A 576,716-nucleotide genomic window follows, 5' to 3' on the forward strand; every position below is an offset into this window, starting at 1 on the left:
CTATGAACAAAGTCCATGGTTCATCATCTCTATCTTATGTCTGGAACACTGTAGGTGGTCAATAGTTATTTTTTAATAGAATGGATCTGTAAACCTCCATTAACCTTACATGTGTTTTGCTTTGCATGTGGAGAACTTTATTAATGTTGAACAAATGAATAGTACATCTATATGCTATATATTCATGTACATGCACCTTTTATGCATTCATGATTTAGGCTTTCTTCTAAAGCCTTCCTAGGAGGGAAACACAAAAACTTTGAAAATAGCAGGAGTTTACAGCTCCATATGGTACCTTAAGAAACTGTTGTGTCTAAAATCCAAAGCAAAAACAATAGCACCAATACACCCTTACAGTGCAAGGTGGGTGAGGTTTAATGTGGTCCTGGAAGTAGCTGCTTTAAAAATGCCATCTTGTTCCAAGGAGGTTCCTAGATTTTTTAATATTTATATGCAAATTTATAATAACTGTAATTCTGAAAACTGCTTTTGCAGGGATATTTCCACTGTGTAGAATTATCCTATTAAGTTTATTCCATTTTCTCTTTCTTATAATGTTTTAATATACATTTAGTTATGACCTAGTAAAGACCTTGCACACAAAATATCCTGATGGTCAGGTAGCTGCTTCTATTGTGGTGCCACAAACAGCATAAAGGGCTTGTTTTGATTTTGCTTCAGGTTCCATGCTGCCTAGTAACCAGAGATGCTTTACTCAGACAGCTACATTTATTATGTATCCTTTTCAAATGATGAGATAAATGCTTAGATTTGGGAACTGGAATGTAGCTCAGTGGTAAAGTGCTTCCCTAACATGCATGAGGCTCTGGGTTTGGTCCCAGTCTCCCCTAAATATGTTAGATTCTCAGTGTCCAATTACCTTGCATTATATTCTAGATAATAAATAAGTGCACAGTCCCAACTTCCAAACCAGCATTGTGCTAATGAATCCCTAGCAATCCATCATCCCAGGAAGTGTGCTCATGATTTCTCTATGGTACTTCCTTTCCTGGTATCCTGTATTTCCCACTTGGCCATTAACTGTCTATTCACCTTGAGCAATTTTTTAAGGCTCAATGACATCATCTGTAAGGTGATTTGTACTAAATCATATGTGCTGAAGTAAATCAAGTATTGAGGTCCTTTCCAGTACCAAGATCTAGTATCTAGTATTCCAGAACTTACTCGGTATTCTCAGGCTTAGTAAGATAGGGTTAATCTTAGCAAGATAAAAATGGAAGAGTCAAGGAAGGTCCTGGTGGCCATCTGGATGCACTGAATATCTTCAGAAAGTTTTAACATCTGTCGCTTTCTCTTCAATCCCATTCCCATTGTGGTAGTTATTCTAATGTTGTTGGGGAAAAAAACCCACTAAGCTAGTGATTTATGTCCTAAAATAATATTAGCTGTGTTCTCAGCTTGGCTGTGGTGAGCACTGTGATTTATTTCACTCATCTGCCATTTCTTAAATAAACTCTAAATCACTCCTGAATTCTCCCGTTCAGTAGATAATCTCCCTTCTTAGAGACCATCATGGGGGAATCCCTTCACTCCCAACCTGCCCTTATAATCAACACACACTTTATACATATTCAAACATTTTTCCAGCCTGGTAGAAGACTTCTTGTCTCTTTTCAAATCTTGTGACTACCCTTGAGGCTAGGCAAGAGCTCTTTCACTTAAGCAAAGCCTGTATGCCTCCCATCTCCTTCAAAATCATACTTCTCTGAATATTCCTTTTCAATGCTCTATTTCTATCTTACATTCCACAAATATGGTCAAATCTCTTATACTTTAAAATAAAACAAAACAAACTTTTAATCTTTCATCCCTTTGTGGTTAGGTTCTGGGTCTCTTAGATTAGGAAAAATAGTTCGAGCTCCCTCTCTCCACTTCCTGGCTTTGTGGTCATACTTGGAACCCATTTCTCTAATTCTGCTCTATGCAATTCAGGCAAAGGTCACCAGTAGCCTCATTTTTCAAAATTGAATGGGACCTCTGTTTAATTGACTACATACTTGTTTTTGAGTTCTGAATAATGGAGCCAGTTTTGCATTTCTTCCTTGGCTTCTGAGTGATTCACCTTTCTCCTCCTGCTCCAGCTACACTTCAATGCTTCTTTCTTAGCTCTGTGGCTGGCTCCTCTTTCTCTCTCCACTACTTCAATATTAATGTCTTTTCCACCCCCAACTGGGACTTTTCCTTGGCCTTTCTCTCATTTTAAATACTATTCATTTTGATAGTATTAATTTCCATGGATGGACAAACTACTCCAAATTAATTTTCTATAGATATTTGCAATTCAACATATTTTAAATTAGAAGACTAAATATTTTCCTCCAAACATGGACCCAGTAAGAAGGAGAATATTTTCAAGAAGTTTCTTTTAACGTATCTTTTGTATTCAGCATTTTAAGAGGCAACATAAACAAATGATTCTAAAAGAATTGGAGAGCATTCAAAACAGCTACTCCCAGAAATTTGGGTAGACATAATTGTTAAAACTGATATTGAGATAAATAACTGGCCTAGAGTCTGACTCAAGACAGAAATTTCTGAATTTACAAGATATGGTAGATATTTTATATAGTGTGGAGTGGTAAATTTTTAACCCAGAATCCTGTGAAAGACTACATTTCTAGGTACTATATTAATTGTCTTAGGTGGGATTAGAATAGGGAGGAATATGAGGGGCTCTCAACCTAATTTGAAAAGTGCTTCAAATATTATAAATATATCTAGTCTATGAAAATCAAATATATATATTTTATTTTTCAAATAATGTTAAAGAAGACTTTGTATTTTTATCTTTAACAAGAGGGGGCATGAATTTCAAGAAATATCTACGTGCTCTAACATATAAAAGCATTTTTAAAAAGAATCTCATTTTCTTAAACCAATTACTAAACAGATGGAAGATCTTGAAAAAATTACTATAATGCAGACCACTCATTCCAAAAGCTTTCAGGAAATACAGTGCACATCCTAATGAGAGTCTGAGATTAGAAAGTAGTCTTGTGTTCAACTGGATTTTATAATATCACTTCTTTAAATGGTTCCCCATGTAAAGACCCCTATACCTCTTCTCCAGCACTTCCCAGAAACTAAAATTGTCCAGAAAGATTTTCCACTGCCCTGTCTAAACATGGTCCCTGAAGAATCATTTATAATTGTTGGGGAAATTCATGAAGCTGACCTAGAAAATCCATGGAACTCTCGTGATGTCTCTCCTCAACCAGCTCTAAAATTGTGCCTAACCTCCTGTCCTCACACCTTCTGCTCACAGGGGATCGCACACTTAATGGTGATTATAGGATTGCTATGGCTAACTGTTTTATATTTTCAAGCACCCTTAATGTAATCTTAATTTAGGTAATTTTGAAAACCAACTACAAAGTATACCTCCTAAAATCCTGTTGGGGAGAAAAGGTAGTTTAAAGTAGAGGGTACAAGAGGTCAGAGGAAGCAAGCATAAGTTGAAACTATTTGTATGTGTTTCTTAATTGGCATTAACACTTGTAGATGCTAAGAATGCAATTCAGATTCCACATGTTAAATAAAATATTATTATTCCAAGAGGATTCCAAACCACTTTATGTTGTTAAAGTCATTACACTTGAATTTATTATTTTGGAATTGATGCCTGCATTCATCAAAGCTTCTTCAATGAGCAGAATTTCAGAATGGAATTCTCAATTATTTACACTAATGGGAAGAATAAGAATGGAAAACAAAATAATACTCATAAAAGTAAGTAATGTTATATAAAAAAGAAGTAGTAGTTCAAAATGGATCAAATTCCTAAATATAAGGAGTTAAAAGTATAATAACTTTTAGGAGGAAACAAAACTGTAAATCTTCCTGATCTTGAATTAGGCAGCAATTTCTTACTTATCACAACAAACTCACAAACAACAAAAGTAATACAGATAATTGGACTGCACAAAATTTAAAACTTTTGTACATCAACAGACATCAGTAAAAAAGTGAAAGTTAACCCCTGAAATGTGATAAAATCTTTGTAAATCATTTGTCTGATAAGGCTCTAGTATCTAGAATATATAAAGAACTCTTACAACTCAACAATAAAAGACAAACCATCCAATTAAACAATGGGCAAAGTGTTTGAGTAGATATTTTTAAAGATATGCAAATGACCAATAAATACATGAAAAGATGTCAAAATTTATTAAAAATTAAAATGCAAATCAGAATCACAAGCAGATGCAACATACACAAGAAGACATATATATGTGTACATATATTATTTTTCAAATATAGGTATAATTTATCATGAGTGTTGGTAAGAATGTGGAAAAATTGATTATGGGAATATCAGATGATACTGATGAGGTATACAATTTGGCAATTCTTCAAAGAGTTGAACATGGGCTACCACAACACCCAGTGATTCTCCACCTAGATATATATCCAAGAAAAATGTAAATATGTTCATGAAAAAATTTATACAACAATATTCATAGCAGCAAATTCAAAATAGCCAAAATGTAGAAAAAACCCCAATGTCCATCAAATGATGAATGGATTAACAAAATGTAATTCACCAAATGAAATCAGTGCTGAGAAGACACAATATACAAAAGCCACAGTACTTGTCATCCAATCAGAGTTCCATCAGGAAAGAGGAACAGTTCTGGACATTGGAAAGAAAAAGAGGATTAACATCAGAATCTAAGAACTTTGTTGGGTTAAAAATATTTGAAGAGTGGAGTTAGATTAGGGAAGCAACACAACTCAGTGGTTTCCAGGGAATCAAGAAGTCATTCTGGGGCCAGACATAGTGGCTCACACCAGTAATCCCAGCTACCTGGAAGGCAGAGATTGCCAGGATCATGATTTGAGGTCAGACTGGGGAAAATAATTAGTGAAACACCTTCTTAAACAACAAATGAGAGACCCTATCTGAAAAATTACTGAAAGCAATAAGGGCTAGGGGTATAGATCAAGAAGTAAAGCATCTGCCTACTGAGCATACAGTCCTAAATTCAAACCCTAGTACCATTAAACAACAACAAAAAAGTCATTCTGAATACTCAGGAACTATGGCAGGAGCTACAGTAGGAGCTATGGTAGGAGCTAGGGCAATCTACAACCAAATGCCTCCAACACTCACACATTCACAGGACAATGACTACAGACTAGCACAAAATTCCTTTTGCCGAAGCCTGTATGTATCTCTTCCTCCATTTGAGCAACTCTTTTTTTAGAATATGAAATGTAACTAATATTCTATAAGCAAGAGAATCTGGGAAATGTAATTTACAAGCTTCATGTCCTGCCAGGTGTGATGGTACACGCCTATAATCCCAGCACTCAGGAGGCCAAGACAGAAGGATTGTAAATTTGAGGCCAGCCTGAGCTACACAGTGAGATTCTGTCTCAATAAATAAATAATCAACTAATTAATAAACAAACTTCATGTCTTATAGAGAAAATAAATCACAGAAAGAAAGAAGGATACATTGTACTTGCAAAAAATCTAGGACATTTTCAAAACTAGTAAAAAGGCATCCAAAGTGTCATTACTGGCTTCCATTTTTCTCACAGAGCTATGGAATCAGTATCAATTATATCTTGCACAGGTTTTTCTTTTTTTATTGGTTCTTATTCTTTTACAGAAAGTTCCACTTTCTTCATAGCAACACCCCTTCGCCAAATCCTCATGTCAGAGAGATATTTACAGAAAGCAAAATTTCAAATGAAAGCCGTATCTCTTCCGTTCATTTCAAACTTACCATTAAGGGGTTTTATTTGGTTTTTTCTTAATAATGATTTTTTTCTCTAAATTTCTGATACAGCCTAACATAGGTAATGATAAAACATGTTATGTGCAGAAGATAGAGTTTGAACCACTATTCAAATGCAGTTCTGGTTAGGTTTGGAAAGAGTGAACTCCAGGCTAGCCAGAGCTATTATTTTCACGATCCTCTTAAAAATCATGTTTTAAGTAAAGTGAACTTGCAATATATTAATGAATTAGAAGCTAACAAAATCATCTCTTCCCAACGTGTATTAGAAGGTAGAGTAATATCATTAATTGGTTTTAGATAAAAATGGGTCATCATTCTTATAAATTATAAGACTAATAACACTTCTGCATGGTACTTTTGACATTATAACTACTTATAGTTATATTTTTCCCTTATGTTTGAAACTGAATGTCTTTAGATTACTTTTGGATAAACTTTTAAAGGAAGAGTGAATTCCATTTTACTTAGGGCTTAAATAATAGAGTTCAGAGTACTTACTTGCTTTGAATTCTGCTTCCCTAAATAAGTATGAATGCTAGCTGTGATGGTTAATTTTAGGTGTCAACTTGATTGTATTAAGGAATGCCCAGAAATATGGTAAAGTGTTACTTTGGGTCGTTCTGTGAGAAAGTTTTCAGAGAAGGCTACCATGCAATCCTGAGCAGACTAAGTAGGTGTGCACCATCTCAGCAGCTGGGTGCCCAGCTGGGAGTTGGAATACCCTCCCTCTCCTGTTCTTGGGCATCAGAACTCCAGGCTCCCCAGCCTTCAGACTCCAGAAGGTCCACTAGAGTCCCCCATGTTCCATGTTCTCAGCCTTCACCTGGAACTGAAGATTGTACTATTGGCTTGCCTGGGTTCTGAGGCCTTTGAACGTGAACAAAACCACCCTACAAGTATCCTGGAGCCTAGGGCATGGAGATAGCTTGTAGGACTTCTTAGCATCTATAGTCATATGAGCCAATTTCCTTAATAAATGTCTTATCTATCTATCTATCTATCTATCTATCTATCTATCTATCTATCTATCTATCTATCTATATCTATCTATCTATCATCTACCTACCTACCTACCTACCTATCTATCATCTATCTCATTTGTTCTTTCTGTTGAAGCCTGACTAATATACTGACTAATTCTTAAATCTTTATTTTGTTGAAGAGTCTTGGATAATAGTCTGGTCTTTTTCTACAGAATGGCCTCATCATTGACTCAAGAAGTAGGTGAAATAGTGCTAATAATTCATGGAGGTTATTTTAATATAAACTTATTTTAATTGGAAAACATTTAGGATAAGTACATTTTCTGTCTCTACACATGTAAGGAAACTCTTCTGACATACCAGTAATGTTATTAATATGGTATTTGTTTTTACTTTATGTTTTCTAGATTTTTCTGCCACAAAGTACAATTTGCAAAAGCAAAATAAAATAAAGGAAAATAAATTAAAATGTAAACTGATAACATGTTACCTCAAAATGGACCACTAATTAAGTAGAGCATTATGGAAATAATTATTCATCTCTAAAATAAAAGAAAAAATTAAAAAGTCTATTTTAAGTTTCAAAGCCTAGAGAGCTAATCTTTTTATCTAATCAGAAAACCTTCAACAACTGCCATGTGTGCTTCTGCAGGCCTTGGATCTGACATTTGTTGAACATGCACTAGGGTGATGTGTTCAAAAAAATGTATTGAATGATTTGTAAGTTATAAATATTGTTAATACCTCACAGTATTAAGTCAGCAGCTCACTTTATGATCAGTTATGTTTCTTGTTAAATGCAATAAATTGCATTTAGCTTCCAATCAGCCTTTTCTATTTTTACTTTACATTAAGAATAACACTGTTTGAGAAACATGTAATTGATCTTAAAGATCACAGACTGTCACCTCTTTGGATAATGTGTATCATTTTCATTCTGTAGCATTTAATATTATTGAATGTACTTCTGTATGTGATTATAAGTTAATACATCAGCAAATAAACATTTAGTAAGCATGAAATAAAAGAAGTATATTTGAAACCATTTCTGGCATGGGTGAACCACTAAGACCCGTTATTAATGTCAATTCTTTTCCAAGTTCTTGATCAATAACAGCAATTTGTGGCTTAAAGATGTGTGGGCTTCTGCCCTGCAGGTGAGGAGTATGTTCCAGGAGAATTCCTACTTTCTGTCATCCCCTATAGCTAGAAGACAACAATTTTAAATTCAAAGATAATAAATTCAAACCCTTTCATGACAATTTGGAAACTGTCATTAAATTTGACTGCCTAACTAGCACACAAACAAAAATAATTTGACAGACAGGAATAGACAATGGAATTATTAAATATCAGCCTGTCTTTCAGAAGACAGTGAAAATAATGTTCAGGAAATTTTAATGAAAATAATGTTCAGGAGTTAGATTAAATAAAACTGAGCTTTTTTACTTGAATTTGCCATAACTGTCCCCGCAAGGACCTAAAAGTAGGTTAGCCTCATTCATGAACTGTACTCAAAATTAAAAAGGGTGTAATCCTTTACAAATGATTAGAGGAAAAATCCAGAGTCTTGGAGTTACAAAAATCAATTGCTGAGATACTAAACAGAAGAAATGAAAAGTGTCTTTTGATTGCTTTTGTTTATTAGCATGAAGATTGTTGAAACCAAGGTGAAGAGTAACTTTCAGTGTAGCTGAGAATTAATGGAAACAAGTTTACTAAACTGACAAAATTAGCAAGAGATGAGGAAGTAGAGAAAGCAAACAGTAAAAACTGTTCATGAGAAGGACACAAGTTAGGCAAGTAATTATGATTCCTTATTCCTATAATTCTTCTCCTCTTGAAATATGGAGTGCATTTCTCGCCTCTAGAATTTTCCACTTCATGAATGCTTAACCAATAAAATATGTTGTGCTACTTTCCAGAACTGTGTCTTAAGAAAATGGCATCTACTTCTTGTTTCTTAGAATACAAGCATCATTCTGTGAGGAAGCCTGAGCCATACTGCAAAGAGGCCACCAATTTGAATTGAAGGCCAATGGAGAAACAATCTTGGAAATGGATCTTCTATCTCCTGGAGATCTTCCCCAGCAGACATGGTATAGATGAGAAATGAATGTCCTCAGTGAGTCCAGCCAAAAATGCAAGTTTGTGAGCAAAATAAATCATGCTGTTATGCCACTAAGTTTCACCGTGGTTGTTACTCAGGTATAGGTAACTGATGCAGGTGTTGGTGCTGGAAGTGGATGCTGCTGTAACAAAATCCTCCAAACAGTGGCATTGATTTTAGAACCTGACGGCTTCAGAATCTGAAAGTACAGTGAGAAATTTGTTTGCAGAAACCTAGAAGAGTGTCAGCAAAAGGTCTAGGAGAGGGTTAGGAGATTCTAAAGACTTCACAATGCTTCTGGTGAACCTTTGAAATAAAGTAAGGAAAACATTGTTGAAGCCTGGTTTAAAAAAGGACTCAGTATACACAGGCAGAAATTTTGGTGACATTGTTGCCTGCTGCAATGTGGAAATAGGACTTGTCTATTGAACTTGATACCTTAGCTAAGGAAATTACCAGCAAAATGTTTAAGAGCCTGCTTATCTTCTTGTAGCACTATACCATAAAATTAAAGAAGAAAGAGCCACTAATGGGAGGCTATTGAGTTTTTGAGCAAAGTTTAGAGGAAATGCTAATGAACCAGGATCCATTATGTTCTTATGTCTCTACATAACATATATCTACTTTTCTCTGACTTATATTTTACATAAGTTCAATCACATATTATTTTTGTAACATATTTTGCTCAAAGTAATTGAAGACTTTTTCTTTCTTTTTCTGCAGTGCCGTCAAATGGAGGGTTTCACTCATGCTAGGCAAGCACTTAATTATTGAGCTACATTCCAGCCTAAGATCTTTGGATCTTAATTTGTGCAGCTATATTTTATTTGTATTACAATTGGTAGCACAAATTTGTCATACCCTAATAATATTTCTTAATAAAACTTAGTTCATATTATGTTCTATCATATAATGTTTCAAATTTATTTATTCTACCATTTATGGACTTTTGAGTTGTTCCCTACTTTTACAATTGCAAACAGAATATACCCTGTGGATGTATGCCTTTGGAAGACCAAATACTGGGAGAACAACATAAGGTAATAGGATATGAACACGTTCAATTTATGAAGTTTTTTAAAGAGTTTCACCCAATTACATGTTCATTAATAGTATATTAGAGTCTTATTCTCACCAATGTATGTAATGCCAGACTTTCTAACTTTTGACAATCCACAGTGGGTGTAATGGCCTCTCCATTGCTTGTAGTTTTAATGAGACATCCTTGGTTCCTAGGGAGACCCAGTCTCTTCTCCTCCACTGTTCTTAAAGAAAGCGCTTTTTTCATGTCTTTTGTCCATTTCTTTTTCTATGAGGTTCTTGCCCCCGTCTTACTGGTTTATAGGAATTTTTATGGTTATTTTTTCTTTTTTGCTAGTTTTATGCTGGTCATATATGTTTATCTGTTGTATCCTAGCTTCGTACTGTAATTTTGTTTATGTTAAAGTATCTTAGGGTGATGAAAAAACTTAAGTTAATGTATTTGAATATGTTCTTTTTTCCCATATTTTCAGCACCTTTTGTGTCTTGCTTTAAAACTCTTTGCTTATCTCAAAGTTATAAAATTTTCTGTATCTTCTTTTAAATGTTTTATAGATTAGCTTTTTGTATTGTGTCGAAATTTGCCTGGAGGTGATTTTTGTACAGTGTGATATAAGAATCCAGATTCATTTTTTCCAATAGACATAAACAACATTCCACCACCATTTATTTAATATGTCAAATTTTCCACATGAACATTCAATCAAAGCTTCACTCAACTATATATTTGCCAGCTTTATTATAAACTAAATTTACACAGATGCATGGATTTGCCTTGGAATGCTCTGTTTTGTCCCATTGTTCAATTAAATAACTGAGCACTAACATCAAATTATCTTAATTAATACAATTGAATAATATATTGATATTTCATAGTGAACTTCTTCCCTAACCCCATCCTTTTCCCATTTAAAAACCTATTGCTTATTCTTGAGCCATTGTTCTTCTGCACAAATTTTGGAAACATAGAATACATAAAGAATGTTATTGAGATTTGAATAGTCACTTAATATATAGAAAAATTTGCCAAAACTTATATTTACATCTATCTGAGTACCACGTCTCTTGATATATGTAAATATTTTTATCCTAGTTTCATGTTTAATAAAATTTTCTGCAGAAGCTTGCCTATCTTTTGTATATTAGTTTTAAAGTATTTTATGCATTTATTGATCAAAGAAAGTTAGTTTTATAATAGAATTTAAGCTGAAGAATAATATAAGTATATACAAATTGATAATCTATGAGAGTAAATCCATATTCTTAGCGACAGATATAAATATAAAACATTTTCAGAGCACCAGGATGCTTCTAGTCTTAACAGTTTCCCTTCCCAGAGTACCACTATCCTGTCTTAACTCATAAATTAGTTTAGTTTTTAAATTTGTTTTCTTTTTTTCATTATTTGAGTAGAATCATACAATATGTGACTACTTTCTTTAATTCAATTTTATAAGATTCACCAAGGCAACATTAGTTTATTCACTGTCAGTATTCTACAATGGGTAATATTGCATGATTGCAGAACTTTTCTATTCTAATCTTGATGTGTAGTTTTGAGTTTTGGAATACTACAAATAGTGTGGTTGCACATTTTTTTGTTTACACAAGTGCACATATGTTTATATTTATTTTGATATATACCCATTACATCGAGAACTTTATTTTATCCTGTTTAAAAAACTTTCATGAATGCTGATGGAAGACACAAAACTCTTGGGTCAATGACAAAGAAATTTATGGGTATCGTTATAGTTTGGATAATTGTTCCCCAAAGACTCAGGTGTTAAAGATTTGTTTCCCAGACCACAACACTATTGGAAGGTAGTGGAACTATTAAAGGGGGGGGGGGCGGTAACAGGGGCTGGTGGAGTGGCTCAAGTGGTAAAATGCCTGCCTAGCAAGTGCAAGGCCTTGAGTTCAAACCCCAGTACCTCCAGAGAGTGGGGGGGGGGGGTGTGTGTGTAGGATGGGCCTATTTGGAAACCCTTCAGCAATAGAGTGATGTGCCCTTGAAGGAGGTAATGGGAACCTGGGCCCTCCTGTCTTCTCTTCTCCTCTCCTCTCCTCTCCTCATTTCTCCTCTTCTCTCCTCTCCTTTTCTCTTTTTTTCCTTTTCCTTTACTCCCTCTCCTCTCTTCCCCTCTGCTCCCCTCTCCTCCTTCCCTTCCCTTCTCTCTTCTTTCTCCTCTGCCATTTGAGGATTTCATTTTTGGTTTTGCAGTTGGGTTATTTTTGGTTTTGCAGTTGGGGGAATCTTCTGAATATAGCTGTCATTTTGAACATTGATGCCAACAAATCTTTTGTGGCTATAGGTTTTATTTCTTTAGAATAAGTACCTGGAATGCAATTGCTGAACCACAGAGAAAGTAGACACGTAGAAGATATTGCCAAAGTGTTTTCCAGGGTAGTATATCATTTTCACTCCCACCAGTAATTCAGAGGCACGCCAGGTCTTCTATATCTTGCCAACAATTACTATTACAGCCTTTTTAATAGTTCCTGGGGCAAGACTGCCAGAATCTGTGTATCACCAAAGCTACGTAGTGCTATGACCTTGATCAAGTTACACTTTGCCTCAGTCTTCTCATTTGTTAATTGAAAATAATGTTAGTAATTGATCAATAGGATTGTTTGATGACTAAGTTTATGTATACAAAGTAGTTAGAACTGTGTTTGACATTTGATGTTGAATAAATAGCAGCTGTTTTTACTTAAGAGCTTTGTACATGTATTCATGAAAAAAATTAGTCTATAATTTTCTTTCTTGTACTTAGCTTTTAGAATTCTGCTGACTTCATAAATCACATTGTCATGTGGTCTCAAATTTTCTATTTTATGATAAATATTATAAAATATTATGGTTATGTAAATCATATGTATTTGGGAAAGCTTGCCCACAAAACTCTGTGAGACTGGAATTTTATGATAGGCAGATTTAAACTCATAATTTATTTCTTTAGTTGTCATATGCTGACTCTAATTTCTCTATCTCTTTTATTGTGTAGGTTTAGTAAATTGTATTTTGTCAATAATATTCTAACTATTCACATTTGCTGGATAACTTTTTCAATGATTCTATAAATTTTTGTTGCATCTCAAGTATGACCTAAATTTATTTTCCAATTTATTTGTGGCTTCTTTTTTAAAAGTTAATATTGAGCTGGTGGAGTGGCTCAAGTGGTAGAACACCTACCTAAGAAGCATGAGGCCCCGAATTGAAAACCCAGTGCTGCCAAAAAAAAAAGCTAATCTTGCCATCATTGTATCTGTTCTCAGTGTTTTCAAAGATTCAACTACTAACTTTATGTATTGCATTATATATTTATCTTTCTTATTATTTATTTGAACTCTTACTTGCTTTTTTCTGTTTTGGGCAGGGTAATTCTCCTTTTTATTTTAAATTTCTCAATGTAGATGGTTTATTCTTCAATTCCCAGTCTCTCTTTCAAAAATGTCAGCTCTTAAATCTAAGTGTACATTTCCTGCTATTTACACTGTTAGCTATATGCCAAAGGTTTTGATATGAAGTGTTTTCATTAAAACTAGCTATGAATATTTACACTATCATTTATTCTTTCATATGAATTACACACATGTGTTATAAACTTTCAATATAGGCATCTTTGTGGTCATCTTTTTGTCAATGAATTTTATAAAATAATTTTCTTCATTTGGGGGAAAGGCATTTCTTATCTCTGTTTTTAATAATTTGGTAAATTACATTGCAGTGTATATAACTGGGACATTTATTGAGATGAATTATGACCTAAGGAATTGTCAGTTTTCCTAAATATATAGTATATGTTTGAAGAAAAAGATTCATTCTGTATTCATTGGGTAAAAAATTTTATATGTTTACTAGTTGACTTGGCTGATAAGACTCCTCAAAATTATATATCCTTTCTGAATTTATTGTCTGTTTGATCAATTATTGAATGATAATTCTCTTTTATAAATTACCATAAGTTATTTTTTGAATCTGGTACTACCACAATACTTATTAAAATTTATAGTCTTCTTAAGTTCAGCTTTGAATTTGAAATCTTTTTGCTTTATATATTTTGTGTCTGAATTATTAGTTGCATACAATTGTATCTCTATGGTATTAAATCTATTGTTAATAGATAGTGGTTCTTTGTCACTAGTAAACTTTTACTTTTGTTTCTCTTTTTTTCTGATATATATATATGATTATATGATTTTCCTTTAGTAAATATTTAATTCTTACAACTTCTCTACATTTTACCTTCAACCATTTGATTTTTATATATTTCAGGAGTATTTTTAGTAAAGAATAACTTATTTCAATTTAAAAAATCTAATTGGCAATCCTCTTTTAAGTGAAGAATTTAATTCATTTATGTTACTATTATTATTTAATTTCGAAGTCTATTTCTACCCTTTTATTCTGTACTTTCTATTTTCTCTTTCCACAGTTAAGGAAGATTTTCTGAACAGTATCAATTTCCTATTACCTCTATTATCTCTTTATAGATAGCTAATACATCTTTCTGTGCTACTTGTTGGACAACTTCTAGCTTCTTGTCTAATTTCTTAATTCTCTCTTCAACTTAGTTGATGTATAATTAACTTAGCCATTAAGTTTTCAATGCAATTATTGATTTTATGCGCAGGAATTCTTTCTGATTACTGTTTTCCAGGTCTCCTTTATGTTCTTGTTATTCATTCATATTTTTAACTTTCTCTTTACTTCATTAAAATCTATTAGTAGTACTTGATAATTTTCCATCTTACAATTAAATTTTATTGCAAGTTTTTTACTATTTCCTGTTGTTTTTGCTGACCCTTCCACATGAAGCTTGCTTCCTTGTTTTGGTTTATGATTTTTAATTCTAGACTCTTGCCCCTTGGAGCTTATTAAGTGACAATTCTTTGATGCCTAGTATGAAGTTGCATCCTCCAAAGATGACCTGAATTTGTTTTTCCTTGTCCCGATAGCATCACCAATCTGGGGGCTCTGGACCTGACTGACATAAATCTGTGCTTCAGAGTCACATAAGGAATTATTGCAACATCTCAAGGGAGAATTTTTCACATCTTATAGCAAGAAGGTCACAATAGGCAAGGGTCCTTGCAGGTCCCTTCTGCGGGGCACCCTGACCCTGGGGATACAGCCCATTGGGCCCAGCTGCCTGTAGCAAAGTTCTATCAGGTTTCATATTTTTGTCTGGCTCTACACTCTATATTATGTATCTCAAGCATCTGTAGCCACTAAAACTAAAACTCAAGGACACTAGAGTTTGGCAGAGATCATCAGTATGACTGAACACTGGCTTACTTCCCAGAGTTCTTGCTTTTACTTCACTTCATTTTTCTCCTCTGTTGGTTTTAACCTGTTTTTTTTCCACCCCTGCTATATATTAAAATTTGATTTTTTAATTTAAAAATTTTGCCCAGATGATTAATTATCTTTTCAGGAGGGTTGTTCAGGATATGCAATCTGCCATACTACTGGAAATAGAAAACCATTGCACTTTTTCTTTCAATACTAGGGATTCAACTCAGGGTCTGGAGTGTACTAAACAAGTGCTCTACCACTTGAACACCCCCCCTTTCTTTTATGCTTTTAGTTTATTCTTCAGATGGGGCCTTGTTTTCACCCTGGCTGACCCTGGACCACAGTCCTCCTACCTCTATGTCCTGTATAGCTCGGATTACAGTTGTGTGCCAACACACCCCACTATTCTTTCTTAATATTTGTGAAATTTATTCCCTTCCTCTGTCTCTCATAACTTGCTAAGTTTAAGCTATCGTCCATTCTCAAACGGATTCTGCTTTCACTCTTCTTCATGTTGTGTTCATGTCAAACTTTCATGGACTTCTCCTTGAGTTTGGCATGAAATCCAAACTCCTTGGAAGAAACAGAAGAAACAGTCAATAAAATAAAATTAAAACTGAAGACTATTGTGTAAGGGATTAGAGCCAATTGAAGAATGGATTAATCCGTAGCATGTCATACTGGATAAAGACACGAAGCTATCTTATTTTACTTTTTTAGTCAAGAAGCAGTTTCTTACTTTACATTTGAGGAAAAAAATGAAATTTCCCAAGTTTTAACACTTGTATTTCAAAGCACATAAAATTATTGGCTTAATCTAAAAAGATCTTTGATGGCAAGTTTCAAGTACTTAAGAATGCACAAGACTTCTTGTCCACGAATAGAATAAACAGAAAGATGGATATATGCCCTGTTTTAGAAGTCTTCTTGAATGATAATTTTTTTGCAGATGGATAATGATATGTTGCTTCTCTTTGCCATTATTGAGCATCTGATTGTTAATACTTCATTTCATTTTCTATCACCTACAAAGCAAGGATGAGGAGAGAATTAGTTCCTTCCTTTCATAATGCTTAAAGCTTATTTTAATGGTGTCCAACATTCTGTGATTTTAAAAGAATGACACCAGTTTCTCAGCTCAATTAATAGTAGTTTAAAAACCTATGATCCTCATTGGTAGGTGGGAGTACAATGAAATAATGAATTGATAATAAGTGATTACTTTTCATTTTTTTATATCTGTTTGCAGGCACACACACATACAAACACACATTCACCTTTATCAGTGATCGAATTCCAGAAGTTCCTGACACATTTAGTTCTTAGACAGAAGGTTGAAAATTTGTTGATAATATATCACTACAGCTAATACACTGGCAAAACTTCACTCCGTGAAAACCTTTAAACAGGGAAAAGCAAATTTTGTGAAGAGTGACACCATGGTTATAAACAGATGAAGAAACACAGATGTTGAAGTAGCAGTGTTGTAGACGTTTCAGGAAAACAAAATGCAGCTGATAATTACTCGCCAAGGGCCTGCTGAGCACAGCACATACTCAGGTAGTCTGCACTAAACTCAAGTCAGATGAAAACTACTTTCGAGGCTAGGGCTGGACTAACGTTGGCTGACTTAGATGGTTGGCTTTTAAGTCCACTGCTTTGCTTGGTAAGTGTTTTGATGCCCTTGACTTGTACGTTCCCTACCACTTGAGTTCTCTTTGCTTTTAGTTTCTTTTTGAGATGGGGTCTTATGTTTTCACCCTGGCTGGTCTTGGACAACAGTCTTCCTACTTCTGACTCCTGAGTAGCTGAGATTACACATGTGCACCACCACACTCGACTATAAAACTCTACGAAACATATTTGGTTTATGGCTAAAACTGGACCACTCCAGTTCAAAACATCAAGGACTTGCTGATTTTGTGGCCTTTCTAGTAATTGTTCCCTGTGTCATAGTCATCAAATGAAACAGAAAGGTAGTATTATGGACTCTAGGTCAACACCATCCAGCAGGTATTCATGACAATTCAAAAGTGCAAGCTACACATGTGTAATATGTGTAAAATTTTTACTGCTTGTAATTTAAAATGTTCCACTACCTCATTTGCTAAAAAAAAGAGAAAAGAAAGGAAAGGAACAGACAAAATTCATTTAAATAAGTTTTTATTCAACCCTGTGTCCAAAATATAGACTCACATGTGATCAACTTAAAAATTATTAATCAGATATTTTGCATTCAATTTTTATACAGAGCCTCCAAAATCTTTCATGTATTTTAAGCTCACAGCACATTTTAGCTCAGACTAGCCGCACTTCAAGGGCTCAACAGCCACATATGCTTAGTGGCTACCGTCAAATAAAATAAAAAGCCAAACAAAAATCTCAAGCAGCACAAAAAACTATGAAATTGAGTTTGGCTGTCTTCACTGAATCTCTGTGATAATAGATGGTGTGAGTGTGCTTAGCTGTCATTATAAATGCTGGGACTTGAACTATTTAACATGAATTTAAATATCTGTTAAACAAATATTTATGGTTGGTTGTACTGCACTGTATACTGCTTTTGGTGCTAGGGTTAGCATCATCAACAGTTCCCATTCTTATGAAGCTTATATTATCGTAAGAAAGAGACAAATAAACATTTGTGGAATGTTTTGTGCTAGAAGTTCTCCTACGTTTTTTCTATATATTATCTCAGGCATGTGCCTAGGAGGTAACTATAATTCTCCCCAATTTTCAAATGAGAAAATGATAGACAATTTGCTCCTTGTTGATACATTTTATCTGCTCCCACAGCTCTTTCCTTTCCAAAACTGAAGTCATTCTCACCAAGAAACTCCAAGTGCTATGCATTTTAACTTTGGTGACACATTTAGTACCTCCTGGGACAATCCTTAAATATATGAAAGCCTGGTAACCTTCAGAAATTCTGGGTAATTGGTTTGACATCTAATTACTCACGCAGCATGCTTGTGAGGCCAGGGTTGTCTTAGAAGAAATTGAAAGACATGGACCTGGGCAGTGGTCTCAGGTCACCATTGGTAAGTAGCCCCTGCCTAACCTTTGTTCCTCATAGAATAATTAAGCTGTGGTTTTGTCCCAATCCTGAAGTTCCTCAGATCACTTTCTTCTTACCTAGGAGATTGTACAGCACATAGCTCTTGCTAAAATTTCTGTTGAGTCTAGAATCTGTAGGGAAGGAAAAAAGTTCTCTCCTTGTACTCACTTAGGATCCATTGGTTTAACCCTATAAGATTGACAGAAGATTAACAAAAGAAAACAAGATTTTTTTTTTAGAGCACTGGAGTTGGAACTCAAAGTCACACTTGTTAGACAGGCACTCTGCCACTTGAGCCATGCCCCCAGCCCTTTCAGCTTTAGGTATTTTTCCAACTGTTTATGCCTAGAGTCTCTGCTCCCATTTCCTGTGTGGGGAACAGGAAATGTTTCTCTTTTTCTCCTCCTTCCTTTGTCTGTACTTTATCCTGTTATACTGAAATAAATCTTTGCTAAAACTTTCAAAAAAAAAAAAAAAGCTGTTTATGCCCAGGCTGGCTAGTACTGCAGTCTTCCATTTTGTGCTTCCCTGCACAGCTGGAATGACAGGTGTATACCACCATATCCACCCATTGGTTGAGATGGGGGCTGGCCTTGAACTGAGATCTCCCCAATCTCTACCTCGTGGGTAGCTAGGATTACAGGCATAAGTCACCATGCTGGGCTTGTTGTCTTAGTTTCTAACAATGTCCCAGGAGTGGCTGATGTAGCTTATGCAGGGAACACACTTTTAGACCTACTGATTTATGGAATGCTGGTCTGGATTTCTCAAATTGCCTGCAACTAAATCTGTCTGGGACAGCAGGATGCTTGCTCCACTTGACTGAATATGCCCACTTAATCCCCAGCATCTGCTGGTCTATCCTGTTTTATTGTGTTTTGCATTTCTGTATCCAGCTCTGTGATGAGATATACTTACACTCTTGAAATGTACCATAGTTCTGATCTTTTCAGTTACTGGGTCATTGATGCTACTGTAGGTTTCCAGACAATCCTCACTTACCGACTGCATGTGAAGCACGCTTAAATCAGATTTTTTACTGCCCTAGAAATTTTGTAGCATTTTATGTAGAGCTCAAGGCACAGTGCCATGTAATTTGAATGGCATGAGAACGACAGTGGATGAAAAAGCAGAAATAATTCAGGGAGGAAGAAGTATTTCCAAGTTACAAAAAAGAAACGTTAAATCAGATTTTCTTAAGTTGTCTTAGTACAGTGCTAGTAATTATTACTCACTCAAGGTATGCTATGTACATTTTATGATTAGTTCCTACTTTCTTCTTACTAGGTAATTTTATGAGTTATGGGTAGTTCTTGATGTTCTGTGTTTGATATGATTAGAGTTTGTCTCCTCTATCTGTGTACTCTGTGTTTAGCTCCTTCAACACCCATTGCTATCCTTTCTTTCTCTATTATATACATGGTAGGTATTAGCTGAACATTTGCATTTTCAGATGAGCTTTGCACTCATCTGATTTTTATGTCCAGATGATATAATCCATGATCAGTGAGAAGTAAGCACAAGTCCCTAAGGTGGGGGGTTGATTTCTTTCCATATTAAAAAACCCTACAGGGAGGAGAATTGTACCCTCCATCAATTGCCATTTATTCATCCTCCTCCTTCCTTCTGGAGCACAAACATGATGGCTCATAAGTTCAATAGCCATATTGCAACCAAAAAGATGAAAGAAGTGGGAAGGCGTACAGGTCTTTGACAAAATCTTTAACTAATCCAACCAGTCCTCAACTGCCTACAACTGAACTTTTGGTTACACAAGAACAACCTCCTCTCATTTCATTCATTCATTTTCTTGTCAAGTTTTTCATGAGGATGAAACTCAATCCTAATGAATACATAAATTGAACTCTTAAACTGCTCTTCAGACTAGTACACTGCTACTGCTTCCAATAGGAGCTGGATAATGAAGGAGCATATTCACACTCTCACCTACTGATATTGTCAGCCATATTTTGCACTGGGGGAAAGGAATTGCCTTACCAGGATATAGGAATATTTGCATAAAGGAGCTATGATAGCTCCAACTTTAAATGATCACCCAAACACCCACGTGTTAAAGGGTTGGCCCCCGCCTTGGCACTGTTGGGAAATGGTGGAAAGTTTAAGAGGTGGAGCCTAGCAGAGGTCTTTTGGTCCCTGGAAGCATACCCTTGAAGGGGATTGTGGGATCCTGATATCTCTTTCTTTTCCCCTCTTTTGTTCCTGGCCATAAGATAAAGAGGCTTGCTCTGCCACAGGCTCTGGCCATAACGCATTGCCCAAAGAAACAGAGCTGAGAAACCATGCACAAAACCCACCAAACTGTGAGCCCAAATAAAAATGGGCTCCTCCTTTTAAATTGGTTGTCTCAGGTATTTTGTTACAGTAATGGAAAGCTGACTGACACAGGAACTGAGGGAAGGTGTTCCTTCCCTACCTCTCTATAATGGTCAACATTTGTAGCATGAAGAGGCCCTGGATGCTCAGAAATATTGGGAAACTACAGTTTGTTTGCTTATGATGGACAATTAGGCCTTCTCTGTCCCCTTACCTATATGCTGTTCCCATTTTTGGCCTGTGCAGCAGGACTGTGCTATATTTTCAGCAGATAGCTTGAAGAGAGTATTTGATCCAATTGGTGACCTCTGAACAAAGTATTCCTTGACTAGCATGTTTGGGGTAAAATAGATTCTGGGCTACTGAACATACAGACTTCATCTTTTTAAACTCAGCAGCAAAATGAAACTAAATACTTGTATAGGACACAGAAACTTGTGCTTAAATTATTAACCAAAAGGAACTTAGGATACCAGGGAAGGAAAGTGCTGTGTTTAATATTTTAAAACCTTTTTAAATCCCCACAATAATGAGCTACAGTACTTTGGTTGAGATTAGTGCCACGCAAACTTGCTGAGATAAAGCACCCTTGTCAAATGACTATTTGTTCCCCAGCTGTTTTATGATTAGCTGCACAACAATCATAGAGCCCCATCTTGTTATCTGCTACCTGCTAAACAGTTTCAGTACAGCAGAATTTTACATGAAATGAAAATGACTATTAAAAACCATTTCAGCTTATGTTGGTTGGCCTCTGCTGTCTTACACACTGAGGAATTCTGAAATTTTTATAATTTTGTATGGCATTTTAGCATTCTGAATTTAAAAAACACAAATTCATTTTAGCTTTTATCTCACTCATTTCTTAGCAAAAAGTGGCACATTTCTTCTGGGGGAAAAAAAGTATCACCAATTTACCTAGACACAAACACACTTTCAGTGGTTATCCAGGCCATACAAAAAAAATTCCAACAGAAGCAAATGGCATTTGGTGACTTTCTTTACATTTTTTTAATTCCTTACATTTTTCTTGTAACTTCAATGATTTCATTATTAAGTCAAAATGGAGGCCTTGGCAGCAAAGTCCCTTGGAGGGTGAACAAAGCAGGTTTATTAGAAGCATTCTGACTTTTCTTAGGTTACAAATTCTCATGAGTTTAAGAAATGGAGTATAAATCTCATAATGCAAGAAGAAAAATGGCATTGTTTTTGTACTCCCAGATGAATAAGCCAGACTCTACAAAAGCTATCATTTAGGGAAAATCTATAACAATAGCAGGAATTTTTTTCCCTAAGAAAATTGGCCCCATGCCTTCTTTCTCACTGAGAATTCTGCTCCCTGTTTCTTCCACAGGATCAGATTTTTATGTAACATTTTCTTCTCCCCTCCTCTTTCCTTATAGTTGTGAACCCCTCAACTTCTACCATTCTTTTCCAGTGTTTGGACAGAAAGGTGTGTGTGTGTGTGTGTGTGTGTGTGTGTGTGTGTGTGTATCATGATAATCTATGGCTTTCTTTCATTGATCACCACGAGCCTTTTCTATTTCCCAGATTACCTCTGGCACTTTCTGCGCCAGCTTCTCCCACTGTGCAGCATGCTCCCAGGATAAATTCCCTGCCATCAGTTGCTGCGTGGGCAGCAAATGCAAACGAATTTCAACCTTAGCTTTACCAAAGCACGATCAGAATCTTAAAGCCGTGGAAAATAAATCAAAAGGTAGTGGCCAAAGGCAAATCAGAGGGAAGTATGGGCTGTTGGGTTTGGGGTGTTTTTCTAATCCCCATCTCCCTTAGGGAGAACTAGGAAAGGAGTCTACACTTTTAAATAGAATATTTATTATTCTTATGCCAGACAGACAATATTTATCTGGGTCAGTGAGCTCAGTTTGTATGGTGCTTATAAGGCCAAAAGCCTGGGCTCTTTCCCCGTGGAAAGTAGGAAAATTGATTCAGAGAGAAAGAGAAACCTATTCTACATTCACAAGTTGTACCCCCAGACCTGGCCAGACATCTTGCAAATGCATGCTGTGATTAACAAGTGGGTGGATGTGGTACCTCGGAATAAGTCCAATGCAAATGTTCTAGAGTTGACTCAAAGCTAAAGTCCTTCAGGAAGCAAATCAGGATTGTGACAATTAGGAGTGTTGGAATTTGTGTGCAGGGTAAAGCAGGCATACGGCTGCATGTCATTGCCACTACCTTTATAAAAAAAATTGCAAGATACCGTTACCTTTGCTGATGGAACATTATTTGATTCAAAGAATTTATGTTTTGATGGTTTCCACTATTTAAAGGATGCATCACTTACATGCGGCTCTCTCCCTTGGACACTTAGGAAGACACCATATAGAAATATCATTGTTGAGGAGGCCCAAGAGAAAATCCTTCCTCCATCATTCTTGCATGGAGTTGAACAAGGTACTTAAACTAGGTTTTCCTCATTTGCAAAATAAGGGTATAACAGAGCTGTAGGGAAGATTTAGTGAGACTACTTGTCAAGATATTGTCTTCATGTCTAGGAGATAGTAAAAAGTCCAATAATGGCTGCTTTTGTTACCACTGTGTCTGCAAGTAGCATGGGGAAAGTGCTGGTACAATGTTAGGTCCAAACAGGCAATCAGTAAACATTAGCTCCATCCTCCTTTCCTTGGTCGGGTTCTGTTACTTTTTGATAAGTTTCACCCTTTCTTCATGGTATTGTATTTCTTTCATCTTGGCAGGGCACTCTGCACTCCCTGCTTAGGGCCTTCCTTCACTATTTCACAGAGTGGTTGCTTAAGACTCTTGGTGCAATGCTGCTCTGAGGTATGCTGCATCCCCAGTCTCTATGTTTCTACATTGACAGTGCTTCAAGGAACTTTTCTGGAAGCGGCCATGTTGCTATTTAATCTCCTTGATGACTTGGCTCACTCATTAGGAGATTTATTTACCTATTCCCCCAAAAAGGATATTAATAGTGGTGGCCAAGAAGCCAGATATGAGGTATTATTTGGAAGCAATGGGCTACCTTATTTCCAGAAAATGTAAAACATTACTTCTCTGTAGACCTTTTAGTTTCCCAAGAGCTGCAACTCTGTTTTGAGGACCATAATAAAAGAAAAAGAAAGTCTGTTAATCTATCCCAGGCCGGTGGATCGGGTTGTAGGAATTGCAGTCACAACTTCCTGGATGGCAGAATCTCATGACCTGATTAATTTAACCATCAAGTACTATGACTTAGTTTCCTATAGATCACCTGACATCATTAGAGTAACAAAATCTTGGAGAAAGTCCGTTCCTGCTTATCACAATTCTTACTTGAAAAATATAGCAAATTGAGCAATGACCAATCAATGACCTGTGCATTCTTTGTCAACCAATGCAATTGTAACAACTGGTTCATTGTAACCTCCTTCTTTTCTTCTTTCATTTTTTTTTCAATCTATAAAACCAGACACCTCAGACACTTATTGGGTGCACATATTCTGGGCAACTAAAACTTGAGTCTTTTCCCAGGTGGGCAACTTCTTTGTCTTCTCACATTCTGTGTCCCTTGATTTGCCTTGCTGGTAGATAGTATGGTTATCACATTCAATGCGCTAAATTTTATTTTATTTCCCTCTAAATAAAATTGAGAGTGAGCTTAATGAAAATAAATTAGTGAATGTGGGAGAAACTCATAAAGAGCCTTAACACCCTGCTAACCTGTTATGCTTTTCAAAACTGGATATTTGAATAGGATCTGATGCTGCTTCTGTATCTCACTGATATAAGCAGAAGTGACTGACTTGGTTTTCCATGTGCATCTGTGGCAGTGTTTTCACTCATCTTCCAAGCCAGGTGAGTAGAAAAATCTCATTGTTCTCATGAGAAATGGGTTCCCTTTTAATACTCAAGAAAAGGTACAGTGATAGGCCTTCAGTAGGAACCCACCAAAGAAGCCACAATTCAGAACTTGTGGTTCTTGGTTCATGACCAACAGGTTCTGAGTGTGGGGTAATCTTTAACCTTATGCTATATAACATTTCTTTTCCTTTTCCATGAGTCTTAATAAGTTTTGATAGCATCCATTTTTGTGTTTTTGTTGGTTTTGGTAGTACTAGGGTTTGAACTCAAGGCCTCACACTTGCTAGGCAGGTGCTCTAGCCATGCCTCCATTCCTTGTTGCTTCAGTTATTTTTCAAATGGTGCCTTGCACTTTTCACAGGAGGCCAGCCTTGGACTGTGATTCCTACAGATGCCTTCCATTTGTTGGGATTATACAGACACACCACAACTTCTGGCTTATTGATTGAGATGAAGGCTTGCTAGCTTTTTTCCCTGGACTGGCCTTAAACCATGATGCTTCCAATCTCCACTTCCCAAGTAGCAGGAATTACAGGTGTGTACCACCATACTCAGTCAATAGCTTCTGTTATTAATTTAATTACCAAACCCAGTTTCCCCCCAACTGGATTTTTCTATATGTTCTAGATCTACTCAACACCATTTTTAAACATATCTGATGGACACTTGTATTTTATATTATTTATAAAAACTATTGGTAGAGGTCATAAAGAGATAAAATGCCAGATGCAAGGAATTTAGTATGAAAGGTCCAACCAAAAAAACAAAAGCCAAAACATTGCAAGCTGAGTGTCATGGCACATCCTGTAAGGCTAGCACTTGGGCAGCACAGGCAAGAGAAACACCTGGCTAGTCTGGACATATAGTAAGATTGTGTCTCAAAAAAATTTAATCAAAAATTACACTCTTATAATCCCTACAGAAGTTTTAAATGGGTGACTTCTTTTGAAAATATATTCCTCGGAATCCCCCACTATTAAATATATTATCCAGCCTGATCCAAAGTATTCTTCCACAACCTTCCCTTCGCAATGTTGTCCACCAATAAAAGCAGAACTGTCATGTGTTATTCTCAGATTCCTCCAAAGAATTCACATGAAAGCTAATTGCTGAAACACTGGAAGGAGGCTGGTGTGGGTTGAGCAGTTAGTGGTTGGTCTAGAACTTGTGAGGGCGTGCTCTGATATTTTCTCACCACCTAAGGGTAGTTGAAGGATGTAGTTACAAATATATTCATTCATTAAACCAATGCAGAATGAGTATTCGTAGGTAAACACACATGACACAAAAATGAAGAAGACATTGTCCCTGCACATTATCTAATAGGGAGAGATGGACACATAGACACATCATGAAGATGAGGTTAATGTATGGAGGAATTTAGTTTCCTTGTTGACAATACTGGTGCATCTTTTCTGCAGAGGTGACATCCAATGTCTCGCTATGGTCTTACTTCACTTTCTATCCATACTGATTTTCACCAACCCTCTACTTGTTTTGTAATTTTCCTTCATCCGGGTGCCAGGTCCTCAACAATCTTCTATAACTGGTCTTACCTTTGAAGAAGTACAGAGAAAATACTGTCAGGTTTCCTTTTTCTGTTAGCCCTAGATTAGTGACAAAATGAAGTAAAGCCTTAGAATCATTTGGCAATGCTGCTGGTTGAATCCCCAATAAAATTACATATGGGGACACATTTGAATCAAAGGCAAACACAGAATCCTTTTATATTGATACAGTCTTTCCCTTAAGAGGACTCAAATTTTGAAAGCAAATAGGCTAATAGCATGTCCTTTACAATGGATTCATTCACTCATTCATTCATTCATTCATTCAAATTGTCTTTACAATATTTTTCAAAAATCCACAGAGCCCCAAATACCCACTGCATCCTTAAAAGAGTACATTTTTACTCATTCTCAAAAGGTGAATGATCTCAATTAGTCAAACTGAAAGCATGAAGATTCATAGAACCTTACCTGCTTCTTCTCACACAGAATATCAGGATCTAGCAAGTCATTCTCTCTTCCCATTCTTTTTATCAAATGAGGTTACTAGCCATGACTACAAGGACCAGTAGTAAAATGTTTAACAGGTCTGACATTTAGGTGCTTATAATTGAGTTTCAAAATTGCCATATTATTGAGATGGAGAGAAGTAACTTTGTCATATTTTTCTTGTTCTAGTGGGCTGAGTTCCAGGGGCAAGTGTATCATCAGAGGAAGATCAAGAAAGCCATATAGTTTAAAACAGAATCCAGTAGAGATCTTGCAGAGAGCCATCAATCTTCAGAAATCACGTAGACTTTCAGCACTCTTCGACAACTGAATGAGTTGGAAATTACTCATTGCCCATAAACCAATTGCATGTGCTTGTATGTTTATGTGTTTTTACCTTTGTTACATCTATTCTATGTTTTCAGGTTTTACTTTTTCTTTAACCTCCAGAAGAAATTGATTCTGCTAAGACACTACTACGTAAGGAGTGTTTTAAATATAGTATGTTAATTCTGTATACCAAAATCCTGAGATTTTTCTATTGTACTCCTGCTTAAGCATCTATCTATAAAAACCATGCAATGAATATTTACTAAATCGTAATGAAAACATGGAGATATGCCTGTAGGATGAGATGTTCATACATTTTACTTAGGTATAATTATAATGAAGATTTTTTTTAAATGGGACTGGGACTTGAACTCAGGGCTTCCCATTTGAAAACATGCACTCTACTGCTTGAACCACACCTCCAGTCCATTTTGCTTTGGTTATTACGAAGATGGGACTCAGGAACTATTTGCCCAGGTTGTCATTGAACCATGATCCTCTCAATCTCAGCTTTCCATGTAGCTAAGATTATAGGCATGATCCATCAATGCCCAGCTGAAGCCTGGTTGTAATGTTAATAACCAATCCTATCTTTCCTTAAATGGATGACTTTCTTAGGTAAATTTGACTGAAGTGATTGACTTTGAATTTAAGTTTGAATCTCCTTTTTTTCTGGCAGTGATTAACTCCCTTGCTAGCCTGTAAATTCTGTAAGGCAATACTTTTGTACATTTTGTTTCCTCCTGAGTCAAGCCTGAATGGTGTTACATTGTGTTACTGTGTAAATGTCCCTCTATCTTCTTGGATGGTAGTGATTTGCTTTTCTGTGTAATTGTCATATGTTGGTTTCTATGTAGCTGACAAATTAATTTACAAACACATACAGATATGTATATCGTTCTTTCCTCTGGTAGGGATTGCACCCAGGGCTTTACACACACTGAACTCATTTTCTACCACTGGAGTACTACTCCCCCAATCCACATTGTAGATATTTATATACAAAATTATATATATATATCTATGTATGTACAGAGATAATTTTTATAATAACATATAAATTTCTACATGTTTTCTACAAACAAATGCATATATTATGCATTTCATATTTATTATGTAAATTTATATATACTTATATATAATACTTTTACTTATATATACTTATATATAAATGCATATTTATATTAGATACATACATGCCCTGGCGTGTGTCTTTTCTTTTTTTAATTTTTAATTTTATTTATTTATTTTTATTGTTTTTATTGCTTTTGCCTTTACTTACATGTGTATACATTATTTGGGCTCCTCCCTTCCCTACTCCACGCCCCTCTTGCCTCCTAACGGAACCTATTTTGCCCTCTTGTAATCCAATTTTGTAAAAGAAAAAATGTAAAAGATCATAAGGAAAACACGGCGTTTTTGTTAGTTTGAGATGAACATAGCTATACGGGAGATTCCTTGTGTTGTTTCCATGCATATATGTATTGTAACCAAAATTGGTTCATCTCTACAGACTCTTCACTACTTCCTAATCTCCTTCCCATAGTAGGAATATTTACTATATTCATTCCTATACAGTGAGCACATCAACCACATTCAAGTTTTTGGTTTCCTTCCCTTTCCCTATGCCTCCCATGCACAGTCTCCCCTTAGTGTGTGACCCATGTCCAATAATATTACTGCATTTGTTTTAAGTCTATATATAATCTGCATATGAGTGAAGACATGTGATTTTTGGCCTTCTGATCCAGGCTAACTTCTCTTAAGATGATGTTCTCCAGATTCATCCATCTACGAATGACAAAATTTCATTATTCTTTGTGGCTGAATAAAATTCCATTGTGAATAAAGAACACATTTTCTTAATCCATTCATCAGTAGTGGGGCATCTTGGCTGTTTCCATAGCTTGGCTATTGTGAATAGTGCCTCAATAAACATGGGTGTGCAGGTGCCTTTGTAATAAACTGAGTCACATTCCTTTGGGTATATCCCTAGAAGTGGTATTGTGAATCGTATGGCAGATATTTTTAGTTTTTTAAGAACCCTCCATACTGTTTTCCATAGTGGTTGTACTAGTTTACATTCCCACCAGCAGTATATGAGGGTTCCTTTTCCCCATATCCTTACCAACGTTTATTGGTGGTGGTGTTCTTGATGGTAGCCATTCCAACAGGAGTGAAGTGGAATCTTAATGTGGTTTTGATTTGCATTTCCTTTATGGCCAGGGATGGTGAGCATTTTTTCATGTGTTTGTTGGCCATTTGGACTTCTTCCTTTGAAAAATTTCTGTTTAGCTCAACTGCCCACTTTGTTATTGGTTCATTGATTTTTGAGGAATTTAGTATTTTGAGCTCCCTGTATATTCTGGTTATCAGTCCTTTCTCTGAGGTATAGCTAGCAAATATTTCCTACAAGACTGTGGGTGGGCTTTTTAACTTAGAGACCATTTCTTTTGTTGTGCAGAAGTTTTTAATTTCATGTCAATTTGTCAGTCCTTTCTCATAGTTGCTGACCCATTTGAGTTCTACTGAGGAAATCCTTGCCTATACTTATTGTTTCCAGTGTATTTCCTGCTCTTTCCTGTATTAGCTTCAGGGTTTCAGGTCTGATATTGAGGTCCTTAATCCACTTTGATTTGATACTAGTACAGGGTGACAGTTCTAGTTTCAGTTTTCTGCAAGCAGATGACCACTTTTCCCAGCAACATTTGTTGAAGAGGCTGTCTTTTCTCCATCACATGTTTTTTAGCATCTTTGTCAAAGATTAGGTGAGCGTAGCTGTGTGGATTCAAATTTGCATCCTCTATTCTGTTCTACAGGTCGTCATGTCTGTTTTTGTGCCAGTATCATGCTGTTTTTATTGCTATGGCTCTGTAGTATACTTTGAAGTCTTGTATTGTGATACTGCCAGCATTGCTCTTTTTGCTCAGTATTGCCTTGGCTATTCATCATCTTTTGTGTTTCCAAATAAACTTTAGGGTAGATTTTTCAAGTTCCGTGATGAATGTCATTGGGATTTTTATGGGAATTGCATTAAACATGGAGATTGTTTTTGGTAGCATAGCCATTTTTACTATGTTAATTCTGCTAATCCATGAGCATTGGAGAGCTCTCCATCTTCTGTATTCTTCTTTGATTTCTTTCTTTAATGGTTTGTAGTTTTCCTTATAGAGGTCATTTATATCCTTTGTTAAGTTTATTCCCAGGTATTTGATTTTTTTTTTTTAGGCTATTGTAAATGGAATTATTTTCCTATATTCTTTCTCAATCTGCTTATTTTTGGTGTATAGAAAGGCTGCTGATTTTTGTAAGTTGATTTTGCATCCTGCTACTTTGCTGAATCTGTTTATGGTGTCTAGGAGGTTTTGGGTAAAGTTTTTTGGGTCTTTAAGGTATAAGTTCATGTCATCTGTGAATTTGGGATAGTTTGACTACTTCTTTATCTATTTGTATACCTTTTATATCTTCTTGCCTTATTGCTCTGGCTACGAATTCCAGGAGTATGTTGAATAGGAGTGGGGATAGTGGGCACCCTTGTCTCTTTCCTGACTTTAGGGGAAATTTCCCCATGAAGTATGATATTAGCTGTAGGCTTGTCATACATAGCTTTTATAATGTTGAGGTACATTACTTCTATTCCTAGTTTTCTCAAGAGCTTTTATCATGAAATGGTGTTGGATCTTATCAAAGGCTTTTTCTGCATCTATTGAGATGATCAAGTGGTTTTTGTTGTTGCTTCTGTTAATGTGCTGTGTTACCTTTATAGATTTGCGTATGTTGAACCACCTCTGCATCCTTGGGATGAAGCCAACTTGGTCGCAGTGAATGATCTTTCTGATATGTTGTGGGATTCCATTTGCCATTATTTTATTGAGAACTTTTGCATCAGTGTTCATTAAGAGATTGGCTTGTAGTTCTCCTTTTTAGAGGTATCCTTGCCCTGTTTCTGGATGAGTGTCATACTAGCTTCATACAATGAGTTAGACATTTTTCCTTCCCTTTCTATTTTGTGGAAAAGTTTAAGGAGAGTTGGTATTAGTTCTTCTTTAAAGGTGTGATAGAATTCGGTGGAGAATCCATCAGGTCCTGGAGTTTTCTTTTTTGGAAGACTCTTGATTGTTGTTTCAATTTCATTATGTGATATAGATCTGTTTAGGTGATTAATATCTTCTTGGTTCAGTTTTGGGTGGGCATAAGTATCTAGAAATTTGTTCATTTCTTCTAGATTTTCCAATTTATTGGAATATAGGTTCTCAAAGTAGTCCTTGATGATTCCCTCGATTTCCTTGGCATTTGTTGTTATTTCACCTTTTTCATTTCTGATTTTACTAATGTGGGTCTTTTCCCTCTTCATTTTAGTCTGATTTGCCAGGGGCTTGTCAATCTTGTGCATTTTTTTCAAAAAAACAGCTTTTTGTTTCAGGATTATATGTATTTATTTTGTTGCTGTTGTTTTCTATTTCATTAGTTTTGGAGCTTTTTATTATTATTTCTTTCCTTCTGCTTATTTTGGGTTTTGCTTGTTCTTGTTTTTCTAGGAGTTTGAAATGTAGCGTTTCTGTGTTTTTAATATATGCACTCATGGTTATAAGCTTTCCTCTTAGGGCTGCCTTCGCTGTGTCCCATAGGTGAAATATTCTGTAGACATCAGTTAGGTTCATTTGATCTATGGTGTCATTTATTTCTAGGGTTTCTTTATGGACTTTTTTTTTTGGCCTGGTTGACCTATCTATTGGTGATAGAGGGGTGTTAAAATCTCCCACTACCACTGTGTAGGAGTCCATATATTGTCCTAAGTCCTTTAGTGTATGAGTGCACTGACATTGGGAGCATATAGGTTGATAACTGTTATTTCCTTTTGATGTATTGCCCTTTTTATTAGTATGAAGTGACCTTCTTTCTGTCACTTGACAGATGTAAGTTTGAAGTCTACTTTGTCTGATATAAATATTGCTTCTCTTGCCTGTTTTAGGAGATCATTAGCTTTGTAAATCTTCCAGTCTTTTACCCTAAGCCAGTGTTTATTTCTGTCAATAAGGTGGATCTCTTGTGAACAACAGATTTTCAGGTCTTCATTTTTTATTCCAATTTGCCAAATGGTCTTTTGATGGGGCAGTTGAGTCCATTAACATTCAGTGTTAATATTGATAGGTATATGGTGAATCCTGCCATTTCGTTGTTTGAGGATTTGAGTGTCTACAGCCAAATCAGTGCTGCTCTCTGATTCCTTGTCTTTTCTTCTCCTATGGTTTGATACTTCCCATCCTCTCATGGTTTTGTTTCCTTTCATCTTCTGTATGCAGAATTCCTTGTAAAATCTTCTGTAGTGGTGGCTTGCTGGTCATATATTATTTTAGTTTCTATTTATTGTTGAAGACTTTTATTCCTCCATCAACTTTGAATGATAGTTTTGCTGAGTAGAGTGTCCTAGGGCACTGTTGAGAAAGGTTTCTGTTGAGAAATCTGCTGTTATTTTCATGGTTTCTCTTTATAAGTTATCTGTTTTTTCTCTCTTACAGCCTTTAATATTCTTTCTCTGTTCTCTGTGCTGGTTGTTTTAATGATAACAGCCATGGAAATGTTCTATTTTGGTCAAGTTTGTTTGGTGTCCTGGAAGCTTCCCGACCTGAATGGTCAACTCTTTCTTGAGATTTGGGAAATTTTCTGTTATTATTTTGTTGAATATATTATGTTTCCCTTTGGCTTGCACTGCTTCTCCTTCTTCAATACCCATGATTCTCAGGTTTGGTCTTTTGATGGAGCTTCTGAGTTCTTGCATAATCCTTTCACAGCTCTTGGGTTGTTTAATTCAGAGTTCTTCTGTTTCTTTCTTTAATATCTATTTTATCTTTGAGCTCTGACATTTTGTCTTCTAGTCTGCTGGAGTGCCCTTCCACTATGTTTTTTAGTTGACAAAAGGGACTTTTTATTTCCAGGATTTCTGTTTGATTCTTTTTTCTGAGGTTTTCCATATCTTTTTTCAATACCTCTTTCATATCCTGTGTTGTCTTCTTTATTTCATATGTCTCTTTTTTTTTATAGTCTCCTTTGTTTCACTTTGGTGTTTGTTGAAGTTTTCTCTGAGTTCATTTAGCTGTTTCTGTGTCTTCTCAAGTAAATGAATATTTATTAAATCTTAATCAAACCATGAAGAAATGTCTGTGTGATGAGATGTCCATACACTTTAATTAGGTATAATTGTAATGAAAACTTTTTTGTGTGGTGGGACTGGGGTTTGAACTCAGGGCTTCCCATTTGCAAAGCATGCACTCTACTGCTTGAACAACACCTCCAGTCCATTTTGGTTTGGTTATTACGAAGATGGGGCTCAGGAACTATTTGCTCAGGCTGTCATTGAACCATGATCCTCTCAATCTCAGCTTTCCATGTAGTTAGGATTACAGGCATCATCCACCAATGCCTGGCTGAAGCCTGGTTGTAATGTTAATAAACAATCCTATCTTTCCTTAAATGGATGACTTTCTTAGGTAAATTTGACTGAAGTGATTGACTTTGGCCCATTTAAGTTTGAATCTCGTTTTTTTTTCTGGCAGTGATTAACTCCCTTGCTAGCCTGTAATTTCTGTAAGGCAATACTTTTGTACATTTTGTTTCCTCCTGAGTCAAGCCTGAATGGTGTTACATTGTGTTACTGTGTAAATGTCCCTCTATCTTCTTGGATGGTAGTGATTTGCTTTTCTGTGTAATTGTCATATGTTGGTTTCTATGTAGCTGACAAATTAATTTACAAACACATACAGATATGTATATCGTTCTTTCCTCTGGTAGGGATTGCACCCAGGGCTTTACACACACTGAACTCATTTTCTACCACTGGAGTACTACTCCCCCAATCCACATTGTAGATATTTATATACAAAATTATATATATATATCTATGTATGTACAGAGATAATTTTTATAATAACATATAAATTTCTACATGTTTTCTACAAACAAATGCATATATTATGCATTTCATATTTATTATGTACATTTATATGTACTTCTATATAAATGCATATTTATATTATACACATATACTCTGACATATTGTCTTGTCTTTGTTACTAACATTCCCCCATTGTGTTTATGCTACTTCTAAGAAAAAAATCAGCTTGGTATAATAAGGAAGCTTTTAATGTTCATTTCATAAAACTGTGTGCTCTGGCATTAGGTACATCAGAAATTTTCCATTTAAAATAATTTCTACTTTTCAGCTGGTAATATGGGGCAAAGAAGTTAACCTCTTTCAGCTTAAGTTTTCTTTGTGGAAATTATAATGCTTATCTCACAGTTTGTGGTGAGATTTTTAAATACCATGATATACATGAAGTGCTTAGTTCAAGTTTTGTCACCTAGTACACGTTCAATAAACGCACCATGAGAGTGAAGGGATTATTTTCACTATGTGACTCAGAGGTGTAGAATGTGACAATAACAAGGTTATGAAATTACTTGATGGCACAGGGAGACTGTGATGTGAGAGTTTCTGACTCTGAGCTCTTGTGTGGATGAGAAGGTCTCATCAACCATAGCCTAAATGAATTGCTTATTTGGGCTATAACAATCTGTTCTGCACAATTAGTTACTATCAAACTGTTCAAAATGAATATTGTTTCCTGCAAGAGAAAGAATATTATACTATGCCTGTATTATCTGAAATGTCACAGGGTGACTTAATGCAAGTTCTAAATCAAGATTCCTTCCCCAATACACAAAGTTGAAATAGTGGTTTAAAATATCATTTGTATCAATACGGGAAACATGTCCATACATTAATGTCAATATGTTGGTTCCACTGAGCTCTAGATATTAAATATTCAGATACCAATTGTCCCTACATTATCTTCTCAGGCACATAGGGTACATAGCTGTATGGCAGACAGCACTAGAATTATCTTTGCATGTTTACTTGAAATACCTCATGCAACTGTTTCAAAGTTTCAATGGACTTTCGTTTCAAGTCTTCAATCCTCTGAAATGTCAGTGGAAAAACTGCTTTAAAATCACAGCTATTCACTTATACATTACAAGCTGCTCTCGGTTCACAGTGGATTCTTAATCCTAATCTGAGATTATTCCACCTCTTTATCCTCTTCTTCAATTCTTCTAGCCTTTAGGCTATTTTCAAGCTCATTCATGTATGCTTCAGAAGGTGAGTAATAGATGACAAAATTCTAATAAACCTGTCTTGTGACAAGTTAGCATTCCTGAAGGAGATGTAAATACAGAGACTGGAAAATTATGAATAAAATTAAACTTATCCCATTATCTAGCATGTTTTATAAAGTAAGAACTTCTTAGGCCTTTACATTTCCTACTTAATAGTAAGGTAAGGATAAATATATTATTGACAGCTACACAAATTCATGTGACATTGCATAATGAATCCACCCCTAACAGAAAAAAATTAAAGTAGAAGTGGGTATTATGTCACCCCCCTGCATTATTGGGTGTACATTCACTAGGAAACAATAAGACTTCCAACAATATGTGAATTTTGATGCATAAAATATGAAAGGGAAAAATATACCAAGGTGTAAGTTTCAAAAAGTTACTCTAAAGTTTTCAAAATGCTTCCTGCCCATCAGACAATATGTGGGTGGACAGTCTTACAGTCAGTAAATAGGAAACAGGGAGTATAATTAAAGTTTTTTTTACTTTACTTCATAATGTGAAATTGTTGGTTCTGAACAAATGTTGAAAAAACATGAGATTTTAACCATAACTGCCATGTCACAGCTGGTCTGTGACCAGGAATTATCCAATGTGACATGTTGTGACCTGGAATTATCCAATGTGGCATGTTGTAAATGAATGCAACTTCCTTTTCTTCAGAGCTCTGGCTTCCACGAAAGAGCCCTTACCAACCCTGGAGCTGTGCACAGGTGCTAAAGGGTCTACATTATACACAGAGCAAGAGAGAAAAGAGGAAAGAGAAGAATGCCAATGAAAGTAAATAGATCAAGGCTTGAGTTCTCCAGCACTTAGAAAAACTAACAGTGTTGCCTTCCAAAGGCCAAAGGAAGATGCATATGGACGTAGATAAGCAACGCCATGCATAAGCGTGGTGAGGTAGACTAAGTGAGGTATGAGACGATCCTTAGATTTGGCAACATGAAGGCTGATAAAAACACTCAATACATGGCCTTGAAACCTCTTCCTCTATGGAGAGGATATCTCAAATGAAGAGAGGGTGAGGAATAGAGACTGGGACTTCCGGGCAGGAAGGGCCTTCTTGTTCTCGAATGGTCTGTCATCCTGCATCTGATGTCATCCTTTGCTCCTGGTAGTGAAGGGGACCAAGTGTTTAACAAGAGTCATTTCAGTGGAGTCGCTGGGATTGAATTGGGGTAGCAGATGTGGGGAAGAAGAGATAGTGAATACAGACACTCCTTTGGAAGATGTTTGCTAGAAAGATGGATAAATGTATAGAAAGCTAAAGGGGCACATAGGATAGGGTGAAGTTTGTTTTATAGTTTAGATTGGAGGTGATGCGCTTTGTGTGCTGATTCAATTAAAAATAAAAGAGATGAGAGAGAGAGGACTGAAAGACAGAGAGAGAGACAGACAGACAGAGAGAGAGAGAGAAAAGCACAAAGAGAGAGAGAGAGTATGTGTGTGTGTGTGTGTGTGCAGGTTGGAGCAGAAGCCTTAAGAAGATGAAAAAGAATGGAGTTCAATGCAGTTTGGATCTGGTGGCCTTCAGTTTGAGCAGGGACATGGAACAGTTTGTTTACCACTCACCAGAGATGAGAAGTTTAAGGGGATAGGTCTAACCATTTACGCATGTCTAATTGTTATTAGGTTCTGGTTTTCCAGATACAGAGCAGTAAGTCTTGCTATGAATTACTTTATTACTTTGCTTGTGGCCATCTCAAATAAGTATCTTCCTTATCCATCCTTGCCTCCTGACCCTCTAGTCCTGGGATCACCTCTGCCACGAAGAGGAGGGGCTGATATCAGATGCAAGATGGAAGTGAGTGGGAAAATAAGACCCTTCCTGCATAGGATCCCAGCTGTTCCTCCTGTGTCCCTCTGGTTCTCTGACTTTCTTCTCTTCACAGAAGTGGATCTCAGGCTATTTCCAGTGTTTTCCTGCTAATCTAAGCCAACAACTTGGGAAAATTAATTTTGCTTCAGTTTCTCTTAGAGAATTGGGATTTTGGAGTCAGGTACTTTTAATCTCTGTTCACATTTTGCTGCAGAAGAAGGAACTGAAAGCATCCCATTAGGACCTTGCCTCTCTAACACTAAAACTTACTACTATAGACATAATATTTCAGGTAATTCAGGCCCATTACAAATGACAGAATCATCAAGTCTTTATCAATAGTGAAACCAGCATTCTAATTCTCTGCTGTATGGTGAACCTTGGCACACATGTGCCCAAACGCTACTGGACCCAGATGTGCACAGAAGCACCATAGCCCTTCATAAGGGTGAACAAGATGCCAGAATGCCAGGATACGGGTCTGCTTCTCATTGATTGGCTGGAGAAAACTGGTCAAAACTTTCTCTGGATATAGTTGTCACGTGCCTTGCATCATTTGGAGTCAAAGATTCCTGTGCACTAAGTATAAAGCAGAATAAATAATTCCATTGTACACCTGTGAAAATATGCATCTAGAGAAGGAGGTCCCCTTTCCCCAATAACCAAGCTCAGCCTATCATAGAAACTAGTCTCCTAAGTCCCAATGATGGAGTTTGTGTGTGTGACTGATGCTGTCATCTCTTTTTGGAAACTTAAAATGTCCCTTTGAATGGAAAGATTAATAAGCAGTTTGCCAAACACCTTTTTATTTCCATTTATTTTTAAAAGAGAAATCATTTCTGGTTCCCAGGCAACACTGAATTGAGTTAAATATCGAAATAGATAGCAAAAAAGTGAAAGAGTTTGAGATCTTATCCTGAATAAATTCTAATGCGTCTGCTAAGAATTAAGAATGCTGTTCTGTACTGAGAAGTCCATGAGTCACTCTAAAAATCATGGAAGTCAACATTAGCCTCATAGAATAACAACCCCATGGATAAAGCCTGGGCTATAATAGGCTTTGAGGAGTCACAATTTAAAGCATCAAAATAGATAGATGATTGATAGATAGATAGATAGATAGATAGATAGACACATACATACCTACATGCATACAAACACACAAATGACTCATAGTTGGACAAGTAGAAGCATAAATGAGAGTATAAAAATCATTGGGCTAGAAAGGAATCACTTGATTTAGTGCCAACTGTACAATTTTGAGGTATGTAACAGAAAATAACACTGTCTTTGAGCCTCAGTGCCTTTATTTCTAAACAGGGTGTAGCGGTATTGTGGGTACTCACAATCTTACTTCATTTCTTCATTCATGCTAAGAGCCAAAGCTCCAGTACTCCACAGTGTTCTATAGTATGACATTCAGCAAGCTGCTCAGTCTTTCTGTCTTACAAATGTCCTCTATAAAATGAGGAAAGCAGTAGCGCCTGCTTTTTAGGACTGTTTAGAGAGTTAAACGAGTTGGTTCTCACAGATGCTTAGGGTAGTCAGTACCTGGCAAAGGTGAGGGCTGGATGCCAGCTGCATTCTCATTCCTGCACTTTACCTGATGTGGGGAGGAATGAGGAGTAAGACACATTTGTCCCTTGCTCTTGTAGAGTTGGTTACATAATTCATATTCTTATACTTGCTTTAAGGATCAAGCCACATAATAAATAGGAGTAAAGCTTTATAAGTTAAGTTCTTTACAAATATACGACATTATTCTTGTTTGAATTCTCCATACCCCCAAGGAAAGGAAGCAAACTGCCTTTAATGATGGGCATTAAGGTAAATAACACAGAATGTAATTAGTTTAAACTGTGGGATTCTGTATGAGAGACTTTATAGGTGGGCAGTAGCATTGCTGTTAGGAAATAAGAGGATCATTTTAGGTGTTGAGTGAGTTTCTAATGCCTTAAAGAATGAATGTGACCCCTAAAGAGCCCTCCTTGGGACTGATTTGGCACGAGGGCAAAGAGAGCTTGTTGAGACGGAGACAGGTCACAGCCAGTTCAATAACCATCTCAGGCTCTGTGGGAATGGCCTGGCATTAGGCAAACTCTTGGTTATTAGTTTCCATGGTACTTTTTAATAGGTTTAACTCTTTCAGCATTTCATTTCTTTAAAGAGTTCAAGTGCTTTCTAGTGTTCTCTTTTACAGACGGTTACACTATCCAGACTTAAACACAGTTTTTAAGTAACTTGATTCAAACATTGGTACGGTCTATGTCAATTATTAGCATGATAGACAAACTCTTGACTCTTGACAAATGAAACATTAAGGTAACTTTCAGCAGCATCTGATTTGTCACATGCAATACAATCAAAAGGAACATTAGTCACATGGCTTCTTCATTTCTAGAAAAGGTGAGTCTAATTTCATGGAAGTTCGTATTCACTTGGCTGTCTGTAGTTGTTCGTGGGTTTTGGATTCACGGCAGAGCTGGAATAAACCAGTCATTTTTCTTTGAAAATCTCTAGCATTTCAAAATTGATCTACTTTCAGAAAATGGGCTATAAGTTTCCACCTGCTATTTTGAAAGGTAATCACCGGAAAGCAGTTGTGAAATCAGTAATGTAACTTGGACAGATTTCAAATACCCAGGTGATTTTTAAAAGTAAAATATATTAAAAATTCAAGCCAAGTTAATTGTCCATGCTTAATAAACACAAACTTCAGGTAACATTCATTAAATTTTGTATACTATAGCCTTTAGTGAAGGATAGCAAGGAATAGATAAGTCTCAAAAATTTGCAAAGAAAATTAAACTGACAAGCTGTAAAATAAAGACAGCTATTAGGAATAAATTCAGGACAGAAGACTCTGTAATTACCTAGTAATATCAAGTGCATCATGGCTTCTCTTTCTACCAAATAGTCAATCAAGAAATTTTTTCTAAGAGAAAATTTTAAAAAAACATTTGGCAATGTCTTACAGTCTGTCAGAACTGGGATTAAATCCTGTTTCTGCTATGTAATTACTAGTGTGAGATGATAGACAAATGACTTAAAATTTCTCTGCTTTGTCTAGATACAGTATATAAAAATTGCCTGCCCTCTAGAACTGAGGATGTGATTATGTAATTTATGAATAATACCTGGCTCATAGTAAATTCCTAACATATATTACCTGTGGATATATACGTGTGTACATACTTTTCTCTCCTTCCATAAATTGAGACCCTGATTCATACAATTACTTCTCCAACAACACATAACTCTTCAACAGCAAAATAGGCTTTAAATATAAACAAATATTTTGAAGTTTTTCACAGTCAATGTGGCATTTACAAAGACCAGTAAGTCAGTAGATTTCTCCAATTCTCATTTCTCATTGTTTAAATTGACTATTTGTATACCCAATTGAGTTCTATGATAAACACAACAACAAAAAAATGTGAATTAAATGCTCAAATGAAATAAACCACAAACCAGAACAGCAGAAGATGGAGGAAATCTTCAAGATGCTGAAACTGGAAGAAACCCAATTAACTTGGAAAGCAGGTTCAATGTGAATACAGCAGGCAACCTGCTGGGTCTTTATTTAGTATTGGTGAGTGGGAGAGAAGCATCTCTTTCATTCACAATGTAAACTAAGCCTTGTAGTAGACATCAACATGTTAGCATATCCAAAACTTTGATTCATCACTGTAGGTTTTATTTTCCTCTCACCCTTATTTTTCTGTAATTTACATGTTTTGCAAGGCAGTAATAATAATAATTAATCGTGATAATTCCTGAAATTCTTCCAAGCTTTATTTGAAATTAACAGTCTCTACTAAACACCAGTTCCCTGAGGAATTGATAGTAGTGCAAATGTAGTACCGCTAATAATAAGCTATATACACTCTCTCCCTTCTAGACCATGTAGTCTATATCAATAATATTAAGATGCAACCTTTGACTTCAAGATGTTAATACAGTTTGAGAAAATGTTATTTGGGTTACCTTATGAATGACAGAAAACTCAAGTAAACAATGGCTTATGAAAGTGTATTTGTTTCTTAGTGTATTGGTAAGAAATTATCACAACCTTGGCAACCATGGAGATTTATCCTCTCGGTTTGGTAGACACAAGACCAAAATCAGACTGAACATGATGATTCAAGCTTATAATTCTGGTACTTGGGAGGCTGAGGAGGCAGGTCAGGAGTTTAATGCTATGTTGAGGTCTATAGCCAAACACAATAATAAATAAATAAATAAATAAGCTTAAATCATGGTGCTGTCAGCACTATTTTCCCTTTAGAGACTCTGGGGGAGATTTCTTCCTGACCTCTTCCAAGTTCTGGAGGCTTTTAGCATTCCTTGTAGCCATATCACTCCAATCTCTCCCTCCTATTCCCCTTTTGTGTTCTGAGTCTTCTCTTTGTCTATGTGTCCTTCCTGTGTGTGTCTCCTACAATCACACCTGTCATTGGCTTTGGGGTTCACCTGGAAAATTCAAGATGAGCTCATCTTGACATACTTAACATCATTATAGCTGCAAAAATTTTCCAGATAAGGTGATATTCTCTAGTCACAGGTTCCAGGAATTTGAATGTGGACAGATCTTTTGTGGGTCACAGGTCAACCCACTATGACAAAGTAGAAGATTATTTTTCTGTTATTTAAAATTGGCCAATGGCCAATAGGTTTTTGACATGTGTCTATAACCCAGGCTTTTGCTATCTGGTTTCTCTGTTAGGTACAGCTTCTTTTCTGAGGGCCACTTTATAATCCAAGATGGTTTGTCCAGTCATCACATCTGGTTTTTGAGCCATGGAAGGAAAAATACAAAAGGATCAAATTAAAGTCAGACAACGACGCAGCTTTGCCTAAAACTGTATATATACATTTGAACTTAGACCACTTTATAAGAATAATCAAATGACCACACTAAACTGCAAGGGAAGTTAAGAATTGCTCTTATCTTGGGAATTCATGTGCTCAACCTAAATTCAAGGTTTTTACAAAATGTAGGACCTCAACTGACGATATCTTGTAGAGGAAATCTGGCAGACAGTTGGCTTGCCAACCTGGCATTTTCCTAGACTTTTGGTCCTTGTCTACTTTGTAATAAAGGCTCTAAAAGCCCACCCTGCTATCCTAGCCACCCCTGGTGCTTGGGATGGCCACATGATCCAGTTGGGGCTGACAAAACTTGACAGAAATTACTCCGTGCTTTTAGGAAAAATCAACATTCCTGCTGAAAGAGAGAGACTGTCTGATGCATGGTGCTGGTGTGCTGTTTCATTGTGAAGAGACAGTTTTTAGTTTTCCCAATGAACTGCAGAGCTGCTGCTATAAAATCCCAGAATCCTTCTTATGCAAGAAATATAAACTCCAGATTTTAATCCATGGTAAAATAAACCAGATTTTCTTTTCCTTGCAGGAAGTACATTCTTGAGTGATTCCAGAGCATGAGATATGCACGCATATTAAATGATATTAAGCCATGAAAAGCAGCCCATGGTAGGGGGTGGTGATTGAGTTCAGAGGAAGGAAGACATCTGTGGCTCAGCTGGTCCAAAGAAAGCAAGTTCCTGATCATTGTAAGGAATGGTGAGATTTGGTAATGTGGAAAAAATAGATATCCAAATGGCTTCAAGATTTAATTGACATTTCTTGCCTCTTAAAATTCAACAACTTGGATTGTTGTGGTTATTACCTGCAACCACTTAGATTACCACATTAGAGACAATAAAGAAAAAATGTTATCCTAAGAAGAATCCTATGCACCTCTTAGGTTTGTGGTGCTAATGATGTTTAGCTAGGAAAGAAGGACCAGCAGAAGCCTAGGATTGCCCTAAGAAGGCAAGAAACAAAACAATAGATCTGGAAGGTAGGAAAAGAGATGAGAGGGTCAAAGATTCCAGGGAAAGAGTTTGGGAAATCTACTGTCACTTAAAATAGCACTTCCCACATTTACAACAACTTCAAGAGAATTTAGATGATTTGTAATGTTATTGAAGACTTTTGGATTAACATCCAGATTTCTCTTTAATGTGCATAACAAGCCTTGGGCAGGAAAAAGAAGGTTTTGGCTTATTTAGATAAGGCAGATAGAGAAATATCTGTACCTCTAGGATTAAAACAATAGCAAAGCTCAACAAACTCCACAGAATACAAATCCAAACTGTGGTCACGGGCAATTACCTTGAAGGCAAACAACTCCACTAACACCTGGTAGAGATAACTGAAGACTGGGCACAGAGTTACCACAGAAACACTCATTAAAAAAATAGGAACATGGATAACAGAAAACACTAATTATGGCATTAGATATTTGCCGATTGCATATTAGATTCAACAATATTTTGACTGTAATGTTTTTAAAAAATAGTTTGCAAAGTATGCAAATAACCATCCTGAGTATTTTTTCTTAAGTTATAAGCACAGGGGATTCCTCACCTGAGCGGAAGGCACCTGATGTTTACTTGCTACACACTGCCATCTGGTGGCAGGTGCTGAAAATTTCAGACACAGGGTCCCTGGGTTCCAGAGACACTCAAGGCCATAGACTTAGAAGAGTCAACCCAATGGAAAAATAAGAAAACACATTGACTGTCTTTAAGAGAATCTGTTAAAACTGAAAATTATGTTATTTTTGATAACTTGCAATGGTATGCCTAATATTTAGTTAATATAACCCCAATAAAAACACACTGCTATATGAGCCTATTGATTTTTTTGGGGGGTGGTGGTGGTGGTTTTAGGATTTGAAATCAGAGCCTCACACTTGCTAGACATATGCTCTAACACTTGAGCCACTCCCCAACCCTTTTTATACTTGTTATTTTTGAGACAGGGTCTAGCATTTTTGCCCTAGGTGATCTGGACCTCAATCCTCTTACCTATGCCTCCTGCATAACTGGGATGACAGGCATGCACCATCATGCCCAACTATTGGTTGAGATGGGATCTCTCAAGGTTTCACCTACACACCCCTGGGCTGGCCTGGAAGAGCAATACTCTGGATCTCTGCACCCTGAGTAGCTGGGATTATAAGTGTGAGCCACCATACTGGCTGAAACAGTTATTCTTAATGCAACAATTCTCAATTTCTATAACATAGTAGCTTTTTAAAATTTCTTATTAGCATAAATTGATTGCACAAAGAGTTTCATTGTGATATTTACAACATGCACAAAATGTGCTTTGATCAAATTCACCCTATTACTCTTTCTTAACCACTCTCCCTCCTCGATGGGTTTCCCTGTGTTATTGTCACATGTATATAATATGTATGTATAAATCTACATAAATATATATTTACTTCCCTAATATTCTATAATTTCTACCCCCTCCCACCCTCTCCTTCATTTTCCTTCACCTGCTGGTCCCCCCCCAAATAATAGTTCTCCTGTATAATCATATCATATTGTTATTATTTTTCTTTTTAGGTCTAGATTCTGCATATAAGCCAAAACATGCAATATTTGTCTTTCTGAGCTTGACTTATCTCACTTAACATAGCAATCTCCAGTTCCACCCATTTTCCTGCAAATGACATAATTTCATGTTATAGCTGAATGATACTCTATTGTATATTTGTAGCACATTTTCTTTATCCAGTCATCAGTATTGGGTACTTAAGTTGGTTCTATATTTTGGCTGTTTTGTAAATAATGCCATTGTAAACATGGGTGCACAGGTATCTCTCTTGTATGTTGCTTTTCACTTCTTTGGATATACGCCCAAGAATGGTATCACAGGATCATATGGTAGGCCAATTTTTAGTTTCTTGAGGAGACTCTATACTGATTTCCATAGTGGGTGCATGAATTTACATTCTCACCAACAGTGTATAAGGGTTCTTTTTTGCACAGATGGGTATGAATCTTATGACTTTCTCACAAATGGAAGCTAAGGTTCAGGGAAGAAAAGAAATCCCTCAAACTCCCGAAGCTTTAAAAAATGCTATTGAAGGGCAAATAAAGTCTCTTTCCAATCCCGGTCCCTCCCTGAGAATCCTGCTTTCCTCGCTAAGAGTGGGGTGAAGCCGTTTCAGTTGAGTCTAGATGGAAGCTTTGAAGTCTTCTGAATTAGGTACAGCAGTTGTCCTGAGCCTCCCAGCAGAGTATGGAGGAAGCTCCAGCAAACCTTGCTGGGACTGGCTGTGCATCCCTAAAGCTCAGTACACAATTTTTTTTCACATTTTCTCCCCAGACCCAGTATTTGCACTATCTCTGCATTTTGCTCTGCTCCTTTTTCTTAGAATTTATTCTTTATAAGCTGCTTTTCATCAAAGCAACACCTACTTTTCAGTAGATCTTCAGGTAGCCTCCCACCCCCCACCACAGTACATGTATTTCTCTCAGAGTTAATCAAGGGATGATATTTAAGGTGGCACCTCTGACTGGGCATATAGATGACTTATACCATCCGTATCAATGAGACCTTTTCAACTATACTCTCTGTTCCAGTGATCTATGGAGTACAGCCTTGAAGCTTAATTATGGTGATGTTTCAGAGGCTGACAGACAGCTTAAGCATCAGCTTTAACATCATTAGACAGTCCCAAGTTTCAGTGCTATAAATGATTGAAGACCAGTCTTCCACATGTCTTGCCTTCATTATGATCTGTAGGTATAAGCCTACATTTCTCAGGCTTTGTTGGAAGGTTTTTTTTTTTTTTTTTTTTTTTTTTTGGTGGCTATGATATTTCACCTTGTGTGAAGCTATTGAAATTTAAAACCATTTTTTAAAAAGCTATTTGTTTTAAGCCCATGGATATTGGAAGATATCTTGATATTCTCAGTGAATACTTTGGTCATTGCTATACTGCTGCTTACATTCTTAGACTTGGGCACGGCGTCCTGAAAGCATCCTGGAACCCAAACTGGGGTTTATTAATGTTCTGTTCATCTAAATTAATCTTCTGAGAAAACATGGCAAATACACATTTTGAAATGCTTAATCTTTATTGGTCCATCAAAACTGTTTCAATATATAGAAATTATTGTGAAAATGCAAAGCATTTTCTTTCTTACTACTATCAGAACACTGAAATCCCCAAATTTCCTTCTTTGATTTTTACATTCATCATCAGCAATAATAAACATTTTGGAATTAGACCTTAGGTAACAATTGGAGGATGATGTATTAGCTCTTCTTCAGCTATGTTTGTTCTAGAGAGTTGATGAATATAAATGCCAGTTTATTTGTAAACTAGGAACATGAAATACAGGAAGGAACTGATGCTGCCATTTCCAGAGCCTCCTTTCAAACCCTAAGCAAACTGTAGTTAGGTTATTGTTACAGTTGATAAAAACTAGAAGTAATATTGCCTAAAGTGACAGAAAATAGAGTAGCATCAATCTCCTTTCAAGGTTAAGAAGTTGCTTATTCTGTTTCAAGAGTTCTGCATATAAATACTGTTTACAAGATATTTGACACTGATCACAAAAACCTGTGTATATTTGACTGTTAAGTCAAAAGGAATACCGTGGTGTTCATCAAACCCCATAATCACACTTTAATATCTCTGGGAGGGAGCTGCCGGAGGAAAAAGGCACAGAAGGTATAAATCAACTGAAGAAGTTCTGAGCCAAAGACCTTCATTTTTTAAAGGCAGAGATTAAAATCACCAAGCTAATAAGATCTGTTCAGGGACCTAGAAATGTCAGCCAAAAATGTGGAAAATGTATCCCCAAGAGTAAGTTTTATTCAGGTTGGTTTATAAATAATGGTTATCTGCTGAAAACAGACTGTGAAGCTTGCGTTTTAGCTTAAAGGTGGTGCTTAGTTAAAATTCCCTGTGTAGGATGCCTTACTCATGAATTAATGTTCATGTCTAATAGATAGGAAAAGAAATAAATATGATAAACAGATTTTGCATTATTATAATAGCCCTTTTCTTACATCTGGCACTTGCCTCTCTGTTTCCAATGATACTGCTTTACAAACATTTCCATCTGATCCAAAATCCTAAAAAGGTCCTCTTTGTCCGTGGGGAAGGACCCTCTTACTGCTTCAACTACTCAGGATGTTTGTTATCATCTACTGACTTGACAGTCATTCCCAATAGATGGGAAGCTTCTTGATGAATGGTGGAATGTCTTGGTAGTTCTTTATCTCTAAGACCTAGCAAGAAGTTCCTAATAATTCACAGCGCTCAGTACAAAGTTTATTTGATCTCTCATTGTGTTGCCATATAAACATATTTCCAATGCAACTGACCAACTTACTGGTCCCCAGACACTCAATTTTCCTACCTCATCGACTTGGCTCCCACCATCTCTTCTTCCAGCAGGTTCTGATTCTTCTTTATTTCTGAAATCTTTCTTTTCTTATTAGAGAGTGTACAAAATATTATTTCCCAGAGAACATGAATTTTTCCCTTCCTGCTGCATTTACTGTTTTGCTCAATTCTCCTATTTGTACATGTCACCCTGACTCTTCACTTATCTTTTAAATTCGCAACCAGCATACTTAAGTAAGGTTGAGTACCCTCAAGGATGGGAGTAGTACCTTGGGGTTCCTTACCTGGCCATCACCTATAGCTCTGTGAGTGCTTAGTAGCCTCAAGTTGAAAGAATGATGGTTCAGTGATAGCCTAATGATAAGCTAGCACAATAAAAACAGAGCCCCATGCCTGACAACACAACTATAAACTATGATTAACATCTTCATAACTTGTGTGGCTAAAAGCATGTAATGCACAATGATTTGATGAAATTCATTATTAAAGGTAACTTGAATCATTACAATGAGTAAGTTGTGTAGAAAATCCTATTCATCTTTCAAAGTGTAGGGGAAAATGCTACTTTTTTTAGGAAGATTTCCTTTACCCTTTCCCTTGCCAATAATACCCAGCCAAACCACAGGCAACGGCCTCCTACAGCAAATAACAAAAACATCGCATTGGTTTCTTAAGTAATTTTTTCTCAATCATGCTTAGTGTACTTACCATCTGCGTCTGAGAATGTACTTAACTGAATGTAATGTGATTTGTTCTCTCCTAAAACATAAGGTATTTGAGGGAAGGGCTTAAGTTAATCTTCTAAATTCTTCCAAAACTTAGCTCATGCCCTACTGCTGGGACTCAATGTATGCATGCACCCACAAATGAATAAGGTTATTATCATTAACATAGTGGCATACAAGTTAAAATTTTTGTGCCTGAAGACTAACTGACTTTGATCCTAAGAAGCAAATTTTTAATTGTAATGTTTCTAGAATAAGGAATAGCTCTTACACTTGATGCTACATTGAGTATTGTTAGTGTTGACTTTGTATGCATTGTGGAAAGCAGTTATTACACAAAGGCACACCCTTGAATAAATACTATTTTCAATTTGACAAGGTAGCCCATATTCATTGATTGGCAGAATAATAATTTTTTAAGTGGCAAAAAAAGAATATAGATCTAAACTTCTGACTTAAGGATCAGATACTGAATACATGTGTCCACAAGAAACAGTGAGTTGTTGAGAGTGAGGTGAAGAGCTCTCCATCTTCTCAGAGAGGTGCAGAGTCCTGTTGTATGCATTTTAGCTCTGAGTAAGCTAGTAAGTCTTAGCAGTGACTAGAAATCATATTTCCCTTGAAGAAATCCAAGGATTGTTTATAAAGGAGCTATCTACCTGCTCTATGATCTTCCTGCATTCCTTTGTTATCATGTGAGACTTTCCTAACCTCCCAGGCCACTACGATCTCTGTGACTCATAGGAATCTTTATAGCTGCCATTTCCTTCCATCTTCATTCATGTTTTGCCCGAACTTTCCCATTCATAATACAGACTATTAACTTTGGATATGCAAAATCGTAGGTTCATAGCCAAATACCAGTTGGCCAGTTTTGCAAATTAAATCCTGGGTTACAAAGAGGTCCAGGAAAGAAGACAATGTGCATGTAGTTTGCCTAGACTTCTGTCTCTAGAAACACATTTTCCAGTCCTAGCTGTGCTGACAGCGTAATTTGAGTGTGACCTTAATCACACCGGACAGCAGGCTAAGCTGCTCACATTGCAGGGCAGGAAATAATCAAGAATAAAGAGCCATCTCTGATCCTTTGCCACCTACTTTGGGATTATCCATAAAATCTCTAAAAGTGAACTAAGGAGAGAAATTACACACTGCATAAATTTTGGATAATGGCCAGGACAGCTGCTTAAGTATATATATTCAGGAAATCTCTGATAAGACAAAACAGCATTTTTATTTTTCAGGAACATATATGGGAAATGTTATTTACAATCAGCAGTTCACATAGCAGTTAAACCACTACATGTGTGCATATATAACTGAGTAAGGATGAGTAGGCAAATGATAAAAACATGTATTAAATGGAAATTGTATTTTGAAGGGTGATCATTGCTGTGAGAGACTGTAATTTTCCTTGAGAGTCTAAACAGTTAACTTTTTTCCTAGCATGATTTCATTTTACATCCATCCCAAAGAATCAGATTACTCCCAGAAAAATGCCACTTAAACTGGAAAAATAAAAGGAAGCAAGAAAGGGATCCGCAAAAAAGCAGGCTTGAATGTATAATGAATGCTTTTCCACTCAGTGATAGACAACCCTTAAAACAAAGCATTGTTGTGTGAAATGTTCTGGAGAAAAGACTCAAGAGTTTATCAAATGAGTTATTGGAAAAGAATTTTTTCAAATCTGCCAGAAATATACCAGACCATTATTGCATCTTATAAATTATTTATTATTCTTAGATATGTCATAAAGTCCAACACAAATAAAGGAAAAGTGCTGACAAGACAGAAACTTCATTGTGAATAGAGATACCTTCCTGAGGCTGCGCAGAAAAGTTCCAAGAATCTTTGCACCCTGCCCACCACATTTCCACCACTTACATATTTGGCTTCTGTATATTTGAAAGTGTCAGCACGTTCCTTTCCCAACCAGACCACCCTTCCCCATTTTTCTTCACGTGACTAAGCCAAGAGAACACAAACCCGCAAACCCTTTGTGTGAGAGTTAATCGTGAAAAAATAAATAAAATATAATAGAGAAGTCTAATTTTAAAAACATCTTTTAATATCATCACTTAGTTTATACATATTTCTGCCAGACTTTACTATTGCTCGTGACTGTTTCAGCTATCCTGGAGTCTTAATAAAACAGTGAAGTCTCCCTGCCCTCCATTCTTACGAAGTGAGGGGCTCATGAAATACCATACAAATAGTTTCGTTTTAGCACCAGGAAGACATTAAATATATGACTGTAAAGTATTTTTCTTCTTATTCATTTTTAAGGGTCTTGTGAAAATCAGTATGGTTTTAAGTACAAGTAAATCTCAAAGTTATCTGGACACATGAAGATACACACTGTCTTTTATTGCTTGATTTAGTCTTTATCCATTACTTAGTTCATATTCTGAAAGCCTATTTTTTTCTCCCTCTTGGCCTTACCAGTAAATGGATAGAACTAGATTCCAGATTCCTTTAGGACAGACACTCTGCCTTGAATATATTTGAATCCTTCACAACACTTCACCAAGTACCTTGCAGGTCACAAGGTCCATAAATACGGCTTCATTGTAAGGAAGAATATTTCACCTCCTGCTACTGGGTACTTAGAAACTCTTGAGCATGGAATACCACACTGCTTTCTTTATCTTTTTCTCTCCATGGCTGATTTATGGTAGGACTCAACTTTATTCCTCTGCACATGAAAAATGATATAATCAACTTGCCATTTAACTTGAACATAACCAAAACATAAGAACCCAACCTGCCTATCAACCCTCAAAACTTTCCAACTTTCTTAATATTATATCTGAATAAATGCTCTGGCAGTGTGAGGATGGGATAAACTAATTTCTAGATGGTCTACTGCTCAGGAGAAATCTTGAGCACTGTAGTAGAACTGTCGGAGGAATGGAAATATAATGAAGAAAGCTGTATGAGGTTGAGTTGGCCTGTGAAAAACAGGGAAAGTGGGGAATTATGTCATTTTTATATCATCATTCGACCACATTCCAAACTTTAACATAAATATGGAGTGTGAGGCAGTGGTAAGAACTAGATTGGTGACAAGGTGGCCTTGCTGCTTTCAGGCTGGAGACTGGGTAAGAATTCCCCTCTCAACTGCAGCATCTGCTATTTTAAAGTAAGGACATGAAACTGGATCATTTCATTTTTCTATCAGCTCTTGTGTTCTATGGTATGAATCTCTGATTCTACCTTTTTTCTATCATTCTACAGGGTGCTTGATTATCTTATCACAACATCTCCCCATCTTCTCTGGTCACTGTACTGCTTCATATCCTTTTGTCTCTAATAGCTAATTCATCCTGTATATTTAATCTCCTTAAACCATGACTTTACGTACACCATTTCCAGCTCTAGCTTCTTCAAAGTGCACAATCAATCTACCTTAGTCCTGGTTTTTCCTAAGGTGAATTTCATATGTTTTACATTTGTTCTTTTTTTGAGGAGTTAGTTACTATCTGGCTTCTTATCCTTTCTATCTAAATGACAGACACTTATTTTAAAATTCCAGTCACGATCTTTGTTAGTGCAATGTCAAGTCCACTTCCTCACCTGGCCCACTCTCTTTCAGGAGTGATGTCTTTCTCTTTTAAATTTCCAGTGGTACTGTCTTTGCACCCATTCATTGCCACCTATCACCTCATAATTACCTGGCAATTATTATGTGTGTGGCTTTAGGTAAACAGACATATTCTCCTTTCTTATTCTAACAAGACAGAGGCAAGGAAAAATAAATGTAACATAGAGGTCTGGGCAAACTTCCTTGTGTATATAAATATATGACTACTCTTCCAATATTGATAACGTGAACAAATGTTTGTAAACATGGGGAATGTGAGGAGTCTGTGGTAGCAAAACAGTTGGGAAAGGTGTCCTCCTCTTCCTGGAGGAATTTTCAATAGTTTCTTGATAGTAGTGAACCATAGTAACAGGAGACACTCAAAACTCATTGAGACTCATTTCTGTATGAGGCCAGGGTGTCCTCGTGGGATCTAAGTCAAGACACCTGAGACAGCATCTAATTTGGAGAGCAGAGGATTGGAAGTGAAGAATGTGAGCTGTAAGGCACAAGGCATTTCTTTCAAAGGTTGTGGACTGAGGACACTGAGGGACACAAAGAGGATGTGATGGGGTCACGTTCTCAGAAAAACATTGATGCTGGGCTTTTCCTCTATGCAGCAGGTCTGTTCTTGACAGTGCAGTCAGTGAGAAATGAGAGTCCTGCCCCAGACCATGTGGGTGTTGTCCACTCATAAAAGATAGTGCTGAGACGGTATCATTTTTGGAGATCACCTACGGCTTATACAAGGAAACACACAAACTAAACTGAGCTGGTGGATTGGCTCAAGTGGTAGAGTGAAACCCTGAGTTCAGACCCAAGTACTGCCAAAAAAGTAAATAAATAAAAAAGTCACTACATCAAGATTTAAACTCAGCTTTGTTTGACTCCAAAATTCTGAAATAATAGATTTGCAGAAAGGAAACTCACAATGTAATTAACTGAAGGTAAGCATTTTATCCATTGTTGAGAAGTTGATCAAATGTTATATATGTGGTTGCAAAAATGGCTGTTAATTTTTAAAAAGCAAAATGTGATATCCTGAGAGGTTTTTTAAATTGGAACTATAATCTTGTAAGACATGAAAATACAAGCAGGATTTGAGTGAAAAGGTAAAGTATGGTATTATTTTCATCTGTAGTCATTGGGAGCCAATGAATATCATTTTGTTCTTTATATCAATGAAGCTTTAAAAAATTAAGTACTTTTCTAAACAAACTGTGATTTATTAAATTTATCAGTACTGAATTTACAAAATACATAGCAAATGGTAATACCAATACTGCATTTTAAAACCTATGGAACCTAGCGAAGGCTGAAATTAAAAGCAAACTAATTGCACAAAATACTATGAAAACAGGAAGAATAAATATATGCCTCAAAGAAAATAACAGGTAACAGTTCAAAAGAAAGGAGAAATAGGATTTAAGATATATACAGAAATAAACAAGTAAAAAATAAGAAAAAAGGTAGAAATCTATAAAGAAAAGAAAGCACTTTTATTAAATCAAAGTTTTAAAAAGTTTTATAGATATTAATAAATTTTGGAACTATATTTGAGATTATCTTATATAAACTACTGGGTATGTGAACCCCTCAAAATTAATTTTAGAGGCTCTACAGGGCAACTCAGATAGATTTTCATATTTCTTAATTAAATATTTCATAATTAAAACCAAGGTTGAATTTCCACCTAATCTTAAGGACAATTGAAATTGTCTACTGTCGACTAAGGGTATGAAGGAGATGTGAGCTTCACTGTGGGAGCCAATGGAAGGGATATTCATGGTGGTACAAAGCACCTGGAGCAGAGGCAGAATGAGTGATGCGCAGGCTACAAGACTGGCAATGAGATTTAATGGACAGAGAAGGAAAAAGGCATTGCACTAAAGGCCCTTTACTTCATAAAGTAAGACAATCATAAGGACAGCAGCAAGAATGGCAAGGACTGGAACTTCGTTCTTTCACACTAACAAGTTAGCTGCCAGTTAGAAGGATGTGGACAGAAGATACAAGACCCCTGGGTCAGAGATAAAGGACTTCATGAGTTCCCCATCTCACGGGTTCCCTTTGCATCCTAACTCTCATTGTGGTGATGTGGATTGGGCCTGAAGGATGCTGGGCACCCTGTGGATTGTTATCATAGCTAAAGAACCCTGAGCTGGAATCCAAAATATTTTACCATGGGCTGCATGAAACCTGTCTGGCCTTTGTTCCAGTGGGAGATTTATCTTTATTATTCTAGCCAGGAAACAAGTCTGCCCCCTACTGTTTGCCATCTGATCATTCTTGAAAAGATGGTCCAGAGAAAAGTCTGCCCTTGCCTTTTGTGCCCCTGCTCACAAAATGTACAGAAAGGAGAAACACCCACGAGAGATCATCGCTGAACACAGACAGATGTTCTAAACTGCAGATACCAGTTTGCAAACACTCTGCTTCTTACATAGGCAACTCCATGTAGCATGTTTCAGGAAAATATAACCAGGATTTATTTACCAGTTTATGATTCTTCAAGCCACTTAGGATAGTTCAATCACTGATCTACAAATTCAAAGATTATCTGAATTCTTAAAGGAAAAGAACCAAAACACTAGTTGGATTACCCAGATAAAAACTAAAAACACAGAAAATTAGAAATTAGGAGCCAGTGGCTTACAACTATAATTCTAGCAACTTGGGAGGCTGAAATCAGGAGGATCATACTTTGAGGCCAGCAGGGGCAAAACATTCATGAGATCCTATCTCATCCAATAGTTGGGAATCATGTGGGGGGGCTGAGATTGATCAAGAGGATCAAGGTTCCAAGCCAGCCCAGGTAAAAAAGTTTGTGAGACTCATCTCAATGGAAAAAAAGGCTAGGTATGGTAGCAAATCCCAGCAATGGTAAGAAGCATAAACTAAAAGGATCGTGGTCCAGGATTGCCTGGGTAAAACACAGGACCCTATCTTCAAAATAACCAAGAGCAAAAATGGCTGGAGACATGGTTCAAGTGGTAGAGCACCTGCTTAGCAAGCACAAAGCTCTTAGTTCAAACCCCAGCTCTGCAAAAATAAATATTTTTTAAAAAGAAAATGAAAATTAGAAATTAGTTACAGTGTTTAACCACAGATAAAGAAGTCACAAAAAGAATATTTTTAAATGTATTATATGTAGCTAAATGATAATATTGAAACAATGTCTAATTTTCTAGAAAAACCTGAAGTATCTAATTTTTTAACTTAACTCTTTAATCTGTTTGGAAGAACCTTTAGTAAATAATGTGATAGAGGCATTGAATGTTTTAAACATTGGTATGTCATATTATATAATTCATCTTTAGCATACTAACAGAGAAAACTGTAAAATAAAATTAAATAGCATAACAAGAGAGATCTTTAAAACAAATGGTCAATAGATTTGATTTGTAATATGATTACATAGGAAGTAGTATAGGGTAGCACTTAAGAGTTTACACCTAGAAGCCAGTTTAGACTCAGGTAAGAAATTTGGTGCACATACAAGTAGCTAGATGATTTGGGGCCTGGGCTTGTGCATCTCAACCTCAAGTTCATTCAATGTAACATGAAAATAACAGTTGACATAATTTTTACTATAAATAAATGGGTTAATAATTACTAAGGATTAAAGTAGTGTTGGCACAAAAATACAAAGTGTGAATCATTACTATTTTTATATAATATGGCAAAAGGAAAAATGTTTGCAATATATCTGATAACAGAGTATACAAGTTTAATTTGTGGGGAACATACAAATCTATAAGAAAAAATAAGTGCCTGAGAGAAAAATTGCTGAGACATAAGCTAATACATACACATAAAATACAATGGGAAATAATGTATTGAGATATTTAATACTGCTAACACTAAAAAACGAAAACTAAAACATCCAATGTTTAAGTTTTCCCTATCAGATTGCAAAGATTAAAGCATGTATGAAAATTCTCATATACAAGAAGTATAGCGGAATATCAGCTTCCTAGAGGAACGATGTCAATATATGGATCAAATCCTGGGGGGAGGGGAGATAAAGAAGAATGATGGAGGAGATGAATTCAATTATGATATATTATAAGAACTTTTGTAAATCTCACAGTATACACCTAATACAATAATAATATAATAATAAAGTACAAATAAAATGAAAATTATACAATGAAATCCCACTACTCTTAATTTATTGCAATCATAAATAAAAATGTTTCTGACGTTGTCAGCACAGGTCCATCACAATTTCATATAACTGCAAACATTAGAAACGTCAATGTCCAACAGCAGAGCAAAGGTTCTGTACGTTGCACTGCATGTGTAAAACTGGCCCAGGATAAGGCACGAGAGTTGCTCAGGACAGAAAGTGTCAGGACTCACTCACGGTCATGGTCACCCAAGTGCCCACAAGGAAGGGCGAGCAACTCCTTAAACATTGCTCACAAGGTATTTCTTTTGACTTACTGTAGCCCAGATACTAATTTTGATAATCACTTAAAATTGTATTATAAAAGATTATCTAATGATTTAAGCTCTTATTTTAATAGTTTGAATGCAAATATCCAGGAAACACATACGTAGAGAAATGATACTGGGATTGCCATAGTTTAGCTCTTCAACTAATTGTTTGACATTTATCTTCATGTTTTTATGACTTTTAATAGTATTTTGATGACTGTTTTGTATGTAGTTCTTTCCATACATTATAGCTAATTTATTGTTTTAGGCATTTCTATTAGTTTATATTAGTTGTACAGGGGGTTTCCATGTGAATTTCCATATTCTGCTTACAATGTACCTTGGTTAAGATAGACCACCTCCATCATTCTCACTCATACTCCCCTCAGTCTTAAAACAATTTGAGCAGGTTTCATTGTTCTATTTTCATACACGTATATAAAGTGCATCAACCATTTGAGATAATTGGTCAGAATATAAATGACCTTTTTGACCTTTGACAAAGGTAAATGATTGCTTTCAGAAAGATTTAATTTTTCCACTTTCAAGTGGGTGCTTTAATTCTCTAGGGCCCCCAGGCCATGTGATTATCTCTTCTCCCATGGCTCAGATGCATAACAAATTTGTGGTATTTCCCCAACTCACCTACTATATAGAACCTTCCACACAGACAAGGACTTGGCTTTGTACATTTTTGCTTTCTCTTACATATGTTGAGATCTCGATCATGTTAGAAGCTCAGGAGGAACTAGTAGATGAATTATATCTTGGATACAATTTTCTACCACCATTTTGTAGGCTTTTTAAACCTCTGAGTTATTTTTTCCCACTTTGTTTTTTCAGTCTTTTGGTAGCAGTAGTATGAACAGAAGTCAAGGAAAGACGAAGGATGCAGCTGGCTCCAACCGCTCCTGTAAAGCAGGACAAGTCAGTGTGGAGGATGCTGAAAAATGTGGAAGGGATGTTGAAAGCCTTTCAGAACTTCCTCCAACATGGCTGTCCCTGGTTTTCACTATGCTGTGGCTAAATGCAAATGTTACTGGACAGGTCATGCTGAGAATTTACTCAATTAAAATTTGAGCAACAGGAGATTTTTAAAAGGCATGTGAAAGAAGAACAGAACAGTATGGTCAGGAGATATTAGGAACACGGGCAGTTCTCTGAAATGTTTTTGTGAGAATGGTCTCACTGTCCAAGTAACTATATGTGTACTCTTGGGCCAGGTGGAAAGTGATCCATGATTCTCAATCTTTTTTGCTTTGCTGCCTATATTAATAGGAATTTCCACCCACTTGATCAGGTCAGTAATTCAAGTCTGCTATTACAGCAGGTGAGCATACAGAATCAATAGCGACACAGTCAAGGTTTCTTTAGTCACAAGACAATGGGCCAAAAAGCCACATTAAATATCTTTGGGTTTCTTGCTAGTGAGGACTTAGCTGCACATGACAATGAAGTTGTAGCTGGAATTTGCAGTATAAAAGGAAAACTGACACCCAGAAAACATCATTGTCTTGCCTGTCAGTTCAGATCCTAGAAAGGAAATTGATTATTGAGGCTTTGACATTTGTTTTATTTTTCTGTTCCTTTCTCTACCTGTTTCGGTCTCCTCACAGTTATGAATTTATAAGGGAACTTTTAAGTAATCAGGGAGTCTACCTGTGCTTTTAAAACAGCAAGAGGGCAGCAGTCTTATTCCTTAATGAACAAGAGTTAGTATGCTTATTTGCAATGAGCCTCAGATTTTATCGGTAGACACTAAAAATCAAAAGAAAAGATTTGTGGTCTATTTTAGACCTTGATCCAGAGATAGTTATGTATGATATCTTTGTCAGGAAATGTGGGATCTTAGTTATAGTTACCAGTTTTGAACTTTGGACGATCAGCCAACAAATAGTTCATTATAGAGTGTTCATCCCTCTTTTAGTAGTCATGATGTTGAAAACAAATGATATAGATTGAAAAAAATCTTTAAAAACCTATTTCTGATAACTGAAGCAATCTTACATGTTTTCTTTCTTTGGTCTCCCAACATCTAGATGGTCAGTCCTTCTTGGCACCTGCTGTCCCCAGCTGTGGTGGCTGCAATCTGGATATGTAATATAATAATGGTGCTGCCCAGAATTGGGTACCCCCAGCTGTTCTATGTTTCTATGTCTTGTCCTCAGGGTCCCATTCTGATTCTGGTTGACCCACTTGGTTATAGTGCAAGTTGTCTGAGAATGAATTATGAATGGCTTGCTTTACCCATCCGTCATCTGGACTCTGTAGGCCACCAACACCTGCCAGACATAGGCAGGATGTTCCTTGCAAAAGGCTATAGCCACTAATTTAGCACATCCAAGAAAAGGATGATATGTTTTTGCATATATTTTGTTTAGCCCAATTCTCAGCCTTCCATTTTTCCCTCATCTTGCCAATATGGCTTTGTTTTCTTTCTAGTCAGTAAGGAAGTTTTGTAGTTGAAAATCTCTGGACAAACATAACATGAGAGAAATGCATCAGAAGTGTCAAGTCTGAATTCCACTTGAGGATATAAGCACGTTTATGCAATCTGGACCTGCATATTCATCTAATGAATTCTGTTAGGAAATTTGGCTCCCATAGCTACTTCCTAAAAGAAGTGGAGTGCCAAGAGAGGAGCAGCTGAGGGGGAGGGACAAAAGGCTGCAAAGTGGGCGAGACTCACTGATCTTGTCACATCACACAGATTAGATTATGTCTGCCTAGAATGAGGAGGGGGAAGGGAGATTTAATCATTATTTGTACCAGCAAAATATAAAGCAGAGCATCCTCACAGAACTGGATGCAGGGATAGAGGCACAAGCTTCTGGACAAGAAAACTAAGTGTAAGATGATTTGCAAATGGAAGTCACATTTTGCTCTTTGACTAGAAAAAGGGATTGCAAAGCAGGACAGCAGAACATAATCTGAAAGGAACTAGGGTCATTTTTAATAATTCACTGAGGCCAAAATAGAACTTTTTCTTGCTAAACTAATCAATAGATTTAAAGGGGGACAGGATATTGCTGAGGTTGATCTCACAATAAAAGATCAACTACTCAAGAAATTAGGAGTAAAAATTTAACATAAATAATTAATATGATTAACTGTTAACTATTCTTGTCTGGAAATACACTAAGACATCTTAGGATCTCTAGTATGAAGTTACTATTACAATTTAAGTCAGTGTATGCTCTACAATGTAAACTGTATTTTAAGAGACAATACTGTACAAATCAATCAGTCATACATTCTTAATATTTAAGTGGCTCCTGTATGTTGGCTAATTAATGAAGTTCCTGAAAAAGGAGGTCCAATGTATTTATACTCTGCCCATTTTTGTTCTGCCCTATTCCTTCTTTTGGATCTTTTGGTTTTTCCTCCTTTCCTGAGATGCTTAGCCTTTTTTAAGCAAGTTCCAGTTATTTTAATAAGAAAACACCATGGAAGAAATAGAAAGTGTTGATTTGTGACTAAAAGGCTCCTTTAGATTACATCTAGACTCTATAACATAACCTTTTCCCTAGACTCTGGGACTGGAATGAAATAGATACTTCCCACTGGTCATTATCTCTGTTGTCTCTGGCCAAGGACCATAGTTAAATAAACCTCCCTGGGTTTGTCTTACACACCACTTGGCGTATCTTAAACACCCTTCATTATTAAACCCAGCTGTGAGCTAACTATTGGTACCAAAATAGATTTTTCTCTCACTTTTACTGTTGGGAAAACACACACACGAATCGTAACTTCTTGAAAATAGCTGAGCTAGTTCTGCAGATTTAGGAAATAACCCATGGCCTTGTGATGGGAAATTTTTATTTAATTGGAGGACCTGGTTTGTCATATTGCATTATGTCAGAGGATTTTTTTTTTCTTCTTAAGAGGGTTCCTCAGGGTTTCTTTTACTCAATAAATCTTTCCAACCTTTTCTTTCTTTTTCTACTTTCAGTGGCTGGATATTCATTTTCTGTGAAATTGTAATCAGTGATATTCCTAAAAAGAATAATATTGGATTTTTATATTGCCTCTTTCACACTTAAATTCTCCTCAGATATTTTAGCAAGGTGAATGCTAAGGTAACTTAATTCCTGTGGAGGTTAAAAAGAATTAAATATTGGGTCCAGAAGTGGCTCATTTCTTTTTGAAAGGATATTGACCAGCCAGCCTTTGCAAGGAAGGTTATTGCTTTTTTGCCTTTGGAAATACCAGAGCATAGTCCTGTCCACTAAGTGTACATACACATGGTCAGAGACACTGATAAGATGGGAGCTGGAGGACAGGTGCCAAAGAAGGAGAGGGCAGAGAAAGGAAGGGATGGTGAGGGTGAGGTGGCGAACACTGTGGACAAACATCTGCAGTCGTGATGAGGTAAGGCAAGTTCAGGAATCACTTAATTTTGAAGTGTTAATTTCATTTTGGCCTTTCAGCTTATTATAGGAAAATCTAGGACATTTCATAATAAAATTCATCCTCTTACATTTTTGTAAGTGATTGAAGTTAGACTTTGTACACATTGCTGCCAACCCTTTTGGTTTTCAAGGCATTAAATATCAGATTTAATAAGGCATTTCTCAAAGCTCAAAGTTCAGGAGAAGTGGACTTCTCCTTCCCCGTGGCCTGTTGTTACTGGGTTGTGGAGCAGCGTTTTGATCAATGGCTCTGATAATCGCAGTTGAGCACACCATGAACAGAGTGGTCAGTCTGTAATCTGCATGGTCCCTTGATCCACTAAGCTCACCTGTAGGCATCCAGCCTATTAATCCTGTGGAATGGCTGGTTTGATTTTCCCTTCTACTTTGTTACCCCAATTACATCTTTACATCGCATTAAAACAAACAAAAAATGGTCTGTGTCTTTTGGCCCTTAAAAAGTTAATAGCTGCTAATTTTATTGACCATTTATAATTACAATTATATATATATATGTATATATAATTCTTTAATTTTATGAGAGTAATATATTTTACAGTAAGAAAACTTAACATGCAAGAGTTGAAAAATTCCCAAAGTCATGGGACAAGAGGCAGAACCTAAGTTCTGAGCCCTTATAACTCTTTGACTATTTTGTTACTGTAATTGATTTAGCATTGCATTTTAATTGTGTCTTTACTAGGCAACAGAGGCCATAGTTAAATGTTGGCATGAAATAGGTTGCTTATTTTTTCTTTTTTTAACTACAATTCACTTGCCATTTCCCCATTTCTGGTTACTTGTTGATGAATAGATTCTTACCCTGGTAATTAAATCAGATAAGGTACCAATAGGGTCAAGGATTTTGCTTTGGTACTTTCTGTTTGTTTCACCATTTATGTTATTCTCAGAGAACATTTTATAAGTGCTCTGAGATCATCCTTCATGGCTGTATTTTGTACTATTCAGTTCCTATTTTTATTTATCTGTGAAGAGAGAGTTTTAGGTTAGGTAAAAATCGTAAGAGTAGACAAGAACATTTCTCAAAAACTAAATGGTTGAATTTAAGGCCTCCAAGTTACAATGACCTTGTAATGATACTAATTTTTTGTTTTTTGAATATTGAATTTGCCTAAATCCTATTCTTTACAAAATGACTTACAGTAACTTATAGAAAAGACACAACAGTAATATTATAAGGGAAAAGAGACCAAGAAATAAGATATAAAGAAAATAAAGAAAGCAGGAAGCCCACATGGCAGAAACCAATTCTGCAATGAACTCCAAGATTGCCTTTAAGCTTCCGGAATGCCAGAACCAAAAGGAAACAGGATAAATTATCCTGGATTTTATCTCTGGACAGGATATGTTTAGATAACACAACAGTGTGCCATCCCTATTAGGAACACTTCCTTATTGTCACCTTTGTATTATGCCCATTCTCTCATGTTAATTTTTCTAATGCTTTGGGAGAATAAGAAGATATATGTGGCCTATATGCTTATAATTCCATATATTCCTAGAATTTATATGACCTGAAGGGTGGTTATAAAACAAATATTCATTGCAGAAATAAATAAACGTTGAGCATTTTCTCATAAATATGCTGGCAATTAATATATCTTCTTTTGAGAAATATCTGTTTTGACTTATTGCCCATTTTTAATTGGGTTATTCAGAATTTGTTTTGCTCTTGTGTTTTTGAGATTCTTGCATATCTCAGATATCAAACTTGTGTTACATGTAAAGTTGAGTATATTTTCTCCCACTCTATAGGTTGCCTCTTCACTGTGCAGAAGTTTCTTTTGCTGTGCAGAAGCATGTTAGTTTGATGCAATCCCATCTGTCTAGTTTTGCTTTTGTTTCTTGTGTTTTGGATTCATATTTAACAAATCCTTGCTCATTCTATTGTCCTGATGCGTCCCCCCTTGTTTTCTTCTGGTAGTTTCATTGTTTCAGATCTTACATTTAAGTACTTAGTCAATTTTGATTTTATTCTTATAGCTGGTGAAAGATAGTTTCATTCTCATGTGTATGGATATCCAGTTTTCCCAGTGTCATTTATTGAAAAGACAATCCTTTCTCAAATGCAGGTTATTCTTAGCACTTTGTTGAAACTCAGTTGATTATAGTTGACTGCATGGATTCACTTCTAGGCTCTCTATGTGTATGGTTTTATGCCAATACCTATTGTTTTGATTACTATAGTTTTATTGTATTTTTCCCATAAAATCTACAATATTTATTTTTATTGGCACATATTAAATTGTACATGGTAAGAAGTTTCATCATGACATTTTGAAACATTCATATAATGTACTCTAACCATATTCACCCACATTTAATCTCCCCGTCTTTCCCTTTCCCTGTAATACATTTTAATATCAGATAGTAAAGCTTCCCATTTTGATCTTTTCTTCAGGAAAGCTTTGGCTATTCTGGGTTTTTTTGTGGCCCCATAAAAGATTTCAGGACTGTTTTTCTAGTTCTGTGAAGCATATTACTGGTATTTTGATAAAAATTGCACTGCATCCATAGATCACTTTGGGTAGTATGGGCATTTTAATAATATTGAGTCTTCTTATCTATGAACATAGGAGATCTTTCCATTTTTTGTGATCTCTTCAATTTCTTTCATTGCTGTTTCACAATTTTCATTGCAGAACTATTTCAACATCACTAAACATCAGGGAAAAGTAAATCAAACCTGTAATAAGATGTTACTTACCCTAATAAGAATGTATATTCTTAGCAAGACAAAAGAAAACAAGTACTGGTGAGGATGTGGAGAAAAAGGAACCCCTGGCACTGTTGGTGGGGATGTTAATTAGTACAGCCATTATGGAAAACAGTAGGGAGATTGCTCAAAATTTAAAAGTACCATATGGTCTACTAATACCGCTTCTAGATATATATCCAAAGGAACAAAATCAGTAATCAAAGAGACATTTGCAGTCACATGTTTATTGCAGCACTATTCATAAAAGTTAAGAAATGAGAACAGCTTAAGTGCCCAGCAACAGATGAGAGGATACACGATGAAATGCTCTCCAGTCACAAAAAGAATGAAATTCTGTCATTTGCAGTAACATGGTAACTGACCATCACTATGCTAAGTGAAATAAGCCAAGCACAGAAAGACAAGTTCCACATGATCTCATTTATATGAAAAACATTTATCTCATAAAAGTTGAGAGTAGAATGGTGGTTGCCAAAGACCAGGGAGAGAAAAGAAGAGCTTGATCAATGGGTATAAAATTAGTTAGGAGTAAGAAGTTCTGGTATGCTCTTGTACAGCAGGGTGACATAGGCAACAATAATGAACTGTACATTTCAAAGAGCTAGAAAAACATATCCTGAACACTTTCACCATAGAGAAATGATAAATATTTGAGGAAATAGAGCTATTTAACTTCAAAATAATATCATGTATACACTATATCAAAATATCATGTTATTCATTAATGTGCATAATTTTTATGATTTTATATATCAATTAAAAACTATTTTTAGGGTTGGGAATATAGATCAGTGGTAGGACACTTACCAACATGTTCAGGACCATGTGTTTGAATTAAGTAAATTTAGTTTAAATAAATTTAAAGTGTGAAACTACATATTTTTGATTTATTCTCTTGGATGGCTAATAGTGAAAACCACTAAATAAAGGATTAAAGATCATGAAAGGGGATAAATATGGGCATCTGAAGATGTGAAAATTCCCTGTTGAGTAATATTTGACAAGCTGAAAAGTGGGAGTAGTCATTACAATATTTATGTTTCAAAATCTGGCTATGTTTAGCTAAGTCTCTGAATACCTGGAGGCCAAAAAAATGAAATAAAACACATAATCATGCTGAGAAACTTAGGTAATTTGCAGAAGGAAAATATTGAAAAAACTTAACATCAATTATTTTTTCTTTAAATTAATGACCAAATTTTTGTTTCCTCTTTGAGGAACATACCACAAAATCAAACTTCACAGTTTCAAAAAAATTATTCATAGCATGGAAAAATTTCTCTATCTAGAGCCATATACCTCAGGTGGTCAGCACAACAACATGAAATGTATTGAGAGAGTGAAGAGTATCTTTCAGCAGTGCTTTTGAGCTTTATCTTAGTTGTAATTTTATTTGACATTGAGTTTGTTCCCAATCCAGATTGTAGTTGGTAGTTTTGTAACCCTTGAACCATTGAATAAATTATAGTCTTACTAAATCTGCAATCTAACACATCAATAAAATGTTTTTCAGACTTTTCTGGTATATGAAAATAATTTTAAGTTTAGAAATTGAAAATTGTTCACATTTATCAATAACTCCCCACAAAATTCACACTAACTTCTATTCATATCACTTTATAAAAGTTTTGAAATCAGAATGTGTACTGATTTGTTCCTGATTCATATTATATATTTTTTTCTACAGAGAAAATGCTATAAATTAATGGTTGACAAGAAACAAACAGGCAAGAAGAATTCATGAAAAATCCAGAAATACATATATGTATATATTTACTGCAATTCATGGGATTAGATGAATTCAATTTAGTAATTTGGTTGTTCAGCAGTTTTGGTAAACTTGCTTCCTAACTTCGAAATAAACATAATTAATTTTTTTGTGTAATTTTGCTGTCTTTAAGAACTTCCATTAAATTTATTTTCTGTAACATAAGAGGAAATACAACACTTAGAGCAGTAAATGTCCTTCCAGTCCTGGAACTGTAGCAGTTTTTCACCCATTATCAATGATGATGTACTTTGTATGTTCTGGGAAAATGTACTAGGAAGTTCAATGTACTTTCTTGACAACATTTGCAGATGATGCAAGCATGCACATTTCTTGACTTACAATTTTAGCATCATATTTATTTATTTATTTTATAACAAATGAAGACGGGAACACTTACCTGGAAAGAGAAGATTCTATGAAAGAATGAAAAATGTTTTCTGATCAGACATGCTCCCATGGAGAAGAAACTTTATGGTTGATCAATGCTGTCCACAAGCATAGATTTAGGATCAATAAGGGACATTTAGGGGAAATTACTTTCAACTATCTACAAAAACAACTTTACATTTAAAAGTTCAAGAGGGCAAGACACTTCAAGAGGGCAAGAAGGACATTTGTTTTTATTTTCAACATTCGTTTATTTCTTTTTCTTTTGAGACAGGGTCTCACTATGTAGCTCAGGCTGACCATGAACTAGCAATCCTCCTGTCTCAGCCTCCTCAGTGCTGAGGTTACAGGCATGTGCAACCAGCCTGACATAGGTATGTTTTTATCACTGTTTCTGAGCATCTAGCAGAGTATCCAGAAAAATAATAGTTATCCTGTTGATAATAGTTGAATGGATGGGATTAGGATTTTAGAAGGAGAAGAGGGAAAACGTCCCATTACACTTGAAAACTGCTGTCTAGAAAATATGTTCTCAGTCACAGATAGAAGGTCAGGCTAGAAGTTTAGTAGAAGGAAGTCTTATAGAGAAACCCAAGCTGGCAATAACAATCTATTCCTGACATTTCAGGTCAATGGTTCAATGGTTGGCAGACTTTTTCTGTAAGGGGCAGAGAGTAAATATTTTAGGTACTAAAGACCAGGCAGTATGTCTCATACCTATTAAACTCTGCTCTTAAAGAACAAAAGCAGCCACAGACAATAGTAACTAGACTTGACTTATAGGCAGGTCATAATTTGTCAACCCATTATTTAGTTATATATTTTTCTCTGCCTACATTCATTCTTTTACCTTAACTTTTAGTGCATTTAAAATTTTATTTAAACATTCCAATTAGATATCAAGTGTACTATAAGAAATTGAGGACAGAATGAACTTCTGGTTAAGGTTAAGATACCTCCCTCTGAGCTAGTGCAATGATGTCAACAATGGTGCGTGAAAGATCACATTTGGAGACAGAAGTCACAAGAGTAACTTGTGGCATCAGGTCCAACCAGCACATTTCCCTAATAACCAGCTTTGAAGGTCTTCTTGAACATTTTCAGTACTTGTCTTATGTGATTTCAAAAAAAACAAAAAATTCACTAGGATTCTGGTTCCAGGTAAGATGGAGTGAGAACATTTTACCTTGTCTCTTCCAGTAAATGCAGCTATAAAACTGTTCAGAATGCATAAGCAGGTGTTTGAAAATGCTGATAAGGAAACAGCAGAAAGATTGGAGAAGAAAACCAGAATTCTAAGTGGCATTAAACCACCAGAGTTCTTGCCATACTTTTTCTGTATTATCTGCAGATGTGAATCAATGCAGCCTGAAGCTTAGTAGCAGACATTATTTATAGGTCAGAGGGAGCTCCAAGAGAAGAAATCAGGTTTTGGCTTACAAGATGGAAGAGAGTCTTTTAGTGCTCAGAGAGTAAAAGAAATTCCTTTTTTATTGTTTTGACCTTGTTCTTTCTCTCTCACCTACCCTCATCCCCAGCCCTAAAGTAACCCAGAACTGAGCATCATGGCACTAACAGCAACAGCAGCAATGATGGCAAAGGGCCCCATGAAAGACTAAGGGAGTGAGGAAGGGGACTCTTTCTTCAAATCAGAGGACATTAAATTACAAATGTGGGTAAGCACTTGTTTTGTTTTATGTTTTCTTTCTCTTCCTTGCTGCAGTTAGGTTCACAAAATGAACATAGTTGCAAAAAAGTTCATTACAAAGCAGGGGAAATGAAGACCCATCTTCCTGTGTCAACTGAAAGGAGGGTATATAGGGAGCTGAAAAGTTCTGGGGATATCACAGAGAGGAAGGAGTTATGAGAGTGCCCAGAAAAAGTAGTTAGAATTTGTGGGAACAACAACTGTTAAAGTTATGGCACATGTATGACTTTAACAGTTAGCACAACACCATCAACTTTGAGAAATGTAGTATAAGATTAGTCACCACCCAGAACTCAGAATGGCTACAGGATACAGCCACACAGGACTGATCCAATTAATACTAAAAAGTACTGACAAAGGAAGTGATTTGAGTCTACAACTCTCATAAACCATGCCAAAGCTTGGCACCTGCTGAATTAAAAATATCAACATTCTCCAGAAAACATAAACAATACCCAGGAGAATCAAATCGTACTCCCCAAAATGTCCGGGATGCTATCCGAGATTACATGGCATATGAAGAACCAGGAAGATGTCCAGTTGTGTGGAAGACAAGAAGCAGATGCCAACACTTAAATAACATAAATGTTGAGATTATCTAACAAAGACTTTAAAGAAACTATCATAAAAAGTCTCTGAGAATAAGGCCAGACACTATTAAAATAAATAGAGAAACCTCACATAAAGAACAACCAGAGAATTTTTGAACTAAAAATGTATATAACTTTTTCAAATAAATTTGAAACTCACTGAATGGACTCAATAGAAGGATGGAAATGACAGAGCAAAGAGTTACTGAACTTGAAGATAGATTTTTTAAAAATTATCCAACATTAATGATAAGGAAGAAAAAGAATGGCCATAAACAAGCTAAATAACTCGTGGACATGTAATGCCAAAATGTATAAAATTTATGTCATTGGGGACACAATAGAAGAGGAAATAGCATTATCATGGAAAATTATTTGGAAAAATAACAGCTGAAAACTCCCTAAATTTGAAGAAAGACAAAACCCTACACATTTAAATAAACTGAATGGTCCTATAAGAAGAAATTGAATTAATATTTTTAAACCTTCCAGAAAGGAAATCTTCAGACCTTGATTATTTCCTTAGCATATTCTACCAGACATTTAAGGAAATTTTACATACTCTCTACCAGAAATTAGAAGTGAGAATGCTTCTCAATTCATTTTTATGAGATCAACATTTCCTTGATAAAATTAGATGAAGACAATACTAGAAAAGAAGTTGTAGACCAATATTTCTCACCAACAAAAGATACAAAAGTTATCACCAGGACATAAGCAAAAAAAAATCCATCAATATTAATAGGGATAACATGCCAAAACCTAATATCATTTATTCCAGGAAAGCAAAACTATTTCAACCTTCAAAATGCATTTAGTATAATTCACTATTTTATAATTTAGAAGAAAAACAACATGGACATTAATTGATAAAGAAAATGCATTTGGTAACATTCTAAAGTCATTTATGATTAAATTCTCAGCAAACTAGGAATGAAGGGAACTTTTACAAATTGTTAAAGACAAAAAATCCTAGACTAGCATCACACTTAGTGGTGAAAAACTGAATGCTTTCACACTAAAGATTGGGAATGAGGATAGGAATTTTACTCTCAACAGTCATATCAATATTAAACTAGAAGTCCAAGTTAGTGCAATAAGGTAAGAAAAAAAATTAAAAGCCATACAAATTTTCTTAAAAAAAAAAGAGAAAGTTGGAGAAAAATCACACTACTTGATTTTAAGGCTTACAATAAAGGCACAGTGATTATTATTGGTAAAAGGATAAGCCTCGGATCTATGGGACAGACTGGAGACTACAGAAATAGACTTCCACAGGTACGATCAATTAATTTCAAAGGAAATTCATTCAGGAGAGAGTAATCGTTTCAATAAGTGATGCTGACAGAATTGTATATTGAATGAAAAACGAACGGATTTCAAACTAACGTTTATACCTTATATAGTAATTAACACATAACAGAGCACAAATGTAAATGTCAAACATACAAATTCTTTTTACAATAAAATAGCAGAAAATCATATGCTTAAGATTAAAGAAGAAAACCATGTGCTTAGACATGACACCAAAAACATGATCTATCCAAGAAAAAAATTGATAAACAAGAATTTATCAAGATTAAAAACTTTGCAGTGAGAGATCTAGTATTGGAAAAATGAAAAGATACAGGCATAAGACCAGGAAAATATTTGTAAACCATATACCTGGAATTGGATTTGCACTTAGAATATGTACAGAACTCAGAGCTCAATAAGAAAAATACAAACAACCCAATTTAAAAATGGGCAAAAAACTTGAAATAATACCTTACCAAAGACAGTCTACAGACAGAACATTGAAGTGTTTAACATCCAGATGTTCTCGATGAAAGCAATGCTGAGATAATACTTCATATTTGTTACAATTAAAAAAACCCCATAGTACAATGCCTGGTGAGAACACAGAGCAATTGGAACTTTATTCAAAATGTTTCAGTCCCTCTGGAAAACAATTGAGCAGTTTCTTATCTGTTTTCCATGACCCAGAAATATCCACTTCCAGACATTTATTCTAAAGAACTAAAAATTTATATTCTTATGAGAATTTATACACAGATATAACAGATATTTTGTGCATAATAAGCCCAAACTGGAAACAACCAAGATATCCTTCAACCACTAAATGAGGAAACAAATAATGGAACATGCACATAATGGAATTCTATTCCCAATATACAAGAATGACCTCTCCATACACACAACTCAGACTTCAACAGCACCATGCTGAGTAAAAGCATCCAGTTTCAAAAGATTACATATTATATATGATTCCATTTTTATGACATTCTCAAAAAAGACAAAATATAGTGCTAGGAGGGGTTTGACTTTTGCTATGGTTTGTCTCCCAAAGATGCATATGCTACGTGCTGAACGTGTGGTCCCTAGTGAGACCATACCAAGAAGTCATGTGGCCCTTAAGAGATCTGGGGCCTCTTGGGAGGTGATGAGGTTATGGGGACACCACTTCCAGAGAAGGGTTAATGCTGCCTGGTGGAGAGTTGTAGCTCTTGAGGGATGAGATTAGTGTTTGCAAGAGTAGGCTGATAAGCAAGTCTGAATCGGTCTTCTCCTGTACCCTCCTGACTCTCTCACTGCTCTCCCCATGTGACACTATTCCACTTGTTAAGAATAGTGTGAGGTCCTTACCAGATATGGCTGCATGGGGCTGGGATTTTCAGCTTCCAAAATCATGAGCCAAAATAAACCTCTTTTGCTTTACAAAGTACCTCATCTCAGGGATTTGGCTATAGCAACACAAAAGAGACTAAGACAACTACAGAGGAGTAACATGGGAACGTTTTTTGCAGTGATAGATATCCTGATTGTGCTAATGATTATTTGAATCAATACATGGCTGAAATTTAGAGAGCTACATTTTAACAGTGTATTTTTCATAATGAAGTTAATTATTTTGTATAATTAAGATATGCTAATATATGCTAATAAAAAGTATATTTTATTGTATTTTAATTTGAGTAATAATTTTTAAATATAAAATTCTTTGGGGAAAAGTAAAATTAAAATGTTAAAGGAACCTCAAGTTGAAAATTCCTCATTCTAAATCAGCATATAAGAAGTCACCTTCATCAAGCAAATTCATTTTAAATTACTTTAATTTTCCATCTATAAAATGCATATAATAATACTTGGCTCAACTTTCTCTACACCAGAGGCTCTCAATGGTTTTTAACTAGGTTTGCACTTATAGCCTTAAATTATTAAGAATTCCAAAGAAGTTTTGTTGATGGATTATCATTTTTAGAGGTAGAAATTAAAATTGAGAGTGAATATAAATATTTAACACATTTTAAATGGACATAAATATACCCATTAAGTATTAACACAATAACATTTTTAATAAAAATGATTTTTCAAATTAAAGACAATAGTGAGAAATGTAGGATTGTTTTAAATCTTTTAAAGTCTCTTCAATGTCCAGCCTAATAGAAGACAGCTGTATTCTTATATTTGTTCTTGGTCTCTGGTCCTGAAATCTACACACTATCCCTTGAGAATTGCTGCTTTATATAATAAGCAAAGGAATTACGCAAAATTGCCTCTGTCAACAAATATTTATATACAAATCACTAACATGTTTTAAAATGGTGTGTGTTACAGATTCATAAGCAGAACTGAAAGATACTCCTTTCTCCATATAGGAAAGCACATGGAAATTATTGCCTTGGCCCAAACCACATCCTCCTTCCTTATTGCCCAAGTCACTACTCTTTCATGATGCCATGGTCCCTCAAATGCTTTGCTGGAGACATTACAAATCCTGTTTATTTCCTCCCATTGGACTATATTGCAAGGTATAGTAAACACTTACAGAAACATTCAATATTTTTACAGTTTACATTCTGATTTAATTTGGGTTTTTCCCCACTTTTTTCTCTTAATTTTTCCCTAAGTAATGTCTTCCCAAATATTGCCTGAGATTTTCTGAATAACAACAGCTGTTCATTCCCAGGTTGGCTATGACCCCAAAGCAGCAATGGCACCAAACCAATGTTCTCTCCTTGACAGCTTCAAGAAAATTAACATTTTCTGGATTCTGTTCACAACCAGATCCTTTTCATTTGAACCCACAGGAGATGAGAGGAAGAATGAAGCTAAATGAAAATAACACACCTTCTGGATTTTTTATTTTGGCATATTTAAGAATCCTAGCTTGTTCAAAAATCCCATTAATAAAGACTATATCTGAATATTAATATATTTTGAAGTTAAGGATTTTGAAATGTACTTAAGGAATGTATCAAATTGCTACAAATATTTCTCACAGAAATAAAGGGAAGACCTCACAAACTTCCCAAGTAGCCCATTGTACTAGTTGGCTTTTGATACAATAAACCACCATTTCTTTTTTTTATTTTCCCTCCTTTTTATTTATTTTTTTTCCTTTTTCTTTTATTATTCATATGTGCATACAAGGCTTGGTTCATTTCTCCCCCCTGCTCCCACCTCCTCCCTTACCACCCAGTCTGCCCCCTCCCTCTCCCCCACCCCAATACCCAGCAGAAACTATTTTGCCCTTATTTCTAATTTTGTTGTAGAGAGAGTATAAGCAATAATAGGAAGGAACAAGGGTTTTTGCTGGTTGAGATAAGGATAGCTATACAGGGCATTGACTCACATTGATTTCCTGTGCATGGGAGTTACCTTCTAGGTTAATTCTTCTTGAACTAACCTTTTCTCTAGTACCTGTTCCCCTTTTCCTATTGGCCTCAGTTGCTTTTAAGGTATCTGCTTTAGTTTCTCTGCGTTGAGGGCAACAAATGCTAGCTAATTTTTTAGGTGTCTTACCTATCCTCACCCCTCCCTTGTGTGCTCTCACTTTTATCATGTGCTCATAGTCCAATCCCCTTGTTGTGTTTGCCCTTGATCTAATGTCCACATATGAGGGAGAACATACGATTTTTGGTCTTTTGGGCCAGGCTAACCTCACTCAGAATGATGTTCTCCAATTCCATCCATTTACCAGCGAATGATAACATTTCGTTCTTCTTCATGGCTGCGTAGAATTCCATTGTGTATAGATACCACATTTTCTTAATCCATTCGTCAGTAGTGGGGCATCTTGACTGTTTCCATAACTTGGCTATTGTGAATACTGCCGCAATAAACATGGGTGTGCAGGTGCCTCTGGAGTAACAGTCTTTTGGGTATATCCCCAAGAGTGGTATTACTGGATCAAATGGTAGATCAATGTCTAGCTTTTTAAGTAGCCTCCAAATTTTTTTCCAGAGTGGTTGTACTAGTTTACATTCCCAGCAACAGTGTAAGAGGGTTCCTTTTTCCCCGCATCCTCACCAACACCTGTTGTTGGTGGTGTTGCTGATGATGGCTATTCTAACAGGGGTGAGGTGGAATCTTAGTGTGGTTTTAATTTGCATTTCCTTTATTGCTAGAGATGGTGAGCATTTTTTCATGTGTTTTTTGGCCATTTGAATTTCTTCTTTTGAGAAAGTTCTGTTTAGTTCACTTGTCCATTTCTTTATTGGTTCATTAGTTTTGGGAGAGTTTAGTTTTTTAAGTTCCCTATCTATTCTGGTTATCAGTCCTTTGTCTGATGTGTAGTTGGCAAATATTTTCTCCCACTCTGTGGGTGTTCTCTTCAGTTTAGAGACCATTTCTTTTGATGAACAGAAGCTTTTTAGCTTTATGAAGTCCCATTTATCTATGCTATCTCTTAGTTGCTGTGCTGCTGGGGTTTCATTGAGAAAGTTCTTACCTATACCTACTAACTCCAGAGCAGTTCCTACTCTCTCCTGTATCAACTTAAGAGTTTGTGGTCTGATATTAAGATCCTTGATCCATTTTGAGTTAATCTTGGTATAGGGTGATCTACATGGATCAAGTTTCAGTTTTTTGCAGACTGCTAACCAGTTTTCCCAGCAGTTTTTGTTGAAGAGGCTGCTATTTCTCCATCGTATATTTTTAGCTCCTTTGTCAAAGACAAGTTGGTTATAGTTATGTGGCTTCATATCTGGGTCCTCTATTCTGTTCCACTGGTCTTCATGTCTGTTTTTGTGCCAGTACCATGCTGTTTTTATTGTTATTGCTTTGTAATATAGTTTGAAGTCAGGTATTGTGATACCTCCAGCATTGTTCTTTTGACTGAGTATTGCCTTGGCTATTTGTGGCCTCTTGTGTTTCCATATAAATTTAACAGTAGATTTTTCAATCTCTTTAATGAATGTCATTGGAATTTTGATGGGAATTGCATTAAACATGTAGATTACTTTTGGGTGTATTGACATTTTTACTATGCTGATTCTACCAATCCATGAGCATGGGAGATCTCTCCACTTTCTATAGTCTTCCTCAATCTCTTTCTTCAGAAGTGTGTAGTTTTCCTTGTAGAGGTCTTTCACATCTTTTGTTAGGTTTACACCTAGGTATTTGATTTTTTTTGAGGTTATTGTAAATGGAATTGTTCTCATGCATTCTTTTTCAGTTTGCTCATTGTTAGTGTATAGAAATGCTAATGATTTTTCTATGTTGATTTTATATCTTGCTACCTTGCTATAGCTATTGATGAAGTCTAGAAGCTTCTGAATAGAGTTTTTTAGGTCTTTAAGGTATAGGATCATGTCTTCTGCAAATAGGGATATTTTGACAGTTTCTTTACCTATTTGTATTCCTTTTATTCCTTCTTCTTGCCTAATTGCTCTGGCTAGGAATTCCAGTACTATGTTGAATAGGAGTGGAGATAGTGGGCATCCTTGTCTGTAAACCACCATTTCAATGTGACTTCTATTTAGCTTGTGATTCTATGGACCAGAAATTTGGGCTCAGCTCAACCCATTGGTTCTTCTGAGGCTAGCAACCTTAGAAAGCTAGGATGGCTCATTTCTGCAACATGACCATGTTCTGGTTAGTCAGAATTCTGAAGCAGAGCAAATGATGAAGATGCTTTTGAGGCTCGAACATGGAATTTTCAAACTCATTTCTCCCATATTTTATGAGTCACAGCATGTTTCAAGGCCTTCTCAGATTTGATGGAAAGGGTGTAAAATCCATCTCCTGATGAGAGAACTTCTATAATATCATAAGGATGTTTTCATAGGAAGGAGAATAATATAGCCAGTTTTTCGACTCACCACACCCATTTCAAAATGAGGTCCAGAAAGTTATACTGAGTCAATTTTCAGCACTAGAAAGGGATCATTAAAATGTAGAAGTAGAAATAAGAGAGTATTTATGTGTTTCAAAGCATCAAAACATATAAGCAGGGATCTTTTGTTGGTGGTGACAGGGAGAAATGGAAAAAGCTGAGTGCTAAGGAAAATAAAGCATACTTTGAACTCCATTGTGTGGTTAGCTAGGCTAGGGTATAACGAGGGGTAATGAGGAGTGAAATTGAGAAAAAGAAAATTCAGGCAGAATTCCATGAAACTTCTAAGAGTAAAAATTATTATTCTATAGAGTAGTCTTGCAGACAAAGTGCATTGCCTAAGAATTTGAAGAGAGCCTGTAAAAACAAACTTTTTAATTCTATAAGGAAGAAACTTGCCTTACTCCTTTGCAAGGCTAGATTTGTTTAACTTTCTGCCTTGCTGTATGATGATGACTCTAATTTTAAAAGTATGCTATCCATTCCCCACCGTTTTTGCAGTCTTTGGATTGGCCCTAATTGGATCACGCCTGGTGTGTTATAACAGCATCCCTTTGGTTACCTGGTTTCTGTCACTTCTCTCTCCTACACAATTCTAAGAATTGAATTAGAAAAGTATCATCTTGGAATTGCAAATTCCTTTATAACTTAGTGTTTTATTGAGGCTATTATTAGTATTAGTATAAATCAGTAAACATTTACTCAGCTCCTATCATACACTAGGTCCTGGATACAAACTAGTTCTGTTATTTAAAACAGCATCATTCTAACTGCATAATTCCTTTTTAAAAGAATTTCATTTCAAAGAACGTTTTCATCTATTGTTTCATTGAGTCTCTGTGGATTGACAAAGCAGATGTTGTCGTCTTCTTTGTCTTGAAATATATGGGAATTACCAAGACAATATAGCAAGTTAGTCAACTATCTCGTTCCCTAAGCAAAAAACAGTTAAGACTACAAGGCCTAAGAAAGATGTTAAATATCAGAAGTCTTAACAGGAAGTGCACTGGACCTAGCAAAGAGGCTTCTTGTAGGACAAGTTGAATCAGACAGGGAATAAGAGGTTCATTTCAATCAGGGGACTCTGGTTTGCAGAAGCATGATAAGAGCAAAATACCAAGAGCAAGGCAGAATGAGGAAGTAAGGACTAAGAGTGTAAAATATTCAGTTAGATTCGAACCATGTTCTGAGGAAGAAGCAACCTATCAACAGAGCCTACCTAGGTTGAGTAACGCCACACAAGCCTTCCCCAGCCCTCATACCAGTGCATACCAGTGCATACCTTGTTGTTCTGCCGCCTTGGCACTGTCTTAAAGAACTTCTACCTTTTTACTCACTTACCTTGGTAAGTTCTTTTAGCAGCCCATGGCTCCACAGTTCCATAACATGGTTCTTCTTCATCCTGGAACATGTACTTTTCTAGAAACATAGAAGAATTAAAAAAAGATAATTTAAGACTATTATGACCAAACCAAGTTTTAACTTAAAAAAATAATTCTCAAGTGTGGTGTGCACAAGAAACAAACAAACAAACAAACAGGAAACAGGACAGGGAGATGTCTTGAGTGCTTTAGGAAAAATAAGATGTATTTGTTGATGACCTGTAGAAGTTTCCAAAGTACCAAATGAAAAGGATAAGATCTGCTTGCATCTATATGTCTCATATATGTTCAAATAAATTTTGCACATTAAAAGAAAGAGAGAAAGGAAGGCTCCTTGGGTTCTCCAGATTCTATGCAAATCACAGGAACTTGAGATCCACAATGAAAAACATTTCAAGGGGTCTCACAAAAAGAAGAGCCTCACAAGATCTGAAGTTTAGCAAGCATTTATTTTAGTATAACAGGATAAAGTAAGGAGAAATAGAAAAAAGGAGAGTGAAATAGATCCTGTTTCCCATATAGGAAATGGGAGCGAAGACTCAAAATGGTGGTCTTTATACTTTCTGAGATAAGGGAATGCACATGGTCATGTAGTCTAGCAACCCCTAACAACAAATGGATTTTGGGATAGCCTAATATAGCCAACACAGGTGCTGTTTATTATTCAGAAATATGGAGATGTGTCTAGGCTTATCCAAAATAGAGTGCTAATAGCTTTAGGACTTCCATTTGCCAGAAACACCCTTCATGTTTCAAATTTTCTATCTCTCTACCCATACAAACAGCCTTGAAGCTTCTTAACATCTCAAGGGAGAAGGCAGATGCAGATAGCTTTTTTAACTCCTTATCATTGTAACTTAACATCTAAAAAGAGAAGGCGAAGGGACACTAGCTTGAGGCTCTATCTTTTCAGTTTTTACTTCCTAACTTACTTTAATTTCTGAGTGTGGCAATTTTTTTTAATTTCTCTGTCACCTTATCTATCTTGCCTCAAATGTACCTTGTACTATTTATTCTATTTGAGCCATCCATTTCAAGTAATTAAATAACTAAACTTTCCTTCACTCAAAAAATACTTGTTCTGTGAACACAGAGCATCCTACCATGATCAACGTGCTGTTCCCTGTCAGCTTTCTCCCCACCTCCTAACTCTTTCTCAACTTCCACCTCCTCCAGGGAGCTCCCCCAGAGAATCTCTAGCTATACATATTTTAGACTGCATTAAAAAAAAAAAAACTTGTGTAGATTTTATAGGATCCTCATAGGGTTCAGTGGGCACAGTTACCTTTTTTTAATGAAAGATGTAATTTGACATTGAGATCCAAAGGGATTCCCCAGGTTCAAAACCAGAAGAGTCATTATTATGACTGAAGAATCAGAGGATATCCTTCTACAATTCACTAACATGATCCATTACAATTTCTTCTTCAGTGTCTATGGATGCTGCTATATTTCACTCTACATTCTTCTGTTAAGAAGTTTTTTTGTATTTTTCTTTTCTTTTTAGTGGTACTGGGGTTTGAACTCATATTGGAACATGTGCTGTCATTCCCTTCTTGACTGAAATGTGTCTTTGTTCCCCCAAATTGTATGCTAAAGTTGTAACTCCCAGTACTTCAGAGAGTAGCTGTGTTTGGGGATAAGGTCTTTTAAAATGAGGCTGTTAGAATAAAACCCAAAGCAATAGGACCAATGTCCTGATAATAAGAGACACCAGGAATATTCACATATAGCGAATTGGCACAGCAACAAGACAGCCATCTTCAAGACAAAGAGAGGCCTAGGGAGAAAAACCTGCCAACACCTTGATCTTGGACTTCCAACATCCAGAACTGTGAGAAAAGGAAATTTGATCAGGCTACTGTTATTTCATATTGCGCCCCTGCAGTTTAAGACTCTCAGGTCACCAAAGATAAAACCTGAGGAGTCCTTGCAATATTTAAATTCTTATTGTGTGCTAACAAAGTGTGTACGAGGAGTGCTGTATATGCTGTGTGACCACAATAACAAAGTGTGTTGCAAAGATAGAATTTCTTCCTTCCTGCTTGTCTTTTCACTTTCATCCTGGAAGCACAGGATTCCACCAGCAGGCTAGCTTCCAAAAGTAGAAACAGGAAGAATATATATGACAAAATGCTGGTAAGTCTCTTGGTGCCTATGTTTTCTATATTGTCTCCTGATCTCCTTTGAAGTACATCATTGACTTCTTTTTCCAGCCTTGAGAGGACTTGGTCATTGTCCTAAAAGAATGAGTTTTTGAAATACAGGGAACAGATGAGATATGGTGCAATGGCTCTTACCCTATCAAAACTCTGGCAAAGGATTTAGAGGGGAAATAACTCACATCAGTGCCACTCACACCTGCCAGATTTTCAGTGAGCTGATATGCCAAATATTTGACAGAATGATGATAAATGAACAATGAGAATGTTTAGAAAACATTAAAAAACTGCTTTATTCTGAGATCTGCTCAGCACACAGACGAAACACCATGATGGATTAGAGCCCCAGCGTTGAAAACAGAACATTACATAGCTGATTACACACCAGTGTAGCACAGTGGATAGAAGGACAGGCAAATTATTTTTTACGAATCTTGGAGATTCTGGGTCTAGTCTGAGTTGTCCTTCTGGTCTGACTTGATGCTCACCTGTGCATCCAGGCAGGTAAGAGAAACAAAAAGGAATTAAGAATTGTTTCACGGGGCTGGATCCATGTGAGAGCTCTTTGGAACTAATTCTGTAGATAGGAACTGGCCAAAATAAACTCTGACTTCCCTCCTTTCAATAACAAACTTCTTGGGTTGCACTAGAATGGAAATGGACCTCTGAACTGTATAGAAACCAAGAGCAGAGACATTCTTATGGATTTAAAATTAAAACTCAGATTTCCCCAGGTTCCAAAGACCAAATAATCCTGAGATGAGGAGGCAGAAATGGAGTGAAGGTGAAGACTAGCTTTCAACCTAGGACAAAGCAGAGAAAAAAATCTTTAATTAAAAATCCTATAAATGCCTATAAAACTTTCCTTTCCTCTCCTAGGTCACTGTTGAGTCCTAGAATGACTAGACGTTTGTCAGCTGAATTTACTTCTTTTCCTTTCTGGTTAGCATGCAGATGATAACAGGTAAGAGGGTACAGCAACCAGCCCCTGAAATCTAACATTCTTTCTGCTCTATAGACCTCATTAATATGGAAAAGACCATGGTGTCAGAGAGAGCCTTATGTTCTGAAGGGGAGGAAAATATGGAGCTGCCCTCTCTGCCTTAAAGCTTCAAAGTGCATATAAATAATTCAAAATGTAGATTAACTTGTTCATAAAGAACTTTTGGGAGAAATTCGGCATGCCAGGATGAATGGAAAAAGAAACTTTTTCTCAAAAAGAATCAGAAAACTTGGAAAGCACAGAGATTTATTTTTCAAATACATTTTCAAGAAAGAATTTTAAATCTTTGTAGGTGTTCTTATTATAAAAATAATGCATAATATTTGGTTGGATTTCATTACTTTTTAAAGATACATTTAATATAATTTATACATTACATGATGTATATATGTGTTGAAACATCACATAATGCCCAATTAATGTGTGTAATTTTTACTACACAGAATATGTATCAGTTTAAAATAAATTTAATAACAGAAAAGTAAAAAATTGAAATATTACAGAAGAATATAAACTCAAAATGTAATATGCTCTTCCCCCTGCTCTACCCTCTTCTCTGAATGCAACTCCCTTAGATAAGAACTGCTAACAATCTGATTGAAAGCATTGATAAATGTCTTTATGAGTTTGCAAATATATATCCCATACTTGACCAAATAATGGTAATTCAATCATACCATAGAGAATTCCTTGTTATATGTTCATTTAGCAGTTTATCAGGGACATTTTATAAAACAGAATATGTAAGTAGATCTCTCTCGTTATTTTTTAACATCCACATCACCTTTTAGTATATAAATTGTAGCCCCTTTATTTCATAATCCCTAAATATGAAAAATTAAGATTTCCAAAAATTTTGCCTTAAAAGACTATAAATAATGTACCTTAATAAACAAACATGCATTATACACTGTTTTCTCTTGTGGAACATATTCCTGAAAACCATAAATTTATAATGGAAGACTATTAGCAATTAAAATAGTCACATATGATTATAAATTATCCTCCAAAAGTTTATATTGAATTCATTTACTGTCCATGTTAGAATACAAGAATACCCAATTCTCCACCCAAATTGGGCAGTACCAGTTTGTTTTTTGCCAGTAGGACAGGTAAAAGACAACACCTCTGGATTTTTTTCTTTAGCAAAATTGAATATGTTTTGACATTATTTATATTTTCTATTTTGTGACTTTTCTTGTCTGTTCAAAAAATGTTTCCTTCTAATCATATTAATATGGGAGATCTCCTTTATTTTTTATTATTTCATATGCTATTGGAATACTATTCAGTCTTAAAAGGGCAGAAGCTCTGTCATTTGCAATGACATGGAGGACATTAGGTCAAACAAAATAAGCAAGGCACATATAGACACTGTGTGATCTCACTTGTTTGAAATTTAAAAAAGGTTGAACTCTTAGGAGAAAAAGATACAGTGGTGGTCACCATGGATGGATGGGAAGAATGGGGAGATGTTGGTTAAAGGATACAAAATTCCAGTTAAACAAGAATAAGTTCAAGAGGTTTGTTGTACGACATGGTGACTACAGTTAATGATAATGTATTATGCTTAAAAATATCTGAGAGTAAATTTTACTCACCATATATAAATGGGATAGTCCCTTACAATTAAAAAATTGGTAAGTAGTAAAAGTAGATTAGCTTCTTTCTTTATGAGTTCTAGATCTTTGTATCAGAAGTGGGAAAGTCTTCCCTACATCATCATTTTAATAATATCAGTTGTATCTTATTCTGCAGTTGATTATTGTGGTCACTTGTGTGCATGTGTGAGTGTGTGTGTGTGTGTGTATCATGTAGTAGTGAGGTTTGAACTCAGGGGATTTGCACTTTTAGGCAGGAGCACTATCACTTGAGCTATGCTTCCAGTCCATCTTGCTATGGTTATCTTAGAAATAGAGTCTTGCTTTTGGCCCAGACCAGCCTAGACCACTATCATATTTTAAGCTTCTTGTCATGGAATGACAGGCACACATCACCACACTAAGGTTTTTTCCACCTGGGTTGGCCTCAAACCATGATCCTCAATCTCAACCTCCCAAATAACTAAGATTAAAATTGTAACATTGGTGCCCAGCTTCTGTGGTTGCATTTTCTTAAAAATATTTCAACTTCTAATTTTCCTGGAATTTATTCTGGTTTTAGGTAGATATCCAACTCTTATTTTTAAAGACTATGTCACTCCTCAAATTGTTAGTGAGTGAGTAATCATCATTTCTCCCATGGTTTGAAACACTGTCTTTATTATACAATGAGTTCCAATAAATACTTTAATCTGTTTATTGGTTACTCTGCATCAATAGTTTATCTAGTCTTTTACTGGTACATTTTAATTACTGTAGCTTTATAAAATGATTTAAAATCTGATATGAAGATTTTCTCCCAATAATTCTTTCTTTCCATCATTTTCAACTCAGTCTCAGATCTAAAAAATACTTATGAAGTTTTTAAAAGGCATGTGTGATTCACATTGAGATTTCATTTACTGTAGAAATTAAGAATTTATATCATGACAGTATCAAGTCCTCCTATACAACAGTTTTTCTTCCCTATGTAAGGATTTTTTTTTTTCACAATCATGCCTTATCATTGTCTTGACTTTTTTTGTGGTACTGTGGTTTGAACTCAGGGCTTCATGCTTACTAGACAGGCACTTTTTTTAGCCACTCTACCAGCCTCCGTATCATTTTCTCAAAAGAGGTATTATGCATTTATTATTTTTTAATTTTCCTAAGTGGATTTCTATTGTTACTTCTTTAACTGGAAGGTTTTATTCAATCATTTTTGCTAATTAATTATTAACATTTGTATAATTGCTAACTAGTAGCCAGCTAAGTTTTAAAAATTTAACCAATGCTCTGTTGTGTTTTTTTCTCTCCATTTGTGCAGTCATAATATAATCTGCAAATAATCTGCCCTACTTGAGTGTGAACTCCATGAATGCAGCCCACCCAGTCACATGGTGGTGTGTCTTAAGAGCCTGAAGATAAGCCTGGCATTTACCAGGTCCTTAATCAATGTCATGGGACAAATGGATGAATTAATGATATTTCTTCTTCGTACCAGTACATCTCACATTTCTTCATTTGTCTTAAATATAATCAAGAGTAGCAGACACCATGGTTGTATTTCTGACTTCAGTTTCCAGTGCCTCCCTCTTCAACATGATACTTTTAGTTGCTACAAATATCTTTTCATGTGAATAAAACTTCTATCTATTCCTATTTCGCTAAGACTTCTTGAATCATCAATGAGCAATGAAAAATCCCAGTATCTTATTAGCATAGAAGACATTTTTTTTCCTTTGAGTAATTAATATCTTCGATATTATTAAAGCATTTAAAATATTGAATTGGCTTTGGATTCCTGGATGCAATCTCACTTGGCCATAGTGAATTATTCTTTTAGTGTACTGTTAGATTCTATATGCTAATATTTTATTTGGGATTTTTGTCAACATTTCTAAGTGAGATTGGTCTTTAGTTTTCTTTTTTGGTACTTTTTTGTACCAGTGTTACAGGTAGCAAGAAGTTTACTTTTTTTGTTTTGCAGAGCATTTTAAGTAGTGGCCAATCCTTTCTTACTTGGAGCTCTCCTCCCCCAATTCTGTAGGAGGAAGAACATTTGAGTAGAAATAATCCCTTTCCTGGGTTTAATGTATAATTCTGGTATCAAGATTTACCAGTCTTGGCAACTTTTTTGTAGCTTCTGCTGCTCTGGATAAGAAAACTTTTAAGGTGTATGTGTGTGTCCTTGTAGATATATCTATATAAATATTTGAGAACCTTTCTTTCCTCATTCGTACCAAATTTGAATTTCATCATATTTTCACTTTGTGTTCCACGTTTATTTTTATGACTCCTGTTGGTATAAACATGTCACATATTATTAAATATCTTGACCAAACACTGCTTTTGCTCTAAGTGATCAAACACTTAAACATTTAAACAAATATCCCCTGTTGAAGATTGTTCATTATTCCTGTAATAATTTTGAAACATTTTCAATTATTTGAGAAAGAGGTACTAGGTGAAATCAGAAGGGAGTAAAAGGTGCTGGAACAAAGCTGCCAAAAATAGGAAATCTGGCAAAGTCCTGTGAATTATGCTACTGCATACACAACAGGAACTCAATTTAATTGGGAATAATGAGCTTAATTGAATATCAGATTCTGTTACATAATTTGAAATGGATTTCTTACTAATTCACCTTTTAGGCAAAGTCAAAAATTTCTTTGGTGGACATGAAATTAGAACAAGTGAAGAAAGGTGTATAAACTGCAATAAAGACATTGCTAAGGAGACCAGACCATTTAAAAATCTATGGTTTGGCACAAACACCCCCCCGACAGTGTAAAGCTAACTCCTGGCATTCCATTAGCAAGAAAGCTGAGGTAGAGATAATGCATACAAAAATACATATATGATCTTATATCCATATGTATACATACACATAGATATAGAAAGAGAGAGAGTGAGACAGAGAGTATGATTATAACTGGGTCCATCAGAGGGGACCAGGAGGAAGATAAGAGAGTGAATCTTATCAAAATACATTGCATCCACGTATGAAGATAGCACAACAAATTTGCACTGAATGCTGTTGAATAATAGGGGAACAGGATGATAGAGAACAAGTAAGTAACAGAGAGGGTTAATCAGATTAAAGTACAATATATACATGTATAAATACCAAGGTGAAACCCCACTAACAATCAATGTACAATTTTTTTAAATGAAGGCTAAGAAGGTAAACAGGTCCTGTCTGGGGTTGGTTCCAGTGGGACAGGGGAGGAGGGTAAACTGAAGGTGAAGGAGGGCACACATGGTGGATGTACTTTGTATACATGTATGACAATAAAACAATGAGAACAGTTGAAATTGTTATAAGAAGAAAGGGGTGATAGGATATAAGGGAGAACAATGAAGGGGTGAAACTAATTAAGACATATCATAAGCACATATGTAAATGTTACAATGATACCCCTGTACTACTAATAAAAATGTAAAAATGAGAAAAGAAAGCTGAGGTGTTGGTAAATACAACAGTATTTTTTGTTGCTATAATATCATTATTCAGTATTTTTAAAAATCTGAACTCTGGATAATTTCTGTTTAAAATATTTCCAAAGACTTATATAGTACATTAAAGGTTCGACTAACATTGAGTGTATTCCTCTAAAAGTATCCTTCATTGTTAAAGACCCTTCCAGTGTATCTTACAATTTTTATTTCAAGTACTTGTGCTATCAATTAGGTTGAGCAAATCATATTATTTGTTTTATTTTTTTCCCAGAGCTGATTTGATTTTTTCTTCACTTGGAGAATGCCAGAGGAGTTTAAGAAAAGTAGAAGGACATGGAAGGAGGGCTGGGGAGGACAGTTATATCCTGAGTGACAAGGACAATAGAAGCATCTTTTTTCCCCCCTCATGAAGCACTCTTGGTAGACCTGTTCTAGTCACCAGGAATACCAAGCTCTTGGAAGCTTGCAATTTCCAGCCCCACCCCCTTAACTTCTTGAGAGGATGGAGGGGCTAGAGATTGAGGTCATCACCAGTGACCAATGATTTCATTAATCATGCCTCCGTAATGGAACCTCCACAAAGACCCCACCTGGTAGGGTTGTCAGAACTCATCAGTTAGTGAGCACATCCACTGCTGGGAGTGTGGTACACCTCAACTTCACAGAGAAAGAAACTCCTGCATGTAGGCACTTCTGAACCTCACCTATGTACCTCCTCACCTGGATGTTCACTGTGCCCTTTGTAATAAACTGTAAAGTTTCTCCATGAGTTCTGTGTGCTATTTGATGTTAGGGGAATCTCTATCTGTAGTCAGTCAATCAGAATTATGGGTAGCTGAAAACAACCAGTGTGTGATGTTCAGAGGCAGTTTTCTGGGACTGAGCCCTTGAACTGTGGGGTCCACAGTAATTTGAGTAATTAACGTTAGAAGTGAGCTGAATTATTGGACAACAAATAGGTGTTGGAGAGTTGTTGAAGCAGTATTGAAAAACCATCATACAGTTGCTGTCAGGGAGGAAAGTACTTGTCGGGGACTCATTTATTATTCACCCAAACAACATAAAATGAGGTAAAATGGAGCAGAAAAATCAATTATGTTAAGATAAGCTCTATAGTACCCCTACATTGAAATTCAATATACCCTGAGGATGTAGTACAATGATAGTGTACAAGCTTAGTCAGCCCAAGACCTTGGATTCAATACCTAGCATTAAAAAAATGAAAAAGAAAAAAGAGAAGAAAATTAAAAAGAAAGAAATGTAATGATAGAGTCAAAGAACAACCATTCTGAGCACATTGCAGTCAGATTTTTGTGTAGCTAGTATTTCCTAAGAAAGAGCAGCCTTCCTTCCTGGTCATCATCCATATAGATTTGGTCTTGTGCCCAAGATTACAATATAATTATTTTATTTAGCTTGTAAATTTCAAGATTGCTCTGAAGTCAAGCTTGTTAGGATGCTTATATCAAAATGGATCACATTTCTAAACTGTGTTGTAATACTCCAAAATGTTATATGAAGAAGAATGTTCAGAATACACCATACCTTGTAAGCCTCAAGGAAAATAAACGTGTCATTGATTTCTATTGCAATTGTGGGTAGTTTTCAACTTATCAGCAAGGGTAAAGCTTTAAGACCTTGAGTATCTCCTTGAGATGAAATTTAAAGACATGCATATCCCCCTCAAAGTAAAAAACCTATGCCAGTATGGAAATTGGCATCCTTTCTCTTAAAGATTATATTATAGGTTTCCATTGATGTATGCATACACTATAGAAGTAAAAAAGTGTCTCATCTTTGTTCTATCTCAATTCAAATAAATACTCAGAGACAAATATTACTCTCAGATATTTTATATTATATAATCCATTAAATATACATTGGTTCTTCTATTTCTCTGGAAAGCAAAGAATATGTCAGTTTTAGTATACAATGTTGATATGAGATAACATTTTTCCCAAAAACTTTCCCATGTAGTAATTCTGGAATAAAGAGGAAAATTTTAAGCTCAGTATCTACCAATTGACAATGAATTGTTAAATATAACGCATGAGTGCCAGTATGGATTTCTTAAGTTTAAAAGATAATTTTAGAGGACATGACAAAAAATCAAATCTATTGCAGTCCTATCCATTTGGCATGTTGCCAAAAAAGTTTCCATATGGCAAGTTAATTATATATTTGGAAATAGAAATTTTTAGCAATGTGGGGCTTTAAATTACCAAAAATATTTCTACTCATGCTATTAGCCAATAACATATGCTGAATTGTCTAGGCATTGCTCAGGATCAGTGAATGTATCTTAGAAGGAAAAGAATATGCTCGTTAATGGTGGTTTTACATTGAAGAAAGAGAGCTGACCTACTGATACAGCTTTCATAATAAATTACAAGAAACATATTATTATAAGTCACCTTATAATAATATGGAAATTAAATCATAGGAAATTTCACCTATGATTTAATTGTTCACATCTACACAAATTACAAAGCTTGATGTTTATAAGTGGGCACATACTGACTTGACCATGAAAAAGAAAAGGTACAGTTGTTTTGAAAGGCATATACCAAAAAGGAAAAAAAAGAACCAAAAGGCAAACACTGAAGAAATATTAAAAAGAGTAATGACCTCACATTAGCAATATACCAAGAAGTGAATTAAACTCCCTGAAATATATTAACTTTCCAAATTCAAGGTAACCCACAGACCACTGGACATGTGCCCAAGTTTTTTTGGACAGCAGTAAAACTCTGAATATATGAAAGAATGATCTAATCATTGATATATAAAACTTCTAAAGGTTATAAGAATTTAAAATCAAATACAAATTTAAAAATCAAATTTGGACATTCTTTAAAATAGCACAACATTAAGCACAACTGCCAGAATATTGGCAGTCTTCTTCATATAAAATCTTCATTATCTCTGTGTACTATACAGGCTACTCTAAGCACCTTTAAATAAGATGAACTATGTAGGAACTGGAGAAATTCTATACACCTTCAGTAGTTTTCATTAAAAAAATTAACACAGTAATTTCAGCATACCAAAGAATGCCATGTTGTTTTTCTCAGAGCATCTGAACAACTGAACAAAATATCAAACCATTGGGGAGGGTCCATTCTCAATGGAAGGTAATTCTTGATTTTTAATATGCAGTACTTCCATTGATACCAGATTTGTCAGATTTTCAGAAATGCATAGAAAACTCAACAAATGTGAATCAGGTTTTTATGCAGTTCTCCATCCTTGAGCCATCTCAAGAATTCAATGGAGTGTTGAGGAAAGAACTATACCTATCAGTGGGCACAGTTGCTTGGTCAAGCTTCTTGAACTTGTGCCCTACATAAAAATGACAAATGCACATCTTTCCAATATATGTCCAGTTTATTAAGTAAGCTGTCTAGAAGCACTGACTCCCCTCTCTGGTTCCAATCACCCAATTTCCAAGGAGTTTGTCATGCATGTTGAAATGTTTTTCCTTGTTGTTGTTGTTGTTCAGCATTATTCTAGAACTTTCCCAGTCATTTGTTTTCTTCTGAGGAGGAAAAGAATAGGATGAGTACAGCAGAGGGGAGAGCAGAAAACAAGGCTGGATAGCCATATTCTTTTCTTCTCATCAAATTTTATGAATATCTTCATGACAAGTTGCTGAATAATAGCTATTTTAAAAAGTCATTTCCCACTAGATAACCCCAATTTAAAACAGGATATCCTGGTCTCTCAATTGCCTGACAGGAACTGTCTTTGGATGAAACAGGCCATATGTTTTCCAGCATGGAAACAAAGAGATGAAAGATTGGGTAGGAAGTGATCAGACATCCCTCACAGTGATGAAGGAAAGCAGCAGAGGCAGAGGCATCACTCTTAAGGAACATGTCATGACAGATTTAGGAAAAGATGATCCAAGCCATGGAGAAACATTTAGCTGGTGGAAGGGAGAACACATCTTCTAACTATGAAGCTATTTAACATTTAGTTCTGTGGAGCAAAAAGTTTATAGGGAAATTCTTTGGCTTTCTTGCTAAGATAATTCCCTAAGGATGCCTTCTCAACCCTTATCTTAAAATACACCACTGAGTCTTGGAATGGTAATGATTTCCATTGCTTTTATGGGGATTTGTTGGAGTTTTTTTGAAGTTTGAGTATGTGAATTATTTATACCCCTGAAATAACTAGGGAAATATTCATAGATAATATTCAACAAGTACTCCTTCATCCTGAATTCAGTTACAAACAATATTTTGCCTGGCATATTACTGTAATGTATATGTAATTATGAAGAAGGATAATGTTAATAAACTGAAAATGAATTATGTATCCTAAGCACAGAGATGACCATAGCAGTGATCCTCATTGGGTGTTTTCATCTAGAGCAGCAGTGCACAGTACGTTTGTTATCATTATTTTACTAATCAATATTATACAATCACCACTTCTTAAGTCACCTAACACTTACCAAGGTGTCTTCTACATACTAAACATTGTACTAGGCACTGGAGAAACAGGCGGGAATTATCCTGCAAAATAAATATGTTATAACTACTGTCTTTTTAAGTGAGCTAGCAGAAATAACTTATTCATAAGCAGAATTTATTAAGTGTCTAATACATCCCAGAAAACTGTAGCTAGTTGCTAAACAATTCAAAGCAGATAATAAAGACATAATTGTGGGCTCCCATCAAACCATATAGCATGAGGAGGTTAATTAATAATAATGAAAATAAAATGTGATCTATTCTGGAAAGGAAATAAAGATTACTAATTGGAATACACAGCTGGCCAACCAAGCCATTAAAGGTCATTAAGGATTAAAGACATCTAGGAGGATATGTCTAGGCTGGGACCTGAGGGATTTTTAGCAACTGTAAAGACAAGGCAGAGTGGGTAGAGAAAACAAAACAAGTGAAGGTCTGGGAGAAGTGGAAGGATGTGAAACTAGTTTAGTTTATTGAAGTCTAGTGTTAAGAATAGAAGTGGCAAGAGCTGAGCATCAAAGGAAAAATGCAGGGACCAGAGCATAAAGGATCTTGAACATTACCTAAGACATTGATTTTTATTTTAAGATCAATCAGGAATTGTTTCAATTTTTATATATCAGAACAATTTATCAAATTCTCCTTGGACATATGACAATGTGGAGCATGAATTGAGTGGAAAGTAGAGAGCTCAGTTAGGGTTTTGCAACAGTTATTCATATAAAAATAATGATGGTCTGCTCTAGACCAGTGTAGGGAGAGGGGAGGAAATGGATTCAGAAGATATTTAGGAGATTCAGTGGTAAGCCTGCATGACTGGTGAATGCATCAAGAGAGAGTGAAGGAGACAGGCTAGAATAACTCTGGGTTTCTGATTTAGGTGTGTGGAAGTTCTGGTCAGACATTCAGCGAATCTGGAAGAAGAACCACTTTAGGCAGTAAGAAAATATGATCAATTCGGTTTTACATATGCTGTATTCAGGTTCTTGTGAGTTCTCTCAGTAGTAATATCTAACAATCAAAGGCTCTAGGGAGCCTAAGAGGAGGCTGTATTAGAAAAATAAATCCAGAAGTCAGCAGTCTCTCAATAAGTGTTCTATCAGAAGTTAAATGGGGAAATGCAGTTCATGAACCTGTTCAGTAGTTATGTTTCCAGTCTCTGAAAGCATCAACGGGATGGATATAATCAATAGCTTTCAGAACCCTAAGATTAATTTTCTAGTCTGTAGATTAAAAGCCATAGTGATAGGTAGAAAAAAACAGCTCCATTCCCAGACAAAATCATACAACAGAAGCAAAAACGTATCTTTAGTGGAATGTCAGAAATCATTGCCTCATTCAAAGATTTTAAATAACGCAGAGGTAGTGTTCCCAATCATATTTCCAGCAAAGTCACCTATCCAGTACCTTGAAAAACCAGATGCATGATGGTAAATGACAGTTAATGGCTATAAACTTAAGAACAGAGTAACACCAAAGCCAAAGGTAGTTACTGAGCAGTGTATGATATACTTACTAGAACATCAATTCAGCTTCTGGAAATATGTAGCCATCGACCAGGTAAGCTCTACCATGAAGGAGGGTCTGAAGCCATCTGCACTTGCCTGGCATGTACAGCAAAACACTCTCTTGGTTTTGTGTCAGCCTTTCTCCTAGATTTCTGGACAAGGTGGTGTTTTTTTAGGTTCAAAAAGTGACCTTAACATGCCATCATGTCCCAACAGAACGACTATGTAATTGGAACTTGCCATCATGAGCTAGTGATCACCACACCCTCGGGTCGTAAGGTGGATGGACACAGCAGCAATCCCTCAGACAACAGAAATGGCATACTTGAAGCAGGTCAGACAGTAAGTCACACGAACAGGTGGCCTATACCACCAAGTGACTTATTTCTTTTGCATCTGACTCTATTAGCTCACAAATGAAGCTTTATTGAGGATTCCCTATAACCAGCTAATAGAGAGGAAGGAATAAAACCTGGCTTGTTTTATGAATGAGTTGGTTGTTATATATACATAAGAACCAAAAATTGGACTGCAAATAGCCTAGAGCAGGAGAGCCCCTCTCAAGGATTGTTTTGAATAACAGTACTGAGAGACAACATTCCAGCCTTGAGAGGGATGAATGAACTCAGACAGTAGTGGATGGCTTGGCTACTTGCTTGGTCAAAGGACCTATAAGGAGAATCATTGGAAAATCAGAGACCAAAATGTCCAAGGAAGTTTATGACTAGACCTATGCAAATGCAAGCAAAATTTTAGCTCTCTGTGTTTCACAACTATGCCAGCCACACAGAATCCACTGAAAAGAAGGTATTGAGTAGCCATTTGATCAGGATAATACTTCTGTGGATAGCCATTGCAGTCTTCTATCAGTCATTTCCACACTTCCACAGTAGGCCCAGAGTAGTTGCTCAGAGTAGCTCTGACATCAGATTGGATGTTATGAAAAGTTCCGACAGCATGGATTCCCCTTCACCAAGCTTACATAGCTACTGAGCAGCTGGATAGCAACTGAGTCAGCACCCATGACCAACAATGAGCCCTTAAAATGGTATATCCCTTATGGAGACTGCTATAGATTAGATCAGGAATGTCCCCCAATGGCCCATGTATTAAATTTTGTCCCCAGTCCATGGCATTATTGGAAGGTGGTGAAAACTTTAAGAGGTATGGCCTAGTGGGAAGGTTTAGGTCATTGGGGCCTGCCCTTGAAGGGAACTGTGAGAGCACGGTCACTTCTTTCTCTCCTTCACTTCCTAGCTGATATGAAATGAGCATTTTTGTCCACGAGGTGCTCCCTGTCACAATTTGCTGCCTCGCCACAGGAGCAAAGTAATGAGACCAATGGATTATGGACTGAAAGTTCAAACCATGGGCCAAATTGGCCTTTTCTCTTTGAAAATTGATTGTCTCAGGCATTTTTTACAGGAACAGAAAACTGACAAACAAAGAAACCCAGGAATAACTTGGTGCAAAGTTAACTATATTGAACCACTTTCTCCCTGGAAGAGATAGAGACTCAGAATTATTGGGATTAATGTGATATCCCAGTATGAATTAGACTTTCTTATTTTCATTGTACAAGAACTCTGTGTGTCTTATTTATCATCAGGGGTCCTTAGGCAACTTTACCTTGGACTAATTTTGTGGCAAAGAAGATATTATAATGAGAACATGAATGTGGGACTCTCTATTCCTATCCATATCACATTATCTTAAAATTGTCAGAATAAATAAAAATGAAAGTCTCTTAAAGGTACAGCTACAGTGCCAGCTTAAAGATGACATCCTGGAAGGTCTAGACATGCCCTTCAATGTGTGGACTGTATTTGGAAACAACCTGTGTCTTTGAAAGGCAGAACACATGGTTTGGGAAACAAAAGGTAGAAGTAGAGTAAGCCCATCACCTTCGCTCTCAATGACTCACCTAAGATAATTGGGTGTTTCCCAGGGTGATACATCCACGGGAGACACATTAAAGTTTTTAGTTGTTATTACTATTTTTGTTTTGTGAGACTGGGGTTTGAACTTAGGGCTTTGTACTTATAAAAAAGGTACTCTACTGCTTAAGCCACACCTCCAGTTCATTTTTGTTCTGGTTATTTTGGAGATGGGAGGTCTCACAAACCATGACCCTCATGATCTCAACCTCCTAAGTAGCTAAGATTATAGGGGTGAGTCACCAGTGCCTGGCACATTAAAGGTTTTATTCAATCACTTTGAGTCTCTCATTCCAACAGAATAGTAAAGAGGAAAAAAGAGTTACTAGGTTATCAGTGGTGTTGACGCTTACTATCATGAAGAATAGGGCTGCTACTGTACAACATGGCCAAAACAGAGTATATCTAGAAGACATATGTAGAACCCAAGGAATCCATTCATTGTTGCTCCTCTTGGTATTTCATGTTTCCCATTCTTGTGAACAAGGAATTGTAGCATTCATAGCTTGACACTTGGAACTTTAATTAGTAGCTCTGACCCCTCAAAGCTACAGATCTGTGCTACCCTTTTGAGTAAACCACCTACATTAACATAAAAGCTGGCAAATGGTAAGAGATAATAAAGTGGATTATAAAGGAAAATAATGACAAATACTAACTAGTCTCAGGACCAAGAACAACATGATAGAAAGTCGCCTTCCTCTCCTGCTAGACATCCTTCTATTGGAAATTATGACTAGCCATCACCTAGAAGAGTCAATGGCAAAACTGAGTGGTCTTAATTTAGGACACAAGTAGATGTGAGTGGTGTAAGGAGCTGCCCGTATCAGATGCAGTCAGTGCCTGTCTCTTATTACATTGACACACACCAACACATACTGAAGCTATATTTACTGCAAAGATTGACCTCTGCCTGAGGACTTTGCCTGTGTCCAACTACGGAAGCATCTTCTGTGCACTGTAAATTGGAATTACTGAGTGATAATCATCCTAGAATAGCAGTCATCAATTACAAATGGGTGCCTAGGGTGAGTCCCCTTACTAAGAATAGTTCTGGGATGTGCTTTATACTGGCACCTAGATTTCCCTAGAGGTTTTGAGGACCATTTCTCCACATGAGCAACTTCCTTGAGCACAAACACTTTATTTACTTCTTCCCTTTCTTGCTTTACTCCTTTATTCTACTAGCATTTGACATCACTTCCAAAATTAATGACTTGCATTTATATCCTCATCTTAAGGTTTGCTTACACTTCATGATGCCTTAGCTGATATCAAAGAATTACTGTATGTCTTGTTCTTATTCAAAAAGTTGTTTATGGGTAAATAGGAGCTAAAAACCAGAAAACTGCAGAAGAATATAGGTAGGCATCAAGTTTACAGACATGACCTAGGGGAAGTTAATAGGAGTGTGTAGTTGGTATTCTGCATGATGATTTTTAAGACTAAGTTGCTGGAGATTGACTAATATGCAAGATCAAATAGAAATACTTTTAAAGACAGAGTCACAGCACAGAAAACACACCTAGAAATTATGAGTTTTACTTTGTCTAAAGGGAATGGACACCCTCAGCGTCAATCAACCAAAGAAGCAAGCAATCTTAGGTTTAGCAATGAAGACTCAAAAGGAAAGCTTTAGATGAGAGGGAAGGGAGACCCGCCCATCTCCTCTCTCATTTTTTTCTCTGTATTAAGGATTCCAAGGAATGGCATGTTTAGAAGTCCTTTTGTGGTTTCTGCCACATTTAAATTGGAAGTTGGCCGAGAGGCTTTCAGTTGTCTGAGAGGGTGATCTGGGATTTTGGGCGCTGACCACAGCTATATCCAATAAAAGCATGCAATGCACTTTTAAATCATGCTGATTCTCTATTACTCTAAACCTAAGTAAATGTTTTTACGTATTATGGTCTGATTTACAAATTACAGTCCTGAGCAACAGAAGGATAAAATTGAGGTTAGTGCCACCCTAATCCTTCCCTTAAGCCAGAATGTTGTTGAGAAGCCACACAACCACCCTTGCAGGGCAAGTGGTATCTGTGGGAGGCAGCAGGGTCATAGAGGAGATTTATGCCAGAGGAGTTTGCTACTAATATGTAAGTATAAGAAATGTGCCACTTTCCACATTGATGGAAAATCATATTAGGTTTTCAGCAAAGACAAAATAAGAGCTTGTCATTGATATATCACCAGCCTTTAAAAGTTTTGCGTGGACTAGCTAGAAGATTAACTTGGTATATAAATACATACTCGTTTTCATAGGTAGATGGAAGAAGACAGGTATTTTTATATTTTAGCTCAGTACTACATTTTACCTAGCCTACATGAAAATCTGAACTATCAGAAAGGTTTTCCTAAGCAGTATTATAGCCTATTGCAATGTTGCACATATGTATATTCACATACATACACATAAGAGCATATATACATACATTTATGCATACACTGTTCAATAATTGATTTTTCTATAAGGGGAATGCAAAACTTTTTTGAGGTGATTTGGACCTCTAAGAACATAACTAGAATGTACTGCTGGATATCTGATTAGTCTACTCATTGTGTGCTCAGTTAAAGGAATTCTAAATATCCAGCCTATAAACTTAATTTCACATATTAAAAATGTCTAATATATACATTAGAAAAGTTATCAATATTAATAAGAAACTTCTATGTATGTACAAATTGAGAATTTATGGCTTTCTTACAGCCAAATCTGAAGAAATCAGGAAAACATAAAAATTAGGAATTTTCTATTTTTTGTAAAATAAAAACAGTTGACAAAATATGTGGAAAACATAATTTTGATGTACTTTTTTTGGTAAGACTGGGATTTGAACTTAGGGCTCGGCATTTGCAAAGTAGGTACTCCACCAGTTGACTCACACCTCTTAATTCTGAAATTGAAAAGTGGGAAGACATTCTGGATATCTCCTGAAGTTGTCAGAATCTGAGCTTCTCATGTTCAGATGTAAAAGAATTCCAGAGCATTTACTTATGAAACAAAAACAAACTTCTGTTAACAAATTTAGATGCTTTATGTTAATAGAAACGGAGCTGAAAAGTTGGACCCTCTCATGCAAGGAACAAATAAACATGTTCTGTTATTGCTATCCACTGAGGCATTTTATCAGTGATACTTATTCTATTTAGCAAAAGAGGTTTGGAAAAATATAATACTACATGTTGACATAGTTTCATAGTGATGCTAAATACTTTACTATAGCTCATGCATTGAACATAGAGGAAATAAAATGTACATTTTTTAAAGATAAGTTTAAAAACTATTTTAAATTATATAATCCCTATGCAATTGCAACAGAGCAGTGGGCAGTGCATATCAATTTACTTTTTCATGAAATAATCAAGTTATTAATATATTCTAAGATCAATATACTTCAATTTTAATGAAATTTTTACAGTTTTAGTATATTTAAACTCAAATCTGGTATCGGTGAATGCTCAATTCCTAGGAACCAGGCCAAAATGAATTGCATCAATATTACTTCATATAATTTGTTGGAAAAATGCCAAAGTTCTACAGCACTCTAAAATGTTTTTTTTATATGACCATATAATAGACAGAAGAGCTGGTAAAAACCTCTTAGATGGGTCTTCCTTCTGCATAAAAATGTCCCTAGTAAGTATCCTTGTTCTTGAAATTTCCATTACTTCTATAGATTTTTTAATAAAAACCATAAGCTTCATGTGTTACTCATAGACTACAATCAATAAATATTTGTTATATGAATTTAGATCATGCATTGTAGACCATTTAATATGGCAACATCTTAGAGATCTATTTATGTTAACCCAGTATTTTATATGGAGAGAAAATGAGGCCCAGAGAGGCAATTTTATTGATCCCAGTTACCATTCAGTCAGTTAAAGACAGAGCTGAGACCAGACCCCAAAGAACACAAATGAACAAATATTCTTTTAGCTCCTACTCCGCCACACACCGATCCCACAAAAAACAGTGCTATTTCATGTCTTAGTGCATTTTTAATTATTTCATGTGAATATATCGTTTTCACAAAGTTATAACCTCACAGGAGTGACATGGTGCTTATTAATGAATCCACTCAGACTCCGACGATAAACCACTCCACGCAACCACATAACCTTTCACGCGGTTACTGCAGTAGCCTATTAACTTGTCACACTGCCTCTTTGTGTCTTTATCGGCAGGCTCTCCACAGCACTCACAGCGACCCTCTTAAAATGTCACCCAGATCAGTTCACTGCTCTGCCAATGTCCTGCAATGGCTCCATTTCCCATTCTCGTGATAGTCTCTCTACTATTTTCTCCATCCCCATTTACAAGGTTCATGTGGTAGTTGGGCATGTCTGTAATCCCAGCATTTAGTTGGCTGAGGCAGGAGGTCACAAGTTTAAGTCCAGGATGGGCTGATAGTGAGACCCTGTCTTAAAAAAATTTTTAAAAAGGTAAGGATTCTAAAAAACTAGCTAGCATTTGTTGCCCTTAACGCAGAGAAACTAAAGCAGATACCTTAAAAGCAACTGAGGCCAATAGGAAAAGGGGACCAGGTACTAGAGAAAAGGTTAGATCAAAAAGAATTAACCTAGAAGGTAACACACACTCACAAGGTAACACACACTCACAGGAAATCAATGTGAGTCAATGCCCTGTATAGCTATCCTTATCTCAACCAGCAAAACCCCTTGTTCCTTCCTATTATTGCTTATACTCTCTCTACAACAAAATTAGAGATAAGGGCAAAATACTTTCTGCTGGGAATTGAGGGGGGGGAGCGGGAGGGGGAGGAGTGGGTGGTAAGGGAGGGGGTGGGGGCAGGGGGGAGAAATGAACCAAGCCTTGTATGCACATATGAATAATAAAAGAAAAATGAAAAAAAAAAAGGTAAGGATTCATTTTGTCACTTAGGTTCAAGTAGAAACTGATCTAACCAAATAGATACATATATGGCAACAACAATATATTAGCTCAGTTGTGTTTTCTTTAGTCTAATTATAAATGTGTTTTCTTTTTAATCCATTATGATGTCTTCTGAAAAGTTCTTCCCATATAAAAAGTAGTACATTAGAAAATACTGAGTAAAAATACTTAGGAAAAAATGCTTATGAAAGTGTGCAAATACCTTTGTGCTTCTTACTAAGAGTTAATTCTAAGAAGAAAATTTTGTAACAATTTCTCTTTTATAAATATAAAATTTGCTAATTGAAGCAGAGAATCTTCGAGCTCTGTTATCCCCAGGAGAGACTGCGAAGATGCATGGGTTAATATTCGGTAGCTCTGGAGCTTGGGTACGATTAACAGAGAGAATGAACACGATTCGAGGCCACCATCCATTTTTAGTAAGTAGATTTCTAGCTATTATTTTCCCTATTGAAAAGGTACGTTAGGATCTCGTCGTGGTGTGCAGAATGCTAATACTTTCTAATTATAGACTGTTTCCTGAAAACCAGGTAACTTCTGCAAATACATGGTCAACCCATCTGCACCTGCAGAGTGCTGCGAAGTCATCACTGATGAGAAGACCCTGGCCACTGGAAGCTATTGCTTGACGTGGCAATTTTATCTTAGCTTTGATTTCCTTTTTAGCATATTCCTCTGACTAGACCCTTTAAATCTTTCTTTCTCTCAATTTTCTTTCAGATTTAGTTTAAAGACTATTTGAAAACTGAAAGTATTAGAATTTTAGGCTATCCTGGAATATAAAAATCTCGATGGATATTCATTCACAGGGACTAAAAGGAAGTAAAACCAGGTCGATGTAGCTGTGGACAGCAAGCAGTTATGCTAGGAAGGCAGTGTGCACGGTGGGGAAAGCAAAGGGTTTGCGATCAGCCCACCCTCAATTCACATCCTGCCTTGGGCTCTTTGCATTAAGCTACAATCGCTCCGCTGCTTGTAATGTGATAATAATAACCTAACCCATGAGATTTTTGTGAGCAGTAATGAGATATCATAAAGCTTCCAGCATAAGCTTTGTACTTGGTAAGTCTTCAATGAGTAATAGCAATTAAGTGAATTAATTCTTTTAATTTGCCTATATTTTTCTTTGAGCTGATGGGAGCATCCTAAAATTTATTATGCAATAGGATGACACTAAAATTACACAAAGTAAATTTATTATGGTATTGATAAAGATTTTTTTTCTTGGATACATAAAACAAAATGAAGAACTGTAGTTTCTGTTGGGATTTTTGCTAAATAGGAAATTCAAGTGAGTTTTTGCAAGATGCTACAAACACCATGTGGCTGCCATAGAAAAATAATTCTGAAAATCTTAGCCTCTAGGTAAAGCTGGACTGGCACTGCCAAAGGGAAAGGAAGGCATTCTGTCTGCCTTCTCGGGAGGCACGCATCATACCAGTGTTTCCTCAGAGTGCAAGTGAGGACCGCTTAACTTCACGCTCAGGCATCACTTTGTTATGGCTAAAGTCTTTGAGCCACAATTACTGAGCTATAGTCATGGCAGGTGGTAGGTTATTCTTTCCTTGAAAAGTTGTTTTCACAGTGGCACACAGCAAGTTGAACTGATTCCAGTGCTAGTTTATGTGATTTTCTGTACTTTTGAAGGTTTCAATACAATTCTGCAAAAACTCTGCAAAATTAAATAGATGTTTCTGTTTAAAGCTCCTCCAGTGTTGCCATGTGAATGACCAAACACGATTTTATCCATCTCTGTGTATGAGATTGGAATAGCAATGAATAGTATTTGCAGTGAAATCAAAATATTCACCCATTGATGATGAGTTTTGCCTTAATCAATTATTATTCTCATGGTTGCGAAATGTTAACTTGCTAGAGCTAAATACCTTTATTAGTTGACACTCCATTTACTTTAAGGTAAAGTTGTCCCTATTCCCCATCTATCTAATCATTTTTGTAAGGTATAAAGTCATGAAGTCAAATTTTACTCAATAGGGTCGTTCGGTGGGTTTATTTCAATCTATTACTTTGATAATTTGTTTTGATTCTCAAATTGCCCCATCTTTCATGTCCCTTTTGATTTTCCCTTTTTCTTCATTTTTGTTAATTTCTCCACCTGAGAATACTGGAGCCACCTAGACTATTCCACAGACCTAGACTATTCCACAGTTCTAGTTCCTTTTCTATAAACTTTTCTATAAACTGGGTAATCTCACAAAACCCAATAGTTTAACTATTAACTTTACATAAAAGACCCCAAATTGTTATCTCTAGCCCAATCTTTTCCCCAAAAGTTTTACAAATGCAACTCTTATTGCCCATTTGTTCTTTAATGTCTAATAGGCACCTCAAAATAGAATTCCCCAAGTCATGATTTACTTCACACACCCTTTTGGTATATATAGCTAATATTTATAAACCTCTAGCACTAATACTCAAGCAAAAATTCTCAGTGGCATTATTAAATTATTCTCTTTTTGTGCTTCTATTACCTCCAGATCTCTACCCTAATTCCTGAAAGTGTGGCCCAGTCTTTCCTTTACGTTGGCCAATATATTTAATCAGGTCATGTTTTTTTTTCTTGTTGGTTTCGAAGTTGTTTGGTCCCTAAAATGATTTTGCTCATTGACACTCTGATCCATCAGGATCTTACACTTTCATTCTCAAAAGCTTATCTGGATGCCTCTTGCCTCTTTCCAAGTTCGTTATGACACCCCATTATTCCCCCTTATTCTCAGTGTCCACGTGTCTCTTGTGAATTCTGTTCACAGTACTGTTTGTCACTTAGAAGGACTGTCTGATTTTCCTTGTATACACACCAGTTCTGATGGAGAATTTTGCTAGGTTTTGCTGCATACCATCTGATGAGGGTACCAGTCTTCATCTTTGGAGTTATAACATGCAGAAGCAGGTTTACATATGCTTTTGGCTATATTTCAGCATATTTTAATGTAGAGAGAACAATTACTTGTATGTTACTTTGCCAGTTGTTATATTCTATATCAAATACATTCATGACTATGTAAAAACTTCTATTTTTTTGGAAAAAGAGTAAAATTTGTCGTTTTTATATATGAAGAAATTAAAGCTTTGCAGGTATAAACAATTTTTGCCCAGATCATTCAAATACGACTATAAATAAAAGACTTCTGTATGTTTGAACTCAAGTTCATCAGACTCAAAAGCCTATTTTTTTCTTCTTATCTTTTTTTCCTAATACTGGAGATTAAATCCATGTCTTCACACATGCTAGGCAAGTGCTCTACCATCAAGCCCCAGCCCCAACCTCAAAGCCCCCACTTTTTCCACTGTATCAGTGCTACCTTTTTGTGACTATAAGCTCCCCAACCAGCCCAGCAAATATTCTTGAGGCAAAGTAGCTTGCTCATGCATGGCTATAGCAAGTCATGTGTATTCCTATTGAGTCTGACTGACACTAACTTTAGATTCTAAACCAAACAAAGTATAGAATATACCTGTCTCAAACCTGCCCACAATTCCAGGGAGGTGTAACTTCAAACTGCATCTGCTCTTTGTTGAAATGGACTGATCTGTTCAGTTGTTCTCAACTAGGAGTGATTTTAGTCCCTAGAGGATATTTGGCAATGTTTAGAGACATTTTTGTTGTCACGACTGTGGAAGTAGTTCTCAATAGTACCGTGTCTTCATAGAAGAGAACATCCCACAATGCACGTGTGAACAATCACCACAAAGAATTGCATGACCAGACGTGTCACTAATCCTGAAGTTGAGAAAGCCTGGTCTAGGGCAACCACGGAAATTCCAAAAGCCTGGATGTACATGAATCATTGATATATTCACAAAATGGGAATAACAATATGTATTTCACACAAAGTATTGTGAGGATTAAATAAATAAGATAATTTTATACAAAGTGCTTAGATCACTTCTTGATACTGCTACTTGCTATTGCTATTGTTAGTATTGCTGTGTCCTTTTAAACTTTTTTCAAAACCAGTCTCAGTTTTTCCTTGAGGAATATATCCTAGCCTTTCCTCTGAAAAATACTCAACATCCTACAATAATTGCTTCCTCAATCTAGGGAAAGAATGAATTTTCATGGTAAGATAGAGTACTCTTTCTTCTTTCCTACCACACCATGTCTGCTCTGAAAACTGAGCATCTGTGATCACTTTACACATTTTCTGATCCTTTCTGTGAACTAGCAGATTGATTTTTCAGCTTATCCTGTTGACATTTTCAGTTCCTAGGAAGTAAGACATTTGTTTTGCTCTAAGCTTTGTCCCTATGGATAATTGTACCCCAATGGTACCCATCTTTTTGGGATTTCAGCAATCCCCCAAATAAATCCAAGTCCATCTGCTAAAGGACCTAAAAAACATCAAAAGTGTGATTAAAGGAAATTGAGACTTTTGGTCTCACCACTCCCTCTGGATTTTGCTTTTGTTTGGTTTTCACAAAACTGAATTTGCCAGGGAACAAAAACTGTTTCCTGAAGGCGGGTGTGTATGTTCTCAGTAATGTGTGAAACTGGGAGAAAAGTCTTAGACAAAGGAGGTAAAGAATGGAGAAGGTAGGAAGATGAGTGGCGTGAAAGAGAAAAGAATGCCTCAGTCTTAAGGATCTTGTAAAACTTTTTACCACTATTAGGGAAAAATGACATTTTCCATGTAGAAAGGTAGTTTGGGAGAGAGTTTTGACTCTGATTTAGGCATTCCTCAGTTTCTCCTGTGGTTCTGTCCTAACTGTCTGTGTTGGCTGAGCCTCAATTAGTTTCTTCATTCACATCATGAGAACAGAGCAATAATTAATATATTCATAGGGTAATTTGAGAGTGAAAACTACTTAGCTACATGGGCTTGATACATATTGGTATTATTTTACCTTCCTAAAACTCTTCTTTACATTTCGCATGTCTCTCTCTGGGAAGAGGAATGTCTAATGTGCGCCAAGGTAGCTATATTTTAAATTAAACTTTTAATTTTGAGATAATTATAGATTCACATACAGTTTTTAAAGATAATATAATTAGAGGTCATGTACTGTGTATCAGTTTCCTCCAAAGGTAACATCATGCCAACTGCAGGACAATAGTACAATGTCACAACCAGGATATTGTCATTGATAAATTCAAGACACAGAGCATTTCCATCACCACAAGCCTCCCTTGTATTGTCCTCAATGGCTACTCTTACAGCCTTCTTCCTCCTTCATTCTCTCCTTAACCTCCTGGGACCACTTAGATGTTCTCTGTGTCTACCATTTCCTCATGTTGAGAGTCTATAAATAGAATACACCGTGTAGAAGTTATCCAGTGTGTATATCAAGAGTTTGTTCCTTTTTACTGCTGAATAACATCTCGTGGTTTGGATTGCAAAGTTTGCTTAACTATTCAGTCATTAGCTGCTTTATCTCTTCTTTTTGTGGATAAGTGCTCACAGCGATGCAATTTATGAGTCATGGTAGTTGGATGCTCAGTTTTTAAGAAATGCCAAATTATTTCCCAGAGTGGCTGTACTGTTATACATTCCCACCAGCAATAATTGAGTCATCAAGTTCATCTAAATCCTTACCGGCACATGGTATTGTCAGTAGTTTTTGCTTTATTGAGGCATAATTCACACATAACATTTGCATATATTCAAGACATGCAATGTGATGTCTTAATATACACATACACTGATATGATTGCCATGATCAAAATAACATATCTGCGACTTCACATGGTCACTGTGTGTGTGAGAGAGAGAGAGAGAGTACTTAAGACCTACCCTTTTAGCAAATTTCAAGTACACAACACATTATTATTCCCTATAGTCATCGTGCAGCCCCCAGAATTATTTGTTCTATAACTTCAAATTGGTATCTTTGCCCATGATTTCCACATCTGCTATTCCAACATCTGAAAATCGTCCTTCTAATCTCTGTTTCTATGAGTCCAACTTTTTTATATTCTACATATAAGTGAGATTAAGCAGCATTTGTCTGTGTCTGGCTTCTCTCACTTAGTGTAATATTCTGCTGGTTCATATGAGTGTCCACAAATGACAGCATTTCTTTCTTTCTATGGCTGACTCATATTCCATTATAATGTATAATGGATATATGAATGTGCATATGTGCATCATGATTTGTTTATTCATTCATCAATGAATGCTCACAGAGGTGACTCTATATCCTGGCTATTGTGAAAAGTGCTGTAATGAACATGGGAGGTCAGATGTCTCTTTGGGATAGTGATTTCATTTTGCTTCAGTGTATACAGTAGTGGGATCACTAGATCACATGATAGTTCTAGTTTTAATCTTTTGAGGAAACTCCATTCTGTTTACCTTAATGGCTACACCAATTTCCATTCATGCTAATGGCACACAGGTGTTCTCTTTTCCCCACGTCCTTGCCAACACTTATCATCTCTTGACTTTTTGATAACAGCCACCCTAACAGGTGTGAAGTAATGTCTCATTGCCAACACAGATTTTATTGAAAAATTCTAAGTATTTAAAATTGGATTTCTTGAGTTCTTTTTTATTCTTATTTGCTGGTTTTTCTTCTTTCTTTAAAATTCTCTGATATGCAGTAAGAAAAAGAATTTATGTTGTTACTTTTCAAACTAGCTCTTTTTCCATGCAAATATGTAGAAAAGGAAATGTGTCTACTTTAGATTACTCCTATATGCTCTATTCTATTAAAAAAGAACCCTATGTTTTCATTCAGCATAGATTGTGAGTTGGAATTCACATAGCTCTTCACGTTTATATTATAAACTACTGACTAAAGTTGAAGCACATAGAGATGACAGAATATTTGTGCACATGTGAATATATAATTCACGTAAATATGTAATATATACTCAATATATAAATTATATACAATTTATATTATGTAAATATATAAATATATAATTAATATATGTAAATATATAATTAATAATAACTAGCTACTCTTAAAAACAAAGATGAAAGTCTCCAGGCACCAGAACCTGAACAGGAACTCAGAAATCAAGGACTGGCTGGGCTCCAGTAGAGGTCAGACATCACTACTGAGGGCAGCTGGAGTGGGTTAGTAAGCTGTAAGGGGAGACTGGAAAACTTCAGGTGCTACATGAGCCTGGAGTCTGGGGAAAGCTGAGCACTGTGTGTGGCACACACCCAATACCTCACGCTAAGGCTAAGCCTCCCTTTGGGTAAAGTGACAGACCCATGATTGCACTGAGATCTTTTATATTTTGCTATCATCGTTAGTCCACATTCCAGGATAGATGAAACAGGTTGGAGAAGGCACCAACAAAGCCATCAAATAAGCAAAGGTGATTAAAGAAAAAGGAATAAAAAAGAGAAAGGAACAGTAAACAATTAGAAATAATTCTCAGTAAAAAATGGTCAGCAACGCAAAACATAAGAAAGAATGCATAGAAAATGAGTACTATGGAAGATAATAAACATCTCAGTAATCAGGAGACAGATTTACTAATAGAAAATTAAAAATGGCTGTGAATGAGATAAAAGGAGGAAAAAATTTTTAAACACATGAAGAATCAATATTAGTCATATATGAATCAAGAATAAATGGATGCATGAAAGAATCAGTTGGAAAATTTTTTGATTAACGTGTTCATTAAAAATTTTTTTAAAATACTTCTTGGACAAAAAATACTCTAGAATGGAAATAGTCAAAGGAGAAATTAGTGAATTAGAAGAGAGCCCTGAGGAATTCTCTCAAAACACAGATTTAAGAGATAAAGAGTCATCCAATAGAGAAATTAGGAGACATGGAGGAGAAAATGCATAACTATAAGACTAATAACTGTTCTCCAAACTGAGGACTCAAGGAAGAACATAGAAGCAACCTTTGTTAAATGTGGCTGAGAATTTTTCCAGATTTGAAGATTAAAAATACACAATATAAAGCCAGATAAATTAAATAAATTACTCTACATGTACATTTTAGTAAGACTGTGGTATATAAAGTACAAAGGGAAAAAAACCTTATAATTCTCTGAGAAAAATAAAAACTATTACAAAAGAATGCTAAATATAGCACTGACCCCATTGACAATAATGAATGGCAGTGAAATAAAATCTGTAAAGTACCAAGGAAAAATAACTTTCAATTCAAATTCTAGATTCAGCTAAAGTATCACCCAAAATAGAGAAGTGAAGTGACTCAGGAGGTGAAAATTTGGGGGGCTGTTATTTGAGGCTAGCTTGGAAAAATGTTAGCAAGACTGACATCTCAACAAAGACACTGGGCATGGTGGTGCATGTCTGTATCCCCAGCTAAACAGAAGGCCATAGGTAGAAGAGTCTCATTCTGAGGCTGGCCCCAGGCAACAGCACAAGACCTTACCTAAAAAATAATTAAAGCTAAAAATGGCTGTGGGGGCTCCAGTGGTAGTGCAGCTGACTAGCAAGCCACCAGGCCCTGAGTTCAAATCCCAGTGCCCCCAAAAGTACAGTTTAAAAATTAAAAACTTTGGAGTTTTTTGTCTACACCACACCAGTGACAAATTCTTGACTTTTTCAGCTCCAAAGCTAAATATTTTTTTAAACTTTTCTATGATACTCACAATTTGAAAGTTAACATAATAATAGCAAAAATATGTAATCCCAAAAGCAATAGAATGCTTCTTTAAGACTAATAAGTGAAAGTCATCTATCACAGGGCTATTATGGATGCTTTATATTTCATTTGTTAACCGAGAAAGGAAAAGGAGACATGGCCACAAATGCAACAGAGATTTTACAAATCAACACAAGCTCTGAACACAGCACATTGCCAGTAAATTAAAAATTTGTCAATGCTAATAACCAAAAGTAACTTAAGGGGGAAAAAAAGTCTAAACCAAAGACCTATTTTAAAAATGTATCATCTCTTCCTCAAAAAAGCCACCTGTAATCATAGGCAATTTTACAGGATAGTTTTGTTATCATCAAATCCTACCTAATACAAAACATTTCATAGGATTAGGGGTTGTGCTAACAGTTAAATCTTGTGAAAATAATATTACTTTGAAAATAATACCTGACAGGCAGTTCAAGAAAATCCAAAATTATAGACAATCTCTTGAGGTAACATTCACGTAAAAGTCTTAAATGTAATATTCTTATTTTTTACAGTGCTGGGAATCAAATACTAAGGAGGCATTCTACTACTGAGATCCACCCCAGTCCTTCAAGCATAATTTTGTAAATCAAATCCATCAGTGTTAATAAACATCTCATAACCAAGAATTCATCACTGAAACTCAAAACTGGCTCAACCTTAGAAAATACTCCATTGCACTTTACATACTGGCAAATGAAAAGTTATTAAAGGAAAAAATGTATATATATAAAGTTTAGAATCGTTTTCATTAGTCCTGAATAAAGGTGTTGTCCACTGTCACTGAATACCCACCATTATTCATCACTATATTGAAGTTTCCAGCAAGCCAAGGCTGTCAGAAAAAAAATAACTAAATGCATAAGGACTGAAAAATAATATGCAAAATATAATTTATATAAAATGCATTAATCACAAAAGAATATATAATACTCTCCAAACAATTAGAAGTCAAAATGCAGTTCAAGACTAGGTATAAGGTTAACATATAAAGCAATTTGTACACCTTAATATAGTAAAAATATAAAATCAAAACCAGTCAAAGCAGAGAATGGTACTGATTATAAAAGCTACAAAAAATTTTAATGTGATAGAGATGTAGTTCAAAGATGGAGTCCCTGCCTAGCATTCCAAGGCCATGGATTCAATCTGCAACACCACACAAAAAAATAAAATTATAATATCCGTAGGGAAAAAAAGTCTATGAAAATATGACAGCCCTGTATTTATTTCATATGGGAGCTGTAACAAAGTAGCATCAACTAGGTGGGTTCAAACAGCAGAAATTGATGATCCCATAGAACTTCAGACTAGCAGTCTGAAATCAAAGAACATACAGGGCCATGCTTCCTCCAAACTCCCTCAGAGAGGCCTTTCCTCCCCTCTTCATTCCTGCTACCCAGGTGTACCTGGACTTATAGTTTCATCCTTCCAATCTGCTTCCATGCAAATAATGGGTCACATGTATGTAAATGCAAAAATTATCCTGTTGAAACTATTCCAAAATTCGAGGGAGGAGGGGATAAAGGAGAGCAGTGGAGGGGGTGAATTCAGATATGACATATTTGACCTATCATAAGAACCTTTATAAATGCCACAATGTACCTCCACCCAGCACAACAGTAAAGGAAGAAAGGAGAAAAAAATCTGCCTCTATTTTCATGTGGTGGTCTTCTGTGTATCTGTTTTCAGGTCTTTTGTCATATTACACTAGGAACCACCTACCCCAGTATGACCTCATCTTGTAAATTACATCTGTAATGACCCTATTTCCAAATAAGACCATCTTCTGCAGTCTGGGGGGGGCTGGGACTTTGACACGTCTTTTGGGGAATAAAAGTTAATACATAATGACCACAAAAATCATTATTTAAAGACTTAGAAGGCCTGTGTCACAACCACAAAGTCATAAACCATTAGGAACAGAGACATGCTTTAGTCAGCAAGGAAAACAGCATGCTGGGAGGCATGTCGGTAAGAAGAGAATTTGTACAAGGGCTTTTGAGCAAGATTGCCACCTATGTGGGGTCATTTCAGGAGGGCTTAAGGAAGTGAGGGTTTGCTCTGGACTGGATGTCAGAAAGCAGAGGTAATAGCTTAGGGAATGAGTGTCACTACAGATCTTAATTTTTATCTAGAAAGTACAAGGAGCAGAATGGAGCTAATTCTGTAACTGGCAAGGAAGCCATAGTCAAATATGTTATCTGGTCCTGTTTTTGTTTACATCATGTTGTTTTGGTCTACATCAATAGGTAAAGGCTTTGTTTTCATCTCCCTCTGTTACAATCTCAATGACTTCATGGGATGGATCTGTGATGTCATATTCACCACTGTCTAGCTATCACCAGTCACTCACCAGCCCACAGAGGTTAAGGGCACTTTTGCCCAACTCACCTAAATGAGTAATGGGGTTTACCCACTATGTGAACAGGAATAGGATAGATTTTCATCCATGAAATCATTTTCTAGAGGAAGAAGGCCTAGTAAGAACTATGACAGATTTGAAAATGCATGTTCCTTCCTAAAGACATTCACATTGAGGGATTCCAAGATGGCAGCTAGAGGGAGGAAGCAGAAAGCGAGCCTCCTATAGTGATATTTTGGAGAGATGCTGGAGACACACTTTGCAGGCATAATCACTGAGAAGAGGCATAACTTTGACCCCTCCACACCTCCAGCCGGCGCAGAGAATCTCCACTTCACATTAAATGGAGAAACCAGGAGGGCCCCTGGGCCACCAGTCACCCACGCCCAGATGGCTTGGGAAGACACGGACCAGGTGAGCTTCGTGGTACCACGGTACTCTCACAGACAAGCCTGGGCCAGAGCAGCATAGCCCCTGGACAGACTGACCTCCACCCAGGGAAAAAAGAGAAACTGAGTAATAAGCAATAAGAACAGTAAAGACACGCTGGAAAGAGGGTGGGGTGCCCTGAGCACCGAAGATTGGGGGAAGGGAATCCTTCCCAGGACTGTAAATAAACAAGACGGGCAGGCCGGAGAGGATCTGGCTGGAGCGGGGGCACGCGCCCAGCACCCAGGAGCGGGAATGCTTGTGAGAGTGGCGGAGGGAGGAAAACTCCACAGGAGAGGAGGGAAGACCCACTTCCCACGTGAGCTGTAAACAAACATGGTGGCTGGCAGGAGCAGCAGCACCACCCAGTAACCAGGAGCAGGAAAGCCTGTAAAAGTGGCGATGGGAGGAAAACTGCACAGGAGAGGGGGGGAAGACCCACCTCCCACATGAACTGTAAATAAACACGCAGGCCTGACAACGCGGGTGCAGTGTCACCTTTCCCAGTGCTTGGAAAGGGGAAAGCTTGTAGCAGAGGATCCCGCACAGGAGAACTCTGAGCAAACAAAGCCTGTGGGGCCAGGTGAGTGCTAAGCCCACCCCAGAGATCTGCATAAATAACGCCGCCAGCAACAGCAGGCTGACAGCAGCAGGCGGGCAAGCCACAGCTGCAGATACCATTCTCAGAACTGCCTCCAGACTCTTTTTTTCTTTTTCTCCCTACCCTTGATGAGAGAACAACCGAATTACACCTGCAAGCTGAAAAACTTACTGAAACTGTATTGCATTTGAACTTTGGACACTTGATGGGTTTTTTTTTCCTTTTTCGGAGTGTGTGTGTAGTTTTGTTCTACTTTATGCGTCCCCTTTGATGAGACAACTACAGAACAACATCTGAGGCACCAACTCCAGGATTGGAGACTGAGACAGACACCCAAATTATTAAGACTGAAACTTCATTGCATTTGAACTTGGAGGGTTTTTTGGTGTTTTGGTTTTTTTTTTTTAATTTTCTATTTTTCATATTATTTTAATTCATTTTTATATATAGATATTTCTTTCATTTACTTATTTTTTATTTTTATTCTTATCTTTATTTTTTTATTTTTGATTTTCAATCCTCTCTCTGTCTCTCTAATGTCTGTTCAGCTTACTGTTAGTACACTAATGCTCCCTGTTTATACCTTTGAAACTTTCTTGTCTGAAACCTTGTTCTGTTTTTTCCTTCTTGTCTGTGTATTTGTTTTCCCCCTTTCTTTAACTTCTTGCTTTCCATCTCAGCTCACCCTTCCATTCTAAATATTACCATTGTTATTATTACAAGCTAGAAAATACTTAATTGCACACAGTACAGGAACAGTAACAACACCAAGGGCAATGACGGGAAGACAGAAAAAACAGGGAAACCAGTTTCTGCACAACAAAATATTAGTACAGGAACCAGAGCGGAATGAAGAAAACAGAAACTCAGATCCAGACTCCAACAAAATGAAGATAAACTATGCCAAAGGACCCAATGAAGCCCACAAGAATAATTTAAAACAAGGCATACTACAGGTACTCAATGAGAATTTTATAGAGATGATACTGGATAGGGTCAACCAAAATGTACAGGAGATACTCAAGAAATTCCAAGACAACAAAAATAGAGAATTTGAAAAAGCAAAAGAAGAAATAAAGGAAACCATAGAAGCACTGTATAAACACCAAAGTGAAAGAGAGAACACGATGAATAAACAGATAAATGAACTCAGGTCAAAAATTGACAACATTAAAGAGGAAACTGGCCATGATATGGAAAACCTCAGAAAAAAGAACGAAACAGAGCTGCAAGACAAAACGGAAGGCCAATCCAGCAGAATAGAACAAACAGAAGACAGAATCTCAGAACTTGAAGATGAAATGGTAATTAAAGGAAAAACCGAAGAACTATTAATTAAACAACTCAAGACCTGTGAAAAGAAAATGCAAGAACTCACCAACTCCATCAAAAGACCAAACTTGAGAATCATGGGCATTGAAGAAGAAGAGGTGTAAGCAAAGGGAATGCGTAATATATTCAACAAAATAATAACGGAAAATTTCCAAAATCTAGAGAAAGATATTCCCATACAGATGCAAGAGGCCTCCAGGGCACCAAACAGACCAGATCAAAATAGAACTACCCCATGACATATCAGCAATAAAACAACAAGCTCAGAAACTAGGGAAAGAATATTAAAGGCTGTAAGACAGAAAAAACAAGTAACATACAAGGGAAACCCATCAAAATCACAGCTGACTTCTCAACAGAAACATTAAAAGCAAGAAGAGCATGGGGTGAGCTCTTCCGGGCACTGAATGAAAATAACTTCAACCCCAGGATACTCTACCCAGCAAAACTATCACTCAAAATAGATGGAGCAATAAAAGTCTTCCATGATAAGCAGAAACTAAAACAATATGTGACCACAAAGCCACCACTACAAAAGATTCTGCAAGGGATTCTGCACATAGAAAGTGAACCCCAACTTAACCATGAAAAGACAGGCAGCACCAAACCACAGGAAAAGAAAAAGCAAGAAAGTAGACAGCAACCTCAACTTAGGTACACACAATCAAACCTTCAAACAACTAAGACAACTAAATGACAGGAATCACCACATACCTATCAGTACTAACACTTAATGTTAACAGACTTAATTCACCCATCAAAAGGCACCATTTGATGAAATGGATTAAAAAGGAAGATCCAACAATTTGTTGCTTACAGGAGACCCATCTCACCGACAGAAATAAGCATAGGCTAAGGATGAAAGGCTGGAAGGAGATTTACCAAGCCAATGGCCCCTGAAAACAGGCAGGAGTAGCAATACTTATCTCTGACAAAGTAGACTTCAAACCTACATTGATCAAACGATATAAAGAAAGACATTCATACTAAAAAAAGGGAAATACACCAAAAGGAAATAATAATTATCAACCTGTATGCACCCAATGTCAATGCACCCAATTTCATCAAACATACCCTGAAAGACCTAAAAGCATATATAAACGCCAACACAGTGGTTGTGGGAGACTTTAACACCCCATTATCATCAATGGATAGGTCATCCATACAAAAAATCAATAAAGAAATCCAAGATCTAAAATATGCAATAGATCAAATGGACCTAATTGATGTCTACAGAACATTTCATCCAACTTCTACACAATATACATTCTTCTCAGCAGTCCGTGGAACCTTCTCCAAAATAGATCAGATCCTAGGGCACAAAGCAACTCTCAGCAAATATAAGAAAATAGAAATTATACCATGCATACTATCTGATCACAATGCAGTACAAGTAGAACTAAACAACAAAAGTAAAGACAAAAAACATGCAAACAGCTGGAAACTAAATAACTCACTATTTAATGAAGAATGGATCATTGCTGAAATAAAAGAGGAAATTAAAAAGTTCCTGGAAGTCAATGAAAATGAAAACACAACCTACCGGAACCTATGGGACACAGCTAAGGCAGTCCTGAGAGGAAAGTTTATAGCCAGGAGTGCATATATTAAAAAGACTGAAAGATCCCAAATCAATGACCTAACGATACATCTCAAACTCCTAGAAAAACAAGAACAAGCAAATCCCAAAACAAATAGAAGGAAAGAAATAATAAAAATAAGAGCTGAAATCAACGAAATAGAAACCAAAAAACCATACAAAGAATTAATGAAACAAAAAGTTGGTTCTTTGAAAAAATAAACAAGATCGATAGACCCCTGGCAAACCTGACTAAAATGAGGAGAGAAAAAACTGAAATTAGTAGAATCAAGAATGCAAAAGGGGAGATAACAACAAACACCATGGAAGTCCAGGAAATCATCAGAGACTACTTTGAGAACCTATATTCAAATAAATTTGAAAATCTTAAAGAAATGGACAGATTTCTAGATACATATGATCATCCAAAACTGAACCAAGAGGAAATTAATCACCTAAATAGATCTATAACACAAAATGAAATTGAAGCAGCAGAGTCTCCCCAAAAAGAAAAGTCCAGGACCTGATGGATTCTCTGCTGAATTCTATCAGACCTTCAAAGAAGAACTGATACCAACCCTTCTTAAACTGTTCCATGAAATAGAAAGGGAAGGAAAACAGCCTAACACATTTTATGAAGCCAGTATTACACTTATCCCAAAACCAGGCAAAGATACCACCAAAAAGGAGAAATATAGGCCAATCTCCTTAATGAACATTGAAGCAAAAATCCTCAACAAAATAATGGCAAATCGAATTCAGCAACACATCAAAAAGATTATTCACCATGACCAGGTAGGCTTCATCCCAGGGATGCAGGGGTGGTTCAACATGCAAACATCAATAAACGTAATAAACCACATTAACAGAATCAAAGACAAAAACCACTTGATCATCTCAAGAGATGCAGAAAAAGCCTTTGATAAGATCCAACATCATTTCATGATAAAAGCTCTAAGAAAACTAGGAATAGAAGGAAAGTTCCTCAACATTATAAAAGCTATATATGACAAACCTACAGCCAGAATTATACTTAATAGAGAAAAACTAAACCATTCCCTCTAAAATCAGGAACCAGACAAGGATGCCCACTATCTCCACTCCTATTCAACATAGTACTGGAATTCCTAGCCAGAGCAATTAAGCAAGAAGAACAAATAAAAGGAATACAAATTGGTAAAGAAACTGTCAAAATATCCGTATTTGCAGACAACATGATCCTATACCTTAAAGACCCAAAAATCTCTACTGAGAAGCTTCTAGACATCATCAATAGCTATAGCAAGGTAGCAGGATATAAAATCAACATAGAAAAATCATTAGCATTTCTATACACTAACAATGAGCAAACGGAAAAAGAATGCGTGAGAACAATTCCATTTACAATAGCCTCAAAAAAAATCAAATACCTAGGTGTAAACCTAACAAAAGATGTGAATGACCTCTACAAGGGAAACTATACACTTCTGAAGAAAGAGATTGAGGAAGACTATAGAAAGTGGAGAGATCTCCCATGCTCATGGATTGGTAGAATCAGCATAGTAAAAATGTCAATACTCCCAAAAGTAATCTACATGTTTAATGCAATTCCCATCAAAATTCCCATGACATTCATCAAAGAGATTGAAAAATCTACCGTGAAATTTATATGGAAACACAAGAGGCCACGAATAGCCAAGGCAATACTCAGTCAAAAGAATAATGTATGTCAAGTATCACGATACTTGACTTCAAACTATATTACAAAGCAATAACGATAAAAATAGCATGGTACTGGCACAAAAACAGACATGAAGACCAGTGGAACAGAATAGAGGACCCAGATATGAAGCCACATAACTATAACCAACTTGTCTTTGACAAAGGAGCTAAAAATATACGATGGAGAAATAGCAGCCTCTTCAACAAAAACTGCTGGGAAAACTGGTTAGCAGTCTGCAAAAAACTGAAACTAGATCCATGTTTATCACCCTATACCAAGATTAACTCAAAATGGATCAAGGATCTTAATATCAGACCACAAACTCTTAAGTTAATACAAGAAAGAGTAGGAAATGCTCTGGAGTTAGTAGGTATAGGTAAGAACTTTCTCAACGAAACCCCAGCAGCACAGCAACTAAGAGATAGCATAGATAAATGGGACCTCATAAAACTAAAAAGCTTCTGTTCATCAAAAGAAATGGTCTCTAAACTGAAGAGAACACCCACAGAGTGAGAGAAAATATTTGCCAGCTACACATCAGACAAAGGACTGATAACCAGAATAGATAGGGAACTTAAAAAACTAAATTCTCCCAAAACTAATGAACCAATAAAGAAATGGACAAGTGAACTAAACAGATCTTTCTCAAAAGAAGAAATTCAAATGGCCAAAAAACACATGAAAAAATGCTCACCATCTCTAGCAATAAAGGAAATGCAAATTAAAACCACACTAAGATTCCACCTCACCCCTGTTAGAATAGCCATCATTAGCAACACCACCAACAACAGGTGTTGGCGAGGATGTGGGGAAAAAGGAACCCTCTTACACTGTTGGTGGGAATGTAGACTAGTACAACCACTCTGGAAAAAAAATTGGAGGCTACTTAAAAAGCTAGACATTGATCTACCATTTGATCCAGCAATACCACTCTTGGGGATATACCCAAAAGACTGTGACACAGGTTACTCTAGAGGCACCTGCACACCCATGTTTATTGCGGCACTATTCACAATAGCCAAGTTATGGAAACAGCCAAGATGCTCCAGCACTGACGAATGGATTAAGAAAATGTGGTATCTATACACAATGGAATTTTATGCAGCCATGAAGAAGAACGAAATGTTATCATTCGCTGGTAAATGGATGGAATTGGAGAACATCATTCTGAGTGAGGTTAGCCTGGCCCAAAAGACCAAAAATCGTATGTTCTCCTTCATATGTGGACATTAGATCAAGGGCAAACACAACAATGGGATTGGACTTTGAGCACATGATAAAAGCTTTAGCACACAAGGGAGGGGTAAGGATAGGTAAGAAACCTAAAAAATTAGCTATCATTTGTTGCCCTCAATGCAGAGAAACTAAAGCAGATACCTTAAAAGCAACTGAGGCCAATAGGAAAAGGAGACCAGGAACTAGAGAAAAAGTGAGATCAAAAAGAATTAACCTAGAAGGTAACGCACACGCACAGGAAATCAATGTGAGTCAATGCCCTGTACAGCTATTCTTATCTCAACCACCAAAAACCCTTGTTCCTTCCTATTATTGCTTATACTCTCTCTACAACAAAATTAGAAATAAGGGCAAAATAGTTTCTGCTGGGTATTGAGGGGGTGGGGAGGAGAGGGAGGGGCCGGAGTGGGTGGTAAGGGAGGGGGTGAGTGCAGGGGGGAGAAATGACCCAAGCAGATGATAATATATTCTGGGTCACCTTGAACGTGCTGGTTTACACTTACTCTCCCAGCTTTTAATATGGTTGGTATTTTCCTCCAGAGTTCTCTTGTTTACCAAACTATGAAATTTAATGCTTGTGTTTAAAATAAGCCAGAACTGGTTTGGTAAGCATCCATTGTGTCCTTCCAGCTTTTACCATTGTTTCCTCTAGTAGTAAGGGATATGACTATGCAGTAGAGTTTTCACTCAACATGAGGTTAAACACAAATTTGTCCTCAATGGTCCATCTTTGTTTCCCCAACCCTTTTCACATGTAAGGCAGCTCGCTCCTTCCATCTGAGGGTGACATGCATCATTAACTGATAGAGGAGAATGCACTTGCTGCTGCCATCTCCACCAGTCCCACAATTGTACCACACAATTATGCAGCAGCCTGTCATTGTGGGAGGTGCAGATTGCCCAGCCCTGGAGTTGGTGGGGTTAGTAAAAACATGGGAAGTCACAGGTCGGATGCATTTGAAATATGTGTAGGAAATGAGACTCAATGGTCAGCCATAAAGCATCATGGGAATGTTCCTGCACAAGTTCAATTAATTGTTACAATTACAAATAGTTGTTATAATTAACTATTTTGGTAACATTTTTTGTCCCCTATTCCCCATAAATGTTTATTTATTCAATCATTTGTTTGTATTATTGTGGATTCATGAAATTACATTCCCTTTGGGTTAAAAAATTAATACTATTATTAGACTTCTTTCTAGCATTCTCACTTTATTTATAACTTCTCAGAAAGTGAGAAAGTTAGCTTTCATTATCTGCAACATATCTACTTCTCTGTTTAAGCCTCATATCCACAGGAAGTAGCTGCAGAATTAAGTCATAGCTTGTTTTGTAACTGTGTTAGTCAGCCTTTTGTTGCTGTGGCCATGCATCTGACATAAACAATTTTAAAGAAGGAAAGATTTATTTTGGCTTGACTGCAGAGGTTCAGTCCATGGTCTACTGGCTCCATTGCTTTCGGACTGAGGTAAGACAGAACATCATAGTGGAGAAGGTGTGGTTTGGCAGAGCTGCTCAGCCGCCATGAAGCAGAAAAAGGGACAGAGACCCCCCCCTTCAAAGGCACACCTCAAGCGATCAATACCTCCAATCAGGCCTCACCTACTTTCCATCATCTTCCCAATAATGCCACTAAATTATCAATCCACTAATAGATTAATCCATTGATTAATGGACCCAATCTCCTTTCAAAGATTGTATCTATCAGCTAGGGACTAAGCCTGCAACACATAAGCCTTTTGGTGAATGCTTTATACATAAATTATAGCAGTAACAAATTCAGCACAGATACTAGTAGACATAAAGTCTAGAAACAACATCTACATTCAATTAAAATTAAGGACTAAACTGGTTTCTCAAAAAAATTAATAATAAAATTCCCAGCAGAAGACTATGACAAAGATGATGACTTAAAATATACAGATTCAGGAATAAATATAACTCTGTGAAGTTTAACTCTCATTTAGATCAATTACTAAATGGGATTTTTTTTTTATTATTTTCAATACCCAGTTTGCTTTTACAAATTCTCCAAGTTAAGCAATAGCTGTTAGAGTGTTAAATCTATTAGCAGAAAAATATATTACACAAACCACAGAATCATTAGATCTTACAAAAACAAAAATCAGTTAAGAAAACCCAATAATGTTATAATTTTCCCCCTTGTATCTCATGGAGTTAAAGTGAAGCTTTCAGGAATTTCATTCTCTTGAAGATGAAGTATTTGACATTTTTATGAATACTTTTATAAATTTACTTTAAAAGTTTAACATTAAAAATAATTTTAGCAATGGTAGCAATATAATTTTTTTAAAGAATGGGATTACAGTAGAAGCAATATTCTTTCGAAATTAAGAAATCCTTAGGGCAGAAGTATTCTTGGAATTGGTTGATGTGCATATATAATTCATAATTACATAAAACCTTGCTAAAGTGTCCTATCAATTGAAATAGAAGTTACAGTTGTTAAATTTTAAATACATATATAATATTAGCTACCAGTTACAATAACTGTACTACAAAGTTGGGGCAACAAAAATGAAATTGAAAATAAGATGTACTTTTCCAGAGTCTCTCTTTGCAGTCCATCACCAATCTGGTTGGAGAAATGTTACACCATTAAAGAGCTGTTCAGTAGTTGAGTTCAACAATGTATTGAAGCTTTTGTGAGCTCTAGAGTTTGAGTTCATTTCCTTCCAAATCAATATGAAATCTTTAATTAAATCATTCAATAAATGAAATTGCATAAAGAAGTCCATATTTTAAACATTGTATTGAATTGAAATTATCGAAAAACAAAACTTGGAAATAGTCTTGAAGACAATGAAATCCATATTAAAACAAGAGAGGGAATAAGCAATAAAACAACATATAAGATCTAATTCTGAAATTCTGTCATTTCACTTCAGAGTATTTTGACTGGTAGGAACACTATGCCATTGAAGTTCTAATATTCAATTAGATAGATTATACTGCAGAATCCAATGAAATTCACAGTGCCTTATGATTTTACAAGAGGTTATGATTTTACAAGTGGTTCACCGTCTGCCTAGCAAGCACAAGGCCCTAAGTTCAATTCCCAATACTGGCAAAAAAAAATCATAGATAGTGTACTATTCAGCTTTCCATAACTACAGTGAAACACCTGATGTATGTATTTTGGTTCATTTCTGGAAGTTCCTGCACAAGATTGAGTAGCCCCATTGCTTTGGGTCTCTGCACATCATGGCGGGAGCAAACCAACCTGAGCAAAGAAGCAAGAGAAAGACAGGACGGATCAGGGTCCCACAGTTCCCTCTGGGGTCAAGATATCAATGACCCAAGGACCTCCAACAAGGCCCCACCTTCTAGAGGTCCATAGCCCCTTCAGGTACTGCCACCCTGGGCCTCAAGCCTTTAATACAAAGATCTTCGGAAAGATTCATCCAAACCACTACAGACATATTTAATACAATTTCTCCATTTAAATAAATACATTTGTTAGGAATCATTGCTCCCATTTCCTGCAGGGGGAGCATGAAATGTTTCTCTTTCTCTCTTCCCTCCCCACCTTTCTTCTCCCTACTTTAATCCTGTCATACTAAAATAAACCCTTGCTAAGACTTCAAAAAATATATTTGTTAAAGAATGAGCTGTAACTGGAGGCTAAAGGTGAGTATCTTAAAATATTGGGGATGAAGTGCTAATATATGTCAAACCACACACACAAAAGTTGACAACTGAAATATCCTTCACTGTGCTGAGTTTGCTCTGACTTTACCTGCTACCTCAGCATGTATAAAAAGAGTATTCTACAACTAAAAATAATATAATATATATAGAAGATTCAATTATAGGTGTCACAAGTTTAAGTTTATTAACTATAAAATGCAACTTAGAAAAACATTACAGTCAATTTTATGAAAAAATTAAAAGAATGAATCCATACTTGAGAAAAATTCTGAAGATGTTGAATTAAAAAGCTATAGCTAAGTAATTCATTAAAGCATATGACCTAAATCAGACTTAGCATAAAAATACATAGTTCTCTCTGGGTCTTTTGGTACTCATTTCTGAAGGCATCCATGTCATTTAAAATATTAATTAAATGACATGCTTTTCTCTTGTCAACCTGTCTTTTGTTGTAAGTTTATCAGCCGTGATAGTAGCAGTAATTAGGGAAGGACATTATGTTTTTCCCTAGGGCTCCCCAAAAATAGTTATTCTGCTCAAATTATATTTAATGTTGAAATAATCAATAAAGAAATGTTTTTGTATATTATACTAAGGGCTGTAGATGACCACTACTTTTATTCTTTTTTTTATTCATTTACTAATATGTATATACATTGTTTGGGCCATTACTCCCCCCTGCCTCCGCCCTCTACCCCCTAGCCCCTGGCTTCCAGGCAGAACCTGTTCTGCTCTCTTCTCCAATTTTGTTGAAGAGAAGACATAAGCAATAATAAGAAATACATAGAATTTTTGCTAGTTGAGATAAGGATAGCTATACAGAGAGATTCCTACCATTGTTTGATTTATCTCTATCAGACTTCTTCACTACTTCCCAGTCACCTTCCCATATTGACCACTATCAGTTTAAGGTTACTGTATTAGCTCTTTTGTAGTGGGGACATCAAACACTTTCAAGTTTTGGGTTTCCTGCCTTTCCTTATTTCTCCTGTATGTGTTCTCCCCTTAGCATGTGACCCACATCTAATAATAGTACTGCATTTGTCTTAGATCTAAACTCTGCATATGAGGGAGAACCACTACTTGTATTCTTAAAAATAATTTTATTTTTGCAAGTTTTTAACTAGAACTATCTTATAGATAGACAAGTATGTTGGAAAGTAAATACATAATTTTAGTACTCTGATACTCCCTTCCACTCTCACAATGTCTTCAGCTTAGATGATATGTCTTTGACCCCTTGTTTATAACTTGCTACTCTCTAGTTAGTATTTTCCAGTATTCACTATAAGATCAAAACCATAAACCTTTTACTTCTTGATAAAACCCTTGCTAGCGTACTCTGCTTAATAAATCTGGTTTAAATCCTCTTAATTCAAGGAACATCTCTCAAAAACATGTGCTAGTGTAAGCATGTGGAATAGCCTTTGCTTTCAGAAATCTTTTTTCTTTTCCTAGTGAGTTAAAAGTTACACACATGAAACAACTGAGTGAAACTACTATAAATCATCTCAAAATACATCATCAACAAAATGTCACAAATTTTTACAGGGTGAAGGGAAATAAAAGAACCAAGGATGCCCGAGCTTTGGGGAAAGGTTTAGAAGGTAGCTCTAGGATTTGTTGCCTAGAAGACTGAACTTCAAGTGAACTAGATGACCATAGAAGAGAAATGTTAATGCCATGCATGAACAAGTCAGGAATAGGGCTCTCAGAAGTCCTGTCAACAAAGTGGGGTATATTACAAAGGGGAGTATTTGAACTTCAGCTGAATGTCATGAATGAGAGGTTACAGAAAAGAGTTGAGCAGGAGAGCCATATATTGATAGATGGATTGGCAAAGAGGGATAGTGATATCTGAGAAAATTCTGAGACACATTAAGAAATCTAGACTAGAGGGAGGGGGTGGGGGCAGGGGGGAGAAATGACCCAAGCCTTGTATGCACATATGAATAATAAAATGAAAAAAAAAAGAAATCTAGACTAGAAGCAATAAGGCTTGGACTAAAAGAATAAAGGTGAACATACAGAAGATTCCCCCATCTCACTACAAAAACAACTCAAAATGAATTGAAGACCTAAATGTAAGACTTGAAACTTTGAAACTACTGGAAGAAAACACAGAGGATGCATTTCAAGAAATTGGTGCATGTGATGATTTTCTAGATAAGATCCCCAAAGTATAGGAAACAAAAGCAAAAACTGACAAGCGGGATTACGTCAACACTAAAAAGCTTCTGTACAGCAAAGAAAACAAAAGTGAAGAGATAACCAACAAAATCAGGGAAGTATTTGCCAAACATTAATCTGTCAAGGAGTTAATATCCAGAACGTACAAGGGACTCAAAAAAAAAAAAAACCCAAAATCTAGTAATCCAATAAAAATGGACAAGTGATCTGAATAGACACATCTCAAAATGAAAAATACGAATGGCTAGCAAATATATGAAACAATGCTCCATATCATTACCCATCAGGGAAATGTAAATCAAATCCCAAGGAGAATCCATCTTACCCAAGTCAGAATGGTTTTTATCAAAAACAAAGGAAACAAACAAATACCCAAATGAGGGTGAGAATTTAGAGAAAAAAGCAACTGTTATATACTGCTGGTGGCAATGTAAATTAATACAGACATTATGGAAATCCGTGTGGAGATTCCTCAAGATAACTAAAAATAGATCTACCATATGATCCAGCAGTTCCACTCTTGGGCATAAATCCAAAGATAATAAAATCGGCATTACCAAAGAGATACCTGCATGCCTGTATTTATTGCAATATTACTCACAAAGGCCAAACTATGAAATGAGCCGAGGTGTCCATCAACTGATGAATGGATAAGGAATCTTGGTATTTATACATAATGGAGCATTATTCAGTCATAAAGAAGAGTGAAATCTTGTCATTTGCAGCAAAATGGATGGAAATGCAAGATCCTAAATGAAATAAGACAGATACAGAAAGACACATACTACATGTTATCCCATTTTTAGAAGCCAAAAAAAAGTCAACCTGAATGGAGAATAGTGATCAGTAGAGGTTGGGAGGGTCTGGAAGCATGAATAAAGACAGATTGGATTTGATCAGTATACATTGCATGCATGTTTGGAAATGCCACACTGAAACCCATTAATATGTACAATTAATACATATTAATCAAAATACATAAACAAAGGTAGAAATGAAAAAAAGAGACAAATCCAAAAGAATTTTTAAGAGTTGAGAGGAATTGTCAAACCATCTTAGATAAGAAATGTGGATCTTAAAAGATGCATAATTCTTTGTCATTGTTTAATTTGGAGATTTTTATATCAACTACCCTGACTTCCAAGATTAAACAAGTACTTTTCCATATGAAACCTCACAACAACATAGTATACTGATGTACTCAACTAGTATCAAGAAGTATACTAGGAGGCTCATTTAGTGAAGGTCAAAACAAACATGGAAGATAAAATTTCTGTTTTTGTGTTTCTGTGAAATCAGTACTCAATCCATTTGACATGAATGTTATCAAAAATCTCCTCCACTGTGTCCCCATGATCTGAGGCTCCCACCATTAGTGGGACACGACAAAGACACGACAGCCCTTGTTAAAATGCAAGCAAGCAAATACATGAAGCTATTGGGATCCATTAATACCTTGGACCCACTTAATGACACGACAAAGACACGACAGCCCTTGTTAAAATGCAAGCAAGCAAATACATGAAGCTATTGGGATCCATTAATACCTTGGACCCACTTAATGAATCAAGGAAAAGGAGGATGCAGAGAGGATAGCAGAAAGGTCTTTCCATGTGGGAAGGAAGATTATAATAGAAGTCAGAGGAGGCATCCCTTATCCAGGCTGTGTGGCCTTCGTTGTGGATCCTCCTTCTCTCCAGGCTGCTGACACCTGCTCACTTTGTCTTCTGTAAAGATATAAAACTGGAGAAAGCCTGGACTGGGAATCAGAGCCCTCATGCTAATCCCAGTTCAGGTCCTAAACTGCTATAGGCTCTCCTTATGCTCTCTGCCTCAGATTTTGCTTCTGGAAAACAAGGTCTTTAGACTAGATAAGTAATGCCTGCTATAGCTATTCAACTTTATTCAGTGCTCACATCACATAGGCTTTTGTGGTTTTACTTTTAGTACATGGGAGAGGGTTTTATAAATAAACATACTTTTATCAAGAAAATCACCCATTTGAGGTTCTGAAGCACCCAAAGACATGTGTTTGCAGAACCTTTTATAGATTAGCCAGGTATCTTGATTTATGATGAAAATCTGTAGAACCTACGTATCCTAAGGTGATGATACTTTCCCTTATAATTGTATTTCACTCCTTACAAAGTCCCAATGTATGTTCTGTTTGTCATCTAACTATATGAGAGATTTTACTTCCAGACTAACCAATACATTATCATTGAAACTGTATGAAATTTACAAGCATTTGTCTTTAATATACATGTTGTCAAAATGCAGAGATAAAGTTGATAAATCTCTTTCTATTGCATGTTTTCATTTTCGTGGATTAAAAGCAACTGTCAAATCTCCAGAGTTTCAAAAAATTATCGTACTTCTATCAAAAATAAAGTTGCTTTTCTGACACCTTTGCCTTTTCTTCTACAGGGAGTTGTTTATAGGAATACTACTTAAGATTTCAAATATGGTTTCACCTAAGATGAAACTGCAAGTTATATACAAAAAGAAGGTGGAACTAGGACTGTCTAGGACAATGTGACATGTCATGAGGTTTGATAATCTCACACTAATGCACATGGTATACATCAGTAGCATTCATAAAGAAAAACATTAACTTTTAAGTATCTTTATATTGGTATAGCCTTAATTGACTAGCATTATTTAGTGAAGAGACAAAAGTGAAGTGAGGGATGAAAAGAAAGGAGGGAAAGAAGAGGAAAGGAAAGGAAAAGAATGAAGGAGGGAATGAAAGGAAAGGAAGGGAGTGTGGAAATACAGGTCAGGATTCTCAGTTGAAGATGATAAGACTAGCTATGATTAACCAGAAAGAGATTACTTACTTGACATGATTTTTATTTGAGTATCAAATAATCAAAACAAATGAAAAGTTTAATGTTCTTCGATGTCTAGAAAGAAAAATGCATGACTAAGAAGTGAAAAAAGAAAATGGGTTTCTTTAAATTGATACTAAGAGTTTTCAGGATCTTTGATAAATTGTGCAAGGGGATTAGCATCCCATATCTTGGGAAAACTAGAATTACTGGAATTTTTAGGTAACTTTATAGTAAGATTTTAAAATGGAATGATGATATCCAAGGGAAGTCATTTGAAATAATTTTTGTTCCTTTAAATAATGGGAAGGTAACCACTTCCAATGGCAAAAAATGGCACATTTCTCTTCCCAGATGCAAAGCTAGGTGACATTTCCTAGTGCCTTGGAATATACATGCAACCAGGTGATAAGGACGTGATGGATTCCAAGTTCAGACTGAAGTGGTTAAGGAGTAGGTATTCTTTCTCCACATTCTCTCTTTTTTGCTTATTGCTTGGATGCAAAGTCTATGGTAATGGCTTTAAAGAATGGCTATTCGTACAGGCAAAGCCTGAATTTTGGCAGACTGCATTGAGCAGAGTCCCTGCTGCCTCACACTGGGTTGTGAAGTAAGCAGAAAAGAACTTACAGATACAGAATTTTCAGAAATTATTTTTAAAAAGCTGTTAACTTACTCTGACTGATGCATGCACTTCTGTGAACATGGTGTGTTTCAGGAGACAACATTGAACATAAAAACTTTATCTGTTAAAGCTTTCATAGTTCATATTTTGCATGAAAGACTACTGTGAACCCTAAAGTATTTTACAAATATGTTGTTATCAATATTAATAGAAATATTGGTAGTTAGAATTCAGTGTTTCAATTGTGTGCGTGTTTTTGGAAGAGATGTTGGAAAGAAATTGATTAAATGAGGAAAATTCCCCTTAAATTGGAACTTTTTGAGTAGTTGTCCATGTGGCAGGATCCTAGAAGTTTGCCTTTCAGCTATTTTAATAGCCACATTAAGAAAAATACAGATTTATAAAAAATGTTAAAAAGCAAGTCTTAAATGATTTAAAAGTAGCAAATCTAAATCTTGACCTTGCATTATTTCTTTTCCTTTTTCCTTAATGCACTTTTATTTAATTTGGCTAAGCTATTTTAAAGATCTTATTACTTTAGTTAGAAGCAATGCTTTAGAATTCAGCTGGGTCATGGGGACTTTCTCACCACTCCGTTCTAATTTGCAGTTTTGCTATAATAAAAGCCCTAAATATATTGCTACTGTCTAGACATTTTATCTGAAACAAGTGTCCTTTGTAGTCTCAGAGGACTTTCCTATTTTATTTCCAGTAAATCAAAGTCTGTGAAGAGCTTCAGTTCTTATTAAGACATACCCTTCACAGTCCAGTGATTGCCAACTGTGGCAAGCCATTGACAGTTCATTTGCATATAAGTGATGACTTCCATCAGGTAGTTGGCTCAAAAACACAACGGACATTTAGAGCATATCCAATATTTCTTGTTCTCTGATGAGCACTAAGTGCCAATTTTTATAGAGAAACAGACTATTGAAAAGTGAAGGCTTCTTTTCCTGACCTTACACTGTCTTCAGGTCTGGAGTGACATATTGTCACTGAACTTAATGTAGCATCACACTTCTAAAAGACATCCAGGAACCCTACTTCAGTTTGCTGAAAATCAACATTAGTGAAAGGTAGGAAGCATGAGACCTGCCCAATCACATTTTATTAAAGGGAAAATGTACTTTGTATCCTGCCTCAAATTCTCATACTCACAACTTTATTTTTATATTTTATTTCTTATAAAGTAATTTTGACTTTTTTTTCGTATTAATTCCCTCTTATAAAGACATTTTCCACTTGGAATAGTGATTATACAACATTCATTAAGGAATCCTGTATTCAAGTCTGTAAGTGCCTTTCATTATAACTGCAAACATTTCCTCCCAATTTTTTGGAACAGTGAAGGCAGAAATGTAGCCAAATTTTCATCTTAATGATGTTATAAAAGGAACAGGATGATGATCTGTTACCACACTGATTTTCAAGTTGTGTGGTTTTTCAAATGTGCTTTTACATCTCTTTTCAGTATGCAAATAAAAAATAAACTTTTCCTTTTTAAAGTGATGTATAATGTAACTATATTGTAGCTACTAATCACTGTTTATTTTTCCTTATCAAATATTTTAGTGCTAAAGTTTTCTCGTTAGATGTTTTCATGGTTTTTAGTCTACCTTGGTTCTGTTTTTGGTGAAACCTGGACTTAACATGACTCTTGTAATTAGATTTTCAAAACCTTCATTTCAATAACATTCTCATAGTAAACCCAAATGTATGAAAATAGCCTGAGCAAGTTGTTTACTTGTTTTAAACCCAAAGAGTCTATCATAGAAGTAATAGATCAAGGGTAAGGACTATGAAAAAAATATGAGAGCCCCATCTTCATTCACATCTCCTCTCCATGCTATGTACTGATTCTGTTCCTTCAGCTATCGCTCCTCACTCCTCGTTCCTCTAATCTCTTTCATAAATGGAGGAAGGAGGGAAGGAAGGAAGGAGGGAAGGAAAGATGGATGTATGGATAAAATGAAATTCAAGATTCTTAAGGAACTGATGCTGACCACTGGACTTCTAGTCTTTTCAGTACTGATTTTCCCTTTAGAATGAGCAATGAGTAAAAGAAACTAATACTGTGACTATGCTAAAATTCATCTATTTTCAAGCACATTTTCAGAAACCATTTCAAACAATAAATAATGAAAGGTATTCTGAAAAACAAAGAATCTGTTTGCCATATATGATTTCAGCAAAGACTTAGGGGCATGCCTTAAGTGGTAGAGCACCCACCTGCAAGCTCAAGGCCCTGAGTTCAAACCCCAGTACCACAAAACAACAAAAAAACCCACCATGATTCAAGCAAAATGTTAACACTATCATCATTTTTAAAGAATTAAAAGATGAATCCAACAGTGTTTCATACAAGAACCATGAGTTGTAGAAATAAAAATTCTAACATTTATAGCCTTTATTGATAATAAGTCAAAAATTTCAGTCCAATGAAAGCAATACTTGACACTGTGTTGGTTCACTTCATTATGACTAACAGATGTTTTATGAAGAAGATAAAAACGAATGATGTTCATCCAAAGATTTAGGCTTTACAGTGTAACTTGTCCAAATCTTCCTTCACATATACAAAGACGCTCATCTTTTTTCTTATTGGTATCAAGTTAATCCATGGCCACTATGAATCTGTATGTTTGGATAGACAGGTTCAACTATTAGAGGTAACAATGTTGTGCTGAAAACCTTCTCCACTTCTCATGATTTCTAATATTGTCTCATTTTCCTTTCTCTTATGGATTTGGCCACCAATTTCCCAACGATCCAGATATTAGCTCTTTTGAGTATTGGATGTTCACTCACTGGAATACAAAATACATAACTGCATTAATAAATGCTCCATTATTACAATAGAAATACATAATGCTTTGAAACTCTAGACTATTATAGCAAATTAAGTATAGTTGTGATAAAACATGGCAAAAATTTGAGTTGGGCAAATTTTACTCAAATTCATTATATCACTGTATGTATCAATTCAAGAGGCTCAGTGAAAGTTAATTTTGAAGCAATGGCAGTTATAGGGTTCACTGACATACAGAATTCTTGGAATAAATCAGATGCAACATACATTTGATTACAAGAATAGCAGTAGTGAAACTGTTTATCATGATACTATCAGATCTGAGACTAATATTTGAATCAACATAAACTATGATTTGTATAGATGGTTTGTGTTTGATCCATTATTCTCTATAAAATGACTTTCTAAATGAGAAATTTCCATTTCTAGATGAAAATGAATGACTTGATGTAAGACACAGAGTATTGTCACCATGCTCACCAGTACTTTTATTGCCATTTGACAAAGAGTAAGTCCTTGTAACAACAAAATTAAGTTAGGCAACATTAACAAAGAAATCTGAATAGATGTCACTCCCAAAAAAGAACTGCAAATGAAAAGGTGCCCAACATCATTCGTCACTGGGAAAATGCAAATCAAAATCACCATGAGATCATCACCTCCACCTGTGAGAATACTGTTATCAAAAATGTTGGTGAGGATATGGAAAGAAGTGAAACCTTGGACACTGGTGCCAGGAATGTAGACTGATGCAGCTGTTGTGGTAAACAATGTGAAGATTCCTAAGGAAATTAAAATGGAACCACCTTATGACTCAGCAATCCCTCTTCTGGATACTGCCAAATGAGCTGAATTCACCATCTCATAAGGACATTTGTATTCCATGTTCTGTGCAGCACATTCACAATAATCAGGGTCTGAAAGCAACCTAAGGGTTCCTCGCTGGATGAATGGGCAAAGAAACTGTGGAATGCATTTATATCCAACATGTATATGAGAGTATCACTGTCTTTAAAAAGGAGATCCTGGGTGGGAAGCATGGCTTGAGTGGTAGAGCGTCTGCCTAGCCAGCACAAGGCCCTGAGTCCAAGCCAGTGCCACAAAAAGAAAAAAAAGAGATACTGTTACTTGCCACAGTATTATACTATGTGAAATTAGCCAGACACAGAAAGAAAATATTGTATAATCTCACTTTTATGTGGAATCTGAAAGTTCAAATACACACAGATTGGAAAAAAAACAGTGGTTACTAGTGGTGAGGAGGCAGAAAATGGGGAGCTATTTTCAGTGGTTACAAATAACGAAATGTAGACTGAACAAGTGTGGAAATACAATGTTCTTGAGGGCTATAGCGAATAAACCTGTATTGAGATTCATGTGAAATGAGTAGGTTTTTGCTATTCTTCATATGCATACATCCACCCCCCACACACACAAATGGGAACTACAGGAGATGATAGCTATGTTGATTCGCTTTGCTATAATAAACATTTTGCTATCTATATATACCATAACATCATTTTGTGTATCTCAAAAAGCCACAATAAAATTTAAAAATAAATTTGGTCACGTTAAGAGAACTTATAACATTCCTACTATGATTATGGAAAAAGGCAGTTGGTTTGTTAATCTTGTTTAGTTACAGGAGATGAGCATGTCAGCTCTTGAGATGAGATGTCAATATAAAATGCTTTCCCATTGTGAATTTTTTGGTAATATGCAATATGAAATATACATTTCACTGGGCAGAAGAGTTGAAATGTAGAGTTATTCAAGTACTTAAAACAGAAAAGTGTCTATTCAGTCCAAGTTCTTGTTCTTACACATTTGTGACTGAATCCAGCTTTAGCTTCAATTTCAGTTTTTTTTTACTTTTGAAGTGAGCATAATATCTAGTCCAATTGTTCAAAGGATTCAAAAATCCATATCATAGATATATGTGCAATAATACTTTATTATTGCCTCCTCAGTTGCATCAAATGTACTTCATTAATGCAAGGTGTTAATAAAAGGGAAACCTTGGGAGTACATGGGAACACCACGTACCATCTACTCACTATTCCTCTAGAACAAAATAATATCAACAAAATCTGTTAATTAAAAAGTAGACGTGTGTCTGACCCTTTGTGAGTATTCAAAATATAGCTTCTACATTATTATCTACACTTCAATAGTGTAATGTAGGCTCTTTTGCTTTGGTGGTATTGAACTCAGAGCCTGGTGTGTATTAAGCAGCTGCTCTACTACTTGAGCCAAGCCCCAGCCCTTTTTTTGATTTGTAGTTATTTTTCAGGTAGGGTCTCATTTTTAGCCTGGGCCTGGTTCTCAGACCACAATCTACCTAAGGCCTCTCACAGAGGTGGGACCTTAGCTGTGTGCCACCTTATTGGGTGAGATGGGGTCTTGCTAATCTGTTGCCCAGGCTGGCCAAACTGATATTCCTGATCTCTGCCTCTTGAGTGGCTGGGATTACAGGAGTGAGCCACTGTGCCCAGTTATAATATAGTTTATTATAATATAGGCTTTACAAGAAGTTTCACTAACAATTGATCTATTATTTCATAAACATTTTAAGTGAATAAAGGTTCACTTCATTTTTGGAAAGACATAAATATAAGTACACAATATATTTTTAATCTTCAAAGTAAATATCCTTGACCTTCATTTCTGTCATATGGCAGAGCAGATTCAGAAAATAATCTTCTTGATTAAAAAGGAGTCAAATCCTGAATAAAATAGTAAATGCGTTTTAACATCATTGCAAAAGTGGCAGAGAATAAAGAAAATACAGAGTTTGAAAACAAAATGAAATCAGTAACCTTAGTAGACTGAGTGTCAAAACCAGTTTTTCAGTCCACCATTTTCTGTTAAGCACTGGACATCTGAATTGATGTCCTGTGAGGGAAATGGGGACAGGAGATAAAAATAAGCCCTTCCCTCCCCAAATGGAGAGACCACTACCACCAAAGCACAGGGCCTCATAGGGCTACATTATCAGAACTGGTATGAACCAGGGAGGGAGAAAAGGAAGAAGGTGGGAAAAGAAGGGAGGAAAGAAAGAAAACAAATTCCCAATGGGGCAGCAAGGAACCTCCTGTTTCGGTGTGGCTGGAAAGGGAGATCACAACTTCAAACCTACAACCTTGATTCAGTGCTCCAGTTCATATCACCTGTGTGAAAATAACCTCAAATGTAACGTTTATTAGACCCTAAGAATCAGTGAAAAATCTCTCTAGATGGAAGCAGTTTCAACCAAAGTCTTGAAAATATGTCACAGAACCGTATTTAATTAAACCCCAGTGTGTTACAGTATATTTTTAACTGGAAAAACATGTCACAAAACCATATCTACAATATGATCTCAGTTTTTAAAAAGTTATATATGTATAGCAAAACATGTAAAACATTAATACCAAAATATTAACACTGAATAAGATTACAATTTAGCTTTGAATATTTTTCCCTATCCATATTTTTAACAGAAGGTACAATTTATGTGAAAATAGCAATATTAGAGATTGTCACATTTCTAGATTAGAATATATGATAGCAAGTCATTTTCATTGTGGATAGTTAAGAAATAATCAGACATTAGATATTTTTATGTACACTTAAATAAATGTTTCCAATTTGGGAAAATATTTAAGTAAAATAAATACTATACTAATATGCATTTTATAAATTGTGTTTCCAGAAATGGATATTTTTTTCAAAGTTTTAAAAAATGCTTTGCATTGTTTTTTTAAAACCAGCTATAAATTTTCATATCCACAAGTCTATCTCATTATTTATCCTGCAAATTCCCTGACCTACTCAAGGTTATATATTATTCTAAGCTATTGGATACCTCCTGTGATTACTTCAAAATGAATCTGTATAAAACAACTTGGGAAGCAAACAGAGATTGTGTTCCAAAATAAAATACACATGTAAATCATGGAGGATCCATTGAGTACTATTTGTCAAGATTTGTGCTAAGAACTTTCTGGGTCTCCACTTCTTAATCTAGAAACAAACAAAAAGCAAAAAATTTCAATCCTTATGTTATTCATAGTGATTTAGTTAAAATAAATTGAAACCACCGCCTAACACAGCATCCTGGCTCTGCCCACTCGAAGATGATCACAGTCAGTGTAAGGAAAAAAATCCACTTTTAAATGGCAAAAAAGAATATATTTAAGTTGCTACATTTGATTCAATATATAGTAAAGGCCCAAACTTGAGCCTAATTTTGCGTACCTTAGAATTTCAGAAAGGGATTTTTCTAAACGCTGATAGAACAAATCCCCAGTGGACCTCTTTGCAAAAGATCAAGAAACCTTTTGGGGACAAACTTAGTGAAAGAAGAGAAAGCTGAGTATTTTAGTCCTGATCCAAAAAGATGGCAGCAGTTGGCAGAGTTGAGTGATTTTATGTACTCTGAGCTGCTCCTAGATATTTTGCTTTTACTCTTCACTCTCTTTTTCCTTTTCTTTTCACCCACAAAGTAGGGGGACTCGGGGGGTATTACTTTGTGAGAGTAAGGCCTCTTGAGAAAATGGAGACAACTGAAAACCATTACACGTTATGTTGTCCCGGGATGTGGGGATCAAGTGGACTGTGGCAGAAAGGACCAGAGAGGGGCTCCTCCCTCCAGCAGCTTCACTTAGGTCCATGTGGAATCACCAGGACATGGCCTGGACGGGTGCTGGGGCAAAACCAGCAGCAAAACACCTTCGTCAGGCTTCCTGAGCTTCAGAGTGACAGCAGCAACAAAAGGGGCAGGAGTGGGGTGGGGATGCAAGAATACAGGACCCTATCCTGCAGCTTAGCATGATGTAGTCATGGGCCCATGAGAGCTACCCACAGAGAATTCCTAGAAACTATTGACGCTATTGGGATTGCTTTAAGGGACCAGAGACTGTGACCATTGTTGTGCTTATACATGTATCTACATGTGTGAATGTGTGTGGGCATGCAGTTGGGTATTGTTTTGAAATAGTAAAGCTTGCTTCCCAGTTCTCACCACTTCTAGCTTCTGATTCTGCTATTTAGGCAACAGCAATGGTTTTCTAAAAGGGCATTGATAATAAGTCACCTCATTTCCGATGCTCACCAATTATAACAAAGAAAAAAATTTAAAATAGCTAAAATACAATATTCTATTCTTGAGATTTTAAATCATCAGGTCCTCTTTGATAATCTGCAAAAAATGGAAAACATATAGCTACTTAATAAACATGGCTATTTAAAATGAGGCAAATAATTTTGTAACATTCCATATATGTACTTCCCTCAAGCAGAAAATCCAAGAACAAAGAAGACAAGTCACAAAGCTGGTTTTAAACACAAAGCACAAATACTTTCAGAAGGAAGCCCTCCACTTGCACGAGTACGGTTTGTTCAGAATGAGTGGCATTTGGGGAATCCAAGAAACCAGAACCCAAAGAACTGAACACACAGAGCCTTACGGTGAGGAAGACTGTGAGGACATGAGAACCCCTTTCCAACTTAATCTACTCAAGTAGCAGATTAGTGGGAGATCACACTGATGGACTCTTGAGAATGGGGAAACAGGAAAAGGGCAACTCCAGTGATGAAAGCACATATAGTTAGTGGGGAATCCAAGAGTGGGGAGTGTGTAGGAAAGGGCTGGAAATCTCTTAGAAAAAGCCATGTGGCCAATATGGTGCCAGAGCAGTAGCTGTGGGCAGTGTCTAGGTGAGGGTTCTGCATGCTCACAAAACAGACTGGATCCCAGTGTGGTAAGAGAAGGCCCTCAGAGACTGCCTGGGAGTTCTGAGAAGACTACTACCAGAAGAGGCCTAAGGTCAGGACAGGGAGAGAACTATGCATTCAACGGCTGGGACCATGCAGATTTAAGAGTGGATGACAGTGAATGGATCTCAAAGTCCAGATGGTAGGATTTACAGCATGGAGGCGGCCAGCACAGAGAAGAGATTGCATTCTGGACATCTCTCAGTAAATGAGAAAGACTGGGGTGTGAGCCTGTTATAAATGGATGCCAGGCACAGAGGAAGAATAGAGGATGAAATTAGATGGTGTATATAAATAATAGGAAGAGAATAAAACACAAAATTAGAAATGCAGCTTGGATAATACTAGGATGGAAGAAGTTAGTCTGATTACTAACAGGCAAACATTTTCTATAGGAAAAACATGAGTCTAAAACTCTACATGAGAAAAAAAAGTTTTATCTAAAGTGACTGCTACTCAATCCAGGGAGAAAAGAAGCTGACCCCAGTAATTTCAGAAAGTATGTTTTGTCTGCAGACTGGAGCTGAACACAAAATGCAGACAGATATATAGAACAATAATTATAGATACTTTTTCAAATGTGAGTTAGAGTATGTATGCATACATGTACACATAACACATATTCATACATGATACATACACATATATGTATGAGAGAATCACCTGGAAACAGTGACACTTCAGTAGCAATAAATACATTCAGGGCTCAGGTCTTAGTTTCTAAATATCATTTCCAACAAAAAGAACAAAGGCTTTTTGGAGAAACAGCTGCTTCTAGGGTTAGGACAGGACTAATACAAAATAAGCTTACCGAATTATGTGTAGTTCCAGGAAGTAAGGAAGTGTTCAAAAGACAAAAAAGATATAGGAATGTTAAAGGGACACAAGAGTTAACCTAAAAAAAACTTTCAATGTCTAAAGCTGGAAAAAATCTTAACAGGAATAGCAAAACAATATAGTATTAAATTATTATTCAAAGCTTAAGAGAAGTTTATATGAGTATATAATGTAAATGACGTATATGATATAAATGATTATATGATGTAAATGATGGTTGAATAAATAAAATGAGGAGAAATAATCATTATTACACAGGAATTCTTAAAAATTTAGATAGACCTGGGCACCGGTGGCTCACGCCTGTAATCCTAGCAACTTAGGGAGGCAGAGATCAGAAGGATCGTGGTTCGAAGCCAGCCTGGGCAAATAGTTCCAAGAGAATCCTATCTTGAAAAAAAAACCCATCACAAAAAATGCGCTGGTGAAGTGACTTAAGATGAAAGCCCTGAGTTCAAGCCCCAGTACCACACACAAAAAAATTAGATAGATACTTCCACCTACAGAGGGAAAAGTTTAATTCTTGCTCCCTTTTTTGTGGTATGGAATTGATTTGTGTTTTCAAAATATATGATACATTTTTTACTATAGCACCTTACCGTGCAGTAGAACAACCGAACTTATTTTTTCCTATCTAACTGTGGCATCATAAATTCACCAACCTCTTTACACCCTCCATCTCCCTATACCATCCCGAAACTCACAAGTACTCATCTGTCAACTTCTGTGATCAACTGTCTTAGCTTCCATGTATGAATCAGATTCTGCAATATTTTTCTGTCTATGCCTGACTTATTTTACTTTACATAATGTCCTCCAGGTATATCCATGTCATTGCAAATGACAGGATTTCATCCTTTTAAATAACTGAATAGTATTCCATCAATTATTTCATGTTTTCTTAATCCATTCATGCATTGATGAACACTCAGATTAATTCTAGCTCTTGACTATTGTGAAAAATGATGCAAAAAACATACAGATTTCATTCCCTTTGCATATATACCCACTAGAGGAATCGTTGGTCCATACAGAAGTTTTATTTTTAATTATGTGAGAAAGCTTCATACTGTTCTCCCAGACCTTGAAAGTAGCCAGGGACAATCTAAGTAAGCACATTTTGGGAAGGTGAGTATATAATTCCTTTCTGTGCAGTACATCGGGAAACACTCATGGTTATAAATTGCCAATAGGTATCCTTCTTTGTCACATGTAAGAAAAGGTGGGACTACTTCCTACTACCAAAATATTCTGCAGTTTTGACACTTGCTCCACATCTGAGAAACACATAACAGTGACTTTGACTCTGCCTGTGAGCCACTGTCATGCTGTAAACAAATAATACAGATTAATCTTCCCTGGGAGACCAAGGCTGGCTCTGAGTGTTGCTGATCAGGTAGGAGAACCCACTTATGTTCATCAGTGAGTGCTTCATTTCATAGGTGCCTTCCTCCCAAGAGCTGAAGCAAAGCTGAAGTGTTTCTCTGTCTCTAAGGGCATCCAACTTGCTGAGGTCAGCCAGACAGCAAGTGGAGGATGGGGATTTGAATGTAAGTTGGTTTTATGATCACAAAACAATTTCTACTAAACTGAGAAGTCTTCAAAAGTGGGTATTGTACCTTAAATTTGCCAGTTATGACTTTAAATTTTTTCCTATAAACAATGTCAATTTAATGAAATCTGAAATCATATTCTCAATTGCACCTCTCTTTTCTAATTTGTTCTAGCCTCACATTTCTCTGGTTTAACAAAATTAGCAGTGTTACATGTTAGAATTTTATTGTTCAGCATCTACTGTGTTAGATTTTACACATAATTCCTATCATATTATATCTGGATAGCATATGGATATTATATACCAGTCTAGACAGTTTCATGCCTGAGATAATTCACAGTGTAATCTGTTTGAGATAAAATAAACATAATAACAAGAGCTGCTTCTCAGAAGGACTGCAAACACAATGGCCTGTGTTAAATCCTCCAAAAGAAAATATTCACTAGTCTGATATTGGTAAAGCAAATTCAATAATCAAATTTAAATTATTTTAAGAATATCCTGGGTCTTATTTTGTGTCAGACACTACGAAAAGCACTATATACATGTATGTATATGTATGTATGTAAAGATAAAGAAAATTATATATATATAATTTGATATTTAATACAAGTTAATGTTTATATTACATACAATATAATTATATACATAATTTTCCTTTTTATTTTTTAAGGTAATGGTTTATTAGGAAAGGATATACTTCCAACAGACCCACTCTCAGTCAGCCTCCTGTGAATGAGAATGAGAATGACCAATTTTCATTATTTTTAAATTGTAACCCTTTGGGCTGGTGGAGTGGCTCCAGTGGTAAGAGTGCCTGCCTAGCAAGACTGAAGCCCTGAGTTCGAATCCCAGTGCCACCAAATAAAATAAAATAAATTATAACCCTTTATGACAGTTAATATAATCTCAATTTTATGCACAGGGAAAGCATAGGAATTTTAAGTAAACTTCCCACAGTCACATTTTGTCAATTTCATAATCAGATTCAAACCCAAGCAGCACAGGTGAGGTGCCTGACACCAAAAAGCAACAGTAACATCAGCAATAATAACAGAAATGAATCAGACAATATATAAGCTCTTTATGTGTATTTTTATCTATTCTTGACACCAACCCTATGAGCTGTTACTCATAATTCCAATTTTAAGGATGAGAAAAATCAAGATTCATGGAAATTAACTGGTAAAAGAGCACAATGAATGGAAAGATTGGAATGTGCATCTAGTCCGTCAATAGGCTATACCTTTGTATAAATATTTAACTTAGATATATTGGTGTGGTTTGAAGATGAAGAGTCCCTTCAAAAGGCTCATGTGTTAAAGGTTTGGTTCCCAGCTGGGACTTTTTGGAAGTGATCGGATCATAATGTCTTCATCAGTGGATCTATGCTGTTGGATCAATCCTGATGGCACACTGGTAGTGTGCCTTTGAAGGACTTGTCTTCTCCCAGGCTCCTCTCAGTCTCTTTCTGCTTTCTGACCACTGTGAGGTATGCTCTGTCATACCCTTCCACTATGATGTTCTGCCTCTCTATGGCCCAGAAAGAACAGAGCAAGCTGACCATGGTCTGAAACCTCTGAAACTGTGAGCTAAAATAACTCTTTCCTTCTTTTAAATTGTTCTTCTCAGGTATTTTTCACAGCAATGAAAAGCAAGCACACGTATTTACATTTTACTCAAATTAGGATCTTGGGTCTAGGAGTTGAGCTATAAAAGATATACAAGTATTTATAAACAATTATTTATAAATATTTTCTATCTATAGATATTGAATAGGTAGTACCTATTGTGGATTGACACTCCTGTCTTACTACTTTCCTTACACATCTAAAGAAGAAATTACAAAAATAAAAAATAAAGCACAATATTTTTGAGATGTCCCTGCAACTGAGATTGTGGATATTAACAACCTTCTACCATAACTTACACTTACATAACATTTGGAAGGCAGAAGTGAAGTGGAGACCTTCTTCCTGCCTCCCTCCACCCACTTTCTAGTTCTGCTAGCAGGCAAGTTCAAGGATAGGTGAGTCTGTCCTGTGTTGCAGCAGCCGTTGTCTAGAGTCCTGGGTGACCAGCAGCTGTTGCAGCAGCAACAGCAGTTTTCTGATTTCACATCCTGATTAGTGTCATGTGCTCTTGAATTCACAGTTCCAGTGCTAGCCAGCAAGGTGGTAGTGCTTTTGGTAGATCAACCTTTATAGCTCAGAGTCATTCCTGGAGGCTCAAAAACTCAGCTCATCGGCCTCCAGCAACATTTTAATTTGTTGGATCAAATACTGTTCTCCCTAACATGTTTGGTTTGAATTTTGTTTCCTGCACTGAATACTGATAACGTATTCATTATTTACATTGTAGAAGTTGTAGACACCAATGCACCTTACTTTACGTTCTTCATGCATTCCTGTCTTCTGTGGTTTCAAAATCCCCTCCAAACCTCATGCTGACATTTGTGCTGGTATTGGGAGGTGGAACCTTTAAAGGGGTGATTAGGTTGTAAGGGTCCATCCTCATGCACGTATCAATGCCATCATGGAGGACATGGCTCAGTTATCAGTCATCATGGGAGTGACTTTGTGGCAGCGCTCTCTCTCCTTTGCATGCTCTCTCTCAGTACGTGATGCCCTCACCATATGTGGGTCCTCAACTTTGAACTTCTCTGCCTCCAGAACTGTAAGTACATTTATTTGCTTTATAATAACCCAGTCTCAGGTATGTTGTTATAGACACATAAAATGGACTGAAACAAGCCCATTTCATCACACCCCATTCCCACGATAGTCTTACCGGCTCACTACTCCATGAACACCTTTGAAAATCATTTTGAAAGCCAAGCCTAGCATGCACTTTGGTTCCAGTTTAGGAATGATGTTGTTATTATTAGTTTGGCAGCGCTGGGGTTTGAACTCAGGGCTTCATGCTTGTGAGGCAGGTGCTCTACGACCTGAACCATGCCTTCATTCCTTCTTGCACTGGTTATTTTTGAGATAGCATCTCACTTTTTGCCCTGGTCAGCCTGGACTATGATCTTCCTATTTATGCTTCCTGCAGTAGCTGGGATGACAGACATGTGCCAGGATGCCCAGCTTTTTCTGTTGAGATGGGGTCTCATGAATTTTTTGTCTTGCCCAGGCTGGCATCAAATTGTGACCCTACTGATCTCAGCTTCCAGTGTAGCTGGATAACAGGCTTGGGCCACCATATCCAGCTATTGGTTGAAATGAGGTCTTGCAAACTTGTTGCCCAAGCTGGCCTCAAACCATGATCCTCCTTCTCAGTTTCAGCCACTTAAGTAGCTAGGATTACAAATAGGAGTCACTGGTCCCTGGCAGGCATATTATTTTGAAAGAAAACCAATAGAATGTTTAGAGTGTTATCTGTTTGAAGATATTTTAAATAATTATATTCCCTATGAAAGAAATTGTGTTTGTTGTTTTTCTCTTCTCTGGTGTATTTCAACTGAGAAGTATACGTTGATATCAAGTTCCCAATCCCTATCATTCCTCCACTGTCCATACACTTTTTATCCCTGGCATATCACCTATTGCTCCTCTTGTCATTGTTACATCTTGATCTTTGGCTCTGAACATTGTACTTCCAAAGAAGTATATGTGCCTGATCCTTGGGATTTACCTCCAAATATAAATGTCTTTAAGATATGAATGAAAACCAGAAGTTGAAGTCATGGCAAATCCATCACCTCTGAGTCAAAATTTTCTATAAGGCCTAAGAATTGAGAATTCCCCCCCACCTCTCTCTCCCTCTCTCTCTCTCTCTCTCTCTCTCTCTCTCTCTCTCTCTCTCTCTCACACACACACACACACACGCACACACACACACACACACACATACATAATATTCTTTTAAAGCAAAGTTTAACCTAGGAATAAACATTAAGGTAGTCTCTAATAATTTATTTAAAAAGTTCAGTAACTTCACATCAAAGAAAAATTCTTGGTACCAGACCACCTTGCTTAGTTTGTACTCAGCTGCACACCAAAATAAATACCATACATATTTATACATGATGGTTGTTGGGAAGAATATCACAAGGGTAAACAACATTTGGGAAAACCAACAGCCATTTGTTTCCTTGTACCTGACCAAAAATACGTTCAGCTGGTGTTTGTGCTACTACATAGCTGGGCGCCTACCGGCCATCTGATGCTTCTGCCTCCTCCTCTTTCCCTGCAGAAGGAAGGGAGGAGGCAGAGAGATCAAAAACTATGTCTAAGTCCCAGAACATGGCTATGCCTGACCCAAGAAAAATCATAAAGGAGAAAGTCTTTATCACCACAAGTTGGGTAAGCTCCTACTTTTTGGTTTGGAAAGAGTTCTATAAAAGTAAAAAAACAAGAACTATGAGAACAATTTCACTCTTGAATTATTTCCAACATTCATCTGAAGATTAGTCCATTAGATGCACTTCTATAGAAAGGAGAACAGAGCATTTTGCACTTGGGTTTCCTTACAGACTGTTTACAAAAATAAAAATATAATTCCACTGCTACTTTTTTTGCTACCAGTTGTACTTCTCCTACATTGAAATTTAATTCATTGAGTCTTCCTCTAAGTCAGTGTTTCCCCAGAGTCAGATTGAAGGTATAGAATTTCATCATCAAATAGAATTTGAAACTGCAAGAATATTTAAACTTTATATAAGTAGTTATCATTGGATGAAAAAAAAAATCTCTTTTCCATTTCATTGATAGGGCCTGTAGGGGAATACTTGGGTATTTCATGTTTCCAATGATTTGTTATGAAACTTTTCAAACATGCAAAAAACATAAATGAATTATACAATGAATATCTAGATTCTACGTTTATTAATTTACTCTGTGTTCCTTATCTTGAATCTGTCCATTTATTTGTCTCGCTTGGAGATTTTATAACCTATTTATAGAAGTCAGCTAAAACAAACCATTAGAAAGAACACAATTTAAGAAAAATATTCCCACCACACACCTTATCATGTGTCATACATTTTAATTTTGCTTTTCATCTATATAAACATTGCTGTAAAAGTTTCAAACATGTTTGATGTGAATCCTGGGATTATGACTAACATTGCAATATTTTCTGCAGGTTTTCCCATGTTTTCATTAAAGTAGGGTTTTCTGAGTAGTAGAGGGGAAAGGGGTTATCACTGAGTATCAAACTAATATATAAAGCTCCAACACACCATCACTCTGCCCTAGATTTTTAAATAATGGAATTTTTTATAAAAAAAAAAAGACTGAATAGAGGACTCTAAAGCCATAAACTACAGAGAGAAACAAGATACTAGTGCCAAGAACCAGATAGCATTCAATTAGTTTTTAAAGGCATTCTTATCACATCTCCTCCTAATATTAGCTTTCGCAATAAACAATAGGCCATTGCAATACTGCCAGGGTTGCCCAGCTGAGCTGACAATGTGCAGTGACAGATGACTGGCATCGTCCAGACTCTTGATGTTATTCACAAATGGCGCTCACTGGCCCTTCAGTTTTAAGTAATTCCATGACTCTGACATGAAACCAGGTTATTTATGTGGCAAGAAAGCTAAGAAATGCATTTTTCTGCAATAAAAAATCACCACACGAATTTTATGGGTTGATTTCTAGTGACTCATGTGTATCTAAGAGAGTCTGATATGTGCAGAAAACACAACCAATCTTTCTGTTTTAAAAAGGCTTTAAATCTCATCTGTCTCTTCAAGACCTTAATTTAGACTTCCGGATGGTATTTACTTTCAATGAAGGGAAAGCAAGAGGGGGAAGCTCTCTATAATCTAATACAGTAGTGCCACCATTCGTGCTAGGTTATGTCAATTTTTGTTCTTTTTTTTTTTTAAGCACATGGATTACTTGGCCACATTAAGCTTCTGGGCCTAATTAAAATTTATAATATTTTATAATCTGTTCCTTTCCTCCAGAATATCTAAAACCTGTACATGTAAAACAAACAAAAAAATCATTACTTTAATCCAACTAACTAGGACTTTCTGTTTAACATAGTTTGGCGAGTTGGCTGACGTGATAGAATTGAATGAATCTGCCTTACTAAGAAATTAAATTTTACTGGGTGCTGGTGGCTCATGCTTTTAACTCTAGCTACTTGGGAGGCTGAGATCCAAATGATTATGGTTTGAGGGCAGCCTGGGGTAAAAGTTAGCAAGACCCTATCTCAACCAATAGCTGGTTGCACACATGTCATCCCAACTACAGCTGGAAAAGTAAAATAAGATCAGAGTCCAGGCTAGACCATGCAAGAAAAGCAGGACACCATCTCCAAAATAATCAAAGAAAAAAGGGCTGGAGCGGTGGTTCACTGGCACAGTGCTTATCTCATAAGCATGAAGCCCTGAATTCAAACTCTAGTACTGCTAAAAAAAAAAAAAAAGAAAAAGATAGAAAAAATTAAGTTTTACTCACATGCCAAAAGACATACTGAAATCTTTATAACATGACAATATTTCCACCTTAAGACATGAAGCAAGTATGAGCTTAGGATAAACAAAAACTTTCTGAACGTTACCAATGAGGCCTTCAAAGTCTTGTTCTTTCAGTTTCCTAATCTCATCTGGAATGCTATTCTCAGGTTTCCAGTCAAATCAACTCTTTAGTTTCCTCCTACCTTAAGAACCACTGCTTTTGCATAAAAGTTATTATTAATAATGCTATTTAAGATTTAGCTGAGAAAGAAGAATTTTCATTAACATCCAGACTTGGTATTTAAATTGAGTACTTGTAATCTCTGTGAAAACGTGTAATCGTCATTTCAAAGTTCACATGTCTAAAACTGAACTCCAGAATTTCTCCCAAAGCTACTTCATTCACATTTCTCCTCTTTCTTAAGCTCAGTAAGTCTATCTTTGAATTTTTCAAGCTTAAACCATTACACTTTTTTTTTTTTTTTTTTGGCAGTCCTAGGTCTCAGACTCAGAACCGTGTCCATGCTAGGCAAGTTCTCTACCACTGAACTATCCATTCTTCTGCGTGCAGTTTTCCTGACCGTTTTCTATGGCTTGAATAAGGGTCTCCCAAAGGCTCACATGTTAAAGGGTTGGTCCTAGGGTGGTGCTATTGGGAAGTGATGGAATCTTTAAAAGATAGGGTCTAGTGGAAGTTCTTATATCATCAAGAGCATGACCTTGAAGGAGACTGTAGGACCCCTGTCCCTTTCCTCTTTGCCTCTGTGCTGATGAGGTGAGTGGTTTTGTGCTAGCACATATCCCCACCATGATACTCTGCCTTGTTAGAGGCCCAAAGGAATGAGTCATTTGATCTTGGACTGGAACTTCTAAGTCTGTGAACCAAACTAATTTTTTCTCATTATAAGGTAATTATCTCAGGTATTTTGTTATAGTAACAGAAAGATGACTAATACACTGCTCCATTTAAATTAAAGTATCATATACAATCAAGATAGGTGGCTGTCCTCTGGCCCTTTCCCAAGTCTGTAGTACAGTATTATTTCATTCACTTTCTGGTTTTTTTTGTTGTTGTTGTTGTTGTCATTGTTTTTACTAGAACATAGACTCATTGCTGGGTGGGATTTTGTTTTTTTACAATCTAAATCACAACTCTTCCCCATGTTTCTAGAATGGAGCAAGCCTGATGATACAGTAGGTGCTCAGTAAATCCTTGAATAAATGAGTGAATTTATATGATAAAAATACTTGTTGGGTGCAGTTTGGGAAATGACCAAATTTCACAAACTATTTGTCTCCGCTGCCCTAATTTACTGGCATGTTGCCAGCTCTTTACTTGGCTTTGTTTTATTTAGATTTTGCATCTGTGTGGATTTCTCTTCCAAATTTTGGGGATGTATAGTAATTTAGTCAGTGAAAGAGTTGTTTCCATGGATGCCTGGTAAAGCTATTATAATGAAATTGGCATTGGGTTCCAGTTTTAACATGACACTATGGCATATTAGGATTCTAATTTCTACTCTAAAGTTTTTCTAGTAGCAAAATGGGTACTTTCCCAGGTCATTTTTTCCCTACAGAACTTAGATACAAAGTTCATGTTGTATTTGGCTTCTGATCACTCGTAGCAATCTTCTCTGATAAAAACACAATGCTAGGGAGAAGGAAAAATCTCCTGCTGAATAGAAGGGAATAATCCCTTGTAAAACTGTCTCTGGATGCTAATGACCCAACAATACAGGCCCTATTATGTGATTGTTTTCAGTGATATTGTTCACATTAAGTTTCAGTGATACCAAAGGCAGAATAGCCCCCAGGCTGAGATACATTAGTTAGAACAATGACACATATTTAAGCTCATCAATTTTGCTAATGGTTAGTGCATTTAGTTTAGAGCAGCAGTGTAAAAATGAGAACGTGAATCTTATTTTTAGCCTTATTTTGACATTACTAATCATATCCTTGAGCAGAAAAAAAGATTTATCAAAGCATCAATACTCTGAAACATGCAAATACATTCCAATGAGACAATACCAGCACTGAAAGTATATGGATTTCCCTACTTTGAAATAGCAACACTATGATTGTCTTCAATTTCTTGTGTCATACTCTAGGATAGTGAAGTCTAGCTAGATTGGTAATTGCTTCCAGTGCCATATGAAAGCATATTTTAAAAAATGAAGGCAGCTGATAACGAGCTGGGACAAAATGCTTGATCAATACATTCTGACTTGCTCATAAATCTGAGAAATTTAGAGCGTTTCTAAGTAAGTAAGTAGTGTTTGAAATAATATGTGAATACCATCATGGTTCTACAAGGATCATTTGGATTCCAATAAGCTCTGGAATTTTATACATGAATGTAATACTGTAGCCAATGGACAATATTTTGGCATATTTGATAAACCAAATTTGACACAATTTTGGTTTTTCCATATACAATTGAAGTTATATCACAAACTGAACAAATGATTTCAGAAATATTAAAATATTCAGCTATGCATTTGCATATTAAATTTGAAAGGAAGGATTTATTGATAAACTGTCTACTAAAGATCAGGCTAAACTCCCCCATGTAAACCCTTACAGTTTCTCAATTATAGAATGTATGAAAGTGGAGAAAACTTTTTCCTCCCCTCTCTGACACACTTGACTATCGGCACTAAGAATTGCCATGGAATCAGTAATTTCTGTGGTGTATTTCTAATCCAGCTGTTGGCAATTTAGCTTTATAATTTGAAAAAAAATGCTTATATATCCCTAAAATTTTCTCCAATATCCACTTCAGAGCTCTACTGTTCTATTTACTACATGCTGGGGTGGGGGATGGTCAGAGAGATGAATTGCCATTCATCCTAAAGAATACTTTTAGAAGGATGCTACAGAAAGCCCATTGCTTGGGCACAGCTATTGTCCACGGGCTTGACTGTTAGGTGATCTTTGTGTGAGTCCTTATTCATTGCTTCATGTGCCTCTATAACTAAATGCCTACAGTGTGTCAAATGCTGGCTAACAGAGTAAATTTTGATGCTTGTCCTCAAAGGCCTTAAAATCAAACACTAAGACAAAGCTGAAAAACAAGCAAGTGTAGTGAAGAGGCTATAGTCACCACCAGTCTGTGCCACAGTAGCAGGGGACAAAGGCAACTGTAACAGGACAAGTTGAAAAAAAACTAATTGAGCAGGTGAAACTTTGAGCTGATGAAAAACAGCTTGTGAAGAGGAGATTGATAAAATCTCCACTTTTACACTGATGAATCAATCACAAAGTTATCACCAAGACTTCTAGAAACCAAGACCTTCCCCCAAAGATATAGAACCAAATAACTGGATAAGTCTATCATGCTCAGCGTCTTCTCAATTCATCTGTGATTCTGCCTTACAAATCTGTTATTTCAGCCTGTGTCTCAAATCGAAAATATAAGCCAAACTTGACTCCAACATTCCCCAACCATTGTCAAGCTGTTTCCTATTAATTTTACCTCTAAAATGGTTAAGTCCAAGTCTTTCAATTTTCTTTCTTATTACCATATTCATACTACAATTATGAACCACCTCTACTGTTGCATTACTTTAGCACTTAGAAGAATGCCTAGCATGTACGAGGTGCTCAGTACATACACTTATATGAATACTTACTGACCCAACTAGGTTCCTGGCTTCCTGTCACTTACCCTCTTCATTCACTTTCCAAGGGAGAGTCTGAGTGATCTGTTCAGCTCTCCCATGTGATAATGCTATCTTATTTTAAAAAGCTGACTTCCGATCGATTCCAAGATGGCGGCTAGAGCCGGCGCAGAGAATCTCCACTTCACGTTAAACGGAGAACCGAGGAGGCCCCCAGGGCCGCCAGTGGCCGGCGCCCATACGGCTTGGGAAGACGCGGACCAGGTGAGCTTCGCGGTACCGCGGTTCCCCCACAGACAAGCCTGGGCCAGAGCAGCATAGCCCCCTGGACAGACTAACCTCCACCCGGGAAAAAAAGAGAAACTGAGTACTAAGCAATAAGAACAGTTAAGACACGCTGGAAAGAGGGTGGGGCGCCCTGAGCGCTGAAGATTGGGGGAAGGGAATCCTTCCCGGGACTGTAAATAAACAAGCCGGGCGGGCCGGAGAGGCTCTGGCGGGAGTGGGGCGCGCCAGCAACCAGGAGCGGGGACGCTTGTGAGAGGAGGGAAGACCCACTTCCCACGTGAACTGTAAATAAACACGCAGGCCTGACAACGCGGGGCAGTGTCGCCTTTCCCAGTGCTTGGAAAGGGAAAAGCCTGTAGCAGAGGCCCCCCTCCCCCGCACAGGAGAACTCTGAGCAAACAAAGCCTGTGGGACCAGGTGAGCGCTAGCTCACCCCAGAGATCTGCATAAATAACGCCGCCAGCTACAGGCTGAGAGCAGCAGGCAGGCAGGCCACAGTTGCAGATACCACTCTCAGAACTGCCTCCAGACGCTTTTTTTTTCTTTTTCTCCCTACCTTTGATGAGAGAACAACCGAATTACACCTGCAAGCCAAAAAACTTACTGAAACTGTATTGCATTTGAACTGGGGACACTTGGTGGGGCTTTTTTTTTTTTCTTCTGTGTGTGTGTGAGTGTAGTTTTGTTCTACTTTATGCATCCCCTTTGATGAGACAACTACAGAACAACATCTGAGGCACCAACTCCAGGACTGGAGATTGAGACGGACACCCAAATTATTAAGACTGAAACTGCATTGCATATAAACTTGGAAGTTTTTTGTTTTGGTTTTTTTTGTTTTTTTTAATTTTCTATTTTCCATTTTATTTTAATTCATTTTTATAAATAGATATTACTTTCATATACTTATTTTTTATTTTTTTTATCTTTGATTTTCAATCCTCTCTCTGTCACTCTATTGTCTGTTCAGCTTACTGTCGATTAGTACACTAACACTCCCTGTTTATACCTTTGAAACTCTCTTGTCTGATACCTTGTTCTGCTTTCTCCCTCTTGTCTGTATATTTGTTTTCCCCTTTTCTTTAACTTCTTGCTTTCCATCTCAGCTCACTCTTCCATTCTCAATATTACCATTGTTATTATTACAAGCTAGAAAATACTTAATTACACACAGTACAGGGACAGTAACAACACCAAGGACAATGACAGGAAGACAGAAAAAACAAGGAAACCAGTTTCCCCACAGCAAAAAATTAGTACAGGAACCAGAGGGGAATGAAGAGAACAGAAACTCAGAGCCAGACTCCAACAAAATGAAGATAAACTATGCCAAAGGACCCAATGAAGCCTACAAGAATAATTTAAAAGAAGACATACTACAAGTACTCAATGAGAATTTTATAGAGATGATACTGGATAGGGTCAACCAAAATGTACAGGAGACACTCAAGAAATTCCAAGACAATAAAAATAGAGAATTTGAAAAAGCAAAAGAAGAAATAAAGGAAACCATAGAAGCACTGTATAAACACCAAAATGAAAGAGAGAACACAATGAATAAATGGATAAATGAACTCAGGACAAAAATAGACAACAATAAAGAAGAAAACAGCCAGGATATGGAAAACCTCAGAAAAAAGAACGAAACAGAACTGCAAAACAAAACGGAAGGCCAATCCAGCAGAATAGAACAAACAGAAGACAGAATCTCAGAACTTGAAGATGAAATGGTAATTAAAGGAAAAACTGAAGAACTACTAATTAAACAACTCAAGACCTGTGAAAAGAAAATGCAAGAACTCACCGACTCCATCAAAAGACCAAACTTGAGAATCATGGGCATCGAAGAAGGAGAAGAGGTGCAAGCGAAGGGAATGCGTAATATATTCAACAAAATAATAACGGAAAATTTCCCAAATCTAGAGAAAGATATTCCCATACAAATGCAAGAGGCCTCCAGGACACCAAACAGACCAGATCAAAATAGAACTACTCCACGACATATCATCATTAAAACAACAAGTTCAGAAACTAAGGAAAGAATATTGAAGGCTGCAAGAGAGAAAAAACAAGTAACATACAAAGGTAAACCCATCAAAATCACAGCAGACTTCTCAACAGAAACATTAAAAGCAAGAAGAGCGTGGGGTGAGATCTTCCGGGCACTGAATGAAAATAACTTCAACCCCAGGATACTCTACCCAGCAAAGCTATCATTCAAAATAGATGGAGCAATAAAAGTCTTCCATGATAAGCAGAAACTAAAACAATATGTGACCACAAAGCCACCATTACAAAAGATTCTGCAAGGGATCCTGCACACAGAAAGTGACACCCAACTTAACCATGAAAAGGCAGGCAGCACCAAACCACAGGATAAGAAAAAGCAAGACAGTAGAGAGTAACATCAACTTAGGTACACACAATCAAACCTTCAAACAACTAAGATAACTAAATGGCAGGAATCACCACATACCTATCAGTACTAACACTTAATGTTAATGGACTTAATTCACCCATCAAAAGACACCGTTTGACAAAATGGATTAAAAAAGAATATCCAACAATTTGTTGCTTACAGGAGACTCATCTCACCGACAGAAATAAGCATATGCTTAGGATGAAAGGCTGGAAGAAGATTTACCAAGCCAATGGACCCCGAAAACAAGCAGGAGTAGCAATACTTATCTCTGACAAAGTAGACTTCAAACCTACATTGATCAAACGAGATAAAGAAGGACATTCCATACTAATAAAAGGGGAAATAGACCAAAAGGAAATAATAATCATCAATCTGTACGCACCCAATGTCAATGCACCCAATTTCATCAAACATACCCTGAAAGACCTAAAAGCATATATAAACGCCAACACAGTGGTTGTGGGAGACTTTAACACTCCATTATCATCAATAGATAGGTCATCCATACAAAAAATCAATAAAGAAATCCAAGATCTAAAATATGCAATAGATCAAGTGGACCTAGTAGATGTCTACAGAACATTTCATCCAACCTCTACACAATATACATTCTTCTCAGCAGCCCATGGAACCTTCTCCAAAATAGATCATATCCTAGGGCACAAAGCAAGCCTCAGCAAATATAAGAAAATAGAAATAATACCATGCATACTATCTGACCACAATGCAGTAAAAGTAGAACTCAACAACAAAAGTAAAGACAAAAAACATGCAAACAGCTGGAAACTAAATAACTCATTACTTAATGAAGAATGGATCATCGATGCAATAAAAGAGGAAATTAAAAAGTTCCTGGAAGTCAATGAAAATGAAAACACAACCTACCGGAACCTATGGGACACAGCTAAGGCAGTCCTGAGAGGAAAGTTTATAGCCAGGAGTGCATATATTAAAAAGATTGAAAGATCCCAAATCAATGACCTAATGATACATCTCAAACTCCTAGAAAAACAAGAACAAGCAAATCCCAAAACAAATAGAAGGAGAGAAATAATAAAAATAAGAGCTGAAATCAACGAAATAGAAACCAAAAAAACCATACAAAGAATTAATGAAACAAAAAGTTGGTTCTTTGAAAAAATAAACAAGATCGATAGACCCCTGGCAAACCTGACTAAAATGAGGAGAGAAAAAACCCAAATTAGTAGAATCAGGAATGCAAAAGGGGAGATAACAACAAACACCATGGAAGTCCAGGAAATCATCAGAGACTACTTTGAGAACCTATATTCAAATAAATTTGAAAATCTAAAAGAAATGGACAGATTTCTAGATACATATGATCATCCAAAACTGAACCAAGGGGAAATTAATCACCTGAATAGACCTATAACACAAAATGAAATTGAAGCAGCAATCAAGAGTCTCCCCAAAAAGAAAAGTCCAGGACCTGATGTATTCTCTGCTGAATTCTATCAGACCTTTAAAGAAGAACTGATACCAAACCTCCTTAAACTGTTCCATGAAATAGAAAGGGAAGGAAAACTGCCAAACATATTTTATGAAGCCAGTATTACACTTATCCCAAAACCAGGCAAAGACACCTCCAAAAAGGAGAACTATAGGCCAATCTCCTTAATGAACATTGATGCAAAAATCCTCAACAAAATAATGGCAAATCGAATTCAGCAACACATCAAAAAAGATTATTCACCACGACCAGGTAGGCTTCATCCCAGGGATGCAGGGGTGGTTCAACATACGAAAATCAATAAACGTAATAAACCACATTAACAGAAGCAAAGACAAAAACCACTTGATCATCTCAATAGATGCAGAAAAAGCCTTTGATAAGATCCAACATCATTTCATGATAAAAGCTCTAAGAAAACTAGGAATAGAAGGAAAGTTCCTCAACATTATAAAAGCTATATATGACAAACCTACAGCCAGCATTATACTTAACGGAGAAAAATTAAAACCATTCCCTCTAAAATCAGGAACCAGACAAGGATGCCCACTATCTCCAATCCTATTCAACATAGTACTGGAATTCCTAGCCAGAGCAATTAGGCAAGAAGAAGGAATAAAAGGAATACAAATAGGTAAAGAAACTGTCAAAATATCCCTATTTGCAGACGACATGATCCTATACCTTAAAGACCCAAAAAACTCTACTCAGAAGCTTCTAGCCATCATCAATAGCTATAGCAAGGTAGCAGGTTATAAAATCAACATAGAAAAATCATTAGCATTTCTATACACTAACAATGAGCAAACGGAAAAAGAATGTATGAAAACAATTCCATTTACAATAGCCTCAAAAAAAATCAAATACCTAGGTGTAAACCTAACAAAACATGTGAAAGATCTCTACAAGGAAAACTATACACTTCTGAAGAAAGAGATTGAGGAAGACTATAGAAAGTGGAGAGATCTCCCATGCTCATGGATTGGTAGAATCAACATAGTAAAAATGTCTATACTCCCAAAAGTAATCTACATGTTTAATGCAATTCCCATCAAAATTCCAATGACATTCATCAAAGAGATTGAAAAATCTACTGTTAAATTTATATGGAAACACAAGAGGCCACGAATAGCCAAGGCAATACTCAGTCAAAAGAACAATGCAGGAGGTATCACAATACCTGACTTCAAACTATATTACAAAGCAATAATAATAAAAACAGCATGGTACTGGCACAAAAACAGACATGAAGACCAGTGGAACAGAATAGAGGATCCAGATATGAAGCCACACAACTATAAGCAACTTACCTTTGACAAAGGAGCTAAAAATATACGATGGAGAAATAGCAGCCTCTTCAACAAAAACTGCTGGGAAAACTGGTTAGCAGTCTGCAAAAAACTGAAACTAGATCCATGTATATCACCCTATACCAAGATTAACTCAAAATGGATCAAGGATCTTAATATCAGACCCCAAACTCTTAAGTTGATACAAGAAAGAGTAGGAAATACTCTGGAGTTAGTAGGTATAGGTAAGAACTTTCTCAATGAAACCCCAGCAGCACAGCAACTAAGAGATAGCATAGATAAATGGGACCTCATAAAACTAAAAAGCTTCTGTTCATCAAAAGAAATGGTCTCTAAACTGAAGAGAACACCCACAGAGTGGGAGAAAATATTTGCCAACTATACATCAGACAAAGGACTGATAACCAGAATATACAGGGAACTTAAAAAACTAAATTCTCCCAAAACTAATGAACCAATAAAGAAATGGGCAGGTGAACTAAACAGAACTTTCTCAAAAGAAGAAATTCAAATGGCCAGAAAACACATGAAAAAATGCTCACCATCTCTAGCAATAAAGGAAATGCAAATTAAAACCACACTAAGATTCCACCTCACCCCTGTTAGAATAGCCATCATCAGCAACACCACAAACAACAGGTGTTGGCGAGGATGCGGGGAAAAAGGAACCCTCTTACACTGTTGGTGGGAATGTAGACTAGTACAACCACTCTGGAAAAATATTTGGAGGCTACTTAAAAAGCTAGACATTGATCTACCATTTGATCCAGCAATACCACTCTTGGGGATATACCCAAAAGACTGTTACTCCAGAGGCACCTGCACATCCATGTTTATTGCGGCACTATTCACAATAGCCAAGTTATGGAAACAGCCAAGATGCCCCAGCACTGACGAATGGATTAAGAAAATGTGGTATCTATACACAATGGAATTTTATGCAGCCATGAAGAAGAACGAAATGTTATCATTCGCTGGTAAATGGATGGAATTGGAGAACATCATTCTGAGTGAGGTTAGCCTGGCTCAAAAGACCAAAAATCATATGTTCTCCCTCATATGTGGACATTAGATCAAGGGCAAACACAACAAGGGGATTGGACTATGAGCACATGATAAAAGCGAGAGCACACAAGGGAGGGGTGAGGATAGGTAAGACACCTAAAAAACTAGCTAGCATTTGTTGCCCTTAATGCAGAGAAACTAAAGCAGATACCTTAAAGCAACTGAGGCCAATAGGAAAAGGAGACCAGGAACTAGAGAAAAGGTTAGATTAAAAAGAATTAACCTAGAAGGTAACACCCACGCACAGGAAATCAATGTGAGTCAATGCCCTGTATAGCTATCCTTATCTCAACCAGCAAAACCCCTTGTTCCTTCCTATTATTGCTTATACTCTCTCTACAACAAAATTAGAGATAAGGGCAAAATAGTTTCTGCTGGGTATTGAGGGGGGGAGCGGGAGGGGGTGGAGTGGGTGGTAAGGGAGGGGGTGGGGGCAGGGGGGAGAAACAAACCAAGCCTTGTATGCACATATGAATAATAAAAGAAAAATGAAAAAAAAATAAAAAATAAAAAATAAAAATAAAATCTGTCAAAAAAAAAATAAAAAGCTGACTTCCTATCACTTTTAAAGAGAAAAAAATTAATAAAACTTGGAAGGTCCTACATGAATGGATTGGTTAATGCTCTATCTTATACAAAATAAGATGAGAAATGTGATTCTGTGTGTTTGCAATTTATTATCACTGTACAGCATTTGCACTGTGATGTTACCTTCAGACTGAATAACTGGGAACTCCAAATGTTTCATACTTCAGTGAATACAAGAGGAAAGAGAAGAAAAAAGATAGGTGGTGATCCCATAGGCATGTCAAATTTTTTAAATAAAAATTTAAGTTGTAAACATTTTCAGAAACACAATAAACTATAAAACAAACTCTACATAGTCATCACATAGATTTCACTATTTCAATATCTTTCCTTCTATTTTTAGCTGAAGTACTTTAGGAGTAATCCTAAACCTCATGTCACTTAATTTCAACATATGCTAATGCGGCTTTGAAAATATGCACATTTCTTACACACTATAATTATCCTGATCATATCTAAAAAATTCATAAAAATTCCTTGGTGCTGCTGGTGGCATGACTTAGCAGAAAGAGCGTCTGCCAAGCAAGTGTAAGACCCTGAGTTCAAACCCAGTACCACTAAAAAAAAAAAAGAATCCCTGGTGTTATCTAGCACCAGTGATATACTAATTTTTTTCAATTGTCTCAAAAAACGTGTTATGTATGGATTATTAGACTCAGGATCCAAGTGTTTGATTAAGTCTCCTCCGTCTTTTAATGTGAAGTAGTCTTCCTCCCATCTTGTAAAAATTTAATCCCATTGACTTGAAGAAACTGGGCCAGTTGTCCTACAGAATTTCTATGTTATAGATTTTTTTTGTCCTGTTTGATTCTGTTGTGGTCTTATTTTCTCATTTAACCTGTTTTACCAGCAATGCGAATAAAAAGTTTGACTAGTTTCAGGATTAATGTCCTTTTTCATAACTCTTCTGACTAAAAAATTCTAAGTCATACTGTATATTTCATACAGCACCACAAAGTGGGGATATACTAGCTGGCTTTCTACCTCTTGGTAATGCTAAAATTGATGTGGGTTTAGGTAGTGTCTTACTCTGTTCGGGCACCTATTAAAGAACACCTTAGACTGGATGACTTAAAATAACAGAAATGCATTTCTCATAGTTCTGGAGGCAAGATCAAGGTGTTGGCAGATTCAATACCTGGTGAGGACTGCTGTCTAGTACACAGATGACTCACTGTACCTGAATCTTCATGTGGTAGCACAAGCAAACAAACTCCCTTGAGAAATAATCCCATTCCTAAGGATTCCATGGAAATGATCGAGTCACTTCCCAGAGGGCTCCATCTCAGAGTGCCACCCATCATCTTGGAGGGTATGATTTCAGCATATGAATTTAGGGAGTGCAGAAGCACTCAATTCACAGCATGTGGTCTGTAACCCCAGATATCCCAGAGGCAGACATCCAAAGGACTGCATTTCAAAATGGTTACAAACTGGGGATTTTTCTTCCATATTTCTCCACTGAAATATTTGTGTAAGTCAATCTTGGCTTTATTATCTAAGACTCTTGTTTACCCTAAAATAAAGTTAATATACAAAGCAAGATTGTTTTTAATTATTTTACTTTAATTGATAATAAGAAATGGTTTAGGGTCAAATTTCCCTATTCTTTTTAATAGCTTTTTTGAGGTATTTCACACACTATAAATTTCATTCCTTTAAGATGCACAATTCAGTGGGTTTTAGCATAGCTAGAGTTGTGCAATTGTCACAATAGAATTTTAGAACACTCTCCACCAAAACCCATCCATTAGCAGTCACTCCCCACTAGCCATACTCTCTAGCCCTAAACAACAATTAATCCAATGTCTGTCTGTATTGATATGTCTATTTGGGACACTTTACATAAAGAATCATGTAGTAATATGTTACCTTTTGACTTCATTCACTTAATACAACATTTTCAATGTTCAACTATGTTGGATCACCTATCAATACCTCATTCCTTTCATTGCTCACTAATATTCCACTGTGTGCACAAACCATATTTTGTTTATCCATTTATAGGGCAAAGGATATTACATTATTCTCAATAGGGTTTTTCCTAGCAGGTTAAAGAGTTCCTTTATATTTGTAGTTTTTCAAGTGCTTTTATCATAAAACTGTTTGGCCACATGACCTGTCTGCATGTATTGAGATACTTGTGGGGTTTTAATTCCATGATTCTATCAACATTATTGCATTGATTGAGTTTTCTCAATTAGCTGTGCATTAACAGATTAAAAACCACTTGGTCATAGCATATAATCTTTTGTTATATATTTTGCTACATTCAGTTTGCTAGTATTTTATCCAGGATTTTTTTTTTTTTTTTTGCTTTTATATGCGTAAGGAATATTGGTCTGTAGTTTTGCTTCCTTGTGATATGTTTACCTGGCTTTGGTAATACTGGGCTCATAGAATGAGCTGAAAAGTGTTTTTTCCTCCTCTATTCTTGATTTCAAAAGTTAACTACAAAGCAACAGTGTGATACTGGCATAGAGAAAGTCATACAGATAAGTGGGGTAGAATTAAGTCTTAGAAGGATAGGTATGAATTCTTTAATTGTTTGATGAGCTCTAATAATGAGCCTACTGTGGCTGGAGTTTTCTTTATGAGAAAGGTTTTAATTACCAGTTCAGTCTGTCTACTCATTATTGGCATATTCATATTTTATCTTTTATTTCTACAAGTTCAGTAATGATGGCCTCTCTTTTATGCCTGAATTTAGTACTTTCAGTCCTCTCTCTCTTTTGTACTCCTCTCTCTCTGCCTCCCTACTTCTCTTCTCCTCCCTTCTGTCTCTCTTTGTTTGTCTAAAAGCTAAAAATTTGCAGCTTTTGTTGATATTTTTAGAGAACCAATTTTGTTTTTTATTTTTTCTCTTGTTTTCTCTTTAGCTCCTCTCTAATCTTTACTACTACTTTCCTTCTCCACATTTTAAATATGTTTTTTCTCCTATTTCAAGATTCTTAAAGTAGAAGTTTGAGATCTTTCTTCTTTTTTAATATGTACATTTTCATATTAAATATTAAAGATTCCTTCTATGTTCTGTTTAGTTGCCTCCTTTAAGCATAAATATGTTGTATTTTTTGTTTCCATTTGTCTTAAAGTATTTTCTAATTCATTTGTGATTATTTCTTTAATCCACTGGTTATTTAGGAAGCTATTATTTCTTGTTCATATATTTGAATTTCCCAAATTTTCTTAACATTGATTTCTAGTTTAATTACATTATGGTCTAAAAACATACTTTGTGAAGTTCCAATATTTGTAAATTTACTGAGGCTTGCGCTATGGCCTTCCATGTGGCTTATCATAGAGAATGTTCCTCATGTACTTAAGAAAATTACATTTTCTGCTGTTGGTTAGTGTGTCCTATAGCTGTCTATAATATATACAGTGTTATTTAAGTTTTCTATTTTCTTATTGCTCTTCTGCCTAGTTGTTATCCATTATTGAATGTAGGGAATGAAGTGTTGAATTGTCTATTTCTCTTTTCAATTTTGTCAGTTTTTCTTTCTTGTAGTTTAGGCTCTGTTAATAAACATATGTATCTTGTAGACATTTGGCAGGTATTTCTCTTGGCGATATTATTAGATATTGTCTCATTTACGAACATAAAAACAATGACCCTGAAATTCCTGTAAGAGATTCTATTCCTGTTTTTATTGACAGAGACTACTTCTAATTAATGAAAATTGATGAGATTTTACTACATATCTAAAGCTTCTACCAATCAAAATTAATGAGTGTTTATAATACAGCTAAATATTTTAGATCTCAGTGAAATAATTTTAATTAGGATATGTGGTGCAAATAGTAAATTTCTGAAAAAATATAGTTCAAACTTTCTGTTTCAAAACAGATTCTGTAAAAAAAATCAATTTGACATGTCAATTCAAAATAACATGATATAAAATTTTAAGAATGAGGCAGTGAAGTACATTATTAAAGTTTATCAAATATAAACAATATGGGAAAACCTGCAAAAATTAAATATAGTCAAGAACTTTTCACAAAATGAAGGATTAACTGCCTTTAGAAGAAGGTCAGACTTGATGACTGATTTAAGCATAATTTCTGATAATACTTTGCAAGTGTATTTTACTATAATACAGGAGTTATAGAGAAGGGAGAAGGAGAGTAGACAACCCAGGTTTCTTGTCAGTGAGAGACTCTATGACCCCTTTATAAAGTAATAAGATTGCATATGGGGTAATAATTAATAGGGAGATATAAATGGAAAATAATTAATAGGGAGATATAAATGGGAATTAATTATTAGGGGGATATAAATGGGAATTAAAGGTTGATAGCCAGAGCTATCCAAGTGTTATTGTTAATCTCTGTCATCTCTCACCAATATCCACAGCTGTGAACACAAACCAGTACACAAGCCTTGAGCCAACATTAGGTAGACAGTCACTATTAACATGTCATATTTCTAAAGTTTATAACCTCAGTGAAAGAATAGATTAGTTAAAAATCTGTCCATGGGGGAAAGGAAATGACACAGAAGCATGTTTGATATGACCCAGAGAAAAGGCAGAAAAATCTCCAAACTCAAGTGAGTACATACAATTACAATCCTTTCTTCATAGAGTTGAGATTAAATTTACATTAACTGTATAGCTCCAAAAACCCCATAAAACAAGTGCTTGGTTGTGTCATAACAAGGGAGAGGGGAGTCCCAGCAAATATTCTCTGAGGATTTTATTGACTCACAATTCAAAATACACAATGCCCCAGGAAAGAGACAACTATCAGTGAAATCATAACAATGCACTGAAGATTTTAAAATACATGAGAACTTCAGATTTCAAAAATATATGTGTTATAACGGAACTAAAGAAAACTTTAAAGAAGTAAGACTGAATCAAGACATGAACAAATAATGTGATAGTATTAAACTATCAGGTGATTTGGAAAAGAACTAGATTTCTAAAGATTAGAAATATAATAAAGGAAATAATGAACTTTCATTTAATCAAATAGCAAAATAGACATTGTTGAAGAAAAACAAAGTAAATCAGTGGGAGCGTGTAAGAGGCAGAACATAAGACTTGAAGAAAAGCATCAGAGGTTCCCATGTGACCCAATGGGAGCTTTAAATAGAAGAGCGTATAATGGGAAGATGAAATAGTCTAAACATCAGTGTAGTGGTTTTTAAAAGCATACTGAAAAATACAAATTCAAGATTCTAGAATACCAAAAAGGATAAAGATAAATAGAACTACCTTTAAATATCTCTTAGTTAAGCTGTAGAGAGCCAAAAGTCAACAGATTTTAAAAGAATCAAGGGAGAACAGCATGCCTAGGGTAAAAATGTCACCCACAACAAGCCCGTATTAATATTGGTAAGGCACTAAGAGATAGTGACTGTGAGTAAGATATAAATGTCCAGCTTCACTATCATTCAAGACAAAAACAAGAAAAAAGATAATTTCAGATGAAAAAAAAAGACAATGTTTACCATCAACAGGTTCTTACTGTAACATTTGGTGAAGCATTTATTTCTGGAAAAAGGATTCCTAAAGGAAAGCCTGAAATACAAGTAGAACTGATAAAAGTGAGCAAATTATTAAGTTTCAAAGTTCTAAACAAATGTTGACTGAATAAAATAGTAAGTAGAGTGGATCTAAAAAATGCTAAACAATAGTTTGTTAGGTCCCGGGCATTCTTGGGGCAGGCAGAAGGACCCGAGGCTACATCTTAAAACCAGACCCCCTGATTTATGACTGCTTGTTTCTCCCTACCTGATTGTTTCTCTGCTTGCAAAACAACTCAGGAACTTCCAGTTACTCAACTAGCCAGGCATGTTGACCTGTTCTATTTGGTGATCACAGATAATCAGAGACCAGAGACTCTCTCCCTCCCCCATGGCTCGGGCCCTCCTCTAAAGCCCACTACCCAATTCACCCAAGTCGCTGCTCCCTGATCTGGGGGGGGCCGGGGGGTGGGGAGCTGCAGCCCACAGTCTAGATTTCTAATAAATCTTTCTTTTCCACATGTGGCATGGTCTTAATTCGGCAGTACCTTACATCTGGTGCCGAAACCTGGGAGAAGTTAACAGGACGCTCTGGCCTGGGGCTGCTCCCTTGGCCTTCATGTCCTGTCTTCTCCAAGACCCAGACTGCTGAATTGACCTCTCGTGCCTCCGGACTGTGGATTTCAGACCTCACTGCCTTGCTGGCTTTCCCATCCATCATTAGCCTCTCTCTTCCACTGCTCTCCACCTGACCTACTCCTCAGACTCGGGGTCACCCTCCTGCCGAGGCTACCTGCTCTGCCTGGTCCTGAAGTCATAGCTACGCCAGGTAGGCCTCTCCTGCCTGCTAGGGCACCCACCGCTTAGCACGAGGACGCCTGGATAATGGTTGGGACATTTCCTGCTGGACAGCAACCCAGGCCAGGGTCACCTGCCCTTGGGAACCCGTCTGGGTGACACTCCCACTCTCACTCCCTCTCTCCTGCTCTCCCTCCCTCCTGCTCTCCCTCCCTGTCTTCCTTTCCTCTACCTAGGGTGAGAGCTCAACAGCTCCTCCAGCTTACTTTGACCAAACAGCAACTGGACAATTCTGCTCTCCTGAGTCACATAAGGGAGGCTAGATCTTGACCTAGATCTATATTGGCCTGAAGAGTAAACTCACCAAGGTACCTGCCCCCCCTCCTTCTATATTATGGGGACCCCCCCACTCTCCATTAGACGCATCCACAGGGATGTCTTCTCCACACCCTCCCCCTTGGTCTCCAAGAGGATATAAAACCTAAGTGACTGATTTTCACACACTTCTAGGTCTTGACAATTTCTGCCATCTCAACGGCAAGTAATCTGAAATTCCATTCATCCAAGTTTTCCTTTCTCTCTGCTCTCAACCCTCTCTGCTCTAATCTTGTAACACTGTTCAAATCCTCCTTGCCAACAACAAACCCCTCTCAAAGTCTGTGTCTCTCCCTCCCACTGAACTCTTGTACTTGTGACCTCACGAGTTCTGTCTGCCCACTTCCCAACTCCTCCTGCCAGTTCTCTACATCAATCTCTTCTCCCACCTTATCCTCCCATGACTCAGACCCCCTTCTTCCACCCCTGCTGGCTCTCCCAAACATCCGCCACCCTATTCTCCTTCTACAGTAGTCACTATTGACCCTGAACCATCGGCTCCTCAGGAACCAATAGTGCCAGCCTTGCCCTCAGCCCCTGCTACACCCTCACCCTTCTCCTCCCCACCTGCATCCCATACCCACTCCCGTACCTCCTCCCAAGCATGCTTAGCCCACCTGTACCACTCTGGGAGGTGGCAGGAGCTGATGACATTATCAGAGTCCATGTGCCCTTTTTCATGACTGACCTCTCCCAAATTAAAAAGAGGCTTGGCTCCTTCTCTAATGATTCAGCCTTCTATATTAAAGAATTTAAATACCTAACCCAATTATTCTCAACTCTCATTTTATTTCCCAATCCTTCTGATATTCAAAAAAAAAACCAACTTAAACAGGCAGAGGGTGGCCCCCAAGCCCCCCCACGGAGATCTTGTGAAACTGGCATTTAAGGTATTTAATAACTGAGATGAGGTTTGAGACCAGTGAAAAGCCCAGCTCTTGGCGGCTGCCCTGAGGCTTCCTCCTTTAACTTCAAGTCGGGGCCGGACAACAACGCACACCTCCGGGGCCTGCTTCAAGTGCAACCAGACGGGACATTGGGCAAAAAACTGCCCTTCACCTCACCCGCCACCAGGACCCTGGCCACGATGTGGCCAGAATGGACACTGGAGGATCGACTACCCCTCTTTGTCTCTGCAAGGTAGGTCAGTCTCCCACTCCCACTCTCAACAGAGTGAAGGCCTCATGGACCTCTTGGGCCTGGCGGCAGAAGACTGACGCGGCCTTGGGACCTTGGCCCCCTTTCAAGATCACCTCGGAGGAGCCCAGGGTAACCATCCAAGTAGCAGGTGGGCCTCAATCACCTACTTGGCACTACCTGACTTCTCAGGTAAGCTTTATCCTTCACGGATCTCCATGGTGGGGGTGGATGGTCTCATCTGCCAGCCAAAAAGAAAAGACAGTTTTATTTATTGATGTATTTTTGAGAAGTTGAAGGAAAAAAAAATGGTTTTTCAGATGAGAAAGGATTTTGTAAAGAAGGGTTTGTCCTAAAGATTGTTTCAAATAGGAAGGATAAGGAAAAGCCATCAAAGGGTTTAATATGTTATATGAAGGTCTGAGTACATTTTAAAAGTGTATAATAAAAATTTCAGTGTGTGATAAAGTTAAAGTTGACTATAATCTAAGAATTGCCTTAAAGATTTTTAAGGTCATGTCAAACTAAAATCTAATTCTCTATGTCCATAAAATAATAAGGCTATCTTAATATTATTCTGCTCTGAGTAACATCTACAAAAAAAACTGTTATAGGACTTGTGTTTTCTGTTGATCTTGTTAAGCTTTAAGTACTGCTAAATCAGAGTTCCTTACATATTTGCTCATGTGCCTTAAATGACCATCTTGTAACTGTGTTCTGTGTCTATACTTTATCTAAATATGATACAAAAAATGTCAATTTATATAAAATAATGAGATAAAGCTCTTTTTTAATACAAAAGTGCTACATTTAACCTGCATTCTGACAGTCAGCCTCTATTTGTCTTTAAAGGTCCCACAAATGCTTCATAGCAACTAACCTGGTCAGTTTTGCCACAAGAATTTAAAGACAGCCCTCATCTTTGTGGACAGACCCTAACCAAGACTTATTAGATTGGCACTACCCAGAGGCCACCCTTCTTCAATGCCGAGCCACAGTGTCCCTCATTTGCAGAGCAAATGAGTCCTTTCTAAAACTGTCTGGCCTCCTGGGATGCAAAGTCTCAAAAGAGAAGTTTCAATTATGTCTCCCACAGGTCACCTACCTAGGTGTGGTCTTAAAGGAACAGGCTCCCTAAAGCCCTTCCTTCTTGAGCCCCTTTTAAATAATGTATGGCCACCCATTTCTCTTGAAAAAACTTGCTTCCAACAGACTCTGCTTCTCTGGCTGACTACCTACCTTATCTTAATCTCCTCCAGGAACTTCTCAGAGAACAGGCAGACCAGATCCTGCCCCACCCCTCAGAGGGCCCTGTAACAATTTCAATTAAACCATGGCCTGGATCTTGCTCTCCTAAAGAATCTTTGACCCTCTCCACTAGGACCTCATTGGACTGGCCCTTATCTGGTCATCCTCACAATGTCAAGCTCAATGGGACCCCCCCAGTGACAGCACCTCTCAAGGATAAAACATTGCCCACCAACCTCAGACTCTTCCACTACAAGAAAGAATGAGTACTCTTGTGTACCACTGGGCCCCACGTGGCTATGCCTCCCCTGCAAACTCTCTGCCTCTTCCACTCCTGCATAAGCTCTCAGTCCTCATCTGGCTCTTGATCTGCTTTCCCTTCACAGCCCAGAAATCCTCCTCCTGTGACCCATGCACACACATTGCAAGGGCAGGAAGTATTGTTACTAAGACTTTACTGTTCCACACTTACTATTCCTGTGCAGGCTCTGTCATCGGGTCATGCACTCACAATCACACCATCTGTCAAGTGTGCTCCCATGATAATCAATTTACTTGCTTCAACCCCACTTATTGCCCTGTGGAGCAATGGTTAGAACTCAGGAGTGGCCACCTCTCTGGGAACATTGTTACTCACACCCAGGTATTTGATCCTGAAAAACCAGTGTCATTATTGTTTGATGCTATGTGGACGTACTGGCTGTGGCTGTGGAGGCCTGGGTTGGGAAAGGACTTAGACATCAAATGAAAAATATATGTGCTGGGGAGACAACTCCTGGTGTAATAATGAGGGTTATCATTTTGGCCCTTATTGGAGTTGTGTTTCATGGTCCACATGGCACGGGGCTACACACTTAGCCTTCCTTCAAAAGGGCACTACTACCCCTAACTGCAGTCAAGGCACCTGTAACCCTGTGAATTTCACTGCACTCAAGCCATCTGATTGGACAAAGGGACAGATGGTTTTCTGCCATAGGTGGATTTAAAACACCGGTGGGGGCAGTAGGCCTAAATGATGCTATGGAAATACAAACCCCTAAACCAGGAAAATGCTCTTTAACCCTAGATGCCTCCAGGATCATTCAGGGAACTCAGCAGACAGATTTCCCACCAGATGTTACTACAACCTTCTCCCAACAACTGGCCTTGTCTGCAAATGAAGCCTGGGACAAACCGTCAGCCTCCACTCCTGGGGACCTCACAAATTCCAGCCGAACTCCCTTTAATGATGTCCCCTACTCAACACGAAGCAGCTAGATTGATCAGTGCCCATAATACCAACAAAAGGCTGGAATGTTAGGACCCTGGCATTCTTGGAGTAGGCGGAAGGACCCAAGGCTATACCTTAAAACCAGACCCCCTGATTTATGACTGCTTGTTTCTCCCTGTCTGATTGCTTCTCGGCCTGCAAAACAACTCAGGAACTTCCAGTTACTCAACTAGCCAGGCATGTCCACCTGTTCCATCTGGTGATCGCAGATAATCAGAGACCAGAGACTTTCTCCCTCCCCCATGGCTTGGTCCCTCCTATAAAGCCCAATTCACCCAAGTTATTGCTCCCTGACCTCGGGTGGGCAGCCCCGCAGTCTGGATTTCTAATAAATCTTTCCTTTCCACATGTGGTGTGGTCTTAATTCAGCAGTACCTTACAGTTTGTAAGATGAGAAGGAAGATTTCAAAAGCATTGCTCAGTCCTCTTCTCATCACCAATGTTGCACATGGTGTACCTAATGCAAATTTTTTCAAATTTATTTAAATATAACCTCCTTTTATTTGTTTTGGTTTCTTTTTGGACAGTATCTTGGTGAGTGCATTTATTTTCATGGGTACATTAAAGGTCTATCTTATTTGCTCATGCCTTAAATAGCTGGAATTTTTTTTTCATTATTTCTTTGATATTATTTCATTCATTTCTTTCCTATCTTCACTTTTTGAAACTAACATTTTGGAATTATACTTTCTACATGAATCCTCTTAATTTTCATTTGTTGTGTACTTCACCTTTTTCTTTTGGAGAGGTTTATCTTGCAAAAGTATTTTTTAAATGTTCATTATATTATTGGTTTCTAAGCTATGCTTTGATTCTTTGTTGCACTGGGCCTAATTCATGTACCTTCTTAGGTTTGCTCAGCCACACCTGCCTCTGGGCCTTTGATTGCCAACCCTGTTCCAATCCTGGCATTCACCTGACTTTCTCTTCTAGCACTCCTGCTCCCTGGGGGTAAGGGTCATGGCTCTGGGATGCTTGCCAAGGTAGGAGTCCCCACAGGTGAGTACCAAAGTCCTGCTCAACCAAATCCAATCCCATTAATTTGAAAATGGGCATAAAGCTCATAGGATCTGGCTGCCATAGTGGCAACTTGATCACATGCTTGGAAGAGTTAAAATGAAAGATTTATTATAAACAGTTTTGTAATCTAGTCTAATTTTGAAAAAAAGACTGATTTGAATATTTTACCCAGTTTTTCATTAATATATGTCAGAGAAAGGGACTTACAAATTTCTAGAGAATTTGCTTGATTATGCAAGCACACTGCCTTGGGATCCACATCTCTGACTCCAGATGAGCTGATTCTGGTTTTTATTGGCTTATAATTTTACTGACTTGGAAAACACCATCAAATCAAACCTGGCTGAGGGAACAAGGAAGAGCACATGTCCACAAATAGAGATCTAAAGATGCCCCAGTGAAAAGTAGAATTTAAAAGAGGCCAATTCAAATGGGGAAAGATGTCATGAAGTAAAAGATATAAACATATCTATAGCTAACATTTGTTTTGATCACACGTTCCTCTAGGAACCACATGGCAACTAGAAGAAAATCCTATTTTCATTGCCAGCAGTAAAAGGGCTAAACAGCCTTGGAATCCAAAGTATTAGGGGTGTTGTGTATGTTTTTAAAACTGATTAAGTGCCACTTTACACAAATGGTAGAGATTAACTTCTGTAGTAGTGATAACGGTCTCTATTTTAGAAATACCAGTTTCTGAAAATGACTTTCAAGCAAAAAGCCAGTATGAGAATTAGCAGACTTGAGGTCTAGTAAGTGCTGCTCTTCTGAGAATGGTTTGTATATGGGTATCCTGGACTTAATGTTTTCTTTAAGCATAGTTACTTTTGTATAACAACGATGGGGAATATAAAAGCATAAACCAAAAGGGATCCCAAGAGGTTACATATCATTTTTCTTTAACCACTGGAGAATTATGCAACCTACCTGTCATGAGGTTGTCTGCTCTTTACCAAAGAATGAGAGAGAATGTGAAATTATTCTAAGTAGCTCCTTTCAATTACCTACAACCATATCTATCAGGAGAAAGAAAAGTATTTTGGGAACAATAAAGTGCTATGCAAATGCTAGCTGTTATAATTAGTATTAAGGCCTGTTCTCTATTCCCAGAAGGGGAAAGTGACTAGACATCCTGCATCTTATAAAAATCCTGGTGTCTCTGAAAACATTAATGTGGTTTTTCTTCAGCTTTCTCTACTCAGATAAAACTCAAATTTTTCTCTTTTCCAATTAGCCTTACTTCTCAGTCCTATTTCATCCTCTCCACTGGACAACTGCCAAAGTTACCATGCCATGAGTTTACAACAAGAAAGCATTAGCAAAAAAAGTGTTGACTTTCATTAACTTTTTATATTACTAATATAAAATAATAGTGATAATAGAGGCAGGTATCTCATTCAAGTCAACCATGGCTAACATTTCTGCCTTGGTTTTTACAACATTTTTGAAATATAGAAAATTCAAAGAATACTAAAGGAATACCTGGATCACCAAGTGGTCGATGTGACTCAACAATTATTAGCTTATTTAATTGGCTGTAATTGTCCCTCAAAAGTCTTAAAATGTATAGGTAAGTTGCTAACTTATCTATCTTTCTGAAAAATAAGTACGTACATGTACACACACACACAAAAGGAATGTGAACGTAAGCATGCAGTGGAGTTCTACTCCTTGTTAAATCCACTTAAAATTATATCCTGATGCTCTTTGCATGTCAGAGTAGAGTGATCATTTTCATTCTATTTTTAAAATTGTGGCAAGAACACTTAACTTGAAGTTTTATCCCCTTAACAAAATTTAAAGTGCACAGTATATTTTTGACTACAGGTACAATGCTGTACATAGCTCTCTAGAGTGCAGTCATCCTGTTTGACTGAAACCTTAGGCCCACTGATCCATAATTCCCCATTACCAGTCCACTCAGCCCCTGGTAATGACCCTTCCACTCTTCTGCTGTATGAACTTGACTGTTTTATACACCTAATATAAATGGAATCGTGGTACATTTGTCTTTATGCATTAATTTAATGTAATGTCCTTAAGTTCTATTCATATTTTCTCATATTGCGGAATTTGCTTCTTTGTTACCACTGAATAATATTCCACTGCTTGTAAATACCACATCTTCTTTATTTATTCATCTGTAGCTGAACATTTAGGTTGTTTCCACAGCTCAGCTATTGTGAATAATGTAGCAACAAATATAGAAATGCTGATTTCATTTCATAATGGAACACTGACTTCAATCTTTAGATTTGGAATATTGTATGTCATATATTTTTTATAAAATAATATATTTGTATAGTGCTTTGCAATTTATTATAAAGCATTTTCACAAAAATGTTTTTACTTAAATCTTGTAACTTTTAAACAGCTTACTCTGTTTTATCAGTGAGGAAACCTAGGCTTCTCAGTGACATGTACCTACTAAATGGCTGTGCTAGAATGTTACTCAAGTTTTTTCAACTCTATCTCACGGTATTTCCATTTCAACATAGTACTTGCATTTCACAATGTAGAAAATGTACTGGTTTTTATATTTTTCAGTTATTAAATAACTTATCATAATTCTAAAATTCCATTCTTACTTCAAAACTCATCAAAATATATCAAGGATAAGCATTTTTAAGTGAATGGAATATTTTGATTATCTTAAGCATTTTATTTCTTGAAACTGAATTTAGTTGGTGTTCAATTCTTTTTGAGAAAGATATTTATAGATTAAAGCTACCTTTCCAGACTGCTGGTTTCTTTCCAAACAAAATTTCTTTCTACTATTTTTCCCCCTCTGGCACAAGTTTCTGCATGTAACAGCAGGAATACAAATTATGTCCAAAGCACTTACGTACTTGGCAGAAGTATTTTCTCTTCTGCTATAAATTTATCAAACATTTTTCAAGACAGTAAATCCCTGAAAACAAGGGCTGAATTCCAAATAGAATCATCATAGTTATGCCATTTACAATGCTTTAGTTAAAAGAATCTTCAGTTATCCATTGTAAAGATCCTAAGTTTGAGAGTAATAATTTGCTGTGGGTCTGAATTGCATTCTAATTTTCACCTTCAGCAACTCTATTTTTTTTCTTGAAGCTTAGGCTGATTTTTCACTATGGGAAATGCATTGCTAATTAGTGATCAGTTCTTGCCTGGATCTGTTCATTCAGCTACGAATATGAGTGCCATTGCAGGTAGTAATATCATCATCACTCTGTAGCATAATGGGGCGGATGGAGGGGAGAGGAAGAGCTTCCAGGAGTCAGAAGGCAAAACTCAGTGGGTAAAACATCATTTATAATGTCCTTATGTGTGTGAATTCAGTTAGAGGTAAAATATTGATTAGGTAGTTGATGTCATAGATGATATATTATAGGAAAGCAATTAGATGGTTTCGATTTTTCATTTTTAAATATTCACAACATACACCAGAATTAAAGATGAGTTAGTTAGGAAGTAAATGGTGTTGACGAAGGAGAGAAATTGGGTCAAGTTTGGACAAACAGCCAAATGAGTATTTTTTTAATTAAGTATTCCGTAAGCATTTATTAAGTGCCTAATATTTGATAGGCACTCTATCAAGCAAAGTGGATACAAAGATGGACACAGAGAAAGACATAAGTTCTTTCCTCAAAGAGCTCTCACCTCTTGAAAGCAGCAAAGAGATAACTTCTCTGAAACTCCTTGTATCATTGCTCAAGCTTAAAGCTATGGAGCTCTAACTCCAGAGTTACAACAACATACCTGGGTGTGTTGAAACACCACCATGTGTTTAATGATCCAATCAACACAGAAAACTTATAGGCGTTGTGATACAAATGGCTATTATCAAAGCGTGGATTTAGCAGACCTCTCTAGACTCTGGATATATAATATTAGACTTCTGTTTCTAACTGTACTAGGAAATACTAACCATATGGAATCCAGCAATAGCCATAAAAAGGTTTCTGGAATCTTGACAGTTTATCAAATGAAAGGATGCCCTGGGAATTCAAACATAATCTTTACTAAAAACATTGAAACACACAATGTTTTTACAAGGTAGAGTTGGTATGAAAAGTTCTAATGCATGAATATAGAGGAGAAAGAATGGAAGAAATACACACAGGGAGGGTAGTGTTCATTTCTTGGAGTACAAAATAAAGAAGTCTAGTGTCTGATCTAAGCACAAGGAAAAAAAGCAAATCAGATACAGGACAAAAAGCAGTACTGTTAGCTGCCATAGATAGGAAAGTGTTTGTCGAGTATAAAAGAATATAGTCTCCAAGAACAGCATAGTAAACACTTACACAAATACTGGGCTTTTCATAGTAATTTTAAGGGAAAATATGAATTAACAAGTTAATTACAAAGTGTCTTCTGTTGAGAAAGCTGGGAATATATATTTAACCAAGTGATACAGACACCAATTTCTATTCCATTTGGCAAGAATATCCTTAATAATTTAACAAACTAAAACTTGCTAAAGTTTCCCATTATTTTTGGAATAAAATGAGGTATTTTTTACTTAGGATCGCCTGTGTAGCAAATCTGCATCTCTAGAAGGGAAAGAAAATATAAATGAAAGAGAAAGAAAAAGGAGAGTAATAATGATTCTAAACAGCAAAGATAAATCACAGAAGATCACTCCATACACAACAGACAGTTCCTAGCACAATGCCTGACACATTTGTTGATGAATGGAGAAGTCAGAAAGGACTTCCCAGTTCCCATTTTACTGCCACTTACACTTCATTTTTAAATATGTCTCTAATCTTGCCAACTATTTTCTTAGTCCACAAGACAGTAGTGATAGCTATCACTAACTTGGTAAGAAAAACAGTTGACATTCAAAGACTAATGGAAAGGATTAAAAAAAAAAATTTAAATCCCTCTAGAAAATGCAAACTCAATCACTTAATTTGAAAGATGCTCCTGAAAAAGCTCTAGGGAAAATAGTACATGGGACAGAAATTATTACATGTAGTAATGAATTTGTTTTATTATCCATTCTACTTATAAATGCCGTCTGTCTCAGTATATAAATATATATGTATTTATATACATATAATTATTTTTGTACTGGGGATACATTGTGACATTTATAAAATTTCTTACAATTTTTCATAGTTGAATTAATTACCTCCTTCATTCTCCTTTATCTTCCTTTCCCCTGTTCCTGGAATAGTTTCAACAGATCTCATTTTTCCATTTACATACATGTGTACATAATATTTCTACCATGTTCACCTCCAATACTTTTTTCATTTCCATCACCTAAGGAACCTGTTTAGAATTCTGTCCCTAAGCTCTCCTTTCCTCTATTGTAGTATTACTATTAAATTGTAATTCCACAGACATACTGCTTATCTTTTTATGGACTGTGACTTTTTGGAGAGTCTGAAACCAGTGTGATATCTAAGATTTTTTTCCCTCTCAAGAACCAAACTTTTCTCCTTAAAGGCATATCATCACATTGAAAATGCATATGCTACCTTGAGTCAGCACTGACTGAGACACAAAGGTATCTAACGTTGATCAATTAATCCCTATGGAGTTAATTACCTAGACAGGGAGAAAATGTAGATATGATATAGAGAGAAATACTGAGCTAATAATACAGCCATCACCACGAGTCAGGAAATTAAAAGGCTTCCTTGAAAAGGTGACACTAGAAAAGAGATGAAGGATGAGTGTTCACAGCAGAGAAACTATGTTCAAAGGTCCTGTGGCGAGGGAGCATGATAAAGCAAGACACTTAAGAAGACCTGTGTAGATAATGAGAATATCAAGTAGTTCTCTGTGCAATGAGGCCAGAGAGGGAGGCAAGAGGGTAACAGGACATAGTAAAGATTTTATTTTTATTTATTTATTTATTTTTTTTCCTTTTTATTATTCATATGTGCATACAAGGCTTGGTTCATTTCTCCCCCCTGCCCCTACCCCCTCCCTTGCCACCCACTCCGCCCCCTCCCTCTCCCCCCCCAATACCCAGCAGAAACTATTTTGCCCTTATTTCTAATTTTGTTGTAGAGAGAGTATAAGCAACAATAGGAAGGAACAAGGGTTTTTGCTGGTTGAGATAAGGATAGCTATACAGGGCGTTGACTCACATTGATCTCCTGTGTGTGGGTGTTACCTTCTAGGTTAATTCTTCTTGATCTCACCTTTTCTCTAGTACCTGTTCCCCTTTTCCTATTGGCCTCAGTTGCTTTTAAGGTATCTGCTTTAGTTTCTCTGCGTTAAGGGCAACAAATGCTAGCTAGTTTTTTAGGTGTCTTACCTATCCTCACCCCTCCCTTGTGTGCTCTCGCTTTTATCATGTGCTCATAGTCCAATCCCCTTGTTGTGTTTGCCCTTGATCGAATGTCCACATATGAGGGAGAACATACGATTTTTGGTCTTTTGGGCCAGGCTAACCTCACTCAGAATGATGTTCTCCAATTCCATCCATTTACCAGCGAATGATAACATTTCGTTCTTCTTCATGGCTGCATAAAATTCCATTGTGTATAGATACCACATTTTCTTAATCCATTCGTCAGTGGTGGGGCATCTTGACTGTTTCCATAACTTGGCTATTGTGAATAGTGCCGCAATAAGAGCAAGGTGAGCTGAAAGAATGACTCAAGTGGTAGACTGCTTGCTTACAGGTGTGAGGCCCTGAGTTCAAACAAACCCCATTATAAATAAAAAGAACAAGCTGAAAGCTAAGTGGTTCTAAACAAAAGCAGAGTCTGTAACATGACTAGAGTCACAATAATCACACAAAGCAGTCTTATATAGATGCCCACAATTATGGGAGTTTTAATAGTTTCAATGCTTTTCATTAAAATGGTTAATTTCTTAAAGAAAATCAAGGCTACATTTCAGTTATCTGGAAAATTTAACTGTATTAGCCAATTTTCATTAATGCCAGGAAAAGTGTTGCTACTTACAGTTAAACCAACTTCTTGTGACATTCGGAGTATTAAAGAAAAAGAATAATGGTATATTCAACAGACAAGGATTACATATGAAGTATGCTGAGTATCCTGGTTAGGAACAATGGATGACGAATTGATGGGGTTAAAGACTAAAATCCACAGGAGGTTCTCCTGAGCTGTTATTCTATGCCATCCACACGTAAATGAGCAACAGAACCTAATGATTTGCTTCTTTTACCTATGAATGCCTTTCTCCCCTTCATGTAAGTAAATCCCCTTAGAAATCAGCAACTCTAAGGCATTAGCTGTAATTCGGTCCCTATTCTTGGCACTATAGCAATAGGAAACACAGCTCCATTCAGCTTGATTATTAAGGTATGTTTGTACTTGTACATGTGTGTGCAAATATAGCATTGAGTGTTAAATTATAAAAAAAATAAAGAAATCCTTTAAGGCCTTTCTATTTTTCAATTTTAGTTTTTCAGATTATAGCCTAGTGGAGGAACACATCTGTTGTCCTTAAAGGAGCAGAGTCTCCTCAGGTGCAGGCCAACCAGGCAGTACATAATACAGTAGAAAAATCAGAGAGAACTACAAGTTCAATTTTTTAAGCCATTTAAGAAAAACCTCATCTTGCTCCAAACTAGCTGTTTAATACTTTTTGACACAACACAACCTTTGCCAAAAATACTTCCACAGTTACTTTTATGTTCCAAATGAGGTAAAGTTACCTAAAGTGATCAACAACTTCCAGAACCTTCCTGAAGATAGCGGAAACACTGCCCTGTGTGTCAGCCTGGAAAACAAGGCCTTTGGAAACTATCCAGTGGATTGGTAGCTAGATCTGAAAACATTTACTGAGAAGATTCATAAAAGGTCCATCAAGATGGGGCCTCAAAGGGCGTTACAAATGCCTCCAGCTGCCTGTGAGAAACAAAGAATTGAAAGGCCTGACAGGGGCCAGACTGGTGCAGGGCAGTCATCCCCAAGCCCAGAAATCTGTGGCACACAGCAGAATGGTGTCCACTCAGACATTCTGGCACTCCCTGTGGCGGCACACTGCGTCATAGGTTGTGGCAAATAGTCCAGCAATTATCATTCTGGCATTTCACAAAGTAAAAATGACGGGGTTGCCTTTGTTCTATGTTGTGAGGGCCAAGCTGACAAAAACCAAAACAAAACAAAAAACCATTCTACACAATAAAAAATGGCAGGGGACTTTTTAAAAGTTTATTCACCAATGCTCTTTTTTGAAGTCAACTAGAAATTTGTGTGGTGGCATAGTATAACTATTTTTATAATAAAAGAAGAAGAGTTGTGTGTAGAAGGGCTCATAGACAGTTCTAAATTCTGCTTAAGATCTAGCATGCTGAAAATGTTCCTTCTCCCGAGACCTCTCTTTGTGAAACCCCTCCATCCTTCTGTCCCAAAAGAAGGGCACTTCCCACACTCAGCAGAGAAGCAGTAGCACAGACATATGTGGGCCGTGGTGACAGTCTGTTGGTTGTGGTTCCCTGCTGCCTTGCCCTCTCCAAAAAGCATCCTGTCATACACCAGGGTCTCCAGAAGAACCAGTTTCCAGAGCTAAAGTCATACTGCTCCTTAGCACTCCCTGAAATCACAATTTTAATTCTTATACTTTATACTACTATATTTATATAGCAAAGAATGTGACCCTATGTTATTAAAGTGAGCTTTCCTTTGTGGAGGGAGGTCACACATAAAATATTTCACATTACTTATTGTAATATAAATATCATAATATAAAAGTTTAATCTACGTAATATTTCCATTTTGCAATTTGCAAGCCACTGGTTACTCATACATATTTTTATTCGCTAGACTCTAAGATCAAAGGCTTTGACAGCAGCATTCACATTGTCATTTCTTTTTCTTTTTAAGCAGGCAAGTTGCTCGTATAACTTTGCCTTCAGAAGAGCTATTTCCAATGACATTGAGGGTAAAATTAGTGAAAAGTCAGACTTCTATCTTTATCTAATGATACCTAATAAAGATGAAATTTTGTGGCTCACACTGAGTGTTTTAAGGAAGCTGTCTGACAGCTGGCCAATAGTTTATATAGACTGAGGATCTATTTCCAATCCCTTGAAAGAGGGGACTTTATTATTTCGCCTCACTAGATTGTACTTTTTCTTTTGCAGCAATGCACAATATCCTCAGTCCATTTATTGTTGCTTTAAATTATAGGAATAAAAGAAATAAAGAAAATTTAATTATCTTAAGAGAAAGACTTGTCTTTCTTGTTGCCGTGGATATGGGCATCCTGTTTATAGTAATGAGCTTTTCAAAGAAATTGATGTCCACTAAATCACCAATTACAAAGTAGTGCTTCTACTGCAATATCCCATTCAATTTATAAAACTTATGCATCCTCAATATTTCATTTTCAATATTCTTTACCAGCAATTTTTCCTACAACATTTTTCAAATGTCATTTTAAAATGATTACTATTTTAGAGTATTTTTAAACAAAATACAGATTTCTGCTCATTATAGTTCTGTTGGAGGCTTAATTGTTTAATAGTTCAAAATATGTTTGTATTTTTATACATATTGTGGTCATGGAAAAAGGTTAAAAATCTCTCAGTAGAAAAGCCAATGGTAGTTAACATTTTTTGAGTGTTCGATATGGGTTAAGCCTTCTTTTAGGTCACTTACACATTCATTAATTTGAACTTTGGGATGGAAATTTATTTGGCAGTTTTAACAGAGGTTGAAGTAAGTAATGATATGTGGAAAAATAGAACATGTTGAGCAAATAGTCTATTCAGAAAAAGAGAGGGAAAAAACAAAGGAAAAGATTTCCTGGGATGTCTTTTCAGTAAGTTAATGTTACTAGTTTAACTTAAGATCAATTTTATTAAGTTAAAAAAGTAGTCATGTTTACTAAGAAGCAGAAAAGAAAGGCTAACAATTGCTGGGGTTTTTTTGTCTTTTTTGAGACGAAGTCTTGTTACGTGGCTCAGGCTTGCCCTGCAGTTCCTGGGATTAAGTACTTCTGCCTCAACCTCCAGCGTAGCTAGGACTGCACATGTGCCCCCCATTGACAACTACTGAATATGCTTTCATCAGCTATTTCACTTTGTTACTTACATATCTTACTCTATTTAATCCACACAATGTCTCTTTCTAAATTTTTGTTTTACAGATTAAAAAATTAATGGACCTAAGGAAAGTAAAGAATATGTCCCAAGATACACAACTATTAGTGATGGATTGACATGGAGCCCACTGAGAACTGAAGGTCTCCACTAACCGAGCCATCTTGCTTTCATTAATACAGTAGGCCACTCATCCACAGCACCACTTTTCATGGTTTTGGTTACCCATAGTTAGCCACTGTCCAAAACAATAATGGAAAGAAACAATCCATAACTTTTAAATTATATACTGTTTTGAGTGCTGTCTCTCTTGGTCCCACCCAGCAGAAGAATCACCCCTTTGCCTAAGTATCCATACTGTATACGCTACCCACCCTTTAGTCACTTAGATGTAAGCCATCCTACTTATGAGCCTGACTATGGCAGTCCTGCAGTCCTAGCATCTAACATTTGGTACTTTCTGTGATTTTAAGCGTTCACTGGATGTCTTAGAATGAAAATGTATCCCCTGCAGATGGGGATGGGAGGGAAATGTATACAATTACATGATCTTTTATAAATATCCTCATTTATATTTATATGCTAATATATAAAAATGTACTTAGTTCATACATAACTGAGATTCCTCAGTACCTCCACTCCTAATCTTGTAGAACAGAAAGAGGTAGCCTGACCTCACAGTGGATATGATAATTTATTAATTTTATCTTTGGACTCTGGGGAAAAAAAAAAAATGAAAGTTACAACTTAAAAATAAGACCAGGAGGATTCCAAGATGGCAGCTAGAGGTAGGAAGCAGAAAGCGACCCTCCTATAGTGAAATCTTGGAGAGAAGCTGGAGACACATTTTGCAGGCATAATCACTGAGAAAAGGCATAACTTTGACCCTTCCACATCTCCAGCCGGCGCAGAGAATCTCCACTTCACATTAAACGGAGAAACGAGGAGGGCCCCCGGGGCCGCCAGTGGCCTGCGCCCATATGGCTTGGGAAGACGCGGACCAGGTGAGCTTCGCGATACTGTGGTAGCCCCACAGACAAGCCTGGGCCAGAGCAGCATAGCCCCCTGGACAGACTGACCTCCACCAGGGAAAAAAAACAGAGAAACTGAGTAATAAGCAATAAGAGCAATTAAGACACACTGGAAAGAGGGTGGGGCGCCCTGAGCGCTGAAGATTGGGGGAAGGGAATCCTTCCTGGGACTGTAAATAAACAAGCTGGGCGGGCCGGAGAGGCTCTGGCGGGAGAGGGGTGTGCACCCAGCAACCAGGAGCGGGGAAGCTTGTGAGAGAAGGGAAGACCCACTTCCCACGTGAACTGTAAACAAACATGGCGGCTGGCAGGAGCAGCAGCACCGCCCAGTAAGCAGGAGCAGGAAAGCTTCTGAAAGTGGCAGTGGGAGGAAAACTTCAGAGGAGGTGGGGAAGACCCACCTCCCACATGGACTGTAAATAAACACGCAGGCATGACAACGCGGGGGCAGTGTCACCTTTCCCAGTGCTTGGAAAGGGGAAAGCCTGTAGCAGAGGCTCCCACACAGGAGAACTCTGAGCAAACAAAGCCTGTGGGACCAGGTGAAGCTAAGTTCACCCCAGAGACCTGCATAAATAACGCCGCCAGCTACAGGCTGAGAGCAGCAGGCAGGCAAGCCACAGTTGCAGATACCACTCTCAGAACTGTCTGCAGACGCTTTTTTTCTTTTTCTCCCTACCTTTGATGAGAGAACAACCAAATTACACCTGCAAGCCGAAAAATTTACTGAAACTGTATTGCATTTGAACTGGGGACACTTGGTGGGGCTTTGTGTGTGTGTGTGTGTGTGTGTGTGTGTGTGTGTGTGTGTGAGTGTGTAGTTTTGTTCTACTTTATGCATCCCCTTTGATGAGACAACTACAGAACAACATCTGAGGCACCACTCCAGGACTGGAGATTGAGACGGACACCCAAATTATTAAGACTGAAACTGCATTGCATATAAACTTGGACGTTTTTTGTTTTGTTTTGTTTTTTTTAATTTTCTATTTTCCATTTTATTTTAATTCATTTTTATATATAGATATTACTTTCATTTACTTATTTTTTATTTTTTTCTTTGATTTTCAATCCTCTGTCTCTCTAATGTCTGTTCAGCTTACTGTCGATTAGCACACTAACACTTCCTGTTTATACCTTTGAAACTCTCTTGTCTGATACCTTGTTCTGCTTTCTCCCTCTTGTCTGTATATTTGTTTTCCCCTTTTCTTTAATTTCTTGCTTTCCATCTCAGCTCACTCTTCCATTCTAAATATTACCATTGTTATTATTACAAGCTAGAAAATACTTAATTGCACACAGTACAGGGACAATAACAACACCAAGGACAATGACGGGAAGACAGAAAAAACAGGGAAACCAGTTTCCCCATAGCAAAAAATTAGTACAGGAACCAGAGGGGAATGAAGAGAACAGAAACTCAGATCCAGACTCCAACAAAATGAAGATAAACTATGCCAAAGGACCCAATGAAGCCCACAAGAATAATTTAAAAGAAGACACACTACAAGTACTCAATGAGAATTTTATAGAGATGATACTGGATAGGGTAAAACAAAATGTACAGGAGACACTCAAGAAATTCCAAGACAATAAAAATAGAGAATTTGAAAAAGCAAAAGAAGAAATAAAGGAAACCATAGAAGCACTGTATAAACATCAAAGTGAAAGAGAGAACACAATGAATAAACGGATAAATGAACTCAGGACAAAAATAGACAACATGAAAGAAGAAAACTGCCAGGATATGGAAAACCTCAGAAAAAAGAATGAAACAGAACTGCAAAACAAAACGGAAGGCCAATCCAGCAGAATAGAACAAACAGAAGACAGAATCTCAGAACTTGAAGATGAAATGGTAATTAAAGGAAAAACCGAAGAACTATTAATTAAACAACTCACAACCTGTGAAAAGAAAATGCAAGAACTCACCGACTCCATCAAAAGACCAAACTTGAGAATCATGGGCATCGAAGAAGGAGAAGAGGTACAAGCAAAGGGAATGTGTAATATATTAAACAAAATAATAACGGAAAATTTCCCAAATCTAGAGAAAGATATTCCCATACAAATGCAAGAGGCCTCCAGGACACCAAACAGACCAGATCAAAATAGAACTACTCCACGACATATCATCATTAAAACAACAAGTTCAGAAACTAAGGAAAGAATATTGAAGGCTGTAAGAGAGAAAAAACAACTAACATACAAAGGTAAACCCATCAAAATTACAGCAGACTTCTCAACAGAAACATTAAAGGCAAGAAGAGCGTGGGGTGAGATCTTCCAGGCACTGAATGAAAATAACTTCAACCCCAGGATACTCTACCCAGCAAAGCTATCATTCAAAATAGATGGAGCAATAAAAGTCTTCCATGATAAGCAGAAACTAAAACAATATGTGACCACAAAGCCACCATTACAAAAGATTCTGCAAGGGATCCTGCACACAGAAAGTGACACCCAACTTAACCATGAAAAGGCAGGCAGCACCAAACCACAGGAAAAGAAAAAGCAAGACAGTAGAGAGTAACATCAACTTAGGTACACACAATCAAAACTTCAAACAACTAAGACAACTAAATGGCAGGAATCACCACATACCTATCAGTACTAACGCTTAATGTTAATGGACTTAATTCACCCATCAAAAGACACCGTTTGACAAAATGGATAAAAAAGAATATCCAACAATTTGTTGCTTACAGGAGACTCATCTCACCGACAGAAATAAGCATATGCTTAGGATGAAAGGCTGGAAGAAGATTTACCAAGCCAATGGCCCCCGAAAACAAGCAGGAGTAGCAATACTTATCTCTGACAAAGTAGACTTCAAACCTACATTGATCAAACGAGATAAAGAAGGACATTCCATACTAATAAAAGGGGAAATAGACCAAAAGGAAATAATAATCATCAATCTGTATGCACCCAATGTTCAATGCACCCAATTTCATCAAACATACCCTGAAAGACCTAAAAGCATATATAAACGCCAATACAGTGGTTGTGGGAGACTTTAACACTCCATTATCATCAATAGATAGGTCATCCAAACAAAAACTCAATAAAGAAATCCAAGATCTAAAATATGCAATAGATCAAGTGGACCTAGTAGATGTCTACAGAACATTTCATACAACCTCTACACAATATACATTCTTCTCAGCAGCCCATGGAACCTTCTCCAAAATAGATCATATTCTAGGGCACAAAGCAAGTCTCAGCAAATATAAGAAAATAGAAATAATACCGTGCATACTATCTGACCACAATGCAGTAAAAGTAGAACTCAACAACAAAAGTAAAGACAAAAAACATGCAAACAGCTGGAAACTAAATAACTCATTACTTAATGAAGAATGGATCATCGATGAAATAAAAGAGGAAATTAAAAAGTTCCTGGAAGTCAATGAAAATGAAAACACAACCTACCGGAACCTATGGGACACAGCTAAGGCAGTCCTGAGAGGAAAGTTTATAGCCAGGAGTGCATATATTAAAAAGACTGAAAGATCCCAAATCAATGACCTAATGATACAGCTCAAACTCCTAGAAAAACAAGAACAAGCAAATCCCAAAACAAATAGAAGGAGAGAAATAATAAAAATAAGAGCTGAAATCAATGAAATAGAAACCAAAAAAATCATACAAAGAATTAATGAAACAAAAAGTTGGTTCTTTGAAAAAATAAACAAGATCGATAGACCCCTGGCAAACCTGACTAAAATGAGGAGGGAAAAAAACCCAAATTAGTAGAATTAGGAATGCAAAAGGGGAGATAACAACAAACACCATGGAAGTCCAGGAAATCATCAGAGACTACTTTGAGAACCTATATTCAAATAAATTTGAAAATCTAAAAGAAATGGACAAATTTCTAGATACATATGATCATCCAAAACTGAACCAAGAGGAAATTAATCACCTGAATAGACCTATAACACAAAATGAAATTGAAGCAGCAATCAAGAGTCTCCCCAAAAAGAAAAGTCCAGGACCTGATGGATTCTCTGCTGAATTCTATCAGACCTTTAAAGAAGAACTGATACCAACCCTCCTTAAACTGTTCCACGAAATAGAAAGGGAAGGAAAACTGCCAAACACATTTTATGAAGCCAGTATTACACTTATCCCAAAACCAGGCAAAGACACCTCCAAAAAGGAGAACTATAGGCCAATCTCCTTAATGAACACTGATGCAAAAATCCTCAACAAAATAATGGCAAACCGAATTCAGCAACACATCAAAAAGATTATTCACCACCACCCAGTAGGCTTCATCCCAGGGATGGAGGGGTGGTTCAACATATGAAAATAAATAAATGTAATAAACCACATTAACAGAATCAAAGACAAAAACCACTTGATCATCAAAATAGATGCAGAAAAAGCCTTTGATAAGATCCAACATCATTTCATGATAAAAGCTCTAAGAAAACTAGGAATAGAAGGAAAGTTCCTCAACATTATAAAAGCTATATATGACAAACCTACAGCCAGCATTATACTTAACGGAGAAAAACTAAACCATTCCCTCTAAAATCAGGAACCAGACAAGGATGCCCACTATCTCCACTCCTATTCAACATAGTACTGGAATTCCTAGCCAGAGCAATTAGGCAAGAAGAAGGAATAAAAGGAATACAAATTGGTAAAGAAACTGTCAAAATATCCCTATTTGCAGAAGACACGATCCTATACCTTAAAGACCCAAAAAACTCTACTCAGAAGCTTCTAGCCATCATCAATAGCTATAGCAAGGTAGCAGGATATAAAATCAACATAGAAAAATCATTAGCATTTCTATACACTAACAATGAGCAAATGGAAAAAGAATATATGAAAACAATTCCATTTACAATAACCTCAAAAAAAATCAAATACCTAGGTGTAAACCTAACAAAAGATGTGAAAGACCTCTACAAGGAAAACTATACACTTCTGAAGAAAGAGATTGAGGAAGACTATAGAAAGTGGAGAGATCTCCCATGCTCATGGATTGGTAGAATCAACATAGTAAAAATGTCAATACTCCCAAAAGTAATCTACATGTTTAATGCAATTCCCATCAAAATTCCAATGACATTCATTAAAGAGATTGAAAAATCTACTGTTAAATTTATATGGAAACACAAGAGGCCACGAACAGCCAAGGCAATACTCAGTCAAAAGAGCAATGCAGGAGGTATCACAATACCTGACTTCAAACTATTTTACAAAGCAATAACAATAAAAACAGCATGGTACTGGCACAAAAACAGACATGAAGACCAGTGGAACAGAATAGAGGACCCAGATATGAAGCCACACAACTATAACCAACTTGTCTTTGACAAAGGAGCTAAAAATATACGATGGAGAAATAGCAGCCTCTTCAACAAAAACTGCTGGGAAAACTGGTTAGCAGTCTGCAAAAAACTGAAACTAGATCCATGTTTATCACCCTATACCAAGATTAACTCAAAATGGGTCAAGGATCTTAATATCAGACCACAAACTCTTAAGTTGATACAAGAAAGAGTAGGAAATACTCTGGAGTTAGTAGGTATAGGTAAGAACTTTCTCAATGGAACCCCAGCAGCACAGCAACTAAGAGAGAGCATAGATAAATGGGACCTCATAAAGCTAAAAAGCTTCTGTTCATCAAAAGAAATGGTCTCTAAACTGAAGAGAACACCCACAGAGTGGGAGAAAATATTTGCCAGCTATACATCAGACAAAGGACTGATAACCAGAATATACAGGGAACTTAAAAAACTAAATTCTCCCAAAACTAATGAACCAATAAAGAAATGGACATGTGAACTAAACAGAACTTTCTCAAAAGAAGAAATTCAAATGGCCAGAAAACACATGAAAAAATGCTCACCATCTCTAGCAATAAAGGAAATGCAAATTAAAACCACACTAAGATTCCACCTCACCCCTGTTAGAATAGCCATCATCAGCAACACCACCAACAACAGGTGTTGGCGAGGATGCGGGGGAAAAAGGAACCCTCTTACACTGTTGGTGGGAATGTAGACTAGTACAACCACTCTGGAAAAAAATTTGGAGGCTACTTAAAAAGCTGGACATCGATCTACCATTCGATCCAGCAATACCACTCTTGGGGATATACCCAAAAGACTGTTACTCCAGAGGCACCTGCACATCCATGTTTATTGCGGCACTATTCACAATAGCCAAGTTATGGAAACAGCCAAGATGCCCCACCACTGACGAATGGATTAAGAAAATGTGGTATCTATACACAATGGAATTTTATGCAGCCATGAAGAAGAACGAAATGTTATCATTCGCTGGTAAACGGATGGAATTGGAGAACATCATTCTGAGTGAGGTTAGCCTGGCCCAAAAGACCAAAATTCGTATGTTCTCCCTCATATGCGGACATTAGATCAAGGGCAAACACAACAAGGGGATTGGACTATGAGCACATGATAAAAGCGAGAGCACACAAGGGAGGGGTGAGGATAGGTAAGACACCTAAAAAACTAGCTAGCATTTGTTGCCCTTAACGCAGAGAAACTAAAGCAGATACCTTAAAAGCAACTGAGGCCAATAGGAAAAGGGGAACAGGTACTAGAGAAAAGGTTAGATCAAAAAGAATTAACCTAGAAGGTAACACATACTCACAGGAAATCAATGTAAGTCAAGATGCCCTGTATAGCTATCCTTATCTCAACCAGCAAAAACCCTTGTTCCTTCCTATTATTGCTTATACTCTCTCTACAACAAAATTAGAAATAAGGGCAAAATAGTTTCTGCTGGGTATTGGGGGGGGAGAGGGAGGAGGCGGAGTGGGTGGTAAGGGAGGGGGTGGGGGCAGGGGGGCGAAATGAACCAAGCCTTGTATGCACATATGAATAATAAAAGAAAAATGAAAAAAAATATAATAATTTGCAAAAGTTAGGAGTTATGAAAAAAAAAATTAAAGGATGGAATAAGTGTAAAAAAAAAAAATAAGACCATACATGTTTTCCCTACTGGTATGCTAAATTGCAATTTTTTTTAATTTATTTATTTGGTGGTAATGGAGTTTGAGCTCAATACCTCACACTTGCTAGGCAAGTGTTTGAACACTTGAGCCATGCTCCTCAACCCTTCTTTAAAAAATTTTTTTGATCATTGAAAAGTCAACTGTGAATACCTAAGACCCTTCCTCATGAGCATTTTTACATTTGTCTTCACACATCCTCTTGAGTCAATGTACACTGACCAAGTTTAAATTTGAATAGTTACTTGCCTCAGGATTGGTTGTAAACAGCAGCAGAATCTGTTACATAGGCCAACATTTCGGTTCATTTATCCTATTCACAGACCACCTGTGATGGACCACCAGTGTGTAGGTACTAAAGGAATGGCCCCTAATTTTCATAGCAGTAGTACACAGGAAGCAATCCTGTGTAGAACTAAATTATAATGTGCTAAGTGTTTTCAAAATGTAAGATTTATGGGAACTCAGAAGATGCAGTTAACTCTTTCATACCATGGGGCCATTAGATTTAATTTCTGCATGTGAAGGCATTCCAATCAAAAGGGAAAGCAGGACTTTTCTGAAAGAAACCTGTGTTCAGGCATGTCTGGCAAAAGTTACACTCAGAGTGGCAAAGAAAGGGTTGGGTGATGGGGTGTGGAGAAAAGTGTTTAGTCAGACCACAAAGGAGCTTGAACTTTGTTCTTGAAGCCAGTGGTCTCTAAAATCTTTTGTGGTACACCTCCATTTGCATGAATCCTCCAGTTCATGCACATACAATGGGCATATATGCACATTGCAAAACACATCAAAAAAAGCACAAAATTTAAAATACAAGATAAAAGATAAAATCAAATCCATTGTCCTACCCAATGGATCACTGTGTGTCTGTGTATCTAGTTTAGAAACTACTCCTTTAGGCAATAGCAATCCAGAAGAGACAGGAAAACAGGGGAATGGCTGCAATCAGCTTTGCTTTTTTAAGAGACTAGAGAGAAGTGAAAAGAAATGGTTGGAAGAGGAAAACAGGCAACAGGGATATTGGGTGGAGCTCAGAATGATCTTCAGGAGAGGTGGTGGGAACAGCATGGAACCTGCAGTTCAGAGCAAGGCCCTGGCTGAGTAGGTGGGGCAGGTGGGGGAGTTTGGATGCCTGGATCTGCTGAGACTCTGCCTGTCCATCTGCCATGGCCACTCAGACACAGTGCATGCTTTTATCAAGACCTTGTTGGAAAGAGAAAGAAATGAAAGGAAGGAAAATTAAAAATGAAGAGCAGCACATAAACCAAATTTTAAGAGATTTGTTTGGGCACTGAATAAGTGAGTGTTCATTATACTAGACTCCATGTTTCTCTAGGTTCATAAAATATTTAAAAATAAAAATATAGCTCATTTGTATGCTTATGTTTTAAAATCACCTCCATCAACTAATGGAGAATTTTGATAGCTATAATTATTAAACATTAAATACTCCTTACAGAAACTGAGCAGTTTTGTTAAATTCAGTGAAATGTTGACATGTGAGAATTTCTTACCTTAAAATGACTAAACATTTCGTACATCTGCAGATAGGTGCAAAATTGCTATCAACTCCCTTCTTCTGTTACAAAATTAATGAGTGCTCAGTGAAGCCATAACAAAGAATTTTCCTCCAGGCATATTATAAAAACATTTCTAGCTCTCATATGAATGTAATATATTGCTTGAGAGCCAACGGTTTGAAATATGCACATTTTTGAAGACGATGAATACCACACAAAAGAATTCTTTTGATTTTTCTTATTTCTAAGACCCAGTCTGACCCTACCCGTTCCTATCAGATAATGAATGTTTTCCTATGGGAGAACTGAGTAGCAATTAATGATTAAATGCAGAGTAATTGCCTCATTTTATCTGACTACTGAAAGATACGGAGCGCCAAGACATTCCGAGTATCACTAAAGTACAATCGATTCTAATGTATCTTCGTCATAAAGCATGATTTTTGTCCAAAATTGATAGCTCAAATTACATTGGAAATAAGGGATTTGCTTTCACTATGACAGCTTTTCAACTATATACTAATGCTAGGATCTGAATTTCAGATTCATGGTACATTTATTTAGTTTCACTATGTGAGAAGAGCCATTTTGGAAAGGTAGATATAAGCCTGTGAAAGTGCACAGAGTCATGTTTGCATGAAATAAATAATCACTAATGCACTCCAGAGTTATGTTTCTTATAACTAAAAAAAATAATACTCACACTTTTTCCCCTTTTTAAGAACCCCCATGGGAATTTTCTATATTTTGTAGATACTTTTCCATTATATAACTACTTGTGTCACTAATCTCCATAAATGAAAAATAACAGTCCAAAAATATTTTAAAAAACTAAAGATGTCTTCTACATCAATAAACCTACTTAAGAATTTTATTTTCACATCTATAGAATAGTCAGAAATATCTCATATAAAATGAAGTGTTATTGAACTCATAGGACAATAAGAAATATGGAGCTAAATTCAAGTGTCCTAATTATTGAAACAAGAAAAACCTCTCTACTTTGTAGGTTCAAGAAGGAAAATGATTGTTATGGTTTGGATATGAAGTATCCCCTAAAAAGGTCATGTTGAAGGCTTGGTTCCCAGATAGTGGTGCTGTTGAGAAATTCTGCAAGCATAGAAGGTGGGGTCCAGATGGAAGTAGTTGGTTTTTTGGAGCGTCCTTATGCAGGGATAATAAAAGAGCAGTCCCTTCCTCTCTCCCTGATTCCTGGCCACCTGAGGTGAGCAGCTTTGCTTCATTACCCTCTCTGCACCATGATATTCAGCCTTACCCACAGACCCAGAAACATGGAGACAAGTGACCATGGACTGAAACTTCTAAAACTGTGAGTCAAAAATAAATCCTTCTTCCCTTATGCTGTTTATCTAAGCTATTTTGTTATAGTGACAAAAAGCTGACTGATACAATGATTTACCTCAAGTCAAGTAAAAACATGTGTTTTGGGGCTTAGAATTTAGCTCAGTGTGGGGCACTTGCCTAGGATGTGCCAAACCCTGGAATTGATCCCCAGCACTGAGGGGGAAAAGTGTGTTATCATATAGACTCAACTATATGAATATTTTCTTTTATAATTCTTATTTTTCCATTTATATTTCATATATTTGTATCTAGTTGAAAATAAACTATATATAACTTCTAAAAAGTAAATTATGGTGGAAAAGAAATGGATACTCTCATTAAAATACCATCATGTCACATTTTCACATTTTAAAATGCAAGCAGAGAAGGACAGCCTTGAACGGCTGAAGTTTCGAGGTTACCTAGAAAAATTACATGGCAGTCATGGGTTTGTGAAGAAAGCTCAATCTCCATCTCTTGCTCATCACTCTTTGTAATTGATGATACCACTATGATAAAGAACTGACTGTGAAACCTTGGGCAAGACATAATGGCATAATTATTTAAATGTCAGATTTCTACTGTGCAAAGTGAAAAAAGCATTCATCTTCATCTGTTTATTACTGAAATGGTCACCGTGGTCACTGTGCTTTGTAATTCTTTGTGTAAATCCCAAAATAAATGTGAATATTCACAAAAAAGACAGTAAGAGCATGAGATCGAGCCATCTAGAGCACTAGGTGTTTGTAATTCTACCTTGTGGGTCCTAAGGTTTTAGGATAAACAGAATGCTCTTCCAAATTTTTCAGTCTAATGTCAAGTTTCACCCTATATCTATTCAGAAATTGAAACCAAACCAACAGAAAACAGGAGAGACCAAGAACAGGATTAATAATAGAATATCCCATTCCAAAATGTGTAAGATTATACGCAAAGTAATAATAAAGACTGCCTGAATGTATTTTCATAAACTCATCCATTCAGCATCAGAGAGCCAGGCAGCAAGGTAAGTACAAAATCCTATTTCAGTCTAAAAATGTTGGATTAGGTAAAAGCCTGCTGGTAGAGTAAATTTAGAATCTTCTAATGCCTTCCTCCCACATTCACTCATTCGCTCTTGCTCTCTCTTTCTCTCTCTTCTACCCCATCTCCATCTCTCTCGCTTTCTCCACCCTTTCCTTTTTCCATCCTTCCCCCAATATGGGCTTAAAAATAAATAATACAAAAACAAAACCCAAAGTGATCCTGAGGATTCTGAATAATAATATATTCATGACAAATTATCTGTTTCATATTCAGAATAAAACTTCTAAAAACTTTGGTTCATGATGTCTATGAATTAAATCCTCACTCACTTGTTTAAATTAAAGTTATTGAGTGCCTTCTGCATACCAGGCACTTTCATCTCATTTCATAAGGCAGTGTTTCTCAATTCTTGGAATACAATGGAAACTTCTGGAAGGTTCAAAAAATAAATATCTGGGCTTCACCCCAGAACATATTAGTCAGTGCTGTCCAGGTGATTCTGATGAGCAGCTAGGACTGAGAACTGCTTGGCCAGAGGTGGGGAATACAGCTTTGATCACATGGAAAAGATTCCAACTGTCATGAAGCCACAATTCTAGATGTAAAATCTGATGAACAGAGAAATTGTGTTATTTTAGATAGTGACAACAGATGTGCTGAAAACAAAGTAGTCTCTTGTACTTGAGAAAGGGCCTGGAGGACATTTGATTGGTGCTTAACAAGACTTCCTACAAAAGGTGACATCTGAACTGAGACCCAAGTATCACAAACCTAGGCTTGCAAAGGTATAGAAGCAGAGCTTCATAGGAAGAGCAAACAGGCCTTAAGGTTACCACCTTCATGGACTGGAACAAAAAGGAAGAAAGCTAGTGAGTAAGGGGTGAGTGTTGTGGAAGAGATGAGTGAGGAAAACCTGGGCCATATCCAAAAGGCCTCTTAGGCCAGGACAAGTATCTTAGGTTTCAAAATATAACCAGAAGGCTTTACAGGATTTTAGGCAGGGGAATGACATTTTATGGTTTGCACATTTACAAGCCCTTCTGATTTGTGTGGTAAACAGATGAGGTGGGCAAGAAGATGACTGGGAGACTTTATGTGGTCTAAACTAAAAATAATGTGACATATGCAAGAATGAAGAAGTGAAAAAAAACATGGTGTATTCCAAACACCAGAAAATGCTGATAACAACTGAAGCTGGATAAAGAAGTTCATTGTGCTGTCCTATTTTTCTGTATATTGAAAATTTCTGTAATAAAAATCTGTCTAAACACAAAAAATAGCTGAAGAATTCCTATAGGCTTTAGGGAGAGAGTTTGACCCAAGAATTTAATATACTTTCTAGTTTTATTGAGGGAACAGAAAAAATTTCAAGGTTATGTAAGGTCTTAAATAATTCTCAAATTTAGGCAGACATTAACAGATAGAGAGGTTAATCAAAACTAAATTCAATGGCCAAGCATAATGGTACATGCCTGTAATCCCAGCTAAGTGGGAGGCAAAGGTAGAAGCATCAGCCTGCACTAAAGTCCATTGGAATTTAACTTAACAATCTTCAAATGTGACTAAATGAGAAATGTAATTAATCATACATAAGAGTGGACACTTTGGTAGATGAGTCACAGGTCAGTACATAAAACCCACTAGAGTCAAAGTCCACATTTGATAGTACTTGTGTGTGATCTCTGCTATATAGGAGAAAGACAGATATAATTTACTGTCTCCTCACTACTGATTTGCCCTTTAGGCTAGACCATTCATGCTAGTGAATAGATGCTCAGATACCCAATGTCAAGAAAGCATTCTTTTTTTCCTTTATTTTTAATGAAAGGCATAATGAAGTTTGGAGAAACAGCAATTTGCAGGTTGATTGTGGGAGCTGATTGACAGAAATTTGCTTTTATACAATGAGTTATCTATATACTCTCAAGCCTAGCAAAAAATGACAACTGGTCCTGTTATTTTCCAGAATTTCTTAAATGGCTGAAATATTTATACAGTTGGATACTCTGCTGGTAGTGTTAGTTAAATGTTTTCTCTTGAACAAAAGCAGGGTGGTTAGCAGTCTGCAAAAAGCTGAAACTAGATCCATGTATATCACCCTATACCAAGATTAACTCAAAATGGATCAAGGATCTTAATATCAGACCACAAACTCTAAAGTTGATACAGGAAAGAGTAGGAAATACTCTGGAATTAATAGGTATAGGTAAGAACTTTCTCAATGGAACCCCAGCAGCACAGCAACTAAGAGATGGCATAGAGAAATGGGACTTCATAAAACTAAAAAGCTTCTCCTCAACAAAAGAAATGGTCTCCAAACTGAAGAGAATACCCACAGAGTGGGAGAAAATATTTGCCAGCTACACATCAGACAAAGGACTGATAACCAGAATATACAGGGAACTTAAAAAACTAAATTCTCCCAAAACTAATGAACCAATAAAGAAATGGGCACGTGAACTTAACAGAACTTTCTCAAAAGAAGAAATTCAAATGGCCAAAAAACACATGAAAAAATGCTCACCATCTCTAGCAATAAAGGAAATGCAAATTAAAACCACACTAAGATTCCACTCACCCCTGTTAGAATAGCCATCATCAGCAACACCACCAACAACAGGTGTTGGCGAGGATGCGGGGAAAAATGAACCCTCTTACACTGTTGGTGGGAATGTAGACTAGTACAACCACTCTGGAAAAAAATTTGGAGGCTACTTAAAAATCTAAACATTGATCTACCATATGATCCAGCAATACCACTCTTGGGGATATACCCAAAAGACTGTGACACAGGTGACTCCAGAGGCACCTGCACACCCATGTTTATTGCGGCACTATTCACAATAGCCAAGTTATGGAAACAGCCAAGATGCTCCAGCACTGACGAATGGATTAAGAAAATGTGGTATCTATACACAATGGAATTTTATGCAGCCATGAAGAAGAACAAAATGTTATCATTCGCTAGTAAATGGATGGAATTGAAGAACATCATTCTGAGTGAGGTTAGCCTGGCCCAAAAGACCAAAAATCGTATGTTCTCCCTCATATGCGGACATTAGATCAAGGGCAAACACAACAAGGTGACTGGACTTTGATCACATAATAAAGCGAGAACACACATGGGGGATATGAGGATAGGTAAGACACCTAAAAAACTAGCTAGCATTTGTTGCCCTTAACGCAGAGAAACTAAAGCAGATACCTTAAAAGCAACTGAGGCCAATAGGAAAAGGGGAACAGGTACTAGAGAAAAGGTTAGATCAAAAAGAATTAACCTAGAAGGTAACACCCATGCATAGGAAATCAATGTGAGTCAATGCCCTGTATAGCTATCCTTATCTCAACCACCAAAAACCCTTGTTCCTTCCTATTATTGCTTATACTCTCTCTTCAGCAAAATTAGAGATAAGGGCAAAATAGTTTCTGCCGGGTATCGAGGGGGTGGGAGCAGGGGGGAGAAATGACCCAAGCCTTGTATGCACATACGAATAAAAAAAAAAAAAGCAAGGTAGCATAGAGAAGTCTGGCCATTTTCCTCACAGGGAATTGGGGTTGATGCGTTTGTTAGACCTTTTGAATGACTCAAAGCACCCATGATTCCCTCAAGGAGGACTATGGAGCCTCTCACAGACAACAGTGTCTGCCCTTTGTTTTCCTCATCTACCATTAAGATGTGTGAATGTTCCCTGATCAACTATGATAAAAATCAATATAAATAGATGCACTTAATGTTATTAACATATCCAGTTAGTGAAGTGCCCAATAATTCATCATATAACTAATGCAATATGCATAAAACAAATATTATTTTTAGGAAATAAATATTGTAAGTATTTTTAAAATTTTCATTTATTTGTATTTGCTAAATATTCCATTACGGGCATGTACTATTTTTACAATCAGAAAAATTGATTTTAAAATTTACATTTGTATATAACTTTCATATTCCTTATGGTTACAATTGTGTAAAAGCAATAAAAAGAAAAATATAAGAAAATAGAATGAAAAATTAGTAGTAGTTATTTTGCTACTGATCTGAAGTTCTCAATAAATCATTGTTGAGTAAATAAGTAGATTTTGTTCTTTATCCTTCCCAATTTTAAACAGTTTTGATATCAAGTAAATGTTGCATTCCTCTTTAAAAAGAAAAAATTATTAAATGGCAACATTACTCATTGGTATTGGCCAAAAGAACAAATTTCACAAAATATCTCCAAACTAAGCACAATCTAAAATCACCAGTAAACATATTATATCTATTTAATATATACAAGGATTGACATCCGAATATTTATGTAGAGGTGTTGACCTGGCTTTTGACATATTTTTGGAATCTTATTCTGATCTACTTTTTTTTCTAATAGGGTACACATTTAACAACCTGTATTATTTTAGGTTTTTTTAAGTGATTCACTTTACCACTATCTAGTTAAATATTTTAAGTATACCGTTCTCATGTTACTTGGTCCAGTTGGTTTCTATGAGGACTAAATAAGATTACCTAAATAAATTCAGGTAAATAGTGTTGCAGATATAGTGTCTCAAGCATAGGTCTATGTTCACTAAACAGATGTTGATTTGCTTTGACTTTAAAGAACTGCAGTTAGCTCTCAGCTCAAAAGAGAAACTCTGGCCCCAATCATCAGGTTATTCTTAAATAGTGAGTATATGTTGAAAGAACACTCCTGTGTATGTTCTACAATGTGGGAAAACTGTTTTTATTACTAATGTACATGGTTGTACATTACGTAGAAATTATTTAAAAAATAGGAACAGTTCTCTTCACTTCTGTCTATGACATGTGTAATTATACCTATGACCATGTGTAATAAGGCACCAGCATCTTATATATGGCTCTTCTCCCATCCATCTCCCCCATACTTTTCCATTCTGCCTTTAAATTTTGCTTTAAAAATATTTACTAGGGGGCTGGCAGAGTGGCTCAACTGATAAAACATCTGCCTAACAGGTATGATATCCTAAGTTCAAACCCTAGTACTATACACAACAAAAAACCAATCTTTAATAGGTACCCACTAAACAGACTGTCAGGTGGAAGTCAACATGCATAATTATGAACACCACCAAAGTTTGAGAGCGCCAAAATAGTATATGCTTTGCATATATTTTAGTTCAGGTGTCCTGGAAGTCCCCTGGCATTTCGGCTGGAAATATCTACTCAATATGCAGATGATCTTTTTGCTTCTTTTATGTCTCTAATTTGCTATAGGTCCCTGAAGCTTAGTGCCATACTGTACTTACTAAATACTGTACCTCAGAACATTCACGGGGTGGATTGTATAAATGAATAAATCTTTAAAATTTTCCTTCAAATAAACTGAAGTGAAATAGCTCATGTTTTGCATGGATGTGACAAACTGAATCTGAAAAAGGAAAGCAAGTCATACCGCCAAAAAATGGACAGTATCTAACTGTGATGTGAATGTATGAACACACACTTGCCATGGTCATGTTCACTGAGCCCTTCCCACCCATAAATAAGGGAACCAGGGTTAAACTCTCAGAGGAGTACTATTATTTGCAACAAGATACAGTGATAGATCTTCTGAAACAAAATTATGTTCTGTATATGCCACTGTCAATGTAAATATTAAATAGCTCCTGTATCCAGGTGTTTGCATATCAAATGAAAACTGGAAGTCTCTACATTTAAAAAAATTCTTTACTCATTATCATCCCACAATATGCAAATAGTAAAAGCTAAGTAAGCCATATTTTCATTATTGTACACTAATTGTACAAGAGCGGTTCTTAGTGATATTTCCATAGTTGCCTACAATGTACTTCGAGCAAGTCTGCTCTCCTATTTTACTCCCCACATCTCCCTTCCCTTCTCCCTCTTTTTACAACAGTATTTAGTGGGTTTCAGTACACTGTTCTCACATATCTGTATCATGTACCTATACATTCTCATATATATATTTCTTATATATATGTATATATATATATATGTAACATATTTTAATCCTGTTTACCCCAGTTTATCTTCTTCCCCTCTCCAACTTCTCACTGATTCCCCCCCAAGGAAGCCCCCTGTTTATGCTCATATCCCATTATTATTATTATAAATATTTATTGGTTGTTTTTAAGCTTAAAATATATAGATTTATATAAAAATATCTATGCTTCAAATTTTAAGAGCTTTAAGAAAGAAAGACAACTATGGTTTTCATATAAGATTTGCCTACTTATTTAAACTATTGTTAATGTTAAAGGAATTTAAACTATCCTATGATCTGCAGGTAATCTTATTTAACAGGTTAATTTATTCTAATATTATATAATCAAAACAGGATTTGAGCAAACTATATTTGAACTGAGATTAACATAATGACATACCTTTAATAGAAAGTCATATCAGCTCCCTACAATTATCAAATGTTCTAATTTAACTGACAGTCAAACAATGCAGAGAAAAATTATAAAAATTCCAAAGTATTGTGAAAACATTTTTACTTCATTTATGCTGCAATCTTGAGGGCGGGGGAGTCATCATTCTGTCCTAGAGATATGAAATGATTTTGAGCTTAAACAAAGTTTACATGTAAAAAGGATCAGTTTTTGTTTTACACAAGATTTTAAGATGAAGTACTATTTTCTTCTTGTACTATGTGTAGTTGGAAAAGGAGCTTAAAATAGACATGCAAAGCAAGAATAAAGGGTCCAAAAAATGCACAATCAGAGCTTTCCCAAGAGGTTGGAGCCCAGCATGATCACAGGCAATAAGAGATTTTCCCAGGCTAGGATGCCTCAGCCCTAGGCCTTTGCCTCACCTCCACTCTCCAGACAGAGCAGGTAGTATTTCTTTCAGTTTTTTGCTTTAGAGAAAATTCAAAGGATAAAGCCAGCAACCAATTTTAAGCTCAAAGAAAACAAAGATAAAAAGACTAGTATACAAAAAAAAAAATAAGATGCTCACTTTTTCCAGAGAAATTTATTTGCATAAAAAGCCAGGATGTTTTGGGGAACATGTGGAGTAGGGGACCCTGAAATTAAATCACTGGCATGGTTGTAATTAAGGGCATGATCTTGAATGAACCACTTAACCTCTGTGGTCGCGGATCCTCAATTAAAATGATACTTTTCTAATACCTCCTAACTAGTTATGTGTGAAAATAAAAAGACAGCTGGGCAAAATGACATGTAATCCCTTCCAAGGTTTGAATATTCTATAGTTATGAAGAGCTTTATAAAATATTAGAAGAAATAATGCCAAAAGAACAAAAAACAGTTATATTAGAGAATAAAGCTCTAGGTGATAATATTTTTCTATTTTGCAATTGCAGAAATTCTCTAAATTCATCTTTATATTAAATTTGTACATGAGCAGACCAATGTATAGGACACTATAGTTGTAAGGCTTATTCCTTAATAAACACATGCACTAGTTTGGATTATTATCATTATTTTAGAACAAGAGTTGGCTTTGCTTACTCTGTCTCAGCTGAGAGACTCTTCCTGTGAGCATGGAGCAACGTTAAAGAAGCCCCTAGTGCACAAGAAGTCTGCAGCTGTGCCATGGCTCATGCTCGTCTTTTGCAAGGCCCTTCCTTTATACTGCCTCTCAGACTGCTGAGCCGAGCAAAAGACCACTCGATGAGCTTGTTTTACACCACTCATCGCTTTATCTTTTATTGTACTTAATTATGCATATGCATTATTTGCCCACACTACACCAAAAGCACATGAGACAGAAAATATTTTATTTACCTTTGCAACCTCCTCATGTCAATCAGAGTACTGAACATGCAGCACTCAATAAATATTTGTGGAGTGAATAAATAATGCTCTTATCTCATTTTGGATGTATGCCCCCATTATACTTAATTTATATTTTATTTATTTAATAAAAAATTAAATGCTAAAGAACAACACCATACTATATTAGAGACATCTGATATTATAGAAATCTTTGAAGGAATTCAGACAGAGCAAACAAAAGTAATTTTAATGTCAACAATTTTTTAAAAAGTATTTACCAGTGAATGGTTTACCTGCTATAGTAATACTTCATGTATCTGTTCATATAATGTTAATGATAAATCCTCAGTGCTGAGAATTACAGTAGTAAGCAAAAATAACTTGTAAAATGTATTCTCAAAAGCTTATAGAACTATTAGAGAAAGAAATTTACCAAATAAATGCATTTTCGCATGTCAGATGAATAACCTTTTTAAATGGTTTTGAAAAACAAAATTATAAAATGGCCTTATTGATTTCTCCTTTCTTGAAATGCTATGTTTTATTTTCTCACAACACATATTCTATGAGTTACACCTGCAATAAAGGGTATGTAAGAGCTGCCAGAGTATCCTCATAAAAGGCCAGTTGCTTCACTCAGAGCGATTTATCCAAAAGAGAACAAGGTAGAAATCAGAAAATCTTTTATAACCCAGCCTCACAAATTATGTACCCTGACTTCTACTATTTCTGTTAGTAACACAGGCAAATCCTGAAACAATGTGAGAGGACAAAACACAGGAGCATGACTATCAGAAAATGCATTATTGAGGCCACCTTAGAGGCTGGCTCCCATACTTTCTAAAAAGCATATATAAGATGAACAATTTGCTTTGCTCAAAGAGATAAACTCCCTTTACTTAGAGGGCAATGAACTCAGTTTTGTATTTTATTTCACAGCCAAAAAGTTAATGTAATCCTTTGTCATTTCTAAATTAATTTCAAGATTTCTGTGAAGTTCCTCATGCACTACTATTCTATTTGATCCCTTGACCAGTAGGACTACTCACTGGGCTGACTTGTACAAGACTCTGATAGAGCTTTGGATCTGGTAGGGCAGGTATTAAGCTTAACCTATTTTTCAATCTTTATTGCAAAGCATATAGGAGGCACTCAGTTAATAATTGTTAAACAAATTGACACAGAAGTCATAATAAATACTAATCCTCAATTTTTATTTTATAAGCTGAAAATAAAGTATTGATTAGTAGGTTGTTGGAAATCTGCAAGTCATATTTTCTTTGTCTTATAGAACTGAGGCTATTTGAATGACTTCTTCCTTAAATATTTCCAACCTATTTGGTTAAATTGGGTTTGATGGTGGGAAACACATCTCCAATTGTGTCACTGAAGTCTAGGGAAAACTGGCATTCACGCAAAACACATTCATTCCAGTAGATGAGGAAAGCTTAATTTATCACTGTATGGAATTTTTAGTAACTCGGACATAGTTGAGATAGTTTAAACAGACAATTGAAAGTTTTAACCAACTGAACCATGTAAACATAAAGCATCCTTTCTTATTAGCAATTACACACTCACATTCTTTTTCATTAGCAAAGAAAATAAAGTGAAATTAGAAAACATGAAAATGGAGACCTATGGCAGCACAAGGTTGGTAAAAAGAGATGAGTAAATATATACCCAATGTTTCAACTGGGTATAAAATATATTTGTCAATGACTACCTTATTCTCCTCAAACAAGCAAAGCATGACATTTAACTAACCACCATATATTTAAACTTATCCAAATTATAATAGGTCATTTCTTAAACTTGAATAAATGATACAATATGTATACATATATATATATCATTTCAAATCACTTTTTGTTTATAATTAATCCTGCAGTACATCTCAAAGAATCAGTGTAAAATTTATCTTAGTTTTGACAAGAGTAATAAATGTGTACAATTTAAATAAGTCAAGGAAAACCATGGTAAGCTAGGGTAGCAAAATTAAGAAATCAAAAAAAAATTATACAAATAGTCATAAGAAAATATGACATAAAAGAGATAAAACTATGGGTAGAAATTCAAGTAAAATATTGGGATGGGTATTTAAATAGTCTTTTAAAAGTCCAAAAATATATGCAGAACTGGAAGTAACTATGTTATAGTCACAGTAAAGCAGACATATATTAGATTATCATGTCTTATTCCAAACTCCACCACTTAAAAGAAATGAAAAAATGTGAAAAGTGATTAAAGCACCACAACACATCAAGGACTAGAAGAAGGGTTTCTTTGAAAAATACTTCAATGATCTGTTTTAGAACAGACAGTCCTAATAGTCTATGTATAGCCTTTAATTTGAGAATACTTAAAAAGTTGTAATAAAGGGTATGCAAATAAGTCTCATGTTATGTATGGTGCTAAGTAGAAATTTCTGAGAAAAGATCATCAGAAATTAGACTTGACTGTCAAGGACAGCTAAGATGGAGTAGATTCTCATTTGGCTGATACACATCAAATCTTGCCTAAAGGCTGTGGAACAAATTGAATGACATGAAAAAGATACTTGTACTTTTTAATGGGTAACAAAAAACAGTGATTAGCCCAGGAAATCAGGTTCCGGTACTAATCGCACAATTTAAATAACCATGTGTTATAAAGGTTTACTATATGAAGTGTTGTTAATGATATATGGAAGGAAGATTTAGAACTAGAGGCCTTTGCTCATTAGTCAGGATCAGAACTAATTAGAAACCTTATAGTAATACAATAATATGATTTCAGTTAAAATGGACCATTGGTTTGAGAAAGTAATTTAATCATCCATTTGTATTCCCTAAATGATTTTCTTGAAAGATAATGGCTAGCCTAACTCTTCATGGTATCTCCATTAGATTTTCAAGAGTTATAGGTCTAAGATGTTCCTTAATATAATCTGCAGCTTTTGGGCTGAAAATTAATCAAGGTCACAAAAGCCTAATGAAGGATATGAACAAGTTTAGTATTTTTTTGATAGGCCAGAGGGTCACGGGACCTCAAGAACAGACAATTCATAATGGAAAAGTAACCAAAGAAAATATGTTAAAAAATAAGTTTTCAAAAATAGCCATTCTGTATAAAAGTTTGACAAGGCATGTATTCCTAGAAAAAAAGTTAAAAGCATTTTTAACTTGGTCTAAGTTTATAAAATCACCATTTAGAAGAAATTCTTTGTGCATATTAAGCAAATTACACTTACAGTTTATACAGCATTCCAGTTACATTCAAGCCACTATTATAAAAATTATGGGATATAAAAATATGGATTTACCAAGAGAATTTTTAGAGAATGCATGGTCTTAGTAGTAGGTAATTTGTTAGCAACCCAATGCTAACAAATGTTATTTATATAGCATTTGTAACTCTATTAACTATTCTTCAGTTCTTGCTGATGATACATCTCTGAATCTACAAAACAAAATCAATGAACAAGAGTGCTTACATTGTGGAGTATTAATATTGGAACACATCATAAATTCCCAGAGCAATCTTCCCTAAAATGTTTACAGTTAAGGAGTTACTCAGTTTCAGAAAGCACTTCTGTAATAGACTCATCTTTTCAAGGCAAATGCTTCAACTCTCTTGTCAGTCAATTTAATAACATCTGTAATTCAGAAAGATGCAAGTCTCTGGTCACTTACTCAAAGAGGAGGGGGATGAGATCAGCATAACAATTATGAAGATAGAGTCCTCATCTTATGAGATAAAGTCACTACGTATTTCCTTTTAATTTTTTTTATTTTTACAAAATATTTGCAAATGAGCTCTAAACAACAAACAAATCTTTAGAATGAAATAGGTCATGTTCTGATAATCTGCTAGGTGAAAAATTGCAAAGACAAAATAAGTAGCAACCAGGGTCATGATAAATTTTTTAAAACACAAACCTTTCAAATTTATACTTTTTCATACTTTTGTTTCTATTTCTTTCCTTCTTCTTCCTCTAGGTTATCACAGAACTAAGCACTTAAATATTCCTTCCTATGCTCAAACCTGGTGAGATTCCTCTGAACTTATGACTTCACTCACTCATTCACTCATTCATTCATTTATTCATTCAGATAATTTTGCAGTGCTGAGGATCCAACCAATGGTCTGCCACAAGATTAGTGAAGTATTTTATTGCTGAGCTACGACCCAGCCTGACTTTATTTACAGAAATTCCAAAATACAAGTTTTAAAGCCTACGCAGAAAAAATTCATTCAAAAATATTACAAAAATAAAAGTTTTCTAGTGGTTGTTTCATATTTATGTTTTGAATTTCTTTTGATAGCTTTATTGAGGTATCAATGATAAACTGCATATATACTGAGTGTACAGAATGATGGTTTTGATATGTGTATATCCATGAAACCATTACTATAATCAAAATGATAAGCATGTCTATCATCCTAAAGTTTTTTGACCCATCATCTCTTCCTCCCACTCCCAAAGTCCATTTCCACAGAACTGCAGATCTCCCTCTGTCACTATGGGTTAGTTTGCATTTCTCTAAAATTTCATATAAATGGAATTGTACAGAGGTAGTCTCTTTTGTCTGACTTCTTTCATTAAACATAAGTATTTTAAAATTCACCCATGTTGTTATGGGTATCAAACAATATCAAAGTTTCTTCTTTTATATTGCTAAATATCCCACATGAATTTATAACAGCATATTTGTTCATTCTTCTGTAGATGGTTACTTGAGTTGCTTCTAGTTTGGATTTTTTACCAAAAAAAAAAGTTCCATAAATATTACAAATAAGATTTTGAGTAGATATACACTTTCTTTTCTCTTGGACATATATAGAGGTTTAATGGCTGCATAGTATGGCAGGCATAAGTTTAAATGTAAGAAAGTGCCAGGCTGGTGGAGTGGCTCAAATAGTAGAGCACTTACCTAGCAAGTATAAGGCCCTGAATTCAAACCCCCAGCAGTACCAAGTAAGAAAGACAGGAAGGGAAGGAGGGAAGGAACAAAGGAAGGAGGGCAGGAGGAAGCAAGGAATAAGGAAAGGAATAAGGAGGGAGGGAGGAAAGAAGGAAGGAAGAAAGGAAGGGCCAAACTATTTTGCAAAGTGTCTGTACCATTCTACATTTTGCACTTGGAGAATATTGATGTTTTGGTTGCTACACGTCACTGACGACACTTGAGTTAACTAATTTTTTAATTTTAGCCATTTGAGTAGGTATGTAGTAATATCTCATTTTGATTTAATTTACATTTCCTATAAAAAAAACTAATGATGGTGAATGTCTTTTTATGAAATTATTGGCCACTGGTACAAATTCTCATTTTAATTTATGTTTCTTTTTAAAACATTTTATAGATGGCAAGATTCACTATTTAGGCATATAGTTCTATGGACTTTGACCCATTTACAGCTATATAACCACTACAGACAACAAGTATAACCAATATACTTACCAAGACACAGAATGCTTCCATCACTGTAAGAGCTCCGTCATGCTGCTTCTTTGCAGTAGTACCCTACACAAACTTTGAGCTCCAGCAATCACAGGCATATTTATTACAATAGTTTTACTTTTTCCAAACTGTCATTTAAACAGAATCATACAATACACAGCCTCTTGGCCTGGCTTCTTTCACTTATCACAGTGCACTTGAGATTCATCCACACCATTGTGTCTATCAATATGTTATTCCTTCCTGTTTATTGCCAAATGCTAGTCATTCCATTCCACACATGGACACAACTTTGTTCGTCTACTCACTAGTTGGGAATATTTGTCTCATTTCCAGCTTTTGGTAATTATGAATAATGCTGCCATATACATCCATGTATAGATGTTTGTTCAAAACATGCTTTCATTTATCTTAGTTATGTAGGAATAAGATGACTGAGTTTGGAGATTAGAATATGTTAAATTTTATAAGAAAGTGCCAAAAAATTTCCACTGTGGTTGTGCTAACTTGCATTTTCACCAGCTGTCAGACTTGGTATGACTACATTTTTTTCAAAAGTTATTTAGCCTTTCTAATAGATAGTGGGTATCTCACTACAGTTTTAATGTTCATTTCCTTACCAACTAAAGATGTTATCTTTTCATGTGCTTCCTTTCCAACTGTATACCTTGTCTATTTGATTTATACAAAAGTGTGAAGTTAATTCATAGGACAGTTTTTCAACAAATTCTGTTGAAAAACTTGGTATAAAAATATTTTAAAATCCTTTAACATATACCTTAAGCCACACGTAAAAATTTCCTCAAAACCAATCATACACTGAAATATAAAACTCAAAATTGTAAAATTTCCAGAAGAAAACCTTTTTAACCACAAGCCTGGCCAATATTTACTGGATATTTCAGCAAAGGCATGAGTCATAAAGGAAGACAATGGTAAACTGGACTTCATCAAAATTAAAGACTTCTCTTCCAAAGGTAAGGGAAGAAAGACAAACCACATTTGCAAAGCATCTAGTGTTACAGAATTTGTATCCAGAATATCTAAAGGATGCTTAAAACTTAATAATAATGCTAGACAATGTAAAAATGATTGAAAGATCTGAAATTCATCAAAGATGATATATAAATGACAAACACAAGGTATCAAATATCATGACTTACTAGAGAAATTCAAATTAAAACACCAAGGAGATAGGAATACATATTTATTGGACTGACTAAAATTAGAAATATTGATTGAAATAAGTGTTAATTTAGCTGTGGAACAAGTGTAACTCATATCTCTGCTGGCGGAGAACAGTGGAAAGCAGCGTAGCTAAGAGAAACGCAAGCATATGTCTATATGTAGTGCCATACATCAATGTTCACAGCAGCTCTGCATGTAGTAATCCAAAAGTGAAAAGAGGTGTCCATAAGCAATTGAACAGAAAAAACACACCATGTTTCCACTACACCTATGGAGGTACCCAAGTACAAAACAGCCACTTTTAGAGTTACAGACAAAATGCATAGGAAGCAAAGGAAACACTCTATTGAGCCCCTATATTAACTCACATCATCTAAGTGATAAATAAGAGCTACATAGCATAAAGTATCATTTCTTTGTTTTTAAAACACCTGAAGTTTAGCATCTTACCTATATATTTATAGCCTTCCTCTCCATTTACAATAGGTCTCAACCAAGTTGACTTAAGTTGTGAATTACAACTGTGCACGTGAGCACCTTGCGGAGGGTACATTGTAAATAACATTTCAGTTGCAGTAGACTTTTTGATTACTTCAGAATGTATCCTTTTTCTATCTGTAATAAAAAGAAATATTAAGAGTTCTTATAGATTTACACTTTACAGAATGTTTATACGTTCATTTTAAGAGACACAGATTAAAAACTACTTAACAATTTCAGTAGTAAGGATTACATTGAAAATATGAATTTTCTTTCATCAAAGTTACTTTATCAAAAGCTTTATTGTCTGTATAATACCTTGCAAAAATTAAAGAGTGGGGCTTTAATAATATCACCTCCAAATGCCATCAGTTTAAAACAGTTTGATAAAAACTGAAATAACCAATGAATAGAATTTACATTATTCCACAAAGTAACCATATTTTTGTTTTTAATTGTCTTTAAACAATGGAATCAGATTAACTGACAAAAATGTTGAGTACATGTAAAGTTCGATAAACTGAACACACAGGAAGTAAAGAGAACATTCTGAAAGAATTAATATACATAGGCTGATGTTTTTAAGAAAATATAAAAGTACATATGCTGTGACTGATTTATTGGTCAAACATTTATATTCCTTTTGTTAGGTGGAATTCTTAAAAATATTAACATATTTAATTTCTATAACACACCTATAAGGTAGATCTTATTATTATTTCCTTTCACAGGAAGATATTGAGGCCTAGAGAAGTAATGAATTTGCCCAAATGTCAGCATGTCAGTTGAGCAGATAGGACTCAGATGGTTCAAGAAACACTTAGTTGCAAATAAATCTTTGTCAATTAAACATGAGCTGCATTAAATAGTAAATGAGAAACTGGAATTAAAAAGTGTCTGTGGTCTTCGCCCTCGGCCCTCCAGTTTATAACTTTCAGTTTTTAGTTGGTAAGTCAGTGTCCTAAAACTTAATGGAAAGTCTCCTGAGCAACTAAAGTGACTCTGTTGTGTGATTATTAACTTTTGAGGCGTATTCCCCTGCGTTCTTTTATTCTTCATGTTTCTATTTTGAAATTTGTTCATGTGTTGGTGATAAGTTAGTTGGGGGTTTTAATTGCCTGTTAACTTTCCCTTTACTTAATTTCTATGCTCCGGCTAACTTTGGTTTTAGCTAGTGTAATGTTTCTGTTCACTGACAAGGTATATCTTAGCAATACCAAACTCACAGATTCAATGCTGAACCACTTATTTACATAATACATAAAAACGATTGGCAATACTATCTATAAACGGTGGATGTTGGGAAGATAAAAGTTGTCTGCATAGAGATTGATACTCAGATAATTAAAATGATGGCGACAGAAAAGGAGACAGGGAGGGGGGATGAGCAAGGGGAAGAAGAGGTATGAGGTGTGGGGGCTTTGGAGTAATAGGCCCTAATGTGTGTAAAAGTGAGTTCAGCCACTGTGTGGGCAAGGTGCTACTGTCAGGGATTGCAGAAGGATAGGAAGGATGCAGTAATGTGTAAAGTTGGTGTAATAGACTACTTGGTGAGTGGTTAGCGTGGAAGAGATAGGAACACTGGGGGTAAGTAGGGGGAAGTAAGGAAGATAAGGAGAGGGAAGGAAGAGAGAAAAGACGAAGAGAAAAAAATCAGGGGAGAGAAAAGAAAGTGGAACAAGAGAGGACTAAGCAAATTAAAATTTCAACAGAATGGGAAAAGGAGATGGGTAACAAAAAAACAGAAAAATTTTTTTTAAAAGTGTGTGTGTGTGTGTGTGTGTGTGTGTATTGTCCAAACTTCTTCCTTGTTATGAAGAGGAGTGGGCTTCCTCTGAGTTCAATGAGTGTTCTGGGTGCTTCTCTCAGATTTCTAATTTGGGTGCTGTCCCTTCTGTCTGGGCTTTCTCTGCATGCCTGCCCTCCTTAAGGTTGATATGCTGGGCTAAAGCCAAGGCCACATGTTTCCTCTATATTCCTCATGGAATATAGACCCAATACAAATACAGAAATATTATGAAAAACAGGTCATGCTAAGGAGAGGTCACATACAAGAGAGGGAAGGTAAAAGAAGGAAGCTAAAAAGGTGAATATAATTGATGTATTTCTTATACAAGAATGGATATAGGAAGGTGAGTACAGTGCAAAAATGTGTACACATGTATGTAAATGCAAAAATGAAACCTGTTGAAACTACTTCAGGAAGGGGGTGGAGGGCAACAAAGGAGAATGTTAGAGGGGTTGAATTCATGTATGATATATTTGATACATTGTAAGAACCTGTGCAAATGCCACAATGTACTCCCACACAGCACAACACAGGAAAGAAAGAATGAGTGTAGAATTTTTAAACCTGTTGAAATCACCATAAGAAGGGGACTAAGATAGAAAGGAGAAAAATAGAGGGGATGAACCAATTTGGGTTATAATACAAATATACATGGAAATGTCACAATTAATACCATATATAGCTATCTTAAACAAACAAAAATGTCTTTTTTTTCCCCAAAAGCAGAACAGGAAGGCAAAACAGGTCCTGTCAGGGGGTGAGGGGCTGGTACAGTGGGAGGGGACAGGATGTAAGGAAAGGGTGTAGGAGGGTGAGTAAAAATATTGTGTGATCATGTATATAAATGGAAAAATGAGACCTGTTAAAACTATTCCAGAAATGGGGGGAAAAGGGATAAAAGAGAATTATAGAGGGAATGAATTCAATTACACTATATTGTAAGAATTTTTGTAAGTGTCACAATGTACCCCAGTACAACAATAATATAAAAAAAGAAGAAAAATAAAGTGACTCTCCATAGACAATTCAAAGAAAAGAGCTACTAACATAAACCTCCTCCTAAAACCTCAGGACATTTTTCTTTCTTTCCTTTTATTTTCCCTTTATTTTGGTAAAGTAAGTACAAGGCAGTCTGGCATAATGGTTAAGAAAGTAGATTTGTTGGTGAGCAAAGAGCCAGGCACAATCTATTAACTTACAACTCCACCCTTATTGTCCTGTTTGTGAGACTACAGCCTTTCTTACCTGCTACAGAACACAATTTGAAGCATCAAACTCAGCGGACAAGGGGCTCATCCTACTTCTGGAAGCTTCTTTCAGTAGGTTCCTGCTATACACATTGACCAGCAGGGCAATTTCCATGACACCCTATGAGGCAACCTTCCTCCTCTCACCATTGGGAGCTTCCTAGAGAGTTCCGTGGTACAGCACCTTCACGCAAAATGCACCCTGTGAGTCCCACATGGGACTTCTCCCCATGGACAGTGTCTTTCAGCAAGTGACTTCCCATGATATCCGCTAGCAGGCCACTTCAGTGAACTTCTCTAGCATTCACCAAGCCACAGTTACACCTTGTCTGGACCTGAGTGTGGAGGTGAATGACCAGCTTTATAATCTGTTCTTTCCTTATGTACTCTGCCTCAGACTGACAGTGACCACTCTCTACATCTGCTCTTCTCAAGTCTTGAGACTCAGTAGATAATCTTAGTTACTCTATCCCCTGTCAGAGTTAATAATTCTTCATATTAGACTTTTCTTGCTCAAATTACTGTGTAGTTTCTCCTTGCTGAACCCTAACTCATCCAGACAGCTTTGAGTCCTAATTCTTGAATTATCTTTAATAGGCTTGGAAATATTAAACAAATCAATTTATCTCCTGGTGATAATATTGACCTTCCATGGCCATTGTTAGAATTAAGTGATACAATATCTATAACATTTTATAGCACAGTGCCTATAAGCATTCTGAGTGTATTATTAGTTTTCACCTAGTATTATTTAAATAATAATAAGAACTGTGAGTGTTAGGAATAATTAAATTATTGCATCTTTTGGCTATAAATATATTGAGGGACATTTCTGCTTCTTTTTTAAATATAAAGTTAAAATTTATTACCTTTTAACAAAAACAAATCCACAACAAAAGGATCCTCAGATGTGCTCAGATATGTAAATATTAAATATATCACCTACATAATTCTAAATTTCCATTTCTCATCTGTCATCAGGATAGAAGGAAGCCAACAACTACTGTACAGCTGAAGAGCTAGCCCTACTTCACTTCGTGGTTCTAGTCAAACTTCTTTAAGAAGTGGAGTAGAGCAGGCAATGGATGAGTTTTTTGGGTGTGGAGGAGGCTAAGGATGGAGAATCACATCACAAGGAAGAGCAAAGCTAAATGAAATACAATCCTGAAGCTTTCCATAGAACTCAAAATAAGGAAACAAAATAGATCAGAGCTTCTCTTTGAAATCATAAATTAAAAAAATGAAGTAAGGAAAACTAGGAAAAATTAGAGCTACTTAGTATGACAGAACCAAATTGCACACAAGGCTTTTCCCCTCCATAACATTTAAATCCTCCTAATTCCTTTAGCTTAAAAAGTGGTGTTTAGTAACTTTAATTGGTAGGATTATGCTTATTAGTTTTAATAAAGCATTTCATTTTCCATAAAGACATGCATCAATTTCAGGCAAATAAAATGCCTTCATTTAAATCTAAGTTGTGGTGAATGTAAAAATGCCAGTTCTTTGTTGGCTGTCTCTTACTTGCTGAATTTACCTTCTAGTTAAATCTATCTTCAAGAGAATATAATACATATATATTATATTGCAAAGACCACAGGCCAAAAACAATGGCAACAGATAATAGAGATTTTCTTCTAGTATGCATTCACTAAAATGTTAATTTACAGGCATCGTTCAGCCCTGTGAGGTTTTCAGTATGGGGCTATCATATGTGAGTTTGACAAATCAACTGTGATCCACTGCAAATGACCAACTTTTCATACTTCATCATTGACCACTTAAAGCACTTTATATATGTTGCATTCATTTTTTAAAATCAATTTTTTAAACTGCAATATAAGGTCATAAAGATTACTGATGGAGCAAATATGATGTATTCGTTACATTGTAAGAAACTTTGTGAATGTAAATGCCACAATGTATCCCCACCCAGCACAATGATAAAGGGGGAAAAAAGATTCAATACAAAAAGAAAAAATGGTTCATACCCCTGAATAATAACCTGTACAAATAAAAGAAAGAACCACTGATTTTATATTGATGTTAAATACTAATATTACCTCATTTAACTAGGAAAAAAACTGTCCATTAACATTTGACTGAGAATAAATAATACAAATTAAGATAAGAAATAACTTAAGTATAAAATACAGCAAATATTACTACTATAAATCACTTCAGGTCATGAAAACAAGAATGTATTATAAATGTAACCAGAATTTCCTTCACCATATATTTCAAGGGCTAAGTATGAAAATTATGCCCTTGATACACATTTATAGAGGTATGAACCTAGAGATGTCTAGTCAAAATTCTACTATGACATAGAAAACTAGGAAAAGGTAGGCATTTGATTTTCAATACCCAGAGTACATTTATGTCAGAAGGTCTACTTATTCAGTAGACCTTCAGTTCATGAAGAAATATTTCAATATTTTAATTTCATTTTCATGGTTTTGTTTTGTAGACATATAAGCAATTAAAAACACTGACTGAATATAGGAAGCCAAAAGGCTTTTCCCTGATTTTGTCTTCATGGAGTCTTAATAGAAACATAGATAATATCACTATACAGAAATAAATAGTATACCTTTCTAAACATCAAAATAATTTTGCTGAATAATTCCAATAGAATAGTAAGGATTCCTTAAGAGGGCGATTTCTTTCTTCTAAAAGTGTGTGTGTATGTGTGTGTGCTAGAAGTAATACAAACTTTGTCTCACAAATGGCTGGGGTGCTATGATTAACCTCAAATACTGTTTTTAAAATATGATCTTCATTTTTCTCTGAAGTCTGAGTCTCAGGATGACCACAATAACCCTTAACATGACTTTACCCTGACAGACTAAAGACACCTTACTGACAAGGATTTCACTCTTGAGAGTAACACAATACCACAAAAAATTAAAAACTTAAGACCACACTGGCAGCTTTTATTGGGTTCACCTTATACAGGATGCAAGATGTTTCTTTTTACTTTGTTTGGAGGATTATTTTAATAAATTTACCTCCCAGGTTGGAAGCAAAACATTTCTACTTAAGCAAAGTTACTCTTAATTATTAAATTAAATTTGAATTACCCAGTCCCCTTGTTTTTCTTTGACAAAGTCATAGACATATCCTAAGAGAGTAATGACAAATTCAAAAACCAATACAGGCTTTTCCCATCAGACTCCTTGACATTTTTCTAGCCTCCACTCACTGTCCACTTACACAATTTTAGATAATCTGTATCATTTAGTATTTAATTGATATGGGGCAAAATCAGTAAGAGGTAAATATTAAGAGATGTGTTGAAAGGAATTGGTTTATTCAGTTTTGATGGTTGGCTAGGGATGTCCTAAATCCACGGACTAGGTCACCAGGAAAGAAAGGACTAGAACTCTTGCAGAGACTGAAGTTAATATACACAGCATAATTTCTTCTAGAGAGGCCTCAGATATGTTTTTAACATCTTTCAACTGATTATTCAAGGCCTATGCAGATTATCTAGGATAATTCATGTGGTGTTGGGGGGGTACATACAGAGTTCTAGGATTGAATCCAATTTTCTGTGCATGCTAGTACTCTAACATTGAGCTACAACCCAAGCCCCAAGATAATTTTCTTTACTTAAAGTCACTTGATTGTGGATTTCAATCATGTCTACAAAGTGCCTTTGTAGCAACATCTAGATTTGTGCTTTATTGAAAGACTGGTTATTGCCTAGTCAAGTTTGCATATCAAGAAGAAAATGAATTTAAGGATAAAGCCTAAAGAACTTAAGGATATAGAAAACATCCTTTGGGAACCCAAATCACTTCTAACAACTGATTTCAGATTCCCTAAAATAACATCTAATGAAAAACTCCCATAAAGTTCTGAGAAAATTATGTAATTCAAGAATTTTCTATGAAGACAAATGTAAAGACACCAAAAACATTTTTAAAGAAAATATAACATCTATAATCTTTTCTAGGAATACAGGAAAGCAAGACACATTTTGTTAAAATATGGCAAACAAAGTTGAATTAAAATAAAGAACTAAACAATGAAAAAGCAATGGTAAAACATAATGAAAGAAGTAAAAGAAAGAGGGAGAAGGTAGAGAAAGAGGTAGAAAGGAGGGAGGGAGGGAAACTGGTTAGCACTGAACTTATTTAAATACATAGACCTACAAGATCAAACAACTTGCAGGGCTTGTAGAAAAAGCACGAATGTTAGAAACCTTGAAAATATCCTTTCAATCATAACATGTATTTAAGTTTGGGCAGATGGAAAAGGAATATAATTAGCTGGGGGCCAGTGGCTCATGTCTGTAATCCCAGCTCGCCAGGAGGCAGAGGTCAGGAGAATCTTGCTTTGAGGCCAGCCCAGGCAAATAGTTTGAGAGACCCTATCTCAAAAATACCCATTACAAAAAAAGCTTGTGGAGTGGCTCAAGGTGTAAGCCCTGAGTTCAAATCCCAGTACTGGAAAAAAAAGAAAAAGGAATATAATATAATTTTCCCATTTTATTAATAGCATGTCAGTAAAGGATTTGATAAATTAAGAAATATTTAACTATTTAAATTTCTACAAGTATTCTTTAAAAGGACCAAAAGCAATACAAACTAACACTTGATAAAGCTGAACTCTCAACAGGTGACAGTATTTTAGCCACATATATCTCTGCCTCCAAAAATTTTAAAGTTTGGTAAACAATGAAAATGGGAAAGGCTGTGAGTATATATCTACTTCACCTTCCTAAATTCTCCAGATGAATTAGACATCTGGAACAAAAAAATATTTCTTTAAGTGTCATGACATAATTTTTATAAACATATAAGTATCACATTTCCTTTAATATATAAATAAATTGCTTTAAGCCATTTTCTAGACCTGAGTAGACACTTATTATCTAGCAATTTGAAATTAGGGGAAAAGTTATGTTTGAGAAATATACTTGCACATTTTCAATAAAGTAAATAGCAGAATTTCAGTGTTTTGTGCCTGTTGTTTCTTGGAAATATGAGGCAACTCAGGTTATTTCCCCTCGGTTTTTTTTTTCCCAAGAAAGCAATTACTTGAATAAAGATAAGCTTACACAATTTATAAATGTGTATGTGGTCCACTGTGCTGTACTTAATTTCTTTCAAAGGATAACAAGCTTAAATGATAAAGAAAATTAGTCACCTGTTATCTCTTCTTTTTAATAGGGGTTTAAAGAAGATTTTCTTAAAAATCATATGGAAACTAAAAAGAAACAGATTATCAGGCACTAGGATAAATTGAATTGGCAGAAAAAAATAAACGATTGTTTTAAATGGTTCACAGAAAATTGACAGCAGATATTAGTCAAATTGATAGCAAATATGACTCGAACATATTGCATTATCTTGAGGAAATAGGAAAAAGTTCATGTAATGTGGTTCAGGAAATGCATTGAGAATATCTTCAGAAATGGTACAAGATTTTAGAAATGTAGATGGATTTGACTAGATTAAAATAAAGGATTTGGAGAGCATGTGCTTAGAATGTGGAGTCCCTTTTCACAGAGAGAGAGAGAGAGAGAGAGAGAGCATGAGAGAGAGACAGAGAACCAACTATAGTGTACAAGTGACTTTTTTCCCTTCAATAACTGTTCTTTTTTGAGTGAGAAATCATTTTATAAGCATCAAATCTAAGATGATATTTATATACTGTGATTTCAATGTGTGTGGTTTCAACGTTTATTGTTTTCTTTTAAACCTAAAACAAAGTCAAAAGACATTGTGTTGACAGCCCAGCTTCTTCCTGTAAACAATACAACCTGTAGACAGGCCTCTAAGACACTTTTTTCCAGCACATTAAAGTGGCTTTCTTGGTTCCAAAATTTGTATTACATGAAAGTGATTTAGAGAATGGTGACTAAATGGTTAACAAGGCTGACAAGGTCAGGTAAATCTGGAGTTCTGCTAAGACTCATGAAAGTTGTGTGTTTAGATGTTTGCATTTATGCCAATCTGTGTTTTAGACACATTGCCTAATATAAATTATGCTTTTTAGCTTATATACAAATAATATTCCAAGTATATAACTTGGAAATTAAGACTAAATCAGTATAATAAACCAATCACCTGTGATTTAAAATATGATTCCAACAAAAGAAAAAGATAAAATCGAATACATGGTTCTTGCTCTTCGGTCAGAATAACTTACATCCAGTGTAATCGTTCTGCTAAGTGATGCCTGTGCTTAGATGTCATACTATCTTCAATGGAAACGCAATGGAAACGCAAAAGTTTCATGAGCTCTGCATTTTCATCTGTATTGCTCTGAATGCATCCCATTCATAACAGGCTAACAGCTTTTCCTTTAATGATCTGCCAAAACATCTGAAATCTTCCATCAGACTTTGAAAGGGAGGGTTATGTTTCATGTTTCATCACATTTTATTCAGGATTATAGTTGGGAATAAATGAGACTATTTTCTCCCCCCCTCCTCACCCTAAGAAATATAACTTCCTGTTCATTTATGTTGTCAGACGATCTTCTGCTGATCTGGTTAAAGACAATGCACCCCTATCCTTATTGTCATGAAGCTTCAACCAGTGTCCCAAATTAAAGGATATCCTCTCCTTATTCCACAATAATGTTTGTATGTAAACATTTTTTTCTTCAAAATTTTTGACACTATTCCACAGAAATCATCAATGTTTATGAAAAAAATGTGAGAATTATTACTTTCTGACATGCAATATTTTGAATAAAATACCAAAAATTAGAAGTTTTTTCTTTTATCAGTTGTCATGAGAAATATGGAAAGAGTAGCTCACATTCTCTCATTGATGGCACTTATGAACCTTGATATATACATATACACACATATGTATGTATGTATATAATAATAATAATGAATGCTGTCTTTAAAAGGGGATTGATTCTTGTGCAATTAAGTAGAATAGATTGTTTGTGCCAAACTAGCTAGTCCAGGAAATAACTGAATCTATGATGTTAGTCTTTCTTATATGCTCTATTCAAAAGAGGAAGCTCACCTAAATGTGAATAATACTTAATTTTCTGAATAATGACAGAAATTTGTGTCAATTATACATTTATATTTAAAACTTTAAGATTCAAAGTGTCATGTCACTGATCAATATATTGTATAGACACAATGGAAAACTTGAGAAATTCTAGGAAACTGAAACTGGGATGTTTGATGTGTTTGACATAGCGCCAGCACCTTCATTTTAATCACCTCCAGAAAGGGTTGAAGGAAATACTGTGCCTTGCATTTGCTCATTTATTAACCATACAGTTAGCAAGTTCATGCTAAAAATTCAAGTTGAAAACATATTTTCATCTAAATTGCACATATATTTCCATGAAGAATTTATTTTAGTAGAACATTTTATAAAGAAATTCAGGAAAAAAAATACATTTTGAATTCCTTTAAAATAAAGTAAAGATAAGCAAACTTATGGACCCTAAAGACAGCTTACAGTTCTGAAGTAAGTTTTCAATGTTGTCGAGAACATCAATTCCCCAAAACAAGATATTTAATGCATGATGTTAAAATAGAAGAAGTCAACAATTATTAATTTACTTACTGAACAATTATTATGTACCAGACATTGTGGTGGTAACAGGGCAAAAAGAGAAAGCCAAGAGGCCCTTTCCTGCATGAAGCTGCTGGTCTATTAGTACAAAGATAGTCAGAAAAAAAAAGTAAATTAACAACTACATACAAACCATTATTTATGTAGCAAAGAAAAACAATATAGTGATATGAGCAAAAATTACTGAAAGGAAGAAAATGAACCATTTTAGCGTGTTTATAAGAAATCGCTTTTAGAAGAATTCACTCTTATAAAAGCACAAAATTATTCAGAAGGATATAAATATCAAGACCAATAAGGTAAAATTCACAATGTCTGGCATCCAGTAAAAACTGCCAGTCATGCAATCCACATGAGGAGAAAACTTAACCAAGCTAACGAGACGTACAAATAACACAGATGACAGAATTAATAGATAATAACATTAAATGGTTATTTACATATGTTCAAGAACTTGACAATTAAACATGTTAAATAGAGACATGAATAAAATAATAAAGACTAAAACCAAACATCTAGAAATGAAAATATATACTGTTTGAGGTAAAAATGTACTTGATGGAATTGATGGGAGGTTATACATGGTGTAAGAAAGACTAGTGAAATTGAGGACATAGCAACAGAAAAATACACAAAATAAAACAGGAAAGAAGAGTGCAAAGTACAAACAGAATATTAGTGAGCTACAAAACCAACACCAAGCAGCCTACTATATGTGAAACTTAAGTCCCCTACAGAGAAGAGTGGAATAAGAATGAAACAATAGCCAATTTCCCAAATTTAAGGAGAACTGTAAGTTCACAAATCCAAGCAGCTCAATAAACCCTGGCATATGCAACGTGAATGGAAGTCCAGAAAGATATATCACAAATTGTATTAAACTAGCAATAAAGAGATGATCTAAAGTACCTAGAGAAAAAAAGACACATAATAAACAGAAAAACAGAGGTAGGGATCAGAAACATTGAGATTCCAATATTCTTCTCAAAATAATGAATAGAACAAAAAGAAAATCAGCAAGGGAGAATTGAATAATACTATTAACAACTAAATGACACTGATAAAACATTTTGACCAACCACAGCATAATATACATTGTTTTCAAGTGCACATGGGATATTTTCCACAATAGATTCATAAATTTGCAATTTAAAAGTCTAAATAAATTTCAAAAGATTCAAGTCATATAAAATGTTCTAGAACTGGAATTAAATTAAGTGAAAATCAAAAACATAAATCTCTAGAAAATCCTCAAATCTTTGAAAATTGTCTGTAGATAACTATTGCCCTAGATAATTCCAGGGTCAAAAGGAAATTAGAAAATATTTTGAGTTGAATGAAAATGCAAACATAATATGTTAACATTTGTGGGCTGTCACTAAAGCAGCATTTTGAAATCTATAATACCAAGAAACTCCTCAAATCAAAGAACCACACTTTCATCTTCAAGACTTTGGGGGGAAAAAAGATTTTAGGAAAAGGAAGTTACAAGAAACTTATAAAATACACAAGAAAAGTAAAAATATACCATTTTTTCTACCAGAGCAGAAAACAGTAAAATATAAAACAGCAAAACAATAGAGAAAATCAGTGAAACAAAAGTTGATTCTTTTAAGAAGATCAATAGAATTGATATGATTTGAATCTAGAGAGAAGTATCAGGAATGAGAAATGTGACATCACTACAGCATTTTAAAATATTAAACTGATGATAAGGGAATATTACAAACAAATTCATGTCAATATATCCAACAACTGTGATGAAACTGACAAATTCTTTTAAACATGTAAATTAGCAAAGCTCACTGGAGAGGAAACAAGCTTTAACTATAAAATAAATTTATGTCAGTTAACATATGTCTACCAAAAACTCAGTGATGAACTATATCTATATTAAAACTTCACAGGATACCTTTCAGATACTTGAATAGTATCTGAAGGAAATGTTTCCCCAACTTGTTACGTGCCTAAGAGTTTTTCCAATATAAAAATAAGGCAAAGATATTATAAGACAACAGAAAAATACTGCCCATGGACATAATAATAAAATTTTAGCAAATTAAATGCAACAATATACCAAAAGGATGATATACCAGGAATTCTGGTTAAGTTTAACAATTAACATCAAGACTCTAGAAAAGAAGAATAATGGTTGAAAATTGGTCAAGTAAATGCATGTCAGTGAGATGGCAGACTGAAATTACCCTACTTTCCCCTTCCCCACACAAAAAAACCAACCACATTTCAACCAAAATATCTGAAGGAACACATCATTGGACAGAAAAGGAGGAGCAGAAATCCTGAAGAGTACAGTAGCCCAAGTTGGCCATATAGAGAAGGGAAGGAAACAACCTGCCTCTGTCACCTCGTCTCCCCAGTTAGGGTCACCTTAGCACCAGGAAAAAAGCAAGCAAGAACATCCCAGCTACTCCCATCATCACCATAGACACCTATAGTGTTTGCTACTAGAGGCTCCCATACCACTCAAAGGCTGAGCTCAACTCAGGCTACTCCCTGAAGTTCTCATGCCAAGTCCTCTTAAAAGGAGATGAGCTGTGTTACACCTCCCCATGCACTTCACTGTCATTGCCCTGCACCATTTGGAACTAGAGCCATCGCTAGCATGCATCCTGCTCTATGGGGTGAGTAGCCATTGAATTCCTTCATCCCTCAGATTCAGGGGCCACTGCACCATGCCCACGCCATAGCACCCTATCCCCGAGGGATAAGCAGCTCTATAGTAGTTTGGCTCTAGGGTCTAGGGCACAGCAGCAGCCTTTGCTCAGGGATTGATTGGTGGAGGAATGAAGAAACATACAAAAGTGTCATCTTAAATGTATAAAGGCAATTTCTGAAGAAAAGACTGAAGGGCATTACAATTCCTATATGATGTTTTACAGATGAAATTCAGAAATAAATTCTTTAATTCTTTTCTGTAACATTCACATTTTCTGTAGCAACCATGCTTTTTGGTGAAATGTGGTAATGAAGAAAAAATTTGTGTATTTTTAAGAGAGAATAAAACAGTCAAAGTAGAATGAAATTTTGTCGTTTGCAGGTAAACAGATGGAACTAGAGAACATCATCTTAAGTGAAGTTAGCCAGGTTCAAAAGCCAAAAGTCACATGTTTTCTTTCATATGCAGAATATAAACTTAATACAAAAACATCAATATTATGAAAAACAGGTCATGCTAAGGGGAAGGTCACATACAAGAGGGGGAGGGTAAAAGAAGGAAGTCAAGACAGCGAACATGACTGATGTACTCTCTATACAAGGATGAATATAGAATTTTTAAACTTCTTGAAACCACCATAAGGGACTAAGGTAGGGGATGAACCAAATTGGCTAGAATACATATATACATGGAAGTGCCAAAAGGAAACTCTCTGCATAGCTATCTTAAACTAGCAAAAATGTCATTTTTTCTTTTTCTTTTTTTCTTATACAAAATCAGAGAACAAGTGGGCAGAGCATGTCTGGCCTGGGTCAGGGGTTGACACCAGTGGGAAGGAGGAGAAGGTAGGGAAAGGGCAAAGGAGGGGTGAATATGTTGCAAATACTGCTTACACATGTATGTAAATGGAAAAATGGTATCTGTTGAAACTATTCCAGGAAGGGGGGGAGCATGAAGGAGAATTGTGGAGGGGGTGAATTCAAGTATGATATATTGTAAGAACTTTTGTAAATGCCACAACGTGCCCTTACCCAGAACAGCAGTAAAAAAAAAATCAAAGAAAAACAAAGAAATTCATGCTGTCTTGTTACTTTAACTCCCCTTCCAACAAGTCCTAGTGAATTGGCTTAGGAGGATAAATTAAGCACTAATACATACATATTACATAAGCAGTCCTAGAGAGAGGGACAGTGTAAGGATGCCAACACCAGCAAGCAATAGGCAACAGAGTAGGAAGAGAGTGCCCACTCAACGAACACAGAAATGAAGCTCTCAAACACCACAGACGACTTCAAAAAATCTTACTGAAAACAAACTTTAAACATGCTAAGAACTCAGGCACTGTGCAATCACTTTGCTTAAATTATCATAGCCATCTGAGAAATAATGTGATTTCATTAGATCAAAATAAAACCAACAAAGAATGTAAAAGGAATTTCTGCAAAGCAGTGCATAGTATGCTTCGCAAATAATTTTGAATACACAAACAGAATATGTTTAGGGAAAAAGAGATGATGAAACATCCTCGGGTGTGTATGTATACACATACATATCCATATGTGTGAAATCTACTTATTAGCATATATATGCATACTGGACATATATGTATTATATAATATACAGTATATGTAAAATTTACTTACTGGGCATCTATTTTATTATTTACTGAATATATATGCACACAGTCTGTATATATATATATATATATATATATATATATATATATATATATATTTATATATACACACATGTATACATATATGCACACACATATAGTAAATTTAGGAACCAAGATAAATGAAAGGCAGTATGATGTGGGTGAAAATACCAGCAGCATTTAACCTCTGAAGGGTAAGATTTTCTCTAATCCTTTTAGTGTTTTTTGATGTTTTTTTTAAAATGCCAATCTTTTAAAATTAAGCGATAAGTTTTAATTTGTTAATAACAAGTTTGGAAGACAGTTTGAGGAGTTAATTTTCTCTTAGGAAAGATTAGAAAACAGACATTCAAACTATTGTATTTTATTCAATATTCTTCTTATAGACAAAGTAGCTTGGTGCCTTACACATTTTGAAAACTAAATTATAATTTAATATTTTCCTAGCGAAATCTTTTCTCCAACTGCTGAGGAATAGAGAGATTTAATAGTTGATTCATAGGCTGCAAACAGACAAATCCAACCTATAAAAACTATTTAGCTTGCATTATCCTCTGTAAAATACTGGGTTTGGGGATTATGCTTTACCACAGATTAAACAGTTTATCTTTCGGGTGCCCTAGGCAGCCAACCAGTCTAGTAAATGGCTAACGTAAGTCATAACAATAAAGCTAGATGGAGGGTTCTGTTGTTATTTTACTTTCGGCTCCACTAGACTACAGTGAAGTGGGACTGTGAATCCCTGCCTAATGCCTTCAAAGTGTTCCCATATGTTTCACAGAGTGGTTTTGACTATACTGAAACAAAACTAAATACCTAAAGAAGCACTATTCTGTGACGATCACATATTCAAGGTGCATATAAAACAATTGTTGCTTCTCTTCTTTCAGTGGGATACAACATAGGCTGGACAAAAAGAATGCTGTGTGTTGAGGTTCTGATCACATTGTCTCCCATTAGGATCAGATGTCTCACTACTAATCTTCACCTATGTCTTGCCTATGTTTGGCACTTAGGATAGACCCACTAAATGTTGGCTGTTGATTAGCTAAAGAGAAGAACCATGAAAACAAAATTAAAAACACCCCTCCTCCAAATGTTTCCCCAAGTTTTATTAAAAATACGTAGAGCAGGTCCTGTGGGGGGAGTTGGTACCAGTGAGAAGGGGGAGGATGTGGGAAAAAGGTGTAGGTGAGTGAATATAGTACAAATACTGTGTACACATGGATGTAAATGGAAAAATGAGGCCTGCTGAAACTATTCCAGGAATGGGAAAGGGAAGGGGGAATAAAGGAGAATGGTGGAGGGGGTAAATTCAACTATGATAAATTTGATACATTGTAAGAAGTTTTGTAAATGCCACAATGTACCACCAGCAAACAAAAAAATACCTGGTTATAACTCCCCCCCTCCCAAAAAAGACCCATTTAAGTCTTTAAGCCACATCAGAGAAAAATATCAGATGAGGTAAAATAAACATTTTGTGGTTTTATACACACACACACACACACACACATATAGATATATAAACAAAATTTATCACTTTCACCATTTAAGGGTATTACCCAGTGGTATTAATTACATTCATACCACTACCCATAGTGAAAAGAACTATTTTCATTTTGTAAAACAGACACTTCAGACCCATTCAATAGTAGCTACCCATACCTTCCTACCCCAGCTCCTGGAAACTACCTTTCTACATTCTGCCTCTGTGATTTTTGCCTACCTTCTGTATTCATGTAAGCATAATCACGCAGTATTTGTCTTTGTACTGCTATATTCTTTTACATATCTTCAAGGCTCATCTATGTTGTAGCATATGTCAGAATTTCCTTCATTTTTTCAGTCTGAATAGAATTTCCTCGTAAGTATAGACTACCTTTTTTCTTATCCACTCATCCAAAATCAACACACGATTACTTCCATGTTTTAGGTATTGCTGCTTTGAACATGGAGTTGTACAAATAACTCTTCAAGACCTAGTTTTCAATTCTGTGAGTATGTATCCAGAAGTGGAATTGCTCGATTACAAGGTATAATTTGATTTTCAGTTTTACAAGGAACTGCCATACTGCTTTCCATTATAGCTTTACCATTTTACATACCCACAAATGGTATAAGGAACCCAGGTTCTCTACATTCTTATCAATGCTTGTTATCCTGTATATTTTGGACAGAAGTCATCTCAGTGGTGTGAAGTGGCATCTCATTATAATTTTTTTTTCATTGTAGTTTTGACTTGTGTTTCCCTAGTGATTAGTAATGTTGAATATATTTTCAATGCTTAGTAGCCATTTGTGTATCTGCTCTGGAGAAATGTCTATTCTAGCTCTCTGTCTATTTTTAATTATTTGTGTGCTGTTGTTATTGTTATTGATCCCTAAGAGTTCTCTGTATATTTTGGATATGTATTCCTTGTAAGATATGTGATTTGCAAATATTTTCTCCTATTATGTGGATTGCCTTTTTACTCTGTTCCTAGTAGATCAGGTTATTATTTTTAATTTTAACTTGGTTTCTGGATTTTAGAAATCAGTGTAAACATACATAACATATTTTTAGCCATATAAAATGTCAACTCTAGGGTGACCAAGTAAATGTTTGAATTACTCTGAGAAACCTAAGTATGTTGTCACAGGTTAAAAGTATCTTTGCAATTGAAGAGAGATTTTTTTAAAGTACCAGATAGAGTGTCCATAAGAGGATAGATTATTTGGTTGAAAGAGCAAAAAGAAGGATGGATGGAGGAAAGGATGGAAGGAAGGGAGGGAGGGAAGAGAGCAACCCAAGTGTCCACTGATAAATGAGAAAGGAAGGGAAGGAAAAGGAATGGAAGGGAAGGGATGGAAGGGTCAAGTGGTTGAATATATGAATAAGCAAGTAGACACAGAAATCTGTAGTGCTTTTTAATGTCTACCTTTGCCACATAAACCAAAAGTTACTTACAATCACTAGAAAATGTTTATTTCTAATGAAGTAAAAGTGTCTGTTTATTTTTAATTGATTTTTTTCCAAAAATCTTGCCGGTCCCAAAATACAAATGTTACACACTTTGAAAACATTTTCCGTTAAAAATAACAATCACATTAAAATATGCCATTAAGGTCACCTTTCATTCCAAACAAAGGGTCACATGTGGAATGCTACCATTCATGATAAGGTAACATTAATGAGCACTTTTACCATGTTATTACAATAAGAATTATTTCCTCTTGATAGGAATTTTAAAATATCCATTATGCTTATGAACATCTGTCTTTGTTTACATCAGCCTACATTAGAAAATGTCAAATAAAAGAAACATAAGAAAATATATCATTTGTGATTTTTTTTCAGTGTTGAAATTACTTGGAAAAAAAAGTCTAACATGGCAAGTTTCTCATTAATAGCAACATGAAGCCAATAAAACTTAAAAGAAAATTTACATATCTCTATCCTGAGGCTATACCTAGCAGCGTGGATCCCATTAGAACAGACTGAATTCTATCAAATTTGGATTCAAGTCAATAGAAATATCTTGTCTGGCATCACCCTATAACATTCTTAATACACTGTCAAAGAAAATAAGTGATACAAGACTGAAGGCTGAAGAGATTTACAAGAATTAATAGGCCCAGATTATTAATGACTCAAAATAGTTTGTAGTATGGAAAGCAAAAGGTAAATATAATTTTCCTTAGAATTACCTAAAGAAAACCAAATTAAGCTGAAGGGAATGTGTAGAACTGTTAAGAAGCAAACCTCTATTCCTTCAGAGCCTTCTTTTTAAATAAAGTATTAGAGAATGTGAAAATAATAATCCTATCCTCTAAAAATCAGGTGCGTTCACAGCTTTATCTATTACATATGCATTATCTACTCATTAGATCAATTGTCACTAAAAGGGTTATATATGTAATATCTATTAAGTGATCTATGAATCATTGGACATTATCTTAAGTATTACATTAAGATATATTATCATAAGTATTTTCTATATATTACTATCTTGATAATGCTGATTCTTTTCATCTGTGCTGCCCAATTCTGATCATGATTAGGCAGGTCTGGTGTGGAACCTGCAGCCTGAGATTCTACATTTTCAGTGTTGATGACATCAATGCACACTGAATGTGAAGATTCTCACAGGCTATCTGGTCAATGCAGGAGGAGGGTCTTTTGCAGGGGCAGACCAAGAGCAGAATAATGGCCCTTCTACAGAAAGAAAACGACTCAGCCAGAGTAAGGATAAATAACTATACAGAATAGTAGGCCAGTCCACTAGGTGCTTCTTTGGCCATCTAAATGCAAAGGAGGGAGAGGCGGAAGTATGGAGAGGAATGGATTCTTCCCATCCCTACAACAGCCCCAACCACCTAAAAACAGTAGGTTAATTTTCAGTGAAGCATTAGGAATGTTTCCTACTGCTTGAATTTCTTCCTTTTCCTGTTTATCTTGCATGTGCCTTTTCCTCCTTCTTTCCACTTGGAGCCCATTAGTTATCATGGAAACAATGACTAGTGAGAATGAGAATAGACATAAGTATTTTCAACCGAGGCAAAGTGCCACAAATTGCATTCAATTCTCAGAGCTGGGTTTACACCACAGTTGGAGAGCAGCAAAATTAAATCAGAAATTAGACTGCTGAATTATTCTGGATTCAACTCTAGAAGGCAGACAGCTAGGCTCTGCAGGAGAACACAACAATCTGAGCTGCAGAGATGATTAGGCAATGAACACCACACTGGGAAGAAATGGATTTGTAGGAGGAAGGGATAAATAAAAGTTCTCCATCCTTTTCTACAAATTTCACATGTCCATTTGGTATGAGGTGCTAGAATTACTGAATTGAAAAAGTGTTAGAAAGAACTGAGAGAAATAGCATGATTTCCATCATCGAGGAGAACATTAGAACAGCTTCTTATTGGAAAAAATTTAAAAAGACATCCATATTATATAAGAATTACACTTACACATGTGGGCAAGATGAAGACTACTAAACTGGAAGTATCCAATAAAAATCTGAACCTGATTCTTTAAGTCATGAAAACAAACGATGATCAAACAGAGCACTTTAAAATGAACTCCCATACACAACAAAATTACAGCTCACTACTGCTATTAGCCATATTGGGTTTTGGAAGGAAACAGAAGTCAGATGCAATATAGGTAATTAAAGAACAAGCTTTTGTTAACACTTGCATTCAAGGGGCTGTGATTTTATAGACTTTGAATGCACTATGGTGCCCTGAAACTAGTCTATTTTTAAACAGGTAGTGTATTTCTCTTCCCCACAGCAGTAAGGTATAATCCCAGCTAATAGACAGATCATTTTCTATTCAAACTATTTACTACCCATTTAGAGCAAAGATGAGCATTTTCCAAATTCAGAATTACCATAGAAACTATATTCTTAATCTCTAAGGACTGGGGAAAAACTGGGGAAAAACTGGTTATGAAATCCTGATAGCTAAACTACAAGCCCCTAAATGGTGCATTATTGTAACTACTATCTCAGTACTAAGCATATGGGTTTTTATTTTGTTTCCCTTTAAAACGAACTCATTGCTCTTTCTAAGATGCCTATAACATTTTGATTAGGTAACATAAAGCAAATATGGTATTTCCAAAAATGATAGCAGAGAATCAAAATTAAAATCATAATGAATATAAAAGAATGATTACAATAGTCATACCAGATGTTCAGCATTTCTGGAGAACTAGTCTGAGCATTAAAAATAAAACATGAAAATAACACCAGGAGATCCAAAAAACAGAGCTTTTTTAGGAAGTTCACAACCATGTTGCTTTGAAAGGAAACTTGACTCTCAGAGAGGTAACTCTTTAGATGAGAAGCTAAACTACACTTTTCTTTCCAGGTTAGGTATAAAGGCAGAATTAAACAGCTTTATGGTTTCATCTTTCCCCTTTTTTATTGTATGTGCAATACTGCCACTAAGCTAATTAAAATGAACTATTTATCTCAGATTATCCATGCCTGCCATTCCACAGAAAGTTCACCCTCCCTGCTTGAGGGTTCTGTTCTGCATCACATTTGTAATCAAGGGAAGTTTAATTACTCTTCACATTAGTCTCATCCTAAGATTGTACTCTGATTCTACTACCTGTTTCCAGACTGGGTCCTCATATGTAAACCTCAGTCTCCACCTTAAATTCTTTCTAAGCAAGATCTTTCCTGTCTCTCATGCAAATTTCTTACCATGCATACTGAGCATCTTGTAATATTTCTAGTCCCTTTTAGGATCAGATCCCATCCTGTTTTGTCCAGGCACCTGGCCCCCAGTGCCTCTCTCTTGCCAGGTTTGTCTAATGTTGTTTTACAGAGAACGAGTGGGGTATGCTGGGGAGGAATGTGTGGCATGAACAAATATCACAGACCTCTAAAGCCAGGTCTTTTAGAGATGGACTTTCTTAGTGTGTGTGGGACCTGAGTAACCAAGGATTATGGCATCTCACTGCCTGGGCTCAGATCTTGACTCTACCTGCAAATGTGTGACCTGGGGTAAATTTCCTAACAAGAGTAGACTGGGTAGTAATACTTATCTCATGGGACTTCCTAGGGGGACTTAGGCAAGTAGACACTTAGATCAGTGCCTAAGATCTAGTTAATGGACATTAACTATCAGCTATTATTATTATTTATTATTATTATTATTATTGCAGATAGTTTAAAAAGCACATGAAAAGCCCCTGACACATTGTCAGAGAACACAAGAGGCAGTGCAAGCGGAAGTGAGTCAGCAACAGATTCATCAGCCTTCAAGAGGGGGCAGAGAGCAGGCCTACGGCCATAGGACCTGTCTTTCTTGTCTGGATGATGGCAGGTACAAGAGTGCACACAATGGAGATTTCTGGGTGTACATCCCACAGACTCACAAGTTCTATTCTCCAGCCTGGAGCAAGGGTTGCTGAGCATCTATAAAGCAAAGCTCTGTAGGTCACTACAATTTGCAGGGCACAAACTCCACTGCCTAAGATCCAAGTGACAAGAGCGTAATGAGGCCCCAAGAAGGTTCCTATTACGCACAGCAAAGTTCTGGCTCAGCAGGCCATGATGTTGGGTAACCTCTAGATTCTGCAGCTTCAGACCACTGGGAGACCAGGAGACATGCTCGCATGATTTCATGGGTAATGTAAGTGACATAGAACTGTGACACAGGAAGGCACAAATATTTGTGCATATCAGGACTTAAGAAAATTCTCATAGCACCAAACTCTTTGCAGTCTGGTTATCACTAGGGAAAATCTTGGGTATTAACATTGTTATGGTTTGTTTTTAAAATGTCCCCCACCACCCCATATGCTAAAGGCTTAATTGCCAGCCCTGTTGGGAGCTGACCGACCCTCTAGGAGGTGGGGCTTAGTGGGAGGTTAGTGGGAGGAAGTTAGATCCTTGGGAATGTGCCTTTGGAGGGGATAATGGAACCTCGCCCCCTTCTCTCTCTCTGTCTCTCTCTCTCTCTCTCTCTCTCTCTCTCTCTCTCTCTCTGTCTCTCTGTGTGTGTGTGTGTGTGTGTGTGTGTGTGTGTGTGTTCCAGCCACTGTGAAAAGAGAAGTTCTGACCTACCATACACTCTCTGCCGTAATGTTCTGCCTCACCACAGGCACAGAAACAATGGAGCCAACAAATGTGAACCAAAATAAACTTTTCATCCTTTAATTTGATTCTCTCAACTGTTTTGTCATAGCATCAGAAATCTGACTAACATAAGTATTAGTGTGATTTCACTCTACCACAGTTTATGCAGGTTAATGATGACTGAGAGCATTTGGATAATAGATGTTTGTTCATTTTTTTTTTCAAATACAATGTAGCCAACTAGAGTGCAGGAACTGTGTCTTCTAAACTCCTAATAAAATTTCCATTAGATAAGTATCATTTAATGATGATACATTACATCTTTTCAACAGAATCAAGAGTTTGAATGGAATCAAAAGAGGCAAGAATTCCAGTTCTTCACACCAAACACAGTGGCCCACACCTGTAATCCCAGCTACTCTGGAGACAGAAATTAGGAGGATAACATTTTGAGGCCAGCCCAGGCAAAAAATTAGCAATACTCCATCTCAACAAGCAATCTGGGTATGGTAGTTTATAATTGTAATTCCAGCTATTCAAGAGGCATAGTTAGGAGGATCACAGTCTAAGACTGGCCTGGGCAAAAAGCATGAGACCCCATCTGAAAATAACTAAAAGTGAAAAGAGCTGGGGGCATGCCTCAAGTGATAGAGTGCCTGCATAGCAAGAGCAAGTCCCTGAGTTCAAACCTCAAAACTTAAAAAAAAAAAAGAGAGAGAGAGAAAAGAAGGAGGAGGAGGAGGGAGAGGAAGAAGGAAGGAAGGAAGGAAGGAAGGAAGGAGGGAAGGAAGGAAAGAAGGAAGGAAGGAAGGAAAATCCAGTTCTTAAAAATGAAAATGAAGAGTCATTCACTTTCACTTTCATTCTGCTTCAACCTCTGGGTGAAAGTAGCTGGAGAGGAAGTATCACAGCAGGAATAGAAAGCTTTTCAGAGTATAACACGGGTAATCCGTATATGAATAGCCTGACACCAATGACTGTCACATTGACCCTATTAGTATGAGATAGAAATGCAACACAGTGAACGGTGTGTTTTCAAGTATTCATCCTAAGTGGCAAGGGACCCAGGGATAGATGTCGTAGGTACTGACTCTGCCACATGCCACATGGCTTAAATTATGATATTTTGGGCATGACGTTTAAGTCTTTAATTGATAATTATGATGAACCTTTACCATTGGGAAGTATTACTGTACACCAGTTACTGTTCTTAAGGCCTGGCACATGTGAACTCATTTGCTCTGCCCTGCAATTCTAAAACTCAGACACTGTTATTATTTCCATTTAAGGAAGGGGACCCTGGGAAACAGGCAGAGTAACATTCACCAAGTCACGCCAATTTTAAGTGGCAGATTCAAGCTAAGAAATCAATGAGTCCTCTCTTTCGTTTTCCTTTCATTTCTGGACAAGTTGAATCTAAAGCCACCAGGTGGAACTACATGGCAGACACCCGCACCGGGCAGGAGATTCTTTGTGCCCTGGCCTGGCCTGGGGTGACAGGGTGCAGAGCCGAAGCGGGATGTGTACGTGTTCCCAGAGAAAGCAGCATGGTCAGTTGTACTGGATCCACAAAAGGCCAGGAAGGCCACCCAAGACAGGGGCCAAGAGAGTGTACCAAAGCTCACATCAAATAGTGTCCTGCATGCCTGGACCTGCTGTGGAAATGACTGCACAGAGGAAGCAAGAGAACATCATTCTGAGTGAGGTTAGCTTGGCCCAAAAGACCAAAAATCGTATGTTCTCCCTCATATGTGGACATTAGATCAAGGGCAAACACAACAAGGGGATTGGACTATGAGCACATGATAAAAGCGAGAGCACACAAGGGAGGGGTGAGGATAGGTAAGACACCTAAAAAACTAGCTAGCATTTGTTGCCCTTAACGCAGAAAAACTAAAGCAGATACCTTAAAGCAACTGAGGCCAATAGGAAAAGGGGACCAGGAACTAGAGAAAAGGTTAGATCAAAAAGAATTAACCTAGAAGGTAACACCCACGCACAGGAAATCAATGTGAGTCAACGCCCTGTATAGCTATCCTTATCTCAACCAGAGAAAATTTGTTCCTTCCTATTATTGCTTATACTCTCTCTACAACAAATTAGAAATAAGGGCAAAATAGTTTCTGCTGGGTATTGGGGGGGGACAGGGAGGGGGCAGAGTGGGTGGTAAGGGAGGGGGTGGGGGCAGGGGTGAGAAATGAACCAAGCCTTGTATGCACACATGAATAATAAAAGAAAAATGAAAAAAAAAAAAGATGAAGCCCAGAAAGCATGAAAAAAAATGTGAAGAAAGCATGGGAAGTACAAGCAACAATGTGTCTGCAAGTAAAAGCCACTGACAAGAATGATCATTCTGTGACTCCTGAAGTAAAGTCATCTGTTCAGACATCATAACATTGTATATATGCCATGAGTAGATCCACTTTTAATTAGTGTAATTCAACAACTGTGTGTTTAAAAGGTATTTAAATGGACATAAGATTCTTTAAAAGATGTTTTACCATATTTGGCTCCTTTGGGATATGACTGTGTATGGCTATTGTTATGCTGTTAAGCATGTTGACATGTACATTGACTTGTGAAAAACATGTGCCTACCATGCAATATTTATCTATCACAAAACAACGCATTCAGGCACAAATACATTAATTTGCCAATGAATCCAGTACAATAGGGAATATAGCAATTACAAATTGGATTTTAAAAAAAAGTTATGATAAAATAAACTAATTTCAAGATGATAAAAATCTCTCTGAAAGTACTATTCATTTTCCAAAAGTATATTTGGGATAAAATAGGAATTTGAAAGAACCAAATATTGACTTTCTTATAAGTTTTATTAAGTTAATTATACATTACTAAAAGGTGTAACTATTATCTATCCAGTGCACCATTGACATAATAAACGTCACACTGCTCTATGTTCGTTGTACCCATAGACTTAAGTCTAGCTACATTTGTGTAAAGAAGTTAACAACTTTCTCCTTAGGAACTGAAAAGACATAGGTAAACCAAAAGGTTTATATTTGCAGTTTAAGCAAATTCTAATTATACTAGAACTGAGTAAATTCCAGAAAAAAATAGAGAAGGCAGAGTGGTAGACTGAAATAATTTCCAAGAAAAGGTCACAACTGATATTTTATCTCAAAAGGTAGCAGCAGTAATAAGAATAAATGTGGAAACTTGAAAACGTGGGTGGCTTTTTTTTTTTTTAGAACAGTGAGAAGGTAGACTATCTGATGACTTGGCTATGTAAAAACAGAAATCTAAGATATTTTTACTAAAGCTATTGATCAACAAGTTTCGTGATTTATAATGAACGGCCCATGATCCCATCTCTGATCAAATCCTGTCCAAATGCACTTAGAATGGAGATCTAATTGGATGTTCTATCCAGAGGCTATGCTATTGAAAGAGACTGTAACCAACATCAAGCGGGCCTAGGAACATAATTCACCATGCAAGCAAACAATGGAATGGGACGAAACAAAAGAAAACATAAACCCACAAAGGTGAATTGAGTGTTGGAAGACTTCAACTGTAATTTTTTCCCAATCCTGAATTAAACACAAAATGTCCAGCACAGCCGTCCCAGCAAGTACATTGTTTGTTGGAAGCCAGAATGCTGCTTCGATGCACTCTGATTCCTTATTTTGTTACATAATAATATGCTTAAAAAGCAACACGTTGTGAGTTTGGGAGCTATTAGGCATTTATTTACCATGGTGGGTTAATCTCATTCAGTGAGGTATAGAAACTCAATAATGAGTGCTACAGTATATAAGCTAATTGCTAGGATAAAACCAAATGAATAATTACTTAACTCCAGAATGAGGCCTGTGGGAATTTTTCTTTAATAAAGGTTTAATTCACCAGTGATAATGAATGCAATCTCACATACTACTGAATAACACCATTAGCATAATGGCTGTGATACAAAAACTATAATTAGAACTAAACAGAAACGTTAATTACAACCACCAAGGTACTGAATGAAATACTGTTTAAGAAATTGACCTGCTTTGCTGTCATGCTTTATGGCCCTAAGAGTATTTCTGTAATTAAATATATACATACCTAAATATATATGCATATATATAAGCATACATTAGAACAGGGTTTTTAATCATTCTATGGAAATCTTAAGTGTAACAGCTATATGAATAAGGAATTGTCCAGAACTGGAAATGTAAGCTCAACCTAGAAATGATTAAAACTTCTGTTTTTATCTTGGTTAAACACAAACATCAGGATTTGTGTCTAAAAATCCAGTACTATGGACCCAGTATTATTATAATAAGTGTGTATAATTTTGCATTTTACTGGGGCTAGCTCTTTGAACACTAGAGGTAGTTACTGAATTAAAATTAATAACGTGCAAAATACTACTATAGTAATTTGGAAAATAAATTTCATAATCAATAAACTAATGATTCTGAAACCTCTCAGCTAAGACTCTTAAAATTCCTTGAATTTCATTTATCAGTTATACAAACATATATTTATATATAAGTAAAATACTTAATGGCACAAATAGATTTATGCATGCAGAAACATATAAGACAAGCATTTTGAAACCAAGTGTCATACTCTATCAAACATCAAAACCAAAGACAATAACCTTACAAACCCTGTTAGTATAAAATTTTAATGGAATATGCTTAGACATATTTTCAAAATATTCATCAAACTATGTACTTCAAATATAGTTTGTTGCTGCCCACACTGGTGATATTGTATTTCCATAATAAAATAAAAATGTTAAGATTGAAAGCACTTTAATAAAAGGCTAAAAAAATTCTATGAGCCAAACCCACTGAGGCTAAAAAATTGTTCTAGATTCATACTCATAATTTATCCTTGGCTACTCTTTATCTTTTTGCTCCATTATTCAAATTATTTCCTACCTTAAAAAAATCAATCCATGACAATACATTTTTCCCATAGTTCAATAGTTTCTGAGTACTCATGTTCGTGACATCCCACCCAGAGTACTCAGAAAAGTACCTATCTTCCCACCATCAGCCACCCATAACAACTCCAACCTTTGATGAACTATTACTTCCTTGTAATCGTACATACAAAAGACGTAATAACCCTTGTAATACTTATTTTAATTTTCTGTGGCATGGGTGGTTACATGGCATGAGTGGGCTGCTGACCACAGCATCTATTCTGACATTCCATGAGGAGAAAGACTTACCTCAGATATACCTTTTCCTATGCTGCTCTCATATCCTCTTATGCTAATAAAGTGGATGAAGTGATACTCATTGTGGTTTGAATTTGCATTTCTCTGATAAACAGGGATTTTGAGCATTTTTCATATACCTGTTGGACATTTGTACTGTCTTCTTTTGGGAAATGTCTGTTCAGACTCTTTGAAATTTTTTTAAACAGGCTAGTTGTTTTATTGCTATTGAATTACTCAAATTCCTTATATGTTTTGGATATTAACTCCTTATGAATTGTATGGTTGGCACATACTTTCTCCTGTTCCATAGGCTGTCTCTTCACCGTGACTATAACTCTTTACTAGATCTTTGATTCAAGAAAGCATCATTTATATCAGAGAAGGTCATTCTCTTATCCAAGTTTGGATGGGTTACACAATGTAGAGTGGAAAGGGAGGAAAAGACCATGATTTAAAAAATTAGGCATGTCAAGTAAACTTTGGCACCAAAGATGAACCATCACCTATGGGTATCTCCAACACAGTAATCTACAAACAAAATCCTACTCTCTTCTTACAATCCATACCTCAGTTAATGGTAACATACTATAAGAGATATATTGTGGCTATAAAATGAATGGCAGCCAAGAATCCTACACTGTGTCTATCTTAGCAGTATGATCTGGCTGGGAGTCTTCCAACCCTAGCCCTGGGGATTATAAGGTGTCTCTGTCACTGGCACCTAAAATTCCTGGGTGCCCTGGACAAGGCTACTTTAGCCTAGGTACAACTTTCCTAAACTTTAAAACAAAACTTACCTTAATAAAATAGCTTAACTAGCTTTATAAAATAAACATCTCTTACTGAACATCTTATGTGGGTATAAGAAAGGGAAAAGAATTACCCCAAACTCTGAGAACAGTCTCTGGTGGAGAGAGACCTCTGGGTCAGGCAGTTGTATGAGCCCTGACTACAGCTGGCCCATCCCACTATGCAGCTCCTGCTGTTCACCTTCGAAGAGTGCTGCCAGAATAAACAGCCTGGACATCAGATGGTGTTTATGACTCAGATTTGACACAAATATGACTAAAGGGGAAAAGTAGCCCTCATGGAAGCTGGTTAGCTAGGACCACCCAAGAGCTCTGAACTCCACAACCATCCAAGCAAGAATTCCGGACATTTTTCTCTGTATCTTCATATCCAATTGGATAACAACCTTTAAATGGTATGAAAAATTTTCCTTTTTCTTGATAATCTCAGTTCTTTCTCTTTTTTTCTCATTGAGGAAGGGATGCAGAGGAGGCAATAATTTTCCTGTATTAAAAACTTGAGAGCTTTAACCTACCTTTAAAGCACTATTTTAGACAAATTAAAATTCAAAATGAAGATTTTTACAAAAATACTTTAATTTGAACAGCATAATTTTACCATTGCTGGAAGACGAATCGCCACAGACTATCACAAATGTTACTTAATACCATTTGCCCATCAGCAGGTATCGAGATGCCTGTTATAATATATTAACTCTCCAGAACATGCACTTGAAATTCCCTCTAACTATGTGGCTAGAGAGAGCGCTCACGCTTCTTGCATTAGTCAGCCCAGTTACTTGCCTATCTTTCTACAGGAAAAGGAGGGAGATGCTAATGGCTCTCAGCAGTCAGTAGTTTACCCTTGGGTGATCTCTGCGTAAGGGTGTGTGCAGAGTCTGAGGAACGTTCACCTTGCCATAGACCTTGAGCCATTCTGCAAGCATACAGAAAAGTAAATTAAGTTAATTCAAATGCTGCTGCTGCTAACTCTGCCCTTCACTGAGGAGGAAAAGAAAAAAGTGGGGAAGACTGGAGCAAAAGAAAATTTGGAAACAACACAAAAATTTACTTTCTGCCTGGCACTTGCTGGCTTATAAGTTTCTGAAAAGAAACACAAACCATCTACTTTGCAACATAAAAATTAGCAACCATGGGTTCAAGCATGTGACTCTATCCAGATACAATGCTTTTCTTCTTTTCTGTTTATGGTGTTCTTTTTTTCATCTTACAATTTTCACTTCAATGTATACAAAAACTCTTGTCCAAACAGAGCCCAATACTACACCCACAATAAGATTCAGCCTCCTCTGTATTTTTAATTAACTCAGGCCCAGCAGTCGTTTTTAACAGCTAACATTTTGTGTGAGTTACAGTATGCACACTGCTGAGACATAAATGCAAAGTAATCACTCTAATAAGTAGATATAAACATTTACAACAATTGCAACAAGTCTCTGCAACACATAAGGGAATATAAAGAAAAATAGCCAGCAGCAAGTCAGGAAATAAGTCTCAATACAACTGCATGGGTATAAATGTCATTCAAAGCCCTGATCTTTTATTGCCTTTAGTAATTTCAATACCCCAAAGTGACTAATGAGCTTGTACTTTCAATGCCAAAAAATGAGAACCCTGATTAGGGAACAAAAACAAAAACCAAGACTTCAATTTTTATGTTTGTGCCAAAGACCGCAGCAGAGAACCCAGGCACTTGTGCAACTGCATCATTTCCATAACAAAGAGAAATTACAATACCTCACTCCAGAACCAAACAGGGCAAGCCTTCAGCTCCACTCATAAACAATAGGCTTTCAGTGAGAAGAAACTGGACAGGGGTGACAGGTAGAGACAATGTGAAGAGCTGAGACCAACTGAGGAAGGGAAGAGGGGAACAAGATGAGGTAGAAGAAGCAGGCAGTGACCCCAATATGGAAAACTTGGTACGTTAGAATTAAGGAACTTTGTTGCTAAACACAACAAAGTTGTGGATAGTACTGTGAGCTGACTTGTGTGTCTTAATGGTTACAGAATGGGATGTTTGAGGCCAGAGTGAAAGCAGGAAGTTGCCCATAGACTACTGTACTGGGAGCTTTGGTCTTTAAGGGTAGAATGGGAAATAAGGGCAGAAACGATAGATCAAGCACAGGTATTAGAGAAGAAAGTAAAGAAAAGGAAGAGATAAAGAAGAACCTTGGGATGGGATTTGTGTATATGAGCAAATGATGATGTCATTCATAGAGTTGGGAAATACAGGCAAAAGGGACAAATAAAAGCTTAGTCAGAATTCAAGTCAACTTTTATGTTTCTGATCTACATCAAGCACTCTCTGCTGTATACCAAGGATACTGCTATTGTTCTTTTTAACAACTTATAATCCATAGAGACACAGAGAAACAAATGCCTAGGCAATTGTTGGAAATTTAATTTCCAACAAAATGTTGGATATTTAATGCATCAGGTATTATACCTGATGCATTAAATACACAAAGTGTGAACTAAGCACCAGTCTAAGTGCCTTTGCTCTTGTAACTCATTTAATGAGCCCATGTCACAGGCAAGAATACTGTGGTTCAAAGAAGTAAAGTGACATGCCCAGGTCACCCAGCAGATAAATATTTTAACTAGGACATAAAATTGGGGCAGTTTGTCTCCAAAACCTGTGACCTTAAGCATTTATAAAAGAGGAATTTTTAAACATCTGTGAACATGTGCGTGGGTATGTGTGTGCACACAGACACTGAAAGTTCTGTGGCAAAGGTTCAAGAACATAAAGACTGCTCCCAACTTGTGACTCTGGCAGCACCACTCTGAAGGGTCAGAGGAGAACAAGCATGAGAGTGGAAATAAGCTTTCAACAGCAGAGTGAGGCTGCAGGGAAAATGGTTAGGAAAAGTAAAAAACAGGTAAGTAAAAACACCTTCATAAGAGAATCCAAGAAAAGCTTGAGAGATTACTTCATTTTTGCCTGTTGTGATTTTCTCAAAATATCAGGCACCCCAAATAAAGGTTTGTCCTAAGTTGTTGAAGTGGTTTGCCTGATTCATTTCAATAACGGGGAAAATCTGGTGACTCAGTATTTACATGATATCTGAGTAATGACTGCTCTACATCTCAGGAAAGGAGGAGCTACTTAACTGCATGAGATTAAGAAAGCAGAGCATGTAGGTAATGACCTGCCTCTGGGTGGTTTCTATCTACAGGCCTTTGTAGATAGAAAGGACACAACATTGAGAAACAGCCCTGCAGGTCTCTTCTAAAGAGAGACTCAGTCTGAGAAAATGAAAGAGTAGGGGAAGTAGTGGAGTGGATTGGCAAATTCTAGCCCCATCCAGCATGGTTTTCACTTAAACTTAATATTGGACAAACAGTAGGAGATACAAACCTTGCAAGGATCCATATGGTAGACAGAATAATGGTACTCCAAAGATTCCACATCTTAATTTAAAAAAACCTGTGAATATGTCACCTTACATAGCACAAAAGGAACTCTGCAGATGTGGTTAAGTGAAGGACTTTGAAATTGTAAGATAATCCTGGTGTATCTGGATGGGCCCAATGTAATCACAGGCTCTTTACTGGGGGAGGCAAGAGAATCAGAGACAGAGAAGAAAATGTAAGGATGAAGCAGGTTGACAAGATGAATGCCTTTGGGGCAAGGAGATACCAGTATCTCTAGGGCAGCAAGTTCTGAGCTGCACCATGGGGCAAGACAGAGACCAAAAGAAGCCATGTTTAATCACTGACCTGTGGGAAACAACCAGGAAGACCCTCCCACAGTACCAGGAAAGACACACAGACAAGAAGTCAGTGGAAGACAGTCAAGTAAAAAGCATATTCATGTCTTTCCTCCCACTAGTTCTCCCTAGTCTGATTTCATACTCCAACTCTGGCAGACCCAGAGAAGCAGCAGAAAAGGACACAGTGTGGAGGAGTGAAAGAAAGGTGCAGGCTGTGCTGGGCATTCCCTGCCCCCATGATTCCAACCAGTTCTCACCTTTTAGGCCAGAAAGAAATGGGATATATAGAAGAAACAAAGTTGAAATTTTACACTGGGATTTAAGTGGTACTTGATTATTTTTTAATATGTGAGGTGACAAAAAAGTTATGGATCTGCCTGAGAACTTGCTAAGAGACATAAAGGGGGCACATCTGAAGGTTATGAGTGAAAAAAATAAACAAAAATAGATTTTCTCCTCCCAGTTCAATCTGCTGAAAAACTGTATTTATCAACAGTCAGGCAATTCAAGAATTACTTTACAAATGCTATCTAATTTGAAATAAAGTTTTGAGATTATGATTAACCTCAAAACAGAGAAAGGTCACATTCAATTTTCCTAAAGTCCCTGAAACATAAAAACAATTTCTAGCACCCAGGAAGCAGAATGGGGGTGGGAGGGTGTTACACACAGAACAGGAAATGTTAGGGCCAAGTGTTTATCTCAATGTCATATATTTCTCTGTAAGTTTAAAATATAAAGATATGCACACATGTACATCTGCTTCTTTTTCAAAAAAACAAACAAAATATAGTCACCACAGGTTTATTTTAGTACCTTTAATTTTCTCAAGGAAACATTTTTTCATCTAAACACTAGGAAAATAATTTTCCTTAGTAAAGGTGAATGCAAACATAGTAACTCTATTTGGAAAGACAGTGAACCTATATTTATTGACTAATCAAATACATTGTAAAACCAGAAAGACATGGCAATATTTAGAAGCTAGCTGGTTCCATTCTGAGGCAGATGTCTAACAATTTACCTCAGCAAAGCAAAAAATGCTACCAGAGATATTTTTTCATAAAAAATGGTCCTTATTTATAATCTAAGATAACAGCTGTAGACCACATAGGCAAGAAATGAAAGCTCTTAAAGGCATAATTTAAAAAATCCAAGCTTTATGTCACATAGTGTGATGCTAATTAAAGTAGTGACTTATAAATAAGTCCAAAATGTCTCTCCTTTATCCACAGTAATGAAGACAGGAAATACAGATGGATCAAAAATAGTAGAGAGTCAGTCAGTTGTATTTACACTGGCATGTAATTTTTATTCCAATAATAAGAAATAAGAAATGCCTCAGAAATTGCCTCAAGGATCTGAAAGTTCTTCTGTCTGATCTTTCCTTACTCTACAACTTCCTATAATTTACCTGAGTATACATAGCTCTTTCATAGCTAACCCAAGGCAATAGCCCAAGCTTAGCAAACCTTTCAGCCCTCCCTGGGAAAAGTAGTTTAAATGAGCAACCAATTCATAAGCTCCTATTTATCTAAATCTGGTTAAGAAATTTTATTTCAACAGCTATTCTTTCAGTATTTGAAAGATAAACAGTCTGATAAAACAATAAAGAACAATTAAATGAGAACTGCCTCAACTTATCAATAGAGAGATAAACTTATAGAGTGAACTATATTTTCCCCTTCTAGAAGTTGCAATGATGATTTATGGCTTAAGACAGAAAAAAACAAGGATTTTCAGGTTTGTTAGTATATTTTAGATAATATAAACTCTCTCTGCATTTATCTAAGAAAGTGGAAAACAGTCTTCTGTTAGATATGGTGAATTGAAGCTAAAGACTATTGAGAAAAAAGTTATAAGAACATTTAAGGATAAGAACAGAATTCAGATATCAAGGCCAAAATGACTACAGCAGAGAAGACTGAAAGCATTTTCGGATATGAGCACACACCACCTTAAACTACAGTAGTCCCCCTTATCTGCAGTTTTTTTTTTTTTTATGTTTCAGTTCCCCACTGTCAAAAATTCCTAAAATTACATGATGTTCTGAAACCTCAAGCTGTCTGTGCTCATCCTGCATGGGACATGCATCATTCCTTTGTCCTCTGTATCCACACTGTATACTTTACCCACCTGTTAGTCACTTAACAGCATCTCAGTTATTAGACTGATGAAGTACTACAGGACTTGTGTTCAAGTAACTCTTGATAATGGCACCAAAGTATAAGAGTAATGATGCTAACAATTCAAATATGCCAAATGTTTCTTTGAAGTGAAAAGATAAAGTTCTTGACTTAATAAAAAAAATTACATGCTGAGGTTGCTCAATCCATGATCAGAACAAATTTTCTATCAGTGAAATTGTAAAGAAGGAAAATGAAACTTGTATGAATTTTGCTGTGGAATATCAACCTGCAAAAGCTACAGCCATAGTGCATGGTAAGTGTTTAGTTAAGATGAAAAACACATTAAATCTGTGAGTGGAGGGCATGAAGAAATGGTCTTCTGACTGATGTACTGTGCCAGAAAACCCTGAGTCTACATGAAGACTTCAGCAACAGATCTTGCGAAAAGTGACACCAAGCCATTAAGAGCAAGTAACGGATGATTACACAGGCTCAGAAATATAGGTTTGGACTGAAAAATATATAAATTACTGGGGAGTTTGTCTGCCGAAAAAGAACCTGATACCACATTTCTGATAGAGTTGAAGAAGCTGATTACGGTACAAGGACAGAATCCCAACCTGAAACATAACTTCAGTTGTGTTGAACCTTGGATCTCCCAATAGAAACTACATTCATAGAAGGGCAAAGAAGGGTTGTGTATGGTGATCCCTGTTGCTTGAAAGACTAGGATAGGAAGATTGTGATCCAAGGCCAATCCAGGAAAAACACGAGACCGTATCTCAAAAAAAAAAAAAAAAAAAAAAAAAAAAAACCCAAAGGGCTTGGGGCATAGGTCAAGCAGTAGAGTGCTTGCCTAGCAAGTGCAAGGCTCTGAGTTCAAGCCCCAGTACCAACCCTCAAGCCCCCTAAAAAGTGCAAAGGAGGCACCAAGGCATAAAATGCAGGTCATGCAAGAAAGCCAGGCAGTCAACTACAGAGTGAAGAACCCATGTGTTCTCAAGGACAAAAATTATTTGTCTATATTCTGACAACATAATCAAAAGCATAGGTGGCAGTCGTCTTGTTTATGGATTGACTTCACCAATGGCTCATCCTAGAAGTGAAAAAATACTTAGAGTTTAAAGACCTACTAGACACTGCATCTGGCCACCCTAAATCTGTTTGCTATGAAAATTAAAACTTCAAGGTTCTATTTTTATTTCCAAATACGACTTCAATGCATAAGCCCCATGACCAGGCCACTTTTTGGTTCTGTCAGTGCCACTCAGTTTGATCAGCAATTGATGAAACTGTAATCTGGACATAATGTAGCATTAGAATTCATTCACCGTTACTGACCCAATAATATTCATCAAGGCTGCAGTGGATGAATTAAAACCAGAAACTATGAAATGAAGTGAAATGATTTACAGGTTTCCTGGGGGATAAGTGGAGAAATTAGGAAAATAAGTCATGCAGCAAAACAAGGTGGTGGAAAAGGATTTGCTGACATGCTTGATGAGGGAGTGAAGAACATAGTGAGGGCTAGCAAGAAGTCCAACGTGAGGCTCTGGAAGTACCTGTCAAGTCATCTGTAGAGGAAGAGGAAGAGGAAGACAAACAAGAAACTGAAGCAGAACCAGCAATGTGGATATTACCAAAATGTTTCAATTGTACACATTAAAAGTCAAAATTATGGACTGTGATCCTGGAATGGCACACAGCATTAAGGTCACCTATGTGACCATCAAAGGATTGCAAACACACTGATGATTTAAAAGAAAGAGACAACAATTTCTGATTGCAATATTCTTTCATAGTTTGGGGGAAATCAAGGATCCCTAAGCATCATCCTCATCTGCCTGATATCCAATCACTGACATCCTCCATGACTTGATGAGGTATCCTTCTTATGAATATTGTCAGAAAGTCAGTAGCAGCTTAATACCATGTCACAGTGCCTAGGTCCATCATTCACCTCACTTCACCTCATCACACAGGTATTTTATCATCCATATCACCACAGGAAGGATGAGTACAGTATAATATATTTTGAGAGAGAAAGACACAGACCACACTCACATGACTTTTATTATATTAAAGTGTCTATTGGTATCTGTGGGGGAATGGTTCCGGGTCACCTGACCCACTGCAGATACCAAAATTTGCCAATGCTCAAGTTCTTTTATAAAATGATGTAGTACTTGCATATAGCCTACGTAAGTCCTCCCCTATATTTTATATCATCTCTAGGCTACTTAAAATGGAAACTTGCATGTAAATTGCTGTTATACAAAGTTTCTAAGAAAATAATTACAAGGAAAAAGTTCTTCCAGTTTAATACAGATACAATTTTTTTTTCTGATTCTTGGTTGGTTGAATCCACGGATTTTGAAGCTTTAAATAAAGGTGGATGATGGTATACTATTATAATTGCCCTATTCTATTACTTGTCATTGTTGTTAATCCCTTACTGTGCCTAATTTATAAAGTAAACTTTATCATAAGTATGCATGTAGAAGAAAAACATTGTATAGACAGAGATTGGTCCTATTCACGATTTCAGGTGTCCACTGGGGGTTCTTAGACACATTCCCCACAGATGGGGGGTGCTACTATAACTTTTAGAAGCTATACAAACTTGAAAAGATACCAAAAGACTAGCACAGACAAAAGGTGCCTGCCTTTTTCCTTTTGTTTTGAGCTTGAGTTCCAGAAACCATAGAAACATTGACATCAATCTCAAGAGAAAATTCTGGGACAGGTTTTTTAGCAGATGGCTTGGATATATATAGGGAAGAGGGGTGGAAATCAAAGGAGCCTGACTAAGGTCAGTAAGAAAATTTGAATCATATCAGCATTACTTCTTTTTTCTGATAATTTCTTTTTTCCTCCATTAGAAGAGTAGAGGAACACAGCTGATACACACAAGACCCCCATCCCATCAAAATAGTCAAAAAAGTCACAGGATACTTTCTGGGCCCTGTAACAATATTGTGTCTCAGTGATTTAATGAAGGCATAGAGATCATGATTGTCTATTCTTGAAAGACAAAAATTCTATTTTGATTTATTTCTCACACTTCTGCTTTTGTACACAGTTACTTTCACCAGCCCTCCTTGATTTGTCCAACAGAAAAGCTCTTATGTTTCCATGGACTCTCAGTCTGACTTACAATTTTATCCTTTCAGATAAATTTCTTAAGGAGCTGTAGAAATATTTTCACCAGTGCTGAATAATTAAACTAATCCCCTTGTGTTGTAAACTAGTTGTTTACTTGATGTTCAGCCATCTAGACTATAACTACCTTAAAGAAAGAATTGTTTAAAAGTTCCTTTTGGTACCCTGTCTGAGACATAATAAATATTCAATGTTTGATGAATAAAATCAATTTTCCTGATGGTGAGAAACTGCAGAAGAAATTGCAGCTATCAAGATAACAGAAAATTCTGATATCATGAAAGGCATTTACCTGTCCATTGCTCCAGATTCTTACTGAATTGACCCATAGAATATTGAGAAGATAAAATAAAAATGGGAAGAACTTTGATCAGAAATAAAAAGAACCACCACTATGACAATATTTTAGTAAATTATACAAAATAATGCCAATCATATTAAAGAGGAAAGGAGAGGTGATTCCTAAATTCCCCTACAGAGAAAGCTCAGAATCTGAAAGGAAGAAACGCTAAGCAGACATTCACTAACACTACCTGAGGTTAGAGAATAGCCTCTGGAGTCGTGAATACTGTGTGGCCAGTATGGAGCACTCCATTTAGATTCCTGTTTGCTACTAGGAAATCGACGCCTCTGGAAGAGCGTACATGGGCTACGGTCATCAGAGATGAGTACAACAGCAACACCATTAGGAAGGCTGACCTGGCTATAAAGCTGAAAGCCTAAAGAAGACAAATTATCTGGAATCCAGTTCCCAAGTTAATAGTTTCATCAACAAAGAAGAAAATTCTCTGAAGGAATCTCCCCTCCTGTCTTCCTATAACTTTAGCTACCTTCTGGTTCACTTTAGGCAGTTAGATTATTGATTATGTAAATTTATGGCCATCAGTCAAAAATCTCAAGATACGATAAAGAATTTTTATAGCGACAGTTTAGACAATGTGAAGCCATCTAGCTTCTTATATCTAATCACTAGCCCTGAAAGGGTGCAATGGAGAAATATTTTTAAATTCTATCTATCTATCTTTCTTTCTCTCTTTCTATCTATCTATCTATCTATCTATCTATCTATCTATCTATCTTCAGGTATAGATAAATAAAAGATGTACTTTTATCAAGATAATTTTCAAAAGGAAAAATTGCAAGTGTATTAACTTTGTGCTTACAATAAGATTCAAGGAAAAAATGGATTCTGAAACCAGAGATGAAAAATAAAATGACCAAGTAACAGACTGAGAGGAAAAAGCAAAAAGAACATAATGAAGCAAGGCAAATAGAAGTAAAACACTTACAGAACTAAAATATAGTACATACCAGGAGCAATGAACACTAAAACTGGATGTCAGGAAACTTGAACCCATTGCGTATAGGAAAAAGGAGAAACATTTTAAGCAATCAGATACTGCCAGATAAACAGAAAAACTACAAGACTGGTATAAAAAATACATTTCTGTGTTATTCCTAAAGAGGATGCTAGGGAAAAAAGTTTAAAAATAAAATAATAATAACTAAAAATATAATTTCTGACATATAGAAATAGCTTAATCTACTATCCAAAGGGCTTCTAAAGACCAAGAAAATTAATGTAGAAAATATACATGCCTACATGGCAATAGCATTTTTAAACCCAAAAGGCAAAAAAAAAATCCCTCTTCACCCAAGTCACAGAAGGCTGAGGGTCAGAGGAATCAAAATCAAGGTGGCTTCAGATATTTCTATCAAATAGTAAACGCTGAAATGAATCTAAATTATGTCTACAGAATTTTTAGAAAAATAACTACTCCTCAATTTTGATGTGAAGCCAAAATGTGTGTAAAAGAATTACATTCTCATGATGGTAAGATTCAGAATTCAGAATATTATTTTTTCAGAAATATTACTTGAAGGTATACCAGCCAACCAGGAGGTTGACCCACAAGAGAAAATAAAAAAACTGGAATGACCAGTGAAATACCCCTCCCCCACAAAAAAGAAAAGAGAATCTTTATTGGCCAGAAGTGTTAAGGAATTACAAAATGTCATAGTCCTCAGGGGACTGAGAAATATACTCATAACAAAATGTCTACATATTTTTAAATTGCATCTAAATTAAAAGATAAACATCAAATTAACAATAAAATGCATCTGGAATTTTGGCAAAGTTAGTTTCTTGGTATAGAGAATATTTGTCCTCACTATAAAGTATAAATTTTTAGAATGAAGAGTATTTACTCCTAATATAGAGATCATTGCCAAATTACTCAGAAAAAAATGATAACCATGCTAATTAAGCAAATTAGCAATGACCCAAATAGACCACCAATAAGATAAGAATTTCAAGTGGTATGTTAAATGGGGAAAAGACTCACAAGCAATCAAATCAATAATTAGATAATTTAAAACAATGCTGTAAAAATGTTTTTCATCTATCACACTAGAAACAGTGAAAAAATATGATAATACTCCAAGGTGTCTACGGTGAGAAAAAACTGACACTCCTGTACACAGCTGGTGTTAGTGTATTCATTCTTACAACTTTTCTGGAGATTTATCAGCATGAATTAAAAAAATCGATTTATTCTGTGATCAAGAATGCTATACTAAAATTACTGACCAAAATGTATACAAAGAATGTAAGAAAAAAAATAGGAAAAGCATTCATTTATTCACTTAATGAACATTTATTGTCTGTTATGTGCCAGGTTCTTATCTATATGTGAACTACTATAAACCAAAGGCCAAATTCATACATTTTCTCCTAACACACAACGTAATGGCATTAGGAGGTGATGTGCTTGGTAAATGATTAGGCGTGAGGGCAGACCTCTGATTAATGGGATTAGTACCTTCTTATTTCTTTATTTATTTATGTAGTATAAATTAATTGTACAATGGAGTTTCATTGGATATTTCAATACATGCATATAAAGTACTTTGATTGAACTCATCCTCTTTATTAATCTTTCTTAACCCTCTTTCTTCCCCTCCCCCCTTTTTAAACAGTACTGAGTTTTATTATGCCATTTTATTATACATAATTTTTTTATATATATACACACACATATATACATATATGTACACATTTTCGATAAACAATTTTATATATGTATACATAGCTATATATATAAAACTATATAGTTTTATAGTTATATATCTATACACACACACATGCATAATGTACTTCAATCATATTCACTCATCACCCTCTCCTTTTCCTTCTCCCCTCCTGCTTGTTCTGCTCACTAAACAATTCCCCTTTAACAGTCACCCCATATTATTATTTTATTTTTATTATTTAGGTCTAAATTCCACAGAAGTGAAAACATGCAATATTTGTCTTTTCAAGTTTTGCTTATATTGTCCAACATGAGATGTCTAGCTCTATATATTTTCCTGAAAACATACTTCCATTCTTCTTTCTCGATGCATAATGCTCCATTGTGTGTACATACTACACTTTCTGTACCCATTCATTGTTGTTGGGCTGATTGCATAGCTTGGCTATTGTGAATAGTGTCTGTACCTTCAGATATATGCCCAAGAGAGGTATAGCAAAATCATATGATAATTCTATTTTTGGTTCCTCGAGGAGCCTCTGTACTGATTTCCATAGTGGCTAAACTAATTTACATTCCCTCTGACAGTGTAGAAGGGTTCCTTTTCCCCTGCATCCTTGCCAGCATTTATTGTTATTTTAATAATGACTGCCATTTAGCCTGGATGGGACAGAATCTCAGTGTTGTTTTGATTTGCATTTCCTTTCTGACTAAGGATATTGAACATTTCTTCATGTATTTATTAGTCATTTGAACTTCTTTTGAGAACTGTCTGTTCAATTCATTTGCCTATTTATTCATTGGGTTATTTGCTCTTTTGGTGTTTATTTTCTGAAGTTCTTTGTGTATTCTAGATGTTGATCCCTTGTCCAATGACTAGCTGCCAAAGATTTTCTCCCATTCTATAGGTTGTCTCTTCATTCTGAAGTGCAGAAGCTTTTGATTTGATACAATTCCATTTGGCAATTCTTGCTCTTATTTTCTTCTAAAAGAGACCTAGGAGAACCCTTTTATCCCTTCTGCCATGTAAGGATACAGTAAAAAGACATCTTTTGATAAACCAGGAAGCAGGCACTCACCAGACACATAATTTATTGTCTTCTTCATCTTTGACTACCTACTCTCAGAACTGAGAGAAATAATTTTCTGTTGTTGATTAAACCATCCTTTGGCAATCTGTCATAGCAGTAGCCCCGAAGAACTAAAAAAGACCCTATAGTGATAAACCCAACTGCTCAGATATCAAATCTCATGGAATGTACATTGTTATACAGGAAAAGAGGTACAATAGGTATAGCATGAAATTTCTGGACATATTACCTAAAAGGTACATGGAAAGAAAACAGAAATTCCTGAAGTCATATAACCATGTGCATGAATTGCAATTTTAAAACAAAACAAAAAACATTTTGCTGTTGACCTTCTCTCCTTCCTCTTTTTATACATGCATAACCACACACTCCAAATACATATTTAAAGATCATTCTATGTAACACATATGTACAGGAAAGCAATGCAAATAAACCCCTTGTATTGCTATCCTTATCTCAACTAGCAAAAACCCTTGGTCCTTCCTATTACTGCTTATACAACAAAATTAGAGATAAGGGCAGAATAGTTTCTGCCTGGTAGTGAGGGGGTGGGGAAGAGAGGGAGAGAGTAGGGGGAAAGGGAAGGAGTTGGGGGGAAGTTTGGGTCAGAAATGACCCAAACATTGTATGCACATATGAATAAAAGAAATTTTAAAAAATGGCACTGTTGCAATTGTGGATGCATATGTGTTTTTTTTTTCTTTTTTGTGTTCTCTCATTCCTCCATTCTCCATCCAGAAAAATCAGTAAATCAATATAATGACTCTGGCTATTATGTTTTTCCGTATTCATATAATCACTCTAAATTTTTTTCATAACAGGATGTTAAACAGGACTCTGAGAGTGGGCCGAAGCCCTAAGTAGAAAATTATGAGTGGTAAGTGCCTAAACTTTCTACCTCTTTTAAAGAGAGGTCCAAAACACATCTTCACATGACTTTTCAAGAGGGGAACACAACTGGGACTGTGAACTTTACACCCTCTTTATCTACTCCATAAGATGGAGACTTATTTATATGAAGAGGTATAGATTTAACAGAAGGAATCAGATACCTTCTTGGTTTCCTACCTATTAATCCAACAAAAATGACCAGCCCAACCAGCACTTCATCTACCTCTATCTCATAAGAATTCTTGGAGCATGTGATATATTCCTGCAAGACTTTGGAGAAATATGTTATTAAAAAAATAAAAGCATCTGGAATTCCTCTGCCACCAGAATAAGAGAAAGTTGTGGCATGAGAAAAGTGGCTTTCCATGGATGTGGAGCAAGAGGGTGAGGTTTTAACTGATTCTATAACTCAGGCTGTCTTGAAAGGATCCCCCTCCTTCAGGATGCCTGGCAGGAGAGATTTATATCCTTTGGAAAGAGGTTAGCAGAAAATTATTTTTAAAACTAAACTAAAAGTGCTCCCTCACAGTAGGCAAAGTTGAAATATAAAAAGCCATAGCATCAGGGTACTGGGGTAGGGGTGTCACTGAAGAATCTAAAATGCATTTACAACACAGTGAGCTAGCAGCAGTTAGAAGTATGTTATGACAGACAGCAAATAAGCACCAAGAAAGAACTCTAAACTACATCAGTCATTGCTTGGTCACTTCTCATCCTCCTCTCTCTCTATCTAGAAAAATTCAAAGCAACAACTACATGAGGCAGAAAGCAAGTCAGGACAGAGCAATAGTGAAGGAATGGATGATACTGCATCTATGTCATCTTCCCACCTTCCCCCTCATCTTCCCAACAACTGCTCAGGGTCCAGCCTGAGCTACAGGTGAGAGAGAGGATTTGAATTGGTTGAGAGACCTAAATTTTGATATTAGAATGTACTAGATTTTTTATTATCTGAAAAAAATGACAAGAAAGCCTAGAGGTCTCAGATCAAGACAAAATCCAAAGACAAGGAAGAAATATCTAATTAAGTCTCATCATCAGTGAAGAAAAGTAAAAATTATTTCCTTATTACATCCTTCAAGACTATCACTTTAAAAAACAGGATATATCTATCTACATATCAATCTAACTACTTATACATTTACAAAATTCAACCATATAAATACATATGTGTATATATATGTATATATTTGTGTGTGTATATACATAAATATGTATATATATTCCTCTTCGTATTTAGTAATACACTCTGGAGCTCCTCCCCCTCACCAAATCTTAGTTCTCATTCATAATGATTTCTTTGAATTCTTGGTGTTCCTGGACCCATTTTTCATAATTTCCCTACAAATAGAGTTGCTTCAATACTTTTGCTGCTCTAAAAAATACTATAACATCCATCCTTTCCTTATATTAACTTTTATTCGAGATTATTTTTCTGAGAGTCTGCCTGCAAGGAAAATGTATGCATATTATATTCTAATATATTTCCAAAATGATTTCCACTAAGAACATAGCAAAATTTCCACCATCGATATAGAATTCCATATTCTTAGAATCTCCACTAGCACCAGATATTACTACTCTTTTTAATTTTTAACAATGTAATAGGTGAAAAATAGGTTATATATGTTGTTATTATAATTTGTGCTACCCTGACTGGTGAAGTTGGTATGTTCATTGGTCATTTGAATTCACTCTTCTGAGAAATTTCTTATACTGCCATTTGCCCATTCTTCTACTTAGTTATTTATCTTTTTTTCTTATAAATTTAAAAGACTCTTTGTATAGTATGAAATTTGAATACTTAGGTCTAAGTATTGCTAAGTATTATTTACAAATCTATCATGTATTCCTACATGTTAATTTTTTGCTCTTTTAAAGTAAACCTTTTGATTTTAGAATAATCTTATACTTACAGAAAAGCTACAAAGATTGGACAGAGCTCCTGAATATCCCTTACTTTGCTCATCCTCTGCCTGATGTTGTTAGCCTCCAGAAGCATGATAAATTTCTCAAATCTAAGAAACCAATACTGGTATATTACCAATAATTAAATTCCAGACTTCATTCAAAGTTTTCTATTGATGTCCTCTTTTTTTTCCAGTATCAAACTCAGAATAGCACCTATCAGATCTTTCTGGTATTCTCTAGTTTGTGACACTTTCTCAGTCTTTTTTTTTTTCAGTGCTGGGGACTAAACTCAGGGCCTTGCAAGTGCTATTCCACTGAGATAAATCCCCAACCCCATTTTCTCAGTCTTTGCCTGTATTTTCTGACCTTGAAAATTTTGAGGAATATCGGTCAAGTATTTTATAGGATTTTGTTCAATTGTGATTTGCCTGATTTTTTGTCAAAGTGAGGTCATGAATTGTTAGAAACAGTACCACAGAGATGCCCTCTCCTCCTCCTCCTCCTCTTCCTCACATGTTATCAGGCAGTATCTGCTATCCATATGACCTCATGATGATGGTAACCTTCACTGCTTGGGTACTATAGTATCTGTCTGTTTTAACCTCTGTGAAGTTACTACTTGTCTCTCCACACACTATTCTTTGAAGCAAGACACTAAAGTCATATTTTTTGTAATCAAATGTGTAATTTTTATTCAAAATTTTGGGCTTTCTACCTAAAATATTTCCTGGTACCTTATGAGAGGAAGCACAGCTTCCACCACCATTCTATGGAGGATGGGACCCTCATTATCTTCCTCAGCTATTCAGACTTTCCCACCAAATTGCTCATCTCGCTCCTTTAATCTCTGATTTCACTGAGTCAATCTCATTCTTTCTTCACATATCCACTTAATGTATCACTTTTTCCAACAATATATTTTATGAGCTGTCCAGTTTGAATCTGGTGACATGTCTCTATGCTCCCATGACATGTTGTCCTCCTCTAACATAGCTCTCATTACTGTGAGCTAGAATCCTCTGCACACTGCACTGAATTATACACCACAATAGGGCAACAATATGTGTTTCCAGGGCTAGCATGGTGTTTAATATATAACATGTATTCAACACATATTTGATGAGTAAATAACTGTTGTTTCAAAATACCATGGTAAGCACTACAACATCTCTCAAGACATGTTTATTGTTCTTAATTTTCCTTCATTTATTCAACCAATATTTATTGCATACCTTTCTTGTGCCAGATACATGCTAGTTCTGAAGTGCTAGCAGCCTAATACATGAGACAGACATACCTCCTGCTTCCATGACTTCACAGGCATGCATTGCATAAAATCATGAAACTTATTAACAAGTTTCAAAATATCTCTTGGGCCACATGCTATGTCTTTTAACATGGACAGACTAATGCTCTAGTTTTCAGGGGAATATGAGTTCTACTTAGAAAATAAATCAAGGTGTCTTATCCAATGATCAACTTTCAGTTAGAAAGCAAAAGTGAGTAGTTTATGGGAGGGGGAAGCACTGTGGGATTGGAAGCTGAATCAAAGGAGGAGAGAAATGTTTCTGAAAATGGAGAGATTTCAACAGTATGATGACACCATTCCAAAACCTAGTCTTGCACATTTTATTTCAAATGCTAAGCTGAGAAATCTGGCTATAGGAGTGGAGGTGACATTAAACCCTTTATTACAGATATTTCCTTAGTTTAACTTAAGAAAATTCACAAGTATAACTTTTAATGGAGAGTTCTTGACCTTTTAGATTAAGTTTAATATTTCTCTTTTAAATTATTTGAGCATTTTCATTTGATTCTTGTTGTCAGTTGAATAGTTCCACTAAGTTGGAGGTAAAGCTCACCATTATGAAATCCAAGCATACTTGTGACGTATGACCCAATCACCTTATCTTACTGCTGACTAGGTGAACCTCCGACCTCCTAAAATATTAATTGTGTCATTTCCGCTGAGGCCCTTGCTACTTCTCATAAATATGCGTTTCCAAAAAAAAAAAAAAAAGCTGAAGTCACCATAGTCATCTAGTGTTCTGAATAACTTTTATCTCATAAAGCTGAACTGAAATGTTTTTAATAAAGACACCCTCAGCTTCCTACAGCACAGTTGCTTAGATTGCTATGTGGCTATGACCAAGAGAGATTTAATCTAAATTTAAAATATCTTGTTTAGGTTTCAATTTCCTAGTCCATAAAATACCTCCAGTTAATTTCTGTTATATAAATAACCCTGTCACATTCTAGATGTCATGCTCAGTACAGAACAAATGCAGGCTAATGAAGCGCGTGTATCCCAAACCCACTCCAACTCACCAGCGAATCATAAAGTCTAAAAAGTTAGAGGAGAAAGTAAATCTAGGTCGGGTACGGTAGCTCATGCCTGTCATTCCAGCTACTTGGGAGGTGGAGATCTGAAGGATAGTGGTTCAAGGCCAGCTTGAGCAAAAAGTTAGCTATGCCCCATTTCAACCAGTAGTTTGCATGGTCGTACGTGGTTATTATCCTAGCTATGTGGGAAGTGTAAATAGGAGAATCACAGACCAGGCCTGCACAGGTAAAAGCGTGAGACCTTATCTGAATATGTAAATATTGTATACATGTAATATCTATTATATATATAAAGGGCTGAGAGTGTGGCTCAAGAGGTAGAGCACATGCCTAGTAAGCATGAGGCCCTGAGTTCAAACCCAGTACCACAAAACCAAAAATGTATTGTCTTTCTTCCAAAGAGAATCTTTGAAAGTGAATGAGACTTCTGCAATTAGTGCATTCATTTATTGTGCTCAGCCATCCTTATGCTCTTCTTATCAACATGGCTCCTTTAAAAAAAATACAAACATATAAAACAAATATTTCTTCCCAGAGTCAGTGTGAAATGAAAAGAAAAAAAAGGAGGCCACATTTATCCATTTAGTTGTAATAAATAATGCAACTTTTCCAAGTGGAAGTACTGGAATAATTAAACTAATTTCCAAAAATTATTCTAGTGTATTCAATTATGGGTTTTAATTATTTTAGAGAAGCAACTCACAGTTTTAATGAGAGAGACAGAAGTAAAAATCATGGTAGAGTTAGGTTTCATGTTTCTGCATTCTATAAGTATTATTAGACAATGTTAATCAAATATTTGATGAATACTAAAAGCCTTTTGGGATAGTAAAATGAATATTACCATCATGACTCTGAAAACTAGGTTGAAGTATAATCACAGTCAGTTAGGGTAAGTGGATTTCACTGCCAGCGGGAACAATGGTTGTTGAAAAGAGGCCCCCAGAGAACTGTTTGGTATTAAATAGAAGTAATACTAAGATAAAATTCAAGCATGCAGAGTTTATGACGTAAACTCCTAGAAACCAAAAACACTGGAATACTGTTGTTCCTCAGTCTTCAAATCATAGTGAAGGAACAAACTTCATGGGGTGTAGACATGACAATTGACTCTGCATCATCTCATTTTTTGCATTACAGGTGTTTGTTTTATGTACCACCAAATGCATCTTATGGATTTTTTCTCTATGGCATCTTAAAAAAAGAAAGAAGACAGAATGAAAGAAAAACAATGAAGCTAATGTTTTTTGGACCACCTGTGGCATAACATCTGCTAGTGACAGTTAATTACAAATTCCTGGTATTCGACCCAAGTCAAATGAGTTGTTTGCTAGGGTTAGAACCTGGACTTTGTTCTTTAAAGGATCTGCCCTAGTGATCTTAATCATATTAAAACTGAGATGGTTAAGTGAATGGACATGGTGAATATCTGATTCTTACAGTTCCTTCTTTTCCTCTAACATTATCTTGACGCCTTTATGGATTCATTTTACCTTCTTAATGAGTATCACACCCTCTTTTGAAGCTAAAGAGAAATCTTACATTTATACTTGAACCAGACAGCTAGTGTGGTGAAACAAAGAATATGAGGAACACATGGGATGATAGCATTTATTTCACTAACATCTTTATCATGATGAACACTTAGTTGGCTCAAGTGAGTCAGCTGGGAGGCACATAGTCAGGCTGGGCTTATTTAGGCAGCTTAAGCTGCAGGTTCTCATCAGTCGATTCCACATCTCTTCTAACCAACGTGGACCAGAGGGTTACTTGAGGTGTGTCTCTGATAGTAAGGACACACCACGAGAAGGTGCCCCAACCAACACCAGCATGTGAAACCTCTGTTGTTGTCACATCCACAAACATCTCAGGAGGAAGTGAATGTCACTCAACATGTGGTCAGGCCCAACATCAAGAGCACAGGGAAGTATGCTCTTACCAAGGAGTTTGCAGGGATGAAGTGACTATTTCACAATCTATCTGCACAAAAATTAGAGGAGACAGACCTCTGCTACCCTAGTGATATAACTGGGTAGATGAGGGAGATCTGGAAAGGGTCTTCTACTCACCATCATTTACCTACTGTACCACTATTTAAGAGTATTCCTTAAAGTCCCCAGGATACGTAGGAATTCTCCAGTATAATTCAAACTTTGAAAAAAGATAATATTTAAGGGCTAATATTTAGCTTTTTTCCATATCAGAGAAAAAAGCTGTCTCAGTACCATATTCATCAGTTATATAGGTCAGTTACAAAGCAGCAGATAGCTTATGCCTATAATCCCAGCTACTTGGGAGGTAGAAATGGGAGGATCAAGGTTTGAGACCGGCCAGGGCAAAAAGTTAATGAGATCCTCACAAGTGTAAAACACTAAGTACAAACTCCAGTACCACTCTCCACCCTCCAAAAAAGGAAGGAAAAATGGAAGGAAGGAAGGAAGGAAGGAAGGAAGGAAGGAAGGAAGGAAGGAAGGAAAGAAGGAGAAACAAGTGAAAAGTATCAGTAGATTTTGGGTTTCAGTGGACATCAATAAGCTTCAGAAAACTATGAATATGAAAACAGAACTCAGTCAAGAAGCTAGATATCAAAGAGAGAGAGAGAGAAAAAGAGAGAGAGAGAGGCAAGTGTCAGAAATGACAAATGAAAGTTGAGACATGGTGAGGCCATCTAAGGAAAGCACTGAGGAAAAGTGGAGAAAAGACTTACTGTACAGCTAGAAAGTAAAACACACAGAGCAAATACCTTAATTTAGCTTCCTTGTCCAGGACACATCAAATATACAATAAATGATAATAAATCCCGTCATTTGATCCAGAGATGATAGCAGAAAACCCTGAGTCCCTATGGTGTGATTTCTCATCAAAATGTGCAAGAGATAGTTTACCAGGCATTACTGATCTTTTCCTACGCAGAAACCACCTCACTGAATCCAGTGAAATAAGTAAATAAAAAAACAAGAGCAATTTGATTCTATTTACAACATAGAGAAAGCATTATGCAAGCTTGTGATTCATTTTCCACTGATATTCAGTAACTGCTTGACACCATGTCATTTTGGAAAAATGGGAAATCTCTAATCTGCTTTTCTTTGAGTCAGATAGCACACTGGAAACCTGCCTTCTTAAAAATGTGCCACCTAATTTAGTCGTCCCGGTTTAAAATACTAACATGTTTGATCCCTATTAAGCACTATGTAATAGACTTGATTAAGACACGCCTACATATGGTAACAGTACGGTAATAATGGTTACCATTTTAAACACACTAATCTATATGCCAGGCACTGCTCAATGTGCTCTCTGTACATTAACTTGTTTATTCCACAAGCAACCTTATCTTTTTTTTGGGGGGGGGTAAGAACATCTATGCACAGGCAGTTTAAGTGAGGCACCCAGACTCTCATACGTGGCAGATGCACAACTCAAACCCACATGATCTGATTACAGAGCTCAGCCAAGAACACGGCCTCTTTACCCGGGAGGTTCGTGGCTTTGTCTGTTGCCTCAGTGTAATTACTGGGGGCCTGTCCTTTAATTCTCTAAGTGTCCCATTTGGGATGATAAATGATATGGTGAGTTTACCCAGAGCCTAAGCCCTTATCAACAATAGTGGTGCCTCTCTTGCAGAAAGCTAGCAGTGCTAGAGAAGAGAAAATGGGAAATGAAGAAGCTGCTGCAAGGAGCAATAGACAGATGAAAGTGAAAATGTCCCATCTCACGGGGCTAGAGCACTTGTCAGGTGTTCTTTCCTCATTAACACAAATATAATGCTTCAGGTGTCACAGGCTGCCACATATACGCAGTCCAATTAGCTATAATGCACAAATTCTATAACTTTTAACACCGTCCGAATTCTTCCAAGACATCACAAAGTCTATTCCAGGTACATTAGCGTATCCAGAACGTTTATCATATACACATAGACAAGATTCTTTCACTGGCTCTTTAGCTGGAAACCACACCTATCCCACATGCCCTGTAAGGACAGCACTCTCTCTCAAGTGCCTCAAACTCTCTTGCTGCTCTTGTGGGACAGTAACTCTCTGCTGGTGGCTACCATGCAGGATCCCAAGCTGCCCTGAGCTCTTCAAGGAAGCAGGAAGCTGACCCACCCTTGGGCTGTGATTTCTCACCCGACATCATACCAATTACTTTTTCCCGAAGTCTCACCAAGTTGCTCATGAATACTCCTATCTGTTCATAGTCATAACCTCTCTTCACATAAGGAATGAAGTTAATTTATTAGTTGGAGAATAGGAGGTAATGGATTAGTCTGTCATGCCTTTATTCCTCTGTCATTTCTTTTAGCACTTACATATTAAAAAGGAAAGAGAAGAAGAAGTGGGGACAGGAGAAGGAAAGGATGGAGAACAAGAAAAGGAAAAAATAATTTTAAAAACTTCTCCCTTGCTGGATGTGGTGGCACACAACTGTAATCCCACTTACTCAGGAAGCAGAGACAAGAATCTGGAGTTCAGGAGTTCAAGGTCAGCCTGAACAAAATTTAGCAAGACCTTGTCTCAAAAACAAAATAAAAATTGAGAGTATAGTTCAAGTAGTAGAGCACTTACTTAGCATGCTCTAACCCCGAGCTCATTCACTAATACTGTCCCCCACAAAAATAAAACTTTCCCTTCATTTTTCTACCTACTCTCAATTACCATAGGAATAACCGTTTCTGTCTCAGAAACAGAAAGAAAAGCTCTTCTTCTTTTGGTAATTGTTTAATTCAGTTTAAATATCTGAATCTTTCAAGTTCCCTCAGAAAGAGTCAGAGGGTTTAGGGTTTCAAGCATTCAAATGTCATCAGGTTGCAGAGTCTCAAAGTCAGTTGGCCCTTGTAGACAATGATTTCACTAAGATGTCTGCAAAGCATAGGTGCTATTTAAGTATCTATAACAATCACCACAACACAAAAGTCTCCACTGGACTGACTGGGTACAACAGGACAAACACTGAATACCACAGTGTCTCAGTTTTACAAATGAAGAACCGAGGAACAGTTCTTGAGTCAATCCATCAGACTGTACTGGTCCTATGAGCACACACAGGCCACTCACTTCCTCTCCCGCCACAGTCCAGCTGATCTGAGCACTTGCTTTGCCTTCAGGCTGGATGGGGCTCCAGAGACTGAGTGAGGTCAGGAGTCAGTAACCTGAACTTCTCAGGGTTGTAAGAAACACTGGAGGCTGTGGAAGAGAATCCTGGAGTAAAGATCAGAAAATTATCCCTTATTCTGGCAGAGCTTGGACCAGGATGACACAAAATTATTAACAAAAAGAGAACGTAACACTGATATTTATCACAGCACTGATCAATAGCCAAACTATGGAAACAAACCAGATGTCCTACAACTGATGAATGGATAAAATGTGATATATGTACATATATATAATACTTATATACATAATACATATTATATAAATAATATAATATGTATAATATATATAATATATATATAATATATATATTATATATATATATATATACACACAATGAAGTTTTATTCAGCCACAAGGAAGAATGATATCATGTGGTTTGAAGGTAAATGGATGAAATTGGAGGGCATCATGTTAACTGAAGTAAGTCAGGTTCAGAAAGACAAAGGTTGCATGTTTTCTCTCATATGTGGAAGGTAGACCCAAAAGAAAAATGTGTACACAATAACAAAAAATATCACACATGCATTTACATGTAGAACATGTTTACAATAGTGGAACTATTCTATGGAACTTGGGGAAGGAAGGAAAGGAAAGAGAAAGATAGACCATCAATGATATCACAAAACATAATATCTGGATATAATGATACATACATATTGAATAATGGGGGAATGGAAGAGAAGGAAGGGGTAAGGGAGAGCAATGAAAGGGGATGAACTGACCAAAGTAAAGTATATCACAGAGGGGACACATAGAGAAACCCCTTTGAACATTGACTTAGGTATTAATAATGAAAGACAGGACTGCAAATTAGGTACAGTGTATGTGGGGGTACTTGTGCAAGGGAGTAGAGTGAAGAGAGGATATGAAGGTGAGAGAATATGGTTGATGGGCTTCGTATATATGCATATATGTGAAACAGTTATGAAACCTCTTTCAAGTGCTTTAAGTGGGGAGGGGATGGAAGGAGTTCTGGGGGGGTAGATATGGTAGAGGCAATCTAACCAATGTACCATCTAAGCTTATTCGATATTGTCACAATGAATCTTCCTTGTACAATGAATATATCCTAATAGAAATAAAAGAGAGAGAGAGAGAGTAAGAAAGTCTCTCTGGAGGAGAGCCTGTAACTGAGGTGGAGAGATCTTGTGCTGCTGACTTCACCTGGAAGAAGATGGGCTGCTCCTGGTTCTTCTGATACCTTTACTACAACTGCAACCTGCAGGGCAGAACAGCTCTTCCCCTCACCACTATCCAGACTGCCACAATTTAAAGTAACCAGCAGCGGATTATGGCACCAAAATCTAAAGAACCATAAATATACACAGGAAAATAATTCTATATTCCAGGAACCTATAACAATCAGGTAAAAGAAGACAAATAAATAAATAAATAAATAAATAAGTAAATAAATAAACACCTAGAACAGGTGGCTCCTAATAAAACAGAATAGACAACAAGGAAATCCTAAACAAAATAAGGTAAGAAAATGTAAGAATGATTAAACTTAAAGAACAACTTTTGCAACCACAACAAAACTATGATTTTGCACTTTAATAATTCAGTGGATGGATTGAAAAAGAAGGTAATTATTGTTGAAGTCTACTATAGTAGACTAGAAGATAAAGGGGAGGAAATAATTCAAGAGAAAAAGAAGAAATAAAGGGGCTCAGTATCTCCAGGGAAAAGATATGCAACCCGCCAACATTCCCCAAACATATAAAGTGACAACAGAGGTTTCATAAGAATAAAGCAATTGTTGAGGAAAAAGAATTAATCAAATCACAGAAAATAATTTTGTTTGAACTAGTCTAAACATTTATGTACAAGTTGAAAGAGTTTACCAAGTCTCAGAGTTTCCATAGGGTTACAAGAAAAAACACAAAACTAGGCACATTCTGGTAAAATTTCTGAACTCCAAAAATAAACAAAACATCTTACATGATTCCAGACTGAAAAATGCAATGTATTAGTTAGCTCAGGCTACTGCAACAAAAACATCACAGATTGGGTGAATTAAACAACAGATATTTATTACTCTTGGCTGGGGAGTGCAAGATCAATTAGCCCCAGGTCCAGGGTCTGGTCAGAGACACTTCTGGCTTCATATGACACAGCAAGCTCTCTACTGTCTCTTCTTCCAAAGACACTGATCCCACCATGGGGTCTCCACCCTCAAGACCCAATCACCTTCCAAAACATTCATCTGCAGATACCATTACACTGAAGATTAAGGTTATAACATACAAATTTTGAGGAAATAGAAACATTCAGCTCATTGCATACAATTACTCACAAAGGAAAAAACATCAGACAGGACTGATTTTTCATTAGCAACACAGGAAGATAAAATACAGTACAATAAAGTCCTCAAAATACCAATGTAAAGGAACTTCATCCAGCACATTTATACACAATCAAGGGTCATGATTATACCCCTGTCACAAAAAATATATTTTGGAAATGCAAGGACTTTGAGACTGTGTTACTTATGTATCCCACCTAAAATTGATGACCAACAAAATATGAAACAGAAGAAAACCCACAAGATAGAAGAAGACAGCAGAGCAGACAGTGGTGAGCAATGGCCTGAAACATCTATGTCAATATTTCTACATAGATAGATGGATGAGAGGATAGTTTGATCAATTTTAATCAACTGATTGATAGATTTAAAGAAAAAATGGACAATAACAAAGAAACTGGGTTTATCTATAAAGTAAACACTATGTAAAAATCCCAGAAAAGGAATACTAATACTACAAAAAAACTAAGTAATCTTCAAATAAAAATACTTACCTCTGCAAAACCAGAGTTACAAAAAGGGTAGAATAAAAGCATTTAGACTGAAAATAGTAAGACAAATAGTAACTTGTTCAACATAATTGCAGGAAAATATATGTCAGATTGTGATTAAATAGAAAAGTGTCACTAAAATTGATTGAGTAGAATATTGCAGTAGAAATTGTCAGTTAATGCAAATAAAAAGAATATAAGAGGGCTTGATTGATTTGGAGCAAAAAACAGGGACAAAGGAAAAGACAAAATAAAATAAAATACGTAATAAACTTGACCCAATTGATAACAAAAAACAGATTTTTAATAGAGTTTAAAAAGTGAGAGAATAAAGAAAATAATGTTTGGGACAACAAAACAGGGATTTTTAAAAGACCTAGGGTGGCAATAACGAGGGTTAACCTCACTGAACAGAATAAAGAAAGACACAAAGAAAGAGTGAAGGACAAACTTCATATGCCAGAAATGCAGCAGCTAATTATATAAGGCAAAATGCATTGGAAAAACATGAATAATTAATGGAAAATTGATATAAAAATTTCAGAGATTCAATAATGAGAGATTTCACCCAATTTCAGAACCAGTTAGATATAATAGATCCCAAAATGGCAAAATGATAAGAAGATTTAATTTAAAGAAATAAACCAATTAGGATATGTTCTTTCTCTATGTCTAAAATTATTTTCCTAAAAATGGCAAGCTAATATTTTACGTATCTTATGAAAATAGTCCAGTCACATTATGCATTAAAAATATAGAATGAATTAAAATGAATACTTAGAAATTAAAAGCACACTTCTAAATTAATCCCTGGGTCAATCCAGAATTCTATTCCTGAATATATGTTCTCAAGAAACAAGTGCATATGTCCAGCAAAAAATATGCATAAGAATATTCAGAAGAGCTTTGTGTATAATAATTCTGAAGAGGAAATAACCCAAATATCCATCCACAGGAAAGGAGCCAGGCATGGGGGTACATATCTATAATTCCAGCTATGCAGGAGGCATAAGAAGGAAGACCATAATCCAAGGCTGATCTTGGCCAAAAATGTGAAACTTATCTGAAAAATAACCACAGGATAAAAGAGCTGAGGATGTGATTCAGGTGGTAGAGCCCCCACTTAGTAAGCAAAGGCCACAATTTCAAACCCCACTACCCACATCCACACCCAAAAACTGAAGGAAGTCAGACACAAAAAGTATGTACTTTACAAACCTGTATAAGTTGTAGCATTAGTCTATGGCTGCAAGCATGAGCCTGGTGGCTATCTCTTGGTGGAGGAGGGGGAGGGAGGCACTGACTGAGAAGGAGGTAAACTTGCTCCCTATGCTGATCTAGATGAGAGTTCCACAGTGTCTGGAAAAGTGACATTCTTCTAGCTGTACTTTTAAGATCCGGGAACTTCAGAATATATGGAAAGATAAAGAAGTACTTCATACCAAAGCAATCTTGACAAGTAAAACTGTACTTAGATCAAATTTATACATTTATATTTCTTCATTATTGAAGGAGAACAACTACAAATAAAGAAATCTAATACTCACCTTTAACTACTTTTAAAATGTGCTAAAATAAGGAAAGGATAAAAGTAGTAATGGTAAAAGCTAACATAAATGCAAAAGAAAACAAAAATAAAGGTAAGAAATCCAAACTCAGGTGGTTTGACATGACTAATAACAGAAAACCCTTGCAAGGAACTGACACGTAAGACAATAAGAATGAGAAAAGAGGCATGGTCATTTGTAGAGAAAATATTAAAAGAAATGATAAAATGACAGCAGAACATTTAAAGTTTGATTATAATATACTTATAAACCTAAAAGATATCAATATCTTCTTAAAACTAATATAAGCTACCACTATTAATTCAAAAATGGGAAATCTGAATTAAAGCAATTACTTTAAAGTCAACTGAAACAGCAATCAATAATCTTCCTTTCAAGAGGCACTTGGATCAAGTGTTCCTAAGTTTTACCTAACTTTTCAAGAACAATTAATTCCAAAATTTTAATTAAACTTAAACTTAGAAAAGTCTTTATTTTATAAAACCAATATGATCTTGATGGCAAAACTTGATGAAGATATTCCAAAATATCTAAACTAATCTCATTTGTAAAAATAGATGAAACATTCAAAATAAAATGTTATCAAAAGGAATCCAGCAAGATGCAAACTGTACAAATGAAGAATATTCATCAACAAATCTATCAAAACATATTGAATCAAAATATTAAAACAAAAGTCATATGATCAATGTCTTTTGATCAAATGTGTCAAATCTGCAATACAGTGAATCAAGCAGCCATTCCTAACAAAAACCTTAATACAACAGACACACACCAATATAACAGAATAAAGTGTCCTTAGCTAGATCCAAGTGTACAAGGGAATTTATCAGAGTCACGAGACATTAACAATAAAGATAAGCTCTGAAAATTGTCATTAGCTTATTTTGTCATTGTGCGGACATCACACAAGCCTAAAGGGTGAAGGTCAATCCCTTGACACAGGCTCTTGATGGAATAAACGTGATATATGAGGCCACTGCCAATGTAACATGGAGCACTGTTTTACAGTAGTTTTTTTTTGTGTGTGTGTGTAATTAGAAGGAGTGCATGCTAATACAATGCTAAATAGTACAATAAACACATAAACCAGTAATAATGTTCTTTACTACCAGGTAGTGTGTGCTGCACATGGTCATATTACCACGATTTTATAAGCCTAGTGGTACAGTCCCCACAAACATCGCATTGTGCTGTAATCTTACATGGATTGGTTGGCTTCCATTGTCACTAGATGATAGGAATTTTTCAGTCTTATCATAATCCTGGGGGACCTCTGCATACAGAAAAGTTCTTCCTTTCAGGGTTAGAAAGTTAAATGATGTTGATACAAGTGAGAAAACATCTGAAAGAAAATAAACTTGGACCCCGAGGTATACCATATACAGATGTAGACTCCGATATGTAAAATACAATAATAATTTTAGAAGAAAACTTTAGTAGGCTCTATGTGCAACTTAGAGCTTAGAAAAGGTTTTTAACCAAAAAAAAAAGATAAACTAAAGGTATAAAGATACATATTGATTACACAGATATTAAAATATTTTGAATCAAAAAGATAATTCCATGACTGCTAAATAGCTATTAAATTTATGACTAGTGACATCGTATATATGCAATACAGTAAAAAGCATCTTAAAATCAGCAAGACATAAAATATGAAAAATGGTCAAAATTATAAAAGGTAAACAGGTAATTCATATAAAAGCTAGGTAAATATGAGGAGCAGGTAAAAGTCATAGAGAACTAAATTAAGTTTACATCATTTCATGCTCATCAAATTTATAAATACACTAGGAATTTGGAAAAAAAGTATATACTCAAAAAGAATACATTCCATAACTTTGCTTGAGGAATTTTTTTTTTTTTTTGATGGTACTGGGGTTTGAACTCAGTCTTACCACTTTAGCCCTGCCCCAGACCTTATTTTTCAAATAAGGTCTTAAGGTCTTGCATTTTTGCACAGTTGGCCTGGACTGTCATCCTCCTATTTAAGCCTCCCACTTGGCTGGGACGACAGGTGTCCTGTTTATGGAATTTGGATTATTACAGCCTTTCTTGTCCAGACAGATGCAATTTTAGTTTTCCAAATGTTTTCAATATATAGTTGATTGCATCCATGGATTCAGAAATCACAAAGATGCAGGACCAGCTATTTTTTTTCAATTTAATTTTAGTTTTTGATTGACACATAATATTTGTACATATTTAAGGGGCACAAGGTGACATTTTGATTCATGTATATATTGGGTAGTGAATCATTTAGAGTAATTAACATATTCATCACCTTAAATTTTTATCATTTCTTTATGGTGAGTACATTCAAAGTCCTATCTTCTAACTACCTTGAGATACATAATAAACTGTTCACTCTGCTGTTCCATGGAACCCTAGAACTGATTCTTCTATCAAACTATAACATTGTATCCATTGGTCCACCTCTACCTAACTCCCTTTCCCTAGATGGCTGTATTTATATCATCAAAAAAGTTTTACTTTGTTTTTTCCACTGTGAAAAATATCAAAGCTATGCAAATGTGAAAACTGACTCCTCCTGAAATAGTTTGCTGCCTATTTGCATTACACAAATGAAAATTCATACAAAATGAAATATGCTCTGTGTAGTGATAGTGAGACACTAACTCATGTTTATTTTGTAAAAAATAAAAAATAAGGAATATTATGACAAAATGCTCCAAACAGAACTAAAATGAGTTGATATTGTTTTTGATGGCTGAACACATTTGTAAACACTGGAACTGGAAAATGCCACAAAAATATTTAATGGCAAATATTTTAATACAAAACAGTGTATGCAAAGAATTAATATACAGAATTAAAAAATCATCTTAGCATAGTTTTTATTTTTGCTGTTTACTAATACATTTTGCTTATTGGTGTTATATTTCATTGAAGGAAAAATTTATTATAAAAATTTGCAAATAATCTATTAGTTATTTTTATGTCTCAGAAACATAATTACACACATATTTTTGTATGAGATTTACAGAGTGGCACAGCAAAACCCCCTTGCATAATTAATATACACTAATAAAAAATAAATAAAAAGGAAGTAAAGGTATTTGTTTTTATTCTGTTTCCCTGAAGGAGCCATATTAAGCAATGCTGTACACTTGCTTTCATAATGAAAAAAGTAGCAACGAAGCAAAAGTAAATAGAAATTGAGCACAGAGTTATAATGCATAATGAACAAGATTTAGCATTAATATTTGGGGGGAAGGATACATTTTTAAAGTAAGGTTTTCTTTATCCCAGGTGTTTTGATTGTGACTTTTTATTTTTAATTCCATTCCCTTGGTGACAATTCCTTTTCTCTTCTTTCGCCCCATCTCAGACTTTCCTTGGCGTGACCCACAGTCATGACATCCTAAAAGCTGTATGGATCCTTTCATGCTCTGAATGAAGGATACCCTGTCACTGGAAGTCCACAGCTCTGCAGGGAATGTTTCTGACACAGACCGTTTTACTAAGAAGGCCTCCAGTGCTCCACCTGAGAGGTTCCTGAATCTCAGCATTCCCTCCACCCCATGTAATACCTATTCTCCACGTTTTCTCTCTCATCTGGACTCTTCTGCCACAGCTGCCTACCAGTCTCCTTGCTTCTGCTTATGTTCTCCACTGCCCACTTGACAGCCACCATGGCAATTCTTTTGCAGCACACATCAGATGGAGTCTCCAGCTCATTTCCAGTAAAATATAAAATGTTCAAGCAGCCTGCAAGGTCCTTTAAGATTTAGTTGTTGGTGCCTGCTCTCTTTCCATTTCCTTCCAGTCCTTCCAGTTCTTAGCCTCGTTCCATTCCTTCCCTCACTTCCTTGTGGTCCCTGTCTAAACACCTATTCGAAGGATTTCCCGACCATCCCATGTTAAAAAGCTCTCACCTTACCATCTTCTTACCTTTGATTTGTTTTCTTCACAGCATTCATCACTGATATGATATAATTTTTTGCCTCTCCCAGTACATTGTAGGCTGAAGAGGGCTGAGAATTTGCTTTACTGATGCTATACCACAGAACCTAGAATAGCACTGGATATGAGATGTTCAATACATATTTATTGGATGAGTGAAGGAAGTTCAAATGGTACGTTTGAAGGAATGACAGGATACAGAATAGACAAATGGACTATGTAAATTGCTGAAAAAACAAAAGTAGTCTTCAAGTATGATACATATTGTGAAATAATATGGCATGGCAAAAAGATTGGGACAGTCAATTAAACTTTAAATTTCAGTTAAATCCATTCAATTTCTATTAGTACTATACTTTACTGCTGATAGTTGCCATCAGGAAGACAATCAGAGATTTTAAATATCCAGGTAGAAAGAAAAAAGAAAAGGTAAATAACTTACTCAATGAAGATTCCTCTAGCTGTTATGTTATCTGCACATGCACACATATGCACACACACACACACACACACATACACACGCTCATCTGGGGTACATCAGTTAATATCATAGTCCTTTTTTAAACTACAAAAGTCTCTAGTTTGAGGGAAAAGGTGAGGCACACATTGCTCAAAATGTATAGGCTTCTTTGTTTAATGTTCTCTACATAATTATGACTTTTTTTTCCCCCAGGGAGTGGTAGGTTACACCATTTGGAACTTATTTGCACTGATATATTAGGTAAAAACTTCCACCCTTCATGTATACATGTATGTCAATATAATTTGACAATATTGGAATTCATGTGAAACAGCTGCACTCAGGAACAACAGAGATAAAATAAGTTATAAGCTGTATCAACATGATGAATTTACTACATTCATCATATGATAAGATTTTACGGATAACTTCTTGGTTCTTTCTCTTTCTTTAGTAACATAAGTAATGTCACCTCTTAGGAAGTAACATAAGTTTGCCTCTCAATGATCTGTGTGATATGCCAGCTCTGAGTACAGTCCTTTCTAACTCATTTCAACTGGTGCAAAGAGATGGTAATAAGACAGATGTTTAAGAATAAAAAATTTTTCTCAATTTTTGTTAAGTGATGTATGTCTCAATCTAAAAAACAAATGCAAAGTGCTATAATCCTCACTCACTGTTTGCTTCCTTTCCTTCTCTCTTCTCTCTACCTCAACCCTTCCCTTTTTTTCTCTCTCCCTTCTACCATTCAACAAATACTTATCAGCTGTCTTTAAATGTGCTAATCCCAAAGACACAAAGGCATGAGATGATGATTACCCTACAGGTGCTTTCACTCTACTTAGACAAAGAGAGAAAGCATTTACTAGATGCATGGGTAAAACAAATCTATATTTTTTATTTCAGTGTGTTTTTCTTCAGAAGCCTACAAATAATTTCCTGGAAGTAAGCTGGCAGCCACCAAAAGTAGTCCCCACAGAGAAGATCACATACAGGTTACCATTCATTTTTATTTTTAGCAATGAGAATAATACACTTTTTTAATTTTTAAACATTTTATCTGACTAAGCAGTCCATATTTGTTAACTCATAACAGACCCTGGCCTGGTACTGTTTATTAACTTTCCTGTGATAATAGTGTGTATAGCAAGTTAACATAAATGGTTATCCGAGGCCCATTGTTGGTCACAGAGGAGAGTAGCTTTGCCTGGAGGCAGGGCCATCTCCTCTATCACCCCGTATTGATTAGTAAATCTGATTTAATTCCCTCTCAACTTTCCCTCTTGTTGGGTGACTCATAGTTGGCTGGCTGTGCAAGTCTGCCCTGAGTTCATCAAATCGTTACAGAAAACTATTTGAATATGCCTGTATAGATATAGATTCAGTATGCATAAAAGCTGTTTTCACCTTACAAACCTTAAAAACAACATGAAAACTAAATAAATGCAAGAGCAACAACAAATCCTTTTGGAGCATAGTAAACAAAGGTAATGCTGGTATGAGGCCAGAGCTAGTAGACATCAATGCCTTCAAGGTGACACATTTGCAAAAGATCTACAAGACGTGACCCCCGCCTAAAGCCATCTCCTCCAACAACCAAAAGAACACTTGTGTGAGGAAGTGTTGCCTGGGCAAGACTGGAGGAGCTCTGTGGTGTTCCTGACAAAGAGTTTTGGGAACATCTTAGGTGCATTCTTTTTCTGAAGGGCAATTTTATTTCTTTGCCTCAATACAAGAAAAAAGGAGACTAAATAATCTACTTTTTACGATCATTATGATGGAATACACTACCTTTCTAATTTTTCTTACTCCACTAAACAGGAAAGTAAGGATGATTTTCCTTTCAGATCTCTCACCACAGAACAGGGATGTGTCTTTCAGACTGCTGTTTGTGACACCATCTATCACCTCCTTCTGTCTGTGAAGTTGTAGTCTAATGAAGTGACTCATTTCAGGGATCAAGAAAAGACAGGTCCCTGACAGAACAGAAATCACAGGCTAGTCCAGGATACAGACAGTAAACAAATAAATACATGTGTGATACATCAGGTAGTAAGTAAAGGGAAATAAATATTAGAGATGGAGTTAGGAGAGAGGCCAGTGGGAGGAGAGTGGGCTATTTCAGGAAGGACCTTTATGGAAATTGATTCTTACACAGAAATGTGAGCCAAACTCTTACGAAGTGAACCACAAGGGAAGAAAATTATAAATAGGAGAGACAGCAAGTTCTAAGAATTTAGTATATTATCAATTCGGTCTGAGTACAGTAGAGTGAGCAAGGGCGAGAGAGGGAGGAGTTGATGCCAGAAAGCTATGTGTTTGAATTTTACTCTATATATGATAGGAATAAACCATAGAATTTTAATTTTTTTTCTGTTTTTGGCAGTACTGGAGCTTAAACTCAGGGCCTCAAGATTGCTAGGCATTGCTAGGCACTCTATCACTTGAGTCACCCCACCAGTCCTTTTCTGCGATGGTTTTTTCGAGATAGGGTCTCACAAGCTATTTGCCCGGGCTGGCTTTGAACTGTGATCCTCCTGAAGTAACTAGAATCACAGGTGTGAGCCACTGGCACCAGCTAAAATTTTTAGTTGTGAATATTTTGGAGATACAAAAAGGAAATGAAGAGAAAAACATCAGAGTACCTACAACCCAATCTAAGAAATGCAAGAGACCTTCATATTTCCACAGCAACAAAAAAATAAGGTACTTAGAAATAAGCGTAGTAGAAGAATTATAGGATCTTTAGGGAGGAACAGTTAAGAAAAGTTAATTAAAATATAACAAGAAACTTAAATGGGTAATCTATTAATAAGTAGAAAGATTTAACAATGAGAATCAATCAATTCTCTACAAATTATTTCTATATTGAACTGTAGTCTTAATGGAACTGGAAAAACAATTCTCATATTTATACAGGCATGAAAAATTCTAGGAAGCTCATTTCCGGGCAGAAAAGTCCACCTCTTTTTATCTTTGGAATTCCAATGGGTAAGAGCGATATCATAGGGAATATCTGTTAACAGATTCAAATTTATTTCTTACTTTAAAAAAGACTAGGAACCTTAACTTTCTTAAATTCAAATTTTTTAGTACTCACTTTAAAACTCATTTTAATACATTAATAAGTTATGAGGCCTTGGCAAAAATCCTCTAGTTTAGAGATTAGTCTTAAATATAAACCCCAATGCTAGAAAATATGCACAATAAATTCTGAGTACACGATCAATTTTGTATCTTTTCTAATTAGTGCTGTGAATGAAACGCCACCCAAAAAAGAAGAATTGTCCTTACCTGCCTTTGTAGCAGGAAGTTATTAGTGCGTATGGGTGTTACTATGAGGTACACACTGTGCAAATGGGCTTATGTGTGTCCCTGAGTTTACCTCAGCAGAAGACAAGTGAACATAAGGATGTATATGAAAAAATCGTGTCCTGTGTATCCACACCACTGAATAACATGAGGTGAGAGATGATCCTTCATTACGCTGAAGATGTATCAGCACTTGTAGATAAGGAATCGCTGGCAGGAATATTTCTAAGGAATAAAAACCCAACATCTTTATGGTAGCAACATGAGACATTTATGTTAAATGCCTGAAAAACCATGCCACAAAGAAACCTACTCTACAAAACTCCTTGTGCACAGGCCAGCATGACTTAGACAAGATACAGTGTTGCACAACAGGATTCTCCTGTTGATTTTAAGGTGGAAACAGACTTAAATTTAGAAAACTCAGCATGCCAAAACTGAATCTCTTATGGGTCTATCATGGTTCTACAGGTAAACTTCTAGGAAATAAGCCTTTCACGTTAACAGCTGGTTTCTGTGCCACCCATTGGGGTTTCCAGCAAAAGGTGTGGTTTCTACAAATCTGAAACTTAAGCTTTAATTTCAATACCACTAACAATTTATATGTGCATGACAGGCTTCTCAGCATGTGAGGATCATGTTATCTTACTGAGTAAACCATAAACTCTTTAGAAGCTTGATTGAGAAAAGCTAGAAAATGTTCACTACTAAAAATGATGTAAGAAGTGGATGGATAAGAAATATACAATTTATTATAACTGCAGTGGGCTGAAAACTACTTGGGGTCCTGTGGAAATTTTCACTTGACTATGGGAATTAACAAGACTCTGGTTCAAGAGAAATGTCAGGGGAGAAAAAAAAATACAGCTTTTAATGTTATATTTATAATATTGAAATAATTATATCATTAAAATTTTGCATTTCATATGGATTTCTGTGATAAAATGTTTTATATTAATATGCCTTTGATTTATCAGAGTCTTGCAAAGCAAAGTTGTTCTCACCGGGGAGTTCATATTTCTGATATTATACTGATTTAATCATATAAAACAATGACTTGCTAGTGGATCTCTGTATGCTAAGAGAATGGATCTGTAATCTTAATAAACAGTGATCTAACAAAAGCTTGTGCTCCAACAGACTTATGAAAGTAATTATACCTTTATTGAAGTTACACCATTCTCCAACCCCTGCTGTTCCTGCTGTTTCTTAAAGATGGTTATTTTCTACTTAAAGAAAACAGACAGACTTTAGAAGAATAACTGGTGTTAAGTAATTTTATAAAATTTAATCAGATTCTCTGTGCAGCTTGTATAACAATGATACAAATATTTCAACCCAAATAATAAAAGACTCAAAGGTTTAAAAAAAATGCAGAATGGCTAATTAGGGTAACTTTCTAATTGGAACAACAATTCACAAAACTGTAGGATAGAATAGAAAAGTGAGAGAAAGGGAAAAGGTTTTAAATAGTCACGACCATCCCAGGGGGTTTCCAACGCTTTGCATAGCCATCACCAGAGTGAAAGAAGGCATTAAGAGAGCTAAATAATGTAAGATGAGACACAAAGTCCAGACCATCTTTAAACCTTGCTAGGGGAGAAAGCAGGCAGAGCTGCAGGCACTGGGATTAGTAACTGGGCTAGGTGATGATAGTAAGATCTTTGAGGGTTGTTCTTTACCCCTACAGTTTGGTCTCTCATTTACCCAGGATTATTCAGCTCCCAGGGCATAGAATTTAAATAGCTCTGCCTGAGTCAATATTGATTTATTCTAAAGTCTAACTTGCATTGCGTATTTGAAAACATCCACTTCCAATAGGCAGGTGATAGGTGAATAAGGGGGTCAGAACAGTAGGAATTCTTCCTATAGGGAAAAGCAACCATGATCACCTAGATCTCAGTGACTCCACAGGCACACTGTATCCAGCAGTTTTAGTAACACTGTGGCCTCTCCACTTACCACCCAGCAAACACAGACTTTGGTAGACAATCTCTCTTTCAAGTGCTAAGCTTCTGTCTTTGTTTTCTCATCTACTGAATTCATCCTGCAATGATTAACTCAAGTCAGAACCATTCTCTATCACCTTTCCTAATCTCCAAATTGAAGACATAATTAATATCTGTGTCACACTAGCACTCGATACATGTGTGAATGGATACACACTCGGAACACTGTATTCGTCTAGCCATGTTTATGTTGCTCCAATTATCACATGCACTCTGCGATCTCTCGCCGTATTACGTTTCGCTGCACATACAGGCTCAAAAAGTTTGGTGAACATATTTGTAAACAAAAACTTCATTTAAAAAGACTCTCAATTGCCTCAACAAGGAAAGCAACCTTTCAGCATGCTCTTAACATTTTCTTTCACCATGACATATCCCTGAAACTGCCACCCAGAGAAGAGGATGCGTTTTTATCACTCGTGAGTGAAAGCATTAGAGAATTCAGTAGACTTCTGGCATCATGGCATATGGTTCCAAGGGGACTGCCACTGAGGGAAAAATGTGAATGCATTCTAAAATCACTCAAATTAACCTGTACCATATACACAGTAGATATAAGCAGCCATAACTTGAAACTCCACGGAGTAGGCCTCGTCGATGTCACAAAATTACTGTAGTACACATTAATACAGCTCACCCAACTAGATCATATTTCATGCTCTCTATGTTCAATAGTGTGTGGATGCTTGATTCATTTTTCCCATAGCACAGCCCATTGCTAAAGACATGCTGCCTTTCAACAAATCTGAAGTCACCTTATCACTTATATTAAAGTCACTTTTGTTTTGCTTTTTGAGCATCATTTGCTTTTGGGGAAGCATATTTTCACAAAATAAAGGTCAGGGAAACACTCAGCAGCTTACCCAATAATTCAAACACAACTGACAAAAAAAGGGAGGGACTGACAGAGAACTTCTCCACATCCACTGAGCTATGTAATTTTTGTGCAAGAATTTAAAATTTTTGTTTTTCAAACTTCTTTTCCTTTTTTATTTTTTTACCTCTCTTTCTTAGTGTATATAATAAATCAAAACTATTCTTCAAGAATGAAGATGATAGAGACATTTCCAGACTTAAAGAGATTAAAAGAATTCAGTTAGAAAACCTACTGAAAGAAAAAAGATACAAGAAGTTAACTCATATCCAGAGGAATAATGAAGAACAAAGAAAATAGTAAATGTATTCATATGTATGTATGTATATATACATATGAACTGTATAAAATCTATTTCCATATATCTTTGCTTAACCACTTTAAAATTGCATGATCATGACTACTGAGAAGACACAGATAGGGAAGACTGCAGTTTGAGGCCAGCCCAGGCAAAAACTTAGAAAACCTCCATCTCAACAAATAAGCCAGGTGTGGTGATACAAGACTGTAATCCCAAGAATGTGGGGCATAAGTAGGAGGACTGTGGTTCAGGCTGGTCACATGCCCCCACCCCCCAAAAAGTGTAAACCCATATGCAAATAGTAACCAAAGCCAAAGAAAAGGGCTGGGGGCATGCCTCAAGCAGAGAGCACCTGCCTAGTAAGCATGAGGCCTGAGCTCAAACCCCAGTACTGCCAAAAAAAAAGAGATAAGATAAAACTCTATGCATTTTAAGAGGAGAAACTGAAAATAGGTTAAAAGAAAAAAAAAATCACAGACCAAAAAGCAAGAGATGAGCAACAATAATATTTTTAGGAAAAAACATGGAAGAAAACCTTTGCTATCTGTGATTGGCAAAAAATTTCTTAAACATAGTACTTAATACTACTCCAGAAGAAAAAAAATTTGATAAGACTTCAGAATAATGGAAACCTTTTGCTCCAGACATACTACTAAGAAAATGAAAAGGTGTGTCACAAATGGGAAAAAATATTACACATTATATATAATGTATGACAGTATATATCTGTTAAGGAATAGATACTATGTCCAGAACTGAAAGAACACTAATTGAATAAAGAGAAAATAGAGCTCTGACCTGAAACAATATACAGAGTTTTGAATAGATTTCCTCTATAGAAACTATACAAATGTCTACTGGGCACATGAAAAAATACCTAACAGTATTATAATCAGGAAAATACAAATTAATACTACAATATGAGGTCTTCATAGGATCATTAACTCACAATAACAAAAATGTAGAAACAACTCAAATACCCATCAACTGATGGTTAGATAAACAAAATGTGACTTGCTCACACACTGGAATATTGTTTGCTAATAAAATAGAAACAGGCAGTGATGATGGCACATTCCTCTAATTCCAGTTACAGGGGAGGTGGAGATGGGATCACAGTCCCATCTCCAGGGCAAAAGCAAGACCATACCTGAAAAATAAAGAGAAAAGGGCTGAGGAGTGGTTTAAGTGGTAGAGCGCTTGCCTAGCAAGTTTGAAGCCCTGAGTTCAAACCTAGTACTGCCAAAAAAAAAAAAAAATGTGGAAAGAAACAAGAAAAAGATATTAAGCACTGACCCCAGAAAAATAGGATTAAAAGTCAAATTGCCTAAAATTAAATTGTTGGTGGGTAGAGGCTAAAAATAGAAAGCAAGTCCTTATGCACTTTTCTGAACTGAGACCCATACCAATAACATATATATGGTGTTATCATGTTTTTCTTACATTAATATAAAAGATAAATTGCCAGACAAATCTGCCCAAGGTTAGTGGCAGTGCCTGGCTGAAGATTCTAGCTGAACCTTGGTCTACAGCCTCAGGCAATGTGGGACATAAGATTGCCAGTATTTTTCATTTCACCTTTAGTTTCAGTTTTTAATGTTTTCTTTTAGAAGCTATTTAAAAGTGAAGGGTGCCTGCCACAAAATAACAAAGGCTATCTTCCATGGTTTCTAGAACTTTCATTGTTTAGCTCTTGTTTTCTGGTCTGTGGTCTAAAACGTTAATTTGTGACACTTTTGTATTCTTTTGCCGTAAGCATTTGGCAGCCTCAAATTTCCTATACACTAGAATCCTCTCCTATTTTTACAAAATCACTTAATCTCCGTTTTACATTATTACAACTCTATTGTTGGAGTGAACGCATGTGAAGAAAAATGCAGAGAAATATCGTTGTATGTCCCCCATTCGATAACATACAGCCACATTTTGATAAAGTGGCAAAAAATGTAGCGTTGCTACCCTGTGCTGGACAAAGCTGTGCTCTGAGGCCCAGTAGGCTCAGGAAATGTCTACCATTTGCACTAACTAGTCAGGGAGTCTAGAATAGCTCACAGCACATCTCAGGTCAAATCTCTTTCAGACAGGGTATTTCAGGTTAAAGAATACATAACTACCTTTCATGTTTTGGGTTTTCAAATTTTGATCTAGGACTCCACACTAAAAATGGACTTATGGTCACTGTTGAGTTTTCTGATAATTTCAGTTTTAGAAAATGAACCAACACTTCTACTTACATGTTGAAAAAATACTGAGAGGCCTTCAAAGTTCAAAGTTGTAATGACTAGACAGACTGGATAACACAGGTCTGCAATGTGGAACTTCCCTGACTTCCACTTGTTCTCTCCTCTTGGTAATAGTTTCATTTGTTGGGATTGACGTGAATATCAAGTAAAGGTTTTCGTGTTTGCACAGTTTGCAGATTTTAAGATCAATCTATACAGACAGATCCAAGTTTCTTCATTCTCCCAGAGGAAGATTTTCATACAAATACCATGATCTCAGTCACAATTTTTAGTTACCATAGTGATAAGAATAAAGAAAGAAAAAAAAAAGAAAGAAGCTAAAAATACTTGAAGATGTACAGAGTTCTTAGAATTTGACCTACTTATTGTCATACACTGCAGAAGTCAATCAATTGAATTAACCGCAGAGTATGAGGTGAGATGTTCCATTTGATGGAAAATGTGTGGGTTGCACATCTGGAGCTATTATCCATATTCAAAGAAGTCACTATGAATGAAGGTGACTGGCAATCAAATGCATAAAATCAGATTCTCTTATAAACAGAACATATATCAGTAGCAAACAAAAAGCCATTGTCTTGCTCCTGTCCCCATAAATTTTGGTTTCTTTCCATTACTTTAGAACATGTCCTCCATTTTAAATTTAAGTTTTTTATGTACCAAAAGAATTTCTTAAACAATCAGACATATAATAACTATGTTGTAGAGGTCCCTTCTATCAAAGAAAGCTTCTAGATCTTAGGCATTATAATAAAACAATCTGTTTTTAACATAAGTTTCGTTTGAAAATTCTGACTAATAAGAATTTTGACGGATGATACAATCACTTATAGACACCTACTATACTGTAAAGCATGAAGTTAGTCTGTGAGAAAAATAAAAGGCATTCCTTGTTTTCAAGAGCTGGCTTTTTTTTGTTTATATATACATATGAGTGTATATAAACATGTATATATATTTACATACGCACACACAATTGTGGGGATTGAATCCAGATCACTGCATTGCACATGCTAGGAAAGCACTCTACCAATCACTACATCCTCAGCCCAAGACTTTTACAAATATCCATATATAATTATGTTTTCATAACATGCATATTCAAAATATCTCCGCTTAACAAAAAAGAAATAGCATGGATCTTGGAGTGAGGAGACCAGGGTTGAAGTTCTAGGTTTATCAATGACCTTTAAAAGGTTTCTTTCTGAGCCTCAGTTGTCTTATTTGTCTTTCATCTCCTTTAGCACAAAGGTCATTATGATTGTTGAAAGAGATGACAATGAGAAGTCAACAGATGACATTTAATATCAAATCGCTAGAAAAAAATGAGTCAACATACAAATATGTTCAATATTTAAACATTGTCAATGTCTTATTAAAAAAATAACTGGAAAACAATTATAAGAATGTATAAGAATAACTAATAGATGAAGGGCAGATATGATCTTAGACCACGTATTTTGTGTGACTCCACATAAACCTAGTGACTTCCAGCAGTCCAGCGACTTGGATATCATCTGCCTTTTATACTTGAGAAGAAAAAGGAAAAGGAGGTACAAAAACTGGTCCAAAGACAGATAGCTAGTAAGTGATAGAGCCAAGAAGTAAAGCCAGCCAACTAATTCCAGAGCCATGCTGTAAATCTAACCCATCATAATATACGCCAAAGGAATTAGCATAGGAAATTATCCCTATGAAACCCTTACCTTGGGAAAAGCCCTACATTTTAAATTGCTAATCTGTTATTTATGAAATATTTGTTTGATTATAGTTTGTTGCATTTAATTTAAAATTTTTTATTATTTATTATAAAGAAAATAGAAATAACTTAAATATATGATAGCAATACACTATGGAATGTCCATATGAAAGATTATTATTTAGTCATAAATAATGTTGTAAAATATATTTGTAGCTTGGAAACTTGTGAGTATTGTGAAGCCAAAAAACAGATGTTCAAACAATATATAGAAAGAGTTTCATAAAAATAATGTCATATGTACAGGAAAAGAGTGGTAAGTTATAATTAGATGTTAAACATTACAGTTTCTCAGGAATTTTATATATCACAATATTTTCCACATTTTCAATATTCAATATTTTGTCATTAGGAAAAAATCAAATAACCAACCTTTTCATGACCACTGATGTGTGAAATGATTTGGATGCCTCTGCCCAATAGGTGAACAAATATTCATCAATGTGAAAGTGTAGAAAACTGTAAGAATACTTTTATTCTCATACAAGCAGTCAAAGTCCATAGGTTAAGAATTGGCTAAATGTGTACTATCAGCCAAAGGAAGGGAACTTCAAAAATATAATAAAGCTTCAATATCAACATTATGAGTTAACTCATACCTAACTGCTATGAGCCTTTATCCTTTATCAAAAAAATATATCCTGAAATATTTTTGTTTACCATTTCTTTTTATTAATGTTATTAACACATTATAGTTGTATAGAGGGGTACATTGTGACATTTACATAGGTGCTTACAATATATCTTAGATTTACCCCCTCTATCTTTCTCCTTTATCCCCCCCTTCTTTCCTTCTTAGACAGGCTTGATTGTCTCATTTTCATACATGAATACAAAATACTTCCACCATATTCATCCTTTATCCTTTCCTTATGCTTTCTCCCTCCCATTGGTACTCAGCCCCAGAGAGGGCATGTTATACATTCCTGTCCTTCTTTGTTTTTTGTTTTTTTTTAAATGTTAGTTTATGGTAGTTATGCAGGGGTTTTCCCTGTGATGTATCCATATATACATGTATTATAACCTGAATTGGTTCATACCTTCCACTGTTCTCCTTCCTACCTCATTTCCCATCTTATGGAGGCTTCAGTAGGTTTTAATGTTCTAAATTCACACTTGTATAGAAAGTACATCAACTACATTCTCCTTTCTGTTCATTATTTACCCTCCCCCTCCCACTAGTGCCATTTCTTTTTGATTAAATTGTGGACACATCATCTCTAAACATGTCAGCAAACCTGTAACATTAGGAGAGCATTAGTGAAAGCTAACACACAAAAATAAGTTTCATTTCTCTACAGTAACAGCAAGTAACAACAAATTATGTTTAAAAGAAAATAAGAACACAATATTATTCACAATAACATCAAGAAAATAAAATACTTAGGAATAATTTTAACCAAGGAGGTGAAAGCTCTCTAAATTGAAAACTATAAGACAGTAATAAAAGAAATTGAAACTCAGGGCTCCACGCTTGGTAGGCAGGTGCTTTACTGCTTGTGCCATGTGGCCAGCCCTCAGTTTATACCTAAACAGCTACATGTAGTTGGTAACATTGGAAAATGCACTCTAGAAGATGTTCATGTTGGATCTTCTTATAAGAAACTGATAGGAAGGTGGCTAGTCAGACTGGATGTAGAGTTCTTCATAGATATCCATTGCAGAAAAACTAGAGTATCTTGGAGGATGTGCACTTACCATTGGGAGTGGAGGACTTGGCTGTTGGCCACAATTTATGTTGGAGGATCTCCTATACAACATGTGTTGGGCTGACTGATTCAGAGAATTAATAAAGTAACTTGGAAATTTAAAAAAAGAAAAGAAATTGAAGACACAAATAGATGGAAAGATATCTTGTGTTCAGGGATTGGGAGAATTAATACTAAAATGTCCATGCTACCCAAAGTGACCTACAGATTCAATGAAATCCCCATCAAAATTGCAGTGGGATTTTAGAGAAAACAAACCTAAAATTTGTGTGGATCCACAAGAAGCCCCTAACAGCCAAACCAAAATTGAGAAAGAACAGGACTAGAGACATCACACTTCCTATCTTCAAATTATATTACAAATCTGTAGTATTCAAAACAGTATGATACAGAAATAAAAACATACAAGTAGAAAAAATGAGAGAGCCCAGACCAATGGAGCAAAATAGAGACTCCAGAAATAAACCCACACATATATAGGCAACTGATCCTAAACAAGAGTATCAAGACTACACAATGCGGAAAGGACAATATCTTCAGTAACCATTTTTGGGAAAACTGTGCATACATACACTTGCAAAAGAATAAAATTGGATACTGTGTTATACCATATAAATTAATTTGAAATGGATTAGACTTAATTATAAATTCTGAAACCATAAAATTCCTATGAGAAAATATAGGAAGAAAAGCACATAGACAATGGTCTTCCATGATTTTTTAGATATTGCCCCTAAAACAAACAAAACAATGCAAAAAGAAAAACAAATAAAACAGTGGATCAAAGTAAAAACCTTCTATACAGTAGATCAAAGTAAAACCTATACAGCAACAAATGCAATTAATAAAAAAAGAAAAGACAACCTCTAGAATGGGAGAAAATATTTGCAGACCATATATGTTAATATCCAAGATATATAAGGAAGTCATACAACTTAATAGACTAAGTGCCAAAAATGATTCAATTAAAAATTGGGTAAAGGCCCTGAACTTTTTTTCTGAAGAAAAATGCAAATGACCAATAGGTATATGAAAAAATGCTCAATATCACTAATAATTAGGGAAATGCAAATCAAAACCACAATGAGATATCACGTTACACATGTTATGATGATTTTCACCAAAAGATAAAAGATAAAGGTTGGTGAAGATGCAGAGAAGAGGAACCTGTGAAGACTGTTGGTAAGATTGCAGATTGGTACAGCTCTTATAGAACACAGTATGGAAGCTTCTTGAGCAATTTAAATTACAGAACTACTGTAAGACCAAACAAAAAGGCTTCTGAGGCAAGATGGCAGAACAGGAGCGTCCTCTGTGCAACTCTGAACGAGAAGGGTAGGGAAATGAAGGACAGACTACATTCCAAAGACAGGAAGTGCACTGGGAATCACAAAAGAGATATCCTGATTGTGAAAAGTCACAGGGAATGTAAAGGCAAGACAGAGAAAAGTGAGAACCAACCCCCAGCTCCAACTCTGGCTCCCTGGGGAGGACAGAAAGCTGAAGCCACACTCACAGGGCAAGCTAGGAAGCCCTGGTGAAAACAGACTGGCAGTCCTAGCTGCAAGACAAGCCCATAGTTCTTGCAAGCCCTAAATGTAATGAGAGAAATTGGTGCTACAGTTGGCAGGCTAGCATTGGGAAAGAAAGACAGTTTGGCACTTGCTAAAACTCAAAAAGCTGTAGCAAGGTACCATCTTGAGAGGGGGCCTATAGTTTAAGAATGAACTACTCAGGGGACCTGAAAACAAAGAAAATTACACCTAAAAATAAGGAACAATTGCACCTGAGGACACCCTTCCCCTGCCACGGTGACTGGGTGATACGGATGGTCTGATGTGTGCACACTGAGAAATTTAAGCAGCAGCCACTATGGACAGTGAAGGGTGTAGTGGTTGGTGACCCCACCCTTTGTGACAAGGAGTCAGCCTTATTTCCTGAGAATTGCTGCAGAAACATAGCACTGAGTCCACTGTTGGTGGGCTTCTCAGTGTCAGGAAGCTTCGTCTCAGCTGCATTAGTTTTGATGTCAGGCAGGACCGAGAACTCTGAGTCCAGGTCCTATGGATCACTCAGTTTCCTGAGCCTCCTCCTTCCCACAGGTTGGTCTATCCTGATCAGGGTCCGAAAGTGCTGAGACAGGCAGGCAGTACCTGATTCCCCTGGTTGTCTCTCCAGTGCAGAACTCAGTGCTTTGTTTGCTTTCCCCACTCTCTGACACATTCAGGGAATACCCCTAGGCTTGGAGTATTGATGCCCTTGGGAGCACAAATGTGGGGGGCAGCTGGGGAATGATTGGAAACCTGCCCCAAAATAACTAAAGCAAAAAGGGCTTGGAGCCTGGTTCAAATGGTAGAGTGTCTGCCTAACATGTGTGAAGGCCCTGAGTTCAAAACCCAGTATTACCAAAAAAACCCACAACATATATGTACATAAATATATGCACATGTAACTTTAAAAGTTAATAAAAGTTAAAATTACCTCCTTCATTCACTCAAAATGAAACTTTATTAACTTCTTTTAAGCTGCCTTCCTTCATAGCCATTAAATTTGGAAAGAAAGAAATTTGAGTAAAAGACCTTTTTAAACAAATTTAACATGAAAGAAGGCAGAATAAGGGGAATTAGGGAGAGAGTAAAGAAGGAAGTGGAAATAAAAGAAAGGAAAAGAAGACATGAGACGCTACTTACCTCTATGGAACAGTTCCCAAAAATCGTCCACTTGTTGCTGGGTTGGGAAATGGCCACAGTCATTGAAATACTTAAGGAGCTCACTTCTTTCTAATCCTTGCCAGTCTTCTCTCTTGGCAAACATTGTTTCATAGACTAAAAATCCAAAAAGGTAAAAGAAGATATTTTGTTTATAAATAATGTACCAAGCTGTCTAGGGCTGGGGGCACAGCTCAAATGGTAGAGCACTTGATGAAAGAAAAAGGGAGGGAGGAAGGGACGGAAAGGGAAGGGAAGGGAAGGAAAGGGAAAGGAAAGGAGAAACCAACCAAGTACAAGTCACCTAAAAGGTTCTTCTGGACATGAAGAAACTTTAATCCAGTTTATTTTCATGCCTGCAGATAAGCCTCTCTGATTACAGCAGCTTGATGTCACCCTGCTGGCTAAGGGTAGAAGGAAGGCATCTCCCCCCACAATCCATTCCACAACAATGGAATTCAGATTGGACTTCCCAAGAACACAGATCCTACACATATCAACACTAGACCCACAGCATAACCCATAGCTTTTTAAAATGTTCTTGTTTGTTTGTTTTCTATTTTTTGAGACAGAATTTCTGTGTGTATCCCAGACTGGCCTCAAACTCCTCATCTTCCTGCCTCATCCTCCCAAGTGCTCAGATTACAGATATTGTCTGACCATAACTGGCTTGATTTTTTTGGTTAGTATGTTTTAATTATACATATTAATGGGGTTCAGTGAGATATTTCAATATAGTGTACAAGCTGATCAAATCCAGGCTCCCTTCACCCACCCCTCCTCCCCTTTCCCGATCTTAGTAATCACTATTCTACCTTCAGATAAATTTTTTTTTTAGCTTCCACACATGAAAGAACACGTGGTACTTATCTTTCTATGGATAGAGAGCATAATGTCCTCCAGTTCCATCCATTGTTTTCCTCAATGACAGAATTTCATTCTTCTTCATAATTGCCTAACACCATATTATATGTATATACTGCATTTTCTTTACCCATTCATCCACTGATGGATACCTAGGAGGATTCTGTACCCTAAACTATTGTGAGCAGCACTTCAATAAACATAGGCACACAGGCATTTCTTTGGCATGTTGATTATATTTCCTTTGTACATATACCCAGAAGTGGGATAGCTGGATCATATGGTAGCTCTATTTTTAGTTTTTTCTACACATGGTTACAAACTCACCAACAGGGTATGAAAGATAATTTTTCCACATCTTTGCCAGTAATGTCAGAATTTCAGGACCTGACTCCTGTTAATTGGTTTCAGTCTGCATTATTAATTCCTCTAATTTTTTTCATTTCTTTTTGGTTTCCAACTCATACTCTCAACTACTTGAATTGCTGATTCCACTTTGGACTGCTTATCCTATTTCTGATTTGGCCCCTAATTGGAAGCAATGTCTACATTTTGCTCACTGATTTCATATGTTCCTACTTCCTAATTTAAGATGCTTTGCCATTTCTGGCTCAAGACTAACATGGAAAATCACTTAGTTGGATCATCTATCATCTATCTTCCATTCTTACTGACAGGGGTTACATAATGACCAGGAGAACTGATGCATAGCTTTGTAAGTATAATTCTCCATAAACATTTTATTCTTTCTTTTTAAAAAGATGATATTAAGTCTCTACTCTGAAGCATGTTGGCTTAACCCCATGAAGCTGTTAGTCTCATTTACAGGACGACAGGGACCACTTACTTTTAGGTTTCACTTTGAAATGTGGGCTTCTAATGACAATAGTAGGCACAAGAGTGGTTTCTAACAGAACTTGTATCATCCTGGCACTAAATCACATAGGTTTTGATTTTTTAGTCATTCCATAATACATAATGAATAAACAATCATCCAGTTGAGGGAGATGGTGATGAGAAATATCAACAAATTCCAGAAGTATTTAGTAAATATTACACTAAGTATTTAACCTAAATAAGAGTAGCTATTCCAGATCTCAAAACACATTAGTAAAACAAACTTATATTTACTCTATGCATTGTTCTCTCTTTTTAAATAAACAAAGTGAAGTGGTTGCTTTTGGTGTCCTGGTCACATCTCCTTCTCTCTTACTTTTCTTTGCATTTTGACGTGGAAATGCATCTGCATTCCATTGCCTAAGGGCTCCTTGTTGCACAGGAATTTATTGTGCTCACCTGGTACTGAAGTATCAGGGAATTAAGACCACACTGGAATAGACCTCAATCACCTACTTGAGAAGGGTGCAGAGAGAGGGAGATGACTGGATAATAACCCAGCATTTGAGGCAAGATGGCTGCACTATTTTCCTTTTTGACCGTTTTGACTTTCCTTTCTCAGTTCTCCATTTCACTGACAGTATTTTCTGGGAATGACTCCCAAATGAATCAATTGTACTTGAATTGTTATATCTACATGTAATTCTGAGGAAAGCTAAACTAATACACAAGGAATGAGATTTTTTACTCTTTTGTTTAATATATTTCTACTTGGAAAAGCACATTAGTTTTCCTTGAACCAGTTTTAGATGTTTCTTATAAGGTCAAAATTATGTATATATTAACATTATGGGCCTGTGACTATATTAATAGGTAATGATGTCCACAACCTGTATATTATGCCCTAGAGGCAAACTTTCAGCAACATATTAGAAGAATTAATATACCAGGCTAGCATAACCAGAGTAAATATAAAACTTAAATCATGAAAACTAATATAATTATCAAATGACTGAAAAATAATTTAAAAGCTGCATAGCTATCTGACAAATATCACAGAACTAGCAAGAAATGCAGGAAAGGAGGAAAAATTTGTAAGGAAGATGAAGACGAATAAGAACTTGCAAATTTTGTGGGCTGTAACCACAAAAGTAAATGGATGTTTTGGTTTAAATTAGTCATTTTGCTAATTCTATTCTATTGTTCAGATCATATGTTGGATACAGCACCATATGTCCTAACTGCATGCCTTTATTTGGTCTTTGCTCCCTACCAGCCTTTTCTCAGAGTGCCAGAGTGATGTATTCAATGTAAGCCTATAGTCAATACTATAGTTCTCTGTCTGCAATCTTCCAATAGCTTCCAACACTGTCAAGGTAAAACACAATGACTGATGAAATATGGTGTAACCTACTTCTCCAATCCCATTTTTCTCTCTTCTCACTCACAAACTCAATTCTAGTAAAACCAGTGTCCTGGCTTCCCCCAACACTAGAATATTCTTCCTCTATATATCCACAGGCTCTCTCTCAGGCTCTCTCTCTCTCTCTCTCTCTCCCTGCTTTTCTCCTGCCCTCCCCCTAACTCTCTGAAGCTCTCTAAGTAAAAAAAGTCCCAGCAGCTTCCTAACAGGAAAGGGGGTTCAGTTTCTCTCTGTCTCACACTTGCTTTCTCTTTCTCCCTGTAATACTTGCTTTCTCTCTTTGAAATTCTTTCTTCTTCAATCTCTAGACACAGGAAATGAATTATTCTAGCGCAAAGAATTATGGTTATTTTAGAATACATTTGACACCTAATTTTTAACAAATTATTTTTGCCCATTTGATAAACTAGGCATATGCTAAATAGTGGGTATTCATTTGATGGTCATAGTACCTGTCTTCATGGAACTTACAGTCCTAAATATGAAACAAACATTTTATCACTAGCTGAGCTACCAAATATATACTACTTTTAATTTTATAAAGCCATAAGATGATTACAATTAAATGTAATTTACTTGTACCATTTATTTTTTTGTTAGTCAATGGAGTAGGTCAATAAAGTATTCTAATCCTAGACAATACTAAACTTATAAATAGATATGGAAATTGAAATCTCTGACAGCTGAGATATAAATTGAGGACCTTGTTCTATGGATAGAACCCCAGTGCTAAGGAGCACTGGTTAGTCTGCTCAGTGGCCATTAACTGTTCATCCGGTATCAATATTTAATTTTCATTTGGGTAAAAATCTCCTCCTCCAACGGGCAGAGCCTCTCAGGGTTCCCAGCCCTCCCACTACAAAGTGCTAGAATTATAACTCAGACTAAATCAATCAGTTGAAGTCTCCCTGGAATTTGAACTTAAAGCATAAGAACAAAAAAGTCTAAAGTGATAGAGACTTGTGTATCCCTGCTCCTCAATCAAATAAAGATTATTTCTTACTTCCCACTCCATAGGTTTCTGGAGCAGCTCTGATTCATATGTTGTCTGAAATCTACTTCTTTAGTCAACTGTTCAATATTCTGTCTTTAAATTTTCTTTTATTTCTTTGGTTAGCCAGAATGGGTTTTCTTTTGCTCATAGAGGATCCTAATAAACTAATCCAATCATACAAGGCAAGAAGGAATATAAAATACAGCCCACTTTTGGTGGCAATGGGTAACTATCTATAAAGTTCAATGGTTAAAAATGAATCCCAAACCTAAAGTCAAACCAGAAATGACGGCATCACTTACATTTTTTCCTGTCCATCCATTCCTCTAGCTCTACAAAGTTTATGACTTGTCTTGTCCTCCAAAGACCAAGCCGATGTCTAACACGGTGGATTTGCACCTGATACATGTTCAAAACTGCTTTCAAATTTGGTCCATGATACAGAGCCTATAAAACAGTAATAAAAAAGTAAAGTTCTTCATATATTTCTGCTGTTTATATTTAATTTGATTTATTCCCTTTCATCTGTTTTATTTTATGTATTTTTCATCTATTTCATTTCATTTATTTCACTGTTTCTTGCCTAAGATTAGTTAAATATATGTATTATGTAGTGACAGAATCTCCCTGAAATTCTGAGTTTCTTTAGGAGTTAATTTGTCATTGAAGCTCATACTTCCTGTAGAATAGAGGTTTTTGATAATGGGTACTTTTCATAGACACTTTCTACATTGATGTCCAGATTTTTATAGTATGTACCATAGTCAATCAGAAAAACATCAATGGAAGCATTATTAAGACTTTATTCTATAATAGATGATTCTTGCCTAAGCTATCCACTCTGGGTGTGCAAGTCTTTTTTTTTTCTTCCCTTTGAAAGTTATACAGTCAAATCTCTTACTTGTTTCTCAATGGGCTCTTTCAGATTTTCCTTGATTTCTGAAAACTTTTTGAATATTAAAGAATTTAACCCACTTCTGCATATGTGTAAGCTTTGTTTTATCAAGTTACTTGTGACTACATTCCTGTGTATATGCATTTTCTACATTCCACCTCATCTAAAAATTAGCTTAAAATTCTATTTATCAGTGCAATTATTTTTATATTTTACATTTTATATTTGCTGGTTCATTAATTTATCTACTAATCTTTATTGATTAATTAATTTATTAAAATTTTACATTTATCCTTCTGTTCTTGACTTCTTCAATTAAGACTTCATTTATTGTCATTATTTGTTGGTTTAGAAATATATCTAAGTTTACAAGTTTTCTTTTGGGTCAGCTTTCTTTGTGTGCAAACCATTTTATAAATGAAAAAAAAAGTGAAGCAGAAAATCTTTAAATAACTTTCCCAGGGCCCCATAGCTAGTATTTGTAGGCATGCAAGTCACAAATACAGAACCATTCAGAAACACAAAAGACACATATTTTCCCTCATACAGGGAAGATAGATCCAAAGATAAACATATATACAAAAACAAGCAAGATCATATACAAACTTAAATTTGTTTTTTTGTTTGTTTGTTTGTTTTGGTTTTTTTTGCAGTGCTAGGGCTTGAACTCAGGGCCTTCAACTTGAGCCACTCCACCTGCCCAATTTTTTGTGATAGGATTTTTCAAGATAGGGTCTCATGAACTATTTGCCCAGGCTGGCTTTTTCCTGATCTCTGCCTCCTGAATAGCTAGGATTAAAGGCATGAGCCACCTACACCTGCCTTGAACATGTTTTTAACAGTGGAACTACTCTACGGAACTTGGGGAAAGAGGGAAAGGAAAAGAGAACGACAGAGCATCAGTAATATCGCATAACATAAGATTTGAAGGTGGAGGATATAAGGATTTGTATTGAAAAGTGTTGAAAAATAGGGGAGAGGGAGCTAAAGGGGTAAGGGAGAGTTTTTGAAGGGATTGAACAGACCAAAGTAAAGCACACCCACAGAGGGCACACATTCAGACACCCTTTGAACATGAACTTAAATATTAATAACAAAAATCAGGATTGAAAAATAGGCACAGTGTGTGCGGAGAGTGGAGAGGAGGTATTAGTGGGAAGGGGGAGGGTGAAGGAAGGAGATTAGGGTGACGGTATATGGTTGATGAACTTCCAATACTTCTATGAAACAGAACTAACTAACCTCTTGCAATTGCTTTAAGTGGGGTGGGGAGGAGGCTTGGGGGAGAGATGAGTGGGGCAATGTAATGTACAATACAAGTCTAATTGGAATTGTCACCATGAATCCCCCATGCATAATGAATATTTCTTAATAAAAAATTCATAAAAAATAAAACAAATACAAAACCATTAAATGTGATTCTTACCTCTCTACCCATGAAAGAATTAGTGACACCCTCAGCCATAGCTGAAGGACAAGTCTTTCTCCTGAGTTTGGCTCCTCTGGCTATTTTTCAGACCTCTCCTCTTTGCCCCACCCCCCCATTCTGAAAGGATGGTTACTTTTGCTAATACCTGAAACAGATGTTCAATCACTATCTCTAAGTGCTTTGTGTAAGGACTGTAAGTATGCATTATCGGTCACTCTCATCACTAAATATAAATAAAATATTGTTTTCTCCAATGCACTCTGCAAAATGTTAATAGCAGCTGCTGGTTGTCACAGAAATGGTGCCTCTGCACATGCTGTGACTCCGGGCTTCCTCTCCCTGCTGTGAGCTCACCCTGGTTGGCTGTACAGTGCCAGGTGAGAACTTATCTAGACCTGGCTTTTTGCAGGAAACCCCTCACCTGAGAAAACACCTTACCACCATTTTATAACAATTGAACACTGCTGCTACCAGAATGGCCTCACATTTTACATGAAGTTTTTTAGAATTTGGAACTGGATAGGCTTAGATTTGATTCCCAGAATTGAGTATGGCACATACTAGATAAATAATTTTAAATAAATGATCTTACTTCTCTGTGCCTCATCCTTCATAATTCCTAAACATCAAATTCTTTTTTTTTTCATTTATTCATATGTACATACAATGTTTGGGCCATTTCTTCCCCCTCTTTCCCCCAGCCCCCTCCCCTTCTCCCCCATCCCCTCGCTTCCAGGCAAAAACTATTTTGCCCTTATCTCTAATTTTGTTGAAGAGAGAGTATAAGCAATAATAGGAAGAACCAAGGGTTTTTGCTAGTTGAGATAAGGATAGCTATACAGGGAGATTCCTAGCACTGCTTCCAAGTATATATGTGTTACATTCTAAGTTGATTCTTCTCGAACTGACCTTTTCTCTAATTCCTGATCCCCTTCTCCTATTGGCCTCTATCTCTTTAAAGTTTCAGCATTAGTTCCTTTGCACTGAGGACATCAAATACTATCATGTTTTTTCAGTTTCTTACCTATCTTCATACCTCCCTTGTGTGCTCTCACCTTATCATGTGACCAAAGTCCAGTCATCTTGCTGTATTTTCCCTAAATCTAAAGTCCACATATGAGGGAGAACATACGATTTTTGGTCTTCTGAACCTGGCTAACCTCGCTCAGGATGATGTTCTCCAGTTCCATCATTTACTTGTGAATGATAACATTTCATTCTTCTTCATGGCTGAGTAGAATTCCACTGTGTATAAATACCACATTTTTTGATCCATTCATCAGTAATGGGGCATCTTGGCTATTTCTATAACTTGGCTATTGTGAATAGCACTGCAATAAACATGGGTGTGCAGGTGCTTCTGGAGTAACCTGTGTCACAGTCTTTTGGGTATATCCCCAGGAGTGGGATTGCTGGATCATATGGCAGATCTATGTTTAGATTTTTAAGAAGCCTCCAAATTTCTTTCCAGAGTGGTTGTACTAGTTTGCATTCCCACCAGCAGTGTATGAGGATTCCTTTTTCCCCACATCCTCTCCAACACCTGTTGTTGGTGGTGTTTCTAATGATGGCTATTCTAACAGGGGTGAGGTAGAATCTTAGTGTGGTTTTGATTTGCATTTCCTTTATGGCTAGAGATGGGGAGCACTTTTTCATGTCTAAACATCAAATTCTTGATCACCACCCTCATCTGGGCCCTCAAAGAGACGTGGAAATGTATCTGTGTTTTTCTAAGCAACTCTCTTTCTGTCACTTTCTAACCATTCAAAGTCACCATCCAAATGCGCACTCTCAGCAAATGACCTGGTTATCTAACTCACATGGGAGGGGCTGGTTTATTGTAATCTCAACTGAGCACCACCAAATCTAAACACACAGCTGTGTGTGCAATACCCTTTGCTCCTGTTCTACTGAGATACACGTTTCTCCTTACTTAAGGCTAGTCCTGTGAACTGCCTTATAGACCACACTGTTGAATCTTCTTAAAGACCTTAGTGTATAGTTAGCCTCATCTTTCTTGTATCCTCTACCTTTTCCTCTTATTGTTTTTTTTTACCAATAGGTATTTAAGTAATTTAAGTATTTTTTCAGCTTCCTTTACCTCGGTGTCTCAATTTATCTATTTTAGATATTTTTACTTCATGAACTTATTCCTACTAAAGCCAGAATCTTTGCTGACACTGTCACTTTGAGCAGCACTACTCCTTTCTTGTTCCATCTTGGAACTTCTATGTTCTAGGATATTCTGGTTTTCTCTGTACCTCTCTGGCTACTGCTTCATTGTGCATGGAATACTTGACCTTGGTCTTTCTCAAACTTTCCTTCCCATGACTTCTTCCTCAGTACACATATGGTTCCTGGACAATGGTGCCCATTTCCATAGCTTTAGTTAGTATCAGTAATAATGGTTCTTAGTGGGTGGTGGTAGGGTACACAGAGGACACCCATGGTAAAGGGACTGCATCAAAACATTTACAAACAAATTTTCAAATTTCACATACTCTAGTCCCAAAGTGTTATTATACATCCTCCACTCTGTTGAAAATAATTTATTACAAAACGTTGTTTAGGCTCCTTATCAGTTCAGGAATGTTCTAGACCTCTTTCTAAATTTCTTTAACTCATTTGCATTTCCCACTAGACTATGTGTTCTGAGGTCATATACCAGGAAATAAGTTGTAGCCAGTATATAGTAACTGTCATCAAATTTTTTTATTCATTTATTCACATGTGCATACATTGTTTGGAGTCATTTCTCTCCCCCACCCCACTCCCACCCACCCCTCCTCGCTTCCAGGCAGAACCTGTTCTGCCTTTATCTCTAATTTTTATCATCAAATATTAAAAAATATATATTGAATAAGTGAACCAGACACCTAGAAGCCAACACATTCATGAAACAAAACTGTTTTTACAAGGTCACTTGTGTCATGGGGCCTGTGAATAGGCTTGAGAATTTTGTTATTGCTTCTGTTTTTATTTTCTTAAAGATAATGGAGGTAATCCATATATTATCAATTTTTCAAAAGATTCTGTAACCACAAAAATCTAAAAGACCTATGCTATGGTATCCTTAAAAATCAGAAGTTCTAGTATCACTACAGATTCATTTACTCAGCAAATATTATTCAAAGTCAATTTCAAACACTTTTCTTACTACAATCAGCTACTTAAACGTCTTAGAATTTCAGTACCTTTGGCCAACAGCAACTGAATATATCATCTTAAGACTGAAATTTTAATTATATATACTCAAATTAAAAAACAGAAATTAAGCCAGGCTCTGGTGGTTCACGCCTGTAATTCTAGCTACTCAGAAGGCAAAATTAGGAGGAACTCAGTTTGAAGCCAGCCCAGTCAAACAGTTCAGGAGACCCTATCTCAAAAAAAACCCATCACAAAAAAGGGCTGGTGGAGAGGCTCAAGGTGTAAGCTCTGAGTTCAAGCCCCACTACCACAAAAAAACATGAAATTAAGTAAAATCTTAGAGGCATTACATTGAGGAAGTTATTTTTGTGTCTTTATGATTTTTATGATCACTATTACTTATACTAAAACACATACTAACAACACAGAAATTTTTAAAACAAAACAAACATTTTGAATGGTAAAAGTTATGCTGAGAGTTAAATGTAGCAGTTTCCATGGTCTCCTGATGTATGACTAGTAAAATAATTCAATACTGCTTGATTATTTCCAAATAAACCCAAACAGAGCATTCACATGAAACAGTGGAAATTGTGCAGTCCTTTGAGTACTCTTAAAGTGACATCATAGCAGACACAGTCCACAATAAAAAGCTCTGCAGGGGCAGCCAAGCAATATGACTTTGGAAGTCTCCCAGCGGAGGGATCGCCACTGTGGTGACAATTATCCAGTGATCTGCTGTGCAGTCTCTAGAGCAGAAAGCCTATCAAGAATTCCCCCAACAGCAACCCTTCACACAGGCACAGTCTTGGGAACATTATTTATTGCATTGCAGGCCTTCCCCTCTAGCATCTTGACAATATCAAAACAACTTTAACCATATCAACAAAGCAGCCATCCAACAAACAGAGCACCATATCAATGATGGAATAAAAAAAATCAATGATCATAACAAATTTTATAACCAAATAAAAGTCAACAATTTAGTTCATATTGGCTCTGATCCTCTAAAAGTACCTTCCATTCCTTCTATCTCAAATTCTCCCTACACATATAAATTTAATATTTGCTGTATCAGTCTCTCCCTTTCAGCCTCATCTTGGGCCCATTCTTCTATCTAAGCTTTCTAGACCCATTTTTTTTTGTCCCAACAGTAATGAATGACTACAGTTCTCTCTGATAATAGCAATACTATAATGAAATTATATAGCCTATTAGCAGAAAATTCAAGATATATTAGCGTGCCATAATAAACTTCTACAGTTACATCTTGCTGAATTAATTCATTCATTCCACAGGTATTTGTTGAGCGCTAGTGTATACTTTTAAAAAGAGTAGCAAAAAGGCAGACCCTTATTTCAGAGTGCTTACAATCCACTTAGCAAAGTAAAGAATACAAGCACACACTAACAAGAACATAAACAAGAAAAATTAGGCAGTAAGTGCATAGTTAACATTATATACCAAGACAGTATGTGGTGATATGAACACAAAAATAAAGTGTACAATATCCTACATATTATTCTGTCCATGACAACGTAAACAGAAGACTCCAATGTGGAGCACTGAGCACAATAATGACCACAAGAAGGCAGATATTGACTCTGCTGGATGGACCAGGGAGAGTGCTTATGTGTATATACTTCAGGATGATCTTGAAAGTGATTTGGAGTTTACAAGAAGGTGAGAGGAAGAGTAGTCCAGGCTAAGGTAACAATAAAAACTGGAAGATAACAGGCTACAGCCAGGATTTAGAATTTGCTAATACATAGGGAAATACTTGAAGAAGTACCATGTGATGAAGGTGAACAGAAGACAAGAGCCCAAACAGGGGTCAAATGTGTTATGCTAGAAAGTTCACACCTTATCCTACAATCCACCTAAGGCCATCAAAAGATCTAAACACTGGAAATTGGTAATAAGAGTGCAAATTTTAAAATACGGCATGTTGTAGATTACATGAGAAAAAGCCCGTAACAAGGAGATCGATTGGGATGATACTGCTCTTCCCCATTTGAGAACAGATAAACAGAAGCTCTGGAAAGCAGCACAGAGAAGAAATGAGCATAGGAAGCAAGGTTACAACCAATTGGATAGGGGAATAAATAAGCTGAAGGAACTGAAGAAAATTCCAGCTTATGTCTATGAACACGAGCAGTGGATTATATCGATATAGGTAATATCAGAGAGGAAGTGCTTTGGGGAGTAAGAAAATGAGTTGATTTAAGGTTATGTGGAGTGTGCCTTAACTGTGGACATTTCAAGTGGGATATTTAATACCTGGGCATAGCGCTACAAAAAAAAGTCTAGGATATGGCCCAGATTCAATGCTAAAGTAGGCCAAGTAGGTGAGATGATATGAAGAATAACATAGTCTTTGAAGTCAAACAGACTTGGATTTGAATTCCAGCTTTATCATTTGCTTTGAGCAAATGACCTTACTTCCATGATCTTTAATTTCTTCACCTATAAATCTGATGCAGCAGCTACCTGACAGAATTACTAGCAGATTAAATATGTATTAAGTATATATTTTGCCAGTTTCACATGCATTGCCATACTTAATCATCAGAACTACATATATAATTATAAACTTATACCAAGAGATAAGTAGATGGATTACCTCTAACAGCATCACTGTGTTCCTACATAAATGTGTTCAGGGTGCCCCCTGCAAGTCCATTTTGGAGGACCAAAAGAGCAAGAAATTAAGGTAAGTACTTCTGATCTAGTTTCCTCTTTATAGTTATTTTCCAATTTTTAGCCCTCAAAGGGAGGATATTTTTAATTTTCTTAAAGATTTGCCAAAATCCATCCTCTCAGGTTCTTCTGCATTTGCCCAGCCAAAATGAGTTCTCTTGATTTACTCTCAAAGACACAATTGCTGCTTATAAAAGCTGCCCAGGTATTGTGTAGAAGCTGACTGGCACATAGTTCTTTTTAAATGAATCATTTTATACACTGCAAGAGTACCCAGGAGGGTGGAAGGTGGAAGAAAATTGCTGTAAAGACAGTATAAATAGATAGCAAAAAGAAACAACTGTAGTGCAAAGACAGATTAGTCCCTAACTGTTGAGCTAAGGATAAACCAGGCTTTTTGTTCAGTATCCAACTTAGCACCATCTAAAACTGTCATCAGAGCAGATCATTCATAACATTTTCTTAATCAAAAGTACGCAGACACTACTTTATGTAGAAAAATCACAGACCTATTGAACAAGTGACTATTAAAAACTCTACTTAATTGAATCCACACAAGAAATTTGAAACGCATTACAGTATCTAATACATTTTAATCTTACCTTGGTCTTTATTCGTTGAAATCTTCTGCGTTCAAGCCATCCCCTGACATGTGCCTGCAGAGTGATGATCGCTTTAACTGTTTTTTTGGTAATTTTTAATTTGCTTCTTTCTCTGAACACTTGGAAGATTTCTATGTGTGGTCCAATTCTTTTAACTTTGTCATCCAATTTATCACCTTTACCTATAATTTTTTTTCTCCTAAAAATAAAATAAAACAATTTCTTAGAGATGATATGAAAAATAAATCCTTCTACAGCCTTAACTTCTTTCAATAATGATTGTATCGAAATAGGAAATGTGGTATGATTTGTGAGAAAGTTACTCCAGAGGCACCTGCACACCCATGTTTATTGCAGCACTATTCACAATAGCCAAGTTATGGAAACAGCCAAGATGCCCCACTACTGATGAATGGATCAAGAAAATGTGGTACTTGTACACAATGGAATTTTACTCAGCCATGAAGAAAAACAAAATCTTATCATTTGCCGGTAAATGGATGGAACTGGAGAACATCATTCTGAGCTAGGTCAACCAGGCCCAGAAGACCAAAAATCGTATGTTCTCCCTCATATGCGGACTTTAGATCTCGGGCAAATGCAGCAATGTGGTTGGACTTGGATCACAAGAAAAGGGGAGAGCACATACGGGAGATATAGGAATAGGTAGAAAACCCAAAACATGAAAGCGTTTGATGTCCTCACTCCAGAGGAGCTAATACAGAAACCTTAAAACAACAGGTTATCATAAGCAGGGGATCAGGAACCAAGGTAATGATCAGTTAGAGTTAAATCAACATAGGTTGTAACACATGGGTACATGAAAGCAATAGTAGGAATCTTTCTGTATAGCTATCCTTTACTCAACTAGCAAAAATGCTTTATTTTTCTTATTATGCATATGTCCTTTCTTCAACAAAATCAGTGATAAGGGCAGAATGGGACCTGCCTGAAACTGAGGAGGGGAGGGGGCAGGGTGAAGAAATGACCCAAACAATGTATGCACATGTAAATAAATAAAAACAAAAAAAAGAAGAATTCAATACATAATATCACTTGGCCATGTCAATAATGTTCCAAAAAATATGCCAGAATAAATTTACCACGAAGTTAACTTTCTGAACAAAGGAAATCCAACAGAAAGTAAATCTGTCAAAGTTCATTTACAGCTACAGGAAAGAATATGTTCATATAATAGGGCAGGTAAGTCCAAATAATTTTCCTGTCTCTAAAAGCTATTTTAAACCAATAACTACTTTTAAATTATTTAATTATTTGGCACTGATACTATGCTAACTAAACATCTCCTGAAAAGTAATTTTGATCCAAACCTATGCACTACAGGATCAGCAGCTGGGAAGGATCACACTAAAAACCAGGAAAACCTTTCAGGGATGATAAGCATGTGAGAGAGCTGCAGATTTTCTGCCATGAACAGACTGTTACCTTGGTAACTCTGTGCCTATGTTTTTCCCTTCCAATACTTGATGTATTTTTTATACGGTGGTAGTTCTTACAAAGTCTTCTGAAGTCCAAGGTCCAGTTCCCTTGCAATCCCCAGCATATAAAAATGCCTGTACTTCAAAAAGTTAAAAAACCTAAGAATAAGTTTAATGAAGGAGGTGAAAGATCTATACTATGAAAATTGTAAATCACTAAAGAAAAAGATCAATGATGATATTAGATGACAGAAGGATATCTTGTGGCTCATGAATTAGCATAATCAATATTGTGAAAATGGTTATACTACTGAAAACTATATGTTCAATGCAATCCCTATCAAAATGCCAATGACATTCTTCACCAAGATAGAAAAGTCAATCTTAAAGCTCATATGGCCAAAGTTCAGAATAGCCAAAGCAATCCTGAGCCAAAAGAGCAACCACTGGAGGTATCACAATACCTGACTTCAAACTACATTACAGAGCTATAGTAATAATTAAAAAAAACAGTATGGTACTGACACAAAAACAGACATGAAGACCAATGGATGACCCAGATACAAACCCACACAGCTACAGCCATTTGATTTTTGGACAAAGGAGCCCAAAATATGCATTGGAGAAAAGACAGCCTCTTCAACAAACGGTGCTGGGAAAACTGGATATTCACCTGCAGAAGCCTGAAACTAGATCCTAGACTCTTACCTTGTACCAGTATGAATTCAAAGAGGATCAAAGATCTTAATGTAAGATCTAAAGCTGTGAAATCACTCCAGGAAAAAATACAGAATACACTGGGTCATATGGGGACAGGCAAGACTTTATGACTAGAACTCCAGTAGCTCAGCAGTTAAGAGAAAAGGCTGATAACTAAAATGCTTCTACACAGCAAAGGCAACAGACACTAGACTGAAAAGACAGCTTACAGAATGGGAGAAAATCTTTGCCAGCTATACATCTGACAAGGGATTAATAATCAGAATTTATCCAGGAGCAGGTAGCTTAAGCCTGCAATCCTAGCTACTCAGGAGGCAGAGATCAAGAGGATCACAGTTCAAAGCCAGTCCAGGCAAATAGTTCACAAGACCCTATCTCAAAAATCCTTTCACAAAAATAGGGCTTGTGGAGTGGCTCAAGGTGAAGTTCCTGCGTTCAAGCCCCAGTACCACAAAAAACAAAAAAAAAAATTTACAGGGAGTTCAAACAATCTCACCCCACAAAAATCAACAACCCACTGAATAAATGAGCAAATGAACTGTACAGACAAGTCTCAAATGAAGAAATACAAAAAGTACATGAAGAGATGTTCAACATCTTTAGCCAGAAAGAGAATGCAAATCTAAGGGACACTGAAACAGTCCAGATGCTCCACACTGACAAAAGGATTAAGGAAATGTGGCATTTATACACAGCCATGTAGAAGATCTTACTCAGCCATGAAGAAGAATGAAATCTTGTCATTCGCAGGTAAATGGATGGAACTGGAGAACATCATCATAAGTGAAGTTAGCCAGACTCAAAAGGCCAAAAGTCACACACATGTTCTTCTTTATATGTGGAATACAGACCTAATACAAATACAGCAATATTATGAAACACTGGTCACACTAAGGGACGCCACACACAGAAGGGTAGGGAAACTAAGAACTTGAATAGTGTTGATGTACTCTCTATACAAGAATGAATATGGAAATCTGAAACCACCATAAGAAAGGGACTAAGGTAGAATGAAGAAAATTAGAGGAAATAAGCCAGTTGGGGTCATAATACATATATAAATGGAACTATCATAAGGAAACTTCCTGTATAGCTACTTTTATCTCAAACAAGCTAAAATGTCATGGTTTTTGTTTTATCTTCCCTCTTTTTTCTTCTACAAAATCAGAGAACAGGAGGGCCCGGGGTGGGGGGGGAAGGATGGGACTAGTGGGAGGGGGAAGATGATGGGGAAAGGGGGTAGGACGGTAAATACAGTGCAAAAACTGTGTACACATGTACTAAATGCAAAAATGATACCTGTTGAAACTATTCCAGGAATTGGGGGAAGAGAGATGAAGGAGAACAGTAGAGGAGGTGAATTCAATTAAGATATATTTAATACATTGTAAGAACCTATGTAAATGCTACAATGTACTCCCATCCAACAACAATAAAGAAATACATTGCTAATGATAAAAATGATCAATAAAATTTTAAATAAAAAGGACATTGAGATTCTACCTCTCATCAATAATACACACAACAAATGTTGGCAAGAATGTAGGGAAAAAGGAACTCTTAAATATTGTTGATGAGAATTAAAGTAGTACAACCAGCATAGAAAACACTATGTAGGCTCCTCAAAAAAACTAAAACTAGAACTACCATATGATCCAGTGATACCACTCCTGGTGTTTACTGCAGCACTATTCACAATGGCCACACTTTGGAAACAGCCCAGATGCCCCACAACTGATAAAATGAAGAATGGATTAATGGGCTATAAATGTATAGCCCATTTATTCTGCCATAAAGAAGAATGAAATTATATTGTTTGCAGGTAAGTTGATAGAAATGGAGAGCATCATGTTAATCCAAGTATGCCAGACGGAAAAGGTCACAGGTCACATGTTCTACCTCATATGTGGAACCTAGACTTGTAGGATAAATGTACACATGAAGATAGTTAGATAAATAGATATAGATATATTTTGTTTTTTCTTCTAGTCTATTTTGACTTCTGCCCTAAGCAGTTTCTTGAACAAGTCTTACTTTGTTTTGTACAGCTATTTTTTTTTTTTTGCCTCCCTTTGTAACTACGATGTTGAGAGTCTGATTGTGATTATCTGGCCAGCCATCAAGTCTTTGGCAATAAATAGCAGGGAGTTTCAGTTCTCTGTGTACCAATTTTTTCTGTAGCTTGTCTTGAAATAAGAGGCTTCTTCTGATATGCTCTCTACTGTAAGTCATTTGAGCAGAAGTAGAACATCTTTTTGAACACAAGTTTTAGCAGTATTCAGAGATAAATTTCATTGAAAAATTAGAATGCAGATCATCACTACCTCAAGAAATTTTCAACAGCAGAGTTGATTAGAGATTCTTCCTATCAAAGAATCACTACCTGACTCCCCTCATCCGAAGCAGCCATAACTGGCCAGTGACAGTGGCTGAGCCTTAGGTGTACTGTGCTCTGCACTGACTTCTTACCTACAGCTGAAGACATAGAATTGAGGCTGTTAGCTCTCTGTGTCCATGGGGAAAGTAATGAAGCTAGCCTTGTAAATGTTTTCTAACTGTAGCTCTATGCTATTTGGGGCTCATTTTCTCATTCTTCTTGAGAAAACTTTTATGGATTAATTAATCAAAAATACATCACCTTGTGCACTGGAAGGGTGGTTATATTGTTGAACAGAAAAGGCTACCAGAAAAAAGTGACAAAAAGCACTACAGTTTGGGTATTCCCCTAGAATCATTTGCTAGACACATGTTGATGGTAGGTGGAAGAGGAGCATTTGGGAGGTGATTGGGAATAGATAGTCATCAGAGTGGGGTCCCGGTTGGGATCAGTGTCTTTATAGGAAGAAGACAGCCGAGCTGGCATGCTTGTTCTGTTGTTCCATGTGAAAGCAGGCCCTCATCTAATGGTAGCACCAAGTTCTCAGCCATCCCAGCATCTAGAACCATAAGAAGTAAGTTTATCTTCCATAAAAATTATATGGTATGTGACATATAGCAACAGAAAATGGTGTACATGTTTTATCTGTTTTTTAATAATTGGGCTAATTCAAAAAGGAAGTAAAATTTATGTTGTTTGTTTAAATTAAGACTGATTTTGAGCCAGGCACCAGTGGCTCAAGCCTATAATCCTAGCTTCTCAGGTGGCAGAGATCAGGAGGATGGTGGCTCAAGCCAGCTCCAGTCAAATAATTCGAAAGATCCTATCTTAAAAATACCCAATGCAAAAAGGGCTGGTGGAATGGCTCAAGTGGTAGAGTGCCAGCCTAGCAAATGTGAGGCCCTGAGTTCAAACCCCAATACCACAAGATAAAAGTCTGATTTTAAATGGCTTAGAAAAGAGGAAGTTTTGACTTCTAAGAGGATATTTGCTTGGTTCATATAATGATTTTTATAAATAGGCCAGGATATATGAGATAAAGTGTGAATGCAGTCAAAATAGAAATGATGACTGGTGGTTTGTCCAGAGCTATTGTGAAATTTATGGGATTCTAAGATGAAAATGTTTGCTCCTTTCTGTCAAAAGAAATAAGGGGATTCTTAATAGACATAGTCAAATGACTGAAGTCAAAACATGAGGGAAGTTTCACGCTCTAACAACAAGGTGTAAATACTTCTTGAAGAGGTCTGTGATGATGGCTAATCCCCAAAGAACAAAGTAGCACCAGGTGTGGGCCCCACAAACTCTGCTGAACTCCAAAGTCACTGTGAGTAGCAGCATGTCTGTTGGGAGCGGGCGCAGAAAGACAGGACAAAGAATGAGATTACTTATTCTGGTTAAAAGCTATAGTTAACATGAGTGATTGGAACTGAAGTCAATAAAAGAATTATGAAAAATATGGTGTAAATATTATATACTCATGTATGTAAGTGGATAAATGAGACCTGTTGAAACTATTCCAGGAATGGGGGGAGGGAGGATAAAGGAGAATGATGGAGGGGGTAAATTCAACTATGATATATTTTAAGAGCTTTTGTAAATGTCACAATATACCCCCAATACAACCATAATAAAAAATTAAATTAAAAATTTAAGTTTAAAAGAATTATGAAGAAATGCAAACATGTTTACAAAATGATAGGTCTGTTTTTATTAATTTAAAAAAAGAGTTTTATCTTAGTTTCTAAACATAAACGTAAAAACAGTACCTCTCTAGATAACAGGAAGTTAAAGGAAAGAAAACTCCCAAGTGTGGTATAATTTATAGAAGGCTTGATAGAAAGTTTGCTGTGTTTATAAATACTTTGAAAACATGGTATGAAATAAACCAAACATGGACAAAAGTGAATTCTGATGGCTTAATCAGAAAACAGAGAAATGCTCTGAACCCACAACTATAAAATATGGCATGGGCTAGATTAAAAAAAATAGAATTTAAAATCCTGTCTGCTACACTGACAAACTTATTTTTGAGTACACACCCTACTCTTAATTTGACAGACGCAAAAACCATTCTGTGCCTTTGATATGTTTAGCCTAGGTAAGAAAAAGTTCCTTACATCACAAAAACATATCTTACATCAATGATCTTTGTTTTCCTTCTTTGTGATTTTTTTAAAAATTCTATATTCACTGTTTATTTTCTTTTTTATTTATCTTCAATTTTGAACTTTTTTTAATCATTGTACTGGGAGTACACTGAGACATTTACAAAAGTCCTTACAATATATCAGAGTTGAATTCACTCCCTCCATCATCCTTTATCTCCCCTCTCTTTATTTCTGGAATTGTTTCAGCAGGTCTCATTTTTTCATTAACATACATGTATATACAGTATTTGCCCCATATTGTGACTCTTCTTAAAATGTGGGGTAGTACTGGTGTTTGAAACGGGGCTTGTGCTTGCTAGGCAAGCATTCTATCACTTGAGTCCCAGCCCTTCTTGCTTTAGGTTATTTTTTCAGAAAGGGTCTTATCTTTCTGACTGGGCTGGCCTGGGACTGTGATCCTCCTACCTATGCCTCCTGCATAGCTGGGTTTATACATATGAACCACTATGCCCAGCTTGTTTAGTGAGATGGGGTTTCACTAAATTTTTGCCTGGGTTGACCACAAATTATTATATTCCCAATCTCCACCCTCCCTCCCAGATAGCTGGGATTACAGACATGGGCACTCTGCCTGGCTATGACTGATTTCTTACAAAATTTGCCGTCGTTAATTTTTAACATTCCTTGTACCTGTGTTACTTTTTTTATACTCTGAACACACCTGTAACTCTCTGCTCATATGTTGCTTCCTCTAACAATTCTTTCCAATATTGTTTTTCCCAGGGCAAACTCCAAATTTAAAAGGATATTATTATAATGTTTCTTATCTTTTGGGTTTCCCAGATGGCTCTGAAACCATACCAAAGACTTCCTTCTTTACTGTATGAAAGCAGGGGTGCCAGGAAGGATAGGTGAGTTTTTATCATGTTGTTATGCAAATGTTATATCAATGTCACTTAGGAAGGCAAAAGCAGCTCCCATTCTGACCTCTGTGTTGCTTACTTCACACAACGCTGGTACCACTAGCTCAAAAGCCTCCTGGTTCTGACTCAAAATTCTCAGACATCCAATTCCTTTAAACATGACCCAAGTAAGAACACTTTTAGCCAGTTAGAGCCTACTCTATGAAACTTCACCTAACATTTGCTAGCCATCAATGAGAAAAGCCCCTGGATGGCTCAAGCCCCTGCTGTCTCTTACAGCTCTCTGGCCCAGCACCTCCCCAGTTCCAGTGACATCACCTAGGCAGGTAAGACACTCTCTGGTTCCCTCTCCACAGTTGTTTCCTGGCCCTCTGTCTCTTCTGGGTTGTGACTCCACACCACTGGTTGGAAGGTCCTTGCTGTGAGAGGTTCTCTCATGCAAACCAGTCCCCACACCACCCAAACAGAACTTTGTGCGTGTGACTGCTTCATATGGTCACGCCTTCCCCTGAGCAGCTCCAAGGTCCCTAAATTCACCACAATGCTCCCCGTTCCTATCTAACTCAACACTACACTGATGATGTGCTCCAAGATACATGAAGGGTTGAATAATCAAAGAAAATGTCTGCCTCCATAATTGAAATATATAAGTAAAATGTTGTTAATATAAACTTATTGGAAGTATGGTGGTGTGAACTGACTTCATGATCTGAAAGTCAATGCCCATGCATACCACGTCTTTTCAGGGTGATGATGCAGCTCCACCCATTATGATATGGAATCTATTTATCCAGCCCTTGGATCTGCACTGGTCTTGTGAATTGTGTTGCCAACAGAATCCACACGAAGTGATAACAGGCCATTGCCTGTGCCTCAGAGGCCTTATTCAGTTCTGTTCTCTCAGAACCCTTCATCTACATGAGAACAGACCAACAAGACTCCAGAGGAAAAGGAGCTACTGAAAACACAAGTTGTGTAGTTGTGCCCTCTCAGACAAGCGAGCCCAGGTGACACCAGTGGAGCCTGGCCAGATCCTCATAACTGGCTCACGAGGGATAATGAGCAGTTGTTGTTTTAAGTAACTAAGCTTTGTGATGTTATGGTGGCAACAGATAATTAATACATATACTTACATTTAGACTCAAAGGCCAATGCAATAGCTGTCATATTGATCACGATAGCTCTATGATGAATGTGTTTTCTTAAGAATTTACCACAGAAAGAAAAGACTGGGTATGGGTTTATCAATTTAAATAACACCACAACCATGAAACCTGCTAGACTAAGCAAAAGGACTGAAATAGGATTTCAGGACTTTTTTCATTCAGAAACAGTTTCTTAATCCAAGATTAGCAGAATAAGAATGAATTATCTAAAACTGAAAAAACAGATGAATTTATTATCATTTTCTCATAAAAATATGAGAAACACCCTTTCTCAGAATCTATTTAAACATTTCAATTTGTTTCCCTTCACTTGTATGAAGTAAAATGAAAAATTCTTTAAAGATATAGAGGGCCAGGTGTGGTGGTGCATGCCTGTAATTCCAGCCATATGGGAGGTGTAAGTAGGAGGTCAGCCCTGGGGCAGGAGTGGCAGAAGAAGCTCAAGACCCTTTCTGAAAAATAACAAAAGCAAAAAAGGACTGAGGGCATGGCTGTAATGGTAGAACACCTGCCTAGCAAGCACAAGGCCCTGAGTTCAAACTCCAGTAGTACTAACAAAAAAAAGAGAAATTATAAAAAATGGATACAACTAACTTGTCAGTAAGTACTCAAGGAAAGAAATTTTAAATGAACTTTTCATATAGATTACAAATTAATAAATCATGAGAGATAACAGATCAATAGAAATTAAGAATATATGCTGTTTTATCTAGAAAGCGAGTGACTTACTGACTTCATTACGTAAGTAAGTATTCATTAAGTTTGAATAAGAATCAATAAATTTTTGTGTCATGATGTAGTTGAAAAATCTAGTTTGTATCCATTTCCACGCTGAAGATATTATGTTTTAATGTGAGTCATTAAACTAGTTTGTTGGCTCCATTAAGAAATATAGATTTTCTTATTATGTGAAAATGATGCCCACTGAGTCCTTGTAGAGATTCAGCCTAGATCTTTTGCAATGCTTAGGGAACGCCCAGAATTCTACCTCCTGACAAACAAGGCATACTGGGAAGTGTGAGGATATCAAAATAGAATGTGTTGCTTTGAAATGATTCTTGGTCCCTAACCTCAAGAACTGATAGGGACAATAAAGATCTCAGCCATATAAAAATCATTTAAAAAGAATATTACTTTAAGGATTTGGTTGCTGAACAAACCTATGTGGTGAAAGCTGTGCCTTATGAATACATCTTGATCACAAGATAGGACTGAGAGGCAAACCGGCAACTCGTCTTCCTCTACCATGAGGAGGTACACACGCCATAGCTCAAAGCTGGGAGAAGGAGGCACCTGTCACCTTGTGATGATCAAACACAGGCAATTCTGTCTCACACTACTCTCCAAGATGATTACAATCTTAAACTCTTCTGTAAATTATTACTGAACAATAACAATTACTTTAAGCTCTCACAGCACTGATTTTTGATAAGGCTGGATGGAAAGGCAAACTTTATAGTCATTTAGCTGTTGTACATCTAACAACCAAGAATAGTATACACACAAGCAAAAGAAATTAGGTCCTGTCATATTACCTAATATTTATACTCGTTTCCTGGATAAAAAATCTACCATTGTTTTACTTCTTATAGTTTCTAACATCCAAACCTGTCTTCATAAAAGTATCTTTCATCCCATTTCAATGTCTCTAACTCTATGAAAAGATATCACATCCTTATAAAAAATCAATATCCCATATTTTATCTTCATTGTGGTTCCTGATTTTGGAATAATAATGCCAAGCTTGGTTTAACGATAATCACACAACCAGGGTGCCTTAAAGGCACACCACATTCTCAAATAGAATTTGATTGTGATTAATTAAAACATAAACTAGAGCCTTTAAAAATTAATTAGAAATATACAAGGAAAATGTTCCAACAATAATTCTAAGTTAAAATAGAAATAATAAGGCACCATTTTTCACTTTCAAAATTAAAAGGAAAATAATATAAAACTAGCCAATTCCACAAAAGGTTCTGCTGAAGATGCTCTTCCAACATTCTTCACTGCATAATCTATTTGCAAAAGTGATGTGGCAATCTAAAACAAAGTATCCTTTCCTTTCTAGGAGTTATGGGAAAAGACACATTTATGAAAATACCCATCATAGGTTTACTTATGATGTAGAAACTTAGAAACAAATATCTAAGTAAACTGTGTTAGATCCAATCAATAAATTATTATTAAGTCATAAAACTGATGAAAATATGTAATAATTTGAGAAATGGCTTATAATTTCAAAACATTAAAGGAAAAGAGATATCAAATTGCATATATCGCATGATTGTAACTTTTTTCAAGTTGTTCAGTAAGGGTAGGAAGAAGCATGTTAAAATATTGTTGTTGTAGTAACACAGTGTTTCTAAACCAAGGGTGAATGGAAATCATTCTACCATATTTTTCCAGAAACACCTACTCAGGACATGTCTCCATAGATTCTAACTTACTGACTCCTCCAGTCAAACTGATCCAAACCCTTGGCTAACACTAGGTTATAAAGAAAACATTAGGCTGTAAATACAAATGCTGATTTGTTTCTCATTTTGTAACTCTGTTCAGATTTTTGCCAGCATGTACCATGAAATGTAAAAGTATAATAATTAGTTCCATGGACAATTGTAGTAGCAATAGTAGTGACATTTTATTAAATGTTAACTTGAGAATTTCCCCTTTAACCTTCAAAAATGGTTTCATTGGGTAAATGTTACTATTCTAATTTTATGACTGAGAAAACTGGTATTGAGAGAAATCAAGTTACTTCCTAAGATCTTGAAGACAGAATCCAAAGCCCTCCAGATCTTGTGGGGTTATAATCAAAGGAGGATAAAATTATGTCCTGGTTACAGGAAGGGTGATATTGGCAATGCCCAGTCCTCACTACCGGAGGTGACTCAGATGATGGGCTTCGGGTTGTCGTTCACTCCCTTGTTTCAGCAGTACTTAAAAGATGCTGCCATATCACACCTACACACCTGATACAGAAGTGTTGGACTTACACAGGGTCCAAGAATGAGGAGTAGGTGAAATTTGAGACATGTGTCGTTTCTGTCAGGGATAAGGACACCAAGTGACCTCCTCTGCATTAGAGAATCAGTAGAAACTAGCCTTGACTTAAATGTAATTTTTAAAGTAATCTTCCTTCACCATGTGTTCACACAATTCTGATATAGAGAGAATTGTCATTTTTGCAGATCCTTAGCTACAAAAGAATTTCTATAAAACTTTCAGAAAATCGTTATGAGAGTAAAAATGTGAATCATTAGAGGCTAGATATAAAACCATTTTTCATGATAGGAGGGACCACCCTCTTTGTCCTGATGCCACCTTCATCTCAAGTCATTATAAGAAAGTTGAAAGACCATGGCCGTAAGGCTATATTGACTTTTTTCACTTGAAGTTTGACAAATCTATGATCAAAGTATCAAATTAAATGGCTTTCAGAGAGAGAAGAAATCATTAAGTAATATTACATGTGAGGAAAGATACACGAAGTTAATTAGTAAGTTAATCACGTCTGAACATTAGACCCTGAGCCTGGCAAACATTTGAATCGGGAATTTCCTTTCAACTACTAATGCTTATATGATAATATACATTAAACACTAAAGCAGTTTTGGAGTTTGGTTCAGATATTGCTACTAATTAGTTTTGGCTGATATTGAAGTATTTTGTATGCTCCATTTATAAAAGCACTGTTAGTCCATCTGTTCATAGGTTGAAAGTGATTAAAGGATACTTATTTTGGATGCTGTAAAAGCCAAACACTTTTTAAGCTGCAAATATGTGACAAAACCAGTTCAGATTGCCAAGTTCAGAGATATATTAAAGGAGATTTGTACTATTTCCCTCCCCCAAATCTTCTTCCAACCTGCATTACGGAAAAGTAAATATCACCACTTTGCTGATTAGACTGGCACGCCTGCTTTGTCCAAGTGCCTTGCAATTTAGTTTTAATTTATGCAATTTCATCTGATTTGGATCTTCTGCTACCAAGCTGGTTGAGGGCTTTGGTCTCCTGCACACAGCCTTGAGGAAGAAACATGCAGTGCCCTCGTGCTTTAAATGTGGGATTTCAAAGCAATATGGATAATGAGGGAGACTAGTTTGTGGCTACTTTCGTGCCCTAAAATTCAGTCTATTTAGTTTGAAAACAGTACATTAAATTCAGCGTGGGTGATAGAGATTTTCAAGGAAAGGAATCTACTCTATTTTCACAAAATTCAACGTTTATATGTTATTTTACTCGTGCATTCCCAAATCTTCCCAAAGATTTTTTACACTAGCAAAACCTGCTCATTTGAAAAATCAGAGCAGGCTTCCTGGGACTTTTCTAAAATAAGACACAATCCTCCTGAAGTGGAAGATAACGCCACTTCACTTCAGGCAAAATTGTAAAAACGTTTAAATATCTGAATGAGATGTCTTTTCTCTCATTTTGCATGCCGATCGTTACTCATAAAGCTGGCCTAGGCCCCAACCTCAAAAAAGAAAAAAAAAGTACCATCCTATTTTCTGCTGCTCTTAGGTCCACAGCAATGTGCTTAACTAGATCACACTAAGGACTGTTGCCTGATATTCTCCTGACGTCTCCAAGAGTATCTGAATTTCTGGATAAGGTACTTTTTTTTTTTTTTTTTTTTTTACCTAAATGGATCCCTAGTTAGAGCATTTCAGGCAGCAAAATGTTTAAGGCAATCAATATGAGAGAAAATCAGATGTGGGGGGAGGGGCAGCCCATTATTATCACATTTAAGGAAAGACGGAGTTTATGGTTATTACTGCTGCTCAGTTTCAATTTCCCAACAGCTTTTCCTCAAAACACAATAGCGATTTTTAAATTCCAAATGCTATTCAAAATGTAATTGTTTCTTCTCTCTTAGCATAGATAAACATTCTGGAGGAGCATCACTTATGAGTTAAAGTAAAATGATCATTTCGCACAAGACAGAGGCAAAGCCAGGAAAGAAACAGTTTCCTCCCTTTTTTGCATCTGTGGGGTTTGAACTCTCAGGGCCACAAGCTTGCAAGGCAGGTGCTCTACCACTTGAGTCACTCCACCAGCCCTGTTCTCATTCATCTTGACTTGATTGTGACTTTGTGATCAAGGTAATCTATTGAAGCACTTTCTGAGAATGCTCTTTAGCCCGACATCTGAAAAGCCGTTTTATTGTACCTATAGGTTTACTTATAGGCACTCAAGAAAATTCCTTGAAGACCACTGAGATGACTAGACTTTATGCCAAAGGTGAAATAGGACCTGATTTCTCAGGGGCACAGTGACCAAGGTGCCAATTTTTTTCACAAGCTTATCGGTGGAATGGGAACTTGATGAATTGCTCTCCTCTTCTACCTGGGTAGAGTAGTTTATTTCTCATGGGGGAACCTTCTGACCCCAGTCTAAACTTTAGTCAGTCATGGCGGGAAACTGGCTCTATACACTTTCATTCATCTCTCTGATCTCCACTCAAAAAGGGTGGAATTAATGAAGATTTGGTGCCCGTTACTGACTCCCTGTCCTTACAATAGGGACTAGAGTTACAGGGCTCCAGATAACAAAACAAATCCCCATAATAATTAAGTTGATTCTAAAAATAATTTCTGGTAACATATCTCATATTTTGTTCCCAAACACATAAGTGTTCTAGAGACTGTCATTTCCAGTTGATCAAGGACCACACACAGTGACGGTCTGACAGCAGAAGGCCCAACTTACCAGAAAGGCAGGAAAAATGGGGACAGTGAGAGCAGTACCATCACCGGTGTACAGAGATGTGGGATTTTCTGTCCCCTTCCCTTGTACTCCTGCCTCCCTACCAACCTTCTTGAGTTCCTCCAAGAAAAAGTGATTGTGGATCTGGTTTTCCCTGCTGGACACATTTATCCTCATTGTGTTATTGGGAAGGTCACGTGTTCTAAAGATTTGAACTTTGTGTTGTGCTCTTCCTCTCATTTCTGCGGGCCTTTTCATGATGCCTACAGGGCTTCCCCTTACACAGACCCTACCATCCCCCTTCCCAGCTACGCATCGCAGGTACTCAGTTGCTTCCTTACTGCTTGCTTTAACCCTTCAGCAGGCACTAATGGAGTTACATCTGCCATACACATGGAGGAGGACACAGACTCAAGACATTTTGTGTGTGTGCATGTGTGTGTATATGATACTGAGTTTTGAACTCAGGGCCTCATACTTGCTAAGCAAGCGTTCAAACACTTCAGCCATTCCCCAGCCCTTTTTGCTTTAGTGATTTTTCAGACGGAGCCTTGCAATTTTGCCAAGGACGTGCCTCACACCATAATCCTACTACCTGTACCTCTTGCATAGGTGGGATTATAATGTAACCACCACACCTGGCTTATTGTTTGAGATGGAGTCTTTTTAACTTTTTCTGTCCTGGCTTTCCTGGAACCATGATCTTCCTGATTTCTACCTCTTGAGTAGCTGGGATTACGGATATACGAGGCCAATCCCAGCCCTCAAGACTTCTTTAGCAGCTAAGCCATCTCTATTCCAGGGGAAAACATAGATGTCCCTATTCAGGTGTAGCTAAAACCAGTAGGTTCTAAGTCAGTTGTAACAAAGGCCCAGCTATCCAGACCTGGTTACTTTGTATCCTGTTTGTCCCACCTACCAGTGTAATGCTTTTTCCCCATCTAATCAGGCTAGACTTGGCAAGGAGATGGTACTGACATGCTGACCTCTGGTGACTCTCACCAGTGTAGAGTAGAGCTCTGGCCACATTCAGAGCTTAAAAATACTCATGGTCCATTGCTGGAGCCTGCTCCTGCTTGCATGTACAGCTCTCTTGAGCAGAAGAATCCTTGTATGAAAAGGGAAGAACTAGAAGGGAAACACCAAAGTTTACAATTGACAATTTCTGAAAGTTCAAGTCTAGGGGATGGCTCAAGTGGTAGACTGCTTGGCTAGCAAGCACAAGGTCTTGAATTCAAACTACAGGGGAGAGAGAGAGAGAGAGAGCTCAAAATTTTTGGAAATAATAATAATAAACAAGAGATCAGTAATTCCTGAAGTTATCAAAACAAGTAGACATTCTGAAGGTCAGAGAAGCAGAAATAAGGATCAGGTCACCCCAAACACCAGAAAATGATCTCAGGAGAAAAAAAAGCGTATTTCCCTAAACTTCGCAACTATTACTGTTCTGCTGTGCTACTGAGAAGCAATCCTGGTAAGGCAGGCCTAGAAAACTGAAGATGCAGCTAAAAACAACACTTGACTTGGAAGTGAGTAGAGTTGGAAGATGGAATTTTTCTAGGAGATGAGGCTCTCTGGTAGCTATTTTCCAATGCTTCATCTTATCATAAGCTTATTTATGATGCTGGGTATCATCAAAGTCACTTACTCTAGCTCTGTCTACTAACTAGATAGACAGTCATAACAGAAAGCAAGTAAATCACACTCAGAATTGAGAGTCGGATGAGGTGAGGGATATTAAATATTGGACATGGTATATCCTCTAGCTTGCTACTCACAGAGTGGTCTGAGGACCAGTAGTGAGCATCCCCAGGAAGTTTACAGAAATGCAATATTGCAGGCCAATGTAATATTTCTACTAAGATGTTCAAGGAGAATGACTACCAGCCTGAAAAGGATAGAACAAAGACTAGAGAGATGAATAACCACCTCAAGCCATGGAAGGATCTCATCAATGAAACTGAAACATCCCTTAATCAGCCACATTTTTCTGGACTCAAGAAGTAATTTTCCATATTCATCTGTTGATCTTCCATCTTTGAGAAGGTAGAGAATGAATGTGATGGGAGAATTCCAAACTATGAAAAATGTCCTCACTTTCAAAAAAGAAGAAACACAAAATTTGCAAGATATGATCCTGTCAGTTATATCAGCATCTATCATCATCAGATAGATGGTGGTGAGGATTTATAGACTGAAGAAGTAGTACCAAAATTAGAATGTACACAAAAAGAATAAGCCATGCCATCCTAAGTTCATTTCCTTTATTTTATTTTAATTATCAATTTGTTTGTTTTTACTAGCTCGCTGTATGAGGGAATGGGTTCTGATGTGTGTGAATTTCAATGTGATTTTCCAGGTTCTCATAAAATCTCTGGAAACAAGATGGGGAAATATGGGCTGTTTGGCTGGTGTTGTGTCACTGTATGGGCAGTATGGTTACTAACTGACAGAAGGCATATGGTAGAGAAGGCTGGGAAAGGAGGAAACACAGTTATTTCAATGTTGAGAGCCGCTTATGGGGTGTTCCAATGAAGAAAGCCAGGAAGAAGTTTCTACTTTCTAGTTTAGGTAAGAACTATGCATGGCTGGAAGAGAAAGAAAATCCATTATGACTGCAGAGAAAAGATCTAAAAATTTGAGTTAGATATCGAACAAATATTTGTTTTCTTATCTATTGATAAGATGCTGTTCTAATACTGAAGATACACTAGTGAATAAAACACAAAATAATTCTCCTGTCCTTGTTGACAAGGAAGAATAGGTATTGTAGTAGAGCAGGGCAAATAGTTAATTATAGCGGTATGAAAGAAAGTGGTATGTGGTTTGTTAAAAAATTAAGCAGTACAGTGCTTGCTTTGCAAGTGTGAAGCCCTGAGTTCAAACCCCAGTGCCACCAAATAATAAATACAATAAACAAAGCAGAGTATGAGGCTTGGGGAGAGACAGCAGAAGTAGAATGTGCTGCTTTAAATAATGTGCCATGATGGTTGGAGAGGCTACTGAAAAGATGATGTGTATTAGTTATTGGAGGAAAATACGAGGAGTTAAATCAATATATAGTAGTAGTATCTTAAAATTTTCTCAATTAGAATATAAAGAAGATTAGATAGGTAGATGAACAGACAGGTAGATGATAGATAGATTGATAGATAGATAGATAGATAGATAGACAGACACCAATATACTAATAATTCTAGTCTAACCCATGAGGATACTGGGTGCCTTACCTCCATCACTTCATTCCCATATCATCTTATAAATATCTCCAAGTTTACCTCCCTGTTCCTCCCTGAATCTCTGTAAGAAACTAGTTCTCTTTGTACAATAGATGAAAGGAATGGGAGAAGAAAGGGAAGAAGGGAGAAAAGAACAGAATAGGAACATTCTAGAGTATCTAGAAAGGTCTCAGGCTTTATCTTTACCTTTGCTTACCAAAATTCAAAGCTGTATGAATTACTGCCCCTAGAAGTTGACTCCCCCAACTAACATAACAATGGGCTTTGTGAGTTGATCTCTAGAGTCTGGGGTTGGATCCAACTCTACATTACACTCATAAAATTACATTTGAAAGGCTATGTCATTTTCAAAGCACCATACTTTTTTCTGCAGTACTGGGATACAAAACTCAGGGCCTGGCACTTGTTAGGCCAGCACTCTACCACTTGAGCACCCCACCCCACCCCCAATCCATCATACTTTAATAGCATATTTTCTGCCACAGGGAACAAATGTTCCTTTCCTTTGTCTACCACCTCCCCTTCTGTTGGGGAACTGCACTTCTCCAACTGCACCATGCAACGTCTTTCAAGATCTCTGCAGGACTGGTCATGTCTTACAAGTTGGGGAGTCAGACAAAACATTTGTGGTTATTTTGCATTTTTGTAGTTTTAGAAGTGTTTCTTTGGAGGACTGGTGTTTTGTTGTTGTTGTTGTTTGGTTGGTTGGTTGGTTTTCCTAGACATATACCACTATCTTTTTGGTGAGAGCAAAAACTAAGTTAAAGATACCGGAAGCCAGCTGTTTTCTTGGCCACATGAAAAAAAAAAAAACTCCGTATAAAAAGATATTGAAGCCAAGCAAAGGCAAAGAGATATTGAATGAAAGAAATGAGAAAGAATCCTGTAGACATTACTTGAGTACTTGAATCAGTTGAACCTAAGGTTCTAGGGCCAAAGAACCGATGCTCACCATACTCCTCACCTTATAATTCTCACTTGTTAAGTCTCATTTCTGCTTAAGACAGGGTGAACTACTATCCCATTAAAGATCCTATTGCAGACTACTTTTCATACATAATTAGTTGACATAGGCTGAGGGGCTTAATTTCAGCATAGAAAATTGGCAACAAATGCAATATCAGGAGGAGCAAAATCACAATGAAACCCTTTAGTTTGTACAATTAATATTCACTACCTTTAAAAAGAAAAAGAACAATATGTGTTGGTTCAAGGGAAACAGGTATTGAGTTTAACACAGAAAACTCTGAAAATCAGAACATTGCTTTAAATCGAAAAAAATTTCACTAGAATAGGGTATTGTCAGTCCCTGGAGATCCTGAAAATATTCTAGGTAGGTACATTGCTATAGTTTGGAACCAGAATGACCCCAAAGGCCCATGTGTTAAAGACTTGATCTCCAGCTTGGTGCTGTTGGGAGGTGGTAGAAACTTTTAAGAGATAGGACCTAGTAAGAGTTTTGGGGCCATTGGGGGTGTGCCCTTGAAGGGTACTTTGGGACCCTCGCTTCTTTCTCATTTTCATCTCACTTCCTTTTTTTGCTCTTGACTGATAGGAGGTGAACAGTGCTGCACCAGAGGCTGCCACCATGATGTGTTTCTTATCACAGGACCAAGACAGCAGGGACAGTCAGGGACTGAAAGTTCCAAGACAGTGAGCCAAAATAAGTATTTCCTCTTTATAAATTGATTATCTCAGGCATATTGTTAAGGTAACAGAAAGCTGACAAACACAGTAATGGAAAAAAATATATACTTTGAATAAAAAAGACTTTTGTAGAAAATCTCCTAATTTTTTTAAACTCTCAAAATCTGTAATTCTCCAAAGACAAACCACACAAGTGGAGGTGTCACTAGCAAAATGTTACTCACCATAAATTTATTATCAAATAATGCTTAGGCTGAGAACTAATCCAGAAAAAAATTGTTGAAAGAAGGTATCTAATGACAGGCAAGCTAACTTTCCATTAACAGGTAACACATTTCAGAAGACGTCAATGGAAAATTATTATGTAGCAAGTTAAAAATAGTTTGAGATAAAAGGAGAGGAATTGATCACTTTTAGAAAAAAATGGTTGGTGATGAAAAAAGCACATATTTTAGAGATAATTTTAGAGCTTAAAAGGAAACGTTCCAATAACTACCCTAGATCTCCAGGCTGAAATGTGCATTTCATTCTTTGAGATGGCAAAAGAGAGACACACTATATTCTACTTTATCTAAAAAAATTTAGAATTAAAAGTTCAAAGATTAAAGATTAAAAAAATTAAGGGGAACTTAAGAGTTTTTAAATGGTACACCTTACTTCAAAGATATTGACACTTTTATCATCCAGAATTGGAGCAAATTAAGTAATAAAAAAAGTAAAAAGTTGATGACCAGCCTCTAAACTTATTACAAATACAAATTTAATATTACAAATCAACAATAGAATGTTTTTCCTCCAAGAATAAAAAACACATCAATTGATCTATTCTGTACTAGAAAATCTGTCAGGCATTTTTTTAAATGATTAGTTTAGAAGTTTAACAAAAGGAAAACTTATCACTAAAATCACACTAATTTGTAAAGGATTAACAGCTCACTGACAAAAGACAGTAAAAAGAGGATAAAGGTTATATTCATGGAATGCAATTAGCTAGCTGAAGAAAACCAGAGACTAGACGAACCCAAACACACCTCAAGGAAGACTGCTTATACAGAAAGTAAATATTTCTCATAGAAAATAAAAGGAGAATGTCATTTCAGTAACAAAATAAACCTCAATCTACCTTGCTCCTGATTCACAATTGTTGCTTAGATACTGAAAATGAACTCTGACATGCCTAATGTATTATTTCCCTTTATCTAATTAAAGAGACTTCTTTTGATATTTTAAATTAAAAAGACCATATAAAAACAAGTGAAAATGGATTAAGCACAAATAAGTTAATAAAGAGATTAAAAAAGGATGCTAGGAAGAGATCCCTCTTTATTGCAAAATATCATTAAATCCTTGCCAGTATCAAGGAAAATGTATATAATTCATACACACATTTCATTTTTAAAAACCTAAAATTGAAGAAGAACATTTGTTTGACTCTAATTCTTTCTGATTTAGAAATTTTACACTAGAATGTAAAAATTTTACATTTTACTTTAAAAAATGAAAGTCAGGAAAAAACGTTCCTTTGGCAATTCTTATTGAACTGAGATTGGTTTTCTTTAAAATGTTTAACATAAATATCCTTTTCCTTAAAAACAGTTTGGGATTTTCTCAACCGTATTTAATCTTATGGATTTCCAAAAAATATATGGTGTTCAAAATTTCAAAATTTATCACTTATGCTGAAATATCAAGGAAGTATTCAGATATTAAACAATTTCATTTTATAATACTCATCTATGAAATTATTTTCAATAAATGTTGGGCACAGGTGTGTATAAAATGAATATTTATATAACAGAATCATCTCCCATAAAAATACACAAATATATATTTAAGAACCCCCAAATAAAATCAAACATCCATTGGTTGGGCTTTATATCCTAGTTAATTCATACAAAATGTGAGGGAATTTAGCACTGTGGCTCTTTTTTTTAACAGTGCTGCTAACAAAAAAGTCTGATGTGTACTACCCAAGTTTGCACAAATAAATGTCGCAGCATAGCATCTTTTCTTCCTTCCCTGAACACTGAAATCTTTGCAGTTGAAAAAACAGGAAGATGAAAACAGCCACAAAATGAGCATGAAAATTTGTCTTTTCAGTTTGGGATCACTGAAGGTTAGGACAGAAATAATGGCTCTCTGACTTGTCACCCATAATGCAACAGGTTTCATTGCCTGCCAAGCACAGACGCTGGTGCTCACATCAGCAGTGATTCCAAACCAAGAGCAGCAACAGTGCTTTTAATTCGCTGAACTTCCCCACCTCCTCCACCTTTTAACAGCCAAGTGAAGTGAAGTGAAGGCCTCTGTAGAAATACTGCTGAGTGGGTGCATAAACCACCCTATTTGCCAACTGTTGAGGGTTCCTGCAAAGCTTGTGGGTATGTGTAAATTAATTCCATCATCTTTTTTCTATAACTAAGGAAAATGGGGAAAAACACACTCTGGTATTTACTGTAGCCTGGCAATAGTAATGTATGTGTGACATATTTTTACCCTTGAAATGCAAAAGCACTTTAGAAACTGGCCAGTGCTTTATTGATGTTGACTGATGACTGATGGAAAGTTACAATATATTCTCACTCAGCCTCATGTAGGCTCTAAGAAAACTCCTAGCTGAAAATACATAGGAAATTCCTCTTTAACAAGAAAAAATTCCCTAAGCCAAGCTATGCGAGGTCCAACGTGTGGATTCAAAAGTTTCATGGAATTTTTATGACAGAAACGGTGCATTATTTCAAATAAGAGAATCTGGTGAGTGCCTCAAGTTACAGAGTGCTTGTCTAGCAAGCATAAGGCCTTGAGTTCAAACCCTACTTTCACAAAATATAAAGAAAGAAGGGGATCTTAATATTGATTCATTTAAATATCTTAAATGAATTGCATTTGTGTGTGTATATGTATGTATACACACACATTTATAGTTCCATATTGTTCACTCTTTTACTTTCGTTTTATATTCTCTTTACTCTCTTTTTCCATGATTCTCTTCTAGTAACACTTTTTTTTTTATCACTACAGGCACTCTCAGGTTTCCTAATTTATTAAGTAGATTTACCTCTCTGAAGTAATCAGCAGAAATATCATTGAAATGTAAAATACAAATGGTATAAAAGGAATGTGGTGAACTAATAATTTCACTACACTATGAGTTGAGACTTATCTTCTAGTCACAGTTATGTTTTTTATTTTGTGATCTTGAAGAAGTCACTAATCCTCAATTAACAAATAGAAAGTTAAAGTTTTCTCTAAAACTCCCTTTAGTCATCATCCTCTAAAATATTTAAGATATTCCTATGAAATGTAGCTAGTGATCCTTGTAAAACTGCCACAGCTTTTTATACCTATATAGGAAAACGTTTAGAATTCAGATTAGCTGGCTGGTTCCAGGCAAACAACTACAATAAGTAATTATTTTTGAGGCTGTATGACTATTTATCATCGATAGGGCTGGGCTACTTTTAACTTAGTAGCATCTATAAGGAAGAAAGACTTCTCATCAAACTAACCAGCTAAAGATTTACATAAGGGATAGGGTACATTTAACACCATCAAATAACTTTAGAAATAATATACCTGTAAGAGTTAAATTTTTTATCTTTAAATCAAGTCTACTTGTGGGATGGTTTTTGATAACATTCAATTTCTTTAATAGACATGGGTTGTTTAAGTTTTCTATTTCTTCTTGTGTCAGTTTTGCTATTTTATCTTTTTTCAAAATATTTAATTACTTCCTCTTAGTTGACTGTAATTGGCATGCAGTTATTCACATAGTCTTATTTTTCTTTTTAATGTCTATAGGGTATAGAGGGATGTCCTCTCATTCCTGATACTGGTAATTTGTACTTTACCTCTTCTTATTTTTAATCAGTTGTGTTAGGTGCTTACAAATTTTGATAATATTTTTAAGGATATAACTTGGGCTTTATGGCTTTATTAGTATGTTTATTGTTTCTCCATTTTCTATTCCATGGTTTCTGTTCTTCTCTTTATAATGCATGTTATACATATACTGAAAAAGAATATGCATTCTGCAGTTGTTGGATATAGTCTTCTAAAAATGTCAATTAGGTCAAATTAATTAATAGCTTATCTGAATTTTTTACATCCAGAATTCTCTTGTTATTCTTTTCTTTATAATGTCTCTTTCTTCCTAAGATTTTGTTTTGTTTTGTGATTCTGGGGTTTGAATTCAGAGCCTTGTGCTTTCAAGGACAAGAGTTATCATCTCAGACTTTTTGCTTATATATTTGTTTTGGTTTGGTTTGGGTTTTTGGTTTTGCTTACAAATTTTATTCTATTTTTTTTGGCAGTACTGGGGTTTAAATTAAGGGCCTGGCACCTGCTAGGCGGGTGTGCTACTGCTTAAGCAACACCTCCAGCCCTTTTCGCTGGTTACTTCTGAGCCAGGATCTTGATCTTTTTGCTCAGGCCAGACTGGACTGCAATCCTTCTATTTTACATTTGCTGCCATAAAAGAGATAATAGGTGTGTACCACTGCACCCACTTGTTGGTTGAGATGAGGGTCTTGTGAATTTTTTGACCAGGCTGACCAAGTAGCTAGCATTACAGGCATAAGCCACTGCAATCTCGCTGTGTATTTTGTTTTTGAGGTAGCGTCTTGCTAACCTTGCCCAGGCTGGCCTCTAACTATCAATCCTCCTGCCTTTGTCTCCCAAGTAGCTGGGATTACAGTGTGTACCATCGTGCTGGGCTTGGTAAACGTTTGTAAAGGCTGTTTTAAGCCTTTGCCCACTAATTTCAACATCCAGGATATCTTTTTCTTTTGGTGTAACTGACTGAACTAAGGGAAAACTATGTACATTACTGCTTTAGGCTGGACTCCTCAGTTTCTTCTGCACACACACAGTTCAAGAGTTAGCCAAGAATTTGACTTGGATTTTCTCATCCTGACACTTTCTCCTTTGTGGGATTCCCTAGTCAATTGCCAGTCATTCTGGCAGCCCCAACTTTTGTCTGTCTTCTGACACCTTACACTGATAACACTGAGGTTTTTGGCCTAAGATGTAGCTGCTTCACTGCACAATCTAGGAAGACAGATAAATGAGGATAGCACACACTATAATTCCTTTCTTTTGAGGATGAAATCATTTCTTTCCAGAGTCTACATGCCATCACTCTCCAGTGCCTTCAAACATGTTTTAGATTTTTCCAATTAATAACCATTTGTGATTAATAAATGAGTTATTACCAGTGAATAAGAAAATGCAAGTGTGAAGGCTACTTTTTCTGAAATATCACTGTTAGCTCCTTGTGGTCCCGTCTCCCATCACATCCTCCAATCTACCTCACGAAATCAGTAGTTTTCACAAGTTTATCAACAAGATTGGTACATAAAATACAAATCAATCTAACAATCCTTCATAGAGCCATTGAAAGGTGAGCTTTGCCATAGTGAGTTATGCGCATAGCTTCTAGTAAACAAAAAACAGTCCAAACATATGCAGTAATGTTTACCCTGCGTAAACCTATATATCACAAAGTAAACTTCAGCCTGCTCTACTGTCTGATTACCAAAATACCAGAAAAATATTATTCTCCTTGCCTGAGTCAAATTAAGTGACATTAAAAAAATATCGATACCATGAACTCTCAAAAATTTACACTTTTTTACTTAGATATGAAGGTCAGCAATTACATCAACAATACCATAAATAAGCACATTAATTTATACTTGTCTGCTATCATATAAAAGACATACCTGGCTTGTGGCTTTGATTCTAACTTGATGGGTTGTAGCCTCCTTTTTTTTAAGGTTTTCTAGAATGAAAGAAAAATGAGTTGCCACAAGAAGAAAAACAACTTCTTAATTAACGTTAAAACTTTTTGTTGCATTGATGTCATTATATTATCAGAGACAGAAAGACTCTTTCCATTACAATACATGGTCCAAACCTAAGCATTCACAAGAACCTGTAACTCTGCTCCGAGGATAAGACTCATGAATCTGCTCCAGCACCTTCAGCACCCAGGACCATAATTCCCACTAGTTATTCCACTGAGCAAATATCCTTGTAAATCTGTTGCAGAGAAGAAATTAATTTATTTATTTTTCTTTTGTCCTACAAAAGAGACTTAACAATTTATAAAAAATAACAGTATCTATGGAAAAGGAAAATCAATAAGAAAATCAGATGAAGGGGAAAATATAAGCAGAAAAACAATGACACAGATTTGGCTCTTAGATCCCTAGCTATTCAAACATTATGGACCAAGCTGTGTTTCCCTCAACCCCTTATATCAAAGCCTGAATCCCCAAATGTTTCTACATTTGTAGAAAAGGTCTTTACAAACAAATCAAGTGTGAGGTCCTAAGGATAGGGACTTAATACAATAGGACTAATGTCCTTATAAGAAAAGGAAAGACACCGGAAATAAGGACGTGCAAGGACACAGGAGAAGGTGGCCATCTTCAAATCAAAGAGAGAGGTCTCAAGATAAATCCATCTGTTTGTATCTTGATCTTGGGCTTCCAGCCTCCTGAACTGTGGGAAAATTCATTTCTGTTGGTTAAGCTACTCAAACTCTGGTATTTTGTTATGGCAGCCTTAGCACACTAATATATAAAGTAACAAAGAAAACTACTGTTCTAGCATTCATAATGTCAATAAGAGAAGCCAAGTCAGTAAAGTATTTTTCTATATATCATTAAAAGAACCCTGATAATGTACCAGTATCATTCTCAGTGGATTTTTCTTATACAGTCCTTCAGTACTGATCACTGTTAGAAAAATTCAAGAAGCTAATTCTACAAGACCTCAGTAACTAGAACACTGACTCTCTAACCATTTGGTATGATCCAAAGGTAAAATATACACATTTTAATGATTGCATTGGTGGATTATACATCTGCTTTACATTCTCCCATGGTAATTATGTCTTATATTATAACTTGAAAAAACAGGAAGAGGAATTCAAAGTATTCTTCACAAATCAGTAAAAAGATTTGGACATTTTTTGGTTGTTGCCATATCACCCCCCTCAGACTGTATAAGAAATGGGTAATGGAAAGTTTCTTGGCTTTTAATAACATGGTATACTCATGACACCACCAGAAAATGCTTATTTTCATTTTGCATTTTAAGTTTCAAATGGGTATTTAACAACTGAAGCCAAAAGCATCTCTAACTACAGGAAAAATAAAGATCAATGTAAAGATGAAATGCAAAGAAAGCTGTGTGTGTATTGCAAAAGTACTCAGTATTAAGATACACAGCAATTGTTTTACATATTTTTAAAAATCACACATCTCTCCAAAAGAGTTAAACTTCCTTCCATCTCATATTTGCTCTCAGATGCAAGCTTATAGATGTTAATTCTTCCATAATACTAATTTCTTAAGATTTAAGATCTTTCTTCCATATATGTTAGAACACAAGAACATTGAATATTGATTTGCATCATTTCTCAACACTTGTCACTTTTAGAATTACCTGGGCATGTATTTTTTTCGAAGTAAACATCCACCCACGATACTACTACTACGATAATTTTTAACTTTTAATGTACAACACATAGGTAATAATACACAATAATAGCTGTTGCCCTCAAAATGTTGCATGACATAAACTCATAGCTACAAAAATGCTTCTAGTGGATAAAACTTAATTTCTAATCTTTATAAATTGTGCATATTAGCCTAATGCAATGTGTTTGGCTTGGGACACCCTGTTCTTATGTGATACTACTATTTATACTTCCCAGCTTTGGTTTTATCAAATTCCTCCTCTTTGGCCAGACTACCTGAACTGGAAAGTCTCCATAATGAAGAGTGTCAAAGGTGAAGACTGCAAAGTAAAACCCTCGCAGACAACACTCTCGAGGATTTCCCTTCCTAATATGTGCTCTGATTTTTTTTTTTACCTTTTACTGTCTTGCAGCTTCATTGTTGAATGTTCATTGCTGAACATTCTCCATTTACACTGGTTTCTTCCTATCTAATGTAACTAGAATGGGGTTTTGAGTTTTGTTTGGACAGGGTAGTCTTCATTTTCCAAAGTCAGTATTGGCTTTTGTTTTAAAAGGTCTAGGTTTTTCGTAAGTCTTAAGTCTCCTACACACTTATTATCAAGTTTGAAGCCTGTTCTGCCTAATATTTCAACTCCTTTCTCTTTTAAAAATCTTTCTCTCCTCTTTTCACAGCCACCAACTTCTCCCTTCAGCTTTTTTAAGCTCCTATCTATCCAGGGAAATGCATCTGGATGCATCCTAAATACTTGGCTAAAGACAGACAGAAGGATTAATAAACTCTCCTGGCAGATTTTTAGATTTTTCAAATTTTTGTAGCAACGTAAGTAAATTTATCCCAAATCACTTTTCAAACTCCTTCCCCCAGTTACTCTCTCACATCCCAAAATGAACTGGTATGAAGGCTTACTTCTGATAACTACAAAATATTATTACACCTCAGGCTTCCTTTTAGAAAAGCAGCTGTCTACTCCATCAATCCCCATCCTTTTTCAAAATCTCATCAGGAATTTTTGACAATTCCCTCATGGTATATATAATAATTAAATTCTTGTACTGATTAACCATATCTAGCTTTCGTTTTGTAACCTGATGCTAGACATAGATCTATTTAACCATTATTGGTGCGAAACGCTGGAATATGTTGGCTATAAAGAAGCAATCTATAATTAACATACTATTCCCTAGCACCTATCCCCAAATGTAGCCAAAGGATATTTTTCAGGACTTTTTCCTTTTCAACAGCCCTGTGACCCTACCAGAAGTACATATAACGCATGATATATAAACATACCCTTCAAGATAAAAATGAAAGATTTGCTTTAAAACAGTTAACTATGAAAAGAAAATCATTACTAACACATACATATAAAACAACAAATTTCACATTAAAACGTGAAATAAACTGAAAAGTTTTTTCTGCCAGGCTGGATGATTAACAGGCGTGTGTCTGTCCTGTGGAAGTCATTCACGTCTCTGTGCCTTCTGTGAGACAGCAGTGCTGCACTCTGTAAACCACTATTGCTTCTAGCATGAGAAATGGCTTAAGCAGAAAAAATGCCAATCCCTCGCACACATGCAAAACCAGAAGGCACCAAACACATTTTTTCTGGGATTTTTCACAAACCAATCTCTTTGCATTCTTGAATTTTAGAGCCTTCAAGAATGCACACAAGACAGAAGGGTTTTGAAGCCATATAAACACCCTAGGAAATGGTGACATTCATGAGAAACTCATAAATTCTCCATGTCTGCTCGTGGAACCAACCCAGTCCCCTCTTTGGAAGATGGTCTCATGCACATAATTTCCTTTACAGAGATGTCCTAAGGAAAATGGTGGTCACTCAGTGATGGGCATGGCCTCAAAAGGGATATACCCCAAGGAATGTGAGCCAGGTTACAACAAAGGCACCTGCACACCCATGTTTATTGCAGCACTGTTCACAATAGTCAAGTTGTGGAAACAACCAAAATGCCCCACTACTATTAATGGATTGAGAAAATGTGGTATTCATAAACAATGGAATTTTATTCAGCCACAAAGAAGAGCGAAATTATTTGCAGTTAAATGGATGGAACTAGAGAGCATCATCTTTAGTGAAGTTAGCCAGGTTCAGAAAGTCAAAGGCTACATGTTTTCTCTCATATGTGAACTGTAGATCTAATACAAATAGAAGCAATATTATGAAAAACAGGTCACGCTAAGGGGAGGTCACTAATGGGAGAGGAAGGGTAAAAGAAGGAAGTTAAGAAGGTGAATATGGTTGATGAACTTTCCATACAAGAATGAACATAGAATTTTTAAAACCTGTTGGAATCATCATAAGAAGAGGACTAAGGTAGAAATGAAACAAATAGAAAGGATGAACCAATTTGGGTTGTAATACATATACATACATGGAAATGTCGCAATGAAACTCCCTGTTTAGTCATCTTAAACAATGTTTGTGTTTTTTTTTCAAAAACAGAAAATAGGAAGGTAAAACAGGTCCTATCTGGGGGGGTTGATACTAGTGGGGGTTGGGGGAGGATGTAAGAAAGGGGTAAGAGGGTGAATGTGGTAGAAATACTATGTACTCATGTATGAAATGGAAAAATGAGACATGCTGAAACTATTCCAGGAATGGGAGGAGTGGAGGATAAAGGAGAATGATGGAAAGGGGTGAATTCGAGTATGATATAACATAAGAACTTTTGTAAATGTCACTATGTATCCCCAGTGCAACAATAATATGATAATTTTTAAAATGTAGAAGAAAGAATAAGACAACTTAAAATTTTTGAAAAAAAAAGTGTCTCAACTTTCAGTTTAGGGGAAGACTATATAGGAAGACTCAGTAAAACATCACTTGTTCATTTATTCAATCTTCACACACACAAAAAAAAAAACCTACAGGAATTTATTCTTTTGCAACTAAGCTTTAAAGCACAGCATAGTATGCAACACACAGACTTAATACAAAGAGGAGGAATAGCATCCAATACAAGGCCCTCTGAGGGACTTGTCTATTTGCAAAAGATAAGGGGACTCTGTTTCTGGGAAAATGTTCATAAGTAACAAATCATTCCATGACACAAAAATAAATGCTAAAAAATACAAAAGTAAGAGATAGTTTTTAATGCATGGTTGAACTGATAGGAAAGTACCAGAATTCAGAACAACAAAATGTTGAATTTAGTGTTTTAGGAGTTTGGAACATGTCTTCACTTTAGAGATTTTATTGCAATTCTTGATGGGTTTTTTTTTGGTTTATTTTGCTTTGTTCTTAATTTCTTTTTACATTTTTAAATTTAAATTAAATTAATTTCTCTTTTATTGGGTGTGTCTTGGTGGTACTGGAGTTTTAACTCAGAGCTCTGTACTTACTAAGCTGGTACTCAACCACTTGAACTTTTTCGGTTTTTTGCTATTCTGGAGATAAGGTTTCACTTTTTTTCCTAGGCTGGCATGAACCACAATCCTTTTATTTTATGCTTCCCACCAGTGCTGGGATGACAGGCACACACCACCACATCCAACTCTTTTCCATTGAGATGAGGTATTGCAAAGTTTTTACCCTGGCCAGCCTCAAATCACAATTCTCCCAATCTCAGCCTCTCAAGTATCTAGGATTGTAAGTGTGAGCTAGCAGCACATGGCCTTAATTTAATTTTTGATACATAAAAATTGGGTACCGTGCAACGTTTCAACACATGCATGCATTGTATAAAGTCTAAATCAGGGCAAACATATTTAGTTCTTCACACATTTATCATTTCTCTACGGAGAAAGCATTTAAAATCCTTCTTCTAGCTTTTTGAAATATATACTACATTATCATTATCAATAATCACCATACTGTGCAGTAAGACCCCAGAATTTCTTTTTTTCTTTCTTTCTTTTTTTTATGTTATTATTCATATATGCATACAAGGCTTGGGTCATTTCTCACCCCTGCCCCCACCCCCTCCCTTACCACCCCCCACCCCCTCCCTCTCCCCCCACCTCCTCAATACCCAGCAGAAACTATTTTGCCCTTGTTTCTAATTTTGTTGTAGAGAGAGTATAAGCAATAATAGGAAGGAACAAGGGTTTTTGCTGGTTGAGATAAGGGTAGCTATACAGGGAGTTGACTCACATTAATTTCCTGTGCGTGTGTGTTACCTTCTAGGTTAATTCTTTTTGATCTCACCTTTTCTCTAGTTCCTGGTCCCCTTTTCCTATTGGCCTCAGTTGCTTTTAAGGTATCTGCTTTAGTTTCTCTGCATTAAGGGCAACAAATGATAGCTAATTTTTCAGGTGTCTTACCTATCCTCACCCCTCCCTTGTGTGCTCTCGCTTTTATCATGTGCTCAAAGTCCAATCCCCTTGTTGTGTTTGCCCTTGACCTAGTGTCCACATATGAGGGAGAACATACGATTTTTGGTCTTTTGGGCCAGGCTAACCTCACTCAGAATGATGTTCTCCAATTCCATCCATTTACCAGCGAATGATAACATTTCGTTCTTCTTCATGGCTGTATAAAATTCCATTGTGTATAGATACCACATTTTCTTAATCCATTCGTCAGTGGTGGGGCATCTTGGCTGTTTCCATAACTTGGCTATTGTGAATAGTGCCGCAATAAACATGGATGTGCAGGTGCCTCTGGAGTAACAGTCTTTTGGGTATATCCCCAAGAGTGGTATTGCTGGATCAAATGGTAGATCAATGTCCAGCTTTTTAAGTAGCCTCCAAATTTTTTTCCAGAGTGGTTGTACTAGTTTACACTCTCACCAGCAGTATAAGAGGGTTCCTTTTTCCCCACATCCTCGCCAACACCTGTTGTTGGTGGTGTTGCTAATGATGGCTATTCTAACAGGGGTGAGGTGGAATCTTAGTGTGGTTTTAATTTGCATTTCCTTTATTGCTAGAGATGGTGAGCATTTTTTCATGTGTTTTTTGGCCATTTGAATTTCTTCTTTTGAGAAAGTTCTGTTTAGTTCACTTGCCCATTTCTTTATTGGTTCATTAGTTTTGGGAGAATTTAGTTTTTTAGGTTCCCTATATCTTCTGGTTATCAGTCCTTTGTCTGATGTGTAGCTGGCAAATATTTTCTCCCACTTTGTGGGTGTTCTCTTCAGTTTAGAGACCATTTCTTTTGATGAACAGAAGGGACCCCAGAATTTCTAACTGTAATTTAGTAATGCTGATCAGCCTTATTTCTCCCTCTTCTTCTCTGCTTTCTTCTCCTCTCCTCTCCTCTTCTCTCCTCTCCCAGCCTCTGGTAACCACCATACTACTCTCAGCTTTTCTGAGATCAACCTGTCTAGATTCTACATAAACATGAGATCATGCTACACTTGTCTTTTCAGCACCTGCTTTATCTTTAACATAGTGACCTCCAGTTCCATCCATACAACACAAGAAAACAAGTTCCTTCTTTTTAAAGTGAATAGTATCCCATCGTGGATATGTACCCATTTGCTTTACCCATCCATCAATTGACAGATACCTAGGGTGTCTCCATGTCTTGGTGCTTGTGAGTAGTGCTAAATAAACATGGGAATGCAGATGACTCTTCAACATACTGATTCCATTTCCATTGGATATATGTGCAGTAGGAGGATTGCTGGATCATATGGTGGCTTTATTTTTAATTTTTAGAGGAACTTTCATGGCAATCCCTGATAGCCTCAGATCTGGGTGTTGATGAGCTGCCTGTCAGGGGAGACAAACAGTGAAACCTGACAGGAAGAGAGGTCAAATCTAAGAATACCCTCAGAAAACCTGTGTAGCAGAAAGGGAATAACCTTAAATCACAAGCCAGGATTTACAACTGTTCTGTGAGAGATATAGACTGAAAAGAGGCCATGAAACCAAATGCCCACCATAGCCATGGCTTTGGGTAAAGGGGAAAAATATCATCCTCTGGGAATTTCTGATGGTATTATCTAAAATGCATCTACGTACTCCTCTTCCACTAAAAAAGTCTAAAAATTTAGGGTCCTGCAATACCTGGTAAAAGCAATTATCAACCAATTTTTTGAAGAATGAGATTAGACACAGGCTTAAAAAAAATCTCACAACTACTATGAAAAATTAGCTCAAAATCAAAAAAGTCATTAAATATGAGAAAATACTCAAGGAACCAGAAAAAACCAAAGTGCATATTCAGAAATCAAAGACCTCCCAGACTAGAAACATCATGTACAGAATAGAAGAATGAGATTCCATTTCTACATGTTCAGAGAGGTACACTGAGGGAAGCAAAAAAAAAAAAAAATCAATAAAACTGGCCAAGCATATTTGGAAAACAAGCAGACATTCAAAACTTGAAAAACATAAAAATTAAGTAGCAAATTCAATGAATAGCAAAATAGTCACATAAAAAGAGACCTGTGTTCTAGAAAATAAATCAGGAGAAAAAACCCCAGGATGCAGCAATAGTACAGAAAGATGGAAAATAAGAAAAAAAAAAGGAAAAGGCACATAGACAATGACAACTGACTGTAAGATTCACACACACTTAATTAAAGACTCACAGACAGTTTTAGTTGGAGTTTTATTAAAGAAAGATGGAAGGGAGATGATAGTATTTAAAGAAAAGCGAGAGCTTTTGTTTTAGAATTGTTACAAACTGTAATAACACAACAGAGCATCAAAGGAAAGAAGTCCATAGGAGCAGAAAGTACAGACAGATTACTTTTACAAAGGAAAGACAATTGGACAAACACCTGGTTTTCTCAGCAACAGTGGCCGCCAGAAGGCAGAGAAGCAACTTAAAATGCTGATGGTTGGTATGGGTGAAAGGAAGAGAAAAACAAATGCACTATCAGTTGAAGGTTTCTGCCAACTGATTCTTTCTAAAGGTGCTTGTAGAGGATGTAGTTCAAGAAGAAAAATCCTCCTTCAAGTAACGACAGTTAAAAAAAAAATGAAGATAAACATAGCAACACAATGAAACAAAATAATTGTATCTAATTTGTGCGATTAAAGAAATGAGCATACTGAGCTCCAGCAGTTAAGGCAATCTACTGTCTGTACTGGAAGGGAAGAGAGTAAAGAAAGACACTTTATATATTAAAATCTACAAATTCACTACTTATAAAAAATTATATAATGTCAAAACATTATAAAGCAAATATTTTCTCCCACTCTGTGGGTGTTCTCTTCAGTTTAGAGACCATTTCTTTTGATGAACAGAAGCTTTTTAGTTTTATGAGGTCCCATTTATCTATGCTATCTCTTAGTTGCTGTGCTGCTGGGGTTTCATTGAGAAAGTTCTTACCTATACCTACTAACTCCAGAGTATTTCCTACTCTTTCTTGTATCAACTTAAGAGTTTGGGGTCTGATATTAAGATCCTGTATAGCTATCCTTATCTCAACCAGCAAAACCCCTTGTTCCTTCCTATTATTGCTTATACTCTCTCTACAACAAAATTAGAGATAAGGGCAAAATAGTTTCTGCTGGGTATTGAGGGGGGAGCGGGAGGGGGTGGAGTGGGTGGTAAGGGAGGGGGTGGGGGCAGGGGGGAGAAATAAACCAAGCCTTGTATGCACATATGAATAATAAAAGTAAAATGAAAAAAAAAAAAAGAAAGCAAAAAAAAATAAAAAACATTATAAAGGAAAAACAGAATAAGAAAAGCCAATACGTCAATCATTTTCTGAGAGGATAAGGAGCAAATAAAAAGTACAAAAAAGACACTGTAAATAGAAAGAACATAAGAAAATGAAGAAATTCATCTAAATACATTTTTTTAAAAGCCAGGCATGGTGGCACATGCCCGTGTCCCAGCCCTCAGGAGGCAGAGACAGGAGGATCACAAGTTCTAGGCCAGCCTGTGACCACATGGCAAGTTCCAAGACAGCCTGGTCTACGGAATAAGACCTTGCCTATAGTTAATAGAAATAACGGTGGCCAAGAAAAAAATTCTCAACCTTACTGGTCATCCAGAAAATGTACATCAAAATCACAAAAAAAATATAATTGTCAAGTTCAATTGTTTTGACATGTTGTCATGTATGTGAAGCAATGTAACTCTCATGAAATGCTGCTGAGGTGGGAAACTGTTATTGCACAGTAAAGTTAACTCAGGCCACTGTCCAGTCCAACACAGCTAATTCCATGGCTAGGGAAGATAGGAGTTGGTGAATTGGGGGAGTGGCTGGTAAATAGAAAGGTTGCTTATGGCTTGAAGAATACAATTATTCAGTTAATCAATAATCAAATATTGAGTTCCCCTTGTCTGGGCCTTGCCCCCAAGATGCAAGAAATCAATATTCTGGAACATATATAATGCATTCTTGAAACATCAAAATGTAGTTTCACATTGATGGTGCGAATGCCTGTCCTAGAGAAACTCTCACACAGAAATCATGTGAGGGCTTGTAGTGGAGTTGTTAGAAAGAGGACAATTTTAAAAGTCCACTCAGCTATAGAAAGGCTGTTCATTCAGTGGGATGTTGAGCACAGGTGTAAATGAGAGAACCTGGGATAAAGCCACATGAATGGAGACTGATGGCTTTAGAAAACATACGTCGAACAAAAAGAGTAAATTTAAGCAAAGCTTAAACAAAACGCTAATTAGGGATATGTGTCTATGTGCTAAGAACTATAAGAAAAAGCAAGAGAGCACGTGACATAAAATTGAGGAGACTGTTTTCCCGATATGAAGGAAAGGAAAAGACACATACTGTTGAATACCTTAAAGTTTTTTTGTTTTTTTAATTTTTTGGCCATACTGCGGTTTGAACTCGGGGCCTCATGCTTGGTAGGCAGGTGCTCTACCACTTGAGCCACTCCACCAGTCCAAAAATATGGACTGCTTTATGAATTTGTGTGTCATTCTTTCACAGGGACCATGCAAATCTTCTCCTGTGGGTTTTTATCTTAGTATAATTCTTTCATATATATATATATATATATGTACATATATATGCACACACATATAGCTATACATATGAAATATGCACACACATATATGTATACATATGAAATATATAACTTTATTATTAATTTCATATTATTAATATATAAAATAATATTAACATATAAAACAATAGAAAAATTGTAACACTATGGTAGAAATACTCATTGAGCATTCAATGAGTATTTCACCTCTTGAGAATGAGAAGATTTAGGGAATCTAGGAGTTTCTTAGGTGTATTAAACTCCCTAGAAGCCTGCATGGCTCCACATCTCTCCTGTGCCTTGTGTGTACGCTTTGGGAACCATAAGAATGAAGAAGGCCACAAGATGAACAGCTGCTTCCAGGTATGAGGTATTTTATTCTGAAGTTTTATGCTGCATGAGTCTATAAACACATGTAATTTTTTTACTAGTCAGAATTAAAATCTTATATCTAAAAGGACAGAATGAAAGCACGAGTTTCCGTTTATGATTTGGAGGCATTTTAATAGGCTTGTGCTCATCGTGGTGTTGAAGGTGATGCTTAAGTATATACAAGGTTTATTAGGATTATTTGTTTTGAATGGTTCCCCCTTTGGCTGTAAGGTAGCCACTTCAGACATTAATTTATTGCTAAATGATTTAGTAATACACTGGACAGTATTTTAAAATTTGAATTCAATTATTTTTAATTGTGTACTTCTGAAGGGTCAACTAAGAATCAGAATCTGCTGCCTCCTCTCTGCACATCATCTGCAGCCTTCACCAAGTCTACAAAGTAGGTATTTTAATCTCCCACTTTTCCTGAGGAAGTTGAAAAGCTTAGTATCTTTACCTTGATTGCACTGGTAGGAGGGCCTGGGATTCAAACTTGATATACTACTGTATTTAGAAGGTGAAAGTGGAGATACAGGCAGTAAGTTTATAATTTAAGAAAATAAGTCAGTACAGGGGGGTAAACAGTAATGGACTTCTATTGGATTTTTAATTGAGTGGCACTCAGCAATTTTTCCACTTATACTTCATTTAAAAAAGATCCAGGGACTTTGTAGTGAGTAAGTCCATTGGGACTTGACCAAAATAGGATTTAGAACTGCCAATCAAATGCTTTGTGGTCAAAGACTGCCCTGGCCTCCAGACAACAACTTGACTATCACTCTTTGGTTGGAGGACTTTGGTGGGGAGTTAGGTATATCAGTGCTTCCCAAAGAGCTTGAAAATCACTATGGGTTCTAGACATGGGTCTGACTCAGGAGATACTTGCATGGATGTATCCGCCATTGAAATTGTCCAGAATAATCCATCTGGGTGAATGCTCTATTTCATCAAAATACCTGTAAATTTTCCCAAACTTTGACATTCACTATAATTCTATTTCATTATTTGAGAACATGTTTTTGATATATTTGATTGGTTATAATTTCACTCAGTTTTCTCAAGAAATTGCACTCTTATCACAACACACAACTAAATTTATCACAGAACACCTGCACTGCAGGCATCTGACAAGAAAAAAACTAATCTGTATGCATTCCCCCTACTTATCAAATGCTTACTTAAAAGCAGCAGTATTATAGGGAGCTCTCTAAGACAATGCCTCTCAGTCATGTTTATCAATCAGTACAGGTCTTCTGACTCAATAGATCTGGGGTGAGGCTGAGACTATTGATTTTAATTTCCAGGTGCTACCAGTGCCATTGATCCATGGACCTCACGTGGAGTAAGAAGGCCAAAAAGAGTATTTTCCCACCCCTCAAGATATCCTAAAAGCCACAGAACTGAATACTAGAATAATATTGATTCAACACCACCTCCACCTCATCAATCCACACTCCCAAACCCTCCTCCCTATAAAATTGTTTTCATCAAAGTGTGCTTTTTTCTTCATGATTAAAATTGGGTGAATATTTAGCATGTCCATTTTATGAAAGTATTCTGAGTACATCATTCATTTCACTTCACACTTCCTTCCTCATAATCACTTCCATGGTACATTTTTCTGGTTTGCTTTTATTTTATGGAATCACTTTGATTCAAGTGACTATCTTCTTTTACTAGCTGCTAAAATGTGCACAGTGAAATTTCTGAACTACTTATTTACAAACATTTACTATACCAAATCATGACTCTGTATACTTAATGAAATCTTAACTTCATCTTTTTTATAACCTCTGATGTCTTTACTTACATATTTCATGTTGTATATATTTTTATAAGTCATTGTGAATTGTTTATGAGAGGATTTAGTGAATCCGTTAGCAATTTAATAAAGTTAGTAAGTTATAGTTTATTAAGCACACTCTAGTCAAGCTACCCTGAGCCCAATCCTATAAGATTCTCTATTTTTAGTTGGTCAACTTTTTTTCTGTGTGCACATTTATTTTTTTTAATAGAAAAAGCGGTGAAAATCATCTAAACATCTAAAACGAATACTTCTTTAGAGGGCAATTTAACAATATATAACAAAAGACAAAACAAAGAAGAGGAGTGGGTATACAAACTACAAGGAGTTCATCCCAATAAATCAGGACTATTCGCAAACGCTTAACTACAAATATAGTATACTATACTCTATTAAAGTGTGCAATTGCCAAATATCCAAAAATAAGTTATAATCACAAATGGAATAAGATGTCATTCGGTAAAGAAAATAAATTAATATAAAAGACATTGAAGAAAGATTTTCATTTGTTTATGCGACCACTTGAGCCACATTCCCAACACTTTTCTTTTCTGTTTTTGAGATATGGTCTCACTACCTTTGCCAGCAGTTGACCTCCAATTCATGATCTACACTTCCCAAGTAGCTAAGATTACAGATGTGCACCACCAGGCCCGGCTCAGAAAGTATTCTGAAGAAAAACTAAGGCTGTAAAGTATTGTTACAATAAATATGGTTGATTTTCTTCTTATTTTTGGTTCATATGAATTTTCCTAAAAATACATGTATTTCAAGCATAATTAGTCAAAATTAGTTTAATGTATGACAAAAGGTAACATATACAGAGCTTTGTAGAATAGGCCTGCATATGTGGTAACAGGTATAGGAAGAAGAGGTAAGAATACAAAGACCTGAAGCAATTTGAAGTTCAAAGTTATCCTATGTATTTGGCCCAAAAATAAAACTCAGATGCTGGACATGGTGGCTCATGCCTCTAATCCCTGCTGCTCAGGAGGCAGAGGTCAGAAACATCATAGTCCAGCCTGGGCAAAAAGTGAGACTCCTCCATCTCAACAAATAAGCTTCTGTAATCTCAGCTATGTGGGTAGCTTAGGTAGAAGAATCATGGTCCAGACCTATCTGGGCAAATACACGAGATCCTGTCCACAAAATAACTAAAGCATAAAAGGGCTAGAATTGTGACTCAAATGGTAAAGTAGCTATCCAGCAAGCATGAGGCCCTGAGTTCAAACCCCAGTACTATCAAAAAGAAAAAGGGGAAAAGACAAAAAGGTGAATCTGATTCTGAATCATTCTCCTGAAACATTTTATCACTGAAGCAATATCCACTGTTTGAAAATCTCCTAACACAGAACTCTCAGTTCAGAACAGAAAGGTCTCACTGCAGATGGCCTGTTCTTTGTTACTAGGATCTCCTAAAACTCAAAAGTTTGTGTTTGTGCTGCTGGGATGAGTTCTGTCCTGCCAACCAGCCACTGTAACCTGCCTCACCTGCAATCGAAGAGGGCCTTCTAGCAAGAGTCAGATGATGTTAGAGAAAGGAAGAGGAAACCAATGAGAGAACAGCCACTGATTCCAGAGAAGATGAATAGGGTAATGTGTACTTCTGAACAAAGAGATTAAGGATTGTACACATCTTACAGACAATATAGAAAAATCACAGCAAGATGTACATGACATCCTGGTGTCAACATTTCTCCCTTTTCTCTTCCTCCTCTTATCATGGCTGTGCTTTTCCTTCTTTTTCCTCCATGTGCACGTGGATTCTGTGCATGTACCCTTATCTTTCTGTCTCCTTCATCAACTTCTACTACCACATGATTATGATTACTACTGCTCTTACACATCTGCAACTCCTTATCTGAGACTCTAACATTTGAAAAGCTTGGGAAACCAACAAATGAATTTTCATAACACATATGAAGTCAAAACTTAATTCATCTGATTTTTGGTGGCAAAACCTGGGCTGAATACAAGGCAGATATAGAGGCCTCTACATCCCACTTAATGAAACTAATCATATACTCTCTGGCAAATATGATCATGTTTGGTTACAGGTTTGTTTGCAAATCAACTTATATTTTTACCCTTGTAAAATTCAAAATCTTTTGAATTCCTAAACATGTGTGGCTCCCAGAGTTTCAAAGAAAAAGTTATGGGTCTGTACAACCACTGCTAAGTCTGTTACTACAGCTGCTACTTGTGGTACAAAAAAATTATTGTGTTTTATTGTGCATCAAGGTGAATATAATTAATGATTCATTCATTATATATCTCAAAACAGTTGAAGAAAGAAATTTTACTGTATTCGCCACAAGAAAATGATAAAGTTTAAAGTGATAGTTCACTATCCTTGATTACTACTCAAGTGTATATATGGACCCAAATATGACATTGCACTTCATAAATATGAATGGATATTGTGTCAATCAAAGAATAAAAAACTCTCCAAAAAAATGCCTTTGAGAAGCTTCACATTTGTTCTTCCAAAGCATTCTACCATCTCATCAGTCTAAAAGTGTGTGACCACAGACAAAATCTTTTCCTAATCCATTGCTCAATGAAGACACAAATTTTAAGCATTTTTTCTGACTATTCAAAAAAGCAAATTATAGCCAAGTGAAATCAGTACAATATTAACTGCCACAACAAGAGCCAAACCTGTGGCCATTCCCCTGGCTGTCAGCACTTTCCATATCTACTTATTACTACTATTGGAGTTTCCATTCATATTCAACATTCCTGTCTGCTGTACTTTGTTTGATGAAAACAAGTTAATTAGTGCTAAGTCTTCCCTAGTTCATAAATTTATTCCTAAGAACATTAAAAGGAAGTCAAGTGAGACATGTTCAGTAACAGATGTTTGCCTTTTTTGGCTGCCTTTTTACAGTTTGTTCTCTTTCATTACTTTTTAAGAAATTTAGCTAATGTTCCCTTTACTAGAGAACACGTGTACCTAGCATCCCAGGGGGGTGAGGGGAACAGGGATTCCCCAGGGCAGGCACAGTCTGTTCATTCCCTTAACCTAATATCTGCTTTAAAGCTCTCTACACTCAACTTTTCATGCTTTCATCTGGTTTTGGAAACAGTCACACAGTAGCTCAAAACAGAATGCACATGTTGCCCGGAAGCTGTAGGACTAGAACTATGGCCAGAGCTATCACAAAGGCCAATGGATTCAGTGCTCCTCAAGTGTCTTTCCCACCTGAGGACATCTCAGAACAAAAGGGTCGATTAGGACTCAAAGAACTGGCTTGAGTCTTTTGGCTTCTATTGAAGTGATTTCCAAAAGAAAAATGTAATGGCCTTTTGTAATACAAAGAAATGGGCATTACATATTAAGATTTTTCTCTAAAAATTCAAACCAATCCCAAATGCAAATTTAAAATTATCCTGGTAATTTACATAGCCATCCACATTTAAAGCCATTTAGGGCAGATGGGACTGTCATGTGGTTTAGGTGCTGGTGCATTGGTAAGTCTAAGCCAAGAGAGATTCCAAGATGGTGGCTAGAGGGAGGAAGCAGAAAGCGTGCTTCCTAAAATAAAACCTTGGAGAGATGCTGGAGATACACCCTACAGGAAAAACCACTGAGAAGAGGCAAAACTTTGACTCCTCCACATCCCCAGCCCACGCATAGCATCCCCACTCCACATTAAATGGAGAAACCAGGAGGGCTCCCACACTGCCAGACACCAGCTCCCACACCACTTGGGAAGACGCAGACCACAAGGTAAGCAAAGTGGCATGCGGTACTCCCACAGACAATCCTGGGCCAGATCAGCATAGCCCCCGGACAGACCAACCCCCATCCAGGGAAGAAAGAGGAAAAAAAACTGAATAATAAACAACAAGAAAAAAAGACATGTAGCAAAGAGGGCAGGGAAAGAGGGGTGGAGCACCAAAGGGGGAAGGGGAAATCCCTCACGGAACTGTAAATAAACAAGTCAGCCGGAGAAGGCAGGAGTGGTGGCACACACCCAGCAACCAGGAGCGGGAAAGCTTGTAGAAGTGGGGGTGGGAGGAAAACTCCACAGGAGAGGGGGAAGGCCCACTTTCCACATGAGCTGTAAATAAACAAGCCGGCCTGAGAAAGCAGGTGCAGTGTCACCTCTCCCAGTGTGCATGGAAAGAGGAAAGCTTGTAGCAGCGGCTCGTGCACAGGAGAACTCAAAGTAAACAAAGTCTGCAGGGCCAGGTGAGTGTTAAGATCACTCCTGGGATCTGCATAAATAAAGCCTCCAGCAACAGCAGGCTGACAGCAGCGGGCAGGTGAGCCACAGCCTCAGATAGCCATTCACAGAACTGTCTCCAGACTCTTTTTTTTTTTCCTCTCTTCCTTTGACGAGACAACAACCAAACTACACCTGCATGCTGAAAAACTTACTGAAACTGTATTGCATTTGAACTTGGGACACTTGTGGTGTTTTGGGTTTTTTTGGTTTTTTTCCCATTTGATGAGACAACGACAGAGCTACTTCTGAGACACCATCTCCAGGATTGGAGGCAGAGGGACTAACAACAAAATTATTAAGACTGAAATTTTATTGCATTTGAACATGGAGATTTTTTTTAATCCTCTCTCTGTCTTTCTAATGCCTGTTTAGCTTACTATTGATTAGTACACTATCTCTCCCAGTTTATATCTTTGACACTTTCTTTGTTTGTTTTGCTTTTTTTACTTGTTTGTTTTTCCCTTTTTCTTTACCTTCTTTGCTTTCCCTCTCCTCTCACCCTTACATTCTAAATATCACCATTGTTATTATTACAACCTAGAAAATACTTAATTGCACATAGTACAGAGACAATAACAATACCAAGGGCAATGATGGGAAGATAGAAAAAACAGGGAAACCAGTTTCCCCACAGCAAAAAATTAGTACAGAAACCAGAGGGAAATGAAGAAAACAGATACTCAGATCCAGACTCCAACAAAATGAAGATAAACTATGCCATAGAACCCAATGAAGCCCACAAGAATAATTTGAAAGAAGAAATCCTCCAAGTAATCAATGAGAATTTTATAGAAATGATACTGGATATGGTCAACCAAAATGTACAGGAGACACTCAAGAAATTCCAAGACAACAAAAATAGAGAATTTGAGAAAGCAAAAGAAGAAATAAAAGAAACCATAGAAGCACTGTATAAACACCAAAGTGAAACAAAGAACATGATTAATAAAGAGATAAATGAACTCAGGTTGAAAACAGACAACATTAAGGAGTAAGAGACTCAGAATATGGAAAACCTCAGAAAAAAGAACAAAGCAGAATTGCAAAACAAAATGGAAGGGCAATCCAGCAGAATAGAACAAACAGAAGACAGAATCTCAGAACTCGAAGATAAAATGGTAAAGGAAAAACCAAAGAACTATTAGTTAAAGAACTCAAGACCTGTAAAAAGAAAATGCAAGAACTCACTGACTTCATCAAAAGACCAAACCTGAGAAGCATGGGCATCCAAAACTGAACCAAGAGGATATAAATCACTTGAATAGATCTATAACACAATATGAAATTGAAGCAGCAATGAAGAGTCTCCCCAAAAAGAAAAGTCCAGGACCTGATGGATTCTCTGCTGAATTCTATCAGACTTTTAAAGAAGAACTGATACCAACCCTCCTTAAACTGTTCCATGAAATAGAAAGGAAGGAAAACTGCCTAATACATTTTATGAAGCCAGTATTACACTTATCCCAAAACCAGGCAAAGACACCTCCAAAACAGAGAACTATAGGCCAATCTCCTTAATGAACATTGATGCAAAAATCCTCAACAAAATAATGGCAAACCGAATTCAACAACACATCAAAAAGATTATTAACCACGACCAAGTAGGCTTCATCCCAGGGATGCAGGGGTGGTTCAACATATGAAAATCAATAGACGTAATAAACCACATTAACAGAAGCAAAGACAAAAACCACTTGATCATCTCAAGAGATGCAGAAAAAGCCTTTGATAAGATCCAACACCATTTCATGATACAAGCTCTAAGAAAACTAGGAATAGAAGGAAAGTACCTCAACATTATAAAAGCTATATATGACAAACCTACAGCCAGCATTATACTTAATGGAGAAAAACTGAAACCATTCCCTCTAAAATCAGGAACTAGACAAGGATGCTCACTATCTCCACTCCTATTCAACATAGTACTGGAATTCCTAGCTAGAGCAATTAGGCAAGAAGAAGGAATAAAAAGAATACAAGTAGGTAAAGAAACTGTCAAAATATCCCTATTTGCAGATGATATGATCCTATACCTTAAAGACCCAAAAAACTCTATTCAAAATCTCCTAGATACCATCAATAGCTATAGCAAGGTAGCAGGATATAAAATCAACATAGAAAAATCATTAGCATTTCTATAACTAATAATGAACAATCTGAGAAAGAATATATGAAAGCAATTCCATTTACAATAGCCTAAAAAAAAATCAAATTCCAAGGTGTACATTTAACAAAGGATGTGAATGACCTCTACAAGGAAAACTATAAACTTCTGAAGAAAGAGATTGAGGAAGACTATAGAAATTGGAGAGATCTCCCATGCTCATGGATTGGTAGAATCAACATAGTAAAAATGTCTATACTCCCAAGAGTAATCTACATGTTTAATGCAATTCCCATCAAAATTCCAATGACATTCATCAAAGAGATTGAAAAATCTACCATTAAATTTATATGGAAACACAAGAGGCTATGAATAGCCAAGGCAATACTCAGTCAAAAGAACAACACTGGGGGTATCACGATACCTGACTTCAAACTATATTACAAAGCAATAACAATAAAAACAGCATGGTACTGGCACAAAAACAGACATGAAGACCAGTGGAACAGAATAGAGGACCTAGATATGAAGCCACACAACTATAATCAACTTGTCTTGACAAAGGAGCTAAAAATATACGATGGAGAAAAGACAGCCTGTTCAACAAAAACTGCTGGGAAAACTGGTTAGCAGTCTGCAAAAAAATGAAACTAGATCCATGTAGATCACCCCATAACAATATTAACTCAAAGTGGATCAAGGATCTCAATATCAAACCCCAAACTCTAAAGTTTGTATAGGAAAGAGTAGGAAATACTCTGGAATTAATAGGTATAGGCAAGAACTTTCTCAATGGAAAGCAACTAAGAGATAGCATAGATAAATGGGACTTCATAAAACTAAAAAGCTTCTGCTCAACAACAGAAATGGTCTCTAAACTGAAGAGAACACCCACAAAGTGGGAGAAAATATTTGCCAGCTACACATCAGACAAAGGACTGATAACCAGAATATATAGGGAACTTAAAAAACTAAATTCTCCCAAAATTAATGAACCAATAAAGAAATGGGCAAGTGAACTAAACAGAACTTTCTCAAAAGAAGAAATTCAAATGGCCAAAAAACACATGAAAAAATGCTCACCATCTCTAGCAATAAAGGAAATGCAAATTAAAATCATACTAAGATTCCACTTCACCTTTGTTAGAATAGCCATCATCAGCAACACCACGAACAACAGGTATTGGCGAGGATGCGGGGATAAAGGAACCCTCTTACACTGTTGGTGGGAATGTAAACTAGTACAACCACTCTGGAAAAAAATTTGGAGGCTACTTAAAAATCTAAACATTGATCTACCATTTGATCCAGCAATACCACTCTTGGGGATATACCCAAAAGACTGTGACACAGGTTACTCCAGAGGCACCTGCACACCCATGTTTATTGCAGCACTATTCAGAATAGCCAAGTTATGGAAGCCAAGATGCCCCACCACTGACGAATGGATTAAGAAAATGTGGTATCTATACACAATGGAATTTTATGCAGCCATGAAGAAGAATGAAATGTTATCATTCGCTGGTAAATGGATAGAATTGGAGAACATCATTCTGAGTGAGGTTAGCCTGGCCCAAAAGACCAAAAATCGTATGTTCTCCCTGATATGTGGACATTAGATCAAGGGAAACACAACAAGGGGATTGGATTATGAGCACATGATAAAAGCGAGAGCACACAAGGGAGGGGTGAGGATAGGTAAGACACCTAAAAAACTAGCTAGCATTTGTTGCCCTTAACGCAGAGAAACTAAAGCAGATACCTTAAAGCAACTGAGGCCAATAGGAAAAGGGGACCAGGAACTAGAGAAAAGGTGAGATCAAAAAGAATTAACCTAGAAGGTAACACACATGCACAGGAAATCAATGTGAGTCAATGCCCTGTATAGCTATCCTTATCTCAACCAGCAAAAACCCTTGTTCCTTCCTATTATTGCTTATACTCTCTCTACAACAAAATTAGAGGTAAGGGCAAAATAGTTTCTACCAGGTAGAGAAGGTTAAGGGTGGGTAAGGGAGGGAGTGGGGAGAATAAGGGAGGTGGCAGGGGAAAGGGGTAGAAATGACCCAAACACTGTATGCACATAAGAATTAAATAAAAATTTTAAAAAGTAGGTTAAATCAGAAAAACAAAGTCTAATCTGCATCACAAACCAGGTTTTACACTTGCTTAAGAGCGCTATCTTTTAATCTTTGTGAGAACACATGTGCATACATCTTGACCAATTTATTACTAAAAGAATTTTTCATGGAGTTCTTCCTTCATTCTCCTCCAAAAGTATCTTTTTAACCAGAATACCAAAACTTTTTCTAGAAGGAAAGATTCAATAAATAAAGATAGTTACAGAAATACACTTCAGGCTCAGCTAATATAAAGCAACATGGGTTTTGAAATGTGAGTGGTTATGACTATGTAAATTAAATATATTTTTCCAATGTAAGTATGTGATACTGTTATAAACATTAAAACCTTTGAAACTTCATAGAAAAAGAAATGAGCATTGCAAATTAAAATTTAAAGTTTGAAGAAAATATACAATACCAGGCTTCATTATCCATTGTTATAAGACCAAAACAAATAAACAAAAAGAGTAAGCCCACATAACTGCCAGAGTGCTGCTGTTTAATAAAATGACAAAAAAAAAATCAAAGTTACTTCACTATTAATTCAGAATCTGAGTTAGTCCTAAACTTACTGAAGGATTTTCAGTAATTTCTACCCAAAATGATTTTTAAAATAAGAAAATCATGTGACTAAAAAGAAATGTAATATTCAGTAGTTGTGATGTTCTGTGTTAGTTCATTGAAATACCAGAAAAAGTAGATGATATTTTATCAACTATAACCCACCAGTGGAGAAAAACCAAGTGTATGAAAATAATTATATTGCTTTTCAAATATTTTAGAGGAGGAAGAAAAATAGCAGACAAAAGACAAAGTAATGTCAGAGAAAGCAATAAGCTAATAGGTTTTACAAAATAAAAGAGCATATACTGTTTTTCATATGTAACAAAATTCTTCAAGTGAATGTTCAATATTCTGACAGCACACCTTGGTAAAGAACTATAAAAAGTCATCAAAATTTCCAAGTTAAAACAAAAATACCTCCACAGATTCCTATGATATTCATTGTTACTAAAAGTCTCAAAAACATCTTCCAAAGAAAATGATAAGAAATGTCATTTGTTAAAATCCATTCTATGGTCAAAATTAACCTGATATGAACAATTTAAGTTATAGTTAATATTTCTGTTCTCACCTAAAAAATGCATTTATATAAAACTAATGATTTTTGATTAGAGATGAAGCTACAAGTATTTTAAATTAAAAAAAAATACATATGACTAGCAAGTCTTTGTTTCTCCCCTTTCAAGTAGGCAGTGACCCCTTGGAGAGTGGAGGATGGAGACTGAAACTCTCTAAGTTCAGATGGCCCACAATGTGTTCTTTGAAATGGAAAACAATTTATAACCAATCAATTTTGAGGCTCAATTCTGTTCACTTACAATCCTCTACTCCTAAGCATCATGGTTAGGCAAATTCTTTTCACAGCAGGTTAAAAAACTAAAATGATTGGCTTCTTCTTAAGGTAATGTACAAAGTCACTGAGGAGACCTCCTGGGCTCTCCATGATGGCCCTTTGGGCATCTCCTCAGTTGAAGTTCTTGTCACTTTTCCTGGGCTTTTCCCGCACAACTTCTTTCAATTCCTCCCATCTTGGACCACCATGTCTGCTCTTTCTGTTGCTGGAAACCTTGCCCTCTAGCCTACTACCCTGGAAATCTATTACCATCACAACATTCAGGGAATTCCTTGGCCTGTCACCTTATCCTCATTCTAAGGTACCATCTCCTGGGACAATTCCTTTCAGGGCTACTTTCCTGACCACTAGACCACTGCAACAGCATAAATCAAACACTCAACTAAGGGAAGTCTTGCTGAATGACAACAAATGGATATGCCATTCACTCTTCTTTGTGTCCAAATATTAGCTAGAAATTAACTACTTATCCAAACTTCTGTCAATAGCTGTTTTAATTCTAACTATTTTTAAGAACACTATTGATAAGTGCATTGACATTTATATCACTGAAAACTAATAAATACCTCAGGGTTTTTGGGGGTTTTTTTAACTACAACTACAGTCCTTGGGGTTGTGTTTTTCAAGATTACTTCATACATTATTATACAGTTAACAAAACTTTATAAAGAAGTCAGGACAAGAAATTGCATCAAGAAAGTTGGAGATGGTGGTCTTTCCTATCTGCTCACAATGTAATCTTACATTTTTATGTTGTATGTGGTGTGATATTCACAGGTCTCACTTACCTTGGATAAATATTATCTTTCAAAATAATTAAGGTAATAGATATCTCTGTACTTCAGAGGTCATAAAAAGTAACACAATTATTTTTTCAGGATGCAGTGCTTTTTTCACATAAAGAAGTTTTAAGAATACATGTATCATTATTTAAAATAATTAGAAGTTCTAATAAACCTGTGGTTACAGAAATGGAAATTAAAGCATAAAGACATATACCATTATTGAATTATTATTTAATTAGAACTAAAACATATAAAGTTATAATTTTTTAAAAATATTTCAGGATTAAAAGGGATAGTTTTCTTTTAGCCTAAAGAAGGCATATCCACAGTGATTTTCTTTTTTGAGCAAATTAACACTTGATAGGAGTAGCCAGGATATACAGACTGTTTCAAAGCAAAATGTGTTATACTCATTTCTCCTCCAATAAAATCAAAAACTGAGTTTCCAGAATCCTCGTCTCCACTTCTCTTTAACAGTGCAGGCTCTTTTATTCTCAATTTTGCCAGCTACTTTTTGTCTCTGAACTGGTAAAGCAAATTCACATCAAGTTGTTTTATCACTATACAACCATTAGGATGTATAGAAAATATAACAAGTGTTGGTGAGGATGTGGAGGAACTTTAACTCCTGCTAGTGAGGACACAAAATGGTATAGCCACTATGGAAAACAATATGAAATGCAATATGAAGCTGCAATTCCAATTCTGGATACATACTAGAGGAAGTAAAAGCAGAAATGTTATACCCATGTTCACAGCAGAATAATTCAAAATATTCAAAGTGGAAACAATGTATACCCGACTGATAGATGAATAAACAAACTGTAATATATATGTATGTGTAAGTATACATATATATGCAATAGAATATTATTCAACATTAAAAAGGAAGCAAATTCTGACACGTTATAATCTGAACGAGCTCTTAAGAAATTATGCTAACCAGGTGTAGAGTCTCATGCCTGTAATCTCAGCTACTTACAAGGTGAAGATCACTTGCAAGGTGAAGATCAGAGGGATGTTGGCTTGAGGCTAACCTGAGCAAAAAGCAAGACCCCATTCTCAACAAATAAGCTTGGCAGGGTGGTACAGACCTGTCATTCCAACTACAGGGAGGCACAAGTAGGAGGACTGCTGTTTAAGGTCAGCCCTGGGCAAAAAGAAGATCCCATCTAAATAATTACCCAGAGCAAAATGGGCTAAAGGTGTGGCTTAAGTGGCAGAATGCTTGCCTAATAAGCCAAAGGCTCTGCTAAGTGAGAAAAGCCAGTCACAAAAGAAATAATACAAGATGATTTTTCTTATGTGAGGTACCTAGAGTAATAAAATTCAAAGACAAAAAGTAGAATGGTGGTGAGAGGAAGTGGTGGAGCAGTTAATAGAGAACTAGTGTTTAAGAAGAGCTTTGAAACATGACAGCACTCTGGCGGTCTCACAGCGAGGTGGGTGTGTCAGTGCCCCCCAACCTGCACATGGTGATGGTGACATAGTGAGGTGGGTGTGTCAGTGCTCCTGAACTGCACATGTACAAATAATTAAAATGCAAGGTGTTATGGCATATATAGTTTCCAAATCAAAATTAATTATGAAAAATAATTTTTCATTATTTAGAAGAAATGTAAAAAGCACAACTTAAAACTTGGTGTTGGATCTCTACTTGGAATGTATTTTGAAGGGTAAGTGACCAAGAATCCCTACTAAAAGAAGCCATTTAGAAGAAGCTTTTAATGATGAAAATGTAAGAAGCAGAAGAAACAAAGTTGAGGGGTTGATGCTCACTCTCTCTTTTTCATTCACCCATGTAGTTGGTATGCAAAGGTCAGATATGTCCTCTCTTATCTCTAACTAGACTTATATAAAAGACCATTATTGCTCATCTGATCTCCAGCTCAAAGCACCTCAAACACCTTGAACAGGCGCATCCACCCAAGGCACTGTCTTTTATGTCAAAGTCATGGTCAATAGTTTTTGTGTTCCTAGTTTACCAATCAGCAATGAATAACACTCTCAGCCTTGCATACAGAGTTCTCCACAATCAGAAGCATTCCCCGCCCCCAGAAATGTTTTAATGAACTTCATACAACTAGGAGCAGTGTCTAAATTATTAATATAAAATAGTGCAGGGTTGAGAAGTTGGAAACTACAGGAGTTTATTCTTTCACCTTTCCTAGAATGCAATAAAAATGTCTCCCTATGAATACTTGTTTTGATAAGGACATGTAGGCATTAGAAATATATATTCTATATGCTTGCACTATATAGATATATAATGTGACTCATACATTCAGTCTGAAAATAGAGAATTAATAAACATGTTCCAAAATACTGCATTATAAAGATTGTTGGCATCTTTGGAAATTAGGTTCATATAATTTCCTTATCTGAATTAACATAATTTTCCTAAATAACATTCATATAATTTCCCTATCCAAAACAGGGTTGCAATAATGTAGCTTTAGTAAATTTGACTCACAAAGAATATTGCAACATAAGCTAAAATAGGAGGATCACAGTCCAAGCCAGCCTCAGCAAAACATGAGCTCCTCTTTCAAGAATAACCAGAGCAGAAGCATGTCTCAAAGGATAGAGCACCTGCCTAGCAAACGTGAAGCCAATTCAAACCCTAGTACTGCCAAAAAGAAAGAAGGAAGGAAAGAGAACTATTCAGTAGTTAAGGAGACATTTTTAGCTTGTTCCAGTTGTCTAATGATAAGAACTGAGTTGTGTCCTACAAAAATTCATATGTTAAAATTCTAACCCCCAATCTGACTATCTTTGGAGATAGGGTTTTCAAGGAACTAATTAATGCTAAATGAAGACTTAAGGATGGGGCTCCAATCCAATATGACTGATGTCCTTACAAGGGAGAGACCCCAAGACCAGGGATGCATGCACATAGAAGCAAGGGCATGTGAGGGTACAATGAGAAGGCAGCTGTTTCCAAGCCCAAGGAGAGAGGTCTCAGGGGAATCAACCCTGCTCACATCTTGATCTTTGACTTCCAGCCTCCAGAACTGTGAAGAGATTAACTTTTGTTGTTTAATCCATTCCATTCCATTTCAGTCTGTGATATTTCATTATGGCAGAAAATGACAAGTCAAGAAAAAAAATGTAGGATAAAAAAAAAAGAAGATAAATTATGAGACGGACTCATATACAGAACAGAGTATGTGGGATATGCTAAGACACCTACACTGACATCCTGAGTCACAATATTCTATAATAGTATTCTGTGATTTTCTTTTCAAGAAATTGTTGCTTAATATGTATGAATTACATGGATTTCTTCTAGTATTTACATAGGACAACTTAGGACTTGATCTGATGAAAAGATGAAACTGAAGCAAAGCCCCAATTCCACCTTTGGATCACAGGTTCACATATCCTGGCTTAGTCTCCTCATTCAATGGGTGATCATGAAAATTGCCTATGGATTTTTTTCCTCCTTCAATTTTCATGCTTCTAATGGATGTCTTCAGTCTCTGTTGATCTTCATTATAGTTCCTTGATCATCTATGCACCAATATAAAAATAGTTGCAGTACTATCAAATTTGGAGAAAACCATTCCATGATCATTTGAGCTAAGTGTTCATCAAATAAAATATAATACACATATTTTTGTGTTAAAGTGATTAGCAAGATTTACACAAATGTGATAACAGAACTAAAGAACTGCTTCAGAGAAAAGATGAATTTCAATGGCGAAGTATCATCAGATCCATAGTAAAATCCCATGTGTTTTCATCAAAATTAACCTAACACTTTGCCAGAAAAATGGTAAGTCGACTCCATCTCTAGTTTGACAAATACTTACCATACAAAATTCCCGAAATATCACTGATGATCCAGAGAAACTCTGTCTGGAGTCTTGAGGCAAATGGTAAGACCTTGTTGACACAACTCCTCTCCAATCATATAATGCTCTATCTGTTAAAAATATTGATGTAGGTTAAAATAATATTTATCCAGGGAAAATACACACTGATCTTACTGCTTAATGTTACAAAGAGGAAGGCAAGTCATCTTTATGGGCTCACTATTCTGTGTGAAAATCACATCATGATCTAATCAGAGAGAGAGGAAGAAGCAGTGCATAGAGAAAGGCTTCAATTAGTTAGCTCCTGCACACAGTACAGCTCTGGTTTTTTTATTGCATTCAGTATGCGCATCAGTAAACCAGGAGTTCATTCTTATCACTCTTCTCTAAAAGCACTGATTTCTTTTCATAGAGTAAGTTTAAAGCAAAATCCTATTTGTGAATGGCACTTCTAAAAATAAAAGAAAAACTCTGCATGCAAGTACTTGAAAAGAAATCTCAGAATTATGATGGCATGAGTATCAAAACTGCAAAGTAAATGAAATTATTAAAAGTGCTAAAGTAGATTGAAAAGCAAAAGGTTAGCCAGCAGATACCCAGTATTTGCTCAGTATCACGGCAGTTGTTTGAAGGGATTTCTTTCTTTCTTCTTTTTTTTTGGAAATAGGGTCTCACTATATAACCCAGGAAATCACTGTGTAGCAGAGGCTCACCTGGAGCTCATGATCATACTGCCCTACCTCCTAGGTACTGTGACTACAGGCATGTACCACCATACACAGCTCATGCCTGTGATCAGCACTGTGGAGGCTGAGGCAGGAGGACTGCAAATCTCAGGCCAGTCTGAGCTATGTAGTGAGAACCTATCTCAAACAATTAAAAAAAGGTGGCTGGGGGAGGTAAGAGTTACAAAAGAATCAAACTGTGCACATTTCCAATTTCCCTAACATTTATTCATATACAGATATTCTTTCCTAAAATTTCAATTGAGTAATTACTCATCAACTAGTTGGTTAATTCCATAGAAATTTAGAGAAGACTCAGAAGTAATTAATTCTTTCATTTAACTGCTTCCATTTATAGGACTATAAGTTGAATGTCTTATAGGGAACCAAAGATGTAACATAGAATAATAAAAAGTAGACATCATTTCAGAGGCATCCTAGTAAGTACACGTATGTCCTACCATATTGTAATTTTATATGTAGTTTTTTTTCACTCAACCGAAATTCTCTACACTCTATAAAAATGCAAAATATCTAGAAAAGGCAACAAAATACTCTTCAATCATAATTCAGTGTGAATAAATTAAATTCTTTAATGGAAGCAAATGTTAATAACTGGAAGCTTGCAGAAAACATGAGAATATTGGTTCTGAAAAGATATGAGCAAAAGAAAGGCTATGTCTTATACTTTAACTGGAGTGTCTTTGTAAGCCTAGGAGGACAAAAAAGGATCACACCAACATTATCAGAGGTATGGAAGTCCTCACATTTCATTTGAAGCATTCTTGGCTCATTCAAACATTCTCTCCCATCACTGTTCCTGACCTTCCCACTTCCCTTAATGTCCTGCTGCACTGAGTGTGCTCACTTCCTGTACACTCCCATGCTTCTCTTTCTAATCTCCTATTTCAATTAAGGAACGCTTCTGGGGTAATGGCCCTGTGTTTCAGGTTCATTAGTAACATCCGTAAAGTAGCTTTGGAAACACTGGTAAATAAGAACCGATCTCAAGAGGTTAACTCTCACAAGCGAGAAGGGGTCTTCTGACCACTGAAGAGCCCAACCAAGTTTGAAACGAATAGTGATACAACTTGTTTTTTCAGGAGAGTCCACAGTCATTTCAAATATTTTATCTTGTTTACCCACAAAACACACCCACACAGTTGGGAAGGCCATGCATTATTCTTTTCAGTGTATAGGTATCACACTAGAAAATATAGCTATAACTTTTCCACTTCAGGAAGCAGTAAGCCTTCACTAAAATCCTCAAGGAAATCATTCACACACTGATGTACGCTAATGACTTCCTCAGAAGCCAGGCACACAAGGTGACATGCCACAAATTCCACTTTTCCACAAAGTCACCTGAAAGTTATAAGCTGATAGTTTGAAGAAAACCAAAGTCATGTATCAGACTAAATTTTCACAAACTCTTTCCAGCATCAACAAGATTCTCAGTTAATGCCTCAGAGAAATGAAGATTCTGAAGTCTAGGGTGTGTGTGTGTGTGTGTGTGTGTGTGTGTGTGTGTGTATTCACACATGCACAGGAGCAGGCCAAACACTGATAGCTAGAAAAATTAAAACTTTTATCAATAACCCCAATTGTCAACCAGCCAGCACAGAACAAAATACTCAGAGATTCAAATATGTGGGAAAGTGCAATATCAAAATTTAGAAAGAAATCAAAATGGTTGCATCAGTTTATAACAAGGAGTTAGTTAATGTAGCTATTCCTGAGCCTTAAAAATAAACTGTTAAGTAAGTACTCATACTGACGTCTTCCTGACTTTGCATTTCCTCAATACTTATTTTAGACTTTCCTTTTTAAAAATTACTATTATACAAGTTCATGTTATTTTGCTGTCTTCTGCATATCTCATTGCCATTTCTACACTTAATTAAAAGTCTTTCACTTGCTTTGTAGTCTTCATAAAAGTGAATATAATGTGCCCCAAGTAGCAGAGTGTGTATGTGTGTGTGTGTGTGCACGCTTCTAGAGCTAATCACTAATTTGGCCTCACTGAAAAGCAACCAGCAAAACTTTTAAGAATGAAAGACCCCATACAACGCACCTGACAAATACATGAAGGAACAGAAGTTTTTAAAATGGATTTTTAAATTATTCTTTTTTTAAGGACAAAATATTTTCCATCAGACCATCTTTCCTTACTTTCTAGTATCATCTTGATATTGATAATGGTAATAATTTCTAAACACCTTTCAATTGGAGGTGGCTTTATATTTTATTTTCTATTTTTATTCCAATTTATATAGTTAACAATGAGCCAATTATTAACACAGGTGGGAGATATTTCTACAACCTAATTAGCATAGCTATTTTAGAAACTTAAATTACTCAAATGACTCACAAAACAACAGATAAGATCTGGTAAGATGATGTGTAACACAAGGTTCTACCATAGCATGAGGAAAGGAGGAAGAAGGAAAGAAAAATTCTTGGCTAGTTGAAACATTGCCGACCTTAAGATGTCCTCTGTATTTCAAATGGTAGATTTGCTCAGTTCATCTGGATATCAACAAAACACAACAGCAGTTCAAACTTCACATATTTTGCTTCATTCAACCAGGAAACCAAGTGCTCTTAAGGCACACTCTATACAAATGCCTCCAACAGTGTGAAAGGATGTCCCAATGAAAATGCAGTGATCTTTATTAGAACATAACAGAACCAACACCACCACGGAGTTCAGTCGTCTCTAGTCCCCAGAGCCTCTTTTATGCCAGGCTCATTTTGCTTCCCTTTTATCAATCCCCTTGTATCAATTAATTCTTAGAGTTAATTGGATATGCAGTTTTAATCTGTAGGTAATTACAAACAATTAATAGTTAGGAGACAGAATTAGCAGTTCTTAGTTTGATTATCTATATAATTAAAAGGGATGGTAAACTATGGAGTTGACAAATAGCATCTTAATCATTTGAACAATCAAACCTCAGAAGCTTGCTTGGGTAGCTCAGTTCCATCTATTATATTAGCTTAAATTTCAGAATAAATGACTGAAATGTCCTTTTAAATCAATTCATATGTGTTCATTTGTAGTACAAAAATGAACAAGGTATATACTCTAAAATTACTTGAACTACCTGCTTTTGTTTGTTTTTAATAGGTTATTTCCAAAAGGATTCAACAAAAATAAAGATTTTTAGGGGAAAAACCTGCACTGTTTCCTCATCATTGTACAATTTATGGCTGACATCCCTATAACAAAGACTGATTAATAGGAAAAAAGTATAAATTTATTTGTCAAAGTTTTATGTGACATAGGAGCCTTCAGAAATAAAGACCCAAAAACTCAGGGAAAACTGTATTTTTATGCTTAGGACTGATGAATGGATAGTAATGTATTCATAGGATTTCGTAAAAGAGGGTTATGACCTAATGGTGATAAACTGGGAGGGACTTACCGAGGACATTGTTCACATTATCCTTTGCCTCCAAGAATGGGGCAGGACACCTGTCATGTGAAGGTCTCCCAGGAAGAAGAAAGGAAGTGAGAAGATGACCTTCCTAGGTTTTATGGGTTGCTTCAGGGGAGAGGAATTCTAGTTTCTATGATCTGCTTTAAGGAGAAAAGGGGGCAGAGGAAGGCCGGAGAGACTCTTCTGCCTCTGCAGTCCTTTCAGTGTCTCCCACCAAAAATATTCAGCCTACAAAGACACCATGCTAACACATGTATTGTGTTCTGAACCTTGAGAGATTCAATAGACTAATTTATGGTTATCAATTAAATACCCATTAATAATCATGGTTCTTCTATGCTATAAAACATCTAAGGAATATGGATAAATTTCGGGTGATAATTATATTTAACACTTTTATTTAAACAAGCAGACAGACAGCAAATAAGGCATATCTTTCATCCTCTTTTGGCTATCTGATGGGACCAGTGGTTTGTAGATGGAGAGCAAATGAGTTAGAAAAATATATGAGAATTTCATTCTGATTCGGGAAGACTATAATATGAACAGTGGTATCACTGTTGCATAATGTCTTTCTCAGTTGCCAAGTATTTGAACAAATTTGGCAGATACTTCTAAGCTAATGGTGAATAAAAGGTGTACAAAAAGAATGATTTCTGGTTCAATATAGCTTGTTACCCTCACCTGTTACAGCCCCACTAAAGTGCTACACTGAAAATTGAAAATTCAAAGTCACAATAAATTTAGTTTAACCATTCACCAATTTGTAGATGAGAAAAGCTCATTTACCTAACATGATGGAAGAGAGATGAGGAAAGTCTTCAGTGACCTTTACATAATAATATACCACCCCTATCTAGAAGGTGGTAAAAAGAGGCTAAATATCTCACAAGAGAAAAATATAGAAAAAAAAGTACAATTTTTTTCCTGCAATGTAGCATCCTGCCCCTTACTCCCTACCCTCATCCATCACAATCCATTTGGACCCCACAACTCTAAGACAACAACGAGAAAAGAAAGTAACCTGAACTGTAGCAGAAGGATCGGATTTAGTCCTAGTGTAACTAGGGGGCTGCATACAGAGACTAGCCTGGCAGGTCTTGATAGCAATGCATAATAGGAATGATAAAATGGCGAAGTGGAATAGGAAGGGCTCCACTTGAGCAAAGGTAAGGTGTTCTATGTAGACGAGGCAGAAAACAGGGCATTGAGCCAGATGCAGTAACTCACACCTGTAATCCTAGCTACGACTCTGGAGGCAGAGATGAGGAGCATCACAGTTTGAGTCCAGCTCATGAGGCCCCATTTCAATCAATAAAAGCCTGGGCATTGTGGTATGTGCTGTCATCCCAGTTAAACAGGAAACATAAATAAGAGGATCACAGTTCAGGTTAGCCTGGGAATAAATGCAAAACCCTATTCAAAAACTACCTAAAGCAAAAAGGGTTAGGGATATGCCTCAAGTAGTAGAGTGCCTGCCTAGCAAATGTAAAGCCCTGAGTTCAAAACCTGCTACCACCAAAAGAAAGGAAGAGGGATTGAGGGAAGGAGGAAGGAACCAAGACATTAACATCTACTTCTGGACTACTGAAGTAGAAAGGTTGATCAATGTATCCAAGTAAACACAGAGCAGAGAAAAACCCACAAGTTCTCTCTATTTAATCATTCACTTTGCATGCAGCAAACAAGCTGGGCCTTACACTAGTAATGGTAATGCTAGTTACAAGTATTGAAAGCTCAGATAGCTAAGCACTTCACACATCCCCTCATCTAATCTGCAGAGTGACCTAACAGGTAGATGTTCATGCTGTTCCCATGTTCCAAAGAGAAAGCACATTAAAACATTTGCCTCATTCAGACCATAACTAAGAGATTACGTGGACCAAGGTCTATCTGAATTTGATGCCTGTGGCAACCCGGTAGCTCACCGTGATTGTACAGTGGTTGGTACTCTGTGTTGTGAATTTGATGCCTACCTGACAGCGATACAAAGAAAAGGTGAAAAGGTCCCTGAGGTTGGCTGAACCAATGGCTCCAGTGACACCCTTGTCCTATCCTTAGAACCTGTAAATGTGATCTATGTGTCCAGAGACTGTTCCGATGTGGTTACAGCAAGGATCCTGAGGTAGGAAGATGAGAGATTATGTGGGATTATCCTGGTAAACTCTGCATTTAGTCACAAGTGTCCTTATGAAACAGTCAGAGGGAGGATCGCATATAGCAGAGGAGTAGGAGATATAATGTTTGGAGCATTAATAGAGTGATGACCGAAGGGCACATCAGCCAAGGAATGGAGGAGAAATCCAGAAACTAGAAAAGGCAAAGACACAGCTTCTTCCCAAGAGTTTCAAAAAAGAACATGTTGACTTAGCCCAGTGAAGCTGATTTCAGATATCTGGCCTCTCAGATGATGAGAGAAAATATTTGGGTTGTTATAAGCAGAAAGAATTAACACACCAAGTTTGAGACTGCTATTCTAGATTTAAAGTAAACTAGGATAGTACATGTGTTACAAACTTGTGGGAATTTGTTATAGCAACTATAGGGAATTAATACAGTCTGCAAATCTAAAAATTTAGTAAAAGAATTCAAGTTCAAAAACATTCTTTTAGACCCAGAGGAAAATTTTAGAAAAATGTTTAGTATTCTCACTATAACAGGCCAAAAGCAATAAAGAGAAAAGTAACTAAGACTTTAAAAAGTAAGGGCTGAAGGCATGGCTCAAGTGGTAGAACACTGGCAAGCATGAGGCCCTGAGTTCAAACCCCAGTACCACCAAAAAAAATCCACTTATAATTGTAAGTAAGTAAAAATGGAAATGAGCATTTTCTTTAAAAAAAAAAAAAGCAAGAAAAACAAAGGAACCAAAAATATAATGGCAGAATAAGAGTTAGTAGTGCAGAATACCAAATGACTGAATTTGGCAAGCACTCCTAAAACACAGAAGAAAAGTACCCAAAGATGAAAACTATGAGACACAAGATTATAGATTAAAAAGAACAAAAGATAAATATCTACCAAAGGAATCACACCCTTTATTGGAGATGAAATTCGAACAATTAGAAATGAAGAAAACACATTATGTAATAATTTCCTGAGATGCAAAACTATTGGAGTTTATTAAATGTTGGGGGAAATAAGTTAAAAGAAGCTTGCATGCAATTATATTCTTCAAAATTACAGAAAAAGAAAAATTAATAAGAATAAAAACTACTATATGTCAAGAACAAAAATATCTGCAAAGGTGTAAACTCTGATGTTTGCAGATTTTCTTCTGTGAAACAGCAAAATAATAATAAATAAGAAACCACCAGCAGCAGTTCTGTGAAAAAGAACTTTTATAACCAAATTGTCTTGAATGTGTAAAGCCCAGGGGGAAAAAATTTCTCAAAATATGTCAATGTTCTGATATCTGCTCATAAAATAATATCTTTCATTAAAATGAATGCAAACTTATCTGAAGACTAAGACATAAATAAAAACTACAGACAAAATAACTTTGAAAGCAAGGTAGAAGAGACCAGTGGTTTTTCCCATTAACAATGCACTCCATCCATTCTTGCAGGATCACAACCAGTCCCATAGATTCTGTTAACTTCGACTTGAAACATGGTCCTGTGTTGCTCTAACTTACAGTTTCTTCTCTTCTTGTCATTATACTTTCCCAGAAATCAAGCCGTTTGTTTCTAATATTATAACCTTGAATTCAATAAAAATGAAATGAGCTTTCAAATAGAATCTTGTTCTATGATTATAAAAAAAAACCCAACAACCAGTGTGTTTTCTGTCATGCACCGACAATGACTAAATACTTTATTTGGTTTGCAAATATGTACCCAGAAACCCAATAAACAAAGAGAATAACAAGGAACAATAAATGACCATGCTCAATTTCAGAAAACTTGAAAATGATTTCTTTCCTTTTTCACAACTCAAACTAAATCACCTAATCATGACACTGCCTTCACAATTCCTCCTTACATTATGGGAACAACCTCTGAGTATTCCTACAGTGCTGTGGTACTGAACGAAGGGAAATAATATGCCTGGAAAAGAGACGGTAGTGAAATACAGCCAAATTTAACAGTGATGATCCCTGGGTAGTGAAACACTATCTGGTTGCCATTTGTGTGTGTGTTAGTGTTACATATTTTCCAAATTTTCTGCAATCACTAATAACTAACTGCAACATTAGAGAAATTACAGTAAATTAAATTCAGTAGTCTGGGGTAAAAATGGGTAAGATTCAGTTAAAAATATAGTCAAAAGCACACCCTGAGAAAGTAGCACAGAACTTTAGGAAAATTTGCTTACAGAGAAGCACTGGATTGAGAACTAAAGTTTACTCCTTTGTTCCTAAGAAGGACATTTTGTACTTATAAAGGACAGGACACAATTTGTTTAAATTTCCTTCAAAAACCACACACAAAACTATTTCTTTAAAATTTCTTCAAATTCTCCTTCAATGAACAACCTTTTTGGGGGAGTTAGAGGGAGAAGCACAACATCTTTAAAGAGTAAGAAGTCACAGTCCTTCCCAGGAGGAGAGAGAGGTGGCCTCTTTTGTCACAGTACTTTAGAAAACTTTGGTCTTGGACGTAGGAAATGAAGACTCCTGATAAGAAAGGTAGGAGCCAAGGTACCAGGCCTATCACAGATTGACTCATGCAAGGCAAGGGGAGGCAGCTATCCGAATTGTAACCTAGAAACAACTGTCAGATGCTGGCAGCTCACTTGTCATCTTTGCCAAAAGCACTATGACAAGTAGAGCTCATGCTGGAAGCAAACTGCTAACTCCAGGACAGGGACTGTGACTTGTGCATTGTCCATGCCCAGCAGGACACAATGCCTGTTGTAATGGTTTGAACATGGAATGTCTCCCACAGGCTACTGTTGAAGCCTATGTCCCCAGCTAGTGGCATTATTTTGGGAGATGCTAGAAACTTAAAGAGGGGGGATCTGCTAGAGGAAGTAGGTCACTGCGGATGGACCCGTGGAGGTCTTGTGTCCCTGGCCCCTTTCTGCCTCTCTTTTTTTTCTTCCTGTCTGCCATCAGGTAAAGAATTCCCTCCACCACATGCCACGACTCCCAGGAGGTTCTGCCCAAAACCATGAGCCAAAATGAATCTGTCCTCCATTAAGTTGTTTCTGTCAGATCACAATTATGAAAAAAGTAACTAAGATAACTGAAACAGAATAGTAGCTAATTTTTTCCATGACAAATTTGTTTTGGTTTTGAATTCTCTTTTGCTTTGTTGAGATAGGTCTCATTGTGTAGCCCAACCTGGCCTTAAACTCATGTTTCTCCTGTCCCTGCCTCCCCAGCGCTGGGATGACAGGCTTCTCAGGGATACAGCACTTCACATAGGTGGTCATGACTCATTGCTGAAGGCATGTCTCCACCAGGAGAAGTCCACTAGGAGCTTGTTCCTGGATTACTCTGGACTTCACCTCATGCACCCACTTGTGATTTGCTTTGTATTTTTTTTACTATAGTAAATCTTATTATCCATGTGTACAATTGCATGCTGAATCCTACAAGCTCTAGCAAATCGCCGGAACGGGGATTGGTCTCTGGGACACACACATGCATGCACACACAAAATCGCAAATAATAGAGGTAATAGAAAATTGGTGAAGCAAATTTAAAACATCATGCATTAGATTATTTTTCAATAACTGAAGCTTTACTTAATGTAAAGCACTACATAACTGTCATATAAGAATTTTTAACTGTGTACATATTTTATGCTTTTTTTAAGTATGAACAAAATCCACAAATAAAAAGACTAAGAAAAAATATATGTATAGATTGAAAGTAATAAAATCCATTACATCTTTGTTCTGAATGGGCAGACTTTCAGAGCTGATGAATCCTTAAATATCTGACTCACATGCAGCCACCTTTTGAGAAAAGTTACACTAATTATTTTTCCCCATACCAGTGGACATAGTACCTAATGCATGGTTTATTTGTGAAACCATATTTGCAGCCTAAGCTTCAGAGGACAGGTCGGGAAATTGTCCAGGGACCTGAGATCAACACGAGTTGAACATGAAAGGTAGGCACAACACTCATGTTTAGTTCCAACTCTGCCCAGCTTGGTCTCTACAGCACACTGAAACAATCTGATAAAATCAATTCTTATGTCTTAACTGTTTAAATGCCAAGTGGAAGCAAGCTATGTTAGCTAAAGGATTAAGTAACATCTCCAGTGCTCTCTGAAGCTGATCAATACCAGCTGGGAAATCTGGAACATAGAATGGCTATGGGGCAAGAAGGTGACTGTCCATGAAGCTTCCTATATGTACTCCATCCCTAAAGAGAATCTGTTTGTGCTGTGTAGGGAACTTGATCTGAACATGGCTTCCCAGAAGCTCTAGAATGAAGACATGTTTGTTTTGTGATCAGAAAGAATGGTTAAGCTTTACAAAACAAAAACCATCTATAAAATATTTAGTTGCATTTCTAATATTTTGCTTATTTTCAGGTTATACATGAACTAGAGCTATTGTGTAAATTCTGAAATGAGCTGTTTTTTAGAAAGCAAAAATAAGAATAATCCCTTAACAAAGATTAGGTTTATATTTCCATCTGTTTTTATGACTGGCTTGTCAATTAATGTATCATCATCTTTACTAAAAGTTCATGAAAGAAATACATTTAGTAGAAGAAGAAACAGGCAACAAAAACAAAAAGATAATTATAAAGCAGATTCTTAGCCCTGCTTATATCTATATGTTCTTCCAAATATTTCACCCTATTTTTTTCACTCTCCTGGTCAAAACTAGGTGTAGCTGAACTACAGACATAGTATTGTGGCACATAAAAAATGTATGAGGATACTAAGAGAATCACAAAGTCCAAATCTATAAAGTTACAGCAACTGTCATACACTGAAAATATGAGATTAGTGAAATGAGCTAAGGCAAGAACTTCATTATGAGCAACATTCACAATTATTTGGTTGAAGGCTTAGGCAATTTCTACCTGTCCTTTTCCCCATTCTTTTATCTGATAGAAAATAGAGATGAAACATAAGTCAGTATTTCTACTTGTTACAAATGCAAGCAAAAGACCAAGTACTGAAAGGATGGTGAAAATTCTACATATCACAGCTTTAGATGTTATCTACACAGCTTAGACAGCCATGTGGGTTCTGTTTCCATTATTACTAATAATTGAACATTGACTGTACTAATAAAATATTTCACAGATGCACTGTCTTTTCCCTCCTACACACCAACAGATCAAATTCAACAAAATTTGGTTCTTTAGAGAAACATAATATGAATATGAGTAGGAATTTTAAGAATAATCAAGGACAAAAGTAATTTAATCTCTCAATCTACCTTACTGGTTTTACTAACTATTATGTCCATATAAGAGCCATTCCTCCACTTAAATTGCTCCACTACACTATTGCCTCACCCTAAAGAATAACTAAGGTCAATCTCCACACATTTGCCTGTGTGTGCCACAATTCCTGCCCATAACACATCCTATCTGAACTCTACTTTCCCAAAGTACAGCCACTTTTAAAGCCAAACTGTAACACTACCATCTTTCTCTCTCTACTTGTAAAAGCATACTGAATTTCAAAGAAATGTGTTTGATTTCAAAGATAATCCTGAATCCACTCTTATTATTTTTTAAGAAAGTTAAATAATTCTCAAATTTTTTTCTTCTGAGTATTAAGAAAAATATGCCTTGTGGTTACTTCATCTATCACTATACACTGGTATAAATGGTCACAGAGGCCGAGAACTTCTAGTTTCCACCATTTGGACAGAACATCAATCATTGCCTTACATTATAGGCTACCTTTCTTCTGTTCTAACTCAGCCATGAGTTCTTAATAAGTAATGGCTGATGTCTAAAATTTATTTGTATGTCTAATGACCTATTCTAGTACTTTGGTCAATACTATTTTTTTAACTAACAAAAAATCTTTAATCAAAATTTCTTTGCCTTCAACATTCAGATTTCTTCACTTCCATTATACTTATACCAAATGTTTTTATCTTTTCAAAAAACAGAAATGGAAAAAAATGTTAACAAATGCCATCTGCATCTGAATGAAGCCTCTATCAAAATGTGATAAAGCAATGACATTTGAACAATTACTAAATATTAGTTGGTATTAATAATTTATTACTGATTTCCAATGAGATTTTTGGTTGTAGTTCAAGAAGAAATGCCTTATCTTTTATAATTCAGGAAAACATTTATAGATGGATTTCAAAGAATTTGTTTCAGAAAATCCAAGTTGAGAAGGGAATTGGCTAGGTAAATAGATGAAATAAAACTGACGAGTTCATTATGATTGAGTGATGGATACATGTGGATTTATTATCCGAGTGTCTTTAGTTTTGTGTATATTTAGATTTTCTGCTAAAAATTGTTTCTGAAATTTATTCCAAATAAGCATAACCTTTTCCAATGCCAAGAAAAGTTTTAGTTAAACATCTAATCACCAGAAAAGAACATTAGACTCAGAATGAAACATGAATAACAAGACTCATAAAGTGTGGTTTGAAAAAGCAGGAACAGATCTGCACAACAAGGGACAAGACAGCTCAGCTTGGCAATTCCCCAGGCAACTCTTTAAGTCCTTACAAGGGGCCTTTATTGAAAATATTGCAAAATCCTGAGTCATAACCATCCTCAGAGCTATTGTCTAGCTAGAAACTCAAGGTCAATGGATTTGTCCTATTCACAGGGTCTCAATAAGCAGTGATACAATTCATATAGCAGATGCTCAATAAATATTTGTAACTTATTCCAATATAGAAAATATGTTGTCTCCTACCATGGCTAACAGGTCCTAAAGCACTGTGGATATTAAGCTATGAGAGTTAAATTTCATTTAGAGTATTCAAATTTTAACTATGCATGCTCCTCTCTAACAGCAGATTTTTAATAACATATTTAATGAGCATATTAAAAATTTGCAAAAAATGTCTAAATATACCATATCATTTCAGCTTCTCCAATCTTAATTAAAAGCCCTTAAGTTTAAAATATACTGTTAATCTGCTGAGATTTCAACTGTTTTTATTCAGCTATTTATTCTTTCATTTGTAGCTCTATTTATATATTCCTTTAAAATTAAGGTACATTAATTACTCAAGAATTTCCAGTATTATTCTAGTAAGAGAAAGAACAGATTCTGAGACTTTTTTGGCCCAGAGTCAAAGAATGATAGATAAAAAATAAAACCTATTGCTTAGACCTTTAGATACAGTATTAGGGAGTATTATGAAATATGTAAACTTTACTTTTACTCTAGATATTGAAAGCCACAAAAGAACATCCTTCCCACCACACCAACAAGAATACGCTAGATAATCTATAAAACAATGATTTTCTGAGCCAATCAGAGAGCTGTAGCAACCTGATATATAATTGACAAGTTCCTCCAAGGAGAGTGTGAACACAAAACTATTCAAATTGGGCAGATCACAGGAGAGATGATCACTACAGAGGAAGACAAGAAGAAAACAGATGAAACTTCGCTAAATCTTAAGGTCACTCACTTGTGAGCTAAGTGGGTAGGTAATACAGACTCCCCAGGAGCCCCAGACATAAGGGACACCTGTTCCCACTCCCTCCTCATACCTAGTGAGGGCTTTCACTGAGTAAAACTGACAACAGGACCTGAGAGAATGGATGTGTGCCTATCATGCCTTGGTTGGAGGTGGAGCAGAAGAGTCTAAAGGAGTCTGTCTCCCATACAGACACTGCAAAAGTGCAAAGGTGATGTTGGCTGCTTCAGGGAAACATACAGAATGCCACTAACCTCTAAACTGGTCCTATAGGTTTGATACCAAGACAAACCTATATATTGCTAGGGAGGAGACAGGAAATCCAATTCAGCTAATGAAGTCATTATAATGCTGATAGCAAAGTCACATAAGAATGTCACAAGAAAGGAAAGTTACAGACTAATATTCTTTTTTTTTTTTTATTTCTTTACTTTGGATTTTATTAAACAAATATTTTTTATGACAAAAATATTACTTAGGGATACTTGAATTCGGAAAGTTCTTAAAGATTGTATTTTTCTTTTTTTTTTTTTTTCATTTTTCTTTTATTATTCATATGTGCATACAAGGCTTGGTTCATTTCTCCCCCCTGCCCCCACCCCCTCCCTTACCACCCACCCCACCCCCTCCCGCTCCCCCCCCTCAATACCCAGCAGAAACTATTTTGCCCTTATCTCTAATTTTGTTGTAGAGAGAGTATAAGCAATAATAGGAAGGAACAAGGGGTTTTGCTGGTTGAGATAAGGATAGCTATACAGGGCATTGACTCACATTGATTTATGAACACTGAAATAAATGTCCTTACCAAGGTACAAATAAAGCAAATCCATCAGTATATGAAAAACATGATCAACTGAGTGTAGGTCAAGAATGCAAGGTTGGTTTTACATACAAAAATTAATCAGGGCAACTCACTATGGGAACAGACTATGAGATAAAAGTCAAACAATCTTTTAAACAGATGCATCAAAAATTTTTAAATAGGTGCAGAATGAATTTGTAAAAATTTGCCAAATGTTTTACATTTTTTTAAAAAAGGGTCTTTCAGCTAACTGGAAATAATAGGAAACTTCCTTATCCTACAAAGAGATACTAAAAATACCCTAGAGTTAATATCACACGTGTTAGTGAAATATTAAAAATGCCTCGCCTAAGATTTAAAACAAGACAGGGTGTCTGTAATCATTGCTTCTGTTCATCACCGTGCTGATTCCCATGCAGTTCTATAAAACAAAAAGAAAATGAAAGATGAAAAATTTGGAAACAAAAAAGTAAAAGTACCTTTTTCATAGATGAGATATGACTATGTCTGTAAAAAATCCTAATAAATCCAAAAGAAAATTAATAGAGCTAGTAGAAGAATTTAGCAATGTTACAAAGTACAAAGTGAATTAAAAAATAAATTGTATCCTATATAGAAGAATGAAAAATTATAAAAAGGAAATTAAAACCAATATCCATTACAATATTTTCAAAATTTCGAAGTATTAAAGATAAATTTAATAAATAGCATGAAGAACTTTATAACCAACCACATAACACTGCTGAGAAGTTAAAGAAGGACTAAATACAGAAGAGACTGTGCTCATAGACTGAAGGCCTAATTTTAAGACTGATATTCTATGTCACACACTTGATATGAAATAATACGGTATTAGAAAAAGAATACACAGTCCTGAGTCAGACCTGCATATATGATCTTGAAAATGAGGTGCCAGAGTCATTCAAAGGAGAAAAAAATCTCTTCAATAAATGTTGTCATCCTAAATCATACACAAAAAATCAATTTGATGTGATAGATAATAAAGAGAAATACAAAAGCTAAACAAACAAAGCTACCAGGACAAAAATACAGGATATTTTCACATCCTTGGAAAAATGATTTTTATAGAAAGCACAGTCATAAAATGAAAATGCAAAAAAATTGAACTTCATCAAAAATAAAACCTGCCCATCAGAAAAAGTAAGGAAAAAGCAAGCAAGCTGCAGCCTGTGAGAAAACGACACATGACAAAGGACTTAAATTCAGAATATATACAGACTTCTGTTCATCAATAACAAAGACACATTACCCAGTTTTTTCAATGGTCAAAAGACACAGATGTGTCACAAAAGAAGACAGATAAATGGCCAGCATCACTGGTCATCAGGCAGAGCAATGCAAATTGAAACTCCAATGAGGTACAATCGACATGACTGAAATGAGACAATGATGTCATGAAATGTTGGTGATGATGTGCAGCAGCTAAAGTGCTCAGACATGCCTGAAGAAAATGTAAACTGGAACCATCACATATTACAGTATACAAAGTCAATGAACCATAGACTCCAGATCAATATTTACTTCTGGAGATGAGGGGAGGTTGGTAGTTGGCTGGAAAGGGGCAGAAGGACTTTCTGACACTACAGAATGTTTTCTGTCTTGATATCTATTTTCAAAAACTGTCTGAATGGTACATTTGAAATCTGAATATCTCAATGTTTCAACGAATGCAAATTATATTTCAAAGAAAAAATCAAGTTAAATATTCTACTTATCATCTGTGTGTTGTCACAGAAGCAATTTAAATTAATCCTATTTTAGTGACAAATAAAATTTGAGACATCACATGTAAAGTCAGAAACCCCTCCCAAATGACTAAATGCTCACTTCTGGAATAAATAATTCACAAAATACATTAGAGCATTTCAAAATGTTAAGTAGCCAAGTAGATTTTGCATTCAGATAGTTTTCAAAATAGCTGCTAAGGAAAATCAGAATTCCTATAGTTACTTGAAATTTATTGGTGAGAAACCTCTTAACCTTTAGATTTTTAGAACAATATTTATATTAAATAATTCATAAACTCAAATATTTAATGCTTAAAATGAAGCATAGCTAATCATTTAATGTTCTATTCAGAGAATGTCTAATAAAATTTAGTTCATAAATATCTTCTCCATAAACAACTTTATCTGGTCCTCATATTCACTATGAGAAATAAGTGCAAGAGGGACTTCTACCCCCACTTGAAAAAGATAAAACTCTTACTGTTCTTTATTATCTTGCTTAATAAAAAGGCAATTAATGGAGTGAAGACTATATTAAAAGTTTTTAAACAAGATAACAACCATAATGTACCCCTCAGAAAATATGTGTGCTCATTTTCTTTGATGCCCAAAAGTTAACTTAACTCTGGCAAAACAAAACAGAAAAATGAGAAAGAGTTATAACTAAAAGAAATAAAATTAGACAACTGTAATGCTATTTAGCATTTTACTTAACATTTTTCTCTATATCTATTTAACCTTAACATAGAAATTGTTTTTAAAGACCTGTGATATTGCAATCACACAAAATCCTTATCTATTTTTAATTATGTACTATTTCAGAAATACTGAAAATTGAAAGAAAATTATGAATACAATTCTGAAAATTCATGCTCTCCAGATGAATTGTGGGAAAATATTTTCATTTATATACCATTAGGTGAAAATGATTAAGGAGCAGTAAGATCATGAAAAACATAAGTAAGAGTATTTTTAAGGACTATGTGCTTTCCCTTTTTTGTAAGTAGGAAATAAATGGCCTCATGTTTTAAACCACAATAAGAGAGAAAGCATCAGTCATTTCAATATTTTTTAATACATTTCCTTACCAAATTTTTCCCTACAGAAGAATTTAGGCCAAAAAATGAGAAAAACAGAAAAAGAAAAGTTTATTACATTAGAATTATCCTAATTTCTATGCTTTAGCTATTTCGAAGCTTGGATACACTTACAGTGCGATATATGGCATTCTTATAGTTTACAAAAATCATGAATTATTAATTCAAATTTTTAAAACTTATGCCAGAGCAACTACCTTGGATTTCTGGGGATCACAAATCAGTTCATCACCTTTCCTTTTTAAAAAGTGAATTAAGGAATGAGATCTTGTTTTTGTGTCCCAGAAACTGGCTATAAATAAATTAACCAATCAAATAAATTAATATTTTGTCTGAGGACAAAGTTAAATCCTCAGTCTGTATATGCAAGAAGAAGTATTCCAGAGAGTGAATAGAGAAAAAACCTTGAGGAAATCATGGCACACAGAATTGCTTCATAGGACTGATGATACAAGTAATTAAGGTGACATTTAATAAATGGCACTGTGAAGAACCGCTAAGCCTCAGTAAACCCTCAAGTTAAACCACCTTGACTTTCTCTTAAAACAATAGAATTACAGTATATTTTGCCAGCATAGCTTCACTGGCTCATGTTTAAAGATTCCTATGTATGCATTGCTTGAAAGAAACATCACTTGGACACATCCACTGTATTTCCCAGTGGACACAGCTTAGCACAAAACTGATAAGAATGAAGGGTCATAAAATAGGAAATCCATTTTCATACCCACTGGTGTGTAATCAAATACATTCCTTGAATAGCTGCTATAAAGTAATTCTAACTTAAAAGCAATGAAATATTTTACCTCTTGCAAAGCAGTCAGGAATGACACGATATACTTTTCCCCTTCAGAAAAAAAGGGATATTCTGTGATCTCAAGAACTATTATCTTCATCTATCTAAACTATAAGCTCATCCTGTGGATTGCACAGGAAAATTTGGAGTTCTTTCACAGTTCAACCATCCAAAGACAACAGAGATTCTCATTGGTTTAAAGTACATCTTAGAACACTAGACTATCGTTCCAGGATATTAAATTCAAAGAATGACTGACTTTGGCTTCCCTACTAGTTAAGACAAAATAATGAATAGTTCTCTTTAGATATAAAGACAGACTCTATATATATTTAGGGACACACATGTCTACTGTTCCATGAAATTTGTATCACTCTTCACCATATGTTTTAGAGAGAATGTATGTTATTTTTCTAATTAGAAATACTAAATGTGGTTGTGACTCAGCAGAACTCACACACAACATATTGCTGCCCTAGAATGATTTAAGTGCTAAGACATTAACAGTAAATGTATATCAGTAAAATATACTGCTCAGTGATTGTCCTTTCATTTTTACTTTTTTAACTTTAAGAAAATCAGACAAGATGTTATTTATCACAGCTGTACTCAGTGAAGAAAGCAAAGCTTATTAGATATAAGAATAACAACATAGCATGGTTTTCTTCAGTCCAGACTGGTTGTAACACATAGCAGTTCAGCTCAATAGATGGATTGTCTACAACAAGCAGGTACTTATTTCGTATTTACAAAATACATGCTTACTGTTGTCAGACATGTGTTAAGTGTGCTTCGCTTTGAAAAGTACACAGTCCAGTGGGGATCAGGAACAACAAAGGAAACCCAGTACCACTGTGGCAAGTGTTAAAATAGACTGATGGTGAAGGCTCACTCAGAGACAAACCAAAGCCACCAGAGGAGGTGCAGACATAGCTTCACAGGTGACTAGATACCAAAGCTGATGAGTTAATTTAGGAGGGCATGGAGAGTCTCTGTCCCTGAGAGGTGGATAGAAACAATAAAAATAAGGCGCTAGTCTGGGTTTCATGTGCTCGGGGCACTCACATCCTCTTTAGGGATCGCTATAATTTAAGTACAGGGTACTATTTGCCCACACAGGAGGTAAGAGACCCAGTTGCTATAGTTTGTATCTTGAATGTCCCCCAAAGGCCCGTGTGTTAAAGGCTTGGTCCTCAGGAAGTCTTTTGGGAGCTCATTGGGAAGTGCCGGAACACCATTGAGCATTAGGTCATTGAGCATGTGCCCTTGGAGGGCATTGTGGACCCTGGATCTTTCCTTTCTTCTACTTCCTGGCCATGAAGTAAGTGATTTTTCTCTGCCACACATACTTACCATGATGTGCTGCCCTACCACCACAGGCCCAAAGTAATAGGCACAACCAATCATGGACTGAAATCTCCAAAGCTGTGAGCTAAAATAAATTCTTTCTGTTTGTAAGTTGAATGTCTCAGGTGTTTAGTTACAGTGATAGAAAGCTTATTGATATGGCAGTCAAAATCCCAAAATTACTCATGATATACAGAGAGACTAGCCAGGCAGGACAAGAGCTTCCCAAGAAACCTGAAGAACTGTTTAATACTTGGCCTTTTTCTACATGCTATAACTGCAAACTTCAAGTAAGTCTCTCCTACACGCTAGCCTTGGTTTTTGCTTTAAACCCTGGGTTAGCAACTCTGTGTTGATACTGTTAATATATTTGCTATTAAAATTTTACAGTTACTAATGAGACACTTAGGCCTCTTCCTTTGCAGTTAATGGCCTCTCCTGTGGTGAAGTGCTCTAAATGGATGCATGGTGACCAGTCATTTCTCTTTGCCTGAGACAGCCTTAGTTTAAGCTCTAAAAACCATGTGTCCCGGAAAATAGCCCAGTTCACAGCAAGCTGGGCCAGCAAGTCAGCCAAACATTTCTTCCTCCAAAAGGCACTAGCAAAATAGGTAGGTTAGCTTTGCTTTTCATAGTGAAAATTGTTCCATAAAAAAAATCTACTTTGAAAAATATAACAGAGAAAACCACATACATGCATCGTTTTTAACAACTAGTGGGCCACTTAGTAACAGAAACATCACTCAAGAATCCAGTCAAAGAAGTTTCCTCTCCCAGGAACTAACCACTTTCCTGACTCTCCTAAACATTTTTCTTTTAAAAAATTAATTTGCCAATGGTATTATACTATGAAGCTTAGTTTTACCTTTATATTTGAACTTGATCTACCAAAATGCATTCATGTTTAATTCTTGAACATTATGTTTATAAAACTGATCCATATTGTTGAATGTAGATGCAGGTTATCTACTCTCTTTCTATATCCCCTTCACTTAGATAAGACATTACAAATGGTTTATGCATTGTACTGCTGGTGATACTTGAGTTGTTTCCAGTCGACATTATTATGGGCTATGCTATGAGCATTCCTGTTCATCTGGTGCACACACACACGTGAGAGGTTCTAGTGAAAGTGTGCTCCATGGATTAACAAAATCCTCAACATTGGAAAACTTGGTGGCAATGTAGACCCTCAGGCCTCAACCAAGATCTGTTGAACTAGAAACTCCATTTTAACAAGACTTGTTTCCATATGAACGTCTCTGTGAATAATATGAACAGTGAAGTATAAGAAGCCCTGCTCTAGAGAATAAGCAAGAGTGGAATCAATGAAATTAAGCTTTTATTTGACACAATCAGTATATGAGAGATCCTAGCCTTTCACATCTATGCCAACCTGCACTGTCATTTGTTAAATACTTTCTGCTACGCTATTTTTATCCTACACCATTTTGAAAGTTATACTTTTGAAAGTGAGATTCTAAATATTTTTAAATGCATAATGAAAAATACTCTTCTCATGAATAAAACAAGTGACTTGCAATAGTTTAATTTATATGCAAATTTATAGATAATATTGTCTGTTATCAATTTTTATGCACAACGTAGGCCTACTAGAAAGTATTATTACTATTATATATCATCAGTGTATTTTTACTTTCCTCTTGTTATTTACAACTTTTGAAATCTGAATTTCCCTTTTAGTTCAGCTCTCCTTTCTAAGATCACTTTCCTGTGGTATAGTGTCCTTCATTAGAGTCTGTTGGTCTTCATTGTGCTCAGTTTTATTTATCTAATTATCTCTTTAACTTCCCAAAAGATGTTTGCCATGCCTATAAAATCCTAGACAGACTGTTATGTTTGTTAACACACTGAGGTTATTCCACTTATCTTCAATCCTTCAATACCACTGTTGGTAAATCAGTTATCCTAACTATTCTTACTTTGGGAATAACTTTTCTCTGCCTCCTCCTCTCTCTCTATGTCTCCTTTCTTTTCCTCTCCTCTCTTTCTTCTCTCTCTCTCTCCTTTGTCTTTCTCCTATCCCTCAGCTTTTAAAAATTATTTCTCTTTGTTTAGTTTTCAAAATGTGTATTTTTTATTCACTCAATTTAAGATTCATGAGGCCTCTTGAACCTAAGCACTAATGCCTTTCATCAGTTCTGAAATATTCGAAGTCACTATCTCTTTAGATATTGCTTTTGTCACATCCACAGAGAGGATATTTTTTTCCCTCTTGGGCTCTGATGACAGGCATGTTATCATCTTGGTTTTTATATAGTTCACTCTTACCTTCTTTCTTGTACCTTCCTACTCATCATTCTTTGTTCCATTCTAGACACTTTCTCCTAATTTTTCTACCAGTTCACTTGTGATCTCTACTGCTACATCTAATGTGCTTCAAAATATGTCTACTGACAATAGATACCATATTTTTTCTAGAAGTTCTTCTCTTTCTATTTCAAATTCATGTCACCTTTTGTAATTTCCTATTCTCTGAAAGACTTTTCAAATTCTCATCTCTTTAAGCACAATTGCTTTAATATCTGAATCTGATAGTTACCACATCTGAATCTGAGCCAGACTATCATTATTATCTATTTTTCCAGCTGGTTCTGATACTTTTTTCATTGTTTCCTTATTGCTTAGCTTTTATTGACCCGATTACCACCACCCTTAAAAAAGTGATTTGTGTAAGTCCTTGTGACTCACTGGAGTTTGCATTTCCTTTGCCAACAGCCGTGGGCATTAACACTTGGAAATCATCTTAAACTAAGTCTTAATTGGAGATTCTCTGACCAAGCTAGACAGACTATATATACACAAAATTAAAATCTGTGCAAAACACTGTATGTGGCTGAAACTTCTGATGAAATTTTGTTGGTGGTATTATTGTTCTCATTCATCTCTTTTGTTCAGCAATTTAAAAAATTCTTGTTAATTAATTAAAAATAAACATTTTCTGTCATCTTCTAAAGAAGGGATAAGTTTCGTTTTAGATTGCTTTCTCTCATTTAAAGTGGCAAGGGTTTTTATAAAAATCATGAACATGGACAGGCCTAAGGCCCTAAACCCTTAGCCTATTCTGCATACCAAATGCTTATCTTTCCCAAGTGCACAGTGTCAATAAATAGGTTTGACACGTCAAGATTCTGGATTTGGTGGTCAACCAAAATTTGACCCATGAGCTTTCTCCCACCATCATTTTTAGTTCTTTAGTGATTTTTAAGATAGTTTTTTTTTTTGCAAGACCATGAGTTCAACCCCCAGTACAGAAAAAAAGAAAAAAAAAAAAGGTGATGGAGTAGCTCAAATAGACGTAGAGCACCTGCCTACCAAGTGTGAAGCCCTGAGTTCAAGCACCAGCACAGGGGGAAAAATAGGTAATTTTTAAAAAGTTTATCTAACCTAACATTTTTATTAGTTTCAAAAGAACAATTTATCAAGGTAAGATTACCCTCATTAACTAAAATAAATTCATTATAATGGTCAAATTACTAAAGGCAGAGCTTCATAGGATTCATTTGCCCATGAACTAAAAAAAGCACTACTCCAGTATCAGTACTTCAGTGGACACATGGCAACAACTTTTACAGGCTTATATAAGGATTTATCTGTCCATAGAATAGATGACAAATGTTGGACTATATTTAAATCTCCTGATATAATTACAGTTGGCAGGTCTCCAAACACTTTTACTAAACTTAAGAAAGATATAAATTTAGAGATAGAACTAAACCAAGAATACCTGTTATAAAAAGCACAATGTTTGTGTTTTATAAGAGTTGTTTCACAAGCTTTGCTTATCTGTTAAAAAATAAACTTCAAGTAAGTTAAAGCAGTAAGCCAATCCATTCTCTACCAAGTAATACTAGGCTCTATGCTCTGGTTTAAATTGTGTCTCCCAAAAAGATATGCTGAAGTTCTCACCCTCAATATCTAAGAATGTGACCTTGTTTGGAAACAGTGTCATTGCAGAAGTAATTAGTCAAGTTAAAATGAGGTAATACTGGAGTAGGATAGACCCTTATTCAATATGGACTATGTCCTTCTAATGAGAGAAGAGCACACAGACACACAGGAGAACAGTGTTAGAAAGTCAGAGGCACAGGTTAGAATCATGCTACCATAAGCCATGTGACTCGTGAACTACCAGAGCTGAAAAAGACAAGGAAGATTGTTCCCTAGAAGCTGTGGTGGGAGCATGGCTCTGCCAACACCTTGGTTTCAGATATTTAGCCTCTAGAACTGCAAGAAACAAATTTCTGTTTTTTTTAAGACACCTGCTTTATAGTAATTTGTTACAGAGGCCCTGGGAAACTAATATACCCTTCTGAAATGTTATTTTTCACTTTTCATCTGATAAATAACTTTTAATGAAATTACACCACTATCACTTAACATATAAGTAGGGATGATGATATATGTTTTATGTCAAAATATTCACATAGGAGGTGTAAATGTCTTAAGGAACTTGCATCTTATCATTTACTTCAGGTTCTCCATGTATTATTACACCTCTGATTTGTAAATTGTGGAAGAAAAATACAGTCTTTGCTCCATTTTCCTCTCTGAGATAATCTAAACCAATAATAAAGAATCAGAAATGCATATTACTTAGCTGAAATCACAAAATACACATAAATAAAATAAAACTTCCTAATTGAAATGAGTTCCATTGGGAGTGGAAGAAGAGGAATTTACAGAAGTCTACAATTGCAGGTCTCAGACAAAGCCAAGAACAATGCTCTGAAGGAAGTGGCCCTGTCCTGAGGAGCAAATCTCTTTGGGAAAATGGGAATAAAGTGCTTATTTTGACAGCAGAAGCACCTAGGTAACATTTTCACAAGGTTACAAGATGTTTAGGGAGGTAGGATTGAACAAAAATTCACAGTTGGTTCATGTTTTTAGGACCCCCACCTAAGTAAAGCAGAAGCAAGAAGAGCTGCTCAACAGTGTGGAAATAAAATGTCAATAACAGCTAAAAGAACTCATGCACATAGACAAACGTCTGTCTTGCAGGGTGTTTCCCATCAGCAGAGAACAATGCCCTGGCTACTCATACGCAAGTTTCTACGAACGGCTGACAAGACGAACTTCACATTCAAAGTGAGGAATAATAAATGAGCTAATGCCTAATACATACATAAAGCGCTACAGCAACAAGTAAACTAGAAATGGGATGAAAATGTCACTGCAAACAATATAAACTTTCTGGACAAACATGTTGTCCAAGAAGATTTTTTTTTTGCGGGGGGGGAGGTAACCACCATTCTAAAAAAGGACCAAAAAAACTTTAAAAAGATATATTTTTTTAAAAAAACCTGAAGATAAGTATAGTAAGATATTAGAATAATCAGTTGAGCTGATAGTTCAAGGAAAAGAAGAGGGGGAAAATAAAAATCATTTGCAGAAATGAAAACAAAAGATGGGAAAAGGAAAATAGGGAGAATGTGTGTGGACAGCATGAAACACAATAGAGAGAAAGTTTAAATTTTTAATTCTGAGAAAAATAATAAACATAGCAAACAGGAAAAAGAAAAGAATAAAACAAAACATATTAGAGAGATAGTTTGAGAAACAATTACTGAAATAAAATAAGATGATGTCTCCAAATTGAAGGATTTATCTTCTCCCAGAGGAAAAAAATGTCATAGTATGCCATACACTAAATATATCTCAGAAATATTACTAGAATTCAGAAATAAAGAATCCTTTGAATGGCCAGGAAAAGAAAACAATCTGACTATTAAAAAAAAAAAAAAAGCCCCTGGCTAAAAGGCAGTGGAGAAATGTCTACAAAATACTCAAGAAAAACAAAAGTGACATAAGAGTTTTATCTATTCTGAGTGGCACAATCAATAACTAACCAAAATTCTGAGACAGGAACAGAAGTCAGTAAATTATGCCAGTAGCTGATTTGAACATCTCTCATAGCTGAGAGGCAGAGGTTACATTTGAAATTCATAAATCACACAATCAGAAACAGATATATTCACAGCATGAAGGTCTACGCAACAAGAAATATATAATAAAACCAGGTGGTGGGTGAAGGAAAGGGAAAAGGAGAACAGAGACATACAAATTCTACTATTGTTCATGGCACAGAGTCAAAGAAATGTTTAAAGAAAAAAGAAAATATGTCTTCCATTCACAAAATATTAACTGCTACAGGAATTGGCCTGCTGTCACAAACAACTAGAAAACCGAACAAAATATTTATTATAAACGTATGGTAATTAGAAGTGTTACACTCTTCTAAAGCAGGACAAGCAAATCAGTGAAACAGAACAAGCGCACAGAAGTAGACCTGTGCATTTGTGGACACCGAGTGTATGGAAGGTGGCCCTACACACTATAGGGTAAAGAGGGACATTGCACTAAATATTTCTGGCACAATTATTGAGTGTAGGGGCAAGAGGAGGCAGGAAAGGAGAGAGGATAGGGAGCAGTAAAACTGGATCCCTCTCTTGTATCTCGTCCAAAAATCATCTCCAAAGAACTTAAAAGCATAATGTAAACATTAAAAACTATAATTTAGAAGATAATAGTGGATATTAACTCAGTGACCTTGAATTAAGGAAGAATTTCATGTTCTACAAACAAGGTACAAAAAGAAATAGTCATAAAGCATACATTGCTAAATGCAATTTCTATTGATCAAAAGACACACTAAAAGAATATAAAGACAAGTAATAAAGAACTGGAAATTTATTTTTCAACTGACAAAAATGCATTTTAGAATAACTTGTGAAGAACTTTTACCAATCAATAAGAAAAAGGAGAAACCAAAATGAAAAACAGGAAAACAAAATGAACAGGATTTCAATAAAGGGGAAATCAAAATGGCCAAATAGCATATGAAAAGAAAAGTACTCAACCTTATTTAAGACAGAATTGTAGGAGCCAGGCATGGTGGTTCACAGCTGTAATCTAGCTATTCCAGAGGCACAAGTTTGAGGGTTGCATTCCAAGGCCACCATGGACAAAAGCAAGAGGGACTAACCAAAAAACAAAATAGCAACAGGACTGTGTGGCTCAAATAGTAGAGCACTTGCCTGACAAGTGAAAGCCTTCAGTTCAATCCCCTGTGGCCCACCTCTCCAAAAATTACAAAGAAACAAACACCTGGATTCCAACTAATGGGCACAAATTAAAGATTTTAATAGTTCCAAGTACTGATGATGTGCAAGCATGAGAAGCTACTCTGCAAATGTATGAATTAGTACTGACTATGGAAGACAGTTTGTCAAATTGAGAAGCTGAAAATAAATACAAGCCAGAGAAGCCTTAAAGAGACTTTCACTCATGCCTACCGCAAGACAGGTGTTGTTTGCATTGTTTGCAACAGTCCTAAAGTGGAAACAACTAGAATGCCCATCAAGAACAGGCAATACCAATACCAGGTTCTTGTAGCAGTAAGAATGAGCAAGCTACAGTCACATGGATGAAGTTTGCAAGTAATGTTGCACAAAACAGCAAGTCACAAAAACAAATACAGCATGATTTCATTTCTATACATTAAAGGCAAAAACAATTTACCACCACTCTGGGTAATAAAACTAGAGAGCACAGAAACTATTATTACAAAACTAAAGTCAGTGGTCACCTCAGAGGGGTGAAGTGTGTTTTAGTTGGAGAGAGGTAAGTCATGGGAGTGAAGTTTCATTTGGGTTCAGACAAGGTTCTATGACCTGTGCAATGCCTACATGTGCTTGAATTTATAATCACTCATCACATCATCCCAGGACCAACTAAATAATTTGCAGAGCCAAACATGAGGAATTCTTTGAAAAAAAAAAAAAAAACAGGAGAAGAGTTTTCCTTTATTCAGTCATCTCTCTCAACCTGTCATGGTGTTACTTATAGACTACTTAATGTTGTAAATTCTTTAGAATAGAAATACTTTACAGACAAGTGCAGACCCCCACACCCACCCAGGACCCTACATGCTCCTGCTCCAAGGTCTATGCTAGGGAGAGGACAGACGAAGTCACTGAGCTGGAACTCAGGAACAGATAGGTGGTCAAGGGCCTGTCCCTGGCAGGCAGGGAGGGCGGACAACCCAGAGACAAGACTCCAGACCTTGCACTACACACTCCACTATCCCACTCATGCAAAACACAAATGTGAAGACAAAGCTATTAAAAATTTCAAGACCACAGACCATTAAACCCCTCTCGAGAGCAAGGTCCCATGCAACCCATGCAAAGTCACAGACCCATGAAACCAACCTCCACAATAATATGTGCTTCTCCTGCACACTTCCATATGCTGGTGATACTGTGTGAATGTAAGTAGGGCAGGAAAGAACAGATTGTGGCCCTGTGTTCTTCTGCAGTTCCCTGAGCCATGGGTCAGGCTTGAGCAGAAGGAAAATTGAAAAGATATGAAATGATGGTGACATTAAAGTTTTAAATTGGACATCAGACTGACACTAATTTTCCAAAATGTTCCTAAATTTAAATGTGGACCTGTGCATTTAGAGGCTGTTTTATAAATTAAGTATTTATAATTAAGATCACGGGCAATTAATTCCACAGCATACTAAGCAATTTAACATAATTGTCCTTGGCTATAATCTTGATGCCAAGAACTTCTACTCTCTAAGTTTAGTTTCTTTCTTTCCACTCAGTTGTAGCTAAAATAAAAGTACTAGATTTGGTGGAGTAGTTTATAAGAGCTAATAAAAGCAGGTACATACAGATTAAATCATCTAAAGACATGACAATTCAGATTACAGAAAGGAAACCAAGTAGGCATTTACCAATGTTATGCTCAGTTTTTATGCAGTCATTCTGGAGGGCAGACACAAATCTCTATTCCCATAAGCAGCTCAGGTTAGGGAGATGAAGTGTCCTAATCAAGGTCTGCTAGTGTGTGACTATGAAATTTCATCCTGCCACAAAGTTCTCCCCTTTCTCTGTCTTCCTTTTTCAAATATTTACCATACATTTAGTACATGCCAAACATTACACAGGTAATATAAATACAGAAATAAGTGACCAAGGCCTTCAGGCGCACAAAGTAGACAGCTGTGGTATCAATATGAAAACTACAAGCCATGTACATTGATGTGCCCTTGAAGTGTGTCCATAATGGAAATGATCTATAAGTTATATTACAGGCCAGATTTCAAAGACTTAGTAAGAAAAAAATATAAGATGCACATTGCTAACAATTATTTATATTGATTACATACAGAAATGATACATTTTGGATATATCAGGTTAAATAAAAAAAGACTCATTTTGCTTCTTTTTTGTTTGTTTTCTCATTTCTCAAGTGGAGACTCAATTGTTTCTCTTTACACTTTTTAATGTGGCTACAAGCAAAATTTAAGTTTTAAGTGTCTTACATTTTGTTTCTGTTATACATTACTGATCTAAAGCTCTCTCAATCTTGCTTTAGGATATACAGAAGAATTATCTTCCTAGAATTTTAAAATGTATCTTGAGATTATTGCAGGTAAGAAGTATTTATAATCCACTTCTTTGTGTGCGTGTGTGTGTGTGTGTGTGGTCCACAGGTTTGAACTCAAGGCCTACATCTTGAGCCACTCCATCAGAACTTTTTTGTGATGGGTTTTTTTTTAACATGGGGTCTCTCAAACTATTGCCTGGGCTGGCTTTGAACCACAATTTTCCTGATCTCTGTGTCCCTGAGTAGCTAAGATTACAGATGTACACCACCAGTGCCTGGCTATAATCCACTTCTTGATACCATCAATACTCATTAACTATATATTCAGTCTCTTAAAATTTTAGAAATGATCCTACAAAGTAAATTACCTAAACCCTGCTGGTTTTCCTTCTCTTGACAAGTAGACAATAGCCAAAAAGGTCTGTCAAGATGCATGTGACATTGTAATGGACTGAAAACGTCCATACTCCTCACAAAGTCTCTCTTAGAGATTGCCGAACACTTAATATCACAGCACTCATTTCTCCCAGCATGAAACATTTTGATTGCTTGGAATTTGGCACATTAAAAATATTTTTCACATTTTCCTAAAGAAGAGGAAAGATGTTTTCAGATAATAAAACTCTCATGCTTTTATGAACTATCTATTAATGTGAGCAGTGGGGAATCATACAAGAAAGTTATTTTCCTATTATATTGTTACATATTGAAAGAGCAATGCAATGCAAACTAATTTATAATTCAGCATGAAAGCTAATACTCCAAAGTTGTATAACATGAAGTAACCATATTAGTGAAACTTGTAAGGCTGAATGAAAATGTAATTGTAAAAACTATGTAGTGAAAAACCCCATCTTTAAACAGAGTGCAGGATCAAAACTGTCAAAAATCATGCACATTTACACTACCCTTCAGTTCATAACATTGTATATACCACAACATGCTCACTGTATAAGCCTTTCCTATATTGAATCCCTTTGTTTGCCTTGAAATATTTTAATTTTAAGATAATACAAAAATGCAAATGTCATAAATACATATAAGACAATATGAACATATATAAACACAATAGAATGGAATAAGTAAAGAAATGGAAATCAGCTGGAGGTATAGCTCAGTGGTATAGTGCTTGCCTAGAATGTGTCAGGCCCTGGATTTAACCCTCGGTTTGAAGAGGAGGAGGAATTATTTTGTTATAAACATCTACCTTTTAATTAATGTAACTGAATAGCCATTGTAGCAAAGAATAAAAATATTTATAATATATTAATTTTCAGCATTCTCAAATAATTTTGAATCTTGTTATAAATTAATAAGTGAAATTATAGCAATATACAAAAGTAAATATTTATGAGAAAAAAATTGATGATTACAGTAAAATTCTGGGAGATAGGTGGCCACCAAGTTTAAAGGGCTAGCAGCAATAGCTGAATGTACACAGGCAAGTACCCACCTGTAGGAGCAGAGTGGATCCCTGCATAAAACTAAAACTACTTAGAATGTTTAAATTTTTTATTTTAAAAAACCTACTTTGCGCTACCAAAATGCCTTCATACTCTGTCAGAAGGCAGGAAGAAAACAGGCAGCCTCTCCTTTGACACTGCCAACCCTTTGGGCCAGGCAGATGGGGAAGCTGAAACATAGTTGGTACAAAGGGGTCATGATGTTAGAGGTCCTGGGAGAAAATGAAATGGACATTTAATCCAATTAAGCAGATAAAACCATTGTGTTAGATTTAACTAGAAGAAATGTTCAAATTTGTGTAGCTGCAGGTTTTTTTAAAGATATACCCAAAATCATGAAAAAATAAACCAAGTTGTTAATCATGGCCAGGAAAGGGAAGTGGAAGTAATGGAAAAGATTGGTTTTTTTCCTTATCTTCAAATGTTCTTTAATATGGCTGTATATATTTTATAATATAAAAAAGCCTAGAAATTTGCTATTGATCTTAACATAATAGGAGCATAACACAAATAATTGATTTGTTTTAAATTTTCCAGGAGTTTAGTTTTTAAATTATCTGTACAAGGAACAAAATCTGTTTACAGGTTGTTTTTTGAGAGTATATATGTCTAGTACTTTGTGGAATATCCTAGCAAAAGTCTCATCCACCTTATAAGAGAGAAAATTCCACCACACTAATTTACACAATAATGTCATATATACACATTTTTGGAAAACTTTGACAGATACATACATACCTACATACGTTGACAGGAGATTGGAGGCCAGAGAAAGGGTGTGATAAGATATTTTGTTATATTGGTTTTTAACAAGGAAGTTCTAGGCCAACAAGAATAGGTATGATCCATGAAAGCAAATTCTTCTAAAGAACATGAAGCCCAAACTCAACACAGTACTGCCATATAATCCTGCTATACCACTCCTGGGCATCTAGCCAAGGAAATATAAGTCAAGATAACTGCACACTCATGTTATCAACATGATATTCACAATAACCAAAATATGGAATCAGCCTTGGTGCCCAACAGCTGATGAATGGCAAAAGAAAACATGGTACTGAGAAAGACAAATATCACATATTCTCTCTCATATGCAGAATCTAGTCTTTAAAAAATGAGTTATAGGAATGTAAAAAAAAAAAAAAAAACAGCTCCTATTTGGGGCTGGATGCCAGTGAGAGAGGGGAAGTAATTTATAGACTGAAGTAATTTATACCCATGTGTGAAAACAGAACTATTAAACCTGCTGACCCTGTTTTTAAGAAGGGGAAGGGGAGGCAAAGGGGCGGGATAGAGCGGGTAAATTTGATTGAGGTACATTGTATACATGTGTGGAAGTACCACAATGAAACTCCTTTGAGCAAATAATATATGCTAATTTTTCTAAAAAAAAAATTAAAGCCCTGTAGAATCAGACTTTCTTGTATTTCCTGGACTTATTTTTATGTTTCCCTGATAGTTCAACCAGGTTTTAAAGTTATCTTTTAATATTTAACCAGAATTTTTAGCATTCTGCATGCAGAAGTATTTCCTTAGTTGTTCACCAAATTCTCAGAAAAAGAAACAAACAAACAAAACCCCCCAAAACTGACAGCTATATTCTTTTTGAATTTATTCTTAATTCAAAAGGAAACACTACATTTGAGATCCATGGGTGAAAATATTTATTCTAATGAATTATATTGCTTTCCTCATCGAATAGAAAAAAATATAATTGGTACAACTCATTTGCAAAATTATGCTACCTTCATTCATCTAACAAAATATAGTAAGCCTTCCTATGTGCTAGACATTCTCCTAGGCCTAAGGAATTTTCCAGTGAACAAATCAGTCAAAACTATCTGCTTTATGGAGATTATTATCATTGCAGCAGGAAACATATAAAAACAGATAAGTTGAATAGGCAAAATGTCCTGATGTCTTAAGGCAAACAAGGCTGGAATATGTGGCTGCCACCGTAACAAAATGGTCAGGGATGGCCTCACCAGTAAGGAGTAAGGCAAAGTCTGCAAACAGTGAAGGAATGATGCCTGTGATGTCCTGGCAGAGAGACTAACACGTTCACAGCTCCTAAGTTGAACATGTTACGTTTGAAATGACTATTAAAACTCCAGGTGAAAATGCTGACTCAGCAATTTAATGTGAGCTAGAGTCCAGCAGAATAATCAAGCCTGGTACAGGAAACAGATAAAATTACCAAGGGCATGGGTGTAGCTACAAAAGAAATTAGAAACTTGATCTTGGGCTCTGTAATAAGCATTGGGATCCCCAAAACTCTCACAGGAGGTTGGTTTTTTTAATCGTTGGACTTTAGAAGGTATGGTCTGGTTAAGCAGTGATACTCTTCAAAGTGGGATTTTGTAGGTATTACCAAGTCTCTAGACCATAATTATCAGAGAATACATGTTAAATGACCAAAGGCAAAGTCACTAGAGGAAAAGAGCTCAAAGAACTGAAAAGCCAATGAATTAGAAAGCTTATGTAATTGGATAGCCAAATTGCCAAGAATATGACAAGTGTTAGAGAAATGTCAGGGATTCGGAGACTGAATTTCTTTTTCTCTTTCTTTTTTCTTTTAAGCAGCACTGGAGTTTGAACTCAGGGTTCATGCTTGTTAGGCAGGTGCTCTTACTGCTTGAGCCACTCTGCCAACCCAACATTTCTTTAGGATACAAAAGGATGGATGCAAATCGATAATTACCCTAACAGGCCGTGCAGAATGCAACTGAATGACAAAAGGTTCGAAGCTGAGTTCTCAGGAAGAGAAGGGGAGAAAGGGCTGGAAACAGCAGTTGAATGCTCAGAGGACACTGCCCATCTCCAGTGGAGCGATCCGAGGTATGGAAGAGAAAACCTGCAGTACTTGAGAAGACCACAGACTTCACCAGGATGGGAAGGCCAAGAAAGCGAGGGGAAGTCTTCGAAGAGGTACAGGATGGAGGATTTTCTGGTTACTGGATATGAGATCAGAGAGCACAGTAACTGAGTTCCAGGTATGAGAAGGGTGGGGGCGAGGGCTGAACAGAAGACATACGCAATTATAGAGTGGGGTTCTGTTGATCACAGGTGTCTGAAGTTCATGGTAGCTTGTGGCTGCTGCTGCAGACTGGAGCTGGAGGATAAACTTAGTGAGATTCGCCCTGAGGGTCTCAAGGCTATGAACCTGGAAAGCAGGGAAAGGTAAGGAATCATGCCACAAGCAGACTAGGAGATCCCTCTTTTCACCTGCCAGTGATCTGCAGAGATGTTTCAGTCGCTGGGAAGCAGCACACAGGGAGGGAATTTTCTCACCTTCCACCCCTTTCCTCAAAGGCAGTTTCATTCTTTTCTGGAGCATTACACTTGAAGACACTAATGCCAGAAAGTAGAAGAGACCTGCACAAAGCCACAAAGCTTGTTATGGACGGCAGTATAGTCTTCTTTGACTCAACTCCCTCCCTCCAACGACTGCCTTTTGAAAAAGTCTACTAAAAGTAGTTTCTAAACAAGAATTTCTTCCATGGGCCTGTTGCCTTAGAATTATAAAAACAAGGAAAAATTTTTGAAATTACCAGTGAAAGGGGGTTTGGGTAACACTTAAAAAGTGAACTGCCAGATATATTAAAAACTAGGAGGGCAAACGGGCAGATTCAGGGTCTTGAGAAGGATGTTAATAGTGACAATGGCAAAAATAGGTGACTCCATGAAGAAACAATTACTGTGTTTGCACGCTTCCTAAATTCCTACTGTGACTGTGAAGTCAGGTTTGTAATCTTGTGATTCTAACATATCTTTTAAGTAGGGTCAAAGCTAGGTCACCAAACACCAGGTTTTTTAAGTGTATTGTACTGTGCGATTCATTTATGTCTAGGAAATTGTGGCTAAGAATGATAGCTCAATTTTATTAAAAACCTGATATATATCATGTACTTGACAAGCATTACATAAACACTTTGAGTTTGGTTTTATCAATATCTCCCATTCATCCAGTGAAGAAACTGAATCACAGAGCAATTCAGTAACTCAGATAAGGTTTCCAGCTCAAAATTCTAACCTCATGAAAGTAACCTCAGTCCCTCTACTCTTAGGAATTCTGCTACACTACTATGAAAAGCAAGGCTTTGAGAATGTGATATAGTATTTAATCAAATGGATAGAATTAGGATATGTCCTAATTACTATGTTATAATTTCCTTTTTTATATATTCTAAGACAAATAATTACTTATTCTAAATTTGGGCAATTTTTAAGAAACCAGCAAATTAACATGTACCTCAGAGAAAACTAAAAGATCTATGTTCTCTTTACATTCTACATTATATTCTACATCTCTTCACAGGCTACATTAGTAGACTGCAGTGACTGTGTCAAATGTTCATTGAAACTATAATCTACTAAACTAAATAGCTTTATGATATGATATGGAAAAAAGGCTGTGCTGTGCAGTTTTTAGACTATAGCCTTAACATGAAGTAAAAAATTAAAAACATTTTTAAAGCACTCATTTTCCATCCCAAGTGAGGAATGCACCAAGATTATTTAAAATAAAATTAATATTTTTCACGTTTTATTTTTACAAAATAAATTGCTGCCTTGAGTTTTCAGACATTTCTGGTCTCATTTTGAAAAAATATAAAGTTGTTCCAGGATAAAGGAGAATGATGAAGGAGGTGAATGCAAGTATATACTTTATATATTGTAAGAATATCTGTAAATGACACAATGTATCCCCATCACAACAATTTTTAAAAGTTCTTGGGATTTCCCAAGGGGGGGGTGGGAAGTTGTTCCAATTACAAAAGAATGGTTTAGCTGAAAGAAAACAAAAACATATACAACAAAGCATTGATTAACTATCTATTCTTTGATTAAAGATACATATCATTTTAAAGGCAAAAAGAATAGCAAACCTATAGCATTTGAAACTATTTCAGAATATTCAACCTTCTAACTTCCCATGAAGTAACTTTCCATGAATATTAAGAGACTTATAATATCATAAGACTTATAATATCAATAATTTGGTTTTAAAGCATATAAACTATGCAACATTTTACTTAGTTTGATGGTAATATATCTTTACAATCTCCATATAATCAGTACTTTAAAACAAACTATAAAAAATAGTGTTTGCTATTTTACTTTTCCAAATTCTTGTTTCTTTGGCAATTACTGTATTTTAGCCATTCAGAGACACATTCAAAATATGCTCCATTTGGGTAGCTTCTCCTTTAAATTTACATCTGTTCATTCATTTACTATTCATTAATGCCTGCTATGTCTAGGCATTGTGGTGGGTATGAGGAGTCTTTTCACTTTCATGAAGTTATGGTTTCATTGGTAAATATTTCACGTATTTCAGCAGAACACTTTTTTCATGGCCAGAAGCTTTAGCAAATCGCAAAAGTTATCACACAAGTGAAAGCAACTGTGCTCCTTCCACTCAATTCCATAGCTGGAATTCTCTAAACAAAGGACGGTCTTCTACCTTTTGTTCAACACTAACTAAGCAGTGGCTAACCCACTGTATAAGTAAGCTCCATCCATATGGAAAAAGGACATTTAAGTAATCCCAGCATTCAATTTTTTTAAATTTAGAAATCATTTTGCACTAACATACATGTGTACACATTGTTTGCACCATATTCATCCTCTTACCCCTTTCCCCACCACCTCCCCCCTTCTCTGGTGCCAAGCCTCCCTCCCTAACCCCCGAAAATTCCTCCTGTTCTTCGATTTTGTTGAAGAAAAAAGAATAAAGATGACCACACAGGGAGTTTCCTTGCGTTGTTATGCATATATGTATTACAACCCCAATTGATTCACCTCTTCCAGTTCTCTTCACCCTAGTCTGCTTTCCATGATGGCCCTGGCCAATTTAAAATTTCTGTATTCTTTTCTGTTCAGTGAGCACATCAACCACATTCAAGTTTATACTTTCCTTCCCTTGCCCTATACTTCCCTTGCATGGCCTCCCCTTGGTGTGACCTGTGTCCCTTAATATTGCTTTATTTGTTTTAGGTCTACAATCTGCATATGAGGGAGAACATGCCTTCTGAGTCTGGCCAACTTCACTTAAGATGATATTTTCCAATTCCATCCATTTATCTGCAAATGACAAAATTCCATTCTTCTTTGAGACTAAGTAAAATTCCATTGTGGATAAATACTACATTTTCTCAATCCATTCATCACTAGTTGGGCATCTTGGCTATTTCCAAAGCTTGGCTATTGTGACTAGTGCTACAATAAGCATGGTGCTCGGGTGCCTTTGTTGTAACCTGAGTCACATTCCTCCAGGTATATCCCTAGGAGCGGTATTGCTGGATCCTATGACAGATCTATTTCTAGTTTTTTAAGGAGCCTCCACACTGTTTTCCATAGAGGTTGTACCAGCTTTCATTCCCACCAGCACTGTGAGGGTTCCTTTTTCCTGCATCCTCAGCAACATTTGTTGTTGGTGGTGTTCTTGGTAGCTATTCTAACAGGAGTGAGATGGAATCTTAGTGTGGTTTTGAGTTGCATTTCCTTTATGGCCAGGGATGGTGGGCATTTTTTCATGTGCTTTTTAGCCATTTGGACATCTTCCTTTGAAAAAATTCTGTTCAGTTCAGTTGCTCATTTCTTTATTGGGTCATAGGTTTTTGGGGGGAGTTAATTTTTTGAGTTCCCTGTATATTCTGGTAAATCAGTTCCTTGTATGATACTTGTACAGACAAACATGGATCTAGTTTCCATTTTCTGCAAGCAGATATCCAATTTTCCCAGCAACATTTGAAGAGGCTGTCTTTTCTCCATCATGTTTTTGGTAACTTTGTCAAAAATTAGGTGGTCATAGCCATGTGTCTGAGTCCTCTGTTCTGTTCCAGTGGTCTTCATGTCTGCTTTTGTGCCAGTCCCATGCTATTTTTATTGCTGTGGCTCTATAGTATAGTTTGAAGTTGGGTATTGTGATACCTCCAGCATTGCTCTTTTTGCCGAGTTTTGCCTTGGCTATTCACAGTCTTTTATATTTCCAAATGAACTTTAGAGCTGATTTTTCAATCTCTGTGATGAATGTCATTTGAGTTTTGATGGGAATTGCCTTAAACATGGAGATTGCTTTTGGTAGTATAGCAGCCTTTTTACCATGTTGATTCTGTCAATCCATGAGTTTGGGAGATCTTTCTATCTTCTGCAATCTTATTAGATTTCTCTCTTCTAAGAAACTACAGTGGTTTGTAGTTTTCCTTGTAGAGGTCATTTACATTCTTTGTTATTCCTAGGTTATTCCTAGGAATTTGATTTTTTTTTTTTTGAGACTATTGTAGATGGAATTATTTTCCTATATTCTTTCTCAATCAGTTTATTGTTGGTGTATAGAAAGGCTACTGATTTTTGTAAGTTGATTTTGTATCCTGCTACTTTGCTGAAGCTGTTTATGGTGTCTAGGAGTTTTTTGGCGTTTTCCAGATCTTTTAGGTATAAGATCATGTAATCTGCACACAGGGATAGTTTGACTTCTTCTTTACCTATTTGTATTATTTTTTATTTCTTCTTCCTGCCTTATTGATCCGGCTAGGAAATCCAAGACTATGTTGAATAGGAGTGGGGAGAGTGGATACCCTTATCTCATTCCTGACTTTAGGTGAAATGGTTTCAGCTTTTCCCCATTAAGTATGATGTTAGCTATAGGTTTGTCATATATAGCCTTTATTATGTTGAGGTACATTCCTTCTATTCCTAGTTTCATCAGAGCTTTCATTATGAAATGGTGTTGACTTTTAGCGAAGGCTTTTTCCTGCATCTATTGAGGCGATCAAGTGATTTTTGTCTTTGCTTCTGTTAATACACTGTATTACATTTAATGATTTGCATATGTTGAACCATCCTTGCATCCCTGAGATAAAACTGACTTGGTCATGGTGAATGATCTTTCTGATACCAACATTCAGATTAAAGCCATGAGAACTGCTGACCCCTTCAGGAGTGATTTATCTCAGGTTAATGTTACTTGAAGAAAGAGGCTTTCGTCAACCCTTAGATGATTCTGAATAAACTCTAAATGCCACAGAATTAGTACAATTTTAACTTAATGATAGTTAAGTGCTGTAGGCCTCAGCTTTCAGGGTTACCATCTTTCAAGATTATTACTTATTAAAATTGTTACACTCATTAAACTCTACATCTTGTATGAATACTTGCCAGCATTTACTTCTACACATAGATATTAAATTCTTGACTGAACTGAGACCCACACATTGGTCCATTATCCTAGGACCTCAAACTGTCTGACCAAAAGCTTCAAATAATTTTAGCTATGAACCAACATAAAAATCAAAATTTCTAAAGCAGACAATGTATATCTTCAGGATTCTGCATTATATTCAGAAATTTTAATAGTTGTCATGAATACTGGTGGCATTAATGAAAATGCGTTTCATAGAAATTAAGCTTACAAATGAACTTCCATTAGATGTTTGGATCCTGTATAACCCAAACAAACAAAGGATGGCAAAACTGAAGTGAGTTAAATAACATTTTATTCAGTAGTAGCTTGAGAACCTTAGGAGTTTATTCTGCAAACTTAAAACTGTCTTCCAAAGTCAAAGTCCTACTGTACAAGATGAATTTTTCTCTTAATGACAGCCTGAAGCTCAAGAACATGAGAACGAGGTACTCTCAGAGGGAGCACTACAAAATTGTTTCTTTGAATCAATAGGCCCCTAGGTCTTCAAGCAGTCTCCAATTTCCAGAGTTTCTTAATCACACTTAAGGGACTTTAAAGAATCATATAGCCTGGCGTTGTGCCTCAAGTCTGTAATCCTACCTACTTGGTATGCAGTTTGAGGCCAACCCTGGCAAAAAGTTTGTGAGACCAATTCTCCATCAATAAAAGCTGGGCGTGGTGGTGGATGCCTGCCATCACAGCTAAATGGGAAAGTAAATAGGAAGGATGCAGTCCAGGCCAGCCTGGGCATAAATGTGAGACCCTAGCTCAACAGTACCAAAGCAAGAAAAGGCTGGGGGCATGACTCAAGTGGTAGAGCACCTGCCTGCCAAGTATAGGTTCAAACCCTAGTACCACTAAAAATAAATAAACAAAATATATAATTTTGAAGAATTTTATGTGTTTTTAAAACAACAGTAGAGAAGCTTTTTAAATTATAAGGATTTCTCTTTATGATTTCCTACAACCTCCAATATTCACACAAATTTTAAAAAATCTAATCTCACAAGTTGAAATAAAGGAGTGAAAATTTGTTAATCGCAGTTGTTCCCAAAATTTCTTTAGCTTTTGACACATTATTTAAAATAAAATATAAAGGAAATAACTCTGTTCAGTGCTTGCTCTTTGATTTTGTATTTTAAATGAATGCAAAAGTTATAAAAACCACTATGCTGCTACTAACATTTACACAATGGTACTCACCAGGTTCTCTCTGAAGTCCGGAGGAAGACGTCACGGGTTGTAAAGGCAAGCCAGAATAGGGAGGAAGGGTATATGATGATTCCAGCAATCTGCCTCCAAAACATAAAGGTATATCTGTGAGTGATTTAGAGTCCCTACAAGTCATATGCACCTTCAGGACTAATGATATAGGATTAAATGCAAGTCTCAGAAGCTACACTCAACAAGACCCTACTGCTACACCCCCGGTGCTCTGCCAAGGAAATATTACTGAATTTATAGTACCAAATTTTGCTGGTTCTGAGCATGGATAACAAATAAGAACATCTGCTTTCTGAACAAAAATCAGAAAAATAGCAAGCATCCTATCTATTTCTTCATTGCATTACAAGAGATTTTAAATAACATGTTTTCCGAACATGACTTGGGGAGCTTTAACCATGTGAACTAAATCGAGAATCAAGTACTTTAGAAAATGTAAATAAGCAACAGGAAAGAAAATCAATCACTTCGATATTTTAACAATGATGGCAAACCCTTAAGTGTTTCCCATAGACTAGGCAATATTCTAAGCCTTTTACATGCCTTATCTGATTTACCTCTCCCAACAAGCATCTAGGTACTATATTTACTATTTTACACATTTCATATGAAGAAAGTAAAACATTTATAAGTTATGCAGTTCAGATTGTTCTAGTTGGAAATGGATGAATCTAGGATTTGAAGTTAGGTGCTGGGGGAAGAGAGCTCAGAAATTGTTTTTCTGTTTTATACTAATTCCATTTGTCATGATTAGCTTGGATAACATATTCCATACCTTCTTTATGTTCAAGTGTATATAAACACACATGAAATTTCTACCTAATATTTGGCACTTAATATTACATCTTGGATATCTTTCTTCATAAACATACAAAGATGTACACTGCTATTTTGGCCCATTACCTTTCATTCTATTGTATGGATTAAATACACTGTGTTTAACTTACCAATCTTCTTATGCTGGGTATTTGGGTTAGTCACAGTGTTTTGTTATTTATAAGCAAGAATAAAAATCTTTGGACTTATATATTTGTGCACCTGTTTGATTACTTTCTTAGTATAAATGCCTAGATGTAGAACTGCTGGCTCAATCATTATTTAAATGTTGTAGAAGTTTTCAGTATTTTAAAGCATTTTGCTAACCAAAGAGCTGAGTATGAGCAATAAGACTGTGACTTCCCTGTTCAGAGCTGTATACTTGGTACTGTTAATTCATTCAATAAGTTAAATTAATGACTAACTTATAAAGTCCATTAGTCTCACTGTCACTTATGTGGCATACACATGGATTTGACCAAAGGACTGAGGTAGCCCTTAAGCTGTCAAGGAAAAATACAAAAGGCTTGAGCATTGCAGGCAGTTTTGCAAAATTCCATTTGAAATTCTAGATTTATGAGAATGGGGCAAAGAGACATTTACCATATGTGGTTTGCTTTGTTTTCTAATATGTGATCCAGGGATTAGCATTATTTAGTTTCAAATTAGAACACATGACATTTTTTTCAGTCACTCCCAACTAAGCAGTGATTCTAATAGAAGTAGACAATTTATCCACTTATGAAAAAATTTTAAAACATTAATGCTGAAAAATCAGAGTTGCTTCCATACAACTGGGGGATCAGGCATGGTGGTACATACCTGTAGTCCCAGCACTTAGGAGGCTGAGGCAGAAGAATCATGAGTTCCAAGCCAGCCAGGGCTACATAGCAAATTCTAAGCCAGACTAAGACTCTGTCTCAAAAAAAAATCAGCACAATTGGGAATGCTATAAGGGATTCTACCACTATTTTATATCCTCATTCTGCTATTAAATTTATCAGAATAATCTAATCATTGATTGCATATAACACACAGGAAACTCTCAGTGATCACGAAACGAGGGAAATAAGACCAAGTTCACTTTCTGAATTACAGAATCCATTCTCAGAAATGCAGTTGTCATACTTTGAAATGCACCCGATATTATCAACTAAAAAATTAGCATTACTCCGTAAGTGGATAAAAAGCGAGTTTCATTGATGGAAAATTAACATTTAGAACGCACTCACATCCAACATTATTGCACTAAGAACAGTGTTTTAATGCAGTTTTAATGCAGGACATTCTTTGCACTTAGAATTCAAAGGTACAGAAAAGAACTTCACTATCTTAAGCTTCAACGTGAAAATGCAGGCATTCCCATTTTGTTTGTTCTCTACAGATCAAAATAGGAAAATGTACAAAAAGAAATTATGCATTTGTAAGATTCTGTCATATTTCTTTCATCCAAGGAAATTTCTTATGTTGAGCCAATACTTTTATGGCCTCCCTAAAAAGACTGTGTTACCTTAATGATTGGTACTCTCCAAGACATCTTCAGGGGAATTATAAGTAGTTTACATACACCCTCTTTCACAAGAGTCTATGTGAATTGAACAGAAACCCTTCCAGAGTCTCACAAAGAACTGGGTAATTCAGCCCAATTAGTCAAGAGCCTAATTGTTCAAAATCCTATACCTGATGTCCTAATTGATTCTATGTTCCTTCTGTTGTTTACAACCTCATTGCTAATTTTTCTTATCTGCATTATGCAGAGAATTAGATTTCAATAAAAATTTCAGTTTGATGTCTTTTTTTTTTTGTCTATTTAAGCAGAGGTTTTCTAAGCGAGTTTCCACGTCCCAAAACACTTATTTGCCTTTCCCTCTGCATTCCCATCTAACATTAATGAAATGAAGCTAACTGCTAAGGTGGGAAACAAGTTACCACCATAAACTAGCTATAAATAAAGACGAGGCAGCCCCAGTGCACTGGAGTTCAGGCTTTATGTGCCCCGGGCTGTCACTGAAGTACGTGCACTTGCTCTTAAATTTCAAAGGGTGCTGATCTTCCTCATTAAGCAGGACATGTTTTCATTAAAAATGGGAATTTAGGGTGTCAGGAGACCTTAATCTTCCACCAATTGCAAAAGAAACAATTCTCTGAGATATATTCAACCCTCTTGAGAAAGACATTATACTGAAAGATATTTTATCTGTTCAGATTTATTATTCATAAATGCTCCACTTGTCCCGAGGTCATTGCTATTGTTCCTTGGGTTACCAGCCTCATCTCAATATACTGAAATGATTTTCAAACGAGTTCGGTTAACTTTTCTAGTTATTAAAAGTTTAGTTGAAAGTCTAAACAATTTGGTTAAAGCACTTTATTAAGTACTCTTTTCACAGCTGCCACTCTGTTACACCAACCTGGGTCTTCAGTTAAATTGGGTAAAGAAAGAAAGGAAATTTTTAAAAATTGTTACATTCCCAATACAATTATTTATTTTTCCTTTGTAATTCATATCTTCCCCTATCATAGATAAATCAAAACTTCTGGCACTGAATCTGTACAAATTCTACTTCTCCAAATTTGTGTTATAGTATTCCACATAAGCCAAGAAGGTGCTGAACATGTGGAATCCAGGCTAACCCAACTTGTAACATAAACATTGGAAAACACAGGATACTATTATTTATTTTTTGGTGGTACTGGGTTTGAACTCATGGACTCACACTTGCTAAGCAAGTGTTCTACCACTTGAGCCACTCTGCTAGCCCAAACACAGCATATTTTTTACAGAAAAAAACATATTTTCTCAATGTCTATCATTTATAGGGTATACCAGTCAGCCCAAATTAATGATCATAGGGCTGGCAGAGTGGCTCAAGTGGTACAGCACCTACCTAGCAAGTTTGAAGCCCTCAGTTCAAACCCCACTATCAACAACAAAAAAAAAACTTAATCAAATTTCTGATCCTGTTATATTAATAAATTAATGTAAAATAAGCCATCAACATGCATTTTAACAGATTAGTATTTACATTCTGTAGTCTCTTACAAAATGTGAGCTGAAGGGATGTTAGAGGTTCTATCTGCAACCATAAGGCCAACTACTGTGTACACTATTTTAAATGTATCTTAAAGACAGCAATGCAATTCTGCAGGATAATTCGGAAAAGTAACTGACCCATCTCCAGACACTTTTGGAAAATAGAAGCAAAGTTCAAAATTCCTGCATTCAAACTATGTTCTGTATAACCAGCCTCATCTTCTGTTAGGAAAAGACTAACCTTTAATTATTAGATTTGAAAAGGATAATTACAATTTATTCTGCTTCATAATTGCTGCAGAAAAGTTATTAAAATTCCAAACTTATGTAATATTACCATAAAATATGGCATTTTTCTCAAGAAAGACACAAATTGGATTTGAGCTTATGCACTGTAAAACCCAGATGGTTTACTTAACTACTCAGACATCCTCCAGTTCAAAAGTTAATTGAACTGAAAAGAAAAATTTTGATAATTGATATGCTTTGAGGGACTCAAGCAGAAAGATAAATTAGCCTCATGCATGGGATGTTAACAGATAGACTTGAGAAGACATGACATTTGGTCAGGGGACACTGGCAAAGAATTATACATATATATACGGAGAGAGAGAGAGAGATTATATATATATTCTATACACTAATGCCACATTACCTGGACTTCCCAGGGTGCTGATGCTTCTCTTTCTCCATGTTTTTACTGACAGATTCAATATCAGTCATTATTTTACCCAGTTTAACTTGTTCTAGAATTTAAAACAGAGCTTTAATTGAATACTGCTATTTGTTTTCAAGTTCTAAACACACTTTTCAAATTAAATTACAAATCACAGATTTTTAATAAGAGGTACAATATTTTTAAAAATTACTAACACAAAGATACTAAAAAAACACAATTGAGTACTTTTTCAGCCCCTGCTACTCAGATGTTTTGCAATTACTAAAATTTAGAACTGAAAAGTATAGAGTAGAACTGCATATATCAGAAAGGAGAATAGCCCCCAGAAAAATGACTGTCACAGTGTAGCACATACCAGTACAAATGGCCTCATGCACACATATCAGCATTATAATTTTTATTATCACGGAGCTTAGTTTAAGTAAGGGAGTCTGCTACTTTACAATAATTTAGAAGATCATTAGTTAATGCAAGTAGGAATCATGAGTATTCCAGAAATCTCACCACTTAGTAGAGAATAAGACAAAAGGGCAGGAAAAAGCAAAGGTCCATTTAAAAAAAAATCTAGCTCTTCAAGTCTAAAGAGAATTTATAGGCTTTTTGTTTTGTTTTGTTTTGTTTTGTTTTGTTTGCAGTGCTAGGGATTGAACCCTGGGTCTTGAAGGTGCTAAGCAAGCACTCTACCACTGGGGTACATCCCCATCATTTTCTAGCTTGTACAGACAATGAATTTAATAAATAGTTCAGAATAATACAACAAAATTACTAAGCTGGGTGTCTACTGAGTATATTCTAACTCCCAGTTTGGGTATATTAAAACATAAAGAGAACAGAAGGAGGTAAACCCTTCTGTTGTAGAAAAATTTACAAACAAGTTGAGACTTCAATGCCAACAAGTAAGAGAGTATATTAGGCTGCATTGCATAACTTAAATTTAAATGTATAACAACATAAAATATGAGAAATTTAGAAAACAGAACATTAATGCTTTTTGGACTATTTATACTATACCAGAAAGACGGTCAGCATTCCCTGTGAATTTTCTCACATGAACCACATACTAGTGATTTTTGGCAGAGTACTGTGTTTTCATTTGAGAAGAAGCTTCCTCAAGATCTTGGAACTTGCAAAGCCAGGATTTATTCACTCATCACTGCTCTACCCAAGTGCTTCATCACAAAGGGGACAATTTCTGTTTTGCTTGCTTCAGGTGACCATAAAGCTTAAAAGACATACTTCATGTATAAAGACACATGGGAGTATATTAAGGTAAGAAGTAAAGTTCAAGAGAAAATGTTTTAAGTTTGTCTTTTAAATTAGAAACATTTGAGGCTGAGATAGGGAGGATCAAGGCTTGAGGCCCACCTGGGCAAAAAGGTTTGCAAGACCCCATCTAATAACTGGGCACGCTGGTGTCTGCCTGTCATCTCAGTGACAGTGGGAAGCATAAAATAGGAAAATTGTGGTCCAGGCCAGCCTGGGCAAAAAGTGAGACCCTACCTCAAAAATAACCAGAGAGAAAAGGACTGGAGGTGTGGCTCAAGAGGTAGAATGCCTGCCTAGCAAGCACAAAGCCCTGAGTTCAAACCTCACTACCACAAAAAAAAATTTAGAAACATTTAGCAATATTTACCATATGACCACTGTGCTAATTGCTATGAATGGTCATAATATACTCTTAGAACCACCCCATAAATTAGGTACCATTGCTATTCCCATTTTTACAGATGAGGAAACTGAAGCAGAGAAGTAGTGATTAACTTTCCCAAGGGTGTACAGCTAGCAGTAGGGAGAGGAATAGTCAAACCCAGACAGGCAGTCCCCAGAACCTGCATTCTTAATCACAGCTATGCTCACTGTGCATGTTTGTTTGTTTATAGAGTCTCTGCTTAGTGAAGACAGCCATGTAATTCTTGAGAGATGGGACGTAGGATGCAATAACAAAATGTGACTGCTACTCCCAGTGGACAGCAAAACTGGCAGTGAAACTCACTACAGAAAAGCAAGGGAGAAAAAAAAATAGGGGAGGTGGCCTGGAGAAATGCAACCCATAGATATTTACCATGACGTCTAAGGAAGGGAGGATGCACTGAAAGAAAGAGAATCGCTGATGCTAAAGACAGATTAGGAGCTACTGAAATTTTTTGTTTTATCTTTCAAAGAAGGAAGACTGCTCTATGTATTAAATTGGATGGGGAAGAAACCAACAAAGACCAAGAAATTACAGACAATATGAACAATCTCGGTATTGAAGACACAAGCAGGGAGCAGACTGTCCGCATATCTGGGAAGGACATGATGAAGTCCATAAGTGCACAAATTATATTATTTTGAAAATAAAGTTTTGACAATAAGTTTTCACTAATGCTGATCTCACATTGATAAAAATATATGTACATACATGTGTGTGTTCATTTATTTATTTGTAAAAGCACAGGGAAAACAGGGAAGAAAGCTCACCCCAGAAGAGATCCTGAATACTCACCAAATTATTCATGTGCTCTCCTATATTTCTCCCACACCCACCCCTTACATTTCGGTTGAAGACCTGTATGATTAGACTCTGGCCAATCAGATGTGGGCATGTGAAGTATGAACTACTGCTAGGCCTGGGTCTTAAAGGACTCCCCCAGCCTACACCTTGCCTGCCACAGTGTCCTGGGAAGACTGCACACCAAATAGCAGAGCTCCAATGTGAGACTGTCCATCGCTGTGGTGTGGGGAAAATAAATCTTTATTAAATGTGAAGCAAGCCACTGAGAGTCTGTCACTCAGCAGAGCCCAAGCTCTACTGCCTAATACTAACACCAAACTAAAATTATCAACAATCTCTATCTTTGGAGAACGGTATATATGATTATAAGAACTTGCACTTTCAATTTTGTGTATGTCTGTATTTCTTAAAGTTCTATAATGAGCTTATGTTACTATGACAATTAATAAAGCAAAAGATGTGTCAATTTTGAAAAATACTTTAAAAATTTGAGCATAATCCATTTAAGTACTAAACTGAAAGTCCACTACAGTGCCATCTAACTAAATCAGGTTAGGACAAAGTAAATGCCCCGAAAGAGCAGTATAGAATTAAAGGAGAGGTCTAGAAAGGCAATTAAAACATGAAAGTTCAATTAGATTAGCCTTAAGATGGGGAAGTAGACTTGTTGTGTGCCTTTGGGTAAATCTGAAGTCTAACTGTTCCCTGTATGTAAAATCTGATCTCTAACCAATTTCACAAAACTAATGAACCAATAAAGAAATGGGCACGTGAACCAAACAGAACTTTCTCAAAAGAAGAAATTCAAATGGCCAGAAAACACATGAAAAAATGCTCACCATCTCTAGCAATAAAGGAAATGCAAATTAAAACCACGCTAAGATTCCACCTCACCCCTGTTAGAATAGCCATCATCAGCAACACCACCAACAACAGGTGTTGGAGAGGATGCGGGGAAAAAGGAACCCTCTTACACTGTTGGTGGGAATGTAGACTAGTACAACCACTCTGGAAAAAAATTTGGAGGCTACTTAAAAAGCTGGACATCGATCTACCATTTGATCCAGCAATACCACTCTTGGGGATATACCCAAAAGACTGTTACTCCAGAGGCACCTGCACATCCATGTTTATTGCAGCACTATTCACAATAGCCAAGTTATGGAAACAGCCAAGATGCCCCACCACTGATGAATGGATTAAGAAAATGTGGTATCTATACACAATGGAATTTTATGCAGCCATGAAGAAGAACGAAATGTTATCATTCGCTGGTAAATGGATGGAATTGGAGAACATCATTCTGAGTGAGGTTAGCCTGGCCCAAAAGACCAAAAATCATGTGTTCTCCCTCATATGTGGACATTAGATCAAGGGCAAACACAACAAGGGGATTGGACTATGAGCACATGATAAAAGCGAGAGCACACAAGGGAGGGGTGAGGATAGGTAAGACACCTAAAAAACTAGCTAGCATTTGTTGCCCTTAACGCAGAGAAACTAAAGCAGATACCTTAAAGCAACTGAGGCCAATAGGAAAAGGGGAACAGATACTAGAGAAAAGGTTAGATCAAAAAGAATTAACCTAGAAGGTAACACCCACGCACAGGAAATCAATGTGAGTCAATGCCCTGTATAGCTATCCTTATCTCAACCAGCAAAAACCCTTGTTCCTTCTTATTATTGCTTATACTCTCTCTACAACAAAATTAAAAATAAGGGCAAAATAGTTTCTGCTGGGTATTGAGGGGGTGGGGGGAGAGGGAGGGGGTGGAGTGGGTGGTAAGGGAGGGGGTGGGGGCAGGGGGGAGAAATGAACCAAGCCTTGTATGCACATACGAATAATAAAAGAAAAATGAAAAAAAAAACATGGATTATAAATCACTTCTGATTGGAGTAATTAGTAAAATAGAGATAGATAGGAAGACTGGAAGAGAAAATGGAGGTTAAATGATGAATATTGGGGGAGGTTTGTAATGAAATTGAACCAAAAAAGCATAAGGCATGAGAACTACCAACCAAAGGACTCTAGTCCTTAACAGCATGCTCTCCTGAAAGTTCATCTGGAATCAATCATTCATTCAATTGAAGTTAATCACCCATTCAATCATTCTGCTTCTGATTTTTTTCACCCCTCTCCTTCAGGAGCTCATTTTGCTCTGACCATCTCGAGCTAGTATATATGCCCCACAGCTTTTCTTTCCCTGACTATGTTGTAATCCTTTACTTGAACGATTTGGTCCACTACAGTGACTCTATTTATTACCTAAATGTGCTTGGATCACAAACCTACATATCCTACTCACACTACTCTTGAGCTCCAAATTTGAATAGCCAGCTATCTCTATCTCAGTCAACATGATCCTCTCCAAATGACACTACTGCCCATCCATAAATCTGGAATCCATCTTCACACTATTCACTGTCCTTCAACCCCCTCATGTAACACATTACTAAATCCATTCTTTCCATTCATTCTGCCTCATACAGACCTCATTATCTCTCCTCCGGAACATTAATAGCTTTCTTGACTGGATTCTCTCTTACAACCGTAACACAATCCTCCATATTTAATATGAGTAATATTTCAGTTCTAAATATAGAGTTTTAAATTATCATTGTGGTGGTTTTTTTCTAATATAATTTCACAGTAATCAGAGAACAGGTTTTATATAATTCCAATTCTTTGAAATTTTTTGACCTCTGCCTTTAAAATTTGTTGGCCAGTGTGTAGTCAATTTTGCAACATCCCATATTTCCCTGACAATAATGCATAATCTCTAATAATGCTATTAAATTGATTATGTTAATCTATTCATTCAAATCAAATACTCTATACCCTTACTGATATATGTGTGTACATTGTTTATATAAATACATATCTGTACATAATTGCAGAGTTTGACACTTAACCATTTGTTATTTCACTAGCATATTTTAATCTACCACCCAAGAAGTTTAAAACATTGAGCAATATCTAATATACTATCTGTATTCAAATTCTCCTAATTGTCCCCAAAATATCCTCAATAGATGTTTTATTCTTAATCCACAACCTAATCAAGATTACATGTGTCTCTAAGATCATCTTTAACCTAGGGCTGTCCTGATCAAGAGCATATAACTACTTGGTGCTTAATGAGGCCACTCTGTATTAAGATATGTTAAAGTACATGTGGATTTCTAAGATTTATTACAAAGATAAGCTATTTAATTAATAGTTTTATGTTAATTACATGTTTAAATAATATTTTCACATTAGATTAAATAAAATGTCATTGAAATCAATTTCATGTTTCCTCTCTACTTTTTAACATGGCCACCAGAAAATTTTAATTATATTTTCAGCTTGCATTGTCCTTCAGCTGACTAGCACTGACTGAGGGCATTCCTCTCGCCCTGTTTCATTTGTTTTGATAGGATATTCTTAAAAGCAATATGATTCTTGTTTCCTTATGATTAGATTAAAATTAAATGTCTTTCACAGGAATACAGTGTAAGTGGTGTTGTGTCATCCCATTACATCATATCAAAGGTGTTGTTAAATTTGATCATTTGATTAAGTGGTAACTGACAGATCTTTCCATTATAAAGGTATATTTTTCCTTTTGTGACTACTGATCATACTCTTGCTAATACTCAGAGTATTCCCTGTCTTTCATAAAATAAAAAAAAGGTTTCATAAGCTATTAATCTTTTCGCAATCTTGCCTAAGTCACTCATTACCCTGGTAGTTGCAAAATAACATTTTATTATAATTCTAGCATTCCTTCTACATTTATAAGCTAGCATTCATCTATAAAGGAAAATTTTCCTTTTTCCTATCCCCTATTTTTGAATGTGACTATAGACACCATAATTCCTTTTTACTCAGTGTGTTTTAATCTATTTCCATCATTATTCATTTTGATGTTCACAATTCCAAAATTGGCAGATCACAGCCAGGTTAACTCCTATACCATTTGGACATATCTCTAGTCTGTCAGCATTCCTTCCTTCTTGCCATAATAATAGTTTAAATCTTACTTTGTCCTTTCCCTGAAATCAGGAATCCAGGAAGAAGTGGTCTTTATCTCTTCTAAAATTACCTTTCTCCCATCTCCAGTGTTTCCTAGCTAGAAAAATCTGATTTGATTTATATTAAAACTTCTCAATACATTCCCCAGGGCTCTTAATCTTTCACTTTTTTTTACCTCTTTGTGCTTCATCTTAAAAATTTCTTAAGATACACTTCCAAGTAGACTAATTCTATTTTAACAATATCTTGCTTAAATTGTTAGAGATTTATTTCCAGAAGTTCTTTCGGTTCTTTATCAGATCTTACTGAATATATTTCAGTCTCTAGTTCATTCATATGCTCATACTTTTACGTTTTTAAATACATTAAGCCTATTTATTCCTATTCTTTATCAAATAATTCAAACATCAATGGTCTTGGTGAATCTAATTCCAGTTCCACTCCTAGTGACTTCCTTCCTCATGAATCTTTACTTTCCTACACTGAAAATTCATACAAGTCCATAGGAAAACTCCATCTAACTAATTCCATGAGAATTAGTTGAATATTTCATAGGAATATGGAATATATGTGTTGAATGCAAGCTGGTATTAAGATCTGTTCCTAAAAAACATTTGCTTCCTACAAGCAGTTAAGGGCATTTTCATCTCATGATAACTTTAATTTCTCACTTTAGGGATTTTTGAGATACCAGTCATATGAATTCTGATTCAATCCCAGGTGAGCTTGTTTGTGGTTATGAATTATAAGTGCAAAAGTGAAGCAGTGGGCTCTGCCCTTGGATATCTCTTTGAGTGTTCATTGTTTTTTTTTTCTATTTGGATTCTCAAGCACTCTTCAAAAACTGTGTGGATAAAGGAGTGTCTGAAATGCTCTCCCTTACCCTGCCAATCATTCCCATTCCAAGATTCAGCTCAGCTCCTGATCTTTGTTCACACTGAAACAATCTTGCCTTCCTCCCCTTCATTAGTCTATAATCTGCTTCGTGGTATTATCCAGGACATTTTCACCTTGAACTCCCAACACATCTCATTACCAGTCCTAGCACATCCGTTGAACATTACCCTAGATCCCGTATACATGTTTACTTCAAAAGGGAAAAAAGAGCTTCATTTCTCCCCGGTGCAAAGAATCTTTATCTCTCCTCTACCACCACCCCAAAAAGAGCTCCAATTCACATTGCAAAACAAACAAACTAACAAAAAAAAAAACCAGTCAATCTTAAAGAGTTAGACTGGACCAATGGGTTATTGGGAATTCATTTTCTAGAATTTAGAGTTTGAACAATTTAGAAATTGGGGATCATAAAAGAGACTGTTCTCTCCATCACAGGTGTCTCCTGGTTGACACTGGACAGGAACTTTCTGGAAAACAGCAGAGAGGGGATTTTATGCTGTGAAAATGTTTACACTACAAGAGCAAAGTCTCTTCTATGAAGAGACTTAGCGATGTTATAAAAGTGTTTCACATCAGTTCAGTCCAGATTGTTTTTTTCATTGAAAACAAGGAGATTTCTTACAGAGAGTGATTATAAAATGACTATAATCCCTCTCTCTTTTTAAGGCCCACAATTTAAATTGTATCCTATTTCATATGAGGTAATTATAATAAAATTTAGAACTTAAAACTGTTGCAAATTTTAGACAGATTCATTAGTCAAGAATGACAGATTGCAATTTACTGACATTTCACATTCTAGTGTGTGGGCTGGGTGGATGTCATATGATTTTCTCCTGGTGGAATTTCCAGCACATGTGTGTTATAACAAATGCCAATTCCTCACTATATTGTGAACTCTTTGGTGGTTTCTTGAGGACAGGGATTGTGTTTTTACACATCTCCAGTTATTCCATCATTCACTCAACACTAAATGTCTACAATGTGGCAGGTAATCTGGTGGGCACCTGGAATACAAGAAATAACCTGGATATTATAAAGCTCACATTCTTGGCTTTATACTCAACAAATAGTTGAGTCACTCCAACTGCAGTGCTATGAAACTTTATTTTCATTATCTCATGAATTTCAGACAAGGAATGAAATATATCCTTTAGCTTTGCAATTAGGACACCGATTATCCTCTAGTGAGACAGTTGAATTTTTACCAAGTAAGTTCACCATCAGAGGTATAACAAAATTGCCCAGAGGAAAGGCTTTTTACATTGATTTTCCTGGGCCACCCTCTTTAAACACAACCAGGATATTGCTAATAGTCAATGACTCCCAAATCTGAGCCTCTGCTCAGGTTCACTGAGACCCCCTGGTGGAAAAACACTGATATATATCCCTAGTAAGACAGTCCTGATGCTTGTCTTAAATAAAATTAAAACAGGTGTCAAGAGATAATTCTCCATGAGTCTTTTCACATAAGGAATTCTAGCACCAGGAATAAAGGATGCTTGAATGAAGGCTGAGGCTGTAGCTGTGTAGTAGAGTATTTGCCTGGCCTGTACAAGGCCCTGGGTTCAATCCCCAGCATCACCAAAATATAAAACAACAAAAAGACAAGAAAAGAAAAAGGATACTTCAACAAGCAGTGGCCAGGTATAGTAGCCCAAGCCTCTTATCCTAGCTACTCAGGAGGCAGAAGAGGACTGAAGTTTGAAGGCAGTTCTAGCAGACAGGTAGCAAGACTCCATCTCAATCAATAAAAAGCTTGGCAGTGAGGTGTGTGCCTGTCATCCCAGCTAGGCAGGAAGCATAAATAAGAGGATGTTGGTCTAAGCCAGCACAGACATAAGAGTGAGAACCTATTAAATAAAAATTAACTAAAGCTTTTTGCTGGTGCCATAGCTCAAGTGGAAGAGCACCTACCTACCAGGTGCAAGGCCCTGAGTTCAAACCCCAGTACTGCCAAAAAAGAAAAAGTTATGGAAATTGAAGATAGAGATGTCAAGGGATTAAGAGGAGCCATTTATTTACCCTTCAAAGAGTAGCAGATCCAGGAGTCTCTATGTCACCTCCTCTCCCCAGATTGGATTTATTTACATTTACAAAGCACTTTCTCTCCCCATTCCACAGTGTTCAGCTGAGGATGGGCAATGAGCCAAAAGCCATGTGTAAGTTCTAAGACTCATACTCTCCTGTACTAACTTCACTATGTATGTAATATCTGCTCTGACTGCACTGCCCCAAGGAGGACTGGGACATGAGGAACTGAAGCAAGATGCTTTAAATGATTGGATGTCTCTCTCGATCCAGAAACCTGTGCTCCCTGTCAGGACAGAATAGACAGAGCTCCATAACCACACAAATACGTAAAGATACGAAGTCAAACATAAGCAAGGTTAACACACTCCTTTCCTACACAGATGGCCCCCATGGAAACGAGTTCAGAACTGACTTTCTGATGTTTACACCTTCCTTAGTACAGCACTTAACCTGGCCCTTGTAAATGATCTTCAAGCCTAACCAGCTTTTGTAGCAACTCCTCAAGTCGAGCTGTGACAGGCCACCCCCATCCCTGTCCCTTGCCATTATAAAAAGATGTCCCTGTAACTTTCCAGCTGCAGTGAAGGAGCTCAGCACTTTTCTCTTTAGCTCATAGCTGAGCTCCTCCTAACCCCTCTATTACTATCTTGTTGCAGTTTTCTCTCAGATCAAGTTTTGTTTTTTTTTTCTTTAAATAACTCATTAAAACACTCATTCCTTCAGGAAATGCACCAAACCATAATGGAAAAGGTGCTTGTCTTCTCTGAGATTCAGTTTCTTTATTCTTATTATTGGTGGGTAATACCTCTGAACATTATAAATTCAGATTGTGGTGTATGAAATAAGTTATATGCTAACTTTAAATAAAGCACTATTTCTTTGGGAAGTAGAAGGCTGTTACTGTTGTCATAATGCTTTCACTCTTTTGCTCAGCACTGAACAAAACATGACTTTGTCACCTCTTGGTTTATCTGGCAGGACGCCTGTCTATTCGCTAAGGACATCACCATGGATGTCCTACAAGAATTCATCTTTCCTTCCCAGTGTCTGAACTTGGGAAAATAGGAGACTTAGTCATAACCCCAAATCCTATTAACATGCTTCCCTAAAAGGAGGCATACAAATACACAAGTCACAGAGAGGGTTAGATTGATTAAAGTACAATATAATTACAGGTAAAATACTAAGGCAAAAATCCCACAGAACAATGAATAGACACATAAACAATGAAGGACATAACTGTATAACAGGTCATGTTAAAGGGAGGGTACTAGTGAAAGAGGAAGGGTAAATAAAGAGGGTAAAGGAAGGTGAATATGGTTGATATATTTTCTACACATGCATGAATATGGAACATTGAAACTTGTCAAAGTCACTTTAAGAATGGGGAAGGGGAAGAGGGATGAACCAAACCCAGGTAGAATGTATACATACATGAAAATGTCAAGAAAACCCCCTGCATAACTATTATATACTAATAAAAACATTAAAAAGATAAAAAACACAAATTGATTTCAGGAGTAGATATAAATACATAAGGACACTCTCACATAGGCCCTCAATCAAATTTTGAAAAGTCAAAGAAAATTCATTTGACCCCAGTTGGGATACTGTCTAAAGAAACCTGGGAAGACAGCAAACTTCAGTTGGGGAGGGGTGACAGATTTTTTTAATGTAATGACCAAAACTAATTATATTCATGTGTTGCGGCTGTGGGTAAATACAAGCAATCATGGAGAAGCCAAAAATACCACAGCTCTTTGCCATAACCATTTAGTAACCTTGACATAGCATGGAAGGTAATTATTTATAGTTTCATTCCTCACAGCAGACCTACAGGGGGAGAAGAGTGTAATTACTAGAGCAAGGCTGAAAAGCACAGAAAGTGGAAACTTCATGGCATTAGGGAGTCTGCAAGTGAAGGTTGTTTTTATTTATTTAATTTTTGCAGCATTAATCGTGTTGCATCTTGCATGGTATTGTTGCCTCTCTTGCATGCACACACCAAATTACAGAGCGGTGCGATGCAATGTGTCTCACACGCTCTGGCACTTCCATTTCATACTTCACAGTTTTAGTGTCACTTTGAGGTTTGAAATGTTTCACAGTTATTTGCTATCTGTGGGTGCCAAAATTAAAAAAAAAAAGCAAGCCTATATTACTAAAAAAGACACTGTAAGAATAGAAAATAGAGTCAGATGGGAGTTTTTGTCCCATTAACATTCAGAACTTTGTCGAGAATCAATTCACTCTTTATCAAAATCTCATCTATGCTTTACAGATGCATGGGTGCATACAATTATTTTTCTCACCACATACAGCTCTCTTATAAAGTTAAATATGTGCATTTATTCTTGTAGATAAGATTTAATAATTAAAGGAAACTGAAAACACCATACAGCTTTTCTAGCCTCACAACTTGCTCCTAGGCTCTCCCTTCAACAAACCCCAAAGCTTCAATCTAGTCACCTGCTATGATCCAGTATTAATATTAAGTGAGTTCCTGTGTATACATCTCAAAGCATGTTTCAGCTTAATGTGTTAAAGTCAATCTATTTAAACAAAGAATAACGTGTATCTACCACAAACATGTATTAATATGTTGCTGAATGATATATTCACCAATCCTGGCAATAATGACAGCCATTTTTCATCTGCTTTTGTAAGGCAATAGCGCGCACACCTGCTGACTTCCTACACATATCTAGTGTACTCTGATGCTTACTTTATACATCAGATGTACACCCATGGCACGTTGGCACTGACCACCTAAATAATGCATGTCTTTTACTAATTACTAACATATTCTATCCAGTGACAAGCAAAGCAATTAAATAAGAGAGCAAATAAATAATGATATACATGTTAGGGTTCACACAAGGAAGATTTCACACAAAAGAAATGTCTAGAAAAAGCCCTGGTACAAAGCGAGCACTTAGTAAAGATTCACCCCCTTCCTCTCTTCGTCTTCCCAACTTCACAAGATGCCTCCTCAAGTTCAAATGTCTGCCTTGTTTCATTACATACAAAAACGGGGAGCCTTTTATTAGCAAAAAAGACAGCAAAAAGAGGGATAAGCAAATACAGATAGAAATTGAAATAGTGACATTTTTAGACCTACCCTGGATAAAATGTTAATATCTGAAATTATTTCCTTCAGACAGTTTTAAAATCAATTTTCCCTCCTTAGGGAGAAGAAATGTATGCTTATAGTATCAGCTGTGTAAAAGATTAGCTTATTACTGGACAGGAGAGTAACTTTCCTACATGAGGGATCTAGCATGTAAGGGAGAAGCAAATGATGACTTTGGATGCTGACATGTAACATCACTAGTAAAAACTCACAGGTCTGCTCTAGTTGCAAATATTCCACCAGGAATTGAGGATAATCAGAAAGCGTGCAAGTGAGCAGACAGTGCCAACCTGCCATAAAGCAGATGGAGAAAACGCCAATTGAGACAGAATACTAGAATGGCCTTTGTGTTCTAAGCTTAAATCTAAATCCTACTTCATAAGACCACACCAAAAATGCAAAACTGTCTCTATTTGTTTTACATTTGTAGTTTTCTCTCTTCATGCATGTATGCTTAACTGCTTGGAAGAAACAGAAATCCTACAATTTATTTATTGTTAGAAGTATACTATTATTAAGCAATAAAAATTACATCATTTAAAAGGGTTCAATTTAATTTGGCTAATTATTCTAGACAATCTGACTCAAGATTTACAGTAGCCCCAAAGGACTGAGTGACTGAGACAGTTCCCAAAAAGTTTTAGAATCTGAAGACAGAATCTGCAGGGTCCTTACATCCTCTAGAGTCCTCTCTCTGTTTCATAGCTCCACACACTGCTCCCTATCCCTTCCCTATGCTAGAATGCCTTTCTCTTGTGAAAGCACAGGACAGGTATATTTTCAAATGCATAGTCTTTCTGAAAAGTTCAAAAAGTTGGGACAGAAGTCTGTTAACTTTCTAATCCTTTCTTTGCACACTGCCATCTACAGAAAATTTGAGTAGGTGCCTTAGCATATATAAAGGTATGTATCTATAAATTTTATTCATACTCCATCTTATTAACACATTACAAAACAAGCAGAAATATATGGTATAATCAGAGGTTATTTTAAAAATAAAAAGAGAGCTCTTCCTACACAATTGGTTGTCACCTCACTCAACCCTACTATACCAATGGATTAGAGCAGGATTTAGCAAATGCTATGGTTTGGAAGTACACCCCAAAGACCCATGTGTTAAAGGATCACTGCCTGCCTGTGGCGTGACTGAGAGGTTTTAGAACCTTTGGGAGGTGGGCCTACTGAAAGGAAGTTAGATCATTCAAGGCACACTCTGGAAAGGAACATTGGAATATGTCTCTCTCTCTCTCTCTCTCTCTCTCTCTCTCTCTCTCACTCTTTCTCTATCATGCCAGTGGTAGCACATGGCAGAGGAGGCCTGTTTACCTCATGGTGGCTGGGAATGACACTCCCAAAGGAACCAGATCAAGTGAACATGGATTAAAACCTCTGAAACTGTGAGCCAAAATAAACTTTCCCAGCTTTTAAATTGTTTCTCTCAGGCATTTTGTCACAGCAAAGGAAAGGAAAGCTAACTAACCCTGAAAACCAGTCAGGACCTAGTCCAAACACACCACATATTTTTATAAAGTCACATTGGTACGCATCCATATCTACTTATTTACTTGTTCCTATTACAGATTCCTCACTACAAAGGTGTGCCAGAAGCCAAGTAACTCACAAAGTCAAAAATATTTACTATCTAACCCTTTACAGAAAAAGTTGACTGACCTCTAAACTAGGATTACTTTCAAGGTACTTAAGAAGGAAAGGTTTTGCAGATAGAACAGTAAGACTGAACACAGATGATGGAAAGAAAGAATAAGCCAGAAATGATAAATCTGTTAAGGATGCCAACAGGTTTGATAATGTGTCAACTTGACTGGGCTAAGGGATGCCTCCTCTCTTGACCCCCAATAGCTAGAAAACATTATTTCTGGGTGTGTCCCTGAAGGATTATCTATAGGAGATTATCATTTGAATCCATACACGGAGAAAAGAAGACCCACCCCCAATAATGTGGGCAGGTGCCATTCAATGTGCTAAGGGTTAGAACAGAAAAAATAAATCAGAGGAAGGGCAAATTATCTTTCTCTTCTGTAGCTGCACTATTCATCTTCTGCCTTCAGACTCTGGTTCCTAGCCCTTGAACTCCAACTCTGGAACTCACAGCAGCATACCTCCTGTCCCCCAGCCTCTGCACTATCAGGCCTCTGGCTCAGATAATGAATTACATCATTGGCTACCTTTCCAGGGTCTCCAGCTTGCACAGTGTATGGTGACATCGCTCAGCCTCAATTAATTAAACAGGCCAATTTGCATAAGAAATTGTTCCTCTGCAGAAACTGACTATTATCACAGGCATGGGTGGGGAATTTCCTTTACTAATATAAAACTATTAAGGTAAGGTTGATTATAGAATCATAGAGCATAAAAACAGAACTTCAATAGCAGTGAAAAGAAAACATAAATGAAAAGGCATGGAGGACCATAGTTCTGGTTTTGTAAACTGGTGTTTCTCTCTAAGAAGGGGATACATCTCTCCACCTCAGCACAATGTTAATTGGCATTTCTTTAAATCCATTTCAGCATTCACCATAAACTTCAAAATAGGAAAAAGGAGACATTTAAGAAATCAATGGACAAAAAGTATGCCTTAACATGAAGAATGGATAGCATAGATTCCAACTGAATCTCTCTCACACACACATACACACACGAAATGCACACATGTAATTCTAGGATTGGTTTCCACCAGCAAATATAGTAATCTCCTTTTACCATGGCAGAGGGTTTTTAATATATTTGCTCCTAAAGAAAGTGGTTGGGATACAATGAGTTAAATAATCTCATTTTTTTCAGTTTTATTACACTTAAAATCAATGCCAAAGATCTTAGCATTTAGTTATTGTATATTATTTTTGTAGTCTCCAACTAGATAGGACAGAAACAAACAAAAAGGTCATGTATTTTGTATGTCCCATGTCATTTAGCATGACCACTTGGTAAAAATATTCAGTAAATAATTATTGATTAGTTCTTAAGAAGTTATGTGCAAAATATTTTGTTACATGTCAAATCCAATTTTCCATTGATTTTCATCATAAAATAAAATATTCTGTTTAAAAAATGTTTCAAGGCCAAGTAGAAAGAAGACTAGGATATGGAAATCTGGTTCTGGTCACAGTTGGTGTGACAAGCTAGCTTTGTGGACTTGAGTTGACTAAGTCACTGAATTTCTTATATTTCCCTTTCAGCATTATTGATGGTTAGAGCAGCTGACAATAAAAATCCCATTTAGCTCTAAAAGCCTATGTGACAAAATCATACTTAAAGATACAACAAATATTCTGAATCATGCTATTCAGTCAAGTATTGCAAAATGGCAGCAGAACAGCCGAACTTAGAGGCAGACATGGATTTGGGATCATGTGATGTTTGAGAAATACATTGATCACCATGTGTCTAGATGGCTTTGCTTTCTCTAGTTTGCTATCGACTCATTCCTTCCATTGATCATGCCAGTTATTTCACATGCTTTTGTCACTTGTTGATCTTAGTAAAACATTTGCATTTGTAACCCACGATTAAAAGATTTATAATTCTGTTATCATTTGATAGGTGCATTTTTTTGTAGATGGAAAATACAGATACTATTGTTACTAAACAGAACTTCAAAACACAAAATGTGAAGTTTCTAAGCCTCAACCAATATCCTTGGATCATTTTTCTTTCAGAAGACAATGTAGAACACTGAATTTTATATACAAAAAGAAGAAAAATAGACTCTGGATTCTGGTCTTGTTTACCACTAAGACCCATGACATTGAGGGGCAATTCACTGAGGTTCTCTGGACTCTCTTACTAGTGAAATGCAGAAGTGGTTAGACTAAATTGTGTTCAGTGTACATTTGTCTCTATAACTCTGCAATTCTAAGATAACAGGCAATTTCATTTTTAGACTCTATTTATTAGAACTCTGCGAAAGCTACAGACATTTAGTAATAAACAGATTTTATTAAGTAAAGGGAGGAAACCATGTCAAAAAACAATATACTGACAGAATCAAAATGCAACAATAAATGAGTAAAAAGGGGCTATTTCTTAAAATGTAGATAGACAGCTATAAATAAAATGACCAAAAAGCCCTCACTAAAACATGGACCCAACATGGCCTGAAAGTTTTTTAGTAGTAACTCAAGACTATCTTCTAGCAATAATATTAGACTACAATTTAAGAACATTGTGCTGTGCTACCTGCTGTACCACTTGTGATTTTAACTTCTCGTTTAACCACACTACACATCAACGCACTCATTTCCAAAAAAAAAAAAACTAAACAAATGCACAAGAGTATAATAATACCTTTGAGCTGCAAATAGTAATGCATAAAGTTCATGTATATTCTGAGGAATTTCTTTTGAGTTCCTTAATGCATGGTCCCAGAGCATCTCTGACAGTTATACTGGGTATGCCAAGAATGGCAGGCTCTGTCTGAAATTTTCTCTTCACACAGGTCTTTTCCCAGGGTTGTGTCTGCAGCAAGCAACCTTGAGGAATGAAGTAACATCTCTCACTGGGACAAAGGCAAGAAGCAATAGATTGCCCAAGCTCATGTCTCTCAGCTGTGACACAAATCTACTATGTGCAGCATCTACCTGAGTCCTTCCACATTGCTGCCAGGGGATATGGAGGGACTTGATACAGATGTGAAGCTCAGCCTGCGTATTGTGCTGTGACCGGTAATAAGGTCCCTGTCTCTGACAGGTCCTGATTCTGTGTCTTTGCCTGCATCCACAAACTGTGGCAGTGCTTCTTAGCTTGTAAATAAGGAGAAATCCCAATCGATTCATAAATCCTATGAAGATGCTTAGGAAAAGTCTGACTGTTAGATGAGTATAAACCAGGGCATCTCATAAGTATTTCATTACTTTTCCTTAGTAGAATAAATCACAGACACATATTTTCATCTAGTGCCAGGAAGATAATTTGTGTGATATGTTATGTTCACAACAGGTTTTTCCTATTAGGTAATTCACCGAGACTACCACCAACTTCCCACCCTGCCAACCACTCACCATTACTGATGACAAATACCAGTACCTGACCACCTTTCTTCTTTACTCTCACACAGTCATTATTATTCTCACATTCAAAACCAAGGGCATATAGCCCCACTAGTAAGGTTCTTCTGATCCTGAGCTACTCCAAGATCTGCCACACTAATTATGAAGCAAGTTATTGTAATGCTATCTAGCACCAAAATCAAAAATATATTTTCTTTGTCAAAACTTTGCAAGTTATACTTCTGTGCCTTAAGTGCACCTAAAATTGTTACAGAAAACAGGTAGAGCTAACAAGATGGTAAAATTGCTTAGGATCATAGATAGGAACTTGGAGATTTAAACATCACCTCTGCTATATTTTGTTACAATGTAAATATAATGGCAGGTGCTTAGAAAAAAAAGATAAGCACCAATAAATATCTTACATGCTGAACACCAGAAAGCAGTAACACTGCTATTATAAGCATTTTATGTGATAATTGTCTTTTGAGAAATAGAGATATGGCTATTATCACCAACAGAAAGGCTTTAAAGAAATGCAAATTCCTGATTAGGATCATTTTCAGGTGAGGTAAACAGCTATTTGTACATAATTATTTCTTTGCCTGTTTTCTCACCAACTCACACTTTTCCTCACATTTCATACCATGTTTCATTTTAGGTAAAATATCTCCAACACCTTGCCACTCTCTCTCACCTCACATTAGGAGTCATGTCTTTCCAAGTGAATTTGGCACTCTTTCTTTTGCTTATTGACATAGACTTGCCAGTGGTATTAACAAGCAGACAGAACAGGAGTCTGCCTCATTTGCAGCCAATCACAAAGCTCTAACACTGTTAAGCTGACCAGTTTTCTGACTCGTTGCAGACTCAGAAACCAAGGTGAATTAGAGGATGGAGGTTGGCTCCACTCCTGATTAAGATACTCCTGTTGAAAATCCTATTTTCCAGCATATCTGACCCCAAACACATTTGTCACAGTTTTTCCCTAAACAGTTTCTAAGTAGTTAAAGTTTTATTAACTCTTTGAAGCCATATACTATACTTGAATATCAGCACAGTCTGAACATGGTTACATTAAACTAGAACATTAGTTTCCAGGTAAATGTCTCCTCCTAAGCTTTAGATTCTCTACCAAGTGTAATGTTTAAACATAATCTGCTGACTGAAGGGAAGTAAAGAAAGACAACATCAGCCTATATATATTTTCAAGAAAATTCTTTTTACAAAAGCACTATGTATCTGCTTTGCATGGACAGAAGGCCATTAGCTGTTCTGTATTAGCATATGTGCTCTCATGAGTCCTTCAGCCAGGCATCAATAATATGAGTAGTTTTTATACATTACATTATGTTTATACACAGATATCATTTGATCCTTGAAGCAACACAATCAGCAATTGTTTCTATCAACACCACTTAGCAAAATATGAAAATGAGGATACAATGTATTAAATAATTTGACCAAGATCATGTGGCAAAGAAAATAGACCTTACTATTTGATCGTTGTTCTCCAAATCGCAGATTCTTTCCAAGCAGATACAGATAGTTTATAGAAACTGTGGCACATTTCACTAAACTCTATCATCCACAAACAGACCATCATTCTAGACTATATTCATAGTACAGACACACATGTTCAAGGTTTTGTGTTACTCATCCTCGATAGCCAAGGAAGACACTGCTTTAAGAAGACAGATACTTTCTCCTGGGAGGAATGTTTATTTCACAAACACAGGAAGGAGGATGATGTGCAACTCACCCTGGATTCCAGAAGATAAAACTCAGTGGCCAGTCACAAAAAGGAGTACAATTCCATATAACTGAAAAATCAGCACTGTGAGAGTAACATTTCAGGAAGAATGATCTGAATCTAAGATCTGGACTATTAAAGTTCTATAGAAAAGTTATGCAATCATTTGATTTATTGCTGATGTCATAAAGGTCTTTCTGAGTGTAATTATGCCTCAAATTAAATTAAATCAGTTGCAGAAGACAGAGCCAAACAGATTGGAGTTCTAATTATTTGGTGACTTTTCTTAAGTAAGACAATAGTACTATGTGTCAATTAAAACCAGGCTCCACTTAAAAATTCAGACAAGAAGTGCCTTGATATAAACCCAAGACCTAGCACTGAGTCCTAGAATTCTAAATGGGGACTAATTATAATAACTCACAGAACAATTTTATCTAAGAAACTGTCCAGGAACATCAAAACGACCTTTATAGCCATTGTGGTCCACTAATTACTGTTGGCCCAGCAAGCTAATCATGTCCTCAGCTCTTTTTAGAAATAGTCACTCTACCCACATATTCTTGCTGCTCCTCCCATTCAAGGAAACCATCTATGCTCCCATTAAGTAATGTAGTATTGTTAGAAAGGACTCTCCTTTAGAAATAGGTAGATAGAAGAAAAGTCATCATTTTCACAATAAAAAAGAAATAGCAAAGTGTCTATCAAAGTTCACCCCAGAGCCAATAATCTAATCTTTAAAACATCTTTAAAGACTAGGAACAGTGGCTAAAGCCTGCACTCTTGTCTAATCAGGAGGGATCAATCAGGAAGGTCACAGTTTAAGAATATCCCAGGCAGTAAGTTTGCTAGGCCCCATCTCAACCAATGGCTGGGTACAGTGCTACACACCTGTCATCCCAGTTGCATGGGGAAGCACAAATAGGAGGATCGTGGTCCAAGCCAGCTGGGGCATAAATATGAGACCCCATCTCAAAAATAACCCAAGCAAAAAGGGCTGGGGGCCTGGTTCAAGTGATAGAGCACCTGCCTAGGAAGTACAAGGTCCTGAGTTCAAACCGCAGTACCACCAATACATGCATATTGGTGTATGTGTAACACGAGTGCTTCTTTCATGTTTACTAGCATATATATTTTTTCTAGTTTCCTGGGATTTCTTGAGATCACAAATCCATAGCATAATACCAGTCCCCCATTAGATGTCACTTCTATTCTGGTGACATTTCTGAAATGCATCAGATCTTTGTGACTTTTGTCAGGCAAGAAAGTGGAAGCAGCAGCAGCAGTAGTTGAATATTTCATACTGCCCCATTCAGCAGTCTTTGTTGAATTACCCAACTGTCACCACTCCTACCATTCTTGCACTTCACCCCACAAGACACCTCTGTGAGGACCTATTGAAAATGACTACCACTTGAGAAATCTGTGGAAAAGCCAGGAAAGTGTTCCATTGTGACAGTACATAACTGACCATGGGTAGTTTCCATTATTATTGAAGAATGACACTGGGCACTTAAATGCCACCTTTCTTCTGGAAGCTTGTAATTCTTTTTTTGTTTGTTTGTTTGTTTGGTGGGACTGGGGTCTGAACTCAAACCTTTAAACTTGCAAAGCAGGCACCCTACTGCTTTTGCCATACCTCCAGTCCATTTTACTATGGTTATTTTGGAAGTCGGTGGTCTCACAAACTATTTTCCCAGACTGGCCTTGAACTGCAATCCTCCCTATCTCAGCCTCCCGAGTAGCTAGCATTGTAGGCACGAGCCACCAGAGCCCAGCTGAAAGCTTGTAATTCTTTGTGAAAATAAAGTCTCTAAAGCAGCAAGGATTAGATCAGATTTATGTGACAAAATGAGATTCAGAGAAGAAAAGCATCTTGTTCAAGGTCATACAATAATTCAGGAAAAAACTATCACTTCCATACTCCCAAAACACTTGGGAGACCCTCATTCTCATTCCCAGAATTATCCAATCCCATCAAGAACAGATGTAGCACACCACATGAGTTGAAAGAGTGCAAGCTTTGGATTCAAAAGACCTCAAATCCTGAGTCTGCTACGTACTATGGGTGACGGTCTGACACATCTCTCTTTGAGCCCGAGTTTTCTTATCTACAAAGTGCAGCTAATAATATACATAATCTGAAAGATTTGGAATGACGCATGGCTTGACAGAGGGTAGTTGAGCAACATATGCTAAGGATGTTTTAGCTGCTCTGTCCTAGGCTCCATTCATTGGCTTCTAATTACATAGTGGGAGGACTTTCAGTTTTTCTTAAGCCAAAACTCAGTTTGTAGCTATATCCACAAATTTTCGTAGAGAAATAAAAAAATCAAAGGTCATTAATTTACACAGCTATGACCAGCTATTTCGGCCTATTTTTGAATGCTGCTTAAACTCAGTGGCTGAACATAGTTGGAAACCAGTAAGTTTGGTAGAAACTACCATCCACTCAATCACATCATAAGTGCCTATGCACACCTATCAGACGTGATGACAACATGTCTTTGTTAATGTCTCTACAGTGGTTACGTAAGATGCTTCTCTAACCCATCGTCACTAATTATCATCAAACTACTCACTGGAATGCTGGAACAGTTAACAAAGTAAAGTGTCTCTAAAACAATGTTTTGATTCATTAAGTGCAGCAGGATCAAAACCAGAAGAATTTGGCAGTGGGTTTGTTCCCCTGGTTCACAGGCTGCTTCAGTGCATAGCCAGCTCAGGGAAGGGATGATCAATGTCCCACATTCCACACTTCAGGCACTAATAGATCCTTGGCTCCAAGATTCCCAGTGTTCAGAGGAAATGCCAAAAAACACATGCTGTCATAGAGGCATTCTGGAAGCATCCAAGCAGGCCAGAGAAATGAATAACTACCTTGGGCACTGAATAGCTCAAGTAACAGCTGTTTTCCACTGGACAATGATCAGGATGCATCTCTTTATTCTGTGCAGTAACTGTAATAGTATTAATGTCCAACACATGCAAACACACACACACACACAAGATCTAATATATAACTCAGGGATCAGCACCCTATAACAGCAGAATAGCTCCATGGTGCATGGAACAATTTGAAAAGCCACCTGACTTTCTTAAACCTGGTAAGCAATCCACATGCACACACTTTCCTGTCATGGTTAATCTTGACTGTCAACTTGATTGGAATAAGTGACTCCTAGAAGATTAGTAAACATGCCTCTGGGTGTGTCTGTGAGGGCATTTCCAGGGACAATTAGATCAAGGGCTTGAATATAATCAATCCATTGATGGAGTCCAAATCTGAATAGACTATTGGGAGGTGTTGCAACACTGCAAAGTGGGGCCTAGTTGGAGGAAGTAGGTCCTTGAGGGTGTGCCTTTAAAGGATGTATCTTGCCCTAGTCCTTTCTTTTTACTCTTCTCTGTTTCCTGGCTGCCATGAGGAGAGCAACCCTGTTCCACTAAATGGTTCTGCCCAGAAACAGTGCAGCCAACTGACTATGGACTGTAACCTTTGAAACTGTGAGCCAAAATAAGTCTTCAGTAGTCCTAGGGAGCTTAACTTGATCTTCTTAGGATCTCAATGGGCCCATCATTCTGCTGTTTACCCACTAGAATATGAATGCAAACCAGGTAGATAAGGTCCCTGTCTCTAAAGAATTACTTTGTTGTAGGGAATACAGATCAGCGTACAGGCAAACCTGTCTGATTGATGGAAAATGTTCTTGGAAGTACAGATAACCATGAGTACCTAATAACTTCCCAAAATGGTAATAAGAACCCTGTCCCACTCAATGACAAGACCACTGATATCTCATGAAGCTACTTCCCAAGCAATCCTTAAGTGATTGCTTAATCATTCTTCTAGGTAGAGCACTAGGAAGAAAGGATTTTTAAAATTTTTAAAAATTATTTGGCTTGAAAAAATAACTTGCCCTGGTACATTCTGCATAAGTCAAGGTACAAATAAGATGCTTTATCAAGAGGAAATGGCAAGCCAGGTGCTTGTGGCTCATGCCTGTAATCCTAGCTACTCAGGAGGCAGAGATCAGGAGGATCATGGTTCAAAGACAGCACATAGGCAAAGAGTTCTGTAGACCCTATCTTGAAAAACCCCATCACAAAATATAGGGCTGCTGGAGTGGCTCGAAGTGAAAGCCTGTGTTCAAGCCCCAGAACCACAAAAAAAAAAGGAAATGGTGAAAAGTTTATAAAAATAATGGCTAGACAAGGCTTACTAAGAGTAATGGAAAATAGCAAAATAACCAATTTGAATTAGTTGATATAGGCTTCTATTATACTGAATTTCTACTACAAGATAAAAATATAAAGGTTAAAATGTATGTTTTGATAAATATAGGAATATTTTTGCTTATTATGATTGATCCTGTTTCTTCCTACCCAATCCCTTTCCTCACAAAAACATTATTTGTTTGATGCAACTGTGCCATAAACCCTGCCACCCCCCCCAAAAAAAAATAACACACTCTTGTTTACAGACTCTGCTGAAAAGTTGAATCTAAACAGTTATACTGCCACTTTATCACCACTACCACTGTCCTGACAAAGGCTTTGAGATTACCTGGTAGGGAAGAACCTCAGTGACCAGAGGTCACAGAAATATTCTGTCTTTTAGAGAGTAAAGAATAGGAGAAGTACAATATGATTTTTCCTCTCAGAACTTCATATCAAAATTAGTTTTCCAGACACAGGTCCTGGGAAGGCAAATGGGGCAGAACCCAATTTAGGGGGAAGAGAAAAAGGACATTATCAGGACAGGCTCTGTCTTGAGGGGTTACTTGGTGACAAAATTACCCATCTACAACTACACATTGGGAGCTATTCTTGATGATCATCAACATCCAATCATGAACACATTTGTCCAGCAGGGCCCTCTGTATGTAGGGTTAGTTAGGAGTAGAACATGCCACACAGTGACCAGAGTCACTCAGCAGGTCAGAGTTCAACCAAAGAGAGGGTATCCAAGTTCATGGAGATGGAGCCAAGAGCACAGCTACAAAAGAGCAGATGACAAAGAAGAAACAAGCTGAGGTCTGAGGGAGATGAGAGGACATTGAACCAAATCAATGGAAAGAAGAGGGATAGCAAGGACTGGATAGGCACAGCCAGGATGAAGGTCAATGGTTCCCAACCATGTCAACACATACCTGCTGTGTGACCCAGCCATTGTAATTCTAGGTGAACTCCAGGAGAAACAGGGTTAAGTGTACAGACTACCATGCAGGAGCATCCCATTCATCCTTTTCTAATTGTTCCAACCTGAACACCCAAAAACCATCCTTAGAGAATGGACAAGCCATCCACTCTATAGAATACAGCTCAACATTAAAAGAAACTATGTCTGTACCCCCAAAAAATGGCTAATACTAAAGTAGTTACCCTGAGTGAAAGAAGCCATAGCAAAAGACAAAAGAATCAGAGTATATCCCATATTTATTTCAAATTCTACAAAATGCAACCAATTTTTACTGACATGAAAATACATGGTGTTGATGTTAGCAGGGTCTTGGTCAGGGAGGATAAAAGGAGGAAGCAGTCATGACCTTCACCAGGGCTGTGGTTTTGTGATGGGTATGAGAGACATACTGAGAAAACTGTTTGAAGAATGGATTTAAGGTCTTCAGACCAGAGCCAAGACTGACAGGAGACACTGTATTTGAAGGAGCCAAGAGGAAGGTTCAAGATGGCCATGTGGAGAGCCATGGAAGCCCTGAAAAGATATGGAGAACTGTGTAGCACCTTCCCCTAACTCAGCTCCAGCCTCAAGTGCAAAAACAAAAACAAAAAATCCTCCACATTTGTTAATTTTAATTTTATACTTAAAATATCTAACTTTGAGAGATTCCAAGATGGCTGCTAGAGGGAGGAAGCAGAAAGTGAGCCTCCTATAGTGAAATCTTGGGGAGATGCCGGAGACACACTTTGCAGGCATAATCACTGAGAAAAGGCATAACTTTGACCCCTCCACACCTCCAGCCGGAGCAGAGAATCTCCACTTCCTGTTAAACGGAGAAACAAGGAGGGCCCCCAGGCCACCAGTCACCAGCGCCCATATGGCTTGGGAAGATGCGGACCAGGTGAACTTTGCAGTATGTGGTACTCCCACAGACAAGCCTGGGCCAGAGAAGCATAGCCCCCTGGACAGACCGACCTCCACCCAGGGAAAAAAGAGAAACCGAGTAATAAGCAATAAGAGCAATAAAGACACGCTGGAAAGAGGGTGGGGCACCCTAAGCGCCGAACATTGGGGGAAGGGAACCCTTACTGGGACTGTAAATAAACAAGCCAGGTGGGCCGGAGAGGCTCTGGCGGGAGTGGGGGCAGGGCGCGCACCCAGCAACCAGGAGCAGGAAAGCTTGTGAGAGTGGCGGAGGGAGGAAAACTCCACAGGAGAGGAGGGAAGACCCACTTCCCACGTGAACTGTAAACAAACATGGCGGCTGGCAGGAGCAGCAGCACTGCCCAGTAAGCAGGAGCAGGAAAGCTTGTAAAAGTGGCAGTGGGAGGAAAACTTCACAGGAGAGGGGGGAAGACCCACCTCCCACATGAACTGTAAATAAACACCCAGGACTGAGAACACGGGTGCAGTGTCACCTTTCCCAGTTCTTGGAAAGGGGAAAGCCTGTAGCAGAGGCTCCCACACAGGAGAACTCTGAGCAAACAAAGCCTGCGGGGCCGCTGAGTGCTAAGCTCACCCCAGAGATCTGCATAAACAACGCCTCCAGCAACAGCAGGCTGACAGCAGCAGGTGGGCAAGCCACAGCTGCACATACCATTCTCAGAACTGTCTCCAGACTCTTTTTTTTCTTTTTCTCCCTACCTTTGATGAGAGAACAACCGAATTACACCTGCAAGTGGAAAAACTTACTGAAACTGTATTGCATTTGAACTTGGGACACTAGGTGGGTTTCTTTTGTGTGTGTGTGTGTGTGTGTGTGTGTGTGTGTGTAGTTTTATTTTACTTTATGTGTCCCCTTTGATGAGACAATTACAGAACAACATCTGAGGCACCATCTCCAGGATTGGAGACTGAGACAGACACCCAAATTATTAAGACGGAAACTTCATTGCATTTGAACTTCTAGGGTTTTTTGTTTTTTGTTTTTTGTTTTTAATTTTCTATTTTCCATTTTATTTTAATTCATTTTTCATATATAGATATTTCTTGCATTTACTTATTTTTTATTTTTATTCCTATCTTTATTTTTTTTTATTTTTGATTTTCAATCCTATCTCTGTCCCTCCAATGTCTGTTCAGCTTACTGTCAATAAGTACACTAGTGCTCCCTGTTTATACATTTGAAACTCTCTTGTCTGATACCTTGTTCTGCTTTCTCCCTCTTGTCTGTGTATTTGTTTTCACCTTTTCTTTAACTTCTTGCTTTCCATCTCAGCTCACCCTTCTATTCTAAATATTACCATTGTTATTATTACAAGCTAGAAAACATGTAATTGCACACAGTACAGGGACAGTAACAGCACCAAAGACAATGATGGGAAGAGACTAAAAACAGGGAAACCAGTTTTCTCACAGCAAAAAATTAGTACAGGAACCAGAGGGGAATGAAGAAAACAAGAACTCAGATCCAGACTCCAACAAAATGAAGATAAACTGTGCCAAAGGACCCAATGAAGCCCACAAGAATAATTTAAAAGAAGACATACTACAAGTACTCAATGAGAATTTTATAGATATGATACTGGATAGGGTCAACCAAAATGTACAGGAGACACTCAAAAAATTCCAAGACAACAAAAATAGAATTTGAAAAAGCAAAAGAAGAAATAAAGGAAACCATAGAAGCACTGTATAAACACCAAAGTGAAAGAAAGAACACAATGAATAAACAGATAAATGAACTCAGGACAAAAATAGATAACATTAATGAGGAAAATAGCCAGGAAATGGAAAACCCCAGAAAAAAGAACAAAACAGAACTCCAAAACAAAACAGAAGGCCAATCCAGCAGAATAGAACAAACAGAAGACAGAATCTCAGAACTTGAAGATGAAATGGTAATTAAAGGAAAAACTGAAGAACTATTAATTAAACAACTCAAGAACTGTGAAAAGAAAATGCAAGAACTCACCGACTCCATCAAAAGACCAAACTTGAGAATCAAGGCTATTGAAGAAGGAGAAGAAGTGCAAGCGAAGGGAATGTGTAATATATTCAACAAAATAATAACGGAAAATTTCCAAAATCTAGAGAAAGATATTCCCATACAGATGCAAGAGGCCTCCATGACACCAAACAGACCAGATCAAAATAGAACTACTCCACGACATATCATCATTAAAACAACAAGTTCAGAAACTAAGGAAAGAATATTGAAGGCTGTAACAGAGAAAAAACAAGTAACATACAAAGGTAAACCCATCAAAATCACAGCAGACTTCTCAACAGAAACACTAAAAGCAAGAAGAGCATGGGATGCGATCTTCCGGGCACTGAATGAAAATAATTTCAACCCCAGGATACTCTACCCAGCAAAACTATCATTCAAAATAGATGGAGCAATAAAAGTCTTGCATGATAAGCAGAAAATAAAACAATATGTGACCACAAAGCCACCACTACAAAAGATTCTTTAAGGGATTCTGCACACAGAAAGTGAAACCCAACTTAACCATGAAAAGACAGGCAGCACCAAACCACAGGAAAAGAAAAAGCAAGACAGTAGAGAGTAACCTCAACTTAGGTACACACAATCAAACCTTCAAACAACTAAGACAACTAAATGACAGGAATCACCACATACCTATCAGTACTAACGCTTAATGTTAACGGACTTAATTCACCCATCAAAAGGCACCGCATGACGAAATGGATTAAAAGGGAAGATACAACAATTTGTTGCTAACAGGAGACCCATCTCACCAACAGAAATAAGCATAAGTTTAGGATGAAAGGCTGGAAGAAGATTTACCAAGCCAATGGCCCCCAAAAACAGGCAGGAGTAACAATATTTATCTCTGACAAAGTAGACTTCAAACCTACATTGATCAAATGAGATAAAGAAGGACATTCCATACTAATAAAAGGGGAAATAGACCAAAAGGAAATAATAATCAACAATCTGTATGCACCCAATGTCAATGCACCCAATTTCTCAAACATACCCTGAAAGACCTAAAAGCATATATAAACGCCAACACAGTCGTTGTGGGAGACTTTAACACCCCATTATCATCAATAGATAGGTCATCCAAACAAAAAATCAATAAAGACATCCAAGATCTAAAATATGCAATAGATCAAATGGACATAGTAGATGTCTACAGAAGATTTCATCCAACCTCTACACAATATATTCTTCTCAGCAGCCTATGGAACCTTCTCCAAAACAGATCATATCCTAGGGCACAAAGCAAGTCTCAGCAAATATAAGAAAACAGAAACTATACCGTGCATGCTATCTGATCACAATGCAGTAAAAGTAGAACTCAACAACAAAAGTAAAGACAAAAAACATGCAAACAGCTGGAAACTAAATAACTTATTACTTAATGAAGAATGGATCATCGATGAAATAAAAGAGGAAATTAAAAAATTCCTGGAAGTTAATGAAAATGAAAACACAACCTACCAGAAACTATGGGACACAGCTAAGGCAGTCCTGAGAGGAAAGTTTATAGCCAGGAGTGCATATATTAAAAAGACTGAAAGATCCCAAATCAATGACCTAATGATACATCTCAAACTCCTAGAAAAACAAGAACAAGCAAATCCCAAAACAAATAGAAGGAGAGAAATAATAAGAATAAAAGCTGAAATCAACGAAATAGAAACCAAAAAAACCATACAAAGAATTAATGAAACAAAAAGTTGGTTCTTTGAAAAAATAAACAAGTTTATAGACCCCTGGCAAACCTGACTAAAATGAGGAGAGAAAAAACCCAAATTAGTAGAATCAGGAATGCAAAAGGGGAGATAACAACAAACACCATGGAAGTCCAGGAAACCATCAGAGACTACTTTGAGAACCTTTATTCAAATAAATTTGAAAATTTTAATGAAATGGACAGATTTCTAGATACATATGATCATCCGAAACTGAACCAAGAGGAAATTAATCACCTGAATAGATCTATAACACAAAATGAAATTGAAGCAGCAATCAAGAGTCTCCCCAAAAAGAAAAGTCCAGGACCTGATGGATTCTCTGCTGAATTCTATCAGACCTTTAAAGAAGAACTGATACCAACCCTCCTTAAACTGTTCCACAAAATAGAAAGGGAAGGAAAACTGCCAAACACATTTTATGAAGCCAGTATTACACTTATCCCAAAACCAGGAAAAGACACCTCCAAAAAGGAGAACTATAGGCCAATCTCCTTAATGAACACTGATGCAAAAATCCTCAACAAAATAATGGCAAACCGAATTCAGCAACACATCAAAAAGATTATTCACCATGACCAAGTAGGCTTCATCCCAGGGATGCAGGGGTGGTTCAACATACAAACATCAATAAACGTAATAAACCACATTAACAGAAGCAAAGACAAAAACCACTTGATGATCTCAATAGATGCAGAAAAAGCCTTTGATAAGATACAACACCATTTCATGATAAAAGCTCTAAGAAAACTAGGAATAGAAGGAAAGTACCTCAACATTATAAAAGCTATATATGACAAACCTACAGCCAGCATTATACTTAATGGAGAAAAACTGAAACCATTCCCTCTAAAATCAGGAACCAGACAAGGATGCCCACTATCTCCACTCCTATTCAACATAGTACTGGAATTCCTAGCTAGAGCAATTAGGCAAGAAAAGGAATAAAAGGAATACAAATAGGTAAAGAAATTGTCAAAATATCCCTATTTGCAGATGACATGATCCTATACCTTAAAGACCCAAAAAACTCTACTAAAAAGCTTCCAGACATTACCAATAGCTGTAGTAAGGTAACAGGATATAAAATCAACATAGAAAAATCATTAGCATTTCTATACACTAACAATGAGCAAACGGAAAAAGAATGCGTGAGAACAATTCCATTTACAATAGCCTCAAAAAAAATCAAATACCTAGGTGTAAACCTAACAAAAGATGTGAATGAGCTCTACAAGGAAACCTATAAACTTGTGAAGAAAGAGATTGAGGAAAACTATAGAAAGTGGAGAGATCTCCCATGCTCATGGATTGGTAGAATCAACATAGTAAAAATGTCAGTACTCCCAAAAGTAATCTACATGTTTAATGCAATTCCCAGCAAAATTCCAAGGACATTCATTAAAGTGATTGAAAAATCTACCATTAAATTTATATGGAAACACAAGAGGCCATGAATAGCCAAGGCAATATTCAGTCAAAAGTACAATGCTGGAGGTATCACGATACCTGACTTCAAACTATATTACAAAGCAATAATGATAAAAACAACATGGTACTGGCACAAAAACAGACATGAAGACCAGTGGAACAGAATAGAGGACCCAGATATGAAGCCACACAGCTATAACCAACTTGTCTTTGACAAAGGAGCTAAAAATATACAATGGAGAAATAGCAGCCTCTTCAACAAAAACTGCTGGGAAAACTGGTTAGCAGTCTACAAAAAACTGAAACTAGATCCATGTAGATCACCCTATACCAATATTAACTCAAAATGGATCAAGGATCTTAATATCAGACCACAAACTCTAAAGTTGATATAGGAAAGAGTAAGAAGTACTCTGGAATTAGTAGGTATAGTTAAGAACTTTCTCAACAAAACCCCAGCAGCAGAGCAACTAAGAGATAGCATAGATAAATGGGACCTCATAAAACTAAAAAGCTTCTGTTCATCAAAAGAAATGGTCTCTAAACTGAAGAGAACACTCACAGAGTGGGAGAAAATATTTGCCAACTACACATCAGACAAAGGACTGATAACCAGAATATATAGGGAACTTAAAAAACTAAATTCTCCTAAAACTAATGAACCAATAAAAAATGGGCAAGTGAACTAAACAGAACTTTCTCAAAAGAAGAAATTCAAATGGACAAAAAACACATGAAAAAATGCTCACCATCTCTAGCAATAAAGGAAATGCAAATTAAAACCACGCTAAGATTCCACCTCACCCCTGTTAGAATAGCCATCATTAGCAACACCACGAACAACAGGTGCTGGCGAGAATGCGGGGAAAAAGGAACCCTCTTACACTGTTGGTGGGAATGTAGACCAGTACAACCACTCTGGAAAAAAATTTGGAGGCTACTTAAAAAGCTAAATATTGATCTACCATTTGATCCAGCAATACCACTCTTGGGGATATACCCAAAAGACTGTGACACAGGTTACTCCAGAAGCACCTGCACACCCATGTTTATTGCGGCACTATTCACAATAGCCAAGTTATGGAAACAGCCAAGATGCCCCACCACCGACGAATGAATTAAGAAAATGTGGTATCTATACACAATGGAATTTTATGCAGCCATGAAGAAGAACAAAATGTTATCATTCGCTGGTAAATGGATGGAATTGGAGAATAACATTCTGAGTGAGGTTAGCCTGGCCCAAAAGACAAAAATCGTATGTTCTCCCTCATATGCGGACATTAGATCAAGGGCAAACACAACAATGGGAATGGACTTTGAGCACATGATAAAAGCTTTAACACACAAGGGAGGGGTGAGGATAGGTAAAACACCTAAAAAATTAGCTAGCATTTGTTGCCCTTAACGCAGAGAAACTAAAGCAGATACCTTAAAAGCAACTGAGGCCAATAGGAAAAGGGGACCAGGAACTAGAGAAAAGGTTAGATCAAAAAGAATTAACCTAGAAGGTAACACCCACGCACAGGAAATTAATGTGAGTCAATGCCCTGTATAGCTATCCTTATCTCAACCAGCAAAAACCCTTGTTCCTTCCTATTATTGATTATACTCTCTCTTCAGCAAAATTAGAGATAAGGGCAAAATAGTTTCTGCTGGGTATTGAGGGGTCGGGTGGTGTGGGAGGGGGTAGGGGGTGGTAAGGGAGGGGGTTGTGGCAGGGGTGAGAAATGACCCAAGCCTTGTATGCACATATGAATAATAAAACAATAAAACAAAATAAAACTCATGGAATAACCCTGGCCCATTGTAAGACATTTGACAAACCTTTTAACTCTTCCTGTGTGTTCCTCATTAAATGCAAAACATGGAAGAAATGTACTTAATCAGAAAACCTGTGCAAGTCACCATTCTATTCTATTCTAGTATTTCTGTCACTTCCTGTGTTGCTTTTGGATTAATAACAAGGGAGTAGAAGTCAGATGGTAAAAAGAATGCCTTTCAATTGTTTCTAAATTCTTCCAATGCTTCTCCTACTTAAGATCCTACTAGTTTATTAAAAGTTAATAAACTCCATAGCTACTTTAATAAAGGAAGCCTTGTTACGACAAATGCAATGAGTCTCCTATCTTACTCTGAGTTACCATCCTGCATCTATTTCAGAGCTTACCTGGTCAGTGAGAAAAAAAAAAAAGCTCAAAGAAGAAAGGACTGTTTTCAAGATATTTGTCACTCAGATGTGTGATTGCATTCACTTGTTGATCTTAAAAATTTTAGTTAGGTTCCTTCTGCCAGAACCTGGGCAAGCAGATTCTTGACAAAGAGATGGTAAGAAATGTCGCAATCCAAGCCAGGAAGAAATAAAGAAAAGAAAAAGCAGTTGCAGAATTCTCTATGTAATGATCTCTCCAGAGATTGATGCAAATCTATTCCTTCATTTAGAAATTCCATAATAAGGGTCTGTTTCTATGCATGAAGAAATATTTGTATATCTCAAGTTCCAAAGCTTCAAAAATCAAATTATCTTGTGATACAAAATTCAATACAATTTTCCACTTCATTGAAAAAAATCTCTAATTTCCACTTTTCTTATAAATTGTTATGGATTCAAGACTTAAATTCTTCCAAACAATTTTGTGGAAATAAGTAAAAAAGCAGTTTTAATACATTTGCTATTATCATGTGCATTCTTGAAATCATTAAAATATAAAATAGAACATTTTATAAACACTGTTGATCAGAAAACTGGTAAATTGTAACAACTGTGGGCAAAGAAATAATCATAGCACAGAGTCACTTATCCTGAGAGGTTTTTCCAGATACACAGATCATTTTAAAGTATGGTTTAAATTCATTTTTAGCACTCAGGAGGCTGAGACAGGTGGTTCCAAGAGTTCAAGGCCAGCCTGGGCTACATAGTGAGACTCTGTCTCAAAGAAACTAACATAAAAAAAAGCACAATACCTTCATTTTGTAAAGGAAGAGTTTGCAATTTCAATACCAGGATTCATACACGCATGTACACACTCCCCAAAACACATGCTCTCCTCTCCTCCCCACTCTCATCTCCCCCTCTCTCCCTTCCCTTCACCTTCCCTCCTCTTTCCATCTCTTTCTCCTCTCTCTCTGTCTCTCCCCCCCCCCTTTTCTCATACACACACACACACACACACACACACACACACACACACACACATACACACATACCTTTCCAGGAAAGACCCAATATCAGTATCAGTACTAAATAGATGTGCCTAACATGGGTGTCATGAATTTCAGAACAAATTTTAAAGAACCAAAAAACAGACATAAATATTTTTATTCCCAGAGGAATATATAAATACTTGAGTACTTTATATTTTATGACAACTATAAACTAATACTTAATATATATTACAAAAATGTATTTTACATGTGATTTATTATTGCTAACATTCAATAAGTTTGATAATCTAATAATTCCAAGTTCCAATAATACCTAATAATCCATATTTATGAATTGATGACAGAATGACAATACAAACTGGTTAGTCAGCACTCAAGAGTGTCTGTAGACACAAAGAGGAAATCATTTCATATTTTTCCTTACTTCACTTCTATCAAGAAAAATAGACAAGCATAAAGAACAAAATTGCTAAAGATAGTTGATATTATGAGTTTTACAGTGTGTTTTTAAAGTTAAAACATCCTTCAGTCAAATTCAAGGAAATGTTTGGTCTGTTCTCACCAAAGATACTCAGTTTATGGAAGAAAATACAACCAAATTTGTCAGGCTGAGCAGAAAGTGCACATGCTAGCAACATGGCATACTTTTCTTTTAACTTGCAAGTTTTAATCAAGTTCTGGAATTAATGCCAGGCTATCTTAGCTCATAATTCATTCAACCTGAAGTGAATATTGGAAATATGCCTAAGAAATGGATCCAAGGTAGTCCTAATACATGATTTTTGATATAAGAACTTGGAGAAACAAATTGCGATTTTAATTCACATTCAATCACTAAGATCAGCACTTCATAGCTGTCTGGTGGGGCACAAGCAAAGTTTCTTAGTCAAATATCTGACATTTGAGCTACAATATAGTGGGATTTTTCAGAAGAACCACTGTCCTCGTGTACTTGATAAAGTCTTCACTACCTCCTCAAATGCCCCGTGTTCCCAACATCCTAAACTTATGATTACAAGCTACTAAGACACGGTCATTAGAATGAATGACTCATCTTCTTTAACAGACCTTCAGAACTAGCTTTGTCACTCTTCTGATTATTTATATCAAACTGCATAAATGCATAATCTTTTGTCCTTCCTCAAACCACATCCTCCAACTCTTCACTGTGCCCTAAGTAACTCAAGACATTTCATCAACTAAACTGATACTCACACTATATTCTCTAAACATTCCCCATTTTCTTTTTCTAATAACCCTGATTTTCCTAAGGACACAGCTTTTTCAGCAACTCTCTCATTGATATATTCTTTTCTTCCACCTTGCAATATGATTTGTAATGCCTTAGTGGATATCTGGCTCAAAACCAAAGGCTCAAATACCAGGTGTCTCTCTTTAGCATCTCATTGCAAACTAGCCAGTACTTGTCTTAGTTCAACCTTTTCATAGTAACTTCCCAAAAGCAGACAGAAACTACCAACATATTTTAATAATGCTACTACTTCTGAACCTTGAGTTATAAAATTTAGTAGAGAACATGGTCTATATTCCAACTTATTCCTGGTAGCTGCTTTATCATTATGCAAGATACTTCTGAACTGCTATGTATACAAGTGGCTTCAATGTTACTTCTTAGTGGAAAGCACTAAGTCAAGGCCACACCTCCTCCATTTCTTTCTTTTATTCTAGCAGTACTGGGGTTTGAACTCAAGGCCTCACACTTGTAAGGCAGGTGCTCTACTACTTGAGCCGTGCCCCTAGACCTTTTTTGTTTATTTACTTTTTTTAATAGAGTCTCACATTTTTTCCTGGGGTAGGCCTTGGACTGTGATCTTCCTACCTATGGCCTCCTATGTGGCTGGGATCCCAGGCACTGACTACCACATCCACTTGTTGGTTGAGATGGGGTCTTGCTAACTTTTTGACTGGGCTGAACCTGAACTGTGACCTTACAGATCTCTACTTCCAAAGCTGCTTGGAGAATAGGCATGAGCTGCCACACCCAGACTCTTCTCTGTTTCTTATGCAACACTTTGTTATTGACCTAATCTAGATCACTCCACCTCTCTAGTATCTGTCAAACCTTTCTCTTCAGTTCTAGCCCTAGTGCCACTGCCTGAATTTAATATAAGTCATCCTTTCTTATGTGAATTAGTGTCTTCTTATTGGTCTCCATGCCTCCAAAATTCATCAGACCCCATATCTGCTGCTGTAAACATTCTAAAATGTAAATGTGATCACTACAACTTTTCATGAAAATATTAGTGTGGTTCCCATACCTTTAGGTTAAAATTCAGTGTTCTTCCACATCTGCCTCTTATCTCTACTAATCTCCAATTCTCATGTTCTAGTTACATAACATCACCTTTTTCCTCTCAGATACACCATAATTACATTCTCAGATATCTACCATCAAGAAAATGCTAGGCCCTCTGACTAGATAAGATGTTCCTTCTTTCATGAGTTAACACTTAGTCATCCTTCACATTTTACCAAAGACATTAGTTTCCTGGAAATCCATCCCTGACTGCTAAATGTGATGAAGTCTGTTCCTATTGATTTCACTTTTTTTTTCTTTTTTATTATGTGCATACATCGTTTGGGTCATTTCTCCATCCTGCCCCCCTCCCCTACCTTCCCCCCCTCCCCTCCTCAGTTTCAGGCAGGTCCCGTTCTGCCCTCGTGACTGATTTTGTTGAAGAAAAGTCATAAGCATAATAAGAAACACAAAGTGTTTTTGCTAGTTAAGGATAGCTATACAGAAATATTCCTAGCATTGCTCTCATGTACCATGTGTTACGTCCCATGTTGATTCAACTCTAACTGATCTTTACATTGGTTCCTGATCCCCTGCTAGTGATAACCTGTCATTTTAAGGTTTCTGTATTAGTTCCTCTGGAGTGGGGACATCAAACGCTTTCATGTTTTGGGTTTTCTAACTATTCCCATATCTCCCATATGTGCTCTCCCCTTTTCTTGTGATCCAAGTCCAACAACATTGCTGTATTTGCCCTATATCTAAAGTCTGCATATGAGGGAGAACATACGATTTTTGGTATTCTGAGCCTGGCTAACCTCACTCAGAATGATGTTCTCCAGTTCCATCCACTTACCTGCAAATGATAAGATTTCATTTTTCTTCATGGCCGAGTAAAATTCCATTGTATATAAGTGCCACATTTTCTTGATCCATTCATCAGTAGTGGGGCATCTTGGCTGTTTCCATAACTTGGCTATTGTGAATAGCACTACAATAAACATGAGTGTGCAGGTGCCTCTGGAGTAACCTGTGTTGCATACCTTTGGGTATATCCACAGGAGTGGGATTGCTGGATCATATGGCAGGTCTATGTTTAGATTTTTAAGAATCCTCCAAATTTTTTTCCAGAGTGGTTGCACCAGCTTGCATTCCTACCAGCAGTGGATTAGGGTTCCTTTTTTCCCACATCCTGACCAACACTTGTTGTTGGTGGTGTTTTGGATGATGGCTATTCTAACAGGGGTGAGGTGGCAAAGCAATAGCAATAAAAACAGCATGGTACTGGCACAAAAACAACATGAAGACCAGTGGAACAGAATAGAGGACCCAGATATGAACCCACACAACTACATCCACCTCATTTTTGACAAAAGTGCCAAAAATATATGATGGAGAAAAGACAGCCTCTTCACCAAATGTTGCTGGGAAAGGTGGTTACCCGTCTGCAAGAAACTGAAACTAGATCCATGTCTATCACCCTGTACTAGTACCAACTCAAAATGGATCAAGGACTTAAATATCAGACCTAAAACTCTGAAGTTACTACAGGAAGGAGCAGGAAACACTCTGGAACAAATAGGTATAGGAAAAGACTTCCTCAATAGAACCCCAGCAAACCAGCAACTAAGAGAAAGGATGAGTAAATGGGACTTCATAAAATTAAAAAGCTTCTGCACAACAAAAGAAATGGTCTCTAAACTGAAGAGAACACCCACAGAGTGGGAGAAAGTATTTGCCAGCTATACATCAGACAAAGGATTGATAACTAGAATATATAGGGAACTTAAAAAACTAAATTCTCCCAAAACTAATGAACCAATAAAGAAATGGGCATGTGAACTAAACAGAACTTTCTCAAAAGAAGAAATTCAAATGGCCAGAAAACACATGAAAAAATGCTCACCATCTCTAGCAATAAAGGAAATGCATATTAAAACCACACTAAGATTCCACCTCACCCCTGTTAGAATAGCCATCATTAACAACACCATGAACAACAGGTGTTGGCAAGGATGTGGGGTAAAAGGAACCCTCTTACACTGTTGGTGGGAATGTAGACTAGTACAACCACTCTGGAAAAAAATTTGGAGGCTACTTAAAAAGCTAGACATTGATCTACCATTTGATCCAGCAATACCACTCTTGGGGATATACCCAAAAGACTGTTACTCCAGAGGCACCTGCACACCCATGTTTATTGCGGCACTATTCACAATAGCCAAGTTATGGAAACAGCCAAGATGCCCCACCACCGACGAATGGATTAAGAAAATGTGGTATCTATACACAATGGAATTTTATGCAGCCATGAAGAAGAACGAAATGTTATCATTTGCTGGTAAATGGATGGAATTGGAGAACATCGTTCTGAGTGAGGTTAGCCTGGCCCAAAAGACGAAAAATCATATGTTCTCCCTCATATGCGGACATTAGATCAAGGGCTAACACAACAAGGGGATTGGACTTTGAGCACATGATAAAAGCTTTAACACACAAGGGAGGGGTGAGGATAGGTAAGACACCAAAAAATTAGCTAGCATTTGTTGCCCTTAATGCAGAGAAACTAAAGCAGATACCTTAAAAGCAACTGAGGCCAATAGGAAAAGGGGACCAGAAACTAGAGGAAAGGTGAGATCAAAAAGAATTAACCTAGAAGGTAACACACACTCACAGGAAATTAATGTGAGTCAACTCCCTGTATAGCTATCCTTATCTCAACCAGCAAAAACCCTTGTTCCTTCTTATTATTGCTTATACTCTCTCTACAACAAAATTAAAAATAAGGGCAAAATAGTTTCTGCTGGGTATTGAGGGGGTGGGGGGAGAGGGAGGGGGTGGAGTGGGTGGTAAGGGAGGGGGTGGGGGCAGGGGGGAGAAATGACCCAAGCCTTGTATGCACATATGAATAATAATAATAAAAAAATAAACTCTCCTAAAATCAATGAACCAATTAAGAAATGGGCAACTGAACTAAACAGAACTTTTTTTAAAAGAAGAAATTCAAATAGTCAAAAAACACATGAAAAAATGGTCACCATCTCTGGCCATAAAGGAAATGCAAATCAAAACCACACTAAGATTCCTACTGATTTCAAAGCAGCAGAGCTTGCTTCCACCTACAGACTCTATCATATGATATTCTAATTGTCTATTTATCCTCCTTCAGCCCACAGCATACAAACTACATACATCAAATTTGAACTTCTTGAGGTAGCATACCTACTTCACACACTAAATGGGTGTTAGTTGAACAAATACATGAGCCCCACAATTTCAGTGTGGTACTAACCCCCCAACACACACACACACACCACACACACACACACACACACACACACACACACACACACACAGAAATATCTATCTTCAATCTTCATCTACTTCTCTGAAGTACCAGATTTTCTTATCCAACTTTCTAATGGCTATCTCTATGTTTATGCTACTTACCAGATCTAAAATGGATGTTAACTTTGCCCATCCTTTTCCCCACCAACCCAATATCTTTTTCTCTCCTGCTACGGTTTGAATGTTTGTGTCTCTCCAAAATTCATGCTGGAAACTAAGACTCAATGTGACAGAATCAAAAAACGGGCTTTAGGGAAAGTCTTAAGGACCTCACCCTCTACCATGTCAGGATATAGATTCCATTCCCTCCAGGGGAGACAGCACTCAAGAAAGCATCTTGAAAGGATCTGGCCCTCACCAGACATGAAACCTCTGGGGGCTTCAATCTTTGACTTCCTGGGCTTCATAATTTTGAGCAATAAATGTATGCCGGTTATATATCATCAACTCTAAGGGATTTTGTTACAGCAGCAGAAATAAGACTACAATGCACCAAGAATTCCTGTTTCAACTCAATGATGTCTACTCAATTTCCCAGTCTAGAAACCTCAATATTCTGCCCAATGCATTCGTTTTCTTACACAGTATTTTCCAGAAACCTATTAATTCATCTTGAAATAATCCTCTCATTCTGAATTTACAAAAATTTCTTTGAAAAAAAACACTAGTCTCAAGGACATTAACTGGCATAATATGAAAAAAAGGGGGGTATATTCTTGGTCAAATGGATTGGGGCTGGCCACATTAAAAACAGTAGACAAGCTCTCTCCAAAAATCCTAGCCATTTGAGAAGCTGAGAAAATTGTCCAAGGGCCCCTATCTCCAAAAGTAACCAGAGCAGTGAACTGGAAGTATACTTTGTAAGTGTGAAGCCCTGAGTTCAAATCCTAGTCCCACCAAAAAAAAATAGTAGACAGATGTCTGCAGTATTTCTCAGAACTTTCAATATTTTAGAGATCAATGAAAATCTCTAAGAGAATATAACATGAATTTTTTCACTTTTATCTGGTCAAAGACCTCTTTGTCAAGGTGGATCTCCCTTACACAGGTCCTGTCATCTCTTAACTGTCTTCTTTCTCACACAGCCTCCCCACTTACCTCTCTGTTGTCATTCTCTCCACAGTCTCTGCTACCAGTTTTATTTTCCTAACAGAAATATCTGGTCATACCTCAGCCACACCTTCAAAAACACTGCTAGCTTTTCCTAACACATAAGTTCAAACCCTAAGCTTGCTTATGTTCCTCAAAAATCTAGCCTCACCTGCTCTTCCAACTTCATTTCCTACCACATCACTCCATTCTCAAAATTATCATGATCTTTCACCCTTGGAGCTTTGATACATTTCTCCCACTGCTCAATATGGCCTCTCTGTTCCTATCCTATAGCTAAACAGCCTTCTTAAACCTTATTTCAGAGGAGATCTCTTCTGACCAACTTCTCTCCTGGCCCTTGGTTGCTACTCCTAAGTGTTTCCACAGTGCTTTGCATTTACACCTGTACAGCCATTGTCACAGCACAGAGTAAGAAATAACCTTGTGCCTATCTTCACCGTTGCTCTGAGCCTTTTAATTCTTGCTTCTCTACTTCTGAGTATGTGCCTGGCACACAGAAGACACTCTTTGTGAGTGAAAAATAAAATAAAATAAATGGATGACTGAATAAATATTTTTAGAAATAACTAATAGACAAAAAGTAAGATAGGCTTTGAAAGCTGTAACTAAAAATGTGTAATAAGAGTTAATTTATTTAAGCCATTGAGCTAAAGAAAACAACATTCTGCTTGAATAGACCTCCAGCTTCTACCTTACTAAGTTTCTGAAAGAGAATATACCTTCACTACAGTGAAGGCATTGTGTAAACCAGGGATTGCCATGAGAATCAGTTTTGCCATTTGGTTTGTGAATTTCTTGACTCCACTCACAACTTACCTTTGGTAAAAAACCCTATAGATGGGTATTTTTCTTTTGTACTAAAAATATGTGGCTCCTTGAAACAAATCCGTTGTGGCAAGGGCTCCTTAAAGTGTTCATTTTTGGAACGCTCCTTGGGAAAACAAATATTTCTGAGTACTCTCTGATGCTTTTGGATAATATCAGGTGTTCCAGTGTTTTTAAACTCCATAGGTATGTATTTGCCAGATTTTGGTTTTTGGTGTTTATTTTTAAAAACATCTACAGAAGTACCTTGAACTTTATTCTATAAATAAAACAAAATTTTAAACTTAATTTTAGTATTCATTGTTGAATGGAATCATATGATAAATTTTATCAATATTAATAGAATCGTATAGTAAATTTTATCAAGATGAAATTGTATCTTCACGAAATGCATTATACAAAGCACCTTGTTATAGAAGATGTCTGCTGTAAAGCACCTGATGATAGTCAGCTAAGTAAGATATTATTCCATGTAGCACTGCAACAACCTTCACAAGAATGAGGGTTCATTTTAAAATAACTTTCTCTTTTTCTTCTCTTCAAATGAGGTATTTTAAAATTCAAGTTCAAAGTCCATTTTAAAATAAGCTTTTCAAGCAGGCACATAAGAATTTAATTACTTTCAACCATCTCTGAAAAACTTCCAAATGTCTATAAAATGCTAACATTCCCAAGCCTCTTTCTCAGTTAAACTGGAAATAACTAAATATATCCAGTGGGAGGTGATCAGGAAAACCTTTCAACCACTTAACTGTCTCTTAACTTAGACCAACTTGGGCAGAAGAAAACAATCAGTTCCAGTCTTTCACAGGAAATTATCAAACAAATATAATTGCTCTATAGATAGATGAGAGCTATTGATTACTTCTTTCCTCCTTTACTCCACCCCCCTACCCCAAAGATAAAATAAGTTTGGAAAAGTTCAAATTCTTGCCAATTCAAGATGCCAGTAAGAAGGTTTTAGGCTAATATTATGCTTCTCCAGGTAACCTAAGATGGAATATTAGGATATTATTTTCAGATAAAATTCTTAAGACAGGTCAAAAGTTTCCAAGGCATGTGTAGACACACATCAGCAAACACTGAAGCTTTCATCTTACCCGCCTACTAGTGAAACCAATTAATTGAAAATAATTTTAAAATTTTAGGGCAAAAAATTGGCTAAGCAATGTTAATAATATTAATTACAAGAAATTCTGTATGGCTAGTCTCAGCATGGAAGACAATTAAAAAGGAACATATGTTAAAATTACAATCCTCCTGTCCATCAAAAGAAGCATCACAAAACATTTTGCCTCTTTACTTAAAATTCTACTTAAAACTTCAAGTATTTGAAAGGGGAATAGGCACACAGCAAACCATTCTATGAGCCTCTTCCTTCTCCTGTCTCCTCAGAAGTCTACTTGTCATCCCATCTCCAAATTTCCCTCCTACTCTGTGATGCGCTCCTCCAAATCGTCACCCTATGCTGACCCTCCTCTGCCTTGTTGTCATTCCTTTCCCTTTCACCCCTTCTTCTCACCTTCCACCTCCAGACCATCCAGTAAATATGTATTTATTCAGGCACACAGTGCTTGTTGATAGAGATACAACATTCAAAAAAGACAGTCTCTGCCTCCAGGAGCTAACAAACTTGCGACAGACAGTTCTAATGCAAAGTGACATGGGAGAAAATGCATGCAGTGCTAAGGGCACAGAAGACGTGCATTATTACACAATATATTTTACACTCTGGCTTTGTCTAAGTAGTGTTCAAAGGATATTTACTCAAGATGAAAAATCCATTCATCCAATGATGAATTATCAAAAGAAAACATCAAAAATCATATCAAATGTGCAAACTTACTACGTATGCATAATTAAATAATTTGCATAACTGAAAAGCCTTTTTTAAAAATGTCATCTGAAATAAATTTTTGCAAGCACCTAAGGATTTCATTTTGTCTTCCACTCAGGACTTTTCACATATTAGGATTCAAGCATCTTTTGTAACAAACAATACAGTATGCAAAAACAGTTATTCATTTTCTGAAAAACATATTAGGTAAATGCAAATCATTAACCTCACTTATCCTCTCATGATGAAGAGCAATGATAGTTTTTGCTTCTTGAAAAAAATCTTGCTTGGTGATTTCTAATTTAGGACCTAAAATAGAAACAGAGGAAACACTACATTATTTTTTAAGCAATTATTTTGCTACTTAAAAAGAAAACTCAGCTTGTAATATTAGAATAGTGAGATAGATTATCCTAAATTATTAAAGCCCAGGGAAATCAAAGAAAACACTAAATTGAAAAATCCATCAGTTTTAAAAGTTCTTTAAATGTCATTTTACAGAAGACACAACAATGTATTTGAGGCACAAAAAAGAATCGACAAATCTGTGTTCTTGATGACTAATGTATGTGGCTGTATATTTCTTCAAACTTTCTGGCACTGGGGATTGGACTTGCTAGGCAGGTGCTCTACCTAAGCCTTACTCCCAGTCTTTTTGCTCTTCGTTTGTTTTTCAAACAGCATGTGTTGCTAACTTTTCCCAGGCTGATTTTGAACTGTGATCCTCTTACCTCTACTTCCCAAGTTAAATGTATTTACCTTACAACTTGCTAAAATTACAACTGCAAAATAAAAATGCCTCAATGAACTTACTAAAGAGGAATAGCACTGAAAAAAAATGCACACCTAAAGGCAGGTAACATTGTGACAGTTCCTCTTACTTCTATTTTTCTAAATATCTTAATTTCTTTTACTCCAGGCTATGTATACAACTCTACAACATGTATCTAGTCCACATCATCATTTAGTCTAATCTAAGATTTTCTCCTTATATATTTCCTTTATTTTTAGTTGACTGTGACATTTGTGTTTGTTGGCTTCCTCCTCTTAACCTAAACTCAGTAAACTTTAAATACATTACCTATTCAAATTAGCTTTTCAATCTGTCCGGGGGGGGTTCCGTTTCTAAAACTCTACCTCCTTTAGGGCTTTTAGAATCAAGGTTTCCTCTTTCTCTTTTCCATTCACTCAAATTTTAAGCAAGTATAAACTTCATTGTCTTGAAAATCAAAACCATAATGAGATTCCTCCACATTCCTACCAGAATTACTAAAACTAAAAGAAGATTGATAACACAGAATGTTGATGAGACTGTAGAGCTACTGGAACTCTTCCATGCTGCTGGTGGAAATGTAAAACAGTTTGGAAAAGGTATGGCGCTTTTTTTTATTGAACTAAATATATTTCTCCAGTCCTGTAACCCAGCAATTCTACTTTCAGACAGAATGAAAACATGTTTACCAAAGATTTGTGTAAGAATATTCATAATAGCTTTAGTCATAATTCCACAGTGGGAGGGCCCCAGATGTGTATCAACAAGAGAATGCATAAACAAGCTGACAAAGTCATGTAAAGAAAAAATGTTTAGCAATTAAAACAAAAGAACTAAACTACTGACATGAATGACATAGGGAAAAAAATCTCGAAAACAGCATGCCAAGCCAAGGCAGTCTTACACAAATAGTACACACTGTATGATTCCACTTATACAGACTTCTAGAGCAGTCAAAACTGATCTATGGTAGAAACACAGGCATAGGACAGTGATGCTCTGTCAGGGCATGTCAGTCAGGCAGTGGGATTCTTGAACAGAGCAAAAACCTGGGTTTGCCCATAAAGGAGCAGAGAAAGGTGGCCACAGTTGAAGGGCAACAGTTTCACAGGATCCTGAAGTGGCTCCCTGGAAGGCTGTGGACATGCTAACTTCAGGCCAGAAGTCCTGTGCCCTCACTGTCACCAAAGGTACTGAGACAACTGCTCTGATTTTCTTCGAGGACTAAAATTGAGCCTGGAAGAAGAGTTAAATTCCAAAAGTAGCACAAGACAATTCAGACACCGATGCCTTAGAAAATGGAATGCTTGAGTTGTTTCTTTATCTTTATCATTGTCAAGAATAATAAATATATTCCACAAATAAATCTACAAATTATGATAAGTTAAACAACTTGACACTAAGGATTGACCCAGTTAATCTTTGAGGCTTCTGTTTCTTTTCTCAAATGGGGTAAGCACGTAAGTATGCAGATTTTATACCTTCAAAGTGCACTTTATAACTTCTTATTCTTTTTGTGGTACTACAGTTTGAAGTCAGGGCTTGCTAGGAAAGTGCTCTATCACTTAGTCCACATTACCAGCCTTTTTTCACTTTTAGTTGTTTTTTAGATAGGGTCTCACATTTTTGCCAAGACCAGCCTGGAATGATGATCCACCTATGTATCCCTTCCATGTACCTGGGATTACACATTTGACTCATGTCTGGCTTGTCTGTTGAGATGGGGTGGGGTCTTGCTAACTTTTTGCCTGATCTGGCCTTGAGCCATAATCTTCCCAATCTCTATCTCCCAAATAGCTGGATTACAGGAATAAACCACCCCACTTGTCCCTATACCCTAAATTATTAAGAGGAGTTGTCAGTACTTGCTCCTCCATTTAGACACCTATACTTTAAGGTTTTGTGTGTTTGTAAACACAGATCCATAGCACACAGAATGACTTTAACAGCTGTCTATCCTGAGTCACACTATTTTCTGTTTGAATTCAAATTTGCTAATGAATGTTATTTTATTATCTGAAGAATTCATTTTCTCATTCATAAAATGAGGATGGGTGATCACTATGTTGCAGAGAGTTGTACTTAGCAAGTACCTGGCATATCATAAGCTTTCAGCGAGCTTGAACAATTATCATTACCATTGATGAGATTCTTCCTAAACCTTTCCTCAACAATGTTCATACAGTGGATTTCATTAGTTGATCCTTACTTCTTCAACAGCACTCATTTAGTTTGAATGAGCTACCTTATTATAGTTCCTTATCCAAAACTAATGAATTAACATATTTGCAGATAATAAAATCTCTCCGTCCTTGGGACTCTTCGAGATACTAAATACCCAAAAAGCACTAACAAATCATTGTAAGCAACAGCAAATGTTTTACAATGAAGTTCATGAAGAGGTCGAAATGTCTACCTTAATATGACAGAAAACATGAGTTACTAAATATTAACATTTCCATAGGGACAGAAAATGTGAGCAGCCACTAAGGTTTTCCCTAGCTTAAAATAATTTCTTATATTTATTTTATCTTTAAAGAAAAGCACATACATTTTGTATCTATTATCAGACTAAGGTTAATACACTAAGTTCATGAACTTAACTTAAGAGTAAGTAGATTTCTCTTACTGTTTGAGGAGTTTTGTAGTTGCTCAATAAACCTCTGAAGTAAAGATTCAGAAGGAAAATCTAGTTATGGAAACTATGACACAGAATGATCCACATCTTCATTATAACCATTGAGCAAGTTTTTTTCTGCAACCAGAAGGACCCCAGGGCTTGCAAACATGTGTTTTTCATAACCATAACAAATGACTGGCCACATTCAGAGGTTTCCTTCCTTCCTTTTCATTAGAAAACTGCATTTTCCACAGAACCTTCCCAAAATGTATGGTTAAGGCCTAGTATCAGAATATATCAAAGTAAATGTCTGCATGCCTGTGTGTCTAATTTCGCAAGTATTGGAAAAGGCCCTCTTGAGCCTAGCATAGTAGTATACACCTGTAATCTCAGCACTCTGGAGGCAGAGGCAGGAGGATCAGATCGTGAGTTTGAGACCAGCCTGAGCTACACAGCAAGACCCTGTCAAGAAGAAGAAAGAAGGAGGAGAAGTAGAACAAGGAGAAGGGGGAAAAAAGGAGGAAGAGGAGGAGAAGAAAGAAGAGGAAGAGGAGAAGGAAGAAGAAAGAAAAGCTCCACTTAGGCATAGTTCAGCATACACCCATTAAGTGCCTACAAAGTGTGCTAGGTGCTCTGACATAAATGAGATACTAGCTATCCCTGTCTTCTAAGTGATTAAGAGTCTAACTGTCAGAAAAATCTGCAGATAACGCCATGACACTCAGTAAGAAATGTACTCTAACAGCAGACAGCATAACCCACCAACACCAGGCAGCTCACTAGTCTATGAATTTCCCTTTAAAGTGATAAAGCCTTGCGTCTTAATATTAGAGATAAGGTTTAAAACAGAACTGTCCCAAGAGAAATAAGACAGTGAAGCAAATCCAGGCTCAGGCTGTGGTTTGAAATTTGTGCTTCATTAATTTTGCATGCCTTTGGGCTCATCCTTCTTCAACCAGCTTCAACCAGCAGCTCAGACCTTCTCTGTTTTTATGTGCTCCAATTCTTCCTAAGTTTTATTTTGAAGGAAATAATTCCTTGGCTAAAAAAACAGTCATACACCCAACATATAAAAACCAAACAAAAGTTTGAATAGAGTGCATTGCAGAGTGATCTCTTGCTAAAAAAGAACCTGTTCCTTACATGGGTTGGGATGGAGGGAAGGGTCAGAGGTACTCAGAGAAGTCAGTCCCAAGTCACTAGCTCTGGGATGAAGATGTGCGGAGGCTGGAAAGGCAATAGAAGCTCTTTGAACAAAAACTTCAAAGAAAGTTGCTTGCATTCAATTCTATTTTCATGTAAGGAAACATGAATTATTTCTGTGTTTTTCTCAAAAAGAGTTAAGGAACCAAATGAACCCCAAGTCTCAAGGGCCACATGGCTGCCATGTCCTAAAACACAGATTCAGCAATTTCTCCGCCACAGTCTGCAGTAAGACTCAGCCCTTCAGGTCCACATTGAAGGCTTTCTGCTGAGTTGTCTCTTATTGCCACTTTTTCTCATTTCCCCTCTTGTCTCTTCCCTGTCTCTTCAGCAAAGTGCCTTGCCATCTCAGTGACAAAAATGATTAACAGGTCTCATACATGCACAGAGAGATGTTACAGTATGCTCACCCCCAAAATCTCTCTCTGATTTTTCAGGCTGAGGTAGGGTTGGTAAGAAAATGTAGGGGGAATTCCAAGCTCACAGTATTGTGACTTCAAATATAATTTTAGTAATTACAGGCAAGATCTGGAGGCAAAATGAAACTAGAAAGCTTTCCCTGTCTGCCTCCTGGATCTTTCTCCCTATCTGTTCTTTTCATCTTTAAAACTGTATTGTACACATGTGTATAAATGAAAAAATGGTATCTATTGAAACTATTCCAGAAATGGGGGAGGGGGGATAGAGGAGAATGGGGGAGGGGTGAATTCAAGTATGATATATTTGACATATTGCAAGAACTTTTGTAAATGCCACAATGTACTCCCACCCAGCACAACAATAAGAAAAATTTTTAGAAAACTTACTTCTTACTCTTAAAGACATTTAAAAGGCAGTATCAGTTATTGAAGATGATGTGTGTCAGTGCACTTTGATATAGAACAAGTTGGGTATAGCTTTAAGAATTAGGAATTATAGACAAAATAAACCTGTCTTTTGTTCAAAATGTTTATTTATTAAAGGAAAAGATGAAAGTTTTCTCATCTACATCAAAGAGGCATGAAGATTTAGAATTCATAGCACTGCATATGTAATAAATAGTGTTTTTGTAGTAGTAAAAAAAAAATAAAATAAAACTGTCCTATGCAAATGAAAAGGTATCAGACTGCTGGAGACCACAGAGTTAAGGGGAGGCAGCTGAAGCTAATAATCCCAGCCCTGGGCAACACTGTAGGTTTCTCAGCCAGGTCACCTAAGCCTAGATTTAGGATTGCTGCTAGATGTAGATCGGCTCTAAAAGAAAAATAATGTGTAGTTAATGATCGTGTAAGCTATCCTTGAGATATGTTAAGAGAATAGACCTGAAGTATTCTACCATACACACACACACACACACACACACAGCAGTGTGTGAGGCAATGGATATGTTAATTAGCTTGACTCTGTAAGAGTTTCATAATAGCACATATGCCATCACATAGCATACCTTAAATATATGCAATTTTTATTGTCAGTAACACCTCAGTGAAGCTGGGAAAAGAAATATAATGTGAACTGCATGAGCAATTAAAAATATTCTAGCAGACATAATAAAAATAAGTGAAAAGTGAAAATAACTTTAATAACACAATAAATTGTGATAGAATATTTTCCTTTAATAAAATATATCCAAATATTATCATTTCAACATTAATCAGTATTAAAACTTAATGAGATACTTTATACTTTTGTTGTCTTCAAAATTGTGCTTGTATTTTACACTTCAAGCATTTCATTCAGATGATAAATTTTATGGGAAACATTTGATCTATGTTTTCACTTCATAAAATGTTCACTTGAAAAAGTAGCTTCTGGGACTAGGCATCATAGTGTACACCTGTAATCCCAGCCCCTCAGGAGATGGAGATTGAGAAGAAAACTGTTGGAGCCATCTTGGGAAGTTAATCTTAATCATACACACATATTTATATGTATAATGTATACATATATATACATATATATATCTTATACCATATATATGGTACATATGCCATGGTAAAAAATACCACCTTTGAGGAAGGCATAGTTGGAGAATCAGAGTCCAAGATCAGCCTGGGCAAAAAGAGCAAGACTCTAACCAAAAAAGAATGAAAGCAAAAGTGGTCTGGGTGATGTGCCTCAAGTGGTAGAAGGCTTACCTAGGAAGCAGAAGGCCTGGGTTCAAAACGCCAGTACTACCCCCAAAAAAGAGTTGCTTAAAAGTTCCAATAACTGAATTATCTGTTTTAAAACAGAAGTTAAATTAAATTAAATGAAGCAGCCATTTCCTTAGTTTCACTAAGCACATGTCAATCACTGAGCAGCCATGGAGGATAGCATGTTGGACAGCACACTAAATTTAAAGTTGTATAGGGCTGGAGCATGGCTCAAGCAGCAGAGCACTTGCCTAGCAAGTGCAAGGCCCTGTGTTCAATCTCTGGTACCACAAAAGAAAAGAAAAGAAAGAGGAGGGAAGGAGGGAAAGAAGGAAGGAGAGAGAGGGGGACGGAGGGAGGGAGGGAGGGAAGAAGGAAGGAAGGAAGGATGGAAGGAAGGAAGGAAGGAAGGGAGGGAGGGAGGGAGGGAGGGAGGAAGGGAGGGAGGGAGGGCTGCTGCAGATCTCTCAGAATTAGTTATATTTAAGTAAAGGAAATGGGATAAAGTCTTACAAGGTAGGATGGATACTCACACTTTGGTTTCACCAGCACGGCCTCTGCAGTAGCCATGATGGGCAGTTAGAGTGACCTCCTTTGAGAACGGTTAGCTCTAAGTCCTTAAACACAGTTACATTAAGTAGTTCAGTGATGATATTCATTTTTAGCTATCTCTTTCACTTACTCATAAATAAATCAGAAGAATAACTAACACTTTTCTTACTTCTGCTCTCAAACCTTCCATATCTTCCCCTTCACACAGCAATAATCACAGCTAGCACTGGGCTGGGTTTGGAGGTTTTTGGAGTGCTGTCTCCACACTGCCTTCATGGTTCCAAAGAGCCTATGCGAGGGTTGGGATTTCTTTAAGTGTCCCACAGAGGTTCATGTGTTGGAAGCTTGGTCCTCAGGATGGCAATGATCTCCCAAGGCCAACTGGGGATGTGCTGTGGGAAAGGGCTGTGGCACTCCAGCCTCTGACTTCCTGCTTCTAAGATGTGATCTCTCACTTTTAAACGGTCCCCACCATGATGTGATAAGACGAGAAGGTCCTCACCAGTGTTAGGCCAATGCTGTCAGCCTCCAAAACTATGAGGTAAATGCACCTCTTTTCTCTATAAAGCAAGCCTGTGTTGAACATTTAATTATAGCAATGAAAACTAAACTAAGACAACCCAATAGGAGCTGCAGTCCCACATTTGACTGATAGGAAACTACAGTTCAAGGAGGTGAAGTGATGTGTCAATGTAAACAGCTATTTTATGGCACATGCAGAACTTGAATCCATACCTTTGGGCCGAAGACCCTGCACAGGCTCTGATTTCTCACTACTTTCCAATCAATCTCCAATGAACACCTGACCTTCTACACTCCTGCCTTTGAGCCAAGGTTTATGGTAGTCTGTTAAGAATGCCCAGTTCTCTAATCTATGTTTATTGGTATCCTACCTGCCCTTAAGTCTAGGTTCAAATCCCACCTCCTTCGTGCCCATCCCAGCCTTGGGGATCTGTCTCTGCCTTAAAAATAGTAGTTGTGTTGGCTTAGCCTCTCCCTTGAAACTTAAATATCATCTGTGTAAGAAGGTAAAAGGACAGAGTGAAAGGTATTTATAAAAATCCTGTGTTCCCACCTAGACTCCAAGTGCCTTGAAAACAAAATTATATTTTGCATCAGTAGTGTTCAACCCTGGATGAATATCAAAGACACCTGAGAAGTTTTGAAAGATACATCAAAGTCTAAACCAGGGTCTAGACATATGCATTTTTAAGTTTCCCCAAAGGTTTTAAAATTTCAGTTGGAAGAATGATCTCCTGCCTTGATCCATGGCCATCATGGTTCCCAGCTAGCACATGGGATGCTGGAGATGCTCAGCACAGGGCTGATGAATAGGCTGATGGCACTGAGCCTTCCTCCTGCATTTTACATTGCCCTTCCCTTCAGTGTTATCGAAAATGCATCAGATGTCTGTGCAGACAGGGTGCCTGTCACACAACAGTGCACACTACCATGCACTCCCATGGTTGTGTGACCAGAAATGAAGATACTGAATGCTGTACAGAGTCCCACAGAGCCTCTTGTTCTAAAACTCCAAGTGTAACTTCTCAGTTGGCTGACCCAACCAATAAACTGTGAGTGAAGTATTTGAGACCTGTTAAATAACTTGGGGACTATTTGAGCAAAAATATAAGCCAGCTTTACTCGATGAAAGTCATGAGTCTGTAGCCAAATGGTCTCAGATAAAGAGCTACAAACCTTTTTCCTTGGCTTTTATCCAGAGCAGGGAAAACTACTGCAGGTACAGCTTTAAAATTACAAACCTAGAACACCCAGAAAAATTACTTCTCAAATTGCCAGCATTATATACCATGGGCAAGAGTAAGCAACATGTACTTGGTCTGCCTAGTTCTGCAAATGAACCTGGATAAATTAAAATATGATGCCTCCCTCAGCAATTAACAATCAGAACTCATCTCTGGTTTGGCTAATTAGTGTCTTCTTACATTTAAGCAGCAGAAGAAAATAAAAATGTCGTGTGCTCTGTCCCCATGGAAATGGGCTCCTCTCTGGAACTGTTGGCTCCTCCACCTTAATTCAGTGTGCCAAGAGTGTCATCCTGCATTATGCTGGCTGGCAGAAAAGATGTCCTTTCCATGCAGAAAACTCACCAAGCATTCTAAGGGGTGCTTCATGGTAAAGTCCCTACAACCTGACATGACAAGGGAAACCTCTGGGACAGGGAATGGAAGTGCAGGAAAGTCACAGAAGGTGGAATTGCTTAGAGATGGGCACAGTGACACACACACACACACACACACACAAAATCAGGAAATAGGATCCCCCTCTGCCTTAAGGCCCCCACAGTCACTCAAGAGGTCTGAGTCCCTCCTGATGCATTGATCAATTAATAAATGCATATCTGGTTCCTGAGTTGTGCAAGGGGCTTGCCATCTGTCTTGGAAGAAAAGGCAAAAACAAAGTCAAATTTTTAAATTAAGACAATCAAGTATATGTCAGATGTCATAAGAAAGTCTGTGAGCTTTGTGAAGTAAGTGCTATAACTCTGTGAGGACCATGAATTCAAATGAAGAAGACAACGTGAAGGGCTGAGAATGTGATAGAAGAATGTTGAAGAGGGCTGAGCTACACCTGGAAGGATGCCTATCATACTACAGTATCAGTTCTGAGTGGGTCAGGTTGGCTAACCTAAGAGAAACAGAAATGGCAGACAGGTGAAAGAAACAAATACAAGTAGTTGACAATACATACCTGTGGTCTGGGAGTCAGTGAACAGTGAATCTATTGGATCAAGGAGAAGGTTAGATTTTCTTCTGCTGAAATGGAAAATGAAATATTCAATTTTTGAAAGAGCACCACCATACCCAATGTTCTGGGATATAATTCCCATAGAGGCAAGAATTTGGTTTCCCTCCCCACTGTACTCCCAGAGCCAGGAACACGGCCTAACATGCACAAATCTCTCAAACAGTGTTTGTGGACATAGCTGCCCTTCCTTCCTGTGTCTCCTTCAGCACACTGGCGGAAAAATCTTTCACCCTTTCTTTCCAATAGATGTACCTTAAGACTCTCCTAAGCTGAGTTCCAGGAATGCTAAGGATTTCTAATTTCATTTCTATGCAGTAAAGGGTGAACAGAAGTGGAAACTACTTCCCACCTTATCTCCTTAGTTAGAACTTCCTAACGTAGAGGACTCATAAGACTTTATCACGGTATCTGCTATAGTTTGGATCTTAAATGTCCCTCAAAAGTCCTTGTGTTAAAGGCTTATCCCCAGCCCATGGCACAATGGGGAGGAGGTAGAACCTATAGGAGATGAGGCCTGGGAAGATGAAGTCAGGTTCCTTTGGGTGGGGTGTATTGTGCTCCCTTTTCCCTCCCTACCTATTTCCTCCACCATATGCTCTGTCATGGGATTCTGTGCCACAGACCCAAAGCAATGGCGTCAAACAAGCATGGACTGAAACCTATGAAACTGTGAGCCAAAATAAATCTTTCCCCCTTACAAGTTATGTCAGGTATTCTATCACAGAGATAGAAAGTTGACTAATATGGTATCCTTTATAATTAAGAATCCTGATTGCAAAGAACTGCCCAATAGCATGAAGCTGGATGCAGAGCACTGGCCTTCCTTCAGGGATCTGGACAGGTAGCTTCAGCAGCTGAGAGCAAATCTTCATTTTCAACTCCCAGCTCTCTCCCCACTGTTCCTCTGCACCAACCCTCCACGCTGTCTACCCTTTCCCATTTCTCTCTCAGAAATTATCCCTATGTCCACTCAGTTGCTCAAGCCACAAACCTTAGAATCTTCCCATTTGGGGTAGCACATTCGATACATCAAGTCCTCTAGATTTTAATTTCAAAATACACCTATATCTCCCCATTTTCCCTCCCTCCCAGACACAATCACGTCATCCCTGGACCACTGAGACAGCCTCCTAACTGCTCTCTGATCCAGCTTATCCTGTTCTAACTCATTCTTCACACAGCAGGAGTCATCTTCTGTGGACCACATCATCACCTCCCTTCCACAGCTCTGACTGCATTTAAAGTAAAACTTGCCCTCAGCTCTCTCCTCTCATGCAATGGAGTAACTATGGATGAGAAACTGAGTGCTGGCATTCCACAGCCCCACCCAGAACTGAGTTAAAGGGCTTGATTTCACTTCTCTCGGCTTCAATTTCCTCATGAACATAGTAAAATCACTGGGCAAGAAGACTTCTAAGATCCCATTGGATCCTAAAATTATTATTACATTGGTTCAGTAAACTATGCTAAAAAGTATATAGTTGCCCTCCAATCCCAGAAGTCAACTGCATGGTCAAGAATATCCCTCTCCACTTTCTTATGCCCTCAGGAGCTCTGGAGCAGGATATCAAGGAAAGCTTTCTAGGCAGACATCCCCCAGTCATGTCCATAGATGCAGCCCTCTCCACTGCCTTTCAAGCCTTGGAGGACAGACCTCCCTCCCAGGGACAGATCCTTATCACTGTTTTCAATCTCTATTAAGGACAAGGCTGCCTCTATTTTATCTTCTTCAAGTTAACAAGGAAACTTAGGTCAGTAGTTTTCACATTTGTGTCCTAAATGACCTCTCCCTGTCAAGGTTTCTGGTCTCTCTGACCAAACCATCCTGTTTGATAGCACCACACAACAGGAATATGAAAAGAGAAAGTGGGGCTGGGATGTAGCTTAGTGGTAGAACACTTGTCTAGTATATGCAAGGTCCTGGATTCTTTCCCCGGAGGGGCGAGGGAAGGAAACATAAAGGAGAACAGGTAAAGGAACAGGTAAAGAAACAAAAACAGAACAAGTCCCAACTAGAGCCAATATAACAGGGCTAATATTAGGCACTAAAATAGATGACAGGAGAATAAAAGATTTGTAATTGCATACTCAAAATCATGAACAAAATTAGTCACAGTGCTAATAAAGGGAAGGAAGGAAGACACTATTGACTTATGACCGTGGTATCTGGTAAGATGGAAGCCCAGGGTCCATGTGCAACATGGCAAGTGCATGGACTAACATACCTTTCTTGATGGAGACACCAACCCCTAATTCTCTAATTAACTCAGGTCAGTACCCAGAGCCATAGGGTAGGAAGGAAAAATGCATACCTGAGTCATTAGAGTATTGGTCCCCAACATGAACTTTCAAAGACCGGAAGCAGTGTGGTGACTTGGGATTCTAGTCCTGAAGCTACCATCGCCAAAGAACCTCTTGACCTCTGTGTCCCACTTCCTCCTCCAAAAGTGAAGGATTTAAAATAGACACACAACTTAACAAACAGCAACTTTAGCCTGTATTTAAAGGAATTCTCAGAAGACAATGGATAGACACCTGGCATTCTGACTGGAGAGGGTCTCAGAACTTCCCCTGAAGATCTCATCCTCACCTATTCCCAACCCAACACTCCAGGCTCGGAGTTCAGTCCCACAGGAGCCTTGTGGAAGTCAGGTCCAACAGTTTCATAAAATACATGATATGTTCTATTCCCTTGTGGTCAAGTATGGGCACATAATAACAAAGGTATTTCAAACATTCCCTCTCTTGAGTGAAATATTTTAATTTTTTAAATCCCCAAAATGATTAATTTTACTCTAGTTCTCAACTCATTAGAAAAGGAGATGCTAAACTGAGAACTCTAAAATTTTCCCATTATACTTTAAAATTCTTTCAAACACTTGGCTTAGCAAAAATGTATTCTTTTTTTTTTTAACCTTTGTGTCTCTTAATGGGTAAAAGAAAACTGACCCTTCTAAGCCATATTTAACTAGGCATGGTTTTTTCTGTGACTTTAATTTTTATGGTTTTGACATAGTAATGTATAAAATGTGATTAGGCAATGATGAACATATACAGTAAAAGTCACTAAGAATCAACAGGAGATGAAGGGCTAGGGCAGGTCAGAGTAGACTATCATTCCACAGTGGCAAAGAGTAGCAGTTGGGGGAGGGAAAGGACACAACCCATGTCAGATGGAGGTGTATCTGAGTAAAAATATCAGCTGCTTGGGGGAATTAAACCACTGAATTTTAGTCCCTGTATCATCCAAAATTATAAACACAAAGATAGCATATACAAGTAACTTTTCAATTCAATGAAAAAGACAATCTAATATATAAAAATAGGAACACTGAAATAGACAATTTGCAAGGGGGGCTTCTAAATGGGAAATAAGCATGTGAAAAGATGCTCACAATTCATTTGTTATCCAGGAAACAAAAGGTAAAACCACAACTACAACATACCCCAACAAATGGCAAGTGTTGACAAAGATAAAACTACTGAAATACTCACTATAGACTGAATGTGAACTGGCAATCTTTGGTAAATTAATTAGTGTTATCTTCAAAAACCAATCTATATCTAACTATGACTCAGCTTTCTGACACTCACTATGTTTTCCAAAAGACATATATAAGAATGATCACAGTAGCACTATTTTGTAACATCTAAATACTAAAAGCAACTCAAATGTCTACTGATAGCAGAATAAATAATTTGCATTTTGTTTACACAATGGAATATTTCACATTGGCAAGAATGAACCAATATACACAAAGACAAACATCACACATAATATTGAAAGAAAAAAATCAGCATAAACAGGATACACTGTATACTTTGGTTAATAAAAATTTCAAAACCACCCAGACCTTATTCATGGCAATAGAAAACAAGACAATGGTGACTTTGGGGAAAGAGTGTAGCGTCTCAGATGAGGTCATAAGGAGAGCCTGGGGTCTGGTAACGGTCTATCTCTTTATGGGATAGTGGTTTCATTCACTTTGGAAATACCCATTTAAGCTGTACACTTAGAAACTGTGTGCTTTTCCAATATGTCATACATCAATTAAAATTTACTTAATAATAAAAAACACTGTATTAATTTTTCAAAATAGCCCATTAAAACTCTAAAAATATACCCTAGTCATTACAGTTAGCTTCATTTCTTCTTAATCTCCCTCAGAAGAAATATGAAGCACAGAGCTTTATTAAAAGCCACTCATATCAGTTTAGAGTGCAAACCCTTCTGTGGCAGAAACTGGTTTTTTAAATTTCTTTTATGTCTTCCATAATACTGAGGACATGGCTAGCCAAGTAATAAAAATGCCATAAAAAGCTGTCAATTTGAATTCCTGCACCAAAGTCCTAAAGTTTTACAATCTGCTATGTTTTCTCAAAGCTTCTAAAAGATATTTAGAAGTCTCCCTACTACTGTAAATTCTTTGTAACCTGCCATGAATTTTTGCAGTGTAGCTAATGGGCTTTGCTTGTTTAATTTTATTCATCCAGTTATCTTAATAGGAAGACCATAATTACACAAATGAGAAAAGAAGCTAAATACCTTGCTCCAAAGTGAGTGATAAACACACACACACATGCATACACACAACTGACTTCAAAAAGACACACATCTTTCCATATTTTTCTAATCTCAAATTCCCATTCCAGTCTTTGAATTCAACCTTTAAATGCTTGTAGAAAAAGGATAGGGTGGAGGGAACAGGGAGATGAGGCTTTCTTGAATAAAATGTTAGGAATATGTCTTATAAATTTTATTTCTGAAGAATTTTGGTTAGAAACCTAACAGTAGTCAGTAAGAATACATATGTCCATAAACAACAAGAACAAAAAGGTAATAGTGCCCTATTTCCTACACATTCTATCATATCAGGAATGTTTTCAAAGTACTTTATGAAGATTCCCATATCAATACATGCAGTTATGTCTTCAATGACAATTGTGGCATGTTGTGACTCTAGTTTTTCTGTGATTTTTCATAGATTAAAACAGTGCTATTATAAAAGTACATTCTCTCAGCTATTATTCACACATGCCTTAAATAGAATCCATTAGCATTTTATAAATAACAATAAAGAGTGAAAACTTAATGTTTAAAGCAGTTCCCTGCTGAGATGTTTGGGACACTATGTAAACAGTTAAAAACAACAATGAAAACACTGTAAAGTTAATTATGACAAACTAAATACAATAAACAAAAGGCCAAACTGTTAAACCATTTCAATAGATTTATGTTATGCTCATAAATACTGCTGTTAAAAAGGCTAGATCTAGATAGTTGAGCAAATCATGATATATTGTAAATCCAGGCTTTTACTCTCAGTTTTCTTTTTTCTAATGAACTTGAAAAAACTAATTTTATGGTCTCTGAAATGGCTTTGGAGAGTTCACATTTCAGGGACAGTCCCGAATAGTACAATCTTAAAATGAGGAAGAAATTGCGGAGTTCTCATTAGCCCCCCACTTCACAGCATAGGGATATAGATTGACTTCAACTGAATGCTGGGTTTGTGAAAGAACCAGAACAGAATTCAGGTATTCTCCTACACATAATGCACCATTCTCCCCTAACAAAATTCTTTCCAGGAAACCAAGTTCTCCTCTGTGAATTTTTTCATGCTTTTACTACCTTCTCTCTACTCTCTGAAGCAACCTTTTTTTCTTCTTGGTTCTCATGAAGATGATATCACATCATGTTGAAAAGACTTTGTGCTCAGATGGGCCTGGATTTAAACACATGGACCCTCACTTCCTAGTCACTGGCCCAGGCTTTGGGTGACCAATCTGACCCAGTTTTCCCAGGACACGAGTAATTTTAAAACTGAGGATTTTGAGTCCTGCATGCCACCTTGGTCCTAAACAATTTAAGGCAGTTACTTACTTAACTCTCTTGGCCTATGCTCCATTATCTCTAAAGTCTGGGTAGTAGTAATCCTGTAACTCAAAGTGCTGCTGTGAGGTTAATGAATGACTACATGAAAACACTACACTTAGTACCTAGGCCTGGCCCCAGGAAGGGCCCATTCCACATCTGTCACTTCCTGCTAGCTCTTTTTCCATTTTAGAAATGAAATTTTGAGAGGATTTTCTTAAACAGGTGATATGTAGAGCCAAGAAGAAAAATGAGCCCTCTGAAAAAACAGGATAGACAACAGACTGAGGAGAGTAAAAATAGCATAGAAAAAAGACAGAACACAAAGAAGGAAGGTGAGTACCTGATAGCCACACTAATCAACACGATCAAACAAGAAAGGGAACTCCAGCGTCATGGCATTCACAAGAGGGCATATAATAAGTTCTACACTTAAGACTATAATTAGACATGGATTTTATAAGGGATTAGAACGAAATAGTAAGTTAAGAGGCAAACTTTCCCCTAAGGAATAAGACAGAGATTAATAAGGTAGGAATGTACTTTTAGGACCCAAAATAGGAAATAAAGTCAGAATGGGGTAGATGTTCCCCAGCAACTAGAAACAGGCAGAGGCAACCTGGGGTTCAGCTCCAGTGGGATCATCAGAACTTGCTATGGTGACCATGGGAGGTAGAGAACAAGACCAGGCTCTGCTTAAAACCACTAGCTAAGAAGAAGTAGGAAATACAATTTCCACGTGTTGCTTGAGGCAAGGGGTCATCACAAGATCCATATTTGGTGAAGAAGAAAACACAAACATCTTTCACCATTGGGACCCAGCCATGCCAGCCACTGGCCCAGAAACAGGATAGGTAAGACACCTAAAAAATTAGCTAGCATTTGTTGCCCTTAATGCAGAGAAACTAAAGCAGATACCTTAAATGCAACTGAGGCCAATAGGAAAGGGGGAGCAGGTACTAGAGAAAAGGTTAGATCAAAAAGAATTAACCTAGAAGGTAACACCCACGCACAGGAAATCAATGTGAGTCAATACCCTGTATAGCTATCCTTATCTCAACCAGCAAAAACCCTTGTCCCTTCCTGTTATTGCTTATACTCTCTCTACAACAAAATTAGAAATAAGGGCAAAATAGTTTCTGCCGGGTATTGAGGAGGTCGGGGGGAGAGGGAGGGGGTGGAGTGGGTAGTAAGGGAGGGGGTGGGGGCAGGGGGGAGAAATGAACCAAGCCTTATATGCACATATGAATAATAAAAGAAAAAGAAAAAAAAAAAAAGAAAATCCCCAACAACACAGGAACACAGTTTCCTCAAGAAAGCAATACAAAACCTGAGTCTGAACTTGGAAATCTAGCGGCAACCATAACACTGTGAATCAGAAAGTAAAATGTAAAAGCAGAATAAAACTTCCTACTCCACATAAGCCTGGATATTACAGAATAACTTTAAAATTATAAAACACATGTCCAAAACTAACACTGGGAAAAAGAGCCAGCAGTATCAATGACTGGAATAGTAATTCACTCCATAGGAAATGAAAACAATAAAAGAATATGAAAAAGAATTTAAAATAAGTAGGTTAAGACTCCACAAGAGACAGAGGAGGAAATAGTAATCCAAAAAAAAGAATATCAAAATGTGAAACAAAGCAGCCAGAAATAAAATAGGGATATGAAAAATAACAAATCAAAACACTGGAAACAAAAATACATTCTTAGAAAAAAATTACAAGCTCAATATATAGTATAAAATCTAGACTGGACACAGAATAAGAGAACCAATGAGTTAGAAGATAACATGGAGGAATTTCCCAGAAGCCAGCAAAAAAGGAGGAAAAAAAGATGAAATAACAATTAAAAGACATAAAAGAAAGATTGAACAATTCCAAGGCATATATAAAGTTCCAGAAAAAAAAGGAAATGGAAGAAAAGCAATGCTTGAAGTGTCAGTATCAAAAAATGATGTGAATCTTGAGACAGAACGTAAACTCCAGATGCCAAACAGAAGAATAAAACTAAATCTACACTGGCACTTCCTTGTGAGCATCAGAAAGAAAGAAAAAAGCCATCGACACCCCTTGTTTCCAGTTTCTGTCCTGCCGTTTTCTTCTGGACCTGCTCTCTTTAGGATTTTGCCTTTGCTTCTCTATTTAAACTGCTTCTAGTGGACATAGGAAGTATCACCCAGACCCTGGAAGAACTTATTCCCCCCACTGAGGAGTCGCTTTGTCCACAATCATGCCCCTTTCCAGGCAGTATACTTACACACTGGTCGACAAGGTGTTTGGAAGACCTGGATAACTAACTGTCCCAACACAGAACTGCTAAATGCTCATCTCAACATCAGACCCTCAGAAGGGATGGGAATCTGCATCACAGCCCAGCTTCAATTCTGACAATTCCTGCTTCGTTCCTTCCCTTCCACAAGATGGCCAGCCATTCCATGCACACTCACTACCAACCAATCTCCTGCTCATCTTTACCTCAGAGTCTGCTTCTAGGAACCTCAAGACACCATTGCTTTTAGCAAGGTCACTAATAACCTCCACTTTACATATTTTATCACTGCCTCCTTACTGAAATAGTTTCTTATTTGGCTCTCAGGAACTTCCACGGTCCTGGGTTCCTCTGTCTTCTCTCACCCCATTCTCAGTTTACTGGTTCCTCCTCATCTCATGGACCCTAACGTATCACAAAGCCCCCGGCTCAGACCTGGAAGTTCTTTTCTTTTCTACCACATGCATTTACCTGGTGATTTCATATGGCCTCATGACTTAAAATATCATCTCTGTGTTGGTAAGTGGCAACTAAGTATTTTCAGCCTGGCTCTCTCCCCTTGGCTATTTTACAGCTGCATTTGGATATACCAAAGACATCTCAAATTTTGCATAGCAAAGCCACATTCCTGATTTTCCTACAGTAATTTTCCTGACCTCAGCAAAAGACATCTCCACTCTTCCAGCTACTGAAGTCAAACATTCATCCTTGACTATTCTCTTTCTTACACATCTTATGTGCTATTCCTTAGCAAATCCTGCCAGCTCTACCTTCAAATCTTTGGGAGTTGGAAATAGAAGGATAGTGGTTAGAGGCCACCCTGGGCAAAAAGTTAGAGAGATCCTAACTCAATAAACAAGATAGGCATGATACCACACATCTTAATCCCAGTTACTTCAGAAGCAGAGGTAGGTGAATCATGGCTAAGGCTGGCCAGGAAAAAGTGTGAGACCCTATCTGAAAAACAAAATAGAGCAAAAAAAAGTGGTGGGGTGTGGGAGGAGCTGGGGGCATGGCTCAAGTAGTAGACAACTTCTCTAGCAAGCACTAGGCTCTGAGTACAAACCCCAATACTCAGGAAAAAAATCAGAATCCTATAATTTCACACCTAACACTGTAGTTCAAAAACCATTACCTATCTCTCACCTATACTTATTAGAGTAGCCTCCAGAGTAGCCTATTTTACTCTCATGGTCTATTCTCAACACAGTAACTGGAATCATCCCAATAAAACATAACTCAGATCATGCTCTCCATTCAAAATTCACTGATTGCTAGGCACTAGTGGCTCACACCTATAATCCTAGCTACTTGGAAGCCAAGATCAGGGCGATCACAGTTCAAGACCAGCCTAGCCAAAAATTTCATAAGACCCATCTCAACCAAATGGCTGGGTGCAGTGGTACGTGCCTGTCATCCCAAGCTACAAAGATACTAAGATCAAAAGGATACCAGTTCCAGGCCAGCCGAGGCAAAAAGAATCTGCCAAATTCTATCTCCATGGAAAAAGGATGGGCATGGTGGTATACACCCGTCATCAGCTATCTCAGGAAGCTTAAATAAGAAGATCATGGTACATGGCAGCCTTGGCAGAAAGCAAGACCCTATCTCCAAAATAACCATAGCACAAAGGGTTGAAGCTGTAGCTCACACTATAGAGCACCTGCCTCACAAGTACAAAGCCCTGAGTTCAAACCCCAATACCACCACCACAAAAAACCTGATGGCTTCTAACATCACTTAGTAAAAATAGAAGTCTTTCAATGTCCCATATGACCTTACATTTTCTGCTACCTCCCTAACCTCATTCCCCTCCCCCCGCAAGCACCTCATCTCCTTTTCCTGGAGCCACAGGTCAGGGGAGGTTTGCAACACTTAAAGATATTTGCATTTGCTATTTTCTATTCCTCCAATCTTCTCACTCCAGATCTTCACAGGGTACCAACCCCTTACTTCCTCCAGGTATATACTCAAATACATCCTCTCAGTGAGCCTTTCCAGCCACCTACTCGCAACCACAACCCTCTCTACTCCCTTATCTGACTTATATTCCTCCTTAACACTGCCTAATATGTTATATGTTTTAGTTATTTATTACCTGTCTCTCCATGGCTGCAATTGCTAGCTGATTCCAAACGAGTTTCCTTATCCTCCTGGACTACCCTTCCCAAGCAGGTATGAAGTTAAAAGTAGACAAGCAGCTGAATCTGGCTACAAGAATATTTGCAAAAGACATATCTGATAAAGGACTGTTGTCCAGAATATACACAAAAAATTTCTTAAAAGTCAACAATAAGACACAAACAACCTGATTTAAAAATTGGCCCAAGAAACGACAAAAGAGGTTCCACATCATATGTCATCAAGGAAGTACAAATTAAACCAGTAATCACATGCCATTATGCACCTACTAGAATGTCAAAAATCAAGAACACTGAGCACACCAAATACTGGCAAAGGATGTAGAGCAACAGGAACTCTCATTCGCTGCAAATTGGAATGCAAAATGGCACCGCTATGTTGGAAGACAGTGTGGCAGATATTTACAAAACTAAATATATTCTTACCATATAGTGCAGCAAGTACACTCTTGGTATTTGCCAAGAGTTGAAAATTTTTGTCCATATAAAAACATGCTTGTAAATATCTACAAGAGCTTTATTTATAATTAGTAAAATAGTAGGATGGACTATTATTCAATGCTAAAAAGAACTGGGCTATAAAAACATGGAAGAGACTTAAATGCATTCTAACAAGTGAAAGAAACCCATGTGCAAGAGTCACATACTGTATAATTCAACTTCAAAGCATTCTGGACAACATAAAGTTATGGAAACTATAAAAAGATTAGTGGTTGCCAATGGAGAGAGAGAGAGAAAGAGAGAGAGATTATTAGGTAGTGCATGGAGCATTTTCTAGTGCAGTGAAAATACACTCTATAATAGTATAAACATTTCATTGTATCAACATCGAAACCCATAGGCTGTATGCCAAGAATGGACCCTTATGTGAACTGTGGGCACTGAGTGCCAATGACATGTCAATGTAGGGTCATCAGTTGTAACCAATGTATGAATCTGGTAGGGATTCTGAGAGTGAAAGAGAATAAGCACGTGGAGATATAAGGGAAATCTCTGTATCTTCCAGTCAATTTTGTTATAAGCCTAAAACTGCTTTAAAAATGAAGTCCTTTTAAAAAGGAATAGATCACAATGAAAATTACAAAATATTTAGAACAAGTAAAAAATGAAAACACAACAAATCATAGCTTGGCAGTGCAGGCCAAGTAGTACTGAAAAGTAAATTAATTATCTAAATGTATTTATTTTTTAAAATAACAAAAATTCAATAGATTTAATACAAAGTAAAAGTAAGTTAAATTCAAAGAAAGTAGAAGGAAAGAAACTAACAAAGAGCAAAACATGAACAGAATAAAAATCAACTTTTTTAAAAAGAGCACAACAGACAAAACAAAGCAAAGTAAAACCTGGTACTTTGTAAATATTAACAAAGTGTACAAGTCTCTAAGTTTGTAGGGACCACAATAAAGGAAGGATGGAGAGAGCTATATTATAAAATAGCAAGGCTTAAACGATCAGATACAGGTAAGGCAGGACAGTGAGGAAGGCCCAGACATCCAGAGGAAGCATGAAGATTCTGAGTCCAATGTGGAAGAAGAAATAATAGAGAATGAGGGAAAAAGAAGAGAGCAGACAGCATGAAATACACCAATGGGAGAGGCTAGTGAAAAGTAGCATAAAGTGAGAGCTACGTGCTAGCTCTTCAAGTATTTTCCTTTCGAAAAAGCTAGCATTATGTAAGATAAAACCAACTTAGAATAAAATGCCTTTATTAAGAGCTCTTTATACAAGATTAAAATAATATAGAAGAAGGCTGAGATTGAATTTAATTGTTCTTTTATACATTTTAATAGCTCATTAACAGAAATCAAGGCATTCATTAAGAAAGCACAGCCAATCTTCCTCCAGAGAAGAATTTCTCATCCAACTCCCCACCACAGGTCTGATGCCAGATTTCATGTGCCAAGAAACAACTTTTGGGCACGAAACACTGATCTCTTTATTTGATTTTTATTAAATAGAAGTTTAGAAAAACTACCAATGAATTCAATGTGTTAGGTTAATACTTTATATGCATTTATTTATTTTCTTATATTTAACATGTTTCTGAGAATATCCAAACAGGGTAGGTTACATGCGAAGTCAACCAAAAAAATAACAACAATAGGGCCGGCTGGGGACATAGATCAGTGATGAGCACTTGCCTAGCATGGATAAGATCCCGGCTTAATTCTCAGCACCACAAAATTACTAAAAATAAATAAAACCAATTTGGGCAGCTGGGGATGTAGCTTGTTGGAAGAGCACATGCTTAGCATGTGTGAGGCCCGGGGCCTGAGCCCCAGCACCAAATAAATAAGTAAAACTTTGGGACTAGATTCTTCCAGACACGTGCTTCCCCTTGGAGACATCCTTTCTCTATGCAGGATTCTAAGACTAAATCCGGAGACTTTTGTATTTTAATGGATAAAAAAATATATCAAGACACTGATAACTTGACTTTAGGTAAAATATCTTTGGCAGACAGATAATTCTGTAAAACAAGCTTTCATGGTCTCCCTAAAATCACAAAGCACAAGAGAACCACTACTATTCAATCAATTCTTGGAGCTGACATCTCCTATGACATGGGCGAGGATGTGAACCTAAGAGTGTAAAGAGTCAATCCAGCTCTTCCTTCACATGTGACCTTATTACTGATCATCCAAAATTTCATACTATCCCTTAATCATGGATCTCTTTTGATCAAAGTTCCAGTTTATAAAATAATCTAAAAATAAATAATTCAAAGCCACAAGTCCACCTCCAGATCCCAGTGCTCTCATTCATGCCCGGTGAGCTTGAGCTCACAGCTCTACCTCTACCCTGTACTTCCCTCTTGCCTCAGTTTTGCTAGTGTTTCTTTCTTGACCCCATTTCCCCAGAAGCAACCAATCCTGGCTTTCCTTTACACAGTGCTATGCCTTCTTCCTCACAAAGTTTTCACTTTAGTCTCCACCTCAGAAATCTTTCCCCTAAGAATTCTATAGCACTGGTACCATCTCTTTTGAGATTCTTGTCGTTTTAGATCTTGTAGTGTGGTGTGTACAAACAACACTTCCCCTACTTCACTGCAAGACTCCTAAGGATAATATTCCTGCCTGAATTAGCATAATATCCCTCATAGTTTCTTGGATGCAAAGTGCTCAAAAACTATTTATTAAAAAAAAAACAGATGAGACAATAAATTGCAGTGATTCTGTTAGTAGTATAAAAGCCAGTTCTCCAGAAATGCATTTCCGGTACCAGGTAGAGCTGCCAACTCCTAGCATGATATAACCTCTTTTCTGGGGCCTTAATTTCTCAAATATATAGCACTAATTAACTATGGAAAGTTTTAACAAAATTTATGAAAAAAGGGTTATATGGTATACACAATGAAAATTAAGACTCATAGAAATAAAGTAGATGATGCTATAAGTGCCTCCAAAAGAAGTAGCTAGGAGCTTACAATAAACGACTGAGAAATTGATCTCTACTGATGAGGCTTAATTATCAATTAAGACAGTAAGTACAGATGAGGAAATAATACTTTAACAAAGCAAGAGCTACTAGAGCTCACATTTTTAATAAACTTAATAATGAAAGAATGTAAGACAAGCTTTATGATTAAAGCTTTTTTCACTCAAGAAAAAATAATGAAAAAAAATAATAATGAAAGAATGTAAGACAAGCTTTATGATTAAAGCTTTTTTCACTCAAGAAAAAAGGGAAAAAAAGATGATTGAAAAGGCAGGATAATTGTTACTTAATTTAGGGAGGACAGACCACAAAAAGTCATTAATCAGTATGGCAAATAAGTAGCAACAAATTAAGTTACAGTAAGACAATGTTAAGTAAAATATTAAGAAAAGCAGCAGAGTGGATTTTTAAAATTATATCTAAGAGCTTAAAAATGTGACAGGGAAAGGTGAGGGAAATTTGAAGCATATGAGTTTAAAAAGTAATGGAGAACAAATCAGATGATAAGAATGATCCTTCTCAGTCAGCCTCTGCAAGTTTCTCTTCAATGATAATGGGAATGGCGCTTCATTAGTAGGGAGGCTTTAAAAGCTACACCAGGATCCAGCCTGGGGAGAAAGTTATCTTCTTCCACACTTCATATTCAAACCACCACACAATGATAGCATCATGAATCACACAACCATGCCAAATATAAAAGAGTAATCAAGCATTTTATTTCACCTTCTGTGAGGCAGCACTATAGAGCAAGCTGATAAGGATCTTCTTACTCACAAACCCTGTCTTAAGAAGATGGTCATATTGACCACAAAGATTGTGGTATTTATTATCATGACATCTTGATCTTCAGGCTGTGCTTACCTGGCCCTTTCTATGAAGGAGTCAATGCCAGTAGGGGAATTACATTTAATTGCCTTGTTATTTAATACATTTTAGGTAGAGTTTCACATGAGGGATTTGAAAAATAGTGTCTCCTTCCGATTAATTTATTTAAAGCCTACTTAGTTGTAATTCAGGGATAAAGTTTTCCATAGACCTCTACAACCTTCAACAGTAAATCCCCAAATACTTATTTGTTTAAATCACCTTTCCTAATGACTCTTATCAAGGGTTCCTAGAGATATTAATCCCTCACTATGCAGCAATTTTTAGTGGCAGCATAGGTAAAAATGTTAAATTTAAATGTATATTTACTTGGGATGCACACACACACACACACACACACACAACCAGAGCCAGACTCTGGTGACTCCACATGAAGATAAATAACAAAGACTAAGGAATATATAGAATGAATGAGATTAAAATCCAACTAGATTTAATCTAATATTGGCCTTCACCTTAAAAATACCTTGGTTTTCTCTTTATGCAGCTCATCACCATCACTGCCATCATTACAGAGCAAGAACACGGGCAGTAAGTACATTATGGTGAGTGGTGTACAGCATAGTGTGATTTATATGAGGACAGAAAGAACAAACAACAAAGCCTAGACCACGTACTAAGCTATCAGCTGAAAAGATAGACAAGCAGATCTCAAATCCAGATTTGTCAAAACAAAACATCTGCAATAATCTCTGTGTGACATTTTTGAGTTGAGGATATGCACAAAAAATATACACAAAAGGCTGTTCTAAAAAGGTTTATGAAAGAGAAAACTAGGTTTGGAGAAGCATGAATGCTGAGGTTGAGATGCTTCTGCCCTAAACTGAAACATGAGAGAGACTCTCACAGAGGTTAATAAAATAAGAATAACTGGGTTGTGAACTACCTAAGGCATGAGCATCACTATGCTAAGCCCCATTATTTCATTGAAGATTCATACCTAGTAATAATAGATCCTCATGCAGTGCTAAATAATCCCAATGTCTTAGACACTAGGGTTCGTTCAAGGCCAAGGAGTTATAGATGGCAGTGCCAGGATTCAGCTCAGTCCCCAACCACTTAGAAACTCAAGTTCTTAAACATAGGGCACAGTGCATCTATGAAATGAGTGAAAAGAAACTTGCACAGAATGAGGAAATGCCTAAGGAGTTGGAGGAGTCTCTGCAAAAGGAGTGAAATCACAAAGTACTTGGTGGCCTTTGGTAGGAGAGTTGAGCAAAAGATCCTATATAGCAGAGAAAGAATTCATTTTTCATGAAGAAAATAAAAGTTCAAATTCACCTTGTGAGTCAGGTACTTAGATCACAGGGCAAGTATGGATTGAGGTGAGGCTGCAGTTAGACACCCTAGCGTGGCAGCAGGCACTACAGACACCATAGCTGGATAAAAGCTTCACAGCCTCCCAATGGTTTCTTAACAACAATTAAAAAAAAAAAAAACCAACCATATATCTCTGGTCTGTGACAGTTTTGATTATTTACTTAAAATTTTATAGTTAAGTTTTTAATACTGTAACTATACCTCAAACTCAATAGCAAAGTTGCTTCAACATTTGTTTCAAACTGAATGTTGCAGAAATTAGTGATATTTGGGTCTGCCACCCACCTAGAAAATGATAAATAGAAGTGTAGCTGAGAGCTGGTTCACATAGAAAAATTAAAATATTTTCTTCTTTAAAATTACTTCGAGATCACTTTAAACATAAAAAGCATCAAAATTTTGTTTTTCATAAAATACTCTCATAAAATGTACACTGTGACTAATACACATGCATCTTACAGGCTTGCTAATGCTGGGATCAGGGTAACCAAGAGATAAGGCCAGCGTCAACGTGGAACAGTCTTCACCTGAAGGGAACGCTCTTCAGAAGCACTAAAGATAGCACTGTTAAGTGGTAGAGGGCAGATATTGACCAAGAAAAAATCTGTGAGAATGAAAAAGGCAAAGTAATTTTGAAGATGAGACAAAAAACAGATCAGGAGTTCTGTGATTTTAATTATTACAGGTTGATTGAATATCCCTTATCCTAAATGCTTAGGACCAAAAATATTTCAGATTTCTGATTTTTCACAGATGTTGGAATATTTGCATATACATAAGAAGATATCTTGGGGATGGGACCCCAGTCTGATAAGCATGAAATCATTTATGTGTCATACACACTTTATGTACATAGCCTGGAAATAATTTCATACAGTATTTTTAATAATTTTAGACATGAAATAAAGTTTCATGGAGTGGAAATTTTCCACTTGTGGTGTTATGTTGGCATTCACAGAGTTTTAGATTTTGGCACATTTTTGCATTAGAGATTCTCAACCCATACCATATTTCCCTGATTTACTAAAAAGTGAACTTTTTAAAAAATATTTTGCAATCTTCCCACAAATGGAAGAACTGTCATAAGGGAACATTAGCATAAGAAAGATGGTTGATGAAAGTAGGAAATTGTCTGGCTCTCCCTAGGTACAGGATTTGGTTCTCAGGTTTGTAAATTTAACAATTCACTGCCTATAATCAAATTCCTGATTTTTAAATTCAGTATTGCTACTCTTTCTACATTAATGGAAAAAGGTAAGAAAAAAAAACAATGGATTTATTTTGAATCTAATACTAGTAATCATACTTTTTCTTTAGCTAGGGTTGAAATATCTTTACCAAAAGATATTGCTAGCGTTACATTTGTAGTATCAAAAATGCATATGAAATTGTGATGCAATTTCATGATCTTTTTCTTTTTATTTATGTTTACTTTCTATTTTTTTCTAAAACCAACATGCATTACTCATACAACTTTTTAAAGACAGAATAGTAAGAGATAACTTCTAACAAAACGATTTTTATCAACCCAAATCGCCTATCACCATATTGGCAATTTATACATTTTTATTAGTAGCTATCGTAAATATCTTCCTTGTGGAACCAAGCATTACTCAGACACTGCTATCAAAGGGTATTCAACATTTGCCTAAGAAACCTTGACACAACAAACATTTCTGTGGTTTTATTGAAATTCTTACTCTGTAACTCAAATTTTAAAAGGTCCATGAAAGATCATCACCTATATTAACCCTAACATACCTCCATAATGTGTATTTTCTTTCATTCTATTTAATTATATTTTCATTTGGTTTGTTTTTACTAGCATATTCAGATCATACACAATCATTTCTAAAAGAGATGGTTCTAAAAAGCAAATTCCATCCGGGCATTATGCTGCCATCAGTCACAGAGGGTAATATTTCCTAAACTTTACCCTAGATTCTCAGATGCATCTTATCTGAAGGTCTAACATCTCCCCATTGATTATGTTGGTGACTTACTGGACTAATTTTAGCTATTTGGGCCTAGAAAAAAATCTATCTGAAATGGATGTGACAACCAATCTCATGTCTGAAGCAAAGTCACTCATAGCCCAGATGGAGTTTTATCACCACACTAGTTTCTAGAAAGGTAACTCAACAGGGTATGAGGTTCTTTTCACACATCTTGCATTTTTGCTTTAAATTATTTAATTTTTTTAAATGTAAAAGCATAGGTAAACTGTTAGCAATCATGACTTAGCAGAGACACAGTTGTACAATCACTGAAACCTCCAGCAATTTAGAGATTGGATTAAGTGACTCTGCGCACATACAATGTCTACCAATAAAACCAAGATTAGTTTGCCTATTAGATAAATCACATTTGTAAGGAATCATCGGATTTTTTATCCTGTCTTTGGACTGTTATAATAAATTACATAAATACCCAACAGTCAATGAGAAAAAATTAAAGATTTTATATCAAATATCATTGCATCTCTAACATTTTTTGAAAAGCACAGGATAAAGTTAAAATTCTATTTAGATCACGCTTCTGAACAGCCTGCACACCCCTCAGGAAATTAAATGTTTGCTGCCAAGAGTTCCACGTACAGAAGCTAGCCTGTGCTGTTTCCTTCTGTAATAAGATTACCCCCAAATTTTCCCTACCCCTAATCAGGGTAAGGTTACTGAACAACAGGAGCATTTAAACAGAGAACAAAGATCATTAGGGTGAACACTCATGAGACCTGGCAATTGAATCATGTACTTACAGAATAAGACATGTGAGTCACCTGTGGTATTGTCTGGGAGTGAGTTATGAACAGAATAGCTGACAGACTTGGGCCTTTGGGCACTTTATGCAACTTTGTCCACCAAAACAATGAAATTCTTTGCTGCACCTGACAGTAAATTTAGACTATATTTGTATATTGAAGCTGTCTGAGATATTACATTTAGAGCCAACACTTTTAGAAGGAAATTTAAAGTATCCAGATTGTATATCAGATATTATATCTGATATACACAGATAACCTTCCAACATACAGGATTCACTGGTGTTTCCATTGAACAGTTTGTAAATATAAGAAGCTTTTATTACCATGCTTGTCTCTACTGTATCAGAACTCATCTAAACTATAGATTCTTTCTTGCTAAACATCCATGCTATGCTTGCTGGTTTTTATCCTTTATCCTTTTGTCATTCTGAACATTTTTTCTTAATCATGAATTTAAGTACCTCCTTAGTTCCAGAGCATGTATTCAAAGACCTACTAGATATCTCCGCTCACCCGCAGACACACAAACTGATCCATAATGAATTGCAAACTCAATTTGGCTGGATAAATCCATGACTTTGCACATCCAAAATTAACCCTTCTCTACATCTGAAATCAAAACTACCAACCATTCTGACCCAGCATTTCCAGCATTTTAATGGAGTTCTGGTGGGGAAGAGAAGATACAATCCAAATGCCTCAAAAATATGAAATGAGATCACAGACTCAACCACAAGCAGCCTATAGCTCCAAGATGTGTGGTGCTCCAAAGCTAAAAGAAGCTAAAGTAGAAGGAGATAGGCCATGCTACACTACTAAAAACAGCAAGAAGTTTGTAAACTAGTACAACCACTCTGGAAAAAAATTTGGAGGCTACTTAAAAAGCTAAACATTGATCTACCATTTGATCCAGCAATACCACTCTTGGGGATATACCCAAAAGACTGTGACACAGGTTACTCCAGAGGCACCTGCACATCCATGTTTATTGCGGCACTATTCACAATAGCCAAGTTATGGAAACAGCCAAGATGCCCCACCACTGACGAATGGATTAAGAAAATGTGGTATCTATACACAATGGAATTTTATGCAGCCATGAAGAAGAACGAAATGTTATCATTCACTGGTAAATGGATGGAATTGGAGAACATCATTCTGAGTGAGGTTAGCCTGGCCCATAAGACCAAAAATCGTATGTTCTCCCTCATATGTGGACATTAGATCAAGGGCAAACACAACAAGGGGATTGAACTTTTATCACATGATAAAAGTGAGAGCACACAAGGAGGGGTGAGGATAGGTAAGACACCTAAAAAATTAGCTATCATTTGTTGCCCTTAACGCAGAGAAACTAAAGCAGATACCTTAAAAGCAACTGAGTCCAATAGGAAAAGGGGACCAGGAACTAGAGAAAAGGTTAGATCAAAAAGAATTAACCTAGAAGGTAACACACACGCACAGGAAATTAATGTGAGTCAACTCCTTGTTTGGCTATCCTTATCTCAACCAGCAAAAATGCTTGCTCCTTCCTATTATTGCTTATATTCTCTCTTCAACAAAATTAGAGACAAGGGCAAAATAGTTTCTGCTGGGTATTGAGGGGGTTGGGGGGAGAGGGAGGGGGTGGAGTAGGTGTTAAGGGAGGGGGTGGGGGCAGGGGGGAGAAATGACCCAAACCTTGTATGCACATATGAATAATAAAACAATTTTTAAAAATTTAAAAAATAAAAAAAAGAAAGATGGAGGGGTTACATTAATAATAAATGAAGCACAGTTCAGAGAAAACAGTATCGTAAGAGATAAAAATATCACTTTGTAATGATAAAGGGGTCAGTTCATCAGGAGGATATAATGATCCTGAAAGTTTATGACCCTAATAACAGAGCTTCAAAGAAGAAAACTGATAGAATGACAGAAAGGTAAACAAATTCCCAATTATACATGGAAACATCAATCTCTCTCCATCAATAATTGATATAAAAATAATAGTAAAGCAGCAAGGATACAGGAGATTTAAATAATACTATCAAGTAACTAGGTCAAATTGGCATTTATAGAATAAAAAGAAGAGCAAATTAAACCTAAAGTAAGACTCAAACTACAAAAGTTCACTCAAGAAGAAATAACCTTTTATCTATTTTTTTTAATTGACTCTGTAGTTAAGACTTTTTCACAAACAAAACTCCACACTCAGATGACTTCATTTGTAAATTCTACTAAATATTTAAGGAATGCATAATAACCATTCTACATAGCCTCTTCCAGAACATTGGGAAGGGTAAAAATACTCCCAACTTCTTTTATGAAGCAGGATTAAAGCAAAACCAGACAGAAAAAATTACCAAAAAATAAATAAATAAGACAAAACCTATAGATACTATCCTTCATGAATACGCACGCAAAAGTTTTCCAAAAATATTAGTAAACAAAATCCAGTATTTAGCATAAAAATATAATAACAGTAATATACATCTTTCCCCTCTCTCTCTTTTTCGTAATACTGGGGTTTGAACTCAGGGCTTCATGCTTGCTAGGCAGGGACACAACTGCTTGACTCATGGCTCCAGCCCTTTTTGCTCTAGTTACTTAGGAGATAGGGTCTCACTTTTTGCCTAGCTGACCCAGAACACTAACCCCCTCTACTGTACACTTCTGGTGGCCTTCACTGGATTGACAGATACACATCACCATGTTCATCATTTTCTGTTGAGATGGGGGCTCATGAACTTTTTGCCAGCCTGGCCTCAAACCACAGAGACTTCCTGATCTCAGCCTCCCAAGTAGGTAGGATTACAGGTATGAGCCACTGGTGCCAGTTTTCTCTCTCTTTATAAATCTTAAATAGGATTATAATTCTATAATTGCATTAAAATTAGAACAAGAATATGTCCTATAAAGAACATAGTATTTTTTGGTCAGATGATCAAAGGAAACTGCTATCTCTTAAGTGAACTAAATACTACTATATGCCAAGAAACCTCATGATAACCACTTTCAAATCTGTTTTTTAAAATGTTCTATTTAATTTTGATCTTAGAATTATCATTCAAATATCTGCCCCTGTCAAACACAGTGCCTTATCATAGGAGGCAAGTAAAATAAAGGCAAAAGAATAGTCTAATGACTGCCTTAAAATAGTCAAATGTCATACTATCTTCTAAATCTTCCTTTTATTATAAGCCTATTAATTTGTTCAATTACATTGTGAAAGTTATCTCTTCAAAATATTCCATTACAGAATGAATCCTTTTCATCTTATATTGGAGATAAGACTTACAGACTAATACAATTCTTTCATCAATATCTTTTTGACTTGTTGGTTGGTTATTTTGTTTAGGCTTCTTTAAAATAATATTTTGAAATGTGTTATGTTCAAGTCTATTTCATAATTTTATAATAATATCACATTATAGATACTGTTTGTGTGTATATGATTTCTAACACTCAAAAGAGGTATGCACTCACAAATAAAGATTCTAATAACTAAAGAGCATAAATTCTTGTTCTTGATAATCAATTGTTATGGCAGCATGCTTTTACTATCTTAGCAGAAGCAGCTCATGCTAAGGGATTTATTGTTTATCCTAACAGAAGGTAGCATTGGAAGACTCTGATTTATAATATTTCTTTCATGGGATGACGCCAGGTCCCATTTCAATCAGCTAAATCTTTGTTTGTACTAATTGTCCCAGTTTCAACCAGTTTGGCATTTGTTCTGGTAAAAGTGTCATGGTTTAGATGATTGAATACATGGTCACACTGCCTTTCAAAGAGACTAATCTGAACCTTAGGAAATGTTCATATCTTTTGATCTTTGAACCTTTAAAAACCCTATACAAGGGAGATAAACACAAATGCAGAAATACACATTTGTATGCTACCATGTACACTGTGTAATTTCTTATAACCATAAAATGTAAACAACTTAACAGTCAACAATAGGACTGTCAAGTAATTGTTCATAAATATATGAAATATTAAACAGCACTTAAACATTGTTTACAGCCATTGTGACTAAAAATGTTCAAAGTATAATAATGACAGAAATAACACATAAAATGTGTTTATGGTATAATTTGTACTCTGTTACATATATTTCATATATAAACACACACATTCACTCATCATTCAAAAAATAGAGCTATACAAAACAATGGACAGTGATCTCTGGATAATGATTGTAGGTAATATTTTTTCTTCAAACTTTGCTGTATTTTTCAAATGTTCTTTAGTAATGTGTCACTTATATAAACAGAAAACCATAACCATTACCACAGAACATAAGAAAAAGAGAATCAGAGTTTTTGATAGAGTTTCAGCAGTGGAGAGGCCAGTTTGAGTAAGTGAAGAATAAAGCAAGAAACATCTTTAAAAATTACATGGTAACATTAGTTAGTGATAGAGGTTGCTTTCTGTATTGTCATCCTTTTCAGGTACTACTATTCAAGCAGAAAAAAATGTGTAAAATTGAGGTAATATATGTAGTCTTATAAATATTAATAGAAGTCTTCTAAACTTACAACAACCATATGTCATCTTGAGTTTTATATTGTAGGCAATTTTTTAAAAAAATTAATGGAATCCTTTTTTTAAAGATCAGCAATTAAGATTTTTAAAAATTGCAAGCATGTTATATGGAGAACTCTTAAAGACCTGTTCATCTTAGGTAAGGAAAAATTTAAGCAGACTTCAGTTTTATATCATCATGTGAACAAATAACTGATGCTTGGCACTAACTAAGAATGAAATGGGATCTCTCTTCAGGCAACAAGTCCTCCCCCCTTTCATGCAAAAGAACCTGATTGATAAACACTTTGAAATATGTTATTGTCTTTAAATATACCCTGCTTAATCCTGTCTAAGAAGAACCAACCATCAGCTGGATATTCAAACTGTCTGTTCTCTATGGATCTTTCCAAATCTAGCAGGATGTGATGTTAACATTACTGAGATTTCATTTGAGCCACATTCCTCACATTTCTTTATAAAATGAGCCATAAGGCAAAACTGATGTGCTGCCATTTCATAGCCAGTTAGTGACTCTTCTCAGACACTTCACTGCTCATTACCACTCTCACTAGAGAGGATGCAGAGAGGAGTTCATTCCAAGCCATGTTAAAAGTGAAAAAGATGATTCCATGCATGAGTTCAATATCTCTGGCCACAGTGGTAAACTGGAATTAGGAGTACGCACCCATAACACTTTATCCCTATTATCTATTTCCCTTTGCCTCCGTGTCTTTTGGGTGTTACTAACCTTACAATTAAGGATTCAGAATACAGATATCATCTCAGCTTCCTTCAAATGCCAGTATGTAATGGTATCAATATGATAATACTGGGCTTATCCAGCCCTAACTCAGAGTTCCAATTGTATCACAATTAAATACACATTATACAAATGGTGCATCCTTAGTCCTGATCCCCCACAACTTCCAAGGTAAGTGTGGTTCCCCATATGAAACCGTCTGCTAACATCACTAGGCTTCATTATTCCAGATTTCTGGTTAATTCCCTCATCCAGAGAGTTTATTTGCAGGAAAGAGACTACTTTGACCAGGTAAAAAGTTGTTTTTTTTTAAATTCTGGTCACACACACACACACACATATGCATGCACACCATGAAATTCACCATTTTAATGATTTTAAGTGTACCATTCAGTAGCATTGAGTATATTCGCATTGTTGTGAAGCAGATCTCCAGAGCAATTTCATCTCGAAGGGCAGAAGTTTTATACACACTAACTAGCAACTCCTCATTTCTCTTTTTCCCTAAGGTTAATCTCTGGTAACTAACACTCTACTTTCTACTTTTAAGAATTTCCTTTTTACCAGACTCAGTGGCTCACACCTTTAATCTTACCCATGCAGGCGGTGGAGATCAAGAAGGTCAAGGTTTGAGGCATCCCAGGCTAAAAGTTCACAAAACCCCATCTCAACCAATAAAAAAGCTGGACATGACTGCAAATGCCTATCATTCCAGCTAGGCAGGAGTCATAAATAGGAGGATTGAGGTCCAAGCTAGCCTGGTCTTAAATGGCAAGACCCTATTTGAAAATAACTAAACCAAAAAGGACTGGGAGCATGACTCACAGCACTTTGCTAGTGAGTGGGAGGCCCACCAGTACTACTAAAAAAAAAAAAAAATTCCATTTTACCCAATATTCTTTTATTCCCAGTATTTTTACAAAATTCAGACTAATGTCTCCTCTCATAACATCTTTTTAAGATCAGGCATTATTCAAATATAAGATTTCTCTAAATGCCACAGTATATATTATTTTAATGCTACTACAACTGTATAAGCAATTTGAAAAGTAATAGACATTTTTCTTATACCTAGAAAGCAAATTGTTAGAAAAAGCATGAGGCATTTAAGTAGCTTTTCTTCTCAATTTTGTTCAAATATAACAAGGGTATAATTAGTTGAACAAGTTGGCTAACTCTGTAATATATGTCACCTCCTTGACTTGTAAACCTGAAGCAGCAACAAGCTTAACAATGAGATAAATAGCTTCTAGCTCCTTAAAAAAAAATTCAGAAAGATGATGTAAAATACCCCCAATTTTCTCCCTTTCATATATATATGAAAAGTTACAAATACATTTTTAATTAGGCAGTTAAGGTCTGCAGTATTAGGAGACATTTGCCTTTTTCAGGATCAAGTAATCAAGTGCACATCACTGGACGGCTTCACAAGTCTGACTGCCTATTGTCATTCAGTGATCCTGGAAAGAAGCAGCATTTCTCTTGGGTTCTTTTTGCTCAGGAAAAAAAATTTAAAAATCTGAAGGTTACTTTGAGCAGCGAAGCTACTCAAATATCTCACTTTGAGCTATTCTTTTTTGGGGAAGGGGAAATTTAAAAGATGAATTATTTTCTTTCATACTTGCACTGAACTTCAAGATTTCTAAGAGAGAATTCTTGCATTTACTCACTTCTTGAAAACAATTTAATACAAAATCTTCTAGGAAAGAAGTATCCAGTTGAATGTTGCTTCTCCAAAAAAAAAGCCTAAAGCTACAGTCCAGAAACAATCAAGGTAATGTCTAAAGTTTTCAAGATCAACGAAGAGAATCTAGTAATCAGCTAGCAAGTCGTTCATTGCCGTTCAGCAGAACATTAACCTTCTAATTAAGAGACCAGAAAAAGTGATCCCCCAAACTACTAAAGTCTACTAAATAATCTGAGATTAAGCCACCACCTCTTAACTTCAAATCTTACAATGTTCTTTTCTGGAGTTGTATTTGTCAGCACAGGTCATGGACTCACAACATGGTATGTAATGCCTTGAACCAAATTAAGGATTCTAAGTGCATATTTTCCAATTTGCTAAAGGCACATCTCTTAAATTATACTTTGTTTGCATAAGTTGAAAAAACTTGTATGCTATAGAGTTTGAAATTCCTCCAGCTCAACCTGTTTTAAAGTTCTGATATCAGCTAGATAAGAAATGCTATAACACTATAAGGATGTCTGTTTTTTAAAATATTCATTAATTCAAAGGTTCCTAACAATCTAAGTAAAAAACACTGTGCCAAGTCATGTTGGTGACACAAAGATAGGTAACTATCCCTCCCTTCTTTCAGGTTGCACTCTGCCCACATGATAGGTGCAAAGACAATAACAACTATATTCTGACTGATATGTAAAGCTCATTGATAAATACCTCAACACAATCAGGCAATATATGGCAAGCCCACAACTGACATCAGACTGAATGAGAAAGCTGAAAGCTCTACCTAGACAAGAGAAGGATGCCCACTTTCACCACACTTATACAGCACAATACTGGAAGTCCTAATCAAACAATTAGGCAAGAGAAAGAAATAAAGGGAATCCAAACTGGGAAGAAAGAAGTCAAATTGTCCCTATTTGCAGATGACATAATCTTACAAAAACCTAAAAGATTCTACTTATAAGCTGTTAAAACTAAGAAATTCAGTAAAGTGCAGAATACAGAATCAACATATAAAAATCAGTCACACTACTACAACATACCAAACACAAAGTAGGTGAAAAAAGAAATTGAGATAAACAGTCTTATTTATACTAGCAACAAAAATTAAATTCAATACCTTGGAATAAGTTAAATAAGGAAGTAAAGATCTCTATGATGAAAACTATAAAACATTGATGAAAGAAACTGAAGAAGCTGGGTGCTAGTGGCTGATACCTATAATCCTAGCTACCTGGGAAGCTATAATTGGGAGGATCATGATTGCAGGCCAGTCCAGGCAAGTAGTTCGAGAGGTCCCCATCTCCAAAATAACCAGAGAAAAATAGAGTGGAGGTGTAGCTCAAGTGGTAGAGCACCTGCTTTGCAAGTGCTAAGCCTTGAGTTCAAACCCAGTCCCACCAAAAAAGAAAGAAAGAAAGAAAGAAATTGAAGAAGACACATATGCTAAAAGGAAAGACACCCTATGTCCATGGACTAGAATCATACTGTTAAACCACCCAAAGCAAACTACAATTCAATGCAGTAATTTTCAAAATTCCGATGTCATTCTTCAGAGAAATAGGAAAAAATGCTAAAATTCACATAGAACCACAAAAGTTCCTAAATACCTAAAGCAACCCTGAACAATAAAGAGCAAAGATGGAAGCATCACAATACCTGACTCTAAAACATGTTACAAAAACACAGTAAACAAAACAGCATGGTCCCAGTATCAAAATAAGCACAAAGCCCAATAGAACAAACAGAAAACCCAGAAATAAGTTCATGCATCTACAGCCAACTAATTTTGAACAAAAATGCCAAGAACATACATTGGGGAAAGGGCAGTCTCTTCAGCAAATGATGCTGGGGAAACTAGATATTCATTTGCAGAATAAAACTAAACCCCTATATTTCACCATATACAAAAACCAACTCAAAATGAGTCATATATTTAAATGCAATACCTTAAACTACTAGAGGAAAGCATAGGGGAAATATTTTAAGACATTTGTAAAAGGAGACCTCAAAAGGACAGACAGGCAACAAAAGCAAAAATAGATAAATGGGACTATGTAAAACTAAGAAATTTCTGTGCAGCAAAGGAAGCAATCAATACAGTAAAGAGAAATCCTGCAGAATGGGAAAAATATTTGCAAATGACTCATCTGACAAGAGATTAATATCCAGAATACATATAAAATGCAAACAACTAAACAGCAAAAGTTTTAAAATCCAACTAAAAATGGGCAGATGGCCTGGGTAAACATTTCTCAAAAGAAGACGGCCAATGCCCTACCTTATGACTGTTGATACTGTATTATCAGAAAGATAAAAATGACAGCAAGGTTGCAGAGAAAGGAGAACTTGTATATACACTGTTACAGGAATGTAAATAGTAAAGCTATTATAGAAAACATCATAAAGATTCCTCAAAAAAAAGCAAGAAATATAACTAAACTATGATCTAGCAGTCCACTACTGAGTATACATACAAAGAAGAAAATCAGTATGCCTAAGAGGTAACTGCTCTCTCATGTTTACTGCAGCACTATTTGTAATAGCCAAGATACAGAATCAACCTACATGTCCATTTATGGAAGGATAAATAAAGAAAATGTAAATAAAAAGTGAGTATGATTCAGCTGTAAGAAAGAATAAAATCCTATTATTTGTGGCAATATGGATGGAACTGAGTGACATTAATATAAGCCAGGCACATAAAGACAAATTCCTCATGGTCTCACTCACATGTGGCAGCCAGAAAAAAGTTGGTCTCATAGAGGTAGAGAGTAGAATAGAAGTTAACAAAGGTGGGAAGATTAGGGAGGGGTGATACAGAAGGACTGATTAATGGATACAAAACACAATTAGATGGGAAGTGTTAAATTCCAGTGTCCTATAGCATGGCAGGTTGACTATAAATAACAAAAATTCATTGTATATTTCAGGTAGCTACCAGAGAGGATTTTGAATGTTTCCAACACAAAAAAAATATTGAATGAGGAAAGGGAAACATCAGTTATGCAAGTTGATCATTATATATTGTATACATGCATCAAATTATCACACTATATTACATAAATATATGAAGTTGTTATGTATCAGGTAAAATAGAGTGAATCAGTGAACATACAACATATTAAAATTTACTGAGCACAACTAAGGAAATGTTCAGAGGGAAATTTTAAGCACAGACCACTTAAGTTTCCATGATAGTGTATGCCTATAATCCCAGCACTTGGGAGGCTAAGGAAAGAGATCCAAGTTCAAGGTCATCCTGAACTACAAAGTGAGTTTGTAAGAGGACAACGTTTCAAAAGAGCAAAAGAAAGTGACTGAAAGTTTCAAAAGTTTGGATTTCTACCTCAAGACCAAGAAAATGAACAACAAAGCACAAAAAGTTGGTTCTTTAAGAAAACTAATGTAATTTGAAGGAAACCTCTTAGCATGAAGGAAAATGAAGATTAAACCACTAATATTAGAAAAGAAACAAGGTTATCACTACAGATCCCGCAGACATCAAAAAGTAAGTACTACAAACAACCCCATGTACATAAAAGTAAATGAAATGAAATTCCTCAATAAGTACAACTGCTACTCAGTATAAAGTCCTTCTTTTTTAAGAAATAAAGACTTCTATCATAGTTTAAAAAAAAGTACAACTGCTATAATTCACCTAAAATAAAACAAGATAATTTGAATAATCATGTCACAAGTAGGGAAATTGAGTTAGTAATTTTCAAATGCCCAAAAAAGAAACCATCAGACCTACATAGTTTCACTGAAAATACTGAAAAGTATTTTTAAATAATTAACAGAGATTGTACAAATCTTCCAGAATACAGAAGAGATGGAAACACTTTCAAGATCATTTTACCAAACCTGGAAAAATCAGACAATAATACTAGAGCAACAAAAACATCACTATAGAACCATACCTTTCTTAAATATAAGCACAGAAATCTTTAACAAAATAGTAGCAAAGAGAATTCAGCAAATATTTTAAAAATTATACACCATGATCAAGTGAAATTTTTTCTAATTATTTAGTGATAGATCAATATTCAAAAATCAAGCAATGTGATCCACCATATTAACAAACTAAAGTGGGAAAATTACATATCAATTGATGTCCAAAAAATTGACAAAATTCAACACTCATTCATTATTTAAAAAGAAGTAACTCTCAGAAAAACAAGAATAAAGAACTTCCTTAATTTAATGAAAAACATATCAAAAAATACATAGTTAACATTAAACTTAATAATGAAGACTGAATGTTTGTCCCTAAGATGGACAACTCAGCAAGGATATCCATTGCTATCATTCTGAAAAGAGTAAAAAATGAAATTTTTCATTTGATTTTTCATTCGTTGAAAAATGAGTACATGAAAATTGTAGCTACTACACTTTCACAACCATGTTTATTGCAGTGGTATTCACAATAGCCAAGTTATGGAAACAGCCAAGATGCCCCACTACTGCCAAACAGCTTAAGAAAATGTGGTAGATGGAGAGCAAGATGGCGGCTAGAGGTAGGAAGCAGAAAGCGACCCTCCTATAGTGAAATCTTGGAGAGAAGCTGGAGACACACTTTGCAGGCATAATCACTGAGAAAAGGCATAACTTTGACCCCTCCACATCTCCAGCCGGTGCAGAGAATCTCCACTTCACAATAAACGAAGAAACGAGGAGAGCCCCCGGGGCCGCCAGTGGCCAGCGCCCATATGGCTTGGGAAGACACAAACCAGGTGAGCTTCACGGTACCGCGGTACTCCCACAGACAAGCCTGGGCCAGAGCAGCATAGTCCCCTGGACAGACTGACCTCCACCCGGGAAAAAAAGAGAAACTGAGTAATAAGCAATAAGAACAGTTAAGACACGCTGGAAAGAGGGTGGGGCGCCCTGAGCGCTGAAGACTAGGGGAAGGGAGTCCTTCCCGGGACTGTAAATAAGCAAGCCAGGCGGGCCGGAGAGCCTCTGGCTGGAGCAGGGCGCACACCCAGCAACCAGGAGCGGGAAAGCTTGTGAGAGTGGAGGAGGGAGGAAAACTCCACAGGAGAGGAGGAAAGACCCACTTCCCACGTGAACTGTAAATAAACATGGCAGCTGGCAGGAGCAGAAGCACTGCCCAGTAAGCAGGAGCAGGAAAGCTTCTGAAAGTGGCAGTGGGAGGAAAACTTCAGAGGAGAGGGGGAAGACCCACCTCCCACATGAACTGTAAATAAACACACAGGCCTAACAACGCGGGGGCAGTGTCACCTTTCCCAGTGCTTGGAAAGGGGAAAGCCTGTAGCAGAGGCTCCCACACAGGAGAACTCTGAACAAACAAAGCCTGCGGGGCCCGGTGAGTGCTAAGCTCACCCCAGAGATCTGCATAAACAACGCCTCCAGCAACAGCAGGCTGAGAGCAGCAGGCAGGCAAGCCACAGCTCCAGATACCATTCTCAGAACTCTGAACAAACAAAGCCTGTGGGACCAGGTGAGTGCTAGCTCACCCCAGAGATCTGCATAAATAACGCCTCCAGCTACAGGCTGAGAGCAGCAAGCAGGCAAGCCACAGTTGCAGATACCACTCTCAGAACTGTCTCCAGATGCTTTTTTTCTTTTTCTCCCTACCTTTGATGAGAGAACAACCGAATTACACCTGCAAGCCGAAAAACTTACGGAAACTGTATTGCATTTGAACTTGGGACAGTTGGTGGGGCTTTTTTTTTTTTTTGTATGTGTGTGTGTGTGTGTGTGTGTGTGTAGTTTTGTTCTACTTTATGCATCCCCTTTGATGAGACAACTACAGAACAACATCTGAGGCACCAACTCCAGGACTGGAGATTGAGACGGACACCCAAATTATTAAGACTGAAACTGCATTGCATATAAACTTGGAAGTTTTTTGGGTTTTTTTTTTCCTTTTTTTTTTTTAATTTTCTCTTTTCTATTTTCCATTTTATTTTAATTCATTTTTATATATAGATATTTCTTTCATTTACTTATTTTTTTTTATCTTTGATTTTCAATCCTCTCTCTGTCTCTCTAATGTCTGTTCAGCTTACTGTCGATTAGTACACTAACACTCCCTGTTTACACCTTTGAAACTCTCTTGTCTGATACCTTGTTCTGCTTTCTCCCTCTTGTCTGTATATTTGTTTTCCCCTTTTCTTTAACTTCTTGCTTTCCATCTCAGCTCACCCTTCCATTCTAAATATTACCATTGTTATTATAAAAAACAGGGAAACCAGTTTCCCCACAGAAAAAAATTAGTACAGGAACCAGAGGGGAATGAAGAGAACAGAAACTCAGATCCAGACTCCAACAAAATAAAGATAAACTATGCCAAAGGACCCAATGAAGCCCACAAGAATAATTTAAAAGAAGACATACTACAAGTACTCAATGAGAATTTTATAGAGATGATACTGGATAGGGTCAACCAAAATGTACAGGAGACACTCAAGAAATTCCAAGACAATAAAAATAGAGAATTTGAAAAAGCAAAAGAAGAAATAAAGGAAACCATAGAAGCACTGTATAAACACCAAAGTGAAAGAGAGAACACAATGAATAAATGGATAAATGAACTCAGGACGAAAATAGACAGCACTAAAGAAGAAAACTGCCAGGATATGGAAAACCTCAGAAAAAAAAAACGAAACAGAACTGCAAAACAAAACAGAAAGCCAATCCAGCAGAATAGAACAAACAGAAGACAGAATCTCAGAACTTGAAGATGAAATGGTAATTAAAGGAAAAACTGAAGAACTATTAATTAAACAACTCAAGACCTGTGAAAAGAAAATGGAAGAACTCACTGACTCCATCAAAAGACCAAACTTGAGAATCATGGGCATTGAAGAAGGAGAAGAGGTGCAAGCAAAGGGAATGCGTAATATATTCAACAAAATAATAATGGAAAATTTCCCAAATCTAGAGAAAGATATTCCCATACAAATGCAAGAGGCCTCCAGGACACCAAACAGACCAAATCAAAATAGAACTACTCCAAGACATATCATCATTAAAACAAGTTCAGAAACTAAGGAAAGAATATTGAAGGCTGCAAGAGAGAAAAATCAAGTAACATACAAAGGTAAACCCATCAAAATCACAGCAGACTTCTCAACAGAAACATTAAAAGCAAGAAGAGCGTGGGGTGAGATCTTCTGGGCACTGAATGAAAATAACTTCAACCCCTGGATACTCTACCCAGCAAAGCTATCATTCAAAATAGATGGAGCAATAAAAGTCTTCCATGATAAGCAGAAACTAAAACAATATGTGACCACAAAGCCACCATTACAAAAGATTCTGCAAGGGATCCTGCACACAGAAAGTGACACCCAACTTAACCATGAAAAGGCAGGCAGCACCAAACCACAGGATAAGAAAAAGCAAGACAGTAGAGAGTAACATCAAGTTAGGTACACACAATCAAACCTTCAAACAACTAAGACAACTAAATGGCAGGAATCACCACATACCTATCAGTACTAATAGGTATAGTTTAATAGTTTTCCTCTATAAGGAAAACTGTAAACTTCTGAAGAAAGATATTGAAGAAGACTATTGAAAGTGGAGAGATCTCCCATGCTCATGGATTGGTAGAATCAACATAGTAAAAACATCGATACTCCCCAAAGTAATCTACATGTTTAATGCAATTCCCATCAAAATTCCAATGACATTCATTAAAGAGATTGAAAAATCTACTGTTAAATTTATATGGAAACACAAGAGGCCATGAATAGCCAAGGCAATACTCAGTCAAAAGAACAATGCAGGAGGTATCACAATACCTGACTTCAAACTATATTACAAAGCAATAACAATAAAAACAGTATGGTACTGGCACAAAAACAGACATGAAGACCAGTGGAACAGAATAGAGGACCCAGATATGAAGCCACACAACTATAAGCAACTTATCTTCGACAAAAGAGCTAAAAATATATGATGGAGAAATAGCAGCCTCTTCAACAAAAACTGCTGGGAAAACTGGTTAGCAGTCTGCAAAAAACTGAAACTAGATCCATGTATATCACCCTACACCAAGATTAACTCAAAATGGATCAAGGATCTTAATATCAGACCCCAAACTCTTAAGTTGATACAAGAAAGAGTAGGAAATACTCTGGAGTTAATGGGTATAGGTAAGAACTTTCTCAAAGAAACCCCAGCAGCACAGCAACTAAGAGATAGCATAGATAAATGGGACCTCATAAAATTAAAAAGTTTCTGTTCATCAAAAGAAATGGTCTCTAAACTGAAGAGAACACCCACAGAGTGGGAGAAAATATTTGCCAACTATACATCAGACAAAGGACTGATAACCAGAATATACAGGGAACTTAAAAAACTAAATTCTCCCAAAACTAATGAACCGATAAAGAAATGGGCACGTGAACTAAACAGAACTTTCTCAAAAGAAGAAATTCAAATGGCCAGAAAACACATGAAAAAATGCTCACCATCTCTAGCAATAAAGGAAATGCAAATTAAAACTACGCTAAGATTCCACCTCACCCCTGTTAGAATAGCCATCATCAGCAACACCACCAACAGCAGGTGTTGGCGAGGATGCGGGGAAAAAGGAACCCTCTTACACTGTTGGTGGGAATGTAGACTAGTACAACCACTCTGGAAAAAAATTTGGAGGCTACTTAAAAAGCTGGACATCGATCTACCATTTGATCCAGCAATACCACTCTTGGGGATATACCCAAAAGACTGTTACTCCAGAGGCACCTGCACATCCATGTTTATTGCGGCACTATTCACAATAGCCAAGTTATGGAAACAGCCAAGATGCCCCACCACTGACGAATGGATTAAGAAAATGTTGTATCTATACACAATGGAATTTTATGCAGCCATGAAGAAGAACGAAATGTTATCATTCGCTGGTAAATGGATGGAATTGGAGAACATCATTCTGAGTGAGGTTAGCCTGGCCCAAAAGACCAAAAATCGTATGTTCTCCCTCATATGTGGACATTAGATCAAGGGCAAACACAACAAGGGGATTGGACTATGAGCACATGATAAAAGCTTTAGCACACAAGGGAGGGGTGAGGATAAGTAAGACACCTAAAAAACTAGCTAGCATTTGTTGCCCTTAACGCAGAGAAACTAAAGCAGATACCTTAAAGCAACTGAGGCCAATAGGAAAAGGGGAACAGGTACTAGAGAAAAGGTTAGATCAAAAAGAATTAACCTAGAAGGTAACACCCACGCACAGGAAATCAATGTGAGTCAATGCCCTGTATAGCTATCCTTATCTCAACCAGCAAAACCCCTTGTTCCTTCCTATTATTGCTTATACTCTCTCTACAACAAAATTAGAAATAAGGGCAAAATAGTTTCTGCTGGGTATTGGGGGGGAGAGGGAGGGGGCGGAGTGGGTGGTAAGGGAGGGGGTGGGGGCAGGGGGGAGAAATGAACCAAACCTTGTATGCACATATGAATAATAAAAGAAAAATCAAAAAAAAGGTGGTAATTCCATTATACACAATGGAATTTTACTCATCCATGAAGAAGAATGAAATCTTACCATTCTCAAGTAAATGGATGGAACTAGAGAACATCATTCTGAGTGTGGTTAGCCAGGCTCAGAAGACCAAAAACCATATGTTCTCCCTTATATGTGGACTTTAGATCTAGGGCAAATACAGCAATGTGGTTGAACTTGGGTCACATGATAAGGGGAGAGCACACATGGGAGGTATGGGGATAGGTAAGAAACCCAAAACATGATAGTATTTGATGTCCCCACTGCAGAGGAGTTAATACAGAAACCTTAAAACAACAGAGGTCAATATGAGAAGGGGATCAGGAACTAGTGAAAAGGTCAATTAGAGATGAATCAACTTGGGTTGTAATACATTTGTACATGGAAGCAATGCTAGGAATCTCTCTGTATAGCTATCCTTATCTCAACTAGCAAAAATGCTTTGTCTTTCTTATTATACCTTATACGTTCTCTTCAACAAAATTAGAGGTAAGGGCAGAACAGATTCTGCCTGGAAGTGAGGGGGTGGGGGAAGAGAGAGGGGGTGGGGGATAGGGGGAAGAAATGGTCCAAACAATGTATGCATCTGTGAATAAATGAATAAAAAAAAATAAAGACATACACACAAAAAAATTGTAGCCACTGTAAACATAAAGAAAATAAAAGGTCTACAGATTGGAGAAAGAAATAAAACTTACTATTTGTAGATGAAAGGACTGTCTATGTGGAACATCCCAAGGAATCTTAAAAAAGAAAATTTCTAGAGCTAAAAAGTGAATTCAGCAAGACCACATTACACAAGATAAGCATTAAAAATGAGGGCCTTCTATAATATGGCAATGCAACCATAGACACCAAAAATAAAAACATAACACCATTTACAATCACTCAAAAAGCAAATTAAATATTTAACTATAAGTATAGTAAAACATGTTTAGAATTTATATGCTGAAAACTATATGATGCTGACAAAAGAATACAAGGAAAATCTAAATAAATGGAGAGACATACCAAGGTCATGGTTTGGTATGCATAGCAAATCACAGTAACTAAAGAATAGTAAAGATGTCAGTTCTCCCCAAACTGACATACAGGTTTAAAGCAATTGCTATAAAATCCTAATCAAGATTTCTTTTATATATAGACAAGATTCTTCTAAAATGTGTATAAGAAAAGGAAAGGAGCTTAGAATAACTTAACAAATTTTGAAAAAGAAGAGAAAATGGGAAGAATCAGTATATACAATTTTAAGATGTCTTACATAGCTACAATAACCAAAACTACTTGGTATGGCTACAGACATTCAGATCAATGGAATAGAATGGAGAAATCATAAATAGACCCAAAAATATGCCCAACTGAGTTTGACATACAAAAGGGATTCGATAAAAGCACAGTCTTTTAACAAATGCTGCTGAAACAATTAGATAACTGTAGACCAAAACAATGAACTTCAACTACTTTACAGAAAAAAGAACTAAAAATGAATCATTGACTTACACATGAAATAAAGATGTATGTTTGGAAACTCAAAACTAAGAAATGAATCAAATAAGGTCAGTACTAAATGAGCATGGAGAAAGAAATAAGAGAAAGAGATTAGAAACATGCATTTGATTTTTGAACAGCCTGCAAAGAAGAGTTGACTTACATTAACTTTGAGACACCTGACTTGGCACTGCCTCACAGGCAACAGTTCAGCTAAGTCCTTTTCTGTATAGAGGTTTGTACAACTACTTGAATTTTATTGCATTTCACCTAATTGTTTCACAAAAATGAGTAAAAAGCTAAAAATTCAAATTGTTGTTCCAAGTGACAAGAAGTATAAGACATATAAATTCTAATGAATTTAAGAGAAAGATGAAAATTATTGGGTGTATACAAAACAGCAAATCCTTAGCTTCAGTAAGCTATTTGTTAGATTTCAGCCAGTAACTCTATTATATTAATGAGAAAAGAAAAAGATACAATCAACTATTACAGCATAATAAAATACTAAAAAACTTGTTGTTGAATACTGTCCCTAAAAGGAGAGGAGTAATTACAGATAGTATAAGTATTCTTATGTAATAAGGGAAAGGAATGTTACAAAAGGGAAATATTGCCCAACCTTTTTGCCCATTTGACACATAGAGGGACAGCCTCTTTGTTGACATAACTTAACAGATCATTCTAAAAACACAGCTTATAATAGGAAGAACAATGATTCTTAAATGAGACTCATCATGAAGATTTCAAAATCCCATTTAAAATCTTTGGATAATAGTGACTACCATCCCCAACATAGTCTCACCATCCAGAACACCATCAGCAATGCAACCTGGGCACATTAACATGAATGGAATGACTTCTTTTAAAATTTATTTGGTTTTTAATTGAAACATAATAATTGTACATACTTACGGAGTGCAACATGATATTGCAATACATATGTACATTGTGCAATGTTCAAATCAGGGCAGTCAACATATTCATCACATCAAACATCTATCAATTCTCTGTGGTAAAACATTCAAAATCTTTTCTTCTGGCTACTTTTAAATATACATTACTGTTAACTATAGTTACCCTACTGCACAATAGAACACCAGAACTCATTCCTCTTATCTAAAGGTTACTTTTAAACACAAGACCAAATACAGTAAGTTTCAAGTACTTCTTTTTTGGCAGAGGAAACCCTTAAATAAAGCTATACTGAAACTTCTTGTGGAAGTAAAGAGAGACTTCTTGTACTAGAAAGAAATGTTTGAGAAAGAAAAGCAACAGTTAAATTTCATTTCCTGCAGGGAAGAAAAACTGAATTAAAATGCCTTGATAGAGGAAGTAGGAAGCAGGTGTCATAGGTGAACAAGTTCAACTGTCAATTAAAAATGAATAACATTTAAAAAAAAACAGTTACTCGCTTAAAGCTAAGGGTTATCTCAGTGTCCAGGCCAAGCAGCTGCTGACATCCTGGATGGTAAAATTCTGTATCTGGAGTGGAAGTCACCCTTGACTACTCCTTGATATGAATTATAATCACTCCTAGATGATAACCACTGATTATTTACCTATACATTCATGATCTGCTTACTTACTTAACATCTTTCTCCCTGTACTGAAATATAAACTGCAAGGGGGCATAGACTTTGTATAATTAGCCTATAAATATGACACATGTATTGAATAAATAAATTGGCAGGTAAGTTAAGAAATGAATTAATGATCAAAGTGAAAGTACTAAGACATTGAATAAATTCAAAGTTACCAAATATGAAGAGTAAACAAAATAATTTAATATAGAGCTACATTATCTAACAAATGGAACTTAAAAAGCATTCAGTGCTTTATAATGACAACTTCCCAATTCTTCATGATCCAGGTAGAGAAAAATAATTATTATATCACTATAATTACTAATAATTTTTTTCTACTTGTGAAAATTAGACTTCTTCACAGCCAATTTCCTGAAGACAATGGAGCAATGAATAAAATATTCTAAAGAGAGTATGACCTTAGAATTTTATATTCATCCAACTTTTCCTTCAAAAGTCAGACAAGAAAAAAAAGGAAAAACTAAATTAAATTTAGGCACTAACTTCAATAAGCACATAAAATCATAAGAAATATAATTTCTAAATGTGGTATATATACATAGTCATGTATTATTAAACTCTAGAGAAGAATGAAATTATGTCATTTGCAGGAAAATAGATGAATCTAGAGAACATCATGTTAAGAGAAATAAGCCAGATTAAAAAGACACACACATGTATTCTCTCTCATATGCAAAATCTAGACCTAAAAAAAAATAAACAAAATGACATGTGTGGAAAATGGGAAGACTTTTGGGGGAAAGGAACTAGCAGGAAGGGAAGGATGAGAGGGTGAAGGGGGGGTGAAGCAATTAAAGTACTTCATATACACTGTGAAAATAAAATAATGCAGCCTATTAAAATTGTTTATACAAGATGGAGGAATAGAAAGAGTAATAGAGGAAGTGAATTTTATCAATAGGCATATGTGGAAATATCACAATAAAATCCCCTTGTAAATAAATATACACTAATAAGAAAAGAAATTTAATTTCTACAATAGTCCCACAAGAAAGTGAAATTCTGCCAATGAAGAAATAGATAAGCTCTCTTATTTCTTTCCTGCCTGGGTCAGTAAAGCTAAAGCACAACTCAGAGAACAGCAGAAAGTGTCCTACAAGCATCTGGGAAGACCTGGACCTGCCATGGTATACATGGACACAGAACCTCTGACTCACACCTGCCTGCATTGACTTGTCTCCACCTGAGTGTGTTCGCCATCTTGCCAAGAATAATGAACACAAAGAACCGCAGAAAGAGAGTTGCAAGCATCTGGGAAGACCTGGACCAGTCAAACACATGCAGACACAAAACCTCTAACTGCTGCCTGCCTTTGCTGCCCTGTAGCTGACCCATTTTCACCCAAGCAAATCTACAAACTGACCAGGTGAGCATAACACATTATCTGTTTTGGAGGGACCCACATATTCTAGGGCAGATGAGGAGCCATTTGCAGATGACGTGGCCAAATATATGAAGGGAACATATCCCCTCTGCTTGGAGGGGGAGGGGTAGAATATGGAGCTGAAAAAACCCATGTGGGGTGGGGAAGGGGTGACTCAACAGCACTGTGATGAAAGCTAGGCATTGCACTGCCTTGGAGAAACTGAGAGCAAGCTGAAACTGACAGTGCTATCAAGAAAAAAGCTCATTTCTAACTCACAGGCTTGCTCTGTGTGTAGAAAGGACTGGCAAATGCTCATTTACTATTCCCTCATGGGACCAGTTCTGAGGACCTGCCCATGCCAGAGGACCTACCCCACTAAGGAAGCCTGGGATCAAACACCCAGAGCTGAGCCCTCCAAAGCTGTCCAATAAGGAGGGGCAAAATATATATTGCCATGCAACCCAGCATACCAACCTTAAGAAGGGGCAACATCAAAGTCTGGATTCCAAGAAGGCAGCTAGAGGGAGGAAGCAGAAAGCATGCCTCCTATAGTGAAATCTTGGAGAGACACTGGGGACACACTTTGCAGGCAAAACCACGGAGAAGAAGCAAAACTTTGACCCCTCCACACCTCCAGCCGGTGCAGAGCATCTCCACTTCACGTTAAACGGAAAAATCAGGAGTGCCCCCGGGCCACCAGCCACCCGCACCCAGATGGCTTGGGAAGACACGGACAAGGTGAGCTTAGCGGTACCGTGGTACTCCCCCAGACAACCCTGGGCCAGAGCAGCATAGCCCCCGGACAGACTGACCTCAACCCGGGAAAAAAGAGAAGCTGAGTAATAAGCAATAAGAACAAAAAAGACATGCAGGAAAGAGGGTGGGGCGCACTGAGTGCCGAAGATTGGGGGAAGGGAACCCTTCCCGGGACTGTAAATAAACAAGCCAGGCAGGCCGGAGAGGCTCTGGCAGGAGCGGGGGCAGGGCATGGGCCCAGCAACCAGGAGTGGGGAAGCTTGTGAGAGTGGCAGAGGAAGGAAAACTCCACAGGAGAGGAGGGAAGACCCACTTCCCACATGAGCTGTAAACAAACGTGGCAGCTGGCAGGAGAGCAGCACCGCCCAGTAATCATGAGCGGGAAAACTTGTAAAAGTGATGGTGGGAGGAAAACTCCACAGGAGACAGGGAAAGACCCACTTCCCATGCAAACTGTAAACAAACACGCAGGCCTGAGAAAGCAGGTGCAGTGTCACCTACCCAAGTGTGCTTGGAAAGGTGAAAGGCTCTCCCACAGGAGAACTCTGAGTAAACACAGTCTGCAGGGCCAGGTAAGTGTTAAGCTCACCCCTGAGGTTTACATAAATAACGCCTCCAGCAACAGCAGGCTGACAGCAGTGGGCAGGCAAGCCACAGCCGCAGATACCATTCACAGAACTGTCTCCAGACTCTTTTTTTTTTTCTCTCTTTCCCTACCTTTGATGAGAAAAGAACCAAATTACACTTGCATGCTGAAAAATTTACTGAAACTGTATTGCATTTGAACTTGGGACACTTTGTGTGTTTTTTTTGTTTTTTGTTTTCATGCAGTTTTGTTCTACTTTATGCATCCCCTTTGATGAAACAACTACAGAACAACATCTGAGGCACCATCTCCATGATTGGAGACTGAGATGGACACCAAGATTGTTAAGACTAAAACTTCATTGCATTTGAACTTGGAGGTTTTTGTATTAGTATTATTGCTTTTATTTTTTATTTTTTATTTTTCATTTTGTTTTATTTTATTTATATATATATTACTTTCATTTACTTATTTTTAATTTTTATTCTTATCTTTATTCTTTTCATTTTTTATTTTCAATCCTCTCTCTGACTCTCTAAGGCCTGTTCAATTTACTGTCAATTAGTACACTAACCCTCCCTGTTTATACCTTTGAAACTTTATTGTTTTGTTTTTTCCTACCTGTCTATTTTTCCCTTCTCTTTAACTTCTTGCTTTCCAGCTCCTCTCACCCTTCCATTCTAAATACTAACATTGTTATTATTACAAGCTAGAAAATACTTAATTGCACACAGTACAGGGACAATAACAACACCAAGGTCAATGACAGGAAGACAGAAAAAAGAGGGGAACCAGTTTCCCCACAGCAAAAAATTAGTACAGGAACCGGAGGGAAATAAAGAAAACAGATACTCAGATCCAGACTCCAACAAAATGAAGATAAACTATGCCAAAGACCGAATGAAGCCTACAAGAATAATCTAAAAGAAGAAATACTACAGGTACAAAATGAGAATTTTATAGAGATGATACTGGATAGGGTCAACAAAAATGTACAGGAGACACTCAAGAAATTCCAAGACAACAAAAATAGAGAATTTGAAAAAGCAAAAGAAGAAATAAAGGAAACCATAGAATCACCATATAAACACAAAAGTGAAACAGAGAACACAATGAATAAACAGATAAATGAACTCAGGACAAAAATAGACAACATTAAACAGGAAACCACCCAGGATATGGAAAACCTCAGAAAAAAGAATGAAACAGAACTGCAAAACAAAACGGAAGGCCAATCCAGCAGAATAGAACAAACAGAAGACAGAATCTCAGAACTTGAAGATGAAATGGTAATTAAGGAAAAACCGAAGAACTATTAATTAAACAACTCAAGACCTGTGAAAAGAAAATGCAAGAACTCACCGACTCCATCAAAAGACCAAACTTGAGAATCATGGGCATCAAAGAAGGAGAAGAGGTGCAAATGATGGGAATGTGTAATATATTCAACAAAATAATAATGGAAAATTTCCAAAATCTAGAGAAAGATATTCCCATACAGATGCAAGAGGCCTCCAGGGCACCAAAAAGACCAGATCAAAATAGAACTACCTCACAACATATCATCATTAAAACAACAAGTTCAGAAACTAGGGAAAGAATATTGAAGGCTGTAACAGAGAAAAAACAAGTAACATAAAAGGTAAACCCATCAAAATCACAGCTGACTTCTCAACAGAAACATTAAAAGCAAGAAGAGCATGGAGTGATATGTTCCGGGCACTGAATTAAAATAACTTCAATCCTAGGATACTCTACCCAGCAAAGCTATCATTCAAAATAGATGGAGCAATAAAACAATATGTGAGCACAAAGCCAACACTACAAAAGATTCTTCAAGGTATTTTGCACACAGAAAGTGAAACACAACTTAACCATGAAAGGACAGGCAGCACCAAACTCCAGGAAAAGAAAAAGCAAGAAAGTAGAGAGTAACCTCAACTTAGGTACACACAATCAAACCTTCAATCAACTAAGACAACTAAATGAGAGGAATCACCACATAACTATCAGTACTAACACTTAATGTTAACGAACTTAATTCATCCATCAAAAGATACCACTTGGCAAAATGGATTAAAAAGGAAGATCCAACAATTTGTTGCTTACAGGAGACCCATCTCACCAACAGAAATAAGCATAGGCTTAGGACAAAAGGCTGGAAGAAGATTTACCAAGCCAATGGCCCCCGAAAACAGGTTGGAGTAACAATACTTATCTCTGACAAAGTAGACTTCAAACCTACATTGATCAAACAAGATAAAGAAGGACATTCTATACTAATAAAAGGGGAAATAGACCAAAAGGAAATAATAATCATCAATCTGTATGCACCCAATGTCAATGCACCCAATTTCATTAAACATACCCTGAAAGACCTAAAAGCATATATTAACACCAACATAGTGGGTGTGAGAGACTTTAACACCCCATTATCATCAATAGATAGGTCATCCAAACAAAAAATCAATAAAGATATCCAAGATCTAAAATATACAATAGATCAAATGGACATAGTAGATGTCTACAGAAGATTTCATCCAACCTCTACACAATATACATTCTTTTCAGCAGCCCATGGAACCTTCTCCAAAATAGATCATATCCTAGGGCACAAAGCAAGCCTCAGCAAATATAAGAAAATAGAAATTATACCATGCATACTATCTGATCACAATGCAGTACAAGTAGAACTCAACAACAAAAGTAAAGACAAAAAACATGCAAACAGCTGGAAACTAAATATCTCACTACTTAATGAAAAATGGATCATCGATGAAAGAAAAGAGAAAATTAAAAAGTTCCTGGAAGTCAATGAAAATGAAAACACAACCTACTGGAACCTATGGGACACAGTAAAGGCAGTCCTGAGAGGAAAGTTTATAGCCAGGAGTGCCTATATTAAAAAGACTGAAAGATCCCAAATCAATGACCTAATGATACATCTCAAACTCCTAGAAAAACAAGAACAAGCAAATCCCAAAACAAATAGGAGAGAAATAATAAAAATAAGAGCTGAAATCAATGAAATAGAAACCAAAAAAACCATACAAAGAATTAATGAAACAAAAAGTTGGTTCTTTGAAAAAATAAACAAGATCAATAGACCCCTGGCAGACCTGACTAAAATGAGGAGAGAAAAAACCCAAATTAGTAGAATCAGGAAGGCAAAAGGGGAGATAACAACAAACACCATGGAAGTCCAGGAAATCATCAGAGACTATTTCGAGAACCTACATTCAAATAAATTTGAAAATCTTAAAGAAATGGACAGATTTCTAGATATAGATGATAATCCAAAACTGAACCAAGAATAAATTAATCACCTGAATAGATCTATAACATAAAATGAAGTTGAAGCAGCAATCAAGAGTCTCCCCAAAAAGAAAAGTCCAGGACCTGATGGATTCTCTGCTGATTTCTACCAGACCTTTAAAGGACTGATACCAACCCTCCTTAAACTGCTCCACAAAATAGAAAGGGAAGGAAAACTGCCAAACACATTTTATGAAGCCAGTATTACACTTATCCCAAAAACAGGCAAAGAAACCTCCAAAAAGGAGAACTATAGGCCAATCTCCTTAATGAACATTGATGCAAAAATCCTCAACAAAATAATGGCAAACTGAATTCAACAACGCATCAGAAGGATTATTCACCACAACTAAGTAGGCTTCATCCCAGGGATGCAGGGGTGGTTCAACATACGAAAATCAATAAATGTAATAAACCACATTAACAGAAGCAAAGACAAAAACCACTTGATGATCTCAATAGATGCAGAAAAAGCCTTTGATAAGATCCAACACCATTTCATGATAAAAGCTCTAAGAAAACTAGGAATAGAAGGAAAGTACCTCAACATTATAAAAGCTATGTATGACAAACCTACAGCCAGCATTATACTTAATGGAGAAAAACTGAAACCATTCCCTCTAAAATCAGGAACCAGACAAGGATGCCCACTATCTCCACTCCTATTCAACATAGTACTGGAATTCCTAGCCAGAGCAATTAGGCAAAGGTAATCTACATGTTTAATGCAATTCCCATCAAAATTCCAATGACATTCATTAAAGAGATTGAAAAACCTACTGTGAAATTTATATGGAAACACAAGAGGCCATGAATAACCAAGGCAATACTCAGTCAAAAGAACAATGCTGGAGGTATCACGATACCTGACTTCAAACAATATTACAAAGCAATAACGATAAAAACAGCATGGTACTGGCACAAAAACAGACATGAAGACCAGTGGAGCAGAACAGAGGACCCAGATATGAAGCCACACAACTATAACTAACTTGTCTTTGACAAAGGAGCTAAAAATATACAATGGAAAAATAGCAGCCTCTTCAACAAAAAACTGCTGGATAAAACTGGTTAGCAGTCTGCAAAAAACTGAAACTAGATCCATGTAGCTCACCCTATACCAATATTAACTCAAAATGGATCAAGGATCTTAATATCAGGCCACAAACTCTAAAGTTGATACAGGAAAGAGTAGGAAATACCCTGGAGTTAGTAGGTATAGGTAAGAACTTTCTCAACCAAACCCCAGCAGCACAGCAGCTAAGAGATAGGATAGATAAATGGGACTTCATAAAACTAAAAAGCTTCTGTTCATCAAAAGAAATTATCTCTAAACTGAAGAGAACACCCACAGAGTGGAAGAAAATATTTTCAAGCTACACATCAAAGGACTGATAACCAGAATAGATAGGGAACTTAAAAAACTAAATTCTCCCAAAACTAATGAACCAATAAAGAAATGGGCAAGTGAACTAAACAGAACTTTCTCAAAAGAATTAATTCAAATGGCCAAAAAAACATGAAAAAATGCTCACCATCTCCAGCAATAAAGGAAATGCAAATTAAAAACACACTAAGATTCCACCTCACTCGTTAGAATAGCCATCATTAGCAACACCACTAACAACAGGTGTTGGCAAGGATGTGGGGAAAAAGGAACCCTCTTACACTGTTGGTGGGAATGTAAACTACAACCACTCTGGAAAAAATTTGGAGGCTACATAAAAAGTTAGACATGGATCTACCATTTGATCCAGCAATACCACTCTTCGTGATATACCCAAAAGACTGTGACACACGTTACTCCAGAAGCACCTGCACACCCATGTTTATTGCAGCACTATTCACAATAGCCAAGTTATGGAAACAGCCAAGATGCCCCACCACTGATGAATGGATTAAGAAAATGTGGTATCTATACACAATGGAATTCTATGCAGCCATGAAGAAGAATGAAATGTTATCATTTGCTGGTAAATGGATGGAATTGGAGAACAGCATTCTGAATGAGGTTAGCCTGGCCCAAAAGACCAAAACTCATATATTCTCCCTCATATGCGGACATTAGATCAAGGGCAAACACAGCAAGGGGATTGGACTTTGAGCACATGATAAAAGCTTTAGCACACAAGGGAGGGGTGAGGATAGGTAAGACACCTAAAAAATTAGCTAGCATTTGTTGCTCTTAACGCAGAGAAACTAAAGCTGATACCTTAAAAGCAAATGAGGCCAATAGGAAAAGGGGATCAGGAACTAGAGAAAAGGTTAGATCAAGAAGAATTAACTTAGAAGGTAACACACATGTACAGGAAAGCAATGCGAGTCAACTCCCTGTATAGCTATCCTTATCTCAACAAGCAAAAACCCTTGTTCCTTCCTATTATTGTTTATACTCTCTCTTCAACAAAATTAGAGATAAGGGCAAAATAGTTTCTGCTGGGTATTGAGGGGTGGGGAGAGGGAGGGTGTGGAGTGGGTGGTAAGGGAGGGGGTGGGGGCAGGGGTGTGAAATTACCCAAGCCTTGTATGCACATATGAATAATGAAACAATAAAAATAAATAAATAAATAAATAAAAAGAAGGGGCAATGTATTGGTCAAAGCACCTATGAAAAAGCATCACCACCTGAATCTGAAAACAGAGAAAGGAGTCCAGAACATTCCCTAAACTGATATTTATGCACATTTTTTTAAGTTTCAATTTTATTTTCATTTTTTCTTCCATTATACTGTTACCTATCTCCCTTTCCATTCTGTTCAAATGCTAATTCCCTCAGCCTTCTGTTGCTCCACTTTCCTTTCTCTCCCCCAATATTTTCTTTCTCTTCTCTTTCCATCTTCTCCGCCTTTTTTCTTCTCCTTACCTTCCTCCCCTCCCCTTCCCACTCCTTCTTACTACCCTGACCTCCTCTATATGCACCACCCACTGAATAGTCTATTATGGCAACTTTACACATTACCCCATCCTTCCTATTCCTCGGCAATCCCTGACAATAGCACCCTCTCCCACAACAACTGAACTACACCTTAACACAAACTAGGGACTTAGTACACTATAACCCCCACAACTCACACCCTTTCCCACCTCACTCCATTCCCCTTTCTGCCCCTCCTCTAAATATCTACCTGTTTAAATACCTAAGTACCTACCTCTATCCAAACAGCCATTATCCACTCAATCTCCACTGGTTATAGATAATATCACCAAGGGACTCTACATATTATGTAAGCAACTAGTCTGACACTGAATTACTGAATTTGCTATTGCTAATTTATACCACCAGGTCAGGGAAAAGAAATAGTACATCAACTTAGCTAATCACTAAGCAAGTCACAGAACAGTAATTGAGTCAAGGAGAAGATAACAGGTGATTAAACCCCCAAATAGTCACTCAATAACATAGGAGCGCAGCACATCATAGGAGCATGGGGAGAAGAAGAAGGAACTACAACCCCTCAAAAGACTGACAACTTAATAGAGGATTCAGTAGAAAACAAACACTCAGTTGCTGACTCCAGACTCCAGCAAAATGATGGTAGGTATGACTAATGAGCTCAATGAGGTTATAAAGGCATGCTGAAAGATGAACTCAAAAACCAGCTCATAGAAATATTCATGAAGAAGCTCGAAGAGAAGCCCAAAGAGAACATACAAAAACAACTCAAGACAGCATAAATAAAAAACTTGAGAAGACACATGAAAAACTAAATGAACTTAGACAGAAGTTCAACAGCTCCAAAATGAACCTAAGGAGATTACAGGAAAAAAAAGAGATAAATGAAATAAAGAAGACAACACAAAATAAGAAAGAGGAGTTTAACAAACGTATGGAAAACTTTGGAAAAAAGAAACAAAATTCCTGGAAATAAAAAGTTCCTTAAATCAAATACAAAATACAGTTAAAAAACAGTGCAGCAGTCTAGACCAAGTGGAAGAGAGAAATTCAGGCTTGAAGACAAAATAGATATTAATGAAAACAACAGAAGTGTCCTTAGACAAAAGACTCAAGATCTGCAAAAGGAACACATAAGAACTCAGAGGTCCCATTAAAAGACCAAACCTGCAAATAATGGTCACTGAAGAAGGAGAAGAGGTGCAAGCCAAAGGTATACATAATATATTCAACAAAATAATAACACAAAATTTCCCAAATCTCAAGAAAGTGATGCTATCCAGGTACAGGAAGTCTCCATGACACCAAACAGACATGACCATAATAGAGCCTCTCCACAGCATATTATTAAAACAACTAGCACAGAGAACAAGGAAAAAATACTGAAGGCTGTAAGAGAAAAAAAACCAAATAACATATAAAGGTAAACCCATCAAAATAACAGCAGATTTCTCAACAGAAACCTTAAAAGCAAAAAGGGTATGGAATGAGGAATTTCAATCACTGAAAGAAAACAATTTCAGTCCTATGATATACTACCCAGCAAAGCTATCACTCAAAATCAATGGAGGCATAAAAGCCTTCCATGATAAACAGAAACTGAGACAATATATCACCACCAAACCATTACAACAGAAGATTCTAAAAGGAATGCTACACACAGAAGACATAAAGAAACATAAAAGGATGGGAAATATTAAACCTCAAGAGAAGAACAGACAAGTACTCACAGGATAGTCCAGAACTGGCTGCACATACCTTTCAGTATTAACATGGAATATTAATGGATTCAGCTCTCCCATCAAAAGACACCATTTGGCAAACTGGATTTAAAAGGAAGACCTGACAATCTGTTATAAGCTTGTTACCAAACTTATGGTCCTTGAAAAGAGGCAGGAGTAGCAATACTTATATCAGATAAAGTAGACTTCAAACCCATATTAGTCAGAAGAGACAAAGGATACTTCATTCTAATAAAAGGAGTTAATACATCAAAAGGAAATAACAATTATATGCACCCAATGTCAGTGCACTCAACTTCATTAAACATACACTAATGGACTTAAAAATCACAGAGAGATTCCAACACAGTGATAGTGGGAGATTTTAATACTCCTGTATCACCAATAGACACGTCATCTAGATGAAAAATCAAAAAAGAAATTCTAGAATAGAAAAATGCCATAGATCAAATGGACCTGACAGCTGTCTACACAGTATTTCATTCTGTATCAGCACAATATACATTCCTCTCAACAGCCCATGGAACTTTCTCCAAAATAGACCACATCCTAGGGCACAAAGCAAGTCTCAACAAATATAAGAAAACTGAAATAATGACCTGCATACTGTCTGACCACAATATAAAAAAACTAGAACTCAACAACAAAAGAAGAAACAGAAAACACACAAAAAATTGGAGGCTTAACAACACATTGCTCAACAATCAGTGGGTGATAGAAGAAATAGGGGAGGAAATCAAAAAGTTCCTAGAATTTTAAAGAAAATGAAAACACAGCCTATCAGAACCTGTGGTACACAGCAAAGACAGTCCTAAGAGAAAGTTTATAGCCATGGATGCATATATTGAAAACACAGAAAGATCTCAAATAAATGACCTAGTGCTACATCTCAAAGTCCTAGAAAAGCAAGAACAATCTAAATCAAAAACAAGCAGAAGGAGAAAAAAAATAATAATCAGGGCTGAAATCAACAAAATAAAGACCCCAAAAAAACTATACAAAGAATCAATGAAACAAAAAACTAGTTCTTTGAAAAAATAAACAAAATTGAGAAACCCCTGGTAAATCTGACTAAAATGAGGAGGAAAAGAAGACCCTAATTAACAAAATCTGAAACCAAAATGGGGAGATAACAACAAACACCAAGGAAATCCTGGGAATCATCAGGGACTACTTGGAAAACCTATATTCAAATAAACTGGAAAATCTAGAAGAAATGGACAATTTTCTAGATACATATTACCATTCAAAACTGAACCAAGAGGAAATTAATCTCCTAAACAGATCTATAACACACAGTGAAATTGAAGCAGCAATAGTGTCTCACAAAAAAGAAAAGTCCAGGACCTGACGGACTCTCAACTGAATTCTACCAGACCTTTGAAGAACAAATACCAACATGCCTAAAACTTTTCCATGAAATACAAAGGGAAGGAACACTGCCAAACTCATTCTATAAAATTAGTATTATACTCATTCTAAAATCAGAGGACACAACAAAAACTGAAAATTACAGGCCAATTTCTCTAATGAACATAGATGCAAAAATCCTCAGTAAAATAATGGTAAACTGAATTCAATAGCATATCAGAAATATTATACACCACAACCGAGTCATCTTCATCCCAGGGATGCAGGGATGGCTAACAAACAAATCATTAAATGTAATATAGCATATCAATAGAAGCAAAGACAAAAACCACTTGATCATTTCAGTAGATGCAGAAAAAGACTTCGATGAAATTTAACATCCTTTCAGGATAAAAGCTCTGACAAAACCAGGAATAGAAGGAATGTACCTCAACATAATTAAGGCTAAATGTGACAAACCCATAGCCAACATCATACATAATAGGGAAAAACTGAAACCATTTCCTCTAAGGTTAGGAATGAGACAAGAGTGTCCACTCTCCTCACTCCTATTCAACATAGTCTTGGAATTCCCAGCCAGAGCAATAAGATAGAAAGAAGAAATAAAAGGAATACAAATAGGTAAGAAAGAAGTCAAACTATCCCTATTTGCAGATTACATGATCTTATACCTAAAAGACCTGAAAAACTCCACCAAAAAACTCACAGACCCTATAAACAGCTTCAGCAAAGTAGCAGAATACAAATCAATTTACAAAAATCAGTAGCTTTTCTAGACACCAACAATGAACAGATTGAGAAAGAATATAGGAAAACAATTGCATTTACAATAGCCTCAAAAAAACTCAAATTCCTAGGAATAAATTTAACAAAGAATGTGAATGACCTCTGCAAGGAAAACTACAAATCACTGAAGAAAGAAATTAAAGAAGACTACAGAAGATGGAAAGATCTCCCAAGCTCATGGACTGGCAGAATCAATATAGTAAAAATGGCTATGCTACCAAAAGCAATCTACCTGTTCAATGTAATTCCCATCAAAATTCCAATGACATTTATCACAGAGATTGAAAATCAACCCTAAATTTCATTTGGAAGCACAAAAGACCTTAAATACCCAAGGCAATACTAAGCAAAGAGCAAAGCTGGAGGTGTCACAATACCTGACTTCATACTACACAGCCATAACAACAAAAACAGCATGGTACGGGCAGAAAAACAGATATGAAGACCAGTGGAATAGAGTAGAGGACCCGAATATGAATCTATGCAGCTATGCCCACCTAATTTTTGACAAAGGTGCCAAAACATACAATGGAGAAAAGACAGCCTCTTTATCAAATGTTGCTGGGAAAACTGGGTATCTGCCTGCAGAAAACTGAAACTAGAACCACGTTTGTCATCCTGTACAAGTAGCCATTCAAAGTGGATTAAGGACCTTAATATCAGAACTGAACCCTTGAAGCTAGTACAGGAAAGAGCAGGGAATATACTGGAATCAATAGGCATAGGCAAGGACTTCCTCAATAGAAACCAAGTGGCTCAGCAACTAAGAAAAAGGACCAACAAATGGGACTATATCAAATTTAAAAACTTCTACACAACAAAAGAAATGGTCTCTAAATTAAAGAGGCCACCCACAGAATGAGAGAAAATCTTTGCCAACTATACATCATACAAAGGACTGATAACCAGAATATATATGGAGATCAAAAAAATAAACTTCCTCAAAATCAATGACCCAATAAAGAAATGGGGAAATGAACTGAACAGAGCCTTTTCAAAGGAAGAAGTCCAAATGGCTTAAAAAAAAAAAAAAAAAAACCCATGAAAAAATGCTCACCATCCCTGCCCATAAAAGAAATGCAAATCAAAACCATGTTAAAATTCCACTTCATTCCTGTAAGAATAACCATCATTAAGAACAACAACAACAAATGTTGGCAAAATTGGGGGCAGGGGGGTAGAAACCCTCATACACTGCTGGTGGGAGTGAAAGTTAGTACAACCACTATGGAAAACAGTATAAGTTTCCTTTAAAAAACTAGAAATAGATCTGCCATACAATCCAGCAATACCACTCCTGGGGAATAACTGGAGGAATGTGAGTGAGGTTACAACAAAGGCACCTGCACACCAATGTTTATCACAGTAATATTCACAATAGCTAAGTTATGGAAGCATCCAAGATGCCCCAGTACTGACAAATGGATTAAGAAAATTCAGTATTTATATACAATGGAATTTTACTCAGCCACAAAGAAGAATGAAGTTTTGTCATTCACAGGTAAATGGATGGAACTGTAGAACATCATCTTAAGCAAAGTTAGTCAGGCTCAGAAGGCCAAAAATCTCATGTTCTCTCTCATATGTGAATTGTAGACCTAAAACAAATGCAGCAATATTATGGGACGGAGGTCACCATAAGGGGAGGTCACGCTCTAGAGGAATAGGGAGAGGGAAGGAAACTAAAAACTTGAATGTGATTGATGTGCTCTCTGTACAGGAAAGAATATAGAAATTTTAAATTTCTAGCAGACTAGAAGGAGTGAAGAGGACTGGTAGAAATGAACCAATTGGGGTTGTAAAACATATATGCATGGAAATAACTCAAGGAAACTCCCTGTGTAGCTATCTTCATTTACAAACTTGTAGAACAGGAGGGTGGAACAAGTTCTGCCAGGGGAAGGGAAGACAGTTATGACATCAGTGGGGAGGGTGGCAGGGAAAGGGGGTAGGTGGATGAACATGGTGCAAAAAATGGGTATACATATATGTAAATGCAAAAAATGATACCTGTTGAAACTGTTCCAGGAATCAGGGTAGAGGGAATGAAGGAAAGAGGTGAATAGGGTGAATTCAACTATGATATATTTGATACACTGTAAGAGCCTCTGTAAATGCCACAATGTACCCCCCACCCAACACAACAATAAAGGAAAAAATAAATTTAAAAAAATAGATAAATAAGTAATTCACAAATGGAAAATCAATTAATGCATCAAAGTAAGCATTGGTAGATATTAAATCAATTCAAATCAATTTATTAAAACAGCTATAGTAATTGGTTTAAAATATAATTTGATTGTTTTGAACTTTGATAAAGAAAAATAATATAGCCAATAAAACAAAGATTGGGGAAAAGGTGGTTTGAAGAAGTAAAAGAATAATTACTTCCTCATAATTCACGTCAGGGAGAAAGTTTATATTATCTCAAACCAAAGTAAGAAATTTTTTCAATGCCCCCAAAGAACTTAATTAATCCTTCATTATAATTTTACTTTTAGAAAAAAAAATTCTACAAAATTTTGCTATAAATGGTCAAATAGAAAATATTTCAGACTTTGCAAGCCACATATAATCTCTGTTGTTTATCATTCTTTGTTTCTTCTACAATCCTTTAAAATATAAAGAAAAACTATTTTTAGCTCCCAAGCTATATAAAAACAGGCCACTGGCTGGATTTGACCTGGCTTACCATGAAACAACATTAAGCCAAAATTACGCTGTTTCTTCATCTCATTCTAGAATCTTTTTATTCTGTTAAGATTGAAGTAAAGTTAAATATGTTATTCTTGTATTATAAAATAATGCTTCAGATTTCTACTTCTGAACAAGATAAAATAATAAGGACTGGATTTTCTCTGTATCTGGAACAACCAAATAAATGAACTGAATATGTGAAACGTTTCAAGACTAATGAGACAATGCGGGCAATGTAAATAATGTACAACATAAGTCTGATCAAAATTGTCATGATAAATCCTCCTCATATAATGAATATATCCTATTTAAAATTTGTTAAAAATAAAGAAATCATGCAATGAATGGTCAGTGATCCCTGAGACAGAAGACTCAAACAAAGTCAGCATTACAGTTGCCCCAGCCTACTGCTTTGAGAAAATTTCTAGGCCTTGAAGGAAGCCAGATGGAGGCAGGCAAGCCAGGAAGATGAAGAAGCAAAGCACTGGAGTGGGGAGATTTCACAGAGAAAGAAGTCCAGAGATATAAAAATGTACTTTCTTGAGTCTTCAAGAGAGTCTTCAAGATCAGAACATGCATTGAAGGAAAGTACCCAAGGCCAAAGACAGAAAAACCCCCAAAGGATGAGAGAAGATGATACAAGGATAACACCAGCCTGGATACAGTTCCAGTTTCCTTCTGGAGAGTGGAAAGCTTTCATAAATCATAAAGCATCCAAAATGGTTTACCTCAATAATGGGACAAAATTACCCAAGTAAATGCTGCTTGAAACCCACCTAACAAGATTTAAAAGCAAGACTTGAATGAATCAAACAACTTAACTGCATCCCACTAAAGAGTTCAATATTTACAGAAATATGATAACATTTATCCCTCACAAAGTGTAAGTCATAATGTTTATATCTAATCAAAAAGTATCAAGCATGCAAGGAACCAGGTTGAAATTAATCCATATGAGGAAAAAAAAAGCTGAATCAATCAAACCAACCTAAAAATTACAGAGATAACAACATTTATAGATAAGATCATTAAAATTAGCTAGTTACAATTATATTCCATACATTCAAGTAGCTAGAAGAAAGATTCAACTTGTTAAGCAAAAACCTAGAAGATATTTTAAAGAGCCAAACCTAACTTCCACAGATGAAAACTAGAATGTCTGAAGTGAAGAATCCACTGGGTAGAATTAATGTAGACTAAGTATTGCAAGAGGAAAAATCAGTAAACCCGAAGGTACAGGAATGGATATTATCCAAAATGAAACAAATGAAGAATGTCTGGAAAAAATGAGCAAAGCATCAATGAGCTGTGGGAATATTTTAATTGGTCTAAAAGTTTAAATGGCCTCACAGCTCACTTATTCTCTATCAACCAACTGTACATTTGCATCCCTAAAAAAGGGGAGGTCAGAAAAACATTTGAAAATATAATGGCAAAAAAACTGCCATTTGATTAAGATTATATAGCTACAGATTCAAGAAACTCCAAAAACCTCAAGCATAAAAAAAAGTGAACAACAAATTGTCTAAAAACCTGTAGCAAAAAGAAAAGTCTTAAAAGAAAGGCATATTATGAACAGGGAAACAAAGATGCAAATCATAGCAAAGAAAAGCCAAAAGGCAGTGGATCCACACTTCTAAAATACTGAAAGGGAAAAGGCTAGGAGAGGGGAGGGGGAAGAAGAGGGGAAAAGTAGGGAAGGGAAGAGTAAAGGAGAGAATGGAAAAGTAGAGAAGGGAAAGGAAAGGAGAACAAGGGAAAGGGAAGAAAGGAAAGTACAACAAGAACTGCAACAAGGGTTGCAGAGGATGTAGAGAAGAAAATTCTCATATACTGCTAGTGGGAATGTAAGATGGTTTTCTGGCTTTACAAAATTCTGGCTTCTTCCAATTTTTCAAAATGTCAAACACAGAAGAACTATGACCCAGCAGTTCAACTCCAAAGTATTTATCTACTCAGGAGAAATGAAAATATACTTTCACACAGGACTGGTACCCAAATGTCCATAGTAGCATTACTTAGAATAGCCAAAAAGTAAAAACAAATCAAATGTCTGTCAACTTATGAAAGGATAAACAAATGTGATTACAGGTATACAATCAAATTCTATTCAGTGGAAGAAGAAAGGAATAATTACCAATACTTGACACAACATGGAACAATATAAAAAGCATGATGCTCAGTAAAGAAATTCAGACACAAAAAAGAATAGATTATCATGGCCACATGAAACATCCAGAAAAGGCAAGTATATTGATACATGTGACTATGGCCAGAAATGAGGAGTAACTGCATATCAGCATGGGATTTCTTTGGGAGATGATGGAAATGTTCCATAATTAGATTGTAATAATGGCTGCACAACTCAGGAAATATACTAAAAATAATTGACACATACTTAAAATGGGTTCATTTTATGCTATCTTAACTCTATCTTGCCTAAGTTGTTCAAAAATACATGAAAGTGAAATAAAGACCTTTATCCAGATAAAACATATTACAAAAATACCTTCCATATAATAAATGCTAAAAGAAGTCCTTCAAGCAAATGATAAATGATATCTGATGAGTATCTCAATCTACACAAAGAAATGAAGAGCTTAGAAAATGTTACTTATTTGGACAAATATAAAATATTTTGAAACCATTATTTAAATCACTTTTTAAAAAACTGACTACTTAAAAAAACAGTAATATATTTTAGAACAGACAACATATTATAGAAGCAAAATATATAACAATAATACAAAATCCAGAAAAGAAGTGGAAGCAAATGTGCAAATTACCTATTTTACTCATTAAGAAATACAATATCATTTGAAGACTAATGTGATAAGATAAAGGTGTGTACTATAAACCTAAAGTAATCACTAAAATACTTCAACAATGAGTTATAGATAATGAACCAACAAGAGAGACAAAACAGAATAAAAATATAGAATTAATACACAGCACAGTAGAAACAAAAAAAATAGCAATGTGGTAGCTTTAAAACCAAACATATTAAGAATAATATTAAATGTAAATGGTATAAAAACTCTGAATTTAAAGGCAGAGATTATCTTATTGACCAAAAAGCAAGGATCAATTATATATTGCCAAGAAGAAAAGTATTTAAAATACAATGGCAAATATGTTCAATGGAAAAGGACAAAAAAGATTTATCAGTTAACACTAATCAAAACAATGCTGAAGTGGTGATATTAATATCATAGGAGGTAAAGTTTGTAGCTGAGAATATTGCCAGAGATTGAAAAAGTTATTTCATATTGATAAAGAAGTCAATTCATTAGAACTTAACTCCTTAACACTTATGGACCTAATAACATAGGTTCAAAACACATAAGCAATAATTGACAGAGCCAGAAGGAGAAATAAATAAAAAATTATAGTCAAAGATTTTAACACACATATCTTAGAATAGAACAAATTGATACAAACTCAGTAAAGATACATAGCACATGAACAATTCTAACAATTTAATTGATATTTACAGAACACTCAAACTAATACCTGCTGAATACACCTTCTATTCAAGTTCACTTAAAACAATTATTTAGAGGGAATAAAACATCATTTAATAAATTTAAAGAATACAAATCATATAAAGAATGCTCTCTGATAATAACAGCGCTAAATTTCTAGGGTTTGGGAACCAACTAACAATCTTGTAAATAACTCAAGAGTCAAAGAAGAAATCAAGGGAAATTAGGGAAAAAATTGAACTAAATATAAATGATAACACCATCATATTAAAATGTGTGGGTTTCAGCTAAAGTACTACTTACATAGAAACATATATTGCTAAATATCTATATTAAGAGAAAATAACATTCTGCAAAATGTGACCTCATCTTCAACTTCAAAAAAACTAGAAAAAATAAATTAAATCCAAGTAAATAAGACAAAATAATAATAAAGATCAAAGTGACAACCATAATAGGGAAAACAGAAAAACAGAGAAAAATCAATAAAATCAAAAGCAGGTTGACAAGATCAATAAAACTGATAAACTTCTACCTATTGAGGGAAGTCACAAAAATAAATTTTCTACAGAAATTAAAAGAATCAAAGGAATATTATGAACAACTTTATATCAATAAGTTAAACAACATAGATGAAATGAATAAACTTAAAAAACACAAACTACCAAACTCACAAAGAAAAAAAAGTGATACCTGAGTAGCACTGTATCAAAGATGTTGACTGTGTGATCTCTAACTTCCTCCACGAAGGAAACTCCTGGGCCAGATGGCTTCGATTTTGGGGTGTGTGAATATAAGAAGGCAACAGCAATGGAAACCATCTTAGAGTGTGTCTGCCTCAAGTAGGATATGGTATGATCTCATCTTACTAAAACAATTCCTAGGTATGTATCTATCACTCCCTTGAACTATTCATCCATCTGTCATATAGGCAATGTTCATTTAATAATGATTGAGAGTCTGAAGCAATTTTCAGCTTTCTTTTCAGTAACAGTACATGAAATGGGTGAGCATCACTTTTATAAAGCAGGCTATTAGCATAATAAAATCATTACTTCAGAAAATAAAGGCTGAAGATCCATTAGTGTATTGTTATACAGGTCAGTATTTTAAGAAGGAATACATGATCAACAAGGATAAATGCAAAAGAAAGGAAAAGCAAGAGAGCTCAAGAAGGTCATTTGGTTTAGTTCTTAGATCAGTATGGCCTCAAAAATACTGCTTCCCTAAAGTGCAGACAGAGAAGCCAAATTGCACAGTGTTAAACAGTGAGTGAGTATGAGGCAATGGAAAAAATGGCTGAAACCACTTATTTGACAAATTGGACTCTGACAGGATGGTAACTATACCCCAGTGTAACTGAGAGAGGAATTGGAAAATCCTTGTAATTTACTCCCAAAGCAAAACCAGTGAGATACCTAAGAAAACCATCTAATCAACCCACGTAATTGTTAAAAAAAAAAAAATCAATGGAGAAAGGAACATGAAACCAACATCCACAGAGGAAAGGGTGGGTTTCATCCTTATATGAGGGACTGGGAATGATGTGACATAAAAGATAATTCTAGCTTCAAAAAGAAAAACATGTGAGATTATACTTGATCTGAGAGTGAACAGTTTTATTTTCTCCCCACAAAATAAAATTGGTATAGAGAACAAAACAAAAGACGTTTTTAAAGCAGTTTAACAAAGAGAACAATGTGATTAAATTAGCTTTTACTATATCAAACTTGTACAATCTTCATAAGAGAGCTTTGCATACATTACCCAAAAAACTTAAATCTGCTTTCCAAAATCTATCTATAGAATTTCAAATTGTTCCTTAAAATATGTTACTATAGATGCAATGGAAATCACATTCCTCACCACATCCTGAAGAATGATTATCCTCTGCCTTCACTTTTTAAACAAGGAATCAGTAAGCTGATTTCAGCATATGTGAAACATTCTCAGGTGTATCATCTTAAAATTCATATCCTATACACATTTTTAAATGTCTTTTAAATTACCAAACTACATTTAGACATTTTTTAAAGTCCAAAATGACTTTTAAATTTATAAATTCCCCAATGAAAATCCCCATTGTTACATTATCTCCTTGAATAAATCAAAACTTACCAATTGCATTTCCCTAAGAAAATGTTTCAATGTAACCAGACATTGTAGATGATTAGAAAAGAGACAGAAAAAGCTAACTAGGAAAGATAATTTCAATGGCTCCATATTTTTGTCTACCTAGTTTTCTGCTGGAAATGGAATGAAGAGAGGCAAATGAATCCTTTGGGTCTTCTTTTTATACTCCAGATTATTCACTGACAGGCATCTATGCAGTCCTGGACTTCTACCTACTTCAAGCAGGTATGTATCCTCACACATATAGCTGCATTCACATGCTTGGTACATTTAGTTTTAGATCAGAAATGAGGCATTGTGTTGGTCTCCTTATTTTATTCTTCATTAAAGAGCTGACTGTAGTGATAGGCATCTCAGTCTGTTATGATACATGGCTTTTGGATAATTGACAGTTCTCAAACAAATACCCATTCAAATTATTTAACAATCACATGACACAGAAAAGGGCAACAATTCAGACCAAGAAATGAAGGATTATTCACAATAGCCAACCTATGGAAACAGCCAAGATGCCCCATAACAGGAATAGATTAAGAAAATATGGTATTTATATACAATGGAATTTTATTCAGCCATAAACAAGAATGAAATTTTGTCCTTTACAGGTTATGGATGGAACTGGAGAACATCATCTTAAGTAAAGTTAGCCAGGTTCAGAAAGCTAAAGGCTGCATGTTTTCTCTGACATGTGGAATACAGACCCAATACAAATACAAGCAATATTATATATACACACAAATATTTACAGAACATGCACTCAAAAGTGGGACTAGCAAAGAAGACTAAGGGAGGAAGAAAAAAGGAGAGAAAGATAACAAATAATGAAGTATATCATATCTGTGTAAAAATGAGAAACAACAAAACACACTGAAACAAACAAAACAGGATGGGGGAAAGGGTAAGGAAGTACAGTTGTGGGGAGCTACATTGACTTAAGCACAATGCACGTACAGGCATACTACACCAAGGCAAAAATCCCACTGAACGACAAACACCTAAACAAAGAAGGACAAGAATGAAAAATAGGTCACAGTAAAGGGGAGAGTTAACGAAGGAAATTAAAAAAAAAAAAACATGGTTGATGTACTTTCTTCACAAGAATGAATAGAGAATATTTAAACCTGTTGAAATCATTATAAGAAGGTGACTAAGGAAGAAAGGAGAAAAATGGAGGGGATGAACCAATATGGGATATAATACATATATACATGGAAATGTCTAAATGAAATTTCCTGTATAGCTATCTTAAAAAAAAAATTTCAAAGTGAAGGACAGGAAGGTGAAACATGTCCTGTCTGGGGGTTGGTACCAGTGGGAGGGGAAGGACATAAGGAAAGGGTGAAAGAGGATGAATATGGTGGAATACTATGTGCTCATGTATGAAAATGGAAAAGTGAGTCTTGAAACTATTCTAAGAATGGGAGGAGGGGGAGTAAAAGAGAATGATGGTGAATCTAACTAAGATTTATTGTAAGCACTTTTGCAAATGTCAAAATATACTCCTAGCAAAATAATACACAAAAGGAAGGAAGGAAGGAAAGAAAGAAAGAAAGACTGGACAAAACAACTCATCAAGTCAATAAAGTTTGTTGCACCAACTATTCCTATACCTCCCTTTCCTTAGACAGACAGAGGCTAAGTTCCAACTATTGAGAAGACACAGGATTTGGCATTTAATGACTTTTTTCACTTCATCTTCAGTTGCTATTTAATGTTCACCAGTTACTAATTTTATATTGTCTGCCTTCTATGAACAGAGAAAACTATATCAATTGAAATCTCTTTCTATAACAAGTTTCTACAGCAAGTTTTAATTTACTTTCTGAAACTTGCAACAAAGGAGGAATTAATAGGCTCATGCTGTTAAAAAGTCCAAAGTCTAACTTATTTCAGGGACGCATAGTCTAAGAACTTGAATAATTTATTAGAACTTAGTTTCTGTCTTTCCGTCTCCCAGCCCTTAGAACATTTACATTGGCTCTACCCCCCAGAAAGATTTCTACAGATCATGAAAAGTCAACATCCCAGAATTTTATATTTGCTCCAGAATTTTATATTTATATTTTTATATTTATATTTGCCAGAATTTTAATAAAGACCTGTTGATTAATTATCATTAGCTCAGAGGTTCTTGGGTCACGTCCATCCCTGAACCAATCAACTGCCTTGGTCAAAGTGATTCAATGTTCTCTTTGGTCAGGCTTGAGTTATTCCTACCCCTGGAGACTTATCCAAACCATATGGACAAAAAATGGATGGCATGTATTTTCCTAAAGAACATCAGAGAAATCTAACTAAAAGAGGAGGAAATTAAGCTGATCAGGCAAAAATGACAAATGTCTATTATAATTAAACAAGTCCAATGTCAACAAGACATGAGTTTTATATTTCTCTTCCTACAGAATAATGTCAAAATCTATCTAGTCTAGTTTTTTTATGACCAATGGCACACATTATAATGAAGTCAGAGGGTATACTAGAAAGATATTCTTCTATAGAACTTGAGTTCAAATTCCAGGTAATGTCTTCATAGCTTTTAGGAAAGTTCCTTATCTCCTTAAACCTTATTCTCCCCAACTATCAAATATAAATGATATTACCTACTTCACATGGTTCTTATAAAGTAAATGTTAAGACAATGGAAAAATAATTTGTATGCTCTGAAGCATTCAGCAAACATTAATAGTAAGTGTGAGAAGACTCACTTGGGTCAGAGATAATATCTAATACCAGAGAGTAGGTTTCATTGTCCAAGGCTAATAGCTACATTCATATACACATCAAGCTGTGGACTTTACCAGTGCTTTTTCATTTTTGACTATCCAGATCTTATGTGCTAAATTATAAATTGTTGCTATCATAAGCTACCATGTTTCCAACTGATAAAAGCCATCAGAGGAAAGTAACCAGGTGTTAGCCAACCATTCTGTATTATACACCATTAACTGAAAAGCAAAAATAAAAACTAGAAAGTTTGTTTAGACTGAAAACTATTTACTGCACCTAATTGAGTACAGTAGAGCCAGGTGCTGGTGGCTCATGCCTGTAATCCTAGCTACTCAGGAGGCAGAAATCAGACAGATCATGGTTCAAAGGCAGCCCGAGGCCAACAGTTTACAAGACCCTAACTCCAAACAATCCAATGTAAAACAGGGCTGGTGAAGTGGCTCAAATAGTAGAGTGCCTGCCTAGCAAGCCTAGCAAACATTAGACCATGACACATGCACATAAAATACAGGTAAAGCAAAAAAAAAAAGAGAGAGAGAGAGAGAAAACAAAAACACTCTTGCTGATTGAGCCAGAAAAGTCAGTTTCAAAAGAGAGATCAGCTGACTCATTCTTTTCACTCTTCTAATCCTTAAATCTGTGTTCTCTTTATCACCCAATTACAAGTTCAGTCATGAGAAGACTTCAAATTGTGAAGAATTTAAGCACCCCTGATCAGCAATTCTGTATTGAGTGAATCCCTCACTGACTTAGTTTCCTGGGTCTAGACCTACTCGCAGTTATAAGGCTTCCTTCCTTATTCCTGAGTGTAATACCTTCACTTTATTCATTCACTCTTTCACTAAATATTTGTTGAGCTCCTAGACCTGTCCTGGGCATCATAGATGTTGATATCACCATTAGCCCTAATGCTGCGACTACTGCCAATATCCAGACTCCTCTGCAATGAGAATGACTTGCCAGTGTCCCTCCTGACAACTATCACCTGAATGCCTGCTTTCACAAGTGGTCTAGGGAGCATGAAGGCAGGGGCTACACACTGTGTTCACACCATCTTCCTATATGTCATATTAGAATCTGCCAAGAAGTTAACAAATTTGTGTGTTTTTAGTGTCTGTCCAGCACTCCGTTGCACAGATGAGAACATACTTAAGTCTAAAGTATACATCTGACTAATACTACAGATCTCTGGTTGCCTCTTGTTCCCTTTGGTATATTTTGATAGTCATATTATCACTCCCTCTAATAAATTACTCCTCCTTGTAACTTTCCAGACCTAGACATCAACCCCACTACTAAGGGTGCTTTTTAACACTAAGATTATGGCCCTTGCTTGCCTGTTAAATTTGGCCAACAGGAAGTGAATCTGCGTTCTTTACTAGAAGAGAATTTGAGATGTCAGAAAGAAAAAATATGTGCATGTATTGTTCATCAAATTAGGGAAGAATAATTACCTTGGATTGATACTGAATACCAAGCTACTGCTTATGACTGACATTCAGCATTTTGCACTTCTAACAAAGAACATTCACACATATTATCTCAGCTGAAAATATTGAGAACTTCACAAAGGTATTAGCAAGTTGCAAGCAAGGGGGAAATAAAAACTCAACTAGGGCTCTTGTGTAAGCATGCTCAACAAAAGGTGATAATGGAAATGTCTTTCACATCTTTGGATGTCAATAAAGAGCGTAAGTACATGATATTCTGATAAGTGCTCATCTCAAGTAACCACAAATCTGATCATACCATAGTCCAATTTAAACTTCATGTCTTTCCATTGTTCTTCTTAAGAAAAAAACTCATTAGGCCCACCAAGACAGCATGACTTGGTTATGACAGTCCTCTCCATCCTTAGCTTGCATGTCTTCCTGACTCCCCAGACAGATTAGTTTGCTGTCTACTTTACTTCAATCATCCTCCATTTTTCTCTCAAAGCATCATGCTTTCTCCTTCCACAGGCTCTTTGCACTTGCTGCTCCCTCTGGGATATACCTCCATCACTATCAAGTAGCAATTTTTATGCTTCTTTACTGTCTCTGCTCAGTGTCTTCAGTTGATGTTACTCACACCCATAGAGCTGTGCTCTCTCCTTCAGAGCATTTTTCAGTCATAATTGTATTTTCAGTATTATGAATATTTAAAACCCATCAATCGTCTCCAATAAGACTATAAATATAATAAAAAGGGGAACTATGGCTATTTTTACTCATCACTGAATCTACAGAACCAACTACTGTTTAATTATAATAACTCCCCGGAATCCACTGGCTTTTCAAAAGACTAGGCATGTGTTTGTACTTATCAGCACGGTCTTTGAGTCAGAAAGACCTAGTTTCAAATACTATCTCCACATTTCACTACCCATATAATCTTCAGCTAGTTACCTATTTTTTAAAAGTCTTTATTTTTCATTGTTTTTATAGAATAATAATTACCTAACTATACTAAACCATAGACTAATTCTGAAGATTTAAAAAAAAAACCACATAGAGCCCAGTATGGTGGTATACAGCACTTGGGAGGCTGAGGCCAGAGGATATCAAGTTCCAAGACAGCCTGTGCTACATAGCAACACCCTATCTCAAAAAAATAATCACATGGAAATCAAACCTAAGTATGCATTTCCTTCCCACTGCTTACCACAATCTCAAATATGCAGTTTATATCTGGAAAGAAAGTATAATTATTAATTATATGTATCAACTTGACTAGACTAACAGATGGACCGGTAACTGGCAAAATGTTATTTCTGTATATGTCTTTGAGAGTGTTCCCAGGAAATGAGCATTTGAATCAGTAAACTGAGTAAAGATTTGACCTCAACAATGTGAGTGGGCATCATTCAATCTGCTAAAAGCTCAAATAGAACAAAATGGTGGTAGGAGGACAAATTGACTCTTTCTTCTTGAACTGGGACATTTATCTCCATACATCAGACTTCCTGGTTCTCAGGCCTTTGAACTATGAACTTACACCAGCCACTCCTACCTCCATAGTTCCTAAGCCTGATGGTTATACCATCAGCTCCCAGTGTTCTCATCCCTTCAGACTCAAACTGAAATATACTACTGGCTTCCATAGGTTGGCCTCCATAATAGTTAAAGCCAATTCCTTTAACAAAACTTTTTTATATCTATACTTATCTATAAATACCCTATTGATTCTGTTAATCTGGACAACCCTGACTAATACAGATGAACGATGCTTTGAGTTTAATTAAAAATTCTTGTCACTGAGCATGGTGGTATACACCTGTAATTCCAGCTATACCAGAGGTATAGGCAGGAATATTCCAGTCCAAGGTCAGCCCAGGCAAAAAATGAGACATTCTCTATAAAATGACCTAAAGTAAAACAGGGCTAAAAGTATAGCTCAAGTGATAAAATTTTCACCTAGCAAATGGAAGACCCTGAATTCAAATCCCATACTACCAAAAAAGGTTTGTCAACAAAATCACTTATATTCAATCTCTACTATGAATCTGATAATGTAAAACAAAAAACTCAAAATGTGTTCTCTGATGCAAATGGGACAAAATAACATTTATGAGATAATTTGAGGTGTTAATAGGACAATGATAACATGGTCCTTAAATTAAGGGTAAAAGGTGAAGCAGAGGGCCCTTGAATAATTAAATCCTACCTAAAGCATAATTTGATATCTTGATATAATGCTAAAGGTGCTAGTGAAACTGCACAGTTCAGTAATTATTAATTCAAGTTCTGAGATGCCTCACAGATCAGGTCACATACCAAAGAAAAACATACACCCATTTGCACATTCACTTGCCACTGGTATCAACTTAGTATACAACTAACCAAGCTTCCATATATGAAAATAAGTCTTGGGACTTGATAGACCCTAACTCAGTCATTCAATTTAGCATTCTTTATATTTCAAGTTTATCTAATCTCAATATTAACACAAAGACAAATATTATAAATTTATACAAATATTCTCTTATGTTAGATCATTGGCCTCATTTTAGAAAGAGCAATGTTATTTTAGATAATCAGATCTTCAGTAATTGAAAAGCAAAGAAATATAAGGTACAAATAATTTTATTTAGATACCAAAAATTTCAATAAAAGGACTAATTGTGACATTTATGTTTCATATTTCATTACATACAAATTGTTTTGTAGGTAATACTTTATTGGCAAACTTTATTACTGTCTTTCATTGCTCTTCTCCATCTTGTTTTCATTGACTCAATTATTCTTATTATCTGGAAATTATTTTAATGTGCCTTCTACAGCTATGCTTTTGAATGGCTGAGAATTCTAAGAGACTCACTGCGTATCAGAAGCATAACCTTATGCAGTACAAGGTCCTTATTTTATACCATAGAGTATTTAGCCTGTAACAGAGTAAACAGCAGAACTCCAGAACCCCATATGATCACTTGGAGACAGTCATTATTGCAAATGGTACACATTTAACCTATCACACTGGAATCCTAAAGCTGAAAGTCAACAGAGATTAAATACCAGTAGAAAAATAAATATGGATTGAGAACTAAAATTGTTTCCTCAACACATGAAGAGAGTGTGTATACACAACTGACATCGAGAACAAGCTAACCAGAGACCAAACTGATGCAAACTGGATGCCAAGCAAAACTTGGCTTTCTGCCAAAGGTTTTCCCCAAGAGGTGAATAACATTTTCCATAAGTCTATGGAAATTGCAGAATTGTTTTGGTAATGAAATACTCTTAGCCACCTTTTTATGTATGATTTAACATTTCTGTTCTCAACTGAACAGTATAGGTTACATTAATTACATCAGAGGGAAGTCCATATTTATAGTCAATGGAAAGATTAGCAGTACTTTAATTCACTTGCAAAAATTTTACCATATGTAAAAATGAAATATGCATTTTTAAACCTACTTTTGATAGTGTAGGACTATTTATACAATTATAGTGTGATTCTGCAGGATTAAAATTAAATGTAAAAATTTCAAGCAGGAGAACTTTGCATTACATGGTGCTGATTTGCAGATAACTATGACTATAACAGTATTTTAACTTTCATAAAGATACATGTTTAAGCCAAGTCATCACTAGAAAGTAAGATAATCAACCATGGGAAAAGAGGATTATCAGTGATTCTTAAGCAATAGAAAAATTCAACATGAAAGTATTCTTTACTTTTGTCTTTGACCTATCTTCAGTTATCTTCTTTGGTACTCAATGTGTTTTTACAAAGAAGCCATAAAATTGGCTGCTGTGCTTATTGTTTTCATTTCACTAGATCATTTCCAGAGATTAGAAAAGCAAGCATTCAAATGAAGTCATGGAAAATACAAGTGATGCTTTAAAATTACAGTGATGCTCCTGACTGGTCTCCAAAGTATTCAGGGGAACAAAGGCTTTCAGATTTTTAACAATGATGCCAAAGCAGACTCTATCCTGAGCCCCAGGCATTGTGTATTTCAGCACATGCAACAAACTATCCTGAAAGAATACACAAATTGTTTGTGCCCTTGACCAGATACCTGTTACTTCAGAAAATTAAATTTCACATTCATTATTTATAAGGTCAGCACAAATACCCTGAGGAATTTGGAGCTAATTAAGAACTGTTAGGAGAGGTTTACATCCCTTTCTGAATTCACAAAAGCACACCACTGGTTTAGACAATAGATAGCAAACTAGTGACTGAGGAAAACTAAGGAATCCACAGCATTTGTATCCATGGTCTTTAGAGAACCTGGGACTTGTTTTTCTATTCCAGTCTTGAGTTCCACATGTTCAGGGTCAAAGCCACCTCAAATTCCTTCTATGCTGACAGGGACAAGAGACAGATAATAAGATTGTTTTTATTTTGACTCTTAATCATTAGGGACCTCTCTCCTCCACCTTCTGTCAGTTCTTTTAGTTTACTCCTGCTACTCTCTCTTTCTACTAATTTCACCAGCTTCTATCCCACTCTCTCTGTCTTTTCCTACTTCATAACTATAAAAACAGGCAAAGTCAAAGATTGTTTTAAGTGATAGTCATTTCAAGCATGGACGGGTTTGTTTTTAGTTGTTTAACTTCTGACAGAACACAAATTTGCTACAACAAAACTTTCACAAGTTCTGTTGTACCACTTTCAGTTACGGTTTACGCTAGCAAGTTTTTAAAATTAGCCATTCAGGGTCACAAGCAAGATGGCAGCTGAGTGATATCACTGGCCTCTCTGCACCCAAACACCTTATTGAACAGCAGCTATTCTCACACCAAACTCCCTGCAGAACTGATAAAGGAAGTCAGTGCTAGAAGCAAGGCATATTTGATTCCACCAGCATCCCATGAGCTCACCTGCAGGGGCCAAGGGGCATGGATCTGCAGACTTCTGTGGCACAGACTCCAAAGGCTGTAGTTCAGACTTTAAAAAAGATGAAAAAAGCAAAATGACTGTGCTGGAGAGCAATGAAGAAAATATTGTGTTTTTTTGTCATCATCTTTTTTGATTTTATTGTCTATTTAGGGTGTTTTTGTTCTCTCTTTCCCAGTTTCTTTTTAGTGCTTTTTAGTTCTTTTTTTGTAGTCATTAAAATGTGAGCCACAACACCCACCCTTTAATGTTCAATTTTTAACTATATCTTCTCTCTCTCGTTCTCTCTCTTTCTCTCTCTTAGTATCAATCACCCTCCCCCATTGCTACTTTCTTTCTGCCTGCAATTTGCAATAAGAGTGGTTCTCTCACCTACTTTTCTTACCTCTCTCTATTCCCACATCTACAATCCTTCTCTCTCTTTTACTTTTAGCAGATAGGTTGCCAGATCTTTTGTTTTTCTTTCCTTCTCTTTCTCCTTTCTTTTTCAATACAACTTTAGCTAGATCTTTTCTACCTATTTCATTTGTCTTTCGCATTACTCCTCTCTGTTAAACTTAGCCACCTCCCCTTCTATCTTCTAATACCATACATCTTGTACTGTACTTTAGTATCATCTTTGCTATCTTCTTTTCACTACTACCTTAAAACTAAGGTCTTCCTAGTTCACAAAGTATTATCTACTCTTTTATCCCTCTAATGACAGTGGAGCAGTGATGATTGTTCTTTATTATAGATTGCTATATTCTCATGGTTGGTGTCTATCAACTGTAATTGCTTCTGCAGCTAAACTTTCTCTCCCTGAGTGGAGAAGGGGCCAGACTCAGTGTGTTAGGCACTGTGGTCAAATGTTTGACTACTGAGCCACACCCCAGTCCAGTATGGAGAAATACACCACAACCATAAGCCACTTACTCACTCTTGCCCAAACATTGCAAATACTTCAAGTGAAAGGGCACAGGAGATTAAAATGTGCAACTAAAAACTTAGACTCAGATACATAAATCCCAACATAGAAACACAAGTAATATGAAAAAATAATGCAACATATCTCCTCCAAAAGTCAGCAATTCCACAAAAAAGGACTTGAACAATAGCAAAGCAAAGCAATGAAACAGTGAGCTCAAAGGAACAATAATAAGAATGACCACTGAAATTAAAGAGGACATTTGTAAACATCTGAATGAATTCAAATTGGATACAAATAAACAAATTAATAAACTCAAAGAAAATTCAAATAAACTGCTGAATGAAACAAGGAAGACAATGCAGGGTATGAAATGGGAATTCAACAAATATATAGAAATACTGAGGAGAAATCTGATCAAAATTCTGGAAATGAAAAAGCTCAATAACCCAAATTAAGAACTCAGTTTAAAGCCTTAATAATAGAATGGCACAAGTTGAAAATAGAGTATCAAGGATCAAAGATAAAGTAGAGGAATTAGATTCATCAGGCAAATTAAAAATACTAAGAAAAAATGAATGGAATGTGCAAGACCTCTGGGACACCATTAAAACACCAAAACTACAAGTCATAGGTTTGAGCAGAAACAAACAAGGCAGGAATATTCAATAAAATAATAGCAGAAAAATTCTCCAATCGTAAAAAAAAAAAGTTAAGTATAGAAAGCTTTGGAAGACTAAACAGGCAAGATAAGAAAAGAAACAGCCCCAAACATGTTATAATTAAAACACTAAATATACAGTACAAAGAAAGAATATTAAAATTTGAAAGAGAGAAGTGACAAGCCACATATAAAGGCAACTCCATTAGAGTAACAGCAGATTTCTCAACAGAAATTTTAGGAGAGCATGGAATGCTATATTATAGGCCCTGAAAGAAAATAACTGTCAATCTACACTACTGTAAACAGCAAAACTATCCTTTATAACTGAAGGAGAAATAAAAACCTTCCATGATGAACACAAATTAAAAGACTTCATGACCACTAAGTCAGAACCACAGAAGATATTTAAAGGAACGCTGTACAAAGAAGAGAGAGCTAAATGCAGCAAGGAAAAAACAGGAAGGAATAAGTTCCACTAGATGAGTAATATAGCAAATGAGGATTAGGACAGAAGCAAACAAAAACAACAAAATGACTGGAAATACTATGTATTTCTCAATGAATGTTAGTGGTCTCAATTCTCATTCTCTAATCAAAATATATAGAATGGTAAATTGAATTAAAAAAACAAGACTTAACCATTTGTGGCAAACAAGAAATGTTTCTCACTGACAAAGCAAACATTAGCTTAGGGTGAAAGGATAGAAAAAGATTTCCCAAACTAATAGACCCTGAAAACAGCAAGGAGCAGCTATACTCATATCAGATAAAATAGACTTTAAACCAAAATTAAGACAAAGAAGGTTAATTTATATTAATTAAAGGAATAATCCATCAAAAGATGATAATAACTGTTAATGTACATGCATCAAACATCAGCACACCCAATTTCATAAAACAAAAACTACTAAACATAGAGGCATAGAAAGACCCCCCAACACAATAATAGTGAGAGACTTCAATATCTACTCTCATCAATAAATAGATCATCCAGACCAAAAAAAAAGTCATCAAAGAAACTTCAGAATTAGATGAGACTATAGACCTAATGGATCAAGCAGACATCTCTACAGTATTTTACCCAGCAGCTACACAATATACATTCTTTTCTGTAGCCTATGGAACTTTCTCCAAGATAGATCATATTTTAGGACATAAAGAAAAATCTTAACAAGTACAGGGAAATTGATAGAATCTCCTGCATTCTTTCAGACCATAATGGAATAAAACTAGAAATCAACAGCAAAACAAAAAATAACCTACCAAACCAAGATGATATAAAAATTTAAATAGACTATGTTGAGCAGTGGAACTGAAATAGTAATAGTGTCCCAACAAAGAAAAGCCAGGACTGGATGGATTCATTACTGAATTCTGTCAGACTTAAAGTAACACCAGTGCTCCTCAAACTATTCCATTAAATAGAAAGGAAGGCTACCAAACTCATTCTATGAAACCAGTATTACCCTGATACCCAAACCAAATAAGGACACAGCAGAAAAAGAAAAACTGTAGATTAATTTCCTTGATGAACACAGATGCATATTTTCTTAATAAAATACATACAAACTAAAATCAACACTGCATTAAAAAAGAATCATCGTGTTCAAGCTTCTTTCATTCCAGGGATGCAAGAGTGGTTCACCATAAGCAAACCAATAAATGTAATTCGGCACATAAACAGAATAAAGGGCAAAAATCAAATGATCACCTCAATAGATGCAGAAAAAGTCTTCGACAAAATTCAGTGACCCTTCATCATAAAAGATGTAAAGAAACTAGTAATAGAAGGAACATACCTCAAAATAATAAAAGTTATATATAATAAGCCTATAGCCAACATGTAAAAAAATGGGGAAAAATTGAAAGCATTTCCTTTAAAATCAGAACCATGGTTTTTTGTTTTCGTTACTTGGCTCTATCGCATAATTTGAGATCAGGTATTGTGACACCTCCAACATTGCTCATTTTGCTCAGAAATACTTTAACTACTCAGGGTTATGTTGTAGCATTGTTTTTCCTAGTTTTATGAAGAATTCCATTGGAGTTTTGGTGGTCATTGAGTTGAATCTGTAGATTACTTTTGGTATCATAGCCATTTTCACAATATGAATTCTGCTGATCCATGAACATGGGAGGTTTTTCCACCTCTACTGTCTTCTTCAGTGTTTTATAGTTTTCACTGTAAACTAACAAATACAGCATGGTACTGGCACAAACACAGACAAGTAGACCAATAGAATAAAACAGAAGACCAGAAATAAGTCCATACATCTACAGTTATGGACTGTAGGTGCTAAAAACAAATGGAGAACAGATAGCCTCTTCATCAAATGGCACTGGGAAAACTGAATATCCACTTGTAGAAAACTGAAAGTACATCCCTATCTCTCACCCTGTACAAAAGTCAGTTCAAAAATGGGTAGAAGAGCCAGACGCCAGTGGCTCATGCCTGTAATCCTGGTGACTGAGAGGCTGAGATCAGGAGGATTGCAGTTCAAGGCTAGCCAGGCAAAAAAAATTTCACAAGACCCCATCCAATCAATAGTTGGGCACAGTGGTACACACCTGGGATCCCAAGCTACACAGAAGGCTAAGATTGAGAAGACTGAAGTTTCAGGGCATCCCAGGATAAAAAGGTTTGGAGATCCCATCTCAATGGAAAAAGCTGAATGTGATCATGCATTCCTGTCACTCCAGCAATGGTGGGAGGCAGGAAGATCAGGATCCAGGCCAGCCTGTGCAAAGAGTGAAATACTCACTCCAAAATAACCAGGTTGGAGGCATGGCTCAAATGATCGAGCACCTGCCTAGCAAATGCAAAGCCCTGAGTGGTGGCTCACACCTGCAATCCCAGCTACTTAGGAGGTTGATCAGGAGGATTGAGGCTCAAGGCCAGCCCAGACAAAAGGTTCACAAGACCTCACCTCAACAAAAGAAAAAGCTGGGCATGGTAGTACATGCCTGCCATCCCAGTTACAGCAGGAAGCATAAAATAGGAGGATTGTGGTCCAGGTAAAAGTGAAACCCTATCTCCAAAATAACCAGAGAAAAAGGGCTGGAGGCATGGCTCAAGCAATAGAGCACCTGCCTGGAAAGCACAAAGCTCTGAATTCAAACCCTAGTACAGCCAAAAAAAAAAAAAACTAGAGGGAAAACACTTCAAGATATAGGCATATACTTTCTAAATAAGAATCAAATAGCAATAATTGACAAATGGGATTGCATCAAATTAAAAAGTTTCAACCCATTAAAGGAAACAATTGTCAGAGTGAAGAGACAGCCTACAGAATGGGAGAAAATCTTTGCCAGGTATTCATCTGACAAGGGGTTAATATTCAGAATACATAAAGAACTCAAAAAGTTAAACACCAAAGGACAAATAATCCTATCAATAAATGGGCAAATGAATTGTACAATTCTCAAAAGAAGAAGTTCAAATGGCTAATAAATTCTTGAGAAAATGTTCAATTTATTTTGCCATAAAGGAAATGCAAATCAAAACACTATTTTGGTCACACCCCAGTCAGAATGGCTAGAAAAAGAAAAGAAACAACAAATGTTGGCAAGGATGTGGGGAAATGAAAGAACTCTCATACACTGTTGGTGGACATGTAATTAGTGCAGCCAGGACGTAGGTTCCTACAAAACTAAAATTAGAACCATAAGATCCTGTCACATAGTTTTAGGCATATACTCAAAGTCATCATGCAGTACCGATGCCCACATACCCATGTCACTGCAGTGCACTTCACAACAGCCCAGTTGCTGAATCAGCCTACATGCTCAAAGTGTCTTTAAAAGTAGAATGCATGCTCTTTTGAGGAAAGATATTGAAATACCACAATCCAATGAAATAAGCTAAAAAACAATTTATAAGAAGAGAGAGTGTGCATTGTGACTATTAAACAAAACAACTAATTTTACACAAAAATGCTGGCATTTAGCTTGACCCCACAATTAGCAAAATGAATTCTGTTCATCAGCCAAATAGCAAATTGCAATTGTACAGAGGTATTAATTTGACTCAAACTGACTTTATATCATACATCTTTCCAGTCACTTCCATAAGTAAGAATGGTGATTGTTAAATGTATGGAAGTTAAAAGTTTACTATTTTTTAATTTGAATAAACATTTACTGAAACATTGTAGATACACATGGAACATATTTATTCTAATACCAATTTTTGCAGCAATTACAAATGCTCATAAGTTATTCCATATTCATTCATTACTTGGTATTATTACTGAACTATTCCATTAATAAATGTTAGTTCAGTTTTACCAAAATCCTTCAAGTGCCTGTATTTACAAACTCATGTGCTAGACACTGTGAGAATATGAAGACAAACAGGTACACTTTCCTGTCATAAAATTTATGTCTCACATAAGAGCCTGTAAGAGATCATAAAATCAAATTATCTCTACAGAGAGAGCCTCTGGATTATTTAATGTGTTACTGCTTAACATTATGTTGTGCCTAGTAAATAAAAACATATTGGATTAAAAAAAGAAAATAGTTTTGATAGAATTATTTTATAGGTCAAGACTGAAGAAAGAATCAAATTGCCAATAAAATCAGAGATCTTAGTATCAAACCTTACTAATTTTAAAAGGTAAAAATAGTCTTCATACAGGCAAATCCTGAAGAAGTCTGAGAGCACCAGTACCACTCTATGGTTCTTCCTTGCCACATTAGGATGTACTCTGGTTCAAGTCTAACACAGACATGTATTTTCTAAGTGATGTATGGCAGCTGACACTTACAGAAAGTCATTGTGAACATAAAGCATCCCCATTTAATATTCTGATAATTACATAGCTGACATTGATGTTTGCCAGTACTACATGCTCCAGAAATCTTTCAATTCTACAGTTTTTTACCATAAGCAACCCAGACACATCAGATATATGCTTCTGAGGGTGTGTCACAGAAAAGAATTCTCAGGTATCTCCTAGTGTCTGATTATCTCTCCATCCCAAACTCTAGATAATCACCCAGTGCTAACATTTTTCTCCCCACATGTACTACAATGTTGGAGTCCCCATACCAATATAAGAAAGCCAGTTTATGAGTCAACACATAAACATTTCAAAAATTTACATGGCTTTAGTTATTATGAACATCCTCTCTCAAAGGCTCTCAAAACTGCCTAGTTTTGCATAGGGTAAGAAATCCTACAGTCAACATAGCTACTGCATATCAAGTTGTGTCTTCTGACCCTCCAGATTTGATGCCAAGTGTGTATGAATGACATTATTCCTCCTAAGAATATCTGCAATTATGATAAGCACTCAGAATGGTAGGTTTTGCCTGGACTCTGGCTTAGCTGTCAATTTCCCATTGGTGTGATTAACCAAGAATATAAGTTAGCTCGCTTTCCTATTCTTATATGCTGTTCTATACAGGCAACAGCTTAATAACTCCTAAAAACAAATAGATTATGTTTCAAAGGCTTTACAATTTAGAGGAAGCTTAAAAAAAACTACTTTAGTTAAAATATTTTCCAAGCCTACCATGGACACAACTACATTGTATTATCCCTCTCATGTAGCAAGAACACAATGAAAAAATACACCCTGAAAGTAATCTAGTGATTTCTTTCAATTAACAGTGTTCCAGGACTGTTCTATTGAATAACTCTGAGATCTCCTCCTTGCTCATTGTGACAATAATTAATCTCATAACCCTAATTCACTCATTGTTTAATAAATAAAATATAATAGTACCATATACATTTATGACATTACACTAATATAATTTTTTAAAGTCCATATTCTCTTTCCCAAAATAATAAGATATATATTAAATGAAACATAACACAAATTCCAAAAAGAATGCAAACCTGTTTCACCATAGTACTCAACAATATTAAAGGCTTTTGTGATAGAGAAAGGCCTGGCCCACAATATTTCAAAGTTAGAAGCTTACCCGTGGCATTTCCCCACTTCTCTTTCTTCACTCCCCTTTGTAGTTCCTGTATCTGCTCTTCCCCTATCCCAAGTATCCATTGCCCTCACACTGCCCTCCAGATGTCAAAAGTAAGCCCATTCGGTGCTCTCTGCTCAGGCTAGCCTTACACTGACGAACCCCAGGGACTAAATTACTTCCCTTTTCTCTCTTCTTGACCCTCATCAAAACTTCCATTAACTAGAGAAAAGCAATTTAATTAAACTAAGCCACATTAGACTGCGACTGATTGATCAATAGACTACTTAACCCTCCCCAGGATATTTTTTAAAAAGGACACTGTAATGTAAGTGAATCTATAATAGGCAGAATTTCAAACAGTTCCAGAAAGTAAAGGGAAATATATAGGCTTCATTCAGGGAGATATGTTTTGATAGAAGGGCCTTCTGAGAGTCCCTTAAATTATCCCTGTTGGTGGCCACTACTCAGCATCCATTTCTAACTAGAAAGAATAAAGCACTGACTGAAATGCCCTTTTCCAGTTTTATAAGTGGGCAGCAAAGTACTCTCAAAGGAAGGCATTTGACTTTGAAACCGACTTCAGAAGTCAAAGTATGGTTTATTACTCCTCTGGGTGAACTGAGAAATACAAATGCTTCTTTTAACTTGGAGCCAAATTCCCAAGAGCCATCCTTAAATACCAAATATCACTATGACAAAGGGTAGACCCTTTGTCGTGTGGAAGTGATCCTTCAGATAGCCTCTTTAGATTAATTACATGTTTTTTAACTTTTAATTGGAGAATGGGAATAAGCATCAGAAATATATGCTTTAGCCCTATATTGCAAAGATGTAAATGAGGATACAGTGGGAAGGAGCCTCTACAAGCTTCATACTAGACCTCATCCTCCTATTCATCAACTCCCACTTTCTAGCTCTCTTTGACTCTCTGACTCCTCTCTCTCCCTCTATCTCACTCTCTCTCTTAAAACCCATTCCTTAAACAGTATTTTACAGAGTATCCTATTAAAATTTACATTCATATTATCTACATATTTTTAAATAATATTGATAATTAAAATGTCGATATGCCATTATTGGTAAAATAGGCTAGTAGTAATTAGAACTGCCTTTGTGATTTGAACATTTTTTTTCAACTTATCTCAGGTGTTAAATGCAGAGGGGAGAAACTGTTTACTGTTTGCCTCTTGTTTGACAAAAATTGAAACAGAGCCTCTGCTCTAGCTAATTCTAAGTTTGCCCCTTGCCAGGTGACAATGCATATCTCTCTGTTCATAATAAAAGCCTCTAGCATTTTACTGGAGGTAAAAATCAGTAACTTCACCTTGTCAATCAGCCCACTACTTTACTATTCAGAGTTCTGAGCATTTTTTTTACAGAAATGTCAGATTATACTTAGCCCCTGGTAAACATTTTGACTGAATTAAAAATTATATTTCATCTTAATTTTCAAAAGTGATATGAGGACAAGGGGCTGTATAGAAAGTTACCTCACAAGAAAGCCTTCATAGTTGTGGTACTTATACCTCAAACAAGAAAATTTTCATAGATATTTTTTCATTTGAACTAAAACATCAATTCTTCTCAGCTAAGTAAACTTTATAGCAGATTCTGGAGCATCATTAGCTTAGGATCTGGCTTCTGAGAAAGATTGGCAGTTTCCTTTTCAAAGGCAAATCTTAAATAGGGAGTTCCAGGGTAGAGTAGCATATTGAACAAGTGCATCTAATTTGTTTGTTTGTTGTTGTTGTTGTTTTGTTATCTTAAGACATGAGTTCACAAGAATGGGAAAAATAGGAGAGGAGACAATGGCAACTAGTTTTAAAAACTGGAAAGCAGATAGGCAAGTAGTAGTTAAATTACTAGATCCAAAAAAGCTCAGTTTTAAGTGGGAAGTGGGAAAAGCCATGCACTAGTTATACAACAGATTCTCAAAATGTCCAGCAACTAACTAGTAGTACCAATTTCTCTAGTAGTGGGGATTAAAGGTGGGTGTCTTAAAATAAAGAGGCTTGTATGAAAGCTATCTGAGAAATGATACCTTGTTGTCTTCTCCTACTCCACTATAATGACTTATATTCTATACTCTTATTTAAATCCAAGCATCTTTATGTTGGACTGGAAGAAAATAATCTCTCTCCCAAAAAGAAATACCCTTAGAGAAGTCTTTCAGTGGTTAGTTCACAATAATGCCCTTCTCTCACTAGAAAAATTAAAAGACCAGCAGGTGTCAAAATTATTACTTCAGAGTCTTTAGCACAGACTGCCTCTTGAATTTTCTCACACTTGATACAGGAGAAAGCCTGCTTTGACCCAATTAGAACCTCAAAGCTTCATTACAAATGTCTCCCAAGAATTGGAAATCTGCAAGTCATTAGGAACATGCTGCGATCCAGGGCTTCATGAAGAAGTTCTAAATGGTAGGAGGCAACTGAAAACAACCTTCTGAATTCCTTTACATTTCTAAAAGCAAGCAAGAGATCCTCTTGATAAGCTTGAGAGAGAGAGAAGCAATTGGAGCCTAGGTTCTCAGTTCTTTAATACTCATTAGAATAAAACCTTGTACACAGTACCCAAACTTCTCAGATACAGAGAATTATTATTTAAAATTGCAAGACACTGTAAAAGGAAATACTGAAGTGCACATTTCTATCAAATATTGGTCAAGTAATTTTGTTCCAAATGAAAGTTTGTGTTGATAGTTTCATATTAAAAAATCATGTTGAAAGCCTGTAACTTCCTCCCCTTGAAAACATATATTGGAAACAGCTCTAGAAAATGACCTCACCAGAATTGTTTTCACAGTCTGTTCTGAAAGAACAACCCAATCTTTATCAAGCTAATTATCTTAATTAAATCTATAGGGTAATTACTTTAAAAGATGGACAAGGTAGTATCTTTACACTTAATCACTTCAAAAGAATAGACTGGTAATCTTTTTAATATGTTTTCAGAACTCCATAACAGCTTTTTTCATAACAAATGGCAAATATCTCAGCCAGGTGCCCAAGGTGTTCAGAATGGTTATTCCAAAATCACCATTCACCTCTATTCCCTGTCACTTAGGAACAGTGAAGAATAATTTCTCTGAATAATTTATTTGATCCGTCTCTTGTGTATATCATTAGCATTTAACCCAAAGGACAAAGACCATCAAGAGTAAAAATGTAATGCTGACAAGGATCCTATATATTACCACTGAGAAATATGAATCATATACAGTTAAAATCTAGGATTTTTTTCCCTAAGGTCATATTTAATCTCCAATTTAGTCTAAAGAGATTAAATGTTTCTGTGTCCAAGACCATTCTAAAAATCTATAAACAACATGATTTAGTGATTTTTCAGAGTTAATTTTTAAAAGAAAGCAATAGAATATCCTCATCTTTGAAACTGGCATTATTTTATTCTCTTTGTAAGAGGCCTCACAAAGCACTACCCTCTGTTGACCCCAATCATAACAGGTCAGTACTAACACGAAAGATATTTAATCTGACAAAACCCTTCAATTTTTAAAAGGAAAACTCTAGGTAGTCTAAATAAGTAAATCAACTCACAGAACTACATAGAGGTATAGTTTATAATTCAGGGTGCATGAAGATAAAATCCTACTTAAAACAGAACATTGACCCAGGGACCTCTGATTTATATAGACAATGTAGCAGACCAGTAACCTTCACCTTAAATTTTTCTACTGAGGTTATTTGCTTACTGAAGCCACAGACCCTAAGAGCTAATTGACAACATTCTCACATCTTGTAAAAACTGAAACACTGTCATAGATAGATAGACAGATAGATAGACAATACTACTTAATTATTTACCTTTTTGCCTTAGTTCCAACAAAACTTCTAGAAACAACTTCAGTCTCCCAAAATCATAATGATTCTAGTCAGTTAATAGTATCTATCCCTATAATCTCCCTTTATTCTTTTAATCTTTGGTTACCCAAGTTTACCTTGTCTTAAATCTTTAAGACCAATTCCATAGTTCCTAGCAACCTTGTGATTACACATATGACTGTCTTCATTGGACACCAAAAAACTCTAGAATTAGAATATTTCTTTGTGATGTACTAGTTGATGACTAGCTGTTACTATCACAGTTTCTAGCAAGTAAAGCTCTTCTATTCCTAAGTATAGTACAGAAACACCCAATTTAACCAAAGAACAAAGTAAAATGCCTCATAGACAAAGTCTCTACTGTTAACATATAAGGTTTAAAAGGACCAATAAAAGTTGACTGAAGGATGACCACTCTTTATTTCTTATTTCTTAGAATATTTAACATCATACAACAGTATATAATCACAGTTGTCTATGTATGATTAAAGCTGCAGTGCTATAAATTTTAAGTATTAAAACACATCAAAAGACTTGATTGTTCTCAATGGTGTATTAAATTGCAAAAACAAACTATGAAATGTTGAGACTGACAGATCCAGGAAATTTTGAAATAACACTTCACCCATCTCTAACAGGTCTAAACCTATAAGAGTTAGCTCAGCTTAACTGAGTTTGGTGGTAAATGGGCTAACTACTGTGATCTGCACTTTACTACACTGGTGTCCGAGAGGCAGACATCACATCGTCTGTCATTCTTCTCTCCTACATCACTACTATAAGGCAGACATAATCAGGGCTGCCTTTGCCAATGCTTGGAGACATTTTTTGTTGTCACAGTTGGTGGTATTGCTATGTGTACAGAGGTCAGAAATGATGCTAAGCACCCTACAATGCATAAAACAACTCCAGACAAGGAATTGTCCAATACAAAAGAACTACACTCCAAAGTTCCTACTGATGTTCTTTGCCTCAGGTTGCAGGAAGGAAAGAGAAGGAAAAGTTTGGGTTGATGCACAATTGCTTCAATGGCCAATTTAGCTCTGGAATTTGTTCTACATCTTGGCCCTCAAAACCCATATTCTTTAGCCCTTATTCTAGTCACATCATTTCTTTCAAGAATCTTTTGTGCCATTCTAGACAAATGTTAGAATACTCCTTTGTATAATTAAAATTAAGCATAATTTTTAATAAAAAGCCCTCAGGTTTGTGTGTCTGTTTTGAAGAAATTGTCAAAGAGAAGCTAAAAAGTATACATTTTATCAGTCACTAGTTCTTCAATGACCTCTGTCCAAACCATTTATCTTTTACTTCTTAAATTAAGCTGATTGCTCACAAGTAACACTCATGATTTTATTATATTTCTAACAGTTCTTTGAAACCACGACATTGTTCATGAAGAGAGATGCCCTATAATGTAAATCAGGTATCCCCAATATAGTAAAATTATAGTGTCACAATAGAAATATCAGAAGGTAAATTTCTCTGATCAGATGCATTCTGTGAAATAAGCAGCAGCTAAACCAACGTTAGCAATGTCTCAAATTTATATGCTCCCAAGCTATGTGAATATAAAACAAGCACTAACAAATGGACAACCTTGTCCATTGCAAGGCTAATAAATCAAAATCGCCAAGGTAAGTTAACTGCATTTTCAGTGGGTACAGATTTATCATCAAAGGCCTGATAATAATGCAACCACTAGAAAAAGCAATGTGTTTTCCATGACCTTGGTCATAATTCACCAATAGCACTGACTTGTAACTTTTCAATATTATATTGTACAGGGTATAATCTAAAAAAATTGCAGGAAATTCTGACGTCTGTATGAACACACATGTATTCATCTGGTGACTTTTTGTCACTAAAATTTAGAATAAAAACTGTACATATCTGATACCTAAAGAACAGAACAGATGATAGAAACCTAAAGAAAAGGAGAATTTCAATGTCTTAGAGATTTTCTAAAACTGAAAAGCTGACTAGAAACCTAGGTTAGTCCAAACCCAGAAGCTCCAAATTTTCAACATTTTAACAATTACTATATCTCTTATCTCTGGAAAGTTCTTTTAGTTGAATTCTGCAGGTCAAAGTGATAATAAAGCAAAAAGAGATGTCATTAAAGCTGAAATAAAGTCAGAGAAGCTTTTGATCATTACATTTTGTAAGTCGTTTTCTTTTGATATTTGCCAGTGGGAAAGGCCTGACTGCCACAAGCATATCCAAGAAAAGTAGTCCAAGATGCTGATAAATTTACAGACTTCTCAGAGATTAGCTGGAAGTACAACAGATCCCTTAACAAACACAAGATCTAAGAAATATGCTGTTGCAGTGATGGGCAAGAAGTCGAAGTATAATCTCACCCAAGTTAGACTGGCCATAATCAAGGGTAATAAGAACAACACTGTGGCGAGGATGTGGTGAAACAGGAGCCTTATACACTGCTGGTGATAATGAAAATTAGTACAATCACTGTGGAAAGCAGTATTGAGATTCCTCCGAAAACCAGAGATAGAACTGCCATATGATCCAGTGATATTGCTCCTGTGCATCTATCCAAAGGAACATGAGACAGGGTACAGTAGAGACACTTGTACACTGATGTTCACTGCAGCATTATTCACAATAGCCAAGATCTAGAAACAACCCAGATGCTCTACAACTGATGAACAGATCAAGAAATTGTGGTATATATACATAATGTAGTATTACTCAGCCACAAGGATAATGGCATCTGATTTGAAGCTAAATGGATGCAGTTGGAGAATATCAGGTAAGTGAAGTTAGCCAGGATCACAAAGGCCACATGTTTTCTCTTATATGTGGAAGACAGATCCAAAGATAAACATATACACAGAAACAACCATGATCATATACAAACTTAGAAGTAGAACATGTTTGTAATAGTGGAACTACTCTATGGAGCTTAGGGAAAGAGGGAAAGGAAAAGAGAACAATAGAGCGTCAGTAATATCGCATACCATAAAATGTGAAGGTAGAGGATATAAGGATGTGTATTGAAATCTGTAGAAAAAAGGGGGGAGGGAGCTAAAAGGGGGTAAGGGAGAGCAATTGAAGGGATTAAACAGCCCAAAGTAAGGCACATCCATAGTGCACATACATTGAGACACCTCTTTGAATGCCAACTTAAATATTAATAATGAAAAACTAGGACTGTAAAATAGGCACAGTGTGTGCGGGGGTGGGGGGTGCTGGTGGGAGGGGAAAGGGTGAAGGAAGGAGATAAGGTGACAGTATATGGTTGATGGACTTTATATACAAATATGAAACAGAACTAAAAAGCCTCTTGCAATTTCTTTGCGTGGGGTGAGTTGGGGAGGGGGCCGAAGGGGAGAGACTATGAGGGAAATGTAAATAACGTACAATATAAGTCTATCAGAATAGCCACTTTGAATCCCTCCTCACCATATAATGAATATATTCTAATAAAAAATTTATTATAAAAAAAGTTAAAAGTATTTTTACCAAACTCACACCTTGGCTCCTCAAGTTTAGAATAAAGAGAATAGAAATGATTAAAAAAAAGTTTTAAAATATTTAAGTAGATATTCTGTAATCTTAGGACAAAAAGTCACATACTCAGAGTATAAATGTTGAAAAGTTCCACTGTTTATAGAATCCCAGAGACCTGTTGGAACTTTTCCAGGAGTGTGTGGGAGAAGGGGGAAAAGAACGATGAAGGGGGTGAATTCAAGTATGATATATTTGATGTATTGTAAGAACTTTTGTAAATACCACAATGCAGCCCCAGCACAGCAATAAAAAAAATTAAATAAAAAATAAAACCAACATACATAGAAGGTTCACCATCCTGAAGAAAAAAAAAAAAAGAATCCCATTAAATTGAAAGTCTCGATTGGAATCCTAAGACCTTTTCTGGATGTACAATTTTGAGCTAGCTATATAGTCACTCAGAACTTCTGGCTTTTGTTCTTTTTCTTTTTCTTTTAGTTTTGTTTTTAGTTATAAAATATAGCTTTTAAAATCTATCTTCCAGAAGGGTAACATTGATTATATAAGGTTCCAGAAACACATGCTATGCAAGAAATTTCATGCCATTAATTATTAATGATCTAATGAAACAAGTGATAAGGTCTGCATATCAGGAGACAAAGAGTGGAGACAGAGTGGGTAGGTACCCCACACACCTTGCTGACCATGGTTCTGAAGACAGTCCAGAAAGTGACTATTTTGAAGATTTTCTGATTGATGAGCGGGAAATGAACCCACTAGAAAACTCAAGAGCCTCATGATAATAGTAGCTACTATATCAAACATGACAATCCCATTGAGGGGTTCTATCATTACCTACTCACATTCTACAGCTGCAGGAACCAGAGGTCAAAAATATTAAAAGAGTTTTCCCAGACTGGTTAGCAGTCTGCAAAAAACTGAAACTAGATCCATGTATATCACCCTATACCAATATTAACTCAAAATGATCAAGGATCTTAATATCAGACCACAAACTCTAAAGTTGATACAGGAAAGAGTAGGAAATACTCTGGAATTAGTAGGTATAGTTAAGAACTTTCTCAACAAAACCCCAGCAGCAGAGCAACTAAGAGATAGCATAGATAAATGGGACCTCATAAAACTAAAAAGCTTCTGTTCATCAAAAGAAATGGTCTCTAAACTGAAGAGAACACCCACAGAGTGGGAGAACATATTTGCCAGCTATACATCAGACAAAGGACTGATAACCAGAATATATAGGGAACTTAAAAAACTAAATTCTCCCAAAACTAATGAACCAATAAAGAAATGGGCAAGTGAACTAAACAGAACTTTCTCAAAAGAAGAAGTTCAAATGACCAAAAAACACATGAAAAAATGCTCACCATCTCTAGCAATAAAGGAAATGCAAATTAAAACCACACTAAGATTCCACCTCACCCCTGTTAGAATAGCCATCATTAGCAACACCACCAACAACAGGTGTTAGCAAGGATGCGGGGAAAAAGGAACCCTCTTACACTGCTGGTGGGAATGTAGGCTAGTACAACCACTCTGGAAAAAAATCTGGAGGTTACTTAAAAAGCTAAATATTGATCTACCATTTGATCCAGCAATACCACTCTTGGGGATATACCTAAAAGACTGTGACACAGGTTACTCCAGAGGCACCTGCACACCCATGTTTATTGCAGCACTATTCACAATAGCCAAGTTATGGAAACAGCCAAGATGCCCCATTACTGACGAATGGATCAAGAAAATGTGGTATCTATACACAATGGAATTTTATGCAGCCATGAAGAAGACCGAAATGTTATTCGCTGGTAAATGGATGGAATTGAAGAACATCATTCTGAGTGAGGTTAGCCTGGCCCAAAAGACCAAAAATCATATGTTCTCCCTCATATGCTGACATTAGATCAAGGGCAAACACAACAAGGGGATTGAACTTTTATCACATGATAAAAGCGAGAGCACACAAGGGAGGGGTGAGGATAGGTAAGACACCTAAAAAATTAGCTAGCATTTGTTGCTCTTAATGCAGAGAAACTAAAGCAGATACCTTAAAAGCAACTGAGGCCAATAGGAAAAGGGGACCAGGAACTAGAGAAAAGGTTAGATCAAAAAGAATTAACCTAGAAGGTAACACACACTCACAGGAAATTAATGTGAGTCAACTCCCTGTATAGCTATCCTTATCTCAACCAGCAAAAACCCTTGTTCCTTCCTATTATTGCTTATACTCTCTCTACAACAAAATTAGAAATAAGGGCAAAATAGTTTCTGCTGGGTATTGAGGGGGGGGAGAGGGAGGGGGCGGAGTGGGTGGTAAGGGAGGGGGTGGGGGCAGGGGAGAGAAATGACCCAAGCCTTGTATGCACATATGAATAATAAAATAAAATAAAATACCAAGTTCAAAAGCACTGTGACATCAAGAATGCATCAAAAATGAGGATGGATGGAGGAATAAGTGGCAAAATAAAGATAGAAATATGTTAATTATAGAATGTAGGTGGCAGTTATATAAGCGCTTACTATGCAATGCTTTCAACTTCTCCATTGTAAAACTTTCATAAATAAAAATGTTAGGGAAAAAGAAAAATTCCTGTTATGGTTGCATGGTTGGCGTTTCTGAGGACCAGGAAGGAGGTAGCAGGACTGAAGTGAGTGTGCACGGAGAAGAGGATAGAGGACAAGATCAAAGGGAGAGCAAGATGACACAGTGTGCACACACAGAAGTCAGACAGCCACCTGCTGCTCTCCCATCGCTGGCTCAGATCTTCTCATGAGATATTATTTAGGCAATGGATATACAAGTAAAGAATTGAGAGCAGAGTTCATGGCTGAACTTCCACATCTGGAAATTCTCAAAGTACAGGTACCATGCAAGCAGGCAGGGGGGCAGGAGTTAACTTTCAGAGAAGCTGGCACAGCACTGAGGGGGACACAGGGCATGGAGCCTGGAAAGCTTTTCCTTAGGGATCCTTGCCAGCACTTGCATTGCCATGGCCTCACGGCAGACCAGGGATGCTTCTATCTGTTCTTATCAGCTTCTGCTTCCTTAGGGGAGAATCCTGGCACCATTGTGGGGGCCCCAGTGGCACATCCTAGGCTGCATGTGGAAAGTGAGAAGAGCAGAAGAGGGAGCAGATACCAGAGCTGCTCTTCATAAAGACTTCTGTGGGAAAGCCAGTGCCTACCATGATGGTGTTCCCTCGTGGGGTGGTTTGGGGTTCGGCTTCCTCTGCCCTGAATCCTCCTGACAGCTTCCATCTGCTTCTGTCCCACAGAAATATGCTGAGATCTTGATATGCTACACACTCCCCTCTCCCCTTTCTCTCTGTTCTGATCCATTTATTCCTATTTACTCCTTGCTGACTTGCCTATGCTTTTCCTGTAAAAAGGTCTTAGAGATTGGTCTCCAATGGAGTTTTAGAAATGAAGAATAGCTAGCTGAGGTTGTGGCACTCACTATGATCATGTTTTTATTCTCTTTCAATTCCTTAAGCTATTAGATCATGTTTTCCCAGTGCTTGAACTATTCTTAAATTCCTCAGTCAAACAGTATTTGATGACAATAATGCTTGAATATGTAGCTAGATTAGATTTGCTTTTTTTTTCTTTTTTAGCTTTTCTTCTCTACATTCCTACGTGAAGGTGATTTTGGTTGTTCTGAGATGTCTTCAAATGGGTTATGGTATGAGACTGACTACAGCTTCATGAAAACCAACCAGGAAGTTTGCATGGCTTTCTATACTTTGAATCATTTGAATAACACAGGAGTTGTCCAAGTCTTTAAAATGTTGAGTTCACATGTTAAAAAAAAACAAATCCACATCAGCCTGGTAACATTATAATAATAGGTCTTATAGATGTAAGATGTCACATGACCACAGTTTACTGGTTTTTTTTTAATAATAGGTTTTTTTGCATTAACTAATGGAATTCTAGTATTTACCCTTCAAACTGGCAGTCATTCTAATTGTTTGTGAAAGACATTGTAGCAGGATAATAAAGAGAAAAATGTTATTTCTTTCCCTGTAGCTGCAGAAAATCAGATTCTATTCTCTGTCATAAAATAGTCTTAAACTGTTATTTCCAATAAAGAAGTTTTGTAAGACATCTACAAGGCAGACAGGGTGATCATGTCCTGTGAAATCAGCATTTAAAGATTAAAACAACAACAACAAAAAACCCTTGTTCCTTCCTATTATTGCTTATACTCTCTCTTCAACAAAATTAGAGATAAGGGTAAAATAGTTTCTGCCAGGTATCGAGGGGGTGGGGTGGGTGGTAAGGGAGGGGGTGGGGGCAGGGGGGAGAAATGACCCAAGCCTTGTATGTACATATGAATAATAAAATAAAATAAAATAAAATAAAAATGTTTTCCCAGGTTATTGGCAGCAAATGGAAGGCACAAACCAAAAGCAAGCTCAAGAGCAGGCAATAATAGGCATAAAATAAATATAATTGGTACAAAAACCCTTCATTTGGGAAAGCTATAATACCTCACACCATAGCAATAAGAAATAAATTCTAAGCCACATACTTATCATCTCTGCTACTCAGGAAGCAGAGGTAGGAGTATCAAAAGTTTGAAACTAGTTTGGGAAAAGTTAGTGAGACCCTACCTCAAAATAAATAAAAATAAACTGCTAGGCATGATGGCACATACCTGTAATACCAGCTACATGCAAGGTAGAGCTAAGAGGATCGCAGTTCAAGGCCAACCCAGGCAAAAAGTTAGCAAGACCCTGATATAAAGAACTGGCCAGGCATGGTGGCTCAGATCTATAATTGCAGCTACACAGGAGGCAGAGATAAGAGAATCAAAGTCCAGCCAGTCCCAGGCAAAAACATAAGATCTCATCTGAAAAAAAGTAGCTATAAAGTAAAAAGGGCTGTGGGTGTGGCTACAGAACTTGCCTCGTATTCATAAGGCCCTGGGTTGGATCCCCAGTACTGCTAAAAATCTAATAGTATATCTTAAAATTAGAATATGTTTACTTTAAGACTATTCTAAGCCTACAATGCAAAAATTGTATAGGAAATGTTAAAAGTTTGGCATTTAAACTTATAACTTTTGCTCTAGAAAATGCACCATGAACAAAGTTTAAAAAAATAAAACTCACTGAGAAAAATATTTTCAGTATATATGACCAATGGTTAACATCTCTAATCATTATTGTGTACTTGTAAATGTACTTTAAAAAGGAACACCATAGTTTTTTTTATCAAACGATATACAAAGACAATTCATAAAAAGAAATGCAAATAGCCAGTAATTAAAATAAAAAGTGCCCAGTCTCACTAATAATGATCAAAAGGAAACAATCAGAACCACAATCTGGCATTTTTCACCCACCTGTCAAAAAAAGATAAGACTCTTACTGCCAGTAGAAGGTCTGAGTTGGACATTCCCCTTCACTGCTGGAGAGTATAAATTAGTATGACCTTTCTAAAAAGGAATCTAGCAATCTGGATCAAATACAAAATGTGTACACCTTCAAACACAGCAATTCTATTGTCAAGACTCTTTCCAAGGAACTAACCCAGCAAGCATTCAGTGAATTGTGCACAAAAAATGTTTGTGAAGCAGGGCACTGGTGGCTCACTCCTGTAATCCTAGCTATTCAGGAAGCAGAGATCAGGAGGATCATGGTTCAAAGCCAGTCCTCACAAACAGTTCACAAGACCCTATCTTGAAAGTACCCAACACAAAACAGGGCTGGTGTAATGATTCAAGTGATGGAGCCCCTGCCTTGCAAATGTGATGCCAAGTTCAAACCCCAGTACCACCAAAATTTAAAAAAAGGAAGAAGTTTTTTAAAACAATAAAACTTTTAAGTACCATAAAAACCTCAACTAATTGGTCAAATTATGATTTTTCCACATTATGAAATAGTTATTTATTTGTTTACAAAGTAAAATGGACTTATAGTTAGAAAATAGTTCATGACATTATTACTTGATTAAAGCAGATCAGGGAATAATTATAGCATAATACAAATTCCACACACAATTTAATAACAGAATTTTATATTACTTTGAAAAAGTGAGAAGGTGTAACCAAACTTGAAGAGAACCTGGAGGAATATAAATTAAGGTTAACATTAAGGTTAACAAGTATTTTTTATTTTCTTTCATTTCCATATTTCCTGATTTTTCCTTAGTAAACATGTTTTACTCTTGTAATATTTAAACTTCTTACAACCAAAGAATTTAGATTAAAACATCCATCTTTCTAATAGGCCCATTAATTATTACAGATTAAACATTAATTACAGATAACCAATCTGTTTTTATAGGATAATATTGATTTTTGGCTGTTACAGCAAATATAATCATCATAGTATTATTTTTTCATATTTAAAATGATTGATGAGCTATTTCTAAAAATCTTATCAAGAGATACAGCTAGGACAAAATACTTGACCTAGTCCTTATAATTGTAGCATTTTCAAAGAAAAATTATGTCTTTTCCTACATCAATTTGTTTTTAAAGAAACATGGGTAACTCGATGTTGGTGTCTAACACATGCTGTGGATTGGCTGACTCATTTTCTAGCAACGTAAAAAATATCATGGTGTCTACTGACACTAAAATATGATGGCAGATTATTTTCTGGGCAAATCATAATTATAGATAAAGAAAATAAACAGGGGAAAATAGATGATCCTGAAATTAACCACATCAAGATTGTGTGTAAATGCTGAGGACAACAGATTCTTTGTTCATAGATGATAGTTGGATACTTTGGCAATTAATTTTTCAAGTCTCCAATCCTGTTCTGAAAGCACTCCATCTCAAAACAAGTTTGTTATTTTATTCTCCATGCTCATTGAGTCTTTCTCCAGAGATGCTGCCAAACCCAGCACCAGCTGGCCCTTGGGAACAAGACTAAGCTAACAGCAGTTATTTCTTTTTGAACTGTTAATAGACATTAAAAGGAACTAATCTAAACTTATTAAGTTGGAATAAGAAGTTACCTCCAAGAGAGTTTGAATTACACAGTCAAAATTTAAAACATGTCCATGTTCTTCCCAATATTAGCTTGTCTCTTTTAAGTGCTCTGATTTTTCTTAAATATAAATTGTAGATAAAGTACCAAGCAATTCTCCTGCTCCCCTTTGCCTGGCTCTTTCCCATGTTGTCAGAGTGGTCCCTGCAAGCACACGTGACACCTAGATAAAAAATAGGCACAGCAGCATAGCCTATATTACTCAAGTTCTTCTTCCTTACCTACCACTTTCTGGACCCCATCTGAAACATCAGCGAAATTTACAGACATTCAAGTTAACAGAGGTAAAAGTAAAGGCATATGGCTGTTAGACTGCTAATGAATTGGTTCCGCTGCTCTGCAGGGCCATGCCTAGCAACACTCTAAAATTCTCATACCCTTTGATACAGCAATTCCACAGAACACTTTATTTTCAACCAGAATCAGAACAGCATTATTTAAGTCACAATGCATTCATTCACTTGCCAAATCTTTTCTAACTTTGATAGGTTGACACTGTAATCTAAAATACACTCACTTATCCAGAAAAAAAACCATAGTAGACATAAGCGATCCTTTAGCCCAATGATCTCCAATGAGTCTCAATCAGGGTCCCAAGGGTTGCTTAGAAATGTAAGAGTATTTGATGTTCTTAATAGGTTAGAGATACAAATGTGACGTGTCTGTAATGCCTGGTTATTCCCATACAAAAAAAGAGATGCTGTTCCTGAAGTACCAGTTGCAGAACTCAGTGCTCTGCCCAGATCCCCTCTTCAAGGTCACTGCACCTACTCATAGTTTCTGAACATATCATTTGCTTATGGCTCATAGCTATGTCTCAAAGCAAGCACTGCCACAGAGAACTGCCTTGCCCAAGGCTATTCCCCCACCAAGGAGATACACACAGGTGATACCTGGTCAACACGGGAAACAAAGGTCTGACTCCTTTGCCTCAATTTGAGATAGTTCTATAGGACCTTCTTATCTCCATAGCTTCCGGTAGGATTGACAAGAGGACTAAGCTTTTATCTTATTGCAGATCAGCTTCCCCCTCTGCCCTATCCTATCTTCCCAACTTCATTTCAGGAGTATCTCCTCTGAATACACACCAGTAAAACTCCTCACAGTCTCTATAGAAACTCATCTATGATGCTCTCCACTCAGATATGCCACTTCAGTCCATTCCCTCAGAGTCCAGATGAAGCAGGACACTCTTAGAGAGGGTAAGGAGCTTGTCCAAAATAAAAAGGTTGCTGATTTAGCTCATTATAAATACTATCCACTGAAAACTCTGAAAAATGGGGAGAGAATGAAAAGAGAAAAAAATAATACACTAAAGCATTTATTGTGGGAAATCCTAAATACCCATGGAGTAGAAAGTAGAATGAGAATGACAAAAAAGCATTTAAAATATGATAGAACCTGAAAATCAACATTGCTAGTTCACTACAATATCAGAAATCAAAAGATTACCAAAATATTTCATTTTGGAGAAGTCTGTTTCCTGTTTTTTCTAACTACTATCAGTCCGCCTATTTAGTGTTCATCATTGTGATGGAATTAATCACTGGAAATCTTCCTCTTGAAAACAAAGAGCTGGCAGGGTGTAGAGACTACTTGTTGAAATGAGAGTGAATAAACATGAATTATAACTTAGCTCTCCTTTATCCACAATGCTTATTCCTCTTTCCCTACAAAAGGTAGCTAATTTAAACACTCACTGTCCACCAAAGAACCCCTTCTGAAACCCAGTGTTATTTTTCTAGCTATTTGTCAGTCCTGGAAGAGATGTCTCTTCTGTGGCTGACTCCTCTACTCTTATTTTAACATAGTTCTTAAATACACTAATTATAAGATTTCTACCCTGAAATTTTTCTGCTTACAATTTCTTTGTTCTATCCCAAGTGCAGAAATTTTCCATATTTTTTTCAAGAATAGCATTGGAACTTACAGTTCCAGTGAGGCCTAACAACTACCCCTTCCTCTCCAAAATAGAAAAAAACAATAGGTGGGTCTTGAAAAAGCTTCACACTTAGAAGTCAAAAAATTAGTAAAGCTTATTATTTTTTGCATAACAGAAATATTGCCTTTATTGCTCTGCCTTTCTTAATTTTCTAAGAATCAAATTTAGCACTTAAAAAAACAGGGAATAAAGCACCCTGAGTGAATGGCATTATTTCCAAAGCCAAAGTCATCAAGATAATTTTCCCCCAAAGTCTCATTTGAAAAGAATTTGATATTTTAATATGAAAATTCACAGAAGTCCTTTGAGTTTAACTAAGCATCTCAAAAATATTATGCCAAATATTTCATACTTATTTTTAATTCTTTTGAATAGTACTTTTGCTGTATATACATCCAAAAGCAATCCTGAAAAGAATATTTTTCCTAACTTATAATAAAAAATTTCCTGCTTTTCAAAGTGTGAGAGGTAAATGCATAAAATACTAGACTTCTGTTTATTTAGCTCATGACATGAAAAGAATTTTGTCTAGTAGCTTCAAGGGAAAGTACTAAATTAAATTTATCAATTTTCTCATTGTATTGATCATCTACATGAAGCACAGTAGAAAGGACTCAAATCTTAGGAGTTACCCTTTAAAAGATGAACAACGACAGAAGTTATTACTGCCAGATCCCACTCTGTCATGTAAACTCTGTGGTTTTACATCAAAGAGCACCATGGTATTACTTTAGTCATCCTGTGATTCATTGGCCACACTCTCTTCATTCTGCATAGAACAATCATATGTTTAATTAAATCTGGAAAAAGCAATAGCATTCCATATTTTGGGGGTAGCAATAAGGACCTCCTCCTGTGTCAAGCATGTCCCAGTTTATGGCTAAGTTGACAAATGAAAGGCTAAACTAGAAAAGTCAGGACAGCTTGACTTTGTTGGTTTCTCAGTTGTACAGCTTGCAATCTTTCTATTTTGTCAAGGTAGCAAGGCACCATAACAGGGACAGATTGTTCCATCAGCAGAACAAAATTGAACCAGCAGCAGCTTTCTCCAAAACTGAGACTATTTTCCAAATGTACATGCTCTAGTTAAGACTAAGGTTACTTATCCAAACGCTAATAGAAGTTAATGCGGTCACTAGCTGTCTAGACTGAATTCAGAAACTCTTTTTTTCTCCTTCCTGAAAAATCTAGTCTAGGTTTTGTTAGGGGTTTTTTCCTAGCAGCTAGGTTCTGAACCAAATATCCTCTTGTATTAAAATTCCAATCTGACATTGATCTATTTAGCATAGCATAATTTCACAAACATTACACATTTAAAAAATAACATTGTCTCAATATCTCTTATATTTATGATTTAGTTCTTCTCTTGTAGAAGAATGATCAAGGAAAAAAAGACTTTGGATTGTGGAAATAAATTTCTGATGATCTTTACTAAATCTGTTCATTTTACACCTTGGTTTTCCATTGTCCTCGTGATAAAGTCAAAACTACTTAATTTGGCATGCAAATCCTTTACCATCTGCTCTCTGCTTACTCATCCAAGGCCTCATTTCTCCCTTCAACTCTATGCTCAGATTCAGTGAATGTCTTCCCGTTCTGGAAGACTCCAAGCTCTTTCTAGCCTAGGAGTCTGCACACATCCTGCTCTGTATCTGAACACTCTCGTGTAAAGTACTCCTGTCTCCTTTTCTCATATCTCTCTCTCAATCTCTCTCATACGTACACACACACACAGATATTTTTTGCATGTGTGTGTGTGAAATTTGTCTAACATTTACTGTTGCCATCAAAAGACTTTATCTCAAAACAACTCTCTTATGAGAACATTCTTGTGAAAATGCAAATATAAGTTTTAAGAGACTTGAATAGAATTATTTGCATATAAGGAATTTAATGAAGATAATAATATAGTTTGTTTTGTGGATGTGCCAGACAGAGAACAGCACCCCATGGGCCTAGTGAGATATGTCCAGGCATAGATGTAGACCTAGACGGGAGCCTCCTTAGGGCTGTGATCATCTCTGTGTCAGTGCTACCAACTAAGACAGCAGAACTTAATGCTTGTGAATTGTTTGCTACAGGACAGTGAGAAGATAGGAGCTTGTACAAAAGTGAATACTCTGCTTGCTCCAGTGAGAAAGTCTTGTTTTAAGTAAACAAACAAACAAACAGGACACAGTGGAACACAACTAAGTCCCAGCTATTCAGGAGGCTGAGGAAGGAGGATCACTTGAGGTAAAGAGTTCAAGACCAGCCTGAGCAATACAGCAAGACCCCATCTCAAAACATGTGTGGTGGGGGAGAGGGGGAGGGGAATGGAAGGGTCCAGTTCAATTAAATAATGTGTTCAGTGATTTTTAGTGGTACTGATTCATAGCACAATCTGAAGACCTTAGAAAAAGAATTAAAAATATTAGAAAAGATCATAAAAGCAAAAGAAAAAAAGAAGAGAGTGAGAGAGAAAAGTTCACTAAATAAAAATTCTAAATCTGTTCTATTTAAGGTTAGGCTTTAAATTATATGCATTCTTAGTTTTCTCTTACCTCTAGCATACCAGACCTAGGTACATTACTAAATGAGGAAATGCTTCTTAATTCAAGAAATATAGATAGGATGTTAACATCATTTTACAACAAAGGGGTTGAACTAAATCAGAGGTTCTCAACTGGGATGATTTTTGTCCTCCTTCCCAAGGAAGATTTTGCAATATCCAGAGAAATTTTTATTGCCACAGCTGGGACAAGGTATGCTACTGGCACCTAGTAGGTAGAGACCAGGGACGGCATTAAACATCTGACAATGCACAGGACGGTCTCCCTCCCCTGGCCCCTGCACCCCCATCTCCCAAAAAAGAATGATCCATTCCAAAATGTCAACAGTGCTGAGAATAAGAAATACTGTCCTAAATAATAATGAAAAATTCCTTCATCTCTGACATTTTCTGATGTTTTTAATTTGTTGTTTGAAAGGACTATATTAATTTTAGTGACCTAATGACATGTGGGCAAAATTACTTCTTTGATTTTAATTTCTGCAGAGAAACCTATGCAGGCTATACAAAAAGGGTAAAATAATTTTTGTAAAAACTCAAAAGTTGAAATAGTTATATACGTAACAAAGTTCCATAATGTTGGAGATGTATTCTAGTTAAATAAAAAGTTCAAAGGGAAAAAGTACCAGAAACATCTGTCTAAAATGTCTTGGTTTTCCTTTTTCGACATTTATTTAATCCAATTGTATCAGAAGAAGAAATCTATAGTTAGTCAGTACCTTTGTCCTATTCTATTACACAGCCTTAAGTAGGGTTCTATCTTCCGGGTTTTGGGTTTTTGTTTTGTTTGTTTGTTTTTATTAGAAAACACAGATACTATTTAAAAGTTACTGCTATAGTTTGGATATTAAATGTCCCCCAAAAGCCCAAGTGTTAAGTGACTAGTCATACATTTGACTCTACTTGAAGGTGTTGACAAGGTTAAGAGGTGGTGCCCAGTGGAAGTCCTCCAGTCACTGGGAGTATGTCCTTGAAGTGCACCCCCCTCCCAGCCCTTCTTTGTCCTCTCTTTGCTCACATCCCAGACATGAGGTAAACAGCTTTGTTCCATCATGCGAGCCTGCCGTGATGTGCTGCCCTGGACGGAAAGCAACAGGACTAATTGATCATGGACTGGAACCTCTGAAATCATGAGCCAAAGCAAACCTTTTTCCTTTATAAGTTGTCTAGCCGGTACATTTCTAATAGTAATGAAAAGCTAACTAACACAACTACAACCAAAATGTTTGGCCCAAAACCAAGATGGTTTATCGTATACCTTAAGGTCCTTGGCTAAACTTTACTGCACTAAAAAAAATACTAAAATAAAATCAATTTTATAATGACATCCCTTATGAGGACTCTGCAAATTCTTTTTTAAAAAAATCACTATTCTTTCTAGATAAATTTCAAACTATATGGTCAGATTTCTTTTTTGATTAAATTAGAACACTAATTCAAAAGAAAATATATCTTATTGCCTATAAAAATTTTTTCCTGATAACTTCTAATATTTGCTTTATAACATCACTGTGCCTGTAAGATAGGCCAGGAGTTGCATTTGAAATCAACATGGTTGGGTGAAAGAAAAGACCAAACATTCTCACAAAGGATGTCAGTCTTGCCCCTGGAATTAAACCCTTCTATTTGATCTGTTCTAGTTTTCTCAGCTGGCACCTGCATACTTGATGAGAACAAAAATAAAACCTTCTCATATTCCCAGGGTGGTCTTTTGTCCTCCATCCTCTTTTGCAGAGGAAAGTGATCTTGTCTCTGCATCTTCACTACAGTTTTGTCAAGTGGTTCCATAAGCACTTATCTCATGAATTCTTGTGCTTAAGTGTTCTTCAAAGTCATCAGACCTTTTATGTTCATAGTCATAAACAGACATGGCATTATAAGCCATGGATCTTATATAAATATTAATGACTACATGCTAAGCATCAGATGCAAAATGGGCAATCATTATTTTGGTGTACATTTAAAGATGCAGGATAGAAATATCAAGCCCATTAGCAGAAACTGCAGGGAAAAAAAAACCTGCAGATTCAAAAACCAATGTCAATAACTGAACTGGTAACAGATAAGTTTCCAAGTATATAAGAATGGGTAATAAAATCAAAATGAAATAATACTGGCATGCTTATAAAACTAAAACCTAATTTTGACCAGTTAGTAAAATATAGTATTTAAGAATAAAGTGTCCTAAAATCCCAGCTCTGCTTGTGAGACACATTTTCATTTTGTTGCCAGTAAAATACTATAAAATGACTGCATATGGTGGCTCATACCTGTAATCCCAGCTACTCAGGAAGATCAAAATTCAAGCCCAGTCTGGCAAAAAGTTAGCAAGACCCTGGATCTCAACAATGAGCCAGGCATGGTGGTACACACTTATAATCACAGCTACACAGGCGGCATAGGTAGGAGGATTATAGTCAGAGGCTGGCCCTGGGCAAAAATGTGTGACTCTATCTGGAAAATAACTACAGAAGAAAAAAAAAAAAAAGGAGGGGGCGCATTGGCTGAGGACATGGAGCACACCTGCCTAGCAAGTGCAAGGCCCTGAGTTCAAACCATAGTATTGCAAAAGAAAACATCCTATAAAATAGGATCTTTATAATACTTACCTCAAAGAATTAATATGGATATCAAATGAGTCCACAAGTTAACATGTTCACTATGCCTGACACAAAGCTGACCATTATCAAGAAAAATGATTTATTTATTTGTTCATTTATTCACATGTGCATAAATTGTTTGGGTCATTTCTCCACGCTGTCCCCCTCTCCACCCTTCCCCTCTCCCCTCTCAGTTCCAGGCAGGTCCTGTTCTGCACTTATCACTGATTTTGTTGAAGAAAAGACATAAGTATAATAAGGCAGACAAAGCATTTTTGCTAGTTAAGGATAGCTATAGAGAGATTCCTACTATCGCTTTCGTGTACACGTGTGTTACGACCCATGTTGATTCAACTCTAACTGATCTTTACGTTGGTTCCTGATCCCCTGCTCATGATAACCTGTCGTTTTAAGGTTTCTGTATTAGTTCCTCTGAAGTGGGGACATCAAACACTTTCATGTTTTGGGTTTTCTACCTATTCCTATATCTCCCATATGTGCTCTCCCTTTGTCATGCGATCCAAGTCCAACCACACTGCTGCATTTGCCCCAGATCTAAAGTCCGCATATGAGGAAGAATATACGATTTTTGGTCTTCTGAGCCTGGCTGACCTCACTCAGAATGATGTTCTCTAGTTCCACCCATTTACCTGCAAATGATAAGATTTCATTTTTCTTCATGGCTGAGTAAAATTCCATTGTGTATAGATACCACATTTTCTTGAACCATTCATTAGTAGTGGGGCACCTTGGTTGTTTCCATAACTTGGCTATTGTGAATAGTGCTGCAATAAACATGGGTGTGCAGGTGCCTCTGGAGTAACCTGTGTTGCATCCCTTTGGGTCTATCCCCAGGTGGGACTGCTGGATCATCTGGCAGATCTATGTTTAGATTTTTAAGAAACCTCCAAATTTTTTTCCAGAGTGATTGCAGTAGCTTGTATTCCTACAAGCAGTGTACAAGGGTTCCTTTTTTCCCACATCCTCACCAACATATGTGTTGGTGGTGTTGCTAATGATGGCTATTCTAACACAGGTGAGGTGGAATCTTAGTGTGGTTTTGATTTGCACTTCCTTTATAGCCAGAGATGGTGAGCATTTTTTCATGTGTTTTTGGCCATTTGAATTTCTTCTTTTGAAAAAGTTCTGTTTAGCTCAATTGCCCATTTCTTTATTGGTTCATTGATTTTAGGAGAGTTTAGTTTCTTAAGTTCCCTGTATATTCTGGTTATCAGTCCCTTGTCTGATGTATAACTGGCAAATATTTTCTTCCATTCAGTTGGTGTTCTTTTGTTGTGCAGAAGCTTTTTAATTTTATGAAGTCCCATTTATTCATCTTTTCTCTTAGTTGCTGGGCTGCTGGGGTTCTACTGAGGAAGTCTTTGCCTACACCTATTTGTTCCAGAGTGTTTCCTGCTCCTTCTTGTACTAACTTCAGAATTTCAGGTCTGATATTTAGGTCCTTGATCCATTTTGAGTTGATACTAGTACAGGGTGATTGACATGGATCTAGTTTCAGTTTCTTGCAGATGGATAACCACTTTTCCCAGGAACATTTGTTGAAGAGCTGTCTTTTCTCCATTGTATGTTTTTGGCACCTCTGTCAAAAATGAGGTGGATATAGTTGTGTGGCTTCATATCTGGGTCCTCTATTCTGTTCCACTGTCTTCATGTCTGTTTTGTAATATAGTTTGAAGTCAGGTATTGTGATACCTCCAGCATTGCTCTTTTTGCTGAGTATTACCTTGGCTATTCACGGTCTCTTGTGTTTCCAAATGAATTTTAGGGTAGAGATTTCAATCTCTGTGATGAAAGTCATTGGGATTTTGATGGGAATTGCATTAAACATGTAGATGCTTTCAGTAGTGTAGCCATTTTTACTATGTTGATTTTACCAATCCATGAGCATAGGAGATCTTTCCATCTTCTGTAGTCTTCCTTGATCTCTTTCTTCAGGAGTTTGTAATTCTCCTTGTAGAAGTCATTCACATCTTTTGTTAAATTTACTCCTAGGTATTTGATTTTTTTTTTGAGGCTATTGTGAATGGAATTGTTTCCATGTGTTCCTTCTCAGTTTGTTCATTGTTGGTGGATAGAAAAGCTAATGATTTTTGTAGGTTGATTTTGTATCCTGCCACCTTACTGTAGCTGTTTACGGTGTCTAAGAGTTTTTGGGTAGAGTTTTTTGGGTCTTTAGGTATAGGATCATAATGTCTGCAAATAAGGATATTTTGACATTTTCTTTACCTATTTTATTCCTTTTATTTCTTCTTCTTGCCTAATTGCTCTGGCTAGGAATTCCAGTACTATGTTGAATAGGAGTGGGGATAGTGGGCATCCTTGTCTAGTTCCTGATTTTAGAGGGAATGGTTTCAGTTTTTCTCCATTAAGTATAATGCTGGCCTTAGGTTTGTCAAATATAGCCTTTACAATGTTGAGGCACATTCCTTCTATTCCTAGTTTTCTTAAAACTTTTATCATGAAGTGGTGTTGAATCTTGTCAAAGGCTTTTTCTGCATCTCTTGAGATGATCAAAAGGTTTTTGTCTTTGCTTCCATTGATGTGCTGTATTACATTTATAGATTTCATATGTTGAACCACCCCTACATCCCTGGGATGAAGCCAACTTGGTGGTGGTGAATGATCTTTTTGATGTGTTGTTGGATTTGTTTTGCCATTATTTTATTGAGGATTTTTGCATCAATATTCATTAGGGAAATTGGCCTGTAGTTATCCTTTGTGGAGGTGTCTTTGTCTGGCTTGGGGATGAGAGTAATATTGGCTTCATAAAATGAATTAGGCAGTGTTCCTTCCCTTCCTATTTCATGGAACAGTTTAAGGAGAGTTCATATTAGTCCTTCTTTAAAGGTCTGATAGAATTCAGCAATGAATCCATAAGGTCCTGGACTTTTCTTTTTTGGTAGGCTCTTGATGGCAACTTCAATTTCTTTTTGTGTTATAGATCTATTCAGGTGATTAATATCCTCTTGGTTCAGTTTTGGATGATCGTAAGTTTCTAGGAATCTGTCCATTCTTTGAGATTTTTAAATTTATTAGAGTGTAGGCTCTCAAAGTAGTCTCTGATGATTTCCTGGATTTCTGTGGTATTTATTGCAATCTTTCCTTTTGAATTTCTGATTTTACTGATTTGGGTTTTTTCTCTCCTAATTTTAGTCAAGTTTGCCAGGGGTCTGTCAATCTCATTTATTTTTTCAAAGAACCAGCTTTTTGTTTCATTGATTTTTTGTATGTTTTTTGTTGTTGTTTCTATTTCATTGATTTCAGCCCTTATCTTAATTATTTCTTCCCTTCCGCTTGTTTTGGGATTTGTTTGTTCTTGTTTTTCTGGGAGTTTCAGCTGTAGTGTTAGGTCATTGATTTGAGATCTTTCTGTCCTTTTGATAGATGCACTCATTGCTATAAACTTTCCTCTTAGGACTGCCTTTGCTGTGGCCCATAAGTTCCGGTAGGTTGTGTTTTCATTTTCATTAACTTCCAGGAACTTTTTAATTTCCTCTTTTATTTCATCAATGACCCATTCAAACGTTGAGTAATGTAATGTGTTGTTCAGCTTCTAATTGTTTGTGTGTTTTTTACTGATGTTTTTGTTATTGATTTCTAGTTTTAATGCATTGTGGTCAGACAGAATGCATGGGATTATTTCTATTTTCTTATATTTGCTGAGGCTTGCTTTGTGCCCTAAGATAAGATCAATTTTGGAAAAGATTCCATGGGCTGAGAAGAATGTATATTGTGCAGCAGTTGGATGAAATATTCTGTAGACATCAGCTAGGTCCATTTGATCTATAGTGTGATTTAGTTCTAGAATTTCTTTATTGATTTTTTGTTTGGATTACCTATCTATTGGTGATAGGGGTATTAAGGTCTCCCACTACCACTGTGTTGGAGTTTCTATATGCTTTTAGGTCCTTCAGAGTATGATTGATGAAATTGGCTGCATTGACATTGGGTGCATATAGGTTGATAATTGTTATTTCCTTTTGGTGTATTTCCCCTTTTATTAGTATGGAGTGTCCTTCTTTATCTCATTTGATCAAAGTAGGTTTGAAGTCTACTTTGTCCGAGATAAGTATTGCTACCCCTGCCTGTTTTCGGGGACCACGGGCTTGGTAAATCTTCTTCCAACCTTTCACTCTCAGCCAGTGCTTGTTTCTGTCAATGAGGTGGGTCTCCTGTAGGCAGCAGATTGTTGGATCTTCCTTTTTATTCCAGTTTGCCAATCAGTGTCTTTTCATGGGGGAATTTAGTCCATTAACATTCAGTGTTAGTATTGATAAGTACGTGGTGATCCCTACCATGTAGTTTTCTTTGTTGATTAAGAGTTTGATTGTGTGCAGCTGAATCAGTGTTACCCTTTACTTTCTTGCCTTTTCTTCTCCTGTGCTTTGGTACTGCCTGCCCTTTCATGGTTTTGTTTGCTTTCGTTTCCTGTGTGCAAAATTCCTTGGAGAATCTTGTGTAGTGGTGACTTGGTGGTCATATTTTGTTTTAGTTTCTGCTTATCATGGAAGACTTTTATTGCTTTATCTATTTTGAATGATAGTTTTGCTGCGTAGAGTATCCTAGAACTGAAGTAATTTTCATTCAGTGCTTGGAAGACCTCACTCCATGCTCTTCTTGCTTTTAATTTTCTGTTGAGAAGTCTGCTGTGATTTTGATGGGTTTACCTTTGTATGTTATTTGTTTTTTCTCTCTTATAGCCTTCAATATTCTTTCTCTAGTCTCTGTACTTGCTGTTTTAATGATAATATGTCATGGGGTAGTTCTATTTTGGTCAGGTCTGTTTGGTGTTCTGGACACTTCCTGTACCTAAATGGGCATAGTTTTCTCTAGATTTTGGAAATTTTCTGTTATTATTTTGTTGAATATATTATGCATTCCTTTTGCTTGCACCTCTTCTCCTTCTTAAATGCCCATGATTCTCAGGTTTGGTCTTTTGATGGAGTCAGTGAGTTCTTGCATTTTCTTTTCACAGGTCTTGAGTTAACTAATAGTTCTCCAGTTTTTCCTTTAATTGCCATTTCATCTTCAAGTTCTGAGATTCTGCCTTCTGTTTATTCTATTCTGCTGGAATGGCCTTCCATTTGTTTTGTATTTCTGTTTCATTCGTTTTTCTGAGGTATTCCATATCATGGGTTACTTCCTTTTTAATATTGTCAATTTTTGCTCTTAATTTGTTTACCTCTCTATTTATGGTGGTCTCAGGTTCAGTCTGGCATTTATTTAGGGCTTCTATGATTTCATTTATTTGTTTCTGGGTTTTCTCATATTTCTTCTTTTTGTCGTCTTAGAATTTCTTGAGTGCTTCCATGTGTTTTGGTTGACCATTTCTAGTAACATCTCTATGAAATTCTCATTAATTACTTGCAGGATTTCTTCCTTCAAGATGTTCTTTTATGCTTCGTTGGCTTCCTTGGTATAGTTTATCTTTGTTTTGTTGGAGTCTGGATCTGGGTATCTGTTTTCTTTATTTCACTTTAAATCCTGTACTACTTTATTTTTAGGGGGAGAATGGTTTCCTTCCTTTTTTCTTCTTCCCATATTTTCACTAGATAATGTTCCTATCTCTGGGCTATGTGTAATTTAGTATTAGCTGGGTAATAATATTAATACTAACAAAACCAAGAAAGAAGGATAAAAAAGAGAGAGAGAGATGGAAAGATAAAAGGAATAGAGTAGAGAGGAAAAGAGAAAAAAAAAAATGGGAGAGATGGTGGATGATCGAACAGTAAACCAGGCAGCAAATCCCTTAAAGAAGGGGAAAAAAAATCATCAGTTCTGGAACAGTAGAATTGCAGTCTTAGTTGTTCTGATGCTAGTTCTTTAGCATCCAGACCATCAGTGTGTGTCTCTTAGGTTTGGTGCCTTCCCATGGTGAGTGGCCGGTGCGTGGGGGTCCCACGGGCCTATGGGTGGAGGCCTTTAGCTGAGGTGAAATAGTGGGCCTTTGGAGCATGGGCTTGAAGTGCCTGAAGGGCGCAGGCCAGTGGAGTGGAGATCCTGCATGTCTGTGGATCCCCAGCTTGACAGGCTTGGGGCACAGTCCAGCAGAACAGAGATCTTAGTGTGTGGGTCCCCAGCTTGGCAGGCCTTAGGGGCAGAGGTTTGAGGAGCGGATATTGTGCAGGCCTGTGCAGGCCTGGAGGGCACAGCCTAGTGGAACAGAGATTGTGCATGTTTGTATCTTTGGCGTGGCAGGCCTTGGGCGCGTGGCCCAGCACAGCAGAGATTGTGCAGGTTTGTGCAGGCCTTGGGGGTATGGCCCAGCAGTGATCATGCAGGCCTGTGCAAACCAGGAAGGCCCGGCTCAGCGGAATGGAGATCGTTTCGTGTTTGTATGTCCAGCACAGCAGGCTTTGGGGGCATGGCCAGCAGAGCAGAGATCGTGCAGGGCCATGCAGGCCTGGGTGGTGAGGCCCAATGAAACAGAGCTTGTGCAGCTCTGTGCAGTCCTGGAGGGCACAGGCCAGTGGAATGGATTGTACGTGTGTGTATCTCTGGCGTGGCAGGCCTTGGGGGAGTGGCTGGCACAGCAGAGATTGTGTAGGGCCGTACAGGCCTAGGGGCATGGCCTGGAGGAGATCTGTGGATCCCCAGCCTTAAAGGCTCATCCGAGGGATATCATGCCATCTAAGGGGTGGGAGTTTGGGGTAGCGTAGCCCTGGCAGGGCAAAGGAGCAGGGCCGGTGGATCAAAGATCCCATGGTGTGCAGAGCAGCAGCTCCATAGGCCTATGGGGTGGGGCTCAGCTTGCAGCGCTGGCTATTCTTTTAGTATATGGTGGTGTGGAGAGACCTTCCACGAGCTAGGAGTTCAGAGTGCTGATGTTTCAGCTCTCCCTGGTGCTTTACCTCAGTCAAGTGTGTCTCCAGCTTCTCATCAAAGTCCCTGGATCGCAGAGGTCAGAAGGTCTGTGGCTGTGTTCTGGTGGCCATCTTGGATCTGAGCAAGAAAAATGATTTAAAAATTACTCCAGCATCTAGACTAGGAGCTGGCAAACCACAACCAACAGGCCACCTGCTTTCATAAAGACTTTTTTTTAACACAACCATGCCCCATTCATTTGCATATTGTTTCCCTTCACCCCATTCTTTAGTGTGGCTATAGTACCTCAAAGGATAATTTAATAAAGGTTTGATACCTAGTGTATAATTATTAAAAGCTGGTGACTCTTTGTGTGGCAAAGTGGAAGATAATTAGGTCACTGGGTACCCCACCAGAAAGGATTGATGTAGTTTTCACAGGACTGGGTTAGTTTGTGAGAGGGTGGGTTGTTATAGAGCAAGCCCAATCCATGTGCTCTGCCTTCTGCACAAGGACACGGTGCTCTCTGGTTCACAGTATCTTGATTCACCCATGGGGCCTTCACTATACACCAACGCCATGCAATTTGGGCTTTGTAGCCACCATAATCATGAATAAACGTCTTTTCTTTATGAAGCCTCCATCCTCTGATATTTTTTATAGCAGCACAAAAGAGACTAAAACACCCAACAGCAAAGTTGAGTCCTGTGACAGACATCATATACAGGCAAAGCATAAAATATTTAGTGTCTGTTACTCTAAAAACAAAGTCTTAACCATTCTGATGGTCATGAAGCAGCAGGTCACATGCTCACAGCATTGGGGCGTTAGTCCTCTAGATGGTTTCAGTTCCAAAGAGGAAAGGATAAACATCTGCAATGATGAAAAAACAATGTTCTTCAATGTTGGGTTCTTACAACAGAAAGCCACTGCTATGGCTGTAGTCTCTTCTAGGAATTTTAAATAAAACCATTTGGAAAGTACTATTGAGAGATTACACAGATCTGCGGTTAAGAGCAAAAACACTAGAGTTAGACCTCTTAGGATCAAATCCTGGCTCTGCCATTAACTAGCAGGGTGACCTTGTCAACTTAATTGACTTCTCTGAACCTAAAGCTCCTAGTCTACAAAATGGGTCTAAATAATTGTATCTACCTCATGGGACAGTAAGAATTAAATACATTACTAAAAGCACATCTTACTTAACCACCAGGAATCTTCTGAAAACTGAATGCTATATGCACAAATGCTCACCAAAATGCATTGATTTAAGTAAGAAAAGTCCTCCAACCTCCTAAATAAAACTGACTATTTCACAATCATGTTCACTATTTTCATCCACACTTTCTCAGTTTGCACAGGTTTAGGCAAACAAGGCCTATCTACACAGGCAATATGGAGAACGTTTCTGAGACCAGTCAGCAGTGCTAAGAGGGTGAATTACGACCTCCTGGCGGCCTCCATGAAAGATGGGGTGGAAGGGTGCACACTGGCCTAGCTGGGCAGTGCCCTGATTCCCCTACCCAGAGATGAGAAAGGAAAAGACAAAAAAGTCTACACATAAGAACAAGTATCTACACATGATTCTGACCTTCTATCACGTTGGAATTAACTCCAGACTTTTCACTACACAATCTTGTGTTTAAAATGTTGTATTAAAGCCGAGCACCAGTGGCTCACACCTGCAATCCTAGCTACTCAGGAGGCAGAGATCAGGAGAACTGCGGTTCGAAGCCAGCCTGAGCAAGTAATTCTAAAGCCCCTCAGGATCTTGAGGGGAAAATGGTATCTGTTGAAAAGATTCCAGGAATGGAGGGGGTGAACTCAAGTATGATATATTTGATATATTGTAAGAACTTCTGGAAATGCCACACCCAGCACGACAATAAAAAAATTAAAATTAAAAAAAAGAGCTGGCAGAGTGGCTCAAGTGGTAGAGCGCCTGCCTAGCAAGGATGGAGACCTAAGCTCAAACTCAAGTACACTGTAAAGTGTATTATAGTCCCCAAACCTCCCCTCAGCCCTTCCTGGAACCTCTCCTCCAGCCAACCCCACCACCACAGTCGGTGCACACCTGGCCTCCAATTCCACTCGGGAGAGCAAAACGCTCCCGCTCAGCTGCTCCGGGGTTCGCACCACCCTCCCCTGCAACTGAAGTCCTGCGTCACGCTCGCCCGCCTGAACGTTGGCTCCGCCCCATTATGCTGGCCCCACCCCCGTCACCCCCGTCACGCCGGCGCTGCCTCATTCCGCTTGCCCCGCCCCTCAGCTCGCTCGCCCCGCCCCGCCCAGTCGCGTGCCTCCTCATGTGTCTCCACCCACCCACTGCTACCCGGGCGCTGACCTGGCGGTGAGGACTCCCCCTCCGCCCAGCCCAGCTCGTTTGGGCGTAGCTGGATCTGTTCCGATGCTGGTGGGTAATGAGCTCGTGATGAGTCCACTCCACAGGAATGTCAGCAGGGCTCTGGACCCAGGATGGAAGGGTACGGGGTCTGGAACTCCCCTCCTCGGGGTGACTCGGAGGGCAGCATTGGAGCACATGGTGGTGAACATCCTTCTATCGCTTTTGTCATCTGTCAGCAACCGGAGCTGACAGGACAGCAGAATGTCAGAATTTGGGGGGCTTCAGGCTGCTGACCACATAACGATGACCACTGCCAGACTTCAGATGTAGCTATTGTTGATCAAGTTTATGGACAGATGTCATCACAGACTTCAGAAGTAGCCTGGTTAGCCCTAATGTCTTGTAGGCCTGTGGCTTCTTTATCTGGTGACACAGGTCGACTACACCAATCTACGTAACTGAGGAATATAGAAACCACACATCCATATGTCCTATTAACCTCAGAGTTCCACCTCTGGGTCCCCTTTTTTTGCCACACATTGGAAGGCAGTTTTCCCTCTGAACTCGGGCACAGCTGAAATTGCTGGGGTCACCAAAGCGATGACAAGTTGAAGGAACAGGCTGGCACCTTCCAACACTGTCACTCTGTTCTCTGCCTAACTGACCAACTCCTCAGAGAACAGGAGTTGCAAGACTAGAGTCCACTCTCCTCTTGCTCTAAATACCCCAAGTTCCAACTTTTCAGGGCATTTGAAAAGATGTCCACCTCACACATCCCAGCCGCTGCTGACACACCTACACAATCTCCATAGGCTGTCTCTAGAATAGTAAGCTATGCCCAACACCAACCCTGTGTGTGTGCGAGTCCTAGCTGTGGATTTGGTATACTGCTGTATCCTGGAAGTAAGTTTCGTAAAGTTGGGAATACAGAATCAGATTTGTATAGGGAAAGGAGACACGCAGTGAAAATAGAACAATGAGACCTGTTGAAATTGTTCTAAAAAGTGGGGGAGGGAGGATGATGGGGAATGAAGGGGAGGCATGAATCTAATTAAGGTATAAGTACATATGTAAATGTCACAATGTATCGCCTGTGTACAACTATTGTGTGCTAGTAAAAATCAATTTGGCAATAAAAATAAATAAAAGGAGACACACAAAGGCCAGGAGATAGAGATAAAGACTTAACACCCATTCTTCTGGGGACGCACACGTTCTGTCCCTTCTCTTACTGTGACTAGGGTTAAAACAGAGTGGGAGAAAACTGTTAGAAAATAACAGAGTCTGATCATGGGGTGGTGAGAGGGTATGTTATGAAGGTTTGGTGTCATTCAAGACCTCCAGCAAAGGCATAAATCAGTGTCCAGGCAGCTGCAAAACCCTGGACTATTAATTTAGGGCCACACCTTCTCTAGTCTCTCCTCTTGTGAAATAGGAAGCCTCATCTCCAACAGGAACTGATATTACCTTCCTCATCCCTCTGTTCCCCCAGCCATTACCACTGCCATCTTATTCCCTCATCTGTAAACTCAGTCCCAGAACCAGTTTCAGTGCAGTATTAATCCTGCTTGGCTTAGGGCTAAAATATGCTAAGCCTCCCTGAATGCTAAGTCCCCACTTGGGGAAAAATAGGAAAGGCTGAGAATTTATCTCATATTCTTACTGCCTTACACCATTTTTTGAGAACATTCCCAACTAGAAAGTGAAAATTGATATGAAACAAAAATTTCTTTTCATTCACAAAAAACTGTTTTCAGGATCAGTATTGAAATTTTTGATTCAGCAAAAACTAGCTTTCACTCTTACTTAAAAAAAAAAATGCTTGATCCAAAGATTCCCAAATATTCTTGGATCACAGCACTCTTAGCACCCAGTAATTTTATCATCTCTAGGCCAAAAGAAACACTTAACTTTTCTGTTTACTAAGTAAACCATTCCATTTATTAAGTGTTTATACACCAAGAACCTACAAACTTCTGAAAAAAACATAAATGAACATAAAATGAAAAAAATTAATTTTTAAATGATGACAATTAGTTACTAATAAGATGTGAGAGCCTTTGGCATGTAAAATTTGCAAATCTTGGCCTCAGATTGCACGCTGCCACCCTCATTTCCTGTTCCACACTTATTTTTTCATAGTAGTTTTTTTTTTCTCAAAGCAAAGCAACCAACACAAAACCCAAATTTTGCAGATACCGCATCACTGAAAGGAATGTAGCACTATCTAATATTGAAACTGAAAACTAACTCAAGCTAATAATCCTTGCACCTTCTGACAATTGCTGTGTTTCCTTGAATATTTCAAATATTGTGCAGTGATCACGTGAGTTCATTCCAGCAACTCAGACTATCTAAGCATGCAGTTGAGAACCAAGAGTTTAAACTGTAAGCAATGAGATATAATAACCTGAAACTAAGAACAACTTTATCAAACATTAGGAGAGTGCATGAGATACCAGAAGTTCCATTTTGTTTGCATCTTTTGGGTCCCATGTTGATCACATAAGCATTTCCATCACTCTCACTGTACGCTGATGCTCTCAGTAAAATTCTGTTTCACCACTGCACTACACCCTAGTCATAAAACACTTTCCATACTATTTTAGCTCTCAGGTATTTTTCCTTTCCAGGCAGGAAACCTCTCTCTGGGCAGACACATCTTTCTAGGTCCCAGATTGCATTATCTAACTCACTCCAGTTTATTTAAGAAGAATATCAAGGAACAATATCAATTTTAAATACAGGATTACGCTTGCATGTAACTAGAATGTGGGATTGCTCTGTCATTTGTGCTAATCCACCTGAGTTACCAGATTAAACAATGTTACAATGGCAAGGCTACTTTTAGAATTCTATTATGGATTATTTTGTAGAGAGCCATGAAAGTCAAGCAAATAAATGACTATATTTACTAATTCTGAATCATATACACCCCTCATTCACATGAAGTTGAGTGATTTCAGAAGTCTTATGCACAAAAAGGAAATACCACATTTATTTTAAACTATAACTCAGATGATACTGTGTGCCAGTGTTTCATGCTGTGATCATTCATATACTCAAAAATAATATATTCTTTATAGAAACTCCAAGCCTATTTAAATTAAACATGTATACTTTATGACTGCATCAGTTTCGGCAAATACAAAGCGAAGTCATATGTAATTCAAATAGGATCTAAGTTTCTCATCTCTGAGTTGATTCAATCACAGCTGCATTTTAATGAGTAAAGCATTGTACAACTGTGTTAAGAGGCTTGTATTTCTTCTCATGCCTTCAAATTATCTTTTGAAATATTTGTTGATTGATATAACAAACAGATTTTATATTTATAATTTCACTTGAACATGATTGTTTTTGTATTTACTCTCCAGTATTACTCTGGCTCACTGGTACTAATCCTTTGAACAAATAAATGATCTAATTATGTAATTATCATTTTCTATGTCTAGAAAAATGTGGTGGGATTCAATTTATCCTACTGCATGCAGCTAAACTCTAACATCAGTAGAATCTATATTTGTAACCATTTTATACAAAATAAACCAAGGAATTTTTACTGGGATGATCCTACTCACTGTAACCTCCATTAAACCCTTTGAGGTTTTGTTCTGGGTTTATAATTATTCCTGCAGAGTTGCCTGCATGTTGAACTTACTTGTTTCACACTGGTCAAGAACTAGAAGCCCCCCAGAGAGACTGTGCTATAAAACAATGGAAACAAGTATTCAACTCAATCCTAACACTTAAAATCAGAAGTGCAAGTGAAATATGAGGATTCCTCAAAAATATTGCCTTACCTTTCACTCATATGTGGAATCTAGATCTAAAAAATGTATGTATATATATATCATATATACATATATGTATATGTATATATGCACATATATAAAAGCATATATATGTATGCTTTTATATATACATATATGTATATATACATATATATGCTTTTATATATGTACATATAAATGCATGTATAAGTGAGACTGTTTTGAGGATCAACCAGTGGGACGTAGGAGGAGAGGGAAAGGAGAGGGTAAATGGAGAGGTGAATATGTCCTAGCACATTACAGGCATGTATGGAAACTCCATAATGAAACCCATTAACATTGTAAAAAAGGGCAGGGGGCATTGAGCAGGATAAGAAAGAGTAATAGAAGGAGTGAATATGACCAAAGTGCATTATATGCATATATTGTTACACCACAATTAAAGCCTATGTACAAGTAATATATGCTAGTTAAAAAAAAAAAAGAACACCACCTTTCTTAAGTAAAATGAAAAATTTAGAGGAGGAAGGAAAGAAGGAAGAGGGGGAAGAGGGAAGAGAAGGAGAGAGGTAACATACACACAGCGATAGATTTCAGAGTGCAGTAATCTGGACCATTGATCAATTATACTCCCCACAGATCCACTTGCATGACTTCCACATCCTTATTTTAGATCTCAGTACCTAGTATTGTTCTTGAGTTAATGCTACCCACATGCCATATATATTTGGACCCATAAAGGAAAAGTGCCGTGTTAGCTGATGTTCTAAGCTAATGTGAAGCAAATATACTACCTGGCCATGTTTGTACTCCCTCTTGCCTACTCCCAAGCCAGACATCACTGGTTGATAGTAGCACTCTTTCAAGACAGGTCAAAAGAGATCTTGAGAACTGTATTCAGCACAGTGCTCCAAGCAGCCACAGAGCAGTGGCATGCCAATGATCTACCATGGTGATTTTAAAAGTTTCTCATGAATTATCCTCAAAAGCCACATCCTTCTACCTCTTCCCATGCTCATAATATTACCGGTGAAGCCTGACCATTCTTTTACTCAATCTTGTCTTCTGAGTGGATTCTCATGTCCATCTCTACTTCACCTCAGGTACTTTCATGCTTGTAACTCTCCTGAATATCCTGTCTTAGATTTAAAGAAAACCTATATATCCTCTGTGTACCAGTTGAGGACAAACATTGATGTTTTCAAAAAGGTAAAATAGATAAGACAAATAAATTTGTTTTCCACCATAAAATGAAATGTGACTTACTAACACCAATCTTAGTCACTTGTGGATGGGTCTCTAATTTGAGTATCCAAGACAAATTGTCCTTCTCATATTTCCAATAATTAAAACAAACAGAAGACCATGTAAGAACTACCCTTAGTCTCCTTTGCACTAGGTTGAATGTTCTTTTTAGACCATTGATGGTTAGTGCATTGGAATCAATACGCTAATTAAAAGTTAGAAGCATATACTGTATGTCAGGATAAGAACAGTAATTAACTGTGAATTGCCCATTCTGAATCAGAGAGAACCAAATTATATATTACTTAATTTTTACTGCTTTGATAGGGTCCAAAAGTTTTAACAGTTATCATTGCTGGTGAAATGACAGATAGTTATAAGGTTGATTATCTTTTCACAAGTTGGCAGCTCTTATAATTAGAAGAGTCAGGTCATCACACAGAGATATGCATAGCTGTAAGTTCAGAAAGAGTCCTAGACATAAAAGTCTATTCTTTTTACCTGAACTTGCAGAACCCTTTAAAGGAAAATGGATTGAAATGACTAAGAAAAGTGGAAAATTTTAACATTTCTGTTAAGCTGTACAATTTACCTGTTACTATAAGTAAACATCAAAAAATTTCATCTCTCAATAGTACCCATACAATAAAAAATGAAAGAAAGGTGAACAAACAGCACATTGTTAAAATCCAGAAAGCAAGCTCTTTTAACCTTCTTTCAGATGTAATAAAATTGCTGTTTTACTACACAAAGTGGGAAGAAAATCTAAAGCAAAAATCTGTTGATTCCGTAAAGCGTGTTGTGGGGGGAACACAGTTGTTTAATGCATTTTCAACACACACGAAAAAAATAAGTATTTTCTCATGTTTTGAAATGCACATTCTTTTTTCAGACTGAATTTTGTTATTATTACTTTTGTATTTCTTTTGGGACATTGAATTCAATGAGAAACACCTACATAATGTCTCTCTACTAAATCTTTGCATTTGAAATAAATTTCATTTAGTTTTAATAAAAAGTACATTTTTGAACTGTTATAACTCTTGAAATATAAATAAATCTACTCAATAGAACTCTCATTTTTATAATTTTATTGTACATTAAATTATTTCCATTTATTACACTATTTTGTTAAAGTTTCTTTTTACACACTTAAAAATTTCTCTCTTATTACGTTTTTCTCTAATATGTTTGGAAAAGATCTTGTTCCTTTTTAGCCATCATACTTTAAATTATTTGATCATCAATAACAAACATATATGTATGTAAATATGATGTGTATGTGTGTGTGTGAGAAAGAGAGAGCGAGAGAGAGACTACAGAACAAAACAAATTCTGAAACTGTGGCAACCAAAATAAGATAGAGCAGCATTATTTTCTTAACACCCCTTCATCAACCCTAAAAATTAATTATATAAAAATAATTATATTATGAAGAAGAGTTGTTAATGAAAAAAACCCAAATATCTAGCCACATATCTAAGTCACCTAGTAAACCCAAAGATTATTTTCTTCTTCCTGTTAGGACTAAGAATCTCAGTGGCCACTCCATGTGGGTCTCTTCATCTAACACTGAAACCATGCAGCATAGGAAATAAACCCTGGGGAACATACTTCCTGAAACAGTAAAACCTGAAGTAATGCTGAATCATTTCCTTCCTTCCACATGCCTCCAAAATGTTACCTTGAAAATAAAAGAATTGAGAAACCAGGAGGACCCCTGGGCTGCCAGTTGCCTGCACCCAGATGGCTTGGGAAGACGCGGACAAGGTGAGCTAAGTGGTACACGGTACTCCCACAGACAACCCTGGGCCAGATAAGCATAGCCCCCTGGACAGACCAACCCTGAGTAATAAGCAATAAGAACAATAAAGACATGTGGAAAAGAGGGTGGGGTGCCCTGAGCTCCAAAGAGAGGAGGAGGGGAATCCTTCCCTAAACTGTAAATAAACAAGCCAGGCCTGGCCAGAGAGGCTCTGGTGAGAGCAAGGGCGTGCAACCAGCAACCAGGAGCAGGAAAGCTTGTGAGAGTGGCAGAGGGAGGAAAACTCCACAGAAGAGGGGGGAAAACCCACCTCTCACATGAGCTGTAAATAAACACGCAGGCCTGAGAAAGCGGATGCAGTGTCACTTCCCCCAGTGTGCTTGGAAAGGGGAAACCTTGTAGCAGCGGCTCCCACACAGGAGAAACCTGAGTAAACAAAGCCTGCGGGGCCAGGGGAGTGTTAAGCTCACCCTGAGATCATCATAAATAAAGCCTCCAGCAACAGCAGGCTGATAGCAGCGGGCATGTGAGCCACAGATGCAGATAGCCATTCACAGACCTATCTCCAGACTCTTCTTTCTCTCTCCCTAACTTTGATGAGAAAACAACCAAACTACACCTACATGCTGAAAAACTTACTGAAACTGTATTGCATTTGAATGTGGGACACTAGGTGGGCTTTTATTTTTCTGCAGTTTTCTTCTACTTTATGTCTCCCCTTTGATGAGACAACTACAGAACAACATCTGAGGCACCAACTCCAGGATTGGGGGCTGAGGGACAAACAACAAAATTATTAAGACTGAAATTTCCTTGCATTTGAACTTGGAGGTTTTTATTTTTTATTTTTTATTTTGTTTTATTTTTTTTTCTTTCATTTACTTATTTTTTTATTTTTATTTTTATCTTTACTTTTTTATTTTTTATTTTCAATCCTCTCTCTGTCTCTCTAAAGCCTTTTCAGCTTACGGTTGATTAGTACACTCTCTCTCCCTGTTTATATCTTTGAAACTTTTTTTGTTTGTTTCTTTGTTTTGTTTTTTTTCTACTTGATTATTTGTTTTTCCCTTTTCCTTTAACTTCTTTCCTTTCCATCCCTTCTCACACTTCCATTCTAAATATCACTACTGCTATTATTACAAGCCACAATAAAGGGACAATAACAATACCAAGGGCAATGATGGGAAAACAGAAAAAACAGAGAAACCAGTTTCCCCACAGCAAAAATATAGTACAGGAACGAGAGGGGAATGAAGAAAATAGATACTCAGATCCAGACTCCAAAAAATGAAGATAAACTATGCCAAAGAACCCAATGAAGCCCACAAGAATAATTTAAAAGAAGACATACTACAGGTACTCATGACAATTTTATAAAGATGATACTGGATAGGGTCAACCAAAATGTACAGGCGACACTCAAGAAATTCCAAAACAACAAAAACAGAGAATTTGAAAAAGCAAAAGAAGAAATAAAGGAAACCATAGAAGCACTGTATAAACACCAAAGTGAAACAGATAACACGATTAATAAAGAGATAAATGAACTCAGGACAAAAATAGACAACATTAAAGAGGAAACAACCCAGGATATGGAAAACCTCAGAAAAAAGAACAAAACAGAAATGCAAAACAAAACAGAAGGCCAATCCAGCAGAATACAACAAATAGAAGACAGAATCTCACAACTTGAAGATGAAATGGTAATTAAAAGAAAAACTGAAGAACTATTAATTAAATAAATCAAGATCTGTGAAAAGAAAATGCAAAAACTCACTGATTCCGTCAAAAGACCAAACTTGAGAATCATGGGCATCAAAGAAGGAGAAGAGGTGCAAGCAAAGGGAATGCGTAATATATTCAACAAAATAATAATGGAAAATTTCCCAAATCTAGAGAAAGATATTCCCATACAGATGCAAGAGGCCTCCAGGGCACCAAACAGACCAGATCAAAATAGAACTACCGCACGACATATCATAATTAAAACAACAAGTTCAGAGACTAGAGAAAGAATATTGAACGCTGTAAGAGAGAAAAAACAAATAACATACAAAAGTAAACCCATAAAAATCACAGCTGACTTCCATCAGAAACATTAAAAGCAAGAAGAGCATGGGGTGAGATCTTCTGGGCACTGAATGAAAATAACTTCAACCCCAGGATACTCTACCCAGCAAAACTATCATTCAAAATAGATGGAGCAATAAAAGTCTTCCATGATAAGCAGAAACTAAAACAATATGTGACCACAAAGCCACCACTACAAAAGATTCTTCAAGGGATTCTGCACACAGAAAGTGAAACCCAACTTAACCATGAAAAGACAGGCAGTAAAAATGTCTATACTCCCAAAAGTAATCTACATGTTTAATGCAATTCCCATCAAAATTCCAATAGCATTCATTAAAGAGATTGAAAAATCTACTGTTAAATTTATATGGAAACACAGGAAGCCATGAATAGCCAAGGCAATACTCAGTCAAAAGAACAATGCAGGCGGTATCACGATACTTGACTTCAAACTATATTACAAAGCAATAACGATAAAAACAGCATGGTACTGGCACAAAAACAGACATGAAGACCAGTGGAACAGAATAGAGGACCCAGATATGAAGCCACACAACTATAACCAACTTGTCTTTGACAAAGGTGCTAAAAATACATGATGGAGAAAAAGCAGCTTCTTCAACAAAAACTGCTGGGAAAACCGGTTAGCAGTCTACAAAAAACTGAAACTAGATCCATGTAGATCACTCTATACCAAGATTAACTCAAAATGGATCAAGGATCTTAATATCAGACCACAAACTCTAAAGCTGATATAGGAAAGAGTAGAAACTACTCTGGAGTTAGTAGGCATAGGTAAGAACTTTCTCAATGGAACCCCAGCAGCACAGCAACTAAGAGATAGCATAGATAAATGGGACTTCATAAAACTAAAAAGCTTCTGCTCAACAAAAGAAATGGTCTCTAAACTGAAGAGAACACCCACAGAGTGGGAGAACATATTTGTCAGCTATACATCAGACAAAGGACTGATAACCAGAATATATAGGGAACTTAAAAAACTAAATTCTCCCAAAACTAATGAACCAATAAAGAAATGCGCAAGTGAACTAAACAGAACTTTCTCAAAAGAAGAAATTCAAATGGCCAAAAAACACATGAAAAAATGCTCACCATCTCTAGCAATAAAGGAAATGCAAATTAAAACCACACTAAGATTCCACCTCACCCCTGTTAGAATAGCCACCATTAGCAACACCACCAACAACAGGTGTTGGCGAGGATGCAGGGAAAAAGGAACTCTCTTACACTGTTGGTGGGAATGTAGACTAGTACAACCACTCTGGAAAAAAATTTGGAGGCTACTTAAAAACATTGATCTACCATTTGATCCAGCAATAGCACTATTGGGGATATACCCAAAAGACTGTGACACAGGTTACTCCAGAGTCACCTGCACACCCATGTTTATTGCGGCACTATTCACAATAGCCAAGTTATGGAAACAGCCAAGATGCCCCACCACTGACGAATGGATTGAGAAAATGTGGTATCTATACACAATGGAATTTTATGCAGCCATGAAGAAGAACAAAATGTTATCATTCGCTGGTAAATGGATGGAATTGGAGAACATCTTTCTGAGTGAGGTTAGCCTGGCCCAAAAGACCAAAAATCGTATGTTCTCCTTCATATGGGGACATTAGATCAAGGGCAAACACAACAAGGGGATTGGACTTTGAGCACACAAGGGAGGGGTGAGGATAGGTAAGACACCTAAAAAATTAGCTAGCATTTGTTGCCCTCAACGCAGAAAAACTAAAACAGATACCTTAAAAGCAACTGAGGCCAATAGGAAAAGGGGACCAGGAACTAGAGAAAAGGTTAGATCAAAAAGAATTAACCTAGAAGGTAACACACACACATAGGAAATTAATGTGAGTCAACTCCCTGTATAGCTATCTTTAGCTCAACCAGCAAAAACCCTTGTTCCTTCCTATTATTGCTTATACTCTCTCTACAACAAAATTATAAATAAGGGCAAAATAGTTTCTGCCGGGTATTGAGGGGGTGGGGCGGAGAGAGGGGGGTGGAGTGGGTGGTAAGGGATGGAGTGGGGGCAGGGGGGATAAATGACCCAAGCCTTGTATGCACATATGAATAATAAAACAATAAATATGTGATTAAAACTTCTTCCCAACAACTTGACCTCAGATGCATAAATTCCAACATGCAAACACAAGAAATATGAAAAATAAAGGCAACATGACTTCTCCAAATCTCCACAACAAACATAAAACATAAAAAAAAAAAAAGAATAGATGAAATTCTCTAAGCGAATACCTTGTTTAATTCCTGGATCTTTCCAACCATTAAGATACCCCTGGTCCTAAATGTTTTTCACATCCATCCCCATAAGTCATGAAATTTGACTAGGGACTCTAAATAATTCCTATGATGAAAGGTTTAATATACACATATTATATGCATAGCAGTTTTTGATATATTTATTAATATAATATGTATTAATCTCTTTCTAAAAGGAAATAATTAATCTCTTTCTAAAAAGAAAGTGGGGAGCAGCAAACCTTGGCTTACTCCATAATCCCACAGCTGTTCCAAGACCTGCACTGTATCAAGGCCACGCAAATCAGTGTAAGTTCCTGAAAACCTTCCAACTAAGTCTTTAAATCTCTAGTGTCCATGGGAACCAAAACAAGCTGCAAACAATAAAAATCAGAGGATTCCCAACTTTACGATGGCAGAATAAAGACATCAGTAACTCAATCTCTCTCTGTCTCTCTCTGAAGCCATCTGAAAAAAAAAACAAAGAGGATAAGAAACTGAAATAGGACAAACCACAGAGTATTGGAACAAAAAATGCAGTAAAGATTGAACCATTATACAAAAAGAAGTTGAGAAAAGATACATAAAATCTATGTGAAAACACTGAAGGAAAGACAAACAGAAGACAAAGAATGCACACCAGAAAAAAATTCCCCACAGAATGAGAGCATCCTACCAAACCATTGCTTAGAACATTTAATATCAAAAATGGGCTCTATGAAATAAGAGTTCAAAGTAGAGTTTGAAGAACTCACAAAAGAAATAAGAAGACTGAAATAGTTTTTTTGAGTTTCTTCTTTAAAGGCTGAAAAAATAAAGGTGGAAAAGAAAAAAAAATCATCATACAATTTAAAGCCACAAGATATGAAAACATATTATAAATTAATTAAAATCATTTAACAATAGAAAAGGACAGATAATCCAGAAATAAGCCCATATATACATATCAGTTGGTCATTGTCAATAAAATAGCAATTCAAATAGTAATAATAAACAGTATTGCAATAAATGGCTATCTGGAAAAATATATATTGTATCCCTTCCTCACTCTCTGAGATGAGGTATATTTTAATAGATTAAATGTTCAAGCATAAAAGTAGAATAAAAACTATAAATTGCCTGGAAAATAATACATAACTGAAATAATTTCAAAGGACAATAATGTACAAAACCCATAACTTTACTTTACTAAACTTTAAATTTGTAAAGTTTCAATGCAACAAAAATAGCTCCCTGCCAGCCATGTATAATTGACCAATTACAAAAGAAATTTACAACTAAATATAACCACCAGTAGCTCTTACAAACCATTAAGAAAAAATAATAACCCAGTTGGGAGGTGGGGAATGACCAAAGTCATGAATGGGTTCACTGAAAAAAATACAAATATAATTTATATACAAGAAAAAATGTCTAAACTCAATCAAATTTAAAGAAATAAACATTTTTAAATGAACAGATATTTATTATTTCTTAGTTCAGCACTATTTTATAATTCATTGGGTCAGACAATCTTCAGAGAGCTCCATGTATTGGAGTGAATATGTAAACTGAAACAATTTCTCTGGAAGACAACATTTATCAAGAGTTTACATCAACATCCATAGACCAGTTCTCTTTCTAGCAATCTGTCTTGTAGACATGCACACCTTTGTTTGCAAGGATATGGTCATGAGTATCCACTGTACGAGTGATAATAGAAAAAAAAGAAAAAAAGTTCATGCGAATAGCAGTGTCTATAACATTGTTCTGCACATTGATTTTCCTTAAAAATGTATCTTGGAACTTGTTCCCTTTCAATGCATATAGATCTGCTTTATTCCTTTTAATGGTTCTATAAACCAAACCACTTTTTGTATTTTTTATACCTTTCTGTCTGTATTTCTTGAGGTGTTCCATGGTGCTATATTCAGACTCTCCTCCATTACAAGAAGAAAAATAAATCTATCCTTCATTCTTCACCAGAAGCCTTATGTCTCCTTCCCATATATGGATAAACTTCTCCAGAGTTCACACACTTCCTCAATCACAACCTATTTTTCAAACCTCTCATCTGTCACTGTTCCCATTATTCCAAAAAACAGCTCTAATTAGAACCTGCAGTATCATTCAGCTCAATGGGCACTAATGATTATTTTTCTTCCAACCAATTGGCCTTGCCCTTATTAACAACTCTGGGCCTTCCTTCTCTGCCTTTCCCTCTACTGCGAAACCTATTTATTCTCTATCTCCTGGCTGCCATTAAATCTTAGAGTTCCTCAAGTGTCTGTCCTATATTCTCTCTTTTCCTCACTGTACTCTTTTTCTAGACTAAAATATGCATATGTGTCACTTATCACCTATAACCTAACGATCCCTTGTAAGTCCAGCCCAGACTTCCTTCCTGAGTTCCTGACTCATATTTCCATCTGCCTATTGCACCAGCATCTCTACCTGACCATCTTCTTTGCGAAGTCCTAAAAGTAACTCAAACTCAGTGTATTCAATAGTATCTTATGACATTCCTAAAAAAATCTTAAACTAAATTCCCAGTGTTACCTACGTCAATGAATGTTACTATACTACGTGCAGTTGTAAAATCCAGGTGCCTCAAAAATCATGTTTTAAGACTTTGCTCTCTCCCTGAATTCATTATAAAAGCCATGCCTATGTAATCTCCTAAGTGTCTTTCATATATATCCATTCCTTCCCATGTCCTCCACAACTGTCAAATGTCGTGGCACTTTCACCTCTCGAATGGGCAAGAGTTTCCTAAATGCTCTTTCCCTTCTAGTCTCACCACCCTCCCCAAACCAGTCTTACACAGCAGTCAGTAATCTGTTTAATATGAACACCCATCACGCCACATCACTGCTAGGAACATCGGTTGTTTAAAGTGCCTTACAGTAACTTACATGATTCTCTCCTATGCTGTAACAATTGCTCACACACTCTGTATATCTAACCTTGCTTCTCTCTTTTAATTGTTTTGTTTTGCTATGTTCCCTCCTACCAAAGGGCTTTGAAAAAACTGTCACTCTGTTGAGACCCCCACCTTTCCTCCTTTCATGGCCTAATTAGCCCACTCATTACATGTCATGTGTGTTCCTTCATATCTTTATGTCTTCCATGTTTTCTAGCAGCATTATTCGCAATATCCAAACTGCCGAGTCAGCCTAGGTGTCAATTGATGAATGGATAAAGAAAATATGTATATATGCATATAATGGAGTATTATTCAGCCATAAATTACGTCATTTGCAGGAAAATGGAACCAGAAATCATGTTAAGTGAAATAAGCCAAACAGAAAGACAAACATCACATGTTCTCTCTCATATGTAAAATCTAGACCTAAAATAAAAATGAATGACCTGCCAGGCACTAGGTAGCTCATGCCTGTAATCCTGGCTACTTGGAAGGTTGAGATTACAAGGATTGTGAGTGGAGGCCAGCCCTGGCAAATAGTTCAAGACACCCCCATGTCCAAAATAACCAGAGCAAAATGGACTGGAGGTGTAGCTCAAGCAGTAGAGCACCTGCTTTGCAAGCAGAAAGCCCTGAGTTTAAACCCACAAAAAAAAAAGTGTGACTCAAATATAAAGCAGAGGAACCACTGGGGTGGGACGAGTGAAAGCAGGGATGATGAAAGAAGAGGGTGAAGGGGCAGTGAATGTAATCAAATACTTCATAAGCATGTATGAAAATAGAATAACGAAACTCAATAAAGTGTGTTTTTAAAAGGAGGGATCAGGCAATAAGGGTAATCTGATCAAAGTGTATTACATGTATATGTGAAACTATCACAGTGGAAATCCCATTGTACAACTAAATATGGATATGCTAATAAAACTTGTAATCTCTTTCCTGACATCCCTAAGGAGACAAAATCACCTGTTAAAACACTGATTGTGTGTTTTATCTCTGCTACCTGTTGTCATTGCAGTTTTACATTGATTTATATAATTGTTTTATCAATATCAGTCACATCCTTTAGACTATAAATAGAAGACCATGTATAATGTCATTCTACATTGTAATCCCAGCACAAATATTTCCTGGTATATGGTAAGTACTTTAAAAAATGCCTGCCCAATGAATGCCAAGAATCAGTCCTACACAGTAAAGCAATATTCCCTATCTAATAGGAGAAAAATAAGATTCACAAAGATATTAAGATTCTTCTGGATATTGAGGGACATTGTTTATGAAATAGAGACTTCTTGCATAGTTCAAGAATGACTTTCTAGAACAAGCGTGGGGCCAGTAATTGACACATGAATATTTAGGGATATAAAGTTAAAATAGGAAAGTGAGTTTGGTATTAGTTTGTTGAGTTCGAGGTTGTGGTAAAATCTACCACAGTTGATGCTTTTAGGATTAAACACTCCTGGCTGCTTTATAGAAATAGCTCAGGCTTTAAGCCTGATTTCTAACAGCACAGTCTAAGTTACAAGCCCCAGCTAGCTCTTCTATTAGTGACTCAGCATACCTTCATTTCCTCTCTCCCTCAGCCTTCTTCTCATAACCTTCCAGGTGCTCTCCACATTTAATTCCATTCTACTCTGCTCTTAGGATATAAGAGACCTGCTCAAAATGTGTTACTTACATCTCTCACTCCCAATCTTAATTCTGCTGACCTATAGACAGGGCACCAAATAGCAGTAGCTCTTAATTAGGAGTACACAAGACAGGCAAATGGAGTGCCTAGCAGCAAGGTAAGGATTTGACATTCACCAGCAGAAAGATTTATTTGGCAACTGAAATTATAGAAAGGGCTGAATTTGCTAAAAGTACAAAATAAGAAGAGTGTTCCTCTACAGGACTGAACCTTGGGAAATAAGGGCTTTGGAATATCAAGCAGAAGATAAACAGCCATTGTCCATAAAACCATTCTTCATAGAGATGGCAAACAGGTTGGTCTCCAGAGAAGAATTTAGTTCATCCAACACTTTGGCACCTGCCATGTGACTGATGAGGACTACTCCAAGTAAACTGGGGAAGAGTCAGTCACAGTTATTTAATGCAAGGTGTTTAATTTGAACTGCCTATGAAGCAGACTCTGAGATGAAGATTTATAGGAAGGTTTACCGGGAAGTGCTATGAAGAACACCACCTATAAAAAGGTATGGGAAAGGTTGGAATGTGATATGGTCCTACCCTTACATTAAGCAGTGCTTTGATGTGGGCAGCAGTTGGTATGAGGTGTCATGTTTGAGAAGTTTCATGGACTGAAGGTGGTTTCCAGAGAGACACTTGGCAGTGAGTCATCAGCAGTCAACACTCTCAACAGCTGCAGCAACCAATCCTTCAGTCTTCAAGGGCTGGTCATCATAGCACCCACCAAAGAGAATACTCAACAGTATCTTTTCTCTTTCTTCTCCTTTGTGTGTGTGTGTGTGTGTGTGTGTGTGTTTGGAAGAGCTGAGTGTGTGTGACAACAACTTTACTGAGAGATAATCCACATACCATAAAATTCACCTGTTTAACGTATACAATCCATATATATAAATGGAATTGCTCAATACATAGTCCTTTGTGACTGACTTCTTTCTCTTAGCATGATGTTTTCAAGGTTAGACTGTAGCGTGAATCAGTACTTTAATTTTTTATTGACAAAATGGTACATCTGTGTAATATGGTATTATAAATGGACATTTGTGTATTCATCAGGTGGGAGGTCAGGGGGCCTGGCTCAAGTAGTAGACCACCCGCCTAGCACGCACAAGGCCTAGTACCACCAAAAACAAAAAGGATGTATTCATGTAGACATTTGTGTTGTTTTCACTTGGCTATTATGAATAATACTGCTATGAACATTCATGTAAAGCTGTTTGTGTGGACATATTTCTCATGTATGTAGACCTAGGATCAGAATTTGTAGATCCTATAACTGTACTTAAACATTTGGGGAAATTGCAAAACTAGTTTTCAAATAATTCTGTTTCTTCTGTTTCAAATATATTCCCATTTCTTCACATTTTTGTCAACACTTATGCCTTTTAAAAATGTTTTTATTAGTATATAATAGTTGTACAGGGGTTTCACTGTGACATTTCCATATATACATGCAATGAATGTTCCCCAATTTGGTTCACCCCTTCCATTATTCTCCCCCTTCCTCCTCTCCCTTCTTAAAATGACTTTGATAGGCTTCAGTGTTCCATATTCATACATGTATAAAAAATGCATCAACCACATTCACCTTCCTTTGCCCTCTTCATTTGCCCTCCCTCTCCCCTTGCATGACCTGTTTTACATTCTTGAACTTCATTGTTCAATTGTCCATTTATTGCTCACTGGGCTTTTGCCTTGGTATTTTACCCATAAATACATTATACTTTAACCAGTCTAACCCACTCTATCACTCTTCCTTCCCCTTTTCCCCTACCTGATATTGCTCAGCAGACTTCAGTGTGTTTCACTGTGTCTTGTTCCTACATAGATGCAATGTATTTCAATATCATTCACTGTCATTCTCTTCTTTCCCTCTTCCCCTACTCTTCTCTAACTTTCACTATCAAAAACATGTTTTCTGATGTTCTGTGTGTGTGTGTGTGTGTGTGTGTGCGTGCGTGTGATATGATAATGCTTGTATTTATATTTGGATCTATCTTCCACATATGAGAGAAAACATGTGACCTTTGTCTTTCTGAACCTGGCTAACTTCACTTAAGATGATGTCTTCCAGTTCCATCCATTTCTCTATGAACAACAAAATTTCATTCTTCTCTCTGACTAGAATAATATTCTATTGTGTGTGTGTGTATCACATTTTCTTAATCCATTCATCAGTTGTAGGGCATCTGTGCTGTTTCCATAGTTTGACTATTGTGAATAATGTTGCAATAAACATGGGTATGCAAGTGTCTTTATTTTATCCTGACTTACATTCCTTCAGATATATGCCCAGGAGTGGTGCTGCCTCTTTATTATGGTCATTGTATTAGATATGAAGTGTTATTTCACTGCAGTTTTTATTTGCATTTCCTTGCAATAATAACTAATTATACAGAGCATCTTATACAATCTTATTGGTTGTGTATTTTTGGAGAATTACTTAGTCAGCTCTTTTTGTCCATTTTTTTAAGTTGTGTGGTCTTTTTATTATTGAATTAAGAGTTTTCACATGTTCAAGATAAAAGTCCCTCATCAGATACATGATTTGCAAAACTGTTTTCACATTTCATGCAACCTTTTCACTTTCTTTATGATGTCATTTGAAACACAAAAGTTTTTTATTTTGATGATACACAGGTGATTTTTTTTCTTTTGTTGCTTGTGGTTTAGTGTCATATCTAAGAAATCCTTGTCTAACCCAAGGTCATAAAATTTTGGTAGTTCCTTTTGTACAGAAAATAAGCTGGCAGAGAGGGGAAATGGAAAGGAGCATAGGTACTAAGTGATATGAAGTTCTAGGTGAAGAAAATCTCAAATTCCATATTCAGTTTAACACATATTTTATAATGTGCTCACAGAGCTCATTAGTGGGAAGTATAGATATATATATGTGTACATATAGATAGATATATACACTCATGTGTTGTAAAATATTCCATGATTAAAGTACTCAACAATTGGAAATCAGATGGAAGAGACAGTAATTTGGGGCAAAAAGTTGATAAGATTTTTTAAAACTGGAACTTGTCAGGTATGAAGTATCTAGTATACAGAAAGGAAAAGAAAGCCCTGTCCAGATTAACTAAATAGCAAGGGGAAAAAAGTCATAGAGGAAATAAAATGGGTGCGCCAAGGAACAATGAAATCAACCAGGAAGAACAAGAGAGATGTTACGAAGTCTGAAAAAGCGTCTTCACAAGCAGACCACAGAACATGAACTAATCCATAGGATACAGCATAGTGAGAAAATCTCTGGGGAATTACAAAAGTATCAGCAGGAATTGTGATGGTTCTAGATTTGTCTATTTACAATGGGAAGAAAACTCTGTAGGTAAGACTGAAGGAAACACAATTCAACTCTCCAAGGTAACAAGAGTGGGAAAAGATACGTGGTTTGGAGATCAGGGCAGCTTTCTGGATTCTCACAGGAAACAAAGGTATCATACAAAAATACTTGACAGGAGTGCGGAGTGGCATTGTGGGAGATAGACGTCAAGTTGAGTTATGCTGACTCAGGGATCATCAAAGGGTTTTACAGGGCTTCTATGAGTGTCCCAGAACTTTGGACTCTATTAGACAGAAGGACTCAGTTCTAAACCCCATCAGTCCATGTGGCTGAAACTGCTGGTAAACCTCCTTGCCTCCAAATCGGTATAGCTTGTGGAGCAACCTGGGGTACCATCTGAGGGCTCCTGATAACTACATCAGTGGTGGCTGGGGAATAGAGAGGCAGGAGAAACAACTCACAGGCACTAATAGCACAAGGTGAGATATATGGGTGAATATGGCCATATTCTGAAGGATTTTGAAAAGTGGGCCAAGAAGATGGGACTTAACTCAGGTTTAAGAGACCACTATGTCTTCATAATCCTAAAGGTAACTTGGAGCCACAGTGACACTATGCAAGTAGTATCTTGCAGAATTAAATTCAAGTTTCATTCCAGTTTCAAATTTAATTATTCACTCTTAAATCTTTACAGTGACAATATCTCATTTCTATATGGTTCCTGCTCCTTCTCTACCTTAGTCATATTTGTTCTGTGCTTCTTAAGAAACACAGGTCTACCTAATTTAGAGAAAATAGCTTTGCTCCAAGCCCATGAGGATATGCCTTACTTTGAAAACGTGGTTATATATGGTGGTACACACCTATGGGAGGCAGGCTTAAGAAGATCATGAATTCCAGGCCAGCCTGGGCTATGTACATCTTAGAGAAAAAAGTTAAGCCAAAGCTATAATGGTGTTAAAAATGATATTGGAGCATTCAATTGACTCAAGTTCTCCAATGTCAAAGAGAGTCCTCTGTGCTATAGCTGGCTGCATTTTGTGTGAAGCAATGAATTAGGGAGCTTGAAAACATTCAACAGTTATGCCATCAAGCAGCCTTCTCTCTAACTATCTGCTTCTACAGGTCTGCTAAACAGTTGGCCAAAAGCATTTTACCTCTGACATTAGCGATGATGAAATCTTGGACTAAATTAGAGAAAATTCTACTCACTACCATTACATCTCACATCAAATGCATTATCAAGGTCTTGGCTGTTTTTTAAAATATATAAATTGGACCACTGTTCACCAGAACTACCTCTGTCACCATAGTCCATGCTCCAGCATCTCTATAGTTCTGAAATAGTCTTCAAACTTGACCCCATGATTCCATTCTCAGTTCTCTGGGAAACACTGCTAGTGTTCTACCCAATATCCAGACTTCCATTTTTAGCAATGGAACTCTAATTTCATCCAGGAATTCATCTTCATAGCTGTTCTTGGAACTAAGGATAGCCAATTGACCAAATCTTGTACAAAGAGAAACAGTCAGAATAATAGCCCTTTTCCCTCCTTCCTTTGCCTTCTATAATGTGACTAAAATATCTGAAAGTAAATTAGTCATGGGCTGGCTGAGTGGCTCAAGTGGTAGAGTGCCTCCCCAGCAAGTGTAAAGCCCTGAGTTCAGGCCCCAGTACCATAAAATAAGAGTGAAATAATCACATTGCAACCAAGATATAAAAGCCACAGACTAAAGGATGGTGGGTCACAAAGTGGAAGAAGCCTGGGTCTTTGGCAGCATCCCTGGGCCACTGCACCAGACTTCATCTGCAACCTAATCTTCATTTTCTTATTGGATGAAACAAACAAAACTACTGTTTTAGACACTGTGTGAATGGTTTTCTGTTTCTGTGTGTGTGTGTTTGCTTCTGTTGAATGAATGTTTCTGTTGAATAAACATTTTCCTTTGTTCAAGTTTCCATGTAATAGCCAATGGAAGCTTTGCAAAGAGTATCTTTCCATTAAACTCTGGAAAAAAAAAAAAAACTCCTTATGTGAGTTGAAAAGCCCTAAATGTTCTGGTCCCTTCCCGTCTTTCAGAACTCAACTCCTGTCACTTTCCAATTTGATACACTAGATTTTTATGCCAGTAAAACAATGTATGTTTTTCAAAAGTAAAGACAAATATTTTAAGTACAGAGCCTGTATTTTTCCCATATTCTTAGATCTACTATTCACATTTCTACAGTCTTAGTATTGGTACCAGTCTGTGCTCTTCTTACACACATTGAGTGAGATCCAGGAATGAAAGGGGAAGACTTAAAGACCTTTGTGCCACCGCCTGACTTCCTTTCCTTGGCTCTATCCACTTCTACCTCCCTCCTCTTTTCTGAGAACATTTTCATCTTGAATGCAAGATACCTGTATCCATGTCTCTTGGTTCCATCAGTAGATAAATTGCTTATTCAGTTTTCCAGCTTATAATCTTAAAATTCATCCAAAGAGTGCCAAAATTGGCAACTAGGTGACAACAACTCCTAAATACTTGAAGAATTATCCTCACCAGGAAGCTCAGCTGCTTGTGAAATTTATATCTCTGAGCTGGGATGATTGCACTAATGAAATTGTACCTTTAATAGTCTTATGAGTTTATCAAGAATTGTAGGGTTTTTCAAATAAAGTTGAGAGACTGTTATATGATGAGTTGTACAAACTTTAACTGGCATAGCACAATTCTGACCAGGTATCTTAAAACTGTTTGCTATGAGCTACAATTAAGGCATCTAAATTCTAAAAATTAGATTATCTGAAATCACTCTTAAATACTCTTCCCAAATAGTCATTTTGCATACAGATCTTCTCAGATCCAAGGTGGAAGTTGATTCGGTAACACAGAGGTCTTCCAAGAGAATGACTGCCCTCCCTCTTTTTTATAGAGCCGCTTGTCAACAGAATAGCACACTCACTATCCAAGGATGTATCAGTGACAAACAGACAGAAAATAAGCAGGTCTCCAACACTATTCTAATGGAGCTAAAAAAAAAAAATGTTCAGTAACCTAACTATGAATTACTTCAACTACAATAACAAGAGATGAACTGGCATGCGAACAGAATATTAAGTAGCAGCTCGATTCCATGGTACTCCAGGGTTTTGACATAAACTTTAATTCCTTTCTAAAAATAGATGTTACTATTTTAAAAATTGTAATGTAGGCCACATGGACACTTGGATGTATTAAATACAAAATATACAAAATTTTAACACACTGAAGACTTCTGGCTAACTTCTGCCTTGTTTTTTCATTTTATTTAAACCTCAGACATGAGCTTTTTCCTAACCTGTTTGTGCATATACACAAATTTCTTTTAAATAAAGAATTGATGCTCTTTTTCTGTCAGCTTGATTGAGGTCTGACTTATATACAATTAAATTCATCATCCTTAGTTGAATGACTTGATATGCTTTGACAAATTACACGGTTGTGTTGCATTATGATGATATTTACTTTCACAATGGTCCCATGTTTCTTCTTTGTAGACAACTGCTAACTCCTGCCCTCTGGCTTTTACCAACCACTAAGTTGTTTTTGATCACTGTTGGTTTGTCTTTTATGGAATTTTAGATACATGGAATTATATACAGTATGTAGTATTGTGTACCTAACTTCTTTCACTTAGCAGAAATGTTATTGGGATTCATGCATCTTTTATCCATTCATCAATAAGAGCTATTATGAATAGAGTGTCTGTGAATATTTAAGTATAAGTCTTTGAATGGATGTATATTTTCATTTTCATTAGGTAATAAAATGTTCTTTCTAAAAATACTATCTTATACAGGTCTACATTTGTAAATATTTTTGTGCAAGCACTGCAGCAATATGGGTGCATCTGCTCTCCTCAATGCATAATATGCAATTTTGCAAAAGCAAGTGAATGCATAAAGATGGAGCACAGTAATTGGACCATATTAAAATCATTTTAATAGTGATTATATAGTTTGGTTGCTTCTTATCTCTTATGTTGATGCTAAAGAAGAGAATATTTGCTAGATAGTGCTATTGATTCAGCCTCAAAATATTTGCAATTTTTTCCTTCTTTTAGCAGCTTTACTGAGTATAATCACCATGCAGTAAGCTCCATGTATTCAAGGTATAAAATTTGATGAATTTTTACATATGTAGATACTCATGAACCCAGTACCACAAGCAGGATGGTGAACATATGAATAACTACCCAAGTTGTAATTCTCTATCCTGCAATGTCCAGACAACCACCAATTTGCTCTTGGTCACAAGAAATTAATGGGGATTTCCTAGAGATTGTGCCAATTAAATCATATATGTGTATCCTTTTCTTGGAATTTTCAAACCACATTAATTATTTTAAAATTCAGCCATGTTGTACATATCAATATTTCATTCCTTTTCATTTCTGACAAATACTCCATTGTATGATAAACTAGTTTGTTTATCCATTCACCTGTCGCCCTTTTGGTCGTTTTCAGTTTGGGGGTCCATCACAAGTGAAATAAAACTACTATGAACATTTGTATGCAAGTCTTTGAATGGACATATGCTTTCATTTAGTGAAAACCTAGCAGTGGAATGACTGTCACATAGTACTTTTGTTTAGCCCTTTATGAAAGTGTCAAATTTCCAAATAGTTTTAACTATTATCCATTCCTACCAGCAGTGAATAAGGATGCCAGTTCTTCCACACTCTCTCACCAGCACTTGAAATGATGAGGTTTTTATAAATTGTAACCATCTAGTGAGTGTCGAATGTGGGCTTAATTTGCATTTCCCTAATGATGAATTTGAATAAAGATCTTTTCTGTCTCTGTTTCTTTTTCTTTTTTGCTGTTGTTTTTTGCCCTTAAACTAACAATACTCCCGCCTCAGCCTCCCAAGTGCTGGGATTATAGACACGAACCACCATATTGGATTGAATTTATCACGCTTTCACACGTTTATATGTCATTGGTGTATCTTCTCTAATAAGTATGTCTGTAAGCCTTTTGCCTCTCTTTCATTATAATTATGCTTTCTTACTTATGAATAATAAGAATTATTTACACATTTTAGAAATGAGATCTCGCATGATATATTTTTACCAATATTTGGCCCTCATCTGTGACATTTATTTTCATTTTAATCAGTGTTTTGCTGAGGAAACATTTTTTAATTCAATGAAGTCCAATTTGCTGCTTTTTCTTTTTTTTTTTTTCTTTTATTATTCATATGTGCATACAAGCCTTGGGTCATTTATCCCCCCTGCCCCCAATCTCTCCCTTACCACCCACTCCGCCCCCAACCTCTCCTCCCCACCTCCTCAATACCTGGCAGAAACTATTTTGCCCTTATTTCTAATTTTGTTGAAGAGAGAGTATAAGCAATAATAGGAAGGAACAAGGGTTTTTGCTGGTTGAGATAAGGATAGCTATACAGGGCATTGACTCACATTGATTTCCTGTGCATGTGTGTTACCTTCTAGGTTAATTCTTTTTGATCTCACCTTTTCTCTACTTCCTGGTCCGCTTTTCCTATTGGCCTCAGTTGCTTTAAGGTATCTGCTTTAGTTTCTCTGCGTTAAGGGCAACAAATGCTAGCTAGTTTTTTAGGTGTCTTACCTATCCTCACCCCTCCCTTGTGTGCTCTCGCTTTTATCATGTGCTCATAATCCAATCCCCTTGTTGTGTTTGCCCTTGATCTAATGTCCACATATGAGGGAGAACATATGATTTTTGGTCTTTTGGGCCAGGCTAACCTCACTCAGAATGATGTTCTTCAATTCCATCCATTTACCGGCAAATGATAACATTTCGTTCTTCTTCATGGCTGCATAAAATTCCATTGTGTATAGATACCACATTTTCTCAATCCATTCATCAGTGGTGGGGCATCTTGGCTGTTTCCATAACTTGGCTATTGTGAATAGTGCCACAATAAACATGGGTGTGCAGGTGCCTCTGGAGTAACCTGTGTCACAGTCTTTTGGGTATATCCCCAAGAGTGGTATTGCTGGATCAAATGGTAGATCAATATTTAGCTTTTTAAGTAACCTCCAGATTTTTTTCCAGAGTGGTTGTACTAGTCTACATTCCCACCAACAGTGTAAGAGGGTTCCTTTTTCCCCACATCCTTGCCAACACCTGTTGTTGGTGGTGTTGCTAATGATGGCTATTCTAACAGGGGTGAGGTGGAATCTTAGTGTGGTTTTAATTTGCATTTCCTTTATTGCTAGAGATGGTGAGCATTTTTTCATGTGTTTTCTGGCCATTTGAATTTCTTCTTTTGAGAAAGTTCTGTTTAGTTCACTTGCCCATTTCTTTATTGGTTCATTAGTTTTGGGAGAATTTAGTTTTTTAAGTTCCCTATATATTCTGGTTATCAGTCCTTTGTCTGATGTATAGCTGGCAAATATTTTCTCCCACTCTGTGGGTGTTCTCTTCAGTTTAGAGACCATTTCTTTTGATGAACAGAAGCTTTTTAGTTTTATGAGGTCCCATTTATCTATGCTATCTCTTAGTTGCTATGCTGCTGGGGTTTCCTTGAGAAAGTTCTTACTTATACCTACTAATTCCAGAGTATTTCCTACTCTTTCCTGTATCAACTTTAGAGTTTGTGGTCTGATATTAAGATCCTTGATCCATTCTGAGTTAATATTGGTATAGGGTGATATACATGGATCTAGTTTCAGTTTTTTGCAGACTGCTAACTGGTTTTCCCAGAAGTTTTTGTTGAAGAGGCTGCTATTTCTCCATCGTATATTTTTAACTCCTTTGTCAAAGACAAGTTGGTTATAGTTGTGTGGCTTCATATCTGGGTCCTCTATTCTGTTCCACTGGTCTTCATGTCTGTTTTTGTGCCAGTACCATACTGTTTTTATTGTTATTGCTTTGTAATATAGTTTGAAGTCAAGTATCGTGATACCGCCTGCATTGTTCTTTTGACTGAGTATTGCCTTGGCTATTCGTGGCTTCCTGTGTTTCCATATAAATTTCACAGTAGATTTTTTGATCTCTTTAATGAATGTCATTGGAATTTGATGGGAATTGCATTAAACATGTAGATTATTTTTGGGAGTATAGGCCTTTTTACTATGTTGATTCTACCAATCCATGAGCATCCACTTTCTATAGTCTTCCTCAATCTCTTTCTTCAGAAGTGTATAGTTTTCCTTGTAGAGGTCTTTCACATCTTTTGTTAGGTTTACACCTAGGTATTTGATTTTTTTTTGAGGCTATTGTAAATGGAATTATTTTCATGTATTCTTTTTCAGTTTGCTCATTATTAGTGTATAGAAATGCTAATGATTTTTCTATGTTGATTTTATATCCTGCTACCTTCCTATAGCTATTGATGAAGTCTAGAAGCTTCTGAATAGAGTTTTTTGGGTCTTTAAGGTATAGGATCATGTTGTCTGCAAATAGGGATATTTGACAGTTTCTTTACCTATTTGTATTCCTTTTATTCCTTCTTCTTGCTTAATTGCTCTGGCTAGGAATTCCAGTACTATGTTGAATAGGAGTGGAGATAGTGGGCATCCTTGTCTGGTTCCTGATTTTAGAGGGAATGGTTTCAGTTTTTCTCCATTAAGTATAATGCTGGCCGTAGGTTTGTCATATATAGCTTTTATAATGTTGAGGTACTTTCCTTCTATTCCTAGTTTTCTTAGAGTTTTTATCATGAAATGGTGTTGGATCTTATCAAAGGCTTTTTCTGCATATATTGAGATGATCAAGTGGTTTTTGTCTTTGCTTCTGTTAATGTGGTTTATTACATTTATTGATTTTCGTATGTTGAACCACCCCTGCATCCCTGGGATGAAGCCTACTTGGTCGTGGTGAATGATCTTTTTGATGTGTTGTTGAATTCAGTTTGCCATTATTTTGTTGAGGATTTTTGCATCAATGTTCATTAAGGAGATTGGCCTATAGTACTCCTTTTTGGAGGTATCTTTGCCTGGTTTTGGGATAAATGTAATACTGGCTTCATAAAATGTGTTAGGCAGTTTTCCTTCCCTTTCTATTTTGTGGAACAGTTTAAGGAGAGTTGGTATCAGTTCTTCTTTAAAGGTCTGAAAGAATTCAGCAGAGAATCCATCAGGTCCTGGACTTTTCTTTTTGGGGAGACTCTTGATTGCTGCTTCAATTTCATTTTATGTTATAGATCTATTCAGGTGATTAATTTCCTCTTGGTTCAGTTTCGGATGATCATATGTATCTAGAAATCTGTCCATTTCATTAAAATTTTCAAATTTATTTGAATAAAGGTTCTCAAAGTAGTCTCTGATGATTTCCTTGACTTCCATGGTGTTTGTTGTTATCTCCCCTCTTGCATTCCTGATTCTACTAATTTGGGTTTTTTCTCTCCTCATTTTAGTCAGGTTTGCCAGGGGTCTATAATCTTGTTTATTTTTTCAAAAACCAACTTTTTGTTTCATTAATTCTTTGTCTGGTTTTTTTTTGGCTTCTATTTCATTGATTTCAGCTCTTATTTTTATTATTTCTCTCCTTCTATTTGTTTTGGGATTGGCTTGTTCTTGTTTTTCTAGGAGTTTGAGATGTGTCATTAGGTCATTGACTTGGGATCTTTCAGTCTTTTTAATGTATGCACTCATGGCTATAAACTTTCCTGTCAGGACTGCCTTAGCTGTGTCCCATAGGTTCCGGTAGGTTGTGTTTTCATTTTCATTGACTTCCAGGAACTTTTTAATTTCCTCTTTTATTTCATCGATGATCCATTCTTCACTAAGTAATGAGTTATTTTGTTTCCAACTGTTTGCATGTTTTTTGTCTATACTTTTATTGTTGAGTTCTACTTTTACTGCATTGTGATCAGATAGTATGCACGGTATAATTTCTATTTTCTTATATTTGCTGAGACTTGCTTTGTGCCCTAGGATATGATCTATTTTGGAGAAGGTTCCATGGGCTGCTGAGAAGAATGTATATTGTGTAGAAGTTGGATGAAATGTTCTGTAGACATCTACTAGGTCCATTTGATCTATTGCATATTTTAGATCTTGGATTTCTTTATTGATTTTTTGTTTGGATGACCTATCTATTGATGATAATGGGGTGTTAAAGTCTCCCACAACCGCTGTGTTGGCGTTTATATATGCTTTTAGGTCTTTCAGGTTATGTTTGATGAAATTAGGTGCATTGACATTGGGTGCATACAGGTTGATGATTATTATTTCCTTTTGGTCTATTTCCCCTTTTATTAGTATGGTATGTCCTTCTTTATCTCATTTGATCAATGTAGATTTGAAGTCTACTTTGTCAGAGATAAGTATTGCTACTCCTGCCTGTTTTTGGGGGCCATTGGCTTGGTAAATCTTCTTCCAACCTTTGATCCTTAGCCTATGCTTATTTCTGTCGGTGAGATGGGTTGCCTGTAAGTAACAAATTGTTGGATCTTCCTTTTTAATCCATTTCATTAAGCAGTGCCTTTTGATGGGTGAATTAAGTCCATTAACATTAAGCATTAGTACTAATAGGTATGTGGTGATTCCTGTCATTTAGTTGTCTTAGTTGTTTGAAGGTTTGATTGTGTGTACCTAAGTTGATTTTACTCTCTAATTTCTTGCTTTTTCTTTTCCTCTGGTCTGGTGCTGCCTGTCTTTTCATGGTTAAGTTGGGTTTCACTTTCTGTGTGCAGAATCCCTTGAAGAATCCTTTGTAATTGTGGCTTTGTGGTCACATTTTGTTTTAGTTTCTGCTTATTATGGAAGACTTTTATTGCTCCATCTATTATGAATGATAATTTTGCTAGGTAGAGTATCCTGGGGTTGAAGTTATTTTCATTCAGTACCCGGAAGATCTCACCCCATGCTCTTCTTGCTTTTAATGTTTCTGTTGAGAAGTCTGCTGTGATTTTGATGGGTTTACCTTTGTATGTTACTTGTTTTTTCTCTCTTACAGCCTTCAATATTCTTTCCTTAGTTTCTGAACTTGTTGTTTTAATTATGATATGTCGTGGAGTAGTTCTATTTTGATCTGGTCTGTTTGGTGTCCTGGAGGCCTCTTGCATCTGTAAGGGTATATCTTTCTCTAGATTTGGGAAATTTTCCGTTATTATTTTGTTAAATATGTTATGCATTCCCTTCGCTTGCACCTCTTCTCCTTCTTCGATGCCCATGATTCTCAAGTTTGGTCTTTTGATGGAGTCGGTGAGTTCTTGCACTTTCTTTTCACAGGTCTTGAGTTGTTTAATTAATAGTTCTTCGGTTTTTCCTTTAATTACCATTTCATCTTCAAGTTCTGAGATTCTGTCTTCTGTTTGTTCTATTCTGCTGGATTGACCTTCCGTTTTGTTTTGCATTTCTGTTTTGTTCTTTTTTCTGAGGTTTTCCATATCCTGGCTGTTTTCCTCTTTAATGTTGTCTGTTTTTGTCCTGAGTTCATTTATCTGTTTATTCATCGTGTTCTCTCTTTCACTTTGGTGTTTATACAGTGCTTCTATGGTTTCCTTTATTTCTTCTTTTGCTTTTTCAAATTCTCTATTTTTATTGTCTTGGAATTTCTTGAGTGTCTCCTGTACATTTTGGTTGACCCTATCCAGTATCATCTCTATAAAATTCTCATTGAGTACCTGTAGTATGTCTTCTTTTAAATTATTCTTGTGGGCTTCATTGGGTCCTTTGGCATAGTTTATCTTCATTTTGTTGGAGTCTGGATCTGAGTACCTGTTTTCTTCATTCCCCTCTGGTTCCTGTACTAATTTTTTGCTGTGGGGAAACTGGTTTCCCTGTTTTTTCTGTCTTCCCATCATTGTCTTTGGTGTTGTTACTGTCCCTGTACTGTGTGCAATTAAGTATTTTCTAGCTTGTAATAATAACAATGGTAATATTTAGAATGGAAGGGTGAGCTGAGATGGAAAGCAAGAAGTTAAAGAAAAGGGGAAAACAAATATACAGACAAGAGGGAGAAAGCAGAACAAGGTATCAGACAAGAGAGTTTCAAAGGTATAAACAGGGAGTGTTAGTGTACTAATCAACAGTTAGCTGAACAGACATTAGAGAGACAGAGAGAGGATTGAAAATCAAAGATAAAAAAAATAAAAAATAAGTAAATGAAAGTAATATCTATATATAAAAATGAATTAAAATAAAATGGAAAATAGAAAAATAAAAACAAGCAAACAAACAAAAAAGAAAACTTCCAAGTTTATATGCAATGCAGTTTCAGTCTTAATAATTTGGGTGTCCGTCTCAATCTCCAGTCCTGGAGTTGGTGCTTCAGATGTTGTTCTATAGTTGTCTCATCAAAGGGGATGCATAAAGTAGAACAAAACTACACACTCACACACACACACACAAAAAAAAAAGCCCCACCAAGTGTCCCCAGTTCAAATGCAATACAGTTTCAGTAAGTTTTTTGGCTTGCAGGTGTAATTCAGTTGTTCTCTTATCAAAGGTAGGGAGAAAAAGAAAAAAAAGCATCTGGAGACAGTTCTGAGAGTGGTATCTGCAACTGTGGCTTGCCTGCCTGCTGCTCTCAGCCTGTAGCTGGTGGCGTTATTTATGCAGATCTCTGGGGTGAGCTAGTACTCACCTGGTCCCACAGGCTTTGTTTGCTCAGATTTCTCCTGTGCGTGAGCCTCTGCTACAGGCTTTCCCCTTCCAAGCACTGGGAAAGGTGACACTGCACCGCATTCTCAGGCCTGCTTGTTTATTTACAGTTCATGTGGGAGGTGGGTCTTCCCCCCTCTCCTGTGCAGTTCTCCTCCCACCGCCACTTTCACAAGCTTTCCTGCTCCTGCTTACTGGCGGTGCTGCTGCTCCTGCCGGCCGCCATGTTTGTTTACAGTTCACGTGGGAAGTGGGTCTTCCCTCCTCTCCTGTGGAGTTTTCCTCCATCCACCACTCTCACCAGCTTTCCCACTCCTGGTTGCTGGGCGTGCGCCCCTGCTCCCGCCAGAGGCTCTCCGGCCCACCCGGCTTGCTTATTTACAGTCCCGGGAAGGATTCCCTTCCTCCAATCTTTGGCGCTCAGTGCGCCCCACCCTCTTTCCTGCATGTCTTATTTGTTCTTATTGCTTATTACTCAGTTTCTCTTTTTTCCCCGGGGTGGAGGTCAGTCTGTCCAGGGGGCTATGCTGCTCTGGCCCAGGCTTGTCTGTGGGAGTACCGCAGTACCGCAAAGCTCACCTGGTCTGCATCTTCCCAAGCCGTCTGGGCACCAGCGACTGGCGGCCCGGGGACCCTCCTTGTTTCTCCGTTTAATGTGAAGTGGAGATTCTCTGCACTGGCTGGAGGTGTGGAAGGGTAAAAGTTATGCCTTTTCTCAGTGATTATGCCTGCAAAGTGTGTCTCTGGCGTCTCTCCAAGATTTCACTATAAGAGGCTCACTTTCTGCTTCCTCCCTCTAGCCGCCATCTTGGAATTCTGTTGCTTTTTCTATAAAAAATCTTTACCAAACTCAAAGCCACTATGATTTTCTCTTGTGTTTTCGTTTAGATGTCTTACATTTAG

The 576,716-nt window shown here is 36.5% G+C and overlaps 1 protein-coding gene and 1 non-coding gene across 2 annotated transcripts; both read right to left on the reverse strand.

Annotated features, from left to right (window-relative positions):
• Window positions 1–192,283: 192,283 nt before the first annotated feature.
• On the reverse strand, window positions 192,284–429,335 carry Iqcm (IQ motif containing M). The gene is given in 14 exon segments (XM_074042812.1): window positions 192,284–192,350; window positions 197,649–197,667; window positions 200,226–200,411; window positions 275,885–276,019; window positions 280,323–280,467; window positions 288,794–288,992; window positions 313,852–313,910; window positions 320,011–320,024; window positions 341,159–341,266; window positions 380,941–381,033; window positions 385,453–385,557; window positions 426,806–427,073; window positions 428,878–428,960; window positions 429,296–429,335. Coding segments are annotated over 14 exon segments (1,521 nt in total).
• LOC141411202 (U6 spliceosomal RNA) lies at window positions 324,396–324,499 on the reverse strand. Its single transcript, XR_012436028.1, has one exon. It is a non-coding gene; the product is annotated as a U6 spliceosomal RNA (small nuclear RNA).
• Window positions 429,336–576,716: the final 147,381 nt, after the last annotated feature.

Source organism: Castor canadensis, chromosome 9 (genome assembly GCF_047511655.1).
Source record: "Castor canadensis chromosome 9, mCasCan1.hap1v2, whole genome shotgun sequence".
Taxonomy (NCBI): domain Eukaryota; kingdom Metazoa; phylum Chordata; class Mammalia; order Rodentia; family Castoridae; genus Castor; species Castor canadensis.